Here is a 576,716-nt window from a genome sequence, read left to right on the forward strand (position 1 = left end):
GACATATCCAGTGTCATTCCTTGACCTACATTGATTAGCCAAATGTACAAACTTTCCACATGCATGACATTTAACATTGATTCTGCAATATTCTAACTTATGACCATATTTCTTGCAATTTGTGCATTGACCAGGAACTGAATTGTAGTTTTGATTTGCTCTATTTTTACATTGTCTAGCCATATGCCCAAATTTATTACAAACAAAAAATATACCATTGAATTTATAAGCATTAGATTGCTTTATTGGTTTCCTCTAGTTTGATGAGTTCTGCATACCAGTTGTCTGATCTTCATTTGTAGTACTAGAGCTTTCACCTTGTACAAATCCAAGTCCTCTAGAATCTTCACTCTGCCTTTGTCTTTTCAATAAATCATCCAACTATGCAACACTAATCTTGAATTTTTATTTATACTCACTTGCAATAGTTAGATCATCTCTCAGAGTCATTATTTGTCTCTCTAGCTCTTGTTCATTATTCTGGGATTGTACCAAATCAGTTCTCAACAGATTATTCTTATGAGTCAATCTGCCACATTCTTCAAATTTGTTCTTCAAAGATATAACAAGATTTTCTTCCTTCTTCTTTCTGTCCTCAATATCTTTTGACATCCTCATAGTCAGGTCTTGCATTTCATTCTTCATGAGCATGTTTGCTTGACTTAGTTTATGACATTGTTCCTTAAGTGTATTTTTCTCTTCATCATCCTGGTTTTGCAAAAGTTCCTTTCTCTTAGCTTGAGCAGATGATAACCTTTCTTGCAGAACAAGAATGAATTCATTACCAGAATTCAATTCATCTTGCAGTTTTAAGTTCTTCATCCTTTCATCATCATAATCCTCAAGTGCCATCTCAAGTTGCTTCTGCATAGCAATGTTCAATGATTTCGGTTTCATGATCTTCCTCAAGCTGTTAAACTTCCTCTGAGGTACCAGGCTCTGATACCAATTGTTGGAATACGATGAATCCAAGAACACTGAGAGGGGGGGTGAATCAGTGTTCTGTCGGTAACACAAGATTTTAACTTTTTATAGCATGCACATGTAAACCAGTAAATGATGAAACATATAACATGAAGTAAATAAACAAGCCACATGAATGAGCACCATAACACACTAAATTTATACATGGAAAACCTCAAAGAGGAAAAACCACGAAGGGATTTGTGACCCACAATATCAATTCACTAGCCATATGAAAGATATTACATAGCATGGGGGCCTGCACATGCAGGAAGGCACACTGCCTAGAGCACACTGCTCAACACAAAAGAGTCTCATGTCATGCCCAAACTTTTGGGCAAGAACACAAACAATTTTTTTTTTTGAAACACTTAATTTACATGCAACCTATGTTTATACAATTGTGACCACTAAACAAGTTGCTCCAAACGTAATCCTAAATGGTATTAAATTGGATTTTCTAAGCGAGCGATGAATTAAAACTTAACTAGGAGCCTTAGGATTCGATATAACCCCTAGACGTAACAATCACAATAACTCCTGTTGTCAAGCAGAACAACTTAATATCATGAGGACGATAATAAATTCTCTCAACTGGTTTTTTTGTTTTTTGTTTTTTTACAGACGCGAACTATATTACTTAATTAGATCAACCTCCACTACATAGACATTAGTATAATTATTTGATTCAATAATTAGTCCTCTAAGTAAAGGTATGTTAAGTATTCCCCGACACATAAAACTTATTAGCCCTTTATTGTAACTTATTTAATCCTTATATCTTTTAATTCAATATTAACACGATTTCCATGAATTAATATCAATTATTAGAGCAAATAAATTTAAAGTGCCATACGTCATTATGAAAGGTAAATTATTAAATGAGGAGTCACGCTAGGGATAAATTCATTCAAAAGATCCAGCCCATTGACTTATTTTTACAAATATATATTATACCACAACAATACCCATTCACTTAAATCGACAATATTCATTAAATACCCTTCCAATACCTTTTAAAATTTCCAACAAAAGTATTTGAATAACTTAATTCAAGCTACAGTATAATATTCCTCCGAACATTAGGTATTAGATATTTAATACACCATATTTAAATTTCTTCTAGGTTTTATATCTAATCGATCAACCTTATAGAATTTCCATTAAATAACTCTTTTAATAAATTTACTCAAGGGAAGTACATTATTTCTCTAAAGATAATTAATCTCCAAAAACTAATAAATATAGTCATTGAATATATATATATATATATATATATATATATATAATTCAGATCAATCTTCTATTTAAACTATTTCCTTTAATTACTTTTCACTATATTTTCCTATATTAGGGGATAATATGATTATAAATCATTAAAGACCAACCCAAATGAATATATGGGGAAAAGCCTAAGAAAATGACATTTAACCCATTTCAAACTTTTAAAAGAGTACACCCATTTCCCCCTCCTTTTTCTCTCCTCTTTTTTTTTTATATTTACAATAATACCCCTTTTTAACCCTAACTAGGGTTTTCTTTCTCTTACTTATATCTCCCCCCCTTATTTCTATCCCCCTCAAAACTTACCCTAACTTGCCCCTAACCCTAGATCGGATTAGGGTTCCACCATGGAGTAAATTATATATATTTTTTGGGTGGCTATCTTATTTGTGTTGCAGGTTGGGATGATACCCGTGGGCGAGTTTTGTGTTCGAAGGAGAGAGCGAAGGGAGTGGAGGCGGCGACGTCAAAGGGAGCGGACGACGCAGAAGGAAACGGTGGCGCCGAAAGGGAGGGCGGCACAGAAGGGAACGATAGTGCCGAAAGGGAGGGCGGCGTAGCCATCGCGCGCGCTGCGGGTTGCAGGAGACGGCCACGCCCGCAGACACAAGGATATCCCTGCGGCTGTGGGGATGGCTACCCACAGACCACGGAGCCAAGGCTCCGTGACTATGGGCAGCCCCTCACAGTCGCAGGGATAAGCCTGCGGCTGTGGGCGGCCGTAGCCCCGCACCCCGCCACAGGGCCGAGCCCTTATTATTATTATTTTTATATATTTTTTTTAAATTTAATTTTTTTTTTATTTGTTTTGTTGTTGGCAAGTAAAGAAAGCTAGCTAAATGCAATTATTTAATTTTATATATATATATATATATATATTAACATGCATACATGTATATATTCTCCTTTATATTTTTGTCAAGAAGTAATTATATAATGTATAAATGTGGCAGTCTGACCAAGGGGTATAACATTCACTAATTTAAGGGCTATTTATTTAAATTTGTTTAATACATTTGTTTAACCAATCTGAGTTAAACTCATATCTAAGGGCTAATTTATTTAACCTGATTAAATAAGATTTCAAATGCTTGCACCAACTTAATGAAATGGTATTCTTGGGAAAATACAGCAGCTTAGTATTTCATTTTAAAACCTTTGCCTTTACTTAAATAGAATATATATATATATATATACATGCATTTTTATGTGGTTAAAGATACATATCCATAGCTTAGAGCATGCTAATCTCAAATAGTCAGAATAGAAATAAAACTCATTTTGTTTTATCACATATAGTTTCCTTTTGGTTGAAAAGCAACAACATTCAGATTTATGTACTTTCCACTAATTTGTTCTCTTTTTTTTTATAAACACTAACAGCAAACTCTAATGTGTTTCTCTCATTTACTAAGTCTAGATGCTAACTTAAGAAGCAAACTATTAACTTTAAATTTACTTTCTGCAGTAAATAAAAGAGGAAATGACAGAATTAATTAAACTACAACAACATTAATAAAACTAACATATCATTTAAAAGCCCCTTTTTTGGGGTTAAGTTAAATACAATATAATGTTCATATTAAGGGAATGTAACTATGTATGCATTTTGGGACTAAACTAATATGACTAAGAGGTCATTCTCAGATTATTAATTCACATGTTATTGCTAATTTAATTATCTACATTATTTTCATTATGCATAGTAGAAAGGTTAGACCCCTTTTTTTTTATTTAATAAGGATACAAAAAATATTTTAATTCAGCAACTATAGGAACTTAATCCATAACTAACACCCCTTCTATTTTTTTTTGCAAAAATAACTTAATAGCAAAATACATTTCTTTTAAAAGCATATAGAATGCAAAGTAGTCAATATTACAAAAGGGTGTGATACCCAACTAGTCTCTCATTAATGAGGACTTAAAATAAAAATGAATACATGTCTCTATTTTTGAAATAAATACAATATTTATAACTTTCCTTTTTACATTGCTAAAAAAAAAATACAATATCCCCTTCCCTAAACTTTCTGCAAATCATATAAAAACCAGCAACTAATTTCTTCTTCTTTTCCTTCCCAAGCCACCTGAAATAAATCACAACTTGACCATGGAGAGCTCACCTCCCAGCCTAGGCTTACTAGAAGCCACCCCCGAGCTTGGAGAACCAAGCACTAGACGGGTTACAAACAAACAAACATCACAACAACAAAGGCAAAACACTCAATCATGCATATTCCCATCCCAAGCTACACTTTCACCACTTCTTGTGATGATCTTTCCACAGGTGGAAGTGGACCAAGTACCATTGGGGAGATTGCAAGCATAATACAACTCAAGCCACCTCATGGCAAAACAAAATACAACAAATTTCCCTTCCACACCTTATGCCCCCCAAAGGCTTCAAAGCCATATTTCCTCCCCTTATGACCCCCAAATGCATACACAAGGCTATGCAACAAGGGTCACAAAGGACACCCTTGAGAATCACTCTCCATAAGGAGAGCCTCTCACCCAAGGCTGTCATGCTTCTTCCACCCCAAGACCTTCCTACCCTCCCAAGAGTAGGAGGTCTTGGACACTCCCAAAAAACAAGAACACATAAACAAAGAACATAGAAATGAAAACTCGCATTTTTCTTCTACAACAAATTACATATACACTTTTTTTTTCATGCAAGCATTTCTTTCTTTCAAAACAACATAACAACATAAACAAAAGGAAGTAAAACCAACCTTAATCTGCCAATAGGTATGTTAGACTTAGTTGGGGATGAGCTGCCCAAATCCACACAAACTTTCCACCAACCCTTCACCAAAATTCTATCCTACAACTAAATTTCAAAAAAATGCATAATCTCCAACAATGGAGAGTGGGTGATTACTCACTAAGTCCCTAATCCTTGCCTAAGAAGGCCTCTCACACACTTCCCAACCCCTTGGGTGAGGTGGAAGTTCCCATTGGTTGCTCTTCCCAACCTCTTACACAATACTAAAACTGGAAAGGGGAAAGGTGAGAGAGAATGGGGAGGAGAGTTTGACATCAAAAGGGAAGGTTGTCTATCCTAGGAGGGACCTTCTAAGTTGAATTTTCGCTCACCTTGGAAAAACCACTTTTTGAGGTGACTAAACAGTCACATGGGGAAGTCACATGTTTCAAAATACCCCTAACCCATAGGTATACCCTTTGGACCTTTGGAAAAGCCCTAAAACTGACCCTAGGAGTCCATTTAACCCCTTAGAAACCCAACTGAAGTTAACCTACGGGTCAAACCTGAGTTGACCACTCCCAAGACTCCCTACCCAAGGCAAATTTGGGACCACACTCATTTGTTTGAATGGCTTTGGTAGAAGCAAAACTCCCTCCAAGAGACAAGTCAAAATCAATGACACTAATCACCACATGTGTCAAGTGACACAATAAAATACAATATAAAAATCACACATGGAATTTGTCTCTTGTAGGTTTACACAATTAAATAAAATCAAATTAACACACATGCATAATTTACTTCACAAATAAAATACATTACAAACGGGGTGTTGTCTCTCCAAATAGACAACCCCTGGCTTAACAAACGTACATTGGTCTAGGTTTGGTTCTCCATATTTATTCCATGGTCACATGGATAATTTTCCTGCGCATCTCAATTAACACATTAGTAATTCCAAGTAATCACAATTATACATAATCAGATACATAGATTTCATTGCACATCAAACACTCATACATTTGACAATAATAATCCAATATCTCATCCATTCAAATTCGATTCCACATAGCAATTATCGTAATTCTCAAAATTGAACCATTCTTAAAATAAGCATCATTTTTCTATCATCAAAATGAAGTCCTGCAATTCCAATAATGACATTCACCATTTCAAAGTAATTCTATTCTAGCAACATATAAAGTATCATAATCAACAAGCATAAAACAAAGCATCAACATATGTCAATGTGATCCAAATCATGGAATCATATAAGTTTTCGAATTCATAACACATCAAAATGTACACCACAAGGTGAAATGATTCTATAACTTGGTTTAATTATTTTTTCTCACCAATCTATCTATCTAACATAGCCCATCCTATTGAATTATAGCATCTATTAATAGGATCAACCATGGTCACTTATGTTAATCAAAGCTTGATTGGGGAGGGGCCTTACATATCACTAACTACAAGCTTCTGCTAAGATAAAACAGTAATGTTAAACTCACAAAATGCATTTGCAATGCCAAAAAGAGTTCCGGTTATAGCTCTATTCTGTACTAGTTCATAAACCCTGAACCCTTCTACCGGTATCTCCTTTCCTCCAAGAATGCTTTACAAACCATCTGCTGATCATTGCATGATATAACCTTCGCATACAAATGACCTACATACATATCCTTTGCATTACACAGTTCTACTACCTTGTCATATATCAAAATGACCTAACAGACTGACTTATATACCCTTTACAAACAATATGCCTTATGTCGACTTACAAAAAGATATTCAATGTCGACCCTATGCAATAATTATAAAATGATTTTACAAATAAAACCTTTCGGATCCTAGAAGTGTTGGATGTTGGTGCTAGTGTCAGTGCCGATGATGATCCTGATTACTCCAATGCCGGTATCTGACGGTGTATGCCTCCAAATGCCGGTATCCGCCTTCTAGAGAATCTGGTTGCCATCAATGACAACATATGAATCCAACGAGTGTTAATTGCCAACAACTGCAGGATGTCTAGTGTGGGCATTACTTTCGTATGTATGGGTGGATTGACTATTTTCTAAAAATAACGGATTTCAATGAAGAAATTGCCTATGAATTCATGCATACATACAACGAAGGAAAGGCCTCTGTCAAGGGGTTGAGTCATTGCCACAAAGCAAGGGATAGCTGAAGTCACTGGGTTGTTACAGGAGGTGGAAATTTTTCCTGAGTCGAAGGATACGAGAAGTGCTAGGGCAGAGTTTACTCACCCAACAGATGGACCCCTAAGTGTGGACAAGCAGGGAACTAGATAGATATCTCTTCCAGCGGAATGGCCCCATGTGGCATTATATGTGATGAAATACATTACCTGTGATGGAAGGTACTCAAATTTGCATTTGGTCCATTTTAAATTACTTAGTCATTTACGACATGGCCGAAGGGTGAATGTTCCCAATTTTTTGTATCATCTTATTTTCATAAGTGCAAAGGAAACACAGAAGGGTGGAAATCGTTATGTTAGTCACCATGACTTGATTAAATTATTGGTAGAACGTTCTCTTAGAGATGTCTCTCAGATGGCATGGGGGGCATTCGAAGATATCCTACAGTTTAGGGAGGAGAATGCTCCTACTGCAGAAGAAATAGTAGCCCAAGAGGAAGATATCGGAGAACCCTCATCTCCTAGGGTTTCTGCAGCAAATGAACCTCTTGTTGCCAATGAAGCCTTGCCTATTGTAGAAGAAATGGTAATTGAACCAAATATTGAGCAGCCCTCCACTCATTTTCAAAGTGGAGCGGAATCTTCCAGAAGAAAAGGGAAATAAATAAAAACAATTGACGCAGAGGAAGAAACCATAGAGCAACCTCAAGCAGCATAGGTTTCTCCTACAGCTAAAAGGCGCAAGGTGAAAGAAAATCCTCCTACAGCAACACCTCCTATAGCCACTCTAAAAATGTATTTGAGAAGGAGTCGATGAGGTAAACAAAAAACTCAAGCAGTAGGGGATGTGATTGAAGTCATTTCCATGGAAACGTTAGAGGAAGGGAACGTAAGTCAAATAGAGATTCGACCGCAGGAAGAACATGGAGCCGACAGACTGTCAAATTTGGCACATGTAGCGGAATAGTTTGAAGAACCGGTTGAAGAAATCTTATGCCCTCGGGTAACAGCTCACAGGTCCCCTTCATCTCTCACTAGTTTATCTATTGCACTTACATTTTATAGATAGTGGGAGATAGAAAGGGCTAGGTTACAAGGAGTTATTCATAAACAACAGAAAGAGATTGAAAAGAGGGATAATCAAATTGTGGAATTGCAAGATAAAGTAGACACGTTTGCCAATATGGTTCCTGAATCGATGCAATGCAGGGCTCCTCTGAGGGTTTATGCTTTATGTTTAAAAGAGCAGTATTTATGTTTCAAGCTAAACTGCATTGTTAGGGATCTTAGTACTTCTCTAGATACCCCATAGGAATTTTATAATGTTTATCAAAACTCTCCTGCAGTTGTTAGGGATTTGTTATGTAAATTTTATTTACATAATTATGTTGTGACTTCTAACAATGAATGAAATCCCTTACTATACATTGGTGACATTCAATTAAAAGCATTAATGTCATGGATACAAAATGAAATCAGTATGGGGACCTAGGCTGAAACATACAGAAATTTGGAATTTGATTGTCCATTACCACTCAGAGCTGAAGCCAAAAATGCATGGCTTATTTACTATGACTGGCAGAAATTGTTAACAAGACATGATGTTAGGAGCCAAGTTTTACGGATGAGGGAGAAAACATTCCAGGATTATGAACATTTGGTTGAAAATGAAAATACAGCTGCAGTTGAGTGTTTGGTTCAGCGTTGAAATAATCTCCTAGAAGACTTAAAGCAGGGTGAACCCCATTCACTGCCTAATTTTCATGCAACCACACAAAGACCTCCCAAGTACATCCACTTGGGTAGGGCAAAAAGCAATAACTGGCTACCCTTGATATTTCAACCACCTATCCTTATGTGGCTATTAATGGGATGCAAGGTCACATACAAACTATATGAAGAGGCCACAGAAGAAGCCACATGGGCTAGACTGGAAAAGATGAAGGGGTTCTATTGGAACTTGGCTACCAGAGGAACATGACAGGGAACCATTGGTGACTTATGAGTCAATGCCCGGATAATAAATTTTCCTCTTGCTGGAGGATCAACAAGACACTAAGTTGGGGGGCACGATGAGCTAAGATATTAGCTCTTTTATTCCTATAACTGATAAGTTTTTGCCATGTTTTAATTTGTATAACGGGATAGTGTTTGATTTATATGATGTATTAGAGTTTGACTATGTGTATTCTAGATGATAACCAAACCCATTAAATCCTAGTTTGTTTTGACCAATTATTCCCGTTGCCATGTGAATTATTCATGTTGCCATGCAGATTATCATAGGTGATATCATGTATGAATGTATAACTGTTATGATTAATTAAAATATATATATGTGTGTGCTTGTATGTTATATCTTTTTAATTGTAGGAATAAATGAGATGTCGCAGAAGCGGTTATTGTGTCACATCATAAAGGCAATTGGATATATTCAAGGAGTGGTTAAATATTCAAAACAACAAAGAGAATAATGTGCGTAAGAAGCGGCAAAGGAATAGCAAGGCGTGCCAGACTCATTTATGTTTGTCTTCAGTAAACATGAATCTTATAACACCGCCATGCTATATTCTTGGTTGTGGTTTAGCAGAGATCCATGTTTCTTGTGGATTAACTCCTTCTATTTGTTGTCATAAATATTTTCTGCCTCATTTCATCAGCGTGACCTAGATAGTAGGAAGTTGTTATAGTTTTCTTATAAATAAGAGCCTGCACCTCTTCTTAGAGGTTAGAGAGAGACGGGGGATTAGAAACAGAGTTGCATAGTATTTTCTTTCATTTCATGTGTTGTATCGACCTTTGAAAAACAATGAATAAAAATAATGCTATTATGAGTATATAGAATTATCTTTGAAGTCTGGATACACTCATACAAGGGGCCCCACTTGGTGAGTATTCTTGTGCATTCATTAGATTCAGTTTTCCTTTTTGTTGCAGTAGATGTTCTAGCGATTGACTGTTCCTGCAGCCACTGGAACTAGATCCTGTGACTGTTCTTGCAACCAAAGCAGATAGAGTAATTCTTGTTTGTCATCTCTGAACTTAGTTAACAGTTCTTTAATTAGAGTTTTCTATCAATGCTAAGATTTCATGTTTCCATTCAGTTGTTATGGTTCTTGCTTGTTTATTTCAAATAGATTTAGTTGTTGCAGTAATGCAGAATAGCTATCGCAGAAACTTAGTGCACATAGTGCAGACCCATTTCAAGTAGTACGTCCCTAGCTTGACAAACAAATGAACTTCAGTTGTGGGGATAATAATTACACAGAGTGAATGACCAATATTTGGGTTGAGACTTTAGCTCTAGTTATTGTTCCTATTGGTGAGGCAAGCAGTCCATTCCAGGAGAAAGAGAGGACCCAAAAACATCAAAATTATTAATTTCAGCCTGATCCAATTGACAACGTATGTTCTATCACAGAATTGTCCATTTCTATGGTATTTCCTGTTCATCACAAAGTGCCTCTCTCTATCCTATCCTAGGGCCTCTACTTGAGTGTATCTTCTTGAGTAGTTTCCTGAATGGCAACGTATGTTCTATCAATAATTGTCAATCCTAGCCATATCTGTTATCCTAGTTTTCTCTGGAAGACCTGTTTGAGTGTATCTTCTCAGCAGCTTATCCAATCAACAATGTATGTTTATCACATAATTCTGATTCGACCTTCAAGACATAAACATGCATTCATGACACAAACATGCTTAAATACTACACAAATATTTCTACATTTCACAAGCAACAATATAGGGTTAGAAAAGCCTGTAAAAAAAACCATAGATCTAACAAAAATCCATGTCCCACCCGGCGTGCCTATGGTGAAAAGTGGATAGTGAAAACAACAATATTGAAAGACTAAATGAATTCAACCACAAAACCCTAGCCTAAAAACAACAAAGATCCACCATAACATATGAAGATTACCCAAGGCAATGTAAATCAACAAAATAAAAAAGATTATACCATCACATGTCCACTAGGGTTTGAATCTCCATTCTTCCTATCTCCATTGATCTTGTTTGATATGTTTGCTCTCAGCTTTTATGTGTGCAGAAGAGCTCAACAAAGAATGAAAATGTGGTTGATAGCTTGATCACAAAAGGCTTGATTGCATAAGATTAATTAAACAATTAGAATACTTAGAATGCTTAGGGTTGATAATGAAGGAAGCATCCTCTTATATATAGAGAACATTGTAAGAAATGGAGGGATAAGATTAAGATGTGTAAAAGATAGATGGTCGGCTAGGATTAGAAGGTAGGTGAAATAAATAAGAAAATAATAAGAGGGTAGGTACTGTAGGATTTAAGAGATGAATGACATGTGTCATGGGTAGAAAAGGGTAATGAATTAATTAGATAAATAAAGATTTATTTAATTAATAGAAGAAGTGGGATCAATTAAATAAATAAAAGTATTTATTTAATTTAGGAAAGGACAATTTAAATAGATAAAAGTATTTATTTAAATGAGGAAAGGCTAGAAAAGGATAAATGAATTAATTAAATAAATAAAAATTTATTTAATTAGAGAGGACAATTTTAGGTCTCTACACATCCTTCCAAGTTGAATCCAATGAAGTTCACACACTAACATATCCTTCGAAGACACCACCAAATGTAACGCGTAGATAAGCAATGAAACTCTGCACTAAGTTGATTAAAAGACATCTTCCAATGCAAATTACCTAATGCAGATCTCCACACACCATGGTGAGACCCATAAAAATCTTCTAATACAACCTCTAATGCATATCCAAACCAAAAAAGACATGATCCAAATAGAATAATCCAATCAAATACATAGAACATTGAACATACCAAGCATAATCCAACACAACTCACTTCCAGAACATAAACACCATCATAAAACTAAATTGAAATACAACAGTAAGGAACCCAACATGTCCACCAAAAAAATAAGACAATATTTCACATATCTGGAGGCCACCAAATATTTGTTGGACCAATCTAATAGATTCCCTTATATTATATAATAATAACAACAAAAAATTTCAATCCAAGAACCAAAAAACATGATGATACTATTAGAAGCAATCAAGAAGAAAGACTAGGAGGGGGGGTGAATTAGTCTTCACCAGAATCACAAACTTAATCATAAAACACAGATCTGATAAACTGTAGTAATAAGACAAATAAAGAAATTAATAGCACAACACACAACACCAATATTTTGACATGGAAAACCCGGTTAAGGGAAAAACCACAGTGGGAACCTACCCATAGTAAGATGATACTTTGCAGTAGTATGTGAAAATGTTATAATGAGGAATGCACACGCATTTAGGAACACTGCCTAGAGCTCACTGCTCAAATATAATGGCTTGGAAGGCTACAACCCTAAGAGAAATCTCACCGACTTACAATAAGATTCACCGGAAGAAATGAACTGAAAGAATAGCATCTTCAAATGCCTGATTACAGTTCCGATTAAGCACAAATGTTTGTCTTGCAACACCAATATCACCACAAACTCAACATTGAAGGATAAATCACTTGTTCGCACAAAAATCTCTCTCTGATAATGCGGACACAACATCGACACCTAAATTACATGACTATATCACCTATATATACAATTTATCAACCTTGATAACAAGGTTGGCTAAACCCTCAATTAAAAAATTACATTGCACGATATAAAGATCAACCACTAGACCAATATAATGATTTACATAGCATAACATGGTCCTAAACCAAATTCCCAAACACACAAGTCCACCGGAAATCACACCAAGATCAACTGCAACACGCCACACCACCAGGAAAACCACATAACATGAAAATCATCACCGGTTGATAGAAACCACCAAAAAATTACACAACGATAAATGCGGATTGCCAAAAAAAATAGGACATAACTAAGAAACATCATCAAGCACGTTAGAATCATTAGGAACAACTGCACCAACGGTACTTTTCAAATCTTCATTGGTCAACGTTTGAAAGCTCAAGAACACAACCAATCAACAACAGTCACAAAGAAAGATAACTTGCGAAGCAACAAATCACCATCCATCTGACATGAAGATACACAAGACCATCCCAAGCAATATCCCAAAAGCTTAGCACAAGATTTGATCATATCGGAAATAACAGAGGATATACCGAACTCTGCAAAATAGTGATCAACATACTAACAATACAAACTAGATCATAAGATCTTCCCAATCTGCAATCACAAGAGAAAATCACAAGAATATGTTGACATCAATGACAACAGCATATCCTAGTAACAGTAATGACCAACAATATCCAACAATCTCCCCCTTTGGCATTGACGGCAACATATGAATCTGAAAAACAATCAATGCAAAGAAAAAACAATATCTCTAGCAAACTCCCCCTAAGATCAAGACAGATAAAGTAGTTTTTCACACGATCTCTCTCCCCCTTTGACAACAATGCCAAAGATCTAAAATAGATAACCAAACTCTCTCTCCCCAAAGACAAAAACATGAATCTCTCTCCCCTAGAAATACATGACCAAATCAACAAACTACTCCACCAGAGGAGCAACACCAACTCACCAATCCAGATAAAAAGATAAGAAGGTGGAGTCCACCAGATTGATGCAACTCAATACACCTAGTTCTCCTTGGGAGGGGTAGATACCCCTAACTTGTCTCAAGTAGACAAATGTATCTGCAAGCAAGGGTTTAGTGAAAATATCAGCTATTTTCTCCTTTGTAGAAACATACTCCAGCTTCAACTTCTCTTCACTAACTTGCTCTCTCAAGTAATGATATTTGATTGAACATGCTTAGTCTTTGAATGTTGCACCAAATTCATGCTTAGTCTTTGAATGTTGCACCTGATTCATGCTTCGTCTTTGAATGTTGCACCAAATTCTTTGGCATTTTGATAGCACTGGAATTATCACAGTATATAATACTAGGCTCATCATAAATAATTCTGATATCCTTCAACATTTGCTTCATCCAAATTATCTGAGTGCAATTACTAGCAGCAACAATGTACTCAACTTCGGCAGTAGATAAGGACACTGAATCTTGTTTCTTGCTAGCCCATGAAACCAACTTCTTACCTAAAAAGAATTCTCTACTGGTAGTGCTCTTTTGGTCATTAACATCACCAGCCCAATCAGCATTAGTGTAGGCACATAGCATGAAATCATCATTCCTCGGATACCATAATCCATACTCCATAGTTCCCTTCAAGTATCTGAATATTCTCTTCACAATAGTGACATGATTCTCTTTCAGATCAACTTGATATCTAGCAGCCATGCACACAACATGCATAATTCCTGGCCTAGTCTAAGTAAGATATAACAGTCCACCAACCATAGATTTGTACAAACTCTGATTAGCTTTAGGAGATTTATCATTTTTAGACAACTTACAACCAGTCACCATAGGAGTTCCAACAAGTTTGGAGTCATCTAATCCAAACTTCTTCTGCAATTCCTTCACATACTTAGTTTGAGATATGAATATACCTTTTCCAGTCTATGCAATTTGCAAACCTAATAAAAATTTCATCTCACCAATCATATACATCTCAAATTCCTTCTACATATCACGGGAAAACTTCATGCTCAAGTTATCATCACCACCAAAGATTATATCATCAACAAAGACTTCAACAATCAGGATGTTATCATTTTCTATCTTAAAGTACAGATTATTGTCAGCAACACCTTTACTAAATCCCAATTTCAACAAATATTTATCTAGTCTAGCATACCAGGCTCTAGGAGCTTGTTTTAGTCCATAAAGAGCTTTATTCAGTTTACAAACCATGTCTCTATCGTCTGATAATGAAAATCCATTAGGTTACTCAATGTAAACTTCTTCCTCAAGATCACCATTTAAAAAGGAAAATTTGACATCCATCCGATATACCTTGAAATATTTATAAGCAGCATAAGCAAGCAACAGCCTAACAGCTTCAAGTCTGGCAACCAGAGCAAAATTCTCTACATAATCAATCCCTTCTTGTTGTGAGTATCCTTTGTAGACCAGTCTAGCTTTATTTCTGACAACTTCACCGACTTCATTCAATTTATTTCTAAATACCCATTTAGTAAAAATAACATTCTTATCCTTAGGTCTAGGCACAAGTTCCCAAGTGTTATTCTTTTCAATATGATCTAGTTCTTCTTCCATGGCTCTCATACAACTTTCATCTTTACAGGCTTCAACAACATATTTAGGTTCAACTTTAGAAATCAAGCATACTTCTTCAGCAACTATCCTTCTTCTAGTCATCACACCTTTATTCTTATCACCAATAATCTGATTTTCAAAATGATTCAGTCTTACATACCTTGGAGTCTTTTGATTGTTCTGATTCTCAGGTTCCTACACTCCTTCACCAGCAACATCCAGATTCATAGTCTCTATCTAATCATTATACTTAGGCTCTTCAGGCTAAATAGGGGCTAAAACAATATGTTGTCCATCATCATAACCACATGCTCTAATCATTTTTCCAAGGTTCTCATCCACCTTCACATTTGCACTTTCTACTATCTTTCTCAGTCTCTTATTGTAGCATCGGTAGGCCTTGCTCTTTGTTGATTAAACCAAGAAAATACCTTCATCACTTCTAGCATCAAACTTTCCTATATCCTCATCTCCTTTGATATAACATTTGCTACCAAATACTCTGAAATGTCTCACAGTAGGAACATGACCAAACCAAAGCTCAGAAGGGGTCTTACCGGTATCTCCTTTGATGTGAACTTTGTTGAATGTGAAAACAACAGTGCTAATGGCTTCTCTCTAGTAGATCTTTAGAACATTTCCTTCAATCAGTGTAGTCCTTGCAGCATCCAAAACAGTTATGTTATTTCTCTCAACAACTCCATTCGGTTGAGGGGTTCTAGGAGAAGATAATTGTCTTCTAATCTCATGCATCTCACATAATGAATTAAACTCACCGGAACATAATTCTCCACCTCTATCAGATCTAGAGCACTTCACCTTTAATCTAGACTCAGTCTCAACCTTAGCTTTGAATATCTTGAATTTATCAAATGCTTCTGATTTCTCCTTCAAAAAGACAACCCACATCATCCTATAATAATCATGAATTAGCAGCATAAAATATCTATCACCCTGTACACTTATAAAATTTGTAGGTCCACATAAGTCAGTATGCACAAGATCTAGCAATCCATCATATGCATATGGTTTTCTCTTGAAAGAAATTCTTGTTTGCTTACCCAACTAACATTCCTTACACTTCGGATTAGTAGGCTTAACAATCTTAGGCAGATCTCTAACAACATGTGTAGAACTGATCTTAATCATTGAATCAAAGTTCACATGACACATCCACCTATGCCATAACCAACTCTCATCAATCTGAGCAATCAAACAATTTTTTTCATCAGCATTCAAATGATTAGTTCCAGATGCAATCTCTATACTGGAGGCATTTAAGATCTTGCATTTTTCATCCTTGAATTGTAGATCATAACCTTTATCAACCATTTGTCCAACACTCAAAAGATTATGTTTCAAACCTTTAACATACAAGACATCATCAGTGTTATGCTTACCATCAAAAGAAATAGAACCTCTCCCTCGGATCACATAGGCTTTGTCATCTCCAAATCTAACTATTCCACCATCATATCTTTCCATAACTCACAAATTTGCTTTTATCACCATTCATATGATGTGAACAACCGCTTTCAATCACCCATTCATCTTTCTCTTCAAATTTAGCAGCTAAAGCTTTCTCCTAAATAGTACAACTAGTGGAATTAACAGGTACAAGTCCATCTTCCTTAATGACAAGGAATACAACTTCATCTCCTTCTGATTCTTCATTTTTAATACCTTCATCAACATCATAGTAGCAGTTCTTTTGATTCCTATACTTCTGGTTAGGCTTGTAAGGCTTATCATACTTCTCATGCTTATCATATCTATCATTCATATCATGCTTATCAAACTTATCATGTCTACCATACTTAGTCATTCTCTCTGAGCATCTAGAAGCAAAATGTCCTATCTTGTTACAAGAGAAACATTTCAAAGGCAATTTTCCATCATACTTACCAGAACCTTTAGGCAATCTCCAGGCAATCAGTACTTCAAGTTCATCTAGCTCTCATTCTTTCTCTTCCATCTCTCTCCTCTCTCTTTCATATCTAGATATCATGCATTCATCAAGATCATATTTCTCCTTACCGGATATAGATGCAGATGCTCTAAATGCAGTCTCAGACTTTCCATGTGATTCTCCAAAATCACTCAGCTCAAATGCAACAAGCTTTCCAACCACCATGTCTCTTGTCATAGTAGTCACACTCCATATCTCATTAATAGTAGCAACCTTATGTTTATAGGCAGGAGGCAAAGACCTCAGCACCTTAGCAACAATTTAATCTTCCTCAATGGTTTGACTAGCACATCTGATACTTAGGACAAGGTCATTCACCTTAGCCATAAAAGAGTGTATGTTATCATCATATCCCATGTTCAATGTCTCATACTTTCCTTTCAAGTTCTGCAACTTAGCAACCTTCACTTATTTATCACCTTCAGATAGAACCTCAAGCTTCCCCCAGATCTCATGTGTGTTTTGAAGTCCCATTACATTTGTCATCTCAGAGTCGGTCAGGGCATTAAGCAATGCTTCCTTCGCTCTAATATTATGTTATGCTTCCTTAACCTCATCAGGAGTAGATGGTCCATTCTGAGGAACAACATAGACATTCTTTGTAATCTTCCAGTAATCTTCACCAAGACACTTCAAGTGCACTTCCATCCGGTCCTTCCACATAGCATAGTTACTTCCATCAAATCTCAGACTGTTTTTCTTAAAGATAACACCTTGAGATACCATCTCGAATCTCTTCAGGTGGTTAAGCTTCTACTGGAGGATATAGTCTGATACCTATTGTTAGCAACAATCGAGAAGGAAGATTGAGAGGGGGGGTGAATCAGTCTTCACCAGAATCACAAATTTAATCGCAAAACACAGATATGATAAGTTACAGTAATAAGACAGAAGAAAATTAACAACACAACACACAACACCAAGATTTTGATGTGGAAAACCCGGTTAAGGGAAAAACAATGGTGGGAACCTACCCACAGTAAGATGATACTCTGCAGTAGTATGTGAAAATGTTACAATGGGGAGTGCACATACATTCAGCCACACTACCTAGAGCTCACTGCTCAAATATAATGGCTTGAAAGGCTACAACCCTCAGGGAAGTCTCACTGACTTACAATAAGATTCAAACTACAATCTGGAAGCATTGAACTGAAAGAATAACATCTTAAAATGCCTGATTACAGTTCCGGTTAAGCATAGATGTCTTCCCTGCAACACCAATCTCACCACAAACTCAACACCGAAGGATAAATCACTTGTTCGCACACAAATCTCTCTCTAATAATGCAGACACAACATTGACACCTAAATCACATGACTATATCACCTATATATGCAATTCATCAACCTTGATAACAAGGTCGGCTAAACCCTCAACCCTTAATTACAAAATCACATCACATGATACAAAGATCGACCACTAGACCAATATAATGGTTTACATAGCATAACATGGTCCTAAACCAAATTCCCAAACACACAATTCCATCGGAAATCATGCCAAGATCAACCGCAACATGCCACACCACCAGGAATACTGCATAATGTGAAAATCATGACCAGTTGATAGAAACCACCAAAAACTTGCACAACGATCTGTAATACCCTAAAATTGGTCATCTAAACCATGGGCCCCTAATCTTGACAACGTCACCAAGGTCCTAACCAAAGGCAATTAAATAAATCTTGAGCACACAATTAATTCTTTAATCATCAAATGTCACATGGCAAATTAATCACTCAATATTAATTAAATATTTATTTAATTAATTGATCATTCCAAGTAAATCATTTTAAACAATTATCTTATTTATTTTATTAAATATCCTAGCATATTTAATTAAATAAATCAATTTGCCATTAAATCTTCAAAAAAGGAAACAAATCAAGAAAGAGGAATTGGAAATTATGAGCACAAATAAATCAAAAAAGGAATTAATTAACCAAGAAAGAATTAAAATTTGAGAAAAGAAATCAATTCGAGATAATTTTGAAAAACAAATTAAAAATTGATAAATAATCTAAGAGAAAGCAATTAAAACAATTAAATATTAAAATTGAATGGAATAGAGAATAAATCAGTTTTTCTTTTATTTTATCTTAATTTTAGTTCAATTTCCTTTAAAACTAAGAAAAGCATCCAATCAAATCAATTCACCTGGATTGTGATTCCTCTTGGAAAATCTTGACCGCTCATCATCATTTGATCTCAGCCTTTGGTTTCTTTCTGAATTTTTTATAAATTCAAGCTCTCATCTCTCATTCAAAGATCCTGGAGAATATATTGTTATTATACTGTTTTTGCTCTAGGTTCATTGAGAATATTGCATACATATTTAGATCATTTATCTCAGTTATTGCTTAAATCTTGTTAGATTAATCTTGCATCCATCTAGCTTAATATCATGCTCATATAGATTAAATCCTTCATCTTGGTTTAGTCTAGTCACTGGATTGCTTATACAAATCTGAGAGCAATCTTAAACTCGCATCTTTTAGAAGGCAATGGGTCAATTTGTTATGGTTTTCATATTCATGCTTATATCTGTCTAATCATACATGTAATGACTTAATTGAAGTGTTGTGCATACAGATACAGGTCCACTTTTCACACACATTTCTAGCACCCACCGTGGGGCAGAAAACTACTTTTTCGGCCTCAAAATCATTCCATTTATCCTGTAGGTTTCATCCATACAATCTCAGCGAAATATCATACGAGCAGTTTCACTACATCGTACGACATTATATTGAAGCCTGCAGTTTATCGTACGACATAATATGATATCCTGTAAATTGTCGTACGAATTAGAATATAGACTCGTATGAAATATTGTTTATGTTATCCTCTGTTGTTTTGTATTAATTTACAACTCGTATGATAAAAGTTTATTGTCGTACGATTCGGTTTTCTGTTAGATTAAAAGCAAGTTTCACTTATCGGGGTTTTTCTTGAATTAAATTTTGATTACACTAACGCTGACCCTGAATTGTCTTATGTGTGCCTGGTATTTTCACAGCCTAACCAGTTTCTTGTAGGATGCTTGTCAAAGAATTTATCAATCAAACATACGCATGTCAAAGAATAAAAACAATATGACTACTGATACATTGTTTTTGCAGGTTGCCTAAAGAGAGATCAATCAAACATCATGTATTCTTTTAATTTTTTTAAGGCAACTAACTTGCTATCTGGTTAATGAACAAATCTTCTTTTTGTGTTTTTAGAAAATTCTCAAAGGTAGGAGAGTATGCTCTTGTCTTTTTAAGACAATCAGAAATCTAGACCCTTGAGGCTTTTTTTTTGTTTGAGATTTGTACATCTTTAGCAGGCCTGCCCTCCCAAGGGATTGAAAAATTCTTAAAGCCGTTACGACTGGTGTGAGGGGAACGACCTAAGTGGGAATGGCTAAACGCCAAATAATCCAACCCACTATAAAATAAATGTGATTTGATGAAAATTAAGTCAACGACAGTGCTCGGGAATAGCTCTCCTTAGTGCCTTCGGGTATATTAAACCTTGGTTTTCAAGACTGGGAGACATTTTAATTGAGTTTATACCTCAACGTGTCGAACGAAACCCTTACTAGATCCAATTAAAAGTAGAAGCTACCCGATTCACCTCCGAAAGGTTGATAATCTTTGTGCAAGAGAGATAGTAACTCTCCCAAGACACTTGCCATATCATGCCCCCATTAGCGTTTGGAGTCGGCTAATACGGCACTGAGAGTCCATTGCGTGAGACTCAGCGACCGTATTCTGATTAGCTATTGGGTGTGTACCTAATTCAGCAAGCAAAGGTTTTCTTCTCTAAGCCATCTTCCATAGGGTTTGCATGTTGTGATTGGAGTTACTATTCATACTACGTGTTTTCTGTGTTTTCATCCCTGAAACTAAAACTGAAATACTAAAACTGGAGAAAACAAATCAAACAAATCAACAACTCAATGATAAAACTCTATCCGTGTCAAAGCTAGTCTATCCTGGTCAGAAATCAGTCCATCTTAGAATTGGTCATACTCAGTTGTCATACTCAGCTATTGAAAAACTCAGAATTTTTGTCTCTGTCATGTTAACAGTCATACGAACCTGATCATTTGTTGTGTTGCACCATATCTTGTGTCGTACGAGTCTGTTAGTTTGTCGTCCAAAGCTCAATCCTCTGTCATACGAAACCCAATAGTCTATCATTTAAAACTAAATCATGTGTCGTACGAGACAAAACTGCATTGAATCCTTTGTCATTCGAGACATGCCCATTTGTCGTACGGTACTAGGTAGCAACTCGTACGAAACAGAACTTTTGTCGTCCTTAAACTGTTATACTGTCGTACGAGTCTCTGATTTTGCCAGTCCAGAAAAGTCAAACCTGTCTAAAGTAGTTTACAGCAAGCCTAAAACTGGTTATCATCCTCTGGAGTATAAACAACCTTGATAGTGTACCTCTGCGATCGCGTTGCACGATTTTGTCGATCATCTTTAAGCTAGTTCAAACAGATATCTTATCAAACCTAAGTCAACTTAGATAACATCTTACACATGATAGATCATTCCTGAAACCAGACCAGATCTTAGTTACTTCTCTCAATCACCACGTTAGACGAACTACTAGCTACAATTTGATCTTGACTTCTGCAAAACATTTGGCTCTCGGTCCTGTTGGTTATAAAATGCCTGTTCAAACCAGAAATTCTCGCAACAAAAGAGACAAAGAAAGAGAAACACCCTTTTTGTCAAAAGACAATCCATTCTTTGTGGAAAACCCCTTTTACAATAAACCGTCCTCGTCACAGATACCAGTTTACGACATACCAATCTTTGGTCAACCCCTATCTCCCACCATGTCTGGGGAAAGACAAGAAAGAGAAGCTAGTAAATGAGACACTCACAACAACTTTAGCAATCATGCCACTGACAGTGATTCCTCATCAACTAAATCTGAGCTTTCCTGAACCTCTTGAAGCCAAAGTACATAAATGTCAGAATGATAAACAATTTCGAAAAATGATGGTCATCATGGCTAGGGAAAAAGAAGACTATTTCCTAGAATTAGCAAAGCAAGGCGCCAAAATCCCTACTGGTTATAATGTGGAGGCCCTCGTCGCTAAAGAGGAAGAGACACCATGGGGAAAAATAAGCAAACAAATGCAAATATTACAAACTGCGGTCACAAAACTACAAGACAAAGATAAAACGCCAAAACAATATTCTCTGGACACAATATGCCCATTCCCATTTGACAAAAACCTTTACATGTCTCCATTTCCTTCACGAGTTGAGATCCCAAAACTTGACAAATATGATGGTACCTCAGATCCTCAAGATCATGTCAGAGAGTTTTGTGCCGCCTGTGTTGAGTTCATGCATGATCAAACGTACCTCATGCACCTTTTCCCAAGGAGTTTAGGGGGTCAAGCAATGGAATGGTTCTCAAGTCTACCCAAAGGAATAAAAATGTTTGAAGAACTAATCCAACTATTTTTATAACAATACTTGTAGTCACATAAATTTGTCCATTTTATTTAAATGAATATTTGTTGTTTATTTAATTAAAAATCCACTAGCCATCAGTTAATTAAATTAATATTTAATTAATTCATCTTCAAACATTCTCCTATTAATTAATTAAATTATTCAATTTATTTTAATTCATTCATTCAACCAAATTCACAATCAATTAAATGAATAAATACTATTTATTCAATTTAATCCTCTTTCCTCTTTTAAATAAATTAAATAAAATATTTATTTAAATCATAAATCCCCCCACTTGCATTTTCCTACAAATGCAAGTTGCAACCACAAGTTGAAATAAATTAATTTTATTTTAATTAAAATCCTATTTTCCCTCACCCACCAAATCCACTTGCAATCCTAAACCCCATTCTAGACTCCTCTAACCCCTTCCTAATTAACCTAATCCATCCCCTAATTATTGTCACATTCCTAAGCAACTTGGAGTCACTTCTCAAAGACTTCATAGTCTTTGAAAAACATTTAATTCTTTGTGTGTTCAACAATTTAACCTCTAAAGTCTTCCAAACCATTAATGGCTCTTACATGACCATTTATGGTTAACCCCTAACTCAACGCTCATGTGACTCATGTGTCTCCTCAAGCATTTATTGCTTTGACCATGGTTGTCCCTTTAACCCTTGCATAAGAGTTTACCCATTGGATAAAGGCTTTAATATTTGAATAAATAATTTATTCACTCAACCCAACCTTGACCTTAACTCCCAAGTTAACCTTCAGGTCATATCAAGCATTTAATGCTTAGTCCCTCTCCTCTCAACCTATCTCATATTAACACTTGTCATCCTGGGATTGGGTTGAAAGTCCTCACATGGATTGAATATCATTCAATCCTGACCCTTGTTGAGATTACTCAATCTCAACCATCCATTGCTCCATTTTTCCTATAAATAGAGCCCATTTCTTCATAATGCAGATCCTGAAAACTTGTATGCATTTAATCTATAGTGAATTTTAGAGACAGCATTTAGCATAAATCACATATATTGTCATTTTGGACTAAAATAAATCTTAGTTCATTTCATAATATATCTAATTAGTTTGTTTTACACTTGCATAGCATAGTTAAAACATTTCAATCTTGAACCTCCATAAGTATCCATAGTGCAAAAAGCTACTGAGAGCTACACTAATTTGGAACTTGGAAAGGAGAGGAACAAGGGAGAAGGAGCTAAGAGCCTGATAAAAGGCATTTGGAGATGGCTTGTGGTATTTACTTCCATAGTTAAATCCTTTATCATATTTTTAATGTCTCTTTTGATATGCTTGCTTCGATTGGTTTTTGGTTGATTAACACTAACAATTTCTTGTCTTTTTGTGTGTTATACGACCATAGGCTGTAATCTAACACTTGTCCATTCCGCAAAGCATCATTTGGTGAACCCGACGTAAATCCAACACAAGATTTTTCTACAAACTACTAACTTTTTGTGTTTAAATTGCCACACAGGTCGCGCTTTGGCACTTTTATTCGCATTTTAGTGCTATTGCAATTTGATATTGTAGTGCTATTGTTCTTACAATAGCGCTATTGTCTCAAATTTAGCTCTATTGCCCATGTTATAGTGCTTTTGATAGTTAACTAGCGTTTTTGTTAATATTGTAGCACACTTGTATTTGTTGTTTAGGAATCTTAGTTAGTGCGTTTATCTATGCTTTAGCGCATTTGTGTTAAGTAGCGCTTATGTTGTCACACTAAGTAGCGCTATTGTAATAGAATGTTGTAAAAGACAGGCCTTGTAACCGATAAAATTTTCTTTAGGCTTGTGGGAGCCCACCATGTTTTCGGATTTTTCTAACTGTTCGTTTCATGTGCAGGTTTTGAACTAACCTCTTTTTGTACTAAAACACTTCTTTTTGGTGCTCTAAAAACTTACAATCAAATTTTATTTCTTTGCAAGTTAGGTTCACTTCATTTTTGGTGCTCTAAAACTTACAATCAAATTTTATTTCTTTGCAAGTTAGGTTCACTTCATTTTTGGTGCTCTAAAAACTTACAATCAAACTTTATTTCTTGCAAGTTAGGCTTCATTTTTATTTTGGTGCTTAAAATCAACAAGGCAAATTTCATTTCTTGCATCAAACTTAAGGAAATTCACAATCAACACTTCAATTTTTGGTGCAAGTAAAAAGAACAATCAACTTGTTTCAATTTTGCAAAACGATTTTACTTCACGCAAACATGTTTTTCATTAAGTTGACCAGGATTTCAAATTCTAGTTTACTCAAACATATTGCCTTTGAAGTTAAAAAGAACATCATGGTTGTTGGAGCAACATCTCCAATTAGATAGAACATCATTGCAATGACAAGCTAAAAAGAACAAGTGTATTTTGTGTTTGGCACACTTGTGCAAAAGAGTTGGTCGAGTGGTCCTACTTCTAACACATACTATCATCTCCCTTGGCTTTTGTGGTCCTAGGTGCAAGAGAAAAGTGTTAGTAACACTCAAGTTTTATCTTTTTAAGAGAGGCCTACCAAGAGACACATCACTCTTGGGAATGACCTCGCATGGTAAATCCCTCAAGCCGATATAGAAATCAAGTGAGAGCGAAAGTTGTAGCCTTGGGTATAGATGTTCCTACAGTGTAACTTGCCGAAATGACAAATGGGCCCCACCACAAGTTACAAGGCTCTTAAGTGAGTCACTACAGAATGAACTTATGTCCAAAAACATCAAAAATTACTAAACACCTTTAAGTAGTAGCCCACCTGTTCTATTGATTGAGGATATTTGTGATAAATTCAGTGCAAGAGCATAGATGGTTTTGCTCCCAAGATACTCACCATACATATTTCCTTGAGTAGAAACATAGCTTTTTGAAAAGTCACTTGTGGCTTGATGAAAGTGATGACTCCTCCATCATAGGGATCATCTGTTTGTTATACTCATGCAAGACTTAGTATATCACATCCTTACCTGCCACGGCGGGATTCATAAGGTATGTAGTACCAAAGTCGAAGAAATATAAAGATGTGGGCTGAAATTATCGCAACTAGCCATTTGACCTTAGGGATAAAGAGTGTTTGAAGTGTTTTCGTTCTATTCAAAGACCAAGTGCAAATTGAGTTGACTTCAGGCTTTGGAAAAACACCTAAAATACATTTGAAGGAAAGGGTCATTAAAAGTTAAAAGGATTGGGTTGATCTAGACCCATACTTATTTGTGCCTTTTTGAGGCAACATTCTTGTGTTTGTATGCTTGCTTTGTATTCTTGTCAAAGAAACATCATAAAATCTAAAATCCAAAACAAGTATTCATCCAACACAAAACATTTTCAAAAACAAAAGATCCAAAAAACAAAGAGTAACATCAAAAAGTATCAAATTATATGACCATTCTTCACATCTTGAGAAAGAAGAATCTTCATCAAAACATCAACTTGAAGACAAGACCATTGAGCTCAAAGGCTCTTATCAAAAAGAGGAAATTCTTCTATCTTAACAGACAAATCTTTATCTCTCATAGAACCTTCCTACGCCGCATACGTCTATATCTTCAAGGGAAATCAAACGAATTTGATCAAGAGTCATTAAATTGCAGAGCTTTTATGCAATATCGAGCTTTGAGTTATCACAAGAACAAAGGAGGAAAAATCAATCCTAATTTCTTTCCCAGCATTTGCATCACATATAATGTACCCCGGGAAGAACCACCAACCCTTGAACAAGAAGAAGAAGAGTTTGTTCCTTTTGTAACACAAAGCTTTTATTGAAGTTAACATTTCATCCATTATCATATCTATATCTCATCAACTCCATTCCAACTCTCAAAACACCCAAAGGTTTTTGTCCCAAGTTCTATTTTCAAAATTGCTTGAATCAAACACAATACATCACTTTTAGAGTGTCTCTACATCTAGGATAAACTCATCCTAAGAGACATTTCTACGCAGGTTAAAACTAGTCTATGAGTGAATCCTCTCATTACTAGGTAGTTGAGTCTGTAACACATCTCAAATCTCTCTAAACCTTATCACATCACACTTTGTCAAACACAATAAGCAATTCAAGAAAGAACATTGGTAACATCTACCTTTAGTGCTAGGGATACGTATGCAAAACATTCCACCAAACATCAATCTTTCATTCCATCACCAACTCATCATCATTTTCATCAAACTTCAACAAAAACTTATAAACAAAATGGCTCATACTAGATCAAGATCTAGACAACAAGAAATTGAAGAGGAAGAGGAAGAAAATATCAATGAGTTCCAAGAAGCCCTTGGAGGAAATGTAAATGATGAAAATTGAGGCACTCCTACTCCTACGGCAATAGAAAGGGCACAACACAATCCTCTCTTTAATAGACTTTTTGATGAGATACTCAAGAGTAATGCTAATGCTCACTTTTTAAGACTTGCTTAGGAAGGAGCTAAACTACCCTCTGACTTTGACGTTGCACAACTAAGACAAGCATCAGAACGCCAAAGTCGTAATGAGGATGAAAGAGGTTGAGAACACATTAGATACAACTTTCATCAAGGTAATCCCCCACCTCCTCCTCCTCCAAATGTCATACAAATGTTGCGACAACAAGTTGAGAATCTCACCCAACAACTTCATAGTGGTGTAAAAACCAATTAATTTTCACTCAATGACATTTGTCCCTATCCCTTTGATAGGAATCTTCATATGCCACCTTTTCTGCGAGGGTTTGAAACACCCAAGTTTGAAAAATATAGAGGAAAGGGAGATCCTCATGATCATGTTAGAGAATTCCATTCAGCCTGCCTCGAAGTGGCATACGACGACACATACCTAATGCAACTTTTTCCCCAAAGCTTGGGAGGAACAACCACATCATGGTTTTCCTGATTACTAGGTGGCATTAGGACATTTGAAGAACTCATCCAGAAATTCCTGGCACACTACTCACACAACATTGAATGTGATATCACAATGGCTGATCTATGTAACACTAAGCAAAAACCAAGTGAGCTATTTTCAGTCTTTTTGCAACGATGTCGTCAAATGTCTAGTAGACATTCTCTTCAGTTACCTGAATAAGAACTGGTGGAAATATTTATTTCCAACCTGAATGACGAAATGGAATTTCACCTCGACGTAAAAGACACAGACTCTTTTAATGACATGATCACCAAAAGCTTAAAATGTGAGCGGGCTCTCATCAAAAAAGGTTTTATCAAGATATACAATGAGCCAAAGGATGGCCCTCGTCCACGCTTCAATAGTGACAAGCCTAACTTCTGGAACAAAAACAAAAACGTCGTCAACGACGAGGTTGTGGATGCAAGAACTATCAAAAGTGCACAACCTGTGGTTCGATTTGCAAGACAGAACCCCCCACCCAAGAATAACACAGTTGTTCCTCCAAATCAAAGCCGCAATACATCTCAAGAGGAACCAAGACAATGTCAACAAAATTTGAAACCAAAACGAACATACACTCCCCCAGGGGAACCCATCGAAATAGTGTTATGACAGTTGGTTTCTCAGATTCTAGTTACCTTACCCAAATCATCAAATTATGAACCTCAAGTCAAACCTTCATGGTGGAGGGATACTGAACATTGTGATTTCCATCAAGGGAAAGGACATGAGACAAGCAATTGTCACAGATTGAAAGATCTTATTCAAGATATTATCGACTGAGGTGAAATCAAAATCGAAGGACATGACCCAAAGACAACAAACAATGATCATCTCATGTTTAAAAATCCACTTCCATCACATGATCAAAGGGGTCCTTCCAATTCAGGGAGAAACACAGATACTATTGATTATACGCAAGCCGCGTATAATTACATTGTGAATCACCTATATGATGCTAGTGAATATATTGCAACTATAACCATCAAAAATCCCAGCTCCACTTGCAATGTTGTTACACGTCGCGGCAAGATTGCCATAAAAGCAGCTCCATAAGGCACCCCATCTATCCCAAAGCAGTATAACCTCGTGGAACAGTTAGACAAAACATCCGCATTGATATCTATCTTAGAGCTATTGCACCTATCCCCATCCCATAAAACAATCTTGGATTAAGCTCTCCAAGAGGTGTCAATCCTTGAAAACCTAAATACAGATCAGTTCCAAGCCATGGATGGAAATCTAAGGTCATCACCTTGTCTCACTTTCTCTGAAAGTGACAACACATCTTTCCAGCAACCTCATAACGCGTCACTCCACATTGAAGGGTTTATCAACCAACATAGGATCAAGCGAGTCTTGATTGATAATGGAGCAGGCCTGAATATCTTTACACTACAATTAATTACAGCTTTGGGATATGCAATTGAATTAGTGGATCCCCGCAAGAAGATCACAATCAAAGCCTATGATGATGCAGAGCGTTCATCCAAAGGAGTTGTTGTGCTATCAATCCGAGTGGGCCCTGTGGTGAAACACATCATTTGTCAAGTTTTGAACCTTCCTCTACCATACAATTTATTGTTAGGATGACCTTGGATACATGCCATGGAAGACGTTCCATCCACCTACCATCAGTGTATCAAGTTCTCGCATAATGGTGTAGAAATCACAATCCTGGGCGATGCAAACCCCTTTGCATATTGTTATAATATAAGTCATCAACCAGAGATTACCATTCCCAACAATAGAGAAGCCATCTCATCCACATCATACGTAAGTCCAACCTCTCTTTCCAGTTCAAACACCACTATACCCAAGCAAGAGAAGATCAAGATGAAAATAGCAAAGGTCCTGGCAAATACAATCTCAGCCAACTCTTTTGTGTTGGACAAATGCCCACTTCTCCTAGAACACATGGTAAACCTCAACGGTTACTTCAAACGCCACTGGACAAACCAGTATGTACTTTGACGTCGTTCATCCTTAGAAAGAGTCAAGAAGAAAAGACCAAAGATGAAGACTTTGTAGAATGGATCTATAAAGATCCCATCATCGTAGACATCCCACAAGCTAAACTTCCCACAGATCAGTATGGCAAAGGCCTTCTCATTATGCAAAGAATGGGTTATGATGGTTAGAGTGCTTTGGGACCTTGCAAGCAAGGAAGACATGAACCACTACAGCCAAAATTAAAACCCAAGGATAATACAAGCTTAGGTTTTCAAAAGGAGATCCTTCTTAAGCTCAGATTCAAAGGAAAACCCACTCAACCTCTCTATCAGAGGTCACCTTTGATTATAAAAGTAGCATCAAACACCATAGCAACTGCCCCATTGAGGCTAAAAATCCTAGCAAGACCATCTTCAACACCAATCATCCCACCAATTAAACCAGCAAACCCCTCAGCAGTAGCAATAACATCAATAGCACAATTAGTAGTAGTAACTGTATCAAAACCCACAGTAGTATCTACGACATCAGCAATTCTAGCAGAAGTAGAAGAGACAACACTACCGATACTCCCTGCATCAAATTCCTTGATCCCCATAATCCTTCCTGCAACACCGATCCTTTCATCTACAAAGGTACATCAACCAATCACACCTGCAGCGTTTAACTCAACGGATATTCCAGTATGGTACAGTAACCGATTACTAGAAAGTGACTCAAAAACTGACTCACATGAGTGGGAATTTGATTCCATACAGCTTAACACTTCAGATGAGGAAGACACATCACTACCTCCACCCCGCAAAGACATCCCTATTTACAGAGAAGCACAAATAAAGACCTCTTGGGTTCCTGAGCTGGAAACTTCTTCCACAGACCCTACGTCACATCCTATGCCTGATTTTGATAGGGAGAGTACCATCAACTACCTTCACCATAACATCTTAACCCTCACTGACACATCGAATGAACTTAACCTAATCAATGAGGTAATGCCCATTATCCATCCTGAACTCATCGAATGGAACCAACCTAATCCCCCATGTCTTGACCATTTCTAAAATGATGAGGCGCTCATTGACTTCTTGGAACTACGAGATAACATACCAAGTGGGGATCACAAAGTTGGATTCACCATTGACCTTAATAGCGCAACATACTTTGGGGCGGATGCCAAACCTTTTAGCTGCAAAAATATAACAATAAAACATGGATCTTCCAGTGAAAACCACACTGTGGCACTATTTGATCCCACAAAAGTAAAAAGAAAGAGCGTATCCAATGGTGAAAACCTCTTTGAGGCGCTTGAGGATGAAAGGTTTGGCATCCTCCCCTCTCATACACAACAGGAACGATCAATGATTCTCATCGAAGAAACCAAAGAATACAATGTGGGGACTCCTGAAACTCCTAACCACATACATTTGGCATCTCTTTTAACTTCAAAGGAATAGCCCAAGTTTGTTGAATTATTCTAGAAGCACCAGATTAACTTTGCATGGTCATATGCAGACATGCCTGGTCTTGATCCGGATTTAGTCATGCATCACCTCATCGTAGCAGAAGGAGCCAAGCCTATTAAGCAGAAGCTTCACAAGATGCATCCTCAGATTGCAGTACTAGTCAAAGCAGAACTTAAGAAACTCTTGGATGTTAGTTTTATTCGACCAATTGATTATGCAGATTGGATCTCCAATATTGTGTCTGTCGAAAAACCAAATGGGGGCATCCGTATTTGTACTGACTTCAGAGATCTAAACAAGGCATGTCCTAAAGATGACTTCCCCCTACCAAATATTGACATCATAGTAGACCTAACAACAAGACATGCCATGCGTTCACTCATGGATGGCTTTTTCAAGATACAATCAGATAAAGATCACACCAGAAGATCAACATAAGACAACCTTCACATGCCCATGGGGCACATACTGCTGGAATGTAATTCCTTTCAGTCTAAAGAATGCAGGAGCGACCTATCAACGAGCAATTACCACTATCTTCCATGATATGATGCATACCATAATGGAAGATTATGTTGATGACTTACTTGCAAAATCACTCACAAGAGAAGGTCATCTAGAAATATTAGAGAAAATATTTGATAGATTGGAACAATATCATGTTCAACTCAACCCAAAGAAATGTGTCTTTGGAGTAACCTCAGGGAAGCTTCTAGGGTACATTGTCTCAAGCAAAGGCATTGAAGTCGACCCAGCAAAAGTCAAAGCAATCATGGACATGTCACCACCAAAGAATATCAGTCAGCTAAGGACATTACAAGGGCAGCTATAGTCCATCCGAAGATTCATTGCACAACTGGCAGATAAGTGTCACCCCTTTACACATTTATTACACAAAAACATCCACTTTCAGTGGGATACTAGATGCCAGCAAGCATTCCATATGCTTAAATATTATCTCATGAATACGACGTTACTGATCCCCCCAAATCCAAATAGGCCTTTATTACTCTATATTTCAACAACAAGTACAACATTGGGTGTACTACTAGCACAATATAATGCAGAAGGGAAAGAGTGTGATGTGTACTACATCTCTCGTACACTGGTTGGCTATGAACTCAATTACACACCTATTGAGCGAGCTTGCCTAGCAGTAATCTTGGTAGCCACTAAACTGAGGCACTATCTGTTGACACATAAAGTACAACTCATTGCAAAGATCGATCCACTCAAATACTTTCTCAGCAAAGTAGCATTGATAGGTTGCTTGGCCAAATGGGTGATGATTCTAAGTGAATTTGACATCGAGTATGTGGACTGAAAGGTTATCAAGGGTCAAGTTATTGCAAATCAGTTGGCCGATGCACCACTCATAGGCAATCATCCTCTCATTTCCAATTTTCCAGATGAAGAGATATTTATGATCACAGCAGCACAACCATGGAAACTATACTTTGATGGTTCATACACTAGGCATGGCTCGGGGGCAAGCATTCTATTTATCACACCTCAAGGTGACAACATCCCAAAGACTTACAGGCTCACCTTTCCATGCACAAACAACATAGTGGAGTACGAGGCCTTGATCACAGGACTCAGGCTCGCCATACAATGGAAGTTACAAGAACTGCAAGTATATGGGGACTCTCAACTGGTCATTCGACAAGCAACTGATGAATATCAGATCAAGGATGACAAACTCATGCCGTACAAACAAATGGTGGACAGTCTAAAGGCATCATTCACTACTATCACCTTTGAGCAGATACCTAGAGATCAGAATCGAGTTGTTGATGCTATCGCTACCATCGCATCTCTCCTAGATCTTCCACAAAATTCAACACGCTATGAGTTCTTGGTCGAACAAATTTGTATCCCCGCTTATGATATCCCTGAATCTGAGATGATATGTCACCTTATCAGTTTTGAATCCCCATGGTACAGTGAGTTCTACACCTACCTCCACAATCATACACTTCCTCCTAATCAATCGAATAACCAACGTAAAACCTTCATTCGCCAAACCACTCGATATACCATTATTACTGAAACCCTATACCGATGCAGTCTTGATGGTACTCTCCTTCGATGTCTGGGACACGATGAGATAAAAAAGGCCTTGGAAGAGGTACATGAAGGAATTTGTGGAACTCATACAAGCAGTCTGTCACTAGCCAAGAAACTCCTGTGCATTGGATACTATTGGCCATCCATGGAAAAAGACTCCTACTACTTTGTCAAAAAGTGCAAGAAATGCCAAGTTCATGGAGACCTGATACATGCACTAGCACAACAATTGCAACCAATCACAACACCATGGCCCTTTTGTCAATGGGGACTTGACCTTGTGGGTAAAATCCATCCATCTTCATCCAATGGCCATAAGTTCATCATTACCGCCACTGAATACTTTACAAAGTGGATCGAAGTTGTTCCACTTACCCAAGTCACCGGCAAGCAGATCGCCCCATTCATCCTTAATTACATCATCTGTCGGTATGGTGTACCCATGTCCATCATCACAGATAACGGTCTTCCTTTCAAAAATCAAGACGTCTGTGAGCTCTGTGAAAAATTTCACATCCAACACCGCTTTTCCAATCCCTATTACCCACAAGGCAATGGTCAGGCCGAAGCGTCAAACAAAAACATATTGAGAATCCTCAAGAAGACAGTCAATGATGCCGATCGTGATTGGCATGATCAATTGAATCCAGCACTATGGGCATATTGAACTAGCATTCGAACCCCTACAGGCGCAACTCCCTACTCACTGGTGTATGGAGTAGAAGCTATCTTACCTATCGAAGTTGAAATACCATCACTACGAGTTTCCTTGCATAATCTCATTGATGATGAAGCATATCGAGTATCACATCTTCAAGACTTAGAGCTACTTGATGAGAAGCGATGAGCTGCATATAATCACCTCAAGGCCTATCAATAGTGCATGAGCAGAAGTTATAATCATCGGGTTAGACCTCGTACATTCAAGGTAGGTGATCTTGTTCTCTGAGAAAATCCTCGTAACCAACCCAACCGAGAACATCAGGGAAAGTTTGAATCAAATTCACTGGGTCCATATGTTATTACTACTGTATTTGGGTTTGGGGCATATCAGTTGGCTACGTTCGAAGGAGAACCACTCGCAGATCTGATCAACAACATGCACCTCAAACGGTTTTATACATAAGCTGCATAGAGCATCAAACTCCCATACATACCAGAAAAACACCAAAAACATTCAGATAAATGTCCTGAAGAAAATACAAAAACATCAAAATAGTAAAGAAAAAATCATGCATCCAAATGGTGAACAACCACTCTGGTGGCACCTTGGGTAAGTACGATGGTAAAAACCTTGCAAACAGGCGCCACTCGTAAAGGCTATGGCTCCATTGTCTTTCAGACTTGTTGCGATCACATTCACTACATCCACTCATCCATCTGTCTGAACCATGGCTTGTTATTGATCAAAAATCAAGGATAGTACTTCATGCATCTTGCATCCCGCTTTTTCAAAGTCATGCCTAAACTGGGGGCAATACCCTTAACCTATTTGATGGACGTGGATTCTGCATTACTTGTGATTCATTGGGTCTTCATTCAAAATTGTCTCAGCAAATACAAAAACATTCAAAACTATCTCACAAAATTCAAGAACATCAGAAAACATCAACAATCAACCAAAAACATGGTCACACCCTGAACATATGTTTTTCAAAGCAGATACCAAGCAAACATTGTGAAATACTCCAACGATGACCACTTATCCAATCAACCAAAAATAATCAACATCAACGCACCAACTGTCTTAACAGGGATAAATATTTCCTCACCAAAACAAAGACAAGATAACATTTTCTTTGACAAGAAAATTATGTTTAAGCTATCAAATACTTGGTTGATTTGTAGGTTATTCATTCGTTTATATATATCAGGTTCCTACAGCATTGTTTGTGTATCTTCTGTGAATTATTCCGATGAAGTATTGGGGCATGTCCTAATGGTGTCTACGTGGGAAGTTCACCAAGCTACGTGATCTTATGCGAAATGCAGTCATGAATCACTACGGCTTGCTGACTACAGCGTATACCTCGACCATATGAGCATGACCCATTATCGAGGGTCCATATTCCTTATTTTTTATATATGTTGTTTGCTTACAGGTACCATGCTCCATCCTTAGTTCCTACTACCTACTGCCTCATCCAAATTGGTTTATCTCTTATTACGGTATGAACATCTTAGGATATGATTGGCAAAAAAATCAAGGAGGACGTTCCAAGTCATGCATGAAAGGAGATAATCCTTGTCTGTTCTGCAAGCAATACTCAGGTCAACTTGATCCATTATATCAAGTTGCTTGTATTAACTTGCTATATCAAAATCCATGTAAGGAATACTCAAGTCATCTTGAATCATTATGTCAAGTTGCTTATATTTTTCTTACAACATTTCAAAGCTCAATGATGAAAATAAAGCACTATGGATCGTCATTTCATCTCATCTATATATATTGCATTCTATTTCATTCCATCCATCCATACATTCATAATAGCTGCATATCATGCATACATAGTCATAACAATGCATATTCTATTTTACTCATCTTCTTCCATAGGACTCAGTCCTAGGTCCTCCATATCTTCTATCTAACATTGAATCCCCCCTCACCCTCCCTAGCTTGGTCAAAATCATAAATCCCTTCATCATTTCCCTTCAACCCAATCAAGCCACATTCATCACCATCCATCTCTAAATAGGAGGGACTACGTTTCCCATCCTAAGTCAACCCAATCAAGCAAGTTATTCTGTCTGCACAGGTACATCGTCTCCCACACACCTAGACTATCTATAGATACTCTGATCAAGTATCTTTGGGTCTCAACAGGTAATCGATCATGGTAATCCTAGACTACATCAGGCATTTATCATAATGACCTAGTCTCAACGGTGCTGCCATGATTCACCACAACCATCCATCACATGCACACACTATCAATTGATCAACCAATCAAACATAATCACATCAGACAATTACATCAATTGTCTAAGTCTCAACGAGTATTTTGCTTCCTATACCTTGACTTAATCGGGCAATTACATCAATTGTCTAAGTCACATCAGGTCACTTTGATTCACTTACTCAGACTTTATCTTGTCCAAGCAAACAACTAGCATCAGCTGTCATGCTTTGACTCACCCGGGGAAATTAAACCAATTGCACCAGATTGTTCAACCAATTTTGATCAATTATATAGCATCACTCGAAAGCACAACCACCACATTTTCACCGTATCTCCTGCATGACCTAAGGGTACTCACTGACTTTCCATTTCTCCGTATTCACTCTATTTTCTTCCAGTCTTTCACCAGTATTGCTAACTTCTTCTCTTCTACCACCCTACCAATTTTCATTCATTTTCGAGAGATCGCCTGATTTTTTGAAATTTTTCGGCTCATCTCTCGAGGGGGCATACCACCCATTAAATTAATATTTTATGGGGCATATTTCTTCACATCTATTTTTTCTTTCTTTGAAACGACGCGATAAACCGTACCATCTCAAAGAGGGGCAAATGTAGTCACATAAATCTGTCCATTTTATTTAAATGAACATTTGCTATTTATTTAATTAAAAATCCACTAGCCATCAATTAATTAAATTAATATTTAATTAATTCATCTTCAAACATTCTCCTATTAATTAAATAAATTATTCAATTTATTTTAATTCATTCATTCAACCAAATTCACACTCAATTAAATGAATAAATACTATTTATTCCATTTAATCCTCTTTCCTCTTTTAAATAAATTAAATAAAATTTAAATCATAAATCCCCCCCACTTGCATTTTCCTACAAATGCAAGCTGCAACCACAAGTTGAAATAAATTAATTTTATTTTAATTAAAATCCTATTTTCCCTCACCCATCAAATCCACTTGCAATCCTAAACCCCATTCTAGACTCTTCTAACCCCTTCCTAATTAACCTAATCCATCCCCTAGTTATTTTTACATTCCTAAGAAACTTGGAGTCACTTCTCAAAGACTTCAAAGTCATTGAAAAGCATTTAATGCTTTGTATGTTCAACAATTTAACCTCTAAAGTCTTCCAAACCATTAATGGCTCTTACATGACCATTTATGGTTAACCCCTAACTCAACCCTCATGTGACTCGTGTGTCTCCTCAAGCATTTATTGCTTTGACCATGGTTATCCCTTTAACCCTTGCACAAGAGTTTATCCATTAGATAAAGGTTTTATTATTTGAACAAAGAATTTATTCACTCAACCCAACCTTGACATTAACTCCCAAGTTAACCTTCAGGTCATATCAAGCATTTAATGCTTAGTCCCTCTCCTCTCAACCTATCTCATATTGACACTTGTCATCCTGGGATTGGGTTGAAATTCCTCACATGGATTGAATATCATTAAATCCTAACCCTTGTTGAGATTACTCAATCTCAACCATCCATTGCTCCATTTTTCCTATAAATAGAGCCCATTTCTTCATAATGCAGATCCTGAAAACTTGTATGCATTTAATCTATAGTGAATTTTAGAGACAGCATTTAGCATAAATCACATATATTGTCATTTTGGACTAAAATAAATCTTAGTTCATTTCATAATATATCTAATTAGTTTGTTTTACACTTGCATAACATTGTTAAAACATTTCAATCTTGAACCTCCATAAGCATCCATAGTGCAAAAAGCTACTGAGAGCTACACTAATTTGGAACTTAGAGAGGAGAGGAACAAGGGAGAAGGAGCTAAGAGAATGATAAAAGGTAGTTGGAGATGTCTTGTGGTATTTACTTCAATAGTTAAATCTTTTATCATATTTTTAGTGTCTCTTTTGATATGCCTGCTTAGATTGGTTTTTGGTTGATTAACACTAACAGTTTCTTGTGTTTTTGTGTGTAATACGACCACAGGTTGTAATCTAACACTTGTCCATTCCGCAAAGCATCAATACTCATACAACATTTGTCACCCGGTCACCATGATAGAACTTTTCAATACCAGACAAAAGACAGGAGAACCCTTTCTCACTTTTCTCCAACGATGGAGAAAGATGTTCTCTATATATTCACGGACTATCCCAGATCTTGAGAAAATGGATATCTTTGTCAACAACCTAATCCCTAAATTAAATTACAGTGTCCAGATGTAAGTACACCCTTCATTCAACAAAATGGTGGATAATGCCCTCAGAATGGAAGATGTGCTTATAAAAAAGGGAGATATATCGCTTTGGAAAGAAACATCACAAGGTTTTAGCTCTAAAGAAAAGAGAAAGTACTGGAAATATGACAAAGATAACAACATAAATGTTTTTAGTGATGGAGTAGTGGATATTGTCCAAACAAAAATAAAATCCACAATATTTAACTTGGCCAGTGGCACACAAGCGCTCAAGGCAGCTGAAACTGCGGCAAAAAATCCTCCAAAGAAAACAAGAGAATGGTTTAAAGAAAAGCCTTGGGTCTCAAAGCCTAAGTGTGATTTTACTGCTCTAGATGAATCATATGAATCTGCTTTTAAAATCGTATTGGCAAATAATCTGATAACATTGCCAGACAATTCTAGACCATATGACCCAGAAATTAGACCCAAATGGTGGAGAGAAAAGGAATACTGTGAATATCATCGGAACAAGGGACATAACATAAACAATTGCATGAAACTCCGACATGAAATCCAAGATCTCATTAACACAGGCAAGATCTGTGTTGGAAATCACGCGACTAATGTTGATCATAAGGCCTTTAAAGATCCCTTACCGACTTATGAACAAGGAGATTCCTCAAAATCCAAGGGAGGAGCTAGAGTCAATTATACCTACACTAATAATGATAATGTGATCAACATGATTGAATATGCTCAACCTGAATATTGCAATGTGATCATAGTCCCGGATCACCAAAGTCAAGAACAAGTTGCTAATGCTATGACTTGCGCTCAAAGGAAGATTACTCTCCTAGGACCTGGTTCCTCAACTTTTGATCAAACAACATCAAATCTACCAAATAGACAAACAGACACAATCATGGCCAAATCAAAACAATTGGCTTCATCGTCTTCTCCTGGTTATATTATTATCGAACAATTGAAGAGAACCAATGCTCAAATCTCCATTTTGGAACTCCTTAAGATCTCTTTTGCTCATAGAGAGGTCCTAGATAAGTCTCTACTTACCACCAGTGTCCCTAAAGATTTAGACGTAGATCGGTTTCAATCTATGGTGGGTCACCTAACCTCACCTCATTACCTCACTTTCTTTGAAGAAGATGATAACTCACTGAGTCACCCACATAACTAGCCATTACACATTGAAGCCATGATCCATAAACACTACGTTAAACATGTTTTGATAGATGGAGGCGTTGGGTTAAATATTTCTACCTACAATCTATTGACACGGTTGGGATTCTCTCAAAATGTTATTGACCCAACAAAGAAAATAACAATCAAGGCTTATGATGAAGAAAAAAGAACCTCCAAGGGTCTGGTGCGATTACCGATCAGGGTAGGACCTGTAGAAAGAGATGTCATTTTTCAAGTCTTGGATCTTCATCTTTCATACAACATCTTACTAGGTAGGCCATGGGTTCATGAAATGAAAGGAGTACCATCTACGTATCATCAATGTCTGAAGTTTCCTTATAATGGAGTTGAAGTCAGTATTCCTGCCGATACAAGTTATACCTGCAATGCATTAACGCAGAGTGTTGATGCTTTTGTTCCTCATAATAGAGCGACCTCTACAAATGAAAGTTCAGAATCTTTGCTGAAAGATTTACAAAAGAAATTGAAAATCACAAATACTGGCATAGGTGGCTACAAAATAGAGCCTATACTCTCACTGATGTCTCTTCCTCCATCACCAAGATAGTCGGGAAAACCATCAGAGGCTGTGAAGCCACAAACTTCAACTCCAAAAGTCATGTATGATGGTCTCTTTATACAGTCCTCTACTTCTCTTGCAAGTGAAATAGAAGAGGATTATGTTCTCAAATCGCTTTTCAAAGAAGATAGTGCAAACAAAGAAATAAGACATTGTGAGATTTCTCTGACACAATATGGTCCAGGCTATAAGATGCTTCAACACATGGGATATTCAGGTACTGGTCCTCTAGGCAAACGTCAAAAAGGTATTGTTGAACCTATTCAGTTACAAACTAAGTCTGTCAATGATAAAGTTGGACTGGGATATGATCCAAGAAAGCCATTAGATCAGAAGCACATGCCCCACCATCAACGTAAGTGGAAGAAAAAGGTACTACCTTTAACAACATAAGAAATTAATACTCAACAAACTCAGGAAAAGTGTGACGTTGAACAAAAAGAATTTCCCACCCAAAGAGAGGAAATAGATGGTAATCAAGTTCTAGTTATATCAGCTATAATACCACAGGAAGTAGAAGTCCCAGAGGATATGAGAGATGAAGTATATAGAATTGGAGAATTGTTTACACCGCTGAACATTTTGGTCACATATACTGGCAGACAACAAGTAGATGATTCATAAACTGGTTCAAATGAGTATGAATGGGGTCCTGACCATCTCTCAGATACATCTACTACAGAAACCCCTGAAGAATCGGTGATATCACAGATGATGCACAAGAGCTGATACGCTTAAAAATGCAAAAAGAAATGGAAGAAATCAAACTAAAAAGACAAGAAGACTATGAACGACAGATGGAGGAAGAAAGGACACAAGCAATTTCTTCACCCACTAACTCTCCTTCTAATGAGATAAGACAAACCAGATATGGAACTACAAAAGAAGAATTAGAAGCTACAGAAATAGAACCAGTCATCAGTCCAGAGGAAGCGGAATGGAACAGGCGATAGGGATTAACAAAACCATCAAGGTTATGTCCGCAAGTGTGTCAAATACAAGCAATCCATGAACCAAATCACGAAGGAACTTGTAGCATCAAAGATGTGGGTGTTGATACTATATATAATTTTACTAAGCCACTTGAAGATGAGTCAGAAACTTCATCTTATGACTCTGATAACTCAGACACGAGCTCTATTCATAACAACGATTATTCAACAATACATTATGACTACTCTATCATGAATATTGAGATGTTGTCCGCTCACCCTGTTACTATCACACCATGGTATGTAGTCCAGTCTGAAGTAGGTGATGATGCTAGAAGTAGGTCAGTTGGGTTAGGTCCAATAAATACTAACATGAATTTCAATAATCATTTCGTAACTCTTCCTGATCTCGAGACACATATGCAAGGTAGTCTTCTGCAACTCGACTGGTCAGTCCGAAGCCATGATTGTACTTTTTATAACCAACCCTTGAATGTACCTACTTTTTCCAATGACTATACATTAGCCTACTATCTCAATGCAGTTGAACCCATGTACTCTTCCACCAGCGAACAGAGTGAAAACAAGACTGAAACAGATATCAAGTATCTTAGTCGCAAAAATAAGAAAAGAAAAAAAAAAAAAAGATCTGATAGCAAAAACCACATTGTGGCGGTGTCAGAATCTAAAAAAGACAAAATAAAGGACGTACCTAAAGGTGAAAACCTCTCTGAGGCGCCTGAGGGTGAGATACTTGGTATACTGCCAAGTCACTTCCAGGAGAGATCTTCCATATTGATCGAGCCAACTCAGCCAGTGAACATTGGGAGTCTAAAGACACCACACATTATTCATTTAGCTCAATCACTATCAGTAGAAGAGTTAAAAGATTTCAAGAAGATCAACTTTGCATGGACATACTTAGCTATGCCAGGACTAGATACTAATCTCATCATGCATCATCTCTCTATTACACCAGGAGTTAAACCAGTCAAGCAAAAACTCCATAAGATGCATCCTCGTGTGGCACTGCTAGTCAAAGCTGAACTAGAAAAAATGCTAAAAGTTGGATTTATCAGAACTATAGACTACACAAAATGGATATCAAATATAGTACCTGTATCAAAGGCAGAAAAATCTATTAGAGTTTGCACAGACTTCAGGAATCTCAACAAGGCATGTCCGAAAGATGATTTTCCATTGCCCAACATTGACATGATAGTGGATATGATTGTTGGATATGAGATGTATTCATTAATGGATGGATTCTATGGTTACAATTAGATCAAGAGAGCACTTGAAGATAAAGAAAAGACATCTTTCACATGTGCATGGTGAACCTTCTACTGGAATGTTATGTCATTTGGTCTAAAGAACGCAGGAGCAACTTACCAAAGAGCAGTAACCACTATCTTCCACGATATGATGCATAAAAACATGGAAGATTATGTTGATGACACCCTGGTAAAAACCATGAAGAGATCTACGCATATTCAAGAACTAGGCCTCATATTGGATAGAATGGAAAGATTCAAGCTTTGGTTAAATCCTAAAAAGTGTGCATTTGGGGTAACATCAGGAAAATTGCTTGGTTACCTAATTTCAAAAAAAGGAATTGAGGTTGATCTTGAAAAGGTCCAAGCTATAATGGAAATGCCTCCACCCAAGAACATCAGTCAAATGAGAAGTTTACAGGGTCGTCTTCAATCAATAAGGTGTTGTATATCTCAGCTCGCAGATAAAGCTCAACCCTTCACGAAGGTATTAAGGAAAGGAATTCAATACAACTGGGATAAAGATTGTGAACAACATTTACAACAAATCAAATAATATCTTTCTAATCCATCCATATTAATGCCATTGATTCAAGGTAAGCCATTGATCCTATACATATCAGCTATAGATACTTCACTAGGGGCACTTTTGGCACAACAGGATGACAATAAAAAGGAACGAGTTATCTATTACATCAGCAGAACATTGGTGTCATATGAAATGAACTACACTATAATAGAGAAAGCATGCTTGGCATTGGTCTTTGCATCACAAAAATTAAGACACTATATGTTAGCACACTCTATTAAGCTGGTAGCTAAGATTGATTTGCTCAAATATCTTCTCAGTAAAGCAATGCTTACAGGAAGACTGGCCAAATGGGTCATGGTTCTTAAAGAATTTGATATTGAATATGTGGAACGTAAAGCCTGATAACTCAATGATGAACAGATAGTACCAAACCGAGACTGAGAGGGGGGGTGAATTAGTACAGACAAAAATACAAGCCTAAAACCGGTTTGTCAGCAAACACTGTGCTTCGGCAAACAGACAGTAACATCGGTCTTAAATAGAGTACAACCAGCAAAACCCAGAATAACTGAGACAAGCATAAACCGGTTGACACTTATCTTTTCATACAATCTAATACTTCATTCCATTTCACCCTAGTGCATAAACAAGTAATCTATCATCAAAAGATACATAAACAGCTAGATCAACATGATTTACCTTCAGACACAAATCACTTAAACCATCACATGAATAACACCACACATGACACACAGATTTTTCACATGGAAACCCAACTAGAAAAAACCACGGTGGGGATGAATACCCACAAGCTATTTTTGAACTCTTTAGAAGTCCGCTCTATTAGGAGCCTTCTCCGGTTAAAGACTGATACAATAGGTTCTGTTAGGAACCGATCCTATTAGGGATCACCCGGTTAAGGGATGGCTAGAATACCCGGTTAAGGGTTAAACCCTGTTAAAGGTTACCTTGTTAGAGGATTTCAAGAACTCAATGGTTTTGAGTCACCCTGTTAAAGGATTTACAGTAAGTCGGTTAAAGCTACCCTGTTAAGGGATTTCCCAACTATTGAAGTGGTTAGAGATCAACAGGTGTTACAATGATCTGGTAACAACACTCAATGCCAATGCAGATCTTCTTTAGCTCCTCTTTACCTTCTGCATTTACACTTTGCAGGTATCACTTCACACCTCTGGTCTGGCAAGAATCAGGTATCTCTTCACTTGGATACACACACAACTTTTGCCAACAACCTCAGAAAGAAACACAACATCGACCTTATAGGAAACTGATAGGTCGGTAGCATAAACCCTAAACCCTAAACTTGTTAGGTTAAGGAATTCAAATGGTTCAATCATGACCGTTGAGCACATTGCATTAAATGTAACAGTCTTGAATCAATCTCAAGATGTTCTCCATCATTCGTTCTCCACTGATTTCATGGCGGCTGATAACCCATCACGCGTTATCACCATTTACAGACTTCGCACATTCCCAAGGTAGATGGGAACAATCTCCTTCATGCAAGATCCTTCACGCGCAAAAGGCTGACGTGGCAACATGATCTATTCTTCGTTACAATGCAAACTCATCACACAAAGTCATCGGTTGAGCCACACAGGCTTGAAGCACTTCAACCAGAAACCTTGAAGTTGAGACTACCAATCGGTAGTCATACAAAACTTCCATGTGCCGGTTCACCTTAAACAAACACACCGCTTCACTTTGGCATAAATGTCGATTCACAGTGTTATACCAGTTCTTGGTAACATACATGGTCTCACATATACTGGTTCTCTCCTCTTTAGCATATTGACATCAATGACAACACACAATGTCATCATGTCCTCATACCAGTTCACATAAGCATAATGCCACAAAGCCATCAAAGGATAGGTTATTACAGACCAACTTGTTGATGCTCCACTTGAAGATAGTCAACCTTTGCATATAGAATTCCTAGATGAATCAATCATGCACCTTACTGAACAATCATGGAAGATGTTATTTGATGGGTCTTTCACTCAACATGGTTCTGGTGCCGGAATAATTTTCATTTCTCCTCAGAAATATTCAATTCCGAAAGCTTACAAGATTCTCTTCCCTTGCACAAACAACATTGCAGAATATGAAGCTTTGGTAAATGAGATCAAGTTGGCCACTGAGTGGAAGATTGTTGAATTACACATCTATGGAGATTCTCAACTCATTATCAACCAAATCATTTCAGCAGATCCCCAAAATAACAAATAGAGCAGCGGATGCAATGGCCACTTTGGCATCTATACCACAGCTATAGGAGTCTAATTTTCGATTTTGAATTCCTGGTGGAAGAGTTACATTACCCTGCCTATGATTCCCCCGAGTCCTAGATGGTATGTTCTATTATTGGACATGACTCATCTCGTTATAGCCACATTTACTCTTACCTGTGTGACCAAGTTGTCCCTACTAATCTTTCCCGAAATGAAAAAAGGAACTTAATCCGAAATGCGTCATGGTAAGTCATCATTGCTAACGACCTATTCAGGCGAGGTTTAGATAATACTTTTCTTAGATGTCTAGAAACTGAGGAGTCCCAACGTGCATTATCCCAGGTTCATGAAGGTGTTTGTAGATCCGATTCGAATGGTCTAACTTTAGCACGAAAACTACTAAGGGCTGGCAAGGGATCTCATACCCTTTGTAACACACTGGCCCTTTCAACAGTGGGTGTTTGATCTAATTGGCCAAATATATCCTGCATCATCTAACGAACACAAATTTATTATCACTGCCACTAAGTACTTCACTAAGTGGGTAGAAGCATTTCTGCTCATCAAGGCAACCGATAAACAAGTAGCTTTGTTTATTCTTAATTATATCATCTGCAGGTATGGTATACCTTCATCCATTATAACTGACAATGGAGGACAGTTCAAGAACAAAGATCTAGACAAACTCTGTGCGAAATTCAAAATAAAACAACACTGGTCATCAATATATTACCCTCAAGGTAATAAACAAGCATAGGCATCTAACAAAAACCTATTGACTATCTTGCATAGAAAAGTGAACAAATCTAGGAAGGATTGGCATCTGCAGCTCAATCCTGTATTGTGGGCTTATAGAACAAGTATCAGAACACCTATTGGGGCTACACCTTTTTCTCTGGTGTATGGGTCGGAAGCAGTATTACCTATTGAGGTGGAAATACCATCTCTAAGAGTTTCTTTGCAAGGTCTTGTTACTGATGAAGAATATAGAATATCTAGATTGCGAGAGCTCAAATTGTTGGATGAGCATTGGCAAGTGTCGTTTGATCATCTCAGAGTGTATCAAAAGAGAATGTCCAGAGAATATAACAAAAAGGTTCAACACCAAGAATTTCAGGTTGGTGACCTAGTTCTGAGATAAAATCCTAAAAATCAACAGTTTCGAGACAACAAAGGGAAGTTTGAACCCAACTGGCTGGGTCCCTATATCGTTACTGCAGCTTTTGGCTTTGGTGCCTATCAACTCTCAACATCAGAAGGAGAACAGCTCCACGAACTGATCAACACCATCCATTTAAAGAAATTCTTCACTTAAATATTCTCTGCTCTAACAGCCTATACAGCAAAAAAGTCCTGAAAAAAATCCTAAAAATCAGACAAAGTCTTGAAAAAAATCCTAAAAATCAGAAAAATTCCTTAAAAAAAATGCTAAAAACCAGAAAAAGTCCTGAAAAAAAATCCATAAAAATCAGAAAAAGTCCTGAAGAAAAGAAAAAAAGGGAAAAAGAGAGAAAATGCCTTGGTGAAAACCTGGTAAACAGGCACCTTGGTAAAAAAAAAATGAATCTCTGCCAAGCAGGTGAAAACCTGGAAAACAGGTGCCTCTTGTACTCAAGCGCTCCATCTATCAACGCAACGTTGGCATTCCCACTTTCTTGCATATTTGCTTTCGCTTGTACATATTTTAGTCACTTTTGTGACATCCTAGTTCATTGGAACCCTCATGGCTTGAAACTGATCAATGTCCCAGTCTTAGGTAATCGACAATAGCACATTACATGTCCTAAGCAGTATCAACCAAGTCAACCTTACATCAGTGAAACCTTGTCGTCCACTCCAAGTCAGTTACCTATCTCCTGACTACTAAAGAGTTTTATCACTAAGTTAACAAGCAAAACAACATAACGGAAAACAATCACTAAACAGTTTGAGCTATGCATAAAAAATTTCTTTGTGTGTTGTCTTTTATATTGGTTTTTGATTATTATCCCTCTGAGTAACTCGGGGAAGTCTATCTTGACTAAGAGGAGCAAGGATTGGGGGCATAATATTTTCTTGTTTTCTGCTTGTAGGAATGATGCCAATGATATGGAAACATCTAAATTAGTTGGGTGTTTGTGATAAGAGCCTTCACATCAAGGTGAAATCGCCTCACATACCTTGACTTCGCTTATTTGAATGCTACAGGGAGTTTCCCATCATTTCTTTGTCTGTTTTGAGGGAATTTCTTTATTGTGAAATCTGGGTCCATGCGTAATCTATCCAAGTATATGAATGACAAAAAAAGGGTCATTGCAGACAAGATAATTAATATTACACATGAAAAGCAAGGAACTCTAATCTGCCTATTGTGGTTGTAAAACGCTCAATGATGAAAATTAAGCTTTTCAAAATCCAATGACTAGGTTTAGGTCGCATTTTACATATCATCTTGCATTTCATTCTGCATCTCATGAATTTTGAGTGATTTCGGTATAATAAAAATGCTCTCTTTATCTTCTAAATGAGAGTTTGAAGCATCATCATTTCTTAGCTAAGTGGTCTCTTTTCATCATTTCTCTGATCGAGTACTTGTGTTTTGAGATGTTAGTTGCATACATAAGCATCTTATTTAGATTCATACATTTCATTATTACTCATTTGCATTCATCTTATTGCATAGAAAAAATGAAAAATTTGCATTACTCATTACTCATTCACATTCATTTATTTGCATATGAAAAGAAACAAAAATAGACATCCATGATCATTTGCATTACATACATTCATGCTAGAAAGAAATGCATACATGTAGAGTAAATCATATAGAAAACATCTCAAAAATCGAATCAACACAAGTATAATAAAGTTAAATTGGATCTCGTATATATATCATATCAAGTCTAAGAGTAAAAAATGATGTCCAATGACATGTACAAACTCCCATTGGAGCAAGAATCGTACCGGCTACAAAAAATGGGCGTGTCTACAAAAAAAAATATCCTAGCTACAAAAAGAAATATCTAGCTGGCACCCTCTCCCTCATCGCCAGGTGGAGGAGGAGGAGCCTAATGCTTGGGTACTGACGAGGTGCCCGAGCTCCCTTTGACCGTGCCATATACTGCGAGTAGGGTATCACCTGCTGCATAACAGGAACTGCAACACTATATGCTACAACATAGTAGGTTGCCCTACTAGTCTGGTGAAGGACCTCCTATCGCAAGGGCTCTACCTCTGCTCTCATCTCTGCTCTCAGTGCTGTAATCTGGCAATCACGCTCGATCCTCACCTCGACAAGTTGTCGGTCTCGCTCTACCAGCTGAGTCTGAGCCACTATCAACTGTGACTGCAACTTTGCAAGACGTGCTCTCATCGATGCCCTGCATCCATCCCCTGCTCTCTCGCAGGCTCTCCTCCCCCATCTCCACCTCCAATACCACCCTGCTCATCCCTCCGTTGCTGAACTTGTCTCGGAGCTTCTTGCTCCTCCTCAGTCCTGCCCAATCTCACTCCTACTCTCCCTAGGGATCTGCCCTCCCCCCTCTGTTGTCCACCCTCCACTGGAACCCCATTGCTGCTAGCACCAGGATCACCACCTGTCCACCTTGGAGCTTCAGCTCTCTGTCCCTATCCCTGCCTCTGGCCCTGTCCCTATCCCTATCCCTATGCTAGTGCGGGGGCTCTGCTGGATCTGTGAATTGAGGGAATGGATGTTGCTGAAACCAATCCCTGAATTGGGGCAATACCCCTGCATCTGCCACATCATCCAAATAATCCCATCGAAGTCGCTGGAGACCAGTCAACTCCTGCATCGCCAAGGCATAGGATAACCGTGGAGACCATCTGCATAATGCGCATAAGTTGTATACTCTTGGGATATCCCTTGAGGTCGGCCATGCTGTCTCATCACCCGTGAAATGGTGAATCGCTCAACAATAGTCTGTGATCTCCCGATGAGAGGGCGAGTAATGAAAAGGTCCCTGCAAACCAACCGCAGTCATCCCATGGCTCTAAGCCCTTGTATGGTCTCCATACTAAGGCTATCAGGTCATCAAGTTGTCATCTCCAAAAATCTATCTGGCCCAGATGGGGCTATGTAATATAACTGGTATACCTATATATAATCAGTTGCCCAAGCTCTCTGCTATCATCTACCACCGACCGACAAACCAGAAGGTGCTCCCAAGCCCAAACCTGTAGGATATATACACCCACATCCATACTCCTGCCATCTCTGTACACAATCTCATGCATCTCTCGATACATGTGGGCCAGTATACAAGAACCCCAGCCAAGTCTCTGAGGGGTCTCAACCAATCTCTCCAACATCCGACCCCATCCACACTGGAAACCCTGCTGCCCTCTATCTGGCATCAGAAAACAACCAATGAAACCTACTAGAATACATGTCGGTGGAAACTCCTCGTTGTATCTACTAATCAATATGTCCCAACTGATGGAACGAGTCAAAATGTCGGGATCTCTGAATACATGCCTAACCGCTTGTAATCCAGGTAACAGTGTGGTATCATAATCCACCTTATCCCCAGCAAAAGGGATATAAAGGATCCTGTACACATCCTCGGGAGTGATAGTCAACTCCCCCACTGGCAAATGAAATGTGTTATGCTCTGAGTGAAAATGCTCAACCAATGTTGTAAGCATACCGTGATTAACATGGATATCAGGTAATCTCAAAAGATGAGTCAAACCACATAAATCAACCTGAGCCTGCTCAACCTCAGATAAATGTCGTACTAATGCCATGGTGGGAGGATATACACATCCGAAGAGCACAGGAGGTAATCGAACCTGCAAAAACCCAACAACGAACATCATAAAACATTCCAAATAGGCCAAGACGAGAAATAAAACATCACGCAAATCCAACTGAGTCAAGTGCAAAATCAAATTTTCAAGTTTAGACCTTAAAACATGCTCAATGTTTCCCGCACGACAAAACATAGAAGGGAAGCATTTCGTACGAGTCAGGAATAGCTCTCGTACGATAAAACATTCCTAAACGACAAATTATAAGACTTCGCATGACAAAATGGTTTTTTTACTGACATGTCGTACAACACAAGGGTAGGGTCCGAACGACAAAACTAATGGACCCAAATGACAAAAGAAAATTTACCAGTTACTAGTACGAGATAGGATCTTGTCTTGCACGATAAAACGTAAAACCCGACCCCAAACATGCGAAAAACTTGAAAAATGAACAAAAAACTTCAAAATTAAAAACATAAAGAGGCTTAAGATCGATCACTTACAGCTAGCTCGTAGTTTCGGGGCTGATTATGACATCTCTGGCGCTCAAATAGATGTTGATGAGTGGGGACCACCATTTTTCTCATAGAAGGCTTTTTGAATTTTCAAACTTTGGAGGGTTAAAATGAATTGAAAATGACCCTTTTGTCCCATATATAGCAAAAACCTAATTTTTCAACTTGCTCCGATGGTCATGAAAATTGAACCCTTAGCTAATTTGACCATCCTGATTCCATTTTCGGGATCGAAATCAAAATTTGAGATCATCTTGCTAATCAATTTCACAAAATTTGGATCACTTAGCGCTTTTCATCAAAAGCTCATTCTTTCTTCTCTTTGTGCTCAATTTCAACGGTGAATCTCAATTTAATTTCTACAAATCAACTTTACGCTCAATTTCTTATCAATCAACACAAAATTTTCAAAAATTCTCAGAATCAATTTGTGCTCAAAATAACTTATCATCGCTCAAAATTGCCTATAATCATGTACCCTCGCTATTTTTCAATTTCGCTCTCGAGGGGGCATGCTCGTGACCTTATGACCTCACATCTTCAAATGTCGAGAAAATTTTCAAATCTTCATCGAAAGTCGAGCAAACCATCTTTTTCAACTAAAGAAAATCAAATAAGACCTCATCGCTAGGGGGATCTCAACTTCATCGCTTTATATCAAGTTGAGATTTCTCAACCATCTAAATTGAATCAATCTCTAGGGGCATATCAGTTTGATCGCTTCCTATCAAGCTGATATTTGTCTTCGTCTAAATCAATCTCTTAACGTTAATTAGTTTTATCGCTTTTCATCAAGCTGATTATTCGTTTAAACTCAATCAAGGGTTTAAAGAGTTTCTTTGATCACGTTCAATCTAAGCAAGTTTTTAGTATTCGTCGCTTTGGATCAAGCTGGACAGTTTATCTTCGCTCATCGTGTCTTGATCAATCAAGTTCAAGATCAATTTTTATCATCACTCACTATATCTAAGTTCAATCAAGTTCTAGATCAATAAGATTCGCTTCTTGATCAATCAAGTTCAAGTTCGGTATCTTTTGTTTTCTATCATTCCTAAGTTCAATCAAGTTCGGGAATGGTAACGCTTTAATCAAACTTCATTTAGCTTCGTTGCTTCAAATCAAGCTAAATAGCTCGCTTTCATCTAGTTTGTGATCAATCAAGTTTAGAACTGGTATCTCCTAGACATAACTATTCTTTGAACCAACACGTTGCTCGCACATTAATTCAAAGAGGGGCAAATGTAATACCCTAAAATTGGTCATCTAAACCATGGGCCCCTAATCTCGACAATGTCACCAAGGTCCTAACCAAAGGCAATTAAATAAATCTTGAGCACATAATTAATTCTTTAATCATCAAATGTCATATGGGAAATTAATCACTCAATATTAATTAAATATTTATTTAATTAATTGATCATTCTGAGTAAATCATTTTAAACAATTATCTTATTTATTTTATTAAATATCCTAGCATATTTAATTAAATAAATCAATTTCCCATTAAATCTTCAAAAAAGGAAACAAATCAAGAAAGAGGAATTGGAAATTATGAGCACAAATAAATCAAAAAAGGAATTAATTGACCAAGAAAGAATTAAAATTTGAGAAAAGAAATCAATTGGAGATAATCTTGAAAAACAAATTAAAAATTGATAAATAATCTCAGAGAAAGCAATTAAAACAATTAAATATTAAAATTAAATGAAATAGAGAATAAATCAGGTTTTTCTGATTTTATCTTAATTTTAGTTCAATTTCCTTTAAAACTGAGAAAAGCATCCAATCACATCAATTCACCTGGATTGTGCTTCCTCTTGGAAAATCTTGACCGCTCATCATCATTTGATCTCAACCTTTGGTTGCTTTCTGAATTTTCTATAAATTCAGGCTCTCATCTCTCATTCAAAGACCCTGGAGAATATATTGTTATTATACTATTTTTGCTCTAGGTTCATTGAGAATATTGCATACATATTTACATCATTTATCTCAGTTATTGCTTAAATCTTGTTAGATTAATCTTTCATCCATCTAGCTTAATATCATGCTCATATAGATTAAATCCTTCATCTTGGTGTAGTCTAGTCACTGGATTGCTTATACAAATCTGAGAGCAATCTTATACTTGCATCTTTTAGAAGGCAATGGGTCGATTTGTTATGGTTTTCATATTCATGCTTATATTTGTCTAACCATACATGTAATGACTTAATTGAAGTGTTGTGCATACAGATACAGGTCCACTTTTCACACACACACGATCAATGTGGATCACCAAAACAAATAGGAGATGACTAAGAAACATCAGCATTCACGTTAGAATCATCAGGAACAACTACACCAACACTACTTTACAAATCTTCATCGGTTAACGTCTGAAAGCTCAAGAACACAACCAAATAGCAACTATCACAAAGAAAGATAACGTGCGGAGCACCAAATCACCATCCATCTAAAATGAAGATACACAAGAATGTCCCAAGCAATATCCCAAAAGATCAGCACAAGATCTGATCATACCGTAATAAACCAGAGGATATACCGACCTTTGCAAAACAATGATCAACAAGCCAACACTACAAACAGGATCATAAGATCTTCCCAATCTGCAATCACCAGAGCAAATCACAAAAATATGTTGACATCAATGACAACAACATATCCTAGTAGCAACAATGACCAACAATATCCAATAGATACAAAATATTTAGAACCTCAAAGCATAACCTTCATCGTGCAAAGGAATGTAAAGTATTCTATAAGTGAGATATTAAAAAATCTTTCTTGCATATTGAACTCACCATAAACTCAAAAAAACTCAACAACAACACCAGTTAAAGAAACCTGCAAAAATGCACAATCATATTCAAACCAAACTCTCTCTGGAACACTAAGTTTGACATCAATGACAACACAACTTAGATATCAACAAATAACTTAGACTTCCAACAATATCACCCTTAGTCATTGATGGCAACACTTGCACATACTTCTCCATTTGACATCAAAGACAAAGATCAACTAGATTTCCAGCAATAACACACTCCATCACTCCCCCTAAGAATAGCAACAACATCAATCCAGGAGACAAGGAATAAGCATCGAATCCCCCTCTAGGAAGATGCACCACACCTATGAATCTAGTTAAAAAAAGGAAGGGCAATGCCCCCTAGTTTCATCTTGAGATACTCAAAAGTATCTTTCACCAATACTTTAGTAAAAATGTCTGCAACCTATTCTTTTGTAGAAACATACTCCATTTTGACTTCCTTCTTTAGAACCTTCTCTCTTAAGAAATGATACCTGATTGAGATATAAATGTTTCTTGAATGCATCACCAGATTTTTTTAAACATTTATAGCATTGGTATTATCACACATGATGGGAATAGATTCATCACGCATTATTTTAACATCCTTAAGCATTTGTTTCATCCATGTAACCTAAGTATAGCAAGATAGTACTACAATATATTATTTTTCTACAACAAATAGAGATATTGAATCCTACTTCTTACTTACCACAAGACCAACTTGTCACCCTAGAAGAATGCACCACTACTACTATTTTTCCCCTCATCAATAGATCCATCCCAATCTGTATAAAGTGTATGCATTTAGCTTGAAAAGTCCATTCCTTTTATACTAAAGACCAAAATATGAGGTACCTTTCAAATACCTAAAAATCTTCTTCACTACTTGATCATGTGATTGCTTTAGACTACACTGAAATATTGCAACTAAATAGATAGCTTGCATAATATTCAATCTAGAGGCAGGAAAATATAATAGTCCTCCAATTTTGTACTTCTTATCAACTTCTGGAGATTTATCATATTTTCTCAACTTACAACCAACAACGAAGGGAGTTGGAATTGATTTACAATTTTCTATTTCAAACTTCTTTAGCATTTCTTTGACATATTTGGCTTGATAAATACAAATTCCATCTTCTAACTGCATAACTTGCAAACCAAGAAAGAATGATAAGTCACCAATCATTGTCATTTCAAATTTCTTTTGCATCTCTTTTGCAAAATCTTTGCATAGATCATCATTTACTCCAAATATAATATCATCAACATGCGCAACAACAATCAATAGTTTGTTGCCTTCAACGGATTGTTGTCAATGTTGCCTGTCCTGCGCATTTTTCCCATGGTCGACCTTTAATGTTGCAAACTTCACATCATCGCGACAATCCCTCACCTACGGTAGTTCTAAAAACCCCTGATTAGCCGATAAGCCTTTAGGTGTCAAGTCTTGTGCATATCTAAAAGGGGCCCCACCCTGCATTATCAAGATATCACTATGAAACTTGAATAAACTTTAGTGTCAGTAAGCCTTGTCTCACTCGATATCCTAATCTCCAATAGCCCAATGTCAATGGGTCCCTCACAAATGATACATCGGTTGATCACACTCTAGGATTTTTCTTGCACGCACTTTATTTGTTCAGCAGTTCTCAACAGACGCGACTATCTGATACTTCGATGGTGCCAAGCCTAAAGCCGATCACTTGCATTGTGATGTCAATGGAGTTCTTTTTCGTAATGGGCAATAAATAAGGCAATTAATAAAAGCTTTGTTTCAAATCCCAAAGAAGTACAACAACCTTCAAAAATCAAAGATTAATTGCTCTAGGTTTTCATGTGTCTGCCAACCTCACTAATGCAATTTGCATTCAAGACTTATGAGGAGTTGGGAAGGATGCTTGAGTAAAAACACAAAAATAGCTTATTAAATTTAATGACAAGAAGCGAAAGAGGATGACGAGGAGATGGAAGATGAAGAAATAGATGGGGGCATGGCAATTTAGTTCTTAGTTTTAGATAGTTGTTTCATTTTTCTATCTTGGCTCTTGAACTATTCATCATGGAGGACCATTTATTTTATGGTTATGTTTATGAATTTCTTGAAACAGTTGTCTTCAAGAAGCCGTTATGTTTGGTTAGTTTAAGTGGAACTATTTAATGTTGGATGTGTAAAGAACAAAATTAGGTGACCTAGCAATTTGCAACAATGAAGGAGAAATCACCAAATTACCTATTTTCACTTTGGGGAGATGATGCCTTTATATTCAAAAGAGGGTAAATCCATTAGATTCAGTCACTAATTAGATTAGGACTGAATACTAAGTAGATTGATTAAAATGGAATGTGTTTGACCCTCTTTTGTAAGTTGACTAGTTGAATTAAAATGAAGTGTTGGAAATGAAGACAAATATGAGAAAACGATGAGCTATGGATTTAGGATTTTGTCGTGCACTTGGATCTGAGAAGTTTGAGATGATTCGGAGCTGCTCTATGAAATTTATCAAAAGTAGCAGGGACTATGTGTCTGGACCAAGACGCCCACCCTCTTGGTCCTTCGAACTTTCCTCGCGTCAAAAAGGGTTCTTCCGTCTCTACAAATAAAGCTTAATTCCAGAGGTAAAACTGCGCACCTGCTTCCCACATACAAAAGGAAAGGGAAATGTGTTCGGAATAGGGATTTGTCTTTAGGTCAAACCCCGATTTTGGAATTAGCCAAGTGGTTGAAATAATGTAATTGAAATGACTGAAATTAGAAATCCTCCTCTTTGAGGGGATGTTGAATTGATTGAAAATGAAATGGTTATACCTCCTTGTGAATTTTTTCTTGCCTCCACATGGAATTAAAACTTCATGAATTATAATGACGATCTCCTCTTCGATGCTTGAAATATTGACTCTATTGTTGCTCCAAAGCATGAAGTAAGACTGAAAATGCTCAATTTCTCTTGAATGCTTCAATGCTTGATCTCTTAGATGCTTGAAGACCTCTTGTGTGTGCCTGATAGATGTCCTGATGAGAGGAGAAATCCTCTTATATACTTGTCTGGCAGATTAATTAATTAATTTACCTACATAAGCCGACATAGAGGGGTATTTTTCACTCAAATTTGAGATGGGTCAAGGGGTCCAATTTAGGTCCCCTTTAGGGAGGACCATGGTTACATGCCCTATTCCTTCCCTATTTTGGGGTAGGATCAAGGTGGAAATGTGGTGCACCTTTGAGATGAATGGTGTTTTTGATATGTCGGCATAATCAGGTCTCTGATCAGGCCGAGGGGTGTAAACACTAAGGCAAAGACCCAAATGTTATAAAAAATTGCGAGGGGTGCAATTTTAGGATGCTACATTTACTCCCACTTTAGTGGGAGTATGAGCTTAACAAATACTCGTCATAAATTACAAGGAATTTAGATTGAAAGACTTTTACCACATGAAAGAGGCAAGATACACCAAGCCCCAATGGACTTCAGGATCTTATGACTTCAATGATAAGTTAAAAGGGAAGATCATGAGAGAGAAAGAGAGAACCATGACTGTTGCTATTTACTAAGTTGTCATTAGTTTTATGCCCAAAGTCATTCTATATACTCTAGTCGGTTAATACTATCGAAAAGTCCAGTCGGTAAATACCAAGGTCACCGATGTCGGTTACAGAAGAAAGACAAGTCACCGAGTTGATACACACCGAGCTGTGAACCGAGACATATGCAGACTATCTACCGAGTAAGGTTTATATGTTTATCGAGTAGCAAAGAAGGTATACCGAGTTAATCTGAACCAAGTGAAAACGTGTTACCAGATTCAATGAACCTGGACACTCATGTGAAACGTGTTACATAATTCAAGAAGATGAAACCGTTACTACATTGGAAATTGCATTTAAAGATTTTGTATGATTTTGAGGAAGAATATCCAATGAAATAATTTCTATGTTTATTCATTCAATAAAACATGTTTGTATGATCGAAGCATGAATAGATCATCATCTCAGAGATCTATATAAACAGAGTACATGAATAGAAGGTGACATGTAAGGTCAATCAAGAAAAGAGAGACGAAGGAATGATTAAGTCAAGCATGAAGAAATAAGATTGACAGAGATAATCACAGGTTACCGAGAAGGTTTCAAAGAACAGTTTAAGGAACAGAGAATACAGAAGTGGTTACCGAGTTGATTTATCAATTACCGAGGAATGCTATGAGCAAGGTAATTTTATATTGAGCACATAGAGTTTGCTATAACATTTCAGATGTGAAGTTGCAGATATTTTGTAAAGATTTTGATTGAAATATTAAGTTGTAATAGAAACCTTTAACAAGGTAAAAGACTCTAATAAAGTCTATAAATTGTAAAGCCTTTAACCAGGTACAACATTTTGTAGAAGTGTTTGTAAAATCCTTTAGCAAGGTAGATCTAAAGATCTTTATACTCCTAACAGGGTAAGCTATTAGAAATGACTAAACATGTAGCTCTAACCGAGCAATCTTGATTACTGCAGTAGTGAAGTTGTGGGTGCCATCCCCGCCGTAGTTTTTCTCTCTAACCAAGAGTTTCTGCGTGACCAAAAATCATTATGTTATGGAGTGATATTCTGATGCATGTTATCTTTATGATTATGTTTCAGTATTTTATATCTTTGAGATCAGCAATACATAGTTTGTGTTTATCAGTAAAATTGTTTTAGAAGAAAAGTTTTGAAGTATTGATTCACCCCTCCCCTCTCAGTACATTAGCCTTCCAAGTAAGACCTAACAATTGGTATCAGAGCTATATTCTTAGTAAAGGTTCTAACAGCCTAAAGAGAAAGATCCTATCAATGGAAGGCTATAAACAATCTCGCACGATTGTGAATCTTCAAGAAGAACTGGATCATGCTAATCAAATGATTGCAGATATGCAAAGACAAATGCAGAGATCATTGAAAGTCAGAAGAAGGTTGTCGGATGATTTACAGGACTCACAAGAGTTGGTGGAACAATTTGAGACATCATCTGAGAACAACATATCAGAAGAATCTAAAGAAATGATTGCAGAATTGAAAGAAAAGAACAAAGCACTTAGTGAACAGCTAAAAGCAATGAGAAGGGAACATGAGTATTTTAGCACACAGATGACTGAAAATCTTGATGCATTGAGAACAGCTGAAGATAATAAACGAACTATAGAAGGAGAAAAACAACAGCTAGAAGCAATGGTGACTGCAAAGAATGATGAAATATCAAGGATTACTGTAGTTCAACATAATATGTCTGATCAATTGGACTATGCACATCATGAAGCTACACTAAAGGAAAATGAGAACCAAGCATTGAAACTTGAAATATCAAGATTGACCGATGAACTAGAAGCAGAAAAGAAGTCAAAAAAAAATTGAGGAAAAGCCATGAAGCATCAAAAACGTTGGATGGGCAATTGAATATGAGAAAACCCAACAAAAATGCAAGACTCGGTTACAAAGGAAACAACTCTATCGAGAAAGGGATCAACACTACCGAGAAAGGAGAATCATCAAAGCAAGTTGGAAACAAAGAGAACATAAACGACAAGAACCCTATTTGCAACTACTATGGAAGACAAGGACATACTGCCAACGTTTGTCGGATCAGAAAAGGTAAGCAACCGGATGTTACTAGGTTTTATGGTTATTGTTACAATTGCAATAAGTATGGTCACACATCTAAGCAATGTAGAACAAAGTCTGTCAACAACTATCAAAAGGCAAAATACAAAGGGTTTTGCAAAAATTGCAATAGATATGGACACATTACTGAGAAATATTGATGTAAGAAGAAAAACTATATGTGGACTCCACATCGAGAAAACACTAGAAGCTACTGAACTAACACAAATCTCAATCGACAATATACTTCAGTACCATGGGATTACAATACAAGAATTTGGTGTGAATGTTGTGGAAGATATGGACATATAAGTGCAAATTGTATGATAACGTTTGGAATGAACAACCGGAGATCATGGAGAAGTCCAGGAATGGCATGTTTTCATTGTCACAAAATTGGACACATAGCTAAAGACTACAAAGGCCAACCGAGAGGAGATACTGAGGAGATAAGAAACAAATTGCAGAAATTTTGGAAAAAGAAGGAAAATGTGTCAACTAATGAAGGAAGCACCTTACCTACCGAGTTAGGTGCATCTACTTCGGATTAGTCAATGAAGGTATGGAGGGATTCCATTCTCAAAGGTTAGATCTTAATAGTTCCTATGTATTCATGCACTTAAATTCAAAATCTGCATAGCTAAGATGCAATAGCAAGTTCAAAAAATTATCTAGTCTTTTGATTTACCAAGGAAGTCAGTAAAACTAGTAAGCTTGTCTAGTCGGTAAAAAGCTAATAAGAGAGTTAGTTGGTAAAGGGAAACCAAGTGCTTTTAATGCCTATTATACCTAACTGCACGAATCCCGATAAGGTCAAAAGGAGGTATTAAAAGTATTGAGCGCGGTCATTTTTTACTTACCAATTTTCAAAGAGCAGAGCGAATCTAAAGGCGATCAAACATTTCCAGAGTGAATTCAAGGTATTTAGCAAATCTAAAACCACATTTTTAGCAGTTAACCGATCAAGTCAAGTTGTGAATATTTGCAAAGTATTTACTAAGTTGGAAGCGTTTTCTGGTTATTTGAAACCCTAAGCTATTTCGTAAGCAAAATTTCAGTTTGTAATGGCCCCCAAAGTTCAGAAACTTGTTGTAGAAGAGACCATTGAGAAGCCTACACTGAAATATACCTTACCTCCCAAAGTGGCTTTCGAACCCGATGAGAAAACTACATTTTCTCTTATTCCGGATAGGGTTCTGTTGATTGAAGATGTTAGATTTTATACCAAGTGCAAAGTTGATGAGCTCGGTCACACTGAGATTAAGGATATGTATGATGAATTGTGCACCAATGGAAATCTGGACAACAAGTTTGAGCATATCAAGGTCAAGGGATTAACCGAAGCCCTAACCTATCCTCGAGTCTTCAAACCCCAATGGGTCAAATTTGTCTTGAGCCGAGTACATGACGATTTTATGTGGCTAGAGGAACAACCTTTCAAGATCACCAAGGAGATTATTCACATAATAACTGGATACCCTATATTTGACCATGCTCGAGCACAGAAGATGATTTCACATAAGGAATTGATAACATTAACAGGTGTTGATTTTGATAGCAGAGGTCTTAAGTTGAACAATGTGAGAGATGCATAACTTAATTTTGCTATTAGAGTTATTGGTTATTATTTCTTCCAATCGGCAAGAGAAAACAGTGTACCGTGTGCAGCTGTAGATTTGGCCTATAAAATTGTTAAAAAGGGTATGCAAATTGATTTATGTCAAGTGTTGTTGAAGAATCTTTTTGAAAATCTAAATACAATAAGGAAACCAAAGAAGAAGAATACTGCCAACACACTAAAGTTTGGGTCACTCCTAGTGTGTATGTTCTTCTATTTTCAAAAATTCTTTCCATCAGTCGGTAACGTTGTTTGGGAATTACACCGACCTATCACCCATCAAATAAATGATTTCATCAATCAGCTAGGTGATAATTTCAATATGATAATGGATGACTACTTCAACAAATTCCAAGAAAAGATGCATAGCAGGTACAAGATTCCACCTCAGCTAGTGGAAAAATACAAGGATACTATATGTTTTGAGTTGGATACATACTACTATTATGTCAACGCAGTATAACCCAGGACTCAATCACTACCACCTATGGGTTATGAAATAGATTTTGACATTGCTCAATAGCAGATAGATGCCTTTTTAGCACTTCCAAGGCATGCTACCGAGAAAAGATATGGCACCTATGAAGAGGTGAAAGAAAAAGTAAAAATGAGCATAGTTGTACCAAAGGCTGCCAAGAAAGCCACAAGAATGATCAAGGACTTAACTAAAATGTTTGGAGAAGGTTCTACCTCCACTCCTACTAAGAGTGATCAACTTTCAATTGAGGAAGAATCTGAAGCTCAAGAAGTAGCAATTACACTGAGCACCAAGTTGCCACAGGGCAAAATTTTGAAAAGAAAGAAACAGGATGCAACCAAGGTATCACCGACCCCACCAGTGAAGTGACCGTACACTAGATCATCTGTTGTGTCACCCGGTAAGAAGCAAAAGAATGTAGAAATACCTAAGGTTACAAAAACTTATAGAAAGAAGAACAGAAAACTAATTTTGCAAAGTGACACGGAGTCAGAAGATGTAAATAAATTTCAGATTGTAAAAAGCACAAAGGAAGATGTACATAGTGTCGACAATTTTTGTGCAAAATTGAAGGAATGTGGTGGATTTGGGTCATTTAGATATGTAAAATATGATACTAGAACAAATGAAGAGAAGAGGAAAATATAAGATACTGTAATTAGTACACTTCTCAAATTCTGAGTAGTTCCATTGGAAGTGACTGGTTTTCTTCCAGAAGCATTATACTCACATATTGATAATAGATGCAAATATGCTATGGAATCGGAGAAGCAAATAAGAGAAATATTTTTGGTACATCTCTTTCCAGATATGTCGGTAGATGAAATAAGAGATCACTTGAAAAGCTACCAAACAAATTTTCAAGTAAAACAAAGGGCCTTAAAAATGATGAATGGACTATATCTAGAAGTTGAAAATAAAACCAAAGAGAAATGGAAGAAGATATTAAGGATTCAGGCTGAAGAGCCAAAAGGTGAAGATGAAATAGTTGACATCACCGAGCAAGATCCTGCTTCCACTATTCAGATAGAGGATGATGTCATAGACACTGAAGCATAGGACGGAGAAATGATAGAAGGAAACGCCTATGCCAAACTTATGTCAAGTGAATCAGATTTGGAACAGGTCAAGTCCTATCCTCTGCTCACTCAACAAGTCTCAGCCGAGAAACCTCAGGATACAAATGAAGGCACAAAGGCTCCAAAGGTTAAACAAGATGAACCTACCTCTCAGGCCACCGACGAGCAAACTTCTCAAGTACCTTCAAGCACCGAGACAATTGCCACTGATACTTCAAGCAAGGAATCGCCGAATGATAAAACAGAGGCTACTTGAACCGACAAAAGTGTTGCCTCTATCGAGCAACATACCGAGGAAGGTCAAGTCTCCAAAGCCATTATACCCATTCAATCGACAAAGGCATCATCAAAGGAGAAGAAAGAAAAATGACACAGTTTTAAGGTAGATCTGTCAAAGCCTATCGTGCTACTAAATGTTGACCTAACAAAATTGAAAGGGCAAGCACTGATAGAATTTGGTGAGCTTTGTAAAGCCAAAGCAGAGCAGGAAAGATAGATAGCTATTCAACAAAAGAACCAAGTACTTCAGAAGGTCAAAACATTATTGACAGATATGATACCTAAAGCTACCATCAAAAAAGATACAGTCATCCATGTGCAACTGGATGAACTACTCACTCAATTGGAGAAATCAGGAGGAGAAGCATCAGAATACCTTAGCAAATTGAAGGAAAAAGAGCTAACTGCCAAGATGATTGAACAAGTGCAGAAAGCAATTGCTATAGGTAAAATAAAGCTTATTCAATTCATTACTGAGTTATCCCCTCAACTCAAACATATTATTTATTTATTCCAGAAGTTATGTATATTTTCATTCTTCATCAAAGATATCAAGAATAAGACTGAAGTCATTGAAAAGGAGATCACTGATCTCTCAAATAAATTGACTACCGAGCCAAATTCTCTTCAGAATTTTTATTCAAAGATACAAACACTTATGGCTCAACAATTAGAACTTCGAAATGAAGAGCATAAAATAAGGATGGATATCATGACTCTTCAAACTTTATTTATTCCCCATTTGTCATCAGTTCAAGAGCAAATCAACCGAGCTACCCAATTGTCAACTCAAGTAGAGGGAAGCACTTTAGATGGTTTGATCACACTGTTAGCTGATATTACAGCTCATATTACAATACTGGAAAGTGTCAAGGATGCACTCAAGAACACTCTTACAGAAGCTCGTACAAAGTATAAATCTACTTTTGATTAGTTGCCCCCACCAAATGGTAACTAGTTTTGATGTTTGTCAAAAAGGGGGAGTGTACCAAACACATGACCGAGCATGAATATCTGAGTATACAGAGTATCTGAGTGTACAGTTGAAATTGTTAGGGGGAGCATGGAACATTAGGATCTTGTAACATCAAGAGAATGGAACAACAAGTTATGTACAGAATATTGATAAGGGGAGTATGTATTTGAACATTGTATATACTGACATTTCAGTTTATTTTGCAAGTATATAGATTTTGTATTATGACTTTGAAAGGAGTTTTGTCAAACATACCAAACTAATGTTAAAAGGGGAGATTGTTGCTATTTACTAAGTTGTCATTAGTTTTATGCCCAAAGTCATTCTATATACTCTAGTCGGTTAATACTATCGAAAAGTCCAGTCGGTAAATACCAAGGTCACCGATGTCAGTTACAGAAGAAAGAGAAGTCACCGAGCTATGAACCAAGACATATGCAGATTGTCTACCGAGTAAGGTTTATATGTTTACCGAGTAGCAAAGAAGGTATACCGAGTTAATCTGAACCAAGTGAAAACGTGTTACCAGATTCAATGAACCTGGACACTCATGTGAAACATGTTACATAATTTGAGAAGATGAAACCGTTACTACATTGGAAATTGCATTTAAAGATTTTGTACGATTATGAGGAAGAATATCCAATGAAATAATTTCTATGTTTATTCATTCAATAAAACATGTTTGTATGGTCGAAGCATGAACAGATCATCATCTCAGAGATCTATATAAACAGAGTACATGAATAGAAGGTGACATGTAAGGTCAATCAAGAAAAGAGAGACGAAGGAATGGTTAAGTCAAGCATGAAGAAATAAGATTGACAGAGATAATCACAGGTTACCGAGAAGGTTTCAGAGAACAGTTCAAGGAACAGAGAATACAGTTGTGGTTACCGAGTTGATTTATCAATTACCGAGGAATGCTATGAGCAAGGTAATTTTATATTGAGCACATAGATTTTGCTATAACATTTCAGATGTGAAGTTGCAGATATTTTGTAAAGATTTTGATTGAAATATTAAGTTGTAATAGAAACATTTAACAAGGTAAAAGACTCTAATAAAGTTTATAAATTGTAAAGCCTTTAACCGGGTACAACATTTTGTAGAAGTGCTTGTAAAATCATTTAGCAAGGTAGATCTAAAGATCTTTATACTCCTAACAGGGTAAGCTATCAGAAATGACTAAACATGTAGCTCTAACCAAGAAATCTTGATTACTGCAGTAGTGAAGTTGTGGTTGCCATCCCCGCCGTAGTTTTTCTCTCTAACCAAGAGTTTTTGCGTGACCAAAAATCATTGTGTTATGGAGTGATATTCTAATGCATGTTATCTTTATGATTATGTTTCAGTATTTTATATCTTTGAGATCAGCAATACATAGTTTGTGTTTATCAGTAAAATTGTTTTAGAAGAAAAGTTTTGAAGTACTGATTCACCCCTCCCCTCTCAGTACATTATCCTTCCGAGTAAGACCTAAAAATGACTATCACTAGTAAGGTTCTCTTACTATGAGTCATGAAAAGATAAAGCACCAAAAATTACAAAGAATAGACCAAGTTCTCTAAGTACCTTTAGGTATCAAGAGAGAGAATCATGAGTGGAGTGCATGCCCACACGTTAAAGAGATTACACATGCCTTGTCGGGATCAATTGATTTAAGGTAGGATACACCCAAAAAGACAAGCATGTTACCACAATAATTTAGCCCCCAAGAGAGGATAAATTTAAGGATAATCAACTCAAAACAAAAAACATGAGGTGGTTTCACCTAACTTTTGAGTCAGTATTCTTTTTATGATAGCTCATGTATATCATGTATATATATGTGTGAATAGAATTGTCCTCATCCCCCCAAGAAAGGAAACCACCATGGAAGAAGGGAACAAATGTGTCGTTTGAGTCAACATGGAAGAGACCAAAAGAGATCTTAATGCTTTGCATAGTTCTCAGGTAGACAACACTAGGGACAACAGATAGAATAATAAGGGAACAAATAGAAGAATGTCACAAATAAGCAAGAGAGGGGAGAGAAAGAGAATCTATGGTGCTAATGAAGCTAATCAAGCATGTCATCCTTCCCCTAATCTTACTGATCATTTTTTTGGGAAGGTGGACAACACACAAGAGGATCCACATTGACCATAGTAGATGGATCTGTTGTTAGGATTAATGACATTTCCAAAGATACTGAGAGGGGGGGTGAATCAGTATCTAACCGGTTAGCAGAATATTTAAATTTATCAAGAACTTTGCATCCCAAAATAGTATACCTGTAAATAAGAATTAATGCAGTAAACAGGAACAATAAAGATAGCATAGAAAACACTCCATAACACAAGATGTTTAACAAGGAAACCCGGTGTGGGAAAAACCTCGATGGGATTTGTGACCCACAATATTCATTCACTGGCTATTGAATAAATATTACTTACAATGAGGGGTTTGCACATGCAGGAAGGCCAACTACCTAAAGCTCACTGCTCAATAAGTGTCAGGCTGACTACAAAAATGGATTATGAAATCCAATACAATTTACTTCATCAAATCAGCATCAACTATGCCAGGTTTAGTATCGGTTTAAGCTCATTCTATAACCAAAACCTTCGTTGTCAACTATATCTCCTTATACAAAATATCATCCATATATTCTCTCCATGCATATTAACTTAATATACAAAATGACCTATAAGATCTCATACACATATATGAGTCTTTTACAATATGCCATGCCGGCTTTACAAAAGATAATTACATTTAAATACAATAAACAAAAGTTTATTCCCTGTCGGTTGGGTGTCGGTATGCATTGTTACCGCTGTCGGTGAAGTGTCTGTCGATGTATGTAGATGTATATGCCAATGTTGGTAATTGTCGGTGGCTTTACCAGATGAGTGCCAGAAAGGTTGCTAGATGGTTGCCATCAATGACAACACCACTATTCTCATAAGAGTGTAGAATGCCAACAATCTCCCCCTTTGGCATTGATGGCAACACTCATGAGAAAAATTTAAAAAAATTGTTCCAGAAACCAAAGTCCAAAAAGTTACCAAAAAGATGTGCTCCCCTTGAGTAGATGATCTCCTTTGATTAATCATTTTTATCTATCCACTACTCCCCCTTTGACATCAATGATAAAGGTTGTCAAAATTTGTCAAACGAGTACAAAAATTTCACCTTAAAGTTTGTAACCAATTGGTTACAATCTGGAATATATCTACCAAAACCAAATTAAGACTCTGCATGAATCTCTTGCTTTCGTTCAGGGTTGCCTTAGTCTGGTGGATCGTGTTAATGAGATGATGCATGTGCTCTTCCGATGATCTTTCTCCTTGAAGTAATGCCTTAGAGATTTCATTTCTCAGAGAGATTAGATTGTCCAACTTAGGACCAAGTTTATACTTAAGTTCTCTGACATTAGCCTTAATCATTGCCTTCTCTTTCTCCAATTTCTCCTCAAAACCTGTTATTTCCTACTCAATAACTGATATAGGTTTGGATGAACCAATTATGTTATAAGCTATGTCATCTATTTCTTTCTATACTTTGCTTATTTCCTTTTCTATGTCTTGTGTCAAAAGATGTGGTTTGCATGTTTCTCTGTACAGCTCTTTATATTCCAAAATTGTAGTGTTCAGTGTCAGTAATAGTGTATTCATGTGTTCTGTGCACTTCTTTGTTGTGTCCTCGAAGAATTTATCCTTTTCCTTTTCAACTTTCTCTTTGAAGGTGTCCTCATTCACCTTATCAACTGTTATTACATTATTAGTAATAAATTTGGACAATGTGTCCAATTTACCTAAAGAATCCTTTATATGATCTATGTTACATTTCAGTGCAATCAGTTTAAGAATTGGTATGGTGTCATCAATTGCCTTGTAAGCCAATGCATTACAGTCAGTTATCTTCTTGATAGAGTCCAGGAGTACCTCTGTTACATTAGTAGGTCTGAATTCACTTGATCAAGTACCATATGTCTGACCTATTACCTTAATTACCTATGTGCTTCCAACATTTGCAACCATTTTTCTTGTGTTAACCTCCGATGGATTAGTCTAAGTTTGTATTTCAACCAGTAAAGGTTTGTCTGATTGCTTAGGTATCTCAGTGATTATCGGTTTCTCTACTTCAATATGTACCTCTGCCTCTGTTGGTTTCTCTGTATGCTCAACTGTAGGAATCTCAGTCTTAGTAGGTTTCTCTATGCTAGCATCTATACCTTCAGTATTTTTCCCAGTGTCCAATGGTTTCTCTATTTGTAATGATTGCTCTGTTGGGATCTCAACCTCAACAATCTCTACTGGTTTATAAACAATGTTGCCACTGTCAATATTATCATCCTTAACTTCTGTACTATCCTTGTCCACAACAATATTCACTTCCTGAGTATCCACATTCATGGTGAATAGTATTTCGGATTCAGGATTAGTGTTATTATGTCTGATACCTTCACTTTCAGTAACCGATGGATCAACAATATGTACCAGTGCAGTATCCAAAGGTGGTGGCAAGTTATCAGTTATCTTGATGTTTGGTATTCCACCAACTTTACCTTTCCTTTTGTCTTTATCCTTCTGATAAACTTTGAATGTTTTCTTTGGTCGATTCAATTCCTCTTGTTTTTCTTTTTCCACAAAAAAGATATCCCATTTATCAACAGTCTCCTCTGCAGTCTCATTTACTCTACCTGCCATCAAACTTACTTGCCGATGGCCACTAGCAAAAACGGATTTGTTAGCCTCACAAATCAGGTCATCAATCTCCTCTTTTGAGTTAACTAGATGTACAGCTAGAATTTTTTCAACTTTTAGTTTCTTGTCCAATTCCATCACTGCAATCCTCTTGGCATCCAATCTTCTATATATTTCATTGGGAAAATCATCCACTACTTCAATTAAAACATTCTTGTATATATCCAGATGTAAAATTATACTGTTTTCAATGCTTTTCTTTTCTAGATCATTGAATGTGTTATACAATTTACTCACATTAGCCAAATTGCCATCATCAGTTATTTCATTTAACAAATTATCCAATGGAGGTATAACTGATTTCTGTTTCTTCTTGGGAGTTAGTTTCTTAGCCGGTTTCCTTACTGCTTGTTGTTTCTTCCTTAAAGTCCTTGTTCTCTTGGGTGGAGGAGAGGCTACCGATGAAGGTTTTCTCTTCCTTTCAACTCTTTTGAATTCAGCTGGTATCTCACTATCAAAAGATGTGCCAACCGGTGAAATGTGTGCCTCCAGTTGCAGTCCTTCCAGCTCACTAGCCGATATACCAGTAATGTTCATAACATTTTCTTTGTCTTCCTTTACCTGCTTTGATGCATCTCTTATATATTTCTCTCTTTTCTTCCTTTGCTTCATTGTTTTCACATTACTTTCAATTATTTCCGCACTACCAAAAACTTCTTATGTTGGTTCTCTTAGTGCATCTAACAAAGCTTTTGCATAAGTCTCAATTATGTTGAGATCTACCTCATAGCCCATTTCAGTTACCCATACAGTCCTAGGAAGTACAACTTCCATCCATTTCTTATCCTTCTTGATGACAAAACATATTTCTTTGTCATATTTATCCACTACACTTTGTGGTAGTCTTTCTCTAGTTTCATTTTAGCTTGAAAAACTTTAAAGTATTTAGTTATGTTGTTGTTCTTAGCAGTTCCCATGCTAGTGGAACTTCCTGTAATTGTTTTCCTACTGGTATGTCATATCCAAATTCTTTTTGTCCTATACCGAGGATTTCCTTTGTGAAATACAACATTAAGCATAATAAGAGATTACCAAAGCGAAATGTCCCTTTCTTATCACCTTTAATATTTTTCAAATTATCTATGAGTTCATCTTTCAACCATTCACACACATCTATTTTTGCATTGTTGTTCACCATTTCATAAGCACTATTAATGCAAAGACTAGAAACTGAATTAAGTCTGTTTGCATGAGTAGTCTTGTAGCCTAAAACCATACTTATGAATCTCACATTAATGTCCTTGATGTCATTCACTCTTAGTGATCTATTGTCTGATGTTGCTCCAGTTAGGGTCATTACTTAGTTGTTAGGAACTTTCTTTGTTTTGTCTGGTCGGCTGTCGGTTGAGGGTAAACCTGTTACTGTCCTAATTGCTTGTTGGATGAATTTGCAGATAGAGTCTAACCATAGAAATTCTCCATGTGCCCTACTTAGGACAATTCTCACTACTTCTTCCAGAAATTCAGGGATATTCAGTATCTCAGCAAAACCTAAAGTCTCCACAATTTTGTGCTCGGGTTTAACAGTGCCATTTTCATCACAAATTGTGGTTCTAAACATTTTTAACAATTCCTCAGAACCTAATTCTTCAATGTTGCAATAAATATATATCCTAGGGTCTTCAACATAAGCTACACCTTTAGGAATCTTCAAAAATTCTCCTATAGAATCATCTTGCTTAGCTACTTTGGGAATAATTTTAAACACAGGCCTAGGGCGTTTTATGTTTTCCACAATAGTAGGGTTCACAATAAATTCAGGAGTAGAAGAAGAAGCCATTTGAAAACTACCTTTAGCTACCTGATAATGTCTGAATGCTTGAAATAAATCGCTTCACACCTTCACCTTGAATGCCTTAGCTCACATTTCACACTCTCTACTAATTTGAATGCTCAGTGAATCAAAAATGAGGGAAAACCGATTATTTATAATGAAATTTATGTCAACAACTGCATTAAATGCTCATCGGTTAAGTGAAAACTTAACACATCTGTCGGTAAAGAAGAAATCTATTTTCTCACCATCAACCGAGGGTAATCTGTATGATATTTAATTTACTGCAATACCCCCAAAGGGTTACTTCTTAGTTGGATGAAGAATCTCCTGCTCGTGGAGTAATACTATGTTCTACCAGTGAAGAAATAGTCTCATCAACATTCTGATTTGTCTTTCTAATCCATTGTTTTGAAAATTCCTTCTTTACCTCATCTACCTTTTCTTTGCCTTTCAAATTGGGTCCTTTATTATTTGTCGGTGAAGTCTCGCTTCTACAAAATTTTGCAATATGTCCAATTTTGTTACAAGCATAACAAGTCACATTATTCTTCTGAATAGCTTTTCCATATCCTATGTCGGTTTGTGTTCTGATTATTTTTGAATCTACACTGATTTTCTCTATGACCATACTTGTTACAGTTAAAGCATTTCCCATTAAATTTATAAGCACTAGGCTATCTTACTGGTTTACTGTGACCATGATTATTTGCAGTACCGAAACTTTCTCCAACTTCAAATCCAATTCCATTAGTATCTCCATTTGGTTTCTGACTTTTCAGCATATCATCAAGTTCCTCTGAACTTTTCTTGAATTTCTCTTTGTGTTGATTTGCAGTAACCAACTCATTTTTCATAATTCCCTTTTGTCTCATAAGTTCAGTTTTATCATGCTGCATGTGAATCAAATATGTCTTCAACATATCATTTTCATGACTAAGTCTTAGATTTTCATTTCCAGCATCATTGAGTCTCCTAGTCAAGTCATATTCATTCTTCTTTTTGTCTTCAATGTCTTTACAAAACCTCATAGTCATATCTTGCATTTCATTCTTCATAGTACTATTTTCTTGTCTCAACTTGTTCACAAGTTCATTAAGAGTTTCCTTTTCATCATTATTACTCTGCATCTTATCATGAATTTCTTTTCTTTTATTTCAAGCTATAGTAATATTCTCTTGAAGTCCTTGAATGAATTACTGTGTAGTCTTTAGATCATCTTCAAGTTTGATATTCTTCAACTTCTCTGCATCATAGTTTACAAGAGCTCCTTCCAATTGTTTTCTTAAGTTCTCCATCTGTACCGGTGTCAGAATCTTCCTCAAGCTGCTAAGCTTTTGAAAATAAAGGACCAGGCTCTGATACCAATTGTTAGGATTAATGGCAGTTCCAAAGATACTAAGAGGGGGGTGAATCAGTATCTAACTAGTTAGCATAATATTTAAATTTATCAAGAACATTGCATCCCAAAATAGTGTACCAGTAAATAAGAATTAATGCAGTAAACAGGAACAATAAAGACAACATAGAAAACACACCATAACACAAGATGTTTAACGAGGAAACCTGGTGTGGGAAAAACCTTGGTGGGATTTGTGACCCAAAATATTCACTCACTGGCCAATGAATAAATATTACTTACAATGAGGGGCCTACACATGCAGGAAGGCCAACTGCCTAGAGCTCACTGCTCAATAAGACTCACATTGACTACAAAAGTGGATTATGAAATCCAATACAATGTACTGCTTCAAATCAGCATCAACTATGCCAGGTTCAGTACCGGTGTAAGCTCATTCTATAACCAAAACCTTCGTTGTCAACTATATCTCCTTATACAAAATATCATCCATATATTCTCTCCATGCATATTAACTTAATACACAAAATAACCTATAAGATCTCATACATATATATGAGTCTTTTACAATATGCCATGTCGGCTTTACAAAAGATAATTACATTTAAATACAATAAACAAAAGTTTATTCCCTGTCAGCTGGGTGTCGGTATGCATTGTTGTCGCTGTCGGTGAAGTGTCTGTCGGTGTATGTAGATGTCTATGCCGGTGTCGATAACTGTCGATGGCTTTACCAGATGAGTGTCAGAAGGTTTCCATCAATGACAACACCACTATTCTCATAAGAGTGTAGAATGCCGATAGCTATCACAAGTTCCAAACAAGGACCATGCTCTAATGATGAGTCACTTTGTTCGTTGCTAGGATCTAGGATTAATGCTTTTGAAAATTTTGCAGATAAGTCATTGTCAACATCAACATATTCATATTCATCATCAGAAATATTAGGATTAATATTTTCATCATTAACAACATTTTCACCTATTTCTTCATCGAGCTTAATAAGAATAGGAGCTCCAATAGGAATGGAACTTGAACCATCATTTGTCTTAAGCATTTTGCAGCTTGGAGAATTAAGTTGAACATCTTGTTTAGGATAAAATGGAATCATGTCAACAGTTGGTGTTCTTACGAGAATAAATGGTTTGGGAAGCAACTTCACAAGCTCTAGCGCAACATCTCTGTCGATGTTATCTCACATAACAGTTTCTTCTACTTTTGGCTGAAAGTTGAGGAGGTTTAGGTTCATAAGGTATAGGCTTGTGCTCTTCTTTTAGGAAAGGATGAGTGGGCTGTTATTTTAGGTTGGACAATAGGAGAGGTCATTCGTTTCTCTCTATAAGATGGAGGAGGAGGAACCACACCATATAAAGGAGGAATGGGAGGTGTAGGAAAGAGATCGAGTCCATCATGAGGAGGAGGAATAGGTCTACCTTTAGGAGGAATAGATTGATGTTTAGGAGGAAGAGATTTTTTATCCTTGGGAGGAAGAATGGACTCATCTTTAGGAGAATTAATAGATTTTTTCTTAGGAAGAAGAATATCTCTTTTACCAGGGGAAAGGATACTCTTCTCTTTAGGAGAAGAAATAGGTGTCTCTTTGGGAAGAAGACTATTTATTTCCTTAGGAGGAAGAAGAATCTTATCCTCAAGAAGGGTTATATGATCATCAAGAGGATGATAAGTGTTGGATTTATAGGTTTACTCAAGGATAAAATCATTTCATTTTTCTAGTTTTGATATGATCTAAAGAGAACATCACTTCTAGGTTGAAGAGGTTGGAATTGTTCAGACCAAAAGTAATCAAGACAAACATCTCCATTCCTCGCTATAGGTTGATACATGCTATGATTGATAGATATGATTTTATCATTATGAAGAAATTTCAAACACTTATGAACAGTAGAAGTGACCGTTTTCATGGAACAGACCCAAGGATGTCCCAACTTCACACGAAATGGATCGGATGTAGGAATGATAGAAAATTGAACATCTAAACATTTAGTATTGACATCAATAGCAAGTGTGATAGAACCAATAACAGGACAAGAAAAACCATCAAAGAATCTAACTACCACATCAGTATCATCATATATCATTTGATGCAATTGTAAAGTATTAAAGAAATTATTTAGTTATCACATTAACCATGCAAGTAGGATCAATAAGCACTCCTCTAGCGAGTATACCTATGATTTTTTCACTTATGTATAACGGGCCATTGGGTGATTTAATGGTCTCACTAGGATCAAACATGATGCACAAGTCCTTAGGAGGTTCTTTTTTATCTACACGTTTCACCATATTGTTAGATTCAAGGCTAACATCATCGGGAGAGAAAGTAAGATGATCAGTCTAAATCACATTCGTGGAATGGGATGGTAAAGGATCAATGAAAAATTGAATCTTTTTATTAGGAGGAGCTATGGATTTGTTTCCTTTATCATTCACACCTGCCACAGATATGGTATTTTTATCAATCAATTCTTGAATCTTACTTCTCAATGAAAAACATTTTTCAATATCATGACAAGGCTAATAATGGTATTGACAAAAGGATTTAGCATCAAAGTAAGGTGAAGTTGTCTTAGATGAATCAATTGGTTTGATTTGGGGAAGTTTTAACACATTCCTTTGCATTAACTGATACATAATGCTATGCAAATATTCATTCAAAGGAGTAAATTATTTTTCTCTTTTAAAGTATTTAGACAAAGGAGGCACACCTGCAGTGGCTACCAGTTGATTGTTGTTGTTGTTGTCATTGAATTTGATGAATCCTTTGTTTGTTTTGAACTTCACAAATGATTGTTGAGTACTATCACCCTTATCACTCAGAGCCATTGAAGAAGATTGCTCCAATTGACTCACAATCAGTTGATAATTGTGAAGTATTGTGTACTGTTGGCATTGCATGAAGATTGCATTGATGAAGTATAAGTGTTGTCATTGATGTCAATTACAACCGGTAATGGATTTGTATTGCAACTAGTAGTAATGCAGTAATGCAACCGGTAGTAGAGCACTGATGGAAATCAGTATTAGTATTTCAAGCAGAGTGATCAACCGGTAACCCTAACCGATGGAGCTTGGTGAATCGGTTATGATGATCTATGATCAAATGGTGATCGGAGATGATTATGCCACATATGCATGACGCAGGTGATGGGTTTCAAAGTGGTTTTGGCACGTAGAGATAACAGTTTTATCTTGGGAATGAACAAAAATGCATAACATGAAGTGAATAACGCGTGATGAGTTACAAGATCCAATGTGCGGTGATCCGGGAGCAGTCGAAGTTGTCTTGAACAATGTGCAGCTAATTGCTATGTAATCCAACAGTCATGTTTGAATTGATATGTTTGTAATCTCTATGAGATCTTAGGTTTTGTGATGTGTTACCGACCTATTGTATTTCTTTTTAAGGTCGATGAGTTGTTTGTAATTGTGTTGGCAATTTGGTTAAGCGTGGTAGTGTGATTGATTGTCGAACCAAAAGGAGTATCTACAAAATGTTTTGAAGGCAAATAGGAGCATAAAAGGATCTGATTAAGGAGAGTAGTGTTATTACCAGATTAGCAAAAACCCTGTTGTTCTCTAACAATTACAACAGTTAAATCCCTTAACTGGGTAAGCTTTAACAGGCTTGGTGATTTCTAAATCCTCTAACCAGGTAATCCATTAGCTTGGATTTGAAATCCTCTATCGAGGTTACTCCTAATAGGGTATTGCCTTTAACAGGGTATTGTAGTCAATCCCTTAACCGGGTGGTCCTTAACTGAATCTGTTCCTAACAGGACATTTTTGCAAAGCTTCTAACAAGGCTTGGCTCCTAACAGGGCAAACTTCAGAAGAGTTCAAAATACTTGTGGGTATTCATCCCAACCATGGTTTTTCCCATTTGGGTTTCCACGTCAAAAATCATTGTGTCAAGTGGTGAATGATTTTGTGGTTATGTTTTGATATGGTTGATATGATTAACTGGTAAAGCCACTTAGATATGATTAGATGACCGAAAGTGATCTGAAATGAGCTATTACTAATGTTAGTAAATTGGTTTGATGTTTTGGTTAAATGGTATGTGAGTTTCAGATTTGTTACATTGTATCTTTAGTATTCTAGTCAACCAGTAAACTTGTCAATGCAATTTCAGTTTTTGATACAGAGTCAAAACCAGTTAGTTTTGCAAGTTGTTTATGAGTTGGGATTAAGTTTGGTGAAAGTTTAGTTTTTTTTTCTATCTACTGATTCACCCCCCCCCCACTCTCAGTAGTTGACCAGATCCTTATTGATTCATCACATCATCAGAGTTAAAGGACTACCTTTTCCATTATTAAGTTCCAATTAAGAGACTTCTACATTTTTAAGAGGGACAACTGTAACAATGTCATTGGATAATGGGCTCACTACATCAAATGTGGGCACATTATGCTTAGATTGATTCATAGAAGCTATTTGTTGTTGTAAGGAAGACACTGTGTGGTCTATACTATTGATTGTAGCTTCGATAGAGGATTGAAAATAGACACGTTGGATTGAGAGGAAAGAGTAACATTGTTAAATGAAGGAAGAGATTGAGAATAAGAGGTGGGACACTATGATAAGTAGGTAATGGAGAAGGTTGGGTAACACATGGAAGACTAACATTTATAGGTGGTGTAGGTGATTGGGTAACGAGGGGAACACTCATGGTAGAAGGAATAAAAGTAGAGGGATTGCCCCCATGACTAACACTTGTAGGTATGACTTTTTGTGTAGAGGTAGCCATGATGTTTGATGTGAAGGTAGGAACACTAGTCATATGAGTTGTCAAAGGAATGAAATGATTAACGTGACTAGGAGGTTGTGTATAACCTAGGTTTTCAGCACAACTCTTCATAGGCATGATTTTAGAATCAACAATATGAGAAATACCATGCAAGATATCAACACCATGTTTATCACTTTGAATCATTTGTTTTAATCCTTCAATCAATGGAAGAGCCTCACTTTCCGGGTATTCTTGACTCATCCATTATTGAAGATTGTCAAATTGATTATCCATCTTTGCCAATTGGTCAACGAATACCCTAGTTAGTGATTCCTCCTCATCATGAGAATTATCAAGAGGATAAACAGGGATATCTATAGGATTGGAAGAAACACCAATATCCTCATTGAAAAAGCTAGCCAAATTAGGCTCCATCTCCTCGGTAATTAAACCCTAGGCAACCTTAATTCTATAACTTATTCTTATGGGGATACTATAGGTAGTAATAATAGTAGTAAAACTCATGCACTAAGGGAGGGAAATTGGAAATTTGTATTTTGAAATTAAGTTGCAAAATAACTGAATAATGCAAAAATTCTAGGAAGATGATTACCCAATTAGATGAAAAAATTAATTGAAAAAGCAATAATGCAATCTCCTAGGAAATTGAAAATTATCCAAAGGTGACTGAATTTAAAATTAGGACCTCTTAATTTTTAATATTTGAAAATTGGAAGGAGGGAAGATTAAATTGAAAATTAGAGTTGTGCAAAACTAACCTCTTAATTTTAAATTTTTGAAATCTTGAAATATTGCATAAATCAATTTAATTTAAAAAAATCAGGGTGTATTTGATTAACCACTTAATTTTAAAATTTAAATTGAAAATGTTGAAATTCAAATTTGTTTTCGACCTTAGGGTGACCTAAAATCAATAAAATTTCACAAATCTTTGGATTTGGACAACAAAATATAGTCAAAACAAGCACTCAAAATTTGAGGAGAAAAAGTTGAGACCAGGTAGCTAGCTACTTGGTCCGATCAATTTTTTACCAAAATTTTGAGGAAGTAAGATATTATGATTTTAATGCGAATTCCAAAAAGATATGGAAATTGGAGATGTCTAGATATGCGAAATAAGGCATTAAATGTCAAAATAGGACACACTTAGTATGTTTAATAAAATGATTAATTGAAAGAAAGAAACAAAAAAGTGAACTCTTAAGGTTAAGCGCCAACTTTTATGAGCTTTAGATCTAATTAAATTGATTAAATGCTTAAAGGCAAATTTGAAATTGCACAAGATTAATTTAAATTTTAAAATTAGGGTTTGTTGCAGAGACCGCTTAATTTAAAAAATTTAAATTTAAAAAATTTGAATGTTGTAAGGTGGGAATTTGAATTTTGAAATCAAAGCAAGGATTCAAATTTGAAAATTAATTCAAGATCTACACAATCCACAAGTTGAATTTTAAAAATTAGGGTTTTTTTATTTAACCACTTAATTTTTAAAAAATGAAAATTGAACATGTATATGAAAACTTGAATTGTAAAATTGAAGAGTTCTCATATTTGAAACAATCAATCCAATTTAGACAAATAACAAGCTCAATTTTTTAATCTAAAAATTAGGGTTTTTATGAGTTTAACCTCTAATTTTTTTAAATCGCAAGGAAATTAAACTTGTAATTGAAGATTTGAATTTTAAATTGCATACACTCAAATCTGAAAATAAAAATCACAATTGAGGGTGGAAGGAGTCATGTTCACCAAAATGTAAATGGGCAAATTAGGTGACTTGGCAATTTGCAACATTGAAGGAGAAATCACTAAATCACCTATTTTTCTCTTTGGGGAGATGATGTCGCTACATTCAAAAGAGGGGGTAAATCCACTAGATTCAATCACTAATCAGATTAGGACTAAATACAACGTAGATTGATTGAAATGGAATGTGTTTGACCCTCTTGTGTAAGTTTACTAGTTGAATTAAAACTAAGTGTTGGAAATGAAGACAAATATGAGAAAATAGTAAGCTACAAATTCAGGATTTTGTTGTGCACCTACATCTGAGAAGTTTAAGATGATTCGGAGTTGCTCTGCAAAATCTATCAAACATAGCAGGAACCATGTGTCCGGACCAGGACGCTCACACTCTTGGTCTTCCGAAATTTCCGCGCGTTAAAAATGGTTCTTTCATCTCTGCAAATAAAGCTTAATTCCATAGGTACAAGTGCACACCTGATTCCTGCACATAGAAGGAAAGGGAAATATGTTGGGAATAGGAGTTTGCCTTTAGGTAAAACCCCAATTTTGGAATTAACCAAGTGGTTGAAATAATGTAATTCAAATGACTGAAAGTAGAAATCCTCCTCTTTGAGGGGATGTTGAATTGATTGAAAATGAAATGGTTACACCTCCTTATGAATTTTTTCTTGCCTCCACATTGAATTAGGACTTCATGAATTATAATTATGATCTCCTCTTCAATGCTTGAAATCTTGACTCTATTACTGCTCCAAAGATTGAAGGAAGACTGATAATGCTCAATTTCTCTTGAATGCTTGAATGTTGGATCTCTTAGAAGCTTGAAGACCTCTTATGTGTGCTTGATAGATGTCCAAATGAGAGAAGAAATCCTCTTATATACTTTCCTATCGGATTAATTAATTAATTTCCCGACATAAGCCGACATAGAGGGGTATTTTTTTGCTCAAATTTGAGATGGGTCAAGGGGTCCAATTTAGGTCCCCTTTAGGGAGGACCATGGCGCCATGACCTAGTCCTACCCTATTTTGGGGCAGGATCAAGGTGGCAGTGTGGTGCACATTTGAGCTGAATGGTGTTTTTGACATGTGTGAGTATAATCAGGTCTTCGATCAGGCCAAGGGGTGCAAACACTCAGGTGAAGACCCAAATGTGATAAAAAAAATTGTGAGGGGTGAAATTTTAGAATGCTACAGGAAGGAACCATAGTTAGAGGTTCTGAATTTGAGTTTTGAAGGCATAATTTGCAATAGATAGTAATCCTGTAATTTTTAGAAAAGTTGAATGGAATTCTATTTGAAAAGGACTTTGTGTTGTTTCAGTTAGGATTCTAATTTATGAATGATGCTATCATCAATGATTATATCTGAATGCTTCATTGGAAGTTGTGGAATTAGTTCCTTATCCAGACTTAGTGTTATGTGGAAGGATTATTTTCTACATTATTGTGAATTTGTGTCAGATATATTGCATGTTATTGTTGTTGTTTCTTTGTGTGAAAGTCGTTCATTAGTAGAAATTTGTGTATCAATGCTGGTGGATGATTTGAATATGAAGTTGTAGTAATTGATCTTTATAATTTGTTGTATAGGTCATGCATAGTTGATCTTTCAGTCTTTCTTTTACTTTATATTTTTCCTTTCCTATTTTTTGGTCTAAAGCATACCCTGAAAAACCCTAAACTCACATCATAAGAGGGAGTTGTACCTCTAAAATGCAGAAGAAAGTTGCAAAATAAAATGCAACTTCTCCATATGTTGATTAATGGTTTGTTCTTAAGTCCGGGCTTGGAGTCATATCATTATATTTCAAAGGGAAAAATATGTTAACCAATAGATTTTTGGCGACTCTATTGGGGAAGAAGATAAAGTAATTACAAATAAGTATTTTAATGTTGCCCTTTTCTACTTGAGTCATGGTTTTGCTTCATGAAAATGTTATTCTTGTTGTGCAACCATAATTAAATTGGCAAAACCCACAAGATCATATACTTTCTGGATTACATAATTTGGCTTGGGAGTGTAGGCATAGTGAAGAATATTTTAAATAAACTCGAGCAGTCTCAAATGAAGAAGATAGAATAGTTGAAAACCCTGATGTGGTTTATGTTAGAGTTGTTGAACCTTTTCGTCCTGTCATTGTTGCTCCACCAAGACCCTTGAGAAGAGAACTAGTCATAAGAGTTGTTAATCCTCAAAATCATCATTAATCTTTGGCGACTCTATTTACTTATCCCTTGATATTCAAAAACTGGCTTCCAAGAGTTATACCAAGAGTCCAAGAAAACAAGGCATTCGAGATCCAAATTTAACGGCCAGAATTATCAGTTATGGAAAATGCAGATGGAGGATTACCTGTATCAAAAGGATTTGTGGCGGCCATTGGAAGGAAAGGAAAAGAAACCAACCATAATATTAGATGAAGAGTGGGACATTTTAGATAGAAAGGCACTGGGATCCATTCAATTGTGCCTTGCATCGTTTGTAGCATTCAATATAACAGAAGCAAAAACAACTGTAGATTTGATGGCAACATTGGCTAAGTTGTATGAGAAACCCTCGACTTCGAATAAGGTATTTCTTATGAAGCGTTTGTTTAATTTGAAAATGAGTGAGGGAGGATCTGTAGCGGAGCACTTAAATGAATTTAATACAATTACAAGTCAATTGTCTTCGGTAAAAATTACCTTTGCAGAAGAGGTTAGGGCTCTCTTGATTGTATGTTCTTTGCCAGAAAGTTGGAATAGCTTGGTTATGGTTGTAAGTAACTCTGTCTCTGGTAAAAATACTTTGGTATTTGATGATATTGTTGGTGTTATCCTAAGCGAGGAAATGCAAAGGAAAAGCACAGTTGAGACTTCAACATCATCGGGTAGTGTTTTGAATGTGGAGAATAGAGGAAGATCAAAGGAAAGAGGAAAAGGCCCTGGGAATGAGAAGTCACGAGGGAAGTCAAAGAAAGGACGCTCTCAATCTAGAGAAAAGAAAGATTGCTGGTACTGCGGAAAGCCTGGTCATCTAAAGAAAGACTGTTGGTCTCGGAAATACAAAGAAGGAGACAAAAATGAAAATGACAGTAAGGAAGCTAATATTGCAAGTAATACTTTACAAGATGTTGTAGACGTATAAAAATGACCATATTCCTAAATGAATATTTTATGTTCATTTCTCTATTTAATTAAATCCAATTTAATTAAATTACCCGTATTCCTCTATTTAATTAAGTAAATTACTCAATTAAATTCACTATACCCATTTAATGAATAAATCATTTTATTCAATTAAATCCCCCCTATCCACTTTTAATTAAATTCAAATTTAATTAAATAGTTATCCTAAATTGAATAAATCTAATTTATTTAATTTCCCCAAATTACAACTAAATTGAATTAAATTAACTTTATTTCAATTAAATCCTATTATCCCTCCATCCACTTGCATTTTCCTACATCTCCCACTTGCATTCTAAAACCTATTTCTAATCCCTCTAGACTCTTCTAATCACTTCTAATTAGCCTAACCCATCTTCTAAACTTCGTCACATCCCTAAACAAAGGGAAGTCACTTCTCAAACCCTTAAAGTCTTTGATAACCATTAAAAGCTTCAAGTCTTCAACCACTTAATATCCCCAAAGTCTCCCAAACTATTAATGGTTAATTCAACCCTCTTACATGGTTAGAGACTTTTTGCCTAACTTAACCTTCATCTAACCCAAGGGTCTCATCAAGCCTTTAATGCTTTGACCATGATTATCTCTTAATCATTTGCACAAGAGTTTATCCTTGGATTAACTCTTAATCCAATGGGTAAGCCTAACTTAAGCTTAACCCTTATCTCTAGATAACCATGAGGTCTTCTTAGGCATTTAATGTCTCCAACCCCTTTTCTCAACCAGTCTTATGTTGACACTTGTCACCATTTCATTGGTGCAAATTGCAAACATGGATCCCCAACTTTCAAACTCAACCCTTGATCAACTCTTTCAATCCTGACCATCCATTGCCCTGTTTTTGCTATAAATAGAGCTCTCATTCCTCCATTTTTAACAATCATCAATCCAAGTTTGTAGTATCATACTTATGCTCAAATACATTCAAACTTTCATATCATTTTTATGCTCATCATTTTAGCCTCTCTTTAACTAGGAATTAGTCTAAATATGCATGTTTAGAATACTTTCTTTATCATTTAGCTCAATCATAGACCAATATATCATGTTAGGATAGTATTCATACTAACCTTGTCATCTTATAATCTAGTTTATTGCATTTCTAGAATCATGCATAGCTTAGGATGCATTTCATTCTAAAATCTATCAAAGCATCCCTCGTTCTTACATTTGCCATCCCTAAACCATTTTGCTCAGTGATCTGAGAGCAAAAACATTGGTTTGAGGGACATTGTAAGATAGAGAACCATGGGACCAACCTTGGGAAGCTGAGTGATACTTCATTACTCCATAGCTTGCACCAAGAAGTCCTGTGTGTGTGTGAGCAAGGCTACATAGAGCTCCATTTTTCGCATTTTGAGTTCTATCGACTCGCTTTTTCTGCATACAGATGCTTTAATCTTATGTTTGGATAATGTTAATGATTCATGGGTAATAGATTCTGGGGCTTCATTTCATGCTACACCCCATAGAAAATATTTTCTAGATTATGTTCAAGGTGACTTTGGACAGGTATATTTGGGTGATGATGAGCCCTGTCAAATTGTTGGAAAAGGAAAGATAAAGATCAAGTTGCAAAATGGTAATGACTGGTTTCTGCAGGAGGTAAGACATGTTCCTAATTTAAGAAGAAATTTAATTTCTGCAGGGCAACTAGGTAGTGAAGGTTGCATAGTTACCTTCTTAGACAGTATGTGGAAGGTCACTAAAGGATCATTAGTAGTAGCTAAAGGTGTGAAGGTAGGCACATTATATCTTTGTACTGGTAACACTTACTCTACCTTAGCTGCTACAGATAAAGTTACTGCAGGGACAGCAACAATAAATGTTGCAAGAACAGATTCGATAATGTGGCACCATAGGCTTGGGCACATAAGTGAGAAAGGGATGAAAATCCTTCACTCCAAAAATCTATTGCCAGGACTAAAGAAGATTGATTTAGAGTTCTGTGAAAACTGTGTTTATGGTAAATAGAAAAGAGTCAGATTTCTCAAGGTTGGGAAAGAGAAGAAGAGTGAGAAGTTAGAGCTTGTACATTTAGATGTATGGGGACCGGCTCAGGTATCATCTCTTGGTGGCTCTTGTTATTATGTTATTTTTATTGATGACTCAACCAGAAAAACATGGGTATATTTCCTAAAACAAAAATCAGATGTTTTTGAAACTTTTAAGAAATGGAAAGCTTTGGTTGAGAATGAGACAAAAAAAAAGTTGAAATGTCTCAGATCAGATAATGGAGGTGAGTATTGCAGCAAAGCATTTGAAGATTACTGTTCCTTAAATGGGATTCGAAAGCAGAAGATAGTTCCAGGAACTCCACAGGAAAATGGTGTGTCAGAGAGAATGAATAGAACCATCATGGAACGTGCGAGGAGCATGAGATTGCATGCTGGATTGGCCTTACATTTTTGGGCAGATGTTGTACATACTGCTGTCTATTTGATAAATAGAGGACCTTCAACCCCTTTGGATGGTGGTATTCCAAAGGAGGAATGGACTGGTAAAAAGGTAAATTATTCTTTTCTAAAAACTTTTGGTTGCGAAGCTTTTGTCCATGTTGATAAAGAAAACAGAACCAATCTTGATGCTAAATCTTCGAAATATACCTTCATTGGATATGGGATAGATGAATATGGCTATCGGTTATGGGATTTTGAAAATAAGAAAATAATTAGAAGTAGAGATGTTATATTCAATGAGAAGGTTATGTATAAAGAACAGATGCAGGAAAAGAAGCATGAATAGGACAAACAAGAATATGTGGTGTTGGATGAGATTCCTGAAAATGAAATGCCACAGATGCTCAGCAACAACAGATTGTCCCACAAACTCCTGCAAGTGTTAGATGTTCTACGAGGACAAGTAGACCCCCTGAAAAATTTCCTCCTTCTTTGTATTCTATTTTATTAACGGATTCTGGTGAACCAGAAGAATATGAAGAAGCAATGCAGGTGGATGCCAAACAACAGTGGCAACTAGGAATGAATGAGGAGATGGACTCCTTGATGAAAAATAAGACTTGGGACTTAGTCCCTTTACCTGCAGAAAAAAGAGCCTTGCCTAACAAATGGTTTATCGGCTAAAGGAGGAGGAAGGAGGTCAGAAAAGATATAAGGCCAGACTTGTGGTAAAAGGTTTTGCACAGAAAAAGGGTATAGATTATGATGAAATATTTTCTCCAGTTGTAAAAATGACTTCAATTAGAACTGTACTTAGTCTTGTGGCTGCAGATGATTTACATCTTGAACAATTAGATGTCAAAATAGCTTTTCTCCATGGAGATTTGGAGGAGGAAATTTACATGTTGCAACCATAGGGATATGAGGTCAAAGGTAAGGAGAACTTGGTGTGCAGGTTGAAGAAAAGTCTGTATGGCCTAAAGCAAGCACCCCAACAATGGTATTTAAAATTTGATAGTTTCATGGCTGAACACGGTTATCATAGATGTCATTCTAATCATTGTGTATATTTTAAGAGATTTGATAATGGCAGTTATATTATCCTGTTGCTTTATGTTGATGACATGCTTGTTGTTGGGTCTAACATGCAACATATAAATGATCTTAAACAGAAATTAGCCAGGTCATTTGCTATGAAGGATTTGGGTGCAGCTAAGCAAATTCTCGGTATGAGGATTACATGGGACAAGAAAAATAGAACCTTGAATTTGTCCCAAAGTGAGTATATAAAGAAGGTGTTGAAAAGATTTAACATGCAGAATGCAAAAGCAGTTAGTACACCTTTGGCTAGTCATTTCAAATTGACTAAGGAGATGTGCCCAAAGGCACAGGAAGAGGTTAATAAAATGTCTAACATCCCGTATTCATCAGCTGTTGGCAGTCTGATGTATGCAATGGTATGCACAAGGCCAGATATTGCACATGCAGTGGGAGTTGTGAGCAGGTTTATGAGTAATCCGGGTATGGAACATTGGAATGCTGTGAAATGGATTCTTCGGTATTTGAAAGGAACTACTACGAAGGCATAATGTTTCAAAGGATCTAATGCTGCTCTAAGTGGATTTGTTGACTCTGATCTAGTGGGTGATATTGATTCACGGAGGAGTACTACAGGGTATGTTTTTACTATAGGGGGAACTGCAGTCAGTTGAATTTCTAGGCTGCAAAAGGTTGTTGCACTTTCAACCATTGAAGCTGAGTATGTTGCTGCTACAGAAGCCAGCAAAGAGATGATTTGGTTGCAATGTTTTCTGAAGGAATTGGGTCAGACACAAGAGGATAGCCCATTGTATACTGATAGCCAGAGTGTCATTCATCTTGCGAAGAACTCTGCTTTTCATTCAAGGACAAAGCACATTCAGCTCAGGTACCACTTCATCCAGACTATTTTGGAGGAGGGTCAGTTACGGCTTGAGAAGATTCACACAAGTGAGAATCCTGTCGATATGTTCACAAAGGCAGTTCCACAGGAGAAGCTGATTTCTTCATCAGTTTCTGTTGGTCTTCTTGATTGATAATTGTGGAATTTATACCAGTCAAGTCCTAGTGTTTTATCCAACGGATGTTGCATGTACAGTGGTGTCGTGTAGTATCAGTCTCCAAGTGGGAGATTGTTCGGTGTGGAGCCTGATCAGTCTCCAAGTGGGAGATTGTTGAAATGTGGTGACTGATCAGCAAAGTACTGTACACTAAGCATGTATCCTCACTGAGGTTCGGGGCTGGGCTGGGCCTTGAGCAGGGTTTCGGGGGCGGCAGCCCCCGAGAAATTTTTTTTTGCTGTTTTTCGTTGATGAAAACCGACATTGTAATAAAACTCTAAAAAGGCCGACTTTGTTTGTTGCCCTAAAAACGCATGTTATAAGCGGCTGGGATGCTTAAGACATTGTAAGGTTGATGTATTGTTTTTGTTGGATAATAAGAAAGATTGGATGGCTGTGTATGGTGGACGTAACCCATTCTGGGTGAACCACGTTAAATCTTTGTGTTATCTGTGTCATGTTTTATTTCTTTATCTTTTGTATTTAAATCTGCATATAATTGTTAGTTCATATTTGCTTCGAATCTGCTTGAAACCCTAACATTTAGAGGATATGGGAAGGTTACCTCAGACAAACACATGGATGCCTTCTTTGGAGCTTTCTCTATCTTAGGAGTTCAACATGAAGATGTTGCAGTTAGGCTTTTTGTTGAATCTTTAACAGATGTTGTTGTAGATGGTTTTATCATCTACCTAATGGTGAAAGTGATAACTAGATTACCATGAAATGTAAGTTTGAAGAGAGATTTAAAATTGTTTAAAATGAATATATACTAGTAGCTCAATTATCCTCTATGAAGAAATAAATGCAGGAATCTATGAGAGATTTTGTGGCCAAGTTCTATAAGTTGGTAAGCTGAATACCACCTAATGCAACACCAAATGACACCTTGTTGAAATATTTCTTCATGAATATTTTGCACTTTGAAGTTAGATTTCTAATCAAGAGGAATCCACAAGTTGACTTGCTGGCAACCCGACGTATGGTTGTTTCAATAGAAGATGATGTAATTACTTCTAGGAAGTGGAAAAGAGAATTGCAAACTAGAAAAGCACAATAATTCAGTTCTACTAATCCAGTGATTCAGAGGCTAGCCAATGTTATCATACCCTAAAAAGATAGATGCCTAAGGGACCACAAAAACCCTTCTACCAAGATGTGCCAAGATCATCTGCCAAGTCATTGAGTATAGCCAGCCCATCTCAAATATTAGCCATAAAAGGCCCTTCTTCCTCAAGCAAAGGGAATCAAATGGTGTGTAACTTTCACTTGAACACTAATCATGGTGGTACATCTTTCCCAAAGATGAGTAGAGCCATACAAATGATTACCACAAATAAACAAGAGGAGTATCAAGTTGAGGAGCCTACTCCTTCGGGAGATGCTAATATCAATTTCTTGGAATATGAATCCAATGCTGGAGGAGACGATTTGTTCACAGAGATAGACAATCCAAATTGTGTAGTACTAACAAGAAGTCAATATGAACAAAAGAAAGATTTAGAGGACAAGTCTAGAAATGATAATGTTGCCTCACACCCTAAATACATCATGACAAGGGGGTCTTCTTCTAACTTCAATAATCCAGAGACAAGCCAAGTAAGGAATCTTGCTGAGGTACCTCCTACTCTTGTAAATGGAATTTTTCCTAGCTCATTTGGTATAATTGAATCATATAAAAACATGAAAAATACAAATTACTCAAGCTGGATACCTTAGATTAAACCCCTCCAAATTAGACCGACTTGTTAAATTCATCAGACCAGAATCATTTTTACAACCTGTGAATGCTCAGGTTAATGAAGACAATCCTCTAGCTTATATTGATACTAGTTGCCTCAATTCCACCCAAGAATCGAAACCTCTAGACCTGGTCAATCCCTTTTTGAAGCCCAAACCGTTCTATGTGTCCTTATTCATTGTCGGTTTCAAACTAAGCAACTGTGTGATTGACTCTAAAGCCTCTAAAAATGTGATGGCATCTCAAGTAGCCAAAGCTCTAAGCTTGACCCTCACTTCTACCAGTGGCGGGTGTTTCTCAATGGACTCCTCTCAAGTTCCTATACTAGGTCAAGTGAAGGATTCTTAGGTAGCTCTTGTTTCATATCCCTCTAAAAGACTCAAACTTACTATTTTGGTTGGTGATATCCCAACAAGTTATGGAATGCTCCTGAGTCAAAGATTAATTTAAAGACCCGAGGGGAGAAATTCAAATGGATTGTTCATTTGCTACTATTCCAGTGAACGATAAAAAAGTCAAACCAGAACGTGAGCCCAAAGCCAAATTTACTTTGATGAAGTCTTATGATCCAAGGTCATAAATTCTATATGTAGAGATAGGCCTTAACACCTACATGCGTAGTTATTCGAAAGGCTCAGGTGATTGTTTTGTCTTTGATGAATCAAAAGAGGGGCTTTGGGTCATGGAATTTTATGGTAGCTATTCTTCCTCTGGATCTAGTGTTGTCATGGTCCTCATTGATCCAAATGGGTGCCAATTCCCTCTAGCTTATAAGCTGGAATTTGAAAACACCAATAATACTGTTGAATATGAGGCTTTGTTTCTAGGTATGGATACCGCAAAAGAAATGGGAGTTAAACAATAAGCGTGAAAAGAGATGCTCAATTGGTAGTGAGGCAAGTCCAGGGACAATATACCATGAAAAATATCAGATTAAAGCATTATTAGAATAGAGTCTAGGACTGTATTGAAGATTTTGAAGCTTTCATCATAGAATCCATCCCTAGGATGCAAAACAGTAGAGTTGATTCTCTAGTTGTGTTTGCATGTCTTCTACTACCTCACCTAGACTTTAAAGATAAAAAATATAGTATTGAGGTTGTCTATAGGCTGAATTTTCCAAACAATATAAATCACTGACAAGTATTCAACAATAATAAGTAGATTATTGATTTTCTAGAAAATACCAGTGCTTTCTGTAACACCTTTTTTAAAGGCAGTGATGGGGGTGTTCTTGATATCCTTGAAGGAGAAGAAAGATTCAAGGAACAAGAAATGAAAGGTGTGGTGCAACTAAATAGCAATAAAATGCCTAAGGGGCTTGTGTCTTTGGAACATTTGTTCAATAGGCATGATCAATATATCAAGCAGAGAAAGCCCAACCCCGAGTTGATATTAGGTGAATATGAACAAGTGAATATAGGTACAGAAGAAGATCCAAAAATGGTATATATAGGGAAGTGTTGCACTCCTAAAGAAAAAAGAAAACTAATTTCTCTTCTCATTAGGTATAAATATGTTTTGCATGGTGTTATAATGATCTCAATAGATTCAAGGATGAGAAAATACAACATCATATCCCTCTTAAACTAAGAGCTATCCCGTTTAGGCAAAAACAAAGGACCTTGAACCCCAAAGTTGTTGATGCTATCCTCAGTAAAATTGACAAGATGCTAAAAGCAAGGATAAGTTATCCTATCAATCACACTACATGGGTTGCTAATATTGTGTCAATAAGGAAGAAAAATACAGAGATAAGAATATGTTTAGACTTATGAAACCTGAACTAGGCCTCTCTTAATGATAATTATTCATTGCCTATAATGGACCATATACTATAGATGGTGTCAGGGTCAAAAATATTGTCCATGTTGGATGGTTTTTCCCTGTACAATCAAATAGAAGTAGCTCCAGAAGACGAACACAAGACTTCTTTCACTACCCCTATAGGTGTTTTTTCCTACAATAGGATGTTCTTTAGTCTTATTAATGTTGGACCCACTTTCAAGAGGGCAATGGACTTAACCTTTGGAGATTTGAAGAATAAGATCATTATTTATTACCTGGATGATTTGACTATTTTCTAAAAAATGAGAATAAATCACCTTCAAGATCTAGAGAAAGTACTACAAAGATGCAAAGATTTCAACATTTCCCTAAACCCTAAGAAGTCCATATCTACAATCACTGAGGGAAAACTTTTGCGTCACATAGTTTGAAAAGATGGTATCAGGATTGATCCCGAGAGGGTTAAGGCAATTCAGCAATTAAATCTTCCTTCTTCCTTAGATGCGACCAGATCTTTTTTTGGCTAGGTGAACTTTTTGAGGAGATTCATGCTAGATTTTTTTGAGCTGACAAGAAATATTGTAGAAATATTGAAGAGTTAGCCAACCTTTAAATGGAACCCTAAAGGAAAGAAGGCCTTCGAAGACATAAAGGTAGCCATAGCTAACAACCCTACTTTGATACATCTTGATTTTCAAAAAGAATTTATTATCTATAGTTATGCCTTCGAGAACACCTTGTCTGCTATCTTGCTACAAAAGGATGATCAAGGTATGAAAGAAACCATAGAATTTATTATTCAACCCTTTAAAAAGAACGAGTTGAAATAAACACAAGCTGAAAACCATGCTTTTGATGTTGTTAAACCCTTGAAGAATTTTAGGTTTAATATTTTGCATTCACACTCGAAAGTGTTTGTCCCTAACTCCATGGTCAAAAGTGTCCTATCTCAACAAGATGTCAATGGGAATAAAAGGGGTGCATGGATTACAAAACTTCAAGAATATGATGTCGATATGAAACTGACTACTCTAGTCTAGGGAAAAGGCTTAATTACCATGATCGTTGAAAACAAACCTGAGTAGCAAGATGATCTCCCATTCATGTTGTTTACTATCACTCTAGATGATTGGTTTAAAGATGTCACTTATTTCTTAAATTATGGGGAATGCCCTGCTACGATGTCTCTGAAGCAAAAGATAAATTTGAAGCTTAGAGCAACCAAGTATGTCCTATGGGAAGGAAATCTGTACAAAAAGAGTATGGATGGTACCTTTTTAAGATGTGTGGATACAAAAAAATAGAAGTTGCTAGAAACTCTTCATGGAGAAGTTTGTGATGGACATCTTTCAGCTTTTGTTACTGCCTACAGGATTATGAGACAGGGTTTCTATTGGCGTGGTATTTTTAAAGACTCATATGCTTGGGTAGCAAAATGCAAAAAATGCTTCAAATTTTTGGGTAGACCTTAGTTAGCTGCCTTACCTTTAAGATCGGTAGTTGTTGAAGAGCCTTTCCAATAATGGGGTTTGGACTTCATAGGACCAATCGATCCAAATTCAAGTTCTCAACATACATACATTCTTACAACTACAAATTATTTCACTAAGTGGATAGAAGCTATTCCTATTAAACACACTACTTCTGAAGTGGTAATTAAGTTTCTTGAGGAGAATATCTTGTCTATAATTGGTGTCCCAAAAAAAATTATAGCTGATAACGCCAACAGTTTCTCATCTTTCAAATTAACAATGTTTTGTTACAATTATGGAATTAACCTTGCCCACTCTTTATATTATTACCCGCAAGGAAATGGGCAAACCGAGTTGAGCAACAAGAACCTCATCACCATCATGAAGAAATTGGTAGAATAAAATTAGAGGAACTGGCACAAAAGCTTATATTATGCTTTGTAGGCTAATAGGACTTCATAGACATGGACTATAGGGATGTCCCCTTTTTAATTAGTTTATGGACCAAAAAGTGAGTTTCCACTCCCTCTGGAAATCTCAGCATCAAAGCCTTAGAAAAGTGTCGAAGATGAGTACTTTCAGTCCTCATTGGAACAAAGAAGTATGTATTTGAGCAAGATAGAAGAACAAAGGCATGACGTTGTTGACAGGATAACCAAGCATCAAGAAATGGTGAAGAAGGCGTTCGACAAGAAAGCCAAAAGGAGGGAATTTGTGATTGGTGATTCAACCTTTCTATGGGATTGGCGGAGGAAACCTAAGGGAGCACATAAGCAGTTTGATTCTCTATGGATAGGGCCATTGTTTTATTAGAAAGGTTGTCAGAGAAAATACCTTTTATCTGGCTTACCCAGATGAAACATAGTTACCTCTTCCCTACAATGGGTAGGATTTAAAACTTTGTAACTAATTTTGGAATTTTTGGTCCTTGTATCATAGTTTCAGTAATTTTGGTAGTCTAGTTTTTGTTTTGACTATGTAGCCCTTAGGAATAAGGTTGTACGCCATGTTAAGACTAGGTTCTCAACATCCCTTTGGTCCTCGTCCCCATTCAAAGTGAGTTGTTGCTCGTCCTGCACATTTTTCCCATGGTCAACCTTTAATGTCATGAACTTCACATCATCGCGACAATCCCTCACCTACAGTAGTTCTAAAAAAACCCCGATAAGACTTTAGGCATCAAGTCTTGTGCATGTCTAAAGGGGCCTCACCTCGCATTATCGGGATATCGCTATGAAATTTGAATAAACATTAGTGTCAGTAAGCTTTGTCTCACCCGATATTGTGATCTTTGATAGTCCATTGTCAGTGGGTCCCTCACAAATGATACATCAACTCATTGCACTTTATGATTTTTCTCGCACACACTTTATTTGATCAACAGTTCTCAACAAATGCGACTATCTAATACTCTGATGGTGCCAAGCCTAAAGCCAGTAACTTGCATTATGACGTTAGTGGAGTTCTTTTCCGTAATGGGTAATAAATAAGTCAATAAATAAAAGCTTTGTTTCAAATCCCAAAGTAGTACAAAAACCGTTGAAACTCAAAGATTAATTGCTCCAGCTTTTCGTGTGTCTGCCAACCTCGCTCATGCCATTTTCATTCAAGACTTCTAAGGAGTTGGGAAGGACTCTCGAGCGAAAATACAAAACCATCTTATTTTATTTAATGACAATAAGCGATGGAGGATGATGTGGAGATGGAAGATGAAGAAATTTTTGGATATTGTTGCTGCTAGGATATGTTGTTGTCATTGATGTTAACATATTTCTATGTTTTGGTGTTGGAGAGAAATGTTTTAGTGATCTGGTGATTGCAATGAGTTGATCTGATTGGTTTATCTATTTAGGATGTTGATTCAACTAGAGATACCTCATTCTTTGTTGATTCCATGATTCTATGTGATGATTTGGTCTAGTTGTGGATTTTGGTATGGAGACTAGTTTTCAGTGTTCAATGTTGCAATATTCTGATGTTTGATTTGTTGTGCTCCAGTATGATTATATCTTGTGTTGTAGATTTGAGAGTGTTTGGGATGCTCATGTGTATCTTCATTTTAAATGGTTCGTGATTTGGTGCTCCAGAAGTTGTTGTTGTTAAGTGTTTTTGAGTGTTAGCATGTTGATCAATGAAGATTTGAATAAATGGTGTTGGTGCAGCTATTGCGGATGGTTCTAACGTGCTTGTTTATATTTCCTAATCATGTCCTATTTGTTTTGGTGGTCCACATTGATTATTGTGTGATTTCTTGATGATATTCTTGGTCTAGTGATATTCTTCGTGTTATGCAATATTTTGGTGGTGTAATGTGTTGCGGTTGATCTTGGCAAGATTTCCAGTGGTGGTGAATGTTTGAGGAATTGATTTAGGTCAATGTTATGATGTCTATGACATTGTATTGGTATGTGGTTGATTTATGTATCATGTGATGTAATTTTGTAATTAGGTGTTAAGGGTTTGGCCGACCTTGTAGTCAAGGTTGATGATTTGTATAAATGGGTGTAGTATTCATGTAATTGGGGTTTTGGTGAGGTTACTATTGAGTTTGCATTTTCAGAGAGTGGTGTATGTGTAATCAAGTGAATTCATCTTTCAGTGTGGTGTGTTGAGTAGAGATTGGTGAAAGGCAGACATTTAAGTTTAATCGAAATTATCATCAGGCATTAGTAGATGCTAATTTTGCAGTTCATTCTTTCCAGATTGTAGTCCGAATCTTTTTGTAAGGTAGTGAACCTTCCCTAAGGCTTGGAGCCTTCTAGGTCATTGTAATTTTGAGGAGTGAGCTCTAGGCAATGTTTCTGAATGCATATGCATTCCCCATTGTACTATTTACACATACTATTGCAGAGTATCATCTCATTGTGGGTAGGTTCCCACCATGGTTTTTCCCTTAACCGAGTTTTCCATGTCAAAAATATTGGTGTTATGTGTGTTGTTATTTTTGTTATCTTTCTCTTTTGTTGTAGTTGATCAGATATGAGATTGTGCTTAATTGGTTTAATCCGGTGAAAATTAAATCACCGCCCCCCCCCCCCTCTCAGTTTTCCTTCCTTGTTGTTGCCAACAGAAATAGATGGGGATGTGGCAATTTAATTCTTATTTTTATTTAGTTGTTTCATTTTCCTATCTTGGCTCTTGAACTATTAGTTTTGGAGGACCATTTATTTCATGGTTATGCTTATGAATTTCTTGAAACGATTGTCTTCGAGAAGCCGTTATGTTTGGTTAGTTTAAGTGTAACTATTTAATGTTGGATGGAACCATAGTTAGAGGTTCCGAGTTTGAGTTTTGAAGGCATAATTTGTAGTAGATAATAATCTTGCAATTTTTAGAAAAGATCAATGGAATTCTGTTTGAAAAAGACTTTGTGTTGTTTCGGTTAGGATTTTGATTTATGAATGATGCTATCATCAATGATTATATCTAAATTATTCATTGGATGTTATGAAATAATTTATTTATCTAAACTTTGTGTTGTGTGGAAGGATTATTTTATACATTATTGTGAATTTGTGTTAGATATATTGCATGTTGATGTTGTTGTTTCTTTGTGTGAAAGTCATTCATTAGTACAAATTTGTATATCAATGCTGGTGGATGATTTAAATATGAAGTTGTAGTAATTGATCTTTATACTTTATTTTGGAGATCATGCATAGTTGATCTTTCAGTCTTTCTTTTACTTTGTATTTTGCCTTTCCTGCTTTCTAGTCAAAAGCATACCCTGAAAAACCCTAAACTCACATCATAAGAGGGAGTTGTACCTCTAAAATTCAGAGGAAAGTTGCAGAAGAAAGCACAACTTCTCCAACTGTTGATTAATGGTTTGTTCTTAAGTCCAAGCTAGGAGTCATATCATTATAATTCAAAGGGAATAAAATCTGTTAACCAACAATCAACAATACCTGTATGCGGGAAAAAATGATGATGATAAACTATTGTAAAACCACAAAGATCCAACCACAATAAACCCTAGTCCTACAATAAAAATTTCACCATACACCAATAAAGATACCTAATAACATGCAAATCGACAAATTGAACAATAATACCATTCACATGTCAAGTAGGGTTTCAATCTCCATTGATCTTGTTTGATATATTTGCTCTCAGATTTTGTATGTGCACAAGATCTCAATAAAGAACGGATTGTGGTTGTGAAGTTGCTTGATTGTAAGAAGGCTTGATTGCATAAAGTGTTGATTTGGATTGTGAAAGGATGAGATAATCCTCTTATATAAAAGATGGTTTAGAAAATGGAGGGATAAGATTATGATGTAGGAGCATCCCCGGTTCTTGGCAATCTTGCATCAACAAAAAACATTTCTTTTCAGTTTGTTTTATATTTTGCAGTTTTAGCATTTCTTCTTGCATTTTCTCACCGGTTCTTGCGGAGTTGTATTTTGCCTATAAACATGATTATCTTCCTTATTCCTAAACCACATGATGTTTGGATCATTTTTTCTACAAGTTATCACTTCCAGATTCTGAGACAGTTTTCTGTCTTAGAATACCGAAACCGCTTGGACCTATTTGCTATTGGTGAATCTTGCAGATCCTTTCTGTAGCTTGTGGAGATTTAGTTCATTGGTTCCAATGTTCCTTGGCATGTTCCCGACCTTCCCTCTTGTCTGCACTTCTTCCTTTGGATTTCTCGGAGGATTTTCATTAGCAGAGGCCAACCTGGTGGCTTTACATGTTTGATCTTGTTCTTTGATATTTGATCCCTCTTGGGCTGACGTGGATCTCTCTTGAGAATATAAATCAATATAATTAAGCATCATAATTGATTACAGAGAATATAGGAGATGTATCTTAAGATTTGGAGGTCTGAAGTTGACCGATTTTGTAATTGAGCATGTATGTAGCACGCCAGTGAGCCGAATCTTGAAGTCTAGATGTTACCGGCCATTTGTAATCAGTTTTCATAATCTAATTCATTCAGTTCTACATTGCCTCCATCATCTTGTCCTTCTTTCATTGTGTTTATTCTTGTTGCACGGTGCAGATAGATCTCATTGAGGTCCCTCCTAACCGTGATTGCACTAAGTGGTATTAGAGTGAGATTTCATTTCGGAGATTACGTTGTCATGAAGATTTTCTTGTGGCGTGGCGGATTGTGGAACTGACTTGCAGCTGTAGAGGACTGGCATGAAGATGGCACAGAGAGGAAATAGGAATGGTGGAGCATGTGGGAATGCAAACCCTGATGTGATGGAAATGTTGAGAGGAATTGCAACCTGGTTAGAAGTTATTAAAACAGCCCAGAGAAGAGGTCAACATATTGAAAATGTGAGTGAATATGAGGACAAAGAAGCACTAACATAACAAGTAGCAAAACCATCGGCGATCAATCTGGATGAAGAGAGGTTATTGAGGGTTTTGAGTAGGGCGAACACCAACCCTCATTTTATCCCGTTGGAGTATGATGGAAAGGTTGATTTAGATGAATTAATGGATTGGATCTCAAAGATGGAGAAGTATTTTGATTTTCAGAACATCAAAGAAGAAAGAAAGGTGAAATATGCTTGTACTCGGTTGAAAGGTCATGCATCTATTTGGTGGGAACATTTGCAGGGTGATAGACATAAAAGAGGCAAAGAGAAGATCAAATCATGGGAGCAAATGGTTTCCAAGTTGAAATCAAAGTTTATGCCTATTGATTATCAAGTAAATCTATTCTGGAAGTTGCAGAACCTGAAGCGGAAAGAGTCTAGTGTGAAGGAGTATACTCAAGCATTCTACAAGTTGAATATCAGATCTGGACATGTCGAAGATGAGATTGAACAAGTTGCAAGATATTTGAATTGATTACGGATGTCAATACAAGATGAACTCAGTTTGATCAAGTTGCAGAGTGTCGAGGAAGCTTACCAATATGCCCTGAAAGAAGAAGAGAATTTGATAAAAGACACGAGCAAAGATAGAGAGGTAGAGGTGGAAGGTTTTCTAGAGGAAGATTTCAAGGAGGAAGAGGATATTTCGAAGGAAGAGGAACCTGTATAGATCAGAACAAGGACAAGGAAGTAAGTAAAGATGGTAGTTTATACTAGAAGGACGATAAAAAAAATTATCGGAGAAGAGAACCTGATGGATACCAGAATGAAGGATTTGGAAAAGATGATAAAAACCAAGACAAGAGAGTGTTTAGAGGAGCTTGCTTTAAGTGTGGAGGAGAAGGACATCATGTTTTCGAATGTAAGAAGATAGAGAACACTGGGAAAACAACATTGGCAGAAGAAAGCCCCATTAGATTAGCCAATAAACCGGAAGATGGAGAACTATTGATAACGAGGAGAGCCTTGTGTCATACCAGAGAGGATGAAGAGCCCTTGCAGAGGATAAATTTATTCAAGATCAGGTGCAAGGTATCTGGTAAGTGTTGCAAATTAGTTATTGATAGTGGTAGTTCGGATAATCTTGTCTCAGAAGAAATGGTGAATAAATTGAAGTTGGAAAGATTGAAACACCCTAAGCCTTACCAAATAGCATGGATTCAAGATTATCATAATTTTTTAGTGAGTGATCAATGCTTGGTGAAATTGAAAATTGGAAATAATCATGATGAAGTTTTGTGTGATATTATGCCCATGGATATTTGTCAGATTTTGTTGGGTAGACCTTAGCAGTTTGATTGACAGGTAATACATGATGGAAGGAAGAAAATATACACTGTTGTAGCAAATGGGATAAAACAAACCTTGTTACCCTTGGAGGAGTCCCTAAAGAGCGAAGTTTGTACGAATGCTAGAATCTATTTGGTGGATGGAAGGAAATTCCTAGACGGAATAAGACATGAGAACGTGTGTTTTGCCTTAGTTCCTAAGAAGACTGGGAAACCAGAACATGAAGAAGAACAACCAGAGGAGATAAAGGAGTTGCTAATAGAGTATGAAGACATCATTTCAGATTACCACCTGTGAGGAGCATCAATCATTGCAAGGACCTGATTCCTGGAGCTAGTTTTCCTAAAAAAGTTACACACCAGATGACATCAACAAAGAATGAAGAGTTGAATAGACAAGTGCAGGAATTGTTGAAGGAAGATTTGATCAGAGAAAGTTTGAGTCCCTGTGGAATACCAATAGTATTAGCACCTAATAAGAATGGAGAATGGAGGATGTGTACAAATTCCTAAGCAATAAACAAGATCATAGTGAAGTACCCGTTTCTCTTGCCTAGGATGGATGATATAATGGATTGTTTGAGTGGAGCCAAATACTACACAAAGATAGACTTGAAGAGTGGATATCATCAAATCATAATCGGAGAAGGAGATGAGTGGAAGACAACATTCAAGACAAATGAAGGATTGTATGAGTGGTTGGTGATGCCTTTTGGGTTGACTAATGCACCAAGTACTTTCATGAGATTGATGAATGGGGTATTGAGGAAATTCTTGGGTAAGTTTGTTATTGTATATTTGGATGACATTCTGATTTTCAGTAAGACAAAAGAGGAGCATTTGTTGCATTTAAGACAAGTTTTGCAAAGGTTGATAGAAAAGAAGTTGTTGAAAAATCTAAAGAAGTGCAGTTTCATGAAAGAAGAGTTAGTCTATTTGAGATTTGTGATATCTGTGGATGGATTGAAGATGGACCCTGAGAAGGTAAGAGTAATTATTGAATGGCCTATACCAGAAAGCATTGGAGAGGTTAGATCATTTCATGGACTGGCTAGTTTCTACCAGAAGTTTATTAGGAATTCCAGTTCAGTTTGTAGCCCTATGATTGAGACAATGAGAAGAGATAGGAAAGAATTCAAGTAGACAACCGATGCAAATAAAAGCTTTTACTTGTTGAAGCAGAAGGTGACTGAACAATCTATGTTAACTTTACCAAATTTTAACAAATTATTTCAAGTAGATTGTGATGCAAGTGGGAATGCAATTGGAGTAGTGTTAAGTCAGGAAGGGAGAGAAATAGCTTATTTCAGTGAAAAGTTGAATGATGTCAAAAGGAGATATTCAATGTATGATCAGGAATTTTTACTATAGTTCAAGCCTTGAAAAAGTGGAAACATTACATGTTTCCTAAGGAGTTTGTGTTTTGTACTAATCATCAAGCCTTGCAGTATTTGAATAGTCAGAGTAAGTTGAATCAAAGACATATGAGATGGGTAGAGTTCTTGCAAAGCTACACCTTTGTGTTGAAGCATGGGTGTGGAAGGTCAAACAAAGTTGTTGATGCATTGAGTAGAAGAAAAAGTTTGCTAACAAAGATGAGAGTGACAATGTTAGGATTTAAGGAATTGAAGACCTTGTATGATGATGACCCAGATTTTGCAGAACCTTGGAGAGCATGTAGAGAATCGGTTATGGTTGATAGGAGTAAGTGGTTGAATTATTTCATTCAAGATGGAATTTTATTCAGTGGAGTTCAATTGTGTATACCTAAGAGTTCTATGAGGGAGAATCTGATAAAGGAGAAACATAGTGGAGGATTAGGCGGACATTTTGGTATTGACAAAATAGTAGCATTACTGAGTGAACATTACTTTTGGCCTTAGATTCATAAGGATGTCAATAAATTTGTGCAGAGCTGTAGAATTTGTCAAGTTGCAAAAGGTAGTAGGTAGAATGTGGGATTGTATAAACCTTTGACAGTACAAGAGAGACCTTGGGAGGACATAAGCATGACGTTCATACTTGGGTTACCTAAGACACAGAGAGGAAATGATTCTATATTTGTGGTGGTGGATAGATTCTCAAAGATGGCTCATTTCATACATTGTAAGAAGACATAAGATGTAGTGCATGTAGCTGACTTGTTTTTCAAGGAAATGGTGAGATTGCATGGATTACCTAAGAGCATAGTTTCAGACATAGACACTAAGTTTGTTGGTTATTTTTGGAGAACACTTTCAAAGAAGATGAAGATAGATTTGAAATTCAGTTCTACTTTTCACCCATAGACTGATGGATAGATAGAGGCAGTAAATAGGAGTTTGTGAAATTTGTTGAGATGCTTAGTTGGAGAGAAGACTGAAAGTTGGGATTTCATTCTTGCACAAGCAGATTTTGCCTACAATAACTCAGTAAATAGGAGTACCGAAAGAACGCCTTTTGAGATTGTTATTGGAGCACACCCTAGGGGTATATCAGAATTGAGGGATATCAGTAATGAAGACAAGCGGAGTGAAGAGGCAAAATAATTTGTAGATCACATGACGACCTTACATATTCAGGTTAAACAACAATTGGAGGATATGAACAACAAATATAAGGAGAAAGCAGATGAGAAGACAAGACATAAGGAATTTAAAGTTCGTGATGAAGTGATGGTGTGTCTGAGAAAATAAATACTTCCAGTTACCTATAACAAGTTGCAGATGAGGAAGTTTGGACCTTGCAAGATCTTGAGGAAATCCAGTTTTGGAAATGCATATGAAGTGGAGTTACCAGATAGTTTGAGTATTTCACCTATATTCAACATTGTAGATCTACATCAGTATCATGAATCTGAATTTAGGGAAGATAGTATTGCAAACTTGGAGAAGCAGTTTCCCCAGAAGGAACTAGATCAGATTGAAGACATTTTGGACAACAGGATTGGTCATAGCACCCAGAGAAATCAATACAAGGAGTATCTTTTGAAATGGAAGGACAGACCAGTTGAAGATTAATCTTGGATTTCTCAAGAAGAGGTGGACCACCTTAGTTTTCCTTTGACCCCAGAAAAGTTAGGGACTCACTTTTTCAACAACCCTAGATGTCTAATGCACGAGCATCCCTAATTCTTAGCAATATTGTATCAACCAAAAACATTTCTTTTCAATTTGTTTTTTGTTTTGCAGTTTTAGCATTTCTTCCTATATTTTCTTGTATTTTATCACCGGATCTTATGGAGCTGGATTTTGCCTATAAAGATAATTATCTTCCTTATTCCTGAACCGCGAGACATTTGGATCATTTTCTGACAAGTTATCACTTCCGGATTCTGAGACAGTTTTTTGGCTTAGAACACTAGAACCGCTTGGACCTATCTGCTATTGGTCAATCTTGTGGAACCTTTCTATAGCTTGTGGAGATTTAGTTCATTGATTCCAATGTTCCTTGGCATGTGGCTGACCTTCCATCTGATTCACACTTCTTCTTTTGGATTTCCCAGAGGATTTTCAATGGTGGAGGTTGACCTGGTGGTTTTACACGTTTGATCTTGTTCTTCGGAATTTGATCCCTCTTTGACCGATGCAGATCTCTCTTGAGCATATAAATCAATATAATTAAGAATCATAATTGATTCCAGAGAATATAGGACATATATCTTAAGATTTGGAGGTCCAGAGTTGATCGATTTTGTAATTGAGCATGTATGTAGCAGGCCAGTGAGACGAATCTTTAAGTCTGGATGTTACCAGTCATTTGTAATTAGTTTTCATAATCTAATTCATTCAATTATGCATTGCCTCCATCATCTTGCCTTTCTTTCGTTGTGTTTACTCTTGCTACATGATCCAAATAGATCTCATTGAGGTCCCTCCTAACTATGACTACACCAGATTAAGAGGTTAAAGAAATAAATGGTCAGCTAGGATTAAAGGGTAGGTAGAAGAAATAATAAAATAATGAAGGGGGTAGGTAGAAGAAAATTAAGAGATAAATGACATGTGTCATAGAGGAAAAAGGTAAATGAATTAATTAATTAAATAAATATTTAATTAATTAATAGAGGAAGTGGGACAAATTAAATAAATCTTTAATTTAGGGAAAGATAATTTAAATAAAAAATATATTTATTTAAATGAGGAAAGAGCTAGAAGAGGCTAAATGAATTAATTAAATAAATAAGAATTTATTTAATTAATAAAATACTTAAGATAAAATATTTATTTAATTAAACAGTACAATTTTAGGTGTCTACAATACCTTTTTTGAAATTTTGTTGTACAAATATCTATTTAGTCTAGCATACCAAACTCCGCGTGCTTGTTTGAGTCCATATAACATCTTCTTCAGTCTGCAAACCATATCCGAATCTTCTAACAATTTGAACCTATCCAATTGTTCAACATATACCTCTTCTTCAAGTTCTCAATTTAGAAAAGATGACTTAACATCCATTTGATACACCTTAAAGTTCTTATAAGTATTGTATACACCTAAAAATGGTCTAAAGATAGTTAATTAAATACGCAGTTATTTGATTAATTCCTCTTCCCGATTAATTGAATTCACAAGCAATATAATTAATTTCTCTATTCATCTACTAGTAAATAAATCTAAATGATTTATTTATATAGTTCATCTCATATCCCCCCTTGATTAATTAATTCTCAATTAATTAATGTCTTCCCATACTAATCAATTCTTCTAATCCCTAATTAAGATTAACAAACTCAAGTTTGTTGAGATTAATTACCATTTTCCAATTATTTGAATTTCTAAATTCAAATGAGCACATGGCTCCTAACTTTAACCACCCAACCTAACCATCCCCTAACTTAACCCATTCAATCTAATCTTGGGTCTAACTAACCCTATCCTATCTTGCACATTCTAACCTCCTTATCCTAACCTCCCATGGTGTGGATATTCTCTCCTTGAGACACATGGCACTTTTGCCACATGTCTCCTCCCTTGGACACTTGCCCTCTCATGAGCAAGGCTCCTTGACACTTGTCACCACAGAGATGACAAGTGTCCCTTCCTCCAACCTCTTCTCCAACTTCCTCAATCTTGGCCCTTGATATCTTCAGATCAAATCTGGACAGTCGATTCCTGCCACTTCAACTTTGGCCTTGGAATTCCTATAAATATCCATCATTTTGGAGCAATAAGGATCCCATCTCATATCAATTTAGGCATCATTACTATAGGCAATTTGCATTTCAATTATCTAGTAATTAGATTTTAGATTAATCATAGCATGTTAATCTAGGTTCTCAAATCATGCATTTCATATCATCTCCATAGTCAATCATGATCAAATAGCTACTCAACTCTTGAGTTGTCACTTGGGAGGTCATTGCTCCGCTGAGAGCCCATCAATCCAACACCTTCAAGGTCCTCAAGAATAGAGGAAAATGGGACATTTCAAGGAAGGCTTATGGTTTGCATCTTTGATTTAGTTTTCAATTAAGCTTTTCAATTACATCTTATTGTCTCATTATATGTGTATGCCTCTTATACTAACAAAATTTTTAGCATCACATTAATTGGCGCCCACCGTGGGGCCTAACCCCTTTGATCTTTAATAAGTTTGCTTACAGGAAATTTCATTAACAGGTTGATTAGCTCTTTCGGAGTGTAGATTAGCTCTCTTGGGCTCCTGAATCACGTTCTTGGCCTCTTTTGTGGCGTTCTGGCACCTCAAATGACGTTTATGGGAGATTTCTCAACTCTGTTTTTATGCTTTTTTGTACTTTAGCGCTTTCAGTCTGCACTTTAGCATTTTTAGTATGTATGGTGGCATTTTTGGCAAATTTGTCAGGGTTTTCAGTCTGTTTAACAACATTTCTGGTGTGCAGAACAACATTTCTGGTGTGCAGAGCAACGTTTCTAGTGTGCAGAGCAGAGTTCTTGGCACATATGATGGCGTTCTTGGTCAATTTGATGGCATTTTCAGTTTTTTATTAATTTTGCAAATATTGTATGTTGCATTCCTCATTTCTGCTTCTGGACTGTCATTTTCCTAAACCTAATTTGCAGATTGTTGGTTTTGTAGGTACTTATTTCGTTGTGAAAGACCGGAGTCATAAACTATTTCGCCGCCAAAGAATGCAATATAAACTACTAACTTTGTTTGCAACCGCGGGATTTTGCACTTATATTTGTTAAATTAGGCACATAGACTAATTACAATGGAAATGAACAAACATGTCTTATGTGTCTTGATGATAGGTGAGTATGCTCTCACCTTTCTTAGGTGATCAGAAAGCTAGACTCATCCTTTGCTTTCAATAGTGCATATCTTTAGCGGGCCTGTCACAGTGGGAAAAAGTAATCACCCTGTGAGAATGACCCAAGTGAGTACAACTAGACCTGAGCATTCCAACTCACTATAATAAATAGGTCTCTGATGATTAAAGTCTCAGAGGATGGGATTATTTGAGTTTTCTCTTTGAGATCTCTCATATCAGACATTTTGTAGGGCCTCGCAGTCTCAATCACATTTACGTTACTACAGCTTGTTTCGGTACCTTGTCGGGCTATAGGCCTCAATCATGCTTGCGTGACTTCAAGGGGTAATTTCAAACGGAATTCCTCACTAAGAACTATAAAAATAGAAGCTACATGATTCACCTCCGAAAGGGTGATAATCTTTATACAAGAGAGATAGTAACTCTCCCAAGACACTTGCCATATCATGCCCCCATTATCATTTGGAGTCGGATAATACGGCGTTGAGAATCCATTGCGTGAGACTCAATGGCTGTATTCTGATTAGCTATTGGGTGTGTACCTAAGTCAGCAAGAAAAGGTTTTCATTCTCAGCCAATCTCCTTAGGATAGACTGATTGATGTGTTTTTAATTATTCAAAACTCTTGGGACAAAAATACAATCTGAATTCTATGTTTGTAAGTCAAGTCAAGATATCATTCATTGAAATACAACATACATTGAAAACTCAAACTTCAAACTGTCAAATTCACAAGTTTTGCAGCAGATTAGCTCTTTCAGTCCAAACAATCGCATCTACAATCAAAACAGTCGCATCTACAGTCCAAACAGTCGCATTTATAGTCCAAACATTAGCTTTTTCAGTCCAAACATTAGCTTTTATAGTTCAAACATTAGCTCTTTCAGTCCAAATGGTCGCACCTTCAGTCCAAACAGTCGCATTTTCAATCCAAAGGTCAGCTCTCTTGGTGTTAATGTCAAATTTCTCATATTTCCACATTAACTCTCAAAGGTTGAGCATATTACAGAGTTGGGTCAAAATTGTAACCTCCTAAGTTCAAACACTCAATTTGATAAACCTACATATCATTATTTGAACTTTAGAGTCACTATATTGCAGAACAGAGTTCCTAGTCTGTCAGTCAGCATTTCTGGTCTATATGTCAACGTTTTTGGTCATTATAGTAGCGTTTTTAGTAAGTCTGTCAGAGTTTCTGGTCCAAACAACAGCATTTATGGTCTAAACAACAGAGTTCCTAGTCTAAACAACAGCGTTTCTGGTCAGTACAGCAGAGTTCCTGGTCATTTTGTCAGCGTTTTTGGTAAAATACATCAAAATTAGAAAACCAAAACAACCCATTTCTCAAACAATCAAACATAGAGAGTAGGTCATCTTGTTGGTTCATTCAATCAGGTTATCTATTGTCAAAAATAGATTCAAGAACAAGACACACAAAAGTCTCAAGTATTCACCTCAAACAAGTTAAAGATCAAACACCTTAAAGTGCAACACCACATTGTCTTTGATAAACTGATCATTCAAACATAATTTCTCATCAAGATCTATCATCCTTTAATCATGAAACTACAATGCTTGATCAAAATAACCTCGTTCTCTATCATAGGATATATCGTTCCTATTGAACTTGGTCATATCAAAAATCACAAAATCTGCACTCCTAAACTAAGATCAAAAAACTTGCAAACAAGCAAATACTTGAAAAGATCATTTCGTGTCTATCCACTTACAACTTTCACCTCAACAATTGGTCACTTATAACGACACATTTCTCAAGATTTAAACCTCAAAAAACATTCAAAACATGTGTATGCCCATTCTAACCAGGGCTCAGAGACGAAAGATTGCAGAAACAGAAATAGAAACGTTTGAAATAACTAAAGACTATAGAAACATGGAACACGAAGATGAAATACAAATTGAAGAGGAAATAATAGAACAACATGTCAGAGACATCAAAAAAGATCCTTAATTCAAAAAATTTATGCAAAAAATATTGGAGGGAGAAAAAGAAAAATATTTCCTAATGTTAGCAAAATTTGGTGCTACACTCCCCCAAGATTTTGATGTAAACAAATTGACACAAAAGAAAAGTGATCCTCCTCCTAATAACGAACAATATGAGGACATATTTGGTCTCAAAATGAATAACACATCAATTCCTAATAACACCAAAACCAATGAAGAGACTTACATCCCCAACAGAGATGAAGTAGAAATTCATTCAATCTAATGAGGATACAAGAAGGACTAGGGATGAACCAAGAAGAGATCGAGATCCTCCTAGAATACAAAATCAGGGTTATGCTAGAACAAATCATGTTGATAATCCTATCATGACTCTCACACAACAACTACAAACATTGCAAACACAAATCCAAGATATGCAAAGAGGAAATGTTAGAAGATACTCGCTTCAAGAAATATGTCCTTATCCATTTGACAGAAACCTCAACATGATACCTTTTCCTATAGGTTTTGAGACTCCGAGGTACGAAAAATATGATGGAAGCACTGACCCTCAAGATCATATAAGAGAATTTTGCACAATGAGCATGGAGTTTGCACATGAAGATACATACTTAATGAGACTATTTCCAAAAAGCTTAACTAGATTAGCTATGGAATGGTTCTCCAAACTTCCACCAGGAATCAAATCATTTTCAGAGTTGGTGGATAAGTTTGTATCCCAATACGCTTATAACATCCAACATGAAATGACCATGCTAGACCTGTGTAACACAAAACAAAAAAGCAGAGAACCCTTCATGACATTCTTACAACGATGGAGGCGGTTAGCTTCGAGGTATCCTCGTATAGTGCTGGAGTATGAAAAAATGGACATATTTATCGACAACTTAAATGATCAAATGAGTTATTACTTAAAAATGCAAGGAAATCAAAGTTTTGCAAAAAAGATTGACAATGGAGTCAGAATGGAGGAAGCCATGATAAAGAAAGGTGAGTTGAAAATATTCAAAGAAGGAGTTCACCCTCCTAACAACACTAACAACAATAATCACAATGATAAACCAAAATTTTGGAATAGAAATCGTAATGTTGTCAATGATGGGATAGTGGATAACAACAATGTAAAACCAAAGCAACCAGTTTTTAATTTATCTAATCGCTCAGTAGCAGCTCAACAAAACAACAATCACCAAAAAGCAACTATCAAAAATTTCTTTCGAAGACAATTTACAAACATTGGTGAACCCCTTGGGTCTGCATTAAAAACACTTATTGCAAACAAATTGATTACTTTACCAGAAGAAAGAAACTTTGAACCCAAGGTAAAACCTACTTGGTGGAATGACAACCATTATCGTGATTTCCATCGAAACAAAGGACACCAAACAGATGCTTGTCAACAATTAAAACATGTCATCCAAAATTTGATTGATAATGGAATAATAACCGTGGATGGACATACAACAAACGAATCTCACACAGCTTTCAAAACTCCACTTCCTAATTATGAGAAGGGTGAATCATCAATAGGGCAAAACGGTAAAGGTAAAGCAAAGGTAAACTATGCTCATGCATACGACAATGTGGTAAATGTAATCGTGGTTAAAGAGCAACAACATCATGAACCCGCTCATGTTATCACATGAAGCAAAGCCAAAGTGGTTTTGCTGGGTCCTACAACAAACACGTCATCCACTACCAAACAATACAACCTAGTGGATCAATTACAAAAAACACCCGCACAAATATCCATCTTAGAACTTTTAAAACTGTCACTTGCACACAAAGAGATTCTTGAACGAGCATTAGTAGATACCACAGTGTCCAAAGATCTTGATATTGATCAATTCCAAACCATGGTGGGACACCTCACAACTCCTCACTGCTTATCATTTACCGAAGAAGATGACATGTCCTTGCAACATCCCCACAACGCTCCTTTGCATATCGAAGTCCTTGTTCACAGAACGCGAGTTAAACATGTTCTAATAGATGGTGGAGCTGGCCTAAATATTTGTTCATTGAGTCTTGTTCGTGCCTTAGGATATTCAGAAGATGCAGTTGATCCTCGTAAAAAGATCACCATAAAAGCCTATGACGAAGAAGAACGTTCCTCCAAGGGAATTGTGATACTACCCATCAGAGTGGGCCCTTTACAGAAAAACACAGCATGCCAAGTTCTGGACTTGGACTTATCATATAATATACTCCCGGGGAGACCATGGATACATGACTTGCAAGCTATCCCATCAACCTATCATCAGTGTGTCGAATTTCCCTATGATGAACAAGAAATCACAATATATGCAGATTCAAATCCATTCCAGTATTGCAGCAATCTAAAAATGGCTCAAGAAGTCATTGTTCCTCATAACAGGGAGGCGTCATTTTCGAACACACAATCCAAAGAACAATCCTTTGCCTCTATTTTATCAAGTATGGAAAAACAAATGTAGTTAAGAGATCAAGGAAATGGAGAATACTCAATATCACAATTACCACTCTCTCCTAAATCCTTTGGAAAACCGTCAAACTCTAAACAACAACCGATTGTGAAACATCTTTCGATATTTGATGGAGCATTTATTAGTGTTGGAACCTTGTCAGAGGAGACAAAAGACAAAGATGTGCTACAGTGGCTATACAAAGATGAAGAAATTCAACAAAAGGTCAACAATGTCAGAATACTTACAGAAAAATATGGAAAAGGATTCAACATTCTTCAAAAGATGGGATACATTGGAACAGGTCCTATAGGAAAAATAAAAGAAGGTATCTCAAAACCTATCCAACCTCATAATCAGCAAGCTACAGACAAAGCAGGCTTAGGGTATGGACAAGTTACTCTACCAGAAGACACATTTTCTAACCAACAAAAAGAAGAATATGAAAACAGACAAGAACAACTTGCAATTGAAAGGGAAGAAGCATCTGCAAAGCAACGAGCACAACCAAACATGAAATGGCAAAATAAACAATCCTCAAATCAACAAGAGAAACAAACCAATAATACCTCCCAAGCAGCATTAACTCTCAATCAAAACAAGCATGAACCTAGTACTAATCAAGTAGAACTGATAGTAAAGTTGACAGAACTCAATCTTAGTCCAGAAGAAGTTGAATATGAAAGAAGGAAAGATATATCAAGACAAACAGAAGAAACACATCAAAAGCTATATGAACAAATTTGTAGATTGCAAGCTGCAAGTGAGACAGATTCTGACAAATGGGAATGGAATTCCTATCATTCTGAAGAATCAGCTAAAGAAAATTGCTTTCAAGAAGATGTAGGAGTCGATGTAGTTCACACGTATGCAGGGCAAACGTTAGGAACTAGTTCACTTGAATTAGAATCACATTTGGTTGACTTGGACTTAATTGAGGATGATCAAGAACTTCTTGGGCGAGGTCATTCTAATGAGGGTACCATTCTAGACATTGACATACATATCGAAAACTTTGATAACTCAATCATGACCCTAAATACTCTCGAAACATCTCAACCAGATGATCCTTTACCTCTACTCCACCCCGAACTTATTGAATGGGAAAATGAAGGACATACTGCCATTGATACCTTTCCAAATGACTATGCCATATTTGTATATCTTAATGCAATCAAACCCGCAACAACTTCCACTAGGAATTTCAGCCATGCATCTTCCAATCAAGTGGATGCCAAATCTCCTAGTCGCAAAAGCGAAAATAAAGAAAACAATATCAGGTCTAATGTTGAAAACCATTTCTTGGCAATATTAGATCAGGAAAAAGTAAAAAGAAAGGACGCATCTAACAGTGAAAACCTCCTTGAGGCACTGGAAGATGGGAGATTTGACACTTTACCTGAGTACTATCAAGAAAGGTCATCAATTTTGATTGAACCAACAGAAGCAGTTAATATTGGGACATCAGAGCAACCAAAGATCCTACATCCAACAACTTCTCTGTCAGAAAAAGAAAGGAAATAATATATGGAATTCTTTAAACGACGACAAATCAATTTCACCTGGTCATATGAAGACATGCCAGGATTGGATCTAGAGCTTATTATGCATCACTTGAATGTCAATCCAAGAGCAAAACCAGTCAAACATAAATTAAGAAAGATACATCCACATATTGCTCTCTTGGTCAAAGCAGAACTAAAAAAATTACTGGATGTAGGATTCATCAGACCTATAGCATATCCTCAATGGGTATCAAACATTGTTCATGTTTCAAAGCCAGACAAAAGTATCAGAGTATGCACAGACTTCAGAGATCTTAATAATGCATGTCCAAAGGATGACTTTCCTTTGCCTAACATTGACATCATTGTAGATTTAACAGCTGGATACTCCATGTTTTCTCTAATGGATGGTTTCTCTGGATACAATCAGATTAAAATAGCACCTGAAGATCAAGAAAAGACAGCTTTCACATGTCCATGGGGTACTTTCTACTGGAACGTCATGCCTTTTGGACTAAAGAACGTAGGTGCCACATATCAGAGAGCCATGACAACGATATTCCATGACATGATGCATACATTCATGGAAGACTATGTGGATGGCATCTTGGCAAAATCATACAAAAGGGAAGAACATATTGAAATACTAGAAAAGATCTTTGATCGGTTAGATCAGTATAAGCTATGGCTAAATCCTAAGAAATGTGCCTTTGGTGTCACTTCAAGAAAGCTATTGGGATACATTGTTTCAGCTAGAGGTATCGAAGTAGATCCAGCTAAGGTCAAAGCAATCATGGAAATGGCATCTCCCAAGAATATAAGTCAACTCAAATCACTACAAAGAAGACTACAGTCAATCAGAATATTTGTGGCTCAATTAGCAGATAAATGTCAACCATTCACCCATCTATTACATAAAAATGTTCATTTCAAGTGGGACCATCAATGTGAGGATGCATTCAACAAGATCAAGGCATATCTCATGCAACCACCCGTTCTAATGTCACCAATTCTAGACAAGTCGTTATTGCTCTATGTATCGACCACTGAAGTATCATTAGGAGTTTTTCTTGCACAACAGGATAATGAAGGAAAAGAGCGAGCCATCTACTACATCAGTAGAACACTAGTAGGATACGAGCTCAACTGTTCCCCAATAGAAAAAGCATGCTTGGTGGTAGTTTTTTCTTCTCAAAAATTAAGACACTATCTACTCTCTCACTCCATCAAGTTGATAGCTAAAATCGATCCATTGAAATATTTGCTCAGCAAGGCAACATTGTCAGGACGACTAGCAAAATGGATCATGATCCTAAGTGAGTTTGATATTGAGTATGTAGATAGAAAAGCTATCAAGGGACAAGTCATCGCAGATCAACTAGCAGAGGCACCACTTCAAGATGATCATCCTCTACAGATTGATTTTCTTGACGCTGGTATCCTAACAGTCACAACAAAAGCATGACAACTATACTTTGATGGTTCATATACGCAGCACGGATCAGGAGCCAGAATTCTATTTATCACACCACAAGGTCATACCATCTTGAAAGCATACAAATTAAGCTTTCCATGCACCAACAACACTGCAAAGTATGAAGCTTTGGTTACAAGTATCAAAATGGCCGTGGAATGGAACATTACACAACTTTAGGTCTTTGGAGACTCTCAGCTTGTCATCAATCAAATCAATGATGACTATCAAACAAAAGATGAAAAACTCATGCCTTACAAAAAGATGGTGGATGACTTCAAGAAATATTTTGTTGAAATCACTTTTGAACAAATTCCAAGAAATGATAACAAAGCAGTAGATGCCATGGCAACACTTGCTTTTTTATTACAAACACAGAAAAATCAAGAGCGTTATGAATTCCTGGTTGGAGAGTTGTTTTACCCATCTCATAGTTGTCTTGATTCCCAAAACATTTGTCAACTTATAGGATACGATTCCTCCCGCTATGGCCAAACTTACACATACCTGAAAGATAACATCTTACCTCCTGACTTATCAAAAAATCAAAAGAGAAACTTTATTCGCCAATCCTCCCATTATACTCTTGTCGCAGATACCCTATTTAAACGAGGTCTAGACGGTACTCTTTTAAGATGTCTCGAACAAGAAGAATCTGAGAAGGCCTTAAAGGAAGTCCATAACAGCATTTGTGGCACTCATTCAAGTGGTCTTACCCTTTTGAAAAAACTCATATGCTTGGGCTATTATTGGTCGACTATGGAATGAGATTCTTTTCAGATAGCTAGAACGTGCAAACAATGTCAGATCCATGGGAACTTGATCCATGCACCAGCACAAGAAGTTCATGCTTTGGCAACATCTTGGCCTTTTTGTCAAAGGGGTCTTGATCTATTAGGAAAGATAAATCCTTCTTCATCTAATGGTCACAAATTCATCCTTGTAGCTATAGAATATTTTACAAAATGGATCGAGGTAGTACCTCTCACAAATATCACAGGAAAACAAATTATTGCATTCATCTTGAATTACATCATCTGTCGCTATGGAATACCAATGACCATTATCACTGATAATGGGCGACCATTCAAGAATCGGGATGTACAAGAGCTATGTGAGAAGTTTAAGATCCAGCATAGATTCTCCACACCCTATTATCCACAAGGGAATGGGCAGGCAGAAGCATATAATAAAACTATTCTGAAAATCCTCAAAAAGGCAGTGAACGATGCTGGGAAAGATTGGCATATTCAACTAAACCCTTCTCTCTGGGCCTATCACACCAGTATTCACACACTAACAGGTGCCACACCTTTCTCTCTTGTATACGGATCAGAAGCCATATTTCCTATCGAAGTAGAGATTCCCTCTCTATGTGTATCACTAAAAGGTCTCATCCCAGATGAAGAACAAAGAGTGTCTAGACTACAAGAGTTGGAACTGATCCATGAACGAAGACAAAATGCCTTTGACCATTTAAAGGTATATCAACAAAGAATGTGCCGAAGTTATAATCACAAGGTCAAACCACGAATCTTTCAAGTGGGAGAACTAGTACTAAAGGAAAATCCACGAAATCTATCAGATCAAGAAAAGAAGGGAAAATTTGAACCAAACTGGTTAGGTCCATTTGTGGTCACAACAGTATTTGGGTCAGGGGCATATCAGCTATCAACACAAGACGAAGATTAGCTTGAGGAAACCATCAATAACATGCATCTGAAGAAGTTTTATGTCTGAAAAATCCAAAAACAGTGAAAAAGCAGAAAAATCCAAAAACAGTAAAAAAGCAGAAAAATCCAAAAATAGTGAAAAAGCAGAAAAATCCAAAAACAGTGAAAAAACAGAAAATCCAAAAATAGTGAAAAAGCAAAAACAGTAAAAAAATAAAAAATGAGAAAAGGTGCAATAAAAACAGACGGTGAAAACCTGGCAAACAAGCGCTATATGTCGGCTAGCTCTGCCATCTATTGGTTTGCGCTTTCTTCTGCTTGCATTCTTTTCCATCGACGTTATTCATATTCATCATAAAGCTTTTGTACATACGCAAGCATCCCAAGTGGTTTCTCATCATGGTTAGGATCATTGACTATATCATAATAAGGCTTGTTTCTAGGCTGGGGCAAAATCCTGAACTCGGTTGGGGGCAAAAAAGTTGCAATCATTTTGAGCTTAATCAAAGCAGGTAGAACAATAGTCAGACAACGCTTGTAAAGCGAAAAACTGAGATACATTCAACATTGAACATAAGATCACATTGTCAACCATTAACTATCACATATCAATCTAAACATGACAAAACACATATCAATGGATGATATATCTTGACTCATGATTTTAACACTTTGGCAATAATGGTTCAACTATTTTATTTGGATTTTCGCTATCATGATTTCTAAGTAACTCCAGGATGTCTTTGACTAGAGGAACGAGGAAGGAACATGATTTTTTTCTTGTCTATTGTCTATAAATTAATCATTAATATGTGCAAAGTTGTCTAAGGAAATGATCATCAGAATATCATGGAAGACATTTCCAACTTGCATATAGAAATGGTTAATATTGCCTGTTTTACCCAAGCAACACTCTGGTCATCTTGGTTCAATTATACCTCGATGCTTGTGCTAACTTGCAATATCAAAACCCAGGAAAGTAGTGCTCAGGTCATCATGGTTCAATTATACCATTGATGTTTGCACTCACTTCCCACATTTTAAAGGCTCAATGATGAAACAAAGCAATGACTCCATGACCGGTCCGATCACTGCATTACATTGCATTTTAAGATAGATTTGTATTTCATTCTGCATGGGATCACAATGCTCATCTTTTCCAAGGCCAAAGCTAACATGGTGTTATCTCTCTTATTACGTGATTGAGTACATTGGACAATAACAAAAATAATCAATTCAATCATCCTGCATGATAAGTTAGTTCATCTCATGTAACCATTGCATACCAAGGCATCATTCATATAAAGCATAAACTTATTCATTCATTTAGTAGGATCATTGCATGACATTCATCAAATCTCAAATCATATAAAATAACACCATTGTATTGCATTGCATCCATCTCATATTAACATGCATGAGAAAATCATAAAAAAAATATCATAAACATAGAAAACATTGCAATTGCACAAACATCACATAGAAATTATAAGCATCACCATACATATTTGCATTTGTATACATCATGTAAATACTGCATCATCATATATCCATCACCTATAATTCATAATCATATAGAAATTAAAGCATACATCAAGCATACATCATGAAAGTAACTGCACATCATAATCATATACCAAATAGAATGCATCCATCATCTCATAGGTCATGTAGAATGAATAGGATCGACTGCATATCATATCATCAAAATAAACCAATGTCCAAGGTACAATGATATCATAAAATATATGAGATACATCACAAATATACATCGCAGGAATCATCAATATCTCATCACAAAAAGGTGTGTACATAAATAGATCAATGTCCCATATTAGTGTGACCACTCGGATGCGGAGCAGAACTCTGTCCTAATGCGGCAGGTAGAGTAGCACCAACTAGTACCCCTGTACCTGAGTCCCCACCTGGGGGAGCTCTCTGAAGTGGCCCTGTCACTCCTTGACTCTCAGTTTGGCTCTGTCCCGATCTCCTGCTCAGCTGTGAAAATCCTAGAGCCCTCTGCTCAGGAGGAACAACAGTAAAGTATAATGTCCTGTAATACTCAGCCTCTCGGATCCCCTAGCGCATCATCTTCAGGGCACTCTTCCCTGAAGTAGACCCTCCTGACAACTATACCTGTGTCTCGGCCTGCCGACACCTATCCATAGCTGCGTCTCTCTAGACTAGGAGAGAAGCCATCTGAGTCTCTAGCTGGGCCATCTGAGAGTCCCTCTCTACTAGTTGACTCTCTAGCTGCTAAACCTGAGCCTGTAGGTCCATAATCTGAGCATGCTGCTAATGCGACGACATCCTGATGAGGATCCGTCAAGGTGCCTTTGCCTGTGGCTACTCAGCCCATGATACTATCATAGGTACCCGCTCAACCGGGGGAATCTCCTACTCTGGAACCTGATGCCCCTGATCCCCTGGACCTGATCTCCTGCGTCTGACCACCCAGTCCATCCAATCTGTATATACATCCCTAGCAGATCTGGAACTGCTAGCTCCTGGTGTGCCTATCACTGTCACTGCCACTGCTCAACCATCTCCCTCATCATCATCTCCCCCATCCCCCCTATCATCATCTCCTCCATCATCATCCCCAACACCCTGATCTCCTGCATCTCCTCCATATCCATCTCCATCTCCGCTATCATCTCTGTCTCTACCATCCCTCCATCGTCTAGGAGCTCTGCGTCGTGGCCTCTCATCATCCTCATCTAACAATGGCTTTGGCTCATCCGGACGTGTTAGCTTGGAAACCTATGTACAATACAATTCACGATGTACTCATGTGTCATCCCGCTATCCATCACACTTGGAAGATAATCCCAATCCATAGGCCCCAATGATCGATACTCTGCGTAGGCATGGTCATATGAAATAGAAGGCCCCCAAGTAGCCACATCCAATCTCCGACGAGCATAATGAGTTGTACCCTGTGGTATCCCCTGTATCCTGCCATACTGTCTCAACACCCTCATACAAGGGAATCGCTTGATGACATAAGGTGTCGAGCCAATCAAATATCATGTCATGAATACATATGGCATCTCCGCTGCATCCTCGGGCCAAATCTCACAGTCCCTGTATGGCCTCCATATCACAGTATCTAGGTCATCCAAGGTTCATCTCCAGTACTCTAATTTGCCCAGCTTTCATTGGACAATGACACCAGGATACCCGTCAGCATAAGGTTTGCCTACAGGTCTCTTTCTGTCTGCCAATGGTCGTGTGATAGGTAAATGCTCCCAGGCCCATATCTGAAGCACAGTCACCCCTGCTGATAACGCAGCTGATCCCTGGTACACAACTCGGTACAAGTCATGATACAAGTGCGCTAAAATACATGATCCCCATGAAAATTGAGTCCCCTCTATCACCATCTACTCAAACAGATGACCCCATCCAACAGATAATCCCTTTGACCTATGTCAAGACAAAGGAAGCCTCCAATAAATCCAGCAAGCACAGTCGATAACGTGGCATACCCTAGCTCTAACATCTCCTACCATGCAATATCATACCCACCAATCTCGTCATCCTCAAACACGTGACAAAGTGCCTCTGTCCCACCCCGCTCGCTGAGATCATAATATACTAAATCGCCCATTACAGAGATCCGCAAAATTTGGTAGACATCCTCGGGTGTCACCGTCATCTCTCCAGTCGGCAAGTGAAACGTGTTATGTTCACTATGCCAGCACTCTGCTAAAGCTGTTAATAATCCCCGGTTTATCAGAGGCCAGGGCATGTCAAGAAGGGAAGACAAACCACATCTGCTAATGTGATCTCACTCCGCCTAGCTAAGGCGGGGTATCAGCATCCATGTCTTTGGGAAACGCTCCCGAGACTGAAGAACAGTAAAGTGCTCCTGCAATCAAATCACCTCATCATATCAGTTTCTTGATTTATCTATCTATCGGTCTATTTTGCTCAATTGAGATTTTTATCAAATCTCATTGGGCCCCTATCAATGACACTCGTCTATCATGAGGTCATTATCAATCTTATCTCATCTCTCGCATGCATTGAGATAATCAGAACTGATCATCAAATTTATCAATCAGGAGCGTCTAATTTTATCAATTAGATAGCTAATCAAATCTAATCCTATCAAAAATAAAAAAATCAAATCCAATTGGCAGCAAATCCAACGAATCGACAAATCAAATCATTTTGTCAAAATCGTCAAAATGATAAAAAAATTATCAAAAATTTCCAAAAATCAGAAAAATCGAAAAATCATCAAAAATTTCCAAAAATCATCAAAAATTTCCAAAAATCAAGTCAAAAATCAGAAAATTGAAAAAAAAAAACGTCAAAAATCAAAATCATCAAAACCGAAAAAATCAAAATCATCAAAACCGAAAAAATCAAAAAATCAAAAAAATTGGAAAAAAAAAAAAAAAGGGGTTTCTTTTCCCTTGTCCGCCCTTTTTTTTTAAATTTCAAAAATTCAAAAATGCATGTATAAATAAATTTTTTGAGATGCGAATAATTTTTTTTTTTTAAATCCAAAAAACCCATCTCAGAAATATAATTTTTTTCCCAGCCATCTGGCGAAAATGCTAAAAAATGATTTTTTATGCAAACAGCTAAATTTTTTTTTCAAAAAATCAACAAAGTTGGGTTTTCTCGAAGTACGTATCGATGGACTGTATGCCGGAGGACGCTCGTATCGCCAAACTCGCTCAAACCTATGCTGATGGTACGGGATCGCCATTTCTATCTTCCAGAGCAAATTTTCTCCAACAACTATAGTGCACAAATGAGGAGTGGAAAAAGGAGGTCACCTTTTTAAACTCATAATGGGACATTTAAGTGGGATTTTTATTCCACTTATTGTTAATCATCCAATCAACTAATCAACCTGGCAGGACAACATTTTCAAATTTCTTATCAGGAAATGAATCGGATTGACTCTACAAACCTCTAAACATCGAAAAATCATTAAAAAATCTAAAAATTTCAAAAATTTCAAAAAAATAAAAAAATCATGAAAAATTCAAAAAACATTTGAAAATTATCCGATTCATCTCCTAAGGGGGCATCCTCGCATCAATTTTTATCAATTAGAGTCTGGGGCATCATATCGAGATTTATCATCTCCAAGATCGAAACTGCATCATATCGAGATTTATCATCTCCAAAAATTGAATCAACGTCATATCGAGATTTATCATCTCCAAAAAAATCGAATCAACATCATATCGAGATTTATCATCTCCAAATCAAATCAGTATCACATTGAAACCAAATCTGCATCAAATCAAGATCAAATTTGCATTCTATCAAATCAACAACATCATCAATCGAGCTTTCTTTGAACCAATGCATCGTCACACATCGCTTCAAAGAGGGGCAAAATGTATACACCTAAAAATGGTCTGAAGATAGTTAATTAAATATGCAGTCATTTGATTAATTCCCCTTCCCAATTAATTGAATTCACAAGCAATTTAATTAATTTCTCTATTTATCTACTAGTAAATAAATCTAAATGATTTATTTATATAGTTCATCTCATATCCCCCTTTGATTAATTAATTAATGTCTCCCCATACTAATCAATTCTTCTAATCCCTAATTAAGATTTGACAAATTCCCAAATGCCATCTAGTAGAGTTTCCAAATAAGATTCAATCCTCTCCTTCCAAAAGGGAAAATATGTTCCATCAAACCTCGGTACTTTGGAATTAAGTTCTTGTGCCATTCTAGATGCATCTCAAGTGGTCAAATCTTCTAAGAGGAACCTCGCTCTGATACCAATTATGAAAATGATGGCAGGACTGAGAGGGGGGGTGAATTAGTTCGAAACACTTTAAATATAATCTAACTGATATTAAACAATATTAAATAACAACACCTAAAACATGAACCATCAACACACCAACACTAGATTGAGGCAATCTACTTCAAAGCAAGCTACAAAAAGGGTCTTCCAAGAAGAAGAATATTATAACTGATATGAGAAGAATCTCTTGATCATGAAATTTTCCTTGAACATCTATATTAAGTGACCAACATCATGGCAAACATCTTGTTGGTGTAAATAATTATTCATCTTGGATATTATTACACTTTACTTAAGTTTACTTAGGAAATGCTTTCCATTGCCTCTTGATCTTGGCAAAATCTCACATGGTATCAGATCCATTAGAGTGTCATTAGTTTGTCAATTGAGGGAAATTTGATGCTATTTGGGGTTGTATATTTTGGAGCTTTCTATTGCAGGTTATTATTAAAGCTTGATGGATCAAATATGAGGTTATCATTGGATTGAGGAGGTCTAAGAAAATCAATTTTGTCTTTTGTTTCATCCAAATTGGACTTTAGAGGCCAAATCTAGAGGCATTTGAAGTTTGAAGCTGCGACATAAATTTTCCAGGCAATTTTCAAATAGTGATATCTCACTCATTCAGACTCCTTTTTTCGAGCAATCATTTTGGGGTTGAATTTCGTGATCTGCACAGCAGTGCAGGATTTTTCTATTTTTCGGATACAAGTTTTTTGGAAATCATGAAATCTCGATTTTTACAACTTTGGAGGCTTCATTTGGGCTCATATGGACTCCTTTTCAGGTGTCATTTTTTTTAGAGTGCATAATTTTTTGTCTACTTTCATAATCTGCCATTTGTTTGCAATAATTTTGAGTAGAAATTGTACTTTCAGTATTTGGTCATTTTTGGCCTATTTGGTACTTGCATTTTGTTTGGATCTCAGTTTAGATCACTAGTAGTATTTGTTGAAGTCTCATATATCTCATCTTGAGAAGTTGTAAATTGAAATCAAAAGTCCACTTTGCCATTATTTGCAAGTGCCAACATGATCTTTTTATGGGGGGTCAATTGTTCATTTATATCTCTTGGTGAAATTCCATTCAGAGGCATTTTCATTTCTAGTATTCTACAGGGCTTCTTTGTTGGTGGCATCATTTTCATGTTTCCACATTTGAATATTTATCATGATGTATGCTCTTGCTTGAGCAATGTTGTACTCGCACTATCCCAATGTGGCACAAACACCCAAGTGTCTCATACCCAAACTACTATTAAATGCATATACCAACGCAATGAAATCTCTCACAAAGCGAGGAAAGAGAGAAAAACCCAATGGGAAAAAACCCTCCCCCAAAAGAGATATGAAAAGTAGATACAAAGAACTCTCATAGAAGTATGTGAAGGACAAAACCCCATGTGAGGAAAAAGTCCCCCCCCCCCATATGAGAGAAGAAGAAGAGGAGATATTTTCCCAAGATCAAGAGGCAATGGAAAGCATTTCCTAAGTTGCACTTAAGGGGGGGTGTTGGTGTAAATAATTATTCATCTTGGATATTGTTACACTTTACTTAAGTTTACTTAGGAAATGCTTTCCATTGCCTCTTGATCTTGGAAAAATCACACACATCTTTAATAACCACCATTATCTCAACAAACAACTCAAACTTCACAACCTAGTTGAGGGTTTCAATGTTTAACATTATATAAAAGACTGTGTGGATGTGATTTGAAGTGTAGATTTTTATGAATTGGATGTGAATGATATGCAAATAGTAGATGTGTGAATTTAAATTTGTGATGAGCTTTGATGATCATATTTTTAGTGCGACAGTGTTGAGATAGTGAACAAAGTTAGAGATGTTTGCCATCGTATTGTTCACTTGACTCAGTGGTTTAAGGATAGTTTCATGATTATGAGATCTTGTTAATAAAAATTCATTATTCTCTGTACCTACTAGAAGACAATGGTTCCTTTGGTAGCCTATGTCGTTCTTTGTATCTTGCCCTAGAGCAGTGAGCTTCAATAATGCAAGTCTTTTGTAACTTAGCCTAAGGTTATGCGCCTTAGTTTTGCAAGTCCAATCAACTACAATGAACTCCTTAGCCTTGAGCCTAAAACATTGTAATTAATTATTCATATTGTGAGTATGATTCTCATCATGGTTTTTCACTTCTTAGGTTTTCCATGTAAATATAGTGTTCTTATTTATGTTATACTTTGTGCTTTCATTTTTTCATGTTTTACAGAGATAAGTTAATCGTGGATTGAAGTTTAAAGGATTGCAAGTTTCTTTAGGGTCCAAACTGATTCACTACCCCTCTCAATCCTGTGGTGTGTTAGGTATACATACAGTTGCTTGTAGTGATGATTAAAATTGTTGCATATTCTTGAAGTCTTGGATGACTCGTTTATGTAGTGTACATATGTATGCTTTCTAATGGACCTGGGATGATGTATTCTTAACAATTGTATAGCTTTTTCTCCATCTATTTGACTAGTGTTTGTCACTCAGTTATGTGATTCTTATAATCTTAATGACTTATTTTGAGTTATTGATAAAATTGTGTCATGTAATGTAAAGACTAGTGTAATGATTGGTGAAATAGGGCTCACTAGAAAACTAGGAAACTTAGGCCTATTTCGCTTTGATTAAATTGAGAGAGAGAGAATGATCCACTTGGACTAATATGTCCTAAGGAACAACATGAATTAAATAGTCCCTCATGGGGGGTACTTGAAAGTGACTCTGCAAATTAGGGAGAAGAAGATGATATCAGATGAGGATATGACCTTCTTTTGTGTCGGATTATAACCAGACCATACTCCAGATTTGAGGAAAAAGAGTAGGGACTAGGTCACCAAGATCGGCTTGCTCCTTGGATTGGGATATTGTGCTCAACCTACTTTTGATAGTTTCTTCTCTGACAAATTTTAGACTGTAGATCTCCACCTAATTAGCCTATACCTATTTCCATAGGTGTGTCACCTATTCCTGCACAAAACAAAAGAGGGAAAATGTTGGGGAGAAAGGGGTTTGCCTAAGTCAAACCCCAATTTTAGAATCCACCTTAAAATTGAATTGAATTGAACTTGAAAGAAAAGTGTCTTGATATATAGTAGAGGCTAGATCTGAGAATAAAAGTGTCTTGTACGTTGATGATGTGAATACTTCTTTGAAGATGATCACAAATTTTAATGTAATAACATGAATCCATACAAAATACCTAAAAGGAAATCATGAAAGACATGCTTGGATGGAGATTGTTGAAGGTTGCCACAATGAAGAATATGGTGGGATTAAATGCCTTATATTATTGAATTGAATTGCCTATAGTTCTTGTCATGTGCTTAGTTTGTGATTCATGATTACCTAAAATGAGGGAGGATACCTTACTTATATATCTCTCCTAGGAATTTCGAGGTGTAAAACTCAAAGTAGGCTGACACGAGAAAATATTTCTTGCTCAACCTTGCCAAGCATGCTGTGGTTTGAATTTAGGACCAAACATTTAGGAGTGGGTCACCTTGGGCGACTTTCTCTCCCCAATGCGGCCTCAAATTGGGACCTTAGGTCCAAAATGAGAAGGAGAAGCCAAAATGATATATGGAATTGACCTATGATAAAGGAGACTCGAGGTCGGAGGTTATACATACCAAAATAGGGCTTAGCTAAGCAAGGAATTATACAGGGATATAATTTACGATGCTACATTTAACCCCCACTTGTTGGAATTGTGTTCTCATTGATGTCAACCGGTATGAGATGACCACCGATAGTAGAGATGGATGTGCAACACTGCTATGAAGGAATACGGGATGTGATATCTTTGATATCACCTCGTGTTGCAGAAAACTGGTAAACCGGGAAGGAAAGAACAAGTGGCCAGTGGATTCACCAGTACACAAGTTAGTTCCTGACTTGTGTGATGAGATAGAGGAGTGTTTGAGCGGTTGTTTACTATGAAGAGACAAAAAATTACCTAAATCACATCAATACCGGAGGAGAAGAATGAACAGGTCACCAGTATACTGTCAGGCTACAGAACAGCGAGACTCTCACCGGATGAAGTTGCAGTCATCATGAGAACCAATGATTGACAGTGAATATGTTTGATAAGATGTTGCATAAACAAGGAAGTCACATGAAGAGCATTGTAGGATGCAGAAGGCAAGGTGTCACTCCATCGGTAAGTGGAGATTATCTCTTATTATGCACTGTGTGCGTAAGTGTGTAGAGGTAAAGGCAAGTACTCGAAGGCTCACATCGGATCCACCGGTGAATTGAGGGAATGCCTTAAGTACATGAGATCAGGACTGACAAAGAAGGCATGTTGAGATACCAGTTCAGAGGAAGTCAGAAGTGTTTGTCACCTTGACAAACTAGTAGAGGAATAAACATAATTGATCAGAGAAAAGGTAAGGCTAAGTAGATGCAACCAGAAATAGATTGACCTGATTAAAGATGGAGTTTTGTGAAGGTTGATGACATGGTGTCTGTGTAGGGGAAAAAGTGACACTAAGCAAACATGCCCTAATCTCACTTTCAATCACACACTTGTGGAATACGAAAGAGCCTAGAGGTATCACACAATTAGCTACTTCTTTTTATGGAAGAGAGAGCCACGGGCTACCTATTAGGATTTATATTCCTTTGTTGCAAATGATAGATAGAATGATGCAAGTTCAACTATTAACCCTAAAGTGTAAGTATGAACTAGTAACTTTGAGCACAAGATTGTAGAATTGAGATTTAATGATGAACAATTGTAAGGATAAGAGGAGAAATGTAAATGTGTACCTTGAATGGATTTGATTCTGCAAGATTTGCCGCTGAAGCCGGAAGCCTAAAATACTGAAGCTGCTACCTCTGAAACTGCCAAAATTCACTGAAATGGACAACGACCAAGGCGCCCAGCGCCCCTGTCCCAGGGACCAGGGCACCCAGCGCCCCTGTCCTGGCAGGACCAGGGCGCCCCACGCCCCTATCCTAGCTTTCTGGGTTAGAATTTGGTGTGAAGTTCTGTCTCGGTCCGCTTCCGTCGGATCTGCAATTTGCGACATCCTTCGAATTCGAAAATCTACACTTATATCTGAAAAGGGTTGTAGTCAACTATATAGGGTTTTGCCTTAGTCAAACCCCCGCTTTGGTGATTTCCACCTCCACGAATAGCCAAGTTGTATTGTAAAAGTAGTGTGTGTGCAGACCTTGTGTGTGTGCAAGATCCTAAAATGCAAGTAAGCAAACTAGAGCAACCTAGAAAGTAAACCCTAATTGCTTGTAAATGATCATGTAAATGCTCCAAATCAAGATGCAAAGTGATCTAAAGCATGAATACAAATGATATAATGAGGCTTATGCAAAGACATGAAAACAATATGAAATCATACCCAACCCCAAGGGAGGGGTATAAGCCAATCTTCAGTCGGTGATCTCCTATTGCTCTTCAATGTCTTCAAAGCCCTAAATGGATGAATGAAATTGATGAATGCTTGATGGATGGATGTTGAATGTTGTTGAAGTCTTCAAAGATCTTCTCTTTCGCTGCATAGAAGGTCCCTAAAACCAAAAATCCGGATCCTTTCAAATGAAGAAAGAGAGCTCTTATATATGAAACCCTAGGTCTTAATTTCAACTTTAGGCCGACTTAGAGATTGAATCTCCCGCCAATTTCTTGGGGTTAAGCTTTATTTTATGATTGGATCGCGCTCCTAAAATTTCGGGAAAAATGTCCGGGACCGTGTGCACTCCGAGCGCCATGGTCCCGACAACTTTTCACCAAATTTTCAGGGCCGTCGGATATGATGATTTTAGACAAAATCCCGAAGTTACAGCTGATTTCAAGATGTTTTGACCCTCGAAATCAAGCCCCCAAGTTCAAAATAGGACCTAATTAGGGTTTTTGATTAAATGATGTATTGGAAGAATAAAATGAAAGGGGCACACTTTAATGAAAAGGGCCCAACTTTATGATATGGGAGATGATAAAATAGAACATTAGACCTAATTAATTTAATTAATTAAGTGCTAAAGGGGAAATGCAATGCAAAATGCAAAATACGCCAAGGCGGGTGCTAAACTAGGTGTGAAATTGTACCACCCTAGCAAGTGCGTACAATTTACGATGCTACATTTAGCCCCCACTTTAGCGGTCATATGAACACTACGTCCATATGCAAGCTAAACTACAAAAAAGTAAACATTATTTGAAAAAGGATATATCCATAAGTCTGTCGAACGAAGCCCCCAGCAGTATCTGCAGTACACAGTTAGGAACCGCACCCTACAAAACACACGTGTTAGATCACAAAATCACCTAATGCTTACTAAGGAAGGTGATGCAAATTCGAGGGTAGCTATATGGCCCCCCCTATTTCGGCTTGCTAATTTTAGTGAGTTGAAACAGGGTATCATGTTTACCACTTCGAATTGTTAAAGAATATTGATGACAAATGCTCACAAGAAGATTTGATATGAGATCAAAAACTAATGGAGAATCATTTGGTAAGAAAGAGGACTAAATCTCAATTCCAATCACAACAAAGAGTGTGAGGATTTGAGAGTTCTCTAACACAAGATGAAGGATGTAAATGGAAACAAAATGCAAAGAGAAGAAAAGAAAGGAAAAAAGCACGAATACACACATTGGTGATCCATGAGAAAAATAGTGAGAGAGAAAACATGGACTTCTCACCCCTAGATCTTGTCTAGGTGATCCATGGGAAAAAGGACATGGAAAACTAGCCCCTAGAGTCTGTCTAGGTGATACATGTAAGGGAGGAGAGTGAGAAAGTCTAGCCTTATGCCGCTAGTTCCACTCAACCTCGTGCATGTGTGTGTAAGGGAGGTTAGAAGCACCTCATAGGAGTCTATGCCCGAGTATGCTACAACCTGTATATGTATAGTACAAAAGCGTGACATCTCGCTCTAAGAGTCTGTGCTCTGGTTCCGAGAATGACCCATTGCTCAAAAAGTGTAATGTTTATGTCATAAGCAAAGTAGAACAAGGATACCTACCTTCATCACAAAAGAAGATACCCCAAAAATGCAACAATGTCATAGACCCAAGCAAGAGAGTTTTGCACTCTTTAAGCAAGGATAAGATAGTTGAAAAGGGATATCTTGTGGTATGTGTAAAGGAGATCCTTAGAGGAGAAGAGATCTTTGTACAAAAGACACCTATCCCTGAGAGGAATTGTCTTAGACAAATATAACATCTTCTAGAATAAGACAAATAAGAGAATAAGAATGCAATACTTCCTTCTTTTGCGAGGTGAAAGTAATTCTTAATGAAGGATGACGCTCTTTTTAACCTAATTGGGAGAGTGAATTCATTATGGATGTATTTTACCAAGTGCAAATGAGGTTGTAGTCAAGGACTTACACCTCTTGTAAGAGATAATCCTTGAACAAACAACAACAAATGCATACAAGGAATAACATCAAGTAATAAAGTTCACACCATCTGCGAAATAGGAAAAAGTGGATCCTTAGATAAAAATAAGGAAAGATCATTGCCTCCCAAGGATAAGGACAATAAGAAGGACTTACACAATCTTCTAGGGAGAGATTTAGACATAAGCAAAATGTACTACATACTCACATGAGTTCATGCAAGTAAGACATTAGTTTATGTAAAATGCTCCTCACAAGAAGTGGGTAGGATAAGAAAGAGAATACACATCTTCTCTCATATCTAGGAAAAGAGGATTCTAAAGAAAAGATGATCAATATTTCCACACTATTACCCCAAAGGGAAATTTTAATCATAAAAAGAAGAGATGTATGAAATCACTCTTGTCCCCATAGGAACAAGAGATAACATAGAAAATTAGGCTGTTATGTTGCTTCAAAAAATATGATTGCACTTGAAATTGTACCATCATGAATGACAATGAGCCCCCAATAAATGAGCTACCAATGTCACATAATGATGAGCAACATAATAGCCATTAATGTTATTTAAAGACATGATAGATTGAATGAGGTATTAGAATATGACATGCCAAATGCTCAACTATAAGTGAGATCAAAAACATGTATAAAATGATAAAAATCAAAGAAGAAAAGTCACAAGAAATCTTAGAAGAGGGATGCGTGTAATTTATTAGAGCCTTATCCCTGGAGGAAAGGACTTTATGATGAATAGGAGATAAAGATTCATAATTGGATTTAGAAATTTGAGGGGAGTCATAAAGAGATTTGTTCATCGCCAAGATTTCATTATGAGGGGAATGAGAGTTGATAGAAGTAGAAGATGATTTAGTTGAAGTGAGATCATCATCACTACTAAATATAGCATTCACATTGAGAGATGGTCTTTTAGATGCTTTGGTGGGCTTAGAAAGATTATATCCAAGTCCAAATGAATATTCATGCATGTTATGTTCTAAAGGAACTTTAATTCCTTGTTCATTTGTGCCACAACCACTTCCACTATAGCCACTCTTAGCCAAAATATGAAAACCATGACCATAACGATTAGCCATTTCAGAAAGAGAAGGTGGTTTTTCATAAGACAAAGAATCAAATCCTTCAGAATTAGAGGTGTGAGCAGAAGAAGTTTGAGAAGCAGCCACAAAATTATTGCTCATAGGTTCAGGTAAGACTGATTGATCTCTAGTTTCTTCCTTCTTTTTAACTTTAAGCTCTCTAGGAGGAACCCTATACTCACCTACAAAGGTGGGATTGAAATCAAGAGATCCCCAATCGTCTTCTGCGAGAACCTTCTCAGGATCAAAAGCCTTCTCATGTGTAGATTCAAGTCAAGAAAAATCTTCTTCAGGAACTTCAGACTCATCCAAAGAATTTTGATTATCAGAGGGTGATGATTCATCCATAGGTATCTTGTTTAACGAGTCATCACTAGCAGAGGAAGGCTTAGAAGAACTCCCTTTGGAAGTAGATGTTTGAAAACAAGCTTGAAAATTAGTATCACCTAACAAGGTATATGTCTTATTATTATAAATAAATTTAACCTGTCTATGCAATGTAGAGGGGACAACTTGCATACTATGAATCCAATGTCTCCCTAATAACAAGTTGTATGTTAGATTTCCCGACATAACATGGATAGGAGTAGGCAAAGTAACAGGTCCCACTATGATGGGTAAGGTGATAATACCTAATGAAGACTTAGCCACATTATCAAAGCCTCAAATGGGATGAGAGTCAGGCTCAATAAGGGATGTATCCACATTCATCTTATGCAATAGATTAATGCTACACACATTAAGGCCAGAACCATTATCTACCAGTGTTCGTCTTATAGCAGTGTCATTTATGATAACCACAATCATCAAGGGATCATATTGATGTTGAATTTCACTAGTAGGCAACTAATCTTGAGTAAACACAATTTGAGCTTTAGGATTCATCACAGAGTTAACCAAAGACACTATATTACTAGATGTATTAAGTGGAGGAACATTCAAATCTTTCAAGGCATCTTGTAACATTCCATGATGAGCGGAAGAAGTTTGGATCAAATCCCAAAGGGATATCTTAGCAGGGGTAGCTTTAAGTTGTTCTATGAGATCATATTCCTTACCAAGAACTTGTGAAATACGAGGAGCTTGAGGAAGAATAGGTTGGGAAGGAGGAAGTGAAGTTGGGATAACTGGAGGAGGATTAGGTTGCCTATTGTTTCTTGTGTTATAGGTATGAGCCACTGCATTATAAATCTCTCTAGTCAGTTGCTTAGCATACTCATAAGGGCTCTTAGTAGAATAACCTCCTTGCACAGTAATAATAGGTTTGTTAGGAGTGCAAAAAGAATCATTAGCATAACCACCTTGAACCACTAAGATAGGCTTATTTAAAGGTTGAGAATTTTGAGAAGGACAAGCACCTTGGACAGTGAAGAGAGGTTTGTTAGGTGTTTCATTCACATGTATCAAATTGATTGAGGATGGTTTATAGGAATGAACAAAAGTGTAGGAAGAATTATTGATAGTCTTCTCTTGCACTAAAATCTTATCATGGATTAAATCAATTTTAGGAGAGAGACAAGGGGTAGGCATTGATGTTCTAGTAGGAAGAGTAATACTAGGAAAGGTCATATCATCCTCTATCATCAAAGGGTCTACATGGGGAATAAACTCTCTAGGAGAAGGATCAACATTACTCTCTAAAGTCTCACTTTTGAGAGGGAGATCTTTGAAAGAGATGTTAACCATCTTGCTTTGAACTAGGGTATCCTTATGAGTAGAACCAAGTTGAGGAGAGGGAGATGCTTTATTTTTAGAGGGAGAATGATTGAGATTCAAGGAAGGTGAGAAACTATCAAGGCAGTTTTCAATCTTGTTTTCTTCCCCTTTGGCTAGGGTTCTCTCATGGAGAAGAGAATAATCTACACCTTCTTCTAATGGTTCATCCCAAATAGTGAGGTTGTTGAAAGGAATGTTTGAAGTATTGTCAATTTCGGGAGAGGAGATAACATTGTTTATTAATTCCTCATTCTTAGGAGGGAGAGCATCAATAGATGTGTTAAACTCATCCTCTTTCCTCAAAATATGTTCAATATGATCTTTAGGGGAGAGAGAGTTAAGGAAATTGCTTATTATTTCCTCTTCTTTCTCAAAGGGATGCTTATGGGTAAGACAAACTTTAGGAGAAGGGTAAGCATTTATCATTAATTCATCATCTCTAGTGGGAATTTTGTTGGAAAAGGAAATACCATCACTAGGAAATGTAGGGATAATGTCATCTTCTTGCACAAAAGGGTCCTCGTGAAGGGAGTGTTTTTTAGGAGGAACATGAACATATTTCTCCAAAGATTCATGCTTAGGAAGGAGATCTTTGAAAGAAGTATTCATAACCTCTTGTTGCACTAACATGCCCCCATTGGAAGGACCAACTTTAGGAGAAAATAAGTCAATGTCCATCGATACCTTTTCACTTAGAGAGGCATCATGTAGGAAAGATGAAGTAACATTAAGAAAGGTGTTTATGATATCATTCTCTTCCTCTAGGATAGCTAAATGGGAATGGCACATTTTAGGAGAATTGTGAAGATCACTCTTAAAGTCTTCATCCTTAGAGCATGGGAGAGTCTCAAAGGGATTGGTAGCAACTCTTTTAGGCACTAAAATGTTGTTATAGATGGGGGGAGGTTCTTTAGGAGAAGGAAAAATTGAAACAAGGGAAGCTAACCCACTATCACATCTATGAAATGAATGCATCATGACAACAATTTTCCTCTTTCAACTAATAACACATGCAAAATAGAAGGAAATGTTTAATTTTAACCAATGCAATCACTTAGAATGTAGATTTAGAAAATGAAATTTATGATTCAAATGAGTTCCTAAATCAGATTTGAAATTAGTGATCCCAATTAAGCTATCCACAAGTTCAACTTTGAATTGAAAAATTAGGGTTTTAGCAAAAATTTCCTCTAAATTTTTGAATCTTGCAAGAAATTAAAACTTGTAAATACAAATTTGAATTTGAAATAGCATAAACACAATCAGAATTAGAGAAGATTGGAGTTCACATCGGGTTCACCAAAAATGTGTAGGGGAAAAAGTGACACTAAGCAAACATGCCCTAATCTCACTTTCAATCACACACTTGTGGAATACGAAAGAGCCTAGAGGTATCACACAATTGGCTACTTCTTTTTGTGGAAGAGAGAGCCACGGACTACCTATTAGGATTTCTATTCCTTTGTTGCAAATGATAGATAGAATGATGCAAGTTCAACTATTAACCCTAAAGTGTAAGTATGAACTAGTAACTTTGAGCACAAGATTGTAGAATTGAGATTTAATGATGAACAATTGTAAGGATAAGAGGAGAAATGTAAATGTGTACCTTGAATGGATTTTATTCTGTAAGATCTGCCGCTGAAGCCGGAAGCCTGAAATACTGAAGCTGCTACCTCTGAAACTGCCAAAATTCACTAAAATAGACAAGGACCAGGGCGCCCCACGCCCCTGTCCTAGCTTTCTGGGTTGGAATTTGGTGTGAAGTTTTGTCTCGGTCCGCTTCCGTCAGATCTGCAATTTGCGGCGTCCTTCAAATTCAGAAATCTGCACTTATATCTGAAAAGGGTTGTAGGCGGCTATATAGGGTTTTGCCTTAGTCAAACCCCCACTTTGGTGATTTCCACCTCCACGAATAGCCAAGTTGTATTGTAAAAGCAGTGTGTGTGCAGACCTTGTGTGTGTGCAAGATCCTAAAATGCAAGCAAACTAGAGCAACCTAGAAAGTAAACCCTAATTGCTTGTAAATGATCATGTAAATGCTCCAAATCAAGATGCAAAGTGATCTAAAGCATGAATACAAATGATATAATGAGGCTTATGCAAAGACATGAAAACAACATGAAATCATACCCAACCCCAAGGGAGGGGTACAAGCCAATCTTCAGTCAGTGATCTCCTATTGCTCTTCAATGTCTTCAAAGCCCTAAATGGATGATGAAATTGATGAATGCTTGATGGATGGATGTTGAATGTTGTTGAAGTCTTCAAACATATGCTCTTTCGCTGCATAAAAGGTCCCTAAAACCAAAAATCCGGATCCTTTCAAATGAAGAAAGAGAGCTCTTATATATGAAACCCTAGGTCTTAATTTCAACTTTAGGCCGACTTAGAGATTGAATCTCCCGCCAATTTCTTGGGGTTAAGCTTTATTTTATGATTGGATCGCGCTCCTAAAATTTTGAGAAAAATGTCCGGGACCGTGTGCACTCCGGGTGCCATGGTCCCGACAACTTTTCACCAAATTTTCAGGGCCGTCGGATATGATGATTTTAGACAAAATCCCGAAGTTACAGCTGATTTCAAGATGTTTTGACCCTCAAAATCAAGCCCCCAAGTTCAAAATAGGACCTAATTAGGGTTTTTGATTAAATGATGTATTGGAAGAATAAAACGAAAGGGGCACACTTTAATGAAAAGGGCCCAACTTTATGATATGGGAGATGATAAAATAGAACCTTAGACCTAATTAATTTAATTAATTAAGTGCTAAAGGGGAAATGCAATGCAAAATGCAAAATGTGCCAAGGCGGGTGCTAAACTAGGTGTGAAATTGTACCACCCTAGCAAGTTCGTACAATTTACGATGCTACAGTGTCATCAAGAGTGGTAACCAATATGTAAGTCCATCGTTAATATGGACAAGGTGCAGATACTTGATGGGAATGTGCGTGCATAGGTCTGTCATGTCTGAAGACCGGTTTGAGGGTTACACCTGTAGATTGAGAAAGGTCATGACAAGAAGGACAACTGGAAGGGTGTCATATGCCAGTAGGGTTTGCTTATCGGTAGATGGGACCGGTTGTTTGAATGTTCAGTGACTAGGCATGAACCGACATAATAGTGTGATAAGGTGGATACCGATAGTGATGCCAAGAAAGGATGAAATGGAAAACGTGCATGAGGTGGAAAACCTACATCAGATAAAATGGAATGTACGTCGATGGGGTAGGTGTAGAGTTGATCGGTTGTGATAAAAGGTCCCATAAATCACATAACGTGTTGCAGATTATTGCAGGGGTTTGTGGCTCGAGGTTTGAAGGACAACTACGAGCCAACTAAGGGCGATTGAGGAGATCAAGGCAATGAAGGAAATAACATGATGGATCTTGTGTGTTTTGACCAAGAGATCTGTTGTTAGGATAAAAACTAGATCACCAGAGATGGAAGGCATGATCCAGGAGGTACATAAATGGCCGAGTTGTGTAGACAGGCTGTTTGAAAGATTAGATCGAACAAGATCTGATTGGATTTGGTTTTTCCTTGAGGATGGTGAAGAAACCCTAACCGCCTGATTTTTGAAATGGTCTTTTGGTGGGAAACCAGTCTATAAAGATGAAGGCAAAATACATTGTAAGGGGCTGCTGTAATAGAAGAATATTGGTGCTACTGCTAAGTGTGATACTTCTGTAGGTAAGAGAAAATTAGCCTAGTGCTTGACGATCATCTAAGAAGTGAGTGAGAGTGAGGGAGAACCTGGTTGAAGTGTTCAACCGATAGGAGAGAAGATCCCGTAGTGTTCATACCGACAGAGCAGAATTGAAGTAGGCTGCAGAGAAGGAATACAAAGAACTGGCTAAGTGTTATACTGGTGAAGAGAAGAGAGTAAGGTGGAGATCCAACAGAGTAGAAGAAGAGGATAAGTATACCGAAATAATTCATCAACAGTTAAGCAGCAGGGAAGAGCAACAAAAGAGTGAGTCGGTGTAGCAGAGAAGGTATCTCACCGATATAGTAAGACATATGATAAGGTTGCAAGATTCACTTGTAAAAAGATAAATACTTATGTATTTGATGTTTGTATTGTGAACACTGAGTTGTAGCTCGGTGCAGGCATTAGTGCTCCTTGGGTTGGTGCCCTAAAGTCAGGGGTTGTAGCTCCCTTAGGTTGTAGCCCATAAATCAGGTAGGGGTTGTAGCTCCTTAGGTTGGTGCCCTAAACTTTGTAACTGTGTTTTCATTGTGAGGCTCGATTGGAGCAGTAGTCTCTAGTAGCATTGCTCACCGAGGTTTTTCCCATCTTGGGTTTTCCTCATATATTACAGTGTTATGTGATGTCCCTTGTGTGATTGCATTTGTGTTGGTCTTCCCACTAACCGGTTAGTCTGCATTTAGGTAGATCCATGCTCACATAGGATTAGTAAAAATAAAAGATTTGAGAACCACTGATTCACCCCCTCCCCCTCTCAATGGTGCATTGTGTCTAACAATTGGTATCAGAGCGTAGGTTCCCAGTTAGACGAGCTTTCTCCAACTTGGGTAGATTCGAGCTTAAGGACACAATGGTTTGTTTAGTGTCAACCTCTGCTCCTATATTTGATGGTTCAAATTTTTCTATTTGGAGTTGTAGAATGGAAGTTTTTTTATGCTCTTTAGGGTTTGATGTATGGATGTTAGTAGTTGATGGTCTCCCTAGAAAGATACATCTTTCTACTGGATTTGTAGAAGAAAGAAGAAACCAGTGCAATAAAGAGGCCATGAAGGCTATATTTAGTGGACTCACAAGTGCTTAATCTTCATAGGTGGACAGGTGTAAAACAACAAAGAGCTTATGGGAAAGATTGAAGAAGCTCTATGGAAATTAACCCTCTACTGTAGAACCAACAATTGAAGGAAATATGAGAAATACATCTCATGTTTATTTGGATGATGAAGATAGATCTACTAGCAGCCATAACAGTGATGAAGAAGGAGCTCACCTCTTTGTGGCTCAAGAATCTGAAAGTGACTGGGAAAACAATTCCCCCCAACAAGATGTGGTGGGCAGTGATGATGATGAAGAGGAAGAAATGGCAAATAGATCTAGCCATCAAGATCCATTTGATAATGATGAAGAAGCAGAATTTGACCTTGAAGGAGAACTTGTAAATGCACTTGAATAACTTAGTAGAGTTAGAAGGGAATACAAGTTATTCAAGAATGTTGCCATAGTAGAGCAGAACTGGCTATCAAAATGCCTTGAGGAATCTGAGAAAAGCCTCTCATAGTTGATGTCTCAAGTAGGAGACACCAAGGAGTGTTGATGTGAAGATCTAGCATCTATGCTAGAAGTGAAGAATGAAGAAAATCAACAGTTGCTTGGAGAAATGAAGTTTCTCCGAAATAACCTTGAGAAGTGTCAAGATGAGCTCAAGGTAAGAGTCCAATTTGATGGCAACAAAGATACCTTGGACAAGATACTAAAGAATCAAAAGCATGCCAAGGATACTGAAGGTTCAGGAAGTGGTGTCGGTGAATGCTCCATCAGCAAGGATGTCCCGCACAATGACATTCTATTTGTCTCCTCCAATGGAGAAAACAAAGGCCAAACCTTCTTAGTGAGAAATGATCCCCCGAAGAAGATTGATCTAGATACAACTGGTGAGGACTTGCGGACAAGAAAGAAGATTGGTGCTACAAGAAGAAGGAACACTGAAGATCCCAAAGGAAAGGGGAAGATGAGAGTAGAAAGCTTCACTAGAAGCAAGAAGATGAGGAAGCAGCAAAGAAGACCTCCTACCAGTAGAGGACAAAGAAATGCTATCACCCACAAGGGAAAGAAAATATGGGAGAAGAATAGACCAGATGGAAGAGTTGCACAGAATGGACAACCAAGGATCCATTATCAAAGAAGAAGAATGGAGATGCAAAACCGGTAAGATCTTCTCGTGCATGGCAAAATAAATTTATAAGTCATATTCCATCATTTATCGGATACTGTTTTGCATGTAATGCCTATGGCCATAGGGCAGAAGAATGTAGAAAGAGATCTAGAAGGAATAATCTAGGATCTCATAGACAACATGCAAAATGTATCCAGGAATAGATACATGCATGTCTCCTCTTCCGGTTATGCAAATGTTATTTGTCATAACTGCAATGGTTTTGGCCATAGAGAGATTGAATGCAGGAAGAGGAACCTGTAGTCACATGGAGGTCGACAAAATGGCTATGCTCTGCAAAAAAGTGAAAACAGAGCATATGGAAGGCAAAGACCTGCATGGAACCAAAGGAGAATTCTCCCTACATGAGCAAGAGGTCCACTGGTTTTGACTGCCAGTCACAGCAACATGACCAGGAGAAGATGGTCAAACCTGTATGTCAAGAGATTTCCCAATCATGAAGTTGGGATGGATATTGTGTGCTACTATAGCACTACTTCTAGCTGTGATGGAGAATCAGGAAATGGAAAGACCCATCAGTAGAAGAAGGAAATACTTGCTCCTAAGCCTGAAAATGGGAAAAAGGATGAGACCAAGCAGGCATGCAGGAAGAAGACCATAGACCAGCACTGTGCATCCAAGGCATAGGTTATATCTCCTAAGGCCTAAAGGAGATGCAGGACCCCAGGGGGAGTGGCACATTGAATTTATCATTCACCCCCTCAACAAAGATGGTATCATGGAAAAACATGTTGTTGTCGGTGCAAAGAGAACTGAGGTGAAGATAAGTATGTGTAGAAGTTGCCTTGTCTACACATCTACAGATAAGTGATGAATCACTATTGCATGTGTCAATAAGTGGAGGTTAACAATTAGCACCAGATGTTAACCGGTATATGCAGGATGTTACCGACATGTATGCTAACAGGTATTTGCAGGTTATGTAAGACAATGAAGTTAGAAGTTCATTGCATCTATCCTGGTAGCATGGAATGTGGAGTTCATGTCTCAGGTGGTATTGGAAAAGACCTGAATGACATTTGTTGGCCCCATGGTTGTTCATGCAGGCATGCATGTTTTTGGGCTAACTGATTTGACTCTTGGCATGATGATAACATTGTCTGGCATTGTGTAGATTCAAGATCATGTCATAGGCTGTGGTGAATATAATGGAATTAAAAGTGTAGACATCTAAAAATGGTCAACGCTTGTGGAGTCATACTTTAACATTTGCGCATTGCCTTATTTTAGGGTTCTTGTGTCACATTAACATTTCTTCTATGTTGCGCACTTGGTCTTTATCATTTGCGAGCATCGAGTCCTTCTTCTGTATTCCTCATTTTTATCGCTTTCGAATTAGGGTTTTGTCCTCTTGTCAATCTCGTCATTTTGCGATCGATTCGTCATCGATCCTTGTCCTTGTCAAATTTCATCATTTTGTGATCGATTCATCATCGATCCTTGTCCTTGTCAATCTCGTCAATTTTGTGATCGATTTGTCATCGATCGTTGTCCTTTTCAATCTTGTCATTTTGCGATCGATTCATCATCGATCCTTGTCCTCTTGTCAATCTTGTCAATTTTGCGATCGATTCATCATCGATCCTTGTCAATCTTGTCATTTTGTGATCGATTTGTCATCGATCGTTGTTCTTTTCAATCATGTCAATTTGGATCAATTAGTCATTGTTCCTCATCAATTAGCGCATATCAATTTGGTCTCTGTATCAATATTGGTCAATTTGTCAACCAATCTCAATTGTTTATCAATCAAATCATTTATCAAGTCAGAATCATGATCAAATCGACCTTACATCAATTATCTTTTGTCAAGACCTGATTGTTGTCCTTGCATTTCTAATTCATCTTCTAGGATTTTATGATTTATTCATTTAATCTTGATTGTCATTTTCTCTCCAGGTTAAATAATTTATTTATTTATCCTAAGTCTTCTTGTCACAATTAAATATTTATTTAATTGGCTAATTAATTCCTCCTCTTTTTGTAAATTAATTAATGAATGAAAAAATTATTAATTAATTTACCTAATTTTCATCAATTTCTAATTTCCTAATTTCCAAGTCATCGTTTCTAACCTAAATTTCTAATTTCTTCTAATTTCTATTTCTATTTTCAAATTTTTGTCATAACATCTTGCATAGCAATTTGTCATAAATTGTCATAACTCCTTGCATAGCAATTTGTCATACACTTGTCATAATTTTGCTATTCTGGATTTGAATTTTGATTCGAATCAATTCATGCTAATCTTGTCTTTTCTCCAATTTATCTATAAATTGGATGAATTTCTTCAATCAAAGGACGTCGAATCAATCACGCTTCTAGTATCCTTATGTTGTCTTGTCAATCTTGCTTTCATCTCATGCTTATGCACTTGTAGGTGAGATCCACAAACAAAGCAATTTGAAGGAGAAAGAAGGACAATGGAGAATTATGGAGGAGGCATTCGTGTTTGCGATGGTTTGCATTTGAATTGAATGTCTTGTTTTTCATGTCTCTATTGAATGTTTTTAGGATTTCTTATCACTGCAATTTAGTTTTCGTGATTGAGCTAGTCTAATTTGCTATTTGCTTTGATGATTTCCAAATTCCTATCTACAAAAAGATCATAAGATGATCACATATGCACAACTAAACCGGTATATGGAGAAGATCGGAATCCTTGTAGGGTATCTAACCGAAGATAAGACCCTGAGGTGTATGACTCAGGGAGAGATCAAGTTCTCATGATGCAGAGCTGACTTGCTTGAACTTGTAAGGATACTGACTGCCAAACTGCAGGAAATGGAAATTGCAGGTTGACCGACAAATGAGTAGTATTCACTGACACATCAGCAATTGGTAACAGGATTTCTGCAAATTGAGTTCAAATTGCTTCTGACTTGCATGCTCAATTGGTGTCATCTAATGGTTAAGTTCCCCATCGCAAGTGTTGTGACTTGAGAAGATGTAACAATTGGTGACAAAGATAACAAGTGGTATCAACAGAAGAATTACATCCAATGAAGACAAAGGGGGAGAAATAATTCTGTCAGTGACCAGTAAACACAGGAAGGAATGATATCCTGACAGTACCATTTGTCATTGTTGTCAAAGGGGGAGAAGGATTTTGTAGTAGATTGCATACTACATGTGAGTGAATCCATGGATCACAGCAAAGGGGAAGAAAGACTATGTAGTATGTTAGATACTACATGTGTTGACATCAATGCCAAAGGGGGAGATTGTTGGCATTGTATTGTCATTGATGTCAACTGGTATGAGATGACCACCGATAGTAGAGATGGATGTGCAACACTGGTATGAAGGAGTACAAGATGTGATATATTTGATATCACCTTATGTTACAGAAAACCGGTAAATCGGGAAGGCAAGAACAAGTGGCCAATGGAGTCACCAGTACACAAGTTAGTGTCTGACTTGTGTGATGAGATAGAGGAGTGTTTGAGCGGTTGTTTGTGATGAAGAGATAAAATATTACCTAAATCGCATCGACACTGGACAAGAAGAATGAACAGGTCACCGATATACTGTGAGTTTGCAGAACAACGAGACTCTCACCGGATGAAGTTGCAGTCATCATGAGAAGCAATGACTGACAGTGAATGTGCTCACTTCAGATCACATGTGCCTGTTTGAAAAGATGTTGCACAAATAGGGAACTCACATGAAGAGCATTACAGGATGCAGAAGGCAAGGTGTCACTCCACCGGTAAGTGGAGATTATCTCTTATTATGCACTACGTGCATAAGTGTGAAGAGGTAAAGTCAAGTACTTGAAGGCTCATATCAGATCCACCGGTGAATTGAGGGAATGCCTTAAGTACATGAGATCAGGACCGACAAAGAAGGCATGTTGAGATACCAGTTCAAAGGAAGTCATAAGTGTTTGTCACCTTGACAAACTCGTAGATAAATGAACAAAATTGATGAGGGAAAAGGTAAGGCTAAGCAGATGCAGCCAGAAATAGATTAACCTGATTAAAGATGGAGTTTTATGAAGGTTGATGACATGGTGTCATCAAGAGTGGTAACTGGTATGTAATTCCATTGTTAATATGGACAAGGTGCAGATACTTGATGGGAATGTGTGTTCATAGGTCTGTCATGTCTGAAGACCGGTTTGAGTGTTACACCTGCAGATTAAGAAAGGTCATGAAAAGAAGGACAACTGGAAGGGTGTCATATTCCAGTAGGGTTTTCTTATGGGTAGATGGAACTGGTTGTTTGAATGTTTGGTGACTAGGCATGAACAGACATAACAGTGTGATGAGGTGGATACCGACAGTGATGCTACGAAATGATGAAATGGCAAACGTGCATGAGGTGGCGAACCTGCATCAGATAAAGATGGAATGTACATCGATGGGGTAGGTGTAGAGTTGATCGACTGTGATAAAAGGTCCCACAAATCACAGGACATGTTGTAAATTGTTGTAGGGGTTTGTGGCTCGAGGTCTGAAGGATAACTATGAGCCAGCTAAGGGCGATTGAGGAGATCAAGGCAATGAAGGAAATAGCAAGACAAATCTTGTGTGTTTTGACCAAGAGATTTGTTGTTAGGATAAAAAGTAGATCACCAGAGATGGAAGGCGTGATCCAGGAGGTATGTAAATGGCGGAGTTGTGCAAACAGGCTGTCTGAAAGATCAGATCAAACAAGATCTAATTGGATATGGTTTTGCCTCGAGGTGGTGAAGAAACCCCAACCGCCTGATTTTTGAAATGGTCTTTTGGTGGGAAACCAGTCTATAAAGATGAAGGCAAAAGACATTGTAAGGGACTGTTGTAATAGAAGAATATTGGTGCTACTGCGAAGTGTGATACTTCTATAGGTAAGAGCAAATCAACCTAGTGCTTGACAATCATTTGATAAGTGAGTGAGAGTGAGGGAGAACCTGGTTGAAGCATTCAATCGGTAGTAGAGAAGAACCTATAGTGTTCATACCGACAGAGCAGAAGTGAAGGAGGCTGCAGAGAAGGAAGACAAAGAATTGGCTAAGTGTTATACCGGTGAAGAGTAGAGAGTAAGGTGGAGATCCAGCAGAGTAGAAAAAGAGGATAAGTGTACCGGAAGAGTTCATCGACAGCTAAGCAGCAGGAGAGAGCAGTAGAAGAGTGAGTCGGTGTAGCAGAGAAGGTATCTCACCAACAGAGTAAGACATATGATAAGGTTGCAAGATTCACTTGTAATAAGATAACTACTTATGTATTTGATGTTTATATTGTGAACACTGAGTTGTATCTTGGTGCAAGGGTCGGTGCTCCTTAGGTTGGTGCCCTAAAGTTAGGGGTTGTAGCCCATAAATCAGGTAGGGGTTGTAGCTCCTTGGGTTGGTGCCTTAAACTTTGTAACTGTGTTTTCATTATGAGGCTGGATTGGAGAAGTAGTCTCCAGCAGCATTGCTCACTGAGGTTTTTCCCATCTCGGGTTTTCCTCGTATATGCTAGTGTTATGTGATGTCCCTTGTGTGATTGCATTTGTGTTGGTCTTCCCACTAACCGCTCAGTATGCATTGAGGTAGATCTATGCTCACATAGGATTAGTAAAAAGAAAAGATTTGAGAACCACTGATTCACCCCCTCCCCCTCTCAGTGGTGCATTGTGTCTAACACCACTTTAGTGAGAGTATGAGACCTACACACATACTCACAGTAAATTAGAAGAGGGAGACAAAGACAAAGATAGAGGCATTATGCAAGCTTACAAAGAGGTAAGACATTACTAAGTTGAAGGAGACACATCCTAAAAACAAGGGTCTAAACTCATGCAACCATGTACAAGGACACACAAAAACAACAAACAACAAACAAAAGACACAAAAAAGGGATTAGTACTAAGAAAAAAGGTTCTAAGTCGACTAGTTGAAGAGACCTTGATAAGCAAGATGTCTCAACCACTAATATAACCCTCAGAATGCTATTGCAAGAGCACGGTGTTGCCTAGAAAGAACAAGAGCACACATCAAAGACAAGATAAAATTCTATGCTCCAATCAACTAGCAAATATATCCTATGGGATCATAAAGGAGAGAGAGAAATAGAGCATGGATTCTATGGGATCTCAATTTGTGTTATCCTAGGTGATCCATTGAAGAGGAGGAAGAGTATAAAATAGTCTAGCGAGCTATGTTATATTGGTTCCACTCATTCCAAGAGAGCTCAATGCAAAGAGAGAGTTGAATAGCCTAGCAACTTGTGTTATGCTAGTACACCCATCTAAAATATGTATCAATGCAGAGGAAAGGTTAAATAGTCTTGCAAGTTGTGTTATTCTAGTCAACCTATCCAAGGTTAACCAAGAAAAGCATTGTATATAAGGAAATCCATGAAAATGGAGCAAACAGATAAATAATAAAATCTGGCATTAATGGTGCAAAAGGATGACTAGGGAAAGCATTGTCTCTAAGGAAATCTACCACTTGAATTGAATAAGGATAACCAAGAAAGGAATTATGAAAGGAAATTTGCAATTAAAAATGCAAAATAGATGACCAAGGAAAGCATTGTCTCCAAGGGAATATGTAATATAGTGTTGGATATTGTTGAGAAGTTTGCTAGAACAATGTTTTGTCATTGATGTCAGCATCTTATGTGTGTTCTAGTGTTGCAGTCAGATTAAATAAGTTGGTTTCGCTAATATGTCGCAGTTGTGCTATTGTGGTTTAATGGGTTTTGAGATAAGTATCTCTAGTTGATTCAACATAATTTTAGATGGTTCGCATGGTGATCTGATCAAGTTGTGTGATCCGATATTCAGTTTGGTTTTCAGTTGTTCATGTTATTCGATATTTTGGATTTTTCTATGCATTTCTACACAATTGCAATATCTTGGCTTGTAGATTTGGTAGAGTGTTTGGAACGTTTTGGTGTGTCCCCAATTCTAATGGTTCATGATTTGGAGGTTCACAAGTGAATTTTTCAGTTTCATAGTCACTTCAGCGTATGTTCTTGAGGTTCGGTATAATGATGATGGATATTCTAGTAAGATGTGATGTTGTGGTTGTTTATGTGGTAATTCAAATTAATTGTGGATGTTTCTAGATCATTTTTTATTTGTGTTGTTGGTTCACATTGATCGTTGTGCGTGTTATTGATCATTTTCTTGTTCCGGTGGTATTATTTGTGTTATGCGACATTCACGGTGTTCGTAGCATGTTGCAGATGTTTGAGGCATAATTGTGTTTCGTATTTGCAGTGTTGATTTGGGTCCAGACAATGTCTTAGCTGACATTATTTTGGTTTGCATGCGTTGATTGAACTCGTAAGGCTATTATTTTGTAATTTGTGTTGAGGGTTGAGCCGACCTTGAAATATAGGTTGATGATTTGTATAAATACACACAATATTCATTTGAGAGATGTATCTACATGTGCAAACATTGATTTGCTCTTTCAATATTAGAGGAGAAGTATGCAGAAGTGTGTAGAAGTGCGAAAGAGCAGAGTCTATGTATATGTGCTTAGTCAGAACTGTAACTAGGCATGAGGAGATGTTATTTGATCAATTCATAATTCTCCAGATGTAATCCGAATCTTTTTGTAAGACAGTGAGTCTTCCTCAGGGTTGTAACCTTTCTTGTTATGTGATTTGAGCAGTGAGATCTAGGCAGTGTTCCTGAATGCATGTTCATTTCCCATTGTAATATTTCATTTACTCCTAACAGGGTATTGTTTCATTGTGGGTAGGTTCCCACTGTGGTTTTTCCCTTAACAGGGTTTTCCACGTCAAAAATCTTGGTGTTATGTGTGTTATTGATGTGGTGTTGATTTGTGAATTAACCGTTAAATATCAAATCTGAATTTAAGTTTGAGTTGTGTAGAGTTTTTGTGCAAACTGATTCACCCCCCCTCTCAGTTTGTTGCATTTTGCCAACAATTAGTATCAGACCTACATCCTCCAGAAGAAGCTTGGCCGCTTGAGGAGATATGGGATGACAACCTTTGCTTTTAAGAAGGATAGTCCAAGATTTGATGGAACAAATTATACTCTTTGGAAGAACCGGATGGAATGTCATTTGAGATGCATCGGTGAAGACTATTGGAAGATTACTAAGAATGTGTATATTTCTCCTTTGAATGGTCCTACTACTCTGGATGAGATAAAGGAAGTTGAATTAAATATTAGAGCTAAGGAAGCATTGTTAAGTGACTTGACTGATTCTGAGATGACTAATGTGATGTATTTGTAGACTGTTCATGAGATTTGGAAGAAGCTAGAGACTTTGTATTAAAATGATAGTCATGTGAAAGTTGGTAAGTTGCAGAGATTGAAGGGAAAGTATGAAATGCTGAAGATGGGTGAAGATGAGAAAATTACCTTATTTGTGAAGAAAGTGAATGAGCTTGTGTTGAATATCAGATGTGTCAATGGAGTATTGGAAGAATATAAGATTGTAGCTAAAGTGCCGAGATCCTTGCCTCCTGCTTACAAGCATAAGGCTACTGCTATTGAAGAAATTCAGATGGTGACTAGTGTGACTAGAGACATGCTGATTGGAAAGCTTGTTGCTTTTGAGTTGAGCGAGTTTGGTGAATCTCTTCCTAAATCAGAATCCGCATTCAAAGCTACTATATCTGGAAAGCAAAAATTTTATCTGGGAGAAAGTTCAACAAGGGTATCGAGATATGAGAAGGAGATGAGAGAGCTTGAAGAAGAAGAAGAAAGAGAGCCTGAATACTTGAAGCCCTGATTGCTATAAGATTGCCTAAGGTGCTGGTAAATATGAAGGTAAATTGCCTCTTAAGTGTTTTTCATGTAATAAGATAGGACATTTTGCTTCGAGGTGTCCAAAAAGAGAAAGAACTTCTCATAAGCCACTTAAGACTTACAAGCCTAAATATCAGAAGAAGTGTTATTATGTTTCTAATGAAGGTGTGAGAGATGATGAGTCTGAGAAGGTAAATTTATGAGATGAATGGGTGTTCATTGCTGTCAAGGAAGATGATCCAGTGACTATTGATTCTACTAGTTGTATTGTTGAAGACAAAGCTCTGGCTGCTAAAGTTGAATAGAAAGATGAATGGGTTATTGACAGTGGTTTCCCTAATCACATGACAAGTCATAAAAGTAAGTTTGTAAGTATGGAAAAGTATGATGGTGGTGGAGTAAGATTTGGAGATATTTAAGTAGGTATAATATGTGGTAGAGGTTCTATTTCTCTTGATGGTAAGCATAACATTGGTGATGTTTTGTATGTTGAAGGTCTAAAGCATAATGTTTTGAGTATTGAATAGATGGTTGACAAGGGATATGATCTGCAATTCAATAATGACAAATGTAAGATCTTGAGTAGCTCCGGAATTGAGATTGCATCAGGTACAAAGACTAAAGGTAATATCTTTCACTTGAATGCTGGTGGTAAAAGTTGTTTGATTGCTCAGGTTGATAAAAGTTGGTTATGGCATAGAAGGATGTGTCATGTGAATTTTGATTGCATGGTTAAGATAAGTTCTAATGAAGCTATGAGAGATCTACCTAAGTTGATAAAAGCCTACTAATTCAGTATGTAAGGAAATGATAGTTAGGGAAGCAAACAAGAGTTACTTTCAAAAGAAAATAATATAATTTTGATGGAATGTTGGATCTTGTGCATACTGATTTATGTGGTCCTTCTAGAGTGAGAAGCTTACAGGTGACATGTATTTCATGTTGTTGATTGATGACTATTCAAGGATGATGTGGGTTACTTTCTTAAGGGAGAAATCTGAAGCATTGGAGAAGTTCAAGATTTTCAAAGCTATGGTTGATTCTAAGACTGGACTAAAGCTGAAATGTCTGAGATATGATAGAGATGGTGATTTTACTTCTATTGAGTTCAATTATTTTTTGTGAAGAGCATGGGGTGAAGAGACAGTTATCTACTCTGCGGACCCCTCATCAGAATGGTGTTGTGGAAAGGAAGAACAAGACAATTCAGGAAGCTGCTAGAACAATGATGATTTGAAGGAAATGTTCCGCATATCTACTGGAGAGAAGTTGTGAGTACTGTTGTATTAACTCTTAATCGGGTGAACATAAAAGGTAATTTCGATAAGGCTCCTTATGATTTATGGTTTGGTCATGCTCCTACAGTTAGATATTTTAGAATTTTTGGTAGTAAATGTTATATCAGAAGAGATGAAGATTTAAGAAAATTTGATGCTAGATGTGACGAAGGAATCTTTCTTGGTTATTCTACTAAGAGCAAAGCCTACCGGTGTTATAAAAAAAGTTTGAGAAAGATGGTTGAAAGTGCTAATGTGAAAGTGGATGAAGGAAATGTGTATCAACCTAGACCTTGCAGATATGGTTTAGATGATCAGAATGTTAGTACAGATAAAGGAAAACAAGTATAGACCCAGAATCAAATTTAGAGTGTTCCAAAAAAACCTTAGAATGAAGGTGAAGATACTAATGCACAAGAGAGAGTTCAAGAGTATGAAAACAGAGAAAATCCTAAGAATCCCAGGTATCTAAAATTAAATCATTAAGAAAATCAGATCTATGATTGGTGGTTTGTTGTATTTGACTCAAACTAGACTAGACATTATGAATGTTGTTTGTCTTGTTGCTAGATTTCAGTTCGATCCTAAGCAATCTCATGTTGTAGTTGTGAAAAGGATCTTCAAATATTTGAAAGGAACAATTGATTTTAGTTTATGGTATCCTAAAGATGTTGACTTTACTTTGAGTGCCTTTACAGATGTTGATTAGGAAAGAGATGTTGATGACCAGAAAAGTACTAGTGGCGGCGCATTTTTCCTTGGAAAAAGATTGGTTTCATGGTTGAGTAAAAAGTAGTTTGCTATCTCCTTATCTACTGTAGAAGCTTAATACATTGTTGTTGCTAGCAATTGTACTCGGGTAATTTGGATCTAACAAATGTTGATATAAAAAATGTTTATGATGTGCCTACTTCTATATATTGTGATAATTCAAGTGTCATTAACATTTCTAAGAATCCAATGTTGCATTACAAAACCAAGCATATATCAATCAAGTTCATTTATTAAGAGAGAAGGTGAATGGGAAGGAAGTCGTATTAGAGTATGTGTCTACAAAGGAACGTATTACAGATATCTTCACAAAGCCTTTGCATAAAGATACTTTTGAATATCTTAGACTAAAGCTAGGGGTGATTGCCCCTCCCGATAAGAACTAAGATGCATGGATTTGCATCAGTCTGATGAAATTCACAAAGATATCTTGTGATCCAGATTGATGAGTGGTGGTTGTTACTCAGGGGGGGTAGTCAATATTGTATGTTCAATATTATTTTAGAGAGATAATTATGTTTAGATGCTCAGTTGTGGATATTGTTGAGATGTGTCTTTGGCATTGTTGTCATAGGGGGAGAGATTCATGTGAAAAACTATTATATCATGTGTTATTCTCTGAGGGAAATTATTGAGAGTTATGTGGAAACACAATTGAAAAATTATGCAACCCACAAATAAATTTTAGAACAATAAATTACATCTTTTTTATGAATTTGACCTTTGAATTCAATTGCATATATGATTTATGAGTGGAAATATGAATGTTAAAGTGCATACAAATCAAATTTGACACAATAAATCTGAAGTAAGCATGAAACAAGTTGGGTTCACCAAAATTTAACAGTGGTAAAGTTAGGACTTCACCAATTAAGTTAATAAAACCACTCATCTTACCTAAGTGATCGATACATTAAAAAGGAGGGCGAATCCAATTAGATCTAGCCATAATTCAATTAGGAAAATCCCTGAAATATTGTTTAGATTCACTTGGATGTTTGTATCTTCCTTTTGAGTTGAAATTTGGATGTAAATTATGAAGTTAGGATAAAACAATGGACAATTGAAGTGAAACAATAAGAACAGACTGCTACAAATATCAGACATAGCCATAGATAGTGATCTGCGCAAAAGAATAAGACCAAAACCTATGTTTGAAAGTTTGGGATGAATTGTTGGGACCAGGATGCTAGGTCGTCCTGGTCCTATAACTCAAAGATAGGCAAGTGGGATCTTTTATGGATTAAGGAGATGCATTGGATTCACTATCAGAAGCTCGAGAAGAATTTTCGAGATTGGGATACTAGGTCACCCTGGTCCTTCACTCTTTTGCTCTTTCAAAATCTAAACCTATTTGTCATTATCAACTTTATTGAAATCTTCAATCACAACTCCTGAGTGAACTGCCTGCACACATAAAGAGAAGAAAAAGGGTCGTCGATAGGGGTTTTCCTTGCGTCAAACCCCAATTTAAGAATTAACTTTAAAATTGAAATGATAATTGTAATGGAAGTAAAATTGAATTGAAATAAAATGCTTTCCTTTTGAGGGAAATATTGGATTTGAAATTGAATTCTTGTAATTGAAATGTATACCTTGATGAAGCTTGCTTGAATCCTCACACAAGGGTTTTAGAATGTATTGTAGAGTGTCTTCATAGAAGGTTGATCATGTATGTCATCTCGAATGCTTGGAATTGACTCTACTTCTTCTCCAATGCTTGATGGATGCTCGATTGCTTGCTCACTTGAATTGAATTTGCTAGAGTGCAAGTGAACTTCGATTAGATGTCTTACACTTCAAATGAGACAGGTAGGCCTCCTTTTATACCTAATTGTTTGAAAACTATTTGAACTTTTAGAGGAGGCCAACACAGGATCTAAATTCCTGCTCACTTGATGTGACCATCATGAGAGCCAGATTTGGGTCCTGTTTGAGGGGATCAGGTCATTGTGGCACCATGGTCTTGAGAATCAGGGTTTCATCTTTGGGGAAAATACAAGAGAGAAGGTGGAAATGCAAGTTTGTTAAGGGTTTGAGCAGAATCAAAGAAAGCATTGAGCATTCGAAGACAACACACCAAGGTGAGGTCTAGGTGAGAATGAAATTGTATGTGGATACAATTTACGATGCTAGAGGATGATATTATGGACTATTTGAGTGGTGCAATATACTTCACTAATATCGATTTTATGAGTGGATATCATCAAATAAGAATCTAGGAAGGAGATAACTGGAAGACTACATTCAAAACAAATGAACGATGTTTTCCCTCGTAGTCTAAATAATATCCATGATGACTAATTATTTACACCGACACCCCCCCTTAAGTGCAACTTAGGGGAATGCACTTAAGTCTACAATACAACTAAGCAATGCAAGATGGGTCCTGACTATGAGGCCATGTTAGGTCCATGTACATATGCAAATCCATGCAAACCAATGCAATGAAATCTCTCACAAAGTGGGGAAAGAGAGAAAAACCCAATGGGAAAAAACCCTCCCCCAAAAGAGAGATGAAAACTATACAAGAGAACTATCATAGAAGTATGTGAGGAACAAAACCCCATGTTAGGAAACAATCCCCCTATATGAGAGAATAAGAAGAGAGACTAGGTAGCCCCCCCTCAATGTAGAATCAATACCAATCATAGAAGCTTGAAGATGAATGAAGAAACTGCTCCATGAACATCGAACCACGTTCCTCCCTTTGGGAAGAAACAAAACCAAAGGTGTATCCATGAAGTGTCCCCAATCATGAAGGGAAGATGTAGGGAAAAAAGTCACGATGAATGAAATCTCTTAAAACTGCTCAAGTGTCCCCATGCCGATGCTGAAAGATACCCCCTCCAAAGGTGGTGAACTGCTCCACACTGTCGAAAAAGGCACTCTAAGATCTAGTGGAAAACAATGTAGAACAATATTCAAAGACTCACATGTCTCCTCTAAGGATAAAGTGACCTCCTCAAACTGTTGTACAAAAGTATCCACAATCATATCAATCTTGAAAGAATGATCATATAGAGAATGCACAAGACGGTCAGAATGTTCCCTCACAACAACCAAAGAAGGATCTTCTTCATCAAAGAGAAGATGAATGTCATCAATAATGTCTCCCAAATCTGCAATGTAGGACTCCACAAACAAACCTGCAATGTCTGTCAAGTAGTCATCCCAATGAACTGAAGCTAGAAGACAAGGAATATCCCGCTGCACTGAATTACAAGAAGGCAAAATTGTCACACTAGCTGCATCATCAGGTGCAATAGGTGATGTGATATCAATAGGAGGAGATGAAATGCAAGGCTCAAGAACAGGGTCACATGTGAGAATCCCCAAGTTCAAGTACCTAAAGTTCTCCTCAAAATCTGAATCATCAACATAGGAAGAATCAACCTCCTCAATAGGACCAAAATGTGAAAAGGAGTATAGCCGATATGTATGATCAACCACCCCAGTCGCAATGATAGCTCTAGTCTCCAAGTCTCTAATGATAACTGAATCAGGTGTGAACTCCACAGTTTTCCTAGTCTCCCCATGTGTAATTTGATAGATGGAAAGAAGATTGTATGTCAAGTGGGGTACACACAACACATCATTGAAGGAGTTATCCCCAATGGCAATAGATCCTTTCCCAATCGCATCCATGTATGTATGATTGCCCATCAAAATCTACGACATGGTGCAAGGCTCAAATGAAGAGAACATAGACTGCAAAGATGGCATATGATGAGAAGCCCTTGAATCTAGAAGCCATCTCCCTAAATCATGACTTGTAGTAGCACAAAGAGCTTGTCCCTTTCCTTTATCTGTCCCAAAAGAGTGATCCTTTCCTTTATCCTTATCCTTGGAAGAAGAAGTCGATGTAGACATTCTAGAAGGTAGGTTGATTTTGTTCTTCTCAAGAAGATTCTTCAACTCATCAATATTCTTCTTGTAACAATGATTTTCATCATGTCTCGACTTCTTGCAATATCCACAAAAAAGATTGTCCTTATATGATTTCCTCTTAGGTGAGAATGGTGAATCACCTTGTTGTGGAGAGGATGATTGTGCTTCATCTTGTTGTGGTTTTGACTTAGGTTGATTTTGATTCTTGCCTTTCCCTTGATTGCTTTGATTCCCTTTGTTAGCCACCAATGCTTGTGACTTTGAAGATTTGAGAATCCCCATCTTGGTCAACTTAGATTGCTCAAGTATCAACATCTTTGTGAATGAATCAAATGAGGGAGAAGTGTAAGAGGAACCTCGAGCTAACCTATGGGTGTGAAAGCTAGATACAAAGGCTGCATACTCTGAAGGAAGCTTGTCCAACGAGTTATAAACCAATTGAGCATCTTTTTTGTCAATTACACAATCCTTTAGCTTTGCTCTTACAATTGCTTTTGTGACATAATCTTGGATTGTATCAAAATCCTTGGGATCCAAAGTCGTGAGTTCACTATCAAGCTTGTAGCCCTTAATCTCATCAACTTGACCATACAATTTCTCATAAATATCCCAAGCCTCTTTAATTGTAGTACACTTAACAATGTGAAAAATGAGGTCATCTCATACATACTTTCTCAATATTCCAAGTGCCATAGCATTCTTAGTGAGCCATTCAATTTGAGCATTAGGATCAACCTTAGGATCAAGTGGTGTTGTTATAGTTCCATTTACATAATGAATGAGTCATTTTTCCATTACTTTACTCCATGCCTTAATCTTCCATGAAGCATAATTATGAGGAGTTAAAAGTGGAAATTTAGGAGAACCCATAGCGCGAAAATGAAAAAAAATAAGATAGAGAGAGGCACAATCACACAAGACACCCCCCCCAAATTACTCAATCCAGAACTCCCAAGTACAATTTCTACTCAAAATCACTGCAAACTAATGACAACTTATGAAATTAGACAAAAAACTATGCACTTTAAAAAAAACGGCACCTGAAAAGGAGGTCGTATGACCCCAAACGAAGCCTCTGAAGTTGCAAAATTGAGGATTGGACATGTATAGTCACAAAAAATGAGATTTATGAAAAATATATCCATCAAAATCAGAAAAAAAAATCCACCACAAGAAAGTACACGAAAAATTAGCCTATTTAAAAAAAAATTGCACCCAAAAAGGAGCAAAAATGAGCAAGATATGGCCATTTGAAGTTGAACTACAAAATCAAAAAGCTCAACGGAGGGGGCCTGCCAATTTTTCAAAAAATGATGACATCAGAAAAACACGAGGTTAAATTTGACGATCGTATGGCCATCACAACAAAATTCACCCCCTGCTGACATGTCGTCTGTATAGTACGAACGTGCTGACGTGACACGATCTGGTTGGTCGAAATTGCTGATGTGTTCGTACGATTGATGATGTGGTGGTAGAGACCGACTACGTGGAGGGCTAACATGGTAGTACAAAAGTGATGACATAGAAGATCGTACAACTGAGGTGGCAGGTGAGTCAACAGGTCGTACACTTGCGTGGCCTGTCGAATAGGCGCTAACTCAGCGTCCCACGTGGCGGGTGATTGGGACACCACGTGGCAAAGGTCGGATGCTCAGCCAGAGGGTGTTGGACTGTTGTCGAACAACAGGTGCAGGGCTGCTGAGAAGCGGTGGTCGCTGGCGAGGAAGTTCACGCGGCCGGGGAGGATGGTTGCCGCTGAGCTGGTGTGGTCGTCGACGGTTAGGTGACCCGGGCGGGGAGGTCGCCGACGGCGGTGAACTTGGCCGCTGGAGGAGAGGCAATGACACCGACGTGGAGGCAGCAGTGTCAGAGCTGAGCGTAATTGTCGGTGATCGGAGTGATGAGGAGGCTGTCGGGTGTGGCCAGAAACAGGAGTGCCTGGTGTGTGTGGAGGAACCACCAGTGCCAGAAAAAATATCTCTGCAGAGTATGACCTTGCGTGGAGTACGTTGAGGTCGACAAATCCTGCAAGCACGCAGGTCGAGTACGGAGGGGCGAGGACAGGGAGTCCCCCCAATAATATTTTTGTTTTTTATTTATTTATTTTAAAATTTTTTCAATAAGATTTCTGCGAAATGAATTTTTTTTGCAGAAAATAATTTTTAAAAAATTTTTTTTAAATTTTTTTTTTCAAAAATCTGTACTGTACTGCCCAAATTGGACAATTTTTTTCTCCAAGCTCGAAATTTGATTTTCACCAAAATAGGCCGAATTTATAATCAAATTTCATTGAAACGACCACACGGATACAATGGCGAGGTCAGATTTGGTCTAGGACGCTTCCAAAAGATGTTGCTCCTCAGATCTACCTCTTGACACCACAATAATGTCTCTCAAAGACGAATCAATAACACTCTAATGGCTCTGATACCATGTGAGATTTTGCTAAGATCAAGAGCTCAATGAAAAGTACAATAGAGAGACAAAATATAGGACAAGAATAGACTGTATTCTCATCAATAGATAAATGATCAATAGATCAATAGTTGTTCAATAGTTGTTACATACAATGAATATGAGTCTGCTTATATAGGCAAGGCTATATGGATATGTGAGCACACAAACATGACATGTGGCTCAATAAGAAATAAGGGTAGGTAGGAAATAGGTGTGGTAGGTAGGAGAAACAATAAAATATTCCACATGAGGTGGATCACCCACCGAAGGTGGAATTATCACTCCACAATAAGTGGATATGATAGAGTAGTAACAAGATCACACCATAAAGGTGGAAATTCTCCTGCACACATTATCCCAATGTGGCACAAACACCCAAGTGTTTCATACCCAAATTACTATGAAATGCATGTACCTAAGTAAACTTAAGTAAGGTGTAATAATATCCATGTTGAATAATTATTTACACCAACATGACTTTTTAATTTTAAAGTGACAAATAACATGACAAATACAAGATAATGCCAACTCAAATTCATTGACAAAGTAGACCCATTAATAGGCCGTATTTCTCTTAAATTATTTATAAAACAATAAAAAATGATATTATTAATAAACTCAATAAAATTTGTTATTATTAGACCTACTATTCTAATTACAGATTTTACAAATTATCTTAAATTATTAATGTCATTTTACCATTAAATTTGTTAAATATTTTTGAGTGACACTTTTTGAATTTTTTATTAAATGTTTTATGTAATTAAATTTATAATAATTATTTTTATTTCAAAATAAAGGAATTAAATCTCTTTTAATTCAAATTCAAGATTTTATCTTTTTTTATGATAGTGATACATCATTTTTTTATAATAATTAATATTTTAATTTGATTGAATTTTTTTATATTTAAATTATCGTATTGTATGAATTTGGTCATTTTATATTATTTTTTCGTATCTTGTTTTATTAGTGTATATATTACAGTTTTACTAATGAGAAATTTAAGCTTTAAATTTATGAAATTTAAGTACTAACAATAAAATATTATCAATATTTTGTCATAAAAAATATCTATTGTTATTTCATTAATCCTACAATATAAGCTTGATCTTATAGGTTTTAACAACTATTGTAGACACCTAAAATTGTCATGTCTAATTAAATAAATGTCTTTATTTATTTAATTATTTGAGCTTGATTCTTCTATTAATTAAATAAATTTTTATTTATTTATTTATTTAATTAATTCATTTATCCTCTTCTAACCTCATTTCTCATTTAAATAAATACTTTTATTTATTTAAATTATCATTTTCTTAAATTAAATAAATACTCTTATTTAGTTAATTGATACAACTTCTTCTATTAATTAAATGAATATTTATTTATTTAATTAATTCATTAGCCTTTTCTACCCATGACACATGTCATTCATCTCTTAATTCCTACACTACCTACCCTATTATTATTTTCTTATTTTCTCTACCTACCCTCTAATCCTAGCCGACCATTTATCTTTTACACCTCTTAATCTTATCCCTCCATTTCGTATAGTGTCTTCCATATAAAAAGATGCTTTCTTCATTATCAACCCTAATCAATCCACTTATCAAGCCAACTACGCTTTTGAACTTTCATATGCGATCAAGCCTACTTGCAACCACATTTCCGTTCTTTGTTGAGCTCTTGTGCACACATAAAATCTGAGAGCAAATATATCAAGCAAGATCAACGAAGATATGAAGAATGGAGATCTAGACCCTATTGGACATGTGATGGTATAATCTTTGTGATTTCATTTGATTTGCATTGTCTTAGGTAATCTTCATATGTTATGGTGGATCTTTTTTGTTGTTAGGCTAGGGTTTTGTGGTTGAATCTATTTTAGTCTTTCAATATTGTTATTTCCATTTTTACCATAAACAACTATAAATCTCTTATCAAATTTATAATAAATTTTATATAAATTACAATGAACATAACCATTTGACCTTCTTTTGGTGCAAGTGCTAGTATGTAATAGTTGACAAGATCCCATCTCACATGAACATGAATGATTTGATTGATAGTTAACACATTTAAGAATGAACGAATGAATAAATGAATGAGTTTCAATGACGTCCATGAGACGATCAATTTATGGGACAAGGAGTATCATTTTTGATAGTTTTCAAGTTCCTTTCAATGTTGACTCTTTTATTGTGGATCTTGATCAACAAACTCACAGTTTTGTAAAGTCTTGCCTCCTCAAATAACTCGTTTAGACTTTCACCTTCAAATTGTTTTCATATTGAGTAGAAATATCTTAATATGCTAGTGTTTTCATATTGAGTTGAAATATCTTAATATGCTATACACTAAAAGATGAGGTGCCATTTAATTCCCACTACCTTTTTGCAACTAGAAGTCTAACCCTTCTCTTAATTGTCACCCTTAAAAAGTCTTTTTCATCATACTTTAAAAACATTGATTTCTTTAAATGAATCATTAATATCCTTTGAAGAGGTCATCCATTCCAATAATACAATATTTAATAGAATTAATCATTATAAGCTTTCCTCAAAATCAAATTCACATAACTTTTTACCTTGTGTATATGATAAAGCGCTGTCGCCATATTATATAAATCATGGGACCGCTACCGAATACATGATCCGACTGGCGGGAGTTCATTCCATTAGCCAAAAGACCCATTTCACTAATCGCAGAGGCTGGGAGAGGTGGTTTAGAAAAAGAACATGAATACAAGATAAAACAGGTTCGGCAAGTAGTAGTTATGGCTTATTTTTGACCCGTGCACAAGGTAGCAGCATATGTAAACAAATTTGAAAATCCCGCCCATTCCGAAGCAAACCTCTCCACATACGCGTCTATTGTGGAAGCATTTGGCTCGTAAGCTTTACAGGTAATCCGGTTCTTCAATATTTTGGTTATTCCAACAAGCTTGAAAAAAAAGCTAGGGTATGGAGGTGCCTATAGTTGGGAGCGACGCAGTACAGTGGATTGAAGTGAATGTTCCCAGAACTGCGCCTGCCCAACATGACCCGTGCGCCTCTCCACCGCGCGATGCAGCTGGGTGTTTTGCCATTGCCTCTTCTTCCGAGTACATTATCTGGTGAGTTTCCTGCATTTATCGTAAATCTTTTTTATTTCATTATCATCTCAACTATAGATGGTAATTGCAAAATGAAATGTGACCGACCTTTAGCTACACAATACAGAAGCCGAAATTAACCTTTATGCTATGGGAAATTAAAAAGGAACCTTTCCAGCGAAAAAACTGCTTATTGAGCTGCTGCAATTATTTTTTTACTGACGCGAAAGCTGGAAACTGCTCAAAAACTCTAAGCTTTAGTCTCAAAAAACTACAATCCTGCAGCTTGACCTTTGAACCCATGCATTATCATGACTTAAAATTGAATTGTTCTTAAAAATTTCTCAGTAAGCTGATGCTGCTGATTTTGTCTGGGTGTTGTAAAGGACTCTTTTGTTACTCTTAGAAAGAAAGAAATAAAATATATGAATATCCATGAATGACCAAAAATAGGTAGAAGGCACTGCAACGTACAGCAGGAAATATAGCAAAGAACTAGGCAAAAAGGGCTCTGGACATGAAGCCAAAAAGAAATAAATATGAAAAAATGAGATAACCTAAAAGAATGTTATCCCCAATTAAGTATAATTATCAAAAGAAAAGTTGGGGAAAAACTCTGCAAAGCAGTAGAAACAAAGGAAGACCATTAAGTGAAGTGTAATCTCTCCTTCGTAATTTGCCCTAGAACCATAATTGCAACAAATTAGGATTAGGGTTACATCTTACGAAGTAAAATATCTCTTTACATAAGTGATTCTTGGATATGAATCCTGCAATCATAAGATTATACACACACACACACATATAAACTTATAATTATTACGGTTAGACATAATCACTTCATATATGTTATCACTAATATTATTCAAGCACATTAGGGTTTGGAGGAAGAAACATGATAGGTCTACCTGAAACCATTTCTACACTAAGCCCAAGAGTGGATGTTTGCTAGAGCCCTCTTTGCTTGCTTAGCGGTTGGTACCTGCTTTCCTCATCAATGTCTCATCTGCCTAAAGACAAGTGCCATCTTGTAGAGTTGGGTGGAGGTCATGTTGTGACGTTTTCACACATCGCCCCATTGCAAATAGGGACCCCCACTTCTCGCTTTTTAGGGTAGATGTTTTGCCTAGTTTCCTAGTTTTAGCCTTTGCTTATGAGAGGGCGTCGGTCAAAATGCAAAAGATGTTAAAATGATCCTAGGTGTCAGGTTGCCTTAGCTTGTTAGTTTATTTTTCTAAGGAGTTTCAATTTTGCCTTGAAATGTGAGTGAAAATGATAAAAATGTTGTTAATTGGTGTGATTTTTGTGCTAGAGTGTCAAAAGTCCCTATAGGAGTCGTTTTCCCACTCTTGGGAGGAGAAATTAAGTCTAAGTGCACAAAATCCTGATGGACCCCTATTTTCCCCCACTCAAATCCAGTTAAAATGATGAAAGTCTCGATGGAAATAGAATTTCCAGTGAGCTAAAATGCAAAATTTGATAAGTTTGGGCTTTTTCAGTGTGAAAATCACCGTTGTCTTGATGGGAGACGTTTTCCCCCCATGTAATTAAGGTATAAATGGACTCAGTCCCTATGGGAGGCGTTTTTCCATTGAATTTCAATTGTTTTTTGGGAAAATCCTAATGCATCTGGATTCTCCATTAGTTGTCCCGATGGAGGTTGTTTATCCACCAGACCTTTGAGAGCAAAAATGTTGAGACATGGACTAGCTAGGACTCGAACCTAGGACCTTCCATACGCTGTTGGAGTGCTCTACCACTGAGCTATTGGCCCCTCTTGGACCAATCCATTGTCGATCCGGGTGTGGCTTATTTCCAACACCCACACCCCCCCTTAAGCCACACCTCTCGTGTGCTTGGGGCTCCTAGCCTGGACCTGGCTCTAATACCATGTTGAGACATGGACCAGCTAGGACTCGAACCTAGGACCTTCCATACGTTGCTGGAGTGCTCTACCACTGAGCTACTGTCCCCTCTTGGACCAATCCATCGTCGGTCCGGGTGTGGCTTATTTCCAACACCAACAAAAAATGTACAAGGACAGTGTATGTTTTTCCACTAGGGTGACAAATGACCAAGTTAAGTGCAATTTATTTGTTTAGATGAGGTTTGAATCTTCACTAGACTGGAAAACAAGTGTGACGAAGTGAAGTGTGGACAAATTTACATTGTCCCGATGAGGTGCATTTTTCCACTGGGAGTAAAATGATGATAAGTGACCAAATTTGAGTGTCCAGATGGAGTTTGAATTTCCCTTGGAGTCAATTTGGGGATGCAAGTGAATTAAATGACGAAACTAAGTTGTCCAATTGAGGGTCGATTTCCCCTCAAGGCTTTAAGTGACGAATGGAGATGAATTTAAGTGCAATTATTTGTCTAGATGGGGTTTGTTTTTTCCCCAGGTGGTTGGAATGGAATTCAAGTGAGATTTTAAAAGTTAATATGGGCCCAAATGCAATGTGATTTTGCCTTACCGCAAATATTTAATTAAGCAAAGGTTTTAATGCCAAGTGTCCAATTCCTATGCAAATCGATTTTCCACCAGGTTTATTGAAGTGAAGTTCTATCCCACATTGCTTGTGTGGTGAACTTGCAAGGTAAAGGCAAGAATAAAAGGACCCAGCCAGCGCTTAAATATTATTATAATTCCATTGATGTGACTGTTTGGAAGCTGATTGGAGGCATGGCATTATTCAAGGGGCTGCGTTTTTGCCTAAGTGGCTGATTGCGCCACCATTGGAAGGATTTGTGAGCCATCAAGTGTGGTGCCATTGTTGATTGGTGGGCAACTTTGTTTAAGTGTGTGTGGTGCCACTGCTGGTAAGGGTGCGATTTTGCCCAGCTGTGTGTTTGGTGCCATTGTTGGAGAGTTTGTGACATCATTGGAGGGGCGCCATTTCTGATCCAGGGTCTGATGTTTCATCTCCAGCATCATTCTTGGACCAAACATCATTTCCAACTATCAAATTTGTGCCAGGGGGTGGTCATTTTCAGCTGATTGGGGGCAAATCGCTCCAAGTGAAGGAAGTCTGCCATGACTGAGAAGGTTCCAGCCATCAAAATATAAGTTACAGAGGTGTTTCAGACTTCAAATCAGACGTGAGACAACATTCTGACATCCAAAATCAGTCATTTTCTGACCTGGAATGTTTTTCACCAGTCTCCATTCCCAAATGCAGAAAGTTATTTCCAGCCATAGTCTATGCCAAAATGTGGCGGCTTTCAGCTGAGTAAGGGCAGACCACTTCAACCATGATGATGGCGCCATGAATGTGATCATTTCCAGCCATTGGAATACAAGTTACAGGGGTGTATTCAGACATCAAACTCAGAAAATCAGACCTGAAATACACCATTTCCAGCCAAGTAAATGCGGATCACCTTAGATATATCACACGTGCCATGAAAGGGAATGATTTCTGGCTGATAAAGCACGATTCTCAGACATATTTTCAGATTTTTATACTCAGCAATTAGACCTGAGATGGTTAGATATCATTCATTTTCTGAGTTTAAGGGTGCATTTTCAGACTTAAGCATCAAAATCAGACTTATCCTAAGTTTGAAAATCGGGTTTTCTTAGGACAAATTTTCCCAGATTTTGATCAAATCTCTTGTATTTTCCAGAATTTGTGTTACCTAATGTTGATTTTCTGATTTTCATTAGCTTACAGGTCTGAAAACTATTTGAAATCAGAACCTTAATTAATTTTGGAAAATTATTTGTGAGGACAAAGTGAGGAACATTAAAGTGTCCTGATGGGGTTCAAATTTCCACTCCATCAAATGGTGATCAAATCAAACAAAATTTTCAAGGACAATGAGTCTCGACGAGGGTTGGATTTCTACTTAGGACAAAATTACAAAGGAAGGGACAAATCAATTCAAATTTCAAATGAAGATCAATAACAAAGTAGTCCCTATAGGCATCGAATTTCCACTGAGTGAAGGAATGGACAAAGATAATGCAAATGTTTTAGGAACCGATCTGTCCTTGTGATGATCGATTTCCCACCAAGGTTGAAATAAAGTTTATCTCATAGGTATTTGATTCAATGTTTGTTTGTTTTGCAAGTCTGCTACGAGGAAGAGAGGCATGTTGATCAAGGCTTGAGGTGAAAGAGGATGCAGCTTGTAGAACCACTAGGGGCTTAGCACTTCAAAGCGACAAAAAATGAAGGATCAGCTCCAAGATGATGAGCAAGTGAAATGCAAGAATGAAGGAACTCAAACAATGCTATGAGGAGGAATCAAGGTTCAAATCCAAAGGACTCTACAGGTATATTGCAAGGACAACATCACAAGTACGGATGTGGACTAGATCTAACATGAAGAAGACTTCACCTTGATGGTGAACAAATGAAGGAAGGCAAGTTCAAGACATGAGCGCTAGGGATTCCACATTATGAAGTAGGAATTACATCAAGGAATGTCAAAGTTCGAGAATGTTAATGAGGAAATAGTTCAAGGAACTTCCTAACATATGGATGAAATGCAAAGTATCACAAGGAATTCCAAACATCATGTTCAAGGCAAATTGGTTAAGTCTGCAAGGCAAGTTGAGGTGGCATCCTAGTTACCATTCTTTCAATCGAAGGGTACCAAGTCAGCATTCATTCAAGGAGGGAATAGGTGACACGTGGTGCTACATCAAATATTATTTACTTTACCTACCCTCATTTCTCATTAGTCAATGTAATGGTGGTTGTAACCGTTAATGTGTTTTTTATGCACATGCGAACACAGAATAAAATACCAAGGTATCTTATCCTCTCTTGAACAAAGTCTCTCATATGCTATGCTTCGCGATCAATGAGACAACTCCAAGGTTACGAAATGTCAGGTCTTGACGTGTGGATAAGTTTAGTGGTTTGATGTGATAATGCTGGAATCACAAGGGGACTTATGTTGTACAAGAATGCTCAATCTTATCATGGATCAGGATAAGTATGCCGATAACTTAGGATTTGGCAATGAAGCTCTGGACTTAATTCTCACTAAAAAATGAGCAAAAGGAATAGGGTTCAGGAAATCTATTCTAAGCCTAGGAATGTAGGAAATGATGAATGGATCTGGTGGAATCAAATCAGGCAAGGTCTCACAATCAGGTATTGACACAAGCTTAGTGCAATCGTCTAAGGTATACTATAAGATTTTCAGGCTATCACCATCAAACGTTGACACCATCCAGGTTGATGCTTGTCAAGGGACGCGTAATAGTTGAAGTTAAGCTTACTTAAATTTCTAGTTGACCACTCAAGGCGCACTTACCAGCGGCAAGAGGCTAGTGGTATGGATTAAGGATTCCACACAAATGAATTCAACAAATCTTCCACTCAATCTAACGCACATGAAATAAATTCTAAACTAAAATTCTATTCTAACTTGGAGGAATTGAGAACCATGAATGCAAATACAACACTTGAAGAGCAAAATCACCAACAATTGAACAATGATTATGATTCAAATAGCTGCAACATATACCAACAATTCTACAAAAACTCTCTCTTACAAATGAGAGACAAGGAGGCATATATAGAGTCTCTTGCAAAATGGATGGCCAAGATTGATCCAAGATCAACGACCGAGATTACAAGATAAAACCCTAATTAGGGTTTGTACAACCACCATTACATTGGCCAATAAGAAACGAGGGTAGGTAAGATAAATAATATTTGAAGTAGCACCATGTGTCACCTATTCCCTCCTTGAATGAATGTTGACTTGGTAACCTTTGATTGAACAAGTGGTGACTAGGATGCCACCTCAGCTTGCCTTATACACTTAACCAATTTGCCTTGTACATTCTTCATCTTCACAATGTTTGGAATCCCTTATGATACTTTACATTCCATCCTTATGTTAAGGAATTCCATGAATTGTTCCCTCCTTATGTTTGGAAAATTTCCCAATCTTGGAATCTTGAAATATTCCCTTGACGCACTTTGATATTGAAATTCCTTGATGTAGTTCTAGATTTCTTGATGTAAAATCCTTTGTGTTCATTTCTTGAACTTGCTTTCCTTCATTTGTTCACCATCAAAGTGAAGTCTTCTTCATGATTGATCTAGTCCTCACCTTCGCCTTCTGGAATCTCTATCCGGAAATCCCCATCCAATCATTGAAGTATTGATCTTCCTTATCCTCATTGCGTGCATCCTCCTTCACCTCAAGCCCTGATCATCGTACTTCCTTTCCTCGTAACAATCCTACAAAACAAACAAGCATTGAATCAAACACCCATGTGATAAACTTGATTTCAACCTTGGTGGGAAATCCATCCGCATATGGACTGATCATTCCTTAAAACCATCCGCATTATCCTTGTCCATTCTTCACTTGGTGGAAATTTGCCTATCTGGACAACTTCCTTCCTTTGTAATTCCGCCCTGTAGTGGAAATCTGATCCTCATCCAGACTCACTGTCCTTGAAAATCTTGTGTTGACTGGATCACCATTCCATGGAGTGGAAATCCAGACACCATCAGGACTTTGTTCCTGACATTTGTCCCAACATGTGATAGGTAGTCTTAGAAAATTGTAACACCAACTTTGGAAAATATGAAGGTCAGGATTGAAATCTGGAAAATTCTCCTCAAGAAAACCAATTTTCAAACTTAGGATAAGTCTGATCATAATTGCTAAGTCTGTAGACATCCATGTAAACTCAGAAAATCAAGTATTTGGAGCCCAAAAATGAATGTCCAGGTCTGGAAATATCACTTGAAGGTCTAAAAACACTCAAAAAGTGACTGATTTTTTGATATCAAAGTTGTAATAAAAGTCTGATTTTCTGAAGACAAAGTTTGATTGAAGTCTCAGAAAATGCCTCAAAATACTCAGAAAATGGTGTATTGAAGTCTGATTTTCTGATTCTTAAGTCTGAATACACCCTCTGAAAGTCTGAAAATGGCTCCAAAAAGTCTGAAGACACATTGAAAATGATGAATATCAATGGCTGGAAGTGGTTACAGCCATGTCACATGCTTGCATTTGAATTATTTTGACCTTCAAAACTCAGAAATGGTCACATCTGGGCACAACTATGTGGCTGGAAATGAAGTTTCAGTCTGAAGACAACCTGGTATACTCAGAAAAATGTCAAAAATGGTGCTTGAAACTATACCACAATTCCGAAAATGCTTGGAAAAGGGTGTGGAAAAGTCTGATCTCTAGTTCTTAAAGTCTGAAGACACCCTTCCAAGGTCCAACAATGGCTGCCCAATGTCTGAAGACAACCCGCAACTTCAATAAATTAGTCATTTAAACTTGTCACAGTCATAGGAAACACCTGTATTTGATGAATTTCACCTTCCCAAAGTGAAGTTTGTCAAATCTGGACACAAACAAAAGGCTGGTAAAAAATATCTAAGTTTGAAGACAAATTTGAAAATGGAGTTTCAGACTTAGATCAGCAATAGAAGCTCCACCAAATGCCCAAAAAACTCATAAGAAATGACGCCCAAGTAAAATTTTCCAAGTTGGCAAGTGGCTGGAAATGAAAATCAGTTTGAAGACAACCTGCAAGTATGGAGTTTCAGATTGTAACAACAATGGCAGCCCTTGACAATGCATTGAAAACTCCTCCAAACAGCCCTTAACCAAAATCGCCTTAGTGTGGATGAGCTAGGCAATGAAAGAATAATTCTGAAAATGTGTTCTCAACCAACAATGGAGGTCAAATCACTCCTAGCAATGGCGCCCAGCAAGGTCTGAAAATAATGGCAGCTACCAAGCATGAAGAAAATCACCCCAAACAACGGCACAAAGCACTCCCAAATAAAAATCGAAATTTTCCCAGCTATGGTGCCATTCCAAAATTTGAAAATGTCTTCAATGGCAGCTCGGATCTGCAACAATGGAGGTTGGAACAGCCAAGCTAGGAAAAATGGAGGAGGAAAGAATCCTCAACCCAACACTTCACTTCAGCACTTTGCCAAAATCCGCCAATAAGGGAGAAAAATCACCTTTCATGGAGACACCTGGCAGATTTAATAATAAAATAATGTTGGAGACTCCTCTCATATACTTGCTTTTACCTTTCACTTTCACCACACAAGCAATGTGGGATAAAACACTTGCTTAAATACTTGCTTGGTGGAAAACTAACTTGCTTCTAGAAGGTTCAAAATATTAAATGATTATTGCAAGTTATTTAATTTTGCTTTTAAAATTTTAAATAATCATTAATCATTATTTAAAAGCAATTAAAATGGGGCTTACTTATTAAAATATTTCAATTTAAATCAAAATTAAGCCTCTAGGGGAAAATCGACTTGGGTTGGGATTGAAAAATCCCTTTAAAAATCATTAAAGTGTCAAAAATTTCCCCATAAGGGAAAATCGACCTTAACTTGGATAAAAATCCATGCATAACTTCATCAAAAATGCACACAAAACTCCCCAGGGGAAAATCAATGGCAGTCTGGATTGAAAATCCATACTCCAAACTCGCTTCACTTGCAAGAATTACTCCCTGTTGGAAAATCGACCTCTGTCTGGATGAAAATCCGGACTCAAAATTCATCAAAATTCTCTCAGTGGAAAATTGACTTGGGCATGGACTGAGAATCTGGACAAAAATGCGTACTCACTTGTCACAAAACATCCTTGTGGAAAATCGACCCAGGCATGGAATCATCCTCAATGTTGTCCGCACTTTAGTCCGCACTCTAGTCCACACTCTTGGTGGAAAATCGATGGCAATCTGGAAAAATTCTGACAATTAGCCAAATTTTAGCACTTCCAGGGCAAAATCGATCTAGGTATGGATAAATAGTGGTGGAAAATAATAGCCAGTATGGATTTCAGGGGAAACCCATGTGTAGTTTGGATTTTGAGTGGGGGAATGGGGTGGGTAGTCTGGAATGTGAGGGGAAATGTGAGATTTTAGTAATTAGATTTGCAATCGCTTAACATATAGGTGCAGAAGTAGATAATGTACAGTAACAAAAATAAAGCACATAAATAGAGATGCACACAACGCAAGACTACCCTGGGAAAACCTCCCCCTTAGAGGAAAAACCCAACAACAACAGATCTTCAGATTTGATTATAATAGACATAAATTCTAGTTACAAGTCTGACTCAGCTAAGGCACAATAGCAGCAGATGACAATAGATAGAAACCGACTTATCTCAGTCCTTCGGATGCAAGGAAATCACAAGACAATGAATTCGCTTTCCTTCGATGATGGTTCACTGTGCTTCTATGATGATATGCTGCGCTGCCCATCAATGATGTTCACTGTCTTCATACAATAGATGCACAGCAGATGGATTTCACCCAACAGATGTAATTCGCACCATACAATGACAATTCGCTAACTCCTAACTGATTTTGCAGACCTTCAAGGATAATTTGCACAGCTGGAGATTTCGCACCTAGAGCAGATCTGAATCGCACTTTTGGAGCAGAGGTATTTTGTGAACTTGCTTGAATAGTTTCCTTCCAAAATGAATCTGTATTTATACAAGGTAGAGGGAATGCATATAGGGTCGGCCCAATATATTTTGGCGCTTAAACTCACTTTAATTCACACGCCACATAATGAGGATGGGTCCACACGTTAGCCCACACGTTTGGTAAATAGGTCCATGCGTTTTGAACATTATATGTTAGGAATATAAGGGAAGTAGGGCCCAGCCCTATAATGATCTGAACAACATTGGAATAGGGCCCAACCCTATTTGTTTTACATATTAGATTGAGATAGGGCCCAACCCTATTTAATCCTAATGGATTCAAATGTTGCCTTTGGCAATTCGAATCCATTATAAATATTTTCCAAACTAGTTACAAAACAACAGGAAAAGCACCTCTAGCATGGAATTTGACCCTCTAACGCTTGGAATATGGATTTCCCTTAGGATTTTATCATTTTAACCACTCAAAATCACTTAGAAACTTTAAATTTAGACTGGACTTAGGCAAATTTACCAAAAAAATGAGCGAAATGCTAGGAAATTATTGGGATAAAGTGCAAAATTGACTTAAATAATACCATAGGAGCAAGAAAACAATTCCAAAAGGTCAGGGAATACCTTGGCACTTTAAAATCACCGATGCGTGTGTTTAAAAACACGTTAATGCTCAAAAGGTCAACACTTAGACAAAATTTAGGATCATTAAAATATCAACGTTTGCAACTTGATCCTATTAAAAATTCAAAAAACCCTCTCATCGGCAAAGGCAAACACTAGGAAACTAGGCAAAACTTCCACTCTAAAAAGCGAAAAGTGGGGGTCCCCATTTGCAATGGGGCGATGTATGAAGACGTCACAACAGTAACAAACCCTAATTAGGGTTTCTATCTTTTGATCTTGGCCATTGATCTTGAATCAATCTGAGGCATTCATTGTAATGAGCTATCTATATAAGGCTCAGTGCTCTCATTTGCAAAAGTTAATAGTTGGAGAGCTAGAGATTAGGAGAGTAGATAGATTAGAAGTTAGGAATTAGAGTAGAGTAGGAGAAAAAAAAATTGTTGCTAAGGCTTGCAAATGAATATACTCTTTTCATTGAAGATATGTTGAAATGTGTTGTTTGAACAAGTTGCATGGTTTCCAATTCTCATTTACTTTCATGTTGATTAGATGAATGAAAGATTTTGTGGATGATTAATGGTGAAACTCACATATCCATACCACTAGCTTCTTGTTGATTGTAAGTTTGCCTTGTGTGGTCAATTGGAATTTGAATTGGACTTAACTTCAATTATTGCCCATCCATTGGTATGCATTGCCTTGATGGTATTGATGTTGATGGTAGTAATTTGAACATCATATATTTACCTTAGAAGGTTGCACTAGCTTTGTGGAGTTGTTCATTGATGTCAAAGCAAAGTGTAGTAGAGTCTCACCAAGTCATTCACTAAATCCTACATTCCTCGGATTAGATTAGGCTCTCTAAACCTTTTCCTTTTGACCTTTCTTTGTTAGATGAGTTAGTTCAACGTTCCAAGAACGTCTAAGTATTCAAGCTCTCTTGTACAACATAAGTCCCCTTGTGATTCCAGCAAAATCACATCAGCCATTGAGTTACCCACATGTCAAGAACTGACCGTAGAAACCTTGGAATCGTCTTAGTTGATCAGATATTTAGCATCTAAGGTGATTTCGTTCAAGAGAGGGTAAAATACTTTGGTATTTTATTCTGTGTTTGATTGTGGATATAACCCACATCAACAGGTTGTAAGGGGGTTCCTTGGCTCTTCTATGGAAGTGTCCTTTGGTCCTAGGAGTCATTATGGTCAACTCTAGTATGGTCTACTTACTTAGCCCTCTTATACCCCTTTTGCTTACACCCCAGGCCCTTCCTACAAGGTGGGTTTCAGACAGTCAAGCACACCTTATATTCTATAATATGAACATATACTTAAGCATTCTCTATTGTGCATGAGCAACATGTATATATATAAGACGATGTTTGGCAGAATTGTCATGTATACCACCAAATATAGGCTTTGGTAATAATAATCTGTGATAACTAGGAATCTGCTGTGATGAACTGGAATTGTCTCCTTCGTGATTGTTGCTTTCTATCTTATGGGAAATGATTTATCTTTCTGATCCACGATCCATATGGAATTTCTTTTCTCTGCCCTTTATAGATTCATGCTCTCCTGAGGAGAGGCGACTCTTGGAGGTTGCTATCCCTGCAGAAGGGTCACACCCTTCTTAGGGGTGTCTCTTCATAATTCAAACTAACTGATGTTTGTTCCTTTGAATTCGTGTCAGTCACAGCTTGTTATGCTGCTGTCTAATAATGTTAATTAATGATCTTTTAAAGGGAATCGCTGTCACCCTATGGCCCCTCTTAATTGCTGATCCCCCACGATTGCTTTCTGCTTATTCATGTGTTCTGTGTGAAGAGATATTAAACGCTGCTTCTTATCCTTGATTGCTGTGGTTAGCATAGTGAGAATAGTTACTCTTTCCAAAATAGAATCGCTGTCCTTATTATCTTTTATTCATGATAAGGATTTCCTTATAAATAGTGATTTGAATTATAAGTTTCTTCCATGCTGACTTGATGTGTAGTCTGTCTTGGATCGCTTCATAATGATCTTAATTGCTGTGAAGTCTTTCATATTTTTCTATTCATATTTGACATTGCTGTTCCTATTAGCATGGGCTCCAACTATTGTGTGTTTGTCTTGTCTGATATGGGCTATAGAAAATTGCTCAGTTACCGGGTTCACTTGTTTTGGTCCATGCACCCGAACCGGGTTTGCTTGGGTTCGGGTTTGCCTGGGGGCTCATCTGGGTTCGTACTGGGTACGTAGCTAGAGGTTTGGGCTCACCAAGTACGAATCCGGGTGTATCCAAAGGCTTTGAGCACCAAAACATAACAAAAACAGACATTTTTGACAGTTTTTTGCATCCAAAAACTCTAAAATGTCCCTAAAAGAACCCCTTCTATCGTTGGGTTTTCCTCATGCATTGATCAATGATGAAGTAGCATACATTTAAATGTTTTTCTTCTGCCATTTTGCATTGTTCCATCTTCCAAGTCAATTCTGAACTATCAATTGTCATTCGGCATTGATCAATAATGAAGTATCATACTATCAAATGTATTTAGTTTTATAGTTTTGTATATTTCTTTAAATTTTTGTATATAATATGTATATATATACACACATATATGGATGAACCTGACCCACGAACCCAAAGGACAAATTTTTTTTGCCCGAACCCACGAACCAGGTTCGTGTGCCCGAACCCGAACTGGTAACTTAGGAAAATTGTGAAGTCTTAAAATTAAGTCAATTTTCTAAATCTATTTATTTATTTCTGATATGACAGCAAATACTGTTATGGTGTTCATTATGACCTGATCAGGGTCATGACATGAACCAAAATTCTTAGGTGTCAATGTTTAGTAACCCATTGGGGGAGCCACTGATGTTATTGTCTATCATTGTAGGAGTACCAAAGCCAAATCTAAGAATGTTTGTTGGGGAAGGTCCAGTGCTAAGGGGGCTTAGCTGGACAATCTCAGGAGGCAACTGATTCCACATAAGACCTTGCCTAACTTTCTAAGCCAAATAACTGTTGACGATATGAAAGAAATTGGTGATGTGAATTTGTGCTTAAGATTTATATTATGGAAGAGGGGTGTGAGAGGGTCTGCAATGTTGAGAGAGATAAGGCTAAGACCAACACAGTGAGAGTTGGGATGTCGAGGAGCCTTAGGCATAGTATATTGCAAAGAAAAGAAGTGCCTTGTTGAAAAGGGCTTAATGTCTCCAACGTCTGTAGCAGGTTGAAAGAAGTAATTAATTTGGTAGATTTAGGATCACCATAGAGAGATTTATGCCTAAAGCTTGGAACCTCACAAAGAAAAATGACCAAGCACCTTTATTGAGGGTAAAAGAAGAAAGTGGAAGTAGAACCACTCAAATGCCAACCACCATTGATGAGGGTAACAAAAGAAAGCAGAAGTAGAACCACTAAAATATCCCTATAGAAGAAATAGTACCTCTGGTGTATCTCATTATAGATTGAACTCTAGAATATAAGAGAACAAAGGTGACACAATAACCTACGATAGACCAAAGGAAATCCTCAAACCATGAGATTAATGATATTAAAGATAGGTGGGTCAAACAATGTTCACATCAACAAGCTGAAAGAAATATTTTAGAAAGCTAGTATAGGGTTGAGAGAATTTAGAGCGAGGTCCAATAAACTTGGATGGATTGAAAGTAAACATCCTCTCTAATGTATGTGTTGAGCACCTCTTTCCTAGGATGAAGATGAAGGAACACATAAGGAGTATCTAAAAGGAGACTATTAGTTCAAATAAATGGCAATAGATTGGAAGAGTAGATGGAGCTCAATGGACTAGAAATGCCAACATTTGGGGACCCAAAGAGGTAATCTCCTTCCAGGAACAGAGTACTTAAAAAGGATATGTAATGTCCCCTTAATTAAATGCCCCAGTTTTTACCATAAATCACAAATCCTGGTTGAGAACCTGTACCTGATCTGTGCCTCTTCAATTATCTACTGCTGATCCGATTCTCTTTCTGCTCATAAAGTCTGAAACAATCTGCCCATAAAACTAAGACAAATATGCTCATGAATTTGGAAGAGATATGCTCTTAAATTCTGAACACAGTCTTCAAGGTTTCATTCAACAAATCTGCTTTTAAATTCTGAAGGTGATCTTCAGAATTCTGCTCACAAAGCCTGCTCTTGAGATAGGAAAGATAAATTGAATTCCTTCCTAAAGTCCTCAAATGGATTCTTATTTATATCTTCCAAAGCACACCCCTTCACCAAAAAGTGCACCTCTTTATGCAAGTCGGCCAAGTAAGAGGTAATTTTAATTAAATTAAATTTACCTCCCAAATTGGGTGCCTATCCCCATTAGGTTGGCCCAACTAAAGGTTTTTATCTAATCTTTATTTGTTTTACAATGGTGGGAGCCCAACCAGGGGGGGAAGTGGTCGGCCAAACTAATAAAAGTATTATTTATTTATTTTTGTATAGCTGGCCCTAACCTTTCTTTAACCTAGGTCGGCTTCTATCATAATTTTTAACCTTGGTCTTGCTGTTATACATAATTGTATTTTTAGTACTTGGGGCTGTAATCTGTTTCTATTTTGGCAGGGGCATGACAGTCCGTCCTTCCCAAAACTGCTTGTCCTCAAGGAATGTCAATTTTATCCATATCCTAACCCTTGGAGATTTGTTGTCCCTAGGTCCTTCATGGGATGTGATTAGCTTCTGCTGCACAACTCTCATATTAACTCAACTTGCAATTTGAATTGAGATATCTTTTGTCTTTAATTCCAAGCGGGGTCTCTCAATAATTCCCAACAATGTGATATTTAGACGAGGATTAGATGTATGACACACATCTATGACCTAAAATGCAATGTTTTTTCCCAAATAAATTCATATTTTTGGTTCACTTTTGTTATTCTCAAAAATAGGAATCTCATGATGATAGGAATATGCTTATAGTAATCATAGATATTCATGGAGTAGACATGCTGGAAACACATTAGGTATGAGCCAAACACGGAACATACACATAAAAACACGAAGCATACACATGGATATATGCAAACATGGAGCATACATGCAAATACATGTATTGTTAGATTCCTTCTCTTTGATTAGAATGTATCCATAGATTTACCCTAGTATCCAAACACATTAGGGTTTGGGGAAAGAAACATGATAGGTCCGCTCGAAGCCACCACCGCATTAAGCTCAAGAGCGTGCAATCATCCAATCATGGCAACTTGCCTATCATCCCACAAGCTGCAAGAACTTCCAACTATGACTAGTTCCATCCCTTGGGGTAATCATTATTCCACAAGTAGTAGTAACGTCCAACTATGACGAGTTCCATCCCCTGGGATAATCATATTCCACAAGCGGCAGGAACGTCCAACTATGACCAGTTCCATCCCTTGGTCTCTAGTTTTTGCCTTGAAATCACATGATTTTCAACAAAAAGTCAGGCAGATCTTGTGATATATCACTAAATTTTCCTCTAATCTACTTTTATGAGCATAAGAGATCTAAGCAATCAAGGTGATATGAATTGTGGGGAAGTTCCTTGGGAGGAGGGCATGCTAGAAGATCTTGGGGCAGTGATGGAGGGCAACATGAAGCTTGTTATGCCTCAAAACAAGAAATTCATGTTTCTTATGCCGAAGATGATGGCAATAGTCTCCATAGGTAGTAGGAATGGAGGGAGGGTCATGGACAAAAATAAAGTGAAGTTATGATGTATGGATTTACACTCATTGTCAAACCTCAAACCAATGATTCATAGGGCAGTAAGCATGAAGGTGGGGTGTACGAGAGTTATGAACTGTGTGGGGATAAGTATTGAGGGCAGCCTCAGAAAAGCATCAAGTTGGTATCCATGCAAGCGGCAACAATAGAGGGTTGAAGGTAGTAGAAGTTGGGAAAGTTAGGAAGCATAGTCAAGGGAGTAATTGCCATCAAAATGGATCATGGTATTTTGAGGGGGGGAACATGGAGGGTAGGAGGAGTTTGGAGGCTGAATGTCAAAATGATGTCAATATGAGAGATGGAAGACATGCTATTTGAGAACATAATCAATGCAAGTACCATTGGCCTGAGGGAAGCGCATAAATCCATGAAAACCAGGAGAGCCTATTAAGAATATTGAGTCTGAGATGCTGCCAGATGGAGAAGGTGACTACCATAAGCATTGACAAGATCATTCTCGTGAGCTGAAATCCTTGATAAGCCAAACTCATCTGTATCTAACTCCTAAAGATAAATCTCATCATTAACAAGATTATGAATGGGAGGAGTAATGGGAAATCTTTGGATAGAGAAAAAGTAGGGATTTCTCTTTATATGAACAACATGGGCAGAAGAGGCAGGCAGGAAATAGAATGCAGCAGTGCATATATCCTGAAGCAAGGGCAGGCCCCTTTGACCTTGGAATCACCTATATCTGGAATGCAAATTAGAGGCTAAATACAAAACCCTAGGTCAGAAAATTTTGTGAAAGAGATGAGCCACCCCACTTGAACCATTCACAGCTCCTAATCTACAAGTCTCACATTGGAAGGTAGAGGTGCAAACATAGCTTGTAACTGTAGGGAGACCCCTGAACTCATTAGTTTCATTAAGAAGGATAATATCCCAAGAACTAATAGCATCTTGAAAGGTACTTGGAGAAGACCATACAAAATCATTCCAATTCCAATAGGCAATAGAGATGTTATTTCCACCAATGAGACTCAAGAACGTAGTCATGTAAACAATCCAAAGCGTGACCAACTTTGAGTTTGGGTATCGTAAATAATAGCATTGCAGTCACTAATAATGGCTCACTTTGCTTTTTTGTCAGCAACAACCAAAGCATGAGCTTTTTGAAGCTTCTCCACCTGAAGTCATGTGAGATCAACGTCCTCAAATTTTTTCAGACAGATGCTGAATTAGCTCTAATGGATCATAAATGCTCTTCATTTGATTGGAACTGATTACAAGAGTGCTATGTGGAGTCAACCAAGCACTGTCTATGGAGATTTCTTTCAAAGAACCCTAAAGGAAGGTGTGATATACCCTAAGGAGCTTAACTCGGTTAGGAAGCCCAGGAACCTGGAGATCAAGCGCTTTGGCAAGTCAAGCCTTTTTCTTATCAAATCTGGCCTGACAACCATTGCAGTAACAGGAGGGGGTTTCTTACCATCTTTAACCACTTAAACCCATGGGTTTTATTCATCCACCTTTTTCTTGATGGACTCTTGATGTGCTGTTGTTTGTTCCTTAAGATGCTCATACTTTAGGAACAACTCAGATTGCTTTTTTCAATCAAGGAAACAGCCTCTTGGCATTGCCGAAAGAGTGGATTGATGGTATGAGAGATTTGAGGTTTCTCAAGCACAAAGATGTATGCCTTTGAATTTTATGGCAGTCCTTCTCTTGTAGTTGTTGGAGATTTGACATTAGATTTCAAAATTTGTAACCTCGTTTCCGAATACCAGAAATTAGAAAAGAAAATGAATGGAAGTAAGCTGTGTTGTCGATGCAATGGCGGTTTTAGACTTTTAGTTAACTTGCTTTACTGTAGAGTATTGCCATTTGAAGTTATGTGAATGTAACTGGTGCCAATGCAAGGATGTTGAACAGAGTTTCGCTGGAAACAAGTTGGATTCTAATAGGATTAGTAAATCTCAGTCCTTTTGAATATGGATATAAATGGGCAAGACCTGGACTTGGGAACAATCTGCAAACTAAAGGGCAAGACCTTACTCTACACCCTTTAAAAACTTTTGCAATGCCTTACCAGAGTGCAGTTGGAAGTTTGATGTTTACTATGGTCTGCACTAGACCAAACGTTACCCAAGTAGTGGGAGTTCTTTTAAACTGACCATGATATTTCATAATTAATTTTAATGTCAATTTGTTAATTGGTATGAAGCTTTGCAGTGCGTAGAGTTTATAATCTGCTCATTTTGTTGGAGAGCTAAGTCATAATGTTCAGTGCTTTGCCATTTTGAAGAGTATTTCAATTGCCAGTAACACTAACGTCTGGCATCCAAGGCAAGTTGTGTCATAGAATTTACTTGCTGTGATTGAAGAAGAATTGGAATTGAAGAACGAAGTTATGTTGTTGTAAGAAGAGATAATGAAGATTTTGGCTATATGTTACCTGTATACCAGAGTAGTAATCACATGTATGGATTTCATATGTAACTGTGGCATTAATGCTGATGAGAGAATTATTGATGACAATATGTCAAAAGTGACATTGGTGTTGTCAAATAATTAACCAGAATAGGGCTCTTGGTTAAGTAGTTGTTACAGCTGACTGTTTAATGCTTATTGAAAAAGAAAAGAAGTTAATTAAGGTAAGCTTGTTTTTCGAGAATTTTTTTAATGAAAATATGAAGACACTATATTCAGTTTTCCAACCTTTTTCTAACTCTTTGTGCACTAAAACTCCTTGATTTTGTCTGGTTGAGCTGAAGAAAAGCAGTTTATCATCTTCTTTGAAGGCCACAAGCTTCAGATGCTGTGCTTTTGGCAGTATAATTAAATTTTAGGCTTTGTATTTAGCTGTATTCTTATTGTCTTGTGCTTCGTTTCCAAACCAGGCGTGTGCATAAAGATTTGCCGAATGTGTTGGAGTTAATGGAATGGTCATTTCGGCGGGAACCTCCAAGATATGGCTTGCACATTACTTTCCAGGATTCTCTTTTTCCATTTGTATCTATTTTCAAGCATCAGGTAGTGTACAAAGTTCAGACATGTCATTAAATATTCAATCTTCTTTATAAGCATATATGACAACTGTACCAAGAATTATTTTTGCAGGCAATTTCAAAATTAGGCATATCTTTACATGTTTTCTAGCCATTTACCTTTTTGTTGCTTTATTATATTTGTCCTGTTTATTTTGTTGTGTTTATTGAACAGTGTTGTTAATATGATGCAGATGAATAACAGTGCTGGAAATTTGTTACTTTATGCCATAACGACTTCGGGATTTGCATATCTGATCAAATTAAAGTCTTTAGCTGCTTATCGATCTGGAGAAATTTTACATAACAATGAGCTGATACAGCTTGATTTATCTAAGAATCTTGTTTGCTTAGATAAAATAACAGCAGTAACAGTAGCTGCCGGCATATTGTGTGTAGGAGGCCAGAATGGGTCTATTTTGTGTCATCAACTTGGTCAACTTGATCAAAGTACTCATGGTATTGTATAGTATGAAAATTTCAATTTATTGCACAAGCTTTTGTCTTGCTTAAATGTCACTTTATTAACTCATTCTTTTCCATCATTTACCTTACAACTGTGAACAATATTTAAAGTTTTTGGATCTTGGTTACTGTTTTTTAGTACATGCCTGACAGATGTGCCATTTACATTAATCAATTAATTTGAACTATGTTGCAAGGTTTGTTGAGAACCCAGCATGTATTGGGACTGGTTCGAACTGGGTACAGATGGATTTACCCCATGTATGTCGGGCCAAACCCAGACAACATAAAAAAAGTAAAAATAGCTTAAAAAAAAAAACTAACTTACCCTTACTAATGGTTAAAAGTGACTTCTAAGGCAACAACCATTTTGATTTATTTGTAACATTGGATTATTGACATTTAAATTTTAATTACCATATAAATTCTGTATTTAATTTTGTGCAAATTATGGTTTTTTATATTTTACCTATTCTATACATATACATATAAAGAGCCATATGTATATATTAATTTTATATACATACATATTAAAAACCTTGAATATACATAATTTATATGTATACATATATTTTTTCGATCGGAGTATACATATATTTTGATTTTCTATACATGCATACATATTAATTCATAATTTGCACACATGTACAAAATTAAATACAGAACATAGCTAGTAATTAAAATTAAAATGTGTATTGTCAAATGTTACAGATAAACCAGTTTGGATTTGCTGATTTGGGGTTCAGGTTTGTAGGTACAGCAATTTTGTTTTCCAGGTTCAGTATGGTTGGGTTTGTTTGTAATTAATATATTATAAATAGTGGTGATTACAAGTAAATGTCAATTGTCAAATGTTACAGATAAACCAGTTTGGGTTTGCTTATTTGGGGTTCAGGTTTGTTTGTATAGCAATTTGTTTTCCAGGTTCGGTATTATTGGGTTATATGCATACATATATACCATATATACATACATATATACCATATATCCATATAAACATATACATATACATATAATTATATACACGTATATATATATATATATATATATATATATATATATATATATATATATATATATATATATATATATGTATGTATGTATGTATGTATGTACACACACACATATGTGTATAAGTATATATATATGTGTGTGTATACATATACATATGTATGTATATATGTATGTATGTATGTATATACATATATACATTTACATACACATACACATACACACACACACATACACATACACATACACATACACATACACATACATATACATAATACATATACATATACACATACATATACATACATATACATACATATACATAATACATAATACATATACATATATGTATGTATACATACATACATATACATATACATATACATATACATATACATATACATATACATCATGCATATACACATACACATTCACATACATATTCATATACATATACATATACATATACATATCCATATACATAATACATAATACATATATATGCATGCATGCATGCATGCATGTATGTATGTATACATATACATATATGTATATGTATTATGTATTATGTATATGGATATGTATATGTATATGTGTATATATATATATATATATATATATATGTATGTATGTATGCATGCATGCATGCATGTATGTATAACTATAAGTGTATATATATCTGTGTCCCTCTCCCAATTAAAATATGTATCAACAAAATTAGCACCCACTACATGGGGGAAACATCATGCTTCAAACTTGTGAATTGAGGATTAAGGAATAAAATCCAATCCATGGCTTCCGATAGACAAAAAGGAGTGAAAATTTAACAACTTAATAACTCATGAAGATCACTAGAATAGTCTAAGCCTTCTTAGAATGAGAGAAAGCAATTCTCGTGTTGTTGACCTGAATGCCTTTAGTTGAGGACAATTTCTTCTTACTTTCCGCTTTGGTTTGGCCATTTGTGGTTTTTGAAGGATTCTCCCCAAGGGGCGTAACTAGTCCATAAGCTTGAGAAGTTGGATTCTTGGAAGTGTTGGTTGAGGAAAGAGAATTCCCAATCACAAATGAAGTCATAGGTCTAGAAGGAGGGGGCTTATCAACCTTGTGAGAGGAAGCCGATGAAGAATTTGAAATAGAAGAAGAGTCATCTTAAGAATTATCATCCTCATACTTGGAGTGCATCCTCTAGTGCCATTATTTTGCTCCATTCCACCAAGTGGCTTAGCATGAGGGGGCAGGCCATTGAGTGGAGAGGGAGATCCTCAAGCATTTGACAATTAGATGATTGATGGTGAAATAGGTGTTGCATTTGAACAAGATTCATGCCTGATCAAGTTGTTGACTACCAAATTTTAAATGTATTTCAGCTAATTACTTTATAGATAGATCAAAACCTACTAGAATCATTACAAAGGTAAAATGGCACATCATTTGGCTCACCTTAGGAACAAAGATAAGGTTTCCTAGAGATTTTCTTGTTGAGGATAGAGGCTAGGAAAGAGAGGGTCCTAGCCAATTGTTGGGGGTAAAATTGAATTACCCTTGGAGGAGAGGTATATGGCCCTAGGGAAAGTAGAGGTATAGTCAAAAGCAATAGATAGAGTAACGGAGGTATTAGATTGAGTGTCATTCCTAGATTTGAATGCATAGCCAAGGGACTCCGTTTCACTAACATCAAGAGAGGTAAAATTGCTTTGTAACTTTAGGAGAAGGGATGCTTCCTTGTACAAAGGAGGTTGCAATGAATAGGCCTAGGCAATTGTTTACCAAAAACATAGGTCTGCACAAAGTTGTAAGACAATGTATGGGGGTTGACGCTTGTCCAATACTAGAAGGTTAAGGAAGTTGGTGACTTGATGCTAGGGAAGTTAGTGATTGAAGCCTTGGTGAACGACAACGATAACTGTCTTTGTAAGGTAGTGAAGTTTCTTGTAGGGTAAGCTTTGACTTGCATGAAAGGCATAATGATTTGGGCATTGTTTTCTATAGACTTGGTGGAATAGACATATTTTGAAGATGTTGACTACCTGCACTTGGACAAAAAGACCTTATGAAGCTTCATTGTTTGTTGGGATTGACTTTGGGCTTTGTGCTGTTGTTGCACAACTGAGGTGGAAGGCGAAGAAGGCCCTCTTTTGGGGGGCACTAAGCCATTAGTGAGTTACCACTCTAGAAGATCCAAAAGTCGAACCTTGTGACTCAAAATTAAAGTGGAAGGTTCTATAACCTCACCCAAATAGGAGGCTAGAGGATTTAAGGACATATTTATAGTTAAAGGCTTTTTTCATTGCTGGTATAAGGTTTGAATTTTTGTCACTTTAAAGCATATTTTGTATTGAAGTTGTTTGGGTAAAATGGTGCATTATCAATTGAAATCAATGTCCATTGTTTTCCATATTCAAATGTGGTCACATATAGTGCTTATACTTTCGAGGCCAACCGTGGTACACTTGATATGACTTTACGAGATTTTAGAGACTCTATTTCTTCATTTTGGGAGTAAGGATTAAACATGTCACATACTACGTTGGAGGAGAAAGGAGGTCAAAGGATTAACACATCTTGAGCTAGCTTCATGTTTTGAGATGGTAGATTGTTTGAGAAGCACCACCATATTTGTGTCCGTTCATGGACAAATGGTGCCTTGGAAATGTTTGTGAATAGTGTAACCTTTGAAATAAGTTGGGGTTAGTAAATTTGCACGCAATTTGTAACCTTTGAGAGAGTGGGGTTAGTGTATTTACATTAGTTTTGTTTTTGTTATACATTGGAGGAATTTGGTTCTCACACCATTGGAGGAGGGATATTGACCCTTTTGGAGGAAAGTGTACTCTTGTTGGAGAGATTCTTTCTTTGTGTAGGCACTTGAGGAGGGCTTTTGACATGGTTGGAAGAGGGCAGCTTCTAAATGAACTCTTGTTGTGCAGGAAGGTTGGGATATGTTCTCTCTTGTGGTATAGAGGATTTAAATGTTAGATAGTTAGGACATTGACTAATGTAACCAATCTAGGTAAGCAAGGAGTTTTTGTAGAGGCGCTTCATCAAATTTGCATATGGGTTGTGTTGATGTGTTTTTCATGCACAATGCAACACAAAATAAAATACTAAGTATTGTTGGTAAACAGATTTGTTGCTTTAAGAAACTTTCTTGAAAAACTCTGTTTTGCCCTGTAATTAGCAACAAAGCGTTCACAACAGTTGAAGAATCACAAAGAAATGGTAATTCTTCTCTGCTTTTGAGAGGGGCAGCTCCCTCGTATAATGGGGGTATTTGGATTTTTCAAAAATTTAAAGAACGAACAATAAAGAAAGATTGAACGCCATATAAGGTATGAATCTAGATTAAAATAAATTCCATATAATCAAGTTTGAGATACCACAACTTGAAATAAACTTCTTCACATTCAATGTTAAAGGGAAATCATTAGGTAATCATCAATTAAACATAAGAACATTGATAATAACCCATGAGAATAAGTTGAACACACATCCAAATTGATCTCTATTGCTTAATTGCTTGAATAACACTATCCAAGTCTCTTATACAAAGCTTGTGAAAAAGTGGAATCCCTACATTGAATAATAATGAGGTATATATAGGTGAAGTGGTAACCACCTGAGGTAACTACCCTAACCACCTTTATAACTACTTTATAACTTCCTCAACTACTTGAAATAACTTCCTCAACTTTGGGAAAAATAACTACTTAGAATAACTACCCAAAATGAGAACTTAGGATAACTACCTCAAATGAAAAGAGCCAAGATTATCTTTTATTACAATACAGAAATAGAGATGAGAGAAAGGAAACTCGATCATGAGAGTTATTTACAAAGAAAGACAAAAACATGATGCGAGTAACACAACAAAAATGAAGACTATACAAAATGCAACTCTGCACTTATTCTAAGCTAACTCCTTGCGCTGCCGATGAGGCTATTGCTTCTGTAGGCACATTATGTTGTCCAGGTCCTTTGTCTCTGAAGATTCTGAAAAGTTGGATGGCTGAAGTGACAGATTTTCCTTTGGGAATTAGGATGTTGGCTATCCTCATTTTCCATGTCTTCAAGTTTCTATGAATGCCACTTAGTTCTGTCACCATGCTGAGTATCTGAGACATAGAGATTCTCAAGGAAGAGTAAATATCAATCAATTTTTCCGTGGTATTTTCATTGAAGTTTGTCCTATTAAAAAGCCGTTGATCTACCATGTTCTGGAAGCTATTCTGTAACACCTGCAAATCTTCCATCAATGTCACATCTGGGAAAAGAGCAGTGAGTTGTCCTTGGAGTTTGGTACACACTTGATCACATGAAATCATGAGCTTTTCTAACTCTGATGAAACTTGATCTATGATCACTAGTTTCCAGTTAATGCTTTCTATCCATATTTCTAGATAATCTTTTTCATTATTAGGCAGGATTTTCTCAGTTGCAAGGGTGTCCATTCCAATTTCTATCATTTGTTTGAAATCATTCACAATTTCCTTCCAAGCTGTTTCCTCTTTCTTGACATTCTTCAAGTCTTTCTCAATAATATTTTTGTTTATTAAGGCCTCATCATGGATACATTTTGCTTGGACTAGGAAATCACATGCAAGAGTTTTGACCTTTTCTACCCAACCTTCAATTACCTTTCCATAGGCTTGGTACTTTTGAAGATTATCCATAACATTCCTTTCAATTACTCCTTCTGGTGTCAATATAATTGGCTGGCAATCTACACTTAGTGGCATAGTGGAGGTATCAACTACGGATTTCAAGTAAGAAGACAAAGTGTGCACTTGTTGTTTCAATTGATCCTTGGATTGCTTATCCTTTTCACTTCTCTCCACCATTTTGGCTGCCATCACATTAAAGTTTTGAATATCAGACTCATGAGAAGAAGGTCCCATATCAATCTTTGTCACAACAAAGTCCGCAGAGGTGGCCTCATTTGTATCTTTCTCAGATATGGGTTGAGCAATCTCTAAGCACATATTCTTTGAACTTGGATCAGTCTTTATTCTTGAGGATACTTTGAGTTTCTTCGGTTTTTCAGCTCTTCCAAAGAGATCAGATATGCTACTAAATTCAGGTACCACCAACTTTTCTACCTTCCTCTTCTTCAATAGACTTTGTTCTAACCATGGGAAAGAAGAATTTTCTGTGGACTCTTGGGTGATTTCTTGTCTTGCTACCAGTGTTGTTGTCACCTCTCTGATTTCTTCAACTTGATGACTTGGATTACTTGGAAATGATGAATCCATGACTAAAGTATTTTGTTGTGCTTCTTGTCGTAGGGATTCAATAGGAACTGAGGGAGATATGGAATGCATTCCATCATCAAATCTTGTGTCATCCAGAATTTCCACTGGAACTTGATCCTTTACTTGACTTGCAATAGAATTTTCTTCTGTCTTTTGCTCTGGATTTCTTCCTCTTTTGTCGAGGTTCATCACCACATGTGTTTTGAAGATTGTTCCTCCTTGGAGGGTCTTCATCTCCATCACTTCCTTGAGTATTCTGGTAAGAAGGAGTATCCGTAGCTGGAGTATGGGAAGAATGTAGCGAAGTAGAGCTCTCAAGCTGATTTCCTTTTCTTCTTGGAGTTTCCTTTGTTGGTCTGGTAGCAGTCATTTGAGTAATCTTCTTCTTAATCCAGGCTTCAGAATTCTTGATTACAAAACTCGTTCTTTCTCTGACATCTCTCACTTCTGGATCTGCCCAATTCAAATTGGGAAGTGGCTGGGACTGGACTTGCTCAAAATAGATAGGATCAATCAAATCAGATCCATCATCTTCAATGCCTTCTATGGTCCAATCCATCTTGAAATCATTCATTCGCTTCAAAGTCAACCTTGTCCAATCTCTTTTTCTAACCTCGAACTCATCTTCACAATCCTCCCAAAAGTCTTCAAGATTAGGAAAATGAAAATAGCCAGGACCTAACTTTAAGCTGTTCTTGACATAATCCTTACTATCAAAAGGAAACCTCATTTGATATGGATACAAGTTGACCTTGGATAAAGCTTTTTTTGTCTCATCTGCTCTTGAACTTGACTCAAATCTATAGTGCCCAAGACAAATGGGAAAGGCTACCCCTTTATTCTTTCTATCTCTACATTTCTTTTGAACTGAAACCAATTGCGGACAAAGCTCAACTAAAATGAGCTTATCATCAACATATCTGGGTAGGTTGTGTGGATAACCTTCAAATCCTCCTACTCGAAGATAGGTAAATCTCGGAAACTGGATGAAGAAACTTCCATATTTCTTTATCAATTTAGCGGCTTCCTTTGATATTCTGGTGCCCACATTGTGAAAGCATCATTCACCCGCCTGAAATACACAAAGCTTTCCTCAAGTTGCAATTGCTTGTAATAATGGTAAACTTGAGTTTCTTGATTTAGGACACCATTAGTACTTAACCCTGGCCATGACCTCAAATTAGCAATAGCATATATCGAGTAAGAGATCATATGGAAGCGTTGACTTGTTTTGAAGTGCACTATCTGGTCATGTATGCAGTTGCTGATGAGATGGCCCCAGTCAATGAATTGCTTACCAGCAGAGATGACTGTTATGAAGAGGTACATCCACATTTCGAACTCAGTGGAATCAGGACTTCCTGTCACTCTATGGAGTAAGATAATCAAGTAACAAATCTCTTTGATGAAAAGAGAACGATGGAGTGTTTTTGGAAGCTGAGACTGTCCTCCTCGTGGTGCGACCATCCATTCTTTAGCCAGATTGTTGAGGCATTTGCTTCTATTATCGCTGAAGTATTTGTAAGCTTTTTGCTTATCGATGTGAGTGAACTTTTCCTTATATGGCAAATGAAGAATAATAGCTATTGAAATTCCATCAAGTTTGGCCATTAAGGATCCATCTGCAGCTCTTATCTCTCTTGCATCTGGATTATATCTTTTTGAGCATTCTATCATCAAATCTGTACATTGAATTGCTATGGGAAAACATGCTGCTTCAATCAAGCTGCTTCCTGCCACTCTACAGGACAACTTTGATCTGTCGCCTTCCATGAAGATCTTTTTGATTTCCTGCAAATTAATATGCCCAATCTTGGTATCATGAACCTCTGGAATCATGGTGGTGATCATCGGGGCGTACTCATACTCTTGAGCCTTGTATTTCATGATGATGTGTTTTGCAGATTCTTATATTGAAAACTGTTTGTAATATGTGAGTGAAATGCTTTAATAACTGGTTTGAACTTTGAATTTAAAATTTGTATTATCCTGCTTCAACCTTCTAGAGCATCCTCCTTTCAAGACTGCATAGACTCGCTTATCTTTCTATAGCTTGTTGATGTATCTTCTTTGTCAAACACATCAAGTGTTAAGTCTCTGCTCCTTATGTGTGGATATTTGAGGGACGTTGCCAAACAACTCACAGCCTCCTTTTTTTTTTATACACCTCCACATTTTGCATATAAGTTTACTAAATCATTTCGACTCATAACATCTGCTAAAAACATTTTGTGCATATCTTGCAATCACTGCGATATATGCATTTCATTCGCTGAGATGACATCTCCTCAAGGCATGCTGTGGGAGCAAGGAGATTACTGGCAGAAAATCATGGAATTCGGTTGTAGGCTGGCGGAATACTTAGTTCATTTGCTTGAGTATTTCTAACGTCTTATCAACATACCCAAAGCGTGCAGAGATAATAATCATGCACTAAGGATAACAACCATTTCTTTGGAACTATTTTGATCAAACTATTTATTTCAGCGTGCATACAATCAATCAAAAACCACAAAAGAGCGCTATCCCATGTCGCAGGTCAACAGATCACATCAAGTTTGAAGTAAAACTGCGCATACATGACAATCTATAGATTGTGGATGATGAGAATTATTCACAACTGTTTTTATTGCAATGACAGGCATTTAAACTTTGGCGTTTATTCTTTACATTGCTTTGAAGAGAACCATCTGATACACATACCACGTATCTACAGAATACAAGGCACTCAAACATTTCATCTTCAATACCTGCGAGTGGAGTTAGGGAGCACGATAGCATGCATATCTATCGGCATGCAAAGCAAATGGTTAATAGGTAGTTATAAAACCGATTTTGCTATCTTTCATAAGCCACGTGGTGTATTCAATCCGCTAGATGGAAGTTTAAGGAGAAGGCGATATCTTTCAAAACACTCTCATATCGCCGCTGAAAACTAAGAAGTTGAAGTGTATCGGCATCTTGCTAATGTTGGCTAACTCACCGAAAGCATGAAACCGTTACATGACTTTGAGTTTTCTCATATTGGGCGTAAGAACGTATTGGTAACTTGATGATTTTTACCAACTTGATGATAATTTCTAATTCGCAACCCGAAGTTGGTGTTCATTGGTCCCTTTAATCATTTTACCATGTTGCCGCTAACACTTGGTCAACTGCCAGCTTAGACCACCGATGGTGTACATTTCCCAAGTGAGTAGTTTCTAGTGTAAGAACCTTATTATCATTTAAACCATTCTTTGAAGTGCCTTATCTCCATGCCATGAAAACCCGCAATCTATATTTCAAACTCGATTATATAATACAGTTACCACATTACATATCACAAGGACGAATAATGGTGCGTTCGGCAATGAAGTCCGCCCGAGTCATTTTACTCTCTTTCAAAGCCAAATTTTAGTAGTTAACCATGGAATGAGAAGACCATCCCTATCATAGGCATATTCACCTCGTGTCCTTGGTACATTTACAAGGCATTGTTGATAGTAGGTTTTTTTCGTCAAGGGGTTTCTAAATTCCTTGAATGACATGAACATTAAAACAACTTCAAGATTCTTTTCTTATGACCCATGACATAGGCTAAAATGGCTTTTAATTAATGTGTGAAAATAATTGATCGGTTAAACCTCTTGACTTCGTCAAATGAAAAGAAATCACACATATTCATGCTTTGCATATATTTATTTTTCTTTGAAAATCGTTATTGACTCAAATTGTCTAACACAAGAATTCCAACAATTTTCAATTCTCAAAAAGTAGGGTTAACAAGTATTCTATCCTCCCTTGAACAAAATCTTCTCTTATTCTAAGCTTCATGATCATAGGAGGTGACTCCAAGGTTCCGAATGTCAGGTCTTGATGTGCTCTTGGATAGGCTAAGTGACTGTGATGTGATTTTGCTGGAATCACAAGGTGGACTTATGTTGAATCTTGAATGCTTGGATATCATTGGAATGTGGAAATTAACTTGATTAAAAAAGGGGCAAAAGGATGAGGGTTGAGAAAGCTAATCTTATCCTAGAATGTAAGAGCAATGGACAATCTTTGATGAAACTCAACTAAGCTTTGCTTTGACATGCAACGAACATCTCCACAAGGCTAGTGTGATCTTGTAGGGATAGCTAATGATTTTCAAATCACCACTACAAGCATAGACACCTTCAAAATGAAGCATATCATTGAAGTAGTGATAATTGAAGTTAAGCTTGGCTAAGATGGATCCAGTTGACTACGCAAGGCACTTTACAATCAGCAAGGTGTTAGTAGTATGGATGTACGAATTTCACCATTGATCATGCACAAAGTTCTTCCATTCATCTAAACAACATAAAAATCAAATGAGAAGTAGAGACCATGCAAATTGCTGAATCAACACATAAAGTTCACCATACCTTCAATGAAATTAATTTGCTGCTTACAACAAAGTCTTGGCAACAATCTTTGCCTTCTCCTACTCTACTCTAACTATCTGCTACTTTCGTCTAACTATTAACCTTTACAAATGAAGAAGTGGAGCCTTATATAGTGGTCTCACTACAATGAAGGGCTAGGATCAAATCCTCATCAATGGCCAAGATTGAAAGATAGAAACTTTAATTAGGGCTTATTACACCCATTACAAAGCATTTAATATTTGACGAATGACAAAATTACATTAAGTGGGACATGACCTTCATTGAATATTTGACCAATGGATGGTGAGGGTAGGTGCATCGAACTTTGTGCCCATGTGGTTGTTATCATCCTTGATGGATGAGTTAGGTGCATTGAATTTGGAGGCCTTATCTTGAAATGATGTGATTGGCTAATGACTGGGCACCACCTCAGTTGGCTGATTTTTGTAACTCATCACAAGTTATAAAGGAATGAGGCATAATGAGGCATATCTCTTGATAATCGTTTCACCCTTCATCTTCTTGCTTTGGAATTCTGCCTTAATACTGCATTGAATGTAGACCTTGTGATGTTTGTGCTTGATGCTTCCCTTTATCGTTTCATCTCTTTTACCCGCTTGTTGATGATGTTGACCTTCACCTTTTGATGATGTGTCCTTCATTGCATCATTGTGAAATCCTTTCATGCCATCCTTGAGGGTCCTCCGAATGTTTATCTTTCTCAGCATCCTTTCCTTGCGTGAAAACCTGAATGGGGACACAATGAATAAAAAATAAAGCAACCTTGCATACCCCTAATGCATCACTAATCATTAATTCAAATGTAGAAATGGTAATCTGCTGATAAAATTTGCCTGTAATCAGGTCTGATTAAGGTCAGGTAAGGTCTAAGTATGCATCTAAGAATGATCGTCTGAAAAGGTATAAATATGCTGTTTGGGATGTGATTGAACATTTTTGTGCTTTCTCTATTAATTGGATAGAAAGATCAAAATACATCATGGCTGATTTCTTAGCAAATGTTGCATTAAAGGATGATGATGTAACACTAACCGGTGTATCCACAGTTGAGATAAAAGCTAGGCCTGCTATTCCCGATAATGTATATAATTGGCAAGTGTTTGTGGATGATGAAGACATTCTCAGATTCATACAGTGCATTGATTGGGAAGTGGGTGCCATACTTGGGTCCACCACATGAAATGAAATGCAGTTTGAAAGAGGTGAATTTGGAGGCAATTTCATTTGAATTTCAGACTTGAAAAGCTATATATACAGGTATTTGGCTCATTTGATTATCCAAAGAAAATATATCGTTATTTTTTTGGAATGATTCTAGACTTCTTCGAGGGTGAACACCTCCTAGATCTTTCTTTTCAGTTTCGAGTGTGAGACATCACTCCTAGCTGTGGTTCGAATTTGTGAACTATTTGGTGATATTTTGGTATTTTTGTGAAGAGTTGTGTGCTGCTGCATTTTTTGGTGTTGCGGGTGTGTTGGCTGGAAGTATAATTTGTTCGTAGCTATCCGCGTGTTGGGTGCATCGTTCTGGGTGAAGGCTCATTGGAAGCGTATCAGAGAAACAATAGTTCTCCTACATTGGCGTGGCATTTGGGGGACTCTCCAATTTATAGTTGCAAATCGGAATATTCAGCCAAAATGCCATTTCCAGATTTGCATTGGGTTGCGTGCATCACTTTTGCTGCTCTTAGGTTGCTCTTTCAAGGTATTGAACTGATTTCCTATGTTATACTATTCATTTGCATTTGGTTTGGCATGATTTCATTCAGTTTTGAGAAAGTTATGAGCATTTTAGTGGATATGGGTGTGGCTGGTTCTGTGTTTTATTATCTCTGATTTCAGAACAGCAAGTAGTGATTTTGTTGTGAAAATTTGATATTGAATACTTGAGATATGTACTTAACTCTATCTTCTCTCCCATCTCTTTCTTTGTAAGATTGTTTCAGTAGTACTGATCAATCATTCTAGTTGCATTATATGGTATTTTCCACTGAACAAGTGGAAGAGGATGGCTTAGCCGCCTTAATGTTTTGTAATTCAGCTTTATCCTCCCACTGAGTAAGTGGTTGAGTGATATTATCCTCCCGCTGAAATATGCGGTTGAGTGATAGTTTTTATGTAAAAAGTCCTCCTGCTGCATAAGTGGTAGAGTGATTTGGTTTTGGTTATGCTCTTGTTACCTTGGCTGGTTTACCGCCAAGTTCTTAGTCTTCATCCCGCTGAAAAGTGGAAGGGGCTGGCTTGCCGCCCAGTATTGTACTTGCATTGTAATTTCCAGTAGATTAATGAGCTAACGAATCCCTTATCACCGTATGCTCTCACCTTCCCACATTGGGCTCTTGGTGATCAGAAAGTGGAAGGGTTACTTTCAGCAGTATTGAGATTATATATCCTAACTCTAACGGGTGCAATGGAGTATTTGTTGTGTTCAAAAACCGAAAAAATTAGTGGGAATATTACTGACTTGACTTAATTACCGCCTGGTCACTTAAGAAACCACACTTCCTCAAGCAAAGGCTAATAGCTAAAGAGACTACAACTATCCTAGAAAGCATAAAAAAGTGGGAGTCCCCATTTGCAATGGGGCGATGTGTGAAAACCTCACAACAGGTTGCTTTTGCATCAATGTAGTGTTATATCCTTTGTTAAGATTGATGCAATAGTGAGGGAATGTTGGAATTATTATTACATGATATGATTAGAATAGAAATAAAATTTAATAAGTTAGATTTTAGGGTAATATTGGTTAATAATTAAATAATGTTATCTGTTATATTGATGGGTGGTTTGGGCATATTAAAATTGAAGAGTCACCCCAGTAGGTAGTGACCCATGTCCTTTTTAGAGTTGAAATGGACAGTCGGATAAGGACAAGCTAATCAGAAATAGAAAATTCTTGGAGGAGTTGACTATATTTGGTACCCCCACTTATTAGGTTCATAACTCCTAACTATAGCTTGGAACAAACTTGAGATATGCATTTGAAAGCGCAGGTCTAGAGCTAGTTTAGATGCCTTGAAGTATTGCTGATTATTGTCTGCCATTTTTGACCTTCAGATTTTAAACCTTCCGCATTGTTTTAAATTTTAAATGTCATATTGCTAGTTTAAAACGTCACACACAATGTACCTGATTTACCAGGGCCAAATCTAGGATTGGAAGATGTGTAGAGAATATATGGAGAGATTTATTTCCAAAGATATGAATGAAGCAATAAGTAGAATATTTGCTTCTGTTCTTGCACTTGCATATTCACAATTTTCCTAGCTAGAGTGAGCACAAATGCTAGCTAGCTCGTCCTGCAATATAGAGGAACCTGCCATGGGAATTACCAGGGGATGTGCATTGAGAAAGACAATGAACATTTGGCTCCTGTTGAAGACTATGAAGATGCCAATTGTCAGATACCTACTTAATGTGCTTCACATGAGCTTTTTGATAATCAAATAAGCCAATTACAAAATATTGGGAGAGAACTGTGCATACCCAAGTTCACTAAAGTGAACTACACTGAAGGGTTTGATTATAAAAGTGGGAATGACCTCATCTAGCTTCAATGCAGTTGTTCCTATGCAGATTAGTTCTACGAAACAAGGATATGTCTGGTAGTCTTTGATATAGTTTATGTTGATGTTTTCTTTGTATTGAAATAAGTGGTTAGATAGTTTTGACATCTAAATCCAATCTGATCTTCTTGGCACACGGAAGTGATGTGTCAATGAAGGGTAGAAAGTTGCTGATTTATATTTTGATAAAGAGAAATGGCTTAAAGAAATGATTATGCTTTAAGGGACACCTCTGTGGTTATGGCGGAGTTGGAGTCTAGTAAATATTATATATTTGTGAGTTTATTAACAAGGAGATACACAAGTTATCTACATTGATCTAACAACTGGGCCACTGCTGTGTACAGCACAAGAGGGGTTTGACATTTTCTCTCCTGAGGTAGAAGCATTGGATTTTGTGATTGCTGGATTGCATTAGATGTAAAAAAATACTGTAAATGCTAGAGCAATTCTGGGCTATGCAGCATTGGGCAGTACTGTGCTGCTCATAGTTGCCCCAAAACTTGTGGCTTCAATTCCAGAACTTCCAGGGGGGATGATGTGTTTACACTGTAGCAGAGAATCAGTGTTTTAAAACTCAACTCTAAAATCCAAGTTCAGTATAAAGTATTATTTTTGTGAAACAAGGGATATTACAAGGTCGAAGGGAGAATATTGGAAAACATGAGGCCATGCACAAGATGAAGATTTAGTTATGTTGAAATTTGAAGACTGCGGTTAATGATGAACTTACCAGATGTGCCAAATGAGGTCATAAACTTGAAATTAGTATTTCAAGTTGAAAAGCAGGCTAGAAAGAAACTTAGGCAAGTTACAAATACAATTGAGTTGCTGACGAAGGGTGAAGCATCAAGAATGTTGAGGTTGAATGGATAAAGCAGTGAAAAGGTTGTGTGATTGCTTTACAAGACTAACCACATGTGCATAGGGAGTGCTTACCAAATGAAACCTCTCCTGGTCTTGCAATGATCATAGCTTTTGTGATTTTTGTCTGATGAAGTTTGGTGTCATTGCTATCACTGAAGTAACATGCAGATTCATAACCAATAGAGATCGGTTTATTTTCTCGCAATAGATGGGTTGTGGGATGTTCTAAGCAATCGGGAAGTTGTAAATATTGTGTCGCCGGCATCCACGAGAGCTTCTATAGCTAAGATGGTACTTGACTCAATAGTCCATGCATGGGGGCAGAAGTTCCCAACTTCTAAGATGGATAACCATGTTGTTGTATGTCTGTATTTGGATTCACATCCTTTCGTCTCCAAGCATGAGAAGAGTAACACGAACTCTATACTAGTGCAACCTTTAGTAGAGCTACCTGTTGTGACGTTTTCACATGTCAACCCATTGCAAATGGGGACCCTCACTTTTTCTTTTCTTTTTTTCTTTTTTTCTAGGGTAGTTGTAGAGTCTTTAGCTATTAGCCTTTCACTCGAGGCAGTATAGTGTCTTAGGTTGACAAGAGGTGATCGGGTCACTTCTCTCCCTTTTGGCTTTTCAATATCTTAGAAATGAATGATTTCATGATGATCATCATCCTTTGCTTGCAAAATCAGAGATGAAGTGCCGAGTTTGGAGAATTGGGAGAATGAGGGCTTGAAGGGAGGACAAGCCAAGGCTTAAAAAATCATGGCATAAGGCAAGGTAGTTGCACAAGCAAGTTGAACACTTGAACTCACCTCCTTTGACCTCTTAGATCCCCAACCAAAGTGATGGAGTCTCTATGCTTGGTGAAGATGAACTTTAATTGAAAGATCATGGTGATTGGGATAAGTCAAATATTCCCGTAGTCGGTGGAAATGCCTTGGACCAGCTAGTTGAGCAAGTTGTATTGGCATTGATAGCAGTTCCTTTGCTCAAGGCATTGACAACACTTCCTTTGCCCTTGCAAATCTATGATCTAAGGATTGATCATTTCCTTCGATGCCTCAAATGTGCGACCTAAGACGTTTGGTGCCCAAGCAAAAGCGCAATCCTTCCTTCTACTTCCCTTTCCACTTCTTGCTCCTCCCAATGCTGCTAGTAGGTGCTCAAACACCGATCACTCCCATTTCCATCCCCTATCCTTTCCACCCTTCCATCTCCCCTCATTTCCATTCCCTCCCATTGCCATCTTCCTTTCACCTTTCCGTCTTTCCTTTCACCCTTCACCACATTCTTCGCCTATACATCTTTTCTTCCTATTCTTCCACTTCACCTTCTCCCATCCTCCATCTCCCCTTCCATTTCCACTTCCCACACCTCCTTACCTTCTTCTACTTTCTACCTTTCCACTTCACCTTTCACTCCCATCTCCTTTCGCTACCTTTCTTCACCTTCACCTATCATTACCACCTCACCTACATCTTCTATCCCTTCATCCTCCATTGCTTTATCCCTCACCTTCCTTCCATAACCAGCTTCCGCATTCTCTGATTCACATCTCACATCTTTTACCCCCTTACTTCCCTTAGCCTACTTATCCACTACCCACCTTCCTTTCGACCCTTCATAATCTTGATCCTATCCTAACCCACACCCCTAAATCCCTTCCTTTGCCACGACATCCCTTTACTCCTTATGACTCCTCACTGCGACACATCCTACCCCCACATCCTTCATTTGCCTTAACCCCCGTGGCTTCTCCTTACCACCCCCTCTTCTTCACCGCACCCTTCCACCTCTCTACCTTTGATCCCCTTCCACTACCACGCCATTGCTTGGGCTCCACAAACTTTAGAATGGAGATCGAAAGTTTCTAAGGCATTAGCAATGCCACTTCACAAGCCAAATCATCATTTCCTTTGACCACCAAAAAGAGTGAATTAAGCCTCGACTTTTCCTTTGCCTATTGAAAAGCACAAATTAACATTTCCTTTGATTGCCTAGATCAGCGACTTAAGGTTGTTCATTATTTCCATTGCCTCTTCCAATCAGCGATCTAAGGTGTTTCATTTCCTTTGAGGGTCTAAAAGTGCAACTTAAGATTGTGTGATTTCCATTGCCCCCTCAAATGTGTGACTTAAGCATTTGGATTATTTCCTTTGCTATCCGAAAACAATGAACTAAGGAATTGATGACTGCCTTTGACCCCCTAAATGTGCGAACTAAGCAAGAAGTGCGATCCCATTTCAAGGTAGAGGAGAGACATTTAAATTTTAAACATCAGTGCCAACTTGTAAGAAGGGGGGCCCACGTAGAGGGAAGAGATGTTATATGCTGAATTTGAAAGAATAAGACAGGTCATTTTGCAAAATCATTAAGATAAAATTGAAAAACAAGTTGGCTGCGTAAAGGGGGATTGAAAGGTTGCGATTGTTTAATAGCAAGATACATATATAGCAAAGGAAGAAAGCTTTAGTTCAAGAAACAATTCAAAACGAATCTGATCTGCTTTTCCAAATACGTAGAGTTGATGCCAACAAAGAGGATTATTATAAATTCACTTTAGGAAGATTATCCCAAGTTCGCTCAAAGAAATATATCAATTCGCACATAGAACAAATTGGCACTAAGGAAATAATTCGCCATTAGCAAAGAGAATTCAATATTCAATCATACTTTCTAACATTTAAAGAAGGGGAAACAAAAATAGAAAGTGCAAGTTCAAGTGCAGAAAATCATATTTGAGACCTTGCATTTCTATACCTATCATTTCTAGATTGTAGAGAGAGTTTTATGGAGCAATTGTTAATTATACTTCACAATGATTATCAAGTGGATTTGAATGCAAGGATTTTGAATTTTGAATTTCTATCATAACTAACTTCAGGTATCATCTTTCTTCCAAGGTCTAAAGTCTTACTTTATCTTTTCCAGGTTTGATGCAAGCAATCATAAGACATAAAGGAGGAACTTCACCACTTGAAAGTGATTTAAGACATACAAGGGATCAACTCATGGTGATTCAAGGAAGTGGATACAGGAGGACAACGATGTGAATTCACACTTCAAGGTACCAGAGACCTCAACATGAAGATCTACATTCGAAGGAGATATCAAAAGGAGCTCAACAACATCTAGGAGGAAAGGCTCAAGGTTTCAAACAAAGAAGGCTTCTATCACACCAAACCTTATCAAGGTTAGAGCTTCAAGTCATACCATGGAGGCATAAAAAAGAAAAACACTACAAGGCATAGAGTAGCGATCAACACCAAGCACTCAAGGAAGGACTTTTACAAATATCTTGAATTTCCTTCAGGAATCCAAGAATCAATGCTAGTATAGCCAGATGAAAGCTCTAAGGTAGAGATGATGAAGATGAAAATTAGTTCTAGAAGAGTTAATCAAGTTAGAGGATCAACATGAGTAAAGTCATCATCACACCAGGCACTTGATAATGTTGAGTATGAAGAGATATGTCCCATTCAATTACAACTTGTGATGAGTTGCAAAGATCAAGCAAGCTAAGGTGGCGTCCAGTCATCACTTAAGTCAATTATATAGCCAATTATATTATTTCAAGCTAAGGTGTCTAGATTCAATGTACTTGACTCATCCATCAAAGAGGATAACTATCACATGTGGGCACAAAGTCCGATGCACCTACCCTCATCATCTATTGGTCAATTATTCAAGGAAGGACATGTGCCCCATAAAATTTAATTGTCATTCGTAAAACATTAAATGTTTTGTAATGGGTGTAACAAACCCTAATTAGGGTTTCTATCTTTCAATCTTGGCCATTGATGAGGATTTGATCCTGGCCCCTCATTGTAATGAGAGCACTATATAAGGCTCCACTCTTTCATTTGTAAGGATTAATAGACAATAGTTCAAGAATAGTTAGTAGATCAGTAGCAGATAGTAAGCAAATAATTAGAGTAGAGTAGGAAGAGAAGGCAAAGATTGTTGCCAAGACTTTGTTGTAAGAAGCATGTAAACTTCATTGAAGATATGGTGAAATTCATACGTTGATTCAACAATTTGCATGGTTACTGTTGTCGGGAAATATGTAAATCTTATGTTTTGGTAGTAATGTTATTTGTTAGTAGTTAGCCGATGGGTAGGTAGTTGGAGTTGCGACGGTTGTGTCACACCCCTTTGGCTGTTATATATTGTACTACCTGCGGGTATTGAAGGGGGGGATTTTTACGACAGATAATACTATGAACATTGTATACACTTTGAGTTATTAATGGAAAGCTTATTCTCGTATTCATGTTGTTATTGCATTGCCTATTTCTGCATTACTTCTGTATTCCTTCTGTTTACCCAGTGAGGCAAACATTTGGCGACGTTGCCTAGACATACTCGGGAAAGGAGGGAGCGGATGGCGCATGGACACGATGAGCCTACCCGTTGGTGAGATAAACCTAGAGGTCAACAACGCGCAAACAGAGCTCTACAACGGGGAAGACACTGCAATGAGGGAATTTTCAATCCTGCTCTAGGTAGCCATTGAGACCTACGTCCGAAGAGAGGCCACAGAGGCTGAAATCCCACCAAGTGCCGTGTGGACAGCATTGGAAGTTAGCCTGGCAATAAATCGGTTGATGAACCACCTCACCCGGTTGCTTGCATAGGCATCACTGGCACAACCAACTCGCCTGGAGGAGATTGCTCGGGAAGAGCGACGCCAATAAATCCTCCAACAGTACGAAGAAAGCAGCCGTCGGGAAGGGGAGCGGGATGGCACGAGGCCAAGAGGGAATTGAACCCTGAATCCCAGAGGGATAAAAGAACATTCTATATTCAAATAAAGGTGTCATAGTATTGACACAAGTTGTATCTGATGAAATAAATTAATAAAGGAGTGTTCTGGTTTTATGTGTTGTTATTTATGGAAATGTACGGGAATTAATGCCCAACCTATTAAACAAAGATAGAAATAAGAAAGCAGAAACGGAGGAGTGGGAGGCCGCACAAAGGGCCTTGATTCTGGAACACCGAGTAGAACGTAGATGGAGGTTGAGGCAACTTGCCGAAGGACGACCTGCCGAGGGGTTGCCCAAAGGGAACCAAGGAGGTGTCACGGAGGGTGCAGAAGTCGAGGGAAATTTCTACGCGTCGCCAGAACACTGTAGGGTGAGAAGCCACAAAGAGTTTCTAGAGGAAACAAGGTTACGGAGGAATCTAGTCGAAGAGACTCGGGATCAGTTCAAAAACTTATCCCTTATGCCACGAAGTGAGGATCACCAAAGTGAGCTAGTAGTGGGTGCGGGTGAGAACGAAGGGGAGGACAACCGTACGGCTGTAGGTGCGACACACGACAGGCAAAACACCGTACCCCCAGTCACCCACGCAGGACACACCGGCGCCGGAGGGAGTGGCGCAGGGGCATAGACACAACCACAACTACCTCCGGGGAGACGACCCCTATCGATGGCGGGAAAACAGAAGTTGCCCAAATTCAACGGAGATGGCAAAGATGACCTCGTACGGCACTGCCGTACGTGTGAGACAATATGGTCAGCCAACAGGGTGGTTGACAAAGCTGATTGGGTGGTGCAGTTCCCTGCCACCCTGAGAGGGGTAGCCATTGATTGGTACTCTGATGTGGATAAAGTAAAGGTGGGAACATGGGATGAACTACAGAAAGCTTCGAGACAGAATTTCGACTCCTTCGAGATGATAATGAGATCGTGGCGGAGATATTAAGCACAAAGCAGGGAAAGCACGAGACAGTGCGAACATACAGCCGACGGTTAAAAGAGTTACTGGGGAAGATGGAGAACTAGCCGGCTGACGGACTAAAGAAGAGATGGTTCGTGGAAGGGTTGCGGTCATCCCTATGGAGAAAGATGAAAATTGTACCGCCCACCTCATACTATGACGCATACAACCGCGCGATGGATTTGGAAAGTGAAGGCAAAACATCGCAGAGGAAAAAGGACAAGTCCTCTGCAGAAGAGGAGTCCTTGGGAGAAAGCAACAGTGATGAATCATCAAATAAGAAGGTGCAAGCTCTTCAAAAGGATATGCACCGTATGTTGAAGGAATTTAAGAACATGAAAGGAAGCATGAGTAAAAACGAAGACGTGTGGTGCACGAAATGTAAGGAAGAAGGTCACACAAAAGGCACCTGCCTGAAGAAGGCATTTTGCGAAATTTGCCAAATGCTGGGACACGCTGTCAAAGTGTCCCTAGAACATGAAAACAAAAGGGAACCAAGTATTCTTCGCGCAAGAGCAACCCTCGCTGTCCGTAGCAGCGGGCTCTGCCCAGTCGCAAGCCGACGCCACTGCATCATCCGGTGGTTATAGAGGTAACCGAAGAGGAGGGAGAGGCAACAACAACAACAACAATCGGAGTAGAATGCAGTATGACGTTAAGGGGCGGCCAATAATTCAATGTCGGGCCTGCAACCAATGGAGGCACTTCGCTCGGGAGTGCCAGAATACTGAAACCCTCCAAAGCCTGTGTAGATGGTGCGGCCCCGGTGACCACGATGACACAAAATGTCCTAAGCCAGGGGTGAATCTGCTCAATATTGAGAAGATGGGCGAAGACAAAGAAGTATTGGCGATCACTCGCGCGCAGGCGAAGAAGGCAATGTATCCCGACCCCCGCACAGAGAAGGAGAGACTGCGGGAGGCGAAGGCTGACATTGAATGGGAGATGGCGGCAGAAGGACGGAAGAACACGGAGATGATGAGTCCCTCAACCCGCATGAAAGCGGAAAAGAGTATCATTGGGCAAGTCTTGCAGATGGAGGTACGGATAAAAGTAAAAGACCTTCTAGACTCCATGCCACATTTGAGGACTGCCATCCTCAGCAATGTGCAAAGCATCGCACACGCACCTTCGAGTGCACCGCAGGTGGAGGTTCCTGTCAGCCCTTCGACTGACCCGATGTTACTAGCCTTGAATAGTGGTAGACACCCAGCGGTGGTAGAAATGGGCATCCTTGGGACCATTCTGAAGGACACCATTGTGGACGGAGGTGCTAGGGTGAATGTACTACCAAAAGAGACATGGAAGAGGCTAGGGAAACCCACCCTGTGGCCATTCACATTTAATCTGTGGGGAGCCGACCAACACGACATCAAGCCACTCGGCATATTGATGGCCCAACAAGTGACAATTGGTACGCAACCCTTCTTGTTAGATTTTGTAGTTATTCCCTTGAAGAAGAAAGGCTATGACGCCATCCTGGGGAGAGTGTGGTTGATCACCGCGAGGGTGAACCATAACTGGAAGAAAAATACACTCTCCATGGAGAAAGGAGGGCGGAAATATATCATTGATCTACGGACCCAAGATGTTGGCGAAGAGCTCGCCTGTTCCGACTCGGACTCAGAGGACTCTAATAAATGGGAAGGGGGTTCCGACGAAAGCAAAGGCAAGAACGCGATGGAGCCGAACAGTGAAGGGGTACTCGAATTGGAGGGATGTTCTGAAGATGAGTTGTGCTCACTCAATGGGCTCTTCCATTGGCAAATGGAGGACTACGAACTTTTTCAATGCAACATGTTGCAGATAGAGGAGCCCGCCGATCTGGAGGTCTTCCCTCCGGAATACAGAGAATATAAGGAGGCACCCGCACATCAGTTCGAGAAAGACAAGCCAATTCAATTTGAAGAGTCCAAGCTGAAGGCAACAAACCTGGGAAAGGAGGAGGACCCACGAAATATATTAGTCGGGGATGACTGGGATTCCGTGCTGAAGACAGCGGCCTTCAAAATATTTCTGGAGTTTAAAGACGTCTTTGCATGGACGTATAAAGACCTGAAGGGGGTACCTCCCGAATTGTTCGTGCACCGCATCCCGTTGGTACCCGAAGCCCAGCCCGTACGAAAAAGACTGTACCGGATGAACCGCAACTATGTAGCGCGGGTGAACGACGAGATAGAAAAAATGTTGGAGGCCGGTATCATTTTCAAAGTACAGACAAGTGAATCGGTGTCGCCCATAGTCATTTCATTAAAGGAGGCTAACCAAATAAGGATTTGTGTGGACTTCCGGTGTCTCAATGCAGTTACGATTAAAGATCCCTTCCCAATCCCGTTTACGGACAACATACTGGAGGAGGTGGCCGGCCATGAGATGTACTCGTTTATGGATGGATTCTCCGGATATAACTAGATCTCAATCGTCGAGGAAGATAAACTGAAGACCACCTTCGTGGTCGAAGATGGTGTCTATGCATACAACTGGATGCCATTCGGCCTATGCAATGCACCTGCAACATTCTAGCGAATTATACTACATATATTCGACAAGATGTCGGTAGGGAATTTTAAAGCCTTCCTCGACGACTGGTCCATCTATAGCGAGCAAGATACGCATTTGGTAGCCCTCAAAGAGTGCTTGGAGAGATGACGAAGGGCAAGGCTGGCCCTTAATCCAAGAAAATGTCGATTTATGGTACCACAAGGCAAATTGCTTGGGCACATTGTATGCAAAGCGGGTTTGAAGACGGACCCAGACAAAATACGGGTGATCGTGGAGATGGAGCCTCCTACGGATGTCACCGAGGTAAAGTCCTTCCTGGGCCATATCGGCTACTATAGGAGGTTCATAAAAAACTTTGCACAAATATCCCACCCCTTGGACAAGCTTACTCGCAAGGGTGAGCCGTACACCTGGGGGACCCTGGAGAGTGAAGCATTTGAGGAATTGAAGATGAGGCTGGTAGCTACCCCATCCTTGCGTATCCCAACTGGGACAGGGAGTTCCATGTCCATGTGGACGCTTCAAACTTTGCGATCGGTGCCACATTGGCCCAAGTGGGAGATCACGGGTTGGATCATCCCGTCTATTTTGCCAGTGGACTATTATCCAAAGCGGAGAAAAATTACAGCACAATAGAACAGGAGGCATTGGGGATGATCTATGCGGTACAAAAATTCAGACACTAGCTGTTGGCGACACCGTTCGCATTCTACGTAGACCATCAAGCACTCATGTACTTGGTCAACAAGCCGATAATTCAGGGAAGAATTAGTCGATGGCTACTCTTGCTGCAAGAGTTTACGTTCACCATTATCGTGCGGCCTGGGAAAAGCCATGTGATAGCGAACCAATTATCACGCATAAAGTCAGGAGAACCAGCGGAAGGGGTGGACGATGATTTTCCAGATGTCCACTTATTCCAAAATGCTGCATTGCCACCATGGTACACAGCCATCGGGGAGTATCTTTCTACTTCAGTCTTTCCGCCAGGCATGCTACGGGGAGAACGAAGGAAACTGGTTTTACGAAGTCGAACATTCCAACTGATCAATGGGCTGTTATATAAGATGGGACCGGATCAAATACTTAGAAGATGTGTGATGGAGGAGGAGGTGCCAGGAGTTCTCCGAGAGGCGCACAAAGGCCCGGCGGGGGGACACATGGGACCGGACACTACTGCATCGAAGGTGCTACTCGCGGGCTTGTGGTGGCCCACGCTATATAATGATGCCCGAGAATGGGTTGTTGGTTGCGACATGTGCCAAAGGGCTGGGAAACCATTGAAGCGGGACTTTATGCCGCTCAACCGCTCGCACGCGTAGGAATTATTTGAACAATGGGGGTTGGACTTTGTCGGACCACTCAAAGTCAGTCGTGCTAGGCGGTGCAGATACATCGTGGTAGCCACGAAATATTTGACTAAGTGGGTGGAAGCATGGGCTCTACCCCATAACTCGACGGTGAGTACAGCCAGATTTATTTATGAGCAAATCATTACTCGTTATGGTATCCCCATGCAGCTGACGAGTGATTGAGGGGGCCATTTTGTCAACCATGTTATTAAGTTGCTCACGAGAGAATATAAGATCTTCCATTCTTTGTCGAGTCCTTACTACCCTCGAGCCAACGGGCAGGCGGAGGCCACGAACAAGATCCTTGTAGGAGTCATTGATAAGTCGTGCGGGGTCAAAGGGGAAGATTGGGAAGAGAAGTTACCCTCCGTGTTGTGGGCTTACCGCACGACATACAAAGCAACTACGGGACAAACGCCCTTCCAACTCATGTATGGGCAGGAAGCAATGATGCCCGCCAAATTCATGGTACCAAGTCTTCGTATTGCAATAGAAAATAGACTCGGCGATATGGAGAGCCTGAGGGAGCAACTTTATGCTCTAAATAAACTTGATGAGAAGCGGATGATGGTTCAGTGGGCAACCGAGACAACGCAGCAGAGGAGGAAGTTGTGGCACGATAAGCATTTAAAGTGAATGAAGTTCACCCCAGGACAACTCGTGTTGAAATATAATGGGCGAAATGAAATTAAACCTGGAAAATTTAAAGTGAGGTGGCTAGGACCTTACAAAGTTCGCGAAGTCACAGCAAATGGATCGGTTCGGTTGTGGACATTGGACGACCGTGAAGTGACCGAAGCCGTGAACGGGTCCAAATTGAAGGTTTACCACGAACGGAGGGAACTTGGACCCTCCAATCATGGTGTTTGACAGTATTTTGCAAAAAAAAAAAAAAAAGAAGTACGAGGAGGGACCGTACGGAAAAAAAAAGAAAAAGGGGAACAACGGTGGAACCATCGTGCGGTGGATACCACTACCAACGCAAAGATATAAACACGCACTCCGCCCAACAACGCAGCGCCCACGCAAGCACAGGGCAGACACACGCAAGGCATACGTAGCCATACACAGCCATCCAGGAGGTAGTTAACGTGGTTACACAACCGTATGGCTATAACCATAAATCAATTACAGGAGAAATTAATGGAGTCGGCTGGGAAACGGAGTTGGAAGAAGCAGTTGCAGGCTTCCTCTAGTAGCAGCCAAATGAATAGAAATACTAGGGTCTTGTCGTCAGGCGTGCGTGTTGCAGGCAGCACAATGGATGCCAGTGCAAGTCAGAAGAAAAAGCAGAAAGCACCACAACCTGCGACAAGTGGAAAAAATACATTGACGCCTCAGAATATCACCTTCGAGGGCCTGAACGGGTTTGAATGCCGGAAATGGTGGCAGGACACTCTCGATGATGATTTGGTGAAGCAGAACATTCGTAAGGCAGAAGTGGAGTGGGCTATTTGAATGCCCGTGTTTCCTATCCGCGAGTATGAGGGTGCCCTACGGTTCATGGTGGACACCTTTGACAGACACACATGGACGAGTACTTTTGAGTATCTTGGGAGGGATGTCACCATATCCTTCAAAGCTGTGGACTTTACCAGAGTATTTGGCATCCCAGGCAGGAAAATCGAGTTGAAGGCTACGAAGATGAGGCGTGAGGAGAAAGAATATTGGATTAAATTAGTATCCAAAAACTTGACGACAACGGAGTTGGACAGTGTGGCTGATGCCACGAAGGGACGAGGAATACGCAAGACCTTTGTTGCAGAGGGCCACTGGTGGTGCATAATGGATTTCATTAAGAGCAAGTTGACGGTATCTGGTAGGGCGTCGGACATCGCCCTCCCTAAGATTATGCTCATGAATGGGCTTATGAACGACATTGTGTACGATTGGGCTGCGTTGCTAGCAGAGCGAATGTATGAGTTCTTGACGATGCAACATCGCACGTTTTATATGCCCCATTATGCCATAGGACTATTCTTGGAGGCCACGAGGGAAGCAGTGCCGGAGGCAGAGTTGGAGGTACGTCGCAATGACCGTTGGCAGCAGGTGAGCCTGCTATCATGTATTGGAGACACCTTGACATTGGGCACTCTTCCGCGAAGCGGAAACGGATGGTAGATACGGCCTCAGGGGAACTTGATAGTGGGAGGGAGAATTCCAGTAGTACAGAGGATTTAGAAGCGGAGGATGAGGAGGATGATAGTAGCAGGGCGACGGACGAGAGGGTCCTTTTTGCCCCACCCTTGCTACCGATGGGCACACCTGTGTTGTCATCTGGAGTGGGAGGCACCTCTATTTCGACATTTGGGTAGAGCCGCACGCTAGTTGCACTTGGCCCCATCCAACAACAAGTAGCATCACCTCCGCAGGGTCGAGCACCACCTTCGGGACCGGCCTCGGCCACAGAGGCACTTATCGAAGACATGGCAGAGTCGTGTGTAGATGGGTTGCCGCATCGAGTAGTGGTAGATGAGGAGTAGGGACTGAGGGAGGTGGTTGATACGGAGCCTCATGCTATGGCGACACACACTCCGGTCGTAGAGATGCAGAGAGTCTCGGGGATCCCCAGTACAGACCCATAAGTAGTGGCTATGGAGAGCTGGTTGACTCAGTGATTTCAGATGACAGTGGTACCACCCGTGGGAGTTGTTGTATTCTCACCTTGTCAAGAGACTCCAGTTGAGATAGTAGACTTGGACGATTCATCTGGCGAGGCACATGTACCAGCAGTTGGGAACGAGGCAGGAGAGATCGTCTCTCGGGATGCTACACTTCTAGTGGCGGAGGAGGTACCTTCATACCAACAGGATGCAGCAGTATCGGTTTTGACAGAGACTTCCGAGTTACCTCTTGGCGCTCTTACACAGATGCCACTTTCGTCACGGTCACAGCCTTCGGAGCAGGAGGGGGAGGACATTGAGGCCTATTTAGTTGACATGGTGACGAGGGGTAGGCGAGTGGTGGCCATGGCCCAGACATGAGCATTGCAGCAGGTTGTGGTGGAGTTAGACAGGGTCGTACAGTTTATGCGGGTGGGCTGCCCCGCAGCCTTTGTTGCATGCTTTGAGTCTCTGGGATGGCCGACTACTCAGACGGATAAGATGCTATAGGCTTGGATTGTGCGTGAGCCCATTGTGGAGAGTCGGGTGATGACAATCGTCCGAGAGATTGAGCAGGTCTACCGAGACGCCTACTATGCATTAAGGCATACGTAACATGAGTCTGCAGTTCGTGAGGCTGCTAGAGTCGAGTTGGAGAGGGATGTGGCCGGTCAGCAGGCCTCGTGGGCAGCAGAGAGGGAACAATTGTTGGCGCAGCTTGAGATGGCCCGAGCAGAGAAGGCTGAGGTGGAGACTTGCCTTTTGGCAGAGCAGAGTGTGAGGAGCCTCGTGCAGCAGGAGTTGGATGCAGTCACTGCCGAGAGGAGCCTGTTGCAGGATCGATTGGTTTGTATGACAAAGACAATGGATACGAAAGAGGAGTTGCTGGAAGCCGTGCATATGGTGAAGACGGCTTTGGAGAAAGTGTTGGTGGCGGAGCGTGATGTGATTGCACGTACTCAACAGGTTTATGAGCTCCGCACCCGCTTGGCGGCCCAGACACCTGCATCTCAGCCTTCTACTTCAGGGACGCTTCCCCAGCCCCCTCCTTAGTTTTGTCTTGATGTATATTTTGTATGGGTTGCATTGTCTCCATTTTTGTTGTTAGTCGTCGGAGACGACTTCTTTTTTGGGGGGGATGATGTTGTCGGGAAATATGTATATCTTATGCTTTGGTAGTAATGTTATTTGTTAGTAGTTAGTTAGCTGATGGGTAGGTAGTTGGAGTCGCGACGGTTGTGTCACACCCCTTCGGTTGTTATATATTGTACTACCTGCGGGTATTGAAGGGGGGGATTTTTATGACAAATAATACTATGAACATTGTATACACTCTGAGTTATTAATGGAAAGCTTATTCTCGTATTCATGCTGTTATTGCATTGTCTATTTCTGCATTACTTCTGTATTCCTTCTGTTTACCCAGTGAGGCAAACAGTTACTACTTCTCGTTTAATTATCATGTTGTTTAGATGAATGGAAGAACTTTGTGCATGATCAATGATGAAATTCGTACATCCATTCTATTAACACTTTGCTGATTATAAAGTGTCTTGCGTAGTCAATTGGATCCATCTTAGCCAAGCTTAACTTCAATTGCTACTTCTTCATTGATATACATCAACTTGATGGTGTCGATGTTTGTAGTGGTGATTTGAAAATCACAAGCTATCCCTCGAATATCACACTAGCCTTGTGGAGATGTGTTCGTTGCATGTCAAAACAAAGCTTAGTTGAATTTCATCAATGATACCTTTGTTTGCCACTTTATCTAATAAAATAAATACATGAATTAATAATATATATATATGTATGTATGTATGCATGCATGTATGTATGTATATGTGTATGTATATGCATATATATATGTGTATATGTATATGTATATGTCTACATGTATATGTATACATGTACATGTACATGTACATACGTATACATGTATACATGCACATATGTATATATGTATATATGTATACATGTATACATGTACATACCTATATATATATATATACGCGCATATGTATACATGTACATATACATGCATATGTATACATGTACATATACATACATACATACATACATACCTACATATATGTATGTATGTATATATATACTTTTTGAAATTTGTATATTGCCGTCCCCTAATTTGGTCCTCTAGGAAACGTCCCAGAAATGTGCCCCTTGCCAACCCTCGTCCCCGAAACCCCGTGGAACGTAGATAATTATTTTTGCACTCACAAAGTTTTAATGTGGTGTGGGTTTTTAGAAACAAGCCTACGATCCCTAGATTTATAAAACTCAAAACTCTTTGCTGAGCCTGATAAAGAGTACTATGAATATGTAATGGCAAAGATCATCTTCGATAAGATGGACTCCTTAACACTCAACACCACCTGTGACCTCATTGAAATCTGCTTGGAATCTCCTTGGTAATAAGTGTTTATGGCTGAAGACCTCCTCTATGTAGTTGATGCATAGAGACATCCTTTCAGGAATTAAATTATTGTTTCAGAAAGATAAATTTTGGTATTTTTTTCAAAGATGTTTAATAGCTTTAATGTAAAAAGATTCTTTGTAAGAATTGGAAATATAATGTATTGAAAGTTTTGATTTTTTTTCATTGCATATTATGCCTATGTGAATTTCATCAATCTAGTTTCTGTTTTTTGTTGTCTTGTATATTGTTAAGTGAAGTGGAAAATATGTTAGCTAATATATAATAGTTTATGGGCTCATGTATCTTTTGTTTTTATGAATTTGCATGCTCTATAGATTTTCTCTTTGAGTATCTTTTGTATTTATTAATTTGCATGCTTTGTAGATACTTCCTTTGAGTTGAAAGATGCAGACGGTGGATTGGGACGTTTATGGGGACTTGTTTCTAGGTATGCTAACAACATGCAATAATTGGTTTAATTTAAGAGTTTAAAGTCTTATGCTTGGTGCTCGTATCGATGAATATATATAGTTTAGTGCTGTAGTTTGTTCCTGATTGTTTTTCTTCATAGAACTGAACCTTAGTTGTTTTCAGTAATTAATCTATGCAAACATTAGTGATTATGAAGTTAAGAATGATTAAAACATGATTGCCTACTATGTGTTGTGGTCTCCTGAGAAATTTGTTTTAAATTGTCCAAAATTCAATGACTTCTATTATGGTGAACTATGCATGACAATATTAGTTGATATTGAAATTCCATGCAAACTCCCTTGCAATTACATTTGAACTGCATGCAGTAGTTTTAGAGTCTTAGATAATAGGATAGCAAAGCTTGTTGTTAATTCTGGGCTGTATTCTGGACATTGTTTTGAAAAGCAATGAAATCAAGAATGATGATGGTGAAATTTCTTTGGTAGCACATTGTGATTGTTGAGTGCTTGGGTAAACCTTTGATCACTGAGGGAGTATCAATAGCTTATAGCCTTATACTGATATGTCCCTTGGAAAATGCTTCTAAGTTATGCTTTATTACTTTAGTACACTTTTTCATAGCAACATATTGTGCTTTAAAAATGTTATGGTTTCTATGTGTATTATTCTTCTTCAATTTATTATTTATTGGTTGGAAAGGCACACTTAAGACCAATGCCTGCCAATTCACAAAGTGAGGGTGTGTGTTTGTTTGGATGAGTTTGTACATGTGCAAACAGTATATGCATCATTTTTTGCATCTAGAATAAATGCTTGCATAATTGAATGACTTTGAGCACTTGGGATCTGGTCCTGCTTACTTGTTTGTGGCCCCATAGTTTATCTTTTTTGCTGAGGTATAGAGTGCTGGATGTGAGTGCCAGAGTATGGTTTCTAAGGGAGAGAGTTACTATGTCCCAAGTATAGAGTGTTGGTGTTGGAAATAAGCCACACTCGGACCGACGATGGACTGGTCCAAGAGGGGCCAGTAGCTCAGTGGTAGAGCACTCCAGCAGCTTTGGAAGGTCCTAGGTTCGAGTCCTAGCTGGTCCATGTCTCAACATGGTATCAGAGCCAGGTCCAGGCTAGGAGCCTCAAGCACACGAGAGGTGTGGCTTAAGGGGGGATGTTGGTGTTGGAAATAAGCCACACCTGGAGCAACGATGGACTGGTCCAAGAGGGGCCAGTAGCTCAGTGGTAGAGCACTCCAGCAGCGTATGGAAGGTCCTACGTTCGAGTCCTAGCTGGTCCATGTCTCAACATAGAGTGCCACAGTCAGAGCAAGAGCACAGTGAACAATTAAAGTGGTGCAGTACAGTGTCAATATTATTGAATAATGCCAAGGGAATGGAAAGGACAATTAAAGATGCTGACAACTATGGATATGATGACATCTGAGTTTGCACGGGATGCAGGTATTCTGTCAATGTGATACGTGTTGATTGCATTGCTGAGATTTCAGATATTCTCATGCACCTTGAGTGCTATATATAAACTATTCACTCGTGAAATTTGGAGACTAACAAGTCGTTAGAATGATGTCAATCTAGTTTATGACTAGGGGTATATGCCGTGACAGTAAGCCTAAGAGCTGAATTGTTTACTTAGATGTTTTGATGTAATTAGATGTCTAGTTTCAAGTTCATCACTTAGTGTGTGTGTTTTCTTTGCTATTGTTTACATATGCTGCATGGGGATGGATGTGTATGCTATTTTAGGATTGTTGGCATATTTGTCATTGATGTCAGTGGTTTCCAACTGGTTTCTATCTGCACAACAAGACAAGATCAGATCAAGCAACAAACTAATGTCTTATTTATTAGATTCAAGAATGAATCATGGTGCTTATTACTTCTGAGTGTTAATGAAGTTTTGCTCAGACTTTGTCAGGTTTGTGATCTGAATTCTACAAGTGTTCTGTCAAGATTGTGATTCGAATTTGTGTTGAGTTTCGTAAAGACATTATAAGCATTTTGAGGAGTGCAGTTGTAACTATCTTTGAAAACTGAAAACTGTTAACTATAACTGTTGACAAAATTGAAAGATAACATAACTTCTAATGCAGATAGAAAGTGAAATAAATGACATTTGAAAGTCTTATGATCATCGAGTTAGAAAGTAGTTATTAGTTAAGCCAATAACTAATAACTTATCCAAACCGACTTGCAACTGAAATGGTCTTTTTAAAAACCTTCAAGAAAGTTGATATGTACGGATTTTTTTTGTGGATGAAGAAAACACGTGAACTATCTGAAATCTGTGTTTCCTATATTTATGAAATTCAAAAGAATAAGATAGATGTTTTTTTCGTTGAAAGAGTATAAGTAGCATTGGTTGTGAGGAGTATGCAGAGTTGTGTCAACTAAGATTGACAATAAAGACATAAATGGAGGAGAAGCTTTGATGATAGCGTTCTACGTGGGTGATCAAAGATAAGTACAAAGATGTGTGAATTTGCATGAGAGAGAGTGATAAAATCCAGTGTCTCAGGTATCATAACCTTAATCAGTGATTCAGTTTTTAAAATACGCGTTGTTTCAGGTTTTTATGACAGTATTCTAAACACTACATTTTTACACATCGCCCCATTGCAAATGGGGACCCCCAGTTTTTGCTTAGATCAGGTGTCTTAGTTTTCTTAGTTTTCTTAGTTTCTTTAGTCATTAACCTTTGCTAATGAGTAAGGGATGTCAGGTTGAGGTCATGTTGCAAAATTGCTTGAGGTTAGAGGTTGTCAATGATGCCAATATGTTGCAAGGATCAACTTAGGTTGATAAGTTGTTCTATAGGAGACCTTGCGAATTGACTCAAGTTGATGATGCGTAAAAACTATCTAAGTACTAGACCCTGCGGATCAACTTAGGTTGGTAGGAAGTCTCTAAGTGTGCGAATCAACTTAGGCTGATGGGAAAGCAAACTTTCATTGATGAGAAGTCCCCTGCGGATCAACTTAGGTTGACAGGAAGCCAAAATTGTCTAAGTGTAAACCCTGTGTATCAACTTCGGTTGATAGGAAGATAAAATTCCTTAAGTTCAAAATGTCAACCTTCAATGATAGGAAAGGAGCTGTGAATCAATCCAGGCTGGTAAAGAAGATTGATGAAGAACATTTTAACCTCCTGTGCACCAACTTAAGTTGAAGAGAAGTAAACAAGTACTACAGTGCTACCTGCGGATCTACTTAAGTTGGTAAGAAGGGTAAGACTTCTAAGTCGCAAGGATGGAGGTTGGAAATCATCAAGTATCAAATTCGAACTTCTAAAGATGAGGGTTGGTGAATTATTAAGTAGAAGGAGATGCAGTTCAACCTCTATCGATGGGAGTTAATCTTCCCAAATATCATGAAGAATGAACTTAAGTTCGCTGGAAGGAAGATGTAAACATGAGACTTCTAAGTCCCAAGGATGAAAGTTTGAAGTTACTCAATAAAAATTCGAACCTCTAAGCATGAGAGTTAAAACAAATGACAAGGCAAATTCAACCTAGACGGCTTGAAGTTGGAAATACACACAAAGATGAAATTCACTCTTCTAAGTCACATAGATGGAGGTTGGAAATAGTTAAGTCCAAAATTCGAACCTCTAGAAATGCAAGTTGGCGAAACTGCCTAAGTATAAAATATGCTTATCAACTTAAGTAGGTAAGAGAGATGAGACTTCTAAGTCACATGGATCGAAGTTGAGACTATCAAAAGATCAAAATCGAACTTCCAAGGATGAAGGTTAAGATGAAAATCGAACCTCCAAGGATGAAGGTTAAAATCAAAATCGAACCTCTAAGGATGGAAGCTGAAATAAGATGAAAATCGAACCTCCAAGGATGAAGGTTAAAATAGAAATCAAACCTCTAAGTATGGAAGTTAAAATAAGATGAAAATCGAACCTCCAAGGATGAAGGTTAAAATTAAAATCGAACCTCCAAGGATAAGGGTTAGAAGTCACCAATTTAAAATAGAACCTCTAAAGAAGCGGGTTAAGACAATGATAAAATATTAAAATCATTGTGAACCTAGGCGACTGGGAGTTGAAAATCACATAAGGCGATTCAAATTTCAAACAAGAAAATGGCTCATTCCTTTATTTGTTAAGTCGGCCAGCATGGGAGGATAAAAGAAAGCGATTTCATTAATTAAACCCTTGAGATACCAAGTCGGCTTTTGAAGAGCATGAAGAGGTGTGACTTTTAACCCCAAGCCATATAAGTAAAGGGAAGAAGATCTCTTGAATTATACAAACACAAATGCAGATCATAAATTCGCAGAGCAACAAGTTCGCCTAGCAACAGGTTCGCACAGCAGATAGGAGGAAGAAGATTGTCTAAGGTTGGTAATATTGCATGAAGGAAGAAGTTCGCTGGCCTTGAATACACAGGGTCGCCATCAATCAACTTGACAGATCCATTTGTTATATCTGAAAAGAAAGGGTCTGAGACATCAGCTCGTAGAAGAAGAAATCAAAAGGTTGGTAAAGCCTAAATTGCTTTGCATCCCAAGCGCTGGTTAAAGATACATTTGTCTCTGAAATTGGAATATAAAGCCTTATCAAATTTTCAGAAGTAAAGGGAGAGATATTTCTGATTTACTGAGTGAAATCAGGTTTTTTTAGATCACAAAACTCAGGTTTTGAACATGAATTAAATGCATTATTACATTAATTTCAGGATTTAATGGATGATTGCAAATTTTACAAACCTGAAAGCATGTATGTTCATCAATAAAATCAGAACTTAGTTGTATCATTTTGAATCTTCTAACTTCAAGATTCTTGCATGACCATGTTAGGGGAAGATGCACAAGGCAACTTGGAGAAGGTGAACTGTCATCATAGAAGAAGGTTGAAAGCTTAAAGAGTACCACAACATCAACACATTTGAGCTAAGTCAACAAGGAGATCTATACATTGAGGTCTAGTTCAACATTCCAAGGGAAGGACACACTTCACATTTCAATGCTAAGGTCATCAACATGATAGAAGATACTTTGAAGATGCACGAAAGAGGATACATGTCACATGGTTTCCAAAGGATCAAAGTCTACTTGTCAAGACAATAATGTGTTCCAAGCCCAAGACAAGGAAGTTCAAAATCAAAGAAGGTTAAGGAAGAAGATACTTCATGATTCAAAGGTTGAGATTGTGAATGCATCACAAGGAGGAAAATTTCCAAGTTAGAGTGAAGAAGAGTGAACGTGATCAAGGAATGAAGATAGTTTCAAAAGAGGCTGATGTGGCATCCTATTCGCATTCAAGCCAATCAAGTTACTTCCACATCAGCAAGTCCAAGTTCAATGAGCCCGATTCATCTCATGATGGAGCAAGTGACACATGGCGCCTCATCAAAAACTATTTTATGTACCTAACCTATTCTTTCATTGGTTAGAAATCAGAATGGACGTGTGTCCAATTTGTTGTAATGATCTTGTTGGCCAGAAGGAAGTTTGTTGTAACAAATCCTAATTAGGGTTTTATTGTAAATTCTCGGCCATTGATCTCAAATAAATCTGAGCCATTCATCGTAAAGAGCTATCTATATAAGGCTCAAGTCTCTCATTCGAAAAGGTTAATAGTTAGTAATTGATTGATAGATAATAGCTAGTTAGCAATTAGAATAGAAGTCAGATTAGGAGAAGGCAAAGATTGTTGCCAAAATCTTTTTGTCAAGAGCATTTGATTTCATTGAAGTTATGGTGAATTAATGTGTCATTTCAACAAGTTGCATGGTCTCTACTTCTCAATTCATTTGCTTTCGTGTTGATTAGATGAATGATAGGAGTTGTGAATGATTAATGGTGAAATTCATTTATCCATACCACTAGCAATTTGCTGATTGTAAGTTTGTCTTGTGTGGTCAACTGGAATCCTTAAATGAACTTAACTTCAATTGCTATTTGTACCTTGATATGCATCACCTTGATGGTATCCTTGTTGTTGATAGTGATTTGAACATCATGTGCTTACCTTAGGAGATCGCACTAAGCTTTGTGGAGTTGTTGCTTTGCATGTCAAAGCAAGGCTTAGTAGAGTTTCACCAAAGATTGTCCATCGTTCCTACATTCATAGGATTAGATTAGACTCCTTGAACCCTATGTCTTTTGCCTTTTTTTGTTCTCCAAGCAAGTAGTTAGAATCTAAGTTCCAACAATTCAAGCATTCAATTATTCAACGCAAGTCCCCTTAGATTACCAACAATCACAACGGCCAACTGTGCTTATCCACACGTCGTGACCCGACAATAGGAACCTTGGAGTTGTCTCATTTGATTGCGAAGCATAGCATTTGAGAGACTTTGTTCAAGAGAGGATAAGATACCTTGGTATTTTTATTTTGTGTTTGATTGTGTCTAAAAAGACATCAATAGGTTCCTTTACCATCGAACCTAATGAATATTGACGAGGGTTTTCGTTGTCAATAAACTCTTGGAAGAACTCACTGTTCACTTCGATAAGATCTCAATATGCGTGCAACTCTAAATCCTTGAAATGAAAGCCCCGATCGTCCTTTTATAGAATTGGAGGGAAAAAGGAGGGTTTCACACTTCAAATTAATTGTTCTCTCAAAAGCCTTTTTAGCAATTAAAAAAATTAATCAATGTGAAAGTCCCCCTCTCCCTAGGCATCCACTTGAGGGGCCATTACATAAATTTATTAAATCAAAACATTGAAGTAAATATTATAATGCTAACTTTATGCCTTAGTGCAATATTTTAACTAATCCGAATCACTTTTCAGAAAATACCACCAAGGTGCCAAAAATTGAAATTCATTATGTTGAGAAGGAAGTAATGCTGAGGAATGATGTTGGGTGCCAAATTGGGCACTTTCTAAAAATAGCCATGTTCTCCATGATATTTGGAGGGCAACTTAGATGGGCTAAAATGCTACAAAGAGCGTCACTGCAATCTTGAATGCAAATTGAACTCCAAACTATCACTAGATGCCAAGAAAGCCATAAATTGAGATCTCCAAGAACGTTGGAGTTCTTCCAGCTCACCTAGAAACTTATGAAAAACATCGGAAATCAGCCAACGCTTACAAAACAATATGGTATCAAAGGGACATAACATAGGAATCATGGGTAGTCAAACCCAAGTCACCAGCCATTGAGAAGCTGTGGAGATTAAGAAAAGAAGAAGGCACAAAAGTTGAAGATGATGTCCATAATGAAATTCAATTCAGGTCTAAATTGCCTCAACGTAGGTGAAAGAGATAAATTGCTGCCTTATGCTAGCCGCCACACACATAAGACAAAAGGAATCATTTGGAAAGAAGAATCAAAGCAGACAACTTAGGCAAAAATGGCACGTGGGACTATAAAAAAGGTGTGAGAGTAGGAAAAATTCCATTCGTTGCTCTTTCAAGTCTTGATGTATCTCCTTTTGACTTGCAAAAAGACAATTGACTTGCCTTTTTGGGTGTTGCACCACACTGGGAGAAGGACAAAGGAGTTGCTGTTTAACAAAGCTAATTATGATATTTAAATCTGCCGTACCCTTTGAGAGTGGCCGTACAGCTTTGTGGGAAGTTCAAGAAATTTAGGTGGAGGTGCTTGCACACTCAGTTCAGCAGAAAATTGATATTTAATGCAGTCCTTGATATCGTATGAAATTTCTGAATTTGTGTCTAATTTATGCTATAATTTGGTATCTATGAAGATGGTTTCTGTATGGAAGGTCTTGAAATGAATGCTATGTTAGTTTTTCACATTATCAATGCATAACATGTTGAAATCCAACCTCATACCAGCCTGTTGCGAACTGTTTGATGAAATGCCTATGTACTCAAACTTGTGAAAATTGCAAATTATTTGATAAGAGTTAGTGGAAGATCTCTTAGAGGAATTTGTTTTAGATGTCAAGTAGAAAGTCAAAGCATTTGAGTATTCAAGTCAAGGAAGTACGAGTAGAAGGACAACATGTGCTAATGAAGGATTAAAAGGACAACAAAGACTAGTAGATGAACTAGAAGAGGTAAGCCATGAATCGTGAATAAAGTTTTTGCTGAAACTAGATGCTATGGAGAGAGGAATCGACACAAATGATAAATTTCTTTCAATATTGTGTGCAAGATTTATGGTAAGTGGTGCAAAGTTATAATAGATAGTGGAAGCACAACTAATCTAGTGTTATAGGAGATGACTGACAAATTGAAGTTGGAGAGATTAGAGCATGCAAGTTCATATAGAATCTGTTGGTAATATTACATCATTCTCCTAGGTTTGTTAGTGTGTCATTGTAATAATTATTTGTTAATTGGTTGTGGTTTATTTATTTGTACAATGAGTTGTCAAAACAACTCATATTTAAAGGAGTGGTTATATGAGGTATAACAATCCTTGTATAGTATTGGATGTGGAAATCCTATAAATATGTAATATATAGAACCTAAGTCACTGCGTTTGAATTCGAATATGAGTTCGACAACCATAAAATTCGGATGAAGTTTGGTGAAGAAAAATAATTCGGAAAAAACATTCGACATTATATTCGCCTTATATAAATTTTGTATATATAATTAATATATCCAATAAACTACTAAATTAGTTTAACTATTATTTTTTAAAGAGAAAATATTTTAAATTTAAATTCATTATAAATAAATATTATTTTTTATAAAAATTAACATAAATAATATAATATATAAACTTTTATTGACATCTAAGTCAATATTTACGTTAAAAATAAGAGTTTTGATGACAAAAAAACATAAAGGAAAACATATAATTAAATGAAAATAAAAACATTTGGATTCGCAGCAGGCGTCGCCTTTGTTCGCGCAAACCCATGAAGGAAGCTCACGTTTTTAAAATGCGTTTTTTTATCAAAAAATCCTAACCCATTTATCGTATGAATTTAAGGCCAACTTACTCGATATTTTTTGGTTTTTAAAAAATTTGTTGAATTTTGAATCTCAAGGATGAAATTCGTCGAATGTGGTGACTTAGTATAGAACTATACCTCCTATAGTATTGGTTGTGAAAATCCTATAAATATGTAATATATAGAACTAAAGCAAAGTTTATTTTTTGTGTAAAAATTTCTATTTGGCTTCTATAAACTCTCCCCATGTCTCTAATATGGCATAAAAGTTATTTTTTTTCTCACAGTTGGAAATATATAATAATGTTTTGATTCATAGACATATTATTCAATCCATTACCTCGTAGAATAGGACACTTTATCTAGGAAATTCTTGAGGAGGTTGGCAAGGGTTTGCATGCACACAACCTAAATTTTTAACCTTCTCCAGAAGAAGTAATGTATCTTGATTATAGACCATGACTTCCAGGTATAGGCATTCTTGTTATCAATCTGATGGTCAACACTTTAGCCTTTCTCGCCAAGTGATCGTGAGCTTGTCTTGCATGTGCCCAACTTGCACAACAAAATGATAACAATCATCTTAGAATAGGAGACATTGAAATTTCTCTTGTGTGGGTCTAGCATTTCTGTTTGCTTAGTTTGGAGCTGGAAATCTCTTACTTATTGCCTCAAAACTGCAAAACATGTTGTGTCTTGGCGTTTTTAATAACCCTTGTCTAAATCTGACCCTGTTGTGATGATTTGAGCTCCAAGGAATATTGTCAAACACTTGTCTTGCGAAGTCTGTACTTGCTGTTGTTTCAGTTTGTTTTGTTTTGTTTTGATGATTGCCAGTGATGACCAAATGCTTAAAAAATGAATGTAAATAAGCTTAACAAATAACAGAGATGCAATGCAAGACTTCTCTTTTGGATTTCCAATGGCTTATGAAGATTGAAAATGATTGTAATTGATTTCTACAGCCAATAAGCATTTCTACAAACACTTGGCATGCATACTAGTGATTCAATATAAGCTGAAATGAATAACTACAGCAAAGACATTTCATCAAACAGTTATTGTGCAACCTTGTAACTCCTTATTTTTGAATGCCAAAGCCAAGTACAGTGTGCCAAACTAAATGATGTTAATATATAATGAGAAACCTGGAATGCAATGGCAGTTTGCTGTTGAAAATACTTGATGGTGTGCTTGCTGGTCAAGAGTTCTTCAATCTGCAATGTTTGTCTTTTTTAATTTGCTCTCAAACCCTGCTGTAACATTCTAGGAAAAATATGCAGCTGATAATATGAATTTGTGTGCCGACCCTAGCTGCTATTATGCTAAAAGCATGAATTAAGAACCTGCAATAAACTCCATAGTGATTCTTGAGTGAAACCACCTCACAATGGTGCTTGGGTTTCCGTCCAATACCAAGAAATCCAAGGGTTTTTCGTCCTTAGAACAATCCAGTCACTGATTTCCAGCAACAATGGAGAAATAGCTTCAATGAAATAATCTCATAACATGCTCTTGAAGGAAGACAAGGTTTGTTTATAAAGACTCCTCAAACTCCAAATCAATCTCCATGCTCAATGTGGGATAAATCCTCCTTTACTTTCAATTCCTCCTTATGAAGTCGGCCATCTAGAATCTTCTAATAAATCATTAATAATATAATTTTATATTTGCACTTTATCTTATTTAATTTCTTCCTTGGCTAGGCGCTCAATAATTAATTAAAACATGGCCTCATTTTAATGATGAGTATGACCCTTTCTTTATGAAATAATAATAACTTATAATATAACATTAAATGGCCTCATAATAAAATTTATTAATGAAGTTATCACTTTATTAATAATCAAATAAACATAACTCCATGATTAACCAAAATTTCTTCATTTTGTCTGTTCCGAGGAGTTGACCATTTTGTCCTCTGTCCAACTCATTGACTTAGTAAAATTAGAAAGGGTCCCTCTCGATCGCCTCCTGACCCACTATAAATAGTAAGTATATGAGACTGAGCCCAAACAAAGTCCTATTTGAACCAAACAAAGGGCAGTCTTGAACACTTCTGACCTACGGAATGGGAATAAGCCTCCTGCATTGCCAACTGGAACCCTCTAACCGCTAGTCTTAGCCTACGAGGGCCAATAATAGGCTAATCCAATCATAAACCATATCATCCCCAAAAGGGGACATTACAACGTTGAAATCTCTTTTATTTTTGGTTGTGAGGTCGGGGAAGCAAAAAATTGATGAAACATATTACTCGAGAAGTTATTGAAGAGGATTAATATAATTGAGGGTTTTTTGTATGAATTCTTGTGGATGATTTCATTAGCAAGGAGCAGATCCCTACAATTTCTAGTTCTTTTGTTGGAAATCCTTACTAATCTTCTTACAAGAAAAATGCAAGGAAGCATGACCACAATTGTTAAGGTACTTTGTATTTAACTTTAAGCAATAGGGTGAAGGTTCAAATCTCAGATTGCCATGATGTTTTTCTCGTTCAAATTAGATTAGAAAAAGAGGGAGTTGATATATTTTATTTATATTTAAATAAAAAATTAGAGCGAATTTAGTTTACCAATATGTATATAAATTTGTGAAAGTGTCAATCATCTCAAGGTGCATTATTGGTGGAACCCAACACCTTCAAAATTGTTTTAATTAAGGGTGGGAATTATTTAGTACAAATGGAGAAAAGTAATGCATCCAATGTTGAAATTTTTTGAAGGTAAAAACTTCAATACATTGCAAGTCGAGCTCCGATTATTCTCCATTGCATTGACTTCTTGAAGGCCTCAAAGCAAGTATGGGATAGTCTCATTACTTTGTTTGGATCATAGGCATTGAGTGTGAATATGAGGCTAAAGTAAGAATTATTTGGGCTAAAAATGGTGGAAGATGACAATATTGTTGAACGCATTAGTAAGTTTTTTTCATTGGTGAATCAACTAGCTAGAATAAAAGCTGAAGTAGATGATGATGATGTAATTTTATTTTGTTGAATAACATGCCTTCTAGCTTTAGTAATATTGTGTTTAGATTGAACAAAATAGATGTTATTAATGGGCACACGATTATATTGAGAAGTGGGGGGGTGTGTGTGTGTTGAATCAATATAATCCAACTTTTACCAATCACAATAACATCATTAACTCAACATCAATAATCATGCACATGAGAAGAACACAATAAGACACGACTTTTGTGTGGAAACCCTTATGGGAGAAAACCACAGCAAATTAATTGCTTATATAATAATCTCTTTGTTTATAACCTTGTAAATCATAATCACTGTCCTCTTTAATAATCACTGCTTTAATTTAATATCAAGCAACAATAGTCCATGTACCACTACATCAATAATCACATTTAAAGCATGTTTGATTTTCACTATATTATGATTACTCATATGATCATATCCAATGGTAATAACATTACTATATCAACCAGCAAAGCCACTGTGATCTCTGAGTATGTCTACCTTTGCAAAGCATGAATTTACAGTTCAATATTTTTCTTTGGATGCCCATCTCTCCGTCACGACAAGCGGAAGCTCACAATTTCGAGAGCTCTTTGAAATCATTTTATATTATTTCGAGTCTTTGTATTCATGAGATTTTGATAATTTTGGAATTTGTTTGTAACTACAAGTTCCCATGGATTATGACTGTGCTGATGTAAGCCAATCTGCTTAGACTCAAAGAAACGGGACAAGGACTGGGCTCGGACTCGGCAAGGCCGACTCGGACTCGGACTCAGGACTCGGCGTCAGACTCGGCTGGAATCGGGAAAGTGAAAAACTCAAGAAATTTAGAGATTTTTAAAGATTTAAAACTTGTTTCAGACACCCTTTATTGAATACACCTTAAAGACACAAAAACATCATCAAAATCGGCTCATTTGATTACATACACAAGTATACATCAATCACATAAGCATAAACGCAAATTGTAGCTGAAGAAAATAACAAACATAGATATATAAATATTGTCAAATGTATACAATATTACAAAACTCATGGAATAAAAAATCCATGTCATCATATGATCATCATCAAATGTTTCATACAAATACCAAAGGTAAATAGTAAATACTAAATACAACTACAAGTGTACAAGCCTATGGCTCAGAGGGCCATGCACCCTCTCGCCCTGGCCCCCTGCGAAGGCGTTTAAAGTAGGTCTTGGATGATTCAGCAGCCATAGTCGCTCCCCGTGACACCATGCCATGCTCACCAACATCAGGAACAACTGTGTCATGCTCACCAACATCAGGAACAGCTGTGTCACTCTGAGTCTCAGTATTTCTTGTCTCTACTCGTGCTCTCTGCTCCTCCTCTGCCATGGCTACAACCTCAGCCTCTATATCTACCTGGTCGATCCAATCAATGTCATCATCACTAAATACAGCTGTAGGAGTCCCAGGAGCTGTTTGATTCTCATTGGCCCACTCTGCTTCAAGATCAACCTCATCTAGAATGATAGGAGAGATGTCAACTATTGCATTCTTTCTCATTCTCAGGCGGAGGTTGTAGTGAACAAAGACGAGATCATTCATCTTCTCCACAGATAATCTATTGCGCCTCTTGGAGTGTATGTGCTCAAACATACTCCAATTGCGCTCACAACCTGATGCGCTGCATGGTTGGCTCAAGATGCGAATGGCCAACTTTTGAATATTTGGTGTCTCTGGGCCAAAAAAGTTCCACCAATGATCTGCGTTTGAAATGAGAAAAATAAATAAAATCAGTCTCACTCATGAACTCATTTAACAAGTTACAATATAGTATTGAATAAAACTAAAATTAAGCCTTACAATTTATTTTTACCTGGCATCATAGTTGTCCTACCATCTTTGGCGACAGGACGAGAGAAGGTCTCCCCTTGTGCATCTGAGAACACCTGTAGCTCTTGAAAAAGGTCTATCTGAGAAGTACCAGCAGGTCCCATCTTCTCCATGATTGCATATAGCCCATTAAGAGCCTCCACATCAGCCTTGAAAGAAGGGATAAAACGGAATGCCAGATTCAGATAATAGGCTGCCACATGGATGGGCCTATGAAGCTGATGATGCCATCTCCTATCAATGATCTCCCAAATGGGACCATACTTGCTCTCATCTCCTCCATAGACGAATCTGATGGCCTCCTTCGCCCTATCCATGCCCTCATATATATAGCCCATTGCGGGCTTATCTCCATCCGCAACTCGTAACAAAACCACCAAGGGCTTAACAAACTGCAAAATTGAAAATATTGTGTAATTTAGAAAAATGAGCAAATTAGAGAATACATATAATAAGTTATAAAACATGAAGTTAAATTGTAGAATTTATAAAAAAATTACCTTCACTATCTCATCACAAGGGACCCAAAAGCCTTACTCATAAAAAACGCAGTCTGCCATATCTTTCCCTGCAAGGGCGGTAGCATAGGATGAGGAAGACCACTCCTCACCAACAATCATACGTCTCAAGGCAGACTTAGACCTAAGCATGGACTGCAATGTGAGGAAGTTTGTGGCAAATCTTGTGATTCCTGGACGAGCTAACTCCTTCTGCTCTATGTATTGTCTCATAAGAGCCAACACCCATGAATGATTATATACAAATTTGCAGACATTTCTTGCCCTTTCTACACATCTCTTGACCCATGGGATTTTTCCAATAGCCTCCAACATGAGGTCAATGCAATGAGCAGCACATGGAGTCCAAACTATAGATGGGTGCCTCTCCATCAATAGTCTACCTGCAGCAACATAATTTGTTGCATTGTAAATTGTAATTAATGGAGGTACAAACTACAAGATAGTAATTAATTTGCAAACAAAATTAGTTTGTAATCAAAAGTTTACTCGCAACAACATAATTTGCTGCATTGTCGGTCACCACCCGTACCACGTTCTCCTCACCCACATCTTCAATCACCTCCTCTATCCGCTCACATAGGTAGGTGGCATTCTTGCAATGGGCGGAGGCATCAATGGACTTGATGAAAACGGTGCCCCCTGAAATAAAAAAATAAAGCTAGGTCAATGATCATTCAATAAACCATTAGATAAAAAATAAAAAATTAAAGACTATATGAAACTAAAATTAATCAATCACTTGCGGAAGAAACAAGAAAATTAAGGAGAGTTCTATTTCTCCTATCCGTCCAATCATCAGTCATGATGGTATAATCTTTAGTGCTCCATATTTGGCGTTGTTCATCTAAATCCTTCTTCACATCATCCACCATTTGAGACAAAATGGGTCCCCTCAAATCACTCTCACTAGGGGCTTTGAACCCCGCCCCGCATATGGTAATGGCATCAACCATTTGTTGCTAATAAGGAGACCTGTCGCAAAGAGACTCAATGAGATAAGTTAAGTATAAAAATTAAAACAATCAAAGTTATCAAACATAAAAGTTAGTAAAACATTCACCTGGCTACAAAGAATGGAATACAGCTGTAGCTCCAAAACCTGCCAACTGCCATTTTAGCAGCATCATGGACCTCCTTGTTCCAACCCATGCCCTCAAGTGACGGTTGGGACCCAGGAGTAGTGCGAGGCACAAAGAAGAAATCCAACCTAGATTTACGAATCCTAGGTCCAATGGTAGCACTCCCACTACAACTACTAGTGGTAGGAGCATGAGAAGTGGCGGTGGCACTGCCACTTATAGAAGCAAAAGCAGAAACGGAAGCACCAGCAGTAGCAAACTGAGTGGGAGGATATGGAGGTAAGGAAGAAGGGCCTCCAACACAACCTAATTGTGTCCCTCTTCCAAAAACTGTCTCTCTCCCAATGGCCGCTCGATCCTCCTTTTGTTTCTTTTTTCTTTCAATCTCCTCAACCATTACATAACATTCACGTACGGCCTCAGGGACTGCTTTTAGGCATGGTTCGACATCATGTCCACGCACACCAGCAATATGGTATTTCAGCCTATATATACCTCCATGGAATATTGTTTTGCAAAACATACATTTTGTTTGCCCCTTTCCTTGCCCTGGAAAATCCTCATGATATTTCCAAGCAGGGTCCTTTCTAATGGGGGGTCTAGAAGCTGAAGTAGACATTTTAGGATAGTTTTGTGAAACTTGAAGTTGAGGCAAATAATAAAGTGAAGTTTGCTGCAATAAAACATTACAAATACAAAATAAAATTAGTACATACATTCAAAAAAAGTAAAGTAGGGTTTGTCAAACCCTACTTTAAAAAAAATAAATTTGCAAACCCTACATAGTACAACATTACAGCTACATACTACATGCTACATACAAACATACAAATTTTTTTGAAAAAATGGAATTTTTGCATACAAGAAACAAAATAATCTTCAAAAAAACAATCTTACCTCTTACAACAAGCTTGAAATGAGCTGCAAACTCTTTCTATCCAACTCTTGATGCACCAAATCCAAACCCAATGCAGCTCCAATGTGACAAATTGAAGAAAACTTGAGCTTCCTCCTTGCTGGTTTTTCTTCTATGTACCCTTGTTTTTCTTCCCAACTCACTTTACTCCTTTTTTTGCAAGTGAATGAAATGAAAGTCACTTTTAGGGATAAAAGATAATTAACATAAAAAAACGGACTTAAAAAAACATTGCAAACTATTTTTTTTTTGTCTTTAAGTTTAGTTGGATGCTGGCCGAGTCTAGGGCTCGGGACTCGCCGAGCTTGGCGAGTTTGGGCCAAACTCGCCAACTCGGCGAGTCTGGCGAGTTTACTCGCCAGACTTGGACAAGTCCGAGTCCAAGCCCCTGGGACTTACTCGCCAGACTCGGACGAAAACTCGCCAAACTCGGCGAGTCTAGCGAGTTTACTCGCCAGACTTGGACAAGTCCGAGTCCAAGCCCCTGGGACTTACTCGCCAGACTTGGACGAGTCCGAGTCTGAGCCCCTGGGACTCGTCGGGCCCGACTCGTACTCGGACTCGCCAAGTCTGGGTGAGTTTGGGCGAGTCTCGTTTCACTGCTCAGACTACACCATTTGATGTAGTAGAATGTATCATTTCAGCTGTGGAAGAATCACTCAATAGAAATCCCCTATTTATTTACGTTTCTTTCAATCCCTCAATGATTTCACCATGTAACTCACTTCTTCAAATCCAATCTTTTGTTTGACATCAATGCCAATATCAGTTGTCTATATAGCTTTGATTTCAATGACGATATTTTCAACAGTTATCTTCTACCTTGATTGATGATGGAACCAAGAAAATGATTCAATAATAGAGGAAATTGCAATGCTTGTCAAAATCAAGATTAACCATTCCTCTATATCCAATTTGCCTACTTCAAGGGGAAATCAATTCTCCAAGGACATGATTTGTTGCTACTATTGCAAGAGAAAGGGGCACATTATTATGAATTTGAACTGTATTCAATGTGCCAAGGATCTCCTTGATGACAAACTAAATACAAATAAGACATTGGCTACGGATAATAATAAGGAATGTCTTTTTGAAGTAGCTATTGAAGACCATCCACACAAGAGCAGTGAGTAGGAATACATTTTCTAAATAAAATCAAGATATTTTTGATTGAATATGTTGGTCACCAATTACACTTGTTGAATGATAGTATTTGGATGTGTCTGTCCCCAATTGCAAAAGTTGGTAATTATGATTGGATGTGTGTGTCCCCAATTGTAATTGTTGTGAGCAGATGTGTGAGTCCCTGTTCATAAATTTGATGTTCAATGGATGCATTTGTCTCTATCCAAATTTGGTGTATGACTTTGGATGGAAATGTTTGTCCCTATCGTTGGTTCCACGTATAGACGTATTTGCCCCTATCCTTGGATAAAAGTCTAGTATGTTTAGGCATACGGAAGAAGTGTAGTGAGGTGAGTTCCACTATTGCTTGTCACAAGTAGACGTGTATGTTCTTTCTATTTCCTTGTGTTTTTGGTGGACTAGTAAACATCTTCAGCAAGTGTTGTTGGTCCACATATCTTCGTTTGGAGAATGATGTAATAAGGCTGGGTTTTGGGAATATGACATCATTTCTGTAGGTTTGTTAGTGTGCCATTGTAATAATTATTTGTTAATTGGTTGTGGTTTATTTGTTTGTATTATTAGTTGTTAAAGCAACTAGTATATTAAAGGAGTGGCTATAGGAGGTATAACAATCTTCCTATAATATAGGACGTGAAAATCCTATAAATATGTAATACCTCATTGAACAAAATATAGAATTGTTGGCTTTTATAAAATCTCCCCAAATCTCTAATGGAATCTCGTTTGTAGAAATTACATAAGGTTCTGCTAAGGGAACATGTTTGGTGATATTCAAGATGGGTACGTTATGAAAACTGATGAAGTCCATTTTTGATCTTTCAAAGGACTTAATTGATAAATTTAGTGGAAGAAAAGAATCTTAAGTTTATTATACATATTTGGAAATATTCAAATGCATACACCACTTGAATAACAAATCTTCTTCACAGAAACTGACTCACAATCGGTAGCATGCAAATAACAGTACATTCAGAAATTACAATGTGATATGACTGCAATTCATTACATTACTATTTCAGTAGCTCAGAAGTTTAGACATCAAACATTAGCATTTTCATGACTCTCAAACCAAATTTCTCTGTGTCCTAATACAGGCACCCAGCCCAAAGTCGTAAATCAGATTTTCAAATTACACCCTAACTTGCTGTAACACAGAATTCAATGAGGCCAGCACTGCTGTTACTGGCTCCCCTGTTTTGATCTCCCAATCCCCTTGTCTTCTTCTAACAGTCCATACACATATATATCTATATAAGTCTCAAACTGGTTGCCCAGCAGAAGTGTAACTGTCCACTCTAGGAAGCATGATGGCAATCAGAGTTCAGGGGATGATGGACATGTCACAAGAAACCACCCTCAAATTAAAGCTGTTATCAGCGCTGCAGGCCGTAAAGTCCCATGTCCTGTACCAGGAATCAGTGCCCAAGAAAGAATAAGAAGCAATAAAATGAAGTCCCAACCCCAGAAACAGAGACTCAGTCAGGCACCAAGGTAACCACCCAGTCAGAGGAGTAATGCCTGACATACAGTATTGTTGCCAATTGAATTAAATGCCATTCTGTCAGGGTCATAGGAGGGCAAGATAAATATCCATGATCCGCCAGCTTAAAGGACCCTTGACATAATTAAGAATCACCAATAATAGTAACAGGCATGCTGCAGAAATGAAATTGATGCCAGGATTGCTTTGAAAAAGATTCAAACAGTAACCTACAACACCCACACAGAGGCCAGGCGCAAAACAAAGTAAAAGAAAACCACACTAAACAGGACCTGCAAACATACACCAAAAATAGAAAAAAACGAAAATCAATAGCATAATGATTTTGGGTGTACAGGATTGCATGGGCCCTGGATGCTCTGCATCATCAAATATGATATAAAGTAAGAGGAGTCTCATCACATTCCTAGACTGCCTCTTGATGACTCTTACCATATCGCTTGAAGAAATTTTTAAGGGTTTGATTAAAAAAACAAGTATATAATAATGATTTAGTATAATTCTCCTCAAGTTTATATGTATAATTGGGGCATAAACAGCCCATTAAGTATGAAATTCTCATTGAGTTATAGCCAAATTCAGTTATGCACCTTTAATTTGACAATCAATAGTTTATTGTAAAGTGAGGTTTTAAATAAATTAGATATTTCACCATCAAAATTGCAATAAGATTTTTATTTGAAGGTATCAGTGAGAATGCCACATATGCCTGTAGAAGACTGGACATTTGAAATTTATATCATTTCTCCAAGTAGTACCCAGTTAGGTGGAGGTATTTCTTTAAAGCCTAATCAGTGTCAGAAATTGACTAATCAATACATCTAATCAATCTAGACTAGAGCTATATGAAGTTAACTAAAGTGTAAAGTAAGATAAAGTATTATGAATTAGGATTTTTCCTTCCTTCCTTGAAATCTTGATTATTCATTTTTCCTTCTCATAGGTACAAGCCTGATATAGCACCCAAACATTGGTGTCTCTAATCTTCCCTAACAAGCATGAGTTTGTACAGGTGTTTTGCCAATTTTAAATAGATCTAATTTATTAAAGAGCAGGTTAGGGTCAAGTCCTAGAGAAACTTGAGGAAGTTCAATGCATCCTAAAAGCTCTACAGACTTTTGAACTAAAGCCAAGCCTGTATAATGGGAATCTAGATAAGTTTAATAGGGCTTCTGGAATTATCTCCAATGAAAAGGTTAAAATAGCTAAATGACAAGTTAAGAGGGCTGTCAAGATGCAGCTGTCAATGTTTGTTGATTAATTCTCTTTTGTCATTGCTGGGCTATGAATTTGGCACATCTGGCAATATCAGGCACACAAGATTTTTATTATTTTTGGCCTTCCGTAGGAAGTGTGAAGGATAGCATTGCAAAGAAGTAGTGATCTCGCTTCCAGGTTTTTAGGCCTTCTTCTAGTTACAATCAATGGTTTTGTTCAACGTAATCAAATAATTCTGTACTTGTGCATTAACCACACCGTAGGGTCCTTAAATTCTTTTTTTTTTTTCAGGTGTGGTTGGTAATAATTTGTTTCTTTTTCCATGCATTTGTGAAGGGGAAAGACTATTGGTATGATTAGGAGTTTAGTGACATCAGAAACACATGGAAAAAGGTTGCTGTTTGCTCTTCATGATGATGGAAATCTACGTATATGGGATCTGGCTAGTAGATCAAGAATTTTCAGTCACTGTTTAGGCTCTTCTGACTTGTCAGGTACATTATCTTTTACAATATCTACTCTCTTTTGTAAACTGCAATTGATAGATCGAATAAGAAAGATAATTGCAGGAGGTACACATTTTGAAGTTTTATGTCAATTGCTTTGTAATGAATGATGGAGATATTTAGAGCAATGAACAGTCCTAGCTAGTTGATTTCACAAATTGAATATATGTCTCTTCCAGAAAAGATTTTTTTGTTGCGTTCTTATCCATATGGTATGAAACTACATTGTATGCAAGGCTCAGTAAGCAAAAGTTGACATTAGTAGTTGTAAGGGCTGCCATCAAGTTTGATACTTTACAGTTGCGTCTAGTGTATCAAAATGCTCTATGGAGAGTTCCATGATAATTATTGTGACCAAGTTGCATCTTTTATGGTTGCACATGTGTTTTAAAGATTATGATATGGTCATCAGATATATAATAGAACAGTATGTTATTAATTTCATTACAATTGATCATGTGGCCTTCGACTTCCCTAATGGTTTCTTTCAGCAATGGCACATTGAGACTGACTATCATATACCTCAGGAATGTGAGAATTATAGGGTTTGTTCCCCCTAAAGTAGGTACATTGAAAAGTGTTTTCTTTCAGGTGCTTTGTATCACGTCTAGGGTTTTTTTCATATTTTATTTTCTGTAAGCTCCTTCATCAAGTCTTATGTCTCTGAACATTGTTTTTGTACTAGATATGCATACTCAATAAACTAAATATTTGAAGACTTTGTTTCTGGCAAGAACTTGAAACTCGGGAGCCTTATATTTTCAGATGCTTGATTTATTATGTGGTTTTGGGATGTTATATACTGCCTTCCTCTTGTTACTGGTAGACCTTAATCAAGCTTCATAGAACATTGCCAAATATTACAAATCATATTTCAAGGAACAGTATTCTGAAAATAAGATTAAACATTTAAATTGCAGACCTGATATAATCACTATTCACTAAGAATGACAGCCCAGGGATGTTTCCAGCACCAATGGAAGACATAAATGAACTTAGGTGATTTCTTGGATTGATAAAATATGTCTCTAGCGCTCCAAGTCTGCTCCAGAACTCTCTGTTTGTTAACAACAGTATTAAACTCAGATATTAACCTCTTTCCTATGCTCAGAAAACCCCCTTAACCATTCTTCACAATCACACGAGCTAGCAAGGCGATGACACCAAGCTCTAGGGGTGATTTGGCACAAATAAATCAGTCCTTTAAATCTTGCAAACAATAGCTCAAAAGATAGTGCCCAGCCAAGAGTAGCACAATGGAAAGTTGCCTGAAATGATAGCCTTCAGTCTTCAAGAGATATGAGTAAATCTGTGGTTTGAGTTACTCAGAAATGCATTTTCAGAATTCAGTAAAATCACACCGGCACTTAGAAAATGAAATGCAAGGTCTCTGTAATACAACTCCACGTCCTTCCTGTCAAATCTAGCGATCGGCCGCTCTGTAAACTCAGTGTAGGAGTGTATAAGACCATGGTTCTGGGTGACCAAGCCATGATGCCACCAATAATACGCTACACCCTCCAAGTGTAGCACTGCAAACTGTATGGCCTCATCCTCTGGCATTGGCTTAAGGGACAGATAGATATCCAATTTGTGCACCCAGGCATGTTCACTAATCTTCCCACTACCATCAAAGGGGAATAAGGTAATCTTACTGGTGGCCCACTGAAGATCATTATTTTTCTGCTGTCTAGGTCATCTGTCATTGCGGTTCCTCCTATTATCCCTGCGCTGCATACAATATTGGTGTAAGGGAAAGGCATCTCTAACATGCCCTGGGAGACGAGCCCACTCATCACTGGTTGCCATAACCATGTCCTGGAATGCAACGCTTTCTTGTGTGTCATCTGGTGGTGGCTCATCTCTAGGAATGAAACGTGGGTGCATAGGTTTGTCAGCTGTCCTAGTATGGACCCTGTCACGCCTAGGCGAAATGGATGCAGTGCCCAGTGATGTAGGAGCCCTACTGCTGCCACGGCTCCCTGCAGCTGAAATTGACATGCTATGTCTGTCACGTCTATTTCTGTGACGATTCAGGTCCATTCTATCCAGAGTATCCTGTAATCTGTCAAGTGCCTGTACAATCCTAGGCTGAGCATTAGCCAAGGTTCCCATCACTTCATCAGGATCAGGATGGTCTTGTCTTTCCTCATGTCGAGGACTTCTATTCTCCTCAGGTGCGTTACCCATGTCAAAGTCCAAATGACCTTGTGGTCTCCTAAGTGTATAAAATCTGTAAGGTCGTGTCCTACCAGGATACATGAAAATTTTTCCAAACCTTGAAGCTGGCAGGATCATGCTCTGATACCACTGAAATATCCTGACCAGGTATTTTGCAGAATCTGATGGTTTTGGTTTGATTTTCAATGTTTGACCAGCGAAGTATTCTTTTGGTTCTTTGAGGTTTTTGCTATTTGATTTGTCAATGAGGAATGAAATAGAATGCAATACATGAAACAACAATAGACTGATTTGAAAACTCAGAATTCTGATTTTATTACCAGCAAATGACAAATTCAAGTAAATAACTCTTAAGACATCCAGAGCCAAAATTGGCCTACCAGGTATCCCATGCTAGCCTAGATGAGCTTATTTTGATGTTGGGAATGACACACTGGACAATACATGAGCCTCCAAGTGCTATAAATCGCTCCAAAGTGTTTTATTCTCCTAGTATATAATTACCAAAAACAATTGAATGAAGAAATAGTAGATCAGGTACTATATTTTGATTCTTGCTAGGAGAAGTCTCCAGAATTGACTACTTTTCCCCATTGAAATGCTGATGTAGTCCAAGTATGCTATGAATTCTTGGAATGAACCCCTGATCGGTCTTTATTATCTGCCAACAATGAATTCTCAAACAAATTCTGGTCCTAAAACCCTCCAATTTATTTATTTGGCTTCACATGCCAAATATGGATGGTACAGCCCTCCTGGGAATGGTACGACCAGCATTATTTGACATCTATCTTGCTGGAAATGTCCTTCAATTTGTTTAATCATGCTGTTGTTATCTCAGACCTGTTGTAACTGTAAAATCTCCTCCAAATATTGACCCCAAATGGCCTGAAAGAGGATCCTTCAATGCTGCAAGTGTGTGGGTTTTTGTCCAAACACTGAAGAAGATTGAGAGTTTCCGTTCCCAACCTAGAATTCCAACCAAGCTTTCTGTTGCAGAGCTCTCCAAGGAAGAAAATATTAATAACAAATGAATAATCAATCCAAATCATTCCCGTACACCTCTTTTAACCTTCTCCAAATCCCACACCCAACTTAGGGCTTCAAAATACCAAGATTCCAAATAATATTCCCTCCCAACTTAGGCATCCAATATGAGGGTCATATTTCATTAATAAATGGGCCCACTTAATTAAAACACAACTTGCCAAGGTAGGCGTGCATAAGGGGGAAATACTTTATGTTTTAAATTTGCACTTTATAACTTACTTTTAATGAAATATTTTCATTATAATCATAAAGTAACTTTATAATGAAATAACATAAAGTGTTAATATTTTGTTCCTCCCAAGGCCAAAAATGGCTAAGTATAAAACATCTATGCAACCCCAATCATCTCCTATCCACTGAATTCACCTGCGGAGATGGGTAACAAGCGAATCTCCGCCTCTTGAGTGGCCACTAAGAAAGAGGGGACATTACAAAAATCCACACACCACACACCAAAACCAACAAACCCACATCAAAATACTGAATATAACTTAAATCTTATTCACTCTACAACCACCCAACAAGCCAAAAATCACTGACAAGTATGGAAACTTGAACACCAACCAATTAGGGTGGGTCTTTCACCATAAAAACCAGCTATCTAGTAGAGGGATTCTGTCCTCCAACCAACAAAGATGAACGCTGGAATCTAGAAGCATTCCGACAGCACAACCTTAAGTTGTCATAAGCAAGCATACACAAAAGAGAGCTCAAATGAGGATATCAAGAGTGACGAAGAAATAAGGACAACCATCTTTCAATTTGATTTGCATTTCCCTCTCTTTTCAAATTCACATGAAATGAAATTAACCCTAAAGGGTCAAATCTTTTTGGGAGCTGTCACATAACAATTTTTGTTCACTTTATTTCTCTTTCCCATCTTGGTGTCACCTTTAGGTAGAGCATAAAATAATCTTTAAACATATTAAACGTCCCACCTATCTTGACATCATAATAGGATGGCTAACTGGCCCCTCTTTTAAAACAACTTCAAGTCACCATTATAGTAGACGAGGCACAAGGGGGTACACTTTATATAAAGCAACTTTATAAAGACCTAGTGAATAAACAAATATCTTTCTGAAAACATCGGAACTCACCAAGTCCAAAACTGGAAACCACTGCATTGAACTAAGAGAGGAATAGAGGCCAAGACCAAGTGCAAAAAATAACACTTACTTAAAAGAGCAACAATGCCAAAAATATAAAGCTTGCCAAAACACTCTGAAAATCATTGCTCGAGCTCACTTCAGTTAATTGAGTCTCTTAACCACATCCACTTAGCCTATGGGAACTTGGGAGTAGGCTAATGGAAACCTCATACCAAACTAGTTGCAAAAAAGGGACATTACAATAGATAGCTAAATTTGGCTTGCAATTGCACCCAAAGTATCTTAGTATTTGTACATTTGACATATACCGTGTCCATCGACTGCCCTTACCATCCATTGTCTTGTGAGGATTGCACCTTGATCTCTAATATTTGGGATGCATAGACCTACTATGTCTCTTGCAAGAGTGCATAGCTCCAAAATCCAAGATGCCAAAGCTAGTCCTTTAGACCATAGATTGAAAACTCTGTGAGTACTCTATTATTTTTGCTCCATGAGTGTTGACAAGTTTAACCCGTGAATTTTAATAAATGCAAGAAAACAGAGGCAAAAATGTTGATGTGGGTAAAACATTGTTTAAAACGTGTTTTTCACACTTTTCTTTTGCTCCCCCCCCCACCATCATCGATGTTCTTCAAAATCTGCCAGCTCTTTCTCATGGTTTAAGTTTGTTGAGTATTCGCCAATTTTTTGCTGAGTGGAAATTTTTCAGCTCCCGAAGTACTCTAAGTCCAAGTCTGCGAACTATGCTTTGGACCTTATAAAGCTTCTTGGGATTATCTCTTATCCTTTGACAGCTTGCTTGGAAAAGGAGATGGTAAGAACGTAAGTCACAGGGTTCAGTGAACTTCCAACATGAAGTTCAAAATTCAATGAATATTCAGTGGTGGCAAAAAATTCGCGAACAAATTCGTGTGAAAAAAAAAACGTGTTAACTATTATTATAATATATTATTGCTGAGCGCTTTTTACTAGGGTTTTCAATTCTTTTAAAGTAAATTGTCATGTCCCCTCAAAATTCTGTAAATATATTATTGCACAGGAAAATAGTATTTATTGCAAAACAGTATTCTATGTTTTTCGATTGTGTAGCTAATTAAGTGTCGGTTTAACACTGATTACCCCTAATAAGAACCGATAATTCCATAGTGATAGAATGGAATTAATTAATATAGCGAACCACTGTTTACAACCCGCTGCTGAAGAATGTTAATATTATAAATCGTTATTACTAACCGCAGGTAGATAACTAACGGATTGTGTGATGTTTTAATAAACAAGATTATCGGTAAAACAATGGGAGGGGTGGTGACTTTCCAAGGAGTCGCCACCACTACGTCTGAGCGCTCCATGAGCGCGACCCCTCAAAAGGACACAAGACTTATATAATTGGACTCTGCCTTGGACAGGAGGATGCGAAGACCATTTTTGCGGAAATCTTACCTTACGTATTGCATAAATCGAAAGGGTCAATATATGTAAACCACAGCGATCAGGAAAGTGGTGAAATCGGGTGCGTGGATAAGAGCACTAGCAGATTCCTCCAGGTATGAGTTTTCACGTATAATCACGTGTCTGATAAATTCATAAACTAAGAAGGATAATAAACTAAATAAGGCACAATATATTACTGTAATGGGTATCCGATAAACTGGCGAATTGCGTTAAATATGAAGGAAATGGTAAATTAAGTAGTACGCTGGACAGTGGTATTGTTTAACTGGTGAATGGTAGTTAATTGACAATTGATCTGGTAAATTCAATCTATGATATATATATATATATATATATATATATATATATATATATATATATATATATATATATATATATATATATATATATATATATATATATATATATATATATATATATATATGTGAACATCTTCAGGAATAAATAATAACTGATACAAATCTGTGCAATAATCATTACGAATTATGATATGAATGAATCAGTAATCTAACAATGGATTAAACTGAATTCATATCTTCTAAGTAAGGAGAATAGCCAAAAATAACCTATAAGACACGTCCAAAAGGGAGAACATCCATAGGGTACCCCACAAGATACGTTGAGTAGGGAGAACAGCGGTAAAGGGCACCCTACAATTACACGTTGCTTGAGGGAGAACAGCCACAGGGCACCCTAGAGTGGCGTTGCATAGGGATAAGGCATCCTACTCTAGGAGATATGCATTCGTCTTTGCAATACTACATAATCTATCATAATTTAAATATACGTAAAATCATAGAATAATTATTGGTTTTTCAATTGATTCCAGGTATTAACAATCAGAATATAATTTTGGGTAACCTTGTTGATCTAAAACTGCACTATTCATAATCAGATTCACTAGGGGACATTACATAAATTGGAGTGGAGCTTGACGAAACATGGATCAGGCGACGGTTTCATTCAGCAAATCTGAGATCAACGGTTTCATCTGCAAACCAGAAAAGCAACGGTTTCAACGCATTTCATCAACAACTCAGCCCTGCAAAGCCCAATTCCAACTCGGTGCTGCAACTCCAATGCATTGTGCTAGTTGCAACACCATTTATTAGGTTTTTTTTTGGGTTATTTTTTTTAATTCAATAAAATGTTAAACGTGCAATTTTTTTAGTTTTTTTAATCTAAAAAAGTCTAAAAATGCATCTAAAAATTTCTATTTATACTTTAAATATATTCTTTAATTAAACTTTAATTTAATATTTTGTATATTTTTTTTTAAATAATCACGTTAATGTTAAAAACAAAGCTTTAAGTTTTAAATAAAATAAGAGTATATTTTTTAATATATATATATATATATATATATATATATATATAAGCAAAATTTAATTTTTTTATTTTACATTTCAAATTTTAAATAAATTAAAATATTTTTGAAAGATCTTTATTTCAAAACATTTAATAAAAATATTTTACTTCAATTTTAAAAACATAGAATAGAATTATATTATTTTTAATTTTAAAGTTGAAAATGCAAAATGAAACATATTTCTTAACTTCATTTTTAAAACATACAATAAAAATAGTGAATTTTAATTTTAAAAACATAAAATAAAAATATATTAATTTTTTATATTTTTATACAAGGCAAATTTAATGTTGAATTTTTTAGCCTTGCCGAACTTCATCCGAATTTCATTGTTGCCGAACTTGAACTAGAATTCGAACCTTGTGACTTAGGTAAGAACAATAGTCAATGTGTCTTGCTGTGGTCTTGCTGCTAGTATTTATTCACAATGACATTTTTTATGAGGTTGCAGGTCATGATTACTGAACGTTTAGAGCTTGTCCTCAAAGTGGACACAACTCATTCTCATTAATTGGAAATAGATAGTTGAATACCAAAGGGATTACTTGGCTAAATACTGATTTAATCTTCTTTTAGAATTTTCCACTTTACATTCAGCCAAAATTAAGATTCATTTTGAGCAATAAGAAAATGTGTTATTTCATCAATATGTCTTTTTTGAAAATTTCAAGTTGATTTTGTGTGTTCTTGAGACTCGGTGACTGAGTCTGACAGTGAAGACTTGTGTGTTTGTTGAAGCTTATGAGTCTTAGTTGTCAGAAATGGTAGACACCAAGCTTGTTTTGGAATTGAATCTGTGAATCCTCAGCAGAGACTTGCCGAGTTTCATCACACTGCTCTAAACCCATGTGATGATACTTCAATTTTTTCTCAACCAAAATTTTGAGCTTGTCTTTTGTATTGAACATTGTTTATTGCAATGCCGTTGTTTTAGTTTTCCTTAGAAGGATACAAGGAAGCCTAAACGTCACCAAGTTAACATACCTTGCCTTGTTTGATTGAACACAGTAAGTTTGGTTGGGTTAAGAACTTCTTATACATGGTTTAATTTTTTGAGGCAATTTTATGATATTTCTGTTACAGGTTTTGGACCAAGTATGCTATATGTTGGGGAGAAAGATGCTAATGGAACTGTATCAGTGTTAGCTCTGTACAAAAGCTTATCGGTATGACATTCCTTCTAATTGAGATCTAGACAAAGGATAAAATTAATATCTTCAAAAATTATACTTCTAAATGGTTGTCTTTCAGCAGAGCTTTTTACCTTATATTATTTGCTAATCTGATTGCGAATGATTTTGTCTGTAGTTATAACTAGAAAATGATTTCTTTTTTCAGAACCACTGATGTCATCTTTATGATGTATGGGCCATTTAAGCTTTCTTTCATGTAGTGCAACAATTAAAGAAGTTTATTTCAAATATTTCTTCAGTGGCTTCTAATTTGTTTACATGGTTGTTAGATAATTGCAAAGTCTTTGTCAAATTTAGGATGTTGAGGACTATAAACGTTTGAAAAGATTAATTTCTATTCTAACCAGTGGATTCTAACATTTCTGAAGGAAGCCAATTTAGAGAAAATTGTTCTATGCAAATTGGATCCCTTTTCTACTGATATTGGGGGCCGAAGTGGTCAGTCTGTGCAGCAACGGAGTATACCTTTGGAGCAGGTGATGATATTCTTGAGCTTTCATCTTTATTTGTGTTGCTTCTTTCTAGATTTTGATTTTCTCTCCTAGTATGCTCCCACATCTCATATTGAAGATGTTACATATGATAGGCTTTCTGAAGGTTGATGCAAGAGTCGTCAATTTTGTGTGTCCTATTGCCATTTTATGTCTAAGTTCCACAACATTTGGTTCAGTCTATTGACTTCTTTTGATGGATTTGCTCGTTTTGACAGGGCAAAGTTATTGACATGAGGTTATCTTCTGATGGATTATGGGTACTCAAAGAGTGTGGTTCAGCTCTTTACGAGTTATTTCATATAGATCTGGAATTGTAAGTCACACAAATAATATCATTGGTTAGATGACAGTTTGTATCTTGAAAGGTCGATGCAATAACATTTTTTGTTGTTCTTACATGATGCCATTTTTTACAACTGATCTGATTTTGAATTGCCATATCATGTGATTTAGTTCCAATGAAGGCTAATTAAATCTATGTTACAGTTTAGGTTACAGTGAAGGCTAATTAAATCTATAGTTCCAAAGTTAATGAACATAGGGTTTTTACCAACTGTGCTTGGCATCTAAGTCCTTATTTATATTTCTCTATCTTCTGCAGTTCCCTTCTTGAAATATCTTCTGCAGTTCTCTTCTTGAAATTACATAATGAGATGTAGGGTAGTACAAAAAGTACGAGGGCATTGGTTGATCTAGAGTGATTTTCGTTTGAATAGCTGAAAACCTTAGGTGATTAAAGTCTAACATTATATATATCAGAAGAGGACCAAAACAGTCAGAATTATTGTGAAATTCATAGTTTTAAAATTTGGACTTGGCAAATGTACTGCCTCCTTTTTAGATTTTTATAATTTTATGACTTTTTTGTGTCTTTTTCAAATTTTTGAAATGAAACAATAACTAACAGCAAACAGAAAGCTGAAACAAGTGACTGGAAACTCATGAACTAAACCCTTATGTACTAATGCAAGTTCTCACTTGCATCTGAAACAGTAAATCAATCCTGTAGATGCTCAATTTCATCAATTGTGCTTCCAGATCTATGAATGTACAACAGTAGAAGCCCTAGAATAAAAACTATGTTTGAATCTGAGATGAAAATATCTCTGACAGCGTTCACAACATCAATTGTAAACATCAAAATGTAACCCCAAACTAATTTTTATTCTAGATCTCTACTGCTTAGCAAGTTACAATTGCTGATGTGATCTAATGGCAACATAAACATCAAATTTCAGATCAGAATATGTCATTAATCAACTCGCATAAGCCTTTATGGTTGATGGTCAGGCTGCAACCCTCTAAAATAACAATATGTGCCATTGTATGGCTGCGGCTAGGAAACAGGCAATGACCTGTCCTCAAAGAGTTGGCACCTCAAATGGTGAATAAAAATGCAGACTTGAAACCTTGAAACCTGGAGGCTGCGTCATGTAGACTTCTTCCTGCAAATCACCATTGAGAAAGGCACTCTTGACGAACATTTGATGGACTTTTCATCCAAATTGAGCTGAGAGAGCGAGGACAAGCCTAATGGTACTCATCTTGGCTGTGGGAGCAAATGTCTCATAGTCGATGCGCTCCTTCTGTGAAAACTCTTTTGCCACCAACCGAGCCTTGTACTTATCAAGGCTCCCATCAGCTTTATACTTGACTTTAAACACCCATTTGCAGCCAATGGGCTTCTTTCCTGGAGGAAGACTGGAAAATACCCAAGTGTTGTTTTTCAGAAGACTATGTTGCTCCGCTGCCATAGCCTTTTCCCATTCAGGTACACCTTTAGCCTCTGTATATGTTTGAGGCTCATAAATACTGTGAATGTTGGCCATAAGAGCAGAATTAACTGTGTGTTGCTTGCTCTTACCTCTAACTGATCTACCCTCAATGAGCTCATCATCATGAAGATCACCAATGGTCTTGGCCCACCATTTAGGCCAGAGAGTAGAAGTACCAACATCTGCTGCAGGATGAAGAGTGCCTAGAATATCTGGAGCAAGCTCCTCTGGATGTGGATCAAGAAGATCCTGAGGAAAGTCAGGGGGTGCAATGTCATGCCTGGGAGACCCCACAACTTTAGAGTCAACTAAATCCCTCCCATTAGGTGGAGCTAAGGGAAGACGAACACCCATACTTATAGCCTTTGGAGGGTGATCCTCAGTGCTCAAATGAGGAGAGGAAGGCTGAAAAGGCCCTCTTTCTTTATCAAATACTACATCTCGACTGAATATGAGGTGATTAGTGTCTATATCAACCAGCTGATATGCCTTGTGGTTGTCATTGTAGCCGATGAACATCAATTTCTAACTCTTTGGATCCAGTTTGGTGCGCGTGGCATCTGGAATCCAAACATAAGCTGTAGAGCCAAAAACTTTCAAATGACTGATTTTGGGCTTCCTGCCAGACCAAGCTTCCTCTGGAGTCATCTTCTTAATGACCTTTGTGGGAGACCTTTTCAGAAGGTAGACTCCAGTGAAGACTGCTTCCGCCCAAATGTGTTTTGGAACATTTCTATGCTCCAACATAGATCGAGCCATCTCAGTGACTGTACGGTTCCTGCGCTCAACAACACCGTTCTGTTGTGTGGTGTAAGGTGTGGTAAGCTAATGCTTAATGCCATGTGATGCACAAAAGTTGGTGAACTTTGTAGAACAAAATTCCCCTCCATTGTCAGACCGAAGGGTGACTATCTGACAGCTAGACTCTTTTTCCACTAAGGCATTAAACGTTTGAAACATGGTGAACACCTTTGATTTCTACTTAAGAAAATAAACCCACACGCGTCTGCTGAAATCATCAACAAATAATTGAAAATACCTGCATCCAGTGACTGATGGAGTGTTCATGGGACCACAGATGTCTTCATGAACGAGCTGCAAGACCTTGGATGCTCTCCAAGCATCTCCATCTGAAAACGGAGTCCTATGCTGCTTTCCAGCTTGACACGCTCCGCAAACTCCATGATTCTGAGTTTGAATCTCAGGTAATCCAACGACTAGATCCTCTCGAACCAACTAAGAGAGATAGTGGACATTGAGATGCCCATATCATTGATGCCAAAGAGTGCTGATAGAAGTACTCCTAGCTGCCATGGCGAGCTCCTGAGAACCAGTAGAATCAACAAGTCTATAAAGACCATGATCCTCAATACCAACTGCAACTGTAGTGCGAGTCTCCCTGTCAACAATGCTGCACTTGTGCAATCCGAAGGCGACATCCAGCTGTGGTGAATGCTGCATAATTTGACTAACTGACAGTAGATTGAGCTTCATACTAGGTACACAGTATACATTGAGGAATATTGAATCCCTCCCACCAGATGAAATTTGAACGTTTCCTTTGCCGACAACAGTATACTCTTCGCCTCCACCAAAGATCATTGAATCAGTGAAAGGCATGCACTCTGTAAACCAATCCCGACGATGTGTGAAATGCCGAGAGGCTCCAGAGTCAATGTACCAGGCTGATGATTGAACATCATCAGAGGAGGTTTGGGCCATGAACGCATAAAAGGCAGATTCCTTCTGATCAGGATGCGTGGCAGAATTGGCTTTCTGCTTGGACCCTCCCTGTTTGGATTGTTGGGATGCTATTAATTTTCGGCAATCTTTCACCAAATGGCCATATAGATGACAGTAGGAACACTGTAAGCCCTTCTTTTTGGAAGACTGCTGAGGTTGATCTTGACCTTGTCCTTTCCGTTGGAAGGACAAAGATTCACCCTTGTAGTTATGCGAAGCTGAGGCTGTGAAAGCCTGTTCAGTGGATGAACTAGCACTGCTTCCATTGATCCTGTTGTAGCAGCTTGTTGCAAAGATCAAGAAACTTCAAATCAACACTAGTAGAGAAGATATTGAGTGTATCAATGAAATGCTCGTAGGATCTGGGAAGGCTTTTCAGCGTGATCACTACCATATCCTCTTCCACCATGGTTCTACCTATAGCGCTTCTAATTGATCATGGATGTCCTTGATCTTTGTAAGATGTGCCTGGATAGATGACTTCTCATCCATCATGATAGAAAACAACATATTCTTCAAAAAGAAAGTTCGGCTCTTGTTGGACGTTTCATGAAGATCCTTCAAAAGATCCCAAATCTGTTTTGCTGTTTTACCCGAAGACACCTGTGGGAGTTGATTATCCGTGATAGAGAGTTTGATAAGCATGACAGCCTCCCGATTCTTCACATCATGTTTGTCTTGATCATCACCTGCTGTTGTCGGAGGAGATTCCTTACCCAAAACAAGCTGATCAAGGCAACAATACTCAAAGATGGTAAGCATACGCTGTTTCTAGGTGTTGTAGTTGTGGCCGTTGAACTTCTGACTGTGTTCCAACATGATGTTGGTTAATGATGCCATCACGGAAATTGAGGTTGATCGAGGTCAACTAAATGAAAGCAAGAGACAGAAGAATCGGATTTAAATAAAAATCAGAATAGAGGCAGCTGCTGAAAAAACTGAAACCCTATAGGAGAATTCTGGCACAAATTCCAAGGCACGAACTTCGAGGTTTGGAAGAAACCCAAAAATTAAATTTTTCTGCACACTTAAACAGCATAAATGGTGCCCAAAAAACAGCAAAAATCCCAACGTCCACAGAAATAGCAGAAATTGTGAACTGTTTTTAAATTCCAAGGTAAATTTGCTGGCGCAAAATTCAAGGTGCGGAAAACGAGGCACCCAAAAAAATTTGAGACCAACCCAGAAAAGCTTTCAAAAAACCCACCAAGAGTCTGAAAACAGAATGCAGATTCGACGGCTCAAAAATCGAGGCACAAAAAATGATGCACCCAGAAAAATCTGACTAACCCACCAAGAATCTGCAACCAGAATAAAATTTCGACTTGAACTGAAGGGTCAAAACCCTAGTCAAAAATTGCAAAAACCCTAGGAAAAAAAAATCTGCCTAGGAAGAGAAAAAGAATTTGCTCTTTTTAAAAAAAATCTCTTCAATAAAAACTTCAAAAAATCGAAATTTTTAATTTCCATGCTCTGATACCATGAAAAATAAATTGAATGAATGTTCAATAGTCGGATGATTACATTGAACGATATACACACGTATATATAGAGGTTACAAGACGATGTTCTATAATTAGAACATAACGTTAAAGTAAAAGATTAAAGAGCTAAACGCTAAATTAAGCATGAAAGCTAAATTAAGCATGAAAGCTGAATTAAGCATGAAAGCTAAATTAAGCTTAAAAACTAAATAAAGCTTAAAAGCTAATTAACTAAAAAGCTAAATACATAAAAAAAGTAAATGACCATTAACCAAGGACCTAAAAATAGGTGACTAACATAGAATTAAATATTCTAATAATTATCCATTGAATACCCTTGGATTATATCCCACACCTGTAGGTACCATCCCCTTTTAGAGTTTTTGTTCCCAAAAAGCTTGAAGCTTCATCAAAATTCTTGTTCTTCAATCTCTTTCGGTTTTCTCCAAAATGAATGAGTGAATGAATGAATATAATAGACTTGAATTAGCCTTTTATATGCCTCTTCAAAACCCATGACCACTAGGGAATTAAATGCATTCAATAAATTACATTTAATTTCACTTAATGGCATTTAATAGAATTGGCGTCCTAGTTAGGCTTAATTGACTTTATATCATTATTATAATTTATGCAATAAAGGCTGTAAATGTTGTTCAATTTAGAATTCAATATGCAAGCTGTATTCTAATTTTATTCTTTATATCTATGTATTATCTATCTCTATTATATTTTTGACTATCTTCTTTGTTTGGCAGGTAAGAGGAGTATTTATCGATTTCAATATCCTCTTCACAAATACCAAATGATATATATATATATATATATATATGAGAGGGGAGGATCAAGCAGTGCCTTGACTGGTCATGTCTTATGGACATGACCGATCAAGACACTACTTGATCGCACCCCTTTGCATGTGTTAACAACCGGTGTTTTAATTATTTACCAACCCGATATTAATCGGGGTTCACGTAACATAATATATATGCCAATCGGTATTAACGGTGTTGTTTGGCGTGGCATATTAACCGATAGTAATCGGTGTCTATGTTAACCGACACCGATCACTAACTAAAGGTTGTATATATTAAACGGTGCATACTATGCCACCCGATAGCAACTCGATAATCTTATTTCATTTGCTGGGAACACATCCGATATAGATCGGGATAGATGGTTAACCTGATGACTATCATTTATCACCAATGTGCCATGCCATAATATGATTATCGATATTGATATAAATGAGGAATGATTATCAAATAAAATAGCTTGAAGTTTTCTTAATAGTATAATCGATAGGATAAATGATTGAGTGAGAGACTTCATTTATCTTACCGTAGCTACCATGCATTAACAAAGGCCCCTTATATCTCCCTATACCATAGTCATTAATTTAATTAATATTATTAAAGTGGATACTTGAATAATTTAATATTAATCATTAACTCCAATAATAACAATATCAGAACATTTAATTTATTTTGCCAATTACCCATTAATAGTTAGGGTATTCTCCAACCATCCAAATGACTTACTATAAATAGTAAGTATGGGAACAAAATGCTCAAGAGACATACTAAAAACAGTAAGTATGTTCTAATGGAGCTTGAAAGACCTCTAGAAGGCAAACCACAAAAAACTGAATCTCTGAGATGGAGTGTACTGAAATAAACAACCCAAGGGTCAGTTGGAAAGCCTTGAAACACCCACGAAGGGTCCCCTAAACACTCCATTAGCCTATGGGGACCAAAGTCATAGGCTTAAACCCCTAGGAATGATTGATGCTTAGGGTGGCCCAAAAATGGGGCATTACAACCCATCTACAATCAGGGACCAAAATTTGGGGCCCCGATAGATAAACCGTTTAGACAAGAAGTTTACTATTTGTTGATTAAATTTTGAGTGCTTTCCACATCTATCGACACATTACTCACTCTTTTCTTTAAGAAATCCACTACCTTGAGAGTTTGAGGAGTGCTAATTCTAGAAAGTGCTTGATAGGAAACAATTGTTTGAGTATCTTCTAATTCCTTATTTGGATCATCAACAATTTTTTGATATTGCTTTTTCATCTTCTTAACTATCACTGTAAATGTATAAATTCTTTTTAGTACACTTGTGTTCTCAACTATATTTGCTATCATGATTGAAACATAATCCATTGACCCTTTTTTTTTAAAGATTCATTGAGGAGTTAGTCAACTAGGTTGAGGGAATGATTGGGTTGGGAAGCTCCTCTCTCTTTTTTTTATAAACCCTTGCCTTCCATTGGACATTATTTTTCCTCAAGTTCTCTTGCCATAATCATTGATTGGGAGACAAAAGTTGGATTGTAAATACATACCTTATATTTGATATGGTGTTTTATATATCCTACATATAGTTCATTCAAACCTTCTTTTGTAACATGCTCCACTTTTAAAGACAAGGTCTAAAATTGGTGAGTGTAGTGCTTTATTCTATGTTTCCTGTTATGCCCTTAATGCGTGCTGTACCGTATCGGGTACGGGTTCACTTGGGGGTATACCTAGGTACATACTCGGGTGTACCCCGGAGTACCCAAAGGCTCTAAGCACCAAAAAATAACAAAAACAAAGATATTTAGACATTTTTTTGCATCCAAAAACCATAAAATGTCTTCAAAAGCATCATTTCACCCCATACAAAGATCATTTTGCTCTCTTCACTCTCTCGTTTCTCATGCTCTCTAAAAATGGTTGTTTTCGAGGGCATAGCCTCCCAACCCCCACATTCGGCTAGTGGGGAAACAAAAGTTCATTTCCCCACACCCCTACAGTTGGGTTTTTCTAACATCTAACACCTTGTACAGCTTATCATTTTTGCTCCTCAAATCCATGAAAGCCTCCACTCCCAAACCCCCACTAGTTAGTGGGATCTCTTGTCGTATAAGAAATTTGATGACAATGATGGGGTCTAGGAGTGGAGACTGGAATCAAGAACGTAGACAATTAAAATTATCACTATTAAATATTAAACTATCAATTGGCATTTAATATTTATCTTTATCACTACTATTTTGGCATTTGGGATTGATCAGTGATAAAGTATCATACTATCAAATGTAGAACATGTATGAATGTATCTGAAGTTAAACCCACATACCCAAGGGCAAGAAAAAAAAGAAGCCCGTACACAATTACCAAGTTCTTGTGCTTATACCAAGATTGACAACTTAGCCTTGATTCTATTGATTTGCTTTAATTTGGTGATTTGGCTAAAGTAGCTATCCATAAGACTATTACCATAATTTGTTGTGAGAACCTCTTGGAAATATACCTTGTGACACTACATCCATTCATTTCTTCTCATCAAAGTGCAAATGATGTCTAGTGAACTGATTTAGTTCTAGATATAACGATGCTATTGTAACCTTTTGTTGACATAGAACATGATGAAGATCAAAGAATTGCTGTATTTGATAGAGCCAGTTGGTTGGATCCTTGACATCAAACTTATATTTCTCCATTCATTGCACGAAGTGCCTAGAGTTGCCAATATCATTATTTATCAATGACAAATTTGGATTACGACTCTTGTATTGAGTCTATATTAGTTTGGAATTAACCTAATGTGATATCCCTTGGTTATATATGGAAGAAATGAGGATTTTTGCATTCGAAAGATATTGTAAAACAATTAACATGCATGCTGAAAACCATCAAATATGGATTGCAATTGGTAGAGTAAACATGTAACAATCTAACATGAAGGAAACATCTCAAATATGAATCAATTTTCTGAAGTAAACATTATGTCAAACAGTTGTCATACATGCTTCAGAAAAAAGAAGTCTGAAGTAACACTATAGGTTCTATAATTTTGTGATTTCTATTTCAGACTTTTCAAGATACACAATGATATTTATTGATGCAAGAATAAAGATATGACTGTGCTCTAATGGCTGCCCTGTAATTTTCTGAACATCAGTACTCAGAAAATTAATTATTTCATAGACAAATAATGCACAAAAACCTGATTTGGAGATGCCGTTTGGAAGAGGGATGCCCAACGATCAAGTCTGATTTTATTGGGATTTTTTGAGCCTTCTAGATGCCAAATCGCCCTCCCTGCTAGAGGCCACTCCCTGCCGTTGGTTTGCCGATGCAATATAAAATAAATACAGCAGTTTCCAGCCTCCAATGAATGATGGAAATGATCACCACGGCAAGACGAATGGATTGAGTAGTTACCCACAAAATTCTGCCTCTTCAATCACAAGGAATGAACAAAAATATGAGGTTCAGTAGGTCTGGTTGACCTCCATGGCAGACCTGGTATATGACTGAAATCTTTTCCAAATCTTCTCAAAATCACCTCCAATAGCTCGTAAAGAGATCGCCTATCTTCTCCTCAAAGTGCAGATATAAAATGGGCATCAAAAGACCATAAAGTTGAAGCATCTCTGCATATCAATCTCCATGAAACGCTGATGTGAAAAACACAATTAGCTCCAATATGAAGGACTGAAGTATCCCTCACTCACAAAGCAACCCTTCGGAGGATCTTTCACCACCTCAGTTATTCCAATCAAAGAGAGTTATTGTTCTTTAAGACTGAATATGAACTGCAGAAACCCTTGTCTCCACAAGCTATGAAGCAAAGTAGATGTCAAAATATACGATGCTCAACAACGAGGCTTCCCCCTCAATTGTTTCTTTTTCTCCAAGAGGTCGGCCTCCTTCTAGAAGAAATAAAATAATATTTAAGTGTACTTTCTAGAAGATTCCCCCTTTTTAAATTAATATTTAATTGCACTTTTAAATAATATTAAAATATCATTATAATATAAAGTGCAAATAAACATCATACGTGAAAGTACATTATTTCACCCAAAGCCATATAAAAATCAGTTGTGAAGCCACAAGCAACTGCCCAAGCGACCCTCTCCTCAACACCTTGGTCTACGAGGGTCCAATGATAGGCCAATCTCTATTAAATCTGAGCACTAGTGAGAAGGGGACATCACAGCTAATTGTTTAAACTTTGTATTGATATCATCTTTCTTACTAATCTCTTACACTTGCTTACCACTTCCAACAACGTTTCCTTCTTAACCATGGTGGTTACTTCCTTTCTATGTTTGATTGCGATGGGATCTACCTTCTCTAATTTTTGATTATGTTTGTGTAGCGTCTTTCAAGTAGTGATTGAAATTCTTCGTTTACCTTTGGTTGAAGCCCTTGACATGATGTTGCCAAAATAATTTTCATAATTACTTTAAGTAGATAGAAATAAAGCCATTTTTTTTTTAAACTTATTTTGGCCTAGATCACAGTTTGTTGAAAAATTTTCCATGAAATTTATTGTTTTTGCAGCCTTGGGAGTAAATTTGGTAAAAACCCTAATTTCATAGTAAATCGTCCAAAATTGTTTTAAATGACCCGAAAGTTGTATTGTGGTGGCTTCAAAATATATTTGAGCAATCCTCTAGATTTCAGGACAAAATTTTCCAAATTGACGAAGCTTTGCATTTTAAAAGTCAACCTCCTAAATCCAAAACTAATGTCTTGTTTCTTGGCTTTTGGATGCCAAGATCATGCTTTGATACCACTTGCAATAAAATAACTTGCACAAGAGAAGAATATAATAGGAATAAGATACAAATACTTGGTAATACCTTGTTTCTTGCATTTTTTTGCTACAGACCAACTCATATAAAGCAAAAACAAGGTTGGCCTCAAAAATGGGGAAAACCATGTACACGATGGGTTCTGTGATTCTCATAAAATAGATACCCTCGCTGCTCCTAGTAACCCATCCCCCCTTCCCCCTATCCTAGATACTCGGAGAAACACTGGTTTCACGTGTTTCATGTTCATTATGCCATTGCCTTAGTAGTTTCCTTTATGTTACAGTGATGATTTGATGTATGTGGCGGTTTTGTTCATTTTAGTCAAATAAAGATGATAAACATCGAGTATTCTGTCTTGCCATGTTCTTTAGTGATTTGAACTAACTGTTTGATTCATCCTTGATAAGTTTAGAAGAGTTTAGAAGAGAAATTCATTTTATTGTTATCTGATGGTTTAAGTGTTCTAGGGAGTTGAAGCTCTAAGTGGACATTGAGAATGTATTGGAACAGGTTCATTAGCATAGCAAAGTCGAGAATACAATAGCTTGTTGTACTTGCCCTTGGAGTGTAATGTCCCCTTCTTAGCCAGTGTCAACCACTCAGGGTTAGTCTATTATCAGGTCCTCGTAGACTTTAGGATGGACAAAGGACCCTTGTTGGGTTGATTCTCTCTGGGTTTAGATAAACGTAATTGAGTGGATCAGGATGTATCAGAGCATTATATTATGATATTGCAAAAAGGTTGTTAAGTTAATTAATATTTAACTTAAATAACGGACATCAAAAGGGAACTTTAAGATACAAGTCACCTAATATCTTAGAGAGAGAGTATGGAGGCCTTAGGAGAGAGAAAGTGGAGTTCACTGCATTTTGAGGTTATTTGTAATATTGCTAATGATATTAAAAGGTGGCTTTAAAAGCTAGATTTATAAAGTTATGAAAATGACTTTGTAATAAAGTCACTTTCCTTGGACACCACTCCAAGTGGAGTTGGAAATAATAAAAAGAAAAGTGACTTAAGTGGGTGCCCTTTGAGGAGAAAGAAAAAGATATTAACGAGACATTTGAAATTAAATTAAACTGCAATTTAAATCATTAAGTGGGCACTTGAAAAAGGAACCTTGATTAGGGCGTAAGGATAGAAGAGGCTATAAAGGCAACTTGAGCCATTGTAAGGGTTATGTTATGATGGTTATTTTTCACTTTGGCCTCTTGAGAGGAGCTTAGCTGAACCTTAGGGTTTGGAGCAGCTTATGGAGATGAAAACCTTCACATGTTATCACACCTGCAGTTGTGGCATCACAGGGTGTGTAGGGAGATCCTACTTTAGGGGTCTCATTGGGCCAAGAAAGAAATTAGTTTTTGAAGATTTATTGCTGTTTTTTCTGAGTAAGCAGCCTCCCTGCCTAGGTGCACCCTTTCCAGACCATCTTGGAGTTGAAATCTGCTATCCTACGGCTGTTTGTTGTTGGGCTGCATCAGTTACTTCTTGCACAACAGTTTGGAGCATGTTTACTACAGCTTTCAAGGGTTTAAGGGGTTATTACAATAAAAAATCAGACTCAGCCAGGCTGTCCCAGCTCCATTGAAAAGTGGTGATTTCTAGGCTAAGTAGTCTAGGTTTAGACAACTCTTTTGCACTTCTTGAGCACCAAGATCAGACTGCCCTCTTAGGAGGTTTTTTGAGTTGAAAAGGGCAGTTTTCAAAGAGCTGAAAATAATTGTCTGTGTGACCTAAGTGGCTGCCAACTTGGTATTTTCTTAGTATCCTATGTGGCTGCTTCCTTGTATCTCAGACCAACAAGTTGGCTTCTTGTGAACTTAAATCAGGAAATTGTTAAGGAGACATCAATCAGGACCTACCACTAAATTTGGAAACAACTAGTTGAAGGAGGTTACTTTTTTTTTAACATCAACTTTCTCATCATTTCTCAGAGCAGAAATTCAGTTACAAGACAGCAGCCATTAGAGTCTTTGTAATAGCTCTTATTTGCCATGTAAAGGACCATGTTTCATACCCTAACTTGAGAGCTATCAAACAGGTATGTCTCCTTCCAGTTGTATGTTCGAACTCTAAGTTGTTAAGGTTAAATCATCAGTTGTTACAGTCTGATTTCTATATCAGACCTGAAATTTTGTAATCAGATCTATGATAGTAATGAATTAGTCATATCTCTTGATTGCAAAATAGTAGTACTTGATATTATTGTTTTTTATTCGGATTATATTGAAAAAATTCTCAAAAACATCGTACAATCACACAAAATTAGAACGTCAGTCTAGATCAGAACTCAGTGGCAGTTCATAGTGCCCCACACCAAGGTGGAACACTACATGGAGGCCTCAACAAGGCAATAAATTTTTAATTGTGCAAAGTAGATTGTGGCAATTGAAGGCAAAGCTTTACTCTTATTTATTCCTATGTTATGTTTCTTTAGGGTAATCCACATGTTGTGACTTTTGTTTGGATGCTTTATAGTTTTGTCCATGTTCTGTTTATTTATACAATAATTTACCATAGCAAAAGCTCTAATGCAATTGATTCCTAAAGAACAATTTTGACTATTACAAAAGGAAACTACATAGTGGACAGAACACACAAACAAGTGAGTTGTTTTCTTCCAAGAAAAGATTTGTGCTGGTGGACTAACTACAAAATATCTATGCTAATTTTTAACTATATTTCTATGGTCAAAGCTCTAAAGTTTAAACAGAATTGATGGGAGTTTAAACATTTAGAATGATAATATTTGTGCACATGGGATTCAGAACCCCTCTCCTTGATAGGACCGTTGCAAACATGGACTAATGTATTGTGTATTTGGCCAATGTTTTTCAACAAATGGATAATGGATGCAATAAAAAAACTTCTCTGTGTTGATTCATCTCATTGGTTCATGGACAAGGATAGGATCCACAGGGAATATGGCCAACTCCCTCTCAAATGCGAAGCTTTCTAAGGGGGAGGTAGAGCTGATGGGAACCCTGCTGCTGATCTGGTTACTCCATTCGTCATCCTCAAACCAGGTCTCCGCTGCCCAACTGGCCTAAATATGATATGTCAAGTGATAAGGAGAAGGTAGGTGCAAACTTTGAAGTAGGGTCTTGAGAGTTTTGAAGCTAATCAACTCTGCAGGAGTCTGGTGATGATAAAAGTTCTTGACATCCACTTCTTGCTTCATCAACTTGCTGCTACCAATCTCTTAATTTTTCATCCCTCCTTTAGATTTGGTTACTGCTTTCAAAAACAGACTTTTGCAAAAATGATCATTAGTAGATGATGCTTTGTCTGTGGTGAATATGTATCTTATCTTTAAGTATTGCTTTTAGGAAATTATCTTTGAGATTTTATGTTGGGTTAGTAAGTTTTCAGTTTCTTCTGGCTGGTATAGCGAAGGGCAGATTTACCTGATCTTTTATGGAATAGCTCATGTCCTCTGTTTTTGGTCAGTTCAGAGGCATCTGATGATACACTTGTCCTAGATTTATATGAATCATTGAATACAGAATTGATGTTTAGCCCTGAATTTTTAATTTTTTTACTCATAGCATGTGTGTTATTTTCTGGTTATTTGCAACTGTATCTCAGTAGGATATAGTTCTTGTATGCGTGCATGCTGCTTTTAATCAAAGGCTTATCTTCTACCTGTTTTATTGTATGATTGTGTATTTTAATGCACAGTTTATTCATCAAATATGGTTCCCTTATCTGGCTTGTTTGCATCTAATATTTGGGATTTTGTTGTGTAGAGGACGTGTTTGTAACTATGTTCTGCAAGAAAGTTGCATTGCGAATGAAATCTTGCAAAGTTCAGAATTTGATGTGGATAATCTTATTTTGGTCCACCACTTCATATATTCATCCTTTAAGGTACTGAGCCTATTTACCATTTGGATATCAAAAGTATGATCTCTTCTACAATATATGGTTAGGCACAATACGATAATGTATAATTTTATCACTTCTGTTTATATCTTTGACATGTTTAGAAGAGAAAAGTGCACTTTCTTCACTTATTTGTTCTTTTTTTGGCAATCCCTAGTTGCAAATACTAAAGTGTCAAGTCTTAGGTCTATTTAACATAATAACATAATTTTGTTAAAGTCAATGGCATGGTTGACTTGTGATATGTAATTCTGTTTTGTCAAGTTGTACCTGTAAGTCTTAGTGTGAGTCCTTTTAAATATTTTGACTTATTCGATTGGATAGGGTTCCGAATAGATCCCTCGAATTTAATCTAAAAAGTTGCAAAGTGTCTGAGCAACTCATCATTTTCATCACTGATTGTCAACTTAAATGATCAAGGCAGAAGTTTTGTGCAACTTAGTATCAATCAAGTCATCCATATGCATTTAAGGTAAAGGCACAATGATGGAAAAATGAGCACAAATATACATAAAGAAGGGGATGAATGCTATCTTAGATCAATCCATTTCATATAGTTAAAATAAAGAAGGTGTTATTTGCCTAGCGCAAGGTTAAGAATAAAGTAACATGACCATCAACAAATGAGAATTGATAAATACGTTGTTCATAGTTTTGATAAACCCAAATGATTGAAGGGAAGCTATGATGCAGAAATGCTTCCTACATTCACCTTTAAGGGGAGGTATGTGCTAGAAGCAAAATATCTTATAGTTATAACGAAGAATGTACAAAGAAAATTATACCATGAGAAGATGAAGAAAAAGCAATTGTATTATTCAACAACTAAGTGGCTACAATACAAATCTTGGGCTTATGCCTTTGCAAGAATATTAACAACAGCATTCAGATTATGAAGTAATTTTGACAGCTTAACTGTACTTGCAAGTCAATCATACAATTTATACATTACTCCATCTTTAAGCACCAATAAATGGAAAATATGAAACTACAAACCACAAGTGGTTTACTAAATCCATTATTCAAAACTACCCAAAAATGGCACCATAATTTGCACAAAATGTAACACCCAAGTTGATCTTGGTCTTATTTGCTTAAAATAGAAGATTCTCTTACAACTGTGATAACTTGTCATAATTGACTCCTCAATATGGGCACTCCACTTTGGTATATTCAAATCCATTCAAAAGTGTGATAAGATCCAACAAAAATCCAAGATCATTTGGATGACATTTGCATGGTTGAAATATAAAAAATAAAATTTTCAGTACTTTCTAGAGCTTAAGAATCTGCATTTTCGGAGGCCTTTGGGTATTTCTAGCCCTTAGATGGTCCAAGAGGTGTGCCATCTTTGACTAAATATTTTCAGCAGCTCTACTTATGTCTTTTGGAGTTATTTCCAATACATTGAACGACTATGATTTTTAATAGTTGGGCAAGGAGTTACAACCATCAATTTAGGGTACCAAAAAAAACATTTTCCTAGTTTTTAGTTAATTAATAAACTGGAATAATAGAATACAAGATTGAGACACCTTTCTCATAAGGATGGTGATCAACTTTAGAACAATTAGAACACATTATACATATCTGACAGTTTAAATAACATGTCAAATCTGGTACACGACCTCATCAAGCAGGCACTAGGAACATATAAGAAATGAATGAAAGCATATAAAATAAGAGCAATGTGCTTGGAAGGGAAATTTTTCCTGACTATATTCAATTTGAATTTTAGTTGTAACAAGCTAAATCCTATTCACTTAAGAAAGTATAAGTAAATTACTCTTAATATGGTAAAAACCCAAAAAGTAAATAATTTTATGGAAAAATTTCAACTTTTTAAATAAACATTTCTATAACATGATCATATACATATAACCATATGAAACATCAATAAGGAAATAAAATCTTTTCTTTCTTCATTGAACTTAAAAGATTACAAAACATAAATAAGAAATACCAGTGTTACCCACTTTCGGATTTTGTAATTGTCTTGCAAGCCTTGGCTAGTCAACTGCAAGAGGGAGAGCATCATCCGAATGCTTTACCTTCAAGCACAAACTGACGGTCCCCTGCACACCTTCCTATTGGAAGCGGCCCTACCCTTCACAAAGAGTATAGACAATAGGAACCTATATTGTTCCATCTGAGTCCTGGTGCTGTGTTCCACATAACCCTTCCAACCATACTACTATAGTCAAATTTTTAATTGAGTATGATCATATGGGAGGAATTACAAATTGGAAAAACATGTGAATTGACTTGGTGCATGTAGTGACTTATGTGACACTTTGGCCAATTTTTTTTAAAACAAAACAGTTGAGTGTTCACAAATCTTTGACTCGGCTTGGAAACTACAAACATCCTACTGTTTAGACAATTTGATTCTCTAGTCAAGTCACAATAAAAGTCTCAGGAAAATAAACTCTCTAGAACAGACTCCCTCTTCTTCTATATCCCTTCCCACATATGAGAGCATAAAACAAATATATCTACCCTTCCAAAACAAAACTAATTCTTCTTCCCCAAAAACTCCAAAAAAGTGTCTAACTCCACTAAAACCCAAGAATTTATAAGTGAGGAAGATGAAATAAGTTTGTTATATGATTAACCACTTCCCCACGTTTGATGGCATCAACCTCTTACTCACCCAAAACAAAATGTGTGCAAAAATAATTTATCAATGTTTGTTTATAAAACAAAATAATGCTTTTCAATATCATAGACCCTCCCTCAATTCTCTCCAATGCACAAGGAAGAAATCAATGAAATTGGTTATGAAATTGTACCCCTATAATCTGTTCATGAGTGACATATAAACTGCAAATCAATCACCACGTTTTCCCCATTATCAAAATTGTTTCAATTACCATTTTTTGTTGTTGGAGCCCTCTATCATAATCCACATGATGCTAAGAAATTGGGTGGTTTAAAATGTTTTTATTATTCATACTCCCTTGGGAGAAGGGTGCGTCACCTTTTATGGTGGCACCTCTCTCAACTACTACTACGTGATATTCATACATGCCTATTTTTATATTTTACCACTACATGGTATGTTATCAGGACTTTAAAATGCCTTTAAACCGAATTAATAAAGCTTGATTCCTTTTTAAATAAATGATTCTCTCTCTCTATATATATCTTATTACTTTTTCCCTTACGTTTATATATATGTATATATATTTGCTCGTAATATATATTCACATTTATTTATATATATACATACATATATGGATGTATTCTATATATGGTGACTCGGCTTGGCCAAAAAACTCGGCAAAGACTTGGTAGGACTCGGAAAAGTGAAAATCCCTAGAAATTTGAAGATTTTTAAGGATTTAAAACTTGTTTCATGCACCCTTAATATAATAAACCTTAAAGGAAAAATAACATCATCAAATAGAAGCTAATTTGTTCATATACACAAGTATACATCGATCACATAAGTATAAATGAAAATTGTAGCTGAAGGAAATAGCAAACTTAGATATATAAATTTTGTCAAATGTATACAAAACTCATGGAATATAAAATCCATGACATCAAACATTCCACACAAATATCAAAACAATAACTACAAGTCTATGGCTGAAAGGAGCCTGCATCCTTCCTACGAAGGCGTCTAAGGTAGGTCACCCGACGAGTCTAGGAACTATATAGACGTATTCTTTTTGTCTTTTATTTTTAAGCCAGTTAGTTTAGTTTCCACGTTCTAGCAAAACTTAAGTCCCTTTGTTATTACGGGCATATCACATCATATACATTGAGTCTATCCAGATATATAGTCAATTGTTCGCATTGGAAACCTTGGAGTTACCTTATTTGATCATATTATTTAGCATATGAGGTTTCTTTGTTCAAGAGGGGATATAATACTTAGTATTTTATTTTGTGTTCGAGGTGTCCTAAAAAAGACATCAAGAGGTAGTAGTGTGCAAACTAGTATTGAAGATTACCCCAGGATACAAAGAGACCTCCCTTTGTCGACTATGCTGTGTAGACTTAACACAGGAAGAGGACATTATATGTACTGTTGGAAATAGGGAACCGCGCAACTATTTCTTGGCTACTATTGAATGGAAGTGTATAGTGGACTTGGCAAAATGTCAATTAATAAGTGCCAGTCGAGCATTTGATGTGGCAGTATGGATGAGTGACTACATGATTGGTTTGGGCATAGGAAGGTGTACAATTGGTTGAGATTTTTCTTCAATAGAATCAGTGAATTCCTCTCCAAGAAACATGAGGCCTACTACATGACTAAGTATTCCATCAACCTATTTTGGGATGCTCTTTATAGTTAGCTTCTTGCGAAAATGGGGCAAGTTCTAATCCGTATCACAGTTTGATCCCTCATGGCCAATCACATTTCATTGGACTACCTTGGACATTCAAGTGTCAATTGGGGAAGAAGTGTATTTGGCCAGGAAGAAAATAAAACATAGGGATGTGTTGGGGAAAGGAGAAGATAGTGCTAAAGATAATTATGAGTCTATTGAGTTATCCTCATCCACATTTGCCACCATACCTATGGGTGATGATGTGTCTCTTGTTGTCGATGCACAATCCTTAGTCCCACAAAAGATTGAGATAGCAGAGGCGATCTAGGTTGGTGTTATTGCTTTGGCCATGCCAACAACATTGCCAAGATTGCTAAACAGAGCCACATTGCCAATAGTGCTAGATGTTGCCACATTGCCAACTTTGTCAGCTGATGCCACTTTGCCACCTGAGGCCACTCTGCCAATCGAGACCACCCTGTTAGCCCATGTCACTTTATTAGCCAAAGCAACCGTGCTAGTAGAACCTACCTTTCCAGTTGAAGACTCTTTGCTTGTAGACACTAGTTTGGTCTAGGAAGCCAAGCAGATTGTGAAAAGCTCAGAAAATATTGAGAGGGGAGGTGAATCAATATTTTGAACTTTTAAACACATGAAACCACATAAACAAAGAGATAGAATAGAGAGAGAAAATATCGACAAGGAGAACACCAAATTTCGCGTGGAAAACCCTTTTAGGTAAAAAACCACGGCAGATCGATAGCTTTCATTCACAAAATGGGCACAAACCCAGATTACATAAGTGAGCACCAACTCACAGAGAGCACCAACTCTCCTCGAATCACCAACTTCGTTCAGCTGAAGTACCAACTTCAGTTTTAACACAAACTCGAATGCACTTAAACTTATTAACACTTTTCATTATACACGGAGCACTTCAATCACCATGCCAAAAATTACACACATCCTGCTGAAATAGTTCTTGACTTCTTATCGGCAGCAAGTTGAAAAGACAACCAAAATATATCCCCCATGAAAAATGAAGACAGCAATTAACAGCAGAAAAAAAATCCTGAAAAGCTTAACATGCAGCATACATGCTTGTCTCCATCAACTCTAAACAAGGAAGGAATGGCTGAGGTGTTTATCAATTACTTAGGAATTCAAAATGATTCCCTTTTTAATGATGATGTTACACATTTGTCGTCAAGAATAAGCCGCCCCACTCACAATCAAATGAAGAATCTGCTGCCACTCAGGAAGGATAAATAAATTAATGCGCAGCCAATAATCAAAGTCAGAAACTGTCAGAGTATACAGACACTTGCAGCCATCATACACCAAGAATAAGACCATATCACCTCACTAAATTACCATGTCCAGCAGATGATATTTATTTCACCAAACAATAGCATGGATAAAATATAATTGCCATTAAATAAGAAAATCGCTGACTAGCTTTGACATCAATGACAAAATATTCAACAGATTGATCGCTGGCTAAAGCTACTCCGGCTTCTGACTGAGGTTCCAGCATTCCCATCATCAAGTTCTCCAGGAATCATGGTTGAAGGATTTGAGCCATAGGAGACAAAACAATAGGTGATGATTATTGGCAACAACCAGTCTCGTCCTCCACAGGGAACTACGCCTAGTGTTGAGCATGCTCAAGAGGTAGGTGATCCCTCTCATGCACCACAACCACATTTGGCTCCATAGGAGTTTCCCAAAGCCAACTTGTAATCATAAGGGAATACATTAATTAGGTTAATTATTTTAAAGTTGTCCCAATAAATTTAAATTCTAAGGATAACTTTATTTAAATTAATTTAATTAAAGTGAATTAAGTGAAAAATAATTTTTTTTTTTTTTTTAAACTATGCCTGGTAAACTTTTTAACATGACCAGTGACGCTGGCACGACACGCCCTCCGGCTCCACGTGAATGTTTTTGACCCGGAGCTATGAACCGGTGAGGCCACAAACGGGGGACCTCATCCCCACACTTCACTTGTTCAAATCTGCAAGCACAATGGCCCAGCGAAGGCACAAGGCCTTGCGAGCACGATGACCCAACAAGGATTTGAACCTTGGTGGCCGCTTCACCAACGAAGTGTTTAAACCGCGACACTACATGTCCGAAGACAAAGTGAAAAATAAATTAACTATCATAAAGTGTATTAAATTTTTTTAAAGTGACTTAAGTGAAAAATAAATTAAATATTATAAAGTCACTTTATTAAATGAAGTTTCTTCTAGAAGCTTTAAGGAGGTTAAATCATATCTTTCTAGGAGATCCAGCTGAACCTTTATAAAGAGATGAGAGCAAGTCATTTGGATATGTTGGTTTTGATATTTCAGTCAGAGTCTTTTGGAGAGCTTGTTTTGCAGGTTCAATGAGCCCTAGGATGAAAACCCTTTGGGTATTTTGGTTGGTTGGACGATAACCCAGCTCAACCCTTGGTGGATTCATCTCGGGATTTATAGTTGCAGTTCAAAGATCAGATTGAGAGGTTTTTTACAGAAATTTGTGGGGTCTTTTCAAAGACAAATTTCAGGGTTTATTGGATGCCATTATTTGTGTTTAAAGAATAAATTTGCTTGCTTCTAAGCAAGGGCAGATCATGTGATTAATGCAGACCCAAAGATGCTTTTGTCTAAGCATGAGAATGGGAAAGCAGATCTGGACATTACCTTCATTAAATGCTGGGCAAATTATTTCTACCCTAGGCGAGTTAGAGTGGCACCTTTTTTTGCTGTTGTGAGTTGTCCTTTGTTGCTTGGCACAAAGAAGACCATGTCGTGGCCTTTATGTGTTAATTTAGACTGGGCTACAGGAGTTGGTATTGGCAGAGTTATATTTGATTCAAGGATGACCATTGTTCAGGGTTGCTAGGTGTCATCAAACCTTCATTGGGTTAATTGCAGACTTTGTTTTAAGGTAGTGCAGATTGTAAACGAATCTGGGCAAATAATGTATGGGCTGTTGTGCATATTCTAGGTCTGGGCTGTTAAATGAGGGCAGATCTGGGCGAGTTAAGTTGTCATTTATCGTTGCCATCAATCATCAATCAAGGTCAGATATTTGTGTTTATTTTTGAGTGTATTTGACTGAAACAAAATGATATCATTGTCCTTCCAGTACACTTTGTAATCTGCTCTTTCTGAATATAAGATTGTTTCAGTTTTGAGATCATTATTTATCCGTTTTAGAAGAATTTATAATGCCTTTTTATGTGCAAAACTTAATTAAATTCTGAAACACAAACACCTACAAGCAAACTTACCTGGCATGCCAACTGTTTAACATAATGTGTATGAAGAAGAGTGCATAATTTTGTGAACTTTTAGAGGGGTTCTTACAGTGGTATTAGAGCCAAAGACCTGCCAGGCTATGCAGTTGCAAGTTGTATTGCAATAGTTGCATATTGGACTTTGGTAGTTTTGACTTCCAAGATAGTGATTCATGGCATCATTGAGTGAGGAACATTTGTGGAAAAAGCTTTTCAATGCAGGTGGGAACCTGTAAAACATATTTATATCCAAAAGGGTTTTTCTCAACACCTTGGAGGAAGTGAAAAATTATTTATACATGGCCGATTAGGCATCTTCTGAGGTAATGCAAATAGCTGTAACTCCATCAGTGCAGTCCTTGGGTAATAAAAAGTTGTTGAGATATCCTGATAAAGAAGTAAGATTTGCAGTTAATTTATGTGTTAGTCAAATCATGAGAATTTCAGCTTCTACTATACCTTACAATGATGGCACAATGAAAATTATACTTAAGCTGATTGTGGAAAGCTTCAAAGGACTGGATAATATCAAAAATCCTTATTTTGCTAAGGTTGTAAAAATCAAACTTGGTAATATCATGTTATCTATTGGTAATACACAGAAGTAAATGTATACAGTTTATGGATTTGATTGTGTAAATTTTTTTAACCATCAACGTTTCAAATCACACTCCGTGATTCATCATCAGGATGCAAGAGAGCTCAAGGAGTTGTAAGATAGATAGTTGCAGACCAAAGCTTCAATAAAAAGAAGGGGTGCATGAGGGCCAAGTGAAACAAAAGGCCAACAAAATAACCAAAAAAATAGAACCCCTCAAATATAAAAATACAAACCTAAATAAAACCCTACTCACTACAAGAAAACCCACCAAGTATAACAAACAAGAAATAGGAAAATATTAAAACAAAACCAACATGAGAAGAAAGACAAAACTAAAAGCACTAAAAATTAATAAGGAAGAAAAAGAAAAAGAATAATGAATATATATTAATGAACAAGGACAACAACAACAACAACAATATATAAAATGATTATTGTTTGTATATATATATATATATATATATATATATATATATATATAAACAATAATCACATAGTGTGATTCCAAACGTTGATGGTTAAAAAATTTACACAGTCAAATCCAGAAACTGTATACATTTATTGAATGGATTGTGGAAATCTAATAGCTCTGAATAGACAAAAGTTTCAGGAACAACCTGCCTAACAAGCACAACTCATCGAAGCAGAATGGACTAGAGTGACAATAATAGAGGCCAGGCTGGCTGAGGAGGAGAACGAGAGAGAGCAAACCAAATACTAGCTAATCGAAGCTTCACAAATGTTGAAGGCAGCAAGAATTGGTAGTAACTCATCATTTTAAGCTGCACATAGAGGAAGTAAATAGGCTGCGGCAACTTAGATCCCCAATGTCCACTAACACATTTTTTGTACATCCAGGGATGTCTTGCATCCCATTTCGAAGTAGCTTTTGGTTCTGTGTTGTCCAGCTACCAATTTTGTTAGTTTGTTGTCTGGAAGATTGCTTTCTTTTTTTCGGAGGCTGATATAGTTTGTCAATGAATAAAATGAGATTTTGTAATTAAGGAATTAGTTCCTGGTAGTTGTCAGTTGGTAGTTACCGATGGTTGCATTCTCAACCAATGTTTGGCTTTGCTATATATTCTTTTTGTACCCATAGTTGAGGATCGGATGTATGAGTTCCTATAACTATTGCGTATCTGATGAATGAATAAGAATGATATATCTTTTTGAGACATTGTTGTGAATTAATGTTATATTTTATTAATCTGTTACTCCGTTTGCTCCCTGTTAATCATTCAAGTATAATTACTGAGTAAACAATCTATAGTTATACTAATAATAATCACCGTTTAGTATGTATATACTATTATAGTTTTAAATAAAAATATTTTTATATTTATCTTTGCTTAAATTAGATTTCTTTTTAAAGGTGGTTGTATTTTAAGTAGGTCCCCTTCTTTTATAATTGCAATATAAATTACAGGGTAATAATGTGTTGATATAATTATTATTATAAAAATCCTTGAGGAAGCCAACATTGATGGTGATGGGGTTGAATGAATAAGAAGAGAATTTGTCCTTGGAGTTTCATCATCAGGTCCTGCAGCCCTCCATTGTAGCTCTCTTTTTTCTGAAACTTTTTACTTGGTAGTTTTTTTTTGTACAAAGTAGATTGTAATTGAATTATTATTAGTATTTAGTCATCATTTATGCACTATGTAGAATGCCTTGTGCAATGCAACACAATCAGGGATACAATCTAAATGGAAAAAACCTATATTTCAAACTTCCTCGTTTAAGCTCTCATTTTTATTTGCTCTCTTTATATCTTTATACTGTGAAAAGACCTTTAAATTTTAAAAACACCAGATTGTCACTTTTTTTTTTCTTCTGAAAATCTGATATTTTCCAGATTAAATCCTGATTTTTTTAGTTATTATAATCTTTTGATTTCTGGAGTTATTCCCAAAAAGGACCATTACAGGAGAAGATTAAATTTAATGCTTGTTGTTGCAAGGTTGCCATATTTATAATGAAATATTGCTTTTAATTGCCTGTGTTAGCCGCATTATTGTATACGGGAATACGACTAGTTAATTAAGTTGTAATTGGGTTTGTTAGTTGGCAGCCGAGCGGTGGTAGTTGCGGTGCGACGGTTGGCACTCGCACCCCCTCGGTATCTTTATATACTTCAGAATGTAACTTGCAACACACAATTATGAATGGAAAAATATCTCTTATACTTGTCTGATATGTATGGCATTATTATTCTGCATTACGTGCTTTATGTTTTAAGTTATTCACCCAAGAGGGCAAACATTTGGCACCGTTGCCTAGACTTACTCGGGAACGGAAGACGCGGATGGCGCACGGACACAATGGGCCTACCCATTGGTGAAATAAACCCAGAGGTTGACGATGCGCGGACATAACTTTACACAAGAGAAGACACGGCAACGCGAGAATTTTCAATTTTGCTCCAGGTAGCCATCCAGACCTACGTCCGACGAGAGGCGGCGGAGGCGGAAATCCCACCAAGTGCCGTGTGGACAGCGCTGGAGGTTAGCCCGACAGTAAACCGGTTGATGAACCACCTCCCTCGGTTGCTTGCACAAGCATCGCTAGCTCAACAGGCCCGCCTGGAGGAGATTGCCCAGAAAGAGCGACGACAACAAATCCTGCAATGCTATGAAGAGAATAGCCGACGGGAAACGGAACGAGATGGCTCCAGGCCAGGAGGGAATTGAACCTTGAACTTTTTATATTCAAATAAAAGTGTCTTTGACACGAGTTGTATTGGAGGAAATGAATATAAAGACGTGTTTTGATTTATGTATTGTGAGTTATGGAAATGTGCGACAATTAATGCCCAACCTATTGAATAAAGATAGAAATTAAAAAGCAAGTTAGAACATAGACGGAGGTTGAGGCAAGTTGTTGAAGGACGACCTGCCGAAGGGTGGCCCGAGGGGAACCAAGGAGGTGTCACGGAGGGTGCAGAAGCCGACGAAAATTTCTACGCGTCGCCGGAACATCGTAGGACGCGGAGCCACGAAGAGTTTCTGGAAGAAACAAGGTTACGGCGAAATCTAGTCGAGGAGACTTGGTATCAGTTTAGAAACCTATCCCTTACACCACGGAGTGAAGAGCACCAACGGGAACTAGGAGTGGGCGCGGGTGAGAGCGAAGGGAAGGGCAACCGTACGGCTGTAGGTGCGACGCACGGCAGGCAGAACACGGTACCACCAGTCACCCACGCAGGACACACCACGAGCGCTGGAGGAAGCGGCGCAGGGGCTCAGACACAACAACAGCCACCACAAGGGAGACGACCCCCGTCAATGGCAGGTAAACAAAAACTACCGAAGTTTAATGGCGACGGGAAGGAGGATCCCGTTCGCCATTGTCGAATGTGCGAAACCATATGGTCAGCAAACGGTGTTACCGATCAAGATGAATGGGTAACACAATTCCCAACAACCTTGACGGGAGTGGCCATAGATTGGTACTCAGATATGGACACAGCTAAAGTCAGCACATGGCCGGACCTGAAGAAGGAGTTTGGGATAGAGTTCCGTCTCCTGAGAGATGACAACGAAATAGTCGCCGAGATCTATGGAACGAAGCAGAATAAGAACGAGATAGTGCAAGCTTATAGTCGGCGGCTGAAGGAACTACTGGGAAAAATGGAGAGTCAACCAGCAGATGGGTTGAAAAAGCGATGGTTCGTGGAGGGACTAAAGCATTCCCTCCAAAAGAAGATGAAAATTGTTCCACCTACATCGTACGAAGTCGCATATAATAGAGCGATGGATCTCGAGAGCGAGACCAAGGCATCGAAGAAAAAGGAGGAGGAGGATAGCTCGTCTGAGGAGGATGACTCGTCACAGGAAAGCGGTAGCGACAGCGAGGCTGCCAAACGGGTGCAAACGCTCCAGAAAGACATGGAGCGAATGAGAAGGGAATTCAAAACAATGAGAAGCACTAGTCGGACCGAAGGGGACATATGGTGCACTGAGTGCAAAGAGGAGGGGCACACAAAGGGTACTTGCCCGAAGAAGGCATTCTGCGAGATTTGCCAAGTGATGGGACACTCCACGAAGGAGTGCCCATACAACATGAAAACCCGAAGCACGCAAATGAATCAGGTGCTGTTCACGGAGCAGGCTACAACATCCGCACCAACGGGTACGGGCCAACAAACTAACACAACGACATCATCTGGAGGATACCGGGATAATAGATGCGGCGGCGGAAGAAATAATAATAGTAACAATAACAATAACAGAAACCGGATCCAATATGACGCCAAGGGCTGGCCAATGATTCAGTGTAGGGCCTGCAATCAGTGGGGACACTTCGCTCGCGATTGCACGAAGGAAGCCAACCCTCAGCACCTTTGTCGATGGTGCAGGCCAGGCGACCATGAGGACGCAAATTGCCCGAAGCCTGGTGTAAACCTTGTAAACATAGAACCTACGAAGGCAGAAGTGTTGGCAATCACAAGGGCGTAGGCTAAAAAGACTGCCTACCCAAATCCCCACACGGAGACCGAGAGAGTGCGGGAGGCCAGGGACGAGATCACAAAGGAAATGGCTGCACAAGGATAGAACAGCCGCCAGACAGCAAGTCCACCACGGATGAGGGGAGAAGAGGAAATCTTACGGCAAATATTGCAGGTAGAGGTACCCGTGAGAATTCAAGACGTCCTGGAGACCATGCCGCAGCTAAAAACGACTATCTTAAACTCTGTACCCCCACAAGTAAAAACGAGGGAGGTCGTGAACCCCACAACTGACCCCATGTTTAGGGAGGTCGTGAGCCCCGCGGTCGACCCCATGTTGTTGGTAGTCAACAGCGGACGCCACCCGGCGGTGGTAGAAATGGGTATACTGGGGACTACCTTGATAGACACTATTGTGGATGGAGGGTCAGAAGTAAATGTACTCCCAGAAGCGACATGGAAAAAATTGGGAAAGCCAACGTTGTGGCCCCCTACGTTCAACCTGCTAGGGGCAGACCAACACGGGATTAAACCCCTTGGTACCCTCATGGGCCAACAGTGGTAGAAATGGGTATACTGGGGACTACCTTGACAGACACTGTTGTGGACGGAGGGTCAGAAGTAAATGTACTCCTAGAAGCGACATGGAAAAAATTGGGAAAGCCAACGTTGTGGCCCCCTACGTTCAACTTGCTAGGGGCAGACCAACACGGGATTAAACCCCTTGGTACCCTCATGGGCCAACAGGTGATGGTTGGCACGCAGCCATTCGTGCTGGATTTTGTAGTAATCCCCCTAAAGCAGAAAGGATATGACGCCATTCTCGGGCGTGGGTGACTCATTGCAGCAAAAGCGAACCATAACTAGAAGCGGAATACCCTTTCTTTGGAAAACGTCGGGAGGAAGTACGTGATCGATCTTTGTACGTAGATGGTGAGTGAGGAGTTAGCCTCCTCCTCCGACTCGGAATCTGAGGGAGACCAGTTAGCGGAGGGTGGAGATGGACCCCGCATGGAACCTAGTGACGAAGGGGTGTTAGAACTGGAGGCATGCTCAGGGGACGATAGGGACTCTTTGAATGGCCTCTTCCATTGGCAAATGGGAGATTATGAACTATTTACACCCTCGTGCGACGTATTGAGCATCGAAGAAGAACCAGATATATTTCCCCCAGAATATGGCGAGTACAAGGAAGGGGAGGCATCAGTGAATGAGACGTCAGCACACCAATTCCCGAAGGGGGAGCCCATTAAATATCAGGAAGCCAATTTAAAGGAAACAAATCTCGGGGAGATGAGTGACCCCAAGATCATCCTTGTCGGAGATGACTGGAATCCAGTGCTGAAGGCCGCAGCCTTCAAAATTTTCCTTGAATACAAGGATGTCTTTGCATGGACATACAAGGACTTGAAGGGCGTGCCCCCAGAGTTATGTGTACATCGAATAACATTGGTACCGAGAGCCCAGCCAGTGAGGAAGCGGCCTTACCAAATGAACAAAAATTATGCTGCACGGGTGAACGACGAAATTGAGTGGATGTTGGAAGCGGGCATAATCTTCAAAGTGCAGACAAGTGAATGGGTGTCTCCCATTGTGATTTCCCTCAAGAAAGAGGTCAATCAGATCCGGATCTGTGTAGACTTCCGGTGCCTGAACGTTGTCACTATTAAAGACCCGTTTCCCATACCCTTCACCGACAGCATCTTGGAGGAAGTAGCTGGACATGAAATCTATTCCTTCATGGATGGGTTCTCTGGGTACAACCAGATATCCATTGCGGAGGAAGATAAGTTGAAAACAACCTTCGTGATGGAGGACGGTGTGTACGCATACAACCGAATGCCCTTTGGTCTATGCAATGCACCTGCCACCTTTCAGCGCATCATCTTGCACATCTTCGACAAGATGTCGGTGGGGAACTTCAAAGCCTTCCTGGATGATTGGTCCATTTACAGCGGACAGGACATCCACTTAAAAACTCTCAGGGAGTGCCTAGAGAGATGTCGGAGGGCACGGTTGGCCCTCAACCCGAAGAAATGTAGATTCATGGTACCACAGGGAAGATTGCTGGGACACATTGTGTGTAAAGAAGGATTGAAAACGGACCCGGACAAGATTCGGGTAATAGTAGAAATGGAACCTCCTATGGACGTCACGGGGATAAAGTCCTTCCTTGGTCATGTGGGGTACTACAGGAGGTTCATCAAGAACTTCGCTGAGGTGTCCCACTCGTTGGATAAGTTGACAAGGAAAGGGGAACCATACATTTGGGCAGAGGCATAGAGCAAGGCCTTTGAAGAGCTGAAGACAAGGTTGATGGGAGCACCCATACTGGCATACCCGAATTGGGATAAGGAATTTCATGTTCACGTGGATGCCTCAAACTATGCCATCGGGGCTACATTAGCCCAAGTAGGAGGACACGGCTTGGATCACCCCGTTTAGTTTGCCAGCAGGTTGCTCTCGAAGGCGGAAAAGAACTACAGTACCACAGAACGTGAAGCCCTTGGTATGGTCTATGCCGTACAGAAATTTCGTCATTACCTCCTGGCCACACCATTCACATTTTACGTAGACCACCAGGCACTCATGTACTTGGTAAACAAGCCTATTATCCAGGGGAGGATAAGCCGTTGGCTATTGCTACTGCAAGAGTTCACATTTTTAATTGTGGTAAGACCAGGGCAAAGCCATGTCATAGCCGACCAACTGTCCCGGATTAAGTCGGGGGAACCTCCAGAGGGAGTAAATGATGATTTTCCGGATGCACACTTGCCGTACTCCCTTCGTGGTACAGGAAGATTGGAGAGTACCTATTGACGTCTCGATTTCCGGAGGGTATGCCTCCAGGGGAATGGAGGAAGCTCGTATTAAGGAGCAGGACTTTTTCGCTCATCAACGGGTTACTCTACAAAATGGGGCCGGACCAGGTATTAAGGCGTTGTGTCATGGAGGAAGAAGTCTCGAGCGTATTAAGGGAGGCACACGAAGGACTCGCAGGTGGACATATGGGCCTAGACACTACAGCCCGCAAGGTGCTTCTCGTAGGATTGTGGTGGCCAACGGTACATCACGACGCCAGGGAGTGGGTCGTGGGGTGCGACACTTGCCAATGGGCGGGCAAACCTCTGAAGCGGGACTTCATGCCCCTCAACCCGTCGCACGCATAGGAACTCTTTGAACGATGGGGACTCGACTTTGTGGGTCCTCTTAAGGCCAGCCGCACACGACGGTGCCGGTACATTGTAGTTGCGACAGAATACTTGACCAAGTGGGTGGAGGCAAGGGCTCTCCCGGATAATTCGGCAATAAGCACAGCGAAATTTATTTACGAACAAATCATTACGCGATATGGTATACCTATTCAGTTGACCAGTGACAGGGGGGGCCACTTCATGAACCATGTCATACGGCTGTTGACATCAGAGTTCAAGATTTTTCACTCATTATCGAGCCTGTACTACCCACGTGCCAATGGCCAGGCGGAAGCCATAAACAAAATATTGGTATTGGTAATTTACAAGTCCTGCGGGGTAGAAAAGGAAGATTGGGAGGAGAGGTTACCCTCTGTACTATGGGCCTACAGAATGACTTACAAAGTGACCACGGGTCAGACCCCGTTCCAACTCATGTACGGGCAGGAGGCGGTGGTGCCAGCGGAATTCATGGTGCCAAGCCTTTGCATTGCAGTAGAGAACAGACTCGGGGATATGGAGAGTTTGAGGGAGAGACTGTATGCCTTAGGTAAGCTGGACGAAAAAAGAATGCTGGCACAATGGGCCACAGAGGTAGCCCAGCAAAGACGAAAGGTGTGGCACGACAAGCACCTGCGGCGAATGCAGTTTACTCCCGAACAGCTAGTGTTGAAATTCAATGGGAAGAACGAAATTAAACCTGGGAAATTCAAATTGCGATGGCTAGGGCCCTTCCGGATACGCGAGGTCAATACGAATGGGGCGATTAAGTTGTGGACGCTGGACGGGAAGGAGGTGCTAGATGCCGTCAATGGATCGAAATTAAAGATTTATCACGAACGGAGGGAACCTGCCCCCCCTAGTCTGGATGTTTGTCAGTCTAGTGTAAGATAGAAAAAATAAAGAAAAAAGAAAAAAGTGGTCCACCGTGCGGTGGGGCCATCGAAGGTGGATGCCACCGTGCGGTGGTCACCCACACACCACACACCCAACATTAAACCCCCGCACAACACCACACAACATTAAAACGCCAGAAAACAAAAAGGAGGACGAGCCCGCACACGCCGCACAACCCCGAAACACCACGCGCCACGCAAAGGAAAAAAAAAAAAGGGACCGCCATAGGTAGACCAGCCACACAAGAAAAAGGTCGTTACGAAGGTGCCTAAGACCGTACGATTTTAACGAGAAATCAGTTATACAAAGATTAATGGATTCAGCAGGGAAAAGAAGTTGGAAAAAACAGCTGTACGCTTCCTCCAGTAGCAGCCAGAGGGATAGCAATATCAGGATTTTAGCGTCAGGAGTACGTGTTGCAGGCGGCACCATGGATGCCAGCGCCTGACAAAAGCAAAAACAGAAGGCACCACAGGCTGCCATAAGTGCGAAAAACACAGTGACGCCCCAGAACATCACCTTTGAAGGCTTGAATGGGTCGGAATGCCGGAAATGGTGGCAGGACACTCCCGAGGATGATTTGGTGAAGCGAAACCTCTGAAAGGCGGAAGTGGAGTGGGCTATTCGGATGCCCGTGTTTCCTATCTGTGAGTATGAGGGTGCCCTACGGTTCATGGTAGACACCTTCGACAGGCACACATACACCAGCACTTTTGAATACCTTGGGAGGGATGTTACCGTATCTTTCAAAGCAGGGGACTTCACGAGGGTATTCGACATCCCAGGCAGATAGGGCAAGAAAATAGAACTGAAGGCTAAAAAGATGAAACGAGAAGAGAAGGAGCGGTGGGTTAAATTAATCTCCAAGAACTTGACGACAGCAGAGTTGGACAGCGCGGCTAGTGGCACGAAGGGTCGAGGAATCCGTAAGACTTTGGTTGTGGAGGGCCACTGGAGATGCATTATGGATGTCATCAAGAGCAGATTGATAGGGTTGGGTATGGCATCGGACATCGCCCTCCCTCAGATTATGCTGATGAACGGGTTGATGAATGGCATCGTGTATGATTGGGCCGTGTTACTCGCAGAGCGCATGTATGAGTTTTTGATGCTGCAGTATCGCACATTCTATATGCCTCACTACGCTACAGGATTCTTCCTGGAGGCCACGCGGGAAGCAGTGCCTGAGGAAGAGTTGGAGATACGACCACATGGACCGTTGACAACAGGTGAGCCTCCAATAATGTATTGGAGGCACTTGGACATTGGGCACTCTTCCGCGAAGCGGAAAGGGCGGTAGATATGGCCTTGGCTTCAGGGGAGCTTGACAGCAGGAGGGATTCTAGTAGCATAGAGGAATCAGAAACTGAAGAGGAGGACGATAGCAGCCGGGTGACGGAGGAGTCGGTACGAGTCATGTTTGCCCCACCCCTGCTACCGATGGGCATGCCTGTGCCATCATCTGGAGTGGGCGGCCCCTGTATTCCGGCCTTCGAGAGAGCCGTACGCCTGTTACACTTGGTCCCCTCTAGCATGAGCACCAGGGAGCATCACCGGGCCCAACCACGGCGGCACTTACCGAGGACATGGCAGAGTCAGGGACGGAGGAGTCACCGCATCGGGTAGTGGTCGCTGAGGAGCAGGGGCTGACGGAGGTGGTGGATACCAAGCCTCAGGTGCAGTTGGACGTCGTGGGTAGTGACGTAGTGGTCACTGTTTCTGCTTCCTTGTTGGAGGAGCCGATGACAGCAAACCATCCCCCGGTTGTAGAGATGCGCGCCGACCTCGTGGCTATGCAGAGCTGGCTCACACAGCGGTTTCAGATGACACTGGCACAACCAGAGGGAGCTATTGTATTCTCACCGTGTCGAGAGACTAGAGCAGAGGTAGTAGACTTGGATGACTCATCAAGAGAGGCACATGGACTCATAGTTGGGAACGAGGCAGGGGAGGTTGCCTCTGCTGGGCAGGCACATGGAGATGGTACAGCTTCAGTGGCAGAGGAGGTACCTTCACAGCAGGATGCCGTTGCGTCCGTTCCACTAGAGACTTCACAGCCTTCAGCGCAAACAGGGGAGGATATTGAGACCTATCTAGCTGACATTGCTGATATGGTGACGAGGGGTAGGCGGGTGGTGGCCGCTGCCCAGACGCAAGCATTGCAACAGGTGGTGGTAGAGCTAGAGCAGGTCTTACAGTTTATGCGGGTGGGCTGCCCGACAGCCTTTGCTACTTGCTTTGAGTCTCAGGGTTGGCCGACTACTAAGACAGAGGAGATGCTCCAGGCTTGGAGGCTGCGTCAGCCCGTTGTGGAGAGTCGGGTGATGGCAGTTGTCCGCGAGATCGAGCAGGTCTACCGGGATGCCTATTATACATTGAGGCATACACGGCAGGAGTTTGCGGTCTGCGAGGCTGCATGAGTAGCGTTGGAGAAGGAGATGGCCAGTCAGCAGGCCTCCTGGGCAGCCAAGAGGGTGCAGTTGTTGGCATAGCATGAGGTGGCCAGCGTAGAGACGGCTGCGACCTGGGCAGAGAAGGTCGAGGTAGAGATTCGTCTGGCGGTTGAGCAGAGTGTGAGGAGCCACGTGCAGCAGGAGTTGGATGCTGTCAGTACCGAGAGGAGTTTGTTGCAGACTCGGTTGGTTTGCGCGATGGAGGTAGCGGATACAAAAGAGGAGGAGTTGCTGGAAGCTGCACACATGGTGAAGACAGCTTTGGAGAAAGTATTGGTGGCAGAGCGAGATGTGATTGTACGCACTCAACAGGTGTATGAGCTCCGCGCCCGTTTGGCGGCCCAGACACCAGCATCTCAGCCTTCTGTTTCAGGGACGCTTCCGCAGCCCCCTCCCTAGTTTTTCTGATATGTATATAGTCTAGGTTGCATGATCTCCATTTTTGTTGTAAGTCGCCTGGAGACGACTTTTCTTTGGGGGGGGATGATGTTAGCCTTATTATTGTATACGGGAATACGACTAGTTAATTAAGTTGTAATTGGGTTTGTTAGTTGGCAGCCGAGTGGTGGTAGTTGCGGTGCGACGGTTGGCACTCGCACCCCCTCGGTATCTTTATATACTTCAAAATGTAACTTGCAACACACAATTATGAATGGAATAATATCTCTTATACTTGTCTGATATCTATGGCGTTATTATTCTGCATTACGTGCTTTATGTTTTAAGTTATTCACCCGAGAGGGCAAACAGCCTGCTTATACTTTTTGGTTTGTATGAATAAAGGAAAATTTGGCAGAGATTTATGCTCATCTGAATCTTGTTATTTTCTCTCTGCATTGGCTGAAGGAAGTTATTGAAACTTGCAGTACCATTTCTGTAGTTTATGTATCCACTGATTGTTTTGTGAATATTTTTCTTTATGGTGTCAGAAAAATGATATTTTATGTATGGTTGCCATTAAATAAATAAATATATGTTTACTGATGTGGACATGATTTATCTGAAGCATATTGATTTTGTTACATGAATACATGTACTCGATACCATAATTTTATATCTTTGGATGGTGGAATGTTGAAGTGATGTTTTGGTTTGTTTGACTTTGTTTGTCTTGCAGAATGAAGTCCCTCCTTCAGTATCAGCCATTTTTCTCCGTAGGCTAATGCAATCAGGTGTTGGACAACGTCGTCCACTTCAGGAAGTTATGGAGACCCGTAAGAAGCATTTAAGTGATTCTGACTTCCGTTCTCTTACAGTAGATGGTTTGCGTAAGGAGATTCTGACTGTCATAGAGTGTGAGGTAAGGTGATGAGAGATTGTTTGCTTTCTGAACTGATTATTGTTGTTTAGCATACACTAACTTACATACTTTGATTGTGGTTTATCAGGGAATTGGGGATAATCAAATTTCTTTGTCATATGAATGGAAAAGTTTTTGCAATATTTACATGCAGTCTTGGTGTCATAACAATGTGCCATATAGTTTGCTTTTTGACTCCTCAACAGGAGGCATTGGATTGATAAGAAGGCACTCTCTTTCTTTGAATCGTAGTCTGTGCGACATTGAACAGATAGTACATGGTGAGCTGAAAAGCTGCCATGTCAAAGTAGTCCATTTATTTTCTTTCTATTTGTTTTGTTCACTGTGTAGTTTTAATGGATGATCCAATTAATAGAATTTTACATTTAACATGCTTTGATTCATTTGTTAAATGCCAAAGATGTAGAACGAAATAAGATGTGGGGTTTCAGTTTTTGATTTTATGGACGGCTGTCTATAATGGTTAAATCTAGAGTCTTTGTATTGATGAAATTTCTTGCTTTTCCCAGGAATGCCTATGGTTGATGGAAAAATTTCTTCACTCCCTTCAGACTGGAAGCATAATATAATTGATACTGAGATACTTGATGGGATATTGAAGTGCACTGGCATCATATCAAGATATTTAGGGAAAGCTGCTCTTGCTGTTTTCTATGAAGCTTTGTTAAAGCCGTCAAGTGTTACATTCCAGTATCTCATTTCTCGCTTCCTAAGGATTTTAGATGTTGGATATGATTTTTCGGTCTTAAAACAACGTAATTCACATCTTGGCGTGGACTTTGCACGTGAGAAGGAACATAAGTATCACAGCCATCAGAGAAAATTTTCTCTTAGTATACTATTTTCTCTACAGGCATTAAGAGATAAAGCAGGTGGCTGGGATAGAGTTCTGAATGTAATTGAAAAGTTCTTGACTAGCATTGTACCTGAAAATTTTTCCTATGACAAAAGATCTGCAGCAAGGGGCATATTATACAGTGTAAACACGACATTGTTGGTGCAGACAATTTCTCAGGTTGCAGAAATTCAATTTGAGACTGCCCGTGACTTGCTTCTACTTCTTGGTTATGTGCTAAAAGTTAAAGGACAGGTGCGTTTTGTACATTACGAAAATACATTTTTGACTGTTTTCTGCATGTTAAAATATCCTTAAACCTCTTGATATTGTGCTGAGGACATTGGTTTTAAATGTCTGAAGGGAAAAGATCCAAGTTCACTATCTGAAGGATATCTCATGATTTAGAAATTAAGTGCTTTTCATAATTTACATATGTTTAGCCCTTATATTAGCCCTTTGCCATTGGTAAGTGCTTTAATTAAGTTATGTAGTGGGATACCCAAGGATCCTTGCTTCTTCATATGTGTGTGTGGTAAAATTTGCTCTGATATTTGATATATATATATATGTTTTTGGAATATAGAGGGTATATTCAAATGGATATATTTATTATTTACACATTGATAAGGTGTATTTAATATGTATCAAATGGATGTCTCTCAAATGCATGGATAACAGAATATAAATATATGTAAAGGGTATCTAGATAGGGATATGTCCCTACAATAAGAGGACATGGCTACACGGGCTAGCCCAAATATGGTCGAATGCATTATTGTACTTTATGAAATGTTTTATATTATCTTACAAGCTTACCTCATCTATACCTTTGCACTTTCTTTTCTTAGAAGCTTCCTTTTGGATAGCATTGCACTTTATAAATACCGAATACATTAGAGTATACAACATATGTATTATTGCAGCTAATTCCTTTGTGATTTTTCTTATTTGTAATTGTGTTCATATTATACAAGTTGTCTATTAATAATTAATTAGGTACGTTAGATTCCCTTTGCTATTGGAAAGGTTTTGTTCGCAACATGTGTGATGAAGAAATTAATCTACTATTAACTTACAATAAAAGTGTGGGAATGACAAACTGGATATAGAAATGGGAATAGTAGAAAGAAAGTAACTTGGCAGTAGTGGGCTATGTCATAGGGTTCGCCGAATTTCAGCCATGGAGTCCGAAATTTGGCGAACTCCAAAACGTGAGTAAAAATTCGTTAAAATTAGCCCGTACGGGTAGGTGAGTTGGCTTGGGCGGTGGGTTTGCTCCCCATCGGTCTCGGGTTTGACTCCCTCTCGGATTTAAGAGGGAGGACTGGTTGCGGGCTTTGGATTCTCTCCCTAGGGGACTAGTCTCGCCTCAGATTGCCCCTTCCTGGCCCCAACTTGGCAATAAAAGTAAGCCCAAGGTAAGGCAGGTTGGGTCGCTGGACTGGGTCGCGGGGATACCCCTGGCATACTGAAAAAAAAAAAATCGTTAAAATTCGCTTTGTGTTCGTTCGAGTTAAGGGCATGGTTTTTGTTTAATAAAATATATTTATAAAAACGATTTTTTAGGATTTTTCATGTTGAGCAACGTGACTGTGTTCACCTGCAAAAGTTTTTTTAACGCTTTCCAATATCAAACAGCGTGAATAGGCATATCCACTGCTGAACGGGATAAAGTTTCATTTAGTGTTTTTCAATGTCGAAAAACGGGAGCGAAACCTTATACTCCAACTGGCCGAAAGCTTCAGAAAAAAATTAGAATACAGAAATAGGGTCGCCGATTATAGAAATAGCACAACTTTTTATGATTTACGTTTGGAGAAGGGTCGGCTTCTCTTTTAATTTTAAATATTTAGATTTAATTTTTAAGACCTCTTTTTTAATTTTAAATATTAGTTTTTTAAATAAAATTTAATCTCTTTATTTTATGTTTTAAATAATGTAGATTTGTTATTTAATTTTTTATTAAATATATTAAACTATAATATATGTATTATTTAGTATGTTAAATTTGATATAGTTATTATTTTTATTCAAAAGATAATATTATTTTTATGGATTTATTATTTATTTAAAAAAAATATAAATTTATATAAGGAAAATTTAATGACTTTTTTTCGAATTTTTTGACCTAGCCGAACTTCATCCGAATTTTATTGTTGTCGAACTCGAATTCGAACTCGAACTTTGTGACATAGGTAGCGGGTGTAGCTCATTTCTTAGGCAATGTTGTGATGTGCGTATGTCTATATGATGTTCTGTAATCCTTTTTACATGCTGTCGTTTATAAAAAGTGTGGAATTCAAAGTTGTTGCCAGATTTCAAATGCATGTGCACAATAGAAAAAAAGGGCAATACACACACCAGAGAGAGATACTGTGATACACATAATATGATAATCTATGTACTTTGAAATGAGAAATAGAAATAAGAAGGGAAAGGAAGAGAGAAGAAAACCTCGACTGGTTGCAGTCTTCAAAATACTTGTAGCTAGAACAAAAAAAATGGTTGGGACTTCTTGGCAGCTTGCCAAGATTGGTCAAGCCCCTAGCTTGGTCTTTTGACCTCCTTGGATAGTCGATAGAAAGGAGATTAGAGATAGTGTGTGCTCTTATTCTACATGTGTCGAGCACTAAGAATAGTGACAATATAGTAAATCTATAAGTATTAATCCCCGGTCTATAGGTAAGAATACCCTAGTGTGTGTATGAGATTGAATAAAGGGTGGTGATGGCCACTAATAGATTTGCCAATACAAATGAAGAAGCAAATGTGATAAAAAGATTGCTGCAATATTATTCAAACAAGAATGAAGCCTTATTGGAACAAAATTACCGGCATGCTGTAGAAGAGAGAATGAACAAAATGAGTTGTTAAAGGAAATTTAGCAGCATGCAGCTTCAACAATATAGGTATGTTCAGCCAAGAGAGCAAAGAGGAAGGATAGATTTCTTGTTGTTGAATAGTTGAGATTTAAACGATTGCTCTATCAAAAGGTTTATGGGGAAGCTGAAGGGTCAGATTAGGATGCTGAAGGCATTTTTTGTGCAGATGATTGTTACAGCAAGCAGCAGCAAGTAGCTGAGTGGGAAACCAATATTTAAATCTTGTAAACTTATAAGATGCTAGTGCATTGTGCTAGTATCCTAAAGAAATTGCTCGAAATTTGGCATGTGGTCAAAGGTCAATGAAAAGAATCAGAATCTCATAAAGAAATTTGGCAATCTGGTGAAAGAAAAGTCTAAGGTTGAGGCTAAATGATCCTTAAAACATGCCAGAGGAATGGTCACTAAAACAAGCCCAAAACATAACCAGTGTTCCACGGGCGTTGGGGATAGGGGGACGCGGGGGACGTGTTTTGGGGACGGGGGGACCAAGGGCCTAAGTTTGGGGACGGCGGCGGGGGGGTGGCGGGGTGGTGGTGCTGATATAGTTATACATATACATATAGTACTTGAAAAACTAGTTTTGAAAAGATGTATGACAGTATTACAGTATAAGAATTACATTTTCAAATGAGACTATAAGAAATTTGAAATACTAAATCTAAATACCAATTACCAAGATTTCTAAGTTGTGTTGTTATATGGAGCCTAATCAGACTCAGAGGTTAGATTTTCCCTACTTCTATCGACGCGGTTTCACCCTATATTTTTCAACGGGGGTTTGGGGGCATTGCCCCCAAGTTGGGGTCAAGGGGAAGCACCCCTTGCGCCTTTATTATTTTCTAAAGGCGTCGGGTGTTATTTTTCTATTGGCCCACGTCCAATTAGAGTTAACCCCTTAACCCCCCCAAAACTTAAAAAGTCACTTTTAAAAAAAAAATTAATTTTAAACATTGCATATACGTGGGGGCGACAGGAGACGTCTGGGCGTCTCCCCGTCCCTTGAGAGACGTCTGCACGTCTCTTGAAGGACAGGGAGACGCCCAGACGTCTCGCAAGGAGACGTCTCCACGTCTCTTTGGGAGACAAGGAGACGTCTTGGCGGTGCTTGGATGGCGGTGGCGGGACGGCGGGGGATGTCGCATCCCTGCACATCTCTCGAAGGACAGGGAGACGCCTAGACGTCTCCCAAGGAGACGTCTCCACGTCTCCCTGGGAGACAAGGAGACGTCTCGGCGGTGCTTGGGTGGTGGTGGCGGGACGGCGGGGGATGTCGCGTCCCCATCCCCCTGTCCCCGAGACGTTTCTTACGGGGAGACGAGGCCAAAAAGGGGGGGACGCGTCCTCGTGGAACACTGAACATAACATGAAACTGCAAGGATATGCAATTTCCAACATTTACAATGTCTATAAGATAAGAGATAAGCTCTTGATAATTTTGACAACAAGGCATATGTTAGGGCCAATCCATCCATCACATCCTCATAGAATTAGCATTGGGCTAACTAGGGCTTCCGGTTTGATATTTTCTTGCACATATCTCAAATGATGTCCCTATTGGTTTCCTTGCCTTGTGTAGGTCCTGTTGACGTGGCTAAAGTCGTGTTGCCACAACTCTGTCCGACCAATGCAGAATAGAATGTTCTCGCTGAGTATCCCATCCTCTCTTGTATAAGGAAGCCCTAATGTTGCTTTTAGTTGATCAAAGGGGACAACCTGGAGGTTCCAAATGTCTATTCTTAATTGCGGAATAACGCAACGGTCGATGTGTTTTGTTGGGAGCACAAGGGGCCTTACGTTTTGCAACAAGCTGGTCAGCATCCTACGATGCTGCAATTCTCAAGTTGCGAAATAAAAGCAAAAGAGAAAGGTTTAGGGTGTTGATTTTAAGTAATCAGATTAGCAATGTAGAATAAAAATCAGAATGCTAAGTAAATTATGCACATAACACACGTACCCTGGGAAAACCTCCCTCTTGGAGGAAAAACCCAACAACCAAATTATCTAGATTAGGCTATAATTTAGTAGAGTTTACAATGAGCTTCAACACATGAAGCTGTCAGTAAATATGCACAGAACCCTAGGGCAGATAGCAATTATGAACTTATCTGCAATACAACTGTTGCTGTGACAAGGAGGAAGGCAGATTGAGGCTGCTGTCTACAAGGTTGATCTGCTGACCCTTAGATGATGTTCGCTGCCTTCTACAGACTAGTTCGCAGTCCTGCAAGAGAGTTCGCTGTGTCTTGACAAGGTTGCTGCCCTCTAAATGTAGTTCGCTAACCTCTGATTATACTTCGCTGATCACCAAAGCAGTTCATTCATAGGATAGGTTTGCTGAGTGATGATGTGATAATGAATTGAATTATTTCATCTTGAAGTACACATATATATACCTTTCTCTTCAAGGTCGGCTTGCAACAAATATATAATTTATTAATTACCTTTTCCTTAACACGTTTCCCTTAGGTGAGAGGCATATTATGAAGCGTGAGATATAGGGTCAGCCCTATAGGAAAGTGGCGTGTGAGAAGGGCCCAGCCCTAAAAGGGTACACGTTGCCCTTTCAAGGTAAAAGGGCCCAACCCTTAAGGGCGGATTCCAATGTTGCCTTAGGCAATTGGAATCAGCTCTTTACCTTAATTAAAACTAACAAATTCATCTTTTATTTTCTACCTAGTTATAAAAACCAACATAGGGATCCTAAGGACAGCGATAAGAATGACTAGTGTAGCGGGTAGACAAATTTCCATTAATAGATTCTTGTTTCGCCAGAGACACCCTCACAACTAGACAAGAACAATGCAATCTCCAAGGGATGAAGGATTTTCAGATCGGAGACACTCATTTAGGCACCCAATTTTGGCGCAGCCTAAGACGAACACCTGCAGTTGAACTAAGCACAATTTGGGTTCAGACTAACCGTGCACAGTGACCTACAATCAACAGGCCCCCAATGGTATGAACTTGAAATGCATCAAATACCCCTCCACCTTTTGCCATTAGAATCCCTGAACTATAATTCTAACTTGCTGAAAGAAAACATGCAAACAGAAGAAAACAAAGACAACAAACACCATATTTCAATGTTCATATATTTTCTTTAGCTGCCATTACAACAATTTCAGCACCATTTCTATGCTACTCCTAATTTGAAAATTGCAACTACTTCTAACTCCTAAAAATCTAACTAGAATCTAACTATTTAACCCTAAAAATCTAACCCTTTACAAAAGAAAGGCCTCTGCCTTTTATAGAATTTACAATTTGAACCTGTGGCTAGGATTGACTACATCCAAGGGTTGCAATCTGCCTTCCAGAAGCATGGCAGCTTTAACCCATGCCTACTCAATTCTAAGTTATCCCTTCAACCACATTTCCAACTACCTACAACCGTTTGGCATTAATTCGGTCCTCCTGGTAGTTGGGAATAATTGACTTGTGTCCCCTCATTTTGAATTCATTAGATGGGGCCCACAAGCAGTCTTTTACATTTAAACAACTTCAACTCCCAGAAATTGAATTTTTGGAATTTCTTCTAGTAGTGCATTTTTGAGAATGCATACACATGTTGCATTCTATGTGTTCTATTGTCTTCAATCTTGTTGGGACTTCAACTTGTCTCTCAATGGTGGCGCGCATCTCCACGCTTCATTGTTTCGACCTTGCACTCTGCGGCGCGTTCTTGCACCTTCGCTTCCGGGTTTAATCGCAATCTGCAAACAACCAATTTCAACCTAGATTAATCATTTTTGAAAAATTAAATAAATTAATTTAACAAATATTAAATTTTCAAATGTCCTTTTGCGAAGTTAGGGTTTTAAGATTTAAATGGTGACTCTAATTTCCTTCTCGCAGGATGCGATTTCGATTTTAGGTTGAACACTGTATCACTTAGAAATTCGGGTTCTTTTGATGTTTTGAGAGATTTTAATTTAAAAGACCCTTTCAATTTTGACTAATCCAACCTCTTTGTTGGATTTGTTTTCAAAGTTTAGTCGCCCCCACTTTGAAATAAGAAAATTGGGTCATTTGATTTAAAATACAAGGTTTAAATGTTTTGCCCTCCTTAGATTGTAAACTTCGGGCCATTTACCTAAAATGAGAGATTTTCGTTTATAACGCCCCTTAGACAAAATTCGGCCTTTTGGTATGTTTTGGGCAATTTTGCTCCTTTTTGCATCCCTTTCACTTAAGTATATGAACTTTTGTGAAAACTTTGGGCTATTTGCTCCTTTTTGGGCGAATTTCAATTCCAAGTCATAATGCCCCTTTTGGACTAAATGCGAACTTCATACTTTAAACAAAATCGGCGAAGTCTTTACTCCCTCGCGTCTTCATTGCTCTGAAAAACTCGGGGTTTTGGGGAATAATGTGCGATTTTTGTTTAGCACACCTTCCATTTCTAACTTTGGGCTCCTTGGATGATTCATGCGAAGCATAGGGTTTTGCGATTTTTCGGTTGAAAAGAAGACCCTTCTGTGTGATTTGGGAGCTTAGTGTTTTTTGGCTTAAAAGATCATTTTGCGAACTTGGATTCTTCTTCACCTTTTCGGCTTTTTTGGATGATTTGCGAGTTTTTGTTATTTTTGGCTTCAAAGCTGATTTTGGGAGTTTTACCCCTTTTTTATCATTTTCGGCCTGAACGGTGACTTCACGCGATTTAGAGGTTTTGTTTAGTTCGGCCTTTGGGAGGATTTTGTGAGCTTTGAGATTCTCTTTACATTCTGGCCTTATGAGTCGATTTTGCAAGTTGTTTTTAATTTCGGCCTTATTGGCTCATTTGTGCGATTTTACTCCTTTTTTGAGTTTTCGGCATGTGGGGTGAAATGGCGAACTTGGGAAGAATTTGGAGGCAACGAAAGGATTGGATTTTGCGTCGGGCTTTCTCTCATGCAAAGACTTCAAGCATGGGGGTCCCCTATCCAAGACGGGGTGTGTGTGCAGAACGCACAATAGGTCTATGTGCCTAGTGTGTACTTGTGCCCGCTTAATATCACATGCCAATATTTTCTTGCACATCTCAAACGATGGCCCTATTGGTTTCCTTGCCTTGTGTAGGTCTATGTGCCTAGTGTGTACATGTGCGTATTTAATATCACATGCCAAGTATTGGTCGGGCTTGTCTAGCACCACATTCCTAGTTTCTGCCTAGAACTCATCTATTATAGCAAGTGTTGGATATTCCATCATTCGTATATGTTTGTTTATTAGTTAGTATTTTCCTATAACTAATAAGTTGTTCCTCTATATTAGACAATATTTGTTATCAATTAGTTTCGTATGGAACTCGGGAGTTCCTCGTTTATAGCTCTTTTATAGCTATATAAACATTCTATTATGTAATTGTTTTAACATTCAATGATATTCTTTGATATGGTATCAGAGCAATGCAAATTCTGTGCCTATTATATTGTGATGTGAAGAGGTAGCCCATGCTTTGGTGGATCAATTTTAAATGGCATGCAAAGACCTTGCATTTTTCGGTGCTTTGTATCATTTGGAGATACATTTATTTTGACTTGACTCTTGTCGTATTTGGTGGCCGTGGGTATTAATGCTTGGTCGAGATCTGTTGGAGATCTCATTGGTTGTCTCTGTCCATTGTTTTCCTTCGAGTGACATATCGGCTATTGTTACAATATACTGTCTTGTACTTCCAATTGAGTACTTGTGCAAGGTGGATTCTATTTGCCTTGATCTTTGCTTGGAGGAGGATTTTTATTATTTTCATTAATTCGGCTAGTTCTTTGTTTCATGACGGGCCTTCACTCTTATCGAAAGATCCACATTTTTTAATCAGGTCAAGCCACTTGTCTTCATTTGTGGTCGGCAATTCTTGATCAAAATTCCTGGCAATTTTTTTTCGTCGTGAGCTATGCCTTATTATTGTGAGCTGCGAGCTGTTTAAAGGCTATATTGCTTGGCCAACGCTTGTGCTTAGTCTCACTCACATCCTGCTTGGCCTTGCATGTTGTAAATTGCTTAGCATTGGGTCATTCTTTGTAATGTCCCCTTCTCATTAGTGTGCAGACTTCCCTGGGTTTGGCCTATTATTTGACCCTCGTAGGCCAAGGAGTTGGTGAGAGGGTCGTCTTGGTAGTTACTTGTGGCTTCACATATTATTTTACATGGTTTTATGGTGAGATAATGTGTTTTCAGGTATGATGTCATGTGTGCACTTTATTTTATAGAAATATTTTAATATTTACTAAAGTGCAATATAAAGATTATTTAAAGGGAGTAGTTAAATATTATTTTATTGAAAATGGAATCTTCTAGAAGAAGGTCGATTCAGGTGTGGGAAAAGGATAAAAAGGGGATGAGCCTCATGTTTTGATCATCGAATATTGGACATCTTCTTGTGTTATGAACTTGTGGAGCAAAGGGTTTCTATAGATCATTCAGTCATTGAGAACAAGAACCCTCTTTGATTGGCATAATTGAGGGGGTGAAAGATCCTCCGAAGGGTTGCAATTGTGAGTGAAGGATACCTCAGTCCTTCATACGTGAGTTTATTGTGGTTTAGCATCAACATTCATGGTAGACGATTTTGGAGAGTACTTCAGCTCCTTGGTGTATTGACATCTATGCTTGCATGTACATATTAAGGAAGGAAAAGCGATTCCTTAGGAGCATATTGGAGGTGAATTTTGAGGAGGTTTCAAGCACATATTAGGTCAGAAACAAAGTTCGACCAGACCTATCAGTCCCCACGATTTTGCTCATTACTCCATTTTGGTGCATAGATACCATTCCTTGATTGGAGCGCCCACTTTGGAAGAGGTCATTGATGATATTGATGCTTGAAAGGAGGCGTAGAAGTTGATATTTATTTATTATTGTCTATATCAAAACAGGGGCGATTTTGAAAAAGGGGTCGATTCGGCATAAGGAAAGCATAAGGAGTATCGATATTGCTTGCTTCTTCATCGTCACACCTAGGCGATTCATGCAGGTTCTTTTTGGCATTGTCTTCTGTTGACGTTGCTAAAATCGTATCGCTACAACTCTATCCGGCCAATGCAGAATAGAATTATTTTGCTGAGTATCCTATCCTCTCTTGCATAAGGAATCCCTAATGCTGTTTTAGTTGATCAAAGGGGACAACGTCAATGTTCCAAATGTCAGGTCATGATTGCAGGATAACTCAACGGTTGATGTGTTTTGCTGGGAGCACAAGGGGCCTTACGTTTGCAACAAGTTGGTCTGCATCCTAAGATGTTGCGGGAAAAATAAATGCAAAAGGATAGGGCTAAGAGACCTAAAATTAACAAGACTGGTGTGCGAGTAGACAGATTCAACATAACCAATCCCTGCTTGCCCAAAATAACTCACAACCTCACAAGAACGGTGCAATCTTCAAGGAGACTTGGAAGATTTTCAGACTGCAGATGCATGCCCAAAAACCCAATTTTGGCGCAGCTCAGACGAACACCTGCAATTGAACTAAACACAATTCCAAAGGCTTGGACTAACCATACACATGGATACACAATCAACATATCCCCAATAGTATGAACCCGAATCCATCGAATACCTGCACACCAAAAAGAATCTATCTAAACCTGCTTAAGGAAACCATGCAAATAGAATAAAACCAAGATGATAAACACCAAATCAATGTTCATATATTGATTTCAGCTACTATTACAACAATTTCCGCAGCAGTTCTACTCTATTCTTAACTACTGAAATCTAACTTTCTAACAATCTAACCTGTTCTAACTGTCTAACCTTCTACAAAAACTCTAACCCTTTACAAGAGAAAGGCCTCTGCCTTTTATAGATTTTACAATTCTGAATCAAGGCTTAGGATTGACTGCATCCAACAGTCGTGATTTGCCTTCTAGAACTTGGCGGCTTTAACCCATGCCCATTCAATTCTCAGTTATCCCCCCCAACCACATTCTCAACTACCTACCACTATTTAGCATTAATTCGGGTCAGCCCGATAGTTGGACATAATTGTCTTGTGTTGTTTTGTTTTAAAATATCTTGAACGGGGCCCATAAAAAATTCTTTAACAATAAAGCATTTCAGTTTTTAAACTAATTTTCTGGAATTTCTTCAAGCTGTGTGTTTTTGAGAATGCATTGACTTGTAGCATTCTGAGTGTTCTTTCATTTTCAGTCTTGTTGGTTCAGTGGTGGCACGCTTCCCCATGCTTTGTTGCTTTGACCTTGCGCTTTATGATCCGCTCTTGCATTAGCAGTGCTCTAGATTGTCGTTTTATCTTGTGCTTTGCATTTTTGCTTTTCGGCGTCAACCACGATCAAGTCTTCACTTTGCGCTTCAGGTTGTCGTCAATCTGCACACAATCAATTTCGACCTGAATCAATCAATTTGAAAAATTAAATAAATTAATTTAACAAACATTAAATTTTTAAGGCGATATCGGGCTTCGTCTTGTCAAAGATGAAAGATGTTTGCATTTAAAATCTCCCCATGCGAAATCAGGGTTTTAAGTTCAATCCTTTAATATAATAGTTCGGTTAATTTGGTGATTAACTGAAAAACACTCTGTCTAACTTCACACTTTCAACTCCCTTGGGCGATATTTTGCTAAGTCACCTCGCTTTAGAACTTCGTACATTTTAGCATAAATGCACAACCTTCTACAATGCCTCATCTCTCTTCATTTTTGGCTCTTTGATTTAAAATGCGAGATGACTTACCCTTTTAGTTGAAATGTTTTGTTTTACAAACTTCGGACCTTACACTTTATTTGTGCGATTTCATTTCAAGTCAACAGGGGCCTCTAAAACTTGTGCATTTCACTTATAAGAACCGAATTTTCTTTAAGTTTTTTTTAAACCTCTAAATTTCGGCCGTTTGGGCCAAAATGCGAGATTTTGGTCTTGCGTTTTAAGTTGAAAAGGTTTCTTCAGTGATTTTCGGCCAAACAAGGTTTAAGAGTGCAATTTTAATTAAAACGTTTTTCATCTTGCAAATTTGGGCCGTCAAGTCTTTTTGTTCGACTCACTTTGAATGATTTTCGGCAAAGGAGTTATTTGGCGAATATGGAGATTTTCGGTTGAATGGGGCTATTTGTCATTTTCGGCCAAATGATGGTTTTTGCGAGATTTTGAAGCTCCTATCATTTTCGGCCAAATGAGTGAGATTGCGCGACTTTAACTTAGCTCTATTTTTCGGCTAAATAGGGCTTTTCGCGACTTAGAACTTTGTTTCATTTTTGGCCTTTGAGGTTGTTTTGTGCGACCTGGTGTCTTTCGTCTTATGAGCCGGTTTGGCGCGATTTGGAGCTCTTAAGATTTCGCGAATATGCCCTTGGGTCTTCCTTATCGAATATAGAGCTATGCGATTTTTACCCTTTCTGACTTAACTCGGGTGATTTGATTCTTTTATCTAAACCACGCGATTTTGGAGGGATTCACGATTTAATGCAAGGTTTGAAAGACGCCTTGCCTCCCTTCACATTTTTCGGGCCATTCAACTGAAATGTGAGATTTCATAAAAATGCCCTACCTCCCCAATTTCGGGCAGTTTGTGTGTTTTGAGAGATTTCACTTTAAAACTCCTCCCTTTTACAACTTCGGCCATTCAAGGTTTTTGCGAGATTTCTCTTTAACGCATGCGAGATTTCTCTTTAACGCATTTGGCCCCCTTTGAATTTCGTGTCATTCACCTAAAATGAGAGATTTCGACCTAAGTGAAAGTGCCTATTTTGTGCAACTTCAGGCTTTCAAAGCCTTTCGGGTGACTTCCTTTGTTTAGTTAAAACACTCTTTTAGCAGTTTTGGGTGATTAGAACCTTAGGCAAACCTTGCCATTTTGAAAGTTGCAGCGCTTTCTCAATTAATTTCGGGCCAAATGGAGGCTTTGAGAGATGCTTTTTTATGAGCTCCGCCTTCATTATAGCGATTTTGTTTTCCTTAGGCATTCTGACTCCTTTCACTTGCTTTGTCAAAACTCGGGGTATGAAGACTCAGATTGGGTGAAGCAGGTCTAGCGATTGTAGTGGCCATGGTTCTCAAGCTTGGGTTCGGTTTGAACCAAATGCAAATGTTGGTTGTAATTAGGGCTGGCGGATTCCAATTGCCTTGGGCAACATTGGAATCTGTCCGCTTAATATAGAGCTAGACCTATTACCTCACGGCACTAAGGATTGCACGCCACACTCAAACTAAACTTGCCTCCTTGATAGGGCCGACCCTATCAAAGTAAATTAAAAGGGAAATCAATAAGTAATATGGATTAAAATATAAAGGAGGCCGACATGTTTGGGAAACATATGTCTCCTATAAATGCAACATTTTCCTCTCATTAGCACAATCAAGTTCTTCAAGTTGATGAAATAATCTTCGGTGAAAAGTGAATCTCATACTTATGCATTTAGCAATATCAAATCTTCTATTTGGTGGCAGCGAACTTCATAAGGATTGCAGTAGACCCCAAACAGCAAACAGCGAACATCATATGTTGCAGCAGATCCAAAATAGGAGAGTGCGAACTTGACAGTAGATCCCAAACAGCGAACAACGAACCTCATATGTAGCAGCAGATCCAAAATAGGAGAGTGCGAACTTGATCAATTGGCAGCAGACTTCAAATTGAGGGCAGCAAACTCCTTTAGAGACTGCAGATCATCATCAAAATATCGAAGACTCCATTAAAGGATTGTGATCAGATAAGGAGAACTGTAAACTAACTATTCCTTCCTCATAGTGGCTGCAACTCCAGATAAGTGTGTAATGCTCAATTGAATTCTAAATCATAAATCAGATTTGAGGATCCTTTGGCTGGGTTTTTCCTCCTAGGAGGTTTTCCCAGGGTAATTGTGCATTGTCTTTAGCATTTCATTTCCTTCATTATGCTTAAAGTCTGGAAAACTATAAATTAATTAACCTAATTCTAATTTTCTGAGTTTTATTCAATCTGAAAGTACTAAAAATAACATGGTATCAGAGCTAATTGGTTAGATCAATCTTCAGATTTAAAATTCAGTACACTTTCATTTTCAGATTGCTGTAGCTTTTGCAGATCAGGTCAATGGGGCTGAAAGTTGAAGATAGGCTTGATGGGAATCTAAATTTTACTGCATGGAAAGTTCGAATCAAGTTAGCTCTTGAGGAAGAAGATCTCCTCCAATTCATAGAAGCGAAAGAGCTAGTTGAACCTTCGGATGCAGCTGAGTTGAAACAATTCAAAAAGGATGCTATCAAGGCCAGGAAGATTCTTATTGATTCAGTCAAAGACCACCTTGTCACCTCTATTGCCTCATTCACCATTGCGAGGGAAATGTTCAACCATCTACAAGGTACATATGAAGTTAATAATCTTAGTAGGGCAATTTCGTTAAGACAACAACTACTCAATATAAAAATGGCTAAAGAAGATTCTATTATTTCCTACTTCATGAAAATTTTAGAACTAAAGAATCAGCTAGGTTTAATTGGCCATAACATGGAAGACAAAGATCTCGTCATGATTGCCCTTAATGGTCTACCTCACTCATGGGAGTCATTTATCCAAACCATAAGTGGTCGGTTTGAGTTACCTTCACTTGATCGCCTTAAGAATGATTGCATCCAAGAAGAGTCTCGCCTTATCACAAGGAGTCAATCCAAGAGCCCCCATGTAGATGACCATCACATGCTTGCAACTCAATGCAAGAAAAGGGGAAATTGGAAGCAACCCTATCCTAAAAGAAATAGGGAATCCAGATCTTTTTCCCAACACCCTTGGAAGAAACCAAGAGATACTTCGCGTGTGCGATGCTTTAGATGTGACAAATTTGGTCACTATGCTAAGGAATGTCAGTTTAACCCTAACCAAAGTGAAGCAAACCTAAATGAAGTCTCAGAACAAAATGATGACTTCTTATTTATCTCCGCTCTATCTAGCAGTGTTCCCTCAGATAGCAATACATGGTTGATTGATAGTGGTGCCTCCAGACACATCATAGGTTACTGTGATCATCTTTCAGGCCTAGTAGAAAAGGATTCTAGCCTTCACGTGGTAATTGGTGATGACGCTCGTTATTCGATAAGAGGTTCTGGCTCTACTTCTCTAAAATTAGATTCCGGTATTTCCTTACATCTCAGTGATATATTGTTTGTTCCTGGAATTAAAAGAAACCTAATTTCCATTTCTGCTCTAGAAGATAAAGGTTATCAAATTACACTTTCTGAAGGAAAAGTCCTAGCTTGGCCTAAGAAAGATAGTTTTAAATCTGCTCGTATAATTGGACATAGATATGATAGTCTTTACAAGCTCTCCTCTAACCCAATTCAAGCTCTCATGAATGAGGCTCCGGAATCCTGTGAGTTATGGCATAGAAGACTTGGTCATCTACATTATCAAGCCCTTCCATCTCTTGAAAGGTTAGTTAAAGGTATGCCTAAACTCAGTCAAATTCATGATAACTCTTGTAAAGGTTGTGCTATTGGTAAAAATGTTAAAAGTCCATTTCACAAAAGTGAAAATAGAGCTAAAGACAAACTAGAACTTGTTCACTCTGATTTATGTGGTCCTATGTCTATAGCATCTCCTAGTGGATTCCTTTATTATGTAATCTTCATAGATGATTTCTTTAGGAACACTTGGATCTACTTCTTGAAATCTAAAGAATCTGATGAAGTCTTAAGTAAATTTAAGGAGTTTAAAGCATTAACTGAAAACTTCTCTGGTGAAAGAATCAAATGTTTAAGATCTGACAATGGAGGTGAATACACCTCCGGTAGCTTTCATGATTTTTGTGTTGAGTCAGGAATTAAGAGGGAGTTTTGTGTTCCATACAATCCTCAACAAAATGGTGTTGTTGAAAGAAGGAATAGGACCATTGTGGAGGCTGCAAAGGCTATGATCCATGATCAGGACTTGCAGACCTTCCTATGGGCTGAGGCTTCTAGAATAGCAGTATACATCCATAACAGATGTCCTCACCGTGCTCTAAAGAACATGACCCTGGAAGAAGCCTTCACAGGATCCAAACCAGACATTAGCCACCTCAGAATCTTTGGAAGTCCCGTCTATGTTCATGTGCCCAAGGAAAAACGATCAAAGTTGGAACCCTCCGGAAAGAAAGGCATGCTAGTCGGATACAGTGAATCCTCCAAGGCATTCAGGATTTACATCCCAGGTCAAAGGTACGTTGAGGTAAGTAGGGATGTTAAATTTGAAGAAGACATTGCTTTTAAGAAATCGAAAGGTTCTTGTGTTATTGATGAATCTAATGATAATCAAAATATAGACGTTGATACTAACCCTGAGATTCAGAGGGAGCAAGTTGAACCCCCACCTCAAGATGATCATGATGATCCTCCAGAACCCATGAATCCCATTGATATTCCTAGTGACATTGTTGTTACCAAAAAGAGGCCACTCTGGGTAAGAAACACCATTCAAGAAGCTGAGAGATTTGCTGCTCCAAGTGGCACCTTCCGTGAAACTAAGAGACCTCAGGTATTTTCCAACTACGTTTCTTTAATGTGTAATCTCATTGAAACTGAACCTTGCAATGTTGAAGAATCCTTAAATCATCATGCCTGGAAGCTTGCTATGGATGAAGAATATCAGTCAATCATCAAGAATGATGTGTGGGACCTTGTGCCCAGACCCAAAGGTAAATCTGTTGTTTCATCTAAATGGTTATTTAAAATTAAACATAATGCTAATGGTAGTATTGAAAAATATAAGGCTAGATTTGTAGCGCGTGGCTTTTCCCAAAAGGAAAGCATAGACTATGAAGAAACTTTTGCTCTTGTTGCTAGATATACTTCCATTAGAACAATAATTGCTATTGCTGCCTCTAAGGGTTGGAAACTACATCAGATGGATGTTAAGACTGCTTTTCTCAATGGTGTCATTGAGGAAGAAGTCTATATTGAGCAACCTGAGGGATATGAGATTCATGATAGATTAACCCATGTGTGCAGGTTAAAGAAAGCTCTGTATGGTCTTAAACAAGCTCCTCGTGCTTGGTATGAAAGAATTGATAAATATTTGCTAAGTCTAGGTTTTCGTAAAAATGATGCTGACCCTAATATTTACTTTAAAGTAGCCAATGATGAAATGCTAATTCTAGTTCTTTATGTGGATGACTTATTTCTTACTGGTAAAGATGAACTTATTATTAGATGCAAGAAAGAACTAGCTTCAGAATTTGAAATGAAAGATTTAGGTCTAATGCATTATTTCCTAGGTCTAGAAGTATGGCAAAGATCTAACGAAATCTTTCTAAGTCAAGGGAAGTATACTATTGACATTTTGAAAAGATTTCGAATGATGGATTGTAAACCAATGTCTACTCCTATGGAATCTAACTTAAAGAAGTTAAGTGTTTCTGCAGCTAACTCTGAATTTGCAGATCCATCCGAGTACCGACAGTTGATTGGATCACTGATGTATCTAGTTAACACTAGACCAGACATATGTTTTGCTGTAAATGCTCTCAGCCAGTTCATGAGCTTGCCCAAGCATGTTCACCTTGTTGCAGCCAAGCATATACTAAGATACTTGCGGGGCACAGTTGGTTTTGGGCTGAAGTATCCACTTAACACTCCAATAACCTTGGAAGGTTATTCTGATGCAGACTGGGCTGGAAGCGTCAAAGACAGGAAAAACACCTCTGGTATTTGTTTTAGGTTGGGTTCTGCAGTGATCTCTTGGGCTTGCAGAAAACAATCCTCAGTGGCATTGAGTATTGCTGAAGCTGAGTATATTGCAGCGAGTGTTGCATCCAGAGAAGCAGTGTGGCTTCGTAAGCTTCTTGCTGGGCTGTTTGGTCAGCCATGGGATCCTACAATTATTCACTGTGATAATCAGAGTTGTATTAAAATGTCTATCAATCCAGTGTTTCATGACAGGTCAAAACATGTGGAAACCCATTATCATTTTATTCGGGACATGGTGCAAAGAGGTGCTATTCAGCTGAAGTATGTCAGCACTGATGAGCAGGTTGCAGATATCGTCACCAAGCCTCTATCCAAAGTGAAGTTTGTGTACTTCAGGGATAGGCTTGGTATTGTGGAAAATGAAACTCCGATTGAGAGGGAGTCTCAATTTCAGTGATACTTTGTATTGTATAAAACCACCCTCTGCGGGCAATGTAAGGTGGTATTGTAAAACTTCTCAGGGAGAAGTATAATTCTTATCCATCCTCTGCGGGCAATGTAAGATGGTATTGTAAATGTTAACCACCCTCTGCGGGCAATATAAGGTGGTATTGTAAAAGTATAATTCTTAACCATCCTTTGCGGGCAATGTAAGATGGTATTGTTAACCACCCTCTGCGGGCAATGTAAGGTGGTATTGTAAACTTCTCAGAGAGAAGTGTAATTGTTAAACCATCCTCTGCGGGCAATGTAAGATGGTATTGTAACCTTTTGACCATCCTCTGCGGACAATGTAAGATGGTAGTAAAGGATCCTCTCCACTCTCTGTGAGCAATACAAGGTGGATCCAGTCTATGCTTGTGTGCAAGCTGGAAGATTATGATTATGATTTTATTCCCTAATTAAGAGGGAGTGTTGGTTGTAATTAGGGCTGGCAGATTCCAATTGCCTTAGGCAACATTGGAATCCGCCCCCTTAATATAGAGCTAGACCTATTACCTCACGACACTAAGGATTGCATGCCACACTCAAACTAAACTCGCCTCCTTGATAGGGCTGGCGCTATCAAAGTAAATTAAAAGGGAAATCAATAAGTAATATGGATTAAAATATAAAGGAGGCCGACATGTTTGGGAAACATATGTCTCCTATAAATGCAACATTTTCCTCTCATTAGCACAATCAAGTTCTTCAAGTTGATGAAATAATCTTCGGTGAAAAGCGAATCTCATACTTATGCATTTAGCAATATCAAATCTTCTATTTGGTGGCAGCGAACTTCATAAGGATTGCAGTAGACCCCAAACAGCAAACAACGAACATCATATGTTGCAGCAGATCCAAAATAGGAGAGTGCGAACTTGACAGTAGATTCCAAACAGCGAACAACGAACCTCATATGTAGCAGCAGATCCAAAATAGGAGAATGCGAACTTGATCAATTGGCAGCAGACTTCAAATTGAGGGCAGCGAACTCCTTTAGAGACTGCAGATCATCATCAAAATATCGAAGACTCCATTAAAGGATTGTGATCAGATAAGCAGAACTGTAAACTAGCTATTCCTTCCTCATAGTGGCTGCAACTCCAGATAAGTGTGTAATGCTCAATTGAATTCTAAATCATAAATCAGATCTGAGGATCCTTTGGTTGGGTTTTTCCTCCTAGGAGGTTTTCCTAGGGTAACTGTGCATTGTCTTTAGCATTTCATTTCCTTCATTATGCTTAAAGTCTGGAAAACTATAAATTAATTAACCTAATTCTAATTTTCTGAGTTTTATTCAATTTGAAAGTACTAAAAATAACACAAATCTCCCTAACGGGAAGGCTGCAAGCATGGGGAGGGGGGGGCGGGGATTTTGAAAATGACAGCCTACCATCTCCCTCTCAGTGGGGCAACGGGGGTCCCTGTCACAGATGGGGGTGTGGTGTGTATAATGCACAACATCTTCATTGAGATTTCAGTCATGTATGCATGAATTAGTGGGCTACCATTAATACTTAAAAAATTCTGAATAATATTTTTATTGTAAGCCAAGAGTCTTGGCCCTTGCATAAGTATTTTGTAAATCAGGACTGCATTGAAATAAATAATTCAGTTGTGAGCTCTTTTTGTGCTATTATACATTGGTTTCCAATCTGAAGTTGCATGCTATATGTTTGACAAAATGTCAACTAGATAAATATGATGTTTGTATGCATTATTAGTTGGTCAACCTACTCTTAGGTTCAGTGCATTGCATTCATTTATTCCTACAAGCAAACCAAAGGAAAACTGCATAACGCACAAAATTATACTAGCTGTCCAGTATGTTGGTAAACAGATTTGTCACTGTGGTCGTTTATCTGAAACTGATCCTGTTTGTCTGATGAGCAGTGACAAACATTTCAACAGTTGGAGAGATTGGAGTGAAGCTGTTGGTGTAAATAATTATTCATCATGGATATTATTACACTTACTTAAGTTTACTTAGGATAATGCATTTCATAGTAGTTTGGATATGAGACACTTGGGTGTTTGTGCCACATTGGGATAGTGTGTGTAGGAGAAATTCCACCTCTTATGGTGTTGATCTTGTTATTACACTATCATATCCACTTATTGTGGAGTGATAATTCCACCTTCGGTGGGTGATCCACCTCATGTGGAATATTATATTATTTCTCCTACCTACCCACACCTATTTCCTACCTACCCTTGTTTCTTATTGAACCACATGTCATGTTTGTGTGCTCATACATATCCCTAGCCTTGCCTATATAAGCAGGCTCATCTACATTGTATAAAACAACAAGTTGTTGATCATTTTCTATTGATGAGAATACAGTTTATTCTTGTCCCATATTATGTCTCTATCTTGTACATTTCAATGACTTCTTGATCTTGGCAAAATCCAACATGGTATCAGAGCTATTGGAGTCTCATTGATTCGTCTTGAAGAGGCATTATTGTGACGTTAAGAGGCAGATCTGAGGAGCATCATCTTTTGGAGGCGTCCTAGACCAGATCCGACCTCTCCATTGCGTCCGGAAGGCCGTTTCCATGAATTTTGATTATAAAGTTGGCCTATTTTGGTGAGGAAATTTTTTTTCTCCAATTTTGCTTATCGTACGGATTTTTCGAATATTAATATATATTTTTCAAAAAAAAATAAAATTTTTCATTTCTTTGAAAATTATTTTTCAAAAAATTTGAAAAAAATAAAAAAAAAAAAAATTGAAAAGAAAGCAAAAAAAAAAATCATTTTTGGGGGGTCCGCAGACCCCCCCTGCGCTGGCCGTACCCGGTATTCCGCAGTTTTTGCAGGCATCGTACGTACCAGTGTCTGCAGTCGCATCCGCGTGCAGCGCCCGTACCAGCTCCTTCCGCCGGCACCTCCGCTCCAGGAACTCCCGCGAGCGGCACCTTCCCTGCACGTCCGAGCACCTCCTCCCGGACACCGGCGCCGCTTCCAGCTCGCACAGATCTCCCACGCTCCCGGCTCCGCTCCCGGAAGTCCCAGCGCCGGCGCTTCCGCTACTGCTCCTGGTTCCCTCGCGCTCCGGCGTTCCTGTCCGCCGCTACGGCTGCGCCGCCTCCTGCGAGCGGCTCCCGCAGCGCCCTCCGCCTTCAGCTGCTCCGCCGAGCAGCACAGCTCCTCCTCCACGCTCACCGCCACGCGGACACCTGACACGTCATCGCCTCCGTTAATTGCCACGTAGTTAATCCGTACTGCCACGTGGAAAACCGTACGCACACGCCGACCTATTCCGTACAGTGACATGTCATCACGCCCAGTCACCTCTGCCACATCAGCATCCGTACAGTACGGAACATCCAGTCAGCTATCCACGTGGTCGTCCGTACAGTACGAACGCACAGTCAGCCAGGCAGCGAAGTTTTGGCGACGGTCATACTGCCGTCAAATTTAACACAGTGTTTTGCTGACGTCAGCGCCACATCAGCAGGGTTTGAAATTTTTTTGACCCCCTCTCATTTGCATTTTTGATTTTGCAGTTCAACTTCAAATGGCCATAACTTGCTCATTTTTGCTCCTTTTTTGGTGCAATTTTTTTTGAAATGGGCTAGAATTTCGTGCTCTCCGCAGTGGTGAAAGAATTTTTTGGTTTTGATGCATGGATTTTTCAGAAAATGCAGTTTTTGGTGACTGTCTCTGAGTAATCCCAGTTTTTGCAACTTTAGAGGCTTCGTTTGGGGTCATACGACCTCCTTTTTAGGTGCCGTTTTTTTTGAAAGTGCATATTTTTTCATCTACTTTCACATGATGCTATCATATTGATGTCATTGTAAGTAGAAATTGTACTTTCAGATTTAGGCCATTTTTGGCTCTCTTGGTACTTGTATATTTGCTTGAATCTCAGTTAGATTCATTGCATTATTGATTGAAGTCTCTTGTATCTCATTTGAGAAGTTGTAAAATTTGCATCATAAGTCCACTTTGCCTTGTTTTGTAAGTGGCTCATTGTAATCGCACTAAGTATAAAGTGCCAAAATCATCACTTTAGGGGGGGTACTTTGATTGATTGAATTTGGGGGGTGTCTCTTGTGCTTGTGTGCTCTTGTGTTCTTTCCTTTTTGCTGCTATGGGTTCTTCCAAGTTTCCTCTCTTAACTCCACATAATTATGCTACTTGGAAAATTGATGCATGGAGTAAACTTATGGAAAAAGGACTCACTCATTACATTGATGGAACTATTGTTGCTCCAGCTGATCCTAAGGCTGATCCAGTTGGTCACTTAGATTGGCTCACTAAAAATATCATGGCAATTGGTACCTTAAGAAAGTATGTATCAAAGGATCTCATTTTTCATATTGAGAAATGTACTCTAATCAAAGATGCTTGGCAAAAGTTTCAAGACTTGTATGGTCAAGTTGATGAGATTAGGGGATATCAAATTGATAGTGATCTCACCATGTTAGATCCCAAGAACTTTGATACTATACAAGATTATGTCACTAAGGCAAATGAGTTGAGGGCACAACTCAAAGATTGTGGCATTGATAAAAAGGATACTCAATTGATATTCAACTTGATAGGGAAGCTTCCACAAGAATATGCAGCATTTGTTTCTAGTTTCCAAACTCATAGGATGACAATGGGTTCAAGCTACAAAATGCCTACATTTGATGCTTTCAATGAAATGTTGATGATGGAACAAACTAAGTTGATAAGCATGGGCATTCTTAAGGCTTCTTCTAAGTCTCAAGCATTAGTGGCAAATCAAGGAAACAAAGGAAATCAAGGAAAGGACAACTCAAACAAGAAGAAATGGCAATCAAAGCCTAAGGAAAAAGCACCATCTTCTCCACAACAAGGAGATTCATCCTCTTCCAAGAGAGATAATTCACCAAAGAGAGAGAGACCTACTTGTGCTTATTGTAAAAAGATTGGTCATGAGGAACATCGTTGCCATACTAAGAAGATTGATGAGCTCACACATATCATCAAAAAGCATAACATTGATTTGCCTAAAGTCTACAATAAGGATGATTCATCAACTTCTACTTCCTCACATTCAAAAGGAAAAGGGCAAGCATTCATGGCTTCTACAAGTGGAAAAAATCACTCTTTTGGAACAAGAAAAGGAAAAGCTCTATGTGCTACAACAAATCTACTTCAGAGAGATGGCTTCTAGATTCAGGGGCTTCTCATCATATGGCATCTTCACAATCTATGTTCTCTACATTTGAGCCTTGCACCATGCCACAGATTTTGATGGGCAATCATACATACATGGATGTGATTGGGAAAGGATCTATTGACATTGGGGATAACTCCTTCAATGATGTGTTGTGTGTACCCCACTTGACAAACAATCTCCTTTCTATCTATCAAATCACACATGGCGCAACTAAGAGAGTTGTGGAGTTCACACCTGACTCAGTTTTTATTAGAGACATGGAGACTAGAGCTATCATTGCAACTGGGGTGGTTGATCATGCATCTCGGTTATACTCCTTTTCAGATTTTGTTGATGATGATGATTTCACATTTGATGATTCTACACATGATGATCACACTTATTGTGATGATTTAGATTTTGAGGAGAATTTTGGACACTTGAACATGGGGATTCTCACATGTGACCCAGTTCTTGAGTCTTGTATTTCATCTTCTCATATTGATATCACATCACCTATTGTACCTGATGATACAGATAGTGCGACAGTTTTGCCTTCATGTGATTCAGTGCAGCAGGATATACATTGTCTTCCAGCTTCAGATTCATGGGATGATTACATGACAGATATTGCAGGTTTGTTTGTGGAATCCTACATTGCCGATTTGGGAGACATCATTGATGACATACATCTTCTCTTTGATGAAGATGATCCTTCTTCGACTGTTGCGAGGGCACACTCTGACCCTCTTGTTCATTCTCTACATGATCATTCTTTCGAGGTTGACATGATTGTGGATACTTATGTACAGCAGTTGGAGGAGGTCTCTTTATTCTTTGAGGAGACACATGAGTCTTTGGACATTGTTCTACATCCATCTCTACTAGATGTTGGAGTTCCTTTTTCAGCAGTATGGCACAGTTTACCATCTTTGGAAGGGGTATCTTTCAGCATCGACATGGGGACACTTGAGCAGTTTTCAGAGATTCCTTTCATGATGAGTTTTCTTCATACATCTTCCCTTCATGATTGGGGAGACTTCATGGATACACCTTTGGTTTTGTTTCTTCCTAAGGGGAGGAATGTTGTTCGACGTTCGTGGAGCAGTTTCTTCATACATCGAGCTTCTATCATTGGTGCAGATTCTTCATTGAGGGATGATCACAGTTTGACTTCTCTTCTTCTCTCGTATGGGGGGGACCTTTTCCTCACATGGGGTTTTGTTCCTCACATACTTCTTTGAGAGTTCTCTTGTATAGCTTTCATCTCTCTTTTTGGGGGAGGGTTTTTTCCCATTGGGTTTTTCTCTCTTTCCCCACTTTGTGAGAGATTTCATTGGTTTGCATGCATTTGCATTTGTGCATGGGTACCTAACATGGCCTCGTAGCCGGGACCCATCTTGCATTGCTTAGTTGCATTGTAGACTTAAGTGCATTCCCCTAAGTTGCACTTAAGGGGGGGTGTTGGTGTAAATAATTATTCATCATGGATATTATTACACTTACTTAAGTTTACTTAGGATAATGCATTTCATAGTAGTTTGGATATGAGACACTTGGGTGTTTGTGCCACATTGGGATAGTGTGTGTAGGAGAAATTCCACCTCTTATGGTGTTGATCTTGTTATTACACTATCATATCCACTTATTGTGGAGTGATAATTCCACCTTCGGTGGGTGATCCACCTCATGTGGAATATTATATTATTTCTCCTACCTACCCACACCTATTTCCTACCTACCCTTGTTTCTTATTGAGCCACATGTCATGTTTGTGTGCTCATACATATCCCTAGCCTTGCCTATATAAGCAGGCTCATCTACATTGTATAAAACAACAAGTTGTTGATCATTTTCTATTGATGAGAATACAGTTTATTCTTGTCCCATATTATGTCTCTATCTTGTACATTTCAATGACTTCTTGATCTTGGCAAAATCCAACAGAAGCCACAATCTTCCTCTGCGTTTGAGAGGGGCAGCTCCCGCGTATGATGGGGGTATTTGAGATTTTTGTGTACTTTTAACCTGAAAGTACATAAAGGAGAAAACATAAAACTAAGGAAAGATGACTCATAGAAACCCCAACAGTAGACATACAAAAACCAATTGAGATTCCACAACTAATAACGATTACAAAAGGGGTTTATTACAGTGTTCCACGGGCGTTGGGGACGGGGGGACGAGGGGGACGCGTTTCTGGGACGGGGGGACCAAGGGCCCAAATTTGGGGATGGCGAGGGGACGGCGGCGGGGGGGGGTGGCGGGGTGGTGGTGCTCATATATATACATATAGTACTTGAAAAACTAGTTTTGAAAAGATGTATAACAGTATAAGAATTAGATTTCAAATGAAACTATAGGAAATACCAAGATTAGTTAGATTAGTAATACTAATTGCTAAATGCTAAATAAAATTTGACAAATGAAATTGTCAAATTGGAGATTTCTCATTTCTATCATATGAGTATCAAAAAAGGAAAACGAAAATACGAATATCTGATGCCATTGCAAAGTCTATAATAATAAAGATCATTACATAATTCATCATTACAATGAGTAGCCAAATACAAATACGTGTAGCAATAGCATTACAAAAGAGACTAGAGTCAAAGACAAAATGACAAATCTCAAAATGTAGCTAATGGAGGCCTCTAATCATCTGCGAACTCCTCCTCACTGGAACTGCTGGACTCTTGAAGATCAAGGTCCGTCAAGCTCACACCAACTAGCCCTGTATCTGAAGTGGTAGGATCATCCTCATCAATCTGTGAAGGCTCCTCTGGCTCTACATCCCATCGTGCCGCTGGACTCTCCTTGTACACGAGTGTCTTGCGGTCTATGAGACGCAAAGCACTGTGTACAACCACAAGCTTCTCTGCTCTCTTAGAGGTAAGTCTGTTCCTCTTAAGATGAAGCTATATGTAGACTAGTTCCTCTCAGTAGCTGAAGAACTGGAAACCTGGGATAGCAGACGGATGGCTAGAGTGGTGGTCAAAGATTTCGGGCCATGACAAGTCCACCACAAAAGTGGGTCCTCCTGTGCCATAGTGTCTATATCCATCTTTGCCGCATCTGAATAACCTCTAAGAGTGGCAAATCTTCCCCACTCAGTGCGCATTGTGCCGGCATCTCTGGAATCAAACATCTTCTCTATGCACCTAAAGAAACCCGCCTTCACCTCATCATCCTCAATCGGTTGCATTCTACCCGGTCTAGCCTTGTACCACTTAGGATTCAAGGCAAAGGCAGCCATATGCAAAGGAGTGTTCAACTTGTCCCATCTACTCTGAATGATAGGCCGGATTTGCTCATTGTAGTATGCTAGAGAGGGGTCCTTCACTCGCACAGCAGCCCTCATCTGGTCAAGCATAGAGTCAATGCACTCATACACCTCTCCAAGGTTAGGTGCATCCCCATCCCCATATTTGATCACCAGGAATACTGGAGAAATGATGGAGACAATGTATTTCGCATCAGTCCAAAACACATCACTCTTCACTATCTCCTTCACCCTTCTCCCCTGCTCTGTCTTGGCCTCAGCCCACCTATTCCACTCATTAGTCATAACCATGAGTTGCAATGCCTCTTGCAACTCAATCATTCTCTCCAAGAGAATGAAATAGGATGCATATCTAGTCTCAACTGGTTTCAAGAACTCCTTCTTCGCGAAGGTCCTGAAGAGTGCATGTGAAGTGTGGTGGTTGCAGATAAACATCTGCACATCTCTCGCATCGGTGACCACTCCTCTAATCCAGTCAATCTTCCACATGTCCTTGAGTGCATTGTTCATGGCATGCACACAACATGGGGTCCACCAAATGTGTCTATAGGCTGCCTCAACGAGTCTCCCTGCTGCTCTACACACATAGGCTGCATCTGTCACTACTTGGACCACATTTTGTGGCCCAACCTCCTCAATAGCCTCCCTGAGGACCTGAAACTGGAAATCAGCATCTTTACGATGCCCTGTACAATCAACTGCTCTAAGGAAGTATGGGCCCTCTGCACATGTGACCATGACGTTGATGAGTGGACGATGGCTAATGTTCGTCCACCCATCCATAACTATGCTGCACCCCGATGCCGCCCAACATGCCTTCATCTTCTCCATCAAAATATTGATCTTGGAATAGCTTTTATCCAAGATCGAGGTCCTCATTTTCGTCTCCCCTGGTGGCACATAAGATGGTCCTCCCTTGGCCAACATATCCATCACCTTCCTATAATAAGGAGATCGTGTAACATGAAATGGAATGCCATTGGCAAAGAAGAAATTGCCAATGGATTCATCTATTTCATCTCTCAGCTGCACATTAAACATATCAGCAATGGGGTTGCTGTGTGGTGTATGCAACCTACATTTCCCAGCCCTGGCAGCAATAGAAGTGGAAGTAGATGGAGATCCAAACATCATTCCTCCTGCCTGTGAAGCATGAGAAGTATGTGGCACTGGCACATTCTGGTTGTCGTGAAGTGATGCCCTAGCAGACAAAGTAGTAGGCATTGAAATATTTGTGTCATCTGGAACCCCCCAAAGCCTGTTAAACTCAATTCTGTACTGTATATTTTTGGGTTCCTCCAAAAACTTACAATGTTTCACGCCTTTTCCTCTCCAAAACAGAAAGTGTGCATTCACCCTGCTAATGCTACCGAACCATTCTCTGTCACAAATATTGCACTTCCACTTCCTTGTTCCCCCACTTGAATGTGATGCAGTTCCTTGTACTGATATTCGTGAAGCAAACTGTTTTAGAGGAGACTTAAGATCAAAATGACCCCTAGCATATGGTGCCAACAACTCTGAAGGGCAACCTGTACTAGCTGGTGCACTTGCCATAGAACTAGATTGGGCTCCAAGATCAGCCCCATGGTCACCCCCCTCATTTTCAGGTTCATATTCTAAATCATTCTCACTATGAGAATGGATTTCCATGTCATCTTCACTCGTGCCTTGGGAGCTCATTGTGAAATTGACACTGCATTTCACAAAATAAAAATAAAAATAAAATCAGCCTTGTTTAACAATATATTTTTAAATTTTTTTCCTATTCATCTCAAAATGAGATTTGATGTTGAATCTTGAGGGCAAAATGATGAATCATTTTGCCCTCAAGATTCAACATCAAATCTCATTTTGAGTCTTGAGATGAATAGGGAAAAAAAAACCAAAAATGACATAGAACAATGAAAATCCGAAAGTAAAACAAAAAAAAACAAGAAGAAGTTGAAAAACCCTACCTTGTGCTTGAAAAATCTCTCCAAAATGTAGAAGAATCTTCTTCTTCCTCTTCTTCTTGCTTCTTCTAGCTCCTATCACGCTTGCAGTCACTTTTCTCACCCCTTCAATCAATCTTCTTCAAGTATTTCCTCCTCTTCAAGTTGCTGGAAAAAAAATCAGTTTTCCAAAATGAGAGTGAAATCCAAAATAAACATGCTTTTGTGTTGTTTTGGGGGTATGGTGGGGCCCATGTCCAATTAGGGTTACCCCTTAACCCCCCCCAAAAGGCACATGTTTTAAAAAAACTTAAAAAAGTGCCTTTTTTCATGTGGGAACGCGAGAGACACCTGGGCGTCTCCCCGTCCCTTGAGAGACGCCTGGACGTCTCTTGAGGGACGGGGAGACGCCCAGGCATCTCCCACGGAGACGCCCAGACGTCTCCACGTCCCGGCGGCGTTTGGGTGGCGGTGGCGGGACAGCGAGGGACGTCGCGTCCCCGTCCCCTTGTCCCCGAGACGTCTCTGACGGGGGGACGCGCCCAAAAAGGGGGGGGATGCGTCCCCGTGGAACACTGGTTTATTACCAAATAGGTTGAAACATACAATGATGATGAAAGAAGTACAATAAACCTCAACATACGAAGAGATGAGTTGTACTAGCACATGCAAGTCAAGATACCAGGAAATGATGTGTTTCATCAAATCAATTACTTAGATCATGGAACTAAAAACCAATGTATTACACCAATGGATAAAGGGATTACTAATTCAACGTACGAGAAATTAGTAACAATAACTCACAAACACATTCAAGACATATGAACTCAATATATTCTTCATTATTCTTTTTGAAAATATACAAATTCAAAACCCTTAAGTACAAAGGTATAAACATCAAAAGTTATCACATAGTTTCTCTACAAAATTCTGCAGAGTTTCCCCCTTTAAAAAGTCCCCCTTTGACAATGAAAAGACCTTGTATTTATAGGCTTGAGAGGATAACTACCTTGTAACCACTTAATCTAATTGCTTTGGATAACTACCTAAGTGACAACTTTTAGTAACTACCTTTTTAGGAACAAGTTAGGATTTACCTAACTTTTACAAAAAATTAGTCCAAATTCTACCCTATAGTTACATAAGTGACACTCACTTTTACAAAAAGATAAGTGGAAACTTACGACTTTTGAAAGAGGAAACAAATAACCATCTTTGTCGAGGTAGTTTCCCATATAAGTCAACTCTATTTAGATGATCCTACAAAAGATTTTCATCATCATAGATTCATGATCATCTACAACTTTGTACACACATTGAATCTTTAAGTGTCAAATTACTCTCATTGGTAAGGGATCAATATAACTTGAATCTCCACTCTTGTGCACATGTTCAGTAGTGTTACCAGTAGAATCATACTGAATAATCCATGCCATAATTATAGATTCCAATCTTCTCCAAAATTTGATACGCAAGTGAAATTCACTTATCAAAGAATAAAGAAATTTTATAAATGGACCACTCCATTTCTTTCCTGTATCTTCCTTCTGCAACTCATATACTGATATCAATTCAATTGAATCAGGAGACATGATTTTCAAAACACGTCCACACAAGCACCACACGTCTAACTCGCATCTTAATTATAAAGATTAGGGTGTCCTCAATATAGCCATCACGGTCCGTGAGAATGCTGGAAGAGGTTGTTGAATCAGATTGCACCTGGAAATTGTTTTTGCTTGAAAGATTCTAAAGTGTTTTTAACCGATTCATAATATATCCTACAACAATAGCATCCATGAGATAACATATTTTTTATTCATTCCGTTCTTCGAGATGATATCTCTTCGAGGCATTTTATCAAACAGTTCACGACCTTGTTACTATTGCATCGTATTTCTTTGAGGCATTATGTCGAACAAATCACGGACTTTGTTATAGTTTGCATACGTGAATATTCCTGTTGAAAAACTCCAATATTGTCACAAACGGAAAGAGTGTAGCTGAAGTTGTAGGAATTGGCCTTATAAACCTGGCAATTGCATTTCTTCAAAAGTTTCTATAACATTTTCATCTTCTGCACAACAAACCACGTTTCTTTGGGCTTTTTGTCAAACATATCTTGTGCTAGCCACAGCTATTCATAGCACTTGTAAACTTAACAATAATTTACAATCATTGCATTCGATGAGAGTTCTTTGCGGCATTCTGGTAAAAGAGTTCACATGCCGTGTCTATACCTCCACATTTTGCAAGCGTATTTGCCGGATCATTTTAAACTACTTAATACTTTGATGCATGTTCATAACCTGCTTTCCAAAGCTTCACATTTTGGCGCAAACATGGCGCTGCCAAAGTGCATTTGCTTAAGTTTTGATCTAAAGTTTTTTTAACAAGTCGATTTTTGTGCGTATACCTGCAGTCATTCCTTTCTATGATCTACATTTCACTTTGCATGTTCATTCTTGTAGCATACGATTTGAGTAAGTTTATAAATCGTTTTCAAAATCCCCAATTTGGTGCAGCGCCTTGAAAATTTCCAAAACCCCTTTCAACAACAGTTCGCATGCATTGTCTACACCATAGTAGCAAAAATTGTTTAGGGAAAAAATCGGCAAACCAAAAGTATAAGATTTTTTGAAAAAATGGGCAAAAAATGGGGAAAAAATCGGATTTAAAAAAGAAAACATAAAAAATTGTAAAAAAAGAGATAAAAACTATTTTTTTAAATAATTTCAGGGCAGTTCCATAGCGTAGAGATATAAAGAGCAAATAAAATAGAGTTTAACATGTGAATTGTAGAAAATAATTTTTGTTGTTTATATTCATATTACTGATTACATAGGCAAATAATCAGTTAATTTTTTAAGAGGGCAGTCACCAAATACACCAAATAGTTGTCTAAGTCAGATCAAATATTAACTAAGTCTATGAAGTAACTGAGATCAAAAGTTAACAGACAAATAGTAAAAGTAAAAGCCATTTTGAAGTGATCAAAGAATTTCATTGTGATAGAGGCAAGGAGTTTTGTAGGGTTAATTCGATATTTGAGAAAGCTTATCAAATCATATTCCACAATTGCAATGCTTTTTATCATAGTAACAAAAAACATTTGGGGAAAAAATCGGCAAACCAAAAGTATAAGATTTTTTGGAAAAATGTGTAAGAAATTGGATTTTTAAAAATCGTAAAAATTTGTTGAAAAATAGACACAAACTACTTTTTTTTTAAAACTTAAGGGCATTTCCATAGCATAGAGATATAGAGAGTAAATAAAATAGAGTTTAACCCATGAATAGTAGAAAATAGATTTTGTTGTTTATATTCATGTTGCTGATTACATAGGCAAATATTCATTTAACTTTATAAAAGGGCAGTCACCAAATACACCGAATAGTTGTCTAAGTCTGAGATCAAAGATTAGCTAAGTCTATGAAGTAGCTAAGATCAAAATTTATCAGACTGAGATCCAACTATTGTTAGGAATTTAGTAAAAGTGGAAGTCATTTTGAAGTGATCCAAGACTTTCATTGTGATTGAGGCAAGGAGTTTTCTAGGGGTATTAGCTAAGTCTATGAAGTAGCTGAGATCAAAATTTATCAAACAAAGATCCAACTATTGTTAGGAATTTAGTAAAAGTGGAAGCCATTTTGAAGTGATCCAAGACTTTCATTGTGATTGAGATAAGGAGTTTAACCCATGAATTGTAGAAAGTTTATTTTTGTTGTTTATATTCATATTGCTGATTACATAGGCAAATATTCATTTAACTTTTTAAAAGGGCAGTCACCAAATACAGCAAATAGTTGTCTATGTCTGAAATCAAAGATTAGCTAAGTCTATGAAGTAGCTGAGATAAAAAAATTATCAGACAGAGATCCAACAATCGTTAGGAATTTAGTAAAAGTGGAAGCCATTTTGAAGTGATCCAAGACTTTCATTGTGATTGAGGCAAGGAGTTTTCTAGGGGTAGTTCAATATTTGAGAAAGCTTATCAAATCATATTCCATAGTTGCAATGATTTATATTCCCTGATGGCAATTGGTAAGTCTTTCATATGGGGTAGAATTCAACAAAAGACATTTGTTTAGCTGAAGTACAAGATTAGCAAGCCATTGGTTTTGGCAATACCTAGATTGCAACTACTATTTTAGGTAGAGACAAATTTTAATGATTGTGTGTTGGAGGCTCTTTTATTACAACTATGTAAGCTTGTTTGTTGTCATTCAGATTTATTTCGTGGAGGACTTTAGATATATTGCTCACATAATGAATTGTATGTCTTTGTTTGAGCAAAGATTAACTATATCAATTAAAAATTAAAAATCATATATCTATATCTACATATATGAAATATGTCTTTGAACGTTTAGTGTTGTGGTAGAAAAACTCCATTGGTGAGGTAGCCACCAAGGTTCAAACCCCTACTGGGCCATTGAGTGCGTGGGCTTTCTTCCTTTGTTGGGTCGTTGAGCTTGTGGGTTTGAACAAGTGTGGGGAATGATGAACCCCCCGAAAATGGACAAAATAACAAACTTTTTCAACGTTGATTCCTCATTGACTCTAATTTTGTCTCAGACCAACCCTATTTCTAAGCAATTCAATAATTTCATGCGTTTTTCTAGGGTTTTGCAAGTTTTAACAATGATTTTTGTCACTTTTTTGCCATTTTTGGGTTTTTTAACATGATTTAAATGCAAAAAATCTTTGTAAATTGGGTTCCTTCGAAGCTTTCATGAGATGACATCGCTTTGAGGCGTCTTCGTTCGGAGCTTCTTCGTTGTCTGCTGGTAAAGGTCGTGGAATTCGGCTATACACCTGCCAATTGCATTAGCCTGAAAGTTTCAAACGTCTTCTAACAAATGCACGTCATGCCTCCCCTGCAATCATTGCCTTCGATGGGGTGACATCGCTTTGATGCTTTATTTAATACTGCTCACAGTTTGTCTGGACTCCCACATTCATCATGCAGCTTCTGTCAAACACTTCACGGGTATTGTCTATACTTCCATATTCTGCATTTCTACAAACACAACATGTGTATTATCTATGCTCCTACGATTTGCATTCTGTCAAACATGGCATGCCGTGAGATGACATTGATTTGAGGCATTTGTCAAATAGTTTACTTGCTTGTCAAAGCTTTCACCTTTCTCATGTATGTTTACCAATGCACTTTATGGGATGACATCTCTCTGAGGCATTCAATCACACAAGTTGGGTGCGAGTAAATGATTCTACATTTCACATGCATACCTAAGAATGACATGTCACGCCTTCACACTTGCAGGTCTCATTAATTCGAATATTTTTGAAGCCTTCCCAACAATCCATTTGTGTATAGCTTATCATCACGACATGTCAAGAGAACACATTTCTTTGAAGCATCCTTTATTTATCTTGTGAAAAGGTTATGGATGCTTCAAAATAGAGCATTTCTAACCTTTCCACACAAGGTTAGAAAATAAGGTTAGAGATGCTCCATTTTGGAGGAATCCTAACCTTTTTTTTTTTGAGAGAGGTTATAAATTTGGGTTAAGAATGCTCGAAAACAGAGCATTCCTAACCATTTTCTCCCAAGGGTTATGATGTTGACCTTTAGGAACCATTGACCATGAAGTGGGAGAAAGGGGAAATGAAAATAATGACATTTTTAAATAACTTTTTCCCCGAATTGATCACAATATTGAAACCAATTTAAAATATTAAATTTTTTTGAAAAATAATTTAAATATTTTCCATTAAAATTTAATACCCAAATTTAGGAAAAACGGCCATAACTGTTAAATGGTAAGGAGTTAGGCTCTGAAATTTGAAACACATGTTGATGGTAGGGAAATGAGAAAATACCATCATTTATTCCTCATTACGATACCTAGGGTGAGGGATTCTAATCATTTGCGAGCGAGGGACTTCAAAATTTGAAAGTTTAAAATATGGCAAACTGTGAACTGGGTTCAAGCAAAAATTGGTCATATGGTATAAAATGATGCTTAGGACATATTCACAAAACGATTTCCTTGAATTCTTTGTGATTTTCAAAACTCATCCATTTTTCATATTTTGACTAACAACAACATTGGATCACATGCTCACTCATTACGCATAGACACATATTTGGGCCTTCATTCAACATTGGGACCAATTTGAAGTTCAAATTTTGGGTATGTCAAATATGGGGCAACACAGTATCAATAACACGCAGGGTTATTCAGTCTGAAAACTAGAACAATAGATTGAAGGTTATCAGACAACTATTTGTCAATATTACCTACACTTTTCAGCCATATAATAGGAGGGGATATTGCTTTCTTCCTGTGGTGTCGTTACATTTATTGGTCAACACTTTAGTTTGGTTGGTCGATGCTTTAATTTGTAGTTGCAATTACCACCTTCTCTCCAGCAGGAGATCTTTATTTCCATCCACAGAGGCGTTTTGTAGCGCATTTAAATCATTTGGCTATGTTTATCAATTGTTGGCGACTTTATTATCAAACTACTTGGCCTGGATCAGCCCATGGCTCGAAATTATTTCATTTGTTTTTAATTCTATTCTCAGGCTACATTCAATCTAGTATTGATCTCTATGTTGTGAGGAAAGCTTATCATCTCTTTGGCTCGGTCTGTTGCTTTCTTTCGCAATGGATATCTTGTTTGTCTCAAGAATTGAAAGGTCTAATAGGGTCATTATATTGGGCTCCCGAGTTTTTGAATCGGGACTTAAGAACAAAGGAATCAACGCAAGAGGATTGAACTTGTTAAGGGGGCCAACGACTGGAATTTCTCGTTGGCTGCAACATAGGTGTTCCACATAGGACGATTGAAGGATTGTGAAGGTTTTGATCACTTGTGCCTCCTCCAATGGCACTGGGATACATACGTAGTGAAGAAGGGGAATATGTTGAATGCCATCACTTCTTAGGCGGGCACCACTGAATCCACACTTATGGTCCTCAATAAATTCATGGTTACTTTCCTTGTTGAAGCTGGCCAAAGCTTGCACTATAGGAGGTATTATTATAGAGTCGAAGTTTCATGGGTTTGGTTCTGGAATAAATGTCTATTGAAGGGATCCTCTTTTTAATGGTCTTTAGATTAAACATGAGAGATGGTTTAATCATTTAAAATGCAAATTATAGCTGTTGTGGTATATTTTTAGTATTTGGTGTTTATTTTTGTCATAAAATCATGTCAAGTTGTCTATAGGGGATTTTTTCTTTAAACTGAACTAATGTGTCAACTAGTCATAAATTCATGTCAAATTGTCTATGGGGAGTTTTTATTTTTTCCTCCCCTTTGTGGTTGATCTGAGTGATGAGAAATAAGACAAAATAGCATCTATATTTAGCTAACAAAATGGCAGGTAGTTCTCCAAAATTTCTTCTTCCTGATTCTCAACTCCTGTGTGGAAATAACTATTTCACATGGAAGACCAAACTCAAAACTCAACCTGAGTTTGAAGAAGTTTGGGATGTGGTCGATGGTACCACAACACGTCATAAGACAAATGTTGATGAACAAAAAAAGTTGATCAAGTTGACAAAAAGGCAAAATCGATCATTTTGTTCACATGAAGTTCAGCCTTTCATCCAAGACTCGTCCACAGTCAAAGACACATGGGACAAGCTCAACATAGTAATTGAGGTGAAGAATCAGAATCCAATCTTGAATTTACAATCAGCTACATAGCCTGAAGATGAAGAATGGAGAATAGTTAGAATCCTTCCTCAAAAGGATTGCAAAGTTGAAGGCTTCCCTACAAGCATTGGAAAAAACAATTGATGATGTGTTATTGGTGCCTATTGTTCTATGGGCACTACCTTCCAGATATAAAGTCTTTGTGACAACTTTGAATATCACTGAGATGACACCCACTTTTTAAAAGCTAGTGAATCTACTCCAAAAAGAAGAGTCTATAAGCCAGGAACATGATCAAGATGATCATGCCATGACTACACATCATAAAGTCAAGAAGCCTATGAAGCAATTCAGTGGAACTCCCAAATTTGGTAATTCATCTATACCTCAGAAAAAGTGTCCAATATGTGAAAGAGTTGGATATGATGTGAAAAATTGTTGGTACAACTCTTTCAACAAAGGATCATCCAACAAAACACCTCCAAAGAAGTCATTTCAAAGTGGCAAATCACGATGGCAGAAGAACAAATAGAAACAACAAAGCAATGTTGCTGAAGTAGAAGATGCTCCAGATGAGGAGTACGTGCTTTCAGCCCACACTTCAGAAGATGGTTCACACTCAACCTCAATATGGTATGTGGACTCAGGTGCTACCAAGCACATTACTGGACAGAAGAAGTGGTTTCTCACATTGAAATCTCATCATGGTACAGTCACTCTTGGAGATGTTACCACCTATGACATCAAAGGTATTGGTGACATCTCTTTGAAGTTTGACATACATACTTGTAGGCTTACTAATGTTTTGTACATGCCAGGACTTACCAAAAATCTTCTTTTTGTTAATCAATTTGTTGATTAGAACCTTAGGATTGAGTTCGATACCAATCAAGATAAAAGGATGTCTTATCAAAGATAAAACTCAAAATGAAAAGATTGTTGCCAATGCTACTGAGATTGGTAAAATGTTTAGGTTTGATACAACTGCTAATAATCAAGCCTTAGTGACTAAGGACATTGATCTTGCTATGCTTTGTAATTGTAGATTTGGTCATTTAAGCAATAGTTAGTTGTTGAAACTTAGTCAAAAATGAATGGTCAAAGGGCTTATGTCACTTGAGAAGTCGAGTGCTGTTTGTTCTTGTTGTATTGTTGGAAAAGAACATAGAGCACCCTTCTATCCAAGTGAGCATCATGCAAGCCAACCTTTGTAGCTGGTGCATATTAATCTGTGCGGTCCCATCACATCTACTTATAATGGTTACATGTACTTTCAACTTTGTGTTGATGATCACACAAGGAAAATGTGGGTATATTGCTTGCAGTATAAAGATGAATCTTTTTCCTATTTCAAAGAGTTTTGCATTCATGTGGAGAAAGATATGAATCACTATATTCGTGTCCTCCACTTAGATCGAGGGGGGGAATACACCAGCACAAAATTCTCCACATATTTGAAGGAAAATGAAGTTTGACATCAACTGACTGTAGCATACACACCTCAGCAAAGTGGAGTTGCTAAATGGAGAAATCGCATCATCATGGAGATGGTCCGAAGTATGTTGAAAGATTTTCGACTAGAACATGCATATTGGGATGAAGCTGTATGCATTGCTATTTATCTTTTGAATCATGCACTAACCAAAGCCCTTGATGGCATCACATCAGAAGAAGCATGGACGGGGTTAAAGCCTTCTATCTCTCATCTTCGTGTGTTTGGATGCATTGGCTATATACATATTCCTAAAAGAAAAAAGGAACAAGCTATATGAAAAATCAATGCAATGTATTCTTCTTGGATATAATAATGAATCTAAGGCATGTCACCATATGGATCCCAAGACAATGAAAATTTACTTTAGTAGAGATTAATTTTTTGATGAGAAGAGTGAGTCAAGTTCTCTTCCTACATCATCACCTACTACAGATAGTGCTCCCATATTCAACATGGATGGGAAGAATGATGGGAATGTTGATAGTCAATCAATACCCACAAATGACATAAAACCTTTACCAAAGTGGTATACTAGTACTATTCACAATGCAAAGCTACATGGAGTTCCAAACACTTCAACATTAGGTCCAAGGACTCGCAACATGGCTCGCAATGAGGTAAATCTAGCCTTGATGACTGCAGTTGTTGATAATTTTGAATCATCTACTATTGAGGAAGCACTAGAATCAGAGCCTTGGAAAGAGGCTATGGATGTAAAGTATCAATCTCTGATGAAAAACAACACTTGGGAGCTTGTTGATCTACCACATGGTAAGAAAGCAATTGGATGTAAATGGATATTCAAAACTAAGTATATAGCAGATAGTGATATAGATAAACATAAGGCTATACTTGTAGCCAAGGGTTATGCCCAAAAAGAAGGAAACATTTGCGCCCACAACAAAAATTAAAACAATTAGAATGATTTTTTCTTTAGCTGCTGTTGTGACGTTTTCACATATCGCTCCATTGCAAATGGGGACTCCTACTTTTTCGCTTTTTAGAGTAGGTGATTTGCTTAGGTTGTCTTGGTTTAGCAATAATTTCGTAGTGTTTGCCTTTGCTTATGAGAGGCTGTCATGTCAAAATGCAAAAGGGTGTTAAAATTGCAAGGAAATGATCCTAGGTGTCAAGTTGCCTAAGCTTGTCAGTTTATTTTTCTATTTGTTGAGTTTCAATTTGCGTTAAAATTTAGGTGAAAAATGATGAAAATGTTGCAAATTGATGTGAATTCCATGTGAAAATGTTAAAAGTCCCTATAGGAGTCGTTTTTCCACTACTAGAAGGTGAAATAAGTAAAAAAATGCACAAAGTCCCGATGGACTTCTATTTTCCACCCTTCAAATCTTTGAAAAATTTATGAAGTCCTGATGGAAATAGAATTTTGACAACTTAAATTGATAAAATTGGGTAAGTTTGGACTTTAAGAGCATGAAAATCAACTTAGTCCCAATGGAAAATGTTTTTCCATTGAGCGAGTAAGTCAAAAATCACGAAGTCCTGATGGGAGGCATTTTTCCACTCAACAATAAAGGTGAAAATTGATAGTCTTGATGGAGGGTGTTTTTCCACTCCATTTTGAGCATGAAGGTGCCTATTTGATGTTAAGGATAAGAAAAGTCCCGATGGAGGTCGAATTTCTACTCTAGGACTAAGTTTACAAGTGAAGGAAGATGTTTTTGTGGAAAGTCCCAAGGAGTAGATAATTTCCATTCAGGACAAAACAAAGGACAAAGTGAGTCTCGATGGAGTTCGGTTTTCCACCAGGCTTACCAGAATGAAAGTGCATAAGGAAAGTGAGTCCCGATGACCCACTTTTTTTCCACTAGGTTAGTATTTTATTATATTTATCCCATATTCATTGTGGAGTGGAACAAAATTGGATGAAGGTGAATAAACATGCAAGTGAGTGAGGAAAAGTAATGTAAATGTTTCAAGGATAAATTTGTCCTTATGCCTATCAATTTTCCACCTTGCTGGGTTAACATGTTATTTATCCCACATTCGCTTTGTGGTGACAATGAAAGGTGAAATGTTGAATAAAACACAGGCCAACAAGCGATATTATATCATTAAGTCACTGATTTGACTCCAACTGAGCTGGAAAAAAGGGGGTTTGGAATCGCCTACGGAGAAAGAGGTGCAATTTTTGCCGAAGGCATTAATAGCACCATCATTGGGAGTATTTGCAGCATTATCAAGGGTGCTATTGCTGGCTGAGACTACCATTATCCACCATCGTCTCAACTGAAACACACTATTTCCAACCAAGTAAATGCAAATCGCATCAATTACATGAATTGTGCCATGAAGAGGATGATTTCCAGCTGATAAAACATGATTTTCAGACCTTTGTACTCAGAAATAAGACCTGAGACAACGAACTGGGTTGAAATATCATTTCTTTTCTGAGTTTTGAAGGGCATTTTCAGATTTACACATTGAAATCAGACCTTTCCAAGTCTGAAAATCAGGTTTATTTAAGGCGAATTTTCCAGATTTCGATCCAAACATTTGTATTTTCCAGAATCAACATTGCATAATTTCAAATTTCTGATTTTATAAAGCTAATAAGTCTGGAAATCATTTAAAAATCAGAACCTAAGTTAACTCTGGAAAATTAATTTATTCAAATTACTTATCACAAGCTGGGACAAAGTTGTGAGCAAAAAGTCCCTATGAGGTTTGATTTTCCATTCAAGGATAACAATCAACTTACCCATTGGGAATGAAGACAAAGTAAGGAACATTGAAGTGTCCTGATGGGGTTCGAATTTCAACTCCATCAAATAGTGATCAAATCAACACAGAATGTTCAAGGCCAATAAGTCTCGATGAGGGTCGGATTTCTACTTGAGGGCAGGATTACAAAGGAAGAGCATAAGTCATGAAGAATGAGGAGTCCTGTTGTGACGTAATCACACATCACCCCATCCTAGATAGGGGGGCCCTACCTTTTAGGCCCTTTTGGTCATTCGGTTTTGTTTTTTGGGGTCTTTTGGTGGCAGTCTCGTCAGTCTCTCTGCTTTGCAAGTGTTCGAGGGTCAAATCGAGTAAGTTTGCTTTTCGTTTGAGTGATTTTGGTGAGGTCTAGGGCCTGTTTCGTCAATTTAAGGGTTTCTGCCTTTAGTCCTAGATTTTAGGGGTTTCTGTTAGGGTTTTGGAAAAACTAAACATACAACTGGAATCAGGACCCTTCAAGGAACCTCGCAGTAAAATTTGACCCAAAACGGAGCAACTTTCTATTTTTTAGGGATTTTACTGAGTCTCGAAATGTTGTCATTTTGCCAAAAAGCAAACTTACTATTTTTAGTAAGTTTCTATTTATAGAAAGTCATTCCGTTTCCTGTTCTAGGGATTTAACACTAACGCTCTGAAGGTTTCTATTTTTTGAAGTTCATTTTTTGGTAGGACCATTCAGGGGAAGTGATGGAGGCCAAGCATTCACGACTATTTCTAATTCCGGAAAGTCAAAAAGTAGACACAGAGAGTCAAAAAATGGCTAAGTGTTGAAAGCCCATTCTTGAAGTGGAAAGCTCGAGAAATTTGTGTAAGTCCGTGAAATCACATCAAATCCATATATGGTAGCCTGATTCGGAAGAAGCAGCAAGATCATGAATTCCTTCTTCATGGTCAAAATCTGCCCAAAGCCAGAGGAGGGCGCCAAAATGACATATTCATGGAGAAAGGATAAAAATCAAAGATTCCTCCTTCATGGCCAAAGTCCGCCCAAGAAGGTCATATAGCGCTAGAATGAGGTGACCTTGGAATTCATTGAAATGCATTGAATCGTTGGCAAACACAAATTTCCGCCCTACTCCTCAGGAGGGCGCCAAACAAGGAGGGAGACTTTGTATGAAATTGTTGTGATATGTTTTTGAGAAAATAACAGTGAAACATTGTTCTTTGATGGTGTCCACTTAAGTTATTTTTTCAAAACTTGCATGGTTTCACCTTCCTCACTTAGAGTAGAATTTTATTTTCTCAGTTGTTAGATCAAGTGCTTTTATTTCAATGGACAATGTAATGGTGTTTGAGGAATTTCCATGGTTCGTACTTTTTGCATCTTGCTGATTGTAAGTTGTAGTGTAAAGTTAGCCTGAGCCACCAAATTTGTGCTAAGTTCGATTGTGAATAGTCGTTTGGATTGCGCCGTATTGGGTATTCAAATGCACCTTCTCAATATGAAAATCCTTCATCATCCTAAAGAAGATTGCATCAGTTCTTGCGGAGTTGTAGTTAAACTTGGCGAAGTAGAGCTTGGTTTATTTGGAATTTGATTAACTGTTGATATCATTGCCCTTAGGAGTAGATTTAGATCCTTCTAAACCCTTTTCCACTTTATTTTGAGTTCATTTTAGTCCGTTCGAAGCAGCAGCATGCAAAATTGCCATATCCGATGATGGAGTTCCAGCCACAACAAAGAAGTGAAAGAATGATGCAAACGTAAGGCCCCTTGGATTACCAACAATCACAGCAACCAATTGAGTCATGTCCGTAGCATAAAGGAACCTTGGAGTAGATTGTTTGAACTTCTTGCAATCTTAGCATGCAATCGCACTTTGATCAAGAGAGAGTGAAGTGACCGTTAGGCAACTTTATTTTGTGTTCGACGTAGTCATATAAAACACGTCAACAAGTCCCTATGGAAATTGAATTTTTACTCCAAGGGTAAGGCATCAAAATGAAGTGAAATTTACTAAGAGCGAGGAGTCCCTATGACCTCCAAATTACCATTATGAGAAAGTGATCATGAAGATAGTGATAAATTTCAAGGACTGAATTAGTCCCTACAAGTATCGATTTCTCACCAAGGTTGAAACAAGGTTTATCCAATAGGTGTTTGATTCAATATTTGTTTGTTTTGCAGGTCTAGTACAAGGAAGGGAAGCACGATGATCAAGGCTCGAGATGAAAGAGGATGCAACTTGCAGGGATACTAAGGGCTCAACACTTCGAAGCAACAAATGATGAAGTATCAGCTCCAAGATGAATCTACAAGCATATTGCAAGGAACTCAAACAATGCAAATGAGGAAGTTCAACATTTCAAGTCAAAGGTTTCCAAAAGCAAAGATGAGGACTAGCTCAAGCATGTAGAAAACTTCACTATGATGGTGAACAAATGAAGGAAAGACAAATCTAAGACATGAGCACAAGGGATTCCACAATATGAAGTATGAACTACGTAAAGGGATCTCAAAGTCAAAGAACGTTAATGAGGAAATAGTTCAAGAAGAATTCCCTAACATAAGGATAAAATGCAAAGTATCACAAGGAATTCCAAACACAATGAAGAATGTTCAAGGCAAATTGACTAAGTCTACAAGGCAGGCTGAGGTGGCATCGCAGTTACCATTTGTCCAATCAAAAGGGTTCCAAGTTAGCATTCATTCAAGGATGGAACAAGTGACACATGGCGCTACATCAAATATTATTTATCTTACCTATCCTCATCTCTCATTGGCCAATGTAATGGTGGTTGTAACAAACCGTAATTAGGGTTTTATCTTGTAATCTTAGCCATTTATCTTGAATCAATCTGAGCCATTCATTGTAATGAGACTTCTATAAAAGGGCTCAACTCTCTCATTTGTAAAGGCTAATGTTAGGAGAGTAGACGAATATGTAATGTCCCCTCCTTATTCCTCTTAGGTTTTTGGTGGAGGTTGACCTACTATTGGGGTCCCGTAGGTCAGCAGGGTGGTTTGGGACCCAACCCGGGGTTGTGGAATCTAGTCTGGGAGCTTCGCAAGTCTTCCAGTTGGTTGTGGGGAGTTATTTCTATCGTTAAAATTGAAATATTAAAGTTGGCTTTATGTGAATAGTAACAGAGAAACATAAGGATGAATAGTGAAAAGTGACCCCCCCTACCTAGTAACTCAAATTGTTTTTAAAAGGGGGCCATTTTCTCAATGAGAAATAAGCACTGAAACTCAATTTTAAGTTTTTAAGGCCAAAAAGAACCCCTCTCTTGGAGAGTTATAAAAAGTGAATTTCATAACATTTGGGCTCATTTCTTACCTCTCCATTTTTCAGATCAGTAGCTTGCATGAGAACTTCAGCAGCTTGGGCTTCTAGGAACGCCAACTCTTTGAAGAATTGAGGGATTTAGACGAAAACCCATTTCCCTGGGTGTCAGTTTCCATCATAATACAGCTTTAGTGTGCATATGGCAGCCTCTTTTGGGAATCTTTGAGCAAATTTATCAGTTAGAAGGCAGGGTTTCTTCAATCAGTTGCACGGTTGACCTTTTAGAGGTCATTTCCATTTTTTTCTAGCTCTTTTTCAGCTTGCCGCTCTATTTTGGGTAGATGGGTTTCAAACCCTAGCATGTACTTAGGGTTTTGACATTAATTGGAGCTGATTTCCATTTTTCAATGGGCTGGAAACTTGCATCAGACTTATGAGTTCATGTTAATGGTATGTATGCTGAACTTTTAAGCAAATGACAGTTACTTATTTACCTACCTTGTATGTTATGCAATCTATTAGTTTAAATCAGCAATCTCTTTATGTTATATTCAAGAATCTTGCGTAAGAAACTTCAAAACCACTCAAGCAAAAACAAAACCAGTCAAACCCCATCCAAATATATGCTGGCCAAAGATTTATTAGCAAATAAACACTGCACATAACATCCTAATTTGGGTCAGATTGGGTAAAATTTGGAGTGGGGATCTTTCAAAATAGTTGCTAAGGCAATTAGGAATTAGAAGTTAGAGTAGAGTAGAGTAGGAGAAGAAGAAATTGTTGCTAAGACTTGTAAATGAATATACTCTTTTCATTGAAGATATGGTGAAATGTGTTGTTTCAACAAGTTGCATGGTCTCTACTTCTCATTTGTTTTAATGTTGGTTAATTGAATGAAAGATTTTGTGGATGGTTAATGGTGAAATTCGCATATCCATACCACTAGCAGTTTGCTGATTGTAAACTTGCCTTGTGTGGTCAATTGGAATCCTTATTCAAGTTCAAGTTCAATTGCTATTCACACATTGATAAGCATTGCCTTGATGGTGTTTATGTTGTTGGTGGTAATTTGAACATCGTATATTTGCCTTAGAAGATCGCACTAGCTTTGTGGAGTTGTTCATTGATGTCAAAGCAAAGTCTAGTAGAATTTGACCAAGTCATTCACTACATCTTTCATTCCTAGGATTAGATTAGACTCTCTAAACCCTTTCCTTTTGTTCTTTCTTTGTTAGATGAGTTAGTCCCAAATTCTAACAACTTCAAAATATTCATGCATTCAACGTAAGTCCCCTTGTGATTCCAACAAATCACATCAAACCATTGAGCTTATCCACATGTCAAAACTTTACATTTCAGAAGTTTGGAGTTGTCTCATTTGATTGCGAAGCATAGCATTTGAGAGACTTTGTTCAAGAGAGGATAAGATACCTTGGTATTTTATTCTGTGTTTGAGGTGCATAAAAAACACATCAACATCTACACAATTTGGATGGAAATTGTATCAAATGGATGTAAAATGGGCATTCTTAATGGAGACCTTAAGGAAGAGTTTTATATGACTCAACTGGAGGGATACGTTGCACCTGGTAAAGAGGAAAAGGTATGCCGACTTGTTAAGTCCCTATATGGTTTCAAATAGGCTCTTAGAGCTTGGTATATTAAAATTGGTGAACATTTGCTACAACTTTGTTTCATTAGGCATCAATATGATCCAAATCTCTACCTCAAGGATCAAAGGGGGGATATTGTGATAATTAATGTTTATGTTGATGACTTGCTTATCACAAGCAGCTCACAAGCAATGGTAGAAACAACCAAAAATGATCTCAAGAAGGCTTTTGGTATGACAGATCTCAAACTACTACACTCTTGTCTAGGCTTTAGAGGTTTGGCAAACTAATCACCATATCTTTGTATCTCAAAGGAAAAATGCCAAGACACTGCTTGAAATGCTCTTACCATTAATTAGAAAATCGTCTCATTTATGTGACTTCATGATTTTCTATGATCTTAGACCAAAGTAATTAATGCACCTGGTGGTAATTACTTCCATAAAGCATAATGAAGGAAACAATCATATTACATCGAAAACTAAGCATTCTAAGTATCCACATCGATTCCTAAATAAATAACAATGAATAGATAAGAGATGTCTGGAACTCTAGGCTTACAGAAATACAATTGGAAATCATTCACAAATGTAGAAACAAATTCGATAAGATAATAAATATGTAAAGAGCTGAGAGCAGATATGTGTAGGAATCGCAAGCAAAGAGTATGAGGAATGTTGGCATCGCCTCAAGAGGTCCTCATCTTAGAGTGCCTCTTCTGCCAACCAAAGCGATCAATGATGAGAAGCAGCGATTACACCTCCGCACCCAACACATGTGAATAAACAGGAAACCATTCTTTGGAAATTAGCGAGTAAGAGAGGACAGAAATTCTCTTAAACAACATCATTAAGGCACTTAACAATAATCCGTTAGTTTGAGTTATTAAGAGATGTCTTTAAGAATAGTGTGACCCTCCCACGTAAATGGCAACATCCAAGAGTCGTCTCTTCTCAAGGAAACTTGAAACTATAAAGGGCAACATCAGGGAGGATTATGGGTCATCATGGAAAGATAGGAAAGAGGAAAAGGCTGAGTCAGTGGATGTCAGCGATTTATATCTGGCTGCCAACGGTATGTTGATAGTAACTGTTATACTGTTAATGTTTCTTTCTGAGAGTATTCTGCTGTAACTATGATATCTAAAATATAACTAAAAGAATATATATATATATATCAGAAAAATAATAATATTAGATTGTAAAATCAGAAAGAACTTTTAAATAAACATTAAAGAGAATATGTATATACTATTCATTCTTGCTACTACTGTCAGTATATAAGAAGATGGGATTGGTTGTTTCCAAGAGGGGTAGTCTAAATCCAGCCAATAGGATGATTCTCAAGATAGGGTGAGGATCAGTGACCTGTAAACTTTGAGGGCATAGTCCCAAGATTGGGTAAGGTCTTGGATCCGTAAACTTTGAGGAAGCCTATTGAGTTTGGTATCTAAGCGCTTGGCAACATGGTCATCTTTTTCTTCCTTAAAACTGAAGTAGTAACAAGGATTGAACTTTGCTTTAAGAATTATGGATTATAAAATTAATTATTTAATATGATAGAATTAATTGTCTAGTATGGTGGATTGACAATTTATTCATTAATAAATTATTTAAAACTATGGAATATCACGATTTGATTTATGTTAAGGAAAGAGCTAAGAATAGAGTTGTCTCCTAATCAATTTAGTTTAAGTCATAAGTGTATTGAAATAAATTAATTACTGTTGTAACAGGCCTAAACTTAGTAGGGGACATTACATTACACCTCCATGGAGTCTGGATCAAACCTTAGAATCTTTATATGTTATTACAAATCCTTCAATGTTTATATGTGTATGTATTCAGGAATACTTTGATTACAATTATAAAACTGATTCTTAGAGTCACTATCGAATGAAGGTTTGTTGCACAAATATAATAGCAGAATAATCAATATCTGACCTGAGCACTGCTTTAGCTTCTTGTTACCTTCCAATACTCTGTTCAGGGTCTGTAATCACTTTCTGAGTGCTGCTGCAACTACCATAGAACTGTTACTGCTGCTATAACTCCATACAGAAATAACTCATTCTTTGAAAGTTACAGAGATTGAATCTCATATGCAATCTCCTGACCCAAGTGATAAGCCCATGATGCACTCCCAACAAGACTAAGCCCATGAATTGGCATCCTGATAAGAGAAAGAACTTACAAATTCCATTTGACCTTCAATAAAGAGGATATAATGTTCTCCAATACCCCAAATCGCTTATCCACGTTGCTACTCGAGCACACTCCATTAACTACGATTTGTGCTCATATATTCAGGCCCTTGCGATAAACAATCTTAGATCAGATGTGTAGTATAAGGCAACAAACTGGATGAATTTGCAATAGCCCACATACTTGTTGAAAACCCGAAATTTTTAGAATGACACCCACGACTCTGGAAACATAGAGATAGAAGTCCAGAACTCAAACGATTTGCACTCTTACTGACTTGCAATACAAAGGTTTTCCTTTATGCCATAAATGCCCACAGTTATATGATTTGCACAGCTTCCCTTGTTCACACCAAACAACTTTTAATTGCCAAGTAATTCTGCTCTCCTTTCAATAGTATGATTTTCACATTAAAATATACAAAGTCCAAGGCAAGGCAAGAACCACGATATGCAAGATAATAGTCTTTCACTGGACTGATACAACTCACGGCAACCATAGTTGAACTACTTGCCATTAGCAAAAAATCGCCAAGGTCTGAAAAAAAACTCGGGCAAAACTCGGGAACTTAAAAAATTGCTTAAATTTAATTAGAAATGCATTTTTTTTGCAAAATTCAATGAGAAGATGCATCCAATGAGTCAATAAATGAGAACACAAAAGAAACAAGCTGAGTCTAGATATATTTAAATGCAAAGTGGGCACAAAATCGCATCCTCATGAGGAATGCTGATGGCTGGAAGCAAAATAGTAAATAGTTTTTGTAAAACTAAAAGTAAATACATCATTACAATTACATCTTCCTCTTCCCAGTTCTAGTATAAAATGGGGGAGAAGTAGAACTAGAGGGTCTAGTCCTAGAAGTCTACTATGGGCATGGTGTGACTTGTGAGTGTGACTGTGCCTCCTCGCCCGGTATGTCTGGCTCAGGCTGTGGCTCGTCCTCCATCCTGGATGAAGTTGCGTCTCTACTTGTTCCTGACACTGACAATGACTCCTCATCCTCCTCCATGTCATCCATCGTGAAACCAAATCCACCCCCCTCCTCCTCCATAGCCTGCCTCTCCAAATCAGTGATGTCATCCTCTGTAAACAATGGAGGCTGCTCCTGTGATGTCCAATCACTGTAAGGATCTATATCATCCAAGTCAAGTGGACTAGCTAATGCTTCCTCTACCTTCCTTATGCACAACCGAAGATTATATTGCACAAAGACAAGGTCATTGAGGCATTTTTGTGCTAACTTGCTCCTCTTCTTTGTGTGGATGGCTTCAAACAAGCTCCAATTGCGCTCGCAACTGGATGAACTACAAGGCTGACATAGGATTCTGAGGGCAAATTTTTTGAGATTTAGGGAATTTCCACCCCAACTTTGCCACCAAGCATCTGCAAAATAAAATATTGAAAAGTTAGAAAGCAAAGAAAAAAGCGAAAACATAATTTATCATTTTATCAATTCAAATGGCAAATTTATACCTGGGGTTTGAGTGGTTCTTCCTCGTATGGCCAACTTTGAAGAGAATAGCTTACCCCTTGCTTCCTCATAATTTTGGAGTTTGGCCACAATGAGGTCGCTAACCTCAACATCGGGTATGATCCTTTGAATGCATGCAGTGAGGCCCTCCATGACCTTTCGATTAGGATTTGAGTAAGAACCCCCAAACTTAAAACATGGGTTGGTGGAGCTGATTGTTCCACCTCTTATCAATAATTTCACAAATGGGATCAAATTTGAGTCTATCCCCCTTGTAGTAATTTTTGATAGATTCCTTTAATTATGCCCATATCAATATACATAAGTGTTGGTCGTAAAATGGGCTTTGTACTACTTGTTAAGCTACGTTGGTTAAGTATGTTAGTGTCGTCGAGGGTAGTTGTCCGTTGCACGACGGTTCCCCACGGGTGGTAACCACAACCTTCGACCGTGTCTTTATATATGCCCTTGTACTTGTTGTTGGGGACACTAAGGCAGAGAATGATTATTGTACTAGACATTTTGGCATTAATGAAAGCATTGCTTTGAGTTTCTGGTTACTATTCTATCCTATAGTTATCATTTGATTGTTGATATGCAATATTAATAACACACCCCATGGGGTAAACAATAAGTGTACCAAGAGGATGCCTGTTTTTTTATAGGCATTCTTTTTCCCAATATTCCATTGGGAGATTGTACATTTGTGTCCAAATGGGCTTGTACATTTGTGTCCTTTATAGATATAAAGTGGATCTTTTCCCATTTTCCACAAATATCTTTGGAGGATGCGGTCTTTTTCCTCTTTTCTTGCAAAAAAGACAGTAAATAATCGTTTAGGGAGGAATTTGATGATTGTTTCAGTTCTCCAATTTTTTGGAAATTCAAGCCCTAATGGCTTTTTTGTCGGATCTTGGCCCTACGAAGTGACAGATGATGGCTAATTCATTCATTAGCTCTGTATCCTCATTGACTTCTTCTGATATATCAATTGTTTGATAACGTTGATGGACATTATTTTTACATTTCATTGGATCAACCGTATTTTGTAAATTTGTGTCATTCTGTGTTTGTCGTTCTTTGCATGATTTTTGGTACTTTTTTTCTCTATTTTGTTGTTTCTCCATTTTTACTGCAAAGCTTGATTGTTAGTATACATCAAAAAAATTTAATAAACGTACATACATGATGTTAGGACCTGCAAAGAACAGATTAGGCAATTTACAGAGTAAAATGCTGAAACCCTAATGTTAACAAGTATGAACAAGTGTTATAAAGAAAATTCTACAAACAGAATGGAGATGTGGTTATGCAAATTAAAGGCACCTCAAATCAGATTGCAGGTGTTCGGTGTTTTATGCGTCAGTGTAACCAAATTTGATCGAAAGAACTGATTTTGTGAATATGCGATCTTGCAATTAAGCAGAAAACCAGAGCGTTTTATATTCTTTTATTGTAGAAATTAGTGTTAGTCATGTTCTACTACTAATAGTCACATGCAATTTTGTAAACACTTGATTCCTTTATAAGAAATCTAAAAGCTAAATTGAATTCTATTTTGATGATGATATTATATTAAATATAAGCAGAGTGGAATATGTAGTAATTATGTTTTTATATTTCTTCCAAAGTAATCAAAATCTCTTTGAATAAATTATAAAATTGTGTTATATATATATGGTTATTATTTTTAAGAATTCCTGTATCTTGCCGTATCCATACTAGGGGTCTTGTAAATTGGCCATATCCGTATCTGATACAGTATCTGAATCCATATCCGTATCCATTCAACTGTGCCTAAAGAAGAGTGGGTACATATTATATGCCATTTTTGCACTTTTTTGGCTAGTGGAAACAGAATGGCACTACATCAATGAATGTCCAGCTTACAAGGATATCAAAATCATCTACATTGATATTCTAGGCTAGTTTTTATGTTGGGTTGCATTTGCTGTTTGGTCTTATGAATGTTAAAAGGTTGCATTTCATTTCAACCAATATAGAATGAAAGAAATTGATATATATTGTCTTGAAGGTAGGTGATATCATTGTCAGTTAGGAACAACTTTGTTATTTGTTTCGGGGTGTTAGTCAATATCAAGGCTTTGTTTCAGCTTAAGATGACAAAAGTTTGTAGTTGGCTTCAGTTTGAAATCCTATTTTCTGCAACCTTTTGTGCTCATGCTGATATATTTCTAGCCAAACAAACACACTTCTGGAATTACTTTTATCCATCCTTTGACCTCGTAATGTCTATGCAATGCTTCTGTAGAAAGCATTGTCGAGGTTGTTTTTCCCAGCAATTGGAACATTTTAGCTTATAGAGATCATCATATCTGGCCTGCCATATTTTGTGTTGTGTTGTTATGCTATACATTTTTGTGATATGACTTGTATTTGAGATGTTGCTTTGCTGATTCTTAAATGAATAGTAAATGATTTAGAATGTAAGAAATTCATTTATATTCACTCTTTAAGCTAGACATTGTTAATGTCACTTGAGAACAATTTTGTAATATGGTTTAAGGTGTTAGTCTATACCAAGTCTTTGTGTTGGCTTAAGATGACAAAAGTTTGTAGTTGGTTTCACTTTGTGGTTTTTATCCTCTTGTGCAGTTGAACATAGAACCTGCCAATGTGTCAAGAATAGAGCTTCAGATGATTCCAAGGGTCCAGGATATCGGAACACGGTCTTTCTTGCTTTACTGGATGAGTACAACGTCTACTGAAGCCCCACCCGTTGAGGACTTCAGCTTACAGCTTTCTTCACTTCATATTGGTATTGAATTTGAACCCCTGAATATGGAGGATTTATATTTGTGATTTTCTTCATTTTTCCCACTGTGATTTTTAAAAATAGTTATAGTTGTTATTGATGTATTATGTGTCAAAAGCATTTTTTAAATAGAAGGATGCCCATTGATTTTTATACAAATGGTTCACAATTAACTGACCTACTGAAGTTTAGTGACCTGGACCTTTTTCCCTTTTTAAATTAATCTAGAAACACAAGAGCTACACTGAATGAGGTTTCTGGGACAACCATTGTAGATTTGTAGATTCGATTTCTCACTAAGCAATGAGGTCCTTGACCTAGAAGGATAAATTTATTCTGGTGTGCTGATAAGCACGTGTAGCAGTTATAAATAGTAGTGAATTGAAGATAAATGTATGACATGGGCCAAAAACAAGGAAACCGAGAAAAACTATCTGGAATAATTTCCACAATTGTTATTAAATTATTTTTCAGTACATTTTGGAAATGGTCCAATCTTGCAAGGAAAGATGAGTGGCTTGTGGATTTTTTATATGGAGTATGATTAAGGTATTGAAAACAAATATGCGTAATGTTTTTTCCACAGTCTATTGCTACAAAGCATATATGAGTTTATGTATTTCTCTGTTCTCTGTCTTGGATATTTTGAAGCGTATATCTTGATTAATATTGATGTTTTGTTAAACAACACACCTTTAAAACTTACAGATTCCCAAACTTATATCTTATTGTGACATATGGGCTTGAAAAATATTAGTTGCTTTTAGATGTAAAATATATTGTGTCTATATTGCCATCTGAATTCAAGCCTGATCAGAATTGAGGTGAAGTTTGGAGGCACATTCATGGGATGTATTAGGCCTTCCCAAATGTGAATATCATATCAATGGCCATAACATAGATAACACTCAAATGACATTGTGAGATTCTTTGTTGGTTGCAAATGGCATTTTATGGTGTCACAGCTGCAATTTTTGTCTTTTGTGAGGATGTCAGCAAGTACACGTTGAACTGCACAATTCAGACACTCTTTTGCTTTAGATGCCAGATCCAAGGGGTATGTCAGTGCCAAAGTTAACCTTGGCTTGAACTTGACCTGATTCCCTTTGCTCACATATCACTCTGCTAGGGAAAACCTTACTTCATACAGAATCCTTGAGAACTGTGTGAAATCCTACCAAACTCACTGAGTGATGGCCCTGCTAACAGTATGAAATGATTGTTATAATGTTGTCTGCAAGAAAATAATTTTATAGTGAAGCGAATCACCTGCTGTTTCTGCTATGATAGCCTAAGGAATAAAGTTGAAATATCGAGATTTTCCCACGAAATTGTTATGTGATTGTAAGAAAAATAAGAACAAATATTTCGTTAAACAAAATCAAAGGTGTTTGAATGAGCTATCCTCACTCTATAGTATACTTATATCATGTGGACGATTTTTCAATGAATTAGTTCAATACATGGACCAAAACTTATATTTGAGAAGATAGTTAAGTTGCCTTATTTGACTTTCAGATATGAATTTATGTTATATTTGATTGAAGGTGCTCATGTTTTGGAATTCTGAAGAGTCTCATTTCAGAAAGATTCGTAAGGACTGTCAGAATGTGAATTTTTTTTGTAATACAAACATCACTCATGGGCTTATTTCAAAAGTTATACCATCTCTTCCTATGGTTGGAAAGCATTTTGACCATTTTGGTGGAAGATTTATAAAAATGGAGAGAGAAATTATTATACTGTTGATGAATGAGTGAAAGGGGTTCAATGGCACTGAAAAGTGGAACCTGCGAAGATAGAGAAAATAAAAGATCAAGGCTTTCCCATAAAGAGTAAACAATTAATTCAAAGTGGAAATGAAATGTGAACTTTGGTTCGTTTGTTTTAGGAAATCAGTACCCAATACTAGCAATAAATGCTTTAACGTTTCTTCCAAAGTTCAATATGTAATTGGAATATCCTGTTTTGGAGCTGTTTTAATGATAAGTCAGCTGTACCCTATAATTGAAATTTTCTATATCGGTAGCCTGAATTCATTGTTTCCTTTTCAGTAAATTCTTTGTTCAGTAGTCATAAACCTATCTATATGGTTTCTATGATGAAAGTTCAAACTATTATGACAATGGTTTCTTTGCTTAATTTTGATGTTCAATATGTCTAGGTGAACTTCTATCTTCACTTAGAAATTCTTTTTTCACTATTTTTTCCTTATTTTAGTGTTTACCTTTTTTCATTTTCTAATTTTTCATACTCCCTGTCTGTAAATTCTGAGTTAGAAAATCTGATGAAAACAATCTGAATTTTAATGCTTTACTTAACTTGATATTTTAGTAGGGGATGGCAAAAATGAAAACAGAACCTGGGAAGGAATGCTTGGTACAGGTGATCTCACCCTCACTGGTATACTCATTTTTGGGTATCCTTCCTCAAAGAATCGTGCATCATGGATGAGCACCATGCAAAGTCCTGATGAATTGCTTAGTAATGCGTGGAAATTCACAAGTTGGATTTTTTGGGGTGAAAATGGCAGTCAGTTAGAAAGTCTTTCTATTCGTGTCATTGCTCTTTCAGCAATACTACTTCAATATGGTCAATATGGTGTTCTTGAGGTGTGTATATAACGTACCATGTGCTCTTTTCCACTTTCTGCTTGTACAATTTTGGCATCACTTGTGATATGGAGGGGTCTCTTGCTTTCAAAATATGCAGAACCTCTTTGTTACTGTTGATGAACATTCGGATCAGCAAAAGCTTTCAAGAAATACTGAAAGCATGGATGGGGAGTGGTGTGCGCGTCTTCATCTCTTGGGATTTTGTCTTCTTGCTCGTGCTCGCTTAAGACTTCAAGAAAATATAAAAGAAAAACAAATTGAAGAAGCAATTCACTGTTTTTTCAGGTATTTGTAAATTTTTCTTGCATTACTGTGTTATGATATTTTGATTTCTCATTTGCATGAAGTGCATTTTTTAATACTAAGCTAGTCTCTGTATATAACTAGTGTTTCGGCTGTAAATGGAAAGAGAAAATTAAATTCCATTGATTTTAAGTTGATTATTTAACTATATTATATTTTTGAAGGAAAACTTAAACATGACTAGGAATGGGTGACAATAAATCTGATTATGTGTGAGTTGCAAAAGAATTTATGCCAAACATCGCTTTTATAGTGCTACAATTCATGTAAGGATTTCATGATCATCTTCTAGAATGATAGCTCTGCCAAGTTGCAGTCCAACAAGCCTGCAACATCTTTATTATCTACAACCATCTCACCTTCATCTGAATGATTAATACTACACCCAAAGGGAGGAGATGATGACCTCTTCCATTGAGCAAGACTGGCTCCCATCAATCATATAAAAATGTGATAAGACCAGGCATTATGAAACCTTGCAGTGAAGAGGTTAGAGACTTTCTCCAACACCATGCAAAAGGTCCAAAACTAGATCTGGCTTCCCTGCCAAAAAAGAAAATGGATGCTGCTTTAGATTGAAGTACCCACCAAAAATCAGCATTACAATGGAAGAAAATAAATTAATAGGCTGGAGCTACTCAAGGTAAGAGCATTTATCTGCTGTTTTATGGCTTCTCTCCTAGGATTCGATATTATCAAAGCATGGATCTAGGAACCTTTGAAGCCTATGGGCATTTGATAACAGATCATGTTGGATTTTGTTCAAATCTGGTTTGATACAAAGTTTATTTGAAATGGCTGGATCTGGACATTTTGGACTGCTCCGATTTGATTGATTCAGTTCAGAATTCAGATTTTTCAATTCCTAGAGAATTTGGGCTGAATTGTTTTGAAAACTTTGGATTTCTGAGTTTTATTTTCTCTTAAACAAATCAAACATTTTTTTACTTTGGTAACTGTCATGGATGGAAATAGGGTTCAGTAGTTTTATGCATGCAAACTAGGAACTCAACCTATTTATGAACTCAATAGGCTCAACCTCCTATTTGATAAGAAAGGGGTTGAGCACAAGGGGAATTCAGTACTACTTGATTGAGTTGAAAATGAGCTATGGAAAAGATGTGAATTGAACGCAAGATTTAGGGTTAATGATGTGAAATTGACAAGAATCAACATGTACATGCAGTTTCAGATCAGATATGCAGACATGAAGTACATATTTGGAAAGGGGATGTCGAGAGGGACTTGTGTTTGAAGCCTGGACATTGGCACTCAGGACATAGGATTTTTTACAATATTTTTTGACAAACTCACACTTACTAAAACAATGTATGAGCAAGCATGTTACATCTGTTAGAAAGGCACTATTCTAGATTTCAGCTCTAAAGGATGAGATAATTATAGATATGTCCAGATTTTGTAGTTTTCTCACTTGTTTGGGTATAATTGACTATTAGGTGAGGACTAGCATGCAAGAGGAAATATGGGAAGAACCTGTTGCTTTTAAGTAGCGCACATCATATGTTTTGTCATATAACGAAGGCATCTGTCTTATCGTGCATTATTCTGTTAAAGAATTGTTAATGTTTCCTACTAACCAACTTCTGGTTATGAAGTTCTTTCCTTTTTTATTTTGTTCTTGCATTCTTTTGTTTTAATTGGTGCATGATTTGTGAACAATTGTAAAGAAAATTTCATTGGGTAAATATTCTTTTCTTATTGCAAAAAAAGTAAACAAAATACACTGAAATTCTATATTAAGTTTTTGACCAGGCTAATCTTTGTTTAGTTCAACAAGTGAAATACTTTAATCAAATTCTAGTTGTTTCTAAATTTGTTATTTAATATATGTTTTTGGGAAAGGGCTGCCTCTGGAGAAGAGGCCAATCAAGCATTGCAGGAGTTGACCTTTCAAACAGGTTTACAACATTCAGGTATGATGCCACTTAGCTCATTGTACTTGCTAATTCATTGATCATGTATTAATTTAGTTAAAAAATTATATTCGTCTTATTTTACACATTGTGCGATTCTTCTACAGGCCCCAATACGACAGCTGCTTGGAAGCTTCACTATTTTGAATGGGTGATGCAGATTTTCGATCAACAGAACCTGAGTGCTGGAGCATGTCAATTTGCTCGTGCAGCATTGGAGCAAGTTGATGAAGCTCTTGGGGTAATGGATCAACTGGATGATGACACCTCACTGGAAACTGCATCTAACATCAAAGGCCGACTTTGGGCCAATGTTTTTAAATTTTCAATGGATCTCAAACAGTATAGTGAAGCATATTGTGCAATAGTATCAAACCCTGATGAAGAGAGCAAGCTTATTTGTCTTAGGCGGTTCATAATCATGCTTTGTGAAGACAAGGCAACTCAGGTATTTAGAATTGTCATAAACATTCTCTAAGTTAGGAATAGGATCACGTAAGTGAACTAGCTCAACTTTATTCCAGTAGAAAGTATCTTCATGATTTTTGTAGAGTAACCTTTATTCGGTTATTTGATTGTGCTAAAATTGACATTTAGGATTAATTTCTAAAAATAATTAATGGGAATATAAAAGATATGTAATTTCCCCACTTGGACCTATTTTGTTGTGCTATGAAGACTTACCCCATGAAGAATATTTGGATTTTATATAGAATTGAATTTCTTTATTTGGTTGCACACTCTTTTTCCTCTTTACATGGGAACTAGGACTCTAGGTACACACTTTGAATGTTGTTTAAGGTTATGATCTATGTGATTTGACATTTCAGGGATGGGGATGGCAGGGTACAATTGGATGCCCCTCTTCCCACCAACCCCTCCACCTCACTTGGTTTAGGAAATGAGAGACAAGTACAACTATACTTTTATATGGTTGGGTTTGGGTGCTGGGTATGTGGATACAGCAAAAGTGTTTTTGGGGTTGGGTTCATCCATACAAAAAGCATATAAAAATCATAAATACCACATATTTGTAGGCTAAAAAATAGAAATTAAGTTCAGAATACCACATTGTATCATATAATAAACAAAACTACGATAAAACTTAAACTTCTTTTTTAATGTTGTTTTGTTAAACTTGAATGTCATGAAAGATATTCATTGTTTAACATTAAAATATAAAATCAGCAATCGGCATCACATTGATCTTCAAAATACTATTTCAAAATCTTCTATTTCAAGATATTATTGTAAAATTAAAATCTGTTTCAATATTAAAAGGAAAATAATAAAATAGTATGTCAAACTGCCGAAAGCATTAATAGTGGCCATGATGGATTTTATAGGTCTGCTGTGGCCTTGTAGCACTACCAAGCAGGTATGCTGTGTGCCTATATGATTTAATGACCCACACAATACAAGATTCAAATTTGTTGCAAGATACGAAATGACAAGTTTGTGGCCTCCAAGGAATTCTGAATGCTATGTAAAGCTGACATGAACCCTTTGTCACATGAGCTGATCTGCCATGCAAAATCCCTTTGTTGCAAGGTACAAATGGAATGAAGCCTTAAGCAAAGAAGGTTAAAAAAATTCTATTTTTACTATAGATTCATTGTGGGTTCTACTAAATTGTCTTGAGTCTATGTGGGTTCATTCAAGATGAACACAGTAAAAAATTCTCACCCTGTCAGAATCTGGCACAGAATCTGAACTTTTTTTGTAGTTATTCTATGGCAAAAAAACAACATTGTTATAGCCAATAGAAGTAAGAGCCTAATGGTATGAATATTGAAATATTTGAGAATTGAAAATTATGAAGTGAATTGTTTAACAAAATGAACATTGTACATTTAAAGGGTATTGATAATGAGAACCCTCATTTGAAACATGAACTGTAGGTTGTTGGTCCTCATCAATACACGTATCAATCTTGGATGTTGCAGTATGTGATATAATGTCTCCAACTAGAAATTTTTGTCAATTATATGATTTTTATGAACTTTTCTGATTTTTCTGAGAAAAAACACAAATTGGAACTGCAAACCAAACAGAAATCAATGACTGGAAGCTATATATCAAACCTTCAATTGTGCATAGACACTTCAAATGACAGTTTTGGAATAAATCTCATCAGTTATGATTGCTGGTATAAGCCGTAGATTGACCAAGAACACTTGATCTGAATTGGAAAAGTTATGACAACACCAAACATTAATTTTTGAAATCCTCAGAGAGCTGATTTCAATTTTTTGCAACTGCTGAGAATGATTACAATCTGGACATGATATTTGTAGAGATTTTACAATATCAAATCAACTCACAAGCATTAATGATGGAACCTTAGACTTGCATGACTGATGCAACATTTGGTGGCTAGCTGAAGCAGGGCCATATGATCATAGGGAGACTGAAAACAAGTGGAAAAATGGTTGGTACAGCTACTCAAATGATTCTATCTTCTTCCTCAAGTTAGTGCTCCACAAGTCTAATGTATAAGGTGATAAATATTGACAAATCAACAGTTGGGATGTAATAACTACCCTAGCTTTTTTTATTTTATTTACCAAATATGAAACATCAACAAGATAAGATTGCAAATAGAGGTACAAAACTCCCATATGAAATACCTCATAAACAGAGATGGGAGTGACTGCTACAGGTCTGATCGTGGACGGAGGTCACTCTGTTACATGCAGGGCAGCAAGGAATAACACTCAATAACTCTCCAAATTGATAACAACTCACTCTCAAGTGTCTACCATGGGACCAGACGATAAAATTCACCTCAAACGTTGTCCAAACTTTGCGAAATGGAAGCCAACAGGTCAGAAATCATTACATATATTTCTGTTAGAGATGTAACAAGTCTGAAGATTTGATGCAGAGGGCTGTAGGTCTGTAAACACCCTGTTGCAGGTCACAACAGTAAGAAGACACCTCCAACACACTTTCCAACTTTGCCAAGGACACCTCTAAGGGTCTCAAATCAACTTAAGAGCAACCCAGCACTGCCAAACAACTTCAAATTGACAGAAAATATCAAGCTACAGGTCTGCTACACATATTCAGACATAACCATCATGAAATGGCATTGATATACAGGGTGGCCAGCAAGGGAAAATAACCAAATACTTCAAACTCTCTTCATTCAGCAAAATAAGGCTTGGAATAGTCAACCAATATGAGGGTGCCACCAACCATGAAGCAAATCCTGCTAGAAACCAAGCCTCTATCCTCCTTGGTTCTCATGCCAATTTCCAAGACCTCTGGAATATGTACGACCCCCTTCGAGAAATTCATTCCAGCAGCAAACATCACCCTAATCTTTCACAATGGAACTGTGCAGCTAGAAGAATGTCTTTTGCATAGTCATCAATGAAAAAAAACACTAATTCAGCCTTTTTCAGCACAAACTAGATGGTGATTATCTCTCAGATTATCTTTGAGATGGTGATTAGCTTGTTTTGGTAGTCTCTTGCAAAGTGTCCCCATTTGCTAGATTGTCAACACTGTATGATTGAACATCCTTTGGGGTTGTACTGTATTTGATTTCGTCATTTTTGACTTTGGTAATTTCTTGGAGATGCATTCTGTGGCTTTGATTGAGTAGATTTCTCTCCCTATGTAAAGAGTACTTGTGTGCTTCTAGTCTTTAAATTATATGAGCACTCTTTAATTGAATGATCCATAACTTGGAAAATCTCACAAAACATCTTTTTAGGACAATTACTTTTTGTGTGCCCCACAACTTTGCACCCAGTAAACCATCGTTCATTAGTTTCTTTCTTTGCCTTCAATTCTTTCATCATTCGAAGCATGTCCCTTCAGAGTGTTTGTACTATTCCCGATTCACTGTCCTTATTGTCATCTGAACTTCCGTTTTCCTCTATTCTTATTTTATTGCGCGAAGACATTTTATCTTCACTTTTTATGTCCATCGCCCGATTGTAGGCTTCAAAATAGGACAAGGGTGATGTTGTGATATTTGCACTATTCCCGATTCATTGTCCTTATTGTCATCCGAACTTCCATTTTCCTCTATTCTTATTTTATTGCGCAAAGACATTTTATCTTCACTTTTTATGTCCATCGCTCGATTGTAGGCTTCAAAATAGGACAAGGGTGACGTTGTGACCTTTTCACACATCACTCCATTGCAAATGGGGACCCCCTACATTTTTGTCGGCTTGGTCGCTTGCTTTTGAGTTTTTGGGTAGTTTGGCAATGATTTTATAAAGTTTCTAGTGATCGGATGAGTGTTGATGATTTGTGCTAAGTTTGGAACCAAGTATCATCTGTTTTTAAGGTTTTTGTCTTGCTGACTCAAAAAGGAAGTTCATGATCATGAGCATAGTGAAATTGGACTAGTGTGGAAAAGAAAAAAATCTTTCAAAAGGGCTTGTTACTAAATTTTTTTGATTGCTTTTCATGAACTTACTATTTTTAGTAAGTTTCATTCTCTGATCAGCCTAATTTTGAGTTTGAACAAACTTACTATTTTTAGTAAGTTTCACTATGTCCCTGTTTGCCTTAATTTTGTGTTTGGACAAACTTACTATTTTTAGAAGTGTCTATTTTTAGTTTCACTATATCCTTATTTGCCCTAATTTTGTGTTTGGACAAACTTACTATTTTTAGCAGTTTTTTTTTTTAGTAAGTCTATCTTTGGCAACATGCAAGCATTGACTAACAATCTGGGCATCCAGTTCCAAGTTCGGTGAGATCAATGGAGAAGCAGATGATGGAATTTTGACTAAGAAATTCCTCCTTTAATCTAGTATGCCAAGAAATCCTATTTGGGTGCAATTCACTAGAAGAGGAGGATTCCTGCCAAAAGGAAAAATCCTCCACCCCCAAAGTGCGTTAGGAAGGCCTCCAGGAGTGCAAATCCAAAGGAGGGAAGGATTCATTGTCAAGTCTAAAATTCCTCCTTCAGGCCCAAAATGTGTCCAACTTCATGGAGTGACTCAAACTCACCAAAATTTGGTTAAGTGTGAAAAATTCCTCCTCTCCCTCTAGGATGCGTGGAAGCACTCAAGGCATGGAACACGTTGGAAATTTGGCTAAGGCATTGAAAAATCCTTCTCCCTATCTCATGTGTGCCCTAGGAGAGAATCCTTTACTATGGAGAATTGGTGTCCAAACTTAAAATCCCCCTCCCTAACTCATATGCGCCCAAAGTAAAGGTAACATGAAGGATAAATTTTGAACGCCTAAAAGAGATATTTTTCATTAATGGGGTGTGGCACACAAGACTTAATGTTAATTGCTGTTTTGGACAAGGTATGATGTGTGGGTCCATTGAAACGACAAGTCAACTCTCTCCCAACAATAGAAACAGGGAAAATGTTTTGGAAAGAATTGAATGAGTTGCTAAAAATCCCCAGTGCAACTTGGCAGCAGAGAGGGCAAATTCTCTATTTAAGGGGGGCATGAAGTTTCATTTTTCACAACGTAGGTTGAGGAGCATAGGCAATATCAAACTGTGTTGTTGAGATTAGGGCATGGTTATTTATCCAATAATTCTTTTCCTAGGAGGTTCAAAATTATTCCAAGTCTAGAATATGCAATGTGGATTTCTTCTCATGATGAATTTTAAAATTCCTTGACATGACTCTAACTTTGGTTATTTTTTTTTTCAGGATGTTAGATGGTAGAATCAAAGGTGGCAAGCACGTCAAGGCAGACCCAGAACAAGAATGAGCTTAAAGGATTTCTTTCAGAATCACAAATCATATCAAAGTGGAAAGAAGTTAGCGACACCAACCTGGGAACCTTCAATTTGGACGAATTTAGGAGAAGAATGTTTGGTCACGAAGGACATCCTTCGTCTACCTTAGATAACTCGTAGTGGAATTGTGGTAGCAATTGGTTTCTCTCCTGCCATACAATGCCTGAAATTGATGGTGGAATGTGCAAAGTATTACAACTTCAAGCAAAGATCAATTGTAGCTTATGATGGCAAGTTGTTGGCAAATCTCACAAATGAAGCAATTGCCGAAGCTTTTGGGATTCCCACATATCATTCCATGGTGTACAAAACAAAGGAGAGGGCATTGAGGCTAAATGATTACGGAGTAGATGGATGCACAAATGTCATCAACAGTAAATGGATGCAGAAGTCAAAGCCCCGTCATTCCAAAATGCCTAAGTAGCTTACTGGGATGGACTTCAAGCAAGAATATAGTGACCTCGTGATGCTATTGAGTTGAGTCATGGGATGTCTGCAAGCATTCATCTTCGAGCCATGGGTGTTCTACTTGATCGAGGAAGTGATGGATGCAATAAAGGTCGTGGATTGGGCAAAATTAATTAGTGACAACTTGGATGAATGGTTGAAGAATTTGAAGCATTCTTGATCATTTTACATGGGTTCATACATATTTATATGTTAGCAAGGATGGCTAGATTCAACGGATTAATGAGCAAAGGACCCATAGGGTGTGGTCCAAGACAACTCAAAGTGTATGAATGCTACCCTCAGTTACACTTGTACAACACTGCCAATTTCCGGAGAGCTAATGACACCTTCACCATGCATATTGTTTGGTCTCTACAAGCAGGCGTTCACATGAGGCTGTCACAAGAAGCAAAGAAATTGATAAAAAGGTACGGTTCATGGTTCATCCTATTCCTAAGGTTCACTTACATTTGGCTTTAGGGATTCTCTTCCTATCCCTATAGTCTCTCGAGGTATCCGACTGATAAGATGGTACTACTTGAAGTGACAAGGCAATTGACAACTTATGACAAAATCCAATTAAAGAAGAAAGGTGGAATTGGGTTCCCAATCATCATGTGAGAGTGCCCATCAGTAGCAGTAGTGAAAAAGTTAGTAGAGGAACTACAGTTCTACCACCTCACCTATCACACAACGAGGTCTGATGTTGATCCATATGATAGAATAAAGATGGTGGCTGGCATAAGGCATAGGCATAAGATGCAACTCGAGGATTATTGGGCTAATGCCAAGGATGAATATGAGGTTAGAAAGATAATGTTTTGAAGGAATTGTTGTGATGTTTTCACACATCAGCCCATTGTGAATGGGGACCCCCTATTTTTTAGGCCCTCTTGGTCCTTTTTTCTTTTCTTTCTATGGGTCTTTTCGTGGCAGTCTCGTCAGTCTCCTCCAGGTCTGTAAGTGAGTGGGTTCAATTTGATCAAGTCTTCTTTTCATTTGAGCAATTTTGGCTAATTCTAGGGCTTGTTTTGACTGTTTTAGGGTTTTATCCTTCAATCCTAGATTTTAGGGGTTTCCTTTAGAATTTTGGAAAAACTGAACGTAAAACTGGAATCAGGACCCTTCAAGGAATCTCCCAAGGAAATTTGAGTGAATTCTGAGCAACTTTCTATTTTTAGGAAGTTCCTATTTTTAGGGATTTCAGTACCTCTCGGAATGTCTTCATTTCACCAAAAATCAAACTATTTTTAGTAAGTTCCTATTTTTAGAAAGTGTCCCTGCGTCTTGTTTTGCTCTAACGTTGACAGTTTGAAAAAGTTTCTATTTTTGGAAAGTCTACTTGTGGTAGGTCATTGCAGGCTGACACTGAAGACTAGATATGCACGATCATTTCTAAATCCAGAAAGTCAAAGAGCAGGCAGAGTGATAAAAAAATTGGCAATGTGGATATTTAGTCCAGGATTGGAAAGCTTGAAAATCACTGAAGTCCGGAAAATCACTTCAAAATCCATGTGCCATGAAATTACGTAAAATCCATGATCAAGTCATAATTCTGCTCAAGGAGTCAGGAGGGCGCGAAAATCCATGTGCCATGGAATTCATGAAATTACATAAAATCCAAGACCAGGTCAAAATTTCCCTCAAGGAGTCAGGGAGGCGCAAAAATCCATGTGCCATGGAATTCGTGAAACGACGTAAACTCCATCACTAGGTGAATTCCATGCCCATGAGTAGAAATTTTCCAAGGCAAAGGGGAATTTGGACAACAGGAATGGAATGAAAAATCAAAAAATTCCCCTTTGTAAAAATTTTGAAAAATCTTTTTTTAGACATCAAATCTCATCAAAACTTTAAAATTTCTGCATATTTGGACTCGTGAGATAATTCACTCTCTCCTGAACCTGGGTCCTAAATTTTAGGAAAGTTCTTAAAAAATAGGAGATGTGAAAAATTGGTCAAAAAGCTCCCTGCGAATGTGATGAATTCAAAGAGCACAAAAAATTCCTTCCTCAAGGAACAAATTTCCAGAATTTCTTCTCCAGTTCCAAAATGTGCCCTAGGTTGGAAGCAAGATGTAAAAATCAAGGTTCAGGAAGAAAGCTTCAAAATTCAAAAAAATTCCTTCCTCAGGGAAGAATTGCACTTGAGAAGAAGAAATTCTAGGAAGGTGAAAATTTGGCAAAGTGTTGGAAATTCCTTTCCTTCATGACAGAATTCCAGGATAGTTGAAAAATTGACAAGTATTGGAAATTCCTTCCTTTAAGACAAAATTCTTGGAAAAGGTGAAAATCTGGCTAACTGATGAAAATTCCTTCCTTCAGGACAAAATTCTTGGAAAAAGTGAAAAATTGACACTGTGTTGGAAATTCCTTCCTTCAGGACATAGTTCTTGGAAATCATGAAAATTGGCTAAGGCGTGAAGAATTTCCTTCCTCAGGGGTAAGGAACAAAGTTCTTGCCAAAGGAGAATTCCTTCACAACATGAATTCCATGCCGGGATGAATTGAAGGTGAAAACTTTTTTTCTAAGGCAAGGAAGAAATCAAGGATGAATTGAACAAGAAATCCCCCCCCAGAATAAATTTTTAAAAATCCATTTTCGGGCATCAAACATCATCCAAATTTCAAAATGATGAAAGATTTGGAGTCGTGCGAGAATTTTCTCTCTCCTGGACCGTGGAACCCTAATTTGAAAATTTTCCTTAATAATAGGAAATGTGCAAAATTGATGAAAAATCTTTTTCAAGGGAAGGAAAATTCTTCCCAAATAAAGTTTTCTCTCTCCAGGGGTTTCTCGCCAAGTGGCAGTCGGGTCAACGCATGAAGAATTAATGGAGCATCTTTTGCATGTAGCCGTCACATTTAAGGCATTATGGCAGATTCTTTTTGCATGCAGCCGTCACGTTTAGGGGATGATGGTGCATTTATGGCATCATGGGGCGATTTTGCATGGAGGCATATTTATTGCATTTATGATTTATTGGGCAATCTTGATGGATGATGGTGCATTCAATGCACAATGAATGCCATTTTTGGCAAGAATGTAATTAATTGTAATGGGATGGAATTAATTGTATATGGGCATAATGGGCATTTATTGTTGATTCCCACCTTGTTGCATCATGTGTGGGGAATCTTTTAGGGAGAAACCATAATTAGGGTTTTGCATGTAGCCAAGGCTTGAAGCCTATATAAAGGGGTGAACCCCCTCATTTGTAAATGGGAAAGAGATTTGTATGAAATTGTTGCGATAAGTTTTTGAGATAATAACAGTGAAACATTGTTCTCTGATGGTGTCCACTTAAGTTATTTTTTTCAAAACTTGCATGGTTTCACCTTCCTCACTTAGAGTAGAATTTAATTTTCTCAGTTGTTAGATACAGTGCTATGATTTCAATTGAGAATGTAATGGTGTTTGATGAATTTCCATGGTTCATACCTTTTGCATCTTGCTAATTGTAAGTTGCAGTGTAAAGTTACCCCGAACCCCCAAATTTATGCTAAGTTCGATTGTGAATAGTCGTTTGGATTGCGCCGTTTTGGGTATTCAAATGCACTTTCTCAATGTGAAAATCCTTAAACATCCTCAAAAGATTGCACTGGTTCTTGCAAAGTTGTAGTTAAACTTGGTGAAGCAGAGGTTGGTTTATTTGGAATTTGTCCACTAAAGCATTATCTATTGATATCACTTCCCTTAGGAGTAGATTTAGATCTTTCTAAACCCTTTCCCCTTTATTTTTCAGTTAGTTCTAGTTTAGTTCGTTCAAAGTAGAAGCATCGCAAAATTGCCATATCCGATGATGAAATTCCAAGCCACAACAAAGAAGTGAAAGAACGATCCGAATGTAAGGACCCTTGGATTACCAGCATATCAAATCAAGCCAACTGAGTCACATCCATTGCATAACTGGAACCTTGGAGTTAGTCGTTTGATCTTATTGCAATCTTAGCATACGGTTTAACTTTGATCAAGAGAGAGTGAAGTGACCATTAGGCAACTTTATTTTGTGTTAGGCACTGTCATAAAAAACACGTCAACAAAATTCACCTCAAGAAGATAAGGATATGTGAACTCCTCCCAGTTCTAGACCAAGTGAAAGATGTGAATAATGTTCACCTTGATTTTGAGAAAGAGAAAGGCAAGCCAATCCTAGCACCTAATTGGTCTGAGCCAGAGATTGTTGATCTTGACAAGCTGAGTAGGCCAGGTACAAAATTCAGAAGACTTTGGGTGGAGCGTCAAATCAACAAGCTGAAAGCGAAGAATGCTTGCCTGACTTGTGATTTGATGGGAGACCTAGAATCACAGGATGAAGCAATTGATGAATCATCGGGAATTCAAGCCAAAGAAGGAACAAATCCACAATGAAAAGCAGAGTGTGGATAAGAGAAGAACATTGCCTAGGATTCATAGTTAAAGAAAAGACAGGACGTGTCGAGAGAAGAACCACAACAAAAAAGACAGAGGTTAGCAGATGCACAGACATCACTTGGCAATTCCTCAAGTATGCAAGAAGTTGACCTCTTCACGGGAGGAATAATCGGATTTGGCACAAGGAACACGTCACAGAAAGAGGGCTAATTGACTCCAAAAGAACAAGATACACAAAGTGCCAATGCTTCCAGAGAGTTTACTTAGCAAAGGGTTGAAGAGCAAGAACTCCCTCCAGATACGGATCTTCATATCTAGGATTGTCTCAAAACAGTAGTAGTTGGAGATTTGAGAATTCCTGATGAAGAATTCCATGATAAAATGGCTAAGGGAAAGGATGAGAGAGGATCCCATGGAAGAAATTGATCCCCGCTTGAGTTGGAGGAATTTCTAATCCGAATAAATAAGCCAATAGAGAAGAAGGCAAATAAATTCTCCAAGGTCACTAAGATTGAATTAGGACCCAAAATTCTACATGTAGCAGTGCCAAGGATTGACAAAGCTAGGGATGAAATGACTCTAGAAGAATATGATGTAACAACAGTTGATTTGGGACGTGCTACTAGGGCTCAGGTAATAGAAGATTTTGATGATTTCACTTAGGCATTGAAGGAGCAGATAAAGATGGAAGAGAAATACAAGAGGTTGAAAAGCGAGAACAAAGCTTTGTGTGGGCATGTGCAACACCCAATACATCTAGTTAGGTAGGAAGATGAGGCATTTGTTTCTCCTACAACTATTTCGAAGGAATCAATTGATGGCCTTGAAGAAATGAAGATGATCGCCCAAGGCACTAAGTAGTGGGTGAAGAACATTTACACTGCTGGAGGTAAGTTCATTGAGGATTTGGCTTAAATATATGGGAGTGTCCTAGCTATTCTTGACGGAATATAGACTGCAGACCAAGGATGGTAAGATATACACATTTACCTGGACAAGACCGTTGCACGCTTGGAAGCATTGATTGAAATTCCTAGGCAAGCATTGATAGATGGGGAAGTCATAAGGGAAAATGAAGCATGAGAGAAGAATATATTTTTATTTGCACATGAAATTATTATAGAAGAAGACCAAAGATGGTCAGCCCGTGATCGGAGTTGATATAAGAACCCTGCTAGTTCTAACTCTCCTGAAATGCTAATGCTGATTTGTTTTTGTGTTTTTCAAAGGGTTTGGATAATTTTAAAATAAAAATAACAATTTTGTCAGGCGAGAATTGCACATAAAACTGAATAGATACAAAATATGGAACAACTGAATCTATATTATGAATTAGGTAACTGCTGCAAATGAAACTAATACATAAAACATACTCGTATGTCCTCAGCTTATTTTAAATAAAGAATTTTGGAGTTTGTTAGCCAAAATTGGGAAACTGACCAAAATAGGTGTACAAGTCTAGGAATTTATTTTTCCAAGCCAGAAAAGTGATGGAATACTTTGTCTGTGCTAGGCATTGGAAATTGTGCACCCAAAATGCAAGAAGGAAGGTGTTTCCTCCAAGACAAAACACCCCTTTTTCTGGACCCCATGTGTTAGGTTGGAAAATGTACGGCTAGCAAGGAGAAATGTACGACTTCTTATTGGAATGAAATATGCTGCTAATTGGGGCATCTAACCTGAATTGCCCTTTCCTTTTTGAAAAATCTGCAATATCTGAATAAAAGAATCTCTGTTGTTAGGTAATTACGTATTTGTTAATTTGTGTGTTAAAGGTCAGCGGTTAACTTGACGGTCGCCAGTAGTTGGCATCGGGTAACCGTGCCGACACCTATATAGTTGTCCTTGTTTCCAGTTTGTGGGGAGGATAGTATAGGCTTGATGTTATCTGATGTACTGGCACATGTTATCAAGGAGAATGCAGTATTGAGTTCATCTATTTGTCTGCATCTGTGTATATTGTCATATTCTGGTTATCTGCAATGCACTAAACACACACTCACACCCGTAGGGAAAACATCTGGCGTTGTTGCCTAAATGAATCTGGAGCACGGGAATATACTACATGGTACGTGGATAATGGGACAACCATTGCCCGAAGGGACGAGCAATAACCTTGACGAAGAGCCTGAAGAACTGTTCGAGGGAGAACTAGCACTTACGAAAGATTTCTCCTGCATCCTCTAGGCGGCGATCGAAACACACGTACGAAGAGAAGCCACCACCGAGGATGTTCTAGAGGATGTTGGGTGGAGTGCGCTTGGTGTAAGCCCAGCAGTAAATCGTTTGATGAGCGACTTGCCTAACCTTCTGGCACAGGCATTTTTGGCTCTTCAAAACTGCAGGGAAGACACCTATCGAGAGAATCGACGACAACAAATCCTACAAGAGTTTTACGATCGCCAAGAAGAGGAGCGCGATGAAAATGAGCGAGGGGTAAATAATCCCTGAACTGTGTACGGGCGAAGGAGAATAAACAAGAACACCCCCATTGTAATAAGTATGTCAGTGACATACATTATATACAAGGGAGGAATTAATAAAAGTGTTTTTTTTAATATGATGTCTTGTTCTATTTCATAAGGAGAATTTAGAATTAATGCTCAATCTGCTAAATAAGGATAAAAACAAAAAGGAATACGTAGGGGACTGTGAAGTCGCCCAACAAGCATTAATTCTTGAACAACAAGCAAAACGGAGAAGAAGATTCAAGAGGATTGCCGAGGAAGGAAGCGACGGAAATGGCAGCAATGCGAGGGCCAAGATGTGGTGCTAATCGAAACCACCAGGAAATGGTTGGGGGACTTGTCCCTCACGTTGGAGGAGATCAATGACGGGAGTGCGGTTGATCCGTACACACCATTTAGGGGAAACGAGACGAGAAGGGAGAAGGGGACCGAAACCGAGAACAGAGAGGTCGGGGATACCAGTGCAACCGAAGGTGTCAGAGGGACATAGAGGCACGATACAAGAAGCAATCTGTTTGGCTCGGTGGCATCCAATCCTAAAAGTCAGAGTCACGTAGTAGGAACCAATGCACCAGTTTCTGGAGGACCAACCTTTGGAGGGTCGGGTTCGGGAGGCACAGGCATAGTGCAACCAAGAAGTGTGATGGCAAAGAAACAAAAATTGCCAAAGTTCGCGGGGGACGGAAAGGAAGACCCCGTACTACATTGCCATACATGTGAGACCATCTGGTTCGCCAATGGGGTGATGGACTAGGCTGAGTGGGTGTTGCAATTTCCGGCCACACCGAGGGGAGTAGCCATTGATTGGTACTCTGACATAGATAAACAGAAGGTGACTACATGGGCTAACTTACAAAAAGAATATCAAGTAGAGTTTCGGCTACTACGAGACGATAATGAAATTGTGGCCGAAATCTACAGTACAAAACAAGGACGACTATATAGGTGTCGGCACGGTCACCCAGTGCCAACTACCGGCAACTGTCAAGTTAACCGCCGACCTTTAACACACAAATTAACACATACGTAATTACTCGACAACAATCTCTGTTGAAGCACAATAAAACTCCTGAATGAAGCCTTCACAATTGCAATAATTCAGCTGATCTTCAACAACCTCACAATTACAAATCCACGAAGAATTTTCGTTCCCCAATGGCCAAACCTCTGAAACCCTTGTCAAAGAATTCCACAGAGCAAAATAACAAGCAATGTCAAATGATCAATAATGGAGGTTGAATTGCTTGCTTTGCCTTTATAAACCCAAAAAGACACGATTCCCAAAAAGGTATGCCCAATTCACTTTTAAATGCATTAAAATGTATTTAATTCACTTTGCATGGTTCATTAATCAACTTGGGCGCTCAATTTCACTTAAGTGATTTAATAAAAATCACTTTATAATATTTAAGTGGCTTTTAATTTAATAAAGTCACTTTATGACTTTATAATATTCGTATAAGTAAATTTAATAACTTAACCACTAAAATAATAATATCTCCTTCAATATTCAGTCTTTTGACGTACTGTCAGAAGCTGGAGTCAACATTGAATAACCCACATGTGTCTAGGTGCCTTGACTAAAAATAGCATCACTGCCAGATTGACTTACTATAAATAGTAAGTCCCTCAACTAAGCCCACACACTGACTGCTAAAGCCCTGTAACTGAATCTAAGACTGAACTGAAGAAGTGGAACTGCCATTGAGACACTCTATCCAAACATGTTAGCCTACGAGAGTCCAAATAATAGGGTAACCCATCAGTAACTGATACTGACTAGAGTGGGGACATTACAGTTGACCTGACTAGATCATACTACTTTCCTTGACAATACACAATCTATTTAAAGGACTTGACAGTTGTCAAGAGGAACACAACCGTCAACCAATCGATGCTTATTAATACATAGTTGGATAATGTAATGGCCCTTGTGGGATCTTCTCTAATTTTGCAATTTATTGAGTCAATTATGCTTATAGTTTTTATGGAAATGTTTAATTGAAATATTGCTATATAAGCCTTATATCAAGAATACTCCAATTGGATTAGCAAAGTGATTAATTGGTGAGCCTATGGATGTGAAGTATTCTAATAGACAGTAATTTCTGATACAAATCTCTAAATATTGCTCCAAGTGAAACATAGATTCAAATTAAGAAGACGGTCTATTTTTATGTCTCATTGTATAAGAGACCCGATTAGTCTTTATGCTTATCTCTATTTACAGTCAGTATAAGAAAGAGTATAATCTCCGAGCCCTTATTAATCTGATCACTATCTGTGAATGATGAATGATGACCATGCGATTAAATGACTATGGATCAGGTATGGAAGACTTGAGTTTTGATTCTGATTACTATTCCTGATAAATCTCTTTGTAATCTTGCGATGACTAGATTCCTTCTCTGCTTAGTTTACTCTATATTTGTGTCCTTGGCCTTGCTATTTGTGGGTGAATACCACCTTCACTTAGTTGCTTAATTGCTCTTCTAGAGCACTCCAAATCTGGATTCAATATACAAAAACCAAACTACATACCTTCTTGAGAATCCGTGATCCTCTTCTTATACCCTTCAAACGGGCATGATGTGAAGAGTTGTAACTCCCACAGCCATGTCTTTTGCAAACATTGTAATTAATTATTCCCCTTCCCTTAATTGGTCTTATTCTTAACAACGTTGTTATGGAATTAATCATCCTTTGATCTAACTGTTTAATTTCTTCTTGGACAGCAATAGATTTATTACTAGCTAATTAATGTAAGGGACGTCCTTGGCTGGCGATGCCTTTGGACAATGCTATGTTCCTTGGTTGATTTTCTTTAGAGATCGAATGGGGCTATTATTGATAACCAATATTACCCTAACTACATACTCTTGTTTTGATTTTGAGTTGATAGTTTGACACTTAAGTAACTAAGTGCATGCCCAAGGGGTGTAGTCCACTTTTTTGTCATGTCTTCACTTCGACACTTAGATCATATTGGGTGACCCTAGGCACTTAAGCGTCGATAAGTGACTTTTTCAATTTATTTTTTCATTGAAATAATTTAAAGGAAAGTGTGCTTTTTGGGGCACTCAAATTATTTAATTTGTAATTGACATCGAAAAGTGTAATTTGTTTATCACTTATGTGCTTTTAGACTCAAAACATGGTATTGGACTTCCTGGGGTTTTGCCTTTAACACTTGGATTTCATTTTTTTGTGTGATTTTGACCTCTCAATATGATATTCATATTCTCTTCCTTTTGTAAACTCTAGATCACCCTCAAACATTTTGCCGACTCGAAAATACCTTCAAGTACCTTTCTCTTTGTTAATGCATGTTTCAGAAACCATGATGACCATTTCTATGCTTGGAAACCATGTTTGTGTTTCTGTGTTATCTTTATTTGATGTATTTGCCTTTCTTGACATGCATGAGATACTCTCATCATAGGCACTAGAAAAGTGTTAGTTGAATTAACTATGAGGATAACATTGGCAGTTAGAAGTGATAAAGACTCGGATTTTACTTATGAATTAGAAATGACCGAATGGTGACTTGCAACTTGACATAATATGGAAAATTTCGTATGGGTACAACATACGGACAACACCATATTTCAGTCATTGAAGATGTGCTCTATGGGGATCATACTAAAATAAGATAAAATGAGCTGACACAAGAAAGGGGCTAGAGTATTCCTCTACTAAATTAAACAACTCAAGCACTATGGAGTATGGACATGGTCGTAACCACCTCATAGATCGTCTTGAGTAGAACTAACCAGATTTTTAATGGGTTCATGGGTCAAGGAAGGAAGGTATCATTGTGTCTTGCAGCAGCTATGGAGAGCCTATGCCTGACTTCCTCTAATGGCTTTTCTCATTCAGTTCAGTCTTGAAAGTATAGCATAGATTTTCATTCATCCTGTAGATGTTTCTGGTTTTGAGTAGGTTGAGAGAAGACACGGTGACCCGTACTCCTATACCTAACTACATCAAAACCTACTGCATCTTTTCTCTTAAATTTAAAACTTCATTCAATTTTTCTTGAATTTTGAATGGCTGCTGAAACACCTATTAAGAATTAATATTTGAAGATGAGATATGCTGTTGTTGGCAGCTTATCTCAAAATGTATGTGAGGTGATTAGGTCTGTGTTACTGTTAACCACTAGCATGTTTCATTAAAAAGTAATTTTTTAAGTTTTTTTTGTTTAAATTTAATTTTATTTAAGTGGATTGCATTGGCATCCAAGTTTGGCTGTTTCTTTCTCATTATACAAATATGTGAAATATGTTTTTACAATTGGAAAATTGATACTTGCCCTTGCATGTATAAGCAATTTACATTTTCAAATTCTGTCAGTTGTGTTTACCATTTGGATGGACTTGGGCTTTTTGTTTAAATTATTAACTTTACATAGTTTAATTATTCCATTGTTTTTTTTCACATTTCAGATTCTTTGTGATCGTGAGCTACCTTTTGTTGGGCTTTTGGAAAGAGTAGAGAGAGAATTGGTTTGGAAGGTAATACTAATAAATAGCATGCTACTCACAGTTCCTGGGATTCATGATTACCAAACTTTGAGTTCCATGCTTTTGGGTTCTTAAGAATCCATTAAATTTTTTTCATGTCCATATTCAATTATTAGCTATTAGCTATAAGCTAAAGGGTATATATGATGACATTCTTTTAATTTAATGGTTTCTGTTTTGCAGGCAGAGTGCTCAGATATAACAGCAAAACCAAATCCTTACAAGCTTCTATATGCATTCCACACATATCGCCACAATTGGCGCAGAGCAGCTGGTTACATTTATAGGTATACAGTTCGCATGAAGGAGGAAGGTATATTGAGAGTGCACATGGAATTATCTTTTACATTGAATGAGAGATTGCAGGGGCTGAGTGCTGCTATTAATGCTTTGCACTTGGTTGATCCTGCATATGCTTGGATTGATTCTGTACAAGAGAGCTCTAATGGATTGGATCGGCATTCACCTACTAAAAGAGCACGCAAATATATTGATGTGACTTGTATGTATATAATATTTTCTTGCCTTCATGAATTAATGGGTATATTTATGTTTTATGTTTTATGTTTTCCATGTGCATAAATTCAAAGGATTCGTCAAGACCATTGAAACAGTCAGAATTAAAGGAGTTTCTGTAATTAGAGAGCATGCTGGGTATATGTTTGTGTGTAGGGATCAAATTTAACTGACTAATTATGTTCAACTGGTCGTTTAATGGACCTGTGTTTAGTGTACAAAGAATTTTAATTGATGAACCTGTTCGATATTTTGATTGAGAATGTAATTGTGTGAGTATTTTTACAGCTGTAATCACTGCTGATGAGACGGGAAAGCAAAATTATGCTATTGATATTGAACAACTGGAAAAAGAGTATGTGCTGACTTTGGCACATCTTGAACTTGCGGCTGCAAATGTCAAGCATTCTTCGTTAGGTTAGTTTTGATCCAATTTTATTTGCAAAGCAGGTTCTTTTGTTCCTTCCCTTGCACTTGATGAATTAGTCATTCTAGAATCTTTAAATTATTAGGACAGTTCATCTTTCACCTCCCATTAGTTCTGTGATCAGCCCTAAAGGTAAGTTAAAGTTAAATTTCTTTATTGTTCCCTGTGCAGGAGGAAATATACAACCAGCAGATCTGGTTTTGCTATTGATACAGTCAAACTTAAATGACATGGCATTTACAGTTATTTTCAAGTTTTGGAAGGATTCCTCATTAAAAAGGTCACATTTTCTAGTAATTTAAATATTGAGAAAACTCAATGAGTTCTGTTTTGTACTGAATTTTTTTATTTACTGATGATGCCTAATTTTGCAGGGAACTGGAAATGGTTTTTCAGATCATTGCTCAGAAATGCTGTGCAAGTAAATCCACCTCTTTATTATTGTAAGTAATAAAAATAGTTGTGCATGTTGATGTTGTTTTAAGCTAAGTTACTGATTCGGGTACAGGTACGGATACGGGTACGGGCATGGATTCGTGGGTATGGCAATTTCTTTTTTCCTGGGTATGGGTACAAGTTTGTCCATATATATATAATATAAACTATATCAGTGTATAACTATAAGAAGAGTGATACTTCTAAATCCATAATTGCCAATAAATGTCAATAAATATAAAATAATAGAATATTTTGGTACCTCATTCATAATTTATCAAGTCTTAAAATATCATTACACAATGAAAATTCAAATTATTATCAATTTTAATATTCATGTTCTTCATCACAAGCATCAAGGTCAATATCAACATTTGGTTCAATTTCATTTGAACCATAATCAATTGGATTGTCACTACCACTAGCTGTGTCAAGTGTAGAAGCTGGTTCAATTTCATTTTTCAAACATTTGACAAAATGCCCAATCATTAACAACACAAGGAAAGTGATTTCACAAAACATAAGAAAACAGCTGCTACACATGCATAATGTAAATCAACTGAATTCAATCTCAGTTTTGCTGATATAAAGTTTGCTAACCCCGTGTTCATATCTATAGCTCACAAATGCAAGTGAAATAATATTTAATTGCTTGCTTGCTGGCATATTCTGATAAAAAATGCTGTCACAAAGTTGTGAGACTGAAACTGAGGTTTTAATTTATGAAACTGTTCTTGGATATGGCCCTTGGTACTTCTTGGGTGCCTGGGTTCTTTGTGGTTCTTTGTGGGTCCTTCACAGAAGGACCCATAGAGAACCCATGCACCCAAGAAGAATCCAAGCCGTTCCTGAACCGTATCCGTACCTGATCAGTACCCATACTAGGACCCAGGCTAAAACAGAAAAACCTGGTATCTTAGGCTTTAAAGATAGCTAAAACTCAAGTTCTATAAATTTCCATCTTGCAACTCATCTTGATGAAACAATGTCTAATATTCCTGCAGGAGGGATTCACTTGCGAATGTTCTTCTTATACCTTCTTCAGCTAGGGAAGATGAAATTTCCATTGATCGGATGGGTAACAATGACTTTCAAACTACACGATATATAAATTCAAAGACTAAATGGAATATGCTTCAATTATATCTTGTAAGAAGTTTTTCTTTAGTTTAGTTATGGCTATAGTTTGCAACTTTTGTAATCTATTTTTTAATTGTGAGTTCCTATATAGCATCATTTGTCTCCAGAAATGCACAATTGTATCTGATTAATAAAATGATTAGATTTATTAGGATCTTGCTCATTGATATGGACTACATTGTTTTGGGTTTGCAATTTGTTGACTAACAATTCCAGCAAATAATTTGTTGCATTACATAAGACTTAATAATAGATACCTTTTAAGGATGTCAAATCAGGCAGAATAATATTTTAATAAATGTAATGTTGGTTTATATCAAGATTATCTTAGACAGTAAGGTTAAAAACTTAAAGATGTTACTAGAAAACCCATTCCAGCATATTTGCACCCATTCTTGCAAGTTGATTGTTCCTTAAATGAGTCTTGCTGATTCTAAATAACTTAGAGATGTATCTTTATTGATCCCCTAGGGTTAAAATGGTGTGACCTTTTCCAATCAATCCTTTTATGAAATGCTTAAATTCTTGAAATTCTGATTAGAGAAATCATGTAGTCAATTTTGTGGTTGATGGTGTTTCTAAGATATTTACTTCTGGAAAGGAAAACATACACACATATGAAGAAATGATCTGTGGTTCTTTTTGCTGACACTTTCATGGAGAGGTGATGGTAGAGATTCTTGGAGGATTTGCCCTGCGTTCTTATGATAGACATATTGCCTTCCAATTGAATTGGGCTGCTTGTTGTGCTTTGTTTTGACTCATTGTTGATATTTTGAATAGCTACAAATTCATTGCAACCTGAATAATGGCAAAAAATTAACTTGTGATTAGTTCTGTTAGACTGATGTCTAATTTATTAACACTAATTTTACCTATTTCTGGACTGATTATTGTTGAACACAAGATGCCACTGAGAGGGGGGGTGAATCAGTGGTTTCCAAACCTTTTCCCTTTTCTATCCTATGTGTGTATATCGGTTAACAAATCTAACATAAAGCAGACATACCGGTTAGATGGGAAGATAACACAAATGCCACCACACGTAAAAGGGATATCACATAACACCAGATGTACGAGGAAAACTCAAGATGGGAAAAACCTCGGTGAGAAATGCTGTTGGAGACTACTGCTCCAAACCAGTCTCACAATGAAAACCTCGGTTACAACATTTAGGGCACCAACCCCAGGAGTACCACTCCTGCTTTAGGGCACCAACCGAAGGAGCACCAACACCTGATTTTTGGGCACCAACCCAAGGAGCACCAACCCTTGCACTGAGCTCCAACTCAGTGATCTACAATAAACATATATCAAATACAAAAGTAATATCCTTGTTACAAAAGAACTTTGTAACACTTATGCAAATCTCTCCACCGGTTCTCCTCTCTTCAATTCTCTGCCGGTTCTATGCTCACCTTCTCACTGCTGCAACCTTATCTCCTGCTGCAACTCACTCTCTGCTGCACGCTTACCGGTTCAACCTCTTCTTCTTCTCTGCCGGTTTTGCTCTGTGTCGTTTCTCTTCTCTCTTTGTCACACTTTTACTGGCCACCACGGTCTTCTTCACTTAGTCAGATGTCTACTATTTGATTACTATCGGTTCTTATCTTACCGGTTTGACTCTGCACTGTTCTCAGGCTTGCCAGATCTCCTCAACTGCTTGCACTGTACTGCAACTCCTTCTCTGCCTTTTTGCAGGTTCTAGCACTACTGGTTTACACCATTGCAACTCACTTTGCAGTTTACCGGTTTCTCTGTCCTTGCCGGTTTTGCCTCTGCCAAAAGCTCACCGGCTGCACCTTCAACACTCAGTCTCTATGATCTTCAATGAAGTTTCTGATTGGTTGGCTCACTGTTGCTTTTTCACTCTCTATCCTTTATCATCTGACCTGTAGCATCATCAATCATCTTCAGTCATGAGTCGACATACTTATGCTTGAGTTTTCCCGCCATGAACGACATTCAAACTTCTAGCTCGCTAGGGTTTCTTCATCGACTCTGAGGCAGATCAAATCCAATTAGATCTCCGTCTAGAGATTGACCACCTGCAACGGATCAATCAGACTTCGCCAATCCTGCTGCGTTTAGAACACGTTTGCCCTATTTGGCAAACACGACACCTTCCTCGGTCTGCACTTGTCAAACACCTATGAAGCGATCACGCAGATAGCTTCACCTACCCTGATTAGCACCTGGACACTCGGCCTCAATCATGAAGTCAGTAAATCAGATCTTTGTCCTTTGATCAGTCTCGAGCCGCACCCTTCTGCTCTCGACCTGTGAAACATGCTATTGACATTAATGTTGACCAATCACCACCTATCTCATTGACAACACTTCACCGACCACAGTGAGCATGACATTATCTCCTACGTGTCATCATAGTCGGCATCCACCTCTGCTAAGTCTTCTTTGTCGGTCTAGACAAGATAACCGACCAACCACACAACCGAGTTCATCTACCAGTTTACGAACCCTACCGGTTATACCCTAATCGGTCTGTCTTCACCCTTGCACTTTGCTTCTCTTCCGGTGGAACACCTAATCCGGTTATCACTCTTGCCAACCAATCTCATGCACATCTTCAATATATGGGAGCCTTGCACCTCTGCACCTTGTCAACTTTATTGGTGGACATACTTACCGGTAACCACCTTGATGACACCATGTCATCAACCTTCAACAAACTTCATCTTCAATCCGGTTGCACTCTTTGTTTGCAACTGCTCAACCTTGCCTTCTTCATTATTTGACCGATTCTGCTATCAATTAGTTTGTCAAAGTGACAAACATATCCTTCCTTCTCTGTTCCAGCAACTCATCATGTCTACTCGACTGATCCGGTGCATATCTCTGATCTCATGCACCTAAGGCAACTTAGTATTTCACTGGTTGATCCGGTGTGAGCCTTCAATTACTTGTCTTTAATTATTCTGTCTTATCTCAGATAGAATGCTGCATTTCATGCATATTGGGAGATAAGCTCAGTATTACCACTTACCGGTTGGAGAGGATCCTTGTCATCTCATTCTGCTTCCGACATTGCATTGACATGCCTTAGCTGGCATTGCCCATATACATCTTTAATCAGGCACACATGATCCAATTGGACACACTCACTGTCGGTCATCTCTTCATTTGGTGACTGCAACATTATCCGGTGGGAGTCTTGCTGATTGACATCCAACAGCATACCAGTGGCCTGCACATACTTCACCTCCAGTGTTGATGTGATTTTTGTAACATTCCGTCTCTTCATTACAATCAACATCCCAACATCTTGCTCTCTTGTCGGTTGGCAACAATGCACTTCCAACAAAACACTTACCACTTTCTATACCATACCGGTCTCTAGTCCTTATGTCTTCAACACAAGCCAATACTAGCTTGTGTACCGGTGACTCCATTGAACACAGTGCAGGATGACACACTCTTCCTTACCAGTGACCTGCTATGCTAGTTGACATCAATGACACGATTTCTGGTATGCATCAATGACAACACTACTCATCAATCTCCCATACCGGTTGACATCAATGACAACACAATGCCAACAATTATGTCATAACTACTGTTAAGGAAGTGTTTAGTTTTCAAACAGTGGCCACATTGCATGAATTACATGAACTGAGAAACAAACGTATGTATGTAGAAAATAAACATATATCAGCATTGAAGTTTTTTGTGTAAATGTATTTGGGGTTAAGGTAGTATGCAGTTGCATGGATGGGTTAGTTGAGTTGATTGTTCTAGTTTTAATCAATAATGTTCTGAATGGATTCAAAATTTGTGCAATCTCCTTGGTGATACATTTTTATAACTTCCATAGCTTTGCCCATGACCTTATACAAGTACCACATTAGATTTTGCTCATTGTTCACCAAGTACAAAACTTTGATTTATGTCTTTGAAACCTACAAACAAATCCAAATAGCAAAAAAAATAAAAGCTAAAAAACTTGAACTATATGTTCAATGATAACTCAGTAATGAAACCAGATATAATCTTGATATACAAAGTCTGAATATAAATGAATATTTGTATGCTGAAATGGCTATGTATAGGATGATGTCTTAGATCCTTATTCAAGAATGTCGCTGTGCTTGAAATGTCTTTGGTTACATGCAATATAATTTCAAGTTCTGGTCTGCGATCAGAATTCTTCTCGCTGTTTCTAATGTCTTCTTCTGGCTTCTGCAATCTAGATGTTGTGTCTGATTATTCTACTCTTAACTCCTGCATATTTACCTTGTAATAGGTTGACAGATCCCCCTTATTACTTGGTATGAGAAAGTTCTGCTACTGCTGTCTGAAATAAATAAATAATACTTCTTCTTCAATGCCTTCCTCGAGACTTATGATTTCCCTTGAATATTTACCAAGGGGATTCGATGGGAGAAGTTGTGTCTTCTTTTCATAACTTTTGCAATCAGTGTTTGTCATCATGCCTCTTCTTTGAACTAATTTGTTTATACCTTAATTGCACATTTTGCTCTATTACTTATTTTAATCGAATAAGCATAAGACGATCTTTGAGAGGTGGAAGGTGTATGAGTTATTATTCTTAATGATGAACAGTGATCATTGAAGAATCATGATTTGTATGTTTTCCTTTATAATTACTAACCGCTGATGTGCTAAGGGAAATGTTTTACCCTCTACTGTGTGTCATATAAGGATAATTGTTACACCTTTGCTTGATTATCCGCCTTATGATCTGGTCCTTATCATGATGGCAGATCAGATGCTTACTTTTATTATGTTGATGCTAATGATCCCCAAAACCTGTCCACATGTCCCTGCGTCCCCCCATTAGGAAACTCCGTGGAACTATGCTAATAATCCAAAATATTTGAAACATTACAAAAATAATCTCTTTGTAGCCAATATCTAGCATGATGTTACAAGATCTGATTTTTGCAACAGTTTCTGCTATGCTACCTGTTGATGATGTTTTTACGCACTATGCAACACAGAATAAAATACTAAGTATTCTATCCTCTCTTGAACAAAGACTCCCAAATGCTAATCTGCGTGATCAAGTGGGACGACTCCAAGGTTCTCAAATGTCAGGTCTTGACGTGCTCTTGGATAGACTCAATTTTATGTAATGTGATATTGCTGGTTTCACAAGTTGGACTTATGTTGAATGCTTGAATGCTTGAATGATGTTGGAATGTGGGATTACACTTGATTAAAAAAAAAGAGAAAAAGGATAAGGGTTGAGGAAGTTATTTTAACTCTAAGAATGTAAGAGCAAAGGACAATCTTTGATGAAATTCAACTAAGTCTTGCTTTGACATACAACGAACATCTCCACAAGGCTAGTGCAATCTCTTAAGGATAGCTTTATGATTTTCAAATTATTTCCACAAGCATAGATACCATTAAGTTGATGCATATCAATGAAGGAATGAAAGTTAAGCTTAGCTAAGATGGATCCAGTTGACTACGCAAGGCACTTTACCATCAGCGAGGTGTTAGTAGTATGGATTTACGAATTTCACCATTAATCATAGACAAAGTTCTTTCATTCATCTAAACAACATGAAAATCAAATTGAGAAGTAGAGACCATGTGAATTGTTGAATCAACACATAGAATTCACCATATCTTCAATGAAGTTTACATGCTTCTTGCAACAATGTCTTGGCAACAATCTTTGCCTTCTCTTCCCACTCAAACTATTTGCTATTTGCTATTATCTACTCTTGAATTGCTACTATTGACTATTAACTTTACAAATGAAGAAGTGGAGCCTTATATAGTGCTCTCATTACAATCCAGTGGCTCAGATCGATTTGCAATCAATGGCCAAGATTTAAAGATAGAAACCATAATTAGGGTTTTTTACACCCATTGCAAAGCATTAAATGCTTGACCAATGACAATTACAATTGATGGGACACGTCGTCCCTAAAAAAATTCAACCAATTGATGGTGACGTTAGGTGCATCGAACTTTGTGCCCATGTGGTAATTATCCTTTTTTGATGGATGAGTCAGGTACATTGAATCTGGTCGCTTTTACTTAAAATGATATGATTGGATAAATGATGACTGGGCGCCACCTCATCTCGCTCTTTGTAACTCATCACAAATGTGTGAATGAATGTGGCATATCTCTTGATACTCAACATTATCCAAGCTCCTGATGTGATAATGACTTTGGTCAAGTCGATCCTCTAGCTTTGATTAACTCTTATGAAACCATCTCTTGTCTTGATCACTTGCATCCTTGAGCTTTCATCTGGCTATACTGACAATGATTCTTGGATTTCCGAAGGAAACTCAAGATTGTGAAAATTTCCACCCTTGAATGCTTGATGTTAATTGCTATCAGCTGCCTTGTATGAACTGGAGACTTGACATGACACAATGTCCTCCTCGATGAGAGTTTGTCATGCTCAAGTCATCTTGTACCAGTACTGGAACGAAACTATAGATTAACTAAAATGGACTGGCACTCAATTCTGGATGAAATTGTCATCTTCCAAGACTTCTAAACAATAATTTTGCTCCCAAAATCGATATTTGCCATATCACTGATGGTTGAAGGAAACAAAATTACTATCCTTTTGTCAAAATCATGGATCACATTCAATTGTCCTTACTATATTTCTGCATCAAATTGTTTTGCTGGAGTAATTTGCTGTCAGAATATCAGATCAGACGTCTGATCGCTGACCTAAGGAGTGGCTTTAACATAAAAAATCTCTGTCAAATGTATATCATTCTGAAGCAAAATGAAAATCGCCTTAATTTGCTGTCATTCAATGCTGCCACTTTAATTGAGAAATTCGCTTGCTGTGGTAAAGGTGATTGGTGATTTTAAAAGGTAACAAATTCATCTCGAACTAATCAAGTTTCAAATGAGATCGCAGGCTTTCATCACTTTATCAAATGATACTTGTCTCGAATTCATATTATCACCACCCCTTAAAGATGAATTTGCTGATAATAAGGTAATTCGCCTGACAAAATATGGGCAGATTCGATGACAAAAATCAAGTTTGCTGCCTTTATGAGGACTTCCAATCGATGTCAAATGTGAATCGCTGCATGTCAAAATCACATTTGCACAAAATCATCACTTGAATGTCGTCTTAATCTCTTGTCAATTTCGCTGTTGATTATACCTGTTCAAAATCAGAATCACTGTAGAAAGCAATAAGCAATATCGATGTTGTAGTGATCAAATGAAATGATCAACACAACTTATAATCGTCATCAAACATAATGCCTCATCACAGATTAGTTTAGCAATTATAATTAAATGCCTAGCAATTGGAATTGATTGCAACCATTTAATTTCATGGAATCATCATTTTCACTTTTCAAATGAAAGCACCTTATTACAAAAATCGTAATGTCTTTATGATGCATCGTTTTTAAATCATTAAATGTCTTAGAACGAACTCATGAACTCAAGACACCATACATTGAATGCATCATAGTTGACTCCTATGAAAAAGCTTCGAGTTTTGTATCTGAATTCCCAATTATCACCAATCGCCCAGCTTAGAACTTTAACACTTTTGATTCTTTTGATTTTGATCGAGCTGGCTTTATTGCTTTTAATGATCCTTATCAATCTTACAACACTATGGGTAGCGATTTTAAATGCTTCTGTTTGTGTGATAACTCTTATCAAATGTCTTTCATTTAAATCGCTCCTCTTACTATAGAATTTGCATCGAATGCAGCATAGAGATCATATCGTGGGAACTCAAGTGTTGAAGTGGCATCGTCAAATGTTCATATTTCACTCTTGCATTCATCTAATGATCTTGTTCTTCGTTCATTGGATTTACCAAATGACTTGCCTCGTTTGAGTTCAAGGCATAGCTCTCCTTTCTTCATCACATTCAAACTTCACTTGCTAAAAGATTGCTCAACTTGTTTGTAGATTATCAAAGTCAAAGACAAGGTGTTTTGGTCAAAGACAGGGTGTTCAAAGCAATGACAGGGTGTTCAAAGCCAAATTTTGTGATTTTTTGATTTTGAAGGTGATCAAAGATAAATCGTGGGCTGAGTTCATACTTATTAACCCAAAGGAAGTGCTGATGCCAATTTAGCCTCTATGCTGAAGTGGCGTTATCAATGCCTTAGAAACATTTTTTTTTGCTCCCTACCTGTTGTGACCATTTCACACATCGCCCCATTGCAAATGGGGACCCTTGCTTTTTTTGCTTTTTAGGGTTTGTTTTTTGGTCTTTTAGGGTTTTGTTAGTTAGCCTTTGCATTTTGAGTGCTGTCGGGGAGATCAATAGGATAGCAAGTCCGGCTTGAGTGAAGTCCTGATCCTGAAATTTGGCTAAGTCTGAAAGTCCTGATCCTGAAATTTGGCTAAGTCTGGAATGTCCTGATCCTGAAATTTGACCAAGTCTGGAAACTGAAAAACCTCAAAAAACTAGATTTTGCAATATAACTCCTGGAGGTCTGAAACCACTCTCAAACATCCTGAAAGTATATATGGAATATAACTTAAAATATATTCCATACTTGAATGTTATATTCCATTAAAATTGTCCTGATAGAGAGTTCGAAAAGTCAAATTTCGCTTCTGACCTTCACTGAGGATCCAGAGCGAAAAACGCTCCTGTCCCTCTCCAAGGGTCCAAGGCGAATCGCTCATGTCCCTCACCAAGGGTCCAGAGCGAAAAAGCTTAGTGGAGTCATTCCTGACCTTGTTTGGACAAATTGAGACATCAAAGGCATGATGGAAGACAAAATGAACGTGATAGAGCATCCAGACTTGATTAAGGACGATGAAATGATGGAGTATTTGTCTAGAAAGGTAAATTCGCTCCTGTCCCTCACCAAGGGACCAGAGCGATTTTATTCATATACACATTTTTAGACCTTGTTTGGACTCGAACTTTTATTCATGGCGTGTAAAGAGATGATATTTTCCTCAGCGAAGGAAATTTGAAGTGAAAAGTAAAAAGATTTGGCCCTGAGAGCAAAAATCGCTCCTGTCCCTCACTGAAGGACCCGAGCTTGAATTCCAATTTCGCATTATCCTTGCAAGATTTAAGTGGTTTCGCGATTTGAGGAGGTCAAGGGAAGTATGTTTTGCCCGTTGAATATAACTTAAGTACGCCACAATGAAGAAAATCGGCCTAAGTAACAAGTTCGCCCCTGTCCCTCTCCAAGGGACCAAGGCGACTGGCTAGGGCGCTCCTGTCCCTCTCCAAGGGACCAGAGCGATTTTCCCTCAAGACAAGATTCGGGCAAGAGAAAAACAAGTTTTACGTTTGAGGTGGGTGAAGGAAGATGCAATCGATCCGTTGAAGATAATTTTCGAAGCTAGCAAAGGACGAATTGGCTTGTAATTGCAAAAGTGCTCCCGTCCCTCACTGAAGGACCGGAGCTTGAATTTCAAATTTGCACTGTTCTTGCAGGATCAAGACAATTTTATGATTTGAAGAGACCAAGGAAAACATGATTTATCCATTGAATATAATTTGGAATGCTAACAAAGGACGGATAAGATTGGATTTGCAAAATAGCTCTTGTCCCTCACGAAGGGACCAGGGCGAAAATGCTTTAAAGTGCACTCATTTCAAAGATCGAATAAATTGAACTCGAAATTCTAAGTAAAAATGCCATCTTGGACGTCAAAAATGAGGTCTTGGACGTAAAAAACAAGAAGTGTGAGGTCTAGAATGAGATCGCTCCTGTCCCTCACCAAGGGACCAGAGCGATCTTGTTAATAGCCATTATTTTTCATGATTGGGCGCCAAATATCCTTCAAATTACATTAAATGCCAGATTCGATAAAACCTTGAAATATTTTTGGCATTTAATAAAAGCGCATGGTATTTAATAATTAATTTTGAGCCTAAAAAATCGAATTTTTTAATTATAAAGGCATTTAAAATTAATTATTATTATTTAAAAAAAAAATAAAAATAAAATTGGAGCGCTTGGGGTGTTATTTAATGTTTTTATCAAGTCGGCCTCTTCTTTTATTAATTTTTATTTATCTTTTGGCCTATTTTTCCAAGTCGGCCTATGGATAATGAAATGGTGAGCGCCTATATAAGAGAGGTGTGTTGAGCGATTTTAATCCATCATTCACTCATCATTTCAAATGCGATTTGGAAGGGCAAAGAGGAGGTGTGAAATCTAGCTAGTGGAGGGCGAAATTCATCTTGAAGGCTATTGGAGAGGCATATTTCTTGCTAGTTTGGAGGATAATTTCCAGATTTTTGAAGACATTTGGAGGATAATTTCCAGATTTTTGAAGACATTTGAAGGCGAATTTCCAGATTTTTGAAGAGGAAGATGGAGTTCTTTTCCAAGCTAAAGGAGGCACATTTTGCTAAAGGGAGTCTTTATCTACATTTTACCTAGCGAATTCTCCTATTTTTGCATCATTTTTTAGAATTAATTCCCAAGTGGAGGTATGGCGTAATCACCTTGGCACCATTTTTGAAGATTTAAATTTTGCTTTGAAAATCCTAAATTAGGAAATGATAACTCAAGATTTATCATGAAGTTTCCTAATTAAAATCTTGAATCTTCCTTTTAAAGTTTAATTTTTTCAAAGATATATTACTAATTTTGAAATGTTGTGTAGGTACCAAGATGGCGACTCCCAAGCTCGAAAGATCCACAAGTCGGAAGACTCTCCTCAAGGAAAATCAAGCCAGATCAAGGACGGTCAAGCAAGGACAAGGGCGACCTCCTCCAGCCTAGCATCGACAAGGACGACCTTCTTTGGACTAACGTCATCAAGGGCGACCTCTTCCAATCCAGCATTCCAAGGCGAGGTACATCATCATCCTGCAAATCAAGGACACAAGGAGTCAAAGCAAAGGGTTCGTTGAAGAAGTAGATAGTTCCAGATGAATTAATTAAAGCTAGCTTCTCAACAACATTAAGTTGAATATCTACCAAGTTACAAGTGTCAGACAAGGTGGCATCCCAGTCATCGCTCATCCAGTCGGATTGTTCCACCTCAGCATTTCCAGATTCAATGTACCTAACTCATGGAAGGTGGCACAAACTCCAATGTACCTACCCCAGCTATCGATTGGTGGAATTTTCTAGAAAGGACATGTGTCCAAGCAATAGAATTTTATCATTGGTCAAGCATTAAATGTTATGTAATGGTTGTAGCAAACCCTAATTAGGGTTTTCATTGTTGAATCTTGGCCATTGATCTCGAATTGATCTAAGCCATCGAATTGTATTGAGGGCACTATATAAGCCCTGGCATTTCATTTTGTAAAGGCAATAAATTAGAGAGAGAGTTAGAGTCAGTTAGTGAATAGAGAGTAGTTAGAAGGTGATTAGAATAGCAATTAGAGTAGAGTAGAGAGAGAAGGCAAAGATTGTTGCCAAGATGTTGTTGTAAAAGACTTGTAACTTCATTGAAGAAATGGTGAAATTTATGGGTCGATTCGACAATTTGCATGGTCTTTATACTTCTCATGTTTGATTTTATGATTAGATGAGTGGAAGAAATGTGCTTGATTGATGGTGAAATTCGTATATCCATACTACTAGCAGTTTGTTGATTGCAGACTTGCCTTGCGTAGTCAACTGGAATCATTCAGCTTAAGCTTAACTTCAATTGTCGCTTCTTCATTGATATGCATCAACCTGATGGTGTCTATGCCTGCAGTGATGATTTGAACATCATAAAGTTTTTCTTCGAAGATCGCACTAGCCTTGTGGAGATGGTACTACGATGTCAAAACAAGACCTAGTTAGAATTTCATCAAAGATCATTCATTGCTCTTACATTCTTAGTGTTAGGATTAGATCCTCTCCTCGCCCTCGTCTTTTTTCCTTTTTTCAAATCTAAGCTAGTGAAAATCCTGTGTTCCGGCAATATTCAAAGCAAATCAGAAGTTCAGGCATCAAATGTAAGTCCCCTTGTGATTCCAGCAAATCACATCATACCACAAAGAGCTTATCCACACGTAGAGACCCTACATAAAAGAACATTGGAGTCACCCTGATTGATCCTTTTTTGCGATATCTTCAGCAATCAGAGACTTTATTCAAGAGAGGATAAGGTACCCTTGGGTATTTTATTCTGTGTATGATTGTGTACAAATTATACGTCAACACTACCCTAAAGTTGGTGGGGTCCAAACAATACCATACACTCTACCTTAAAACCTTTTTAGATTTCCTTTGTAGCGTTTTGTGGGGCCAGCACTATTAATACCTTAAAAAAACTCTCTTTAGTCCCCACGTTAAGAGCTTGTGGGCCCATACAATGTCATGGTAGTAAAGAAGAGTCAAAGGCAAATGCAATGGCTTAAGAAAAACTTTTTTAAGTCTCCATGCTAAAATTTGTTGGCCCAAGCAGGTTATGTGGCAAGGCTGTGAAGAGGGAAAGTTAAGGTAATGCGTTTAAAAGGGGGTGTGTAGTGAAGAAAGGGGAGGAAATAGGATGTGGTAAATGGGAGATGTTACGGGGGTAAGGTGAAGGGAAAAGTAAGAATGGGAAGCAGGTATTGATGGAGTCGGTGGTAAGAAAAGGGAGTAAGAGGGGAAAGGAACACAGGGGGAGATTAGGAGCAGTGGGGTTATAAGGAATAAGGAAAGGTAAGGGTGTAAAGTGGGTGATGGGAGATTTGGAGGTATAAGGGATAGGCGAAGGGAAGGTGTTAGGACAAGGAAGTATAGATAGTGAGGCGTAGTGGATAGGTAGGTTAAGGGAGTAAGGGGTAATGAAAATGGGATGAGGGTGTGAGATATGGAATGTAGGTTAGAAGATGTAGGAAATGGTAGGTGGGAGTATAAGATAGGAGATAAATATGAAGTGGGGGTAATGGAATGTACTGTTTAAACTTAGTAGCTTCGGTAAGATAAATGATTGAATGAGAGACTTCATTTATCTCTCATTCAATCATCTATCTTATCGATATAACTACAAGCTAATGGTGGACTTCATGATTGAATAAATAAACTTGTTATAATCATCTTAATATGCATTCACTTTCCAAAACATCGGATTGCACAGTTCGACATTTGGACATCATTATCAAACATAATCAATCATGCTATGACCATATTACACATGCTGTGATTGTAATAAGAACATATCGGACTTATGATAACTATCATAGCTATCATATGATAGCATCGATTGATGTTATCATATGATAACTATAAATAGTTATCATATTAATCTCTCATCATACTGATTTGTTATCGGTTATTATATTAAATAGCATTTGACGTGACCCGATTTGTTATCGGTTGATTATATTAAATATCATTTGACGTGACCCGATAGTTATCGGTAAAACACTCTAATGAAGCAGTGCTTGTGCACCGATCAAGACATGTCTTGATCGGGCATGTCAAGAGACATGTCCGGTCAAGGCATGCCTTGATCGGTGGGCATTGCTTATAAGTATATGTCGTATGAAATGCTGTAGACACATAGAAATAAAATAATGTTATCTACAACAACCTGTAACATAAGAAGCAACAGTAAATATCAGTAAAAGAATATAAAAAATTATACAACTTTAGACTTGAACATAAATTTGAATAACATTTACATGGTATCAGAGCCACACTGATCGAACTTAAGGCATTCAAATTTGAGAAGTTCAAATCGAAGATATAAACATCATATTTTCCATGGCTAATGGTATTAGATTTGAGGACAGACTTGAAGGAGGCGATAATTTCTCAGCATGGAAGTTTAGAATTAAGATGATTCTAAAAGAAAATAATGTTGAATCATTAGTAAGAGTTGAATCTAAAGAACCAGAGAATGAGCTTGACAAATCGACATGGATTAAGGGACATGAAAAAGCCATGAAGATCATAGTCGATGGAGTGAAAAATCACATTATGTCAATAATAACAAAGCATGAGATTGCCTACCATATGTTCAAAGCACTCGGAAGTGCATTTGAGATAAACAACGCAAGTAGAACCCTGTCTCTAAAAAGGGAAATAAATCATATAAGTATGAACAAAGGGGAGTCAATCAATGCATACTTTATGAGGATATAAGCACTAAGGGATGAACTGGCAATGCTTGGATATGAGATCCAGAGCAAAGAGCTAACGCTCATTTCTCTAGATGGGTTGCCTAGTACATGGGAAACATTCATCGAAGGCATTAGTGCAAGGGCTAAATATCCGAAATTGGATAGGCTAAGAGCAGATTGTCTTCAAGAGGAGTCAAGGCTAAATAAGAAGGGGATCAAGCAAAAGAACATAGATGAAGATCTCCAAGTTCTAAATACTAACTCCAACAAGAAAAACAAGAAGAAACATTTCAAGAAGAGAAAGAACCGACATGAGAAAAGGTCATCTAAGAAAGACAACTCTCACATTCAGTGCTTTAGGTGTGATCAAACAACACGTTACATTTGCAAAAGTTAAAAGGGAAGACTATGACTCCGAGAAGCATGTATTCTACTCTGCCCTCTCCAGTCAAGTATCCAATAAATCTAACACTTGGATCAGTGACAGTGGGTCTTCAAGACACATCACTGGGTATACAGAATTATTGGATTCCATGTTAGAAGAAACTGATGAAGAAGTAACCATTGGTGATGACTCTGGACATCCAATGAAAGGCGTCGGTACATACACCATTAAGCTGAAGACATGCATGTCTCTCCAACTCACTGGAGTTCTATTCGTTCTTGGCATCAAGAGGAACTTATTCTCCATATTTGCACTTGAAGATGATGGGTACAGAATAACATTCATGAATGGTAAAGTTCTAGTATGGCCACAAAACTTTTCCATCAAGAAGGCTACAACCTTAGGACATAGAAAAGGCTATTTGTACAAGGTATGTACTGAATCTAACCTAGCCCTACTTCATGAGATTGCAGATTCTAATGAAATTTGGCATAGAAGATTAGGTCATTTAAACTTTCGTGCTTTATGTTCAATGGAAAAATTAGTAATTGGTTTGCCTAAGTTAAAACAATACCATTCTGGTACATGTAAGTGGTGTGCCCTAGGCAAAAGTACTAAGACTTCCTTTCAGAATAGTTCTAGGAAAACAAGCAATGTTTTAGAACTAGTTCACTCTGACCTATGTGGGCCAATGTTTGTACCATCATTAGGAGGGTTCCTTTATTATGTAATATTCATTGATGACTTCTCCAAGAAGACCCGAATCTACTTTCTTAAACGTAAAGAATTTGAAGAGATCCTCAAGAGATTTAAGGAATTCAAATCTCTCTGAAACTCTTCCGGAAGGAAAATAAAAATCCTAAGGGCTGATAATGGGAGGGAATACACCTCAGAGATTTTTAGGGAATTTTGTAAAGAAGCTGGGATTAAGAGGGAGTTCACTGTCCCTTACAACCCCCAACAAAATGGGGTTGCTGAGAGGAAAAATAGAACCATTGTAGAAGTAGCCAAAGCCATGCTTCTTGATCAAAACTTAGAAACTCATCTTTGGGCAGAAGCCTTCAACACTGTTGTATACATACAAAATAGATGTCCTCACTCCCACATTGAAGATAAAACTCCTGAAGAAGTTTTCACAGGTATAAAACCTGATATCACTCACTTTAGGATATTTGGATGCCTTGTCTACTTTCATATACCTAAAGAGAAAAGAACAAAACTAGAACCCTCTGGAAGAAAAGGAATCTTTGCTGGATATAGTGAAACCTCTAAAGCCTACAAAATATTTGTGCCTGGACATAGCAATATTGAACTTAGTAGAGATGTAATATATGAAGAAGACGTAGCCTTCAAAAGGGCCAAATACTCTATTGAGTCAGAAATCTATGTTCCATATTCAGACATAGAAGAGGATCCCACTCCTGAGATTCAGAGGGAGTGTTCAGAAGAAAATGAAGTACAAATTCCTCCCCAAGAAATCTCTAAGAAAAGACCTTTATGGGTTCACAAAACAATGGAAGATGCAAGGGACTTTGCAGCTCCTTCAGGGACTTTTAGAGAAAGTAAGAGGCCCCGAAGATTCATTAGCTATGTAGCCCTAATGAATGATCTCTCCAAATCAAAATCTTCTAGTGTACCAAAAGCTCTTAAACATAAAGTTTTGAAAGATGCCATGTCGGAAGAATATAAATCCATCCTCAACAATGATGTGTGGGAAATTGTTCCTAGGCCAAAAGGGATATCTGTTGTCTCATCCAAGTGGCTATTCAAAATCAAACATGCTACAGATGGTAGCATAGAGAAACATAAAGCCAGATTTGTTGCCCGGGGGTTCTCACAGAAAGAAGGAATAGACTATGATGAGACATTTGCTCCAGTTGCTAGATACACCTCTGTCAGAACAGTACTGACCATTGCATCAGCCAAAGGTTGGAAAGTCCATCAGATGGATGTGAAAATTGCTTTCTTGAATGGTAAAATTGAGGAGGAAGTCTACTTAGAACAACTAGAAGGGTTTGAGATCCACAATGTAGAGACACATGTGTGCAGATTAAAGAAAGCTCTATATAGTTTTGACGATGCCAGTTTGATCTAGTCAACAAAATATGGAGATTGGATGTCAATGTGAGGATTATGAACTAGGAGACAAGCCTTAGATCCATTGGAACATGCAAGCCTTGTGATATACTCTGCTTAAAAGTTTCATCATCAAAGGGTATGCAATCTGCATCTGGAAGAGGATTGAGATTATCTATAGGAGGATCTTTGGGAATGGAGAGATTTGAGGGTCTCCATGGATCTCTCAAACTCTAGTACAAAGTTTGTGGGGACAATCGATGTACGATATAACACACATAGTGTCAGGATCAACACTAGAACAGATAACTCCTGCAACATGATCACCGATAATAACCCAAGCTGATTTAACCCCTACTGTGATTGGTTCAGGTATGAGTCCATATAAGGAAAAAGATTAATCCACTTGAGATGTGTTAGGATGTCAGTTTGCCAAGAATAATGTTACCCTTTAATAAAATTTCAACAAAAGGATGAACAAAAATACCCATGATACATCCTCAAATGAAAAAATGAAAGGCCAATAAATCTAGTGCATATAAAACATATCAAACAATGTCACCTCATGTGAATAGATCCTTTCTAAGTGCCAAAACGTTCAAGTATTTGAGTAGAATGTGAAATCACAAAAAAACTAAATAAAATGTACTTGGGGCAGATTTTGGAAAAAGTCCATTATTGAATTTGAAGAGCTTTGAAATACATTTTCAATGTCACAAGAATCACAAAAATTAGAGATATTGGCGATAAATTTTGAACTCGGAAGTAGAAAATGATCTAAATTTGATTGAACATGACCAATAGGAAAGTTTGATAATGAGACCTATACTACTGGAAAGTGCTTAGAATCAACTTTTCGATGGTATCTTGTTTGTCCAATTTTGACTCTGTATGCCCAAGTTATGGCAAAAAGAAAAAAATAATCACTCCATGCCAAAGAGGAGCTATAGGAGGGGGGCAAATGGGTGTCAAAATCTCTCAAAATTTGGGTAGGAAGTCAGAAATTTGGTGCTTTGATACCATGTTGTAGTTGATAGTGGACCCCATAGCTCTTAGAAATCATTTGTAGCTTACCACATCTGAAGAGAAAAAAACATGATTGTGTGCTATACGACTTTGAGAGAGATGAGTTGATCTAAAAAAATCATTATAAATATGGTTGTATTGATTGATTTCATAAGCCTAGATTACCTAGGTACAATGAATGCTTACAAAAGCATATAGTTAAAACCCTAGATGAAACTTTAGGTGAGTATTAAGATAGATCATGGCACATGTCCTTATCTTATGACTTGAGACAACATGACATATAATTAGCCTAATCTAAATGTAGAAAAGCACTCCTAAGTTTAGCTTAACTGAATAAAGTAAAGGGGACCTAAATAATAAATGTTTGACTAATTAAGTTTTAACTATGTGTTGATGTGTCTAAAGTCACGGAACTACGACTTCATCCGACCAACGTAGAATAGAATACTAAGAATCCTATCTTCTCTTGAGATAAGGAAATCCCTAATGTTGTGTGAATTTGATCAATGGGGATGATCTCAATGTTTTGGTTGTCAGGTCTTGACTACAGGAATACTCAGTGATTGATGTGATTTGTTGGGAGCATAAGGGGACTTACGATTTTGCAACTAGCTAGTCTTCTACGATTCTTGAACTGCGAAATAAATTAAAAGGGAAGGGATAGGAGATCCAAAACTAACAAGACTGTTGTGCGGGTAGACGGATTCAACATAACCAATTCCTACTTGGCCAGAATAACTCACAACCTTGCAGGAACGGTGCAATCTTCAAAGGGACTTGGAAGATTTTCAGACTGCAAACGCACGACTAAGCACCCAATTCTGGCGCAGCTCAGACAGACACCTGCAATTGAACTAAGCACAATCCAAGGCTCAGGTTAACCATACAAAAGGATACACAATCAGTATATCCTCAACGGTATGAGCCTGAATCTATCAAATACCTGCACACCCAAAACGTAAAGATCTATCTAAAATGCTAAAAGAAACCATGCAAATAGGATGAAAACAAGACAATAAACACCATATTTCAATGTCTATATATTGATTTCAGTTGCCTATTACAACAATTTCTGCAGCATCTCTATGCTACTGCTAAGATCTGACCTGTTCTAACTTCTAAAATCTAACCCTCTAACTCTAACTGTCTAACCCTTTACAAAAGAAAGGCCTCTGCCTTTTATAGAATTTACAATATGAATCAGAGGCTAGGATGGGTTGCATCCAAGGGTCTTGACTTGCCTTCCAGAAGCAGGCAACTTTAACCCATGCCCATTAAACTTAGTCATCTATCCAACCACTATCCCAACTACCCACAACTGTTTTGGCATTAATTTGAGTCTATCCTGTAATTGGACATAACTGTCCACAACTGACTTGTTTCCCCTTTCTTTCAAAATATCTGAGTGGGGCCCACAAGTAGTTTTATAATAAAACAATTTCAGTTTTCAGAAACTGAACTTTTGGAATTAAATCCAGCTATGTATTTCTCGAGAATGCATAGACTTGCAGCATTCAGTGTTCTTTGGTCTTTGGTCCCGGTGGTGGACTTTAGCTTGTCATCCAACGACACGCTTCCCAATACTTGGTTTAGATCTCGTGCTCCTATAACGCGTTCCTGCATCTTCTTCTCTAGTTTTCAGCACCTGGCTCCTTGACATTTCAGGCCTTCTCCTAGTTATTTGGGAGGATGCCTTCGACCTGCGAACAAACAATCTCTCTTTAATAAATCAATTTGAAAAATTAAAATTAATTTAACAAATATTAAATTTTGAACGATGTCTAACTCGAGAAGCTCTTTGTGAGATGTATCTTTTGAATGCTTTCGCTTTCTCCTCTGGTTGACTACTCCATTTTAATGCCATTGAAGCTTCCCGACTTACTAGTGAAATAGTGCGATTTTGTCCTATTGTTCAATTTCGGCCTATAAGTCGGTTTTGTGAGCTTACTTCTTTTGAATTTCGGGTCATTCAGGAGGTTTGGGCAATTTGAGAGGTTTTTCGGCCCTTTTAATCTTTTGGCACGAATTCGGGCGTTCTCGTACTTCGGCTTTATGAGCCGATTTTGGAACAAACTCTTTTCCTCTTTCTTGGTTTTACCTTTTTTTTAGGAAACTTCGGCTCAATGGGCTATTTTATGAAACCATGACCATTTAAAAAAAATCGCGACTTAAACCTTTACTTCCCAGAATTTCAGCTTAGTTGAGGATTTGTGAGAATCGGAATTTTCGGCATATGGGATGACCTATGCGAATTTGGGCTTCTAAGTTTTCGCAAATTTGAAGACACTGGTGATTTTAACCCTTTAGCCATTTTCGGGGTGAAGAGACTTCGCAAAGTTTCAAGTTGCTTGCCCATTTTTGGGCTGGGAAGACAAAATGTAAATGTTAAAACAGCCTTTCTTATGTCCTGCATTTTTGGGCTAAAATGGTAAAATGCAAACTTCGCGATTTTATAAAAATGATGCCCTTCCCTATTTTCGGGGTTAAACCACTTTTCACAAATGTTAAAGTTTATCGTTTTTCATCATTTTGGCGATTTTTGGGTTGGGGGCGATTTTGGAAAGTTTATTTTAAGTTTAACACCCTTTGCATATTGGCATTTTCGGGCCAAAAAGACCTTTTGAAAAGTTTTTTATTTTAACGCCTTTTCGCTATTCTCCATTTTCGGGCTAAAATCCCCTTTTGCAAACTTAAAAAAAATGCCTTCCTTGTCATTTTCGGGATTTTTTGGCCATTTTTCAAAGTTCGTGAAGATGACGCCTTTCCTTTCACCTTGTGATTTTTGGGTTAGAAGGCCATTTTTAGGCATTTTGGGTAAAATTTGCGATTTTAACTTATTCTTCTCTCCTCACTTTTCGGCCTATTCAGCCTTTTTGCAATTTTGAAAAGTCTTTTGTCATTTTCAGCAAAATGGGGGGAATAACGCGATTTTTGGGAGCCTCTGTGTTTTCGGCCCTAGAGGCCGATTTGAGAGTTTAAGTGGGTTTCAGCGTTTTTGGATAGCTTGCAAACTTAGCTCTTTTTCGGGCTTCATGGAGGATTTGCACGACTTAGGTTTAACCACAATTTTGGACATTTAACCTGGAATGCGCGATTTTGACCCAAATAACTCTTCTTCATTCTCGGCTCATGAAGGGGTTTTAAAAGTTTATGCTTTCCCTTTCACTTTTCGGGCCAATTGATGATTTCACGATTTGCAGAAAGAGGATAAAATCCGAGTTTCTCACTTCTCATTGGCACTTTGACTTGAAGATTTCAGGCTCTCAGGTGAATGTGCAAATATCCTCCTTTGCGCGAATTTATTACTTGCCTGATTTGTTCACCAAAGCTGGGGTTTCTTCTCTTCCCCTCCGTGAGTAGTGGGGGGTCCCCTGTCATTGACGGGGTGTGTGTTCGACATGCACAACACTATGTTCCACTAAGTTTCAAGGATGGGGACGACAAGGGACACTGGGATGTGTTTCCGGTACAGGGGTACTTTTGGGTCATTTTGGGGGGGGGTGGGGGGTGGGGGACAATAGCGGATGACTATTACAAAGATAGGGGGAGGGGGGTTTTACAAATATAGAGAAATTTCAAATATGCATATCATAACATTGGGAAAGCATTCATCACAGACATTAATACATTGCATTAGACTTGAATTGTGATTTTGCAAGAGAATTGACAAACATTTTACCAAAATTCAGATACTTTCATTAATCATTGCCAACAAACATATGTCATAAACATCCATAATAGACATAAAATGATAAATATTAAACATCCATAACTCTGAAATGACATAAACTGTAAATAGAAAAGTTAAAACATAGAAGTCCATAATCAGCTGTCCATCGTAATGTCAAGATAAACTAAGAAAATATATGGCTGTCCATAATCAGCACATGGTACATCTAAGCTCCTCTTTCACCTGCTGTTCACTCCTTAACCAGCTATTTTGTAAATGTCAAAATGAGTGTCTTTTTCTTCCTTTTGTTTGTTTTATGCATTAGATTAGGGTGTGTTATATTTTAATGTTTATTTGGGGTCTTGGTGGGGCCAACCGGACCAATATTTTAAATTAAAAATGTGTTTTTTTTAGTTTGGGCACTAAAAAAATTTGGGCCATAGGGGATGGCAAGCGGTCCTTGAGATGGTCAAGGGATGCTTAGGCATCCCCTGGCTGTCTCGAGGATTTTGTGCCATCCCGTTCAGCCCAAAATTTGTCCTGGAAACGTCCCTTTTGATTTTGCAAAAAACGGGACGCTTAGGAAACATCAAAATCCCATCTCCATTTCGTCCCTGGTACGGGTATGAGGGAAAAATGCCAGGGGACGCGTCCCCATGGAATGCAGATTTCTAGAGTGTTTACCTAATCACCCCAACAAATACCTCCATCATTTTGTCATCATTGTATGGACTTTTGAGGGCCTTTTTCTTTGTGATTTCATTAAGGAAAGAAGTAACTGAAAGTTTCACATCCTTATTTGTGTGCTCATAAATTTTGGTTAACTAAAGAAGTCAATGATGGATTCACATCGTATTGCATCCCTATAGTGTCTAACTGATCTACCATATATGCAATTTCCAACTTCCTCCAAAATGCATAAAAGTTTTTCCTTTGATTGAAGTAGGTGTTAGTGTAGGTTTTTTATTTTCCTTTGTTAAGGGATATTTCTTTTTTCCTACACTTATTATTAATCTTGCTCAAGTTATATTAGGCATGGTTAATATGAGGACACATGGTGTAATCCATAAGCTACATGTCTCATATCGGTAGTCGAGTTTCACACCCTCGTTTCGGACTTTTATGCCATCTTTCATTACCATTCATTTGTCTTTATTTGAGCAGGTTATTCCATATGTTTTGACATTTACGAAATAGGTAAAACCTGCCACCTATTATGGGTAGTTGGAGTTAATGCAACTCTTGGATGTAGATGCACATATTTTTCTATAAATACATCACTCATCTCTCACCTGCGCGGCTTGTGTATTTTGCTTCCTGCGCGACCTGCTTTCTGCACAGCACCCGCCTGCCTCTCCGCCATCACCATGGATTCTTCGGACGACCCCCCCCTTCCGTGCTCAATTCCTCTCTAAACTTACCAGCATAAGACATCTTTGGATAGTGCCTTGTAAGAATTGTTCAACCCTGTGGGGAAACCCAAAACTGAGAACCAGTCACTTAAATGTTCGTTGAATGAGATCTCCATCAAAGTATCCTCATTGGCAATCGAGAATACCGAACTATGTGGCCTTCTCAATGCGGATATGGAACAAGCTATAGAGAAGGATTTTGACATTTTGGAACTCAAAGCCAAATAGACAGAGGTTGTCTCATTGCAAGATTCTTTAAAAAGTGAAACAGAAAAACAGCTGAAGTCATGGGCCTTGGTCTGTGGCAACAATGGTCCTCCTCCAACCGATGTCGAAGAGATTGTCTAGAACAAGCTAGTTGAAGAACGCACAAGGCGATCCCGTGAGCTTATCCTCAAGGTGCGGGGTCTCCCTCAACTCTCCTCAGACCCTATGGTTGCAGGCTCATCTTTTCTAGGCAAATATCTTGGTCTCAACGACATTATTTTAGACAGGGCGTGGGTCTGTTATGACTCCACCCTTTTTCTTCGCTTTCAATTTGTTGTAGACCGTTTGTGTGCTCTCAAAGCCAGACATAAGCTTTTTCGACTGCCCATGAAGATTTAACTTGACGAATATCTCACAAAAAACACATGTAGCTGAACTAAAGCATTCCAAGGAGCTCGTCGCTGCAGCTAGACGCAATGGTAAATGTGCGGTTATTCGGAATCTCAAGGTTGCTATCAAAGATTCCTTCCCCCCCAGGTGAGAATCCAAACATCCTATTGCCGTCACTAAATGACGTTCCCATCACTTGCGGGTGGTTGGTAGGAAGATGGACTCAGTCCTCAATATGAACTGCTGGAATGGTAATGGGTCCTTTTGGTTCTTGTCAGGCTTGCTCCAAGATGCCTTGGGTTCTTTCGACATTCTATTCCTTACCAAGACACATGAGAGTTTGGTTTGTCCTCTTCCTAGCATCGCAAGTTGTCACTGGCTTTCCGCCTTTAGAAGCGAAACTAGGTGCTCTGGGGTGTTTGTGGGTTTGGTGGGGTCGCTTGCCTTGTCAGAGACTGTCTTCAGAATCAGGTTTTGGTTGTTTTGTTTGATGCCTGGGCTAGATCATCTGGGTCTAATTCTGCCACTCTCCTCCCCATCTCAGGGACATCTTCATCGGTGTTTGCTACTTTCCTCTGGCCTCCTCATATGCTATCCACAATGGTTTGGACGGTGATCCCTACACCGATCTCTACGATTGCATCACTCGGTTTTTTGCCATAGCGGATATTCTCATCATCGGGGACTTCAACGCTTGTACTCAAATTGCACAGTTTCCTCTCCATAATCAGGCCATAGACTCTTTTTGCATTGATGCTATGGATCTTGCTACCTTGGGGCTCCTTAGATCCTTGGATGACGCTTCGAGCTCCTTCACCAAGTATGGCCGACATCTTCTCCAGCTTAGTGAGTCTTTGGATTTGGTGGTTTGTAATGGGTTAGCTTGCTTCTCAGGTTCTCACTTCTACACTTGCAGGCCTCATGGTGGTGGTGCTAGTGTGGTTGATTATGCTCTCTCTAGCTGGTAGTTCATCTCGTCCATTCCCCACTTCTTCATTACCCCCATCTCTCTAGCCAATCAATCTCTCCTTAGTCTCTCCATCCTTTGCACCCCTTCCCTTCCCGTCCCCTCCCCCTCCGCCTCGTCTGTCCCCCCTACCCTCCCTGTACCACCTTGTTGCCCTTCCCTCATTCCACCACTCCATTTGGTCCCCCTTCCAGGGGGAAGCACTCTTGTCCTATGAACCGTTGGTATGATGACGATTGTAAGGCCCTGCATCAGCTCCTTCGCTCTGCTTTCACCCATCACCACCCTTCTTGCACCTGGATGAAAACTTCCTACCGCCACCTCCTCTGTTGCAAGAAATGCCTCTTCATCTCCCAGCGTAGAAGTGCCCTCCTGACCTCCCTCATCTGCTCCCCTAAGACCTTTTGGCGCACTCTCTTCCCTTGCCACTCCCCCCTCCCCCTTTATTTGGACCATAACTTGTTGGTTTCCCATACTTCCGTGCTCTAGGATATCCTCGACCAGCTTCCCATTCATACCACCCCCTCCCTCCTGCCATCTTTTGAATTTCATGATCACCAGGGAAGCGGTGAGAATCATGAACACTAGCAGGGTTGTTGATTAAGAAGGTTTTCAGGCTGAGCTCTTCAAACATGGCTTTACCGTACTAGGTGCTTACCTTTCCAACCTCTTTAATCAGGTGGTCTACATGGGGTTTTGTTGATGTGTTTTTTATGCACATGCGAACACAGAATAAAATATCGAAGTATCTTATCCTCTCTTGAACAAAGTTCCCGACTGCTAAAGATCTTGTTGAAGGATCAGTCGGAGTAACTCCAAGGTTCTGTATGTAGGATCTCTACGTGTGGATAAGCTCTTTGTGGTATGATGTGATTTTGCTGGAATCACAAGGGGACTTACACTTGATGACCTAAACGTCTGATTTGCTGGAATCAGGAGTCCTATTTACTAACTGGAAAACAAACGAATGGCAAAAGATGCAAGGTTCAGGAAGTCTACTCTACTACCTAGAATGCGAGAAGATGGATGAATGACTAGGTGGAGTCCTACTGGGCTAGGTCTCACCATCAGGCTGAACAATTCAACACCAACTCAGTGCGATCTTCTAAGGGATGCTTCCAATATGTTCAAATCGTACACCATCTGACACTGATCACCATTCAAGATAATGCATGAAAAAAAAGACGTGTAACGACTTAAGATTAAGGTCATTTTATTCCAGTTGACCACGCAAGGCGCACATACCATCAGCAAGAGGCTAGTGGTTTGGATTAGACAGATTCCACACAGGTGCATTCAACAATTTCCTTCATTCGATCTAATCATCTACCATCTAGAATTGAAGATTCAACAAGAAACCATGCATATTGCAAGAAATGACACACTTCACCTTTACTTCAATGAAAATGGAGTTTATTTACAATCAATGGCAACAATTTCTTGCCTTGTCCTCCTATTCTACTCTAATTGCTATTCTATCAACTGACTACTCACCTTCTAACTAGTGAGTAACTATTTTCTATTCCTTCTTCTATAAGCCTTTACAAATGAAGAGCCGGGGCTTATATAGTGCCCTTAATACAATTCAATGGCTAAGATCAATTTGAGATCAATGGCCAAGATTCTACAATGAAAACCCTAATTAGGGTTTGTTGCAACAAACTTAATGCTGACCAATGAAATAATTGTATTAATTGGACACATGTCTTCTCTGGAATATTCGACCAATGGATAGCTGGGGTAGGTACATCGAAGTTTGTGCCACCTTTAATGAGTCAGGTACATTGAATCTGGACATGCTGAGGTGGACCAATCCAATTGGAGGAGTGATGACTGGGATGCCACCTTGTATGATACTTGTAACTTGGTAGAAATCCAATTCGATGATGCTGAGAAACTAGCTTTAATTAATTCATTTGAACTATCTGCTTCTTCAACGAACCCTTGCTCTGACTTCTTTTGTCTTTGATGTGTAGGACGATGATGTACCTCGCCTTGGAATGCTGGATTGGAAGAGGTTATTCCTGATGATGCTTGACCGAAGAAAGCCATCCTTGTCGATGCTAGACTGGGGAGGTCGTCCTTGTCCTGACTTGATCTTGTTTGATGAGGGTCCTCCAAGTAGTTGATCTTCCGACTCCGGGGCCGCCCTTTGATGCCTACACAAAAGATTTAAAGTTAGTCTTTGAGCATCAAACTTAAAGCATGAAATTTAAGACCTTTCAAGGGAATAGTTCAAAACATTAATTTGAAAATGACATGATAAATCCAGAATTCTAATTTTTCAAATTAATGGCAATGAAATCAAAATAAATCTTGAATAAGAACTTCAAAATGATTCCTCATACCTCCTCCTTGAAAGCCTAACTATACAACCTTGGAAAATGATGAAAGAAGACCGGATTTTGCTGGACAAGGGTTGAATTGTGGTCTTCCCTTTGGATGAATTATGCCTCCATTAGCCTCCAAAAGAGCTTCTCCTTCTTTAGTCTCTACACTTAGCAAAAAATCGCCTTCAAACACCTTCCAAAATCTGGAAATTATCCTCCAGCTTGCCCAATTTCAAAATCTGTAAGCAAACGTTCCCCACTTGGTGGTGAAAGCAGTCTTTAGTCGATCTTTAGGTTCGACTAGAACTTGGTTATATCCCGAATATCCATCTAGAAAGGACATCATCTGCGATCCATTGACAATCTGCAACACTTCATCTAATGATGGTAGCGGATAATTATCCTTTTCTGATGCTCTGTTGAGATTTCTGAAATCAACACACAATCTGATCTCTCCATTTTTCTTTCTAACAGGTACCAGGTTGGCGACCCACGTCGAGTGTCTTACTGGGAAGATGATCTTGGCTGTGAGTAACTTCTTCACTTCTTGGTATATCAGCGGTTCTAATAGAGGATTAACTGGTCTTTGTCTTTGCCTGAATGGCTTGCTTCCTGGCTTCAACGGGATCGTGTGAGTGATAATTGCAGTATCATAGGTCTTAAGATCTTCATAGCTCCATGCGATGACATCTAGGAAGTCCCTCATATTTTTCAAGATTCCATCTCTTTCAGTCGCTGTGCAGGACTTTCCAATGAAGACATTTTTAGCTCGTGTCTCATCACCTAGATTGATCGTGTCACACATGTTGCCTTCCATGCTATGATTCTTCTTTTCTTTCAACTTGTCAGGATCAAAAATCCTTTCTAATTCAACCATTCTTTTTGGAATAGTGTTTGTCTTTAAATTCAGGACACCTTCAGCATCGAATTCGGCTTCACCGACCTCATCTTCATCTATGATCTGGGTTAAGAAGACGTCTGTGTTGGTTAGGAAGTCTAGAATATGCTTGTCATCCTCGAAAACTTGAAAATTGGTAATGTTGTCTGGGATTGAAGGAACTGATATTAGCTCGACTGTGAACTTCTTCAATCCTTCCATTGCTAATGGTATCAAGGAACTTGCGGCCTGTGCAAGGGAATTAGCCACTTGATTTTGGTGTCTATAAATTGAATTGATATTGAAAGCTTCAAAACTTTCAATGAGATCCCAGACTCGATTTCTGTACTTGGTCAATCTTTTATCGTGGCAAACATACTGCTTCCTGATTTGCCTTACGGCAATTTCTGAGTCTCCATACACTTGCAGGACTTTCGCCCCCTTTTGGATGGCTAATAATAATCCATGAATTAAAGATTCATATTCGGCTACGTTGTTGGTACAAGGGAACTGCAGTCTGTGAGCGGCGAGGTAGGTTTCTCCCGTTGGGCTAATCAATTCATAACCAGCTCCAGATCCTTGTTTGGACTTGGATCCGTCAAACCTTAATGTCCATATTTGATTTTCTTGTTTTTCTATTTCTGGACTTTCTTGACTTTCAGATGATGTATCGGGTAAAACTTTATCTTCCATAGAACTCTCGGTCTCTGTAGAGCTTTCATTCTCTGAATCTTGAATTTCTTCTATAATTAGTGTCTGTGGGGTTCGTTTGTATATTTGCTCCAATGCGGTCTGGCATAAAGCGCAAGATAATTCTGAATGTACGGCATTGTGAATTCTACACCAATTCGGAAGAAGCAAATCTCGGACGGATGCTAGGTTGCCAAGTTGCACACTTTGCTGGATGTTTCTCTGTACGAACCTTCTGAAATTTTCAAACATCCCTTCATCTTCTTGGTCGGATCCTTGATCGCTTTCAATGACCATCTCTGTAGACTCTATCACCTTTTGCTGGGTATCATTATCTTGTATGTTTTGTATCATCAAGACTTCCTCCACTTTGGGCTTGTACGTCCCCAAGTCGGATTCCAAAAACAGGACTTCATTGTCTTCCCCATATTCAGTTATCATCAATCTCAACCTTGGAGTGCTATCAATCTTTATCTGGTTCGGAACTCCTCTCCATGGTAACCACATGTGTGCGAAATCAGTCGATACATATCCATTCAATTTTCGCGACCAATCTCGACTTAGGAGCATCCCATATGAATCTGGAATATCTACTACTGATATATCTATGAAATTCTGGACTCTTGGATCCGCGGCCAATTGCATATGAATGTTGTTCAATTCGCCCATGACTGGAACTTGTCTTGTCAAGCTGAGTGACCTTCCTCTTGGTAGGAGCGGGAGTTATACCTAGTCTTTGACAGACAGCCAGGGGCATCACGTTACTGGAAGCTCCTGAATCATAAAGGCAATTGTGCAATAACTTTCCAAATATTCTAACTGATAGCAGGAACGGGGCCGGTTCGTCTTTTCCTTGAGAAGGAGCTGAAGAATCGCCATTGTGTTCTTGATGTTTAACTTCATTGACCTTCGGATAATCGTCTTTTGCTAGACTCTCCTCTTTTGAGCGATCTGTTTTGTTTGTGGATTTTCCTTTCTTAACCACATCTTTCTTAATTGCGACTTCCTTCTCTGGAAGAGTCTGATTAGTAGCGAGGCCTTCCTTGATGGTAGGCTGAGTTTTCTTAGTCTCGCCTCTTTTAAGTAATACTTTTCCTTCCAACATATCTTCCTTTTTAGCTGGGAAGGTTATGGTCTGGACCATGCATTCATTCTGTTCGGACTGCCCTTGGTCAGCGGCTTCCTCTTGGGTCACGTTGATAGCGGCTTGAACATTCGACCTAGCTGTACTAGACTCACTTAGGCTATTGATTACTGCATCTTTGATTTCTGACACTTTGAGCAACTCATAGAGTGGTAGACTCACTTTGACTTTCTTAAGTTCATCCAACACCAACGCGGCCAGCCTTTTCATTTCATTTCCCGCGGGAGGTGCAATATTCCTTGGTCTGTATTCTTGTGTGTTCTGCGGGTACTCCGGATTATTGCTGGCTTGGGGATCCGGTGGAGTAGAGAAATTGTTTGGAGGGATGGACGTAGTTAGAGGTTCTTGATTCCTTTGATTTCTATGATAAACTCTTTGATTCACACCTCCTGATGATTGGTGAAATACCTCCTTTATTCCTTCTACTAGGACACTGTCGTTCAATGGTGGAAAATGATACTCTGAATCCTCTACAGGTCCATTTGTAGATGCAGGTGGGAATTGAGATCCTGGTGGTACCATCGGTCCATTAGCTGACTCTGGTGGAAATCTTCCATTTTGTACTTGACTAATTTCTTCTGGTGAATACTTGCAGGTTTCCACAATCATGGCTTGACCATATTGCGTGGTTGGAACAATTTCGTATCCTGTCGTGGGAGGATTTTCAGGTGGATTAGTGGTGCGCATCTCCTGTTGGAAAATGTCAGCCGCAATCTTGAACTCAGGACACTGCAACTCGGAATGTTGATTCGTGTTGTGGAGTCTGCACCAACTGGACAAGGCTGCTTCGGCTAAAAACACTTTGCTTGTAGAAGGATTTTCTTGATTTTGTGAATTTGGTGGATTGTCTAGAGGCGTCACCACATTTCCATTGTTGGGAGCCGTATTCCATGATCTCCTCTGGAAACCTTGGTTGTTATTTCCTTGATAGTTATTTCTAAATCCTTGATTATTGTTTCCTTGGAAATTTTGGTTGTGATTAATCCTTTGCATGCTTTGGAGTTGATTATTCTGGTTCCTCAGGTGGGTCACCTCAGTTGATAGCCTCTTGACTTGCTCAATCAACTCTTTCATTTCGTCTTTCTCTTCTTGTGTCCTTGACAAACTTGTGGCATTTTGCAGGTACACAGGTTGTGCGGGTGGAGCTTGAGAAATTGGAGCTCCTGGGTGAAGGACCAACTGATTTGTCGGCTGTACCCTTGGGTATGTTGCTTGCGGAATTGGATTCATGACTGGAGTTTGGTTGGCCAAGGCTGTACCAACTGCCTGCATCTGGTTCGGTGCCGCGACAGGTCCCATGTGAAGAAGTGGCCCAGTGATATTCTGTCCCATGTGTTTACTTACTTCAATAGCTTTTGCATAGGCCGCATTTAGATCATTCGGAGTCGGGTGCGTCCTTACGAACATAGCTGTGAGATGATCTAAGGCTCCATAGTAAATTTCTCTTGGATCTGCAATAAGATAAGGAGGACGTAGCATTGTGTATGCGCGGTGAAACCTGTTGTTGAAGGAAGTAATGGGTTCATGTTCTCTCCTTCGGACCTCAACAAATTGTCTATATAACTCAGCTGGTGTAGTTGGGATACCAAATTTGGCAATGAATGCATCTTTCATCGCGTCCCAAGTCCTGATGGACCCTGTAGGCAAATGAATGAACCAAAAGTATGCCTCTTCTCCCAATGAGTAGGGAAAAAGCCTACATGCCACATCTCCATATTCAATTTGTCTGTTGCGAAGAAGGTCCTCGAACATCTTGATATGATCTTCTGCCGTGCGATGGAAATCACTGACATTGAACTTGGAACAAAAGTGCTCTGGATTCTTCGGCATATCATGATAAATTGCAAATTCCAACGGTGATGGATTGTTGACTAGCCAAGTCGCACCATTAAGTATATGAGGAGGAGGAGGTGGAGGTGGAGCACGTTGAGCCATCGTACTCTTTGAAGCTGCACTTGACGAACTAGCTTGGCCTTTTGTTTGAGAAATTGCCTGGATACTGGATTGGATCGCCGCTTGTACTTGTTCTTGAAGAATTTGTGATGACTCAGGAGATCCTTCCAATCTTAATTCGAACTCTTTGGGAGTGTCTTCTCTTTTAACTCGCTTTGCCTTTGAAGTAAACTGAAGTTCACTTAGATTCTTGACGCCTGGTGTGGACCTCAACAATCTTTGATGTTTCTCGGGTGAGAATGAACCAATGCGATCCAGCGTGAAGTCTTGTGAAGACTATTGCGGGTTCCTTTGATTGCGAAGTTCTCTAGCTATGACCCTTCGATGTTCTTCGGCTCTATCTTCCTCTTGTTCCAAGATGATTCTGACTCTGTTGTACTCAACTTGACTTCTCCTTGTGTTCCACGTTACTTGATTCAATTCTGAAATGATATCTTCTTGGGTGTTACCTATCTGCAAATTTGGTTGTACTACTTGATTCAGTCCTTCATTCGGCAACACCATCGTACTTCATGATCACTTTTGCAATGTATTTCTCTTCAAAATCTTCGGACTCTCGGGCTTTCGGAAACTAGGAAAACTGCCCTCCTTCTAGCGCCAATTCTGTTGACGTGTTTTTTATACACAATCATACACAGAATAAAATACCAATAGGCATCTTATCCTCTCTTGAGAAAATAGTCTCTAACTGCTGAAGATTCACATAAAGGATCAATTAGGTAGACTCCAAGGTTCTTTTAGTAGGGTCTCTACGTGTGGACAAGCTTCCAGCGGTATGATGTGATTTGCTGTTTCCTCCAAGGGGCCTTACGTATTCCGAAAGTTCAAGATTTGCTAAACTAAGAAACTTTTCAAAAATAACAAAAGAGTAGGGTTTGAAAGAGGTCTAATCTAGTCTAACCCTATGAATGACTTAGTATGGACAAGACTTGGCGAGATTCAACCAACTTCAATTTTGCCATAAGATACAACTCAATTGAAATTAGTGCGATCTTCTAAGGTAATAAAATGATATTCAATGCATCAAAGATCATGGACACTACTACGAAGGTACATATCCAAGATACAATAATGATTGAAGATTAAGGGGTCCAAGGTATTCTCTAGTCGACCACGCAAGGCGTTCCTACAATCAGCAAGAAGCTAGTGGTTTGGATTACGAATCCTACCAAAAATCAAGTCTCACACTATGTCCTTCAAATTAACAAGCTACTTTGATTGAGCATGATTCAAGTAAATTGAACAACCATGAAGATAACCAAGAAAGTTGCAACAAAACACCATAACTTCAATATTTTATTGATTTCCAAATCATCATGTACAACAATTGCTTGAATTTCTCTCTTCAAACTCAATCTTGCTACAAAATAAAATTGCTTCTAACTCTAATCTCTCTTCTCTATTACATCAACTAGTGACTATTATACTATTAACTATTACCAAATGAAATGAAAAATGGGGGTATAAATAGCATCCCCAGTTACAATGAAAGGTCCAGATTGAAAGTAGATCAACGGTCAAGATCATGACACCTAAACCCTAATTAGGGTTTGTTACAAATGGCCTCCTTTTTACTGAACAATATTAAATACATAGCCAAATATTAAATTTGGCACAAAAACCTAGGAGACATAAACCAATGACAAATAAGATGCCATGTCATCTATAACAACCTTTCATCTAGAACCTTATTCCCTTTCCAATGTTCCTTTTTGGCATATGCAATGAATCTTGCCACGATTCCCTCAATTTCTGTAATTGGAATCTCGGGAAGATTCTTCATACTCTCTTCCAAGTGGATGACCTGATCGAATGCATCTAGGAGAGCTGCGTCCCATGAAGCTTCAAGTTCTTTCGTTCTTTCAATCAGGAGCATGGTGGCAAACATTTGATCATATTGCTCGTCTGTAACATTTGTGTCCTTGCAAAAGATGATCTTGATTCTATCCTCTAGCTCCTGCATATCCACATCTGTCTCGACCTCGATCCTTCTGCCAAGAATGGTACGAAGTACCTCAAATATTCTGTCCTAGATCGGATTGATCACCTCTTCAACTTGGCCACATCTAACACTGATGTCTTCAAAGAAAACACTCTTCATATGGAGTAAGGTTGACCAATGAAACAAACTGTGAGATTCTCCCTCCAAGATCTTCTCCTGCGCTAAAATCTTCCTTGAAGTATGTCTGATTACCTTCAAGACAGGAATGATGATATCTTTGGTATGGGCAAATGCAGCTACTGTTATCATCAAATTGTGGATTATCTCAAGAACTTGGATAGCTTGATGAATAATCTTCATCATCCTTGTAACAAACTCTATAGCCACTGTATGAGATCTATCCATCCAATTACTTGTACGTTGGACCATGTTCCTGAATCTTTCTGCTTCAGTGATTGATTGAAGCGGCAATGCTTGCACTGGTGATCTAACTGGATCCTGACGTCCCAAAGGTTCATTGATGTGACTGAAATATGTCCTCCATGCACCTCTCTCTCTCTCAAGCTTTCTATTCTTCTCCATTTCTTCTTTAAGCTTGTCTTTCAATGCTTCAAATGAATCGGTAGCATCATCTAAAGTCTGCTCTGCTGTGGATGGTCCTAACTCAAAAGTTTGTATATCATATTCTTCTGCTAGGATCTCACCTTCATATTTGTCTGCTGCCGGTGTAGCTATCTGCAATTTCCTGGATCCAGTCTCATCTCGAATCATCTTGGACATCTTGGTAGCCTTTCTCTTCTCTGTTACTTCGTGTGAGCGTCCAACAAGGCTCTCTAAATCAATTGCATTGTCCTCGTCCTCTACTACGATCACCTTAGTTAATCTTTCCTTCAACCAATCTGGGATAATCGATCTTGTTTCTTGAACTTGAATCTCTTTGTGCACTATTTCTTCTTGTTTGGGAGGGGATGTCATTTCATTATCTTCTCCTAACTCATAGTCCTGGAGAGATCCATCTGGTGACCCTTGCTGTGCCTGTCCTCCTTCCTGCCTGTCGTTCTGTACCATAGACTCCATGGATTCTTCCACTTGAATTGTTCTCTTCTCAGGTCTAGAAGAAATACCGGATGATCGATCTCTGTTAGCCTCTTGTTTCCTCTTGGAAGATTCTCCCTTTCCAGGTCTCTCTTTCCTCTTCGAACCTCTTGGATGGAGATTGCCCTCACTGGCACATCGAAGATTTCCTTCACCTGAATTTCTAGGATTAGGATTGCCTTCACTCACACTAGCTCCACCTTCGGCTGGTTTCTCTTCCAAAGTGAAAGTCATAGCTATGCCTTGTTCTCTCAACTTCTGATGCTGAATGTCGACCCATCTGCGGGTACAAGACAAGACTGGTGCCATCAAAGTATGTAAATCCACGACTTCGGGCTCATTCCAATCTAACCTTATTGTTTTGCTTTCTCGATCATAGGAAGACTGGATATGTCTGCCACTGTCCTGAGCTTGGTCGGCCACTCTGTAAATCCTGCATTTCCTGATGAAATCCAAAGGCAATCTCGAATGCATTTTCCGTTTCACTTCATGATCATCTAAGAGATTCATCATAAAATCTTCTATTTGGTACTCATGCCTAAACTTTCTGCCGACTGTCTCCTCTAAATGTCCATGTGGATCAAAGCTTTCTCTCAAAGCAAAAGATGAAAAAGAATACAAGGCTAACTCCTTCTCTGCGTCATCCATGGCTAAAGCATTAGGACATGCCTCAACTGAATTACCCAAAATGATAGGTACTGGAACTCCATTCTGATGTCTGTGTCTGAATGCCTTCACATATGCTGCCAACTGTCATGTTACTTCAAGTAACACAATTCTGTCTGTCGGATATCTCGGCAACATGTATGGAGGTAAAGGACATCCATGCACCCTAATATAAGTGAACTTGGGAAACTGAATGAACCAAGCACCGTACCTCTTTATGAATTCCTGGGCATCCTGAGATAACCTGTTGTGAATTCCACCTTGCAACGTCCTTGTGATGTTCATCGTGAAGGTATCATTAACCAACCTATAGTTGCTCCCTGGCGGATGATGCAAGTAGGCATAGGAATCACAAGCTCTGACCTCGCTGGGTCCTCGTCCAATCACTCCTCTGTGAGGTAGTCCTGCGTACTCAACACTCCTAATCAAGGCATAGATGACGTAAGAACTCATGTGGAAGGACTTAGTAGCCTTGAGTCTCCTCAACTGTACGTCCAAGCAATGACTAATAATCCTAGCCCAATGTATGGTACCTTTCCCTTGAACAATCACCTGGATGAAGTAAAACATCCACTTCTCAAAATAGAAGGCATGAGGGGCTCCTGTAACTCGGTTGAGCATGGTAATTAAATCTCTGTACTCCTCCTGGAAATCAATCCTGTGCGGTGTGTTCGGGACCTTGCTCAGACGGGGACGGCTCTTGAGTAACCAGTTCTTATTGATAATGCTTAGACAAGCATCTGGATCATCTTCGTACATTGATCTGGCTCCTTCTGTGCTCTTGTATATCATGTCTCTGTGCTCTGGAAGATGGAAAGCTTCACTTATAGCTTCCTCTGAAAGGTACGCCAAAGTGTTTCCCTCATTGGACACGATCGTTCTGGACTGTGGATCATAATGACGAGCACACTCGATCATCAACTCATGGCACTGAACAGCTGGAGGAAAGCCGACCGCCTTAATGATGCCACTCTCTATTATTCTCCGGGCGACAGGCGATGGCTTGCCAATGTAAGGGATCTCTCGAAACTTCTTCGTGCTAAAGTTGCCTAAGTTTGTATCTCCAATGTGGCTCCACTTCGACACGATCTTGGTCTCCACTTCTTCGGTCTTCTGATCTTCTTTCATGAGAGCTGAATGACTGGTGGATGCTCCCGCCTTCGGGGTCGCCATACCTACACAACATTTCATAATGAGAAGCTAGATTTTGCAATAAATAACATAGATTAGAGAATAAATTTTAGGAAACTTCATGATAAGTCTTTGAGTTATCATTTCCTAAAATGAAACGATTGAGCTAGGAATTCAAAATTTCAAAAAAATCAAAATTTAAAATATGACGATGAATAAATAAAACAATAAAATCAAATCGCCATACCTCAATAGAGAGCTAACTCTAGAATGCAAAAAGGACAAAATCGCCTAGGCAAAAAGATCGAAAATAGCCTTCAATGTAATCGCCTTAGCAAAATTGCAATTCGCCACCTTTTGAGTTGCCTTTGAAGTGATCTTCAAAATTCGTTCAAATGGATCTTCAAGTTCGCACAAATAAATCTCCAAGTCTCGCACCACCTTTGGATGATGTTAGCGTCACCTTGGATGATAGTTCGCACCACCTTTCTTGGAATGAAATTCGCACTTCTCCAAACACAATTCGCACTTTCTTCCTCCAATCGCATGTGTGAGATGATAAATAATATTGTGAAAATGAAGATTTCACCTCTCCCTTTATAGCGCTCACCTCACCATTCACCCCCAAGGCCGACTTGGTAAAAATAAGGCAATTTTAAACGATTTTTTAATAAAATAACAAGGCCGACCTTTAAAATACCAAGCGCTCCAATCGATTTTTTATTAATTAATTAATTATTAAATGCCTTTTATTTTTAATTAATAAATTCGATTTTTTTTAAAGGCAAAATAATTAATAAATATTAAGCGCAATATTTAAATGCCAATTTAATAGGATTTTCAAATTTATCAATCTTAGCATTTAAAATAAATTAAAAAAAATGTTTGTTTGAGCGCCAAAAATGAAAAGTGGGGAGATTCAAACCTCATTGCCCTGGTCCCTGACTAAGGGACAGGAGCGATCCATCAATTTTGTTTCGATCTTGGCAATTTTGGCGTTCGAGACCTCCATCTCCACGTTGAATTTAGCGTTTTGGCCAGGTCCTTTGAACTTGAATGTCTTGCTTGTGTGAACAAATGCCTTTATAACCATTATCGCCCTGGTCCCTTGGAGAGGGACAGGAGCGATCTTCATGTTTTCACGTTGATCTTGCATCTTCGAACTCCAATTTTCATCATAAGGCAAATAATAACATCGCTTGTTCATTCCATGCTCGTCCCACTTGCTTTTCACAAGACATTTTGATGTTTAAAGGATCATCGCCCTTGTCCCTTGGAGAGGGACAAGAGCGATCCTTGTCTTTTCTCCATTTTAAGCTCAAATTGGTAATATTTAACGTCCATTTCCCTTTGCATCACCTTCCAAATGATGTCTAAAACCATGTGCGACTTTATCTTAACGTGATCTTCAAAGGATATCATGTGTTTTGGCAAATATCGCCCTGGTCCCTTGGAGAGGGACAGGAGCGATCTCCATGCCTTGGCTCAAATTTGTAAACATTTGATCTTCGTTCTTCGTTCATTGTCTTCCAAAGGACGTCCTTTACTTCGCCAACCCTTGCATTGTCTTGATTTTGAAGGAGCATGAATATTTTTGTAAAAATCGCTTTGGTCCTTGTCCAAAGGACAGGAGCGATATGAGTTCGTTAGCTTGATTGATAACACTTTGACGTTCAAAACTTTGGTATATCACCTTCAAAAGACGCCTTGAACCTTGTATGACCTTGTGAAGTCTTGACTTAACGTGATTTTTGCATGAATCGGTCAATACACCCAATATCGCTCTGGTCCCTTCCTGAGGGACAGGAGCGAAGTTCAAGGTTTTGAGTTTGTTCTCATGTTCTTCAACTTGCCATTACCTTCAATGCGTGAAATGACATCCCTTGATTCTCCTTGGTCGCTTGAAACTTGCTTAACTTTTGAAATCTATGCCTTTATGGAAATATCGCTCTGGTCCCTCCCTGAGGGATAGGAGCGAACTGGGGGTCTTAGTGTAATTCCTTCAACGTTGGCAATTTTGGATACTTCGTGCTTCATTGGAACACTTCGAAACGCCTTTACCACCCTTCATCTTGACTTGGAACGGTTTTGAACTTGAGGAAAAGGCAACATACTCACTGTATCGCTCTGGTCCCTTGGAGAGGGACAGGAGCGATCCTGCTCTTGTGGGCTTCATTTCACTTCGTCATCTTCAAAACTTATATTCAACGGATTCGTAACGTACCCCTTTATTCATCCATGCCTTGAGATCAATTGTAACTTGGCAAAAAAAATCATCCATAACAAAAATTGCTCTGGTCCCTTCCTGAGGGACAGGAGTGAACTTAAGCATTTAGGGTCCTTGTTGATGTTTCATGATCTTCAATTTATCTTCAATGAGTTCATTTCACCTCTGTCCTTGCCTTCAAACATAAACTTGACTTGATCTTCGCCTGAATCTCGCCTTATGAAGAACATCGCTCTGGTCCCTGGGAGAGGGACGGGAGCTATAATGTACTTTGCCCTGGTCCCTTGGAGAGGGACAGGAGCGATTTTGGCATTTTGGCATATTCTCCTCCATGTTTGCTCTTCAAGTTATATTCATTTGATAAAACATATCTCCTCGGACCTCTTCAAATCGTCAAATCATTAAAATCCTGCAAGGACAGAGCAAAATTTGATTTGTAGCTCCGGTCCTTCACTGAGGGACAGGAGCGATTTTGATTCCTGGAGGCACCCCTGTGCTTGTGAAAATCTTCAATTTATATTCAACGGAAAGATCACGCCTTTCTCTATCATTTCCAACTCGAAATTCACCCTGACCCTGCAAGGACAGTAAGATATTCGAAAACGAGCTCCGGTCCTTCACTGAGGGACAGGAGCGATTCTGCTCCTACAGGCCAAAATATCATGATTTTACAAATTTTATCACTTCACAAGGCGAAAACAAATCATTTTCAATGTCCGGGATCAAAAATCAAAAAAGTCAAAATTTGGTCAAAATTGGCCAATTGGTCAAAATTCACATTTCATCTTCAACACTTAGACAAATTTAAGCTCTGCACTCAAAATTCCTATTGAAAATAGACCATTCTGGCGAATTCATTGCATTCAAAATTTGCATCCTTCGAAAGGAAGCTCAAAAGCTCTCAAAATTGACTGGATTCTGGCCTAAAAAGACGATAATTAAAACCCTAAGGGTTGACCCTAAATCCAGACAACTGACTGACTAACAAAATCCTAAAAGCGAAACGAAAAGCGAGCGAAAAACGAGCAAAAAGAGGGGGTCCCCATTTGCAATGGGGCGATGTGTGAAATGGTCACAACAGAGGGTCAAGAGTGAATTTTGCAATTTTAACCAAAATGTTCCACTTTTCACTTTGAAACCTCTTTGTTAAGTAAGATCTCACCCTGTGATATGCTATGAATATGATTTCATGTCCAAGAGAGGTAAAATACTGTGCTTATAAAGAATTTCGCCCTGGACCCTCAGTAAGGGTCAGGAGCGATTTTCCAAATTAGGCCTTGAATATCCTATTTTTGCAAATCCAAAATATCACCAATGCACTCCAAATGGCATCTTTTACTGTAGTTTGGGTTTGATTTCACTTGAATTTTGGAGGAAAAGTGTATTTAGTGTTTTTCGCCCTGGGCCCTCAGCAAGGGTGAGGAGCGATTTTTCTTACTTATGCTTACTCCTCCATTATTTTAACTCCAATCTAGCTCACAATGTTAGGCAATGATCTTCTTCATTCACTCAATGCACACTTGGTTTGTTATTGCAAGGCAAAATGGGTGTTTGAAAGATTTTCGCCTTGGACCCTCAACAAGGGTCACGAGCGATTTTTGCAATTTTGACTAAAAATCCTCATTTCCTCATCTAAAAACCTCTTCACCAAGCAAGATCATGTTCATTCCTCTTTTCAACATGCTTTTGATACTTCATTTCAACCAAACCAAGCAAGAAAAGCTTCTTATAAAGTTTTTCGCCCTGGACCCTCAGCAAGGGTCAGGAGCGAATTTTGCAATCTAGACTCAATCCATCATCATTTTTTGTTGAAACCTTTTCTCCAAGGAAGAAAACACTATTCCTCTCTCATCCATACCCAAGCTTGACTTGATTTTGCCAGGAAAACAGGTGATTGAAGGAATTTCGCCCTGGACCCTCAGCAAGGGTCAGGAGCGAAATTTAGGTTTTCAACAAAGTCCTTTATCCTTTCAAGTTGAAACTTTCTCAGGTGGGTAAAGGGAGATGCCTTTATTTCACTCATGTTCAAAACTTGATCTTTTTCACTTCAAAATAAGGAAAATTCAAAATTTCGCCCTGGGCCCTCAACAAGGGTCAGGAGCAAATTTGCCTTTGTTGCCCAAAATTCATCAATTTTCATGCTTTCAAACCCTCAATTGGATCAAGTGACGTCCAATCTTCCCTCCGGGAGACCCTGCACAAAACAAGTTAGCCAAAATTAGTGACAAATGAACTTAAACAAAATTTTCGCCGTGGACCCTCAGCAAGGGTCAGGAGCGAAATCTTCATTTCGGGCTAAACTGCTCAAATTTTAAGTTTCAAACCACTTCAGAAGGCAAAGTTAGGTCATTTTCCAAGTTAGGAACAAGTTTTCAAGCTCAAACAAGGTGGCAAATGAATTTTATAATGAATTTCGCTCTGGACCCTCTAGAAGGGTCAGGAGCGAAATTCCTCTTCCAGGCTAGAATCCATCATTTTCTTCAAGGTTTTCAATCATTTCCAATTTTCCCTTCAAAATGCCTTGCAAATCAAAATTTGGTCAAATTAAGGCAAGAAATGAGTCCTAGGTTGATTTTCGCCCTGGACCCTTTGGAAGGGTCAGGAGCGAAATTCGCTTTGGACCCTCTGGAAGGGTCAGGAGCGAAATTTGACTTTTTGAACTCTTCGTCAGGATCATTTTATGGAATATAACATTTAAGTACAAGAAACTTATACTTTAAGTTATATTCCATATATACTTTCAGGATGTTTGAGAGTGGTTTCAAACCTCCAGGAGATATATTGCAAAATCTAGTTTTTGGAGGATTTTCAGTTTTCCAGACTGAGTCAAATTTCAGGATCAGGACATTCCAGACTTAGCCAAATTTCAGGATCAGGACTTTCCTCAAGCAGGACCTGCTATCCAGGTGATCCCCTTGGCGACACTCAAAATGCAAAGGCTAACAGACAAAACCCAAAAAGACCTAGAAAACAAACCCCAGAAAGCAAAAAAGCAGGGGTCCCCATTTGCAATGGGGCGATGTGTGAATACGTCACAATAGGTTTCCCCCCTCTTGGTCCCACCACATCATTCATCCGATCCATAAGGCGGGCCCTACCTCCGATCCTAGAGTTGTGCGTTGCACATGCTCCCTGTCGCCGACAAGGTCCCCTTTCTTGTTTTTGTCTTGTCGCCTTCGCCCCGTTGAGCTCTGCGCGGGGTGTCTCGCATCCTTTTGAGCGTGCTCGTAATCAGTCCATGAGATGATGGTGTCGTGAGCGAAAGCCTGTGAATTCACAAGTTGAGTTGAGCCTTCGGGCATTGAAATTCCAAGAGATCGTCCAGACTTGTAAAATCGCCTGACATAGGCGTAGGATGATAGAAACCGACAGAATCCCCCAAGAAAAGATAAAATGTCTGAAGGTCGCATGAGGACCCAAAGTGTCGATTTTCGTCAAGGATATAGGAGAGATAAAAGGATGCAAAAGGTTTAAAGTTTCAAAAAACTCCTCCAAATCCTGAAATTCGCACTAAGGAGGAAATTGCATGAGTTTCTGAAAAGTTTGCAAAATGGGTGAAAATCCCGAAATTCGCCAGTATTGGGCAATATTCAAGAAGTAAAACTTGCAAAAAACTCTCCAAGTGCCAAAGTTTGCAATTGACCCCAAAACCCCGAAATTCGCATTATTGGGGTAAGTTGAAAGTTTTTTTAAGTTTGCAAACTCCTTCAAAAACCCGAAAATCGCATAAGGGGAAAATAGTGCGAAATGTTGAAAGTTTGCAAACGCCACTAAATCTCCGAAGTTGGCAAAAACAATCCAATCGCCGAAATTCGCATTTGGAGGAAAAGGTGCGTGAAAAATGAAAGTTTACAAAGCACACTAAAAGTCCGAAGTTTGCAAAAAACTCCCATTTGCCGAAAATTGCGATTTGGAGGATAAGTGAAAGAGAGTTAAAAGTTTGAAAAGTGCACTAAAACTTTGAAGTTTTCAAAACATCCCAAAACGCCGAAATTCGCATATTAGGGTAAAGTGCGAAAAGTATAAACTTGCAAAAGTGGCCCCAATGCCGAAAATCGCGATTTGTAGGATAAGAGAAAGTTAAAAGTTTGAAATTTCCTCCCATTCCCTGAAAATCGCATTCTGAAGGGTAATTGCAAGAGATAACGTTAAAATTTTCAAATCATGTCTAAGTGCCGAAGTTAGGGTAAAGTGCGAAAACTTACAAGCTTGAAAAACCCTTCCTATCGCTGAAATCGCGAATGCCGCTAAGTATTAGAAGTTTTAAAATTTCCAAAACCTCCAGAAATGCCTAAGCTCGGCAACTAGGGCAAAGTCGTGAGTCTTTCTTAGTTCGCAAAAGGCGTGGAATTGCCGAAGTTCGTGAAGCTAGATGAAGTCATGAGTTTTCCATGGTTTGCAAAAGACATGGATCTGCCGAAATTCGCGTAAGGTTCGAAAATTGTAGTATAAGGTAAAGTTGCGCCACGAGTTTTCAATCCTTGCAACCATAGTTTTAAAACTCGCCACGGACTCGTGAGTCCATGGGAGCCATGAGTCGACTCGCCAAGGACTCGCGAGGCGAGTCCATCTGAAAGACTCGCGAGTCTTTTGCAAGGACTCGCGCGAGTCTTTTGCATGGACTCGCGAGTCTTTCAGATGGACTCGCGTGACCCAGAAAAAATGTCATGCAAGCTTTAAAATTGAGTTTAACATGTGAAAAAATTTGGTCTCTCTGTCAGGATTCATATATGGAATATAACATTTAAGTATAAGAAAAGGAAATGTCACTTATACTTTAAGTTATATTCCATATATACTGTCAGGATGTTTGAGAGTGGTTTCGGACCTCCAGGAGTTATAATGCAAAATCTAGTTTTTGGAGGATTCTTCAATTTTCCAGACTTAGTCAGATTTCAGGATCAGGAAGACATTCCAGACTTAGCCAAATTTCAGGGCAATTGAAGATCAGGATGACATTCCAGACTTTAAGTTATATTCCATATATACTGTCAGGATTTTTGAGAGTGGTTTCGGACCTCCAGGAGTTATAATGCAAAATCTAGTTTTTGGAGGATTCTTCAATTTTCGAGACTTAGTCAAATTTCAGGATCCTTTGGCGATGCCCCTTCACCCCAACTTGGGGGCGTTGCCCCCAACCCTCGTCGAAAAATATAGGGGGAAATTGCGTCGATGGAAGTAGGGAAAATTTAACCTCCGAGTCTGATTAGGCTCCATATAAAAGCATAATTAGCATTGAAGAAATCTTGGTATTATACATTTTAGAGTTGAAAGTTTGAAACTATGAGTATGTGACATGTGTAATGTTTCAATTATGGCTCTTATGTTCTCTAAATGCATTAATTTCTTTATGTTTTTTTGTAAAACTACGGTTTTTTTTTTTGCCGAGTCCTTGCCGAGTCTTTCACGAGTCTTTCACGAGTCCGAGTCCGAGTCCAAATTTTTGGTTTGCCGAGTCCGTGGCGAGTCCGAGTTTTTCAACTATGCTTGCAAGGCCATAACGCCCCCTTTTCTTTGAAAATCGCCCAAGATAAAATCGCTTTTAACCTTGAAGAAAAGCACGCAAGAAGTAAATCGCCATTCCAACCTAGGTAATAAATTGCTAAGTCTAAGTGTTAAAACTGCATTTCTTCTCCAAGCTTAGGCGTGAAAATTGGGAATAGGGAGTTAACTGTTGAAATTCAAAATTGCAGAACTCTCGCATTCCAAATTTACAAATTGTGAGTTTGTCTTTTCAAGCGTAGGGCATAGAAGAGACATTTTTCAGAATCCAAAGGAAATCATTCTCGCAAGCTAGGTTGTGCGGATTCACACCATTCATTTAGCCAGGTAAGTTTGCTTCGTCTCTCTTCAAATCGTTTGAAATATATGCAGAATTGTATAGATGTGTTTGCGAAATGAATTAAATTGATTAAGTCTTAAAACCGCATCTTTTCCCAGTTATAAGACGTCAGGCAAGCAACTAAAATCCAAGTCTGTTCCTAGGAATTAACCAGAAATGCATTTTCAGACTTAGAAAAATCTTAGCTTCGTCCATTCTGAAAATTGATCCTAAAATGTCTAAGAGTAAATTTAGCAGTCAAAATCGTTTAAACCGCAGCTGAATAAATAAATTTGTAATCGAAAAAGCTTCATAAATATTCATGTCTAAATCAATCAAGCTTTTTAGCTAAAGTATCATGCTATTCTTTAAAATTCGGTTTTCAAATTAATCCTTGTATGTTGGCGTAACCTTTTATCTAACCCGCTTTGCTTCCTTTATATCGTCTCATAATCCGCGTCCGGCTGTGCAGGATAAATGCCTAAATCGGCAGTAGAATCATCAAAGACACCTGGTGCAGCGGAGACATCACGGGCATCCAAGTCAGATATTCCTCGCAAAGTCGAAAAGATGAAATATCAATATCAGAGAGGAGGACTGAGGGAATCAAAAGTTCAGAGTGTATGGGAAAATCTAGGTGATATTGACCTGGGGCACATTGCTATTCAAGATTTCAGAGATCGAGTTTTCTCCCCTAATGCCTATGGCAGGCCTAGGCGGATGATGTAAAGTGGCATCGCCCAAGCAGCAGGATTTCCCCCGTCAGTGCAAAACTATGAGTTAGTAGTAGAGGCTGCTCGACATTACCAACCAAACTCCAGATTGGTGCTCCTCGAGAATATGGTCCTCGCTGACTTCACTCCTGAGGCCATTGGCGACGCATTTAATATTCCCCTCCCAAACAACCCCATAGAAAAAACTATAGATAAAGTGGAGGTGGCGTATGATATGAAGACACTAATAAATGAGGAGTGGTACAAGGAGAAAAGACCTCCAAGCATCAGGATTGGGAAAAAGACCCCCAGGAGTGACTTAAACAATGAGCATGGAGACATGGTCACATTGCTCAGCAGGATTATGGGATTACCCCAATCCAACTACTTTGAAGAGTGGATGTTCTACTTCACAGAACAGGTCTTCGCTGGGAAATCCAAGTTCGACTGGGCCCAGATCATAAGTGACAACATTCATACCCAATTGATCGAACTTGAGGCGAAAAGGTACTTCACTATGACATCTTATCTAGTCTACATGTTCGCCAGGAACCAGCCAGTGCCAGGTTTAATCATGAAGGGTGAAATTGGGAATGGGCCCAATCAGGTGAAGGTATATGACTGTTATCCACAGCTACACTATCAGGACATAGCTCAAAGGGAAAAGAATAGCCCTGCCTATGCAGTTGGTCAGTATGAGCGCATCAATGACGCCTTCACAATGCGCCTGGTCAGGCTGATGCAAGGAGGACTACACATAAGGCTCTCAGAGCAAGCTACCATTCTGGTATAGAGGTATGGCGCCTCGTTCATCCAGATCCCAAGGTTCTCCTACATCCAAATAGCTGGCTTTGACGACGCTCCTTTCCGACTTCCGCGATACCCAACCGACAAAATAGTTCTTCTGGAAGTCGCAAGGCAGTCGCGTCCGGTGAACAATTTACTCAAAGACAAGAAGCAATCCGGATTCGCCTTCCCCATGATTATAAGTAACCTCGATGTCCATCTCAAGAGCCCAGCCCATGCAGAGGAATCCCTTGCAGAACTAGCCTCCTACGGCCTACAAGAGCATTTCCCAAGGAAATGCTTTGATCACGACAATCTGGCGAAGAGAGCCTATGGCAGGGGATACAAAGCGAAGGAGTCAGTTGATGATTATTGGAAGAACTTCTCTGATGACTATGAAGTTCGAAGGCGCGAATATTCAAGGCTGAGTTTGCAGCAAATGCGACTCTATGAATACCGTCGGGTCCCAGATCAGTTAACAGATTCAGGAAATTGCCTCCACGTTTGGGAATTCGTGGTGGTAAGACATTTTTTGCCAGGCATCGATTGGTCGCAAGATCCAATCACTGATTTTGAGGCGGTTATGGCAGCCCCAGGAAGATAAACTGACCAGTGGTTGCACCAGCAGATTGAGCGACTGATTCATGAGGGAGTCCAGTTCACCTACCACATGATGGGTAGCCTTGATTCTCAGTCCTTTGATGATGACGGAACCTCCAGTGCACCTAAGGAAGAGGTGGAAAAGCCTGAGAAAAGGAAGAAGTCTAAAGCCAGCAGAGGGACTCAGACATCCAAAAGTACAAGAAGGGAGAAGAACCCTATTAGGAGACCAGAGGTCACTTCATCATCAAAAGACCCCAATTCATCTGATGATGTAGTAGAACTAGATTATATACCTGCTCCACCTTCCCAGAGCGATATTGACGCATTCGGAGCTGATGATCCTCCTGAACAAGACAGGCTAGATATCGAGGTAAGAGCCATTGAATCTGCCGAACCTGAGAATCAAGTAGAGGAAGGAGAAATTCCGTCTACTCAGGGGCTTGAATTGCGTGAACCCACCCAGCAGAGCCACCATGAATTGCAGCTGCATAGTACTGCCAAGGATGACTCCACTATTGAAGGAGAGCAAAGGACAGATGAGACTCGCGAGCCTGAAAAGACTGAAGAGCAACCATCACATGAGGATACCAGGCAGTTGTTCAGTGAAGTGGGAGAGAATTCAGTTGCGAGCAAAGAACTTAGCACTTCCTCCACTCCTCCTGTAACGGAGCAGCTACAAATATGCAATGAGCCGGCTGAAAACACTAAAGAACAGAGTGCAAATTTAACTATAGCATCAGCCTAGACCGTACCTCAAGATTGGTTAGTTGGTGGAGCTCAACGCAAGGCAGCCACCAAGCCACCTATCGACTTGGAAGGCATCTTCTCACGCATAGACCAAGCCAAGGCCAAGGGGAAGAAAAAGCCTAAGGCATATTCCCGGATAACCCATGATGAGCAAAGGAACCATACCCTTCATATCGCCACCCTGCCTGTCGATAAGCCAGTAGATCAAGTTACACTGGCTGATTATAGCATCACAACTGTCCCCATCGGATGAGCCACTAAGGAGCAGGAAAGCGAGGAATTCAAAGACTCCGTGCAAAACGTGCTCAAACAACTCGAAGAGATAATAGCTGAAAAGGACATGTATCGAGTTCGTGCTGAGCAAGCCGAGGGGTACATTGATCAACTCTTGAGACCATTGCATAATGCTTCCAAATCCCACATTCCCCCTACAACATTGGCACAGAGGATCACGACAAAATTTGAAGGAGTACGGGATACTGCAAAGGCCATCAAGGAATGGATGCAAGGCCTTAAGGAAAGAGGAGAACAAATTATTGAAGAGGTAAAAGAAATGGCCCACCATTGAGAGACCATTTTGGTCAAGCTGCTCGAGGTAAAACGAGAATGCCTCAGAATCCATGAGGTAGCTGCTACAACCCTACCTCTTGTAAGAGCCCTTTTCTGGACCCAGGCACAGATCCCTACACTCTCCGCCATCTTGGACCCCCATGATATCAGCGTTTTTAAAGAATGGTACTGGATTATCACTATGAAGAATGAGACAAGGGAGATCATTGACAAAGAGCAAGATGCATGCGAGGGAATTTTGAAGAACATGCAAGAACTTGGCAAGACAATCCTCCAATCAATGGTTTTGGGGTGGAAAAATGATCTGTCCGATGACATAATGCAGCCAGACTGGGAGAAAAGGTTGAGAACAGACAAGATCGCCTACTCAACCGAGGACCTTGGTTTTGCTGGTCAACTACATGCAGACGTGTTTTGAGCGTAATCGGTCCAGCTGGCAGGATGGTTTGAAGCACATAGACTGTTATCTAGAGGGCATGCAGTATAAAATTTGTCATCCCCCTATGCCTCCATTCAGTTTGTTGTTCCACTTGTGCATCAGGTTCCAGGAGTATGTTCACGAAGAACGTACAGCAGGTCGGGACCTTTGGAAAGAGTATTTGCATGGCAAAGACGAATTTTTAGAAAGAGAATCTACAACTGGAAAAGAAAAAGTGCTTTCCTAAAGTGCTTTTCTCTTTCAAATTTGAAAAAGTCACTTTTTGGCCAAAGTTCATATTTGACTACCAAGTCAACTGTAAACTTTAAAACTTTTGTGCATGTGCACTTTTTGAATTTTTATGGATAATTTTAATTACCTTTTTTAGGTAGTTATTGCTCCCTTTTGGGTGGTTGCTGATATTTACCCTCCATTTATGGGTATGGGTACCTTTTGTAAAGATGAATCTGGGCCACTTGTTTAGTTTAGATCTTGGCCATTCATCTGTTTTTGGAAACCTATTTAAAGGGGACTGGTTTTCCCTCATTTTGTAAGAAGTTCATGGATTGTTGCTGAAGCTCTGGTGAAATTTACACAGGATTTAATGCAAAGTTAAGACTGTTTCAATTTCATTGTGAGTGCATGGTCTCCTTCTTCACCATTTGAATTATTCTGTTATGTTTCTTTCATTTTTCTATAGCATTTTCTAGATAAACATCTGATAGAATCCTCGCTGTTCATACCATTAGGGACTGACTGACTGTCATTCCTTTTGCATGGTTAATCTGAACCCTCTTACATGCTTAGTTCGGTTATTAAACAATTAGTGAATGAATATAAAATTTCTGAATCTATGTTTAATAACATGAAATTCTTATTTTTCCTTGAAGATCGCACTAGATTCTTACAAATGCTGTGCTTAAATAGCTGATAGTGTTTAATCTGGTTATTTTGAGGTGTCTGTCTGCTTTTCTTGAATATGCTATCTTGGTTAGTTAGTTAGATTTTCTGTATCTCTTTTCCCTATCCCTCTTTTTCCCCTTTTTACCAAGAAGAATCCGCAGTCCAGCTGAAATAGTATCATCTAACTGAAATCAACCGATAACGAGACTGTTAGAATTTTAGGGAACTCATCCAGCAATTGCCCATCTCACCGTAAGTCTCCTTTGTGTTTCCAGCAAAACACATCAAACCACTGAGTAATCCTGCAGTCAAGACTTGACAATCAAAACCTTAAAGTCGTCCCCTTTGATCAAACGCAAAAACGACATTAGGGATTTCCTTATCTCAAGAGGATAGGATACTCAGTGAGTACATTCTATTCTGCGTTGGCTGGATGGAGTTTGCAACGATGCGACTTTAGACACGTCAACACCTAGTAATTACGGGACCATCATGGTCGACCACACTTTCTCCAAGCTTTATGCCATAGTTCTTAATATTCTCCTCTCCATTAAGTTGGATCAACATCACATTCGTGCCAAGGGGTAGGCGGGTTTCAAGCAGGACTACTAGACCGTGGACCATATCTTGATTCTCTGTGCCATCATTGAGGAGGCTCATCATCACTCCTTGAAGGTTTATTGCTGCTTTGTGGACTTTTGTAGAGCTTTTGATACTGTCTCGAGGTGGGTCCTTTTTCGGAGGCTTCGTGACATTGGTATATTCCAGGTCCTCTTGACCGCCATTATGAGACTTTATGAGAGGGTTCTAGGTCATCTCAAGACTTTTATTGGATTTTCTAGCTTCATTAGCAGTACTATTGGGGTGAAATAGGGCTGCCCCTTGTCCCCTACTTTGTTTGGGATCTACATTGATGAGTTGGAGGAGTTTCTTCATGAGCATTTGTTAGAGGGCGATGGGTGCCTTCTCCACCAGGTTTTGACCTCTATCTTGCTTTTTGCGATGACATTGTTCTTTTGGCATCTTCTCCTGAGGGTTTGTAGAGACAATTGGATTGTTTGGCTTCTTTTTGTGACCTGAGGCAATTGATAGTTAATTTGTTGAAAACGAAAGTGATGGTCTTTAATGGTCTCAAGACCTCTCATCTTCACTTTTGCTTTGATGGCTTTGAGATTGAGATTGCCTCTTCTTATACCTACCTGGGGGTTAAGTTCTTCAGTCCTCGCTTCAACTTGAGACTTGCCATCTAGCCGCGCATCAACAAGGGGTATGGTTCCTTGGCCCTTCTTGAGAGAGAATGCTTCCAGTATCACTTCTAGGACACCTCGTCTTAGGTGACACTTTTGGACACTCATTTGACCTACTGTTCTCTACAACTTTGTGGTTTGGGGGCCTTCATTATTGGAGTCTGATTGGGTTTCTATCGAGTGGTTTCAGATTCTTCTCCTTTGGCGCATCATCAAGTGTAAGCAGTCTATTCCCCACAATATCATTTTGGCTAACTTTGGTGCTCGCCCCTTCGGACTTGAGGCCATCTTTGATCTTATTTGGTTTCTGCACTGTCTCCATGGTTTTGCCGACTCCAGCTTAGGGCGCCACAAGTACCCTTACCTTCCTTATTGCTCCTCAGAGTCTATTGCCTCTTCTACTTCTTCTGGTCGGGTTCGTAGTTGGTTTGTTGGCGCTTCGACCCTCCTTGACACTATTGGGAATGGGATTAATCGTGTCCCCCCTTTCCAATAGTCTCTTGATGCCCCTCACCATCTCCTTCCTTCCAGGCAGGAGCTGAACAAGTGTATCGGAATCGACATCTACAGGCAGTTCATTCATACCACTTGGGTTAACCCCCATGGGGGCCTTTGCCCTAAGACGGTGTTCTATGTGGAGCACTTTCTTGAGTTGCAAAACGGGCTCATTGTTCATCATTCTTACATTTCTCGCCACTGGCCTCATTCCCTCTAGATCCCTCTTGGTTCGTTTAGAGTGGGCTCCCATCGGCTTCGAGTTGAGACTGATCACCAGTAGGAGAAAATTGACAGAGTCTGCCAGCTTTGCAACCTGAGCGAGGTTGAGAGGAACACTTTATCTTTCATTGCCCTATTTACTATAAGATCAGAGGGAGGTTCTACTGCCTCTTCAGAGGGACCCAGTCTCTCTCCACCTTTTTGAGATTCACGGATCAGAGATGCCTCGCTCTCTACCTGTAGGAGGCCATTAGATTGCGAGATCTTTCATTGCAGCGATTCTCGCGCCCTCAGTCTTGCCAACTCATTAGCTCCTTCTCCGAGCCTCTCCCCACGCGCAACACCAAAAGACAGTTGGCTACATCTCCCAGTCACTCCAGGTCTGTGAGGCCTTGTAGAGGTTACACATAGTGGTCCCCCTCCTCCAGTCGGACTTGAATACCCAGCGACATCGTCCTATAGCGTATCCTTCAGTCTTGAGGTTCTGCTCTGCTGCTCCGGTTTCTTAGTTTTGGCTTGTTGGTTTGGGGTCTTGTTGTGACATTTTCACGCATCACCCCATTGCAAATGGGAACCCCCATTTTTTAGCCTTTTAGGGTAGGTGTTTTTCTTAGGTTTCTTTGGTTTAGTGGTAGTTTCCTTGTTTTAGCCTTTGCTTATAAGACGATGTCAGTTAGAATGTTGAAAGGATGTTAAAATGTTAAAATTGTTCTAAGTGTCAGGTTGCCTCAGTGTGTTGATTTATCCTTCTAAGTGTGAGTTTCAATTTTGTCTTGAGGTTGCAACAAGTTTTAAATTTGAGCGTAAATATGCCTAAGTGTTGCAAGTCGGTGATATTTTGTGCTTGAGCATCAAAGAGTTCCTTTAAGGGTCATTTTCTTTGCTCCTAGCAGGTAAATTAAGTGAAATTTGCACATTATCCTGATGGAATCCCTATTTTCTTGCTCAAATTCAGATAAATTTGACTAAGTACCGATGCACAATGATGAAATTTAACATGTCCAAACGTTTTTGAACGTGAAAATCATTAAATTCCTGATGGAAAACATTAAATTGATGGAGGATGTTTTTCCCTAAGCTTTTTGGACAAATTTCCAATTTCCCCATGATTTTCCCCATTCAAACTCCCGATGAGGGGCATTTTTCCCCAAATGTCTTGACTTTTGTCCTGATGGACCACATTTTTCCACCAGGAGGCTCAAATTTTTTCTAAGTGTTGGAAATTTTCCTGATGAAGATCAAATTTCCCCAAAAGGAAATTTAATGACGAAAATGTGTGGATTGGGCATCCAGATGGCCCACGTTTTTCCCCAAGGTAGATTTTTTCGCACAAAGTCGATGAAATGAAGTGAACTTATGCATCTTGATGGGGGTCATTTTTCCCCAAATAGCATTTGTGATGAATTAAGTGGAAATTTAATGGAGATTTTTATCTAGACATGGGGCGATTTTCCACCAGGCTGTTATAAAGGCAACGTTTTATCCCACATTGCTTGTGTGGTGAAGTTTCAAGGTGAAAATGTGTTTAAGTATGCCCAGCTAGCATTAAATAATAATATAAGTTGCTGATGTGATGGTTAAGTGGCTGATTGGAGGTCCCAGCTGGGCAATTTTTGCCTAAGTGTCGCCATTGTTGAAGGAAGTTGCAGATTGGAAGGGCTATTTTGCACAATCAGACCTAGGCACCACCATTGGAGGAGTTACAGCAAGTTAGGTGGCTTATTCTGCCACATTGAGCGATTTGAGGGTGTGGCGCCATTATTGGAGAGCCACGATTTTGCATGTGGCTGGGAACTTCAGACTTTTGGGGCACTTCTTGGTCACCTTGCTTGGCGCCATGGCTGGAAATCATGATAATTTTATCTAAGTGATTGCTGGCCACCATTGGTTGGGAGTTTGATCACCATTTTTGGCCACCATTGCTGGTTATTGACTGAACATATACATTTCCAGATCTGAAAACTAGATTTCCAGCTAGGGCCATTTTATTTGGACAGCATTTTTGGAGAGTTTGGGGGCATTTTGTGTGGACACCATTGCTGGTGTAAGTCTGAAATTCCATTTTCTGAGTTGTCTTCAGACTGAAACCTTACTTCCAGCCACATGATAGTGCCCAGATTTGATAATTTCTGAGTTTTGGAAGGTAAAACAATTCAAATGCAAGCATGTGACAGGGCTGTGATCACTTCCAGCCATTGATATTCATCATTTGCAGTGTGTCTTCAGATTTTTGGAGGCCATTTTCAGACATTTGGAGGGTGTATTCAGACTTAAACATCAGAAAATCATACTTCAATACACCATTTTTTCAGTGTTTGCAGACTTGGAGGGCGTACTCAAACTCAGTCCTCAAAAAATCTGACTTTATTACAACTTTGATATAAAAAATCAGTCACTTTCTGAGAGTATTCAGACTTCCAAGTGACATTTTCAGACCTAGGTATAGTTTTTTGAGCTTCAAATCAGTCATTTTCTGAGCATACCAGGGTGTCTTAAGGCTTGGTACTCAGAAAATCAATTCCGAGACAAATATTCCAGCACCTAAATCAACCATTTCCAGGGGTGTCCTTAGACTTTATACTCAGAAATTAGATCTGAGATTGCATCAAACATGCCATTTTCTGAGTTCTTCAGACTTATTTATTGCAATCAGACTTATCCTAAGTCTGAAAATCAAGTTTTCTGAGGACAAATTTTCCAGATTTTGATCAAATCTCTTGTATTTTCTAGAATGTGTTACCTAATGTTGAATTTCTGATTTTCATGAGCTTACAGGTTTGAAAACCATTTGAAATTAGAACCTTAATTAATTATGGAAAGTTATTTGAGGAACATTGAAGTGTCTAGATGGGATTCGAATTTCCACTCCATCAAATGGTGGTCAAATCAAACAAAATTGGATAATGAGTCCCGATGAGGGTCAAATTTACACTTGAGGACAAAATTACAAAGGAAGAGAGAAATCAATTCAAATGAAGATCAATGACAAAGTAGTCCCTATAGGCATCAAATTTCCACCAAGTGAAGGAATGGACAGGGATAATGCAAATGTTTTGAGAACTGATTTGTCAGTATGATCAATTTTCCACCAAGGTTGAAATCAAGTTTATCCCATAGGCATTTGATTCGATACTTTTTTGTTTTGTAGGATTGTTACGAGGAAGGGAATCATGATGATCATGGCTTGAAGAGGATGCATATTGCAAGGACAACATCACAAATGCGGATGAGGAAGATCAACATTTCAAGGATTGGAAGAGGAGTTCAAGACAAAGATTTCCAAAAGCAAGGATGTGGACTAGATCAAACATGAAAAAGACTTCACCTTGATGGTGAACAAATGAAGGAAAGCAAGTTCAAGACATGCACAAAGGATTTCACATCAAGAAATCAAGAACTACATCAGGGAATTTCAATATTAGAGAGCACCAAGGAAGGAAATATTTCAAGATTCTGAGATTGGGAAAAATTTCCAAACATGAGGATGAAATTGTTCAAATCTATAAGGCAAATTGATCAAGTCTACAATGCAAGTTGAGTTGGCATCCCAGTCATCATTTGTTCAATCAAAGGGTACCGAGTCAACATTCATTCAAGGAGGGAATAAGTGACACGGGCCACTACATCAAAAATTATTTATCTTACTTACTGTTGACGTGTATTTTGTACACTATCAAACACAGAATAAAATACCCAAGGGTACCTTATCCTCTCTTGAATAAAGCCTCTGATTGCTGAAGATATCGCGGAAAAGGATCAATCAGGATGACTTCAAGGTTCTTGTATGTAGGGTCTCTACGTGTGGATAAGCTCTCTATGGTATGATGTGATTTGCTGGAATCACAAGGGGACTTACACTTGATGACTGAACTTCTGATTTGCTTTGAATATTGCTGGAACACAGGCTCTTACTAGCTTTGATTTGGAAAAAAAAAGGAAAAAAGATGAGGGCGAGGAAAGAATGTAATCCTAATACTAAGGAATGTAGGAGCAATGATTGATCTTTGATGAAATTCTAACTAAGTCTTGTTTTGATATCCCAGGACCATCTCCACAAGGTTAGTGCGATCTTCAAAGGAAAGCTTTATGATGTTCAAATCATCACTGCAGGCATAGACACCATCAGGTTGATGCATATCAATGAAGAAGCAACAATTGAAGTTAAGCTTAAGCTAAATGATTCCAGTTGACTACACAAGGCAAGTCTGCAATCAACAAACTGCTAGTAATATGGATATACGAATTCCACCATCAATCAAGCACATTTCTTCCACTCATCTAATAACATGAAATCAAATACGAGAAGTATAAAGACCATGCAAATTGTTGAATCGACCCATAAATTTCACCATTTCTTCAATGAAGTTACAAGTCTCTTACAACAACATCTTGGCAACAATCTTTGCCTTCTCTCTCTACTCTACTCTAATTGCTATTCTATCAACTAGCTAATCGCCTTCTAATTACTCTCTATCTGTCTTCTAACTGCTTCCAACTATTCCCTATCTATTCCTTTACAAAATGAAGAGTCGGGGTTTATATAGTGCCCATAATACAATTTGATGGCTGAGATCAATTCGAGATCAATGGCCAAGATTTTACAATGAAAACCCTAATTAGGGTTTGTTACAACCATTACATAACATTTAATGCTCGACCAATGAAATAATTGTATTGCTTGGACACATGTCCTCTCTGGAAAAATCGACCAATGGATAGCCGGGGTAGGTACATCGAAGTTTGTGCCACCCTCCATGAGTTAGGTACATTGAATCTGGGCATTGTTGAGGTGGACTACACTGACTGGAGAAGTGATGACTAGGATGCCACCTTGTCTGACACTTGTAAATTGGTAGATATTCAACTTGATGTTGTTGAGAAGCTAGCTTTAATTAATTCATCTGGAACTATCTGCTTCTTCAACGAACCCTTTGCTCCGACTTCTTTTGTCTCTGATGTGCAGGATGATTGATGTACCTCGCCTTGGAATGCTGGATTGGAAGAGGTCGCCCTTGTTGATATTTGATCGAAGAAAGCCATCCTTGTCGATGCTAGACTGGAGGAGGTCGCCCTTATCCTTGCTTGATCTTCTTGGAGGAGACCGTCCTTGATTTGGCTTGATTTTCCTTGAGGAGAGCCTTCCGACTTGTAGATCTTTTGAGCTTGGGAGTCGCCATCTTGATACCTACAGAACATTTCACAATTAATAATATATCTTGAAGTGTAGAAATTAGGATTCAAAAGGAAGATTTAAGATTTTAATTAGGAAACTTCATGATAAATCTTGAGTTATCATTTCTTAATTAACCATGTAATTTTCAAAAACTTGAAGTTCAAAATTCAAAATCTCAACATTGGGACTAGGATGATCTCGCCATGCCTCCACTTGAGAATTAATTCTAAAAAAAATGATGCAAAAATAGGGTGAATTTTGGCTAGGCGAAATATAGATCAAAGTCCTTCCTTTAGCAAAATGCGCCGCCTTTAATCTTCTCAAGCATCAATTCCACCACCTTTAGTCTTCAACACTTAAGATAATTCGCTGCAAATAGGCTAGCTTTCGCACCTCCTTCCTTGCTCCTTAAATCACACTTGAAATAATGAATGAATGATTAAAATTGCTCAAAACACCCCTACTATATAGGGCGCTCACCACTTCATCTCTCCATAGGCCGACTTGGCAAAAAAGGCCAAAAAATAAATAAATTTGCAAAAACAAGAGGCCGACCTAATAAAATAATAAAACATGATACCTCAAGCACCCCATTTTCAATTTTAATTTAATAAAAAATTAATTTTAAATGCCTTCACAATAAAAGTTCGATTTTTTTAAGGCCTAAAATCAATTTATTAAATGCCAATTTTATTTAATTTTTTCAAATATTTCGAAGTTGGCAATTTGGCATCTAATGCGATTTGGAGGATATTAACGTTGGGATATGGCAAAAATAAAGAATGCACATGTTAAGCGCTCTGGTCCCTTGGAGAGGGACAGGAGCACTTTTTCATTTTTAGGCTAGGATTATCAATTTTTTGGAGTCAAACCTTTGTTCACCATGTTTTAGAAGATTCTTCCCACCTCATACAACGTTGCCTTAGCATAATCTCGGAGGGAATTTGTTGTTTTCAAAAAAAGTGGGACGGTCCTTCAGTGAGGGACGGGAGCACTTTTGAGTCCATTGCATGAATTCTTGATCATATTAATCTTCAATTTACCCTCAAGGCGTAGAATATCACATTTCACACCATCTTGAGCCTTGGTAATAAAAATATTATTTCAAAATGCAAGGTAAATGGTCATATTTGGAAAAAGTGGCATGGTCCTTCAGTGAGGGACGGGAGAATTTTTGCCAGTTGTCGTCAAAATTTGCAACTCTCGCATCTCAATTCAACTTCAAGGCATTTTAAACACTTTTTCAAACTTGCGCCTTGGTCTCAATTTGTCCAAAATTGGCGAGAAAGGGAAGATAACATATTAAGTGGCATGGTCCTTCAGTGAGGGACGGGAGCACTTTTGCAATTACAAGCTTATCTGTCCTTTGCTAGCCTTCAAAATTATCTTCAATGGATGAATCTTGCCTTCTCTCATTCATTTCAATCACGCAACTTGCCTTACCTTTGCAAGAAATTTGTATTTTTAGAAAAGTGGGATGGTCCTTCAGTGAGGGACGGGAGCACTTTGTCTTGGTCCCTTGGTGAGGGACGGGAGCACTTTTTGTCATTTTGGCATACTTTTTGCTCTTTAAACCTCTCAATTGCATCCAAGGCATAAAACATCCTTTCTCCCTCCTATCCGAGCCAAGTTTTATCATAAAATATCGAACAATGAAGAGAAACTTGAAAAAGTGGCATGGTCCTTCAGTGAGGGACGGGAGCACTTTTTATCATTTGGGTTGATTTACTCCTTTGTGATCCGCTTAAATTATATTCAATGGACAAAACATGCTTCCCTTAACCTCTTCAAATCATAAAATCACCTTAACCTTGCAAAGATAGTGCAAATTTGAAAAAAGTGGCATGGTCCTTCAATGAGGGACGGGAGCACTTTTTGCGTTCTAAGCCAAATTGTCTCACTTTTCACCTCGAAATTTCTTTGCTAGAGAAGATTTCATCTTACTTCATGCTATGAATAGAAGTTAATGTTCAATAAAGGTCTAAAATTGTGCATATAAAGAAAAGTGCTCTGGTCCTTCAGTGAGGGACGGGAGCACTTTCTACCTTCTAGGCAAAAACTTCATCATTTCATTGTTTTCGATCAAGTCTGGATGCTTTATCATGTTCATTTCGTCCTCCCATTTAACCAAACAAGGTCAGGAATGGCTCCAATAAGTCTTTTCGCCTTTGTCCTTCAGTGAGGGACAGGAGCACTTTTTCCTTAAACCTTTAGAATTCACCATTTTTGTGCCTTCAAAATCTTCAAAAGTATCAAGTCATGTCCAATTATCATTCCGGAAGACCCTGCACAAAACAAAATAGAAAAGTCAGTGACAAATATGCATAAAATAACATTTGTGCTCTGGTCCCTTGGAGAGGGACGGGAGCACTTTTGTCCTTTCTGGCTAAAATATTCAAAATTTTAGGTCTCCAAACATTTCACAAGGCAGAGTTAGGTCATCTTCAAGGCCCGGAATCAGTTAGCAAGCTCTCGCAAAACAAGAAATTGCACTTAGAATGAAATTCGCCCTGGGCCTCCAGTGAAGGACAGGAGCACTTTCTCTGTTTTAGGCATCATCTTGCCTCCAAAATTTGATTAAAATTTACCTAGGCAAGAATATACAATTTCATTTTCAAAATGCTAACACTTAGACAAAATTTGAATTTTCCCTCAAAAGCCCTGACTAGACCTAACCTGAGACATATCCGACTTCCTAACAGACTCACCTTATCGACTCAATCTCAATCCTCGGGAGGACGCTTAATAACTTTCAAAATTTGACTGGACTCAGCTTGAAAAATATCCAAAAGAAACCCCTAAGGCTTAGCCCTAACCCAAACAGACAACTCACTCATTCAAAACCCTAAAAGCAGAGAGAAGAACAGGCAAAACAAAAGCGAAAAAGAGGGGGTCCCCATTTGCAATGGGGCGATGTGTGAAAACGTCACAACACTTACCCTTATCTCTCATTGGTCAATGTAATGGTGGTTGTAACAACTCTAATTAGGGTTTCTATCTTTCAAACTTGGCCATTGATCTTGAATCAATTGTAGCCATTCATTGTAATGAGCTATCTATATAAGGCTCAGTGCTCTCATTTGTAAGGGTTAATAGAAGAATAGTTAGTAGGAGAAGAGTAGAAGGCAATTAGGAATTAGAAGTTAGAGTAGGAGAAGAAGAAATTGTTGCTAAGGCTTGTAAATGAATATAGTCTTTTCATTGAAGATATGGTGAAATGTGGTGTTCAACAATTTGCATGGTTTCCAATTCTCATTTGCTTTCATGTTGATTAGATGAATGGAAGATTTTGTGGATGATTAGTGGTGAAATTCGTTTAATCCATACCACTAGCTTCTTGCTGATTGTAAGTTTGCCTTGTGTGGTCAACTGAAATATGAATCGAATTTAACTTCAATTATTATTCGTCCATTGGTATGCATTGGCTTGATGGTATTGATGTTGATGGTAGTAATTTGAACATCTATAACTTTACCTTAGAAGATTGCACTAGCTTTGTGTAGTTGTTCATTGATGTCAAAGCAAAGTCTAGTAGAGTCTCACCAAGTCATTCACTACATCCTACATTCCTAGGATTAGATTACACTCTCTAAACACTTTCCTTTCAATCTTTCTTTGTTATATGAGTTGGTCCTGAGTTCCAGCAACATCCAAGTATTCAAGCATTCATGTATAGCGTAAGTCCCCTTGTGATTCCAACAATATCACATCAACCATTGAGCTTATCCACACGTCAAGACGTGACATTTCATAACCTTGGAGTTGTCTTGTTTGATCGCAAAGCATAGTATTTGAGAGACTTTGTTCAAGAGAGGATAAGATATCTTGGTATTTTATTCTATGTTCGATTGTGCATAAAACACACATCAACAGGTGCCCTGTTTGGTCCTCCCGCCTCCTTGTTTGTTGTGGTTGCCTTGGTTGTTGTTTGCGCTCTTCTTTGGTCAATGTTTGGTGTCCACACTGGTGGCTGCCCCCCTTGTTTGTAATCTTCAGTCCCATTGACCCATTTGTGGTCACTTGTTGGACATTAATAAATTTATCTTATCTTATCTCACTTATACTAGTTTGGTGAGGGTAACTTGACTATTCTCAAAATTCTCTTGCAATTGTGCTATGCCCCCAATTTATCATCAACAAGAAATCCAAGGTTATAAGCTCACAGTGCTATGACATACAGCCAACCAAACATCAAACATAATACTATGATGTTCTCTCTTTTCTATATGTTCCAGAGGCATCAGACTCCTGATGATCACCAACCCTACCATATACTAGCCAATCGAAATTTCTCTCTGGGGATTATTTTCACCTTATGTCTTGTTGAGGATGGGTTTGGTTGTGAACAAACCTTTTAGGTGACAACCTAATTCATTCATGAACCTATTTGTATGTTGTTTGTTTCTGGAGACAGATGGATGAGTTTGGTCTGGTACACACCTGTCAATGTGATCTGCATTTGCATAACTGAACCTTTAGAACGTTTCTTCAGGCTTTACTACAACTTTTGAGAGGTCTAATTGCTTAAAGAAAATGCTCAAACAAATGACCTCATTATGTTTATTTTGTTGGAAACATGCTTACAGTTTAGAAAGAGTTCCTTTCCAGTAAAAATATTTTAAAGCATTGTTTAGAAAAACATTAGTGTTTGATATGTCTTCTACTGTGATTTATTTCTAATGTTTGCAAAGCAGGAAAAATACTTACATATACATCCCCGACTTCCAGTTGTGGTTGCTGAAACTCTGCTGCATGCGGACCCTCAAATTAAGCTGCCTTTGTGGCTGGTGGATATGTTCAAGGCATGAAGTTTGTATCTATGATTAAAATTTATCATTTTATGCAGTTAGCTTTATACAGTCCCATAGTTTTTTAAGAACAAGTATTAGAATATAAACAATGTAAAGTCTTACTGACAATATCACGTGATGTGTCTAAATTTTGCAACTATTCTTATGACAGGGTGGAAGGAAAGCAACTGCCTGGGGAATGGCTGGGCAAGTGTCAGATCCTGCAGCATTGCTCCGGTTATATATAAACTATGGAAGATTTTCTGAAGCTACCTACTTATTGCTCGAGTATATAGAAGCATGGTCTTCTCTGGTAGTATTTAATCCAGATTTGTTTTGTTTCGATTTCATATGTTCATTGAGGCTGGGGAAAATTACCAAAAAAATTGTGAATGTAGATAACTAACAGTGTTAACCGAATGCAGTTATCTCTTGTAATGATAGAAATATAGACAATAAATAATCTTATATTTATCTTGAGCAGCTTGTGAAAATCTAATACCTTGATTTGTTTATGGTTTATTTCACCTTAGTGGAAAAGTGTGAGCTATAGTCTATCGTTGGCCATTTCAGGGATCACTTTATGTTTGGAGAGCCATGGCATGGGTTTATGCAATAAAAGTAAAATCAAAGGGGAGGAAAAAGGATAAATAAAATGTTTTGGCTCTACATATAACCTGGTTTTAACTAAATATTTTTGTCCTGCTGTGGGTGTGTTGTGCAGAGACCAGCTGATATTGTCAAACGTAAAAAAATGTCTGCTGTGTGGTTTCCATATACCTCAGTTGAACGCTTATATTGTATTCTCTCTGAGATGATTAACGCTGGCCAAATGATTGAACAGTGTGACAAGCTCCAGAAATTATTGCATGGGGCTCTTTTAGGTCACCTAAAACAGGTGGGCTTAATATATTTTTGTCTTGGATGCCAATATTATTGTAGAGGTTGTACTGAGATTGTTGTTTTGTTTCATACTAAGTGCGATACAATGTATTTATTAAGTGGCTGGCATAATATATTTTTGTCTTGGATACCAATATTATTGTAGAGGTTAATGTACTGAGATTGTTGTTTTGTTTCATACTAAGCACGATGCAATGTATTTATTAAGTGGTAATTTGATGCCATTTGGCTTGACCCACTCTGCAGTTGAAGGTGGATTCAGACGATGCACAATCTTCTGCCCTTTGATATGATGGCAAATATTATAGCAAGAAGTATAGTTCTGCTGGCAACCCATGTTAATTGGGCAATTCCTTGCAAAGGCAAGGCCCAAAACATAGAAAGGCCTTACCATATGGCATACCTTTTTATTAACATGGCGCTATAGATATTGTAAGACCTGGTTTTGCTGACAGAATATTTCATTAACAGTATCTGCTGGTTATGTTTTAAAGCAGATTGAGGGTTCTTTGTAGATTAATAGGCAACATCTTTGCAGATTTCTTCAAGTTATGCCCTGCTGGTGTATATCTTAGGCATGTACAATAAATAACCTAGTTTCTTTACGGTGTTTCACTAATTTCCTTGGAAATGCTTATGTACACGTGAAGAATATTCCACTTAACATTTCACTAATTAATATTTTTTATTTCTTTTTTATTTTTAATTTTAATTTTATTATTTATTTATATTGTTTACTATAAAGCTTTTTATCTTTTGTATTATACTGAGTTCTGATCTGTGTTATGCCAATTTAACATTATACAAGTAAATTTAATAATTCTACCATTAGAGTAGCTCATTTTGCGACAAATAAATTTTATAAGCATGATAAGTAATTGCTAGATGCTTTTGATTCTCAACTTTTAGGGAATGATCTTGGTACAAATAAATACAATATAAAATATAAAGGTGAAGGTAGCTCATTAGGTCATCGTCATTCGAGGCATCATTTGGTGTATATGAGATAACCCTTGTACAAGTAGTCCACAAGATTTTTTGTTGTCTGAGGTGCAGAACCCTACTATACTTCAGATTCAACAAATTACCAATGTTGTGAAAAACACATGCATTTATCACCAAGCTATAAAACCACATACCTTTACCATCAGGCTAACGCATGTTGTACCTTTTCAGCTAGCTTTCAAAGAGAAAATGAGACTTATATATGACTAAACATACCTCAACACAATTATTGGCTTTATGACCAAGCCAATAGTGGGTCACCTATTTCCCAAATAAAAAATAAATAATAAATAATAAATAATAAATAATAAATATTAAATAATAAATGAATACATTTAAGATAACGAATTCAAACATTAGTCCTTCCAAGGTATATGACATACCTATCACAACATTCTATCACTTGAATGCTTAGTATAGGCAAAAAGAGTTTTGACAAATCTATGAATTGCCAAGGGCAACACTATCCTATCTAATTGAACTCCACTGTGTTCATGGGCTTGATAGAAGCATGCAGAACAAATTTAGAGCACTCCAAAGCCACTTAACTAACTTTAAAGGACACATTGCAGTTGCATTAACATTGGAGGACACTCAAAGCAATCTTTGGATGACATTCTCCATAGCCACCCTTAACTCGCCTTTAGAACACATAATTAGAAGTCCAATGACCTGCAAAGTAGTATAAAGTATGCACCATGCAATCAAGTTTAGTTGGAACATTGGCCACAACTAGTCACCCACATCCAACTAATCCCAACCATTGATATACCTTTTGATCATGACATATTTGTAAATATTCCACAACTAGTCACCCACATCCAACTAGTCAAGCAAATTATTTGACAACAGTTATTCAAATGTACAAAACAATTATTCCTAATGATTTTGAGCATTTTTAATTATCTACAGATGGGTTTTTAAGATTTTAAGGTCAGATGATTGTTTTTTTATTTAAAAAGCAGCAAAACAAGGGTGTTTGCCATACTTATACACATCCCATAGGATGGAAAAGAAACAAACTCGGGTCAAACAGGCCTTTTAACAACAAGATAAAACCACTGTTCAGGGCAAACTAGACCAGTGACAGCCCAAAAGGACTCAACCCAAAAATGTATTTAGATGATTGTTATATCTTTTCTGAATTGTAAATTCAAACTATTTTGCAATCACAAGATTATGTTGTTTCATTTTAATGCCAATATGAATGTTCAATAATATTTGCTGTTTATTTTGATCATGACATATTTGTAAATAATCCACATATTTGTTTTGTATATAATTGTAGGTGTAGACAACACATAAAATTACACAACTTAGAAATACAAAAGTAGTATTACATGGATATGTGAAACAATGTAGGCCCAAAATAAAGCAGATTCAATATTTTATCAGTAATCTAGTGTGGAAAATTAATAGTGGAACAAAATTGAAGTCTTTCAAGATTAACTTCCACATATTATACTAGGATGAACCAATAAAGATTGTTTCAATTATCGTTTTCTAGGTGCTTATAACTAGAAATTATAAATGAAAGAAGAAATCTTCGATTACAATGCATAATATTTTTATGAGAATGAGATAAAATATATTTGTACAGAATAAGAGTTACAATATGATTCCTATAGAAATGGAAAATGCTAACCTTAAGGAACCTTTTGTAGCTTTCTAGAAGCCTTGGCTATTGATGTCCTCACATTGCATTGTTGTTTGACCAAAATGCAAAGTGAAAAGTATCGTATGATAGAAAACAAGTTCCCCGCACATGCATAGAAGAAATGATGGAACCATATCCAACATAAAATTATTAAGACGATAAAACAACCATACAATTGACTCTTTAAAGAAAAAAGATTAATAAAAGGAGGATAAACAAAAAAATTAGGAGAAAGGAAAGATATCACGAAGAATGCTACTCTCCTATGTAAAATTTGTAGACAAAGATAGAAGCAAAAACATTTTTGGTTGGTTGTTTGAGGGGCTTGCCTCAATCAAAGCTTGATTTTGGTATTTCTTCTTTTATGATAGTAAAGATATTTGAATAATATTAAGAAATAAAATTGTGGTTGATTTAAAATGAAAGTACAAAAAGTTATGATATAAAATAATTTAGCTAAACTATGCTAAAACTAGTAATTTTCACATGGCAACATAGAATGATGGACAAAGAACAACATAATATAATGAAATCACTTAGAAAACCTCCAAGGGAAATGTTGTTGATTCAATATTGTTGTCCTTCATGATCCCATCAAGGTGATAATAAAAGACCTTCAAGAGGATATCATGCAAAACGATAAAATTTGTTGTATAATCAAAATAAAAGATTTCCTTCTCCAAATCTTAGAGTCGAGCATGTGAGAGCCAAATATCAACTTCCTTTTTGGAAATAGTAAGTACAATAGATTTTGTCCAATGTGACTGCATATAGGAGCACTATATTTGAAATATCAATGGGTAGGTAACACTCGAATGTTCATCGAGATTGTGAATTTTTGTAGGATGTTAGTGTGTCACATAAATATGTACACATAGTGCTCAAATATGACACAACTAAATTTAGAAAGTTGAGATCATAAAATTGTCAAAAATTGTGTTAACATCTTGTAATAAAAATATTCTATATGTCAAAAGGCTGAAAAAAAAGCACTATGCAATGTGAGTTCTTGTAAGGTTATGCAATTTTCAACAGTACAAGTAAAAAGAAAAAAAAAAGACATTAAGGTATACAAAGTAGATTTTTCATGACACTTGTATCATATCCAAAATGGCGAAAGTATACCTTTGGAGACAATTATAGTTTAGAAATCTAGTATGTACTAAGGTAGAAATGTAGAGTGGCATATCACATACTAACACTTCTACAAAAGAAAATGATAACCAATCTCCTTGAACGATACATAAGCATGCATTCAGAATGATAGCTATCTTGCTTTTATAAACAATCCCATAAGATTCACAATGTAAAAAATGGTCTCTCCATAGATCATTAAATAGGAAGATGATGTTGTCCAAGAACTCCAAGCCAACTACATAACTATTAACAAGTACATGCATATAGGTGGGTTTGACTATTCCAGGTCATTTAATGGCCAAACTCTATAACCTACATGTATTTGGGGAGTATATATCTATTATTTTATAACGCCAGGGGGCTAAAACTGAGCATCCAATGTAAGCACACTTAACCATTCTCTACATAACCAATGTATTGCCATGCATTTGAGGAGGTAAATCTAGGCACCTAACATTCACACTTTATTATATGTAGCACATATATGAAAACAATTATGCACAATGTAAGATGGTATTTTTTGTACTATCAAATATGAGCTGGAGGGGAACATTATCCTACATGCAATCACATGTGCCACCTCTGTTTTGGTTCAGTTTCTTCATACTACAAGTTCTTGTTGGATATTGTATCAAGAAAAATAAGATCAATTACAAATCTCCTAGTCATACAAGGATTAATAATCAACTAAATCTTTCCTACATATTACCTCAAAATTGTTAGAATGATTTATAAAAAAAAGAAATACTTAGAATCATATCTCCATGGATAGATCACATGCGACCACAAGTAACCAACATTGAAGCACATGAAAGTCAGAGATCCAACTTAGCTCTAACGTGAAATGTTAATACTTAGCATGCACATCCAAAACCACAAGATTTACTAAACAAAATGCTTGATACAAGTGCAAATAACCCATGCCCATAAAGTGGAGTTAGGACATCTCTTTATTTCCCATATTAACTCTTAGAGGAAAGAAATACAAATCTCTAATCTATAAAATTGTGGCAACATAATGACATGCAAAATAACAATCCAAAATAATAATGAAGAAGAATAAAAGCATAGACAAAAGAGAAGAGACATTGATATACGTTGATAAGATATTTTTAATTAAATAGCTCCACCCTCCAAAGCATAGAATTGATTTATTATTAAACAAGAGATAATAATTACAATACATTTCTAGGCTCTTGTCTTAACATGGGGAATATCATCTTGCTCTTTTGAAGGAAATCCAACAACATAAACCTTCACTATCAATCTCCTCTCTCAACATCTCAAGCCAAGCATCAAGATAAATAAGAAATAACTAAGAAGGAAACCATAAATTATTAAAGGAAAACCATGTGCCAACATAAGAAATTTGGCACCCCCATCTTTATGGCACAAATTCCAATGTCCATGTTCAAATTTGGGTTCCAAAATAAAAATAGAATATTCTCTTATGATGTCATAAATTGTTTAGTGAATGCACTAACTTGAGCTGCCTGTGTTGTCATATTCCACCTTTGGTAAGATCTTTTATAACATGCGTCATAAATTTTCATAAACTTGAACCACTTTGTTACATAGAGAGACTTCTACATTGATCTATGAGTTTGAAAAACTTATATTCATAAAAAAAAATCCATAAATAATAAATTAAAACCTTATGAAAGACCACTTTGTTACATGAAAGACCTTCTACACTGATATATGGGTTTGAAGAACTTGTATATATTTTTGAAAAACTTGTATACATAAAAATCTATAAATAGTAAATAAAACCTTTGCCACTTGTCCCCATTCATTCATGACGATCTGACCGAAGTTGAGAGGGGGTCGATAATTAAAACTGTCTGATAAGCATTTGTTTGTATACATGTAGTTTTTGTGTATGGGGTTTTAGCTTAGATATATAATGTTTTATGCTGCTGGCAGATCCATCGTGCATTGCAGTAGCTTCGTTTGCAAAAGATAGGAAAACCAAAGAAAATTGTGGTTATAAGGAAGTTGCCATTGCGGGGTAGTTTGAATGCGAGTGCAAGCATGCCATGCCTTATCGGGTGTCAGGTTGATTTTCATTTATTTATAATGGAGTCAATTTCTTTCAATGCAGTTATCCTACTGAGGAGCATGCAAAAAGATCATAGGGCGTGGAGGTTACACTATTAATCTGGCAGGTGAAGCAAGAATATTAACTGTGACTGGAAAAGAAAACGTTATAGTCTATCAAGTCGCCATTCAAAATGTAAACTTTTGTGATTTATTTTTTATTTTTGGAACAATTCATGACTGAGATTGTATTTATGGGTGAGCTTCAATAAGCGTGGATCAACGTTATCGGTGGTTGATCCACACCTTATCCATCCGATGGCCTCCAACATTTACATATCTACCACTTCCTCCCACTAAAACACATACCATGATTAATTTTAAGCCTTAGTGGGTTCAACTCAGTGACCGCTTTGCTGCAACAAACAAGAAATTTAGTTGATACTCACAACTACAAGAATCGATTGCTGAATGGCATAGCCGCCTGGGCCTTCAGTTCTATAATCATGGCATGTAGTGTGGATATCAGTGAGAAAAACAAAAACAAAACAAAAACTCTTCCTCGATAAAATTTAGCAGTCTTTCGATGATGTATGTGGACAATGAATCTTTGTAATAGATATTTAAGTTTCTTTTAAAAGTTGAGGCAGTTAGAAAATTACAAAACAAAAACTTTTCCTGTATAAAATTTAGAAGTCTTTCGATGATATGTGTGCACAATGAATCTTTTGTAATAGATATTAAAAGCTGAGGGAGTTAGAAAATTATAAAACAAAAACTCTTTCAAGTCTATAAAATTAAGCACTCTTTCGATAATGTGTATAATGAATTTTTGTAATAGTTATTTAAGTTTTTTTTGAAAAGAGGAAGTTGAAAATAAAAAATATATTGGTCATTGTTTAATAGATTTTTTTTATATTTTTTATTGGGTTAGGCTTTGAAGAAATCTTGACATTGGATGATTTGGATGGTTAAGGGATAGATGGAGGATTAGACTAACTTGGATTATAAGAGAGTGACATGATTATATAATAATGTGTTCTTGGATTAATTTGTAGATGAATTTAGATGTTAATTATTCCATAATAATGTATAATTATACTGTTGGTATTTTTTTAGGAATTATATTGCATCATAAGATGCATATAATAATTGTTGTTAGGTTTGTAGGTTGTTAAATAGGTTAATATTTTAGTGGTAGGGATGGGTTTGTGTTGAGTTCTTAAAACAACTTAATATATATCATGTCCCCTCCTGAATTGTTATACATATACGGAGAGAAAGAGAGAGAGACGCTAAATGAAGAAATTATTATTATTAATTTATATAATAATTACCAACGAATGAATATTTGAAATTTATTTATTTATTAAATATTATTATTTAATTAATATTTATTAATAGTTATAACTAATAATATTCCCTAAATGATAAGGATGGGTAAAAAGAATACATACAAAGTAATCATATGCTTTTTCTCCAACAAACAAGAATAGCATTTAGACTAATTGACATTAACATTTAATTGGACATTACATCACTAGTAGTCCTCAATTTTGTGAAGTCTCTAAAAGAGACAAAATTGCGAATGAAATTGGAAGAGCATTATTATAGAGGGTTCAAGTGTGGTGCTTAGCATGGACCACCATTTAAGAACACTAATCATATAGTCAATGATCATGATTAAGGACATATTAGGCACTCTAAGAAATAGTTGCCCACACAAGTAGTCATAGGCTCGGGTTCTACACAGAAAATCATCAACAAAGATTTATTATATTGGTGCGATACTACCAAGGCCCGATCAATTATTCATCGATGGGAAGCAAATTAAGTTTGAAATCAACGAGCATACCTGAAGATGATATGTACAAAAATGATCGACATTATTACATTGATTTCTCATCAAACATTATCAAGGTCAGGAGTAATAAACTGAAAACGATGATTACTAAGGATGAATAATACTATAGTCAGCGTTTGTTATGAGAAGAATATCAATGATAATAATAGTCAATGACGGTGATCAAATCATGAGAACATCAATTAGGGAGAACACTGATTGATGGTTACGTTAGCAATATGGAAAGGTGTGATTAGTTAAGTTTGACCAAATGTAAGAAGAGATGCGATTTGTTTATGTTGTGAAGAGATGTAATTAGGAAGGGATATGTCCTTTCATAATTCAAGAGGTGCATCCCTTCTATGTAGCAGGGTATAAGAGGAAGATCAAAATCATTTATTTGGGGACAGGCAGCGCGAGGTGTAAGGAGCACTATGAAACAACAACAAGGAACTGCAGATCGGAATCTACTACTGCGGGTGCAGATAGGAAAGGATGTCACAATGTTTATGTAAATGATTATAGTTAATAAATATTTTAATATATATATTAAGGAATATTAATAATGAATATTTTAATATATATATTAAAGAATATTAATAATGAATATTTTAATACATATATTAATGAATGTTAATAATGAATATTTAATACATATGTTAATGAAAGTAATTAATGTATATTTAATTTATATGGTAATGAATATCTTAATGTAGACATTAATGAATGGTTTTAGATATTAAGGAATAAGTGTAAACCATATGTTAATGAATATGTGCAAACATGCGTTAATGAATACATATCAAATAGATAGGAATATACGTTAATAAACATGAATGTTTTATAATGGACACCTTCTGAACATATGTTATGGAATATATGTTAAGCTAGGAATAGGTAAATGTGGATTATGGAATAGGAATTAGTAATAATTTATAAAATGTAAATGTGATTAAATGATGGAGGTTATATGGAGGAAACCCCCTTAGCCTAATGGAGGGATTATGATAATCCCTGGTAGGCAGTATATACTGAATGTCTATATGCATTTATATGGCTTGGTTGACTAAGTTCATCCAACAAGAGACGGATCTGGCTGGTCCCCTCTGATGGACTTGGATGATGAGATGCATCATCCAAGGCAAGGAATTGACATATGGTCTTCCTTGGATGGCTTGGGTGTAAGAAATTACACCCAAGATAGGAATCCAATTAACCTTCAATTTCTTGGATGGCTTGGGTGTAAGAAGTTACATCCAAGACAGGAATCGAATTAACCTTCGATTTCTTGGATGGCTTGAGTGTAAGAAGTTACATCTGCACACAATTTGCACACATTCTAGTGGGAAGATCTATAGATTTTGGAGAAGGAAATTGGTAGATTGTTATTTGTGCAGGTAAGGAAGGATTGTTCACATCACATAGAGGTAGTAGGTTATTGCAAATTAATATATAAATAAAAGAAAGCTCACACTCTTAGAGTCATTAGAAGCTGCATAGATGCATTAATATCTATTTAAATGTATATTTTAAAGTATTTTTGAAAATTTGTTGTAGCACTATTTCAGAAGTTAGTTTTCTCCAAAGGAAAGCTATTACAAAGCATAGTAATGGATGAATATATAGAGGAGGTGTTGCACAATCTGTTGTAGAGCCACTACAATATACTTGAGGAAAATGTGGCATGCACAGGTAGAACATATGTTCTTTTGGATGTGAAAATTGGAGAGGCCACAACATATTCAAATCAATGGGGCTCATACCAAAAGAGGAAAATGATGATTCAATTCTTGGTAGCCTCATATAAGGTGCACCTCGACATCAACCAATGTGGAAAATATTTGAAGAGACATGTATATAATTCTAAGCATGTTATTTTCTTAAAGACAAAATTATAGATCAAATGGGTGAAAACATCAATATCACAACAACATGATCATGGTAATAAAGAAATGATGATCACTATGGAATATAACCATTTTATAGGTTTATCACACCTTGTTGTAGAGGATGGTAAACCCAAGTGCTCATGGGTTAGTCTTGATGATGTTAAAAATTGATTCATCCAAGGAGTTCAAAAAAATATTACCATCATCCTAGGTAATTTTATACTGTGCCATAGTTTATTGTTTTGTTAGGTTAGTATTTTTGGGTTAGTTTACCTTTGATAGTATTATTCATTCATTTGTTATACTCAATTATAATTGGATGTACTCTCACTTATTCATGTCATCTATTTTGTGGGGGGACTTTCTAAAAATGAGCCTTAAAAGCCAAAATTACTAAGTAAAATAGAAAATCAACTGGAGGAAAGAAGCACTAGAGGTCACTCACCATCCTCTCTTCAATCTGTTGAACACACCACAAGATTGAGAGGGGGAGTGAATCAGTCTGGACCTTAAAATACTTGATTTTTTATCTTTAAACTTCAAGTCACAATTATATAACCACAATAGTAATAAATCATGAAAGGACAATACACAACGAACACGTGAACACCATATTTACATTGACAATCCTAATCAGGGAAAAACCACTGAGAATCACACTCACAATAGAAATATAATTTATTATAATGTTGCCTCTAGAACACATTGTTCCTAAGAGGACTTGTAGAACTAAGTTGCACAACCTTAGGGAAAGATACAAATGAATTGCTAGACTAAGACACATTGTCTTAGGTCAAGATATAGAAAGCTGCCAAGAGACTCACTATCTTTTGAAAGAAAAAGGAATAGCTGAATTGAAAAGAACAAGATCTCTTGATCATGAAATTGTCATTGAACCACCATGTCAAGCGATCGAGACCATGACCAACATATCTAACTTTAAACACTATCTTAGAACACTGACACATTAAACCTATCATCATTAACACTCTTCACAATTGACTTTTGTACATCCCCAACTTCAAATATGCTTGCAAATCATTCACGTTTGTTGCTTGTCAATTCACATACATCCCATACCTTCACTCATACATCCACACTTCTTTATATAAAAGATTAATCATTGAAACCCTTAACTAGGTCGACCACAAACAAAATTCACAATATTGCATAAATTTGGCCACTCAAACCTGATATCTATTTTAGTCCATTCCAGGAGATAGAGAGGACCCAAATACATCACAATACATCTTTTCCAGACAATTCCAATGGACCACACACACTATCACATTCTCCAAGGTTGGCAGATCAAATTAAACATGTCGATAAACATTAAAGCACATTAACTTATTAGCCCAAAATTATCCTCCAAAGCATATTACACAATGTAGATCTCTACATGCTATGGTGAGAGCTCAAATGCAAACCAAACTCATTCTCCAAAGAAAATCTGGATCAAAGGAATATGATCCAAGTAGGATACACCATCAGAGTCAATCGAAAACTGGACTAGTTGACATCATAGAATTTAGAGCATCATAACTTCACATTCTAATCAAACTATCACTAAAGAATTGAACTAGAAAAATGCACAAATCAAATGAACATGTCCTACAACTTGAATCCACATATTTGAAATCTACTAATAATTTTACATACTAGTTCTGATAGACAACCTCATTGCCAAAAATATCAACAACTAAATCTGCCATCTGAGCAACAAAGGACCTGTAAACCTGATAATGAAATATACATATAAAAAAAACATTATATCCAGAACCGCAACACGTAATATTCACATATCAGAGGAATGCAAAGTATTGTTCCACTGGGACATTAAAAACTCTTTCTAGCATAAATACTATTTCTTGCATATTGAAACTTCCACTATACCAACCTTTTGGAAACACCTTAACATTATCACCATATCACATGTAATAATAATAGAACACTCACTTCCGAACCATCTGCAATACGTAGTGACATCAATGCCAACACAAGATAGGTTGACATCAATATAAACACAACACAAAAAATCAAGTTTCTAACATTCTCTCGCTTTGTCATTGATGACAACACCACCAACAACAAAGATCACATAGAATTGATCTCTCTCCCAATCTTTATCCCAATATATATCTCTCTCTTTTTTTGATATCAAAGACAAAGGGTACTCTACTAAACTTTCTCTCTCCCTTACTACAAATCTCTGATAACTTCAACACTCACTATTCTTCATGAGAGAAGCCACCACATCAATCTAGAGCAAAAGATGAACTCTAAAACTCTCCTTGGTTAGATGCACCATTTGAATGCTGTTGGCAACAATAATGAAGGAAAACTGAGTTGGGGGGGGGATCATTTTTCATCGGATTAACAAACTTAACCTCATATACAAATCTGATTAACTGCAACAACAACAAAGATAAGAAAATTGATAGCACAACACACAACACCAAGAATTTGACATGGAAAACCTAGTTAAGGGAAAAAGCACCGTGGGAACCTACCCACAATAAGATGATACTCTACAGTAGTGTGTGAAAATAATTACAATGGGGAATGCACATGCATTCAGGCTCACTTCCTAGAGCTTATTGTTCAAGATACAATAACCTAAAGGCTACAACCCTCAGGGAAGGTTCACTACCTTACAAGGAAGTTTCATTGACTTACAAAATATTTGGACAATAATTGGGAATCAAATGAACTGAAAGAATAACATCTGCAAATGCATGATGATAGTTCCAGTTAAGCACATTTGTCTTCTCTACAACACTCCAGTCTCTGCTCAATCACAATTTCAAAGGATGTATTCACTTATTCGCACCTTTTACGATTCTCTGATAATGTAGATACAACACCAATCTCAAATTTACATGACTTAATCACCTATTTATACAATTCATCAATCTTGACTACAAGGTTGGCCAAACCCTCAACTCACAATTACAAAATTACATCACACGATATAAAGATCGACCACCAGACCAATATAATGATATAAATGATATAACATGGACCTAAAACAAATGCTCAAACATGAAACACCATCGGAAATCATGCCAAGATCAACCACAACACGCTACACCACCAAGAATACCGCATAACACGAAGAATATCACTGGTTTAGCAAAATCACCAAGAGCACGCACAAGGATCAATGTGGACCATCAAAATAGGTAGAACATAATTAGGAAACACCAACAAGCACGTTAGAATCATCTATAACAATTGCATCAACACTAATTAAATCTTCATCGATCAACATCTAAAACTCAAGAATACCCAAACAATAGCAATTGTCACGAGGAAAGATAACTTGCAGAGCACAAAATAAAGAACCATCTAAAATGAAGATACAAAAGAACATCCCTAACAATCTCCTGAAATCTCAACTCAAGATTTGATCACACCAGAATATCAGAGGAAATACCGGACTCTGCAAAACACTGATCAGAAAAACTAAACTGTAAACCAAGATCATATGATATGATTAATTAAGCTTCCGGATCACAAAAACCAATACTGAAAGATATAATGATACAAGAAATACTCCATACACCAAACCATGATCCCAATAAACTAATCTGCAACCACCAGAGCAATTAATCACATGAATATGTTGACATCAATGACAATAACATATCCTAGCAACAACAATGTCCAACAATCTCCCCCTTTGGCATTGATGACAACATATGGATGTGAAAAATAATTAATGCAAAGAAAGAAAACATCTCCAACAAAATCCCCCTAAGATCAAGCAGATAAAACAATTTTTCACATGCTTTCTCTCCCCCTTTGACATCAATGACAAAGATTCTCAAGACAAAAAACCAAACTCCCCCCTTTACATAAACAAATTAGCTCAACTGAAACACAAACAAACTACTCCATCAGCGGAGCAACATATGCTCATCAATCTAGACAAGAAGATAAGACTGGGAATTCCACCAGATTGATGCAACTCAATGCATCTAGTTCCCATCAGAAGGGGTGGATACCCCTAATTTTTCTCTCAAATAGAGAAATGTATTTGCAGGCAAAGGCTTAGTGAAAATATTAGCAATTTGTTCCTTTGTAGATACATACTCTAGCTTCACTTCCTCTTCACTGACTTTTTCTCTCAAGAAATGATACTTGATTGATACATATTTAGTCTTTGAATGTTGCTCCGGTTTATTTGACATATTAATAGCACCAGAATTATCACAATATATGACAATAGGCTCATCATAGATAACTTTGATATCCTTCAACATTTGTTTCATCCAAACTACTTGAGTGCAGTTACTAGCAACAACAATGTATTCAACTTTAGTAGTAGATAAGGAAACTGAATCTTGTTTCTTACTTTCACATGAAAACAATTTCTTACCAAAAAATAAGGCACCACCAGAGGTACTCTTCTGGTCATCAACATCGCTAGCCCAATCGGCATCAATGTAAGCACATAACATGAAATCTTTATTCCTCGGATACCACAAACCATAATCCACAGTTCCTTTCAAGTATATGAATATCCTCTTTACAAGAGTGACACGACTTTCTTTCGGATCAAATTGATATCTAGCAGCCATGCACACATTATGCATAATGTTCGGTCTAGTCTGAGTCAAGTATATCAGTCCACCAACCATAGATCTGTACGATGTTTGATTAGCTTTTAGAGATTCATCATTTTTAGATAATTTGCAGCCAGTCACCATAGGAGTTCCAACCAGTTTAAAATCTTCTAACCCAAACTTCTTTAGTAATTCCTTCACATATTTAGCTTGAGATATAAAAATACCTTTTCCGGTCTGTGAAATCTGCAAACCTAAGAAAAATTTCATCTCTCCTATCATAGACATCTCAAATTATTTTTGCATATCATTGACAAACTTCATACTCAAGTTATCATCTTCTGCAAAGATAATGTCATCAACAAAAAAATCAACAATTAAGATGTTATCATTCTCAATCTTGAAATATAGATTACTATTAGCAGTACCTTTATTAAATCCTAATTTCAACAAATACTTATCCAATCTAGCATACCAAATTCTAGGGGCTTATTTCCATCCATAAAGAGCTTTCTTCAGTTTGCATACCATGTCTTCTCCATCATCTGATGATGAAAATCAATCAAGTTGCTCAATGTAGACTTCTTCCTTGAGATCGCCATTCAAAAATGCTGACTTGACATCCATTTGATATACCTTGAAAAGTAGAATATGCAAGCAATAGTCTAACAACTTCAAGTCTACCTACTGGAGGAAAAGTCTCCTCATAATCAATCCTTTCCTTTTGTGAATATCCTTTGTATACCAATCTAGCTTTATTTCTGACAACTTCACCGACTTCATTCAATTTGTTCCTGAATACCCATTTAGTACCAATCACATTCTTGTCTTTAGGTCTAGGCACAAGTTCCCATGTATTATTCTTTTCAATCTGATTCAATTATTCTTTCATAGCCTTCAACCAATTTTCATCTTTGCAAGCCTCAACAACATCTTTAGGTTCAATTTTGGAAATCAAACATACTGAGCTTCAACAACTAGTCTTTCTCCAGTCATCACGCCTTTATTTTTATCACCAATGATCTAATTTTCAGAATGATTCAATCTTACAAACCTCAGAATCTTCCAATTGTTCTGATTTTTTAGGTTCCTGTACTTCTTCACCAACAACAACAATATCTGGGTTAACAATCTCTACCTGATCATTCTATTCTTCAGTTTGAATTTGTGTTAAGACAACATTCTAATCAACATCATATCTGCATGCTTTGATTTCTTTTCCACAGTTCTCATCAACCTTCACATTTGCACTTTCAACTATCTTTCTTTGTCTCTTATTGTAGCATCGATAGGCTTTTCTCTTTGTTGAATATCCCAAGAAAATTCCTTCATCACTTCTAGCATCAAATTTTCCTATATCCTCATCTCTTTTGATATAACACTTGCTTCCAAAAATTCTGAAATGTCTCATAGTAGGAACATGACCAAACCATAGTTCATAGGGAGTCTTACCGATATCACCTTTTATATGCACTCGGTTGAATGTTTAAGAAAGAGTGCTAACAAATTCTCTCCAATAGATCTTCGAAACATTCCCTTCGATCAACATAGTCCTTGCAACATCGAAGATAGTTATGTTCTTCCTTTCAACAACTCCATTTTGATGTGGGCTTCTAGGAGCAGATAATTGTCTTCTAATTCTATGCTTCTCATAGAATGAGTCGAACTTGCCGGAACAAAATTCTTCTCCTCTGTCAAATCTCAGACATTTCAGCTTCAATCTTGTCTTAGTCTCAACCTTCGCTTTGAATATCTTTAATTTGTCCATTGCTTCTGATTTTTCCCTCAAAATGGCAACCCACATCATCCTGGAATAATCATCAACCAGTAATATGGAATATTTGTCACCCTGCACACTTCTTATACTTGTAGGTCCACATAGGTCAGTATGCACAAGATCTAGCAATCCGTCAGATGAATATTGCTTACTCTTGAAAGAAATTCTTGTTTGCTTTCCCATTTGACATTCCTTACATACTGGATTAGTAGGCTTAACAATCTTAGGAAAATCTCTAACAACTTGAGTAGAAATGATCTTAATTATTTAATCAAAATTAGCATGACACATTCTCCTATGCCACAACCAACTTTCATCAATCTGAGCAATCAAGCAAATTTTCTCACCGACATTCAAATGAAAGATATTACCTTTAGTCTTAGTTCCTAATGCTATCTCTATACCAAAGGCATTTAGGATCTTGCACTTTCCATTCTTGAATTGCAAATCATAACTTTTTTCAACCATCTGTCCAACACTTAAGAGATTATGCTTCAAACCTTCAACATAGAAGACATCGTCAGTGTTATGCTTACCATCAAATGAAATAGAATCTCTAGCACAGATCACACAGGCTTTGTCATCTCCAAATATTACTATTCCAATATCATACCTCTTTATAGTTATGAATTTTCTTTTATCACTGGTAATATGATCTGAACACCTGCTATCAATCACCCATTCATCTTTCTCTTCAACTTTAGTAGCTAAATCTTTCTCCTCAATAGTACAACTTGTAGAATCAACAGGTACTGGTCCATCTTCTTTAATTGCAATAAACACAATTGCATCTCCTTCTCACTCTTCATTTGTAACACCTTCATCAATATCATAATAATAGTTCTTCTGATGCTTATACTTTCGGTTAGACTTATATGGCTTATCATACTTGTCATTCTTCTTATATCTATCATTCCTATCATGCTTATCAAATTTATCATGCCTATCATATTTAGACATTCTCTCTGGGTATCTAGAAGAAAAATGTCCTATCTTATTGCAAGAGAAACATTTCAGAGGCAATTTTCCATTATACTTACCAGCTCCTTTAGGCAATCTTCGGGCAATCAGTGCTTCAAGATCATCCAATTCTCTTTCTTGCTCTTCCATCTGTCTTCTTTCTCTTTCATATCTGGATATTTTGCATTCTTCAGGATCATACTTCTTCTTTCTAGATATAGATATTGTAAATGTTGTCTCAGACTTTTCATGTGATTCACCAAACTCACTCAGTTCAAATGCAACAATCTTTCCAACCAACATATCTCTTGTCACAATAGTCACACTCCAGATCTCATCAATAGCAACTACCTTATATTTATAAGCAAGAGGCAATGATCTCAGCGCCTTAGAAATAATTTCATCTTCTTCAAGGGTTCCACTGATACATCTGATACATAGGACAAGTTCATTCACCTTAGACATGAAAGAGTTTATGTTCTCATCTTCTCCCATCTTCAGCATCTCATACTTCCCTTTCAAACTTTGCAACTTAGCAAATTTGACTTGTTTATCTCCTTCATACAAGATCTCAATCTTCTCCTAGATCTCATGTGTAGTTTGAAGTCCCATCACATTAGTCATTTCTAAATTAGTCAGGGCACTCAACAATGCTTCCTTAGCTCTAATGTTATTTTCAGCATCCTTGATCTCAGCAACAGTAACCTATCCATTTTGAGGAACAAAATAGGCATCCTTGGTAATCTTCTAGTAATCTTCTCCAAGACATATCAAGTGCACCTCTATCTGGTTCTTCCATATAGAATAGTTACTTGCATCAAATCTCAAACTCTCATTCTTAAAAATAACACGTCTAGTTTCCATCTCGGATCACCTCAAGTGGTCAAGCTTCTTTCAGAGGATCTAGCTTTGATACCAATTATTGGCAACAACAATGAAGGAAAACTGAGAGGGGGGTGAATCAGTTTTCACTGGATTAACAAACTTAACCTCAAATATAAATCTGATTAATTGCAACAACAACAAAGATAAGAAAATTGATAACACAACACACAACACCAAGATTTTGACATGGAAAACCCAGTTAAGGAAAAAACCACAGTGGGAACCTACCCACAATAAGATGATACTCTATAATAGTATGTGAAAATAATTACAATGGGAATGCACATGTATTCATGATCACTTCCTAGAGCTCACTTCTCAAGATACAATAACCCAAAAGGTTACAACCCTCAGGGAAGATTCACCACCATACAAGGAAGTCTCACTGACTTACAACATTTTTGGACAACAATCCAAAATCAAATGAACTTAATAATAGCATCTGCAAATGCTTGATGCTAGTTCCAGTTAAGAGCATTTGTCTTCTCTGCAACACTCCAATCTCTACTCAATCACAATATCGAAGGATGTATTCTCTTGTTCACACCTTTTATCATTCTCTGATAATGCAAACACAACACCAATCTCAAATTTACATGACTTTATCACCTATTTATACAATTCATCAACCTTGACTACAAGATGGGACAAACCCTCAACTCACAATTACAAAATTACATCACACAATACAAAGATCGACCACAGGACCAATATAATGATAGACATGATATAACATGGACATAAACCAAATGCTCAAACACACAACACCACCAGAAATCATGCTAAGATCAATTGCAACATGCTACACCACCAAGAATACCACATAACACGAAGAATATCACCGGTTCAACAAAATCACCAAGAACATGCATAAGGATCAATGTGGACCATCAAAATAGGTAGATCATAATTAGGAAACACCAAAAAGCACATTAGAATCATCTGTAACAACTACATCAATACTACTTGTGAAATCTTGATTGATCAACATCTGAAACTCAAGAATACCAAACAATAGAAACTGTCACGAGGAAAGATAACTTTTGGAGCACCAAATCACGAACCATCTAAAAACAAGATAGATAAGAACATCCCTAAAAATCTCCCAAAATCTCAACTCAAAATCTAATCACACTAAAATATACTAGAGGAAATATCAAACTCTGCAAAGCACCGATAAAAAAACCCAAGCTATAAACCGGATCATATTATATAATCAATTCAGCTTCCCGATCACATAAACCAATACCGAAAGATATAATGATACAATAAATACTCCATACACCGAACCATGATCCCAATAAACCAATCTGCAGCCACCAGAATAATAAATCACAGGAATATGTTGACATCAATGACAACAACATATCCTAGCAGGAACAATATCCAACAAATTCATGTAGTTTAAAAAGCAAGGGCAATGACCCCCAACTTCTATTGGAGATAACCAATCTTTTAGGAGGCAATAGGTCGATTTGTTATGGTTTTTACATTCATTGATTATATTTGTCTGACCATGCATGCAATGACTTATTGAAGTGTTTGTGTCTTACAACTTACAGGTTTCCATTTTTCACACACACATTTTTGGCACGTACCATCATCCAATCCGAGTCAGTTACCTGTCTCCTAACCACTATAGGGTTTTGCAGCTAACATCTTATCAAACACACAAAGCCAAGAATACCAAAAACAATCATTAAAACTGTTTGAGCTATGATTGAAATTTTCTTTGTATGTTGTCTTTTTAATTGCTTTTCACTTATTATTCCCTCTGAGTAACTCAAGGAAGTCTATCTTGACTAAGAGGAGCAAGGACTGGGAGCATAATATTTTTCTTTGTTTTCTACTTGTAGGAATGATTCCAATGATCTGGAAACATCTCATAAACTCGATGTCTATGATAAGTGCCTTCACATCAAGGTGAAACAAACACACATACCTCAACTCCATTTATTTGTATGCTACAGGGAGGTGGGAATTATTTCCTTGTCTGTTTTGAGTAACTTTTTTTATTATGCAATCCAAATTCAGGCTTAATCTGTCCTAGGATATGAATGATAAAAGGGTCATTGCAGATGCAAGATAATCAATATTGCATAGAAAAGGAAGGAACTCTGCTTTGTCTGGTGTGCTTGCATAGAAGTAACATTCAGGTCATCCTGGCTCTTTTTGCCTTGGTGCTTATGTTCACTTGCTAAATCAAAGGACATGACATTCAGGTCATCCTGGCTCTTCATGCCTTGGTGCTTATGTTCACCTGCTAAATCAAAAAGACATGCCATTCAGTTCATCCTGGCTCTTCCTGCCTTGGTTCTTGTGTTTATCTCCAACATTTTAAAATGCTCAATGATGATAAAAAATCCAGTGACTAAAGTTTTAGGTTGCATTCATACTAAGCTTTGTGCATTTTAAGTGATTTTAGCATGATAACATTGTTCTCTTCATCCTTTGAATAAGAGCCTGAATTTGAAACAATCATTATTTCTTCGCCAAGTGGTCGATTGCATATCATCATCATCATCATCAACACAATTGAGTACCTATGTATTGACATCACAATTCCTACATGAGGTGTTAGCTGCATACATGAGCATATCATATAGATAAGAAAAATATCCATTGCATATTCGTTTGGATCCATATTATCACATTGAAAAATACAAAAAAAAAACATGGCAAGGTTATAAACAAATCAATAGGTTGGTAACACAACACAAACCTAATTCTCTCATAGAGATTACAAACAAGTCGATTCAAGTATGATCGTTGGATTACATTACAATCTTTGCACATAATTCAAGATAGCCTTGATTGCTCCTTGATCACCGCTTCATCGAACTCTGTAACTCATCATGCGGTTTGTATTACATGCAATATACTTTCTCATTCCCAAGATAAATACGATTATCTCAACATGCCAAAAACCATTTGAAACTGTTCTCATACAACATGCATACGTGTCATAAACATTACCTCTCATCATCAGATCATAAAACAATACAACCAATTCACCAAACTTAATCGGTTAGGGTTTATCATATCAACAGGTAGGGTTTACCAGTTGATCTCTCCAATAAATAGCAATACTGGTTCACTCCACAAACTCACCTACCGGTTGCAATACCCTTCACTAGCTCTTCCTACTAGTTACAAAACAACATTATAACAACATCATTACCAGTTAATTGACATCAATGACAACATAACATTTCATTAATGCAATCTTCATGCAAATGCCAACAATCTCCCCCTTTGGCATTGATGGCAATACGAGTATCAATACCATTAATTACTATGATTGTGAATAGGAATCCTGGTTTACATTTTACCATGTACTCTCCTTGTCTTCAGATGGTAGCTGGCTATAGACCTTCTCTCTGTCAATCATACAATTCTTCTTCCCCATAATCACATAGTTCTTCTCCCCCTTTGACAGTAATGCCAAAGTGAAAGTAAAACATGCAATGTAAAACTTCACTGCTAAGCATCATCAACCAGCAACTTGATACTCCCCCTGTGGAATAACTCCACTTCTACACCAATCCTGTTGTAAAATTCTACAAGCAGCTCCAGGATTGATGTACTATACATCATTCTCAATTGATCTCATGGAGGGGTACAACCCATATCTAACTTCTAAGATACTCAAAAGTAGTCTTAGGCAAAGGTTTAGTAAAGATATCTGCAAGCTGCTCCTTGGTAGAAACATGCTCCAATATCACATCTTTACTCTGCACTTTTTCCCTCAAGAAATGATACTTTAATTCAATATGCTTGGTTCGTGCATTCAAAATAGGGTTCTTGGAAATATTTATGGCACTGGTATTGTCAAATAAGATCTTTACAGGTTCTATAAACTTCATCTTGAAACCTTCCAAAATGTGTCTCATCCAGATAGCCTGGGTACGATTCATGTAAGTTGCAACATACTCAGCTTCAGTAGTAGACTGTGATATACAACTCTGCTTCTTGCTACTCCATGAAAGAAGTCTTCCTCCAAGAAAGAATGCTCCACCGGTTGTGATTTTCCTATCATCAACATTACCCGCCTGGTCTGCATCTGTATACACCTTCAAATCAAAGTTACCTGCATATGGATACCATAATCCATAGTCAATAGTACCTTTCAAATATTTGAATATCCTCTTGGTTGCTATCAAATGTGTCTCCTTAGGATTTTTCTGAAATCTAGCAACTAGACCAACTGCATGAGCTATATCCGGTTTGTTGTGAACAACATAGTGCAATTTCCCAATCATTGACCTGTACTCCTTTTCATCAACCTGTAACCATTGGTGTCCCAACTAGTTTATAGTCACTCATACCAAATGTCTTTAATACCTCTTTCACATACTTAGACTGTGTGATGAAAATACCACTCTTCATTTGCTGTATTTGCAAGCCTATGAAATTTTTTATCTCTCCCACTAGAGACATTTCAAACTTATTTTTCATTTCATTTGCAAAGTCATTTCTCATGTCATCATTGCCTCCAAATATGATATCATCTACAAAAAATTCACTAACCAGTATCTTATCTCCTTCAGATTTGAGATATATGTTGTTGTCTTCACTGGTTCTCTGAAAACCTATCTTCATCAGGTGTGAATGAATCCTTTCATACCATGCTCTCCGTGCTTGCTTTAACCCATATAGTGCCTTGTGTAATTTGCATACCATGTCTTTTTCATCAGTCAAACCATAACCATTTGGCTGCTCAATGTATACTTCTTCTTCCAGTATTCCATTAAAAAATGTTGACTTCACATCCATTTGATATATTTTGAATTTCTTATATGCTGCAAATGCAAGTAAATTCCCGACACCTTTCAGTCTAGCAACTGGTGCAAAAGTCTCACCATAATATTCTCCTTCTTCCTGTGCATAACCTTTGCAAACCAATCTAGCTTTGTTTCATACTACTACACCATCTTCATTTAGTTTGTTCCTTAATACCCACTTAGTACCTATCACATTTTAATTCATTGGTCTGGGTACTAGGGTCCATGCATTATTCTTCTCAATTTGATCAAGCTCCTCCTCCATAGCTTTGATCCAATGATTATCTCCAAATGCTTCCTTAGCAGTTCTAGGCTCAATAGTGGAGATCATGCAAGAATTTTCTCTAATTCTTCTTCTGGCTAGCACTCCAACATCCTTATCTCCAATAATTTGGTTAGGATTGTGATTGAGTCTCACATATCTTAGAATAACATGATCATTTTCTTTAGGTTCTTCTTCTTCATTATCATCATCTTCTTCTGAATCTACCTGTTCCGGTTGAACTGGTACAGCAACATTCTCTTTACCAGTTTAAGGTTTCACCAGTTCTGGTTCCAAAAAAAATGCAAAGATCTTCATCCTTTTTCTCCACACTGGTTTCCCCTGCTACTTCAGGATACTCATCCACTTGAACATCAGTACTCTCAATGATTATCTGTGTCCGGTTGTTATAGCATTTGTAGGCCTTACTCTTGGTGGAGTAACCAATAAATATACCTTCATCACTTTTAGCCTCAAACTTACTAACATAGTCACCTCTCTTAATACATTTACTGCCAAATGTCTTGAAATAACTAACATTAAGTGATCTACAATACTAGTATTCATAAGGAGTCTTATCCTTACCTCTTTTTACCAATTTTTGGTTCATAGTGTAGACAGTTGTGCTGACACCTTCTCTCCAAAAAGTTTTTGCTACACCTCCTTGTATCAACATTGTTCTAGCAGCTTCAACAACTGACCGATTGTTTCTCTCCGCAATACCATTCTTCTATGGTGTCGTCAGTGCAGAAAGATGTTGTTTGATACCATTTTCTTCACAATATCTAGTGAATTCCTTAGAAGTAAATTCACCACCTTGATTAGTCCTCAGACACTTTATCTTCTTACCACTCTCCTTTTCAGCTAAGGCCATGAATGCCATGAACTTACCAAATGCTTCTGTTTTATCCTTCAAGAATGTGACCCACATCATTCTTGAGAAATCATTAGTGAAGATCATAAAATATCCGTCACCTTGAATACTTTTAGTCCTTATTGGTCCACAGAGGTCTGTATGAACCAAATATAATAGATGTTCCACTGAAAAATATTTGCTCTTAAAACTTGAGGATGTCATCTTTCCCAATTGACATTCCTTACATAGAGCATTAGCTGATTTATCCAACTGAGGCAAACCTCTCAGTGTCTTGGACTTACTCACTTTAACAATGTTATCAAAATTTATATGACAAAATATCCTATGCCAAAGCCAACAATCATCTACTTTAGCAATTAAACAATTGTTTGGATTTAGGTGAAATAGGTTACCTTTAGTCTACTTGCCGGTTGCAATCAATTCACCTTTTCTCCCATAGATTTTGCACATACCATTTAAAACTCCAATGGGTATCCTCTGTCATTGATTTGAGCAACACTCAAAAGATTGTGCTTTAGCCCTTCAACCCAGTAGACATCATTTGCACTGCTCTTTCCATTAAGAGAAATAGTTCCCTTACCTTTTACCATGTAGGGTGAGTCAATACCAAATCTCACAACTCCTCCGTCAAATTATTTCAAGGAAAGAAATTTGCTCTGATCATCGGTCATGTGATGTGAACAGACACTATCAATGATCCAATCATCAGAATTATGCATGTGAGAAACTAATGCTTTCTGATCAGATGTCTCCTCTTTAATGGCTACAAAGACAATGTCTTCATTAGCATCACCCTTAGATTCCTCATCAGTGATACTACCATCAACTACAATAAGACAATCTCTCTTGCCTTTTTCTTTGTACTTCTTGAACTTCTCTCGCTTGTACTCATTATCACCATTAGGATAGTTAGCTGCAATGTGTCCAATCTTGTTGCATGCAAGATATTTCAAAGGTAATTTACCTTTGTACTTACCAGTACCTCTTGGCAACCGCTTGGCCAAAAATGTTTCAAGCTCAACCAAACTGTCTTCATCATCAACTTCTCTGCTGTATCTAGATTCATAACTGTGACTGACATCTCTACTTTTCCTCATAGATGGGTTACAAACTGAAGCTCTAAATGCAGATTCAGATTTCTGAATGCCACCATCATAACCATTTAATTCAAAAGTAGTAAGCTTACCAATGATGGAGTCAAGGGTTACCTTAGTTTTGTCAATTGATTTTAGTTCCTGAATGGTTGCAACTCGGATAGCATAGACCGGTAGAAGGGTTCTCAACACCTTGCTAACCACTGTGGCATCTTCCTCTTAGACTCTCTTCTTTGACAATATTCACATGCTCATCACCACTACAAATCTCTTCAAGTTTCTTCCATATCTCATAAGCAGTCTCCAGACCATGGACATCTACATATTCTGCATCAGACAAAGAACTGAGAATATCCTCCAGTGCTTGATTATTTTCTTGTTGCTCTTTCTTCTGATCATTAGTCATAATCCCACTAGGTGCAACATATTGAGTACCAACATGTTCCCAGTATTGACTTCCTAGACTCTTAATATAAATTTTCATTCTATCACTCCATATCCTATAGTTCTCTCTATTAAACTTTAGACCTTCCTTATTCATCATTTTCTACAATATCTTTACCTCAAGCTTTTAGGCTTAGACCTTAGAGGACCTAAGAAGATTTGATACCAATTTATGGTATGATGAAAGAATAAGGATCTGGTCAACTACTGAGAGGGGGGGGTGAATAAGTAGATAGAAAACTGATATAAACTTTCACCAATCTCAAAATCAACCTCTCAAAGAAAACTCAAAACTGACAAGTTAAACCACTGAACTACAAATGCAATATCACTGTCAAGTTAAACCGGTTGGCTATTATAACTGTTTAACAGTAAAACAACTTGAAACTCATAATCATCCAAATACTTTACTGGCATAAGTAAAACTTCATTTCAGAATGCTGCAGGTTAACTTAACATATCAAAGTGGATTTAACAGTTAAGCAATTCAACCATAGTAAACATAACCACAAAAACATTCACCACTTGACATCATATTTTTGACGTGGAAACCCAAATGGGAAAAACCATGGTTGGGATGAATACCCACAAGTATTATGAACTCTTCTGAAGTTTCCCCTGTTAGGAGCCAAGCTTGTTAAAGCTTTACAAAAGTCCTATTAAGAACAAATCCTGTTAAGGACCACCCGGTTAAGGGCTTGACTATAATTCCCTATTAGAAGCAATGCCCCGTGAGGAGTAACCTCAGTAGAGGATTTAAAATACAAGCTAATGGACCACCTGGTTAGAAAATTTAAATAACACTAAGCTTGTTAGAGCTTACCCGGTTAGGGGATTTTACTGTTGTAATTGTTAGATAACAGCAGTGGTTTGCTGATCTGTTTGAATAGCACTACACTTGCTTGTTGAGATCCTTTTCATGTTGCTATCTGCTTTTACACAAACTGCATATACATCATCCGGTTCGACAACCACATTCTCACTCTCAACTACAAATTTTCCAACTCTAAAACAAAACAACTCATTGAACTTATAAACAAATCAATAGGTTGGTAACACAACACAAACCTAATTCTCTCATAGAGATTACAAACAAGTCGGTTCAAGTATGACCGTTGGATTATATAACAATCTCTGCACATCATTCAAGATAGCCTCGGTCGCTCCTTGATCATCGCTTTATTGAACTCTATAAATCGTCATGTGGTTTGCATTACATGCAATATACTTGCCCATTCCCAAGATAAAAACCGTTATCTCAACGTGCCAAAAACCATTTGAAACTTTCTCATACAAGATGCATACGTGTCATAAACATTACTGCTCATCATCAAATCATAAACCAATACAACCAATTCACCAAACTTAATCGGTTAGGGTTTATCATATCAATAGTTAGGGTTTACTAGTTGATCTCTCCAATATATAGCAATACCGGTTCACTCCACAAACTCAACTACTGGTTGCAATACCCTTCACTAGCTCTTCCTACCGGTTACAAAACAATATTATAACAACATCATTACCGGTTAATTGACATCAATGACAACATAACATTTCATTAATGAAATCTTCATGCAAATGACAACACTCTCCCCCTTTGACAACAATGCCAAAGATGGGGTGCTGCCCAAAATTGATATACAAATGACAAAACATTTTATAAATACTTGAATAGGTCAACATAGGTAGTCTTCAAAAATCCCAGGTGAGTTTCCCACTCATTCTTCAGGTTATCCAAAATTGTGATAAATGCATTTAATAATATAACATGAATTTCTAATTCTCTCAGATCTGATAGTTCAGGCCGGGCTATTTCCTTCACACAGTCTGACTTATTGCTTAGGATAGTGTCTATCCGTATGGCAATCAGGTTTCATAGTTCACCCACTTTCCTCAAAACTTTGTCCTTATCAGCTTGAAGGCCGTAGATCTGATCATTTAGGGCTATAACCTGTCCTTCAATGCTTCTGGTTAGTATTACATTAGGGTCAAAAGATTGAGAAATACTTGCAAGCTTTCCCTGGCAGTCATTTATTTGTTTATCAATATCAATAGTGAATTTAGACAAAATAAGACAAGATTTATACAGTTTACCAACTTTTGAAAATGTATCAGAAATGGTTTGCAGTCTCTTATTCAATGTTACCCTGTCATCTTCAATAATTTTCAAAAATGTCTATTTTCTGACTTCCTTAAATCTATCCAAAACTTTCTCATTAGCCGCCTTCTCCAAAGAATCAAAGTTGTTATTTACACTGTTAATCAATTGTAACAATTTACCGGAGGGGTTGTTATTTGAATCTAATTATAGATTGGAAGCCACCTTCTGCAAAACATATATGGACATCAAAATTAGCTTTTTATCTTCAATCTTTGATTTCACCAGATCTTGGCTAGTTTGAGCTTGGACAACAACAACAAGCATAAGCTTCTCTACATGAGACAACTTCCCGAGATCAACTAAGCCATCAAGATTGATCTGAGGTGGAATCCCTGTAACTGAAGGAGTGGAAATTGTTGGATTAGCTATTCCTTTACCTTTGTACACCTTAGCTTTTCCTGACTCAACATCCTCCTTCTCACCCTTGTCCCCAATATCAATCTATTGAGTTATAGGGGCTGCAGTGCTATCAGTCATCAAAGGATTGTCACCGGTCTCAACATCAATTGTGGTATTCACTTGGTCTTCTGGTTGATCTTTAGACTGAGTATCAACCTTCTGACTTCCAGAATCACCTTGCTTGTCTTTCGGCTGGGATGATTTAAATGCATCGCTATACGGAGGGTCATTTTGAATGATCTTTTTCCATATTTACTCTATCTCTTTCCTTACCTCGTCTACATTGCCAATCATTAATTTATTAATTCTGTTCTTACTTTTGAATTTGTTTTTATTAGCTTCTTCAATCAATCTATTAACTTCATCATGAGTAATACATGTACATCTATTTACAAGCTCTGTCTCCTTCATTTCTCTGTCCTTTTTACTTGCATTCATTCTTCTAGCATCTATTATACTATACAAGTCCTTTGGAATGGAATTTTATAATTCAATTAATGTCTTACTAAAACTATGTAGGTATAATACTATTGCTTCCTCAACTTTCCTTTGGTCACCATCATCAAAATTTGATTCAAGATTCTTTAAATTTCCATCCACTAATATCTCATCTATCAACTAGTCTACTGATAGTGGAGGAATGATTGTATACTTACCTTGTATATTCCCAAATTCAAGGTCTTTGTCAAGTTGACTTGACCTGTTTGCCTCTTTGGGGTCTTTTGGAGGGAGTGGGATCTAACTTAGTCTTTTTGCTGGGTTATGCTCCACTAGATTGAGGCTTTCTCACCAGTTTGACAAAATCTCCCTTTTTATTTGCTCTTCCTGCCTCTTCCTTAGATTCAGTTTCTGAGGCCACCAGAGATACTACAACATAGGTTCTCTTGGGGTTTTCCTTCTATTTCAGCACACCTCTTCTGGATGGGATAGGTTTTGTAGGTTGTGCCATCGAAGCAGAAGAAAACTTAGTTACCTTAGGTTTTTCTTTGGAGGGAACCGGATCAACCTTGGCCTCCTTTTGGGCATATTTTTCTCTTGCTTCCTTCACCTCCTCCTTAGTGAAACCCATTTGAACAACTACTTCTTTTTCTATCTTAGTTACTCTTCTCTTTTGGGAAGGAGCAGTGAACTGAATGTGCAAACTAAGGTCCTTTTCCTTAAATGTCCCAAATCTCCCTTCCTTGGGATCTATCGGTTGACTCAAAAGATGTTGAGCATATGCCTCAAGTGTACCAAAGTCAACTTAATAGCCCATGGGCATGATCCAGACTATCCGGGGCTCCACTTCTTCCATCAAACATTAATCTTTATCAACCATGAAGCAGATGGTTTGCTCATATTTCTCAACTATCTCCTTCGAAATCCTTTCCCTACTTTTCATTGCTGCTTGAAAGGTTTTAAAACATCCATAGGGTAGATATCCTCATGGTTGCATCACCGATTCCCCATAGACCTTCCTTGATCTACATGCCCACTGGTCTATCATAGGCCCATTGGACCTTGTCGTTGATACTAGGTATCTCATGCATGAAAAATAGTGCCAGAGAAGTCATGAGTGTACCATACTTAAAAGTATACTTTTTATCCTTCTTTATTTTCTTTAGATTGCTTAATAATTTATTTAGAAGTGCAGTGCACATATCATACCTCTTATCTTCTTTGAGCATTTGATACACAGAGTAGATAGTGGTACTAGAGACAGAGTTTTACCGATTGGACTAGTATACCTCGTATCCTACTACCATTGAAGAAAACTTCACGTTATTCTCCAAATTATCATTCACAGTCATGGCTCTGCTAACAAATTTAGATCTAGTGGTAGCTATGATGGTGTCATTTGATACCTTTCTCAGACTGGGCACATCACCAGTTTCAGATAAACCAGTTACAACATGGATTTCTTGCTTGGTAATTTTGTGGGGCCTATCAAGCCAGATAAATTCATCATGGACATAGCTAAGGATGTAGCGAATCCATTCTACCTCATCAAACAGTGGAAAATACACGAACTGCGAGAAACCCTTATCTTGCAACACCTTATATTCAGGTTTGGGATTCCCCAAACTCTCAGCCAAATGCTTGTTGTATAGGTCCAACATGTCGGCATTCCCAAGATCCTCAAGGTCATAGTGAATGTAGGCCCTAATATCTTCATTGTGCAGTATGTCATAGGGCATGGATGAGAATGCACCTTCTAGATCATCCTCAACTGATTAAATGGATGTTTCTTGAAGACTAGGCGATCCCTATCCTTGATTTCAACCACCAAAGGAGTCGCAATACCAGAAACTAAAACCATTTTGAATCCTAGGGTTTGCGAAAAATTGAACAGATAGATACGTTGCTTCACAACCGAGTGCTAGAATTCACTTAGAAGTTGTTGAAATTTTTGTTGAGATCACCAAGTTGCTTGCTCTCATCTCTTCTCTTACTCGCTTGATCGCACTGTGACAAATGAAGTTTTGGAATGCACTTTTATCATTAAAAAATCTTATTTTTTACTGTAATAAATGCAGCAACCAGTTATCATGATCTTCATGAAATTTTATATCGGAGCACAAGATCCTTCAAAAACTTCCAGATATCATCAACACATACGATTTAGTCCTTCTGCAATCTTCCGTAATTGATTGTAGACCACCAAAGAGGGGGGGGGGGGGGGTTCTTTGAATCTACATGAAAAGATCCCCCTAAGGCATAAAGCCCTAGTTATCGGTTGAGGATCCTGCACCGGATTCGGGTGCGGACCTATTCTCAGCTCTGGATTCATCCTTTTTCACCCATATCTTCTCATTCTTCTCCTTGATCTCTTCTACTTTCTCTTTTCCTTTCTCATCTGATCTGTTCTTGTCTACCGAAGCATTGTTCTTGCTTCTGCAATACCTTACAATGTGACTGGTTTTGTTGCATTCTTGACAAACAACATTATTCTTCATAGGCTTGAAGTTCATCTGATTTTGTCTTGTCCCGCACTGTTTAGAAATATGTCCAAACATTCCACAAGCATAGCATATTTTGTTCTGAAAGTTATTTATTACTGCTCTACATACATTTGACTTGGGCCCAAAGTTATTGCATATGAAAAACTGACCGACAAAGGTAGGAACATTATTCATGTTGTTCATCATATTGTTATTGTTCATCATTCCATTATTCATCCTACTTCTACACTGACTCGCCATATTACCAAATTTGCTGCAAGTAAAACATCTACCATTGAATTTATGAGCATTAGGTTATCTTACCAAAGGATTCCTGGTCTTCTTCTGATCAGGTTTTGCATTGCCTTGTCCAGATCCAGAGGATTCACCTTTCTCAAATCCTAGATCTCGCATTTCCTTTCCATGTCTCTGACTTTCCAGCATCTCATCAAGTCTTCCTGAACTAGCATTGAATTTTTATTTGTATTCATTGGCAGTAGCAAGTTCATCCCTCAAGGTAGCAACACGTCTTTCAAGTTCTTTACCATTATTCCTTGATTATGTCAATTCAAGCTTCAACTGATCATTCTCATAGGTAAGCCTGAAGCATTCATCGACTCTTTCCTTCAATGATTTGCCGTATTCTCTTCATTCTTCTTCCGGTCCTCAATTTCCTTAGTCAGTCTCATCACAATGGATTGCATTTCATTCTTCAAAGCAACATTATCTCTCTCAAGCTTGTTAACCTCATTAGCTTTGTCCTAGAATTCCATGATCTGATCTTCTTTCTCCTTCAACTTGTCCATTAATTCCTTCCTCTTTTCTTTGTAGATACTTGCTTGATCCTTCAACTCACTAATGAATTCATCAACAACATTCAGGTTCTTCTTCAAGGTACAAACCTCACTTCTAGCTGCATCAAGATCCTCAAGTTCCACATTGAGTTGTCTCTGAAAATCAGAATCCATAGAATCAATCTCCCAGATCTTCCTCAAGTGGTTAAGCTTCCTCAGAGGAACTAGGCTCTAATACCAATTGTTAGAATTGAAGATCACTGAGAGGGGGGGGGTGAATTAGTGATCTGCCCAAAGTTAAAACCACAAACTTATTCTTTATCCACTGGTTTGCAATGCATAACATAAAAGAAGATAAACATGCAAAAAAGAATACACAAATACACAACACCAGAATTTGAGGAACCCAGAAAGGGGAAAACCACGGTGGGGATGGAACCCACAATATTCATATACTATGGCCAGGAGAACATAAATATTACATAGATGGGCAATGCACTTGTGTTCAGGCTCACTACCTAGATCTCATTGCTTAATTACAATTTCCCGTAAGGCTACAACCTTCCGGGAAGTCTCACTGACTTGTAATTTGTTTATAATGAGAAAATACAAAGAAATGAACTCTCAATTAGCATTTGACTATGCAAGAATGAGTTGCGGTTAAGCACTGATCTTTTGATTGTCTTCGTTTTACTGAATACTCTGTTTCTGTCTCAGTCGGCTACCAGTTGGTTTGAAAGAAAAGTGCACATGTGGAGCTGCACTCAATCGCACCAAAATGGTTCACCATAACTCTAACACACCGAAAATCAATCGCCAAATCGATCTTATATATCTGATCTTACCACAAAATCAATCTCCTTAATGTCAGCTTCAAGAAGTATAATGTTTAGCTCAAAGTCGGCTTCAATCTTGAACAAAACATAGCACCAAACCAAAAGATTATAATCACATGCTTCCTAAAGGTCTCCCCAATCACCGAGATCACAAAAGAAATCACCAAAAATACCGCAATCATCGGAGATCATTCCGGATCAAAGCATTATCGGAATACCCTATTTTACCGATTAATTGTCTACCAGTTACCACCAACTTCTGGATAAGATGAATCATGACTACTAGATTGAATCACCAAGAAGATTTTCCATCAATGAAAACCCTAAACAAATATGCAATTACCAAAAACCACCTGAACTCATCGGATGAGTGTCAATTGCCAACAAAACGAACTAGTGACTATGATCTTATTGAGCAACTTAAGATTACTCCCGCTAAGATCTCACTATGGTATTTGATTGAAACTGCTCCGTTGTATCAAGGTATGCTACAAGAAGCTTTACAAAATATCTTACTGCCTTCTTCTTTGAGACTAGTGGATGTGAATGTGTTGATGGATCATATTCGTGCGAACTTGCCGAATATTACTTTTTATCCTCATGAACTTCTGCTCCCAGAAATGAGAAATTTAGCAAATCCTCTAATGATAATTGTTCATGCAAATGGTGTTGGTATTAGACAAACACTTGTTGATACAGGCTCTACACTTAATGTTTGTAGCCTGGATCTGTTACCAAAAATCAAGGTGGATCTAAACACTTTGGCAACTTCCTTGTTTATTCAAGGATTCGATAATAGTGGTAAAACCATTGTAGGAACGATTAATTGTCCTTGAAGGTTGGACCTATTACTATTTCAACCCTTGTACATGCGATGCGAGTTCCTTTGTCTTATAATCTCCTTTTGGGTAGACCATGGCTTCAAACTTTAGGAGTTGTATCTTCTACACTTCACAAATCTATAAAGTTTGTAGCTAATAATGAAGTTGTCACAATCAAGGTTGACCTTGAAGCTATGTGCCTTTGTCAAATAACAACAGTTGGTCAAGCCTCAATTGCGCCTTCTTTTCAAAATTATGTACCTCAGATGAGTTAATCAAAACTCACCTCTCCCTTATGAGCTAATTTAGAGATAACTCAGATGAGTTCATATCAGTTCAGTCAGTACGAGGGAGTGTTGATGCATATTGTATCTTTTGGAGTGTGATAATATCATCATTATGTTATTGAACCATATTTCAGCATTTCATCCTCTCCGTTGCTCTCATGTAGAAGGGTGATCTTGGTTTTGCAGGTGATCTTGGGAGATTGAGTCCATTAGTGACTCTGACATGGTATCAGAGCTTCTAGATCTGCAAGCCCCTTCTCAAATTTGGGAGACATTAAACATTAAGATTTTGTATGGTGCATTTTTAGCCCAAGAGGACATCACCATCGATTCCAGGAGGTTGAAGAGACAAATTTTGATATAAAATACTCTATATTTTGTTGAAAATTGGATTAGAGGCAAAAATTGCCCCCATGCACATAATTATGGTACAAATGGTTTTTTAAATAAAAAAAATATAATAATTTTTTCCTACATTAAAATTTTGTTATTATTTAAAATAATTATTATGCAGGTTTTTTTTAAGAAGCAAATATTATTAAAAAGAAGCCTTTATTTTTAAATCATCCTTAAAGTTTAAATTTTGAAAAGTTTATTATAAACTTTTTTGAAAATAATAAAACAATAGTTTAAAAAAAAAGTCAAAGGGTCCACTTGGGCCCATGTGGGAGCCCTCACATCCTATGCAATGGGTGGCCGCGACTATTCTGGCCCCAAAACAGACCTTTCATACAGTCTGATAGTGACGTGTTAGTCAATCGCAACCGTTTATTGCAAAATCAATGAATTAAAATGCGTGACTAACACACGTGTTAGTCAATCTGTACTGCCATTTTGGAGCCAGAATAGATGCGTCCTACAATGGGTTGGGGTGTGGCTTTAATAGCCCCCCTTAAAAGTTTATTTCTTTAAAATTTTCAAACAAATTTCATAGTACTGCTACGTCATGCACAAGTATGCCTCCACTTCTCCATCATACAACAACCTCTGCTCTACATGCCTTGGCTTTTGAGCCAACAATTCGGCAGACTCATTTAAGCTCTGGTTATGTTGGTAATTTTGCCAACTTTGGCAGAGAACTAAGTTTAGCAACAGTTTAGGCAATTTCTCCAACTTTGGAACCAAACAAATTTTGTTGGAGATATTCTTAAATTCAGCGGTATTTGAAACTTGGCAGGCTATTATATTTAGCAAAGTTTCACCAAATTTGGCGAAGGTTTCTTTTTGCAATTAAGGACCCCCCTCCATTGGATTTTTAAGTTTTGCACCCAATCATTTGAAGGTGATATCTCAGTCAATGGTGGAGTTATTTTTTTCTCAAGTGATCCATATTTTCTAGAAATCAAATTTTTCAAAATATCTAGGACGATCCTAGTTTTTTGAACTTCAAAAGGACATATGACCTCAGATCGAGGTGATTCTTTTATTGAAAGTTGATATTTTTTCAAACACTACATTTTGGTGTTGGTTTGAAGATCTCATTCTAAGATTAATTTATACTTTCAGTATTTGGGTCCACATTTGGACATTGTAAAACTCTGGAAAACACTCTAGTATTGTAAATGCACTTAATTATAAAGTGCCACAATCATTTTTTTTTCTGGGGGGGATCATTTTATTTAGTGAATTCGGGGGTATGATCTTGTGGTGATTTGGTTTCTTGTGTTCTGTGTCAATACAATGGAGAAAACTGAAATTGAACTTCTAACTCCATATAACTATGAAACATGGAAAAAATCAGTATGGAATTATCTAAGGGAAAAAGGTTGCACTGGGTATGTCAAAGAGTCTATTCCTACACCTACTTATGCTAATGCTCTTCAAGCATGGGAGATCAATCATGAGAGAGCTCTTGGTAAGACTAAAACCTTTAATGGTTATTGTTTCACTTGCAACATGCATGAACATAGAGCTATTGAGTGCAGGTATGGAGCAAATAATCCTAGTCCTCATATGAGTCAGAGGTCTAGTGGTGGTTGGCAAAGAACCTTTAATGACCAGAGAAATTATAACTGGTAGAGACTCTATGCTAACCGGTCTAGTACCTATGAGATGGAAAAGAGGATGAATGTGGTTTGCACAATCTATCATAACTATGGTCATGTAGCTATGAACTGCAGAAGAAGGACTGGTAGAGGCAATGTTGGACCTTGGAGAGAATCTGGTATGACTTGTTATCATTGTCATAAACTGGGACATATTGCAAAGTTTTGCAGTGCAAAGGTAAACCAACTGGTGAATCAATCTGTTGACCGGAAAGGGAAGATGAAAGTTGATGTGGAGGAGAATAGAGCTAAAATGAACAAAATTTGGAAAAATAAGGATGATGAGAAAACTGAAGAAAAACCATCTGAAGATCCTATTTCTTCACCTAGTGTGGAGAACCCTTCACCGACAAACTAAGCTGTTAAAAAGCTTAGGGGGAGCTTAATGTTAGATCTATTTTAGAACCCCCTTAAGAACTATAAGGAATGTTAAATCTACATACTTTGATGTATTATGATATTAAGAACTAATTTTGTGATCAAACCGGTAGGTTTGATGTGTTAGGAGAACCGATAATGAGTTAAAAGATATTTTAGGGTTTTACCAGTAATGGCATTTAATGCGGTAGATAATGGGCAAATAAAAGGAACTTTTTGAATGTTATTTGTCACATTGTATTCTTGCGAGTACATAAAGAAGTGAAAAGAGTAGAAAAAAGTTTGTGTTTGCAACATTGATAGAGTTTTGAAGTGATTTGGTGTGATTTGTGATCAAGAATCAGTGAGATAGATTTGACGGTGTTTGGAACCCTAGTGCAAAAGCAGTAAAAGGCATTTATTTAGAAATCTTGATATTTGCTTATCTTTCTAAATCATTGAAGATGGACACCCCACATTTAGTTGATGTTACCGATAGACCCCATCCTGAATTTAAGAGGCACCCATTTAAGTCCGAGGAAATTGATCCCGTCGGAGCTCTATCCAGAGTTCCTTATGGTGTATTACATGTTGAAGAAATTAGATATTTCTATCATTGCAAACTACTGGATCTTGGTGTTGCTGCTATTTTTTTATCAATATAAAGTATTGTGTGATAAGAATGGTATTTTGAAGGATCAGTTCAAAAGGGTTACCGAGAAAGGGTTTCACCATGCCCTGAATTTCATTAATGAATTTGATGATGAACTTGTGAGATATGTGCTTAGCAAGATTCATGACTAGTTTATGTGACTCGACGGACCACATAAAAATTCTAAGGAAGCTATTCACGGAGTCACTAGATTTTGTGCCATTGGTGAGGTTCCAGTTTTGAGATCCATTCCTAAGAATGATGTAGAAAATTTTAACAGGATCTAAATGGGATGGAAAAGAAATGACGGTGAATAATATCAATGATCCAACAATAAAGTATGCTTCTATGGTGATTGATTACCGGATCTATTACTTTAGCAAGATGAACAACATCACTATTGCAGCTATTCATACACCTTACTAGATGATCAAAGAAGATGTTGACTATGACTTGTTAGAGGCGTTGAGGAGTCAACTTGTGCTAAACCTGGAAGCCATCAAGAAGGATAAAAGGTTAAGGTTTAAATTTGGTTAATTAATTCTTGGTCTATTCTTTTATTTTTAGAAATGTTTCCCTAGTATTGGTGATGGCCAATGGATAGATGACACTCCTGCATTGATGCAGATGAAGTACAACATTAGAGTGCTTAGTAACGATTTCAACAAAATTGTATGGGGATATTTTAAGGACTTTCAGAAGAAAATGTATGCAAGGGAAACAATACCGGTAGAGGTTGTCAACTGGTATGAAAGCACAATTTGCTTTATGGTCGATACATATACTTGCATGATGGAGGCAGTTGTGCCCCAGACTACATGGGTCATTCCCATGGGATATGAAGTGGACAAAGATCTTCTGATTGTATATGCTGATCGTTTTCTTGCCCAACCAATAGATACAACAGTAGAATGGTTTGGCACTTACAAGGAGAAATCCCTTCAAGCTCACTTTGAACTTCAAAGACCGGTAATTGCAAACAAAGTTAGAAAAGAAGTTGAAGCATTTGTAGAGCAAGCATGATTCACAAAGGAAGCCATTGCTGAAGCAAGAGCAAAGCATGCTCCTCAACAAGCCGGAACATCAAGTGCACCAACCGGTACCCCCACTGATGTAAAGACAAGAGTTGGAAAGGAGAAGGCTGCAAAGAAAGAGAAACCAATAGTTGTTAAAAAGGAGAAACTAGTAGAAACAAAAAAGGAGAAACCATCAAAGGTTCAATTATGAAGAAAAGGAAATATTGTTGAACCACCTACTGCACTAGTTAAGACTGGTAAAAGGAAAAAGCAATAAGCACATAAACAAGTAGATGCTAATGAAGAAGAGATTGAGTCTGAAGGAGAAAAGAAAGCCCTAAGGGCTAGTGGAAAAAGGTCAAAGGGTGTTGGTACTCCAACTGTGAAATCTCCAAAAAAACCGGCAATCAAGGTCACACCTCTTGAAAATTTAATAATAAACATTAAAGAGTATGGTATATTGACTAGTGTGAAGAAACTCTTTGATAAGTTCAGTAAAGATGAACAAAGGGAAATAGAAGATGCAATTGTTTACATGATGAACAAATACAATAAGGCCCTGATTGAATTGCAAGGGCAAATTCCAAATTCATTGTATAATATAATTGACGCTAGATGGCAGGCAACCATGAAACAAGATAGAGAATACATTGAATATTTTCTGAAAAACTTGCAACCTGAAGCTACTCAGGAAGAGCTAGATGAAATGCTTGCTAAGGCAAAGTCATCTCTTAGGTCCAAGAAAAGGTTGACAAGAATGTTAATTGGCGAGACCCAATCAATCCATCAAGAGACTGAACAAGTTTTGAAAAAGGTACTGGGTGTGATTCTAGATGAAGAGGAAGAAGTTAAGGAAGATGAACTAGAGACGTTTGAGGCTGAAGATCTTCCGAAAGGTGTTAAAATAACTGATTTTAAGCCCGATGAAATTGTGTTGGATGATCAACCGGTGAACACACAAACTGAAGCTCAGATTATCTCTGATGATGATGATACCAGTAATAATGATGATATTGGTGTTCTTGACAATGTAAATGTATGAAGATATTGGTGTTCCTGACAATGTAAATGTATAGGATATTGATATTGAAATGTCTGAGCAACATGAACAGGAACATGGAAAGGAAGAAAAGAAAGATGAGGAGCCACTGGTAGTTACTCAAACTGTTGATACACAGCCCCCACTGATACATGAAATAGAAAAGGAAAAGGAAGAGGAAAAGAAGATTGAAGAAAATAAAATAGAGGATACTGAACCTAGAGTGACACCTTTGTCACTTGATTCTAAAAAGAAAATTGTAGATGATGAAGACGATGATGCTATAAGCATCAAAGGTCCACTAGACATGGATAATTTGAGCTCAACTAAGTTGATGGAGATTGCAACTGCCATGCAATCCTGAGATAAGAAGAAGAGGATGAAAGAACAACAGAAGGAGGCAGAGACAATAAGGAATCTTGTTGAGATTTTGTCAAGTCTCCTACTAGAGACTGATACTGATAATTTTGTTACTCCTATTGACAAGCTTGGACAACTTGTTTCTGATGCCAGAGAATAGATGAAATCTTTTGAGGATGCAACTTATGTTAGTGTTGAGAAGGATTACAAGAAGAAAAGAACTAAGCAATAGATGACTGAAATTGATAAAGGTAAAGTTGCTCTTACGGTCAATAAGGACTATTTGAAAGAAGGACTTGAAACCGGAGGTAAAATACTCTCAACTATTTCAAAATTTTTATTTCTTTTTACTAACTTGAATAAGAAGGAAGAATCTGAGAAAGAACTTGAAGTTCCCAGAGAGTCATTCAAGCCCCTTAATGAGTTTTCTATAAAAAATGTAAAATTGGTTGTAGAACTTCAGCATAAGCTAGAAGCTTATGAAATTGAACAGGTTAAGAGGATTAGATCACTGCAAGAATTATAGACACAATTGATACTGAAGGTGGAAATATTGCAGAGAGCCTATAAAGAATGTGAAGCTATTCTTGCTATACCAGAGATGAACACTCTAGATGCCATGGAAGAGTTTGCTGGATAGATGAGGACACATGTGGAGATAACTGAGACTATTTTGGAAACCTAACATAATGATCTGACACAATTGAAATCACATTTTTGTGATGCTTTTTCTAAGATTGCATTGTAAAAACATTTTGAACTTCTATAACTATATATGCTATGCAATTTTGATGCAAATTTTGAAGTAAATGTATTTATCGTTCATGTAAATTTACTTATTTGTTTGACATTGTTGTCAAAGGGGGAGTAATAGTTGAAGAGTCAGTCAAAATTTTGTATGTAAAAGTAAAGGGAGAGTGGTAGTATAAGTCTTTTAATTTTTGTAATAGAACGCAATTTCTAAGGGGGAGTATATGTCATGAAGTCAATTTTTGTTTTCCACACTTAGTTGACAAAATTTTTCCTAAGTGTTGCCATCAATGCCAAAGGGGGAGAATTTTGGCATTTGACTGAACCGATAAAGACTTTTGGTGATTTACAACCGGTAAATGATTGATTGGTGAATGTGATGAAGAGATTGAGATTCTTGTTTGATGACTAAGTCTTGTGTTGTCATTGTTGACAACAATATTTTTGTGGTCATCTAAGCCTTGGAAGCTAACCAGTAAGGTATAGCCAGTACAGATGACAGTTTACTAGTGAATCGACAAATAGGTTCTTAACTGGTAAACAAAGATATAGTTGCATTCATACAACCAATACAGATGATTTATGAAGAGTTGAATGATGCAATTTTACAGGAGTGATGGAGACAAGTATTTGGAGCTATGTTCATGACCGCATTGGCAAATTTCTGAATTCAAAGGACGCCGCAAGTTGCAGATCCGACGGGAGCGGACCGAGACAGAACTTCACACCAAATTCCAACCCAGAAAGCTAGGACAGGGGCCTGGGGCGCCCTGGTCCTGCCAGGACAGGGGCGCTGGGTGCCCTGGTCCTTGTCCATTTCAGTGAATTTTAGCAGTTTCAGAGGTAGCAGCTTCGGTATTTTAGGCTTCCAGCTTCAGTGGTAGATCTTACAGAATCAAATCCATTCAAGGTACATATTTACATTTCTCCTCTTACCCTTACAATTGTTCATCATTAAATCTCAATTCTACAATCTTGTGCTCAAAGTTACTAGTTCATACTTACACTTTAGGGTTAATAGTTGAACTTGCATCATTCTATCTATCATTTGCAACAAAGGAATAGAAATCCTAATAGGTAGCCCATGGCTCTCTCTTCCACAAAAAGAAGTAGCCAATTGTGTGATACCTCTAGGCTCTTTCGTATTCCACAAGTGTGTGATTGAAAGTGAGATTAGGGCATGTTTGCTTAGTGTCACTTTTTCCCCTACACATTTTGGTGAACCCGACGTGAATTCCAATCTTCTCTAATTCTGATTTATGTTTTCAAATTTGAGTGTCTATGCTATTTCAATTCAAATTTGTATTTACATGTTTTAATTTCTTGCAAGATTCAAAAATTTAGAGGAAATTTTTGCTAAAACCCTAATTTTGTTGAACTTGTGGATAGCTTAATTGGGATCAATAATTTCAAATCTGATTTAGGAACTCATTTGAATCATAAATTTCATTTTCTAAATCTACATTCTAAGTGCTTGCATTGGTTAAAATTAAACATTTCCTTCTATTTTGCATGTGTTATCATTTGAAAGAGGAAAATTGTTGTCATGATGCATTCATTTCATAGATGTGATAATGGGTTAGCTTCCCTTGTTTCAATTTTTCCTTCTCCTAAATAACCTCCCCCCATCTATAACAACATTTTAGTGCCTAAAAGAGTTTCTACCAATCCCTTTTAGACTCTCTCATGCTCTAAGGATGAAGACTTTAAGAGTGATCTTGACAATTCTCCTAAAATGTGCCCTTCCTATTTAGCTATCCTAGAGGAAGAGAATGATATCATAAACACCTTTCTTAATGTTACTTCACCTTCCCTACATGATGCCTCTCTAAGTGAAAAGGTATTGATGGACATTGACTTATTTTCTCCTAAAGTTGGTCCTTCCAATGGGGGCATGTTAGTGCAACAAGAGGTTATGAATACTTCTTTCAAAGATCTCCTTCCTAAGCATGAATCTTTGGAGAAATATGTTCATGTTCCTCCTAAAAAACACTCCCTTCATGAGGATCCTTTTGTGCAAGAAGATGACATTATCCCTACATTTCCTAGTGATGGCATTTCCTTTTCCAACAAAATTCCCACTAGAGATGATGAATTAATGATAAATACTTACCCTTCTCCTAAAGTTGGTCTTACCCATAAGCATCCCTTAGAGAAAGAAGATGAAATAATAAGCAATTTCCTTAATTCTCTCTCCCCTAAAGATCATATTGAACATATTTTGAGGAAAGAGGATGAGTTTAACACATCTATTGATGCTCTCCCTCCTAAGGATGAGGAATTAATAAACAATGTTATCTCCTCTCCCGAAATTGACAATACTTCAAACATTCCTTTCAACCACTTCACTATTTGGGATGAACCATTAGAAGAAGGTGTAGATTATTCTCTACCCCATGAGAAAACCCTAGCCAAAGGGGATGAAATCAAGATTGAAAACTTCCTTGATAGTTTCTCACCTTCCTTGAATCTCAATCATTCTCCCTCTAAAAATAAAGCATCTCCCTCTCCTCAACTTGGTTCTACTCATAAGGATACCCTAGTTAAAAGCAAGATGGTTAACATCTCTTTCAAAGATCTCCCTCTCAAAAGTGAGAATTTAGAGAGTAATTTTGATCCTTCTCCTAGAGAGTTTATTACCCATGTAGATCCTTTGATGATAGAGGATGATATGACCTTTCCTAGTATTACTCTTCCTACTAGAATATCAATGCCTACCCCTTGTCTCTCTCCTAAAATTGATTTAATCCATGATAAGATTTTAGTGCAAGAGAAGACTATCAATAATTCTTCCAACACTTTTGTTCATTCCTCTAAACCATCCTCAATCAATTTGATACATGTGAATGAAACACCTAACAAACCTCTCTTCACTGTCCAAGGTGCTTGTCATTCTCAAAATTCTCAACCTTTAAATAAGCCTATCTTAGTGGTCCAAGGTGGTTATGCTAATGATTCTTTTTTCACTCCTAAGAAACCTATTATTACTGTGCAAGGAGGTTATTCTACTAAGAGCCCTTATGAATATGCTAAGCAACTGACTAGAGAGAGTTATAATATGGTTACTCATACCTATAACACAAGAAACAATAGGCAACCTAATCCTCCTCCAGTTATCCCAACTTCACTTCCTCCTTCCCAACCTATTCTTCCTCAAGCTCCTCGTATTTCACAAATGCTTAGTAAGGACTATGATCTCATAGAACAACTTAAAGCTACCCCTGCTAAGATATCCCTTTGGGATTTGATCCAAACTTCTTCCGCTCAGCATGGAATGTTACAAGATGCCTTGAAAGATTTGAATGTTCCTCCACCTAATACATCTAGTAATATAGTGTCTTTGGTTAACTCTGTGATGAATCCTAAAGCTCAAATTGTGTTTACTCAAGATGAGTTGCCTACTAGTGAAATTCAACATCAATATGATCCCTTGATGATTGTGGTTATCATAAATGACACTGCTATAAGATGAACACTGGTAGATAATGGTTCTGGCCTTAATGTGTGTAGCATTAATCTATTGCATAAGATGAATGTGGATACATCCCTTATTGAGCCTGACTCTTGTCCCATTCGAGGCTTTGATAATGTGGCTAAGTCTTCATTAGGTATTATCACCTTACCCATCACAGTGGGACCTGTTACTTTTCCTACTCCTATCCATGTTATGTCAGGAAATCTAACATACAACTTGTTATTAGGGAGACCTTGGATTCACAGTATGCAAGCTGTCCCCTCTACATTGCATAGACAAGTTAAATTTATTTATAATAATAAGACATATACCTTGATAGGTGATACTAATTTTCAAGCTTGTTTGCAAACATCTACTTCCAAAGGGAGTTCTTCTAAGCCTTCCTCTTCTAGTGATGACTCGTTAAACAAGATACCTATGGATGAATCATCACCCTCTGATAATCAAAATTCTTTGGATGAGTCTGAAGTTCCTGAAGAAGATTCTTCTCAACTTGAATCTACACATGAAAAGGCTTTTGATCTTGAGAAGGTTCTCGCAGAAGATGATTGGGGATCTCTTGATTTCAATCCCACCTTTGTAGGTGAGTATAGGGTTCCTCCAAGAGAGCTTAAAGTTAAAAAGAAGGAAGAAACTAGAGATCAATCAGTCTTACCAGAACCTATGAGCAATAATTTTGTGGCCGCTTCTCAAACTTCTTCTCCTCACACCTCTAATTTTGAAGAATTTGATTCTTTGTCTTATGAAAAACCACCTTTTCTTTCTGAAATGGCTAATCGTTATGGTCGTGGTTTTCATATTTTGGCTAAGAGTGGCTATAGTGGAAATGGTTGTGGCACAAATGAACAAGGAATTAAAGTTCCTTTAGAACATAACATGCATGAATATTCATTTGGACTTGGATATAATCTTTCTAAGCCCACCAAAGCATCTAAAAGACCATCTCTCAATGTGAATGCTATATTTAGTAGTGACGATGATCTCACTTCAACTAAATCATCTTCTACTTCTATCAACTCTCATTCCCCTCATAAGGAAATCTTGGTGATGAACAAATCTCTTTATGAATCCCCTCAAATTTCTAAATCCACTTATGAATCTTTATCTCCTATTCATCATAAAGTCCTTTCCTCCAGGGATAAGGCTCTAATAAATTACACTCACCCCTCTTCTAAGATTTTTTGTGACTTTTCTTCTTCAATTTTTATCATTTTCTACATGTTTTTGATCTCACTTGTAGTTGAGCATTTAGCATGTCATATTCAAATACCTCATTCAATCTATCATGTCTTTAAATAACATTAATGGCTATTATGTTGCTCATCATTATGTGACATTGGTAGCTCATTTACTGGGGGCTCATTGTCATTCATGATGGTACAATTTCAAGTGCAATCATATTTTTGAAGCAACATAATAGCCTAATTTTTATATGTTATCTCTTGTTCCTATGGGGACAAGAGTGATTTCATACATCTCTTCTTTTTATGGTTAAAATTTCCCTTTGGGGTAATAGTGTGGAAATATTGATCATCTTTTCTTTAGAATCCTCTTTTCCTAGATATGGGAGAAGATGTGTATTCTCTTTCTTATCCTACCCACTTCTTGTGAGGAGCATTTTACATACACTAATGTCTTGCTTGCATGAACTCATGTGAGTATGTAGTACATTTTTCTTATGTCTAAATCTGTCCCTAGAAGATTGTGTAAGTCCTTCTCATTGTCCTTATCCTTGGGAGGCAATGATCTTTCCTTATTTTTATCTAAGGATCCACTTTTTCCTATTTCGTGGATGGTGTGAACTTTATTACTTGATGTTATTCCTTGTATGCATTTGTTGTTGTTTGTTCAAGGATTCTCTCTTACAAGAGGTGTAAGTCCTTGACTACAACCTCTTTTGCACTTGGTAAAATACATCCATAATGAATTCACTCTCCCAATTGGGTTAAAAAGAGCATCATCCTTCATTAAGAATCACTTTCACCTCGCAAAAGAAGGAAGTATTGCATTCTTATTCTCTTCTTTGTCTTATTCTAGAAGATGTTATATTTGTCTAAGACAATTCTTGTCGGGGATAGGTTTCTTTTGTACAAAGACCTCTTCTCCTCTAAGGATCTCCTTTACACATACTACAAGATATCCCTTTTCAACTATCTTATCCTTGCTTAAAGAATGCAAAACTCTCTTGCTTGGATCTATGACATTGTTGCATTTTTGGGGTATCTTCTTTTGTGATGAAGGTAGGTATCCTTGTTCTACTTTGCTTATGACATAAACATTACACTTTTTGAGCAATGGGTCATTCTCGGAACCAGAGCACAGACTCTTAGAGAAAGATGCCTCCATTTTTCTTTTATGCAAGGTGATTATTCTCGAAACCAGAGCACAGACTCTTAGAGTGAGATGCCATGCTTTTGTACTATACATATACAAGTTGTAGCATACTCAGGCATAGACTTCTATGAGGTGCTTCTAACCTCCCTTACACACACATGCATGAGGTTGAGTGGAACTAGCGACATAAGGCTAGACTTTCTCACTCTCCTCCCTTACATGGATCACCTAGACAGACTCTAGGGGCTAGTTTTCCATGTCCTTTTCCCATGGATCACCTAGACAAGATCTAGGGGCAAGAAGTCCATGTTTTCTCTCTCACTATTCTTTTCATGGATCACCAATGTGTGTATTCATGCTTTTTTCCTTTCTTTTCTTCTCTTTGCATTTTGTTTCCATTTACATCCTTCATCCTGTGTTAGAGAACTCTCAAATCCTCACACTCTTTGTTGTGTTGGAATTGAGATTTAGTCCTCTTTCTTACCAAATGATTCTCCATTAGTTTTTGATCTCATATCAAATCTTCTTGTGAGCATTTGTCATCAATATTCTTTAACAATTCGAAGTGGTAAACATGATACCCTATTTCAACTCACTAAAATTAGCAAGCCGAAATAGGGGGGGGCATATAGCTACCCTCAAATTTTCATCACCTTCCTTAGTAAGCATTTGGTGATTTTGTGATCTAACGTGTGTTTTGTAGGGTGCGGTTCCTAACTGTGTACTGCAGATGCCGCTGGGGGCTTCATTCGACAGACTTATGGATATATCCTTTTTCAAATAATGTTTACTTTTCTGTACTTTAGCTTGCATATGCACGTAGTACTCATATGACCACTAAAGTGGGGGCTAAATGTAGCGTCGTAAATTGTACGCACTTGCTAAAGTGGTACAATTTCACACCTAGTTTAGCACCCGCCTTGGCGTATTTTGCACTTTGCATTGCATTTCCCCTTTAGCACTTAATTAATTAAATTAATTAGGTCTAGGGTTCTATTTTATCATCTCCCACATCATAAAGTTGGGCCCTTTCATTAAAGTGTGCCCCTTTCATTTTATTCTTCCAATACATCATTTAATCTAAAACCCTAATTAGGTCCTATTTTGAACTTTAAGGCTTGATTTCAGGGGTCAAAACATCTTGAAATCAGCTATAACTTTGGGATTCTCTCTAAAATCATCATATCTGACGACCCTGAAAATTTGGTGAAAAGTTGTTGAGACCATGGCGCCTGGAGTGCACACAGTCCCGGACATTTTCCCCAAAATTTTAGGAGCGCAATCAAATCATAAAATAAAGCTTAACCCCAAGAAATTGGGGGGAGATTCAATCTCTAGGTCGACCAAAAGTTGAAATTAAGACCTAGGGTTTCATATATAAGAGCTCTCTTTCTTCATTTGAAAGGATCCAAATTTTGGTTTCAAGGACCTTCTATGCAGCGAAAGAGTAGATCTTTGGAGACTTCAACAACATTCAACATCCATCCATCAAGCATTCATCAATTTCATTCATCCATTTAGGGCTTTGAAGACATTGAAGAGCAATAGGGGATTACCGACTGAAGATTGGCTTGTACCCCTCCCTTGGGGTTGGGTATGATTTCATGTTGTTTTCATGTCTTTGCATAAGCCTCATTGTATCATTTGTATTATGCTTTAGATCACTTTGCATCTTGATTTGGAGCATTTACATTATCATTTACAAGCAATTAGGGTTTACTTTCTAGGTTGCTCGAGTTTGCTTACTTTCATTTTAGGATCTTGCACACACACAAGGTCTGCACACACAACTTTTACTATACAACTTGGCTATTCGTGGAGGTGAAAATCACCAAAGTGGGGGTTTGACTAAGGCAAAACCCTATATAGCCACCTACAACCCTTTTCAGATATAAGTGCAGATTTCCGAATTCGAAGGACGCCGCAAGTTGCAGATCCGACGGGAGCAGACCGAGACAGAACTTCACACCAAATTCCAACCCAGAAAGCTAGGACAGGGGTGTGGGGTGCCCTGGTCCTGCCAGGACAGGGGCGCTGGGCGCCCTGGTCCCTGGGACAGGGGCGCTGGGCACCTTGGTCCTTGTCCATTTCAGTGAATTTTAGCAGTTTCAGAGGTAGCAGCTTCGGTATTTTAGGCTTCCGGCTTCAGTGGCAGATCTTGTAGAATCAAATCCATTCAAGGTACACATTTACATTTCTCCTCTTACCCTTACAATTGTTCATCATTAAATCTCAATTCTACAATCTTGTGCTCAAAGTTACTAGTTCATACTTACACTTTAGGGTTAATAGTTGAACTTGCATCATTCTATCTATCATTTGCAACAAAGGAATAGAAATCCTAATAGGTAGCCTATGGCTCTCTCTTCCACAAAAAGAAGTAGTCAATTGTGTGATACCTCTAGGCTCTTTCATATTCCACAAGTGTGTGATTGAAAGTGAGGTTAGGGCATGTTTGCTTAGTGTCACTTTTTCCCCTACATAGTTTGATTTCCTTCCAACTAAGAATAATCTAACCACTAGATCAAGTAAGCGAGATAATAAAATGTGGAGTCTTAATTTCTCCAAAATAATTATTATTATCTCATCAAATAATAAATAATAATTTCGTATAAACAAAAATCTCTAAATAAATTTGCAAGAGATATTATTAATCTCAATAGTCTTTTAATTGCCTAGGAACTAAATTAATTAGCCCTAGCACTTAGTTTTATAAAATCTATTATTTATTTTAACAATAATTATAATTTGTCTAAAATTTGACTCTAGGGTCGATTAATCTCATAGTGCAATTGTGCTATAAAATTATTAAAGATGACCAATATAATTTAACTTCTAAGGCTAACTATTTCAAAAGTATTTATTATTATTCTCCCATAAAATTCAAACCCAAAAGAGTTCTAAAATTAGCTTTTAAATAAAATCCTTAGAAAAACTCTACTCAATAACAATAGAAATTTCACTATTTGAAGAATAAACCACTCAAGATCCTAATTTATGAAACTAATATATATATGTACTACATATATATCTATGTGCTATTACACCATTAAAAAAAAAAACCAAAAAAAACCATATATATATATATATATACACATATGAGATATGTAAAGAGTTTTGATAAATAATGTATGGTCTTGTCCAAAGTCTATGGGGATACCCTATTCAAAATTCGAATAGGGTTCCCCCCCTTTTAATTTATTTTTATTATATAATAATGAAACCCTAACTTCTTTTTAAAACATATCCCACACATATATATTTTTTTAAAAATAAACACCCATGAGTGATTTGCCCTAACTCGAAAGTTGGGTTAGGGCATGTGTGTGTGTGTTTGTGTGCAGGTTGAAAGAGGAGGCGGGGGCCATGGCAAACGGTGGAGGTGCTGCTCACGGGGAGAGGCGGTGTTTAAAGCACAGGGGGCAGTAGAGGGTTTGCCTACGGGACCACCGCAGTGGTGCCTAAGCGCCACTGCGGGTCGCGGTCCGCAGCAGCGCCACGACGTCTCTGCGGGACACAACCCATAGTGGCAGCCAAGTCCGTCCCTACGGGTCACGGCCCGCAGCGGAGCCGCGGGCGCCTCTGTGGGTTGCAGCCCACAGGGGTCCTGAGCCACCCAGGCCTTCCGCTGAGGGTTTTCAACACAGTTTTTTTTTTTTTTTAATTACAAAGCAAAGCATTTTTTTTATATATATGTTTTTTTTTAAAGGTAAGACAATATATATATATATATATATATATATATATATATATATATATATATATATATATATATATATATATATATATATATATATATATATATATATATATATATATATATCTTTCCGAGGTTAAAATGATTCAAAAGGATCAGATTTACAGGCTGAGTCTATCTTTAAATAAGATATATAGACTCTCATAATACACACACACACACACACACACACACACTTAAGCAATCTGTTTATTTTTAATCTCTTTATAACATGCAAAAAATATTAAGTTATTAGCAACATGATAATAGATGCAAAGTTCTTTTTTTTTTTTTTTCTATTATGCAAATATTTAGGCTTTTAAATTCTGTCCTAATCTTTTTATAGACAAATCATGAACTAATTATTTCCCTAGAACATTAAGCCTAGCATAGTGGGAAATACTATATTTTTTTGTTTAAAGCATTCTATATATTTCTTTCCTATTTAAAAAAACACTAACATCAAGCTCTAATGTATTTTTTTTTTTTTAAGTCTAGATGCTAACTTTAGAAGTAGACTATTACTTTCAGATTTAATTTCTGCAATAAATAAAATGACAGAATGTAATAAATTTTAACAGCAACTATATTAACCTAGAAAACATTTAAAAACCAATTTAGAGGTAGACATATTAAACCTATTTAACCATAATTTGTATTTGCTTTTAACTAAATAGGTTTAGATGCAGCTTTTACAAATCCCATAATTTCATTTTGTATGATGGAATAAAATGAACTTTTATTTTCCAATAATAAGAAAGCAACAAACATATTAACTCAACAACTATAGGAACTTAATGCATAAATAACATTTTTTTTTTTGTTGCAAAAATAACTTAATAGGGAAAATACATATTTCTTTCAAGAGCATATAGAATACAAAGTAGTCAATAGTACAAAAGGGTGTGATACCCAACTAGTCTCTCATTCCATTAAATGAGGACTTGAAATAAAAATGAATACATATCTTTTTCTGAAATAAATACAATATATAACTTTCCTTTTTACATTGCTGCCATTAAAAATACAATATTCCCTTTCCCAAACTTTTCTACAAGTCAAATAAAAACCAGCAACTCCTAGCTTTCTTTTTTTTTTCTTTTCCTTTTTCTTCCCAAACAACCTGCAAATTAACATAAGGCTTGACCATGGAGTGCTCACCTCCTAGCCTAGGCTTACTAGAAGCCACCCCCGAGCTTGGAGAACTAAGCACTAGACAGGTTACACACATGCAAACACAACAAGCAAGGGATAAACACACCACAAGCAATTTTCCCAACCAAGGCTACACTTCACCACAAATTGTGATGATTTTCCAAGGGTGGAAGTGGACCAAATACCATTGGGGAGATTGCATACATGGAACATCTCAGGCCACCTCATGGCAACCAAATACAACACAAGTCCATCCCCACATCCTTATGCCCCCCAAAGGCATACAAACCATATCATCTCTCCTTATGACCCCCGAATGCATAAACAAGGCTATACAACAAGGGTCACAAAAGAACACCCTTGAGATCACTCTCTTAATGAGAGCCTCTCACCCAAGGTTGTAAAACTTCTTCCACCCCAAGACCATCCTACTCTCCCAAGAGTAGAAGGCCTTGGATACTCCCAATACAAGAAAATGCATAAAAGAAATGAAGGGAAAGTCACATATTCTTTCACAACGTAAAATACAAATAAACAACTCTTTCATACAAGCATTTCTTCAAACATACATATGCAACATAAACAAAAAGAGAGTAAGAACCAACCTTAATCCACCCAAAGGTTTTGCTAGATCTAGTTGGGGATGAGCAACCCAAATCCACACAATATTTTTACCAACACTTAGCCAAAATTCTATCCTACAACTATTCTTCTCAAAATTGCATAATCTCCAACAATGGAGAGTGGGTGATTAACTCACTAAGTCCCCAATCCTTGCCTAAGAAGACCTCTCTCACTCTTCCCAACCCCTTGGATAGAGTGAGAGTTCCCATTGGTTGGTCTTCCCAACCTCTTACATGTTGCTAAAACTGGAAAGAGAAAAGGTAAGTGAGGATGGGGAAGAGAGTTTGACATCAAAAAGGAAGGTTGTCTATTCTAGGAGGAACTTTCTAAGTTGAATTTTCGCTCACCTTGGGAAAACCATTTTTTGAGGTGACTAAACAGTCACATGGGAGTAGTCACATGGTTGAAAATACCCCTAACCCATAGGTATACCCTTTGGACCTTTGGAAAAGCCCCAAAACTAACCCTAGGAGTCCATTTGACCCCTTAGAAACCCAACTGAAGTTAAACTTACGGGTCAAACCTGAGTTGACCACTCCCAAGACTCTCTACCCAAGGCAAATTTGGGACCACACTCAAATTTTTGGAATGGGCTTTGGTGGGAACAAATTCCCTCCAAGAGACAAGTCAAAATCAATGACACTAATCAACACATGTGTCAAGTGGCACAATAAAATACATTACAAAATTACACATGGAATTTGTCTCTTGTTGGATTTACACAAATTAATAAAATCAATTTAACACACATGCATCATTTACTTTCACAAATAAAATACGATACAAACGGGGTGTTGTCTCTCCAAATAGACAACCCCTGGCTTTACAAACGTACATAGGTCTAGGTTTGGTTCTCCATAATATTTCCATGGTCACATGGATGATTTTCCTGCGCATCTCAATTTACACATTAGTAATTCCAAATAACCTCATATAATATTAAATACATGAATTTGAATACACATCAAACACTCTGCATACAATTGACATTAATAAATCAATATCTCATATATCCCAATTAATCCACGTAAGCAATTATCATAATCCTCATAGTTTTGATCCATTCATAATATATGCATCCTATTTCTATCATCATAATAAAGTCCTGCAAATCCAATAATGACATACATCATCTCAAAGTCATCCTATTCTAGAATCGTATAAAGTTTCATATCCATAATGCATAAAATGAACCATCAATATATATCAATGTTATCCAAATCATGGAATCACATAAGTTCTAAATCCATAATGCATAAAAATAAAGCATCCATAATAGTCTCATCACGAAAATAACAGAAATGCTAGGATGAGTCGGGGTAGGGCCTCACATTTTAATTTGTTATGTTGGTGGCCGACATAAGTTCGGCGTGCAAAGTTATTTTGTCTAGATTCATTGAACCTAAGAAATTGCTCCAAGGTTGTAGCTGACTAAGTTGATGTCTATAAAAAGTGTGATGAGTTATGAGATAGTAGATAAGATCAAAGGCAAATATTGAGATTGTGATTAGTGAAGCTCTGTATTGATGTGTTATTGATATTTTGAGGATCTAAAGTGGATCTTATCAGACACAGAGGTGTTATATGAAGATCATTTGAACTTTTGTTATCCTAACAGTTACAACAATAAAATCCCCTAACCAGGTAGGTCCTAACAAGCCTTACATTGTAAATCCCTTAATACGGTAGCTCTATATCAGAGTGTTAAATCCTCTTGCGAGGTTGATCCTAACAAGTCAAAACTCCTAGCAACGCTAATCATTTAAATCCTTTAACCAGGTGATTCCTAACCAGGTCTTCTCTTAACAGGGAATTTTTGTCAGACCTTAACTGATCAAGATTTCTATTCTGCAGATAGTGAATCTTATGGGTATTAACTCCCACCGTAGTTTTTCCCTTTTGGGTTTCAATGTATAAATCTCTTGTGTTATGTGGAATTTGTTTTTGTTGGTGTAAATAATTATTCATCTTGGATATTATTACACCTTACCTAAGTTTACTTAGGAAATGCATTTCATAGTAGTTTGGGTATGAGACACTTGGGTGTTTGTGCCACATTGGGATAGTGTGTGTCACATTGGGATAGTGTGTGTAGGAGAATTTCCACCTTTTATGGTGTTGATCTTGTTATTACTTTATCATATCCACTTATTGTGGAGTGATAATTCCACCTTAGGTGGGTGATCCACCTCATGTGGAATATTTTATTGTTTCTCCTACCTACCCACACCTATTTCCTACCTACCCTTGTTTCTTATTGAGCCACATGTCATGTTTGTGTGCTCACATATCCATATAGCCTTGCCTATATAAGCAGGCTCATATTCATTGTAACAACAACTATTGATCATTTTCTATTGATGAGAATACAATTTATTCTTGTCCTATATTGTGTCTCTATTTTGTACATTTCATTGAGCTCTTGATCTTGGCAAAATCTCACATGGTATCAGAGCCATTAGAGTGTCATTGATTCATCCTTAAGAGGCATTATTGCGAAGTCAAGAGGTGGATCTGAGGAGAAGCATCTTTTGGAGGCGTCCTAGACTAGATCTGACTTCGTCATTGCGTCTAGGTGGCCATTTCCATGAATTTTGGCTATAAAGTCGACCTATTTTGGTGAGAAATTTTTTTTTGCCCATTTTGGCTATTATCAGATTTCAAAATTTTTTTTAGTATTTTTCGAAAAATTGAAAAAGAAAAATTGAAAAAAATAAAAAATAAAAATTTGGGGGGGTCCGCAGACCCCCTCCATGATTTTGTAGGTTGTTCTGCGCGTGCAGCCGTACCCTGACCTGCAACTGCCACTGCCGACCCCTGTACTCCATCCGGTCGACCCCCATACTCCTGCCGCCGACCTCCTTGCTGCTTTGGCAGGCCCTCCACCAATGGCCGCACCATTGCTCTCTCGACACCGGCGGGACCTCCTGGCATTGATAGCTCCTCTGGCACCGACCACCGTGGCCCTCCCGACATTGACGACTCCTCCGACACAACCAGTCCGCCTTCCGCCATGCGGACCCCGAGACCCTGCCACGTCGCAGTCCAGTCACCAGGCCATCTCACCCGGTCAGCGCCATCCACCACATCACCCACCATGCAGAGCACACAAAAACCCTACCATGTCACCTGTCGGCAACGTCAACAATCTAGTTGGCTGCCAAATCACCCTGCCAAATTAGATTTCCGTACTGCCACATCATTTTTTCGGCCAATCAGATTGCGCCACATCAGCAGTCCATACGCCTAGTCAGCAGGGAGGTGAATTTTTTGCGACGGTCATATGACTGTCAAATTTAACCCCGTAGTTTGCTGACATCATCATTTTTCAAAAATTTTAGCAGGCCCCTCTCATTGAACTTTTTGATTTTGCAGTCCAACTTCAAATGGCCATATCTTTCTCATTTTTGCTCCTTTTTTGGTGCAATGTTTTTTGAAATGGGCTAGAATTTCGTGTACGTTCATGTGGTGGAATTAGTTTCTGATTTTGATGGACAAATTTTTTTGAATTTTCAGTTTTTGGTGACTGTACTTGTCCAATCCTCATTTCTACAACTTCCAAGTCTCTGTTCGAGCTCATACGAACTCCTTTTCAGGTGCCATTTTTTTGAAAGTGCATGATTTTTACTCTACTCTCATAATATGCTATCAGTTTGTAGCAACTATGGGTAGAAATTGTACTTTCCTCATATGGTCTTATTTGGCCAATTTGGCATTTGTATTGCATAGATCTATCTTTCTGGTCTTTTGCTTTGTAGTTATCAGCCTATTGGGGCAGTTGTAAAACAAAATTAGAAGTCCACCTTGCCATTGTTTGCAAGTGGTCTATTGTACACGCACTACATATAAAGTGCCAAAATCATCATTTTTTGGGGGGTAATTTGATTAAGTGAATTTGGGGGGTGTCTCTTGTTCTTTTGTGCTCTTGTGCTCCTTCCTTTTTTCTACTATGGGTTCTTCTAAGTTTCCTCTCTTAACTTCTCATAATTATGCTACTTGGAAAATTGATGCATGGAGTAAAGTTATGGAAAAAGGACTAACTCATTACATTGATGGAACTATTGTTGCTCCCGCTGATCCTAAAATTGATCCAGTTGGTCACTTGGATTGACTCACTAAAAATATCATGGCAATTGGTACCTTAAGAAAGTATGTATCAAAGGATCTCATTTTTCATATTGAGAAGTGTACTCTAATCAAGGATGCTTGGAAAAAGTTTCAAGACTTGTATGGTCAAGTTGATGAGATTAGGGGATATCAAATTGATAGTGATCTCACCATGTTGGATCCCAAGAACTTTGATACTATACAAGATTATGTCACTAAGGCAAATGAGTTGAAGGCACAACTCAAGGATTTTGGCATTGATAAGAAGGATACTCAATTGATCTTCAGCTTGATGGGCAAGCTTCCACAAGAATATGCAGCATTTGTTTCTAGTTTCCAAACCCATAGGATGATAATGGGTTCAAGCTACACAATGCCTACATTTGATGCTTTTGCTGAAATGTTGATGATGGAACAAACTAAGTTGATAAGCATGGGAATTCTTAAGGCTTCTAAGTCTCAAGCATTAGTGGCAAATAAAGGGAACAAAGGAAATCAAGAAAAGAATGACTCAAACAATAAGAAATGGCAATCAAAGCCTAAGGACAAAGCATCATCCTCTCCACAACAAGGAGATTCATCCTCTTCCAAGAGTGATAATTCACCAAAGAGGGAGAGACCTACTTGTGCCTATTGTAAAAAGTTTGGTCATGAGGAGCATCGTTGCCATTCTAAGAAGATTGATGAGCTCACACATATCCTCAAAAAGCATAACATTGATTTGCCTAATGTCTACAAGAAGGATGATTCATCAACTTCCACTTCCTCAAATTCAAAAGGAAAAGGGAAAGTATTCATGGCTTCTACAAGTGGGAAGACTCACTCTTTTGGGACACGAAAAGGAAAAGCTCTTTGGGCTACTACAAGTCATGATTTAGAGAGATGGCTTCTCGATTCAGGGGCTTCTCATCATATGGCATCTTCACAGTCTATGTTCTCTACATTTGAGCCTTGCACCATGCCGCAGATTTTGATGGGAAATCATACATACATGGATGTGATTGGGAAAGGATCTATTTCCATTGGGGATAACTCCTTCAATGATATGTTGTGTGTACCCCACTTGACAAACAACCCCACTTGACAAACAATCTCCTTTCCATCTATCAAATCACACATGGCGCAACTAAGAGAGTTGTGGAGTTCACACCCGAGTCAGTTTTAATTAGAGACTTGGAGACTAGAGCTATCATTGCAACTAGGTTGGTTGATCATGCATCTCGGTTATACTCCCTTTCAGATTTTGTTGATGATGATTATTTCACATTTGATGATTCTACACACGATGATCACACTTCTTGTGATGGTTCAGATTTTGAGGAGAACTTTGGGCACTTGAACATGGGGATTCTCACATGTGACCCTGTTCTTGAGCCTTGTACTTCATCTCCTCATATTGATATTACATCACCTATTGCACCTGATGATGTAGATAGTGTGACAGTTTTGCCTTCATGTGACTCAGTGTAGTAGGATATTCATTGTCTTCCAGCTTCAGATTCAAGGGATGATTACTTGACAAACATTGCAGGTTTGTTTGTGGAATCCTACATTGCAGATTTGGGAGACATTATTGATGATATTCGTCTTCTCTTTGATGAAGATGATCCTTCTTTGATTGTTGTGAGGGAACACTCTGATCGAGGGAACATTTTGACCCTCTTGTTCATTCTCTACATGGTCATTTTTTCGAGGTTGACATGATTGTGGATACTTATGTACAACAGTTGGAGGAGGTCTCTTTATCTTTTGAGGAGACATGTGAGTCTTTGGATATTGTTCTCCATTCATCTCCACTAGATCTTGGAGTTCCTTTTTCAGCAGTGTGGACCAATTTACCACCTTTGGAGGGGGTATCTTTCAACATTGACATGGGGACACTTGAGCAATTTTCAAAGATTCCTTCCATCATGAGTTTCTTTTATACATCTTCTCTTCATGATTGGTGAGACTTCATGGATACACCTTTTGTTTTGTTTCTTCCTAAGGGGAGGAATGCGGTTTGACATTCATGGAGCAGTTTCTTCATACATCATTGAGCTTCTATCATTGGTGTAGATTCCTCATTGAGGGGGTGCTTCCTAGCTTGTCTTCTTCTCTCATATGGTGGGGACTTTTTCCTCACATGGGGTTTTGTTCCTCACATTCTTCTCTGAGAGTTCTCTTGTATAGTTTTCATCTCTCTTTTGGGGGAGGGTTTTTTTCCATTGGTTTTTTCTCTCTTTCCTCACTTTGTGAGAGATTTCATTGCATTGGTTTTCATGCATTTGCATTTGTACATGGGTACCAAACATGGCCTAGTAGCCAGGACCCATCTTGCATTGCTTAGTTGCATTGTAGACTTAAGTGTATTCCCCTAAGTTGCACTTAAGGGGGGGTGTTGGTGTAAATAATTATTCATCTTGGATATTATTACACCTTACTTAAGTTTACTTAGGAAATGCATTTCATAGTAGTTTGGGTATGAGACACTTGGGTGTTTGTGCCACATTGGGATAGTGTGTGTAGGAGAATTTCCACCTTTTATGGTGTTGATCTTGATATTACTTTATCATATCCACTTATTGTGGAGTGATAATTCCACCTTAGGTGGGTGATCCATCTCACATGGAATATTTTATTGTTTCTCCTACCTACCCACACCTATTTCCCACCTACCCTTGTTTCTTATTGAGCCACATGTCATGTTTGTGTGCTCACATATCCATATAGCCTTGACTATATAAGGAGGCTCATATTCATTGTAACAACAAATATTGATCATTTTCTATTGATGAGAATATAGTTTATTCTTGCCTATATTGTGTCTCTATTTTGTGCATTTCATTGAGCTCTTGATCTTGGTAAAATCTCACAGTTTTATTGGACATTAGCTTATGTGATGACATTCCTCTTATGCTTGTTAAGTTTTAAGTTATTTAAGTTGGTGATTAGATTCATATTGTTTTTTATTGCACTGATTCACCCCCCCTCTTAGTGCCTTATAAGTTTATCACTTATTTGATCTGCATAGCTACTGGTCTATCATAGGCCCATTGGACCTTACCTTTTATACTGGGTATCTCATTTAAGAAGTACAAGGCTAGGCAAATAAGAAGTGTACCATATTTGATTTTGTTTTTTTTGTCCTGTTTGATCTTCTTCAGATTGCTCAATAATTCATTCAGGAGGGCAGTGCATAGGTCATACCTTTTGTCATCCTTAAGCATCTGGTATGCATAGTAAATAGCAGTATTAGAGACAGAGTTATACCTACTGGATTGGTAAACCTTGTAACCGACTACCATTGATGCAAACTTCACATCATTCTCCAGGATGTCGTTAATAGTCATTGCCTTGCTGTCGAATTTAGATCCTATGATGGCTATGACCATTTCATTTGACACTTTTCTTAGATTGGGCACATCACCAGTTTCAGCTAGGCCAGTTACGGCTCAGATCACCCGCTTGGTGATTTTGTGTGGCCTATCAAGCCATATAAACTCGTCATGTACCTAACTAAGAATGTACCAGATCCACTCTGCCTCATCAAATAATGAAAAATGGATGAACTGCGAGAAACCCTTGTCTTGAAGCACCTTGTATTCCAGTTTGAGATTGCCCAAACCATCAACCAGAAATAGAGCATATTGTATTCCCAGGTGATTCGGTAGCTGACTAAGACAAAAATAGAGCATATTGCAAAGCAACTACAGTCAGAGATCCTATGCTTAACCGAAACTCAATTTTTATATTGTTAGATGCTACTAAAGAGTTCTTTAATTGTATTTTCTCATTGTAATCAAATTGTAAGTCAGTGATGTTGGTATTATACACTCAGATGAGAATGGTTGATGCTGTCATTGATGGAAACCAACTGGTAACATGCTTCACAGGTTATATCGGCAAAAGACTTCACCTACTGGCATCAGTAGTCACAACAAAGGTTATTCACACTGGCATCCAATTACACCGACAACACATTATACCAACAGTCCAAGCCAAATTGGAATTAATATTGTTTATGCGAAATGTATTGTAATTGTAGATAGGAATTTGGAAATCATCAAAGCAAGTAGCAAATTAGACTAGCTCAATCACAAAAACCAGATTGCAATGAAATAAATCCTAAAAACATTCAATAGAGACACGAAAAACAAGACATTCAAATCAAATGCAAACCATCCCAAATGCGAATATCTTCTTCATGATTCTCCATTGTCCTTCTTTCTCATTCAAATTGCTTTGTTTGTGGATCTCACCTACAAATGCAAAGGTATAGCATGAAAGCAAGATTGACAAGACGAGATGACAACGTAAGGATACTAGAAGCATGATAGATTGATCAGGTCCCTTGATTGAAGAAATTCATCCAATTTATAGACAAATTGGAGAGATGACAAGATTAGCATGAAGAGATTTGAAAGGAAATTTCAAATCAAGAATGACAAATATGACAAATTATGACAAAATTGACATTTTCTATGCAAGATTGATTGATTGACAAATTATGACAAAATTGACAAGGTTGCTATGCAAAATTGATTGATTGACAAATTATGACAAATTATGACAAGATTGAAATGTCATTCCCATGAAATTAGGGGAAACATTAGAAAAATAGGAGAAAATAGAAAATTAGATGAATTGGAAATTAGGGAATTAGAAATTGATGAAAATTAGCCAATTAAATAAATATTTAATTGTGAAAAGAAGACTTAGGATAAATAAATAAATAATTTAACCTAGAGGAAAAAATGACAATCAAGATTAAATGAATAAATCATAAAATCCTAGAAATAAGAGGACAAGGAATTAGGTCAAGACAACAAGAAATTAATGTCGATTCGATCATGATTTTGATTGACAAAGGACCAATGCTAATAAACGATTGAGATTGGTTGACAAATTGACCAAGATTGATAAAGAGACCAAATTGATAGGCGCCAATTGATGAGGAACAATGACTAATTGATCCAAATTGACATGATTGAACAGAACAACGATCGATGACAAATTGATCGCAAAATTGATGAGATTGACAAGAGGACAAGGATCGATGACAAATAGATCGCAAAATGACAAGATTGAAAAGGGAAAACGATTGATGACAAATTGATCGCAAAATGACAAGATTGACAAGAGGACAAAACCCTAATTCTATCATCAATTAGGATTGACGATGTCCAAAATGATGATAAATGAGCACACACATTGATGCGACAGGATAAGATTGACCAAAATCATGACTAAAGATTATTATTGACAAGACCAAATTCGAAAGCGAGACAAATGAAAAATGCAGAAGAAGGACTCGATGCTTGCAAATGATAAAGACCAAGTGTGCAACATAGAAGAAATGTTAATGCAACATAAGAACTCTAAAATAAGGCAATGCGCAAATGTTAAAGTATGACTCCGCAAGCGTTGACCATTTTTAGACATCTACATTTTGCCCCTCTTTGAGACAATGCGATTTTAAGCATTGTTTCAAAGAACAATAATGAAAATGCCCCAGACAATAACAATGACATATGCATGCCCCCTCGAGGAATTGGCTGGAAAAATCCAAAAAAGAGGCCAATTGATCGATAAGAATGACAGAGGATGATAGGTTCGAACGGACTACCAAGACTGATGGAAGAAATGTTAGTAAGCAGAAATTAGACAGAGGACAGTTAGAGATGAAGGAAAACTTGCTTTCACAAATGCACATAAGTAGGTGAGAACCTTTATTTAATGTAGCAAAGCGGATGCAGAGCATCATGGCATTGAAGGCCAAAGCTGGAATGCAACCCTTTTGGCAAAAGACAGACACATCTCACACAAGGAATGAGTGAATCATCCTAGGGTGCATACATCAAGGGTCGAGGTCTGTGTGGCGTTCACAAAGAGAATGTACTTATCACAGACACCCAATTGATATAGTTGCCCCAGTTTGTGACAAACATTCCACAAACAGCAAACACAACAAAAAAGGAAAGGGACCATGAACCATCCTGGTCACTCTAAATCACTTAGTGAAATCATCGAGCAACATAGGAACATGATCGAAGCCAAAGATAAATCAGTAAAAAGATAAGACTCACAAATTTGACCAAGTCAAACAAACATTCTGATTGTCATTGTCAAAAGTGGAACACAAGAATGATCATGCTGTCTAGTTCCAGGGAATGCGGTACCCTGTCTAAGATAGGACACAGTCTGGTTTCGAGTATACCACACCTTGTATAAGACCTATGATAATAATGACAAGGACAAATGATATTGATGTTGATTGATTGATGTGACAATTGTGATCAGGTTGAATGCTTGCTTGGTCAAACAGTTCATCTGTTAACGCGTGATTTCAGTAAAGCGTAGTGTTGTGATTGAGAGTTGTTGGATGTATGCTCAGCAATCTGTCTATGCACAAAGGGGACATTTTTTGTTTTGTTTTTTCAAGACTTTATTTGACTTTTTAGGGAGGTTTTTTCAGGACTGTATTTGATTTTTAGGGATTTTTTTAGGACATTATTTGATTTTTAGGGATTTTTTTAGGACATTATTTGATTTTTAGGGATTTTTCAGGACATTATATGATTTTTTTGGATTGTTTCAGGACATTTTAGCTGAAAATGAACAAATGATTTTTTTTGATGTTTTTGAATGTTTTTAGGAGTTTTTTCAATTTTTTTGATTATTTCAGGACATTTTTCAATTTTTATGATTTTGCCCCGTGTCTAGCAAGGCAAGGAATATGATAGGTGAATAAATAGGCTTTTTGAAATGATGGTGGATAGAGGAAAGACAAAGGCCTTTTATCATGGAGACAATACAAATATAATTTTCAAGGGCTGTTGCGTGATGGGACAAGAGATTGGATATGGCAATGTAAAGCAGGAACATGGCATGAGGGACATGTCAAGAGGTTTTTGAAAAATATGTTTTGCATTTCACGTCCTTATGTCAGATCAAGATCAAGGGATAGAAAGAGTGTATGGATAGTGATAAGATATGGATAGGATAAGCAAGACTAAGAATGGATAAGGGACATGGACTGAAGGTCGGGGTAGGCTAAGGGATAGTGGCAAAAACTTGCAATAAGCTAGGGAATACGGATGAAAGGTTGTAATAAGCAAATGGATAAAGACCAAAAGCTATGATGGACTAAAAGCTGTAAACAAGATGCATGATGCTCATGATGATCCTCAGCCTTGTCAAGATCAAAGGTGGAAAGGGAAACTGGACATGAGGGACAATAAGATATGAAGGGTAATGACAGGGGTTCGATAGGATAATGGAACAATGAAGGACAAAAGGATATGATAGGATAATACCCATCCCCAAGTATGATATGCAAGAAGTTTATAGATTATGCATGACGCCTGTTTGCCAGGTTTTCATCACGGTACTTGCCCAAAGTGCCTATTTGCTAGGTTTTCACCAGTGGACGAATTATTTTTGCTTTACTTTTTTTTTCTTTTGTCTTTTTTTTTTTTTTTTTGACTTTTTCAATAGAAGATGGACACATGATAGGGGATGGAAGAAGGACTCAAACATCTTTTTTTTTTTTTTTTTGGATAGTAACCTTGAAAAAAAAAGACCATGACCTTTAAAAGTATGCTCAAAGACGTTGGTAGGATAAGGATATGGAAAAAGAGATGAAACTAAGGCAAGGATTTATGCAAAGGATGGGATCAGAGGGATCGAAGGATGGAAAATATGCATTGGATAATGGATAGGGTATTGGAAGAATTGGGCTTGAGTGGATAGAAATGTTGGCAAGATCGACATTGGCACACACCTTGAGGGGTGATGGACTAATGGAGGAAAAATGTATTTTGGATATTGAGATTTTGACAAAGGAAAGGCTATGGATTTTGGGACATAAGGGCCCAAAACGGATGAAGAAGGTGGTGGAGGAACAAATTTGAGAGGTTTGGATGGAGGAATAGAAACTTTGGATGCCAAGTTGGATGTTTCTTTAAGCTTTTGTGCTTCAAGGAGCCGCTTAGGGATCCACATGGTTTTTGATTTTTCATGCTTTTGTGGTTCCTTGGAGTGCATTGCTTGCACAAGGGATTTAGGAACCCATATATATTTTGACTTTGCTTTATTTTGCTCAGTGGGCCTTTGTGGCCTTTTGGATATATTTTTTTTCTTTATAGATCATATTGTTCTTTGTTTTGACACGTCGATTATATTGGACATGTTGATCCTTGAATACATGTGGATTTCTAGACTTATGACGTTTATACTTGGCATCCAAATTGCTTGGAGGAGGAAAGGAATGCATGGATGGATATGAATGAAATGGACTCCTTTTGGATTGATGAAATTTACTCAAGGATGTGTGCCTTTGCTGACCTTGCATAGAGGAGGAAGGGATATAAGGACCTAAGATGGATGGAAAGTATGATGGGGAAGGTGTATGTTTTGATTTTGATGGAGGGATACCAACATCTTGAGAGTGAGTTGCGTAGACATGACCCTTAAGATCTTCTTTGATATGGAGGAGTTTTTTCTCATGAATGTCTACCCCTTTGCCTTTATGAATATCTTGACTTGTAGGATACTCTTTTCTTTGGGAAGAAGACACGAGTCCATTATGAGGTGGATATGATATGAGAGAAATAATGAGATCTTGAAGTGGATCGTATTGCACCAAAGTGGAAGAACCCATTATGCATGTCAAGGGTTCATGAACATCTTGCACTGACACGTTAGAATCATGAGGGAGATTAGGATCATGAGGGGGGCTAGGATTGTGTAGTGGACATGGTTCAATGACAGGCTCTTCAAGAGATGGAATGGGAGAAATAATGGGATCATCAAAAGAAATGCGATCTTGGAGTGTATATGGAGCATTAAGACAAGGAGATGGAGGAACAAAAGGATCTTGTGGAGGATTTAAAGGAATAATTTGATCTTGACAAGGAGGAAGATCATTGGAATCCTCTTTAAAGTTGCTTTGTGCTTGACTTTTAATGGGATCATCGGAAAGGATGGAAGGGATATCTTGATCTTTCTTAGGAAGTGGAATGTCAATGGGATTTGAAAGGACATTTTGTTCTTGGATAGAATTGACAAGAATAGGGGAATCATTGTGAGTGTCTGGGAACATGGGGTCCTAGTCAACAATTGGATGGGATGATAAGGTTTCAGGATCTTGATCTTGATCTTTTTTAAGACACGTTTCTTCATGCTCTAAATTATCCTCTTGACATGGGGTTGGACTTTGGATATGCATGGGGGATTTTGGCAAGGGATTAATGCTTTGGCATGAAGGGGATGGAATTTGAATGGGACTCTCTAAAAGAGAAGCATTTGATGGCATTAACTCTTGCATTTCCAAATAGTACAAGGGATTTGTATAAATGATTTAATTAGCATATATTTCTGTGGCAAACAATCCTTGGGAGGATGAATTATTTGATACATCATTTGGAGGCGATGGTGTAAATTGCTCTTGTGAAACTTCAAAATATGATGGAATGGGAGGGGAAGTGGAGGCAAATTGAGGGTGTTGTTGATATTGCACAGACATCAATTGTGGTTGTGAAGTATGATAACTTGCTTGTCTTGGCACATATTGAGGCACATGTTGTTGTTGATGCTGACGAATTAGAATTTGCTGACTTTGTGCCAATTGTTGTTGTCTTGATGTAAATCCCATCATTTGCAAAAAACTTTGTTTGGGAGGTTTTTGTTGTTTCTCCTTGAGATGGGGTATGGCACTCACATTTACTTGCTATGTTGTTTGTCCAATCCACTGTGGTGGTTGCAAGTTTGAATTAACTTGTAATGGTGCAGAAGACACCGCAACATGTTGTTGAATGCGATATTGTTGTTGTTGTGCATTGTGTGTTTGCACATTCGATTGTGCTTTTTGTGTATTTCTCAATTGTTGCAACATTTGTTGTTGGTGAACATCACTATTTGTGGCCTTTTGTGTTGCCACTATCAAAGGATTTGTCACAATATTTTGCGTAACGGGTACTTGAGTATTTGCCACACGTATTGAGCTCGACGAGACATATGAACTTCGTTGCATTATAGAATTGTTTTGAACATTCGGAAGATCAGGCATTCCAGTCGTAAAGCTTTCTTGCATCTTAGATTTGGATCCAATTTTAGGCATGTGAGGAATCACTTCTTGTTGAGGTACACCTGTTGACATTTGTGTGGCCATCATTTGATCTTGTGTTAAAGGTGTTGCAGTAAACAATGGATTGTTTATTGTTTCAAATGTTGATTTTTGTGGAATAGTCACTGTCAAAGTTTGTGAAACATGCTTACTCAACAACATGTGTTGAGGTTCTTGTTGTACATTTTCTTCATTTGGATGTGGAGAGAAACTTAACAGGTCACCGCCTTGTTGTTTTTGCACATTAGTTTGGTCATTTGAGGAGGTCACATTACTCATCATATCAAGATATTTTTGTGGAAACATCTTAAAGACCTTGTTCAAGAATTTATCCATCTTTTTTGTCAACTTCGGATCTTTAAGAAGAATATCAACATCATCAGAAGCATCAGAATCTGATGAAGAATCTGGTAAAATATTTAGATTTATTTCTTGTTGAATGCCTTGATCTAAACCAAATCCTTGTGAAAGAGTTTGTTCCTCATGTAATGTTTGAGTTTGAATTTCATGTTGCATGTTCGGTTGATTCCAGTCAAAAGGTGCATTTTCCCTTGGCGTTGGTGGAACACTTCCATATCCTAGTTTCATGGGTACAAACACTGGCTCATATAGTGGAGGTGGTCCAAGTTGAACCATTCCATATTGTGGTAATGATGTGTTTGACGAACCTTCAATGTGTAATGTTTGACTGGGTTGAAACTGTGAGTTTGATACGTTGTCCATGGGTTGATATATTGGTTCACCCATTTTCTTAGACTTTGACCTTGTTTCAACAGGCATGTCACTATGCAAATGCAATATTTTTAGGATCTTTTGATTTTAAAAGGATGATGTATGATATGCAACTAAATGCAACCTAAATAAATGAAAACGCAATCTATGGCAAGAATGCAACCTATGTTTTTGTTGTTTTTCAAGATTTGGACGAACTTTTTGAAATGCAAACCTAAAGACTCAACCTTAGGAAGTTGAAATGAAGCCAAGACCTTAAAGGACAAAGGACCAAATGAAAATAGGAAAAATTGATAATGTCTCACCTATATGCTTGGATACTAAGCTAGGTTTGACAAAAATGATATTAATGAGAGGACAGATTTTAGACAAGGTCAAGGCTCCCTAACAACAACTTAGGGTATTATCCAAAGTTTTGATTTTCCAAGTTTGACAAATCAAATTTTTGAGACTAAATGAAAGAAGGAAATGATTATGACAATGACTTAGGATATGACATGAAAATGATCTAAGGATATGATATGACAAGATGAAACCAAGACAAGATGACAATACAATGACAAGGATATGCGAAGACCAATGACTTGGAATATGCAAAATGCAACCTATGCAACCTAAATGGAAATCTATCTTGGATATGACAATGAAATGAAAACTTAGGGAAATGATCTTGGACCTAAGTGCAAAATGAGGATGCTTGCAATGAAAAGGACTAAAAATAAAAGGAGATGACAATATGCCTTAGGACCTAAGTTGGACTATGCAAAACCTAGCCTAAAGTGACATGAATGTTGGGACAAAGTTTTTTTTTTATTTCAATGTGTTTGAAAGCCATGTTTTGAAAATGTTTTGAACTTTGTTGGATGAATGTTCTCTTTTTAAAACCTTGTTTGGACAATGTTTGGACTTGTTTGACAAATGATGTTTTGTGACAATTGTATAATTCAACTTTTGACAATCACAAAAGACAAGATGTTTGGACTTAGACCCAAGACAATCATGCTCATTCACAACAAATCCTATGGCTGGCAAGGGCAATATCTATTGAATCCTCTACTCGAAATACAACACTTAGCTGGATAGCTAGACGCTTGGTCGCACTGGCTCCCCCTTACAGTGCACTCACTTCTCGAGCATACCAAGCTTCGAGTTCAAGGGGCATCACTTCCCAAGAACTTGCTATCTCTAACTAAGGAGTACATGAGAGGTGTCTTCGGCATGCGCGTATCACAATGCCTGAGCCAACAGATAGAAGGATTTTGGCATCTAAAAACAAGAGATTCTAGTAAGGGCATCCGTTTGGGTGGGTATTGATCCGGCGAATAAATCATCGCAATACCATTCCAGCACCCATTGTCTACAACTTTCGTTGCATCCACAGTTATTTAGAGTGGTTCGGAAGAGCTTGGCTTTAGCCCATCACCACTTTGGGTCGTTCCCTCTCACCGATGCCTGTGCGAAGTGCCAGGCAAATCGGGAGGCAGGCCCAGTTCTAAGGGTTAAAACATGCAATCAAATGAAAAACAAACAAAACATGCATGGTGTTCATTAACCTTTAAGAAATGAAATGTGCAACTACTTTAAAAATTGCAAGAAAGATGTTTTAATGAGAGTCTTTGACCGCATCCTGCATAAGATTCGTTAGTAGTTGCATTTTTAGTCTTTGTCACACGTAACGCCAAAATGCTGCACAGAGAATTAGTACCAAAGAAAAACCAGAATGCAAGAAAGAGAATGTTTTTATTTTTATTTTTACACAAGTACAAATCTCATCAACATAGGTGCAAATCTCATCAACATAGGTGCAAAATGCCTCAACACAAGCGCATCTACATAGGCGTAGAAGTACCCAGAAAGCTCCGAGTCGCCCTATTTCTTGAGTTTTTCACCTGCAAACAGCTCAAAAGCACTCAAAACATGGTTAAGGGATTATTTCACGTCGGGTTCACCAATTAATGTAGATAGGAATTTGGAAATCATCAAAGCAAGTAGCAAATTAGACTAGCTCAATCACAAAAACCAGATTGCAATGAAATAAATCCTAAAAACATTCAATAGAGACACAAAAAACAAGACATTCAAATCAAATGCAAACCATCCCAAATGTGAATATCTTCTTCATTATTCTCCATTTTCCTTCTTTCTCCTTCAAATTGCTTTGTTTGTGGATCTCACCTACAAATGCAAAGGTATAGCATGAAAGCAAGATTGACAAGACGAGATGACAGTGTAAGGATACTAGAAGCGTGATTGATTGATCGGGTCCCTTGATTGAAGAAATTCATCCAATTTATAGACAAATTGGAGAGATGACAAGATTAGCATGAAGAGATTTGAAAGGAAATTTCAAATCAAGAATGACAAATATGACAAATTATGACAAAATTGACATTTTCTATGCAAGATTGATTGATTGACAAATTACAAAATTGACAAGGTTGCTATGCAAAATTGATTGATTGACAAATTATGACAAATTATGACAAGATTGAAATGTCATTCCCATGAAATTAGGGGAAACATTAGAAAAATAGGAGAAAATAGAAAATTAGATGAATTGGAAATTGATGAAAATTAGCCAATTAAATAAATATTTAATTGTGACAAGAAGACTTAGGATAAATAAATAAATTATTTAACCTAGAAGAAAAAATGACAATCAAGATTAAATGAATAAATCATAAAATCCTAGAAATAAGAGGACAAGGAATTAGGTCAAGACAACAAGAAATTAATGTCGATTCGATCATGATTTTGATTGACAAAGGACCAATGTTGATAAACGATTGAGATTGGTTGACAAATTGACCAAGATTGATAAAGAGACCAAATTGATAGGCCCCAATTGATGAGGACCAATGACTAATTGATCCAAATTGACACGATTGAAGAGAACAACGATTGATGACAAATCGATCGCAAAATTGATGAGATTGACAAGAGGACAAGGATCGATGACAAATCGATCGCAAAATGATAAGATTGAAAAGGACAACGATCGATGACAAATCGATCGCAAAATGACAAGATTGACAAGAGGACAAAACCCTAATTCTATCATCGATTAGGATTGACGATGTCCAAAATGATGATAAATGAGCACGCACATTGATGCAATAGGATAAGATCGACCAAAATCATGACTAAAGATTATTATCGACAAGACCAAATTCGAAAGCGAGACAAATGAAGAATGTAGAAGAAGGACTCGATTCTTGCAAATGATAAAGACCAAGTGCGCAACATAGAAGAAATGTTAATGCAATGCAAGAACCCTAAAATAAGGCAATGCGCAAATGTTAAAGTATGACTCTGCAAGCGTTGACCATTTTTAGACATCTACAGTAATGTAAATATATTTGTATAGTCGACATGATGTATTGTAAAGACTCATATATGTATGATATCTTGTAGGTCATTTTGAAATGTAATTAGGTAATGTAAGGAAGTGATATATGAGATGTGATAGGTTATGATAGCGAATAAAATGTATATGCATTTTGATGTAATTATCTTATGAGCGAATAAGAAGCAAAGCAGAGTGAAGCAAGGTTTATGGAAGAGGTATCAGATAGAGCTTAAACCGGTACTTAATCTAGCATTGCTGATGCTATTTTGAGTAGTACATTGTCATTGGATTTAACCATCCAATTGTAGTTAGTGGGACTCCATTTTGTTGTTGAGTAGTGAGCTCTAGGTAGTTGGCCTTCTTGCATGTGCAGGCCCCTATTGTACTAAGTAATATTTATTTTGGCCAGTGAGTAAATATTGTGGGTCACAAATCCCACCGAGGTTTTTCCCCTACGGGGTTTCCTCGCCAAAAATATCTGTGTTATGGTGTGCATTGATGTTTACTCTTTTGTTTCTCTTTACTGCATTATTATTTGCTTACCGATATATTAATTTGGGTTATAAAGTTGCAAACAAGTTTAAATATTTCATCTACCGGTTAGACACTTATTCAGCCCCCCTCTCAGTGTCTTTGGGACTGATCAAGTATCTAACAATTGGTATCAAAGCCTAACAACTTGAGGAAGATTTTGAAACCGGTACCGATGGAAAGTTTGAGACAACAGTTGGAAGGAGCTCTTGAAGATTTTGATGCAGAAAAATTGAAGAATATCAAACTGGAAGATGAAATCAGAACTACTCGGGAATTCATCCAAGCACTTCAAGATAACCTGGTTATAGCAAAGAATAAGAGAAAATTATTACATATGCAGTTGTAAAATCAAGATGATGAAGAAAAGGAAAATCTCAGAGATATTGCAGAGAAACTGAAACAAGAGAACAATAACATGAGGAATGAGATGCAAGACTTAACCATTAGATTATGCAAGGATATTGAAGATAGAAAGAGGAATGAAGAAGATTTGGCCAGAAGACTTATTGAAAGATCAGATGAATCTCTAAGGCTTAGTAATGAAAATGATATGCTTAAAATAGATTTGATTCACATGCAACATGACAAAGAGGAGCTTATGAGACAAGTTAGTACTTTGGAAAGTGAGTGCTACAAATGAATACAAAGACAAATTCAAGAAGAGTTCAGACAAGCTTGATGATATGCTGAAAAGTCAGAAACCTGATGGAAAAATAGTTGGACTTGGATTTGAACATGGAGAAAGTTCTGGAATTGCAAACAATCATGATCACAACAAACCGACAAGGCAACCAAATTCTTATAAATTCAATGGGAAATGTTTTAATTGCAACAAATTTGGTCATAGAACAAATCAATGCAGATTTAGGAATAATTAGAATACAAACTCATCCACCGGTCAATGTTCCAAATGCAATAAAAATGGTCATAACTTAGATAATTGCAGAATGAAAGTGAAATGATATATTTGTGGTAGATTTGGACATTTATCTAATCAATGCAGAACTCAAACTGGTCAAGGTTATGGAAAAGCTATTTAGAGAAACAATGTAACTTGTTATGCATGCAACACGATTGGGCATATTGCAAAATTTTGTAGAAGTACGAATGTACCGACAAACAATAGAGGATCTAATGACAAAGGCAAAAAAAGGTAAATGAAATCAAGCAAGAAATCACTAAACAATGGATCAGGAAGAGAGATCAGAGGAATGATGAATCTATCTCTACACCAATAGAACAGAGCAATCCTGCACTGACAGGAAGTTCTTCATCTAACTAAGGAATAATCCTTAGGGGTAAGGCAACTAATTGAAGATCATGCATTTACCCTTAGTTGGTGGTAAGGAGTTATATTTCTTCTTTACTGGTAGACATGTTGAGTTACAATAAAAATTTACTTCACCGACGAAGCATTTATTGCGGTTGTAAGTTAACATTTTTGTTATAAAGCATGGTAATTTCTCATTTCAACTTACCAAAGCATTCAAGCATTCTAAGAGTGCGAAAGTTGAGCACCAACATTCAAGAAGCAAAGCAACAAAGGATTTTCAAGGCATCCAAGGTTTTTTAGTTAAAAGGTATTTATCTTACGACATGGCATCTTCATCTTCTATTCCCGAATTCATTGCAAACCCTACTATTGTGGAAAATGTCAAGCATTCTAGACCTATCTTCAAAATCATCCCTAAGATAGCTAAGTTGGATGACTCCATTGGTGCATTTTTGAAAATTTTGAAGGGAGTCGCATTTGCTAAATACCCTAGGGAATACATACACTGTAACATTGAAGATTTAGGGTCCGAGGATTTAAGGAATATGTTCATAAATGTTATTACTGACAACCAAGGTGTAGTTAAACCAGAACACAAGATTGTGTAGGATTTAGGATTCATTGACATCCTTCATATGCCTGAATTCTCAGATGAGATTATCCATGATCTTCTCAGCAGAGTTCATGAAGAATTTTTGTGGTTAGATTCAGTTTTCAAGATAACTAAGGAAACAATTAAGGCTGTTACTGGTTTACCTTCTTCCGACACTAGGCCTGATAAGAAAAAGAAAACTCCAAACAAAGAGGTTATTAGCTTAACCAGAGCTACATTTGACAACATATCACTTAGGGTTAATGATATAACTGACAACAATGTTAAATATGCAAGTATGGTTATTGGATACAAAGTTGCTCATACTAATAGGTTGAGTTCTGTATCAAGTTCCTGCATTCATAGTGCCTATGAGATGATTATGAATAATGCTAAAATTGACATCTGTGAATGGTTGAAAGATGAATTGTTGGAAAATTTGCACAAGATCAAAGGTGACAAGAAGGGAACTTTCAGGTTTGGGAACTTGATTGTGTGCTTAATGTTGTATTTCTCAAAGGTGATTCCCGATATTGGACACAAGGACTTTGCCTATGATATTTCTATTGGAAAATAGATAAAGGAGGCAATTACCGACATGGGCTCAGATAGTGACAAACTGGTAAAAGAGTACTTCAAGAATTTTCAAGCAAAAATGAGGCAAAGGAAAGGATTCCCCAAATAATTGTAGACAAATATGACAAACAAATATGCTTTGTGATTAAAAGAGATGAAGTATGGATGGAGGTAGTTAGACCTAGAACTGTCTGGATAACAAAGATGGGATATGAGGTGGATTCACACATCTTGGATTCATATGCTAAAATACTCCTAGATGCTCCACCAGAACTGACATAGGAGATATTTGGTAATGCTGAAACTATAGAGAGTGGTGTTGCTATGCAAAAGCAAAGGAAGAAAAGAGAAAAAGAAATAAAATATGCTTTGAAGTTTGTAGAAATTGTTAAGGGCTTATTGAAACTAGATCCGATGAAAGGTGTTGCTGAGCAAGAAAGAAAAACAAAACAACAACCGATAGCACATATTTCTCCTGTGGCTACCTCATCCAATTTTGACAGTGGTAAGGTAGCTGAATTCAAAAGGGTGGACAAAAAGAAAAGAAAACCCTCATTGACACCTGCTCCATCACCTAAGAAATCAAGAACACTTAGACATAAACAACAGGTTGTGAGAGAGCCTAGTGGTCAGAAGAAGAAAGTCACACCAAAGAAGAAACAACCGGAACAAAAGGAACCAGATACTCTTTCACCAGAAGAATTGGTAAATGAAATTACTGAGGAAGGAAATCTTAGTAATGTTAATAAGTTTTATCATTCTTTTAAGGATTCAGATAAGGATACTATTGAGGAAAGCATTATTTTGTATCTTGATATATATAAGAAAGTTCTTATTGAAGTTGTAGATGTTCTTCCTAATGATTTATACTTAAGACTTGAAGCAAAGAGAATGTATGTTATGGAGTTACACAAGAAATTGAAGGTTGAGGCTCTGTTAGCCGTTCATCCTGTTAATTCAAAGCAAGAAATAGATGACTTAATATCTAAAGCTAACAAGACTATTTTTGTGAGTGGTCACCGACAAGTTATTCTTATGGCTGATAGAGTTAAAGAGATTGTGGATGAAACAATTGATAAATGGGATATATTCTTTGTTGAAAAGGAGAAGAAAGAAGAGAAAGATAGACATAAAATTGATAAATCATTTACTAAAGTATATCAAAAGACAGATAAGGGTAAGAGTAAGGTTGGCAGTGTACCTGATATTATAGTTAAGGACAACTTATCGCCACCGGATCAGGACTCCCCACCGGTAGTAGAAGAGGCACCGATAGAAATGCAAATTGAACCTGGAGAAGATAAGTCAAAGGAAGTAAAAGCAGATAATGTTGATCCTGAGTCAGATATTCTATTCACCGTGAATGTTGACACTTAGGATATCAATATTGTGTTGGATAAGGAAACTGTAGAGGAAAAGAAAGCTGAAGCTACAAATGTTGAGATCTTCGAGTCACTGGTCAACACTGTTGACAATCAACAGAACATTGGGATACCAACAGAAGTAGAAAAGGAACAAGAATAGAATGTATCTGAACCAATAGGGAATGGAAATAAGAATGAAAACAAGAATGAGAATAAGGAAGAAAAAGTGGATAAAGAAGAGGTTAAGGATGGAAACAAAGAAGTGGTTAAGGTAAATGGACAGGTATCTGAAGAAGAGAAGAAAGTTATTGTTGAACCTAGCATTTCTCCTAGTACTTCTACTACAGATTGACAAACGTTACTGATGTATTATTGGATTCCATTAGGAAGATAACAGAATGTAATGCCTTAGCATTTAAAGCTATTGATGATTCTTTACCAATTTTGCAGATGATTGCATCGACGTGCAAGGTTGATCACATTGTTGGGTCTATAGGTAAATTGGACACATTGTCCAAATTCATTTCTTCTAATATTCAAATTGTAGATAAGATAAATGAGGAGACCATTTAGGATAGGGTAAATAAGGAGAAGGACAAATTCTTTGACAAAATAATAAAGGACTGTACATGACATATTGATTCATTGTTACCGGCACTAAATCCCACTATTCTGGAATACAAGGAATTATACAGGGAAGCATGTAAACCTCACCATTTAACAAAAGATATTGATGAGCAAATGAAGAAGACATAGAAAGAAATTGATGACATTGCTGACAATATGATTGGTTCTTCGTAACTCACATCAGTTTTGGATCAAGAGATGGCAATTTATGAAGAGAAGATTGAGAAGTTAGAAAGAGAAAAGGCAAGGCTGAGAATGAAAACCCGGGAGTTAAAGAACAAACTTGGTCCTAGATTGGACAATTTGTTAACACACTGAAATGAGTTATATAAGGCAACTATTCAAGGGGACAAATCACTGGGGCAACAAATGCATTATGTCACCGGTATGATCTGACAGATAGAGACTATAATTTTTGACAGTATTAAGTTTTTGCAAGGTCTTAACTTGGTTTTGACAAACATTTTTCAGATTGTACATAACTGGCTACAAGTTTCTAGGTAAATTTTGACTTTTTGATACTTTTGACATCCTTTGTCATTGATGTCAAGGGGGGAGTGTTGTAATGATAAAAATGTATAGAAGGAGATCACTTGCTCAAGGGGAGCACACTCAGTTTTTGGACTTCATTTTGGATATCAGTTTTTGGATTTTTCTCATGAGTGTTGCCATCAATGCTAAAGGGGGAGATTGTTGGCATTATACACTCAGATGAGAATGGTTGATGTTTTCATTGATGGCAACAAACTGGTAACATGGTTCACAAGTTATACCGGCAAAAGACTTCACCTACCGACAATAGCAGTCACAACAAAGGTTATTCACATCAACATCTAGTTACACCGACAATAGATTATACCGGTAGTCCAAGCCAACTTGGAATTAATATTATATGTGAAATGTATTGTAATGTAAATATATTTGTATAGCCAAAATGATGTATTGTAAAGACTCATATATGTATGAGATCTTGTAGGTCATTTAAAAATATAATTAGGTAATGTAAGGAAGCGATATATGAGATGTGATAGGTTATGATAGCGAATAAACTGTATATGCATTTGAATGTAATTATTTTATGAGCGAATAAGAAGTAGAGCAGAGCGAAGAACGGATTATGGCAGAGGCATCACATAGAGCTTAAACCGGTATAGGGTCTAGCATTGCAGACGCTATTTTGAGCATTACATTGTCATTGGATTTAACCATCCAATTGTAGTTAGTGGGACTCCATTTTGTTGTTGAGCAGTGAGCTCTAGGTAGTTGGCCTTCCTGCATGTGCAGGCCCCTATTGTACTAAGTAATATTTATTTTGGCCAGTGAGTAAATATTGTGGGTCACAAATCCCACCGAGGTTTTTCCCGTATCAGGTTTCCTTGCCAAAAATATCTGTGTTATGGTGTGCATTGATGCTTACTCTTTTGTTTCTCTTTACTGCATTATCATTTTCTTACCGATATATTAATTTGGGTTAGAAAGTTGCAAGCAAGTTTAAATATTTCATCTACTAGTTAGACACCGATTCACCCCCCCCTCTCAGTGTCTTTGGGACTGATCAAGTATCTAATAAGTGAGACTTCCTTGAAGGTTGTAGCCTTCTGGGTCATTGTAATTGAGTAGTGAGCTCTAGGCAGTGAGCTTGAATGCAAGTGCATTCCCCATCTATGTAATATTTATGTACTCCCTGCCATAGTATATGAATATTGTGAGTTCCATCCCCACTGTGGTTTTTCCCTTTTTGTGTTTCCACTTAAAATTTTTGGTGTTGTGGATATGTAGTTTATTTATTGATTGTTTATGTTCTTTACTTTTATGTATTGATAACTAGTGGATAACGAATAAGTTTGTGAATTTGATTTCTGATAGAACACTGACTCACCCCCCCTCTCAGTGTTCCTTGATTCTAACAATTTGTATTAGAGCCTAGTACCTCTGAGGAAGCTTAACCGTTTGAGGAAGGTTCAGGAGATTGATTCAATGGATTCTAGTTTTCAGCGACAACTCAGTGTGGCACTTGAGGATCTTGATGCATCTAGAAATGAGATATGTACCTTGAAGAAGAACTTGTATTCTATTGATGATTTCGTTAATGAATTGAAGGATCAAGAAAACATCTCTAGAGAGAAGAGGAATGAATTAATGGACAAGATGAAGGAGAAAGAAGATCGGATCATGGAATATCAAGATAAAGATGATGAAGTGATGCAACCATAACTGGTAAAACCCTCAAAGAGAATTAACCGACTTATGCAGCAAGAGTAACACAATGAAAGAAATAAGAAAACATAGCAAGATTACAGAAACAAACCATATTATTTCCTTATAAATTCTGATAACCAACCAGTTATCATCATACAATCATCTTAGAACATCCAGTAGTTAACCGGTTACATGCAAGCTATCAGCCAGATACAATCAAATCAGGACTCTCAGAATCAATCGAATCACTAATTACCAATCTCAATCCTTATTCTTATTTATGCTTCCCCTCCTACAAATGATTACATAGTGCCATATATATACCCTCCGGAACATATCCTGGCCGGCCTCAAAAGATTACATTTACCAATGTAGGAAAATGAAATGTGTAACTAGGTCAGCCCTAAGAATGAAATAAATCTTTCCAAAAAATAACAACCAAGAAGATCGGATCAGCAGGAAGGTCAACTACATGCCAAAGAACATCGAACAAGACCCCAAATATATCCACACACTAATAATCACTCCAAAAATAAAGGAAAGTTAATCGGTAAGCACAAGAACTATCCCGAAACCTAGAAACAGTTAATCGAGAGTGATAACTAGCCAGAAAAGAATCAAAATGGACTGAAAATATGGAATTAAGCACATGAACCAACCTGGAAGCCAAAAATAGGATCTGCAATGAAAAGCAAGCAACTACCGGTACCTACCAATAAGAACACATAAAGTTGCACACTGAACTAAAAGGAAATATTTTTAGTTGATGCAAGATTGCTCATAGACCGGGGATGATCCTGCATCAGACACCCTAGGTAGGAAAAAGATGTTCCATGAGAGGCAACTCATGAACATCTACAAGGATTTTTGATAAATAACCCATGCTCATTTATGATACAAACATCTTCCTTATCTGCCAACCTCTTCATTAGCTCCTTCGGGATCTCAACCGACTTCTCTAATCCCTGACTCTCTTTGTTTCTCTTCCTTTGCTTCAGATCTGCACATTGTTTCTGTTTACTGCTCTCTTTCTTCTGCAACTTTGATTTGTTTCTGCCACAAGACTTCATTCAATTTTCCACCATAAGCTCTTTGTCATCCAGTTCTATCTGTCTATCAGGGTTATTTATCATATCTTTTTGCAAACTCATGTCACCTTCCGATATTACCTTTGCAACCGGTTTCTCAGTACTGCAACTTTTCTCAAGACTCAAATTCTTCCCTCCTCTTTCTCCTTCAAATAAGTCAATGTGAACTTCTGCCCATCTTTATCAATAGTGATTAGGTTTCTTCTACAGTCATAAATAGCTCCTCTCTCAAACTACCAAGGTCTTCCCAACAAGACATGGCAAGCACTCATAGATACAACATCATACAAAACCTTATCCCTAAAGTGCCCAATATTGAAATTCACCAAACACTATTCCTTTACTTCTATCTTTTGATCATCTTGTAACCAACTTACCTTGTAAGGACAAGGATGCTTAAGCCTTTTCAATCCAAGATTCACTACCATCTCTTCAGATGCCAAATTATCAGTATTTCCACTATCCACAATAACCTTACAACACTTACCACCTGATTTGCACACAGTTTGAAAAAGACTCTTTCCTTGAGTAGATCCAGTATCCTCACCACTCTGCTCCATCATGAATCTTTTGAACATAAGGGATTTTCCTTGCTCTAGTATATAGTCAGGTTTGGTAACTTCACCTTCTGGTTCCTCATTAGCCACACAACTTCTTGCCATTCCCTTCTTACATTCATAAGATCTTTGTCTGGTTTCTCCACACTTGAAACATTTGTCGGGAAATTATCTACTGGTACTGCCAATGCCTTTTCTCTGTGTTTTTTGTTTCAGTTATTTACTCCACTTAGGTTTTGATTCTTCCTCAAAATTTTGCTTCTCTATACTCATCTATCCCTTGAATCTCTCCTTCCCTATAGGGTTATTCGGCTATCTTCTTCTCATCTTCTCCTTAGCCTTCAAAGCATACTGCTAAGCTTCTTCAACTATCAAAACCCTCAACATACTCATCTCAACCTGAATGTTAAATGCAAGTCCATTTATGTACCTTAACACCTTTTCTCTACCCATCTCTCTATGACCAGATCTAATCATCACCATGTAGAATTCCTCAGTATACTCTTTCACAGTCATGTTTCTCTATTTCAGGTTCTGCAACTTCTTGAACAATTCCAACTCATAGTCTTCTGGTATGAAATTGGCCTTCAATCTTGCAACCATCTGTCTCCACCGGGTGATCTTCATTTCACTATTCTCCACTTTGTCTTTCTGCAATTCTTTACACCACAAGGCATGATGACCTTTCAACTTAGTCAGTGCCAACCAGAATCTCTGAGGGTCCTTGACATCCTCAAACTCAAAGTAATCCTCCAATTCTATGATCCAATTAATCAGATCTTCCGGATTCAGCGTTCCGAATTTTTTTTGAAACATCCATTTTATGAAGTTTATTTGCTTGTTCCACTGCTCTTAGGAATATTTTCTCTCTTTTGTCTTTCGGTCTTTCAGCCTCTTTTGCTTCAAGCTCTTGACGGGGTTTATCTAGTTTGCTCAACACTTCACCTAGCTGGTGTTGCTCAATCGTACCAACTCACCAAGCCTAGTTTCTCTCTAGAACTTCAAGTCCTTCTCAATCTCTTCTAGGGATTCATTCTTGTTCTTTCTAAGGTGTCTGCTTCAAGTGTCTTGACTAGGAACCCTACCAATTCACTATGCTTCTCAGGTACTCAATTATGGCTTCTTGGCTTCAAGTTGTCAAAATGATCTCCTATCATTGTGAGATGTTGTAGAGGTGTGGAGGTGTCTACCAACATGTTTTGTATGCATTTTAAGTCCATTAGTGGCTTGCAATCAATAGGTTTCTTACCAATCTTAAATTCTTGCCTAGAAAAGGGCTACAAGGAATTAGGCCTAATTAGGTCTCCAAATCCAGTTTTCTGGGCTTGGGTGAAAATAATTCAAAGGACCCCCAAATAAGTTTGCATTTTCTTCAAAGATAAACCTATCCCTCAAGGATTTTTGTGGTTTTGGCCCTTGGTTTTATCGTACAATGTATGAACCCCAAAATGAGGGTTTTGAAGGGTTTACAAGACCTTTAATTGATAGTGAATGAACAAATTGGGGTTTTTCTATCAAATGGATTTATCAAAGCTTCTCCCTGCATGGAAAAATCTTCCCCAACTCCATGAACCCCTCTAAACTCTGAAATAGTAATCTTGCACTCACCCCTGCACTTTACACCACTTTTTCACCCTATTTTCTCTAGCCGGGTTGCTCCTAGACTCGCCTAGAATAAGGGGACAGTCACAATAAAGCTCTTCTCCAGAACTTGAACCTAAATATGTACACTATACAGAGGGTTTCCCATCATTTTCCAACAAGTCATGATGGCACCACATGTGGAACTCATGGGGCAACCATATTTACAAGAAAATTGCTAATTACAAGCCAAAACTGGCTGTTTACAAACTTGAACAAGAAAAAACCTATTTACAATATCTATAAAGCTCTAAAATGATCCAACAGTACAAAAACACACAAGAGTAACTCAATCCATTGCTGGATCAATGGATTCAATCCATATTCTATTGCAAAATTTAGTAAAACAGGCCAAAATGTTGTCCACAAGACTGAAAATGAGTAGTTTCAGTTGTTAGACTTACAAAACACACTTCACCAACCTTGGTAAATGTGAAAGAGATGGTTTATGTAGCTTTCCAATGCGTGGAGTCCTTACATGGCATTGGGAAATCCCTAACTCCACCGCTAACCAATTTCAGGACAAAAGTTGTCATGACAACTTTTTGCAACTTTGCACTTTCGCACTTTCGCACTTTTTGGTCTCTCCAACTTATAAGACCTATTCCAAATCATCATAAATGACTTTTCTAACATTTCTAATACCTACTTAACCCTCTCTAATGCTTTTACCAACTTTTGACACTTTTGACCAACAAAAGGCCAAATACCTACTCAAACTCACTATTTACACAAAAATGCAAACCTAAGTAAAATGAACTCAACCTAGGCCTACATTGACACAACATACTCACTCTTGGACCCTCATGGAGTCCTTATTCACCACTGACTTGGATAGGGTCAGTACAAGTCAAAATTGTGAAAGTTAAATTGCCTAAATCCTAGGTGTTGTTGCACCAGCTCTTCACTGACTTCTTCATACTCATCATCAGATTCAGGGTTTCTCCGTAAACCAGCCAAAGCATTTTGGATTTCGTTCCTCACTTCATTCTTGAAGTCCTCCATCATCTTCTCTACCCTCCGGGTTTTTTTCCCTTCTAGGTGACATCTCCTCTTCCGCTCCAGTGAACTGCCTCAACTCGGTGATTTGACTACCAGTTTCAATTTCCCCCCCTCGGTGATCTATTGAACATGCACACAACCTTCCTCCGATTGGCCATTTGTCCACCCAAAGGAATTCCTCAAGGTTCACAAACAACTCTTCCACTAACTTGTTCATAACGAGCTCTAATACCACTTGATGCAACCATAACTGGTAAAACCCTCAAAGAGAATTAACCGACTTCTGCAGCGAGAGTAACACAACAAAAGAAATAAGAAAACATAGCAAGATTACAGAAACAAACCATATTATTTCCTTACAACTTCCGACAACCAACCGGTTATCATCATACAATCATCTTCGAACATCCGATAATTAACCGGTTACATGCAGGTTCTCAGCTAGATACAATCCAATCGGGACTCTCAGAATCAACTGAATCACTAATTACCAATCTCAATCCTTATTTTTATTTCTACTTCCTCTACCCTCCTACAAATGATTACATAGTGCCATATATATACCCCTCGAAACATATCCGGGTCGGCCTCAAAAGATTACATTTATCAATGTAGGAAAATGAAACGTGTAACTAGGTCGACCCTAAGAATGAAAGAGATCTTTTCGGAAAATAACAACCAAGAAGATCGGATTAGCAGGAAGGTCAACCATATGCCAAAGAACATCGGACAAGACCTCAAATAGATCCACATGCCAAGAACCGCTCCGGAAATGAAGGAAAGTTAATCGGTAAGCACAAGAATTGTCCTAAAACCTAGAAATAGTCAACCGGGAGCAATAACTATCCAGGAAAATAATTGAAATGGACTGAAAATATGGAATTAAGCACATGAACCAGCCTGGAAGCCGAAAATAGGATCTGCAATGAAAAACAAGCAACTACCGGTACCTACTAGTAAGAACACAAAAAACTGCACACTGAACTGAACAAGAACTAAATTGAAATGAAATATTTTTGGTTGATGCAAGATTACTCATAGACTGGGGATGCTCCTGCATCATGAAGTTGTTGGTAAACAGATTTGTCTCTCATAATTTATTTAACTTTTATACTCTTTAGCCCAAGAAATGAAAGACAATTTTCACCATACAGTTTTAAAATCATCGTATTGATTAACCTCTGAATTAAGGTACAACTCCCCTTAATAGATATTCAATCAGCTCCAAATTATATACTACCAATATTATAATTTTCACCAAAAAGTACAAAAAGGTAATCGTATTCACCAGTTAATACCAAATGAACAAAAGAATTGATTCATATATGATTCTTTGTGTAAAGCCGACAGACTTCACATGTACGCTAAAACAAAATAAAAACCTTAAAAGATGAATCTCATTGATATTTTCTACACATATAGAAAGCTATGACAAATTCTTTCTTGAAATAGATTCTCACAGAAATCAAATTTCAAAAACCAAACATACAGATTTGAAGCCAAAGATAAACTGCCATTTGATTTTCATTCATAAATGATCATCAACTTCCAACACATACATAGAATATTTAGCCAAAATTAAAGAGATAGTTTTTCAAAAAACTTAGCGGACCTGCGTAAAGTCATTACAAAGCTTATAAATAGGCCCCCAGACCAATAGTTCAACCAAAGGTAAAATTAACTTGAAATGACTTAATGAGAAACTGTCCTAACTACATAATTGAAAATAAAAAGAAAGCTAGACACGCTGGCATACAACTGCCAGCAGTGCTAGTCATGCTATCGATTTTGTTTCAGTTGGATTGCCCCGATTGCTATTTTGGGTGAACACCATAACCGCTTTCGCTACACTCCACTCCCGATGAACCCTTGAGAATTCCTGGATTACCGCTACATGTGGCAGGCTGATATGAATTACCCTTTGCTTCCAAAGTTCCTTCTTTCTTTTCACCAACTGCACTTTATCTCTATAAGAGTCCAAGTGATCTAGACATACTATAAGCATCGACTCCACTTTAGCAATCTTCGTAAAATCTTCCATGGCTAAGGACTTTTCCACCTTAATCTGTTCAATGCGACTGCTGAGTAGATTGACCATTTCTGCTGTATCTTCTAAAGTTTGGCCATCCTCTTTGAGCAACTAAACATTTACATAGTGCAGATCCTTTTGCATGGTTGTCCTCAGGTTTGTTAGTTCACTTCACAGATTGGCAAACTCACTATGACCTTGCTCAATGATTTGTTTTTGCTACTCTATACTTTCTTTTCATATGAACATTATATCTTCATCTAATCCTGACACTTGTCTTTTGGTAGGAAAATTCATCAAGCCATAGCGCTGAATATCATGCATTTGCCTTGAAATCACCACCCATTTAGTCTTTTCATTCTGCCATGTGATTAAGTCAACGTCCAATTCTTTGGTAACATCATTGGCATCTTTGAAAATTTGAAATAAATCCGATATATAATTAGTTCCTTGATGCACAATCGATGTAAGCCACTTAGAGAAAATCTCTGCGATCATCTTGTTCCTTTGAACTTCATCCAAGAACTTTTGATTACCAGGGCATTTTAAATTAAAGGGAACAGAGGTTTGGGATAATGGAAGTGGACTATTCTGTAGAGTATGGATGTATTGAGCCATTTGCATTAAACTCTGTTTCAACTCTGCTTTATCCTTTTCATCCTTCCAGCTATGGGAGATAATCCTTTTGGTTGAAGTTTCTAAATGTTTCACATCAACCGCTCTAGTTCCTACCCCCAGATCAAATCGCTCAATAGTATAGTCAGCCCCTGAGGCAGTGGCAACATCCTTATCAGATGTAGGCTTAGCAATATCTGCAGTCCAATGTTTTGTGCCCTCATCAAAACTGATCATGGTTTCCACTTTTAGCCGCTTAGGCTTCGTGGCTCTTCCTAGACATTTACTCACGACATCTTCCATTGACACAAAAATAGGCACAACATTCCTTTACTTGGTAATTGAATCACTCAACCATTTAGGAGCCACAATTAGATCTTTGGATTGCATGGGTGAAGGCCCTCCTGAAGTCAACAACATAGCATTATTTGTATTAGACAGAACATCAAGCACCTGTGAATCCTGGACATTAGAATCAACATCGGTTAAAATCTTGTTAGCATCAGAAACAGGTGTTTTCATATTGCCTTGTACTTCCTCAATGTCCAAATCAAGAATGAGATGAGTGGTAGTGGCTGAAAATTCTTCTTGTGTCTTGATCTAGTAACTCGACCACCAATGGAATGTGCAGCTTCAAAGTCAAGTTGTCAAGTTTTTCCTCTTTAATCTTAGCTTGCTTCCTTCCTGCAATATAAATAGGAATATTAGTTAAAACAGTGGTTTTGCTCACAATCTCCTTTTTTCCACCCTTATTTCTTGAACTGGTTGCCTTTCCCAGATGAAATCTACAGTTCCTTAGCCAATTCTCCGCTCTACGAATTATACTGAAGGTGCATGCCTATACATTATCCTCCATCCTTCTACTCCAATCAATCTCTAGGAGAGGTTCATTGTGTACCCATTTCATGAACTCTGGGTCTAGTACATCTTCACTATCAATAGTCACACTAGAGGTATCCATTTGCAACTTCATGTCGAGAATCTACTTCAGAGTTAACCTGGACCAATTTCTTTTTCTTACTTCAAATTCATCTGAGCAGTCTTCCCTATAATCTTCCAACTGTGGCACATGTTGATCAGGCATTGCCATTTTCATATAATGAGCAATAAAACCTTTGCTGTCAAAATTATCTCTCTTCATGAAAGTTTTCAAATGAAACCTTTGAAATTCCAATTCAAGATTCAGTGCATCAGAAACAGACTTGCAACTGTAATGGCGTAAATCAATAGGAAAAATTCCACTTGTGCCATAATATTCACCAGAATCCTTTACAACATAGGCTAATTGCCTGGAAACTTCAATCAAAACACATCAGTCTGAAACATATCTAGGTAACCTAAAGGGTTCACCTTTAAAGCCTCCAACCCTTATATAAGTGAAGTGAATAAATTGAATAAAGAATCTACCATAGTTTTTGATTAATTCAATAGCTTCAACCAACATTCTCCTATGCAAATTACTTTGTAACTCAAAAGATAACCTCCCAGCAAATATATCATTCCAGCAAAGGTAATTGTCAACATGTCCTTTTTGGGTCAAATGGGGGTGGTATTCATAGATTTTTGTACCCTAAACCCATTTTATATGGAACAGTCCAGGCCACTCCCTCACACAGGCTAACATGTAGAACAAATATGAAGACATATAAAAATTTGAAATCCCAGTGTAATTGCTCAAACCCTCATGCAGCTTTTTTGCAATTACTGTGCCCTAGTCAATGAACTAGTTTTTTTTGAGAGCAACTTGGATAAAGAAATACATCCATTCCTCCCAATAAAAGGAGTGTGAATTTCCCCTAATTCTGCTCAACATTATTACCAAATCCATGATTTTAGGAATCAAGCGCTCTTGAGTTAATGGCCTTGGTAGCCTTGAGCTGCCCTTTTGATACTTCAAAAGCCAATTTCGTGCAATAATGGTTCTGTAATATTGCTTCTTCTCGGAATAAATCCCATAAGACTTTCCAATAGTCCAATCCTCACAGGGTTCCCGATGTGGGATACCCATGGCCGCCAATACTGTCTCTCTATCAATAGACAACAAAACCTCACCATTATTTCTCCTAATGCACTTGTTAACCTTGTCATAGTGATTCATGCACTCTAAAACCAACTTAGGACAAGGGACAACTGTGGGAAATGCCGCCGCTTCCAATAAACCACCTTGTGCAATATCTTTCAGCATAGAATCAGCAGTTGGGTTCCTCACTCTTTCTAAGAAAACATCTTAATCTAATTGAATTAGAGTCATATCAACTACCTCTGGTAAGGAACTCACACAGGAAGAAGAGTTCTCTAATTTAGGCAAAGTTGACCTCATTCTTAACCCATAATCTTTTCCCAATCAACTCAGATAAAGTAGAAAACAGGTAAAATAGAAACAAGTAGCTAAACAATATACCCAGATCTTTTAAAACATTTAGCTATTAGGAAGGTCATTGAACATACCTTCCTTTGTCATCTACAAAACCCCTGTCACAGTCTATTTTTCTTTCGCTCCAAAAACTCTCCTTAAAACTTATGTTTCACAAATGACAATCTCGACAAGACAACTGCTCAATTTAAAATAGCCGAGAAAATATTACTCATGATTTCCATAAGTTATCATCATTACTCTTCACTCGTGCGACATTACTCTGAAATGATCGCAAACGAGCATACATTTAATAACAAGTCACTTCATATTTGAAAACACGGATTCCCATGCCATACTTGCTATAAATGACAACTTTTAAATCATTAAGAAAGAATATTCCCTTTTTCTTCCACCATTAACCGTTCCTTAAAATCTGCGTCGCCACCTTATGAAAAGTCATATGATTTGCAAGAAATCAAACATTGAACTTTGAACCTTGAAGAACAACAATGCAAAAACATATACATGACAAATATTAAACTTTGAACCTTGAACCCGAAAGGTTTAAGTTCAAGGTTCAACCAATGCTAAACACGGACAAACACTGAAACAAACTTATAAAGCCCCGCGGGGAAATAAACTTTAACATGATGGCCTTTGAACTTTGAACCTTGAACCCAAAAGGTTCAAATTCAAGGTTCAAGTTCAACACAGTGAAACTTAAATAAAGAAGACTGCAAAGACTGAATTGCACAGAAAATTCAAGAAACACAACTCGTCCAAAGGACTAGTTATGGACATGACTCAATAAGGCGATATTAAAATGTTTATATGAACCACCAACATTGGCTCTGCATGGGGAATGGAACTGTAAAGTACCAAGCAATGAATTCCAGAATCCCTGGTTTCACAAATGACTTAAAAGTAAGGCCCAACTCATACCAAAACTCACACACCTAAGCTAAACACAACAAAAACTGTATGCACAAACTGGTAGGGGACTCCAGCTTACAATTGATACAATTTTAAGTCCTGCCCGTTATAGGACAGGGGTAGTTCAAAGCCATCCTAATAAGCAAGTTTAAAAGAATTGGGACCGTTTACCTCATGAATTACATAAGGTCCTTTCCACAGTGACTCGAATTTGCCATGGGCACCTTTCGGCTCCCTCCGTTTATCCCATAATAATTCCAGATCACCTTCCATGAACTTCCTGGGTCTTTCCTTTTGATCAAACAATTTTCACCCTCATCTGTTGTTCTGTAATCCTGTCGACCAGCTTTTCCCTTTCTTTCTCGATCTTAATTAAGTACATAATTCTCTTCTCAAAAGAGCTTTGAAAGAATGCATCTTCTACTACAGTCTGCAATTTGGAAGATGCTAATTCTAGAGGAAGAGAGATTTGGGCACCAATGCCATATATGAACTCAAAAGGAGACATCCCTATAGCTCTCTTAGGTGAGGTTTGATCTGCCCATAGTGCTTCATGCAACTTCTTATGCCAGTCTCTTAAATTTTTGCTAACCAACTTCTTCATGATGTTAATCAATTTTTGTTACTGGATTCTACTTGGCCGTTACCCTATGGATAATAATCAGAAGCATGCACTGAAGAAATTCCATGATCATAGCAAAATAAAACTAATTTAGATGAAGAGAAATTTGATGCATTATCTGTGACTATTTTATGAGGAACCCCGAACCTGACAAGAATATTGTCCTTAAGGAACACACACACAACCTCTGAAGTGGTCTTTTTCACAGGGATAGCTTCCACCCACTTAGTAAAATAATCCATTGCTGTTGATATGTGAGTGTAACCTGCACTGGAGGTTGGGTTCAAAGGACCAATGAAATCTAATCCCCATTGTCTAAAGGGTTTTTCAATCACTATAGGTCTTAAAGGCAAGGCAGCCAACTGGGGATTACGTGTAAACAATATGCACTTTTCACACTTCGCCACCCAAGTATACGCATCTTTGAACATTCCTGGCCAATGGTAATAGTTCCTCAAGATTTTATATGCAGTCACCGTAGAAGAGAAATGACCACTGCACACCTCATCATGAAAAGTTTTCAGTAAAGATGCGGCTTATCTACACACCTGAAAAAGGTGTCGTCCAAACCCTTCTTGTACAGTATATCATCAAAGATAACGTACTTTGCAGCTTTTAGCTTCAAATTTTGATCTAGACAGTCTCCATAAGTGAGATAATAGGCAACATCGATGAACCAGGAATCCCAATGACTAACAAATAAAGTTAAGGGCAGATTCTCCTCCTCTTCAAACTTGCTCTCCGCCATTAGTTTACAAAGGCCTTGTCCTCTGACCAACTTAGTGGGCTTAATGTCTAAATTGAACTCCTGAATCTTAGAGACCCAAGATGCTCTATTATTGATACCAACATCTTGCTGGGTTAAAATACTTTTCACTCCAGAGTTCGGAACAAAGACAGTTGCATGTGAATGAAGTATATAGTACCTGAATTGTTTTATGGCTTTCACTACTGCATAAACTTTCTTTTCTATCTACGAGTATTTTAACTCATGCTTCTTAAGAGGTACACTCATGAAGGAGATTGGGACTTCCTCATTATCTTCACCTTTTTGCACTAAAATTCCAGACATAGTATGCTCTGATGCATAACAATAAATAATAAAATCTTTACTAAAATCTGGATTAACCAAAGTAGGTGCATGCACAATTGCTCTTTTTATTTCTTCAAAAGCCCTTTTACCTTCCCCATTCCACTTAAAAAATACTTTCTCACTCATCATACTTACAATATATTTAATAGTCTCAGCAAAATCGGGAATAAAACGTCTTAGAAAGTTCACCTGTCCAAAGAAGGACCTCACTCCATTTTTGTTGGAAGGAAGGCTGAGTTGTTGTATTGCTTTTACTCTCTCCAGATCCACCTTTACTCCCTCCTTTGAAACAATATGTCCAAGAAGTTTTCCTTTTGTGACGCCAAAAAAAGACTTTTTAGGATTTAATGACACTCCATGCTCTCTGCATCTCATCAAAACTTTCCTCAAATATTGCAGATGATGTTTTCTCTTCCTAGAGAACACAGTCAAATCATCTAAATATATTACAATGATCTTATCCCTCAAATGTCCAAAGGAAAGATCCATCGCCCTCTGAAACATTGACCCTGCATTAATCAATCCGAAAGGCATCCTATTATATGCAAAGGTGCCCCAGGGAGTTATAAAGGTTGTTTTGTGTTGATCTTGCTTCGAGACACTGATTTGGTTATATCCAGAGAAGCCATCCAACATGGACATCATCTCTGATTTTGAAACAGTTTGTAATATATGATCCATTGCTGGCAGAGGATAATTATCCTTCAGGCTTGCTAGGTTCAAGTTTCTGAAATCAACACAGATTCGTATTTCACCATTTTTCTTCCGAATAGGGACAATATTAGCAATCGAGGTAGAATGATGTATAGGATAAATAATTTAGGCCTTCAACATCTTGTGTACATCATGAAAGATCGCTTCTGCTACCTTTGGATTAAAGTTCCTCAAATTCTGCCTGAAAGGATTGACGCCAGGTTTCAAAGGAATGTGATGTTGGAACTTACCATCTCTGAAATTCTTTAAATCATCTTAGCACCATGCAAAAACATCTTTGAACTCAATCAACAGGCTGATGAAGCTCCTCTTCTCCTCTTCAAAACAATATTTTCCCAAATTAACAAATTTAGGATCCTCCTCAGTACCAATGTTGATTCGCTCATACTCACCATAGTTTTGAATTACAGGAGTCTCTTTCTCCCCTTGCTTAACATACCCATCCTTTCTATCAAAAAGATGTTCAAGAGAAACCAATCCTTTTGGGATTTTATTTCCTTTTAACTATAACACCTCATCATGTAGTTCCTCTAGTCAATAGGGAGAAAAATCTTTACAACTTTCTTCCGATCCTTCATAAAACAAGGATGTGAAAATATCAGCACACCGTAAAAAATTCTGAATTTGCTTATCATTTTTTAACACCTGCCAGGATTCAGAATTGTCAGGCGCCCTCGGTCTATAAACCAATTCTACCCTATAGATATTAGTTGTGAAATTAGGATGAGGCACCAATAAAGCTGCAGATACCGCCAAAGAATTAGCCTTCGAGTTGAATTCCTTGGTACTGCTTCGATTGAGAAAGCATCAAATGCTTCAATCTCGTCCCAAATACAGTTTCTGTAATGTCTCAATCTCTCATTTTTAATAGTGAATAAACCTCTTACTTGCTTCACAATAAGTTCAGCATCACCTTTAACTTTCAACATTTTGATTTGCAATTTCTTCGCTTCAACAAGACCTAGCATTTGAAATGGCTTCAACTTCTGGTGTTGCTACCCCATTGGTGGTTGAGATTAAGGATAGGTCCTGAATAGTTTTCAAGAAACACCCTTTTAAGTTGGTTGAGGATGATCCATAAGGTGTTTTTTCATCCATGCCCTACAGTGTTCTCCACAATGAAGACATTAGGGATTACATTCACTGCAATCTCAAGGAACTTGGAAACGCAGATATGCTGGATCTTTGCAACAACCATTTGGTTGATGGTTTGGGAAATCTCAAACCAGAATACAATGTGCTTCAAGACAAGGGTTTATCACAGGCCGTGCATTTTTCATTATTCGATGAGGTAGAGTGGATCTGGTACATTCTTAGCTGGGTACATGATGAGTTTATATAGATTGATAGGCCACACAAAATCACCAAGCAGGCGATCTTAGCCGTAACTAACCTAGATGAAACCGATGACATGCCTAGTCTGAGGAAAGTGTCAAATGACATGATCATAGCCACTGTATATGGTGAAAATGGATAACAATAATAACAATATTGAAAGGCTAAATGAATTCAACCACAAAACCCTAGCCTAACAATCAACAAAGATCCACCATAACATATGAAGATTACCTAAGACAATGCAAATCACATGAAATCACAAAGATTATACCATCACATGTCCAATAGGGTTTTGATCTCCATTCTTCCTATCTCCATTGATCTTGCTTGATATATTTGCTCTCAAATTTTATGTGCACAAGAGCTCAACAAAGAACAGAATGTGGTTGCAAGTAGGATCGTAGTGTAGTCAAGTCCTCCAAATTGTCGATTAGGCTGAGTGATTAGAATGCTTCATTAGGGTTTGATAATGAAGAAGGCATCTCCTTAAATAGAAGACACAATATGAAATGGAGGGATAAGATTGAGAGGTGTAAAAGGAGGTCGGCTATGATTAGAGGGTAGGTAGAAGAAATAATAAAATAATGAAAGAGGTAGGTAGTGTATGAATTAAGAGATGAATGACATGTGTCATGGGTAGAAAAGGCTAATGAATTAATTAAATAAATAAAGATTTATTTAATTAATAGAAGAAGTAGGATCAATTAAATAAATAAAATATTTATTTAATTTAGGAAAAGGATAATTTAAATAAATAAATGTATTTATTTAAATGAGAAATAAGGCTAGAAGAGGATAAATGAATTAATTAAATAAATAAAGATTTATTTAATTAAATAAATAAAATATTTATTTAATTAGACTGGACAATTTTAGGTGTCTACATTTTGCCCCTCTTTGAGACAATGCGGCTTGTCGCGTTGTTTCAAAGAAGATAAGATGAACTGATACAGAGTTGCCCTAGAATGGGAATGATATGCCCCCTCGAGAGATTGGATGAAAAAGTCTGGAAAGATTGCAGACAATCTCTCGATAAGAAAGAAAGGCTAGAATGGAATGGTCGGATAAAGTGACAAAGTCACGGGATAATGAAGACTGACTTGGGAAATGAAGGCGAGGGCTAGGGTAGGCTATAAGATAGACCACGGGCAAAAGACATCCTCATTGTCATCTACACATTCACAAGAGCAAAGTGCAGAGCGAGAAAAGAGCAGGAGCAGTCAGAAGCGATGGCTTCCATGCATAGATTCGACCATGTTTGCCGATTCCAGAGGCCAGCAGAGGCAGGAGAGCCGGTGAGTACCACCAAACCTCCTCGTACTTTGACGCATTTAATTTTGTCATTAATGCATGCTAGGTAATGTAATAAATGCACGTTTATGTCAGGAAAATTCGTTTGTGTCCAAAAATGTGAATTTGTGTCTTCTAGGTCAAATCGACAGTTTTGTGATGAACATACGTTGTCGATTGGATAAGCTACTGAGAGGATACACTCAAGCAGGTCCTCTAGGAAGACTAGGATAGATCAAGGCACTTTGTGATGAACAGTGAGTACCAAGATAGAGTACTTTGTGATGAACAGGGAGTACTAAAATATGAGCAGCACTTTGTGATGAACAGGGAGTGCGAATGTGAGTAACACTTTGTGATGAACAGGGAGTGTCACACACGTAGTACTTTGTGATGAACAGGGAGTACCACTAGGATAAATAGAAACACTTTGTGATGAACAGTGAGTGTCACTAGGGTAGATAGCCATATGCATTTAGATAAAAAGTAGCATTTTGTGATAAACAGTGAATGCCACTATAACTAACATGATTGAGTTGTTTGACTGCAGGAGTATTTGCCGATGCTAGAGTCACGAGAGAGATTCCCGTCGACGCAGAGGTTGCGACCTGAGTTGTTACTCAAGGACAGACCTGCCATCGAGGAGATGGGTTTGAGACATGTGCTGTACGTGCCTGAGTTTTGGGAAAACATGGGTTTGCTGACTGCACTAGTTGAGAGATGGCACTCTGAGACGTGCATGTTTCATCTGCCGATGGGTGAGATGACAGTCACCCTGGAGGATGTATATAGGATTATGCGGAAATCGATTGATGGGGAGCTGATTCCGTACGATCAAGACGGAGACAGGGATGCCCTTAGATGAGTGTTCTAGGATCCAAGACTGGAGATGAGGGTGGGACACCTGGCATGGGATACCATGACATGGATAGGATTAGCACTACCCATAGTGTTGGCAGGAGTGATCAGTGAATTCCTCTGTATCAGTTTTGTACCATTTTGTATAATGATGTAGACAGCTACGGGTGATTGTAGCCATATGATTTTGACATCATTGTATCATGATACTTTATATATATATATATGAGATGATGCATCTTTGCGGTAGCTATATGCATGTGTACCTATGTGATGAGATGTTCTTATGTGATGCTTATGATATGGATGCAAATATGTATATGATGCAATGCAATATATTTTATTTTTTTTCATTCGTTTATGTTTTATATGTGTATGCATGATGCAAATGTGAATGTAAGTAATGCAGATGAATATGATAATGCAAATGTAAATTGTGCTAACAGGTGTTGTGTGCAGGATGTGATGCAGTTGTGATATCTATATGTATGTATGAAATGCTTATATGTGGTAATGTAGGTGCAGCTACATGAAATGCAAATGTTTTTGGTGTGTCATTATACTTAGTCATGTGATAGCAGGCTACATGGACTCGAGAAGGATGATGGAAGTCAATCAAGAAAGGGGGGATGGAAGACAGAAGATATGAAAGTGAAAGAGCTTCTCGTGCGTTATCATCATTGAGCTTTGTTATGGCAAAATAGGTTATGACAATCGAGGCATATGTTTGACCCAGAAAGTCATTGTACCTGTTTGCATGGAGATAAGACAGTCACAAACAAGGGATGCCCCAATTCATACTAGACTCATAGTGTCCTCATATCCTTGAACAAGTCATAGCATTACTAAGAGACAATCCACAGACAGCAAATACAAATAGGTGACGATACCCCATCCTCGCCTTTCTAGTCAAAGACATCCTGGAAAAGCTAAAAGACATGTCACCAGAAAGATAAAATCAAAAGAAAACCAAGACTCGACACCAACACCCACTGTAGTCCTCAAGTTTGTGTCTCTTGTCACTTGTATAAGTCTTATTTGATTGTGGTCACAATGTCTACTTTCACAGAAAGGATAGATAGAATTGAACCATAATGTTGTCTGAGTCTGTTGAAAGATTTGATTTGTTGAAGCCCATTGTTGCTGTTGTGTCTTATCTGAAACTGACTGAATCCATGAAACTGATACTTTATTGCAGAGAAGATGAAACTTTATTGCGGATCTGTGATGCAGATGTTGCTTTATTGCGGATTGTGCACGAATAGACTGAAGAAAGCTGGAAGAAACTGTACTCCTCGAAACATGTGGTGTTCTCAGTTCCACACCCATCACTAGACGTAGGATTTTACCTTAGCCACAGATAGGATCTGATTTGTTATGGATGGAAAGGGATGTGAAAAGGGAGGTTTATTATGAATGGCTAACCAATCTTAGGTAGATCAATAACAAGCCATGATGGGACTGGGTAAGTTTATTATGAACGAATTGGTCGTGAGTGTGTGCAAAGTGAAAGGATGAAAGTGAATCCTGAAGGAGGGAGGAGCAAAGTCTCTACGCATGGCGCTGGGAACCCAGTTTTCACCATGGTACTTGTCCAGGGTACCACCGAAGTGGTTTTCACCGTTGGACGAAATTATTTCTCTTTACTTTTTTGGATTTCTCAATTTTTTTTGTGTCACAAGGCGCCTGTTTGCCAGGTTTTCACCAAGTAACGATTTTTTTGTTTTATAAATTTTTTTTGTATTTTTGAAATTTTTTTATTTTTTTTTATTTTTTTTATTTTTGAATTAGGATACTCTGAAGAGCTATGTGTAGAACCTACGAAGGTGCATGCTGTTGATAGGATCCTCCAAAGGTTCACCTTCTGTAGTAGAGAGCTGATATGCCCCAGAGCCATATACTGCTGTGATGATGTAAGGACCAAGCCAGTTTGGTTCAAACTTGCCCTTCTTCTCTCTGTCTTGCTGATTCTTGGGGTTTTCTCTAAGAACCAAGTCACCTACCTCAAATGTGCGAGGCTTGACCTTGTGATTGTAGCTATGACTCATTCGTTGTTGGTAAGCCTTGAGATGATTAAAAGCAATTTGTCTCCGTTCATCCAACAGTTCTAGTTCTTGTAAGCGAGAGACCCTGTAGTCTTCATCAGTGATGATGTTTTGCAAAGAGACCCGTAAAGAGGGTAGCTCGACCTCAATAGGTAAGATGGCTTTAGCGCCGTAGACAAGTGAATATGGTGTAGCTCCTGTAGGTGTGCGGACACTTGTGCGGTAGGCCCAAAGTGCAGGATTGAGTTGGATATGCCAGTTACGGCCAGCGTCGTCGACTGATTTTAAGAATTGTTTTATTAGATGCCTCAGCTTGGCCATTACCTTGGGGGTAATATGGTGTGGAGAAACGATGGGAAATATGAAAGCGGTCACAGAGTTCACGAACATCCTGATTTTTGAAGGGATGCCCGTTATCAGTAATAATGGACTTAGGAATACCATATCGGCAAATGATATAGTTAAGGATAAAAGTAGCAATTTTTTTTCCAGTGACGTGTGTGAGAGGCACGGCTTCAATCCATTTTGTGAAATACTCTGTGGCAGTGATAATGAATTTATGACCATTGGAAGAAGGAGGGTGAATCTTGCCTATGAGATCGAGTCCCCACTGACAAAAGGGCCAAGGAGACGCAAGTGGTTGTAGTTCTTGTGCCGGCGCATGTATGAGGTCTCCATGAATTTGACATTGCTTACATTTCTTGACAAACTGATATGAGTCTTTTTCCATATTGGGCCAGTAATATCTAGTCCTAATGAGTTTCTTGGCCAAGGTAGGACCACTAGCATGTGGACCACATATCCCTTCATGCACTTCACGTAATGCAATCTGAGCTTCGTCGCTTTCTAGACATCTAAGAAGAGTGCCATCTAGACCTCGCCGGTATAGGATATCAGCTAAAATGACATATCGAGAGGATTGGCGAATGAAAGTGCGGCGTTGGTTGTTTGATAGATCAGGAGGTAAGATATTGTCGTGAAGGTATGTGAAGATGGAGCCATATAACTGGGATTTAGGACCAACAACGCATATCATCTCAGTAGGCATTATCTCATATGAAGGAACCAACAGGTTGTCTACCAGGAACTCATAGCAGGTTTCATTTTGAGGTAGATCAATTAGTGAAGCAATTGTAGCCATGGCATTTGCGGTGCGATTCTGCTCTCTTGGTATCTGCTCAAAGTCTATCTTTGTAAAGTGCTGTTTCAGATTATCCACCATTTGCTTGTAAGGGAGTAATTTTTCATCTTTTGTTTGGTAATCATCAGTTGCTTGACGGATGACAAGTTGAGAATCCCCAAAAACACGAAGTTCTTGGATCTTCCACTGAACTACAATTCGTAATCCTGTTGTTAATGCCTCATATTCCGCTATATTGTTGGTGCAAGGAAATGATAAGCGGTATGATTTTGGTATAGAATCACCTTGAGGAGTTATAAAGAGGATGCCAGCTCCTGCCCCATGCTGTGTGTATGAGCCATCGAAGTACAATTGCCATGGCTTTGCACGTGACACTATTAAAATGGATTCATCTGGAAATTCTGAATTTAAAGGAACATCATCTATCATGGGAGCATCTGCTAATTGATCTGCGATGGCTTGTCCTTTTATTGCTTTTCTATCCACATACTCGATGTCGAATTCACTCAGGATCATTACCCACTTGGCCAGTCACCCAGTAAGTGTAGCTTTGTTGAGAAGGCATTTTAATGGATCAATTCTTGCAATCAACTCAGTCTTGTGAGTGAGCATATAATGTCATAATTTCTGTGAAGCAAAGACCACAGCAAGACATGCACGCTTGATTGGTGTGTAGTTTAGCTCATATTCCACCAATGTGCGACTGATATAGTATACTGCTTTTTCCTTTCCGTCAGCTATTTGTTGCGCTAGGAGTGTCCCCAGTGCTGTTGGAGTAGCTGATATGTATAGTAATAGTGGTTGATCTGGAACTGGTGGCATCAGAACTGGTGGATTTAGGAGATAGTCTTTGAGCATCTGGAAAGCCTGTTGATAGTTATCATCCCATTTGAATTTGATGTTTTTATGTAGCAAGTGTTGAAAAGGATTGCACTTATCCGCCAGTTGTGCTATGAATCTTCGTATGGACTGGAGTCTGCCTTGTAAGGATCGAAGTTGACTGATATTTCTTGGTGGTTGCATTTCCAAGATAGCTTTGACTTTTGCTAGATCTGCTTCAATTCCTCTCTTGGATACAATGAATCCTAGGAGCTTCCCAGAGGTTACTCCAAAGACACATTTCTTAGGGTTTAATCTTACTTTGTATTTTTCCAACCGATCAAAGGCAACTGAAAGTATGTCCAAATGTGTATTTCTGTCTATTGATTTGACCAAGAGATCGTCAACATAATCTTCCACAGTTACATGCATGAGATCATGAAAAATAGTAGTCATAGCTCTTTGATATGTAGCACCTGCATTTTTTAGCCCAAACGGCATGACATTCCAACAGAAAGTTCCCCACGGACAAGTGAATGATGTTTTATGTTGATCCTCGGGTGCAATTCTTATCTGATTATAGCCAGAGAATCCATCCATTAATGATAGCATTTCATGACCTGCTGTGAGATCAACAATCAAGTCAATGTTTGGTAATGGGAAGTCATCCTTTGGACAAGCTTTGTTGATGTCTCTGAAATCTGTGCAAATTCTAATGCTGCGATCTGGTTTACTGACAGGTACCAAATTGGAGATCCATTCGGGGTAATCAATTGGGCGTATGAATCTGACATCAAGTAATTTCTCAAGCTCTGCTTTGACTAGTAATGCCACTTGTGGATGCATTTTCCTTAATTTCTGTTTCACTGGCTTTGCCCCCAGTTTGACTGTCAAATGATGCATTACCAAATCTGGATCCAGTCCAGGCATATCAGCGTATGACCATGCAAAGTTGATTTGTCATTCTTTGAAGAAGCTTATGAATTTTGATCTTTCGGACTCTGTTAATGATTGAGCCAGGAATATGTTGTGTGGAACCTCTTCTGTACCAATGTTTGTTTTGATAGTCTCCTCTACCAACATGGATGACTTTTCCTCATAAGATGCTGGGAGAATGTCAAGCCTTCCATCTTCGGGTGCCTCAGAGAGGTTTTCGCCCTCAGATACGTCCTTTCTTTTACTTTTTTGGGGTCAGATAGTGCCACAGTGTGGTTTTCGCCATAAGACCCTTGATTTGTTCTTATTTTCACATTTTTGTGACTGGAAGGTCCGACACCCTCACCAAAATATGCCATGTTGTTGAGTTCTATGGTGTATCCTACTTTGTGGTCCCCAGGGGGAAGATCATCTCGTATGCCAAGATAGTCAATAATAGCTTCGTCATTCTGAAATGTGTCAAATTGTGCTGGTCCTTCATAATCCCAGTCAATGAGTTGGTGGTGAACAAGGGGAAGGCCTTTAATGTTTTCAGAGTTTGCAGGGCTAAGAGTGAAGATATGGTTATATTCGGGTATATCGAGGCAATCATCGAGGTCATCGATGGCACTCTCCTCATCAGTTTCGATCGCAAGCGAATCCAAATTATCATTACTAGTAGCGCATTCCGGAACAGGTGTTCTCATCCTATGTGATTTCAACCTGGAACCTTGAGACAAGGACTGTGTAGACTCCTCATGGGTTGTTTCTTGACCAACTCTGAATTTGTTATAAAACTCCTCCTCTTCTGTGGGTTCATCTGGCTCTCTGAATGTCTCGGTGAGCTCGTAGTCACTGGAGGATTTGTCTGAACCCCATTCCCATTCATTGGAGTCTGTGGAATAGCCATCCTCTTGTTGAATTTTGGCAATTTTGATTCGTGATGCCTCTTCTGTCCTTTTAGTGTGGATCTTGGAAGTCAGAAAACCAAGTCCCTTTGAGCGTTCTCTTCTTACAGTCAATTCAGGTTGTAGGGGTTCCATGATGCCTTCTTTGCGTAACCCAAGAGGGCTTTTTCCATCATACCCAAATTTTTGTAGAATCTTGAAGCCTTTGCCATATTTCTCACAAGGTATATTGATCTGATCATGTGTGTCATCTTCAATGTCTTTATAGAGCATTTTGTATAAATCTTCCTCTTCCAATTCACCCCATCTTTGAAAGGTAGTAGGATCCCATTTGAGCGTCATGATGGATATTTGCTTGTTAGGATGTGGCCTTCCATATTCTTTTGGAGATCTCATGACTTGTCATAAATACATAGTCTGATTTAAAGTGTATTCTCCCATGCCTTTGTCTTGAAATTTGCCTTTAAGTTCACCTTGTTTTGATGTCGAAGGTTTTAATGACTCAGGGTCAATGTATGCCGAAGAAGGAACAACTTCATGATTACTGGGAATGATGGTCTCCGTATGTGATCTCAGGTTATTGCAATATATGAACGGATTAGGATCACCGTTAACTGTTACCTCGACTCCATTATGAGGAAACTTAATGCATTGGTGATATGTCGATGGGACTGCCCTCATTTCATGAATCCAAGGATGTCCTAGCAATATATTATAAGTGAGATCTAAATCCAGGACCTGACAAACCACATCCTTTGTAACTGGCCCAATTCTTAGAGGTAAGGTGACCGTGCCCTTGGATGAGTGTTCTTCATCATCATATGCCTTGATGGTAATTTGGTTCTTTGAATTCACAGCTTTATCGAAATATCCCAATTGTTTAATGGTGCTCAATGTACAAATGTTTAGACCAGCTCCTCCATCTATCAGGACTCGTTTGATTCTATGTTTGTGTATGAAGGCTTCAATGTGTAATGGTGCATTATGTGGCTAACTTACGGAGGCGTCATCAGCTTCTGTGAAAGTAAGGGAGTGTGGAATGGAAAGGTATCCCACCATGGCTTGAAATTGGTCCACGTTCAGATCAGTAGGAATGATGGTGTCTCTCAAGGTTTTGTCAAGAATGGCTTTATGTGCGAGGGATATGCGTAATAGCTCAAGGATGGAGATGAGCGCGGGTGTCTTCCCTAAATGTTCTACAAGGTCATACTCAGGTTTGGTTGATGAGGAAGTGGTGTTCTTGGCTGGAGCACCTTGCAAAATGATTTTACCTCGACGGGTTGTAACATGACATTCAGAGGTAGGTTCGGAAGAAGATCCAACACCTTTTAAGACAATCTTGGGTCTCTGGGTAGAATTCTCAGGATTTTTGTTCTTGATGGTAATAGTAGATATATGATTATCCATTGAGATGTGATTGATAGTTGAGTCATAGTTGTAAGGTGCTCTAGTATAGTTGGCCTGTTCATCTGTGACTTGGGCTTTTCCTTTGTCATGCTTTGGGAATGGTTCCTTAAACATCTCATGTTCTTGATTAGACGAATGTCCCTCAATCTCAATGTCACCTCTATCAATGAGATCTTGCATGATATTCTTCAGTCGATGGCAATTTCCTGTCTTATGACCCTTTCTCTTATGAAACTCACAATACTCATCATCATTCCACCAATTTGGTTTGACCTTTGGTTCATATGGAGGAAAATCTGCAACTGTGATCACTTTGTTTGCCACTAGCTTTTTGAAGACTGATTCAAGTGGTTCTCCTAATGGAGTGTACTTCCTTCGTGATCTAGAAGTTGTTTGAGTATTCACTTGATTGTTTGTAGAACTTGATTCTGAAAAGATGAACTTGGGTCTCACTGTATTGGCATAAACAACGCCATCATTGACTGTGTTCTTGTTTTTATTCCAAAATCTTGGCTTGTCTTTTCCTTTAAAGTCATCTTTGTTTTCCTTGAATAGCTTGATGACTCCTTGTTCAATTAAGACCTTTTCTGTTGCTAAACCCTTTTCAATAACATCCTTGAAGGTGGACAAACAAGCTTTCCTTAGATCATAGCCAATATCCTTGTTAACGTTTTGAGTGAACATTTCTACCATTTGTTTCTGTGGAATTTCGCAAGAGCATCTGCTAGCTAGATTTCTCCATCTTTGTAAAAATGATGCAAAAGATTCTCCTTCTTTTTGCTTAGTATTGCACAAAGTAGTGACTGAGATATCTGTCTCTATATTGTAGGAGAAATGCTGAATAAATGCCTCTGCTAAGTCACCCCATGACTTTATACCAGGCGGTAGTTGAGAGAACCATTCCATAGCTTGATCGCCTAAACTTTGTGGGAACAATCTCATCAAATATGTTTCTTCTGCCGCTACCTCAATGCAGGCTGTGAAAAATTGTCGTATGTGTGCCTTGGGGTCTCCTTTTCCTCTATACTTGTCAAATTTTGGTGTCACAAAGTGTGCAGGGAATGGAGGCATTGGAATGCTCTTATCAAATGGATAAGGACATATGTCTCTCATAGTGTATGTTGGTTTTGGTGTACTCATGTCCTCCATTTTCTTTTGTAAATCTCTGATTTGTTGCTCCAAATTATTCTTAGGTGGCGATCGATTTCTTGTAGCATACCCCATGTTTGGGGCACCAATTTGAGGAGGAGCTTGTTGCATGTATGGATGATATTGATCATAGACATGTTCATATGGAGGAGGTCTATATTGATGCAGCATATAGGGAGCACTTGGTATAGCTTCATGTTGAGGAACCCCATATCTATTTTGTGCATATATACCATATTCTATAGGCACGTCGGGTTCTATTGTGTTGCCCCCAAATTTGACATGAGGTTTCCTTGTGTCCAAATTTTGAGAATGCCTTTGGGTGTCCACTTGTTTTGATTGATCCATAGCTTGAGCATGTGATTGAGCATATCTATCTGCATAAGGCTTCCATAATGGTCTTCGAAGGTAAGTATCATATGTTTGACCATGTGTATGTGAGACCTCTGGTTTTTGAAGCAAAGCTGATGGTGATTCAGGTACCATGTGTGGTCCTCTATTTCCTCCACTATTGGGTCTCCTTTGATCCATGTTGGCGTGAGTTTGTTGCGAGGGTCGGTTTTCCATAAGTTGAGACATGTCAAAGTCATGAGGTATTTTAGCTCCACTTTGTGCCATCATGTGTAAGAAGTATTGTCTATCCCTCTTCATTATCTCTTCAACCAATCTATTGAAATGAGGATTCATTATGGATTCTTCTATATCTGCTGATTGTATTGAAAAGTTGTCCACATTGTCATTGTGTGTAGCCTTGTTGTTTGTAGTGTCTGCGTTTTCCACATTTGGAATGTGTCTATAAACATCCATGTCAGGCATTGGAGTGTGCTCAGGATTGAAAAACAAATCATTGTCATACTCATAAGAACTCATGTTGGTGGACTCTTGAGCTTCTTTAGCTTTTCTCCTAGATTTTTGAAGACGGGTTTCAACCATGAACTAGGTGTTTGACCAAGATGTGTAAGACTAGATGAAAAATGGAAAGAGTATGGAAGACCAAGAGTTGTATGGAGCATAAATGAGTCTGAAGTTTACTTGCAATGTCCAAAGTGTAAGACCAAGTATGTATGTAGTAGAGTAGGTGTGACTTCCAAAGAGAGGATAGTTTCTCTTGATGAGGTAAGCTGACCTTGACCCTAAGTAAGACCAAATGAGACCCAAAGGTAAGAAACCTTGATGAGGGACCACTTAGCAAAGTGTAGTTGTATGTAGTATGTTGACAAAGTATGATGAGGACAAGCAAGTGACCTTTTGACTCAAGTTTAGACAAGTATGAATGTAAAATGAGATGTGAAGCAATGATGGACTGTATGAGACCCAGAGTCAGGTTGAATGCTAGATGAAACCTGAAGAAACAACCTAGGAAGCTCAAATATTCCGAAACTGATTCCTCTTGTTTGTTGGAATTTGAATTTTTTTTGCAATTTTGAACACAGACGTGACTGTATACTGCACAGACGCGGTTTCCTGACACAGACGCTACTCTATTTAACACAGACGCGCTTCTGTGATTTTCTTGTTTATGTTTGCTGGACTGTAAAGGTTTTTGCAATTCTGGACACAGACGCGACTGTATACTTCACAGACGCGATTTCCAGACACAGATGTGTCTCTGTTTGACGCAGACGCTGCTAGACACACAGACGCTATTATGCCCTTCACAGATGCGCCTAGATGACTCAGACGCGGTTAAAATAGACACAGACGCGTTTCTGTAAACTTCGTGCAATTTTTCCAATCTGTGAAGTTGTTTTTGCTGTGACCAAATTTGACTGTTTGACTATTTTTCGTGACAAGAGGACACAATGTTGATGAGGACTCAATGTTTGCAAGTGTTTAGACTCCAAAATGAATCCAAGAAAAGTGTGTTGTTTGATGTAAAATTGTTTTGCATACACTTGAAGACACAAAAGACACAATGTTTTGCTGTTTGATCTTGAATGGTTTGAATGTTTAACATAAGTCAAGCACAATTCTTATGGCTGGCCAAGACAATAGTTGTTGATCCCACATAGGGTTTTAGCCCCGAGGCTACGCTATTCAGAGCGGATACTTAGATGCTTGACCTCACTGGCTCCACCCTCAGCACTCACTTCTCGGGTCAGCCAAGCATCAGTCCCCATGAAAACTCCCCATGGCGAACTTTGTATCTCTACTAAGAACCGTATGTGTGTGGGCCGCTACCAGAGGTCCGACCTCCTGCCCCAACAACTAGAAGGATTTGGGCCTCTAAAACAAAATGGTGCTAGTAAGGGCATCCGCTCGTGTGGCCATACATGCGGCACTTTCAGCTCTGTAAATACAGAAGGCTCCCAGCCGGTAGGGGTTACGCCCTACAACTGATCAAATAAATTTGATCAAACGGGTTTATGGGGAGACATAGTGTCGGTATGAACTAATCAACACACGTTATCCATAGTTTTCACCATGAATACATTTGATTATAGTGGTTTGGATGAGGTGGGTTTTCCTCGCTACCACTTGGGTCGTTCTCTTCTCACTAGTAGTCCTAATGACCACACGGAAAGACAGGCCCTCTAAAGAATAAACAAAAAGAGCCTATTGCTCAAGACACAAAAGACAATGATTCAATTTTAGTGCACCAATGGAAGTGTTTGCTAGTCTATGAAAATAAGGCACACAACAAAATTTCAAAAACCCTAGCCAAGGACCTGCAACAAAATTTGTTAGTAGTTTGGGTTGTTTCAAATGATCACCCCTTCCTGCAAGCACACAAGTTAGGTGAATTTTAGAAACCCAAAAGACTTTGTGAAAGAGGGGCCTTCAACCAAAACGTTTTAGCTTCCAAGGCGAGCTGCACCAACTTAGTTAGCTAGATCTGAAAGGGTTAGTCCAAAAATAAACCAGATCTGAAACCCTAAGTACAAAATCCGAAAACCGAATCAATGAAAATTTGAAAATTTCGAAACATTCAAAACACAGACGCTATTACCTAAGACACAGACGCGTCTGTATGACACAGACGCAGTTCTGTGACTCACAGACGCGGTCAAAAATCACAGACGCCCTTATCGGACACAGATGCGATAAAAAACAACACAGACGCGCTTAGAAAACACAGACGCTCCTATCTGAGACCTGCAAAATAAAACTTATCAAAAACACAGACGCGACTCCAGTATCCGCAGACGCTCCTGAAAATCAGAGACGCGATCCGAATGTTCACAAACGTGGAAAAACCTAAAATGTCGTCGAAAAATGTCTGATCTGCAACTTCAAAAATGCAAAATCTGCAACAAAAAAGGTTAAATGCAAAGGGACAAGAAGTCCCACTGGGCATGCCAAAATGTATATGGTGAAAATGGATAACAATAATAACAATATTGAAAGGCTAAATGAATTCAACCACAAAACCCTAGCCTAACAATCAACAAAGATCCACCATAACATATGAAGATTACCTAAGACAATGCAAATCACATGAAATCACAAAGATTATACCATCACATGTCCAATAGGGTTTTGATCTCCATTCTTCTTATCTCCATTGATCTTGCTTGATATATTTGCTCTCAGATTTTATGTGCACAAGAGCTCAACAAAGAACGGAATGTGGTTGCAAGTAGGATCGTAGTGTAGTCAAGTCCTCCAAATTGTCGATTAGGCTGAGTGATTAGAATGCTTCATTAGGGTTTGATAATGAAGAAGGCATCTCCTTAAATAGAAGACACAATATGAAATGGAGGGATAAGATTGAGAGGTGTAAAAGGAGGTCGGCTATGATTAGAGGGTAGGTAGAAGAAATAATAAAATAATGAAAGAGGTAGGTAGTGTATGAATTAAGAGATGAATGACATGTGTCATGGGTAGAAAAGGCTAATGAATTAATTAAATAAATAAAGATTTATTTAATTAATAGAAGAAGTAGGATCAATTAAATTCAATAGCAGGGCAATGATTATTAATGACATCTTGGAGAATGATGTAAAGTTTGCATCGACGGTAGTCAGTTACAAGGTTTACCAATCCAATAGGTACAATTCTATCTCCGGTATTGCTATTTACTCTGCATACCAGATACTTAAGGATGACAAAAGGTATTAAGTATGCACTGCCCTCCTGAATGAATTATTGAGAAATCTAAAGAAGATCAAACAAGACAAAAAGCACAGATTCATATATGGTACACTTCTTATTTGCTTGGCCTTGTACTTCTTAAATAAGATACCTGGTATAAAAGGTAAGGTACAATGGGCCTCTGATAGATCGGTAGCTATGCAGATCAAAGAAGGATTATGGGGAGTTGGAGATGAAACAATGAGGATATCTGATCTCTGGGCATATTTCAAAACCTTCCAAGCTGCAATGAAGAACAAAGAGAGGACCCCCAAGGAGGTTGTTGAAAAATATGAGCAAACCATTTGTTTTATGGTCGATAAGGATCAATGTCTAATGGAAGCAATGGAGCCCAGGATAGTATGGATCATGCCCATGGGGTATGAAGTTGACTCCGTTACACTTGAGGCATATGCCCAACACCTACTGAGTCAACCAGTGGATCCCAAGGAACAAAAAATTGGTAATTTCAAGGAGAAAGACCTCAGTCTACACATGTAATTTATTGCTCCTACCTGATAAAGAAAAGTTACTAAGATGGCAGAGGGAGTGGCAGTTCAGATGGGTCTCACCCGGGAGGTGGTGAAGAAAGCAAGGGAAAGTCATGCGCAAAAAGAGACTAAGTATGCTCCTGCTGCGGCAACCCAACCTGCAAAATCAGCGAATCAGTTGATAGATGAAATAATAATGAATGACAATTTGAGGAATCTTGGAACATACTTTGAGAATTTTGATGAAGGCGATAAGACAAAAGTTGAAGAAGCAGTTGTACTATATTTCAAAAACTTTAATAAGACATTGATTGAAATAGAAAAGACCATTCCAAAATATTTGTATATTCTGATTGATGCAAGAAGAATGACTGCAATTAAGATTGACAGGAAGATGAACGAAAGAGAACTTATAAATGTCTATACTTGCATTACTCATGATGAAGTCAAGAGACTCTGTTATCACTATTTTAAAAAATGGATATTCTTGTTCCATAATTGGTTAGAAGTCTACAAAAATTGAGTCTGGTATGGCCTTGTTGCCTCTGATTGTCTTAGGTTAGAAGAAGGTTTAAGTTTGAGTTCTAACCCTTCCAGTTTTTGAGAAAAACCCTTATGATTCTATTCGCGCGTTACTTTTGTCACTTAAAGAAGGGTCGGTCTGTCATGAGAAGTGTCCCCCCCTTTAGTTATTTCCCTAGGTGGTCCCTTAATTTTTTAAATTTATGCGCCTTTACTTTACCTTGTTCTAATATTTGTCGGGCCCCGTAAATATGGTGCAACTCATTGCTAATCTTGTAGCTGTCATTGTTTCGTTAAGTGAAGTTGCTAGCAGGTTAATGTTCGCGAATTAGTGAAAAGCCTAAGCAGGCCTAGGAGGTGGGTTGGCCATCAGATTAAACACCTGTATCTTGATCATGATCTACCGGCTCACGTTGTTTCATTTGGATAAGATGCACGTGGTGTAAGTTCTGTGAAATGGAAAAAACACGTGGCGGGTCCTAGAGGCGAGCGACTTCCTTGGTTAAAGGGTGATCAGGTTGAAAAGGATCAACGACTCATGTTGATTCATAGCCAAAAGATACACATGTTATACCTATCATGAAGTAGCGAAAAGGTGGTGGGCCCAGGTGAGGTGGTCATAGAAAGGATAAACAACAGGCAGGTTCCTGAGATCTAACGACCTGCGTGGATTCGCGAAGACAAGATGATCACAAGTTAGTCATCGCAAAATGGCGAAAGACAGGTGGCAATCACATGAAAGCATGACTTGGCAGGAAAGAAGGTGTGTTTCGTAGAGTGAAGTAATGACATGTCCGGTATACGTGGCTCTAAAGGGTAGTTGAGGGCCCCCCTTGTTTCAAATGACAGTTATGTGGAGAACAGTGAAGCTCAACACGTGGCGGATTCAGAATGTAACCCGATGTAACTTCTTGGGCAAATGGCCTACTGCCACATGGTTTTTGTTAATCGGTGACGAGGTGACGTAAGTGATCTCCGAGTTAAAGGGCTCACTTGAAAGGTTTAAAGCCTGTTAAAAGATATTCATCTCGTGGTCAATCCAACGGTCATCGTTGTTTCATGGCCCGAAGATGACGCGACGTAAGTTCTGCGAAATGGCAAAAACTGTTAGCCATCAAGGCAAGGCACGGTTAGTTAGTAAGGTTGACAGTCATTGTTGGAGTTAAAGACTGGGCAGTTAAAGCTTGATTTGATGGATGGCGTTGCTTCGTGAAGAAAAAGTGCATGAGTGTTAAAGCCTGCGAAATAGCAAAAAGAAGGTAGGGCCCGACACTAACAGAGAGAGATCAGACGAAGATAAAGGCAGTGTAAGTTCTCATAATCCAATGGCTAGCGTTGCTTTGCGAAAGAAAAGTGCAAAGTTTTTATGTTATGTGAAAAAGAGAAAGAGCAAAATAGAGAAAAATACTCAGAGAAGTTATGACCCGCTGGAGCCTGTTTTTGAATTCGGTTTGTGAATTCAATTGTGAGGTGATAGGCAAAGCATGCAGAGTTAATTCCTGAAATTCAATGCCAACTTTCTGTATTTGAGTCCGCATCAACTTGATTATTAGCATTATTTCATTGAAGTCTGTTGCAGAGCAATTGGTGCTGAGTCATTTTTCTTTAGGTGAATAACAAGTTTTTGTGCCTTTTCTTGATAATTCTGGTCTGTTTTCAGTTTGTGCTATGTGAATTGTTTCATTAGAGGTCTGTGCTAGTTTCAATTGGTATAGTTGCATATTCAAAATGGCACCAAGAAGGGAGTTGACAGGAAAAGTGAATTACCAGGACAGGAACATTTGTGATGATTTTTTAGAATAGTTAACCATGTCTACCAATGCCGAGGCTAAGGCCAAAGAATTAGTACCAAAGAACCCTCGTCTGAGAATTGGAGATGGCCTGTATGATAAAGGGAATTGGTTAAGGGACCCTGAAATAGGGGTGTCAGGTTTAGGACTGTTCAAAGTAGGTTTTGGGCAGAGACATTCCCCAGCCCCTTTGAATAGCATATGGGAACTAGATGTGGGGAAACTTGTGGTCCCTGGTGTATTCATGGATGTAGATTTGTTGACCCTAATTGCACAGAATTATGACCCTATAGCAAGATGTATCAGGAATGTAAAGGGATCAACCCTAATTGAAATAAAAGATGATGAATTCAGAAACGTGTTTAAACTCAGTGAGGCTTCCAATTTGTTAGAGCCTATTGACTTTGAGTCATTAGCCTAGGTCTACAATGCACAAAGGGATCATCTTAGGAGTGGCCCATTGAAAGAATTCTTTGTTAAGATAGGAGGGTTGATAGTTGTAGGCCCCAGTACAATGGAACCATTCTCGCTCAATTTGTTTACTCTGAGAGCTAAGGGTATGTATTGGGCACTATGTTAGATCTTTGGAGAAGATGCTGAGAAAAACATGCCAACCCATTACATGCTAATGATTGCACAAATTCTAAACCCCTCCCTGGAAATAACATTTGATTATGCCCCATACCTTACTGATGCAATTCATGCAGGGCTAGTAGGGATAAAAAATGGTAAGGTAGATAGGCTGTTTGGATGGTACTCCTTGTTAATGCATATGTTTTTGTTCAAAGGTGCTGACTATTTTGCAAGTGAAATGGACTTGGTTAAGGTAAAGGATAAGGAAGAGATGCCAGTCCAACTTTGGAGCACTGTCTTATCTTGGGATAGAGAAGATGCTAGTTTTCTAAAGTTTGATAGATGCTTTGCATCTAAGATTAGAATTCTTTTATGCACAGAAAACCCTAGGATTCCTAAGGCTCTTTTGGAATTCCTCAAGCCTAAAGAGTTTGCAGAGGGCATTAAGATTGTTCACAATTGGGGAGACATGTATTTGTACCCTATTTCTACTATTTTCAAAGTGTATGATTTCAAAGGTACTCCCTATCTATTGCCCTATCAGGTCCCATTGAAGATAGGAATTGCAGAAGTATTGAGACAAATTGGAGGAGTACAAGAGGCAGAGCTGACCAATAGGGGTAAGGGGACCATTTTCCCAACTATCACCATGGCCCACCATTTTGTAATCACCAAAGGTGGTTGGAAATATTTTGAGGAATTCTTTAAGCCATATAGGTTGTCAATTGCAGTTTCAAGATGTGCAGACCTTGAGGACTTTTTCAATGGCATGTTTAGAAAGAGGGCGGTGTGTAAAGGTAGGCCTCATCAATTTTAGTTCCCTGAAGATTTAATTAGGAATGAATTCAGCTTAGATGAGTAAGAACTAAGGAAGGAGAAGTGGGTTGCATATAAGAAGGCACTTGATTTTATCCATCAATTTGATAGTAGCTATGACCTGCTTTCCAGCTTCAACCCTTTTGAGGAGAAAATCAAATTCTTGATTCTCTATTTTGAAGACCTCATGAAGACCTTCAAAGAAAAAAGAGAGGCTATAATGCAAAATGTTCCTAATAGGGTTAAGTTGGTCCTAGCTAAGCCTGCCTTTGCTAAGGCTATCCTACCTGGTGACTATGTAATGCATAAGAAGTCAAAGTACACTATGATGATGCCAGTGATAGGTGAGCCTTCCACTTCAAGAGGGAAAAGAGCAATTGAAGATGTCATTGACATCCAAGATTCCCCTAAAAGGCAAAGAGTGGGGAAGGAAGTTGAAACTGATGAACCTCAATATTCTCCATGTTAGCCCCCTATCCACATAGGAGATGAGCAAGCGGTGGCTGAACAATTATTATAGTTAGGGAGTCTCGGTGAGATTTCTTATACCTATGAGGAGACCCAAGAAGGGATGCCAGAGGAGCCACTTAGTGCTGAAATGAACTTGACTGATGGTGAGCTAAGGGGAAAAGAATTAGACCTTACTATTAAGCAAGCCAGTGAGGAATTCCTGGTTGACAGTAATTTTGTTACAATAGGGGCTTTCATGCAATTTGTGTGGAAGTAAAACATGGAACAATTCAAGGTCAGATGTGAATAGAGGAAGAGTGAACAGCCTCTCAGAGATGCAACTCAGGTGGAAGAAGAAATAAAGAAAGAAATGATGGAAGAGAATAAGAGTATCACCCCTGAGAAAGGAAGGGAGATGGTGTCTAAAGTTGGTCTGTTAATCCTCCCTGAATGGGATATAGTTGATGCTCTAGTTCTTGAAGCAGTGAGGAAGGAAACAAAGCTAATGGAAGGAGTGACCTTCAGTAAGGATAATGCTGCTCTAGCCATATGGTCACTGAAGAAAGATGAGAACAAAAGGAGGAAAAGCACATCAGATTCTGGTCTCTTAGGAGGCATGGTTGTTAGGAGAGTCCAAGATATAGGGGTAGTGGAAGGTGCAAGCAGAGTTTTGGAAACTGCAAAGTTCAGTGTGGTAGTAGCAGAGAACGAGGAAAAAGAAAGAGCTAATCTCCAATTGAAATTGGAGACCATCTTAAAAGCTTATAATGAAGCCAAAGAAGGAATAGCCAACAGGGACAACATTGTTACTAGACTTCAGAGTCAGTTGGTAGGTCAGCACCATCCAGGTGAATCCTCTACACTCATGATAGCTTCCTCTCCAGCAAGACCCCCTCCTACTAGTCCCATTATAGAATATCCCCCTTCTCCTATGCCTTCCGGTTTCCAGTCAGCTAAAACTGTCCAACATGAGTTGGAGAAGTTGAAACAAGCTCAAGCCTTGTTTGCAAACAAGTATAAAGAAAAGGTGAAAGCCACAATCTTGAAGTTTGTTGATTCAGCCAAGGCCTCCATTGTATACATTAATATGAAGAGGATTCTGGATGTTTTGATCAAATTCAGAGAGGATGAAGCCACTTTGGAACCAATCTTTAATAAGTGGATGCCTAGAGGTAAGGAGTTGGAGCTCATGTGTTCATCCCATGTAGGTGTAGAGGAGAATGATGATCTAAGGTCCACCAGTGAGTTCATAAAAGAGATGAATATACTCTCAGAGGAAAGGGCAGGTGTAAAAAGAAAAACCCAATTATATAGAAAGGAATATTCAGATCACAAGTTTGAATTATTTCCAGGGGGATTTGTAGGTCCAATTTAGTTGAAAGAAGAGAAGACCTGGCTAGAAGAGATGGACCACAAGTTGTCCTTAAGGGTTAATGAAATTATTAACACTTATGATACATCCCTATTTGTCCAAATAGTTGAAGAAATTGAAAAAGTGAAATCACACTATGGTTTCATAGAAAAAGAAATTGGGTAGTTAAGGATCATTTGGAAAAGGCTAGAAGGAATGAAACAAAAGATTGTTATCTTTGCTTGGCCAAATGATGATGTGTTCCAAGAGTGGAAGAGAAAATATGTCGAACAAAAGGAAGATACTCCAGAGCAGTTAGAAGAGGTTGCAGCAAAACAAAAAATAGAAGAGGCCGTAGATGTTGAAAAGGACTTGTAACTGTTTCTTGGAGAGTATTGCGGTTTGTAACAAACTTTTTAGGAAAAGGTCTGAAGCTTGTATGCATCCATACTATTATAAATGGATACTAGGACTAGTTAGAAAATCATCACAAGAACTTGTAAAGAAACTCTGCAGAAATATATCTAGGTTTTTCTAGTTTTTATAGGGAATATTCTGAGTTTTGTAAGACTTTTCAAAATGAATATCAATATACAGACCATAAAATTTTGAGCCTAGAATTTGTGTTGTCTTCTAGTGTGCTTTCAATAATTTACTGGTTTCCTTTGGGTAATCTAGGGTTATTCAATTGAACATGGATTGTAATGCAGTCTTTATAGATATGTTTCTTAGCTTTCCTCTTTAGGAGGGGAATTAAATACGCATGAAATATCTCTGTCAGTAGGTTATTTTGTTGGAAACTTTGAATTTGATAAACACTGTTTAGTTTAACAAGGAAGGAATCTTATATATGTTAGGCATGTATGGGGTTAATAGAAGCCGAAGTGATGAGATGTATCGGGATGTTTAATTGTGAAATTCTTGTTTAAATTTAGATGATTCTGTAGGCTGGATAAGGCACTGGTATCAGTTGTGGTTTTCTTTCTATATCTCTTGAGGGTCAATACTGAAAATGAGCATAAGTTTTCCTTTATTATTTTAGTTTATGTTGAGGTGATAAGATCCATTGGTTTTTGGACACTAGTTTACTATGGATCTCGTTTAAAAGTGTGAAGTTATTCACAGAAGGTATACCCGCCGAACTTTGGATAAGTTCAAAGTGTAGAAGGTTCTTGAAACATTGTCATATGTTGCTCTAAGGTTCTTTTTTCCTTGATCTCTTCTTTTGAAGACATAGTTACTGTATTTCTTATAAGGGATAAGAGGGGAATCATAATTTGAGATCAACAAACTCATTGAAGAGGCCAATAAGAAGGAATTTAGAAGAAAAAATGAGATTAACAAATTAATGATTGGAAATGTGGAGGAGGTGAGGAAAGAAACAAAGGATATATGACAAAGATAATTCAGAATGACCCTCTTTACAAGGAAGCATTCAAGTCATCTCAACTAGAAGAGAAGAAAAGTGTTTTCGAAAGTAAGAAGGTTGAAACTTAGTCTAAGGATCATCTGAAAGACCAGGATAAAACTCCACTTAATACTGGGACCGGTGATGTTCCTTCGGTGGTGGATAGCTATGCAACCCCTAAAATCCAATAGGTTGATACTGCATCAAGTGGCAACATCAATGCAACAGATAAAGGGGATAAGGGAGAGAAGAAGGATGCTGAGACAACATAAGCTAAGGTTGTTGAGGTTGACAAAGGAAAATGTATAACTAATCTGACTATTGTCACTCCTCCAGTTATAGGGACCCTGCCTCAGATTTCTATTAATCTTGATGGTTCTATTGATCTTGGAACGATGCCACCTGTAGAAAAGCTTATGCTCGCAGCTGCAGTACAAGCCCAGGCTAGCCAAGGTCTGGTGAAGTTGGAAATTGAAGATAAAAAGATAATTTTGATGTCTATAGATGTTTTGCAAAAGGTGGCCCCTAATGTATAGTTAGATTGAAATAACAACCCCTCCAGTAAATTGCTACAACTAATTAGCAATGTAAATACCAATTTTGATTCTTTGGAGAAGACAACTACACAGAAAGTTTTGGATAAATTGAAGGATATTAGGAAGCAAACATTTCAGAAAATGATTGAAGATGATAGAGTGAGATTGAATGAGAGAAAGCAGATTATTTCTGACACATCCTCAGAAGCCAAAAAATTATACAAATCTTGCCTAAGTTCACTATAGATATTGATAAGTAGATAAGTGTTTGCGAGGGAAAGCTTGTTGGCATTTCTCAGTCCTTTGATCATAATGCAACTCTATCCAGAAGTATTGAAGGGCAATTTATAGCCTTAAATAATCAAATCTTGAGCCTTCAAGTGGATAAGGAGAAAATTTTGAGAAAAGTAGGTGAACTCCGGAATCTGATTGCCACTCGGTTGGATACCATATTAAGCAATAAGGTGGATTGTATGAAGGAGATGACCTGACATGTACCATATGATCTGAGAGAGTTAGAAATTCATGCTACTGTATTTAGTGCATTTATCACAGTTTTGGACAATTTGAAGAGTGGGTGGGATACTTAGCTAGGATTTTTGAAGATTACTTATGCTGATATCTTCAAGTATTTATAAGTATCTCTATTTTGGACAACACCCCATCTTTGGCATTTCTATCAAAGGGGGAGAGAGATGGTGAAAAATGTATAGTATTGGAGAGTAGAATTCTTTATCTAAGGGGAGGCTTAGAGTTTCTTTTAATTCTTTTGAACCGGTGTTCAGTGCTCAACATCATTTTTCACGAGTGTTGCCATCAATGCCAGTGGGGAGAATGTTGGCAATTGACACTCATCTAGTGATTTCCAATGCTTGATTATTGGTTTAGAGTTGTCATTGATGGAAACTCTTGATTGAGATGTGATCCGACAGTTGCAATTATTCTTACCTGGAAGCGCGTGTTAAGCGATAGCTGATTAACCGGTATTTCAGGTAGAACAAAGAATTTTTGGTTTCGGAAGATTTCTGGTGATTGCAGTGCATTGAATCGTGTTCTTGTTGATTGGGATGATTTAGAAACATCATTATATTATTTTTTTGATGATCCGAACTTATCTTTTTGGATCCAGTCAAGCCGACATGTGATTACATGTTACATTTTTGGAAGCTAACTTGGAGGAGATTATTTTTGATATGACCAGATATATATTATTGGCATTTTTGATGATGTTGTTGTGATTGTCATTGATGGACACACACTTGCTTTGAGATCACTTTTTGTATGTATGAGTTATGCTCAACCGGTATTTGTTCCAAACCGGTATTATGTATTATAGCCTTTAGGCTATTAGTTTTTGCAAAAAGTGTCTATTGATCCCAAGCGATATGAAGACCTCAAGTGGTTAGAGGATCTCAAGTGGTACGATGGAACTGAAGTGGTAGTTATCATTTTTCCCACTCTTCATTTTGGCAAACCGATAATCGGTAAAATATGTGAACCGGTAATAGGTAAATGTATGAACCGGTATTACTCTGTGATGAGTTACCAACTGGTATTATTTTTTGATGAGTTATCATCCATCGACACTTTGGGGGTGATTCTATGTCGTGTTACCAAATGTGTCCAGATGCACTGAACCTAGGAACTTGCAATGTAATCCTATTGGACCGACATGAAATCAAATTCCTTTATAAGGACATCATGTCTAGGGTTTTAGATGGTGTTAGGGTTTTTATGTGGTTGATGAAGTTTTTGCATGTGTGATCACAAAAGAAGATTAGGTCTGTGTGAAGAAACACTGTGAAGATATTGAAGACTGAAGTAATGCTGAAATGCATTAACAATGAGCTATCAAGGATCTAACCAAGCATAATGTGCTAGTATTTAGATTACTCACTTGTTGATTACTCACATCTTCAACAAGTCTATAACCCTTAACCGGGTAGGCCTGGAAAAGCCTTTGTAAATCCTCTAACGAGGTGGTTCACAACTGTGGATCTAAAATCCTCTCACAAGGTAGTCTTTAATCGAACTTATCTCCTAACAGAGATTGAGATTCCTAACAGGATTTGTTCTGGTAAAGAACATTGTATGACCTTAATCGGTCTAGTTACTATTCTGCAGATAGTTACTTGTGAGTTTCATCTCATCATGGTTTTTCCCATTTGGGTTTCCACGTCAAAATCTCTTGTGTTATGGTGATTGTGCTTCTGTGGGTGAATGCCTTATTTGCTGTTTGGTTTGCATTTGTGTTAACTGGTTTGTTAGTAAAATGGTTATACCAATTTACTGCTAAACTGTTTAAGTGTTTAAGTTTAGTATTTTTTGGTATACTAATTCATCCCCCCCTCTTAGTATTCATCATATATGATTGAATTGGTGATTGATTTTTGAAGCATTACTATTATGGTGATCCATTTTAGTGCGATTGAGTATAGTTTCATGTGTGCATTTGATTCCCAGGTGATCCGGTAGCTGACTGAGACAGAAACTGAGCATATTAAAAAGCGAGTACACTCAAAGATCTTGTGCTTAACCAGAACTCATTTTTTCATTGTTAGATGCTACTTCACAGTTCTTTAATTGTATTTCCTCATTGTAATCAAATTGTGTTAGTGAGACTTCCTCAAAGGTTGTATCCTTTTGGGTCATTGTAATTGAGCAATGAGCTCTAGTTAGTGAGCCTGAATGGAAGTGCATTCCCCATCTATGTAATATTTATGTACTCTTGTCCATACTATATGAATATTGTGGGTTTCAGCCCCACCATGGTTTTTCCCTTTCCAGGTTTTCACGTAAAATTTTTGGTGTTGTGGATCTATGGTTTATTTATTGCTTGCTTTTGTTCTTTACTATTTTGCATTGCTAACCGGTGGATAAAGAATAAGTTTATGAATTTGATTTTTGACAGAACACTGATTCACCCCCCCTCTCAATGTTCCTTGATTCTAACAGTATGTACTAGATAGTGTCCTCCAAGTTTGCAAGACATGACTCACAAAACAAACCTACAATGTCTGTCAAGTAATCATCCCAAGTAGTTGTGTCTGGAAGACTATGAATTACTGGTGCGCTAAATCAATAAGAACCATAGATGTAGCAATACCAGTATCATTAGAAACAACAATCGATGTAGGAGATGAAGTATCAAAACATGTTTCTTGAACCTCAAATGAAAGAATACCAAGATTCACTTGACCATATTGAATCTCCTCAAAAGTGTCCACACTAGATGTTTGAGTGTGTACATTAGACAAAAGAACATCAGAGGAAAAATGTGAGAAGGTGTATACTCGAGATTGGTGATCTACCTCCCTAACTGCTACAATATATCTTCTATACAAACTCCGAATAATCACAGAATCTAGAGTGAACTCAACACTTTTTCCTTCACCACCATGTGTGATCTGATAGATAGAAAGGATATTTGCTGACAATGAGGGCTTACAAAGGACATCATTGAATGATCCTTCATCTATATAAATAACCATTTCCCATGAACATGCATATATGTGTTGTTAGCCATTAGAATGTTTGGTGACAAATAGGTTTCAAATGAAGAGAACATATCTTGTGATGAAGCCATATGATGTGAAGCTAAAGACTCAAGGATCCATCTCCTTGACTCATAATCTACAACTGCTACAAGTGCTTTCCACTTTTGTTTCTCTGACTTTGAATTAGATGAAGATGTTGAATCCTTTGACATAGTTGAAGGTAAGTTGGTTTTATTCTTTGTCAAAAGATGCTTCAAATCATCATTTTGTTTTAAATAACATTTATGTTCATCATGCCCATATTTCTTGTAATATGCACAAGTGGGATTTTCCTTTTAAGATGATTCCTTTTTTGAGGAAGAGGACTCAGATTCTTTTTGTGGCTTGTTCTTTTTCTTGTTCTGTTTCTAATCAGGATACCTCGATTGTTTCTGTACCTTAGGTTCACTAGAAATCAATGCTTGTGACTTGGAATTCTTGATGATGCCCATTTGAATTAGCTTCACCTCCTCTTGGATTAGAAGATCTAAAAATGCATCAAAAGTGGGTTGTACATATGCAGTTCCCATAGAAACCCCATTGGTATGAAAGCTAGAAACAAACACATAATACTCAGAACCAGGCTTGGATAACTCATTCAAAATCAATTGTAAATCCTCCTTAGTAATCTTGCAATCCGTTAACTAATTTCTTAGTTCCTTTATCTTGGAGATATAGTCTTGGATGTTGTTGAAACTTTTTGGATCAAGATTCATCAGATCATTATCAATCTAATAACCCATAATCTTATCAGTTTTACCATACAAATTTTCAAGAGTTTCCCAAGACTCCTTAGGTGTCTTGCATGATTCAAGATGAAATTGTAAATAAAAAGAGAGTAGTTAACAAATGTAACATCATATATGCTTCTACAAACATTAGCAGTATGTCTTGGTTTATGACAATTGAAACAAAAAGGTTTATAGGACTTCTTTTCAGTGAGTTTATGAATCTTAGGAGTAGGTTTTACCTTCATGCATGTTGTCCTTAGTACCAGAAGACTCACCTTTGTCAAATTTATTGTAACCCAATCTAGTTGTATCGTTGTTCATCCTTTAAGATTGGATCCATTCATCAAGCATGGTAGAACTTTTGTTAAACTTTGCAAGCTTCTCATTAGAATAAATAAGTTCTTTTGTAAGGTCTTCATTCCTTTTCATGAGAGTCTCCCTAAGAGACATTGCCATATCCAGTTCTGCCTTTATCTCTTCTTTTTAATCTTTTTCCTCATGCCAGTGTGCATATAGAGTGCTATTTTCCTGATTTATCTTAAAGATCTCATGTTCTTTCTCTTTGATCTTGTCTTCTACTGCCCTCCTTGCTTCAAGTTCCTGACTCATCCAGATAGTTAGGGCATCTAGCTCTCTCCTCAAGTTATTCTTCTCATCATTCAGTTTCTCCACCACACCAACCATTGCACCTATGTTTGCTTCATCAAAAGAAATGCTCTCAAAAACCTCCAACAGTTGTTCGGTTAGCTCTCTTCTCTTAGAAAGTGAAGCTTTATAATTGCCTCTCAATGTTTCTAGGGCATCCTCAGTTTTTGTAAGTTTGTTAGACATCTCTCTATAGCTCATATCCCCCATGTATTCCTTAGTAATCCTTCTCAAGTGGTTAAGCTCAAAGAAGGTTGGCTCTGATACCAATTGATAAACTTATAAGGCACTAAGAGGAGGGGGGGTGAATCAGTGCATGCAAAAAAAATTGAATCTAACCACCAACTTAAACAACTTAAAACTTAACAAGAATAAGAGGAATATCACCATATAAGCTAATGCCCAATAAAACAAATTCCACATAACACGAGATTTATACATGGAAACCCAAAAGGGAAAAACCACAGTGAGAGTTAATACCCACAAGATTCACTATCTGCAGAATATAAATCTTGATTGGTTAAGGTCTTATAAATATGCTCTGTTAGGAGAAGACCCAATTAGGAGTCACCCAATCAAAGGATTTAAATGATTAGCCCTGTTAGAAGCTTTGACCTGTTAGGATCAACCTTGCAAGAGTATTTAACACTTTGATATAGAGCTACGCTATTAGGGGATTTACAATGTAAGGCTTGTTAGGACCTACCCGGTTAGGAGATTTTACTGTTGTAATTGTTAGGATAACAATAGTTAAAATGATCTTCATATAACACATCTGTGTCTGATAAGATCTGCTTCAGATCCTCAAAACTTCAATAACACATCAATATAGAGATTCACTAATCACTGCACAATCACAATCTTAATATTCTGTTGGTAAATGCACACTCCAATGAGAAATTGTAGGTGATTGAAGGTATTGTCATTGATGGCAACCTTGCAATCCTATGGCACCAATAGACTCCATCGGTAGATAGTTCACTGGTAGCGATAAGATGATTACTGGCACCCTAGCCAACATGATTTTGTTTATTGCATAATGTATTTAATTGTAATATATTTTTGTAAGCCGACATGACATATTGTAATAAGACTCATATAAGTATGAGATCTTGAAGATCATTTTATATGTAGCATGGAATAGGACATAGATGGATATGATCAGCGAATATTGAAGTAAGGTTTATGGTTGTTGTAAGAGCTTAAATTGGTACTAAACCTGGCATAACAGATGCTTTTTGTAGTAGTACATTACTTTGGATTTCTATAATCCACCTCTGTAAGTCAGTGAGACTTCCTTTTGTAATTGAGCAGTGAGCTCTAGGCAGTAAGCTTTCCTGCATGTGCAAGCACCACATACTGTAAGTAATATTCATTTATTGGCCCGTGAGTGAATATTGTGGGTCACAAATCCCACCGAGGTTTTTCCCACACCGGGTTTCCTCACCAAAAATATTGTGTTATGGTGTGCTTTCTATGTTGTGTTTATTGTTCCTATTTACTGCATTAATTCTTATTTACCGGTACACTGTTTTGGAATGCAATTTACTTAATAAGTTCAAAAAATCCATTTACCAGTTAGATAATGATTCACCCCCCCCTCTCAGTATCTTTGGGAATCCTAACAATTGGTATCAGATCCTAGTCCTCTACTTTCAAAAGCCTAACAACTTGAGGAAGATTGTGACACCGATACAGATGGAAAACTTGAGAAAGCAATTGGAAACATCTCTTTCAGATTATGATGCAGAAAAGTTGAAGAATATGAAGCTTGAGGATGATCTGAAGACTCCACAGGAAATCATTCAAGGAATTTAGGAGAATCTTACTATTGCTAGGAACAAAAGAAGAGAACTTCATGAGAAGATACAGAATCATGATGATGAAAAAGAAACTCTTAATGATCTTGTAAGCAAGATGAAGCAAGAAAACATGACCTTGAGGAATGAGATGCAAGATATGACTATGGAGGTTTTGTAAAGACATTGAAGACAAAAAAAAGAATGAAGATGACTTGGTTAGGAGAATCAATGATGCTGGAAATGAAAATCTAAGACTCAATCATGCAAATGATATGTTGAAGACAGATCTGATTCACTTGGAACATGCTAAAACTGAACTCATGAGACAGAAAGATTTCTTGGAAAATGAGTTGGCTACTTCAAATCAACATAAGGATAAATTCAAGAAAAGTTCAGAAGAACTTGATGACATGCTGAAAAATCAGAAACCTAATGGAGATACTAATGGACTTGGCTTTGAAGTTGGTGAAAGCTCCGGTACTACAAACAATCATGATCACAGTAAACCGGTAAGACAACCTAATGCCTACAAATTTAATGGGAAATTATTTAACTGTAACAAGTATGGTCATAGAGAAAATCAATGTAGATCTAGAAACTATTAGAACACTAATGTACCCACTGGTCAATGTTCTAAATGCAACAAAATTGGACATAATTCAGAAAATTGCAGAATGAATGTAAGATGCTATGTTTGTGGAAGATTTGGAAACTTATCTAATCAATGCAGAACACATACCGGCATAGGATATGGAAAAGCTATTTAGAAAAACAATGTGACTTGTTAAGCTTGTAACAAGATTGGAAATATTGCAAAATTTTGTAGAAGTAAGGCATCACCAACAAATAACAAAGGACCCGGTTTGAAAGGTAAAGAAAAGGTTGATGAGGTAAAGAAAGATTTTTCAAAACAATGGATTAGAAAGTCAGATCAGAATGTTGATGAGGCTATTCCTTCACTGGTAGAACAAAGTATCACTCCACTAGTAGGAGATTCTTCATCTAACTGAAAAAGAAATCCCGTGGGGGTATAGCAACAAATTGAAAACATGCTAGTTTACCCTCGGTTGATGGTAAGAAGATGAATTGCTTCTTTATCGGTAGATGTGTTAAGTTTCACTTAACCGATAGACATTTATTGTGGTAGTTGAAGGAAATGACATTATAAAGCAAGTGTTTTTCACTCATTTTCATTCACCAAGCATTCAAACTTCCTTAGAGCGCGAAAAACCCGAGCGAAGGCATCCACAACGAGAAGTGAAGCAAATCATTCAAGCATTCGAACCTAAAGGCAGATTAAGGTATTCATACAATGGCTTCCTCCTCTGCACCTAAATTCATTGAAAACCCTACTGTAATTGAAGTGGTTAAATGCCCTAGGCCCGTATTTAAAATCATTCTCGAAGTTGCGAAGCAGGATGATACCCTAGGAGCATTTTCTAAAATACCCAAAGGAGTTCTTTATGCTGAAGACCCTAGGATTTACATACATTGTCATATTGAAGAACTTGGTATTGATGAGATTATGAACATGTATAGGACCGTAATATGTGATGAAAATGGTAATGTATAACCGGAACACAAGATAATTGAAACCCTAGGTTTTGTGGAGATACTTAGCATTCCTGATTTTCCCAAGGAAGTTATGAGGATTGTATTGAGAAGAGTTAATGGGGAGTTATTTTAGCTAGATTACATCCACAAGATTACAAAAGAAGCAGTTAGGGCAGTGACAGGCTTACCTTCCACCGGTAGCAAGCCTGACAAAACTAAAAAGGTTCCAAACAACACTGTAATGACCCTAACCGGTGCAACACATGATAGAAGATCCCTTAGAGTAAATGATGTGAAGGATATTAATGTAAGATTCATTAGCATGATTCTAGGATACAAGACTACACATGCTAATAGATTAAACTTTGTTTCTAGTTTAGGAATCAAAAGTGCTTATGACATGGTAAACAGTAATGCAAAGATTGACATATGTGAATGGATAAGGGATGAACTAACTGACAATCTGAAGAAAATTAAGGGTGACAAGAAAGGCACATTAAGATTTGGTAACTTACTTGTATGTCTATTGCTATACATCACCAATGAAGTTCCCGGTATAGGTAGAAAAGAATTTGGATTTGACATACCGGTAGGCAAACAACTTTTGGACATTCTTAATGGCATGGGAGATGACAAGGAAAAGAACATAATTGAACACTTTTAGGCATTAAAGGCTAGAATGAAGACTAGGGAAAGACTATCTCAAGCCATAGTTGACAAATACCAAAAAGAGATATGTTTTGTTATAAAGAAGGATGAAATCTGGATGGAGGCAGTGGTTCCAAGAATAGTTTGGGTTACAAAGATGGGTTATGAGGCAGATGAGAACATAATAGAAACATATGCAAACGCCCTACTCGAAGCTCCTAAATACAAAAGAAGTATTTGGACGTGTTGAAACTATTGAAAGCAAAGTTCAATCACTGAAACGAATGAAGAAAACAAAACAAACAATTAGAAAAGAAACAAAACAGGAAAAAGAAATTAAGGAAGACTTGTTAAACATTACTGGTATCAAGGAGAGTGACTTGGAAGGGATACAACCAGAAGCACATCTTTCACCAGTTGCTACCTCCTTTGATAGTGAAATACCAACCAAATTCAAAAGGGTAGAAAGAAAAAGAAAACCCTCACTAGTACCCTCTCTTGCACCCAAGAAAGCTAGAAAGAAACAACAAGCAGTAAGGCCTATGGCAAGGAAAATGACCCCAAGAAAGAAGAAGGAACAACAAGTTATCCCTCCCTTAGACAATATTTTGAATGAAATAACTGAAGATGGAAACTTGTCAAATGTTAGCAAGTTGTATAGTACTTTTACAAATGAAGAAAAGTAAAGTATAGAAAACAGTGTTATTTTACACTTAGACATTTACAAGAAATTCTTGATAGAAGTTGTAGATGATCTACCAAGTGACTTGTACAAAAGATTAGATGCAAAAAGATTAGCAATTGTGGAACTGGATAAAAAGATAAAGGTAGAAAAATTACTTGCAGTTCACCCAATAAAATTAATAGAAGAAATTGATGAATTGATAACTGAGGCAAATAGGACTGTATTTTCCACCGGTCACTAACATGTAGCTTTAATGGCTGGAAAAGTGAATGAGATATCTGAAGAAACATTAGACAAATGGGATATTTTCTTTGTGGAAAAGGAAAAGATAGAAGAACTTAAACGACCAAAGACTTTTAGAGTCTATCAAAAGGATAAGGATAAAGGTAAAGGCAAGGTAGGTGGTCCTCCGAGCATAAAAGTAATAAATAACTTGCCCCCACCTCTTTTTGATAATCCACCAGTTGAGACTGTTGATACACCACCGGTAATAGATAATGTTGAGAGCATGGAGACAACACACGAAGACACCAATCCTAATTCAGAGGTGTTATATACTATGAACATTGATACACAAGAGGTTAACATTATGGTTGATAAGGAAACCACTGAGAAGAAAGATGTGGCAACTGAGCCACCGACAGAGAACATTGCAGTAGAGACACATGATGAGGATATAGTTGGAAATGTTGAGATTGGGATTGAAACACACACTGAACAATCAACTGATCCCCTGGATACTGGAAAGACAGATACCACTGATGTACACACTAAAAAACCTACTGAGTTAGAGCAACCGACTACTGATAACATAGTAAAATCTGTTGAGATACCAATAGTAGACAATGCAGAGGTACATACAGAGAAACCGGTAGATAACATTGAGACACAATTAGAGAAACCGACAATGGAAAGCTCAGAGAAACTGACAGAGGTACACACTGAGAAAATTGAAGAGAAAAAGGTTGAGGTAAACTTTCAAACAGAGACAGTGCTACCGACAACAACTGAGAAACCCAAGCCTTTGCTAGTTGAGAAGCAGACTCAAACTGACCTACCAGAGGTCAACATAAGCAAAGAGGTTACTCACACTGGCATATTGCAGATTGTTAAGGCAGTTGGATAGTCATCTGGTTCCTCCTTATCAGAATTTAGACCGACAAATGTAACAAAGGTATTACTAGATTCCTTCAAGAAAATAACAGATTGCAATGCATTTGCATATAAGGCAATTGATGACACCATCCCAATTTTGAAATTGATTTCACCCAAGTGCAATGTGGAAAATAAAGATTCTTTGAGCCAATTAGACACATTGTCTAACTATATAACCGGAAACCTACTAACAGTTGATCAAATTAATGAGGAGACTTTCAGTGAGAAAATGAATAAAGAGAAAGAAAAATTCTTTGAAGAGTCAATAAATAGATGTAAGGAACACATTGATACATTATTACTGGCACTAGGAAAGATAATAATGGACTTTAAGAAGTTGTACAGGGATTCATGCAAGACTAACATTTTGACAAAAGACATAGATAAAGAGATCAACAGAGCACAAAAGGAAATAAATGATATTGCTGATAATCTCATCGTTTCATCAGAACCCATATCGATAATAGAGCAGGAAATCACAGGCTTTGAAGAGAAAATTGAAAAATTTGAGAAAGATAAAGAGAGATTAAAATTCAAGGCTAAGGAACTAAAATGTAGATTAGGCCCGAAACTTGACATCCTCATCTCTTTGAGAAAAGAGATATCAGAGGCACTTGTTCCAGGACTTAAGACACCAGAAGAGAAAATGTACATACTCACCAATACCATCCAAAGGATAGAAACAACATTAAAGGATAGTTGAAGGTTCACTAACAGCCTAAATTTTGCACTAGCAGATCTATATCAGATTGTAACCCACCGGTTATAGGGATCCAGCTGAGAACTACACTCAGTTGACATTTTTTGACAACCTTTGTCATTGATGTCAAATGGGGAGTAGTGGAGATGAGAAAAATAAATGACAAAAGAGATCATTTGCTCAGGGGAAGCACACAATTTTGGAGCACACAATTTTGGCACACAATTTTGGTAAGATTTTAGGACAACACATTTTGGATACAATTTTAACTTTTTCTCATGAGTGTTGCCATCAATGCCAAAGGGGGATATTGTTGGCAAATGTGCACTCCAATGAGAAATTGTAGGTGATTGAAGGTATTGTCATTGATGGCAACCTTGGAATCCTATGGCACCAACACCGATAGACTCTACACTGATAGATAGTTCACCGACAATGACAAGATGATTACTGGCACCCTGGCCGACAAGATTTTGTTTATGGCATAATGTATTTAATTGTAATATCTTTTTGTAAGCCGACATGGCATATTGTAATAAGACTCATATAAGTATGAGATCTTGAAGATCATTTTATATGTAGCATGGAATAGGACATAGATGGATATGATCAGCGAATATTGAAGTAAGGTTTATGGTTGTTGTAAAAGCTTAAACCGGTACTGAACTTGTCATAACAGATGCTTTTTATAGCAGTACATTACTTTGGATTTCTATAATCCACTTCTGTAAGTCAGTGAGACTTCCTTTTGTAATTGAGCAGTGAGCCTTCCTACATGTGCATGTACCACATACTATAGGTAATATTCATTTATTGGCCAGTGAGTGAGTATTATGGGTCACAAATCCCACCGAGGTTTTTCCCACACTGGGTTTCCTTGCCAAAAATATTGTGTTATGGTGTGCTTTCTATGTTGTGTTTATTGTTCCTATTTACCGCATTAATTCTTGTTTACCGGTACACTGTTTTGGAATGCAATTTACTTAATAAGTTCAAAAAATCCATTTACCGGTTAGATACTGATTCACCCCCCTCTCAATATCTTTGGGAATACTAACATATTCGCCTTTGATCTTATGTACTATCTCATAACTCATCACACTTTTTATAGACATCAACTTAGTCAACTACAACCTTGGAACAATTTCCTAGGTTCAATGAATCTAGACAAAATAACTTTGCACGCCGAACTTATGTTAGACACAAACATAACAAATCAAAACTCGTGTTTCTTTACTGATTTAAGTGACTTTATCACTACCAGTTAAGTGTTCATCAGAATACCTGCTTTGTACATCAAATCTCACTTTTCTGATCGAATCTGTCAATGCGGTCATGAACATAGCTCCAAATACCTATCTCCATCACTCCTGTAAAAACACATCATTCAACTCTTCATAAATCACCTATACTGGTTGCATGAATGAAACTTTGTCTTTGTTTAAATCGGTTAAGAACCTATTTGCTGGTTCACAGGTAAACTGTCACCTGTACCGATTATACCTTACCAGTTGGCTTCCAAGACTTAGATGACCATAAAAATATAGTTTCCATCAATGACAATACAAGACTTAGTCATCAAACAAGAATCTCAATCTCTTCATCACATTCACCAATCAATCATTTACTGGTTGCAAATCACCAATAGTCTTTACCAGTTCAGTCAAATGCCAACAAGAAGGATTATGGGGAGTTGGAGATGTAACAATGAGGATATCTGCTCTCTGGGGATATTTTAAAACCTTCCAAGCTGCAATGAAGAACATGGAGAGGATCCCCAAGGAGGTTGTTGAAAAATATGAGCTAACCATTTGTTTCATGGTTGATAAGGAACAGTGTCTAATGGAAGCAGTGGAGCCTTGGATAGTATGGATCATGCCCATGGGGTATGAAGTTGACTCCGTTATACTTGAGGCATATGCCCAACACCAACTGAGTCAATCGATGGATCCCAAGGAAGGGAAATTCGGTACTTTCAAGGAGAAAGACCTTAGTAAACATATGCAATTTACAGCTCCTTCTCGGAAAAGAAAAGTTACTAAGATGGTAGGGGAAGTGGAAGTTTAGATGGGTTTCACTTAGGAGGCAGTGAAGAAACCAAAGGAAAGTCATGTGTAGAAAGAGACTAAGTCTGCTCCTTCTCTCGTAGCCCAACCTCCAAAATCTAGCCCATCATGGAAAGGTGTACTAAAGAAAAAGGAGAAGCCTAAAAGAACTAGTATGAAAGCGATAAGAGAAAAGTTGAAGAAGTAGTTGTACTATATTTACACAACTTTAGTAAGACATTAATTGAATTAGAAAACACCCTTCCAAAAGATTTGTATAATCTGATTGATGCAAGAAGAATGATTGCAAGTAAGATTGATAGGGAGATGAAGGAAAGAGAACTTGTAAATGTTTGTACTTGCATTACTCATGATGAAGTCAAGAGACTCATTGAAGAGGCCAATAAGAAGGAATTTAGAAGTAAAAACAAGATTAACAGATTAATGATAAAAAATGTGGAGGAGGTGAGGAAAGAAACAGAGGATATATGAAAAAGATAATTCAGAATGACCCTCTTTACAAGGATGCATTCAAGTCATCTCAACCGGAAGAGAAGAAAAGTATTTCCAGAAGTCAGAAGGTTGAAACTCATTCTGAGGATCATCTGGAAGACCAGGATAACACTCCACTTAATGCTAAGACCGGTGATGCTCCTCTAGTGGTGGATAGCTCTACAACCCCTAAAATCCAATAGGTTGATACTGCACAAAGTGGCAACATCGGTGCAATAGATAAAGGGGATAAGGGAGAGAAGAAGGATGGTGAGACAATAAAAGATAAGGTTGTTGAGGATGACAAAGGAAAATGTATAGATGATCTAGAAATTATCACTCCTTTGGTTATAGGGACTCTACCTCAGATTTCTATTAATCTTGATGGTTCTGTTGATCTTGGAAAAATGACACTTGTGTAAAAGCTTATGCTCAGAGCTGCAGTACAATCCCAGGCTAGCCAAGATTTGGTGAAATTGGAAATTGAAGATAAAAAAGCTAATTTTGATGTCTATAGATTTATTGTAGAAGGTGGACCCTAATGTATTGTTAGATTCAAATAACAGCCCCTCTAGTAAATTACTACAATTGATTAACAATGTAAATACTAATTTTGATTCTTTGGAGAAGACAACTACACATAAAGTTTTGAATAAATTCAAGGATGTTAGGAAGAATTTTTTTTGGAAAACTGATTGAAGATGATAGAGTGAGATTGAATGAGAGACTGTAGATTATTTCTGACACATTGTCAGAAGGTGGAAAATTGTACAAATCTTGCCTGATCTTTCCTAAGTTCACTGTAGATATTGATAAGCATATAAGTGTTTGCCAGGGAAAGCTTGTTGGCATTTCTCAGTCCTTTGATCCTAACACAACTCTAACCAGAAGTATTGAAGGGTAGATTATAGCCTTAAATGATCAAATCTCAAGCCTTCAAGCGGATAAGGAGAAAATTTTGAGAAAAGTAGGTGAACTCCAAAATCTGGGTGTGGACTGTATGAAGGAGATGACCCGGCCTATATCATCTGATCTGAGAGAGTTAGAAATTCATGCCATTGTATTTAGTGCATTTATCACAGTTTTGGACAATTGGAAGAGTGGGTGGGATACTCAACTAGGATTTTTGAAGACTACTTACATAATGCTGATATCTTCAAGTATTTATAAGTATCTCTATTTTGGACAGCACCCCATGTTTGGCATTGTTGTCAAAGGGGGAGAGAGATGGTGAAAAATGTACAATATTGGAGAGTGGAATTCTTTGTCTAAGGGGGAGCCTTAGAGATTCTTTTAATTCTTTTGAATCGGTGTTTAGTGCTCAACACTTAGTCATTTTTCACGAGTGTTGCCATCAATGCCAAAGGGGGAGATTGTTGGCAATTGAGACTTATCCGGTGATTTCCAATGCTTGATTATTGGTTTAGGGTTTTCATTAATGGAAACTCTTGATGGAGATCTAATTTGGTAGTCACAATTGTTCTTACCCGGAAGCGTGTGTTAACCGGTAATTGATTAACCAGTATTCTAGGTAGAACAAAGCATTTTTTTATCTGGAAGCTTTCTGGTGATTGTGGTGCATTGAATTGTGTTCTTGTTGATTGGGCCAATTTAGAAACATCATTTTATTACTTTTTTGATGATCCAAACTTATCTTTTTGGATTTGGTCAAGCTAACATGTGACTTCATGTTACATTTCTAGAAGCCGACTTGGAAGAGATTATTTTTTATATGACCAGATATATAAGATTGAATTGGTGATTGGTTTTTGGAGTATTGCTGTTGTGGTGATCCATTTTGGTGCGATTGAGTGTAGTTTCACATGTGCATTTTATTCTCGGGTGATCTGGTAGCTGGTTGAGACAAAAACAAAGCATATTGCAGAGAAAGTATAGTCAGAGATCTTGTGCTGAACCAGAACTCATTTTTACATTGTTAGGTGCTACTACAAAGTGCTTTAACTATATTTCCTCAGTATAATAAAATTGTAAGTCAGTGAGACTTCCTTGAAGGTTGTATCCTTCCGTGTCATTCCAATTGAGTAGTGAGCTCTAGGTAGTGATTCTAAATGCAAGTGCATTCCCCATATATGTAATATTTATGTACTCCTAGCCATGGTATATGAATATTGTGGGTTCTCGCCCCACCGTGGTTTTTCCCTTTTCGGGTTTCCACGTAAAACTTCTGGTGTTGTGGATTTGTAGTTTATTTATTGCTTGCTTATGTTCTTTACTGTTATGCATTGCTAACTGGTGGATAAAGAATAAGTTTGTGAATTTGATTTCTGACAGAACACTGATTCACCCCCCTCTCTCAGTGTTCCTTGATTCAAACAAAAAGTACATTAACCCATAACGACACAAGATAAGATCAGAATGTTGAATCTCATATATATATATAATGTTAATGTAAAGTATCAATGTACTTGTATCACATTACTACAAAAACACGTGATGTTGGTATATGTATCTCTGAACTACATCAGCACATCCGTATATGTATCAAAATAATTCTATACATTTGATGAATAAAAAATGGATCAATCTATACAAGTCAAAATGTCTCATGATCCCCAAGGAGGATGGGTCCCTGAGGTCATGGGTGTCAGAGGATCCTGATCTCGGCATGATGGCTATCTAACTGAGGTAGACTGCAATCTTGTAGCTGTAACGCTTCATGACTGCAAGCCCCCCAGCTCTCCCCATAGCTCCACCACAGTTTCTCATTGCGTCATGAGCTCCTCTCATAGCGTAGCCTCTCTCTCGCGAGATGCCTCCAAGTCTGCTAGTAGCTAGCGCACTCAGGGGTGGTTGAAGTGACCAACTGTGCCCTATGTTGTGTGGCATCTACCTGTCATCAGAGGTCATCAACCTGACTCTGCAAAGCTTCACATTCCCTTTCACCACTCTCAGCTCGTGTCAATACTTGGTCCCTCTCTCCAAGAACAATGCAGACCTCCAGCAAGGCCCAATCCCTCTACCCTATCATGGTGGCCAGCTGTGTTGCTCCTTGCACTTCCTCCACCTAGCCCTCCTCATATCCTGTTTAAAGTCATGTTATAGGCTCGACCAAATGGGCATGTCTCCCCAGTATCTGAAGGGACTAGTAAGCATCCAGCATCGGACCCCAGATCTGCACATCAGGGATAATCTCTATGAGTGCCTGATGGATGAAGCTCAACCACTCGACAACGCCCTCTACAGACACAAAAACCATCTATCAGTATCCATAACATCAAATATCTCTACATGTATATCAAAGCATGCATGAGAAAGACTGAAATGTGAAAAATAAAATCACAATGCATACTAGGATCACTCCTCTCCCAATCTGGATCTCGTGGATACACCCTACTAGAAGATGCCCCCGCGACTACTGTTGGCGCCATTGCTCGCGCTAGTGGTGGTGATGGTGGTGCGATAGGCGATGGTGGGAGCCACCTGGCTACTGGCATCGACGTTGATCTCTCTAGGCTTGAGCTCCCCACTCATTGTCTCTGCATCAGCCTATCACCCTCATCACTCATGGAGGAAAGGTCATCCTTGTCTCCTCCCAGAGCTCTAGTGTCTCCTCTTTCTGCCTTTGGTGGGAAGATCAGGGCAGGACCTACTGTTCCCCACCAGTCTACAAAGTCTTGGGTGACTCCGACATCATCGATATCAAGCTATGGGGCAATTTTGTAATCATTGCTACCCTCAGAACTGTCATGAACATCTTCGAGCATGGGGTGGGCCAAGACCTACGGTTGTACAACACTCCTCAAAAAAAAAATGTATGTAGGGGCGAAGAGTAGGATGGTTTGTACCTATCCAAACTATCACATACACCATCACCAATAGTAGGGCATGTTGATGTGATCCTAGCAACTGAGCATGAATTGATCACACTGCATCCGTAGGAGCTGGATGTGGTATGTGGTCCATACCCCCATATCACAAAATGATTGCCATATGATGTTGCCAATCCTGAGATGATTGATGGTGATCCTCTAGTATGTGACTTACCCAATTCACCACTTGTTATGCCGCAATGGATAGTTGTGTGCCCTCTGCATGTCTAAGGGCATTGGAATAGGAAATCCAACTGGCTGAGTGGATATAATATGCTAAAAAAACCAAACCTGCAACAAGGTGTGTTGGTGCCCAAAACCACAGATTGGAAAACCCAAAGACTTGCCAACTCCTTAGGAAATCCAATTATCCTTGAGCAACGAACAAGGATGGTCGAAGACCAAATCCCTCTGCACTTCAGGCTCCACAAGACCTACGTGGGTGTACCCTTCCCTCTCAAGCACAAAAGAGTTATTTAAATGTGGATTTAAGCCTCTAAGCAAGTTTACACAACTGGTAAATTAGTGTTTTGCAACTATGCTATATCATGTGCTTTAGCTAAATACTTTGAAAACTGAAAAATGAATATGAATAAAAGTGTATGTTAAAGATATTGTATATTGAAAATGAAATGCTTTCAGGACTTGAATGAAATTTGCAAGGATTAGTTCAAATAGGATATGGAAGAATGTTTCTCTGTAAGGACCTTATGCATACAAATCAAAATATCAGAAATAATTGACAGACCAGTGCCTCTATCCAGGAATATACATGATACTTTGTGGACAAATAATTCGATTAAACTCTTGAGACAGTTTTCAGGCAACTTGTAACACAAGACTATCAATATAGAGGTTCCATTAAGTGCTATAAGAACATGAAGAAGCAAATCTTATATTCAATTATAACAACTTGTGGTGGCACACTGTATTAAACCCTTTATTAGAATTATCAAGAGGACAAAATGAAATTCATCAACACAAAAGTATACACGAATTCTGGAATTGAAACAGCGAATCTTGTATATTAATTTCTGAAGAGCAAATGCATACAATAGCTACACTTACAGATACTCCATTACACAGTGATTTCGCAAAATGATACTTCCATTCCTACAGACTTCTCCAATACAGACATCCCATAGCCCCTACTAGTAGCCTAACAGATTGTGAATTGTCTCCTTTTTTTTCTTAATTGAAAAAGACTCCCTATAAATACCTAATCCAAAAGACATATGTGAAAGGACACACTCTTTCGCATACAGGAGGGAGTTACAGACAGTTGTTTTTCCAAAGGACACACCCTTTGGTTTAGAGAGATAATTACATTTGAATCCCTAAAATACACACTAAATAAAGCTTTAATAATATATCCTTTATCCCCCGCTTTGATAATACTTCCTGTAAATATTCAATATCTCCTGCACATAAAATAAACCAATCAAATCCCTTATTAATTAAAGAATAAACATATTCCACTTTAGATTAGGCAATAATCATTTTACCCTATGTAAAATACTTATTTACAATAATTCACTTAAATCAAAGTATTAAACACTTGCAAATATTTATTCCAATAATAGTTTTTATTAAATAACATAAGGTAAAAGATTTTGTATAGTAAGTAAAAGAAAATACTTCCCTTCCGATAATGTTACAATACTTTCTCACCTTTTGGTAATCTTTAATTTGGGTGGGAAATATTATATCATATGAAATAACCTTTGCAAAACAGCAATCAAGCATTAAATGACTCACCCTAATGAATATGTTCAAATTATTTACCTAGGGTGAAAATAATATTAAGAGAATATAAAAATGACATAGTAATATATCAAACCTTATTTAGGTCATCCAATACCACATATATTTTCCCATTTGATAAAAAATATTACAATTATAATTTCTTAAAAGGCAAAAAGAAAATACTACTTGCATAAGTATATCAAGATGCTATAAATATCAAAATGCCTTTCACAAGTAATAATTAGAAATATTATATCACAAAAAAATGTGAAAATGTAATCTTGGATGAAGAATACTCCCTTTTAATGTTTGCCCAAGAATTTTAGCTTTCTGCACATAAAACAACATTGTAATAAATATTTATCCTTTAATTAATCTCTTAATAAATAAAATTCACCCTAAAGTATTTAATTTAGTGATTAAGGGCAAAAATAATTTACAAGAGAGTAAAAAAGGTAATAACAATATCAAAATTCAATTTTCTTCATTAGTACATTTCACACATTTTTAACATATTTTTCAAAATAAGATCCATTTATATGAAATAACATTTTACCCTAATATATATTTAACCAATGTTTTAGGGTAAAAATAATTTATTTAAATCACATATTTCAAAATGTATTTCCACATTTCAAGATTACTTTAATAAATTAAAATCTTGTGGAAATATTTGCAAATTATTATCCATAGTAATTTACCCTAATAAACATTTTCAAGTAATACAATAGAGCAATTGGTAAAAGGGGAGGGTAGGTATGGGTAGCTAGGAAGGTCGGGTTGAGAGGTTGAGTGTTCAACTCCCTCTCCCTGCCCTTTTGTAAAAATATATTTTATTTTTAAATCATTTATATGCAAAATATAATCACATTGCAAAAAATATTCTTGGTAAGATATACTCCCTGTAGAATAATTTTTTGAGAATAATTTTTTGATTGTCCAACCTGAGCAATCCGGTTGTCAATTACCAAGTTTTTGCCTGTAATTTTAGGTTCCACCAAGGTGCACGTCATCAAGCTTTGGTACTCATGGGGGACGTAGCGAGATAGCTTGTAGTAGAGGTGCGCGAGCATGCTCCACCACCATGCATATACTATGCCCCGCTCCTCCATCTCCCTAATTAGAGGCATAAATCCAGCTAACAGCCCTGAACTGAGGCCATTAGTAAGCACCCAGCACACCACAATCGCCATCATAATGCACTGAACTAAGGGAATAGGAACTCATCCTTGACCCAACATTTGTAGGTAGATATGTTTGGTCCCATCGACTATCCAATCGAGGGCCCACTCCTGTTGTCTACCTAGCTCTTCTCCTGCCATGAAGGCAGGGGATACTCTCTACCTCAGATGGGTAAATGGAGGATATGGTAGACATCTATAAGAGTCACGATCATCTCCTTTGTGGGAAGATGGAACGACATGGTGTCTGTGTCCCATCTCTCCATCAAGGCTCACAACATCGATGCATGGAATTTCAAGTCTGGTAGATGGAAGGTCCACCATAGTCCCACTCTCTTGAGCAACTATCTATCTGTAACCAAAATCTCATCAACTTGATCTCTCAGCGTCTGCAGCAGATGCCCCGAAGTATGCTCCTGCATCTTGAGCAAAGTTTTCACAAAGATAAAAACTTCCAGTCAACCTTTATCAATACTCTGATCTAGACGCTAGCACATCCTTAAGACGCCAGCACATCTTATGGATGCCAGTGTCTAGGTAGGACTAAAGCATGGGCCTCGAACGATAATGCATGCCCTAAAAAGATGTGCAACATTGGGACCTGGACACATCCCCTAGATGCCTACACAACGCCAAACATGAAAATGCTAAAAAGGTGTGTAAAATAAAGCATAAGCACAAGATTCTAAGCGTACCTGCTAATGATCATTGCCTTGCTCCACTGCAGTCAAAAGATCCTCAATCCTTCTCATCCTATGCTCTCGTCTATGTGGCATTTTCACTCAGACTCTTGACAAATCTCAGTGGAAATACTCACGATGAATAATAAAAATGACCCTTCTAGAGGCCCGCTCTCGAGTATGTAGCCCAATTTTGACCCAAAATTTTTCTCGACCATTTTAGGATAATTTTGGCTCGTTTTCCTTTGTATTTTCCCCACCTCACTAGGGGAAAAACACGAGGGGACATATACTCACCTCTTTCAGATTTTTGTTTTTCTATCCCTACTAACGCTTCTTAAGCATTCTTCTCACCGAAGTAGATTCTTTTTTATTTCGTGCTGATGAATTTTTTGAATTTTGCAGTATGGAAATCATCATGCTGAATATCGTGGTTTCTCGTAGAGACTTGGGGGCATCATTCGTGATTGCCAACTCGACATCTACGACCTCTACAATATCCTTTTTGGGCTAAGTATCTATTGCATTTATTACACTCATTGCACTACATGGACTTAATGAATTTATCTTTCTGAAAATACTTAAGTGTGCATGATCCCTTAAGTCGATCAATCTACTAAAGTGGGGGCAAAACATAGTGTCCTAAATTGCGCCTAGTGCATTTATGACACTTATGCATGGTGCCTGATGCATTAACAACAAACTCATGATCAAAATCCCATCATTTTGACATCATGGGCCTTGAAGACAAAATGCCCCTGTTATCCCTGAAACCCCATTTAGGCCTATCTTTGGGAAGATGGCAGCGTGCCACATAAATGTATGCATGCTGCGCTAACATACCGATAGATCCACAAAATCTCGCATCTTGTAGTTAGTTAGATGCCTTTCAACACATGTCCCTTGGCTTTCTTTTGGTTGTAACGGCTCTCTGTGCCTCTTGCCAACCTTAAAAGCTCTTCTTTACTCATTGGAAAGGGTTCTACTCTTGGTTGCTTATTGACTCTTATCTCTCTGGATCTCATTATGCTCTCTTGAGCACTCTACAAGCGTTCTCAAGCTATCTCTATCCACAACATTCTTGCAACAACAAGCACATATCTTGAGATTTATCACACTCGTATCTCAAAAAGGGGGGTTTGGCTACACACCTTGTCTTCTCATTATCATTTATCTCTCTCTTTTATCATTGCATGCAATTTATCTATCACATCTCTAAGTGTATCTATCATCTAGGTGCATTTAGCTTATCAATATATCATTTTTTATCTATTTATAATAGGTGTTTACTTCCATTAAATGGAGTATAGTTTCTATTTGCATGTTATCTTTTTATCTTTCATCCAATCTATCTATCTAGCTATCAGTAACACCAAAACAGGGGTCTGACTAAGGCAGGCCCCTATACAGCCCCAACATTTTTCCTTGTCTCCATGTGTGTAGGTGACAAATAGGTTCTACACAGTCAAGGAGTGTTGTTGTCATCTTTCTATGGAATTCTGTGCTCTCTGGTTATATAGACAACAACGCATTGCACAAACGTCTACCACCACATTGGCGTCCAAAATCTGAGACCTATCCAATTCTCTAGTATAATATGTTCTTCGTTTTGTACTATGTTGTTAGCTTAGATTTTCATATTTCACCATTTCTATGTTTTAATCATTCAATTGTTTCTTCATTAGTGTAGGTTTTTTATCTTATTGTTGTCCCCTAGCTCACCCTTAGCGCTAGTATAAGTGAGGTAGTGACAGATAGATTTGTTCTCTAAGATTTGTCATCTTAGAGGTAACAAATCCCCTCCTCTACAGTATGCATCTGATAGTGCAAGAGCAATCAAAGTTATTGCTCTTTGATCCACTTTGCACTTTCATCAAGATCAGTTGGCCTTATTGTTGCTCCACTTACTATATCCCATAGATCCTTTTCAGTGAGGATCAACTGTAATTTGGTTTGCCACATATGGAATTCTCAACCTTCAAATTTTTCTATTAATATATATATTATTTTTCTCCATTTAAAAAAAACTATTTGACTCCCCCCCCACCATAGTCTAAATAATATAAAAGGTTGGAAAGCAAGTTTCTGGAATCAGATTGTGTGTGAGTTTTTTTATCAACATTTTGGATCACACTCCGTGATCCATTATCATGATGATTGAGAGCACAGAATGGATCACAAAGTGTGATCGAAAACATTGATAAAAAACTTGTACACAATCTGATTCCAGAAACTTACTTACCAAGATTACTACAGATTATAAAAATCTTATTTCATTAATATAAAAGGTACCAGGATCCACTGACAATGCACCTATATATATATATATATATATATATAACCCTATTTTAAACAAAACAATATAACTTGACTTTTATACCAACACATAAAATATTTATAAACTACTTTTGACACATTAAATGATAACCACTATAAAAAAAATATCAAATCTTAAATTTAAAGCTATTACCTAACTTGGCCTTTATCACATTTCTCAAGCACGTCATCTTCTCCAAACTAACTAAAATATTCTTCATGTTCCCCGTCAAGTGCTAAGTGAACATCAAAGGCTTTTCACAACTCTAATCCAAAATGGATCTCTTTAAGTCATTGCTCCACATTGAATATGCATATACCAATTTTGGTGTGATGTCAAATCCAATATCAACTATTTCTTTTAATTGGAACTCACTTGTGATTCAAGAATGCTCTCTTGACATACATGAGACAACATTTGATATTCTTGTCATGCATGACCATCATCGATAATGGCTTGAAGGTTGTGCTGATGATCTCTCAAAAAAAAAGACACTTTCCAAAGTGGTGAATTTGGTGTGTAGCAAGACTCTTATCATTGAAACAGCCAATATGGGACAAGATCAAGAGATCACAAATCATCATCATCGCTCCTCCAAACTGATGCTCCATTTTTTGCATTTAGGGTATTGCACATTCTAACAATTGCTCAACAAGACAAACATAGTTGAGTATGGCATGGAAAATCATAAGAGCTTCTACTACATCGAAGAAGTTCCATGAGAAATGATAGACCGACTTTTTGATTTACAGATCCACTGAGGAGGGGAAAGCCACTTCAAAGCACCACTAAGGCAGCCCACGAGATGAAAAGGAATTTCACCTTATGCTCTTACATCATTATCTCCCACTTTCACGCTTAAGACCATACACAGAAAGAGTCGTAAATGTTGTATATTGCTGATTTAACCGTTCTGTCTCTATGCTTTGTTGGTTGGAGCTTTTCTTCATCTACAGGCACATCCTCATAAAGGAGAAATGGTGGCTAGATGCACACACTACATTCTATGGTGGCAATGATATGTCTAAACGTTTCCTAATCATTGTGTTCCTCTCAAACTTTAATCAGCCATCTTTGGCGATTCCAAAATATCTTCAAGCATTCTCTCATTTTTCCTAGGTTACAGGCCCATTGTCAACCCATTGTCAATGGTGCTCTGATACCATATTATGAAATTTGATCAAAGATAAATAGACCTGGAAATAATTACAAACAAAATGATACGTGCTTCACTATTTCATATTCCACTCAAATTATAATTATATATATATATATATATATATATATATATATATATATATATATATATATATATATATATATATATATATATATATATATATATGAATTTAATCTTTTAAATTATAAAAAACTTCAAAAAAAAAAATCTAAATATATTGAGTTGTTTTAACAACTTCACACATTCCTAACTCAAATACAATAATCTATTCAACAAACAATGACAAACCTACCAAACTATTATTTAATGCATCTTATGATGCAATATTTCCAACAATTTCCTTCGTTACACATCAATAAGTAATAACTTTATGTATCTTTTAGCAATTTATTTTCTAGAATCATATGGTGTCCATCCATTTAAACATTTCATGTTTATGTAGAATATTAACCATAATTTAGTTTTGTCCACCATTTCTAAACAAATTGAAATCTAGATTTGAACAAAAAAAGATTGTCTCCAAGATGTAACTTCTTAACACTTGAAAATCTCTAAGAGCATGGATGTGATCCTTTTGAAAAATTAAAACTCATAGTTTGTTGCATCCACTAAAGTGTAAAGAAAACATCTGAGACCATGAAGAAAATCCAATTCTAGGGTCAAGGCATATGTAGGATTTAAAGATCATGGAAGAGAAGAGCATTTCATGAAAAAACTTATGATGATTAGCGATCAAATCAATTGCCAAGATAATGAATATGAAACTCAACCAAGATTCAAACCATAGGAAATTACCATGGAGCACTAGGATATGATACATAGGCATGATTTTAGAGTTTGACAATGACATGCAATGCGCTCCATTGAATCAATTTTTCAAATTAGTTATCAGCATAGGACTATAAAATAATAAAGAAACGCATAATAGGTTGTGACAAGAAAAAATGAGCACCCATCACAACTCCTCTTGGAAAGATTGATCATGATCTCTAGATTCCCATGTGCTATAGTAGACAGGATTTGCAGATATAAAATTGACCCTAATCATTTCTATGGTTGCTAAACTCAATTTTAAACTTCTGAGTTCAGAATTCAAAATTAAACCTTATCAACGTCCTCCTCATAATTACAATGAGCTAAACAAGTGCATGCATATGTTGATATGTGTACAAATATTATCAATTCCTTCACATGATTAAGACATCAAAGGATCAAGGTGAGTGAATTCTAGTCAACAAATTTCATTTCTATGGGTACACAACTAGTTTCACATACCAGTTACCTATTTGCATATGGGAAATCAGTTTTGTATGCATAAATCTAGACCACAACAAACAATGGTTGGTTAGTAAATATCGAAGCAATCATCGAATCAAGCTTTAAATTTCTAGCACATTAACATATACATCTTCAACATCACTTTCCCATCCTCATAATCGAGCTAAATATTATACTTGAAATTATGTCAATTCATATTTAATTTGAATATGAGTCCAGACTCCCTTAGCTAAGAAGCTTGCATCAGTCATTGCTTAAACTGCCCAATTGTGGAAAAATGAAAGAAAGCGACTCAAATTGTCTGATTTCGATAAGTGTGTTCCCCGGGTAAGAAAGTGAAAAGAAATCTTGTTCAGTAAAAATGAATCAAGAACATAAAACAGGAAGTACCCGTTTGGGAGTCCTACAAACAGCCAGAAACGCACATGGAGCTCCTATGAATTACAGAGTGGAGCCCATACAGCCTTTTCCTTACATACTCTCAGATTCAGGTTTCACTTTTCGTTTTGCAGGGGACCCAGGGATACGCCAGTTTTTGTTTAATTGCTTAAAACTACACCTCTATTCATAAGGAATGATGTAGAAGTGCACATTCATAAAAGACAAGAACGCAGTTAAAAGTTCTCATGTTTGGTCCGAATTAGTACCAAGTAAAAAAAGAGACAAAAAAAGCCAAACACAGATAACAACTCTCAAAGTTATCTTTTCAAAAGAGAGAGCAATTACAGCGATTCTTACGTGTGCAGACATCACTAGACATTTATTTACGCGGACAGTACATTATTAGGCCGAGTTCCGACTGCTAATGAAGTGAAGTAAGAGCTTTGTCAAGTCGGCGATCTGCTGAGAATCAGGATTCAACACTTGGAAGGCGTGACCTACGCCCTTGAAAACAACACAACTCACATTTTTCCCAGCTGCTTTGAGGGCATGGTAATAATCCATGTTCCTCTGTTTCAGCAGGTCTCTTTCCGAGATGCAAACCACCACGGGGGGCAAATCAAATCGAGCAACCGGCTGAGAGAGCGGATTACAGGCAGGATGGTCTCTCTTCGCTCCCACCGGCAACGACAGCTTCCAAAACACCTCCACCCACCGCTGCGAAAGATTTGGGTCCTCCACCAGCGTCTCCAATTGACATGGACTTTCTGCCCCGAAGAAGGGCTGAAGAAGAATGAGTCCTCTCATCTCCAGCGGTTTCACATCCACCTCTGCACACCGCAATGCCACGTGATGAGCGATGTTACCTCCCGCACTATCGCCGGCCAAAAAGCAGCGCGAGAAGTCGGCGTGCGATGATAACCAGGACTCACGAGAATGTCGTTGCCGGAGCCACGTGACGGCGGTGAAGCAATCGTCATACGCTACAGGAAGACGGTGCTCGGGGGCCAGCCTGTAGGCAACCGACATTATCATAGAATTTGTTTCCGAAGCCAATCTGCACATGAATACGTGGTAAATAGACCATGCGGGGGACCCCAGCACAAAGCCGCCGCCGTGGAAGTAAATTACAAGAGGCACCCTACTTCCCCGCGAAACTGCTTTTCTGGGAAGGTAGAAGCGCGCCCACACACCAGTACGCGAGTCCATTACAACGTCCTTGGAAGCCACGGGCTCTTCTGCCGCCTCCGATGCCGCCACATTCGACACAGCGTAGGAGAATCTCTCAACAGAACCGTCGTTGTACACTCTCAAAAAGCCTTCGAGCTCCTCTTCCACTGATCTCCCTCTTGCTATATCACGACAGTGACTTTTCCTACGACGCCCATCTACCGAAACCGTGTCCATATTCTATTCCCTCGATTGATGCTTTGTTTCTCTTGTCTCTGCAATTGGCAAATTCGACTGGCTGCAGAAAATGCTGGGTCTTCTGTTATGCTGGGTCTCCCATTATGCTGGGTCTCTCAAGATTTGGCGAGCACCTTATGATGGGTCTCCCGTTATGCTGGGTCTCTCAAGATTTGGGCGCGAGCACCTTATGATGGGTCTCCCGTTATGCTGGGTCTCTCAAGATTTGGCGAGCACCTTATAATGGGTCTCCCGTTATGCCCGGTCTCCCGTTATGCTGTGTCTCTGAAACCAGAGAAGCATGAAAGGGCTTTTATGACCACAAGAAAACGTCTAGTTTTTTTGCCCCCACTCAGCTACGCAGTGGCCACCAACATGGAAATGCATACACAAACTTTTCATTTTTTTAGTCTGCAATTGACCTATAACTGTGAAAGAAAATTACGCTACACCGTGGCAAAATGTCGTGTTGCGGAAATTGAGAGAGTCTGGCGGGGCACGCAAGCGAATGGGTGATCTAAGAAGAGGAGATGTATTTCATGGCTGAGGTGGAGTGAGAAGACCAGACACGGTCTGTCGTCCCATGCGAGTAACGACAATTCTTCTTTGCTTGTAACGTTCTTGCGTATATGCCTTCGCAGTCAAATCAATGTAGTATCGGTGAGTCTGAGGCGACCCAGTTCTCCCTAAAACGACAAGTAGAGAATAAGCAAAATGCACGTTCTTTCAATAGTATTGGTTGCATTTGCTATCACTGCACTCAGATATACGCCGACTCGTCTCCAGGATTTGACATCGTTTGGACGTTTCAATTTTTGTGTTCGCATGCAGATTACATCCCTGGTACAACACAAAACATTACAAAATTGAAAACGAAAATCGTTTAAGGGACAAGGATAAATTCTTTACAATAAACGCGCCTGTACGATTTTACAGTTGTGGGGCCTAAAGTAATACCCCTTCTTTTTCATGATCTTTGCCTTTTCATCGGATTTGACGTTCTGGACTTGCTAGGAAATATGATATTATGGCACTGGTCTGCAAAATTAGAGACTGTGGGGACAGTTAGAGCTCCAGGGATACGACTGGTTTTTCTTCTCTTTTGACTTCTTCTACTCTCTTGGTTTCGGCTTTTGCCGGAACTTGTTTTGGAAAAATACTAGTATAAGCAAATAAAAATGTATTGGATAAATTATAGTTAATATGCAATTTAGTAAATGTGTACATTCAGTTGTTAGGGTGGATAAATACAAAATTTGATAAGAGGGATCAGAATATTTAATTCTATGATTTGATTTATTATAGTTAATATGCAATTTTTTTAAATGTGTACATTCAGTTGTTAGGTGGATAAATACAAAATTTGATATGAGGGATCAGAATATTTTATTCTATGATTTGATTTAAAATTTTATGATTTGATTTATTATAGTTTGTGATAGATGTTTTATGTTTTATCTATGTTTCTAGAAATTATTTGTGTGAGATGATATGGCATAAATTATAAAATTAATTAGGTTTTATTTTTGTTTTACTTTATATTTATAGATCTTCTTATTGTAGTTGCAAGTCAATTTTTTTTTTAGAATATGAATTTTTGTAGAAATGAATCTGCAAATTGATTTTTTATGAATTTTGCTCACATTGACTATTTGGACATGATGGGGATGATAAATACAAGTAAGGACTTTTTGTGCTAGATGTGGAAAGTGGCTTGCTCTCCTCCTCTTAATTTAGTGAAACTTTTGGATTGATTTAAAGCTTTTAACAAAACCAAAGACACTTCAAGTAGCTAGGCAAACACGTATTCTATTATTATTGGCATGAATCTTGATGGTAAGTACAATACTATTTGCTAATGGTCCTTGATAAGTGTTAATTGCATGTTAGAACTTAGATGGGTGAGTACAAGATCATGATGGCCACACAACACCCTTAAGTGGCATTAAAAATGCTAAAAAATAGACTTCAAGTAACTTTGTATAGAAAACCGAAGGATTTATCTACAAAAAATTACAAGGTTAGTAATTGAATTTGTAAAAATAAAATTATTGTTTCTTAATAATTGTAAATTAAATTTTGAGCAAAAAATTTTTTATTTCATCAAATCTTGTATATAATCCCCAAGGAGCTCAAGCCAAAAAGAATGCTTGTGAAAACAATGACAAGGCAAGAAATGCTATTTTATGTGGTTTATATAACTCTGAGTTTGTAAAGATAATGCAGTGTAGGATTATGAAGGAAGTATGGGATAAATTGCACAATATCTATAAGGATATAACAAGGTCAAATATGTAAATATTCAGACCTACTAGAGTTAGTTTGAGACTCTAAAAATGAAGGAAAAAGAAAGCATTGCTACCTTTTTGCTCCAGGTTGGTGAAATAGTCAATACCATTAGAGCACTTGGTGAGGAGATAAAAGAGATGATGATTGTAAAAAATGTACTCAAATCCTTTCCCCCAAGGCTTGATCCCAAAATTTCTATAGTTGAAGAAGATAAAGATTTGAATACTCTATGGATGAATTGCATCAAATTTTGACTACATATGAGATGAGGATTGATAATGAAAAATCTTCAAGGAAAGACACAAATTTTAAGGCATCCAAGAAATCTAAAGATCCAGACTGTAATGATGAATCGGATCATATGAAGGAAGCAAACATTGTCAAAAAATTATAGAGAGGTTTTGGAAAGTACAAAGGTAATTTACCTTTCAAATGTGTTAATTATGGTGAAGTACCTATCATTTCAAGGCTGAGTGTCCATATAGAGATTGTAATAATCAAGATACAAAGAACTGGAAGAAGTCCACACCCAAGAAGAACTAAAGAATTGGGAAAGTTTCTTCACTAATAAAAAAAACTCATCTTATGAAGATGATCAATGCACCTCTAGGAATGAAGGTGAAAAGGAAATTGCCCTATTCATGGCTATGGAAACTATAGAAGGTGATGAAGGCTATATGAAAAATGAAAATGAAGATGATGAGGTGGATCTTATGGAAGAATTATACTGTGGTGATAAAAAATAAAAATACTAAAGAAAATAATTATGGAGGATGTAAAGGCTAAAGACAAGTTATCTCAGAATATTGAAAACATAGAAAAGTTGGCTATTGATCTAAAAATACAAGTGAAATAAGTAAAATATAATAGATTCAAGGTTATGACCAAAATATTATTAACAAGAGATAAGGATTATGAAAAACTTGAAGTAGAAGTTGTATCCCTAAGAAAGGATTTAGAGAAAGAAAACAATTAGCTAAAATCAAAGTTTGGAATTCAAAACACAAAGATCTTAAATGAGACCATAACCGGTCTGAATTCACCACACATTAAGATCAGAAGTGGATTTGATGAGAGACAGAACAATAAAGTGACAACGTATTCCATGAAGACAGATACTAAGAATCTAGAAAAGAATGGCTCTAGAAGCTCAAAATTTTAGCAAACATAAGTAAATAAAGATAGCAAGAATGAAAATAAAGGCTTCACTCAAGTGCACAAACTGAAGAATCTAGAAGGAAAAATTAAAGAGGACAAGAATACAATGCAAGGTCCAATTGTTTTTCTATGTTTACTATTTTAATTGCAATCAATTTGGTCATAGGGCAATAAATTGTAGAAGGGTTCTTGCAAGAAGGAACAATGTTATGAGAAAAAAAATCTTTTACACTTTATTTGATTTCAATATTATCTACCATGAGTGCAACAGTTTTGGGATTTTATTGTTGAACACTATAGGAGTATTTTTTAGATATAAAAGAAACTATCTTAACAAATCAGAACAGTGAAATAGAGAAGGTTTGGAAGAGAAATCCATAAGTTCAAATATCAAAAAAGATCTTTGGTTGTATAGAGTACACTTCATACTCAGAAGGAGAAGAAATTGTGGATCATTGATTGCAGATGCTCAAGTCACATGACCAAAGACAAAAGTAAATTCATGAACTTTAAAAAATTTGATGGAGGAATAGTGCACTTGGTAACAATTCAGTTGCAAAAATTATTAGTAAGGTTACCTTAAGTCTTGATGGTGGAAAAACCAATACCTATGTCATGTTATTTTTTCCAAAATGGCACTTATTAAATATAGCAAGTTCCTTTTGGCAAAAAATAGGATATCGATTGTGATGGGATACATAGGCAAAGATTATTTTAGCCAACTCAAGGGGCATTAATGGCTATGAAAATTATGATAGGTTTAATGATAGGTTGTCATGGTGGGAATTACAATTTATTTGAGCAAAGAACCCAATGATGGTTATGAGAACTCTTCATGATTCCTATTCAGAGAGGGAATATTTGAAAATATCATTAATTAATATTTAATTTGGTCTCTTGAGTGTTAGGATTCCCAAAGATAATGAGAGGGGGGGGGTGAATCAATATATTACCCGTTAACAAATTTTTGAAACTTATTAAACAAATTGCATTCCAAAACAGTGTATCGGTAAACCAAAAATAATGCAGTAAATAAGATCAATAACCACAACATAGAAAGCACACCATAACACAATATTTTTAACCAGGAAACCCAGTGTGGGAAAAACCTTGGTGGGATTTGTGACCCACAATATTCACTCACTGACCAATAAATGAATATTAATTACAATAGGGGCCTGCACATGCAGGAAGGCCAACTGCCTAAAGCTCACTGCTTAATTACAAAAAGGGAAGTCTCACCGACTTACAAAAAATGGATTATGCAAATCCAATATCATGTACTACTTTGGTTCAGCATCTGCTATGCCAAGTTCAATACCGGTTTAAGCTCATACAACTTCCATAAACCTTATTCTAAAATCTGCCTTATTATTCGCATGTTCGCATCTGCCTATTACATTCCATACTTACCATACATACACAAATGATCTACAAGATCTCATACTTATATGAGTCCTATTACAATTCACCTTGTTAGCTTACAAAAAGATTTTACAATTAAATACAAAATAAAATCTTGTCGGCTGGGGTGTCAGTAATCATCTTTGTCGGTGCCGGTGCCATAGGATTGTAAGGTTGCCATCAAAGACAATACCTTCATTCACCTACAATTTCTCATTGAAGTGTGCATTTTCTAACAATCTCCCCCTTTGGCATTGATGGCAACATTCATGAGAAAAAGTCAAAATTGTATCCAAAAATGTGTTGTCCAAAAAAATCTGCCAAAACAGTGTGCTCCGAAATTGTGTGCTCCATAACTGTGTGCTCCCCCTAAGCAGATGATCTCTTCTGTCAATAATTTTTCTCATTCTACTACTCCCCATTTGGCATCAATGACAACGGCTATCAATTAATGTCAATTGAGTGTAGTTCTTGTCAGGATCCCTATAACCGGTGGGTTACAATCTGATATAGATCCGCTAATGCAAAATTCAAATTGTTAGTGAACCTCTCACTATCCTTCAATGCTGCTTCTGTCCTTTTGATGGTACCGGTGATTATGTGCATTTGCTCTTCCAATGTCTTAAGTCTTGGAACAAGAGCCTCTGAAATCTCTTTTCTCAAGGAGATGAGGATGTCTAGTTTCAGACCTAGTCTACATTTGAGTTCCTTAGCCTTGTATTTTATACTTTCATTTTTCTTCTCCAATTTCTCAAGTTTCTCCTCAAATCCAGCTATCTCCTGTTCTATAACTAATATGGGTTCTGATGAACCAATGAGATTGTCAGCTATATCATTTATTTCTTTTTGTGCTATGTTGATTTCCTTGTCAATATCCACTATCAAAAGATTAGTCTTGCAGGTGTCTCTGTACAGTTCCTTAAATTCTGTTAAAGTTTTGTTTAGTGTCGATAGGAGGGTGTCAATGTGTTCCGTGCACTTCTTTATTGTCTCTTCAAAGAAATTTTCTTTTTCCTTGTTCATTTTCTCACCGAATGTCTCCTCATTAATCTGATCAACTGTCAAAAGATGGCCAATGATGTACTTAGACAATGTGTCTAGTTGACTCAAAGAATCTTTATTTTCCACATTGTACTTGGGTGCAATCAGTTTCAATAGAGGAATTGTGTCATCAATAGCCTTATATGCCTGTGCATTACACTATGTGATATTCTTGATGGAATCCAATAATACCTCTGTTACATTTGTCTGTCTGAATTTTGTTAAGGAGGAACCAAAAGATTGTCCAACTACCTTAACAATCTGCAATCCATCGGTGTGAGTAACCTCTTTGCTTATGTTGACCTCTAGTAGGTCAGTTTGGGTCTATATTTCTACTAGCAAAGGTTTGGGTTTCTCAGTTGTTGCCGATGGCATAGTCTCTGTCTGAACCTTTTCCTCTTAATGTTTCTCAGAATGTACCTCTGTCAGTTTCTCTGTGCTTTCCATTGCCGGTTTTTCTGATTGTGTCTCTATGTTTTCTACTGGTTTTTCTGTAAGTACCTCTAAACTATCTACTATCGGTATCTCAACAGATTTATCAGTAGCCAGTTGCTCAGTAGGTTTTTTAGTGTGTACATCTGTGGTATCTGTCTTTCTAGTATCTAGGGGATCAGCTGATTGTTCAGTATGTGTTTCAATCCCAATCTCAACATTTCCAACTGTATCCTCAACATTTGTCTCAACTGCAATGTTTTCTGTTGATGGCTCAGTTGCCACATCTCTCTTGTTAGTTGTTTCCTTATCAACCACAATGTTTACTTCTTGTGTGTCAATATTCATGGTATACAACACCTCTGAATCAGGATTAGGATCCTCATGTGTAGTTTCCATACTCTCTACATTATCTGTTACCGATGGTGTATCAATAGTTTGTGCCAATGGAGTATCAAAAAAAGGTGGGGGGAAGTTATCTGTTACTTTTATGCTTGAAGGACCACCTACCTTGCCTTTACCTTTATCTTTTTCCTTTTGATAGACTTTGAAAGTCTTTGGTCATTTAAGTTCTTCTTGCTTTTCCTTCTCTACAAAGAAGATATCCCATTTGTCCACTGTCTCTTCAGTGATCTCATTTACTCTGCCAGCCATTAATGCTACATGCCGGTGACCAGTGGAAATACAGTCCTGTTTGCCTCACTTATCAGTTCATCAATTTCTTCTGTTGATCTTACTGGGTGAATTGCAAGTAATTTCTCTATCTTTATCTTCTTGTCTAGTTCAACAATTGCTAACCCTTTTGCATCTAACCTTCTATACAAGTCACTAGGTAGATCATCTATAACTTCTATCAAAAATTTCTTGAAAATATCTGTGTAGAATAACACTGTTTTCTATTCTTTCCTTTTCTTCATTAGTGAAAGTGCTATACAACTTGCTAACATTTGACAAGTTACCATCTTCAGTTATTTCATTCAAAAGGTTGTCTAAGGGAGGGACAACTTGTTTTTCCTTTTTCTTCCTTGGTGTCATTTTCTTTGCCGGAGGCCTTACTGCCTGTTGTTTCTGTCTTGTTCTTTTAGGAGCAGGTGAGGGTACTGGTGAGGGTTTTCTTTTTCTTACCACCCTTTTGAATTCAACCGGTATTTCGTTGTCAGAAGAGGCACCAATCGGTGAAAGATGTGTTTCCGGTTGTAGTCCTTCCAAGTCGCTCTCCTTAATACCAGTCATATTCAATATATCTTCCTTGATTTCTTTTGCCTGTCTGGTTGCCTTTCTAATTGTTTGTTCTATTTTCTTTATTCATTTCTGTGATTGAACTTTTCTTTCAATGGTTTCTGCATTTCCAAATACTTCTTATGTTGGTTCTTTAGGGGCTTCTAGAAGGGCTTTTGCATAAGTTTCTATTATGTTTTCATTTGCCTCATAACCCATCTTTGTAACCCAAACTGTCCTCAAAATCACTGCCTCCATCTAGATTTCATCCTTCTTTATAACAAAACATATCTTTTTTTGATATTTATCAACTATGGATTGAGATAGTCTTTCCCTATTTTTCATTCTAGCCTTCAATGCCTGAAAGTGTTCAATTATGTTCTTCTCCCTGTCATCTCCCATGTTATTAAGAATATCCAAAAGTTGTTTTCCTACCGGTATTTCAAATCCAAAATCCTTTCTACCAATACTGGGAGCTTCCTTGGTGATATACAACAATAGACATACACCAAATCTGAATGTTCCTTTCTTGTCACCCTTAAGTTTCTTCAGATTGTCTATTAGCTCATCTTTTAACCACTCACAAATGTCAATCTTTGTATTACTGTTTACTAAGTCATAAGCACTCTTGATACATAAACTAGAAACAAAGTTTAATTTGTTGGCATGTGTAGCTTTGTATTCAAGAATCATGCTAATGAATCTTACATTGATATCCTTTACATCATTGACTCTTAGGGATCTCTTGTCATAGGTTGCACCGGTTAGGGTCATTACAGTGTTGTTTGGAACCTTTTTAGTCTTGTCAGGCCTGCAACCAGTGGAAGGTAGGCCTATCACTGCCCTAACTTCTTCTTTTGTTATCTTATGAATGGAATCTAGCCAAAATAACTCCCCATGAACTCTGCTCAATACAATCCTTATAACCTCTTTGGGAAAATCAGGAATGCTAAGTATCTCCACAAACCTAGGGTTTCAATTATCTTGTGTTCTGGTTTTACATTACCATTTTCATCATATATTACAGTCCTATATATATTCATAATCTCATCAACACCTAGTTCTTCAATATGACAATGTATGTAAATTCTAGGATCCTCAGCATAAGCAACTCCTTTGGATATTTTAGAAAATGCTCCTAGGGTATCATCCTTCTTCGCTACTTTAGGAATGATTTTTAATATGGGCCTAAGGCATTTAATCACTTCAATTATAGTAGGGTTTGTAATGAATTTAGGTGTAGAGGAGGAAGCCATTGTATAAATACCTTAATTTGCCTTTAGGTTTGAATGCTTGAATGATTTGCTTCACTTCTCGCTGTGGATGCCTTTGCTTGGGTTTTTCGCACTCTAAGGAAATTTTGAATGCTCGGTGAATGAAAAAAGAGTGAAAAATACTTGCTTTATAATGTCATTTCCTTCAACTACCACATTAAATACATGTCGGTTAAGTGAAAATTAACACATCTACCGATAAAGAAGTGATTCAACTTCTCACCATCAACCGAGGGTAAACTAACATGTTTTTCAATTTGTTGCTATACCCCCAAGGGATTTATTTTCAGTTAGATGAAGAATCTCCTGCCGGTGGAGTGATACTCTGTTCTACCGGTGAAGAAATAGCTTCATTAACATTCTGATCTGACTTTCTAATCCATTATTTTGAAAATTCTTGCTTTACTTCTTCATCCTTCTCTTTACCTTTCAAACTAGATCCTTTGTTATTTGCCGATGATGCCTTACTTCTACAAAATTTTGCAATATGTCCAATCTTGTTACAAGCATAACAAGTCACATTATTTTTTTGAATAGCTTTTCCATATCCTATGCCAGTATGTGTTCTACATTGATTAGATAAGTGTCCAAATCTTCTCAAACATAACATCTTACATTCATTCTACAATTTTCTGAATTATGACCAATTTTGTTGCATTTAGAACATTGACTGGTGGGTGCATTGGTGTTCTGATAGTTTCTGGATCTACACTGATTTTCTCTATGACCATACTTGTTATAGTTAAAGCATTTCCCATTAAATTTGTAGGCATTAGGTTGTCTTACCGGTTTATTATGATCATGATTGTTTGCAGTATCAGAGCTTTTACCAATTTTAAAGACGAGACCATTAGTATCTCCATTAGGTTTCTGATTTTTCAGCATGTCATCAAGTTCTTCTGAGCTTTTCTTGAATTTATCCTTGTGTTGATTTGCATTAGCCAACTCATTTTCTAAGAAATCTTTTTGTCTCATGAGTTCAGTTTTATCATGCTCCAAGTGAATCATATTAGTCCTCAACATATTATTTTCATGACTGAGTCTTAGATTTTCATTTCCAGTATCATTGATTCTCCTAGTCAAGTTATCTTCATTCTTCTTTCGGTCTTCAATGTGTTTACAAAACCTCATAGTCATATCTTGCATCTCATTCCTCAGGGTCATGTTTTCTTGCTTCATCTTGCTTACAAGATCATTAAGAGTTTCTTTTTCATCATCATCACTCTGTATCTTCTCATGAAGTTATCTTCTTTTGTTCTTAGCAATAGTGAGATTTTCTTGAAGTCCTTGAATGATTTCCTGTGCAGCCTTCAGATCATCTTCAAGTTTCATATTTTTCAACTTTTCTGCATCATGATCTGCAAGAGCTATTTCCAATTGCTTTCTCTGGTTTTCCATCTGTATCGGTGTCAGAATCTTCCTCAAGTTGTTAGGCTTTTGAAAATAGAGGACTAGGCTTTAATACCAATTGTTAGGATTCCTAAAGATATTGAGAGGGGGGGGGGGGGGTGAATCAATATCTTGTCAATTAGCAAATTTTCTAAACTTATTAAAAAAATTGTATTCCAAAATAGTGTACTGGTAAACCAGAAATAATGCATTAAATAAGATCAATAACCACAACATAGAAAGCACACCATAACACAATATTTTTAACGAGAAAACCCAGTGTGGGAAAAACCTCGGTGGGATTTGTGACCCACAATATTCACTCACTGGCCAATAAATGAATATTATTTACTGATGCCCTACAAAATGGACAAGGTTAGTCTAAGAGAAACAACACAAAACACACAAGAACATCGTTAGTGTTATTCAATCAAAAACTAATCTAAACAGGCATATCAAGAGAGACACTAAAATCATGCTAATATATCTAACTAATGAAACAAAGATAATGAGGCATCTCCAAATGCCTCTTAGCATGCTCTTAGCTCCTTCTCCCTTGTTCCTCTCCTCTCCAAGTTCCAAAATAGTGTAGCTCTCAGCAGCTTTTTGCACTATGGATGCTTATGGAGGATTGAGATTGAAATATTGCTCTAAATGTAAATAAAGAAGCTAATACTATACTATTGATATTAAAATGATTGATTTTATCCAAAATGACAAGATATTAGTTAATTATGCTAAAATGCTCTCTTAAAATGCCTATAGCTTAAATGCATACAAGTTTTCAGGATGTGGATTATGAAGAAATGGGCTCTATTTATAAGAAAAATGGAGCAATGGATGGTTGAGATTGAGCAATCTCAACAAGGGTCAGGATTGAATGATTTCAAATCCATGTGAGGGCTTTCAACCCAATCCTAGGATGACAAGTGTCAATGTGAGATAGGTTGAGAGGGGAGGGAATAAGCATTAAATGCTTGACATTACTTTGGGAGTTAAAGTCAAGGTTGGTTGAATGAATAAACTCTTTATTCAAAGAATAAAGCTTTTATCCAATGGATAAACTCTTGTGCAAATGTGAAATGGATGAATATGGTCAAAACAATAAATATTTGGGGGGACAAGTTTGAAATAACCATAAATGGTTATGTAAGAGCCATAAATGGTCATGTAAGAGCCATTAGTGGTCTTGGAAGACTTTGGGGGTTAATTTGTTGAACACACAAAGCATTAAATGCTTTTCAAAGACTTTGGAGTCTTTGAGAAGTGACTTCATTTTGCTTAGGAATGTGACAATAATTAGGGGATGGATTAGGCTAATTAGGAAAGGGTTAGAAGAATCTAGAAGGGGATTTAGGAATACAATTGGATTTGGTGGGTGAGGGAAAATAGGATTTTATTTAAAATAAAAATTCATTTATTTCAATAAATGTGTGCAAGTTGCATTTGTAGGAAAATGCAAGTGGGGGGGGATAATGATTTAAATAAATGTTTTTATTTAATTTATTTAAAAGAGGAATAGGGGGATTTAATTAAATAAATAGATTTTATTTATTTAATTGATTGGAATTTGATTTAATGAATTAATTAAAATAAATTGAATAATTTATTTAATTAATAGAAGAATGTTTGGAGATGAATTAATTAAATATTAATTTAATTAACTGATGGCTAGTGGATTTTTAATCAAATAAATAGCGAATATTTATTTAGTTAAGCTGGACAGATTTGTGTGACTACATTTGCCCCTTTTTGAGACGGTGCGGTTTATCACGTCATTTCAAAGAAAGAAAAACTGGTGTGAAGAAAATGCCCATAAAATGTAAATTTAATGGGTGGTATGCCCCCTCGAGAGATGGGCTGAATTTTTTTTAAAAATCGGGCGATCTCTCGAAAAAGAATGAGAAGTGGAGGGGAGGTAGAATAGAAGAAATTAGCAACAACAGTGAAAGAATGGAAGAAAAATAGAGTGAATACAGAGAAACAACAAGCCAGTGAGTACCCTGAGGTCATGCAAGAGATACATAGCAGATGTAGTGTGGGGTTTGGATTGATGCTATACAATTGATCAAAATTGGTTGGACAATCTGGTGCAATCGGTTTAATTGCCCCGGTCAAGTCAAAGCGTGACAATTGATGTCAGTTGGTCGCTTGGACATGATAAAGTTTGAGTAAGTGAATCAAAGTGACCTGATGTGACTTAGACAGTTGATGTAATTGCCCGATGAAGTCAAGGTATATGAAGAAAAATACTCGTTGGGACGTAGACAATTGATGTAATTGTCCGTTGGATTGTGTTTGATTGGTTGATCAATTGATAGTATGTGCATGTGATGGATGGTTGTGGGGAATCATGGCAGCCCTGTTGAGACTAGGTCATTATGATAAATGCCGGATGTAGTCTAGGATTACCATGATCGATTACCTGTTGAGACCCGAAGATACTTGATCAGAGTATCTGTTGATAGTCTAGGTGTGTGGGAGTCGATGTATCTGTGTAGACAGAGTAACTGGCTTAATTTTGTGGATGAGTGAGGATGGGAAGTGATGAAGGGATTAGGATGATGTTGATGATCAAGATAGGGAGGGTGAGGGGGGATTCGATGTTAGATAGAAGATATGGAGGACTAGGATAGAGTCCTATGGAAGAAGATGAGTAAAATAGAGTATGCATTATTATGACTATGTATGCATGATATGCAGCTATTATGAATGTATGGATGGGTGGAATGCAACGGAATGCAATATATACAGATGAGATGAAATGAGATGACGATCCATAGTGCTCTATTTTCATCATTGAGCTTTAAAATGTTGGAAGAGAATACAAGCAACTTGACATAAAGATTCAGGATGACCAGAGTATTTCTTACATGGATTTGATATAGCAAGTTAATACAAGCAACTTGATATAATGGATCAAGTTGACCTGAGTATTGCTTGCAGAACAAACAAGGATTATCTCCTTTCATGCATGACTTGGATCGTCCTCCTTGATCTTAGGCTGATCATATCCTAAGACAAGTGCATACCGTAATAAGAGATAAAACCTTTATCCAGTTTGGATGAGGTAGGAGGAACCAAAGAAAGAGCATTGTACCTGCAAACAAACAGTATATACATAAAGAATAAAGAATAAGGATCCTTGGAAATGGTTCATGCCCATATGGTCGAGGTATACGCTGTAGTCAGCAAGCTGTAATGATCTATGACTCCATTTTGCATAAGATCACGTAGCTTGGTGAACTTCCCACGTAGACACCATTAGTACATGCCCCAGAACTTCATCAGAATAATGCGCCAAAGATACACAAACAATGTTGTAGGAACCTGATATATAAACGAATGAATTACTTCACAAATCAACCAAGTATTTGATAGCTTAACACAATTTTCTTGTCAAAGAAAATGTCATTTTGTCTTTGTTTTGGTAAGGAAGGATGCATCCTTGTTGAAGACAGTTTGATTGTTGATGTTGATTGTTTTGGTCAATTTGAGAAGTGATCATTGTGCGAGGATTTTTTCAATGCTTGTTTGGTATTTGCGCGGATGAGTATGTACAATGTGTTGCCATGTTTTTGTGTGATTTTTGATGTTTTTGGATTTTGAATTGTTTTGAATGTCTGTGGATTTTGTGAGATAGTTTTAAATGAAGAACTTTAATGAATCACAAGACAATGTAGAATCCACTTCCATCAATAGTTTAAGGGAATTGCCCCCAGTTTAGACATGACTATAAAAAAGCGGGATGTAGGATGCATGTAGTACTTTCTTGGATTTGTAGATTTATAACAAGCCATGGTTGATGGATGGATGGATGTATGTATGAAGTAGATGTGATCGCAACAAGTTTGAAAGACAATGGATTGATAGCCTTTTACGAGTGGTGCCTGTTTGCCAGGTTTTCACCATCGCACTTACCCAAGGTGCCACCGGAGTGGTTGTTCACTGTTTGGATGCATGATTTATTTTTTTTTTTACTCTTTCGATGTTTTTGTATTTTCTTCAGGTCATTTATCTGGATGTTTTTGGTATTTTTGCCAGTATATATGGGAGCCTGATGCTCTGTGCAACTTATGTGTAAAACTGTTTGAGGTGCATGCTGTTGATCGGATCTGTTAATGGTTCTCCTTCTGAAGTAGCCAACTGATATGCCTCGGACCCAAATACAACAGTGACAACATATGGACCCAGCCAATTTGATTCAAACTTTCCTTGATGTTCTCTGTTTGGTTGGTTGCGAGGATTCTCTCGTAGAACAAGATCACCTACCTCAAATGTACGAGATCTAACTCGGTGATTGTAGCTTCTACTCATGCGCTGCTGATAGGCTTTGAGGTGATTGTATGCAGCTTGTCGCTTCTCATCAAGTAACTCTAAGTCCTGAAGACGGGATACTCTGTATGCTTCATCATCGATGAGATTGTGCAAGGAAACCCGTAATGATGGTATCTCGACCTCAATAGGCAAGATAGCTTCTGCACCATAGACCAATGAATAAGGAGTTGCACCTGTAGGGGTTCGAATGCTAGTTCGATATGCCCATAGCGCTGGATTTAGTTGAACATGCCAATCACGACCGACATCATTGATTGTCTTCTTGAGGATTCTTAATATGTTTTTATTGGATGCTTCGGCCTGACCATTGCCTTGTGGGTAATAGGGAGTGGAAAAGCGGTGTTGGATATGAAATTTGTCACAAAGTTCACGGACATCTTGATTTTTGAAAGGAAGACCGTTATCTATGATGATGGATATGGGCACACCATACCGGCAGATGATGTAGTTGAGGATGAATGAGGCAATCTGCTTGCCGGTGACTTGGGTAAGTGGAAGAGCTTGGATCCACTTTGTGAAATATTCGGTGGCGGTAATAATGAATTTATGGCCATTGGATGAAGATGGATGAATCTTACCCACAAGGTCAAGACCCCATTGACAGAAAGGCCATGGTGTTGTGATTGGTTGCAGTTCCTGGGCTGGTGCATGTATCAGGTCACCATGAACTTGACATTTCTTGCATTTTCTGACAAAGTAGTAGGAGTCCTTTTCCATAGATGGCCAATAATATCCAGCTCGCATGATCTTCTTGGCTAGTGACGGGCCACTTGAGTGAGTCCCACAAATTCCTTCATGGACTTCTTCCAAAGCCTTTGTTATCTCATCTTGTTCCAGACATCGAAGGAGAGTACCATCAAGACTGCGGCGGTATAAGGTTTCAGCAATAATGGTATATCGAGCAGTTTGGCGAATGAAGGTTTTACGTTGGTTATTGGATTGGTTGGGAGGAAGGGTGTGATCGCGGAGATAGGTGTAGAATTCACCATACCATGGGGATTCAGAACTGACAAGGTGACATATCATTGCGGATTTGGGGATATCATAAGTGGGAATCCAAAGCTGTTCGACCAAGAACTCGTAGCATGTTGAATTCTGTGGAAGATCTAGTAGAGATGCGATGGTAGCCATGGCGTCATCAGCTCGATTCTGATCTCTTGGTATCTGCTCAAAAGTGAGAGTAGTAAATGATGTCTTTAGAGTGTCCACCATTTGCTTATATGGCATGAGTTTATCATTTTTGGTCTGATATTCATCGGTTGCTTGTCGAATGACTAGTTGGGAGTCGCCATATACTTGTAGTTCTTGTAATTTCCATTGTACGGCTAACCTAAATCCTGTGATCAAGGCCTCATACTCTGTGATGTTGTTGGTACATGGAAATGTGAGCCTGTAAGACTTCGGGATGTTGTCACCTTGGGGTGTGATAAATAGAATGCCTGCCCCTGAGCCATGCCTAGTGTATGAACCATCAAAGTAAAGTTTCCATGGTTGTGTTGTTGTGATCATGAATATCTCTTCATTTGGAAAATTGGAAATGAGAGGATGATCGCCTATGAGAGGTGCGTCAGCCAACTGATCTGCAATAACTTGACCTTTGATAGCTTTACGGTCTACATACTCGATGTCAAATTCACTTAGAATCATCACCCATTTGGCCAAGCGACCTGTCAATGCTGCTTTGCTGAGTAAATACTTGAGTGGATCAATCTTTGCAATGAGTTGTACTTTGTGTGTTAACAGATAGTGCCTCAGTTTAGTGGCTGCTAAGATTACTGCTAGGCAAGCTCGCTCAATAGGGGTGTAATTGAGTTCATAGCACACCGGTGTGCGAGAGATGTAGTAAACAACACACTCTTTTCCTTCTGCATTATGTTGTGCCAGTAGTACACCCAATGCTGTACTTGTTGCTGAGATATAGAGTAACAACGGTCTACTTGGATCTGGTGGCATCAACAATGGTGGATTCATGAGATAGTCTTTAAGCGTTTGAAATGCTTGCTGGCATCAGGCATCCCACTGAAAGCAGATGTTCTTGTGTAGTAGGTGTGTGAATGGGTGACACTTATCAGCCAGTTGTGCAATGAATCTTTGGATGGATTGAAACCGTCCTTGTAATGTCCTTAGCTGACTGATATTCTTTGGAGGTGGCATGTCCATGATTGCTTTTACCTTTGCTGGGTCAACCTCAATACCTTTGCTTGAGACAATGTATCCTAGAAGTTTCCCGGAGGTTACTCCAAAGACACATTTCTTTGGGTTGAGTCGAACATGGTATTGTTCCAGTCTATCAAAGATTTTATCTAAGATGTGGAGATGCCCTTCTCTGGTGAGTGATTTTGCTAGTAAGTCATCAACATAATCTTCCATTATGGTATGCATCATATCATGAAAGATAGTAGTCATTGCTCGTTGATAGGTCGCTCCTGCATTCTTTAGACCAAAAGGCATTACATTCCAGCAGTATGTGCCCCATGGACATGTGAAGGCTGTCTTATGTTGATCTTCTGGTGCGATCTTTATCTGATTGTATCCTGAAAAGCCATCCATGAGTGAAAGCATGACATGTCCTGCTGTCAGATCCACTATGATGTCGATATTTGGTAAGGGGAAGTCATCCTTAGGACATGCCTTATTCAGATCTCTGAAGTCAGTACAAATGTGGATGCCCCCTTTTGGTTTGCTGACGGGCACAATGTTGGAGATCCATTCTGCATAATCAATTGGTCTAATGAATCCAACATCTAGGAGTTTCTTGAGTTCTGTTTTGACTAGCACTGCAATTTGAGGATGCATCTTACGAAGCTTCTGCTTGACAGGTTTGGCTCCTTCTGCTACGGTAAGGTGATGCATGACTAAATCAAGATCAAGCCCAGGCATGTCTGCATATGACCATGCAAAGTTGATCTGATGCTTCTAGAAGAACTCTATAAATTTAGGCTGTTCTTTTGGAGTGAGAAAAGATGCTAGATGTATGAGATGAGGATTTTTAGGAGTCCCCACATTGTATTCTTTGGTTTCCTCAATGAGAATCGTTGATCGTTCCTATTGTGTACTAGCAGGGAGAATGTCAAACCCTTCATCCTCAAGCACCTCAGAGAGGTTTTCACCATTGGATATGCTCTTTCTTTTTACTTTTGTCGGATCAAACAGTGCCACAGTGTGGTTTTCACTGGAAGATCCATGTTTTATTGTTATATTTTTGCAGCTGAAAGATTTGGCATCCGCCCTGAAGTATGCTACGCTATTAAGTTCTATGGCGAATCCAGCTTTGTGATCCCTGCTTGGTAGGTTATCCATTAATTCCAAAAAGTCAATGATGGCCTCATCGTTTTGGAAGAAGTCAAGACATGGGGGATTTGGTTGGTTCCATTTGATGAGTTCAGGGTGGATAATGGGCATTACTTCATTGATTAGGTTAAGTGTGTTAGATGTATCAGTGAGGGTTAAGATGTTATGGTGAAGGTCGTTGATGGTACTCTCGCTATCAGAATCAAGCGTAGGATGAGACGTAGGGTCTGTGGAAGATGTTTCCAGTTTAGGAACCCATGTGGTCTTTATCTGTGCTTCTCCATAAATAGGGATGTCTTTGCATGGTGGAGGTAGTGGTGCATCTTCCTCATTTGAAGTGTTAAGCTGTACAAAATCGAATTCCCACTCATGTGAGTCGGTCTCTGAGTCACTTTCCAGCATCCGATTACTATACCATACTAGGATGTCTTTGGAGTTAAATACTGCAGGTGTGATTGGTTGATGTACCTTTGTAGTGATCGGTGTTGCAGGAAGGTTGATGGGGATTAAAGGATTTGGTACAGGGAGTATCGGTAATATTGACTCTGTGGCTTCTACTGGAACTGCTGGTGCCATAGATGCTATTGCGGGTTCTGATACAATTGTTGCTGCTAATGGTGTTATGGATGTTATTGTTGTTGCGGATGGGATTACAGGTTTGATTGGTGGGATGAGTGGCATTGGTGATGGTTGTGTTGGGATTCTGAGCCTCGGTGGGGCAGTTGTGATGGTGCTCGATGTTGCTTTGATAATGAAAGGTGTCCTCTTTGCAATAGGCTGACATAATGGTTTGTTGGGTTTTCCTTTGAATTTTAATTTAGGAAAAATCTCTTTTTCAAAACCTAGGCCTGTATTACCTTTGGGCTTTAATTTTGGCAGTAGAGGTTCATGTCATCCTTGTTTGCAATATCCTAAAGCACTCTGACCATCATACCCCATTCTTTGCATAATGAGGAGGCCTTTTCCATACTGCTCTGTAGGAAGTTTAACTTTCGGTATATCAGTGGTGATGGGATCTTTATAGATCCATTCTGCTAAGTCCTCATCTTGGGTTTCTTCTTCTTGACTCTTTCCAGGGATGAAAGGTGTCAAAGCACATGCTGGCATGATCAGTGGTTGTTGGAGTAACTGTTGTGGTTTACCATGTGTTCTAGGAGAAGTGGGCATTTGTCCCACACAAAAGAGTTGACTCAAGTTGTATTCCCTAGGACCTTCCTCTGCTACCTTCATCTTAAGCTTTTCTTTCTTGGGTATAGTGGTGTTTGAACTGGCAAGAGAGGTGGGACTTATATATGATGTGGAGGAAATGGCTTCTCTATTATTAGGAATGGTAATCATTGGTTGATGGCTGATATTATGATAGTACGCAAAGGGATTTGCATCGCCCAGGATTGTGATCTCTACACCATTATGTGGGAACTTGATACATTGATGATAGGTAGATGGAATGGCTTGCATGGCATGTATCCAAGGTCTTCCTAACAATAGATTATATGGTAGAGGAAGGTCCAGAACCTGATAGATGATGTGCTTTACCATAGGGCCTACTCAGATTGGTAGTACCACAGCTCCTTTGGATGATCGCTCTGCATCGTCATAGGCTTTGAATGTGATCTTCTTACGAGAATCCACTGATTCTACTGCATATCCCAATGATGTGACCAACTGTAGTGTACAAATATTTAGGCCTGCTCCATTATCGATCAAGACTCGCTTGATCCTATGCTGGTTAATAAATCCTTCGATGTGGAGTGAGGCATTATGAGGTTGCTGGAAGGAAGAGTTGTCACTTTCGAAAAAAGTGAGACAAGGTGATGACTTTAGACTTCCAACCATGGCTTGAAATTGGTCTGTATTCAGATTTGTAGGGACTGACGCCTCTTGGAGTGCTTGATCCAAGATAGTTCTATGAGAGGGCGATAGGCGCAATAACTCTAAAATGGATATAAGCGCAGGCGTTTTATCTAATTGTTCCACAAGATTGTACTGCTTTGGGATGGAGGTGGTGCCTTGTGGAGCTGCCTTTATGGTGAGCTTGCCACGACGTGTAAAAACATTGCAATTTGAGTTGGGATTTTTGAAGGTTATAGTTGCAACTTGTTCACTAGCATCATACATATGATTTACAGTGTAATTATACAGAGCCTGTGTATAATCAGTGGTGTCAGTGCCTCGCCTGGAAGTGGAAGGACCCCTTTGATCTTGTGATGGAAGTGGATTTTTGAACATTAGATGATCATTATTTGTTGTTTTTGGGTCATGTCCTTCAATTTCAATTTCTCCTCGGTCAATAAGATCCTGAATAAGATCTTTTAATCAGTGACAATTACTTGTCTTGTGTCCTCTTCCTTGATGGAATTCACAGTGTTCAGTATCTCTCCACCATGCCGGTTTGACCTGAGGCTCATAGTTTGATAGTTTAGGTAGAGTGACCAAATTTTGAGAAATGAGTTGTCGCAATACTGTTTCAATGGGTTCTCCTAAGGGAGTGTATGTTCATTTCTGTTTTTGCTGACGAGGTCTAGGTTCATCATGAGATGTGATGCGACCTTGATTGGAAGGAACATTTGTGTTATTCTGAGGTGGAGGATTTTGTCCTGCAAACCGAACCACAGGTTGTGCATTTTGGATAGTCCGGGCATCCACAACCCCATCATTGACGATATTCTTGTTTTTATTCCAGAAGTTTGGTTTATCGCTATTGAAGCATGGGCGAGGACCATCTTTTGGTTCATTAAATATTTTGATGAGTCCTTTCTTGATAAGTGCCCTTTCACATTTCAAACCCTTGGTGATCATATCATTAAAAGAGTCTGTGTCTTTGACATCTAGGTGAAATTCCATTTCTTCGTTTAAGTTGGAAATGAATATTTCCACTAGTTCTCGTTCAGGTAACTGAAGAGATCGTCTGCTAGACATTTGGCACCATCGTTGCAGGAATACTGAGAATAGTTCACCTGGTTTTTGTTTAGTGTTGCACAGATCGGCCATGGTGATGTCGTGTTCAATGTTATGAGAGTAATGAGCTAGGAACTTCTGGATGAGTTCCTCAAATGTTCTAATGCCACCTGGTAGTCGGGAAAACCATGATGTGGTTGTTCCTCCCAAGCTTTGGGGAAAAAGGCGCATTAGGTATGTGTCTTCATATGCCACTTCGAGGCAAGTGGAATGAAATTCTCTGACATGATCACGGGGATCTCCCTTTCCTCTATATTTTTCGAATTTGGGTGTTTCGAATCCTTGAGGAAAGGGTGGTATATAAAGATTCCTATCAAAAGGATAAGGACAGATGTCATTGAGTGAGAATTGGTTAGTCTTGACACCACTATGAAGTTGTTGGGCAAGATTCTTGACTTGTTGCCGCAACATCTCCATTTCATTTGGAGGAGGTGGTGGTGGGTTACCTCGAGGAATGTTATATCTGATGGGATCTCTTCCTCTGTCCTCTTCATGGCAACTGTGTCTTTCTGATGTTTGTCTTAATTGGGCAAGATCAAAGTCAGAGGGGAGTTTTGCTCCTTCTTGAGCGAGTTTTAAGAAGTGAGCATCCGCATTGCTCCTAAGTATTTCGTCAAACAGTCTGTTAAAGAGAGGGTTATGTTGAGCCCTTTCTATTGTTGCAGGAGTAGGAGTACTTGGGTTTTCGTCATTCGCATTTCCTCCAAGTGCTTCTTGAAATTCATTGAGATTTTCCTCTTCTTCTTCTTCCATTTCTATTTCTCATTGCCTTGACTGTGATCGGGTTTGGGCCATTTTGCTTACAAGCTTTTGTTGAAGTTGTGTGAAAAATGATGATGAGTTTTTGATGAAATGAAAGATTGATGGTTGGTGAATTGTGTTGCATGTAGATCTCTAGCACTTTTAAGGTAGATATAACCGAAATTCCTTCTTTGAATTGCTTACTTGTTTGATAAGATTTTGATGTGATAAGGTGTAGAGAAATCTGAGATGTGTTACAGATTTAACTACCTAGTAATGAGAGGATTCACTCATGAACTAGTTTTAACCTGCGTAGATGTGTCTCTTAGGATGAGCTTATCCTAGATGTAGAAACAATCTAAAAAGTGATGTGAGGTGTTTGATTCAAGCAATATCTAAAAGAGAACTTGGGACAAGAACCTCTTAATGTTTTGAGAGTTGGGATGGATTGATGATGAAATGATGATGTATGAGTAAGATGATGGATGAAATGTCTTCAACTTCAATAAAAGCTTTGTGTTATAAATGGGACAAACTCTATCTCTTCTCTTTCAGGTGTTGGTGGTATTTCTTGAGCTGTGTTGTATGTGATGCAAACGTTTGGGAAAAAGTTGAGAGTAATCTTACCTCCTTGGTTTTTGTGATAACTCAGAGCTCTATATTGCATAAAAGCTCTGCAGTTCAATGTCTCTGAATCAAATTCGTTTGTTTTCCCTTGAAGGTAGAGACACATGTGTCGCAGAAAAACTCTATGGGAGACAAAGATTTGTCTATTTATATAGAAGAATTTCCTCCTTTTGATCAAAGCCTTTGAGCTTAATGGTCTTCTTTTCAAGTTGATATTCTGATGACGCTTCTTCTTTTGCAAGATGTGAAGAATGGTCATAAAATTTTGACTCTTTGTTTTTGATGTGTTTGTTTGTTTTGAAAAATGTTTGGTTGGATGAATACTTTGTTTTTGGAAGTGATTTTCTTTTGATGTTTCTTTGACAAGAAAACAAAGCAAGCACACAAACACAAGAATGTTGCCTCAAAGGCACAAATGAGTATGGGTCTAGATCAACCCAATCCTTGGACTTGTATATGACCCTTCCTTTAGATGTATTTTAAGGTGTATTTCCAAAGCTTGAAGTCTGCTCAATTTGCACTTGGTCTTGACTAAAATGAATACACTTCAAACACTTTTTATCCCTAAGGTCAAATGGCCAGTTGTGATAAATTTAGCCCACATCTTGATATTTCTTCAACTTTGGTACTACATACCTTATGAATCCCGCTGTGGCAGGTAAGGATGTGATATACTAAGTCTTGCACGAGCATAACAAATAAATGATCCCTATGATGGGGGAGTCACCACTTTTATCGAGCCACAAGTGACTTTTCAAAAAGCTATGTTTCTACTCAAGGAAATATGTATGGTGAGTATCTTGGGAGCAAAACCATCTATGCTCTTGCACTAAATTATATCGCAAATATCCTCAATCAATAGAATGGGTGGGATACTACTTAAAGGTGTTTAGTCATGTTCGATGTTTTTGGACATAAGTTCATTCTGCAGTGACTCACTTAAGACCCTTGTAACTAGTGGTGGGGCCCATTTGTCCTTTCGGCCAGTTACACTGTAGGAACAGCTATACCTAAGGCTACAACTTTCACTCTCACCTGATTTCTATAGTGGCTCAAAGGATTTACCGCTCGAGGTCATTCCCAAGAGTATCGATCCCTTGGCAGGTCTCTCTTAAAAATATAAAATTTGAGTGTTATTAACACTTTTCTCTTGCACCTAGGACCACGAAAGCCAAGGGAAAGGATAGTGTGTGTTAGAGGTAGGACCACTTGACCGACTTTTTGCACAAGCGTGTCAAACACAAAAAACACTTTGTTCTTTTTAATCTATCATTGCAATGTGGTCTAACTATTTGGAGATGTTGCTCCAAAAATCATGATGTTCTTTTTAGCTTCAAATGCCAAGGTTTTGAGTAAACTAGAATTTTGGAAATCCTGGTCAACTAAAATTAAAGCACGTATGCATGAAGTAAAATTGCTTGCAAAATTGAGACAAGTTGATTGTGAATTTTACTTGCACCAAAATTTTGAAGTGTGGATTGTAAATTTTAGGTCCGAATTGATGCAAGGAAATCAAATTTGTGTTGTTGATTTTAAGCACCAAAAGAAAATGAGTCCTAACTTGCAATGAAAGCAAATTTGAAGTTGTTGTTCTTTTTACCTTGCAATAAAGAAAGATGAATTTTCTTTTAAGCACCAAAAACAAGTTTGAGGTTCATTTTATGCACTGCAAAATAAAATGTGAGGTTTATTTTAACTTGTACAAGAAGGGAGAATGGATTCTTTTTAACCAACTTTTGTTGAAAGAAAGTAAAAAAAAAGAAACTTAAAGCCTCTAAACTAACTCCTTCCCCTGCACAAAATAGATTAGAACCTGCACACAATCAGTGATCAAATGTTAGTGTGGGCTTACACAAGCCTAAATTCTAATTTTGGTTACAAATTTTACAAATCTTGATCCTGAAATTCCCTGAAATTTGACTAAGTCTGAAATTTGGAGGATCTTCCAAAAACTAGATTTTGCATTTCAACTCCTAGAGGTCTGAAACCCCTCTCAAACATCCTGACAATATATATGGAATATAACTTAAAGTATAAGAAAGAGAAAAGAGAAGAGGAAATGTCACTTATACTTAAATGTTATATTCCATATATATTTTGCCTCCCACAAACTTAAGAAAAATAATTTTATTGGTTACAAGGCCTTTTTTATAACATTCTGTTACAATAGCGCTAGTTTGTGCAAAAACAGAAGCGCTACTTTAACACAAACGCACTAAAATATTACAAAAGCGCTAAAAGAAAAGATTTTTACAGCAATGCAAAAGCGCTAAAATACTGCCAAAAGTGCCAATTCTTTGACAATAGCGCTATTGTAAGAACAAAAACGCTAAAAGACAAAAACAATAGCGCTAAAACGCGACAAAAGCGTCAAAGCGCGACCTATGTGTCAAATTCAACATTCAAAAATGTTAGTTGTCAAAAAACAATTGTTTGTTTAAGTGTTTGGATTCACGTTTGGATTCAGAAGGTTGCGTGTTCGATTCACGTCGGGTTCACCAAATGATGCCCTGTAAAATGGACAAGGTTAGTCTAAGAGAAACAACACAAAACACATGAACATCGTTAGTGTTATTCAATCAAAAACTAATCTAAACATGCATATCAAGAGAGACACTAAAATCATGCTAATATATCTAACTAATGAAACAAAGATAATGAGGCATCTCCAAATGCCTCTTAGCATGCTCTTAGCTCCTTCTCCCTTGTTCCTCTCCTCTCCAAGTTCCAAAATAGTGTAGCTCTCAACAGCTTTTTGCACTATGGATGCTTATGGAGGATTGAGATTGAAATATTGCTCTAAATGTAAATAAAGAAGCTAATACTATACTATTGATATTAAAATGATTGATTTTATCCAAAATGACAAGATATTAGTTAATTATGCTAAAATGCTCTCTTAAAATGCCTATAGCTTAAATGCATACAAGTTTTCAGGATGTGGATTATGAAGAAATGGGCTCTATTTATAGGAAAAATGGAGCAATGGATGGTTGAGATTGAGCAATCTCAACAAGGGTCAGGATTGAATGATTTCAAATCCATGTGAGGGCTTTCAACCCAATCCTAGGATGACAAGTGTCAATGTGAGATAGGTTGAGAGGGGAGGGAATAAGCATTAAATGCTTGACATTACTTTGGGAGTTAAAGTCAAGGTTGGTTGAATGAATAAACTCTTTATTCAAAGAATAAAGCTTTTATCCAATGGATAAACTCTTGTGCAAATGTGAAATGGATGAATATGGTCAAAACAATAAATGTTTGGGGGGACAAGTTTGAAATAACCATAAATGGTTATGTAAGAGCCATAAATGGTCATGTAAGAGCCACTAGTGGTCTTGGAAGACTTTGGGGGTTAATTTGTTGAACACACAAAGCATTAAATGTTTTTCAAAGACTTTGGAGTCTTTGAGAAGTGCCTTCATTTTGCTTAGGAATGTGACAATAATTAGGGAATGGATTAGGCTAATTAGGAAGGGGTTAGAAGAATCTAGAAGGGGATTTAGGAATACAATTGGATTTGGTGGGTGAGGGAAAATAGGATTTTATTTAAAATAAAAATTCATTTATTTCAATAAATGTGTGCAAGTTGCATTTGTAGGAAAATGCAAGTGGGGGGGGATAATGATTTAAATAAATATTTTTATTTAATTTATTTAAAAGGGGAATAGGGGGATTTAATTAAATAAATATATTTTATTTATTTAATTGATTGGAATTTGATTTAATGAATTAATTAAAATAAATTGAATAATTTATTTAATTAATAGAAGAATGTTTGGAGATTAATTAATTAAATATTAATTTAATTAACTGATGACTAATGGATTTTTAATCAAATAAATAGCGAATATTTATTTAGTTAAGCTAGACAGATTTGTGTGACTACACTTACAATAGGGGCATGCACATGCAGGAAGGCCAACTGCCTAAAGCTCACTGCTTAATTACAAAAAAGGAAGTCTCATTGACTTACAAAAATGGATTATGCAAATCCAATATCATGTACTGCTTCGGTTCAGCATCTTCTATGCTAGGTTCAGTACCAGTTTAAGCTCATACAACTTCCATAAACCTTATTCCAAAATCTGCCTTATTATTCGCATGTTTGCATTTGCCTATTATATTCCATACTTACCATACATACACAAATGATCTACAAGATCTCATACTTATATGAGTCCTATTACAATTCACCTTGTCGGCTTACAAAAAGATTTTACACTTAAATACAAAATAAAATCCTGTCGGTTGGGGTGCTGGTAATCATCTTTGTCGTTGCCAATGCTGGTGCCTGCCGGTGCCATAGGATTGTAAGGTTTCTATCAAAGACAATACCTTCAATCACCTACAATTTCTCATTGGAGTGTGCATTTTCCAACATTGAGTTCTTTGAATTTGTGTCCGAAATTTTATATGAGCTAGAAATCTTTCACAATGAAGTTTACATTATTTTTTCCTTTCTCTAATAGATCTTTAGCATGTTGTTCTTAAGTGGCTAATAAACCAGTGGAGACAAAGACTCCAAGAAGGATGCTGATGATTTTCAATTGACATGTCTATGATAAGTGAGTTGTCATTTTGTATTGGTCTACAAGTTAATCAGAAAAATGAATTTTTATTTCTCAAACCATGTATATCAAATAGAAGTTAATGGAGTTTGAGATGGAAAATTCTAAACTGGTTACTACTCCTATGGCTACTGGTTGTAAGTTAAGCAAAGATGATGGATCTTCAGATGTTGATAAAAAAAAGTATAGATATTGTGTGTGTGAAAAGTGGAATCTTGTAAGATGTAAGACACAAATACTTCAATAAGTCATTGCATGCATGGTTAGACAAATATAATCAATGAATGTAAAAACCATAACAAATCGACCTATTGCCTCCTAAAAGATGCGAGTATAAATTTGCTCTCAGATTTATCTAAGCAATACCACTGACTAGACTACACCAAGATGGAGGATTTAATCTATATGAATGCAAAATTAAGCTAAATAGATGCAAGATTGAGCAAATTAAGCTAGATGGATGCAATATTAAAAAACTTAAGCTAGATGATTCTAATCAAACTAACATGATTAAACTAATATGAAAAAATCTAATATGCAATAATCTCAATGCATAATATTCTCAATGACTCTAGAGAAAAAACAACATAATAACAATAAAATCTCTAGGGTCCCTTGATTGGGAGATGAGAGCCTGAATTTTTAGAAAATCCAGAGAGAAAACGACGGTTGAGATTGATTGTCGATGAGCAGTCAAAATTCTCCAAGAGGAAGCACAATCTAGGTGATTTGGTGTGATTGGATGTTTTCTTCAAATTTGAAGGAGATGAGATTGAGCTAAAATTGAGATAAAATCAGAAAAAACTGATTTATTCCATATTTTTATTCAATTTTGAGATTTAATTGCTTTTCTAAGATTTTTCGATTTATTAGATTTTCAAAATATCTCAAGTTGATTTATTTTCTCAAATTTATTTCTTTTTTTCAAATTAATTCCTTTTTCCAAATTAATTTTGTTTTCCAAATTTATTGGCAAATTGATTTATTAATTAAATATGTTAGGATATTTAATAAATAGGATAATTGATTAAAGAGATTTGATGGTTTATTTGATTGAAAAGATTAATTTTCCATGTGACATTAATGATATAGGAATTAATTTAGGTGCTCAAGATTGATTTAATTGCCTTTGGTTAGGACCTTGATGTAGTTGAGATTAGGGGCCCATGGTTTAGATGACCATTTTTAGGGCATTACATTTGCCCCTCTTTGAATTGATGTGCAAGCAACACATTGCATCAAAGAATAGTTGATGGCAAAGATACTGGTTTTGGACTTGATGTATCACAAACAAATGAAGAGCGAGACATTCAATTTGATTTAAAGAGATGAAACTGAATAGATTGATCAAAGCGATACTGATCCCGAACTTGATTGAACTAAGATCGATGAAGAGCAAAGATACTGATCTTGAACTTGATGGATCAAAAAACGGGTACCAATCTAGAACTTGATTGAACTAGAATCGGGTGAACGAGGAGATAATAGCGATTTTGAACTTGATTAAACAAAAATCGATTAGTGAAACACAATGTCCAACTTGATGCGATGAAACTAAACATTTCTTTGGATTGAGTGTGCGATCACTGTCAAAAAGACTCTTTAAACCCTTGATTAGGTTTAAACAAATAACCAGCTGGATGAGGTGCGATGAAACTGATTATCGTTAAGAAACTGATTCAGATGAAGACAATATCAACTTGATTTGGTGCGATGAAATTGATATTGCCCCTAGAGATTCATTTAATTTGAAGAACCTCAACTTGATATGATGCGATGAAGTTGAGATGCCCCTAGTAGTGAGGTCTTGTTTGATGATATTTGATTGTTGTTCAATTAATCTTTGATTGAAAAGATTTGTTGCTCGACTTTTGATGATGATTTAAAAAATTTCTCTATTTTTGATGATGTAATAAGTATGCCCCCTCAAGAGCGAAATCGAAAGATGGTGAGATACTGCAGTGAGTTTAGGCAATTCAAGCGATAAAAATATTTAGCGATGATAATTTGAGCACAAAGAATGATTTAAGAATTGATTTGAGATAAATTGAAGAAACCTTGAGTTGATTGGAAAAGGTTTTAGTGCAGAATGATGATGAGATTGACCTGAAGATGAATATGCCAAGTGGTTAACGTTGTGAAAATTAACTAGAAAAGTGATGTCATATTTTGATTTCGATCCTAA

At 37.7% G+C, this 576,716-nt stretch overlaps 2 protein-coding genes across 7 annotated transcripts; one reads left to right on the forward strand and one right to left on the reverse strand.

Annotated features, from left to right (window-relative positions):
- The first annotated feature begins 153,778 nt into the window (after nt 1-153,778).
- On the forward strand, nt 153,779-407,443 carry LOC131071696 (nuclear pore complex protein NUP160). 6 transcript variants are annotated; one of them, XM_058007639.2, is made up of 27 exons: nt 153,780-154,254; nt 172,842-172,974; nt 173,183-173,447; nt 203,570-203,633; nt 224,033-224,190; nt 232,453-232,535; nt 232,931-233,038; nt 233,272-233,369; nt 247,408-247,528; nt 267,831-268,013; nt 268,102-268,294; nt 268,544-269,124; nt 320,184-320,346; nt 322,678-322,955; nt 323,056-323,243; nt 325,125-325,195; nt 325,303-325,643; nt 342,670-342,738; nt 342,931-343,249; nt 343,552-343,680; nt 343,862-343,970; nt 344,065-344,133; nt 345,130-345,274; nt 405,830-405,937; nt 406,098-406,238; nt 406,650-406,823; nt 407,075-407,443. In XM_058007639.2, exons 1-27 carry the CDS (start codon nt 154,103-154,105, stop codon nt 407,114-407,116), a joined length of 4,485 nt encoding a protein of 1,494 aa, XP_057863622.2. In that variant the 5' UTR covers nt 153,780-154,102; the 3' UTR covers nt 407,117-407,443. The 6 variants fall into 6 exon arrangements, 5 of the variants coding, with proteins under 5 accessions (XP_057863625.2, XP_057863622.2, XP_057863623.2 ...); XM_058007640.2 differs by having other exon boundaries at nt 322,681-322,955; XM_058007641.2 differs by lacking the exon at nt 345,130-345,274 and having other exon boundaries at nt 405,830-405,944.
- Nucleotides 407,444-546,795: 139,352 nt separating this feature from the next.
- Nucleotides 546,796-547,800, reverse strand: LOC131071692 (probable carboxylesterase 6). Its single transcript, XM_058007635.2, has one exon. It carries the CDS (start codon nt 547,798-547,800, stop codon nt 546,796-546,798), a length of 1,005 nt encoding a protein of 334 aa, XP_057863618.2.
- Nucleotides 547,801-576,716: the final 28,916 nt, after the last annotated feature.

The sequence above is a fragment of the Cryptomeria japonica genome, chromosome 3 (assembly GCF_030272615.1).
Source record: "Cryptomeria japonica chromosome 3, Sugi_1.0, whole genome shotgun sequence".
In the NCBI taxonomy this organism is placed as follows: Eukaryota; Viridiplantae; Streptophyta; class Pinopsida; order Cupressales; family Cupressaceae; genus Cryptomeria; species Cryptomeria japonica.

Coding starts and splice junctions, on each gene's coding strand:
- LOC131071696 (XM_058007639.2), top strand. CDS start 154,103: ATGGAGGTGCCTATAGTTGGGAGCGACGCAGTACAGTGGATTGAAGTG. Junction 232,536..232,930: donor CTCTGTACAAAAGCTTATCG/GTATGACATTCC, acceptor ACATTTCTGAAG/GAAGCCAATTTAGAGAAAAT. Junction 247,529..267,830: donor TCATATATTCATCCTTTAAG/GTACTGAGCCTA, acceptor TTTGTCTTGCAG/AATGAAGTCCCTCCTTCAGT.
- LOC131071692 (XM_058007635.2), bottom strand. CDS start 547,800: ATGGACACGGTTTCGGTAGATGGGCGTCGTAGGAAAAGTCACTGTCGT.